The sequence below is a fragment of the Ranitomeya variabilis genome, chromosome 8 (assembly GCF_051348905.1).
Source record: "Ranitomeya variabilis isolate aRanVar5 chromosome 8, aRanVar5.hap1, whole genome shotgun sequence".
Classification (NCBI taxonomy): Eukaryota; Metazoa; Chordata; class Amphibia; order Anura; family Dendrobatidae; genus Ranitomeya; species Ranitomeya variabilis.
Window position 1 is genome coordinate 88721243 of NC_135239.1, and position 576716 is coordinate 89297958.

The following is a 576716-nucleotide window of genomic DNA, read 5'->3' on the forward strand; positions in this document are numbered from 1 at the left end:
GAAACTAGATTTTTTAGCAAAGGAGGCCAAACTATCTAAATAGACAGAGATAGAAAAGGCTACTGTGCGGTCAGTATAAAAACTAAAAATCCACGCAGAGTTTACAAAAATAACCACCACACCGACTCTCGGTGTGGAGGGGCAAATCTGCGACCCCAGAGCTTCCAACCAGCCGGAATATCTCATAATGACAAGCTGGACAAAAGAGACACAAATCGAACTGAACAGAAGGTCATAAGCAGGGAAACACCCAAAAAGTAGCAGACTTATCTTAAGCTGAAAATGGACTGGCCAACAGAGAACTTCCAGGAAAGGACTGAATCTACAGGAAATACATTGACAGCTGGCATCCACTAAAGCCAAAAGCCCAGTTAAATAACAAGGCCAGGAAACCGATTAGTGAACGCAGCTGCTAAGTTCCACTTGAAACCACCAGAGGGAGCCCAAGAGCAGAACTCCCAAAAATACCATTCGCAACCACAGGATGGAGCCCAAGAACGGAATTCACAACAGGTGTGTGCCTTTCCAAATCAAGTCCTATCAGTTTAATTAAACACAGGAGGACTCCAATTAAGGAGTAGAACCATCTCAAGGAGGATCACAAGGAAATGGACAACATGTGACTTAAATATGAGTGTCTGAGCAAAGGGTCTGAATACTTATGACTATGTGATATTTCAGTTTTTCTTTTTTATTAAATTTGCAAAAATTTCTAAATTGCTGTTTTTTTTTCAATCAAGATGCAGAGTGTACATTAATGTGAAAAAATGAACTATTTTTAATTTACCAAATGGTTGCAACAAAACAAAGAGTAAAAAATTTAAAGTGGTCTGAATACCTTCCGTACCCACTGTATGTGTATATATATACAGTATATATATATTATATACATACACTGTATATAAAATTTCCTTCTCACCCCCCAATGGGGGTGGTCTTTGTAGTCCTTTCTCAGTCTCGGGTCCTCTACCTGAGGCCTGGGAGTTTGAGGGCTCTGCGCGGGATCTTAGTCGTTCCCAGCATTGCGCTTTTCTGGACAGAGAGCTCAGATGTTGCTCCTGGGATCTGTTGTAGCCATTTTCCCAACTTAGGGGTCACTGCTCCAAGTGCTCCTATCGCCACTGGAATCACTGTTGCCCTCATCTTCCACATCTTCTCCAGTTCTCCTATGAGGCCCTGGTATTTCTCCAGCTTCTCATATTCCTTCTTTCTGATGTTGCTGTCACTTGGCACTGCCATATCTATTATCATTGCTGTCTTCTGATCCTTGTCTACTGTCACAATGTCTGGTTGGTTATCCAACACCTGCTTTTCCATCTGGATCTTGAAGTCCCACAGGATTTTAGCCCTTTCATTCTCCACCACTTTTTCTGGGGTCCCCCACCTGGTCTTAAGGGGACTTAGCCCATACGCTGTGCTGATGTTCCTGTATATAATTCCCGCTACTTGGTTGTGGCGTTCGGTATACGCTGTTCCAGCTTGCATCTTGCATCCTGCCAGTATGTGTTGGACTGTTTCTGAGGTTTCTTTTCATAGTCTGCACATTGGGTCTTGTCTTGTGTGGTAGATTCCTGCTTCTATGGATCTGGTACTTAGTGCTTGCTCTTGTGCCCCTATGATTACTGCCTTTGTGCTGTCTTGGAGTCCAGCTTTCTCCAGCCATTGGTAGGATTTCTCCATGTCAGCCACCTCCTTCCCATGCAGCTGCTTGTCTTGCCATGGCGCTTCATGTTCCTGTTCTTCCTTCCAGATCTCTTGTTGTTGCTGCCTTAGGCTTTGTCTCAGCATCTCATCTTTTAGTGCCTTTTTTGTGATGTACCATATATACATATACTGTATATACACACACAAATACACACACAGTATATATACATACTATATATAAGTAAAATAACAACTGATATTCACACTCTATTTCATATAGACTTGCAGATTACTGATGTTAAAAGTCCGACTTCTGCTCAACTCCTGGTCTCATGGAGCTCCAGCTCCACCTCGGTGTCCTACTTTATGCTTGATCTTCGAGTGGTGAACAATGCAACGATTGCTCCCATCACGGCTGTTACCAGCACTTCTACTCGATCCAGGTTAATACAAGGCCTACGAGCTGGGACATTTTATAATGTAACACTGAGATCATATCAATCTAATGGAGTATTGCTCGAAACAGCCTGGCTACAGTCACAGACAGGTCAGTATGCATTTTATTTCAGAAACAATTAGAGCTTGTTGGTCAGATGGGCCGGCGAGGAGAGGCAGATGGAGGCTCCAGGCCAAGTAAGTAAAAATAACTAGATTACAACTGTGCATAAAGAGTTTTCTTATTTTTCTGTTCACATAAATGTTAACAAACACAGATATTGTACTTTGTGTATGTTTCACATAAATATCATCCCAGTACTAAATAGGTGTGATAGCGTCTTGTCAAGTTATTTTACTAACACTTGCAATTTTATAGCAGTCTATAATTTAACCCATTAGGACTAGTCCTAATTTTACCTGTATGTCAACACATTTTTTGGGTTTTTTCATAGTCACATTCCAGTAGTCATAACTTTATTTATATGTTATCTACATAGCTGTGTGAGAGCTTGTTTTTTTGCAGGATAAGCTATATTTGCCAGTGGAACCATTTTGGGGTACTTGTACAACATAATATCTAACTTTTTTATCTACTCTTTCTGGGAAGAAATTGAAAAAAAACCACCACCAATTCTGCTGTTGATTTTTTTTTACATTCTAAAGTTTACAATTTTTATTTGCTGAACCAAAAAGTATTAATTTTATTCTATGGGTCATCACACTTACCAATATATTTATAAACACAGTCTATTAAAGTGCATATAATCAGAGACAAATATTCCTCTCACATATTAGATATCAACACACTCCCAAATCTAAATTAGTTAAGGAAAAGAGGATCCATTCCACAAAAATAAATTTAAAAAGCACAAATTTTATTTCAAATAAATTTTAAAATGATGATAAAATTCAAGCAGGTAGTACAGAAAGTGAGACATGCAAATCTATATACTCATATTTATAGTCAGAGTAATCTCAATGGGCCTTAGCTACTTGGCATATAGAATATTCTTAAACTATTACTCATAACCTCATGAAAAATAAGTGCATATAGGTAGAACAAATTGCTTTTCTACATAAAGTGCATGTGCTTATAGTGGAATGCTCAGTAAAACCTAAAAACTGCAGTATATTGTAGTATATAAGATGTCCATTATAAAAGAGGACAAAGAGTAAAGTTCAGATAAGTAGGAGTACTTACATAAGGTGCCGGGTGCTTCTATGAGGTAGATAGCTAAGTGTCACCACCCCACTAGTCACTTGGTGACACTTAGCTATCTACTTCATAGAAGCACTCGGCACGTTATGTAAGTACTCCTACTTATCTGAACTCTACTCTTTGTCCTCTAACTTTACTCTTTGTCCTCTTTACTTTGCAAAATTATACTTCTTGAATCCTCTTTACTTTATAATGGACATCTTATATCCTACAATATACTGCAGTTTTTAGGTTTTACTGAGCATTCCACTATAAGCACATGCACTTTATGTAGAAAAGCAATATGTTCTACCTATATGCACTTATTTTTCATGAGGTTATGAGTAATAGTTTAAGAATATTCTATATGCCAAGTAGCTAAGGCCCATTGGGATTAATCTGACTATAAATATGAGTATATAGATTTGCATGTCTCACTTTCTGTACTACCTGCTTGAATTTTATCATTTTAAAATTTGTGTTTAATAAATTTATTTTTGTGGAATGGATCCTCTTTTCCTAAATTAATTTAGACTTACCAATTGATGTAGATTGATTTATGTTTTATTACCCTATGTTTATTAATATTTTACTTTTTATTTTACATTACAGCGGTAATTGAAAGTTTGTGTTTTCATAGATCTGCATAAATTTGACCTAAAACTGCATTAGATTTTTACACAAGATCTAAAAGTAGATAAATAGAATAAATTATTCAATAGAGACTTTGCATTTTTTAAATGAGGAAAATTATCCAATATCACATGTCTGTGAGTGGCAAAAGTATATGAACATTTGCTTTCAGTATCTGGTGTCACCCCCTTGTGCAGCAATAAGTGCATTGAAACATTTCTGGTGCATATTGCTTCTTCCTGCACATCGGCTTGGATAAATTTTAGTCCATTCCTTCCTACAAAACAGCTTCAACTTTGTTATGTTGGTGGGTTTTCTCCCGTGGGCTGCTCGCTTAAGGTCCTCTACAACATTTCTATGAGATTAAGGTCAGGACTCTGACTTGTCCACTCCAAAATTGTATGCGTATTCTTCTTTTATCCACTCTTATACAGAACGACTTCTATGCTTAGGTAGTTGTCTTGCAGTATGACTCACGTTCTCTTAGATTCAGATCATTGACAGAAGTCATGACATTTCCCTTTAGAATTTTGCTGTTATAATAACAATTCATTGCTCCACCAATAATGGCAGGCCCTCCTGGCCCAAATGCAGTTACACAGTCCCAAAAAAGGATACTACCACCGCGGTGTTTCACCGATGGCTTGAGGTTTCTATGCTGTAATGCAGTGTTTTTCTTTCTCCAAACAATAATGCTCTCAGTATGAAAAACAAGATAATATTGTAGTTATGATACCTTTTAATGGCTAGCAAAAATAAAATAAATTATGTTATAAAGTAAGCTTTTGGGACTTCTTTGGTCTCTTCCTGAGCCATGGTATAACAAAGTTTCTGAAGTAACACAAATATATGCACAAAAAAGAAGCATGGTATAATAAATGAACATTTAAATAAACAAGCAAACTGAGCTCAGAGACTGAATTCTTAATTGGATTAGATTAGTGGTGTGAAAGTTGTATAGTCCCAATATCTAAGTAAAATCAGAGGCCTGGTCCCCTCAACTTCTTTGGAGCAGATTCCTCAGATTCTGTAGTGGGTCTTACCTGTTTCTCCCACATAGAGGCCCCTAATAGGACATATAATGCACAGAATTAAGTACACCACATTGGAAGAAGAACATGTGAATGTCCCGGGAATCTTATAGTCCTGCTGTGTGTTGTAAATCGGTATCCTGTCTTTGGTTTCTACATAAGATAAGATTATATCTTAGGGTACCGTCACACAGTGCCATTTTGATCGCTACGACGGTACGATTCGTGACGTTCTAGCGATATCCATACGATATCGCAGTGTCTGACACGCAGCAGCGATCAGGGACCCTGCTGAGAATCGTACGTCGTAGCAGATCGTATGGAACTTTCTTTCGTCGCTTGATCACCCGCTGACATCGCTGGATCGTTGTGTGTGACAGCGATCCAGCGATGTGTTCGCTTGTAACCAGGGTAAACATCAGGTAACTAAGCGCAGGGCCGCGCTTAGTAACCCGATGTTTACCATGGTTACCAGCGTAAACGTAAAAAAAACAAACAGTACATACTCACATTCCGGTGTCTGTCCTCCGGCGTCTCAGCTTCTCTGCACTGTGAGCGCCGGCCAGCCAGAAAGCGAGCACAGCGGTGACGTCTGACGTCACCGCTCTGCTTTCCGGCCGCTGTGCTTACACAGTGCAGAGAAGCTGAGACGCCGGAGGACAAACACCGGAATGTGAGTATGTACTGTTTGTTTTTTTTACGTTTACGCTGGTAACCAGGGTAAACATCGGGTTACTAAGCGCGGCCCTGCGCTTAGTAACCCGATGTTTACCCTGGTTACCCGTGGACTCCGGCATCGCTCCAGCGCCGTGATTGCAACGTGTGACCGCAGTCTACGACGCTGGAGCGATAATCATACGATGCTACGACGTCACGAATCGTGCCGTCGTAGCGATGTAAATGGTACTGTGTGACGGTACCCTAAGGGTCTGGCTGTAGACGATGGACTTTTTTAATGTGTTTCGGGTGGAAACTGTCCCATATGAGGTATGTTGGACGTTCAATTGGTTGCAGATACTCCGATGTCTAGATTGAACCATTTTGAATTTTTATGGTGGTATCCAGAAAGTTGATTTCCATTTTTGAGTGGTTCAATGTTTATTGTTGGTTGAAATGTATTGAATTTGTCAATGGAATTTTAGAAGTTGTTGTTCAGACTCAGTCCAGATTATTAAGATGTCATCAACAGAACAGAAATAGGCCTAGGGTTTGATGGAGCAGGATGCTAAAAAGTCATGTTCCAGTTTAGCCATGAAAAGGCTGGCATACTGGGGTACCATTCTGCTACCCATAGCAGTTCAGTTGCGTTAGTTATAGCTCTTCGCCGAAAGAATAAAAGTTGTGTGTGAGATCCCAGTGTGGATCTTTCACCAAACATGACGTCTCTTATTTAAACCAAAAATATATTTTTTTGGTCTTATATATGTACAAACCATTGTCCCAATAGCCTTAGTACTTTAGGTTGCTTTGTAACTTCGTGGACTATTCTTCTTTGAGTTATCTCTATTGGTTGGCCACTTATACGTAGGGTAAAAATGATTTTGAATTTCCTCCATTTGTACACAATTCACAATTATGAATTGGTAACAAACGAAGAACAGAACACGACAAAAAATTCCCATAGCTAAAGTGTATAAATATAATATAGATTTCATTAGCATAACCAAATCCAAATAACACCAGGAGGAGAGGGGTAGAGAAGACACCCGCTCGCACATGTCCAGAACCGGAAGCCCACAGGAATGACAAAAATGCAAGTAAATATTATAAGGATATTAATGCAGCGCCCCAGAGTCCTGGTCGTTGCAGTACTGTGGCTCCGCCGCTAAGGGGGGCTATGGTACGTCTGATGGCACTGAAGGAGTTAATCTGACCAGGTATCACATACACCAATACATTTCACAGTCGGGCCTCCAGGGGGAGCTAAGGGTACTATTCATTAGGCCACTCCTCACATACTGGTAAAACTGGGGGTCAGGCAGGAAGTTAGGGAGAAAGCTGACTGGGTTGGAACCAGGCAACACCTTGTGGCAGAGGGTGTTGCAGGGGAAGATTCGGTAGGGTCCCTGTCAGGGGTGGGATCCTGACAGAGGCCTGGCAAACAGAGAAAGATACGGGACCGCGCCTGCACTTCATAGCGGCGGTGCCCTAAGAAAGGACAAGAAGCGAGATTTATTGTGCTGAGTGAGAAACGAGATCAAAGCAAGAAGGAGAATACCAGTAGGAGTCGTGCTGTAAGATCGAGGCAACATCCTACCGAGGCGTAAACAACCGGCGGCCGGAACGCCGAGGAGGTACAGAGCTCTAAGCCATACTTCAAACCAACGGCAGGACAGTCAGTCACAGGCGGGCTGTCTCACCTAAATCACCTACGCAGACATAGGGGGCAACCTTTGGAGAGGGGCGACTCTAGGGTCCTGGAAGAGCTCCGAGCCTACCCGTCATACGGGTGCGTCCCAACCATAACACCTGGGAGGGATGGAAGATTAGCAGAAGATCATCTAATCGAGTTGTGAGGGAACACGAGAAACAGACACAACAGTTGTGGGGACTATCCCGTAAGCACAGCAGGGGAGGACCACAACACATAGCGCTAGCAGGAAGGCACAGATTTCCACCTGCAAGGAGAACTCTGGAGGTGCCATTGGACCGGCCGGACTTGCGCAGCCTGGTGAACCGTATTCCGGACTGAGGACCCAGAGACCTTCAGTAAAGAGGTAAAGAGACTGCAACCTGGTGTCCTCGTTATTTACTGCACCGCACCACCATCACTGTCCACATCTATTACTGTACGCCCCTCAGCAGGGTCACGGACCGGGTCTAGCCACCGTGACAACCCCAGAGCAGAGACTCAGAGGCCCGGTACCGGGTACCCCTCGGCCCTGCGGCAGTGGGGGCGCTACAACTTGGCGTCACGAACAGGATCTACTTAAGCCTGAAGAATCGGGTCATGTGTGCCTTGGAACTGTGATTTATTATACTTGGACTGTGACTTATTGCAAAGACTGTGTGTTGCTACTTGCCGCCAAAAGTTCCCGCCAAAACCGCCGCCATTACAGCGCTAAGGAGAGCGCAGGAGAAGAAGAGGGGCGTGAAGTGGGCGTAAACAAGCTGAAGAGCGCGAAAGACAATGGCCGCCCAGTCTAAGTATTTCTGTCCCTTGAGGACGTGTCCGTCAGCAGCCGAGATCCGCCTCCTAATCCTTAATGGAGGGCGGAGGCAAAGAAAGCGAAACCGCCCACGAAGGAGAGAGCGGGAAAAGGACCAGGAAGAAGGAGTCAGCGACATGGAGGACGCCATGATGAGCCACCCGGGGTCGGAGCGTGGGGTAGGAGCAGAGGACTCCCCCAGCTACCCGGAGGGGCACCGCAACCAGGCCTCCACCGCTGATATTGACTTCCCGCAGGCCGGAGTGGATGAGCTCGGCGACCAACTCCGGCAGACGCAGCTGAGCACTGGGGCCGGGCGGAAGAAGGCCATCATCGGGAGCCTCGCCAGAAGTCTGTCAGCAGCCTAGTCTGGTCCGGAGCAAGAAGGAAGTTACAGCGCTCCAAAGCCAGAAAGCAAGGCCCTGCCGGAAAGTGAGATGCTGCGAGCAGAGATGACAATATCGCAGCACAAGGCCCCGCAACCAGCGTTCCAGATCCCAGCGGAGGCAGAGCAGACCGGCACCGGAGGGACCGCATCTGAAGCAGGTATGAAGGACGACCCTGCCCTGACGACCGACACCACTCCAGTGACTGCTAGTGCCATAACTGCTGACTCCATTCCAGTGACTGATCTTGCAGCAGCCGCTACCTCTGCTGCAGCAAATGCCCCTACTCAAGCTGCGCAGACCTCCGTCGCTGCGCATGATTTAACCGTACATGAAAGACGGATTAACGGCGTTTGTCCAGCACTGGGTGTAACCCTGGACCTCACTTTTCCCAGGTCAAGAAGGGTTAAGTGCCAGGTGCAGCCCTGGAAGCCGTCCAACTAAACCTCGGAAACCTGAATATGTAAATAGTTAACTGTTTGTTTCCCTGCTTTTTGCTGCTTTAAACCCGTCCAGGGTTAACTCTTAAAGGGATCCCTTTGTTGACCCGGGATCCCTATTGTTTTTTTGTTTTTGTTTGTTTTCTACGTTTTGCACAAGTTATCAAAGAACTGCTGAATCATGAACAATGCATGATACAGACTTCTTGTATATAGTTTGCACCTTCTTAAAGGTGCTCTCTACTGGTTTTACATAAAAGACGGACTCTTTGCGAAGATACGGTTCTTGGAACCTGTACTGGAGTCCTTGCTGCATACGGACTTGCAGCTTGAAAAGTTGCACTACCTCATAGAGACTTGGTCCCCTCTTAAAGGGGATGTTCGCATCCTGCACTTATGAACAGTGTTGCCTTAAGATGGTTGAATGGCAATAATGTCTTGAAAAAGAAAGTATTGATGATGTTGATATGTGAAAGTTAAATGTAACTAACGAGTTGATTGTAAGAAATGTTCAATAATGTTAATAGAAGAATGAGGACAGGAAGTGAACCCGTAGGGGTTAGTGGTGAGTCCTCTTAGGAGCCATATAGAGATGGCTCAATGATCTCAAACTGAAAGAAAAACATGTTCTATACTGCGTATAGTAGTGGAAGGACAGTAGGCTCGGGCAGAATGGGGCGGTCCTGTAAAAGAAAGGAGAGGCAGCAGGCCTGGAGCAGTTAGGACAGGCGGTCCTGCAGACGTAAAGTAGGAGAATGTAGCACAGTTGCTTAAGCCTTATAATGTGTTATAAGAAGGTCTTTAGTGGATTCAGAGTGTACATCCTTAAAGGCAATGTTAAATTAATGTTTAAAAATTTTGCACTTCGTAGAATACCCGGTTGGGTAAGAAAAGTTATTTATAGTAAGTTATTTAAAAGTATTTAACCATGTTTGTAACGTTCAAGTGTCCTCACCTCCCATAAAGGGAAGCTCTGTTCAAATATGCTTATTGTTATTGCACTCACAAAAACTGTATGTCTTTTTGCTGACATGTATTTTTGTTTTCTTCCCAGTCCAGGAGTACTGGATTTAACCGGGGGGGAGTGCAGCGCCCCAGGGTCCTGGTCGTTGCAGTACTGTGGCTCCGCCGCTAAGGGGGGCTATGGTACGTCTGATGGCACTGAAGGAGTTCATCTGACCAGGTATCACATACACCAATACATTTCACAGTCGGGCCTCCAGGGGGAGCTAAGGGTACTATTCATTAGGCCACTCCTCACATACTGGTAAAACTGGGGGTCAGGCAGGAAGTTAGGGAGAAAGCTGACTGGGTTGGAACCAGGCAACACCTTGTGGCAGAGGGTGTTGCAGGGGAAGATTCGGTAGGGTCCCTGTCAGGGGTGGGATCCTGACAGAGGCCTGGCAAACAGAGAGAAAGATACGGGACCGCGCCTGCACTTCATAGCGGCGGTGCCCTAAGAAAGGACAAGAAGCGAGATTTATTGTGCTGAGTGAGAAACGAGATCAAAGCAAGAAGGAGAATACCAGTAGGAGTCGTGCTGTAAGATCGAGGCAACATCCTACTGAGGCGTAAACAACCGGCAGCCGGAACGCCGAGGAGATACAGAGCTCTAAGCCATACTTCAAACCAACGGCAGGACAGTCAGTCACAGGCGGGCTGTCTCACCTAAATCACCTACGCAGACATAGGGGGCAACCTTTGGAGAGGGGTGACTCTAGGGTCCTGGAAGAGCTCCGAGCCTACCCGTCATACGGGTGCGTCCCAACCATAACACCTGGGAGGGATGGAAGATTAGCAGAAGATCATCTAATCGAGTTGTGAAGGAACACGAGAAACAGACACAACAGTTGTGGGGACTATCCCGTAAGCACAGGAGGGGAGGACCACAACACATAGCGCTAGCAGGAAGGCACAGATTTCCACCTGCAAGGAGAACTCTGGAGGTGCCATTGGACCGGCCGGACTTGCGCAGCCTGGTGAACCGTATTCCGGACTGAGGACCCAGAGACCTTCAGTAAAGAGGTAAAGAGACTGCAACCTGGTGTCCTTGTTATTTACTGCACCGCACCACCATCACTGTCCACATCTATTACTGTACGCCCCTCAGCAGGGTCACGGACCGGGTCTAGCCACCGTGACAACCCCAGAGCAGAGACTCAGAGGCCCGGTACCGAGTACCCCTCGGCCCTGCGGCAGTGGGGGCGCTACATTAACATTAATCTATTACATACTTGCCTATTTAGTCTAATGTATACATATCCCAGAAAGAAATATTAAAACAATATCACATAAAGCAGCAGCAATAACTGGCAATATTACCAATGTGACTGGGAATCACTGTGGGCGTCCTCCCCGACGCGCGTTTCGGCGATTGTAGCCTTTCTCAAGGGGTGAAAGTGAAAGAGGAAGAGGGAGTATAAAAAGCCCCGAGAACCAATCAATGCCCAGTACACAATTAAATAAATAAAACCAGGTGTACCTAGCGACGTCTATAACCGCTCAATGTATAACCTAGCGTCCCACCGCAGCTTCCTGTGACACACGCGCTGCTATGGTAACAGGATGCCCTGACGGCGGCGGTGTCACGTGCCGGGCGACGTCATATCACATCACCGTCACCATGGCACTGAGAGACGCCACAAGCCAAAAGGGGAGCCAGGATCATCGCGCGCGTGCATACTGCTGCTGTTGAAAGATGTACATAGACCCGGCTGCATAGGTAAAGGCACAAAACACGCTGTCATGATATTTACTCATATCGGCACATATAGCCGTATCCTTGATTCAAGGGCAGATATAAGGAAGCTATAAAAAAGGATCGACAGTACTCTCACAAGACATCAATATTAGGATATTATGCAACGATATAAAAGTATAAATATTAACAAAGTATCATACATTATTAAGCAAGTACAGCAAAATATCAATAAATTGAGCATCTATATCGAAAGAATAACACATTAACAGCAGAGTATGTCCATATCTTAAACATAAATTTCGGGCCAGCAGAGTGAGACGTAATATGATGTAAAGACGATTATTCCAAATTTTTGATATGAGTTACTCAGGTCATACGATATTGTTCATATTGCTGGTACTATCCGAGGATTTCATAATTCGACATGAGGCATGAAGGGCTAAAGGGGCTAAATAAAAACACAAGTTAAAAACAAGGACAGATGCGTGCATAACATCAGTGATATTTATAAAAATGGTATAAAACTTAAATTTTCGTTAAGCCCTTTAGGATGGACTGTATCCAACGTCCATATCCATCTAGTTTCTTTCTGTGCCAATCTGGAACTAACCCTCCCTCCACGAATCCCCGGATCCACAGTATCAATTCCACGGACTCTAAGTGCGGTACCATCACAATCATGATGTAACTTAAAATGGCGGGGCAGGGTCCGAAGCGTGGATGTGTCGTCATGGCCGGCGGCCGCCTCAATACCCAATACATGCTCACGCACGCGTACTTTAAGTTGACGCGTGGTGAGCCCTATATAGATCAAATTGCAAGGGCACATAGCGAAATAAATCACATTACGAGTGGTACAGGTAATGTGTTTCCTAATCTCGTATGTTCTTTCTCCGGAAGAGTTCCTAAATGTGTCTATGCGATCTATATTGGGACAGGCGACACATCGGCCACAAGGCACACATCCACACCTAGGCCCCACCCCATCAATAAATCTGGAGCCTGTATCCGCCTGGTAATGGCTCCTAACAAGGCAATCTTTAAGATTTTGTGACCGCCGAATGACCACACTCGGAGTCCCCGGAAGGATGTTTTTAAGAATAGGATCAGCTAGTAATATAGGCCATGCTTTCCCAAGACATTGTTTCATGCGAGAGAATTGGGCATGGTAGTTAGTCACATAACGTATTTTATTAGATGTATTACTCCGTTTGTTACGGGCATAGAGTAAAGATTGCCGTGTCGAGTATTTAGCCCTGTGATAGGCCCGTTTAATGGTACGCCTACCATATCCCCTCTCATGAAACCTCTCACATAGGTCTTTAGCTTTCACCTCAAAATCCTCATTATTAGAACAAATCCTACGTAATCGGAGGAATTGTCCGGTGGGAACGGAATCAATCATATACCTGGGGTGGGCAGATGAGGCATGTAACAAACTGTTGGTGGAGGTCTCTTTCCTATAGATCGTAGTCTGCAACATATCGTTCCCATCCCGCCATACCGTAACATCCAAGAAATTAATTCTTTCTCTATCAACCTGATATGTCACAAAGATATTCTTGTAATTTGTATTTATCAAGTTGATAAATTCCTGTAAGGAATCGGGGGTACCCTGCCAGATCAGGGGGATCACCTGTCTTATTCTTGAACTCCTGGAATTTTCACTTACTCACAATTTTTTTGTGTTTAAGGTGTCCTTCTTCCTGCAGCTCCAGGGCACTGCCATGGGGGCCTCGTTTGCCCCGGCATATGCCAACTTATTCCTGGGGCTGTCGGAGAGGGACCTCTCCCTGTCAGATCAGTCGTCGTTGTGCCGCATCCCACTTTGGATGCGGTACATCGACAACATATTTCTGATCTGGCAGGGTATCCCCGATTCCTTACAGGAATTTATCAACTTGATAAATACAAATGACAAGAATATCTTTGTGACATATCAGGTTGATAGAGAAAGAATTAATTTCTTGGATGTTACGGTATGGCGGGATGGGAACAATATGTTGCAGACTACGATCTATAGGAAAGAGACCTCCACCAACAGTTTGTTACATGCCTCATCTGCCCACCCCAGGTATAGGATTGAATCCGTTCCCACCGGACAATTCCTCCGATTACGTAGGATTTGTTCTAATAATGAGGATTTTGAGGTGAAAGCTAAAGACCTATGTGAGAGGTTTCATGAGAGGGGATATGGTAGGCGTACCATTAAACGGGCCTATCACAGGGCTAAATACTCGACACGGCAATCTTTACTCTATGCCCGTAACAAACGGAGTAATACATCTAATAAAATACGTTATGTGACGAACTACCATGCCCAATTCTCTCGCATGAAACAATGTCTTGGGAAAGCATGGCCTATATTACTAGTTGATCCTATTCTTAAAAACATCCTTCCGGGGACTCCGAGTGTGGTCATTCGGCGGTCACAAAAGATTGCCTTGTTAGGAGCCATTACCAGGCGGATACAGGCTCCAGATTTATTGATGGGGTGGGGCCTAGGTGTGGATGTGTGCCTTGTGGCCGATGTGTCGCCTGTCCCAATATAGATCGCATAGACACATTTAGGAACTCTTCCGGAGAAAGAACATACGAGATTAGGAAACACATTACCTGTACCAGTCGTAATGTGATTTATTTCGCTATGTGCCCTTGCAATTTGATCTATATAGGGCTCACCACGCGTCAACTTAAAGTACGCGTGCGTGAGCATGTATTGGGTATTGAGGCGGCCGCCGGCCATGACGACACATCCACGCTTCGGACCTTGCCCCGCCATTTTAAGTTACATCATGATTGTGATGGTACCGCACTTAGAGTCCGTGGAATTGATACTGTGGATCCGGGGATTCGTGGAGGGAGTGTTAGTTCCAGATTGGCACAGAAAGAAACTAGATGGATATGGACGTTGGATACAGTCCATCCTAAAGGGCTTAACGAAAATTTAAGTTTTATACCATTTTTATAAATATCACTGATGTTATGCACGCATCTGTCCTTGTTTTTAACTTGTGTTTTTATTTAGCCCCTTTAGCCCTTCATGCCTCATGTCGAATTATGAAATCCTCGGATAGTACCAGCAATATGAACAATATCGTATGACCTGAGTAACTCATATCAAAAATTTGAAATAATCGTCTTTACATCATATTACGTCTCACTCTGCTGGCCCGAAATTTATGTTTAAGATATGGACATACTCTGCTGTTAATGTGTTATTCTTTCGATATAGATGCTCAATTTATTGATATTTTGCTGTACTTGCTTAATAATATATGATACTTTGTTAATATTTATACTTTTATATCGTTGCATAATATCCTAATATTGATGTCTTGTGAGAGTACTGTCGATCCTTTTTTATAGCTTCCTTATATCTGCCCTTGAATCAAGGATACGGCTATATGTGCCGATATGAGTAAATATCATGACAGCGTGTTGTTGCCTTTACCTATGCAGCCGGGTCTATGTACATCTTTCAACAGCAGCAGTACGCACGCGCGCTATGATCCTGGCTCCCTTTTCGGCTTGTGGCGTCTCTCAGTGCCATGGTGACGGTCATGTGATATGATGTCACCCGGCACGTGACGCCGCCGCCGTCAGGGCATCCTGTTACCATAGCAGCGCGTGCGTCACAGGAAGCTGCGGTGGGACGCTAGGTTATACATTGAGCGGTTATAGACGTCGCTAGGTACACCTGGTTTGATTTATTTAATTGTGTACTGGGCATTGATTGGTTCTCGGGGCTTTTTATACTCCCTCTTCCTCTTTCCCTTTCACCCCTTGAGAAAGGCTACAATCGCCGAAACGCGCGTCGGGGAGGACGCCCACAGTGATTCCCAGTCACATTGGTAATATTGCCAGTTATTGCTGCTGCTTTATGTGATATTGTTTTAATATTTCTTTCTGGGTTATGTATACATTAGACTAAATAGGCAAGTATGTAATAGATTAATGTTAATATCCTTATAATATTTACTTGCATTTTTGTCATTCCTGTGGGCTTCCGGTTCTGGACATGTGCGAGCGGGTGTCTTCTCTACCCCTCTCCTCCTGGTGTTATTTGTATTTGGTTATGCTAATAAAATCTATATTATATTTATACACTTTAGCTATGGGAATTTTTTGTCGTGTTCTTTTCTTCGTTTGTTATTGATTCTTGCGACATGCTGTAGTTATGTCCATATATATCACAGTATTTTAATATTAGACTTTATGTTATCTTTACTGTGATGTTTTCCACCATGAGGTGTTCTAAAATTATGAATTGGTGTAGTCTAAAGCGCTTGGAGATGTTTTTGGAACAATATTCCAGCCTGATGAGCATCAACAACTATTCCTATGATGGCCACAGAAATCTTCTTTGTTCGTGCCATGATACACTTCCTCAAATGCATTGGGAGGATCAGACTTTGATAGATCCCTATTCTGTGAATAAAAAAGGTTACCAACTCATAACTGATTGTCATCCCACTGACTGAAAACACAAGACTTTAATTTCATCTTCAAATTGTCTGCTAACACTGACCGATCACATACTTTTGCCCGTCAGAGACATACAATATTGGACCATTTTCCACATTTAAAAAATGACAAAGTCTACAATTTGTTGCACTTGGTTCTCCTTATCTGTGTTTAGGACTTGTGTGAAAGTCTGATGTAGTTTTAGGTCAAATTTATGAAGAATTCTGAAGAGTTCACAAACTTTCAAGAACCAGTATATGTTTTATTTATCTTTTATCTCATTTAGAAGATATTCAGTTTGAAATCAATGTTTTTGTGTAGCCATATTCTAAGAGTCACAAGTTCAACATTTATCTAGCAACAGAGCTGCAGTATATGTGAGCTTTTTTTTGTGAGACAGAATGTAGTCTTCATTATGGTAGATATGACTTTAGATCAATTTCTTACAATTTTTTGTAGGTTGAATGAACAAAAAAATTCCACGCGGAAACGCTGTGGTTTATTTTCCGCAGCATGTCAATTCTTTGTGCGTATTCTGCAGCGTTTTACACCTGCTCCATAATTGGACTCCGCAGGTGTAAAAACGTAGGCGAAATCCAAACAAAAACTGCACTAAATCCACAGTAAATCTGGTGTGAATCCGCAGGTAAAACGCAGGGCGTTTTACCTGCGGATTTTGCAGAATCCGCCCTGAAAAATCCGCAATGGAATCTGCAACATGTGCACATAGCCTAATACTGACAGGCAACCTAATCAACCATGTTTTCTGCACAGTCTATTATGTTTTGATTGATGAAAGCCCTGGAGGCCATTATTAGGCCAGCTCTTCCCAGAGTAACCATCAGCACCCTGCAATTGTGCTGAGTGGAGCCAATGGAGTGACAGAGGGAGCGATCTCCCTCTGTCACAGTCCTTACATGTAAGTATTTAATTGAGCCTCTGCATGCCCAGCATTGCATCACCTGGTGTAAGATATCTATTTAGTATTTTATGCAGTTTGCATTGTGAAGTCTGGTGACAGATCTTCTTATAGAAGAGACGAGCATTGTATCTTTATAATCGTAAATGAGCTTAGATCTGAGCTGGTTTATCATCATTGAATTTGTTCAGGTAACAATGTTATCTTATAGAGCAGTTATCCCATTCTTCCATTAAACTATGTTTTTTTCCCATTTTAAGTACCTGCAACTCCACAGATTGCAACGTCAAACGGCATATCCAGCACTGAAATCACAGTGGGCTGGTCATCTCAAATTGGGGTAGATTACTTCTTTCTGATGGTGACGCTTGGCACTGAAACCATTAACCGGACATTCGGAAGCTTGAACTGTAGCATTGGGGGACTTCAGCCATCGTCCCTCTACAGTCTCACATTATTTGCTGCTAATTCTGCTGGACCCAGTGCGGCAAGCAAGCGTATCACTGTTCTTACCTGTAAGTGTCTTTGTACTCCAACAGAAAATGGTTTTCTTCTTTCATTCATTTATTTTTCTTAAATCTTTATACTGCTGATGACTCAGTCATATTTGTTATGTTCCTCTCATAAGATTTGGGATGAAAAGAAAATTCTAATTTCTTTTTTACTAGATGCGGCACGCACATTTATGGATATTGCATGCTGTTAACTTAAAGGGAACCTGTCAGCAGGATTGCGCTCAGTAACCTACACACAGTGTCAGCTCGGCGCCGTTATACTGATTATAATGATACCTGGTGATGAAATCCGTCTTGTTTTAGTTTAATTTGTATTTTTGTTTTCTAATTAATGAGATTTTCGTGCTCCGGGGCTGCCTGTGGGGGGATTTATGTGGTGCTCTGATTAGCTATTCATCTGTATGGCTTCTGACAGGTCACTAATCCCTGACCTGCCCCCTAGTTTACATAACGAATATCTAATATAATCACTTGCCCAGACGCAGTTCTTAGCAGCAAAGCGAATTTCATCAACAAAGGTATCATTTTATTCACTATAACGGCGCCGATCTGACACTGTGTGTAGGTTACTGAGCACAATCCTGCTGACAGGTTCCCTTTAAAGCATAATTTATACAAGTAGAAATTATATGAGTGTACACAACGCAATGATCCAAATAGTAAATGACTAATTGTGAGAATACTACGCTGCCTTGGTTATCGTTCACTGATCCCGAGTTATACCCTGTATGATATTCCAGAGCTGCAGTCACAATCCTCCGGATCACTGTAAGAACTTTCTTAAAGGACTCATTCAGATCTCCATTCTTTTTCCCATGTGACATAGTTTGATCAGTGATTTTGTTCAAAGTTTTATCAGATTTTCATCAGTGTGATCAGAGTTTCATCCAAGTTTGGTCTGAGTTTCCCTACTTTTTCCTGGATGACAAAAAAAAAAAAGTTTTTGTATCTCCTCCTATCTAGTAATCCATGAAAAACTGTCCGATTTCTTTCCCAGACTCATAGACTTGCACTGCCGATTTTGATCCGACATTCAGATCAATATTGGACATGTCTAGCGATTTTGCAAGTTTCAGGCCGCAAAAAAATTGGATGTGTGAACCACCCCTTTGACTATACTAGTTACGTGTGCTATCTGTGAAAAGCACTGATAGAACTCATATGTGAATTAATGACTTTCTGAATAAGCCTAATATGGAGGAACATGTCTATATCTGCATCAGATTCCTGAAAAGTAACACATGCATTGGGCTAAGAGCGCGTTCAGACGTCACTTTTCATTTTTACTGTCAGGACACATACCTGCTATAGTGTAGGTGGTTGTTCACATGTCTGTATGTTTGCAGACAGAGTGGTCTACTCCATATCAAAACACGGAGACATGTTCAAATATGATAGAAGTCAAAGATCAATTTTGCCAATGGGTCCATGAAAAAAGTCTGTCAGCACTCGGATTCCATCTACACATTGTCTGATTTTCATGTTTGTTTGACAACAAGTCTACATGCAGAAAAAGAAATGATGAATCTCTGATAGTAAAATATGACACACTGACCAGACACTGATGAAAAACTTGGATAAAATCACTCAATTTCTTTGCATCACTGACTTCTTGATAAGACGTTAAATAAATTTCTGTGTTTGCGACTGAAACCCATTTTATACAATGTTATGACACAGCAGAGAATCCACTAACTCTAGCTTTTTCTTCACTAGTCCATTGTCCCCAGTATTTAACAGAGTGATACAGCCTGTGTATATAACAGAGGTGATGCTGGCTTCATCATCTTTCCATACGTGTCACTATGATCTATGTGATATTTTTTGTGATATTTTGTATTTTTTAGTAACTCCACCACCAATGGATGTCACGGTCACGTCACTCTCAAGTTACTCTGCAACGTTATCTTGGACAAGTGTTGAGAAGGCTCTATTGTATGGCATTTTTGTGTATGAAGATGCACCAACCACTAATTTGGCCTTTATCAGGAAAACCACTTCTACCACCATCTTGTTGGATAATCTCCTTCCATGCACTAAGTATATTTTTGGCCTTACATCTTATAATTGGTTTTATACAGCAGGGGAAGAGAAACAGATATTCCAGGAAACCGGAAGTAAGTCCATTTCCATTCTGTTATATCTATTATGGTTGTTACTATTAATATAAAAACAAATAAGTGTAAAAAGAACAAAATACTCAATGTGCTAAATCAGCTCTTATCTGGTAAGACCTTTTATACAACTATTAGCTATCATGGTCAGTCTGGTCACTGAAAATATTAATGCTTTAACTACTAAAGAAGGAGATGGGCCCTTTGATCAGGATTTGGCACAATCCAGCTGCTGTTCAAAATTACAAAGCTGATCACCATATCACCATTTCAGTACCTATTTGGAGGAGCAGTGTATCAAAGTGGCACAGGATGGTAGTTGTGGGCGAGTTCACTAGGTGACTGTCATGTCGGACGCTGTTCAGACCAGGTCGTCCGACAGACAGCGGTAGTTCCGCTTTTGACCACTATTTGCTCATTGGCGTCGGCTAGATTTTGTCTAGCTGTTCTGGGGTTAATTTACCTGATCCTCGGATTGGAAGCTGGGCCATGCCCATTGCCTTTAAATAGCTTTCCTGATCATTGGGCGTCGCCGATTATAGCTTCTGTCTTGCGTTGTTATCTCGGTCTGGAGTGGAGAGCTGGTTGTTGGAGAATCGTTGCTGGTGGTGTATTTTCCTTTGTCTTATTTACTCCTTCCTATATTTGTGTTTATTTTGCCCTGCACATTTATAGTGTATTCCTGAGTGACTGCGGCGTGGTGTATATTTTCCTTTATCCTTGTCTGTGCTAACTGTGGGTATTGGTGTATTGCATTCACTGGGTGGAGGGTGGAGGTTTTCAGCTTAGGGTTGAAACAGGAGGCAGGGTGAGGTTCGAGGCCTGAACATGCACACCATCAGTGTAAACTTCAGGTAGAGGGTCAGTCAGTATTTCCCTAGTCTGAGGGAAATTGCAGGGGCCGGGGTTATTAGCTCTCGCCCACCTAGTCTCCCCATGACATTATAATCGGCCAAACAACAACAACAAAAAAAAAAAAAAAAGAAAAAAAAAAGGGGTTTCTTTTTTTTTGTGTGTTTTGTCATGGATCCCATGACTTCCATAACCCGCCAGTTAGAGGCGCTGTCCCTACAGGTCACGGAGTTGAGGGGGGCAGTACAGCAACAGGGAGTAGCAGTATCTAATGTGCAAGCTGGAGCGACAGGAAGAGTTGCTGAGCCGAAATTTCCTTTGCCTGAAAAATTTGCTGGGGAACGCAGTAAATGTTTCTTTTCGTGAAGCTTGCAAACTATATGCGCCCGATCTCGGGTAATGAGGCTCAGCGTGTGGGCCTGGTGTTATCATTGTTAAGCGGGGATCCCCAAGCATGGGCGTTTTCTTTGCCATCTGATTCTGCTGCATTTGACTCTGTGGAGAGTTTTTTTCTTCTCTTGGGAAAATCTACGATGAACCTGACAGAATGGCTCTGGCAGAATCTAAGATACGCTCTATTCGCCAGGGTGTTATGATCCTAGTGGCAAGGATCGCAAGTAGGACTAGCTAAGTAACTAAACAGACCACTAACTCTGGGGAAGTGGTAACTGAATTGACCGCAACCTGATCCTATCCGCACACAACTATAGGTAGCCGTGGAACGTTACCTGAAAATCCTAGACGTCTCTTCACGGCCTGAGAAACTGACTATTCCTAGAGGGAACGAAAGTCCTCGCTTGCCTCAGTGAAATGACCACAAAGATATAGAATAGCCCCCCACAAATATTAATGGTGAGTTAAGGGGAAAGCACAAACGCAGAGATGAAATTAGATTTAGCAAATGAGGCCCGCTAACACTAGATAGCAGAAAATAGAAAGGGAACTGTGCGGTCAATTAAAAACCCTATTCAAAATATCCACGCAGAGATTGCTCGAGCCCCCGCACCAACTAACGGTGCGGGGGAAGCAACTCTATACCCCAGAGTCAACCAGCAGCAAAAAATCACATATTAGCAAGCTGGACTAAAACTCATCAAACACAGAAATCATATTGCAGACTGATGAGCAAAAAATAATTAAACAGAACTTAGCTTCTCCGAAGAGACAGAAAACGAAGAAAATCAGGAGTAATCAGAAAGGCACTGAATACATTGACAGCCGGCAACAAGTGGAAGTGAAACAGAGGTATATAGGAACCTCCCAAAGAATAATGAGGCAGCTGATCCAGCCACAGACCCGCAGGATAACAAACAAAGCCACCAGGGGGAGCCCAAAACAAAAGTCACACAATACCACCTGTGACCACAAGAGGGAGCCTGAAAACAGAGTTCACAACACCAGTGGGAGCGAGTTGCAGAGGATTACTGTTCTGAATTTCGCCGCTGGGTGATCGATACACAATGGAATGATCCAGCATTGCGGAGTCAGTTTATTCATGGGGTTTCTGGAAGGGTTAAAAAAGCCCTTCTGATGTACGAGACTCCTGCTTCTCTAGATTCCGCTATGAGTCTGGTTGTCCGCATTGATCGCCGTTTGCGTCAGGGGGAGCATGAGACACCGCCTGTGGGAGAAGGTTTAGGTTCATGTGAGGTTGCTGCAGGTGAGCCCACGGAGCCTATGCAAATCGCAGGGGTGTCACATGTAAAGCGTCGAGCCCCTGAGCTCATGAAGCAGGGAGCCTGTTTTTACTGTGGTAAAATTGGTCATTTTATTAACATCTGTCCTCTGCTGACTAAGAAAAACGCAACGGCGGAAAACTTTTAAGCTCAGAGGGTGTGGAGACCAATCTGAGCTTATGTATATCCTCCATGGTGGTTTCTCAATGCATGCTCCATGCTAAGGTTTTTATCGCTGGCAGTGAGCTGCCAATTACTGTTTTTGTGGATAGTGGTTCAGCCACAAATCTCATTGATGAGGAGTTTGCGCGCACTGCAGGTTTTAGGATTGAAAAACTGTCTCATCCTATCCGTGTGGTCACATCAATGCAGCTCCTCTCTCTCTGGGGAAGATTACTGAATTTGTGGCTGAGGTGAAACTCCACATTGGGGTTCTACATTCCGAGCGGGTTACATGTAAGGTGCTCAGGAATCTTCCTGCTCAGGTGGTTTGGGGTTTTCCTTGGTTGTGTATGCACAACCCTGTAATTAACTGGAAAGCTCAGGACATAATTCGGTGGAGCAAGTTCTGCCAGGAGAATTGCCTGGCCACATGTGTGGCTGCGGTGACTTCAAGTGTTCCGGAGTCACTTCTGGATTTTGTGGATGTGTTCTCTGAGAAGGGTTGTTCAGAGTTGCCGCCACATCGTCCCTATGACTGTTCTATCAGGTTTAAACCAGGGGCCAAATTGCCTAAAGCAAGGATGTTTAACATCTCCGGTCCGGAGAGATAAGCGTTAAAAGATTATATTGCCGAAAGCTTGAGCAAAGGGCACATCCGGCCGTCATCCTCGCCGGTGGCAGCAGGGTTCTTCTTCGTGAAGAAGAAAGATGGCGGATTACGCCCGTGTTTGGATTTCAGGGAGTTGAACCAGATTACGGTTCGTGATCCATACCCTATGCCACTGATACCAGATTTGTTCAACCAGGTGGCAGGTGCTAAGTGGTTTACCAAGCTTGACCTCAGGGGGGTGTACAACCTCATAAGAGTCCGTCAAGGTGATGAGTGGAAGACGGCTTTTAATACCCCTGAGGGTCATTTTGAAAATTTGGTGATGCCATTTGGGTTGACTAACGCACCTGCAGTGTCCCAACATTTCATCAATGATGTGTTCTCGCATGTTTTGGGGAAATTCGTTATCGTGTACCTAGATGACATTCTCATATATTCTTGCCACCGTGATGCTCATTTAGATCATGTCAGGCAGGTGTTACAGCTTCTCAGAGAGAATAAGCTGTATGCTAAACTTGAGAAATGTGTATTTTTTGCTCAAGAGTTGCCGTTCTTGGGTTATATTGTGTCTGCTTCTGGTTTTAAAATGGACGCCGCTAAGGTGCAAGCGGTGCTGCATTGGGAACGTCCTGATAACCTGAAAGCACTTCAGCGGTTCCTTGGGTTTTCTAACTACTATAGGAAATTTATCAAGGATTTTTCCATCATTGCTAAACCGCTAACTGACATGACTAAAAAGGGTACCAATTTCTCCGTTTGGCCTGAGGCTGCTGTGCGCGCATTTGAATTTCTTAAGAACAGTTTTGTTTCAGCCCCCATTCTTGTGCAGCCAGATGTATCAAAACCCTTTGTTGTGGAAGTCGATGCGTCTGAGGTTGGTGTGGGGGCAGTACTATCTCAAGGCTCATCTTTGAGTGGTTTGCATCCGTGCGCCTATTTCTCCAAGAAACTGTCATCCGCCGAACGTAACTACGATACCGGCAACAGGGAGTTGTTGGCTATTAAGTTGGCCTTTGAGGAATGGCGACACTTCTTGGAGGGGTTGGTACATCAGGTTACGGTTATTACCGATCATAAGAATCTGCTGTATTTGGAGTCAGCCAAGCGTCTGTCCCCAGGCAGGCTCGCTGGGCATTGTTTTTCACGCGGTTCAATTTTGTCGTCACTTACAGACCGGGGTCTAAAAACACTAAGGCGGATGCTCTGTCCAGGTGTTTTCCGGGGGGAGACCCTCGGGAGGATCCTGTACCCATCCTCCAAAAGGGTGTTGTTCCCTTCCCATCAACAAATCTTTTGTACCGCTTCATCTCCGCTTAAAGGTTTTGGCGGAGCATCATGATGCTGTCCTGGCTGGCCACCCAGGGGTTAGAGGTACCTTGGAGTTGGTGTCACGTCGGTTTTGGTGGCCCAAGATCCGACAGGATGTGGTCTCATTCGTGTCAGCTTGTACCATGTGCGCTAGGGCTAAGACGCCCCTCTCCCGTCCTGTTGGCACACTACTTCCTCTTGAGGTACCTAGTAAGCCACGGACGGAAATCTGTTATGATCCGGTGACCTGGGAGCCGCATGAGACTTTCTCTGGAGAAGGTGGAACCTGTACTGACCGCAAACCCTAAACTGACACCGCAACTAGAAGTAGCCGTGGGGTGTACCTAACACATCCTAGACACCTCGACACAGCCGGAGGACTAAATACCCCTATAGATGGAAATGGGAATTCTATCTTACCTCAGAGCAGAACCCCAAAGGATAGGCAGCCCCCCACAAATATTGACTGTGAGTATAAGAGGAAAGACACACGCAGGCAGAAAACAGGATTTAGCAAAAGAGGCACCTCTAGCTAAATAGAAAAGGATAGGACAGAATACTAAGCGGTCAGTATTAAAACCCTAAAAAATATCCACAGCAGGTAATACAAAAATTCCACATCTAACTAAAGACATAGAATGTATATCTGCATCTCCTGAGAATCCAACATGACTGAAAAAATCCAAACACAGTCTAAGCTGGACAAAAACACAATGAATTGCACTGAATTGTAAAGCACACAGCATGTGTGCTGCAAAGACAAAAACCAGACACTTATCTTAGCTGAATTGGCAGCAGGGCAGGAGGAACCAGACAGAGATGCAAAACCTCCAAGAACAATGGACAACTGGCAAGGACTAATGGATCCTGCACTCCTAAATACCCCAGTCAGGGCCGCAATCAGCAGAAACACCTGCCCAGGATTGCAACCCAGAGACCACTGCACTACCACCAACAACCACCGGAGGGAACCCAAGAGCAGAATTCACAACAGTACCCCCCTTGAAGAGGGGTCACTGAACCCTCACCAGAGCCCCCAGGCCGATCAGGACGAGCCAGATGAAAGGCACGGACCAAATCAGCAGCATGGACATCAGAGGCAAAAACCCAATTATCCTCCTGGCCATAACCCTTCCATTTGACAAGGTACTGAAGCCTCTGTCTCGAAAAGCGAGAATCCAAAATCTTCTCAACCACATACTCCAACTCCCCATCAACCAACACAGGGGCCGGAGGATCAACAGAGGGAACAACGGGCACCACATATTTCAGCAATAAAGATCTATGGAAGACATTATGGATAGCAAAAGAGGCCGGAAGGGCCAATCGAAAAGACACCGGATTGATAATCTCAGAAATCCTATAAGGACCAATAAACCGAGGCTTAAACTTAGGGGAAGAAACCTTCATAGGAACATGACGGGAAGACAACCAGACCAGATCCCCAACCCGAAGCCGGGCACCAACACACCGATGACGGTTAGCAAAACGCTGAGCCTCCTCCTGAGACAACACCAAATTGTCCACCATATGAGCCCAAATCTGCTGCGACCTGTCAACCACAGAATCCACATCAGGACAGTCAGAAGGCTCAACCTGCCCCGAAGAAAAACAAGGATGAAAACCAAAATTACAAAAGAAGGGCGAAACCAAGGTAGCCGAACTAGCCCGATTATTAAGGGCAAACTCGGCCAATGGCAAGAAAGCCACCCAATCATCCTGATCAGCAGACACAAAGCATCTCAAATAAGTTTCCAAAGTCTGATTAGTTCGCTCGGTCTGGCCATTTGTCTGAGGATGAAATGCGGAAGAAAAAGACAAATCAATGCCCAGCCTAGCACAAAAGGCCCGCCAAAACCTAGAAACAAACTGGGAACCTCTGTCGGACACAATATTCTCCGGAATACCATGCAAACGAACCACACGCTGAAAAAACAACGGAACCAAATCAGAAGAGGAAGGCAATTTAGGCAAAGGCACCAAATGAACCATCTTAGAGAACCGGTCATAAACAACCCAGATAACCGACATCTTCTGGGAAACCAGAAGATCTGAAATAAAATCCATAGAAATATGCGTCCAGGGCCTCTCAGGGACCGGCAAAGGCAAAAGCAACCCACTAGCACGGGAACAACAAGGCTTGGCCCGCGCACAAGTCCGACAGGACTGCACAAAAGAACGCACATCACGCGACAAAGAAGGCCACCAAAAGGACCTACCAACCAAATCTCTGGTACCAAAAATACCAAGATGGCCAGCCAACACAGAACAATGAACCTCAGAAATCACTCTACTAGTCCATCTATCAGGAACAAACAGTTTCCCCACTGGACAGCGGTCAGGTTTGTCAGCCTGAAATTCCTGAAGAACCCGTCGTAAATCAGGGGAAATTGCAGAATGGACGACCCCTTCCTTCAGAATGCCGACTGGTTCAAGGACCTCAGGAGAATCAGGCAAAAAACTCCTAGAGAGGGCATCAGCCTTAATATTCTTAGAACCCGGAAGATACGAAACCACGAAATCAAAACGGGAAAAAAACAGGGACCATCGAGCCTGTCTAGGATTCAGCCGTTTGGCAGACTCGAGGTAAATCAGATTTTTATGATCGGTCAAGACCACAATACGGTGCTTAGCTCCCTCAAGCCAATGTCGCCATTCCTCAAACACCCACTTCATAGCCAACAACTCCCGATTGCCGACATCATAATTGCGTTCAGCAGGTGAAACCTTACGGGAAACGAAGGCACACGGTTTCATCAAGGAACTAACAGAATTCCTCTGAGACAAAATGGCCCCTGCCCCAATCTCAGAAGCGTCAACCTCAACCTGAAACGGAAGAGAAACATCCGGTTGACGCAACACCGGGGCAGAAGTAAATCGGCGTTTAAGCTCCTGAAAGGCAGAGACAGCCGCAGAGGACCAATTCGTCACATCAGCGCCCTTCTTCGTCAAATCGGTCAAGGGTTTAACCACACTGGAGAAGTTAGTAATGAAACGGCGATAAAAATTAGCAAAGCCCAAAAATTTCTGAAGGCTCTTCACGGATGTGGGCTGAATCCAATCATGAATGGCCTGAACCTTAACCGGATCCATCTCTATAGATGAGGGAGAAAAAATGAAGCCCAAAAAAGAAACCTTCTGCACTCCAAAGAGACACTTAGACCCCTTCACAAACAAAGCATTATCACGAAGGATCTGAAATACCATCCTGACCTGTTCCACATGAGACTCCCAATCATCGGAAAAAATTAAAATGTCATCCAAATATACAATCATGAATTTATCAAGATAAGTCCAGAAGATATCGTGCATGAAGGACTGAAAAACGGATGGAGCATTAGAGAGCCCGAATGGCATCACAAGGTATTCAAAATGGCCTTCGGGTGTATTAAACGCAGTTTTCCATTCATCACCCTGCTTAATACGAACAAGATTATATGCCCCCCGAAGGTCAATCTTCGTAAACCAACTAGCCCCCTTAATCCTAGCAAACAAATCAGAAAGCAAAGGTAAAGGGTATTGAAACTTGACCGTGATCTTATTCAGGAGGCGATAATCAATACAGAGTCTCAAGGAGCCATCATTCTTAGCAACAAAAAAAAATCCCGCTCCCAATGGTGAAGAAGATGGCCGAATATGCCCTTTCTCCAAAGACTCCTTCACATAACTCCGCATGGCGGTATGTTCAGGCACAGACAGGTTGAAAAGTCGGCCCTTAGGAAACTTACAGCCTGGAATCAAGTCAATAGCACAATCACAGTCCCTATGCGGTAGAAGGGAACTGGATTTGGGCTCATCGAATACATCCTGAAAATCAGACAAAAACTCTGGAACTTCAGAAGAGGAAGAAGAGGAGATTGACATCAAAGGAACGTCATTATGAACCCACTGACAATCCCAACTAGTCACAGACATAGACTTCCAATCCAACACAGGATTATGTACCTGCAACCATGGAAAACCCAGCACAATAGCATCATGCAAATTATTCAACACCAGAAAACGACAATCTTCCTGATGGGCTGGCGCCATGCACATGGTCACCTGTGTCCAAAACTGGGGTTTATTTTTAGCCAAAGGTGTAGCATCAATGCCCCTTAAAGGAATAGGGTTGTGCAAAGACTGCAAGGGGAAACCACAACGCCTGGCAAACTCAAAGTCCATTAAGTTCAAGGCGGCGCCTGAATCCACAAACGCCATGACAGAAAATGATGACAATGAGCAGATTAAGGACACAGATAACAGAAATTTAGGTTGTACAGTACTGATGGTAACTGAACTAGCGATCCTCTTTGTACGCTTAGGGCAGACTGAAATGACATGAGAAGCATCGCCACAATAAAAACACAACCTATTCTGATGTCTGAATCCTTGTTGTTCCGTTCTAGACAGAATCCTATCACACTGCATTGGCTCAGGCATCTGCTCTGAAGACAATGCCACAGCGCGCACAGTTCTGCGCTCCCGCAAGCGCCGATCAATCTGAATGGCCAGAGACATAGAATCACTCAGACCGGAAGGCATGGGAAACCCCACCATAACATCTTTAACGGATTCAGAAAGACCCTTTCTGAAAATTGCCGCCAAAGCATCATCATTCCATTTAGTCAGCACAGACCATTTTCTAAATTTCTGACAATACAATTCTGCCGCTTCTTGACCCTGAGACAGGGCCAACAAGGTCTTCTCTGCTTGATCCACAGAATTTGGTTCATCATATAATAATCCTAAAGCCTGAAAAAAGGCGTCTACATTAAGCAAGGCCGGATTCCCAGATTCCAGGGAAAATGCCCAATCCTGAGGATCGCCACGCAGCAGGGAGATGGCAATTTTAACCTGCTGAATGGGATCACCAGAGGATCGAGGTCTCAGAGCAAAAAACAGTTTACAGTTGTTTTTAAAACTCAAAAATTTGGACCTGTCCCCAAAAAACAAATCCGGAGTAGGAATCCTAGGCTCTAAAACAATAAATCAGAATATAATCAGAAATACCCTGTACTCTAGCAGAAAGCTGGTCTACACGAGAAGCTAATCCCTGAACATCCATGCTAGCACAAGACTCCTCAGCCACCCAGAGAAAAAGAGGGATGGAAAGACAAAACAGGCTACAGAAAAAAAAATGGCTCAACACCTTTCTTCCCTTCTTCCGAGATGCATTTAACTCATTGTTGGCCAGTTGTACTGTTATGATCCGGTGACCTTGGAGCCGCATGAGACTTTCTCTGGAGAAGGTGGAACCTGTACTGACCGCAAACCCTAAACTGACACCGCAACTAGAAGTAGCCGTGGGGTGTACCTAACACATCCTAGACACCTCGACACAGCCGGAGGACTAAATACCCCTATAGATGGAAAAGGGAATTCTATCTTGCTTCAGAGCAGAACCCCAAAGGATAGGCAGCCCCCCACAAATATTGACTGTGAGTATAAGAGGAAAGACACACGCAGGCAGAAAACAGGATTTAGCAAAAGAGGCACCTCTGTTATGACCCCAATGGCAGAGGGTCTCAGAAATAAATACCAAGTCTGCAAACACAAAAAACCAGCTCATAGGGCAGTGGTAACTGGGCTGACCATATATCTAATCCTAGCACCACAAATAGCAGCAGCCGGGGAACGTGCCTACGTTGGTTCTAGACGTCTCGCGCCAGCCGGAGAACTAACTAACCCTAGAAGGGAAAAGAAAGACCTTTCTTGCCTCCAGAGAAAAGACCCCAAAAGTTGGATACAAGCCCCCAACAAATAATAACGGTGAGGTAAGAAGAAAAGACAAACGTAAGAATGAGCTAGGTATTTAGCAAAGAGAGGCCCACTGACTAATAGCAGAATATAGTAAGATGACTTATACGGTCAGCAAAAACCCTATCAAAATTTCCACGCTGGATATTCAAGAACCCCCGAACCGTATAATGGCCCGGGGGGAGAATACCAGCCCCCTAGAGCTTCCAGCAAAAACAGGAATCACATTTAGTACAAGCTGGACAGAAAATAAGAGCAATGCAAATAACCAAAAAACAAGGAAGCAGGACTTAGCTTAATTTTGCAAGAACCAGGACCAGCAAACAGAAAGGACTGATTACAACGATGCCAGGCACTGGACTGAGAATCCAGGAAGTTTATATAGCAACACCCCTGGACTAACGACCCAGGTGGGTGCCAAACTGAGAAAAGACAATCCCAGAGTCATATCACTAGTGACCACAAGAGGGAGCCAAAAAAGTCTAATTCACAACAGTACCCCCCCTTTAAGGAGGGGTCACCGAACCCTCACCAAGACCACCAGGGCGATCAGGATGAGCAGCGTGAAAGGCACAAACTAAATCGGCCGCATGCACATCAGAGGCAACCACCCAGGAATTATCCTCCTGACCATAGCCCTTCCACTTGACCAGATACTGAAGCCTCCGCCTGGAGAGACGAGAATCCAAGATCTTCTCCACCACGTACTCCAACTCGCCCTCAACCAACATCGGAGCAGGAGGCTCAACAGAAGTAACCACAGGTACAACGTACCGCCGCAACAAAGACCTATGGAACACGTTGTGAATGGCAAACGACACCGGAAGATCCAAGCGAAAGGACACAGGATTAAGGATTTCCAATATCTTGTAAGGACTGATGAAGCGAGGCTTAAATTTAGGAGAGGAGACCTTCATAGGAACAAATCGAGAAGACAGCCATACCAAATCCCCAACACGAAGTCGGGGACCCACACCGCGGCGGCGGTTGGCAAAACGCTGAGCCTTCTCCTGTGACAACTTTAAGTTGTCCACCACATGATTCCAAATCTGCTGCAACCTATCCACCACAGAATCTACCCCAGGACAGTCAGAAGACTCCACATGTCCCGAGGAAAAACGAGGATGGAAACCAGAGTTGCAGAAAAATGGCGAAACCAAAGTAGCGGAACTAGCCCGATTATTAAGGGCAAACTCAGCCAACGGCAAGAAGGTCACCCAATCATCCTGATCTGCAGAAACAAAACACCTCAAATAAGCCTCCAGAGTCTGATTAGTTCGCTCCGTTTGTCCATTAGTTTGAGGATGAAAGGCAGACGAAAACGACAAATCAATGCCCATCTTAGCACAAAAGGATCGCCAGAACCTGGAAACAAACTGGGATCCTCTGTCAGACACGATATTCTTAGGAATACCGTGTAAACGAACCACATTCTGAAAGAACAAGGGAACCAGATCGGAAGAGGAAGGTAATTTAGGCAAAGATACCAAATGGACCATCTTGGAAAAGCGATCACATACCACCCAGATGACAGACATTCCTTGAGACACCAGAAGATCTGAAATGAAATCCATGGAAATGTGTGTCCAAGGCCTCTTCGGAACAGGCAAGGGCAAAAGCAAGCCGCTGGCACGAGAACAGCAAGGCTTAGCCCGAGCACAAGTCCCACAGGACTGCACAAATGACCGCACATCCCGTGACAAGGAAGGCCACCAAAAGGACCTAGCCACCAAATCTCTGGTGCCAAAAATTCCCGGATGCCCTGCCAACACCGAGGAATGAACCTCGGAAATGACTCTGTTGGTCCACTTATCAGGAACAAACAGTCTGTCAGGTGGACAAGAGTCAGGTCTACCAGCCTGAAATCTCTGCAACACACGTCGCAAATCCGGAGAAATGGCTGACAAGATTACTTCCTCTTTAAGAATACCAACTGGTTCTGCGACTTCAGGAGAGTCAGGCACAAAGCTCCTTGAAAGAGCATCAGCCTTCACATTCTTTGAACCTGGTAAATACGAGACCACAAAGTCAAAACGGGAGAAAAACAATGACCAACGGGCCTGTCTAGGATTCAGGCGCTTAGCAGACTCGAGATACATCAGATTCTTGTGATCAGTCAAGACCACCACACGATGCTTAGCACCCTCGAGCCAATGACGCCACTCCTCAAATGCCCACTTCATGGCCAGCAACTCCCGATTGCCAACATCATAATTCCGCTCAGCAGGCGAAAACTTCCTAGAGAAGAAAGCACATGGTCTCATTACAGAGCAACCAGGGCCTCTCTGCGACAAAACGGCCCCTGCCCCAATCTCAGAAGCATCCACTTCAACCTGAAAGGGAAGTGAGACATCAGGCTGGCACAAAACAGGCGCCGAAGTAAACCGGCGCTTCAACTCTTGGAAAGCTTCCACGGCTGCAGGAGCCCAGTTAGCAACATCAGAACCTTTCTTGGTCATATCCGTCAAAGGTTTAACAACGCTAGAAAAATTAGCGATAAAGCGACGGTAGAAGTTAGCAAAACCCAAGAACCTCTGAAGACTCTTAACTGACAAGGGCTGAGTCCAATCATGAATAGCTCGGACCTTGACTGGGTCCATCTCCACCGCAGAAGGGGAAAAAATAAAACCCAAAAAGGGAACCTTCTGTACTCCAAAGAGACACTTTGAGCCCTTAACAAACAAAGCATTCTCACGCAAAACCTGAAACACCATCCTGACCTGCTCCACATGCGAGTCCCAATCATCAGAGAAAACCAGAATATCATCCAGATAAACAATCATAAATTTATCCAGATACTTCCGGAAAATATCATGCATAAAGGACTGAAACACTGAAGGAGCATTAGAGAGCCCAAAAGGCATCACCAAGTACTCAAAATGACCTTCGGGCGTATTAAATGCGGTTTTCCATTCATCTCCTTGCTTAATACGCACAAGGTTGTACGCACCACGAAGATCTATCTTGGTGAACCACTTGGCACCCTTAATCCGGGCAAACAAGTCCGACAACAGAGGCAAAGGATACTGAAATTTAACAGTGATTTTATTCAGAAGCCGATAGTCAATACAAGGTCTCAAAGATCCGTCCTTCTTGGCCACAAAAAAGAATCCCGCACCAAGAGGGGAAGAGGATGGACGGATATGCCCCTTCTCCAGAGATTCCTTGATATACGAACGCATTGCGGTATGCTCAGGTACAGACAGATTAAATAGTCTTCCCTTAGGAAATTTACTACCTGGAATCAAATCTATGGCGCAGTCGCAGTCCCTATGAGGAGGCAGAGCACTGGACCTGGACTCGCTGAATACATCCTGATAATCAGACAAATACTCAGGAACTTCCGAAGGAGTAGAGGAAGCAATAGACACCGGCAGGGAATCACCATGAATTCCCTGACAGCCCCAACTTGACACAGACATTGCCTTCCAATCCAAGACTGGATTATGGGTCTGTAACCATGGCAAACCCAAAACGACCAAATCATGCATTTTATGCAGAACAAGAAAACGAATCACCTCCCGATGTTCAGGAGTCATGCACATGGTTACCTGTGTCCAAAACTGCGGTTTATTTTCCGCCAATGGCGTAGCATCAATACCTCTAAGAGGGATAGGATTTACCAACGGCTCAAGAACAAAACCACAGCGCTTGGCAAATGACAGATCCATAAGACTCAGGGCAGCACCTGAATCCACAAACGCCATAACAGGGTAGGAAGACAATGAGCAAATTAAAGTCACAGACAAAATAAATTTAGGTTGCAAATTACCAATGGCGACAGGACTAACAACCCTTGTTAGGCGTTTAGAGCATGCTGATATAACATGTGTAGAATCACCACAGTAAAAACACAACCCATTCTGACGTCTATGATTTTTCCGTTCATTTCTAGTCTGAATTCTATCACATTGCATTGAATCAGGTGTTTGTTCAGACAACACCACCAGAGGATTAGCGGTTTTGCGCTCCCGCAAACGCCGGTCAATTTGAATAGCCAGCGCCATGGAATCATTCAGACTTGTAGGAATGGAGAAACCCACCATCACATTCTTAATGGCTTCAGAAAGGCCATTTCTGAAATTTGCGGCCAGAGCACACTCATTCCACTGAGTAAGCACGGACCATTTCCGAAATTTTTGGCAATACACTTCAGCTTCATCCTGGCCCTGAGAAATAGCCAGCAAGGCTTTTTCTGCCTGAACTTCAAGATTTGGTTCCTCGTAAAGCAATCCGAGCGCCAGAAAAAACGTATCAATATTTGCCAATGCCGGATCTCCTGACGCTAGCGAGAAAGCCCAATCCTGAGGGTCGCCCCGTAAAAAAGAGATAACAATTTTAACTTCCTGAGCTGAGTCTCCAGATGAACGGGGTCTCAGAGATAGAAACAATTTACAATTATTCCTGAAATTCCTAAACTTAAATCGGTCTCCAGAAAACAGTTCAGGAATAGGTATTTTAGGTTCAGACATAGGACTCCTGGTAACAAAATCTTGTATGCCCTGCACACGAGCAGCAAGCTGGTCCACACTTGTAATCAAGGTCTGGACATTCATGTCTGCAGCAAGCTCAAGCCACTCAGAGGTAAAGGGGAGGAAGAGAGGAAAAAAACAACTCAGAATTTCCTTTCTTATTATCCCACTTCTGCAATGCATTAAACATTCAATGTTGGCCTGGCATACTGTTATGACCCCAATGGCAGAGGGTCTCAGAAATAAATACCAAGTCTGCAAACACAAAAAACCAGCTCATAGGGCAGTGGTAACTGGGCTGACCATATATCTAATCCTAGCACCACAAATAGCAGCAGCCGGGGAACGTGCCTACGTTGGTTCTAGACGTCTCGTGCCAGCCGGAGAACTAACTAACCCTAGAAGGGAAAAGAAAGACCTTTCTTGCCTCCAGAGAAAAGACCCCAAAAGTTGGATACAAGCCCCCAACAAATAATAACGGTGAGGTAAGAAGAAAAGACAAACGTAAGAATGAGCTAGGTATTTAGCAAAGAGAGGCCCACTGACTAATAGCAGAATATAGTAAGATGACTTATACGGTCAGCAAAAACCCTATCAAAATTTCCACGCTGGATATTCAAGAACCCCCGAACCGTCTAACGGCCCGGGGGGAGAATACCAGCCCCCTAGAGCTTCCAGCAAAAACAGGAATCACATTTAGTACAAGCTGGACAGAAAATAAGAGCAATGCAAATAACCAAAAAACAAGGAAGCAGGACTTAGCTTCATTTTGCAAGAACCAGGACCAGCAAACAGAAAGGACTGATTACAATGATGCCAGACACTGGACTGAGAATCCAGGAAATTTATATAGCAACACCCCTGGACTAACGACCCAGGTGGGTGCCAAACTGAGAAAAGACAATCCCAGAGTCATATCACTAGTGACCACAAGAGGGAGCCAAAAAAGTCTAATTCACAACACACCTCTAGCTTTATAGAAAAGGATAGGACAGAATACTAAGCGGTCAGTATTAAAACCCTAAAAAATATCCACAGCAGGTAATACAAAAATTCCACATCTAACTAAAGACATAGAATGTATATCTGCATCTCCTGAGAATCCAACATGACTGAAAAAATCCAAACACAGTCTAAGCTGGACAAAAAAACACAATGAATTGCACTGAATTGTAAAGCACACAGCATGTGTGCTGCAAAGACAAAAACCAGACACTTATCTTAGCTGAATTGGCAGCAGGGCAGGAGGAACCAGACAGAGATGCAAAACCTCCAAGAACAATGGACATCTGGCAAGGGCTAATGGATCCTGCACTCCTAAATACCCCAGTCAGGGCTGCAATCAGCAGAAACACCTGCCCAGGATTGCAACCCAAAGACCACTGCACTACCACCAACAACCACCGGAGGGAACCCAAGAGCAGAATTCACAACAGAAATCTCCATGGATTTCATCACTGATTTGCCGTCATCAGCTGGGAACACGGTCATCTTGGTGATTGTTGATCGGTTTTAAAAAATGTCGCACTTTGTGTCTTTGCCTTCGTTGCCTAACGCTAAGACTCTGGCTCAAGTATTTGTGCAGGAGGTGGTCAGACTTCATGGGGTTCCGTCTGACATCGTGTCTGATAGGGGGTCTCAGTTTGTGGCAACATTTTGGAAAGCATTTTGCTCACGGCTGGGGATCAAGTTATCCCATTCTTCGGCGTTTCATCCTCAGTCAAATGGTCAGACTGAGCGTATGAACCAAAATTTGGAACAGTACCTACGCTGCTTTGTCTCTGATAACCAGCAGGAGTAGTCTACCTTTCTTCCTTTGGCTGAGTTTGCCATCAATAATCACCGCCAGGAGTCATCTGGGGAGTCTCGGTTTTTTTGTGTTTACGGGCTACATCCTCAATTTTGTACTTTGAGTCAGAGGGGCTCTTCCGGCGTTCCGGAGGAGGACCAGTTAGGAGCACAATTGTCGTCAGTTTGGAGGAGAGTTAAACAGCGCCTGTTGAGTGTGGGCGCTAGGTACAAACGTGTGGCTGACAGTAGGCGTGTGCCAGGTCCGGACCTGAGTGTGGATGACTGGGTGTGGTTATCTTCAAAAAACATAAGACTCAAAATACCGTCCCTTAAATTGGGTCCACGGTTTATTGGTCCATTTAGGGTCACCGCTGTCATTAACCCAGTAGCGTACCGACTGGAGCTCCCTACGGTGTATAAGATACACAACATGTTCCACAGGTCTCTTCTGAAGAAGGTGGTGGGTTCTGTGGACGCGGCGCCTATGCCACCTCCAGTCTTGGTGGATGGTAACCTGGAATTTGAAGTCTCCAAGGTGGTTGACTCTCGTGTAGTGCGCTGCACTTTACAGTACTTGTTACACTGGCGTGGTTATGGGCCTGAGGAGAGGTCCTGGGTACCAGCCTCAGACATTCATGCGAATCGGCTGGTCAGGTTTTTTCATCGTCGCCATCCGGACAAGCCGGGTCCTATAAGCCGTGAGGGCCCTGGGGTCCCTCGTAGAAGGCGGGGTACTGTCATGTCAGACGCTGTTCAGACCAGGTCGTCCGACAGACAGCGGTAGTTCCGCTTTTGACCACTATTTGCTCATTGGCGTCGGCTAGATTTTGTCTAGCTGTTCTGGGGTTAATTTACCTGATCCTCGGATTGGAAGCTGGGCCATGCCCATTGCCTTTAAATAGCTTTCCTGATCATTGGGCGTCGCCGATTATAGCTTCTGTCTTGCGTTGTTATCTCGGTCTGGAGTGGAGAGCTGGTTGTTGGAGAATCGTTGGTGGTGGTGTATATTCCTTTGTCTTATTTTCTCCTTCCTATATTTGTGTTTATTTTGCCCTGCACATTTATAGTGTATTCCTGAGTGACTGTATATTTTCCTTTATCCTTGTCTGTGCTAACTGTGGGTATTGGTGTATTGCATTCACTGGGTGGAGGGTGGAGGTTTTCAGCTTAGGGTTGAAACAGGAGGCAGGGTGAGGTTCGAGGCCTGGACATACACACCATCAGTGTAAACTTCAGGTAGAGGGTCAGTCAGTATTTCCCTAGTCTGAGGGAAATTGCAGGGGCCCGGGTTATTAGCTCTCGCCCACCTAGTCTCCCTGTGACAGTGACAGTCAGTGAGCTCCCCTGCCCCTTGCACATGAATAGACAGTTCTAGTCCCAGCCCCAGGTCACAGTGGGTTACCTCAGGCATCTTGCTTCTCTCCATGCGGGAACAGATGCGCCACACCTTACATGTTGTAGGGCCCAGTAGTGGCAACTTATATTTAATAAAGGTGATGAAGAGACAGAAGTACAATTCCTAAGCTGTCCCTATGTCCAGCAACGGCTGCAGCAGACCAGGCAATAAATCCCAGTAGGCTCTCTGGGGCCAAAAGTCTCTGGTGGGGCACACATTCAGTCCCTGTGTCCCCTGCCTGACAGTCCTGGCAGCCTGTGTTCCTTCCAGTGGGTACAGTATGCTCCCAGCATGGGAGTACAATTTGTCACGGCCAAGCCTGAAGGCTGCTGACCTAGCCCCCTGGATTAACTTAACTATCTCCTATCCCTAAGCTCAGCATAACACATTGCAGTAACACACATAGAAAACATTGCAAGACAATACATATTAGAACAATGCAAACACAGCACTAACACATTAAGGCAGAAACTACTGACATAATACCGCATGGGTGGGGCTACATCAGGGAAGGAGAGAGGGAGCAGCCGAGGGTCTCTGTGTTATGGACTGGTGATTTAGGAGCGACATGCGACTAGCTCTGAGCAGGTGGTAACTATACTGACCGCAGTTCCTGATCTTAACACAACACTAGAAGTAGCCGTGGGATGTTCCTGTAACTCCCTAGACACCTCGTCACAGCCTGAGAGCTAACTACCCCTAAAGGTAGAAACAGGAAAGCTATCTTGCCTCAGAGAAAATCCCCAAAGGATAGACAGCCCCCCACAAATAATGACTGTGAGTGGAGAGGGAAATGACATACGTAGAATGAAACAAGATGTAGCAAAGGAGGCCACTTCTAGCTAGATAGTACAGGACAGAACACTGTGCGGTCAGTAATAAAAACTAGAAAACGTCCACCGCAGAGAATGTAAAAATCTCCACACCTGACTAAAGGTGTGGAGGGCAAAATCTGCTGCCCAGAGCTTCCAGCTTAGCTGAATAGATCCATACTGATAAGCTGGACAAATGAGAAAAACATAGAATGTGCTGAACAATAAAGTCCACAACAAGTGGACTGCAAAGGACAAGCAAGGACTTATCTTTGCTGAACTGGTCAGAGTGTCAGGGAAATCCAAAAGAGCCGTGACTCCAAGCAGGAACAATTGACAACTGGCATTGATTGAGAGATAGGGCCAGACTAAAATAGCCGAGCCAGAAAGACGATCAGTGGAAGCAGCTGCTGATGCTAAATCCAAGAAGCAGCCATACCACTCAAAACCACCGGAGGGAGCCCAAGAGCAGAACTCACAAAAGTGCCACTTACAACCACCGGAGGGAGCCCAAGAGCGGAATTCACAACACTCTGCCACCTCCTTACACCCCTCCCTCCTAAAATATGGTCATCCCCGACCATGATGACCGCCGCAGGGTTAAGACATCACATATATAAAAAAAACAGTCGGAACAGGACAAGGAGTCTCAGAGTCTTCTGGAGTGGTTCTACCTGACCCTGGTCTCCTTGCTCCTGGGACTTGTAAAAGAGTCATACTGGCCCAATGGCCAACTTATCCTACAGTCTTGACCAGGCTCGGTCCTCTGGTCCTCCAGATCAAGATCTCCCCTCCCCCCTTTGACCAGATCACGGGCTTAGCAGTAAACAGGTGCTCTGTGCTTAACGAGGGCCAGTCCAAGGTAAAGAGGGGACAAAGTTCTGGGTTCTGAGAATACTGTCCTTGCAACAGCCGCACGCATAGTCAGTTAACCTTCATAAGGTTTTCAGGGCCATGATCCAGCAAGGGGTGCGCTAACGTGTGCAAATAAACTTGGAGAAGGGGAAAAACAAAGTCTCATAGCCGTGACCGGATTGGCCACTACTGGCAGGTCAGTCCTGATGCCGTACTGGGTTCCTTGCACTTCAAGAGACGCGGAACAATCTCTTTAAATATTTTTTTTCAGGCACATCCGGTACAAGACACACATTTGTTTCTTAAAGGGGCCACGTCAGTCAATGCACGGGCGCTGATTAGTGTAATGGGCCGCATGCGGACCCTGCATGACAATATAGGTGTGGGTTGAGGATCCGCTGGAGGAGGAGTCTCCACTGTTTCTCCTGCTCTGCATCCCCTCCAGCGGTGGTCCCATGGCCCCCAGAGCTTCCAGCTCTGATGCTGTATCTACGGCCACCGTATGCAATCCAGGCGTCGCTTCCTCCTGCTTAGCTGCAGGAACTGCATCCACGGCAACCGTTGTAATCAGCCGCTCACTCTGTGGGGCCTCCTGCGGTGGACATGCCTCCTAATCGGAGGCCTTCCTCACGGCCACTGGATATAGCCCTCTGATTCCCTGCTCTTTAACAAATGTGACACAGTCCTGTAATTGCAGGGGACCTCCAGAGACAACAGACCCAGCATTCATGTAGATCTTTTCTCTGGTGTTGACCTCCTGAATGAAGCCATACCCTCTAGCCAGGTCAAGATGCCGGACCACATCGCTGGTCATCTGGCCAGCCACAGCTCCTCCGCCAGGTCACTGTAGTTCCTGGATAGTGCAGCGCTCCCTCCACTTTTCCCGTATTACACTCCAGATCCACTGAGCCTCTCTTGCAACAGGTGCCTGGGGTTCCTTCACAATGCTCCACTGGCGCCGGACAGGACTGGCACGGGCTTGGAGGACGTAGGTGCCACTGATGCCGGGGATGATGGTGGGGTTGAGAGACGGGGCACGACCTGAGATGGCAGCAGGGCCACAAGAGGTGAAGAAGCAGCAGTTGGGGTGGTAGGCAGATCAGATGGAAACTTCCTACTCACCGCCGCTGTGTCCGGTGACAGTCCTTTTGTGCAACTGCAGAAGCCAGTGATTGCGGCCACAATGATCCCCCTCAGTGCAGCACCCAATATCCTCTGAGCTCCTCCCAGTACCGGCTCCTCCAGTCTCGCAGGTTCCTCGTTCTCCACCATCCGCTTGTCTGGCTGCAAAAAAGGATGCCATTCTTCCAGCTCCTCTGACCACCAGGCCTTGAAACGCAGGCCTGTCTCCACCCGGGCCATGAATCGCCTCCAGTCCTGGTGGCTGATGCTGCCGCGGAAAGATGTGCTGCACTTTTCCATCATGTCCAGCAATGGCGTCTCATCCATCAACAGGTAGTCTGTCTTTGTCGGGCTCCTCTGGTTCATAGGTGGAGTCACTTCCTGCTGCTCCACCAAGTTCTTCTGTAGGGGCGGAAGCTCTCTCTATGACTGCACCCATTTTGGGCGGGCATCCATCACAACGGGGTGCTGCCTTCTTTCTTTCGGCACCAAATCTCTTACATGACGCCCACGAAAGGTGGCACTCTCCTTCATTTTCGCACCAAAAGCCAAAAGTCTCTGGTGGAGCACATATTTAGTCCCTGTGTCTGCTGCCTGACAGTCCTGGCAGCCTGTGTTCCTTCCAGGGGCTACGGTATGCTCCAAGCAGGGGAGCATAACTTTCCACGGCCAAGCCTGGCTGGGCTCTGCAGACAGGGACTTCCTGTCTGCTTGAAGGCTGTGTAACATCCCTGCCGGCATCACTGCATGGCTTCCCATCTCCCCTCTTACTCTCCACTACAAGCCATGCTGTGAGTTCCGTCCTCTGCTGGCTCCATGTTTTGGGCCTCATGTCCTTCCTTGCTGCATAATTCCTGGCTGTATGCTTAGGGTGGCAGCCCTGGCACTTCCTGTTTCTTATAGAGACTGTGTGTACCTTCCTAAGGTGTTCCCTGCCAATTGCCAAAAGGCATCAGGTACTTAAGGCATTCCCACCCCTAGGGGGATGCCTGAGAAACTTACTTCCTCAGTTAGTGTCTTGCTGCTGAGGTGCCAGGTCCTGTCTTTCTTTTTCTCTTGTGTCAGCCACTCAGAGGGGCTTCGTACCCTGGCCTGTACCTGTGTCCTGTGTCTCTTGTTTCAGCCACCCAGGGGGGCTTTGTACCCTGGTCTGAGTCCTTGTTTCTGTGCTTTGTCCCGTTCCTGACCCTGTCTGAACTTAGTCCCATACCTGTGTCCGTTTATATCCCTGTCTGTAGCCTTTCCTATTCAGCTGTGTGTTTCCTTGTGTTTACTCCTTCTGCTCTTTGCTCCACCTCCTGTGCCTCTGCTCTTTGCTCCACCTCCTGCGGTTCTGTTCTTTGCTCCACCTCCTGTGACTCTGCTCTTTGCTCCACCTCCTGTGGCTCTATTCTTTGCTCCGCCTCCTGTGGCTCTGCTCCGCTTCCTGTGGCTCTGCTCTTTGCTCCGCCTCCTGTGGCTCTGCTTTTGCTTTACCTCCCTGTGGCTCTGCTCTTTGCTCCACCTCCTGCGGTTCTGTTCTTTGCTCCGCCTCCTGTGGCTCTGCTCTTTGCTCCACCTCCTGTGGCTCTATTCTTTGCTCCACCTCCTGTGGCTCTGCTCTTTGCTCCACCTCTTGTGGTTCTGCTCTCTTCTCTGCCTCCTTTGGCTCTGCTCCGCTTCCTGTGGCTCTGCTCTTTGCTCCGCCTCCTGTGGCTCTGCTTCTGCTCCACCTTCCTGTGGCTCTGCTCTTTGCTCCGCCTCCTGTGGTTCTGCTCTTTGCTCTGCCTCCTTCGGCTCTGCCCCGCTTTCTGTGGCTCTGCTCTTTGCTCCGCCTCCTTCGTCTCTGCTCTGCTTCCTGTGGCTCTGCTCTTTGCTCCGCCTCCTGTGGTTCTGGTCTTTGCTCCACTTCCTGCGGTTCTGGTCTTTGCTCCACCTCCTGCAGTTCTGGTCTTTCTTCCTTCTCCAGCGGTTCTGGTCTTTTCTCCGCACCTTGCGGTTCTGCTCTACTTCTGTCTCTTCTGCTGCTGCTCTGTTCTGCTCTCCACATCGTGCAGCTTTGCTCTGCTCCTGCTCTGCGCCCTGTGTGTCCTTGTCTCTCCAGTCTGTACTGGTTCCTACCTGCTCCCTTATCCTATTCATTCCAGGCTGTGTTCCCATGTCTCCTGAAGCAGTTCCTGTCCTTCCAGTCTGAACTAGTCCCTACCTGTTCCCTTATCCCACATGTGCCTGCCTATGTTCCTGTCCTACCTGAACCATATCCAGTCCCTCTAGCCGTGCCCACCTGCCTGCCAGAGTGCCAGCCGTGCCCGCATGCCTGCCATAGTGCCAGCCTGCCTGCCAGAGTACAAGTCGTGCTCAACTTACCGACACTTGCTATTAGTGTTCAGTCCTTCAGTGGGATCAGCTGCCACAACCAGTCACCGCACTGCAGTGGTACCTGGCAGCTACATGACGCACAAGCCTGACCTCACCATCAGAGGCTCTAACGAACACCAAGGTAGCTGCTTAGTCACGCCCCTTCCAGGGGCCACAATCCCCTCGATCACGCCACCCAGTCAGAGTGTGAGTGTAATAGGCTGCTGACCCAGCCCCCTGGATTAACTTAACTATCTCCTGTCCCTAAGCTCAGCATAACACATTGCATTAACACACATAGAAAACATTGCAAGACAATGCATATTAGGACAATACAAACACAGCACTAACACATTAAGGCAGAAACTACTGTCATAACACCGCATGGGGGGACTACATTGGGGAAGGAGAGAGGGAGCAGCCGAGGGTCTCCACCACCTCCTTACAGCAGTATGAAAATAAGCATTATTAATACTACCATGAGTTTCTCAGTGCATTGATAGGGATGTTTTAATTTTTATGACTTCTTACAAGTCAATAAAAAAATGAATGTTATATCTATTATTTACCAGGGCTGGATTCTCCTCAAAATCTCACCATTCAGTATAACAGCAATCTGGGGAGTGCTTTATTATCCTGGAAATTAAGTACTGGAGCTACTTCATATCTGGCGTCTGCAAAATCCACTCTTGGACAAGAGACATTATGTACATCTAATTCTAGCAGTTGTGTCATCCAGAACCTGCAGTGTGAACAGACATATAACGTGAACATCATAGCTCTCATTAATGGCTGCATCAGCAATAGCAGTGAAACGTTGACTTTGGAAACAGGTAATTTCAGTATCAGAGATGTTGATTGCATGAAATCTGGAATTTATTAATATATTATAATGTATTTAGCAGCGGGGCATGTTACTTGAAACTTTTGCCTGGTGTTTTTGGGTCTTGGGCCTCAGTTTTGACTTTCGGTTGTATTTGCGTCCTTGGGATGCCAATACCTTTATAAACTTGCAAAGGAATGATCCTTGGGTGTCAGGTACTGCATCTATATCTGCCATATAATAAAAATAATAATAATTATAATCTTTATTTTTATATAGCACTAACATATTCTGCAGTGCTTTACAATTTGCGCACATTATCATCGCTGTCCCCGATGGGGCTCACAATCTAAATTCCCTATCAGTATGTCTTTGGAATGTGGGAGGAAACCAGAGAACCCGGAGGAAACCCACACAAACACGGGGAGAACATATAAACTCTTGCAGATATAGTCCTTGGTGGGATTTACCCAGGACTCCAGAACTGTCATAGAGAACACAAGAGCGCTCGGCGGAGCAACCATTCCTGTGTATGGGAGAGTTAGGTGAGATAGTTGTCGGCAGAGATGATGTTTCAGCTGACAGCAATTTAAGGTGAATGAGGGCTTTAATCTCTGTGCAGACTGCATCTCAGGTTTTAACCAGAGGTCTATATCAGGAATATTTTTCAACATACACCTTCCACAGATGCCATACAGTGGCATACGTCATATATAAGCTAAAATGTTAGAAGATGCTTACAGCACTTTACAGCAAAAAGTAGTATTTAGTCAATCAGACAAACTATCATAGATTATTTGGTGCACATTGACTCATTGGCCAATAAATGAGCATCGATTAGCTTGCATTTTGCGGATTGGAGCTCATTTAATGGCCAGGATCAACCTATCTAAAGGGGACATTACCCCTATATTTTTTGTTGCACATTCCTCAACATTGAAATTCCAGTACCAAGAAGGAAAAGCCAAGAAATTGTGGAAATCACACTATGGATAGACATGTTACTGATATGTAAATGAATGATGAAATTAAAGAACTAAACAACATTTTAAAAGCATCTTGATTTATTCAGTGTTGAGTTTGAGCGCCATTTGCAGATTATTTCCCGTAATATCAGCAATCGGGGATCTATATAGATTTCTAATATAAAGAGTTGAGCTCTTGTTAGATACTACTCTATGTGTAACTGGAGATTTTTTTTTAAATTTATAGCTCCGTGTGCTCCACAGAATGTGACAGTAATCCGTTATTGCCAGATAAACACTGTCAGCCTTTACTGGAACCCTGTAATTAATGCCATTAGGTACACCGCAAATGCCTTGGCTCAAGATGGCAGCAAGGAAGAATGTGTGAACAGGGATAACTACTGCTTCTTCATGAACCTGCTGTGCGGGACGGAGTACGAACTGAGTGTATTTGCTTTCAATGGCAAAGTTAATGGTTCTAAGAGCCAAGGGATTAAAGTAAGGACAGGTGAGTAGAAGGGCCTCAGAACTCTTCAGTCCACTTATAATGTAGACGATATGTATAATATTACCTTGGTATGGTTCACACTTACACATTATTTATCTCTTTACAATTCAGCGCCTTGTGACCCGCAGAATGTTGTAGCCATTGCTCAGTGCTCAGACAATACGGTGGAGGTGTCATGGAGACCATCGCTTGGGGCAGACTTCTATACAGCATCAGCCTTAGGAAGCAGTGACATTTCCTACAACTGTTCCTCAGTTAATACCAGCTGTCAGATCAAAGGGCTACAATGTGGAGAGAGTCTGTCCGTGACAGTGATTGCCTATGATGAAGATTGCGAAAGTATGAGTAGTGCTCCGGAGGCGGTAGTAACAGGTATTTCAATATTGGCCACAGCCGAAAGAATTTGGTGGATTCAGACAAAAAGTGAGATATTGGGAGATGTTTAAATGAATTAAACCAGTTAATATACATGGATAGAAAAGTGACAAATACTCAGAAAAGTAATAAGGGTATATGTACAGTAATTATAAGTAAGCACAATAAAAAAAAATAATTTTAACACCATTCCCTATCTTTTCTCCCCTATCTCTTCTTTGAGTTAAGTGAGTTGTAGGGTGAGCAGCTGAATGAAGTGTAGGTTCCCTGATCTTGCACTTTTTAACAATATCAACCCACTATGGACTCTATCCAGAGCGGTCTACTTTTTTTCTGGACATTTAATCCTAAAATCAAACCATAATAATTGACGAAGAATCATATAGATAAAGCTCCTATATAGCACTGGTGTAAACTTGAAATTTCACTGGTAATTATATATTGATGACAGAGGCATACATTTGAATCATGGGGCCTGATTGCAGAAAAGAAGTCTTAATTCCCTAACCCCACCACCACACCCCACTCTTCAAAAAAAAAGAAAAAATATTTAGCAACAGGATCATGTTGCACATGTTGCATAAGCACAGTCACAGCAGGCGTATCTGACAACTTTAAAGACAGAGAGAGACATGTATTGCGGTACTTGCAAAGTGATTTTTACCCTAAGGGCTCATTTCCACTTGCGAGAAACACGTCCGTGTCTCGCATGTGAAAACCATGCTCTGGCGCCAGCACTCCAGAGCGGAGCGTGCGGCCGCATAGGAACACATGGAGCTGCACGCTCCGCTCCAAAGTGCCAGCGCCACAGCTTGGTTTCCACATGCGAGACACGAACGTGTTTCTCGCAAGTTGGAAATGAGCCCTTATAGAAACTTGATTCCAGCTCACCCAGTTGCTCTATGCTCATCCACCTGGGGCTCAGACACCGGCCTCACCCTGGCCTCACATCAAGGAAAATGCAAAAAAATGGAGTCCAGCTCAACAGGACTGAATTTTCCTTTTCTTTTTCAAAAGAAAATATAGTGCATACAAAAGAAAAATTTACATGGTTGACATGACACAGTCGACGCGTTTCGACTGCACTAAGCAGTCTTACTCACGATTTTTACCCTGTTGAAGCCCCTTAGAGTTTTCACCCACTATGATAACCTTTTCATGCCCCCCATAAAGTATTATACCAGCAAAAATGCCGTCTAAACACGGTATGATACCCCCATAGTGAATTCCTCCACAGTACTCTCCACATGCACATTAAGATTCTCACAATGAGCCCAACACAGTATGATGCTCCCATAGTGATCCAAACACAGATGTCCCTCAGCTCCCCCAAACACATTATGAGGTGCCCACAGTCCCACAACACAGGATGATGTATAACGACCCTCACATTGTCATCTATGTAGTATACAGCCCTACACACAGTATAGTTGTAGCGCCCCCAGTGCCGCAGGGCCGAGGGGTACCCGGTACCGGGCCTCTGAGTCTCTGCTCTGGGGTTGTCACGGTGGCTAGGCCCCGGTCCGTGACCCTGCCGAGGGGCGCACAGTGAATGATAGGATGGATATAGATGGTGGTGAGGCTGTGGTGCGATGCAGTAAATAACGAGGACACCAGGTTGCAGTCTCTTTACCTCTTTACTGAAGGTCTCTGGGTCCTCAGTCCGGAATCCGGATAACCAGGCTACGCAAGTCCGGCTGGTCCAATGGCACCTCCAGAGTTCCCTTAGCAGGTGGAAATCTGTGCCTTCCTTCTAGCGCTATGTGTTGTGGTCCTTCCCTGCTGTGCTTACAGAAAGTCCCCACAACTGTTGTGTCTGTTTCTTAAGTTCCCTCACAACTCGATTAGATGATGTTCTGCTAATCCTCCGTCCCTCCCTGGTGTTCTGGTTGGGACGGCACCCGTTTGACGGGTAGGCTCGGAGCTCTTCCGGGACCCTAGAGTCGCCCCTCTCCACAAGTTGCCCCCCAAGACTGCATAGGTGATTTAAGTTAGACAGCCCGCCTTAGACTGACTGCCCTGCCGCTGTTTAGAGTATTGCTTGAAGCTGGATGTTGAAATACCCTCTCGGCGTTCCGGCCACCGGTAGTGCGCCTCAGTAGGGTGTTGCTTCGGTCTTACAGCACGACCCCTACTGGTATTCTCCTATTGCTTGATCTCATTTCTCACTCAGCACAATCTATCTCGCTTCTGGTCCTTCCTTGGTCACCGCCGCTATCCGGAGCAGGCACGGTCCCGTTAACTTCGTTCAAGTTGCCAAGCCTCTGTCAGGATCCCACCCCTGACAGAGACCCTACTGTATCTTCCCCCACAACACCCTCTGCCACAAGGTGTTGCCTGGTTCCAACCCAGTCAGCTTTCTGATCTAACTTCCTGCCTGACCCCCAGTTTACCCACTATGGTGGGGAGTGGCCTAGTGAATAGAACCCTTAGCTCCCCCCGGAGGCCCGGCTGTGAAATGTATTGGTGTCTGTGATACCTGATCAGATGAACTCCTTCAGTGCCATCAGACGCACCATAGCTCCCCATAGTGGCGGAGCCACAGTACTGCAACAACCAGGACTCTGGGGCGCTGCACTCCCCCCTGGTTAAACACAGTTGTCATGGTTCTCAATGGCAAGAGACCGTAGTAAAGCATACAAAAGGACTAGCTCTTGGAAGATGGGAACTCGAGCTGACTGTGAGCTAAACCTACCGCACAACTAACAGTGGCCGGGTAGCGTGCCTACGTTTTATCCCTAGACGCCCAGCGCCAGCCGGAGAACTGACTGACCCTAGCAGAGGAAAATACAGACCTGGCTTACCTCTAGAGAAATTTTCCCCAAAAGGCAGACAGTAGCCCCCACATATAATGTCGGTGATTTTAGAGGAAATTGACATACGAAGTATGAAGATAGGTTTAGCAAATTGAGGTCCGCTTACTAGATAGTAGGAAGACAGAAAAGGGAACTACACAGTCAGCTGAAAACCCTTTCAAAACACCATCCTGAAATTACTTTAAGACTCTAATATCAACTCATGACACCAGAGTGGCAATTTCAGCTCACAAGAGCTTCCAGCCTCAGAAATATTCAAACACAGAGAACTGGAACAAAAATGCAAAACAAACTTAGGACTACAAGTCCAACTTAGCTGATAGTAGTCTAGGAGCAGGAACATGCAACAGAAAGGCTTCTGGTAACATTGTTGGCCGGCATAGAAATGACTGAGGAGCAAGGCTAAATAGACAACTCCCACATCCTGATGGAAACAGGTGAACAGAGGCGATGAAGCACACAAGTACAGTACCACCAGTGACCACCGGGGGAGCCCAGAAACCAAATTCACAACACACAGTACTCCGGGACTGAGAAGAAAACAACAATACAAGTCAGCAAAAAGACATACAGTTTTGTTGAGTGCAATAACAATAAGTATACTTAAACAGAGCTTCCCTTTATGGGAGGTGAGGACACTTGAACGTTACAAACATAGTTAAATGTCATAACAACATGCTACAAATAACTTGCTTTTACCCAACCGGGTATTCTACTAAGTGCAAAATTGTTGAACAATAATTTAACATTGCCTTTGCGGACATACACTCTGAATCCACTAAAGACCTTCTTACAATCACATTATAAGGCAATTTAACTTTTTCATTCTCCTTCTTTAAATCTGCAGGACCGCCTGTCCTAACGGCACCAGACCTACTGCCTCTCCTTTCTCACAGGACCGCTCCTTTCAGCCTGAGCCTTCTGTCTTTTCAACTACTATACACAGTATAGAACATAACATTACTTTCAGTTTAAGAGTACTGAGCCATTTCTATATGGCTCCTAGGAGGACTCAGGGTTCACCTTCTATCCTCATTGTCTATCAACATTATCAAACATTTTCTATATAACATTAAACCTTCTCATTACTTTCTTACTAACACGTATGCAGGACACTACGTCTACCCCTACGGGCCCACTGCATCCTTCTTCTAGCTTTCACTTTCTTTCAGAGAACATTATCAGCATTTCTTTACAATTAACTAGTTGGATACATATAACTTTCTCATACAAACATTATCATCACTTTCTTTTCGTCAAAACATTATTGCCACCTGTCTTAAAGCAATATCACCATTTAAGTACAACAAATGAACATCCCCTTTAAGAGGGGACCAAGTCTCTATGAGGTAGCATATCTTCTCAAGCTACCAGTCCATACTCGGCAAAGGTTCCAGTGTGGTATCTTCACAAAGAGTCCTTTTTGAAGTAAAACCAGTAGGGAGCACCTTTAATAAGGTGCAAACTATTTACAAAAAGTTTGTATCATGCACTGTTCATGATTGCGGCAGTTCTGGAAACTTGTGCAAAACTTAGAAAAACAAACAAAACAATAGGGATCCCGGGTCAACAAAGGGATCCCTTTAAGAGTTAACCCTAGACGGGTTTAGAGCAGCAAAAAGCAGGGAAACAAACAGTTAACTATTTACATATTCAGGTTTCCGAAGTTTAGTTGGACGGCTTCCAGGGCTGCACCTGGCACTTAACCCTTCTTGGCCTGGGAAAAGTGAGGTCCAGGGTTACACCCAGTGCTGGACAAACGCCGTTAATCCGTCTTTCATGTATGGTAAAATCATGCGCAGCGATGGAGGTCTGCGCAGCTTGAGTATGGACATTTGCTGCAGCAGAGGTAGCGGCTGCTGCAAGATCAGTCACTGGAACGGAGTCAGCAGCTGTGGCACTAGCAGTCACTGGAGTGGTGTCGGTCGTCAGGGCAGGGTCGTCCTTCATACCTGCTTCAGATGCGGTCCCTCCGGTGCCGGTCTGCTCCGCCTCTGCTGGGGTCTGGAACGCTGGTTGCGGGGCCTTGCGCTGCGGCGTTGTCATCTCCGTTTGCAGCATCTCGCTTTCCGGCAGGGCCTTGCCTTCTGGCTTCGGAGCGCTGGAACTTCTTTCCTGCTCCGGACCAGACGAGGCTGCCGACAGACGTCTGGCGAGGCTCCCGATGATGGTCTTCTTCCACCCGGCCTCAGTGCTCAGCTGCGTCTGCGGGAGTTGGTGGATCAGCTCGTCCGCTCCGGTCTGCTGGAGGTCAGCGTCAGCTGTGGAGGTCTGGCTGCGATGCCTCTCCGGGTAGCTGGGGGAGTCCTCGGCTTCGACCCCACACTCCCGCTCCTGGTGGCTCGCCATGGCGTCCTCTATGTCGCTGACTTCTTCTTCCTGGTCCTTTTCCCGCTCTCTCCTTCGTGGGCGGTTTCGTTTTCTCTGTCTCTGCCCACCATTGAGGATCAGGAGGCGGATCTCGGCTGCTGACGGACACGTCCTCAAGGGGCCGAGATATTTAGACTGGGTGGCCATTGTCTTTCGCGCTCTTCAGCTTGTACACGCCCACTTCCACGCCCTTCTTCTTCTCCTGCGCTCTCCTTTGCGCTGTAATGGCGGCGGTTTTGGCGCGAACTTTTGGCGGCAAGTGACAATCCACAGTCTTTGCAATAAAGTACAGTCCAAGCACAATGAATCACAGTTCCAAGGCACACATGACCTGATTCTTCAGGCTTAAGTAGATCCTGTTCGTGACGCCAAGTTGTAGCGCCCCCACTGCCGCAGGGCCGAGGGGTACCCGGTACCGGGCCTCTGAGTCTCTGCTCTGGGGTTGTCACGGTGGCTAGGCCCCGGTCCGTGACCCTGCCGAGGGGCGCACAGTGAATGATAGGATGGATGTAGATGGTGGTGAGGCTGTGGTGCGATGCAGTAAATAACGAGGACACCAGGTTGCAGTCTCTTTACCTCTTTACTGAAGGTCTCTGGGTCCTCAGTCCGGAATCCGGATAACCAGGCTACGCAAGTCCGGCCGGTCCAATGGCACCTCCAGAGTTCCCTTAGCAGGTGGAAATCTGTGCCTTCCTTCTAGCGCTATGTGTTGTGGTCCTTCCCTGCTGTGCTTACAGAAAGTCCCCACAACTGTTGTGTCTGTTTCTTAAGTTCCCTCACAACTCGATTAGATGATGTTCTGCTAATCCTCCGTCCCTCCCTGGTGTTCTGGTTGGGACGGCACCCGTTTGACGGGTAGGCTCGGAGCTCTTCCGGGACCCTAGTGTCGCCCCTCTCCACAAGTTGCCCCCCAAGACTGCATAGGTGATTTAAGTTAGACAGCCCGCCTTAGACTGACTGCCCTGCCGCTGTTTAGAGTATTGCTTGAAGCTGGATGTTGAAATACCCTCTCGGCGTTCCGGCCACCGGTAGTGCGCCTCAGTAGGGTGTTGCTTCGGTCTTACAGCACGACCCCTACTGGTATTCTCCTATTGCTTGATCTCGTTTCTCACTCAGCACAATCTATCTCGCTTCTGGTCCTTCCTTGGGCACCGCCGCTATCCTGAGCAGGCCCGTAACGGTCCCGTTACGTTCGTTCAAGTTGCCAAGCCTCTGTCAGGATCCCACCCCTGACAGAGACCCTACTGTATCTTCCCCCACAACACCCTCTGCCACAAGGTGTTGCCTGGTTCCAACCCAGTCAGCTTTCTGATCTAACTTCCTGCCTGACCCCCAGTTTACCCACTATGGTGGGGAGTGGCCTAGTGAATAGAACCCTTAGCTCCCCCCGGAGGCCTGGCTGTGAAATGTATTGGTGTCTGTGATACCTGATCAGATGAACTCCTTCAGTGCCATCAGACGCACCATAGCTCCCCATAGTGGCGGAGCCACAGTACTGCAACGACCAGGACTCTGTGGCGCTGCATAATTGCCCCACATAGCCCTCCACACAGTGTAATGGTCCCCATACAACCCTCCACCCAGTAACATAGGTCCCACATAATATAATGGCCTGCATACAGGCCTCCAAACAGTATAATGCCCCCATACAACCCCAGACACAGTTTGGTCATCCCAATAGTCCCCCTACATAGAGCTAATGTCCCCAAAGCTCCCCATGCTTTATGATGGTCCCATATCCCCTTACACACAGTGTGTTGGCCCAACAGTATATAGCCTAAACACAACATAATAGCCCCATTCGAATCATTAAAAAAAAAGAGAAAACTACTCATCTGATGCAGTGAAGTCATTGTGCCCACTCTGCTGAGACTCTGAGCTCAAACTTACAGGCCGTATAGCAGTCGTGTGGTATGCCACTATTCGCGGTACTCCACTGAATGATGATAACTCCAATCCTAATAATCTGTATAAACTCCTCTGACTAAAAAAATTAAAGATACATCAAATTTCGGAAAGGTTGGAAACCTTGGCTCAATCTCCAGTGCCTGTGTTGTGTCAATAGAGAAAAGGGAGGAGATGGCCATCAGCACTTTCCTTCTTCTGATTCACAAATTACAGGTGCTGTAAGTGCTCGCAATTTATTTTTTTTCTACTTCTGGGGGTTTATAGTAAACCTTCTACAAGGTCAAAATGCAGATTTTTTTTTACTCTTATTTTATTCCCACGTCTCCCCTAAGTATTCTGTTGTTGCTTTTTTTTATTAAAATAAACCATACGGTTCCAGAGATATGGTCCCTTTTATTTACTGCTGTTTTTCTGGTCTTTACAAGGGGGCATGTCTTTGGGATTCTCTGCATTATTACCCTGTGAGCTACACCCCCTTGGAAAAGACCATAAAAATTAGCACCATATGAATAAGTTCATGTCTCTGGAAAAAAAAAATTGTGGCAGTTTTTCATGCATTTTTGGGCCTAAAACAGAAATGGATTCAATAAACAAAAAAAAACCATGAGTGTGTAACGCCTTTTTCACACCTTGCATTCACAATGCAGTTTTTGCTACTATTTTTGGAAATGTGGTTAAAAATGCAAAAAATATACTGCTTTAGTTTAGAAAATCACGGAAAAAAACACATTGGGTACACACAGCCTTATGCTTCTCCTTACCGGATCTATTCCGGTCTTTGACTCAAAAACTATATAAATTCCGCAGTGGTATTTCTCAATAAAACCGTGTGTGTGTGTGTGTGTGTGTGTGTGTGTGTGTGTGTGTGTGTGTGTGTGTGTGTGTGTGTGTGTGTGTGTGTGTGTGTGTGTGTGTGTTCAGAAAACAAGGGTGGGAAATATCTATGCCGGCAACTCATACTCAGGTTCGGCGGATGGCAACAATGGGGTGTCACCTCCTGGCTGTAGACCTGACACGTATTACTTATATGATGTATCTCTTCAATATATATTTTAGAGTGAGGACAATTTAAGTCAACCAAGCATAGCCACAAACTCAAAATGTCCTAAAAAATGGAGTATCATGGACAACATCATTCTCGCGTGTTTGCCTTACAGTTCCCTGTGCACCAGAGAACATTTCAGCCCTGACTGATTGCCAAACCCAATCTACGCTCGTTCAATGGGAGTACAGTGATGGGGCCATTCGTTACATCGCGTATGCGAAAGCAAGTGACGGCTCAGAATATTCCTGTGAATCCTTTGATCAAAGCTGTAATTTATCTGCATTGGCGTGCAGCCAGACCTATACAGTATATGTGATTGCCGACAACTTCCAGTGCATGAGCCCCTACAGGCCGACTGTGGAGGTCAAAGCAGGTGAGCGTTCATTGCTGACAACCGTTGTAATGTATTACAAATATAAACAAGTTAAAGGGGAGTCTGGATAAGGCCTCATTCAGACGTCTGGTTTTTCCGTACATATTCTATCCATCTCTTTCATGGATATAACACGTGCTTATTATATTCTATGCAGATGTCCACATGTCTGCAGTTGTTTTGTAAACTGAGTGTCAAAATTGCCCATAGAAATCCGTGAGTCCTTAAGAAATGGCTGACAGTAATCTCTGTCATTTGTGTGCAGACTGTGTGCTTTCCGTTTTTATCGCTGTAATGGGTAGGAGAAGCTTCACAATTTATTTGCTTATTTTTTTCATATGAGAAACACACTGATGAAAATCGGATCAAAAAATCAAAACCGCAGATGAAAGTCAGACTGTTTTTATTTTTACGGACAAGAAAAATCGCTGACGTCTGGACAAGGCCTAACTTGTAGTCTTGATTAGTCACCCATTTATTACAATTTCTCTGCCTGGCGATGAGTCCACTTCCAGAAACCCACCATGAACAGCTGTAATCCCTCTTGTCAAACTGTGACAGGATTCACCTTATCTACCTGCATGACAGCTGCTCTTTGTTACCAGCACCCATCCTGGCTTATAGATGGGGGTTCCCTCACTTTGGATATTTTATGCCATAATCGAGGTAGGGATCGTCTTTATGAAACAGCGTTTTAACTAGGATATGCAAATCGAACAATTAAGATGAAAGCAGGAGTTTTCCTTAGAACAAAAAAAACTTAGTCAATTTATGTCATAACGAACATGGTATCTGACCTGCAGGCAGGATGTTATAGAACCAGAGGAGCTGGTCAGATTAATATATAGTTTTGTTGGAGAAGTTTCATTAAAACTTGTATTTTATTCATTGAAATCCCTGTTGTGCTGATATGACCGTGCATGCAGAGAGCGTGGTCAATGCCTGGTACGACCGCCCACTGGACTTGTGCATACAAACACCACGGATTTCAATGAATTAAATACAATCTCTAAATCTCAGTTTCTCTTCCCTATACCATGCTGCCCATAGCTTGGACTGTACTTACAACGTGACTAGTGATGAGCGAATACATTCAGCTCTATTCGTCACGAATAGTACGGTATTAGGGCTATTCGTTACTTGGCGAGTAATTTGGTGTTCGCCTCGGTATATTTGAGTGACCCGCCCAGCATCTTTGGTACTTTATTTGCAGCCAATGAACATTTGATTTCCTGGCCTTCCAGCATCATAGGGGATATATATAGGCTGCCGGCGCCATCTTGCGCACATAGTAGACAGAAACTGCGTAGGGAGAGCGTAGTTTCAGCGTAGGGAAAGTGAAAGTAGTGTAGGGAGAGTGATAGGAGTTTATACTGAGCGTTTATTCATTCCAAAAAGCTCTTTTAAGAGCTGAAGACTGTCAAGATTACTTTTTTTTGTTTGTTAGGTGGGGATTTAGTAGTGAGAGATTTAATAGCAGGGAGGATGGGTGAAAGGCAGGCACCTGGGTGTTCTGGTCATTGCAGTTACATTTAGCAGGGGTAATAATCTTCATTACTCCGCATTTGCATTGTTATAGTAAGCTGATTGAAAAAAATCTTAGTTTTCTATTGTTCTAAAAAATAGCCTGTCTTTATCTACCAGTTGTGTGACTGGTACAATACGGATACAGATAATCACATGTGACAATTTAGCATGGGCAATAATCTTACTCTGCATTTGGAGTGTGTCAGCAAGACGATCTCCAAAAAAATACCCACACATTGCTAGATACAATGAATTTGTACATAAGACATTTGTAAGGCTAGGTTCACATTGCGTTAGGGCAATCCGTTTAGCGCTAGCGCTAGCGGATTGCGCTAACGCAATGTTTATTTAGGGGCCGCGTTCAGGGGTCGCGTTAACGTCCCCGCTCTCGCAGATCCCCGATCTGCGAGAGCGGGGAACGGACCTCGGGCGCGCCGCGGACGCTGCAAGCAGCGTCCGAGGCGCGTCACAGAAGAACGGCACATCTCTAGCGCGAGCCGAAAAAGGCACGCGCTAGTGATGCGCTGCAGGCGAAATTTACATTGCTGTCAATGGGTGCGCTAACGGACCCATTGCACGGCGTTAATTGCGACATTTTCGCCGTGCAACGCTGTCCGTTAGCGATCACCCACTAACGCAATGTGAACCTAGCCTAAGGGTACTTGTGAAAAATAAAGCCAGTATTTTTTGGTTTCATAAGCATAACGCATTCAAGATGCGAAAGGGTGACGTTAAGGGATGTGGATGTGGTGGTGCCCGCCAAGGCTGTGTGACAGATCCAAAGGTGACTGTACCTCGTTCTAGTTTCCTCTCAAAATTTGGTCAGCGTGCTACACCACTAATGAACTCAGACAAGTTCGAGTATGCTGTGAGTTGGATGCCAGACAAAGGCTCCAGTGTGTTGACAAGCAGCACCACAAAGTATTCCACATGGTCCAGTCTCAGTAGCCAAGAGGCTGAGCCTTTGAATCCTCAACCTGGTCCTTCTTCCTCCCACCATCAAGAGTCCCAGGAGACATATGACCCCAACACTGGCCACTCTGAGGAACTGTTTACGTTCCCTTGTAATTTGTCAGGCCTCTCAACGTGCACCATTAAATAAGGTCATGAGGAGGTGGAGTCCTGTGATGCTCAAACATTTGAGCACCCACTGCCAGGAGAAAGCCACGTTGGGGAAGGTCAATTGATGTCTGAAGAGGTGAAGGATAATCATGAGGCACAGTTGCCATCAGGTCAGCCTCAAATCGCAGCTCAGGAGGAGGATCAGATTGACGAATTGGAAGCCGACTTGGTCGATGATGAGGCCACTGATCCAACCTGGCATAGTGGCATGACTAGCGAACACAGCAGTGCAGAGAGGGATGGATCCGTAGCAAGAAAACATGCAAGAAGAGGTAGTGGTTTGCCCAGAGGTAGAACTCGGTCAACTGTTCCACAGAGCTCCCCCACTTGGCTAGAAAATAGGCCAAGGGTGCATTGATCCCCTGTATGGCAGTTTTTTCCTTAAAGTTGTTCAGATAAAACAACTGTAATTTGCAGCATCTGCCAAACCAAGCTAAGAAGAGGCAAGGGCACTGCCAACCTGAGCACCACCAGCATGCAAAAGCACATGGCAGCCAAGCACCTCAGTAGGTGGGCGGAACACCTGGGTACCAAATCTGTGTCTGAGGGTGAAACCACTGCGCCTTCCCCTGTGTTATGGCCGTCCCAATCTGCTGACCATGAAGCAGGCGCTGATGCCTCCTGCCCACAACCCATGGCTGCACACACAACAGTCAGCAACCACGTCCAGTTTGTTGTCCCAGCACAGCGTTCAGTTGTCCGTTGTCATCATATATGTCTGTTCACAAATTGTTAGTTCGATAGGGCATACATATTTGTTAACAATTTACATTTTCCGGTGTTGGACAAAGACCATTGCTGACTTTTCCAAGCTTCTAAATGAGACTTTTGTCTCTTTATTAAACTGTCGCTTCCCTTATATTTTCTACATTTGGGTCCTTACAAAAAATGTTGGTGGGGTATTGGCCAGTTTCTGTACATTTTAAGCACGTCTAAGAGACTGGGTTAATACACTCCACAGACCTATTCAGTCTGCAGCCTTACACATATTGGAACTTGGTCATTGCCACACTAAGGCCTTTACCTCAGCTCTGTTGCGCTGCCTGTCACCTGAGTAATACACTCCACAGACCTCAACACTCTCTGGGACATATCCTGTAGTTATTCCATTGTTGCTTAAAACCATGCAAAAGATAAATTCTAGAAGAAAAATGTAGGAATCCAACTCCTGGTTGTAAAATATCAAAATATACTTTATTCAAACATTTAAAAATTGGAACAAGGGCTTACAAATGACCAGCAAAATAGTTAGGGAGCAGCCATGGATGACTGAACGCGTTTCGAACAACTGCTGTGTTCTTAGTCTTTAGTACAAAAGTGGAAAATCCACGCCTTCTTAACGCTGTGCCAACAGATGGAAGATAATTAGGAGACCACATGTGAAAATTACTAAAAAAAACAACTAATCAAATGAACACAGAATGTGAAAAAAAAAACAACAAAACACACAAAAAAACCCAATACAAACACAGATAGAATAAATCTACACATGAAGGAAAGAAACCACAATATAACTATAATTAATAATATAGCATCATTTCTTTTTTAAGACTCAACGGGGCAGCACGGTGGCGAAGTGGTTAGCACTGCAGCCTTGCAGCCCTGGGTTCTAATCCCACCTTGGACAACAAACACAGAGAGAACATACAAACTCTTTGCAGATGTTGTCCAAGGTGGGATGACTCCAGCGCTGCAAGGCTGCAGTGCTAACCACTTCGCCACCGTGCCGCCCCCCTTGAATCTTAGAAAAGAAATTATGCTATATTATTAATTATAGTTATATTGTTATTTCTTTCCTTCATGTGTAGATTTATTCTATGTGTTTGTATTGTTTTTTTGTTTTTTTTTCACATTCTGTGTTCATTTGATTAGTTGTTTTTTTAGTCATTTTCACATGTGGTCTGCTAATTATCTTCCATCTGTTGGCACAGCGTTAAAGAAGGCGTGGATTTTCCACTTTTGTACTGAAGACTAAGAACACAGCAGTTGTTCGAAACGCGTTCAGTCGTCCATGGTTGCTCCCTAACTATTTTGCTGGTCATTTGTAAGCCCTTGTTCCAATTTTTAAATGATTGAATCAAGTATTTTTTGATATTTTACATCCTGGAGCTGGATTCCTACATTTTTCTTCTCAAATTTTCCACGTCCTGGCAGAGATGTCATTTCCGTGCTCGGATGATACCACCACAGCGATTTAACTTCTAATGGGTGAGCTGAATCAACTTTTTTTCGTATTTAAAAGATAAATTCTGCCTGGTTGGGTAGTTTCCAGAAGAAGTGCGTAGGCTTGTGCAGATAGGTCAATGTCACTCCTGGCTCTTTCCCTTGAGGAGGCTGCTTTCAACTAAAATGAGGCTTATACATGTTCCTGACATGGATTTCAGGCCTGATAAACTGACCACAATACAGGCCCTCGCTTGAATACACTGTATTCAGAATTTAATTTTAATGCTTTTGGTGTTTGGTAGAATCCAATTTACTGATATTGGTCATACAGCTCCCCCAACTCCTGTAATATATTCACCTTACAGAGGCTTCACCTGCTATGACAGTGGCTCCATTGGGATCCTGTGGCAAAAATTACCTGTGAACCTTACAAAATGTAGGTTTCACGGCATCTACAGGCACTCTGCTAATTGTCAGCGAGGGCTGCATAATGACATGGCGGTGGACATGGTGGTGGCGGGCAAAGCCCAAAATTCAAATGGGCATGTATTAGCTGGCATTGCACAGTGATGGGGAATATGTATTCCACTATCTGGCTATCTATTTGACATGAGAGAGGGAGCTCCCGAAAGTAGGAGTGAGAGCTCTACCAGACTACCATATGTATGATACAGGGTCAACTGAGGGCCTTTACCAAACTCAGGTTTCACAGCACCTGCTGGCACTCTGCTAAAGAGGAGGTATAATTTATTTTTTGTTTTTTTTGCGTTATATACATGTAATATGCAATTATGAAAGAAATAATGTTTCTTAGCATTTTTCTCTTTTAAAAAAATGTTTGGTTTGGTTTGGTGGGTCTTTTTAAAAATCCATAAAACCGGCTCAATAGTCTGACAAAATTATTCCCCGATACCATATATGAGTCAGAAAGGCATGCAGGCATCTTCTCAGTGCTGTCCCCATTTAGTTTTAGCTCTGTCCCATCCATTTAAACTTTTTTCTCAGGCTCCCAGACCCGTTTGTTGGGTCTACAGAAAAATATTCGGCTTTCCCACTGACTTGCATTAGATTAGTTATTCGGTACGGATACACGGATATTAGAAATTATTTGTGTCGATTTTCCTGAATCCGAATATTTCACTATTCGATCAACACTAAACGTGACATGTTCCTTTTGTGTTCTTTTTATAGAAACATTAAAAAGCCTTATTTTCTCAGATGAAACACCTCCAATTTTTTATATGTACAATATAATGGCACAATAAAAAAGTTAAAAGTTAAACAGGTTAGGCCTCTTTCACACTAGCGTCGTGCACTGCACGTCGCTATGCGTCGTACTGTAGAAAAAAATGTATCCTGCAAAATTGCTTGCAGGATGCGTTTTTTCTCCATAGACTTGAATTAGCGACGCAGTGCGACGCATTGCCACACGTCGCAACCGTCGTGCGACGGTTGCGTCGTGTTGCGTCGGACCGTCGGCACAAAAAAAGTTACATGGTACTTTTTTTGTGCGTTGTGAGCGTCTTTTCCGACCGCGCATGTGCGGCCGGAACTCCGCCCCTGCCTCCCCGCACCTCACAATGGGGCAGCGGATGCGATGTAAAACAGTATCCGCTGCCCCCGTTGTGCGGCGCTTCCACACTATGCGTCGGTGCGCTGCAACGTCGCATAGCGACGTGCAGTGCACGACGCTAGTGTGAAAGTAGCTTTATACTTAATGTGCCCAGGGTGTTTTAAAGGAAAAAACAACTATACTTACCTGCTAGGTGACTCCCCCGCACTCACTACTGTGTTCACTGCCTGTCTACCAGAGGCAACCTCTAGTGGGGGGGGCATCACATGACCACTGCAGACAATCAGTGACTGCGGATCTACAGCAGCCTTCTCATTCCATCCTATCACTGGAACAGTTTCTTACTTCTAGTTACTAAGTAAAATAAAATGTTTTGGTTTTTTTTGTCTTTGCAGTTCCCTGTATCCCAGAGATTGTCAGTACTGAATTAATTTGCTATGAAAACACAATACTTGTCACGTGGACGGAGGACACCGGAAATCTAACATTCACAGCTACTGCATGGGGCGACTCTGAACATCACAACTGTACAACGCTAGAGAATCAATGTGAAATCAGCAATATTAGCTGTGGACAACCGTTCTCTGTGTCTGTTGATGCCAATAATGGTCAGTGTGTCTCTTCCTCCAATCGGAGTGCACCATTACTTTCAGGTAAAGTTAATTTTTTTCTATATTTTTTTAAATAATTTTAGAAATGATTTGTAGCATGACAAGTCCCCTTTTCTAAAGCCTCATGCACACAACTGTGCTAAGCAGGGGTGTAACTAGAAAAGGCCGGGCCCCATAGTAAATATTTGAATGTGCCTATTATCCCCATAACTATGGTTTTGAAAATTACAACTAAGCTGCCAAGTGTAGCCATACAAATTGGGCGAGTGGTCAACCATCTAATGTTTATGTACAAGGGGCTCATGAGGACAGGAGGTCATGAGGTAAGGGGGCCACTGCCATCTCCAAATCAGGTGTAATTGTGCGTTTTCAGGAGCTATTATACTGCAAAGAGCCCATATATTCTTCTTCCGCAGGGGCCCTCTTCTGTCTGTGTTCACACCTGGTATGGGAGTATCCCTTTTTGTCCCTAACAGAAGTTTTGGGGCTTCTTAGATTTCATCAAGTTCAATTGTGTTGCTTTCAATGGAGATTAGCCGCTAGAAATGACTTTAAGCAGCCAACTACCCTTTACCATTGAGAACACGGGTATGTGTGATGCGGAGATGGGAATCAGGAGGAATAGCTGTTGGGTGAAAGAACTATTTAAGGTGTATGGCCACCTGTATAGGTTTAGGATGTTATGTTAACCCAGAATTATCAGACCCAAAACCAAGTATCTAAATTATCAGACCCCAGACCAGACATTTTAATTATCATTCCACAAGATGTTGCAATGGCTGCACAGATGGTAGCAGTGGTATAAAGAGAGAAACGTTTCTACAGGGCAATAGGCTATACTGTGAGAGGAGATGGCGGATGTCCATGTGCTAGGCTTTCAGCTGCTCCCAGGATAGGCAGCTGAGTTACTCTGCTTCTAGAGCATATGAGGTACTGTAGAGGAAGAGCACGACTTTTTTTTAGCTTGCATGTTGCCTATCTACAGTCTTCTTTCTCAGCCACTTGCACTGGTGTCAATGTTGTGTGCATGTATAGGCACATGTAGCCCCCCGCACCGGAGACAGCGAGCCTAATAGAAGCCAGCATGACTGCGTATGGCAGCAGTTATGCCCTTAGTGTTAAGAATACATGTTGTATGGATCTGTGATTTGGAACCCATAGCCTGCTATGGGACTAAGATGTAGTGTATATGTTAAGTCTGTTCTAAAACATTTGCTCTGTATGATTTCTCCTGGACACCTTCAAGATCTGCAGTGTTAAAAGGTAAACTGTGACTTAATTCATGCTGCCAAAACCACAGGCAGCATGAATCAGATCCTGGCTGCACAATTGTATCCAGCTATGTTTTTCTCTGAAACCCTCTAGCATTTCAGAGAGATCATAGTTTGAGGAGCCAACTGGGGACTTCAGGGAGAGATGTGACCAGTCCAGTGCAGCTCTCTCAGCTCCACTCCAGGTAAGTGACAGGTCTCTACATACGTATACACATGAGTGAATGGGAGAGACCTGTCAGTTCACTAGAGCGGAGCAGGGAGAATCGGCTAGGGGAGGCATCGGACTTGTCCAATCTCTCCCTATGGTCCTCAGATCTTCAGGGTTTGTTTTCTCTGACATCCTGGGGCGGTTTAGAGAAAAATGCACTTGGCTGCAAACATGCAGCCATGCTCTGATTCAGACTCCCCGTGGTTTTGCGATTCATGCAGCCTTTGGTTTACACGACATTAATCTAGTGACAGATTCCCTTTAAAAAAGATTAACCATAAAATATTTACCTTACAGTTTTGTAGTGTGTAATCTGCCGAAAATTATCTTTAAATATTAAAATATTAAGAAGGGTATTCCTAGAATCTAAAGTTCTCCCCTATCCATAGGATAAGGGATAACATAATGGTCAATGGGGAGTGTATCTCTTGAGACTCCTAGCGACACCGAGAACAAGACTCTGAATCCCCTGACTAGGCTGTGCTGAGACCTTGTGTGAATGGAGTAGAGGTGCACATTGCTAAACCTCGTCTCTATGTATATGAAACTACCACAGAAAACCCGAGTACAGAGCCTTAACATTTAGTGATGAGCGAATATACTCGTTACTCAAGATTTCTCGAGCACGCTCGGGGGTCCTCCGAGTATTTTTTAGTGCTCGGAGATTTAGTTTTTCTTGCCGCAGCTGAATGATTAGCCAGCTTGATTACATGTGGGGATTCCCTAGCAACCAGGCAACCCCCACATGCACTTATGCTGGCTAATAGCTGTAAATTATTCAGCTGTGGCAAGAAAAACGAAATCTCCGAGCACTAAAAAATACTCGGAGGACCCCCGAGCGTGCTCCAGAAATCTTGAGTAACGAGTATATTCGCTCATCACTATTAACATTACATTTTGGGGAATATCCCTTTAAATGTTTGTACTTTCAGGTGAGTTTTCTGAAAAAGCTGTCGTGTTCATGAGGAATAATACTATAATACATTAATACATAATACATATACATACATACATACACATAATACATTATATGACTTGTTTCTGGCTTTTTTAGCAGTTTTCCCTCTGCATTAGAAGCCTCAGCATTTCTCTGCTCTCCCCTCTCCATAGACTTTTCTAGGCACTGCAGACAGATCTGTTGACAGATTTGAGTAATTTTGAAGAGTGAATGATCAGTGCAAGAGACAAAAAAATGATAAAGATGTTCACATGTTGTAGTTATGAAATTGTTGCAAAAACGCTATGGTTATCCCACAAATAGAAAGCCTAAAAAGCACAGAATGGATGCACTGTGTGAACACAGACCTATAAGTAGAGAAAGAATGATATTTCTCTGATAGGATATATTACAAAGCTTATTATCTTCATTTGAAATATCGATTTATGAGAACAAAGTTACTATTTTACTGTCACTATATTTTTTGTTGACTATGATGAAGAGTAACCAATTGGTTTTCAGATTGATGGAGATTCTAGAAGATGGACACAAACGTATCTGCATGTCATCTTGTGACCAGTAAAAGTGCCATGAAAGTCAACTGTTTCAAAAAGCTTTGTAATAATTGACGGCATAATGTACATCTTTCTCCCACCAACATTTTTCTGTTTCTGATTAACAGCGCCTTGCAAACCAACAGATGTGTCTGCTAAAAGTATGTGTGCTGATGGAAACACCCAGATATTGTGGACAAATAGCCGTGGAATAGGTGTAGATACATATGTGGCTGAAATGCAAAGCATTGGCGGTCCAACGGAACTGATGTGCCAGTCTACAACTGAAACCTGTGTGATCGAGGGCACTAAATGTGGCGAGGTGTACCACGCAACAGTAACAGCAGTCGGTAGCAGTTGTCAGACGCTGTCCAGTGCATTTTCAGTGGAACCAGGTACCAGCCACCATATCAATGACAATCATTTAATATATTGGTAAAATTATTAGCTTGGGTAAATTTAAGCTAAATCTGATATTGCTAGTATGCAAAGGATCTGTGAATTAAAAAAACAATGTAGCTAAGCTGCTCACCAAAAAGGTCCAAATTACGCGGAACTCTGTTCTGATCAAACGTACGTAACAAAGGGAAAAGATTCGTTCCAGCTCCTTAAGATAAAATAGGTAACATTTTAAAATCTTAGCTCTGGTGAAGATCTCAGGAATATGACTGAAACGCGTCACTTTTTCCTGGTCATAATGTTTTCATTTTTTTGACTGCCATGGAATTATAACCATGGTAAAATAAATAAAGTTTTTATATTTTATCTGAAGGAATGTGTGCACCTAGGTCTTAAAAAAAATTGCAGAAAATGACAAACTTTACAACTTCAAACCACAAGGAAAGCTTAGTTCAGAGAAAATAGCAGATTGTTGCAAATTAAGAATCAAATTAGCTAATTCCATATTTTCTTATTTTATCCTGTCAAGAGACAATAGTGTGTGTGAAAGACACCTCCCCCAATTCATCATTGCCTTTGCATCTGTTTTTTTGTCTAGGTCTGTGTGTGGTTTTCAGCTTTTTTTTTTGTTTGCATTCAATTACCGTAATCATTCTACTGGTGCTGTTCTTGAAGTCTACTTAATATGCACTCTCCTGTATTTTTTTGGTTTTCCACTTTGTGGGCTCAGTTTAAGTGATTCCAGATATTTTTGGGCTGATTCACCAATTGTGACTTTTTAAAATGTTACAAAATTTGGAGCAACTCTGCTCCAGTTGCGCCCTGTTGTGGATTTATGCATGACATTTAAAAGTTGCATTTTTTTTCAACATTTTTTCTTCAAAAAGGTCGCAAAATTGGTTCATGACAGGAAAGAAGCCCTTTTTAATTTTGCACCAAATCCATGAATCAAGTTTGCCATTTTTATGAATTTGAAGAAAAAAATGAAGGAAAGTTCTCCAGCGATGAAAAAAATGATCCCAATAGAGGGATAAAAACAACTTTTTATTGAGACCATTTAAAATTGAGAGCAACCAGTTTAGGTAACTGTACAGGTTTTTCATATGTGCATCATCTGTACATTTACCTAAACTGGTTGCTCTCAATTTTATATGGTCTCAATAAAAAGTTGTTTTAATCCCTCCATTGGGATCATTTTTGGAGAACCTTCCTTCGTGTTTTTCTTCATTTAATGAGTCTGAGACTGGGACTGCTCCGCACGGATGATATTCATGAACAAGGTGCAAGGCATTTTGATGACCTAACTTTCCTTATTTCCCTTGTGTTTCCGTTTTTTATGTATTTTAAAATTAACCACAGTAAATACCTCAAGACAAAAAAATAAAAATTTCATTAAAAAAAAGCCACAAATGATGAATCAAGGCCACAATGTTTTTATTTTCAGATTGAAACACCAATAAACAGTGTAATTATAGATTCATCTCCTGGGCAGGGGAGGACACAAAAGAGGCCATACGACCGCGAGACCTGAAGTTCCAAAAAAGACCTGAATTATTCAGAAAAGTTTGTAACGGCAATTTCTTGGTAGAGCCAACATCCGCCCGTACCAACCTATCTCGCAGGTTGGTGGGTCTTCTAAAGCAGGGTGGAAATGAAACCTGGAATTCATTAATTTTTGGATAACTGGTCTTCAGATGGGTGTTATTGGGTAATGTTTGATCAAAAAATCATAGACTTTATTATCTATAATGTTGTAATGTAAATAGGGCTCAATAGTGCTATTGATTTTAGTGGCAATAGGTGAGGTAGGATTGTAAGAAAGAGGTTCATAAACAGTACAGTCTGCCAATTGTCTATGGATTTCAGCCAAGTAATCTTTTTGGTCCATTACCACGATGTCCCCACCTTTGTCGGCGGGCTTCACTATCAATTCCTTGTCTCTAATAAGGGAGTCTAGGGCCTGTTGTTCAAGACTAGTCATGTTAGAGGGGCAATGCAATTTGCCTCTAGAAATATCTTGTTTAAACAACTCAACATCCCTATCAATGAGCTCAATGAAAGTTTCTACGGGATAATCATTTTTAGGAGGCATAAAGCTACACTTAGTTTTGATGCCCAAATGCTGTAGATTGATGGGAGAGGGGGTCAAGGGAAGAGGCACAGATACATTTTTGTCACCAGATTTATCAAAGAAAACTTTAAGTCAAAGAGATCTATAAACCCGTTGTAAGTCCATATCCAGCTGAAATGTGTCCAATCTATAAGATGGACAAAAAGAGAGTCCTTTCTGTAATAGAGACATCTGGTCTTAGAAGAGATATTAATGATTAAAGATGTGTCCCTACCTGGGATCTTGTCGGGATTGTTGTGGAAGATGTTCCTTGTCTATTGTCTGCCCCACTTTGTCTTCTTCTTGGTGACCATCTTTTCTTGTTGCCTAAAAAAGGACCTCTCCTGTTTGAGAATCTCTCATTGTCAGAACTTGAGTAAGTAGAATCGAAAGGTGCTCTTCTGGGTCGATATGAGCTTGTGGAGAAAAAGGAGTCTTTCCATCTGTAGACCCGGTTATTCTTATAATCTTCTGCGTCCGGTAGAAACTTTTGCCTCTTCTTTTGTTCAAAATCCTGGCGATGCTGTGAGAGAGTACTTGATAGCTTGGTTTTAAATGACTGAAAATCGTCACTGGTCATAGAGGTTGATAACTGAGTTTCCGTACATTGAACCTTTTCTCAAACGGACGTGATCGACTTCTGTAGAGTATCAAGAGTGAGAGTCATTAAATCAAACGAGCATTTATTGAGGATTTGCTCAAATCTTTTACAAAATTGATCATTTTCCTTGAAAATGGTAGGGTGCAAAAAAACTCTCAGGCCTCGTGGGATCCTTTCAGCTTTAGGATATTCTGCGATTGTTGCACAGTGCAGCTCTAAATTAATGAGATGACGTGAATCACGTTCAAATTCTCAGGTCCTATATTCATTAAACGGAATTTGTAAGAATTTGCTAGGGATATCCTCATTAGCTATGATGTCCGCTGCTTCATTGGTACTGTAGGAGAATACTTCTTTAAACATAATCCAATGAAAAAACGGGTGCTTGTGTAACGGTAAATACTGCAAAGGGGAATTGCACGGCACTCCGTAAAAATGAGGTGCACAAATAGGGTACCTCCCAATATAGAAGAAAAAATTCAGTACGGACCAAAAATTTGGACACACCTTCTCATTTAAAGATTTTTCTGTATTTTCATGACTATGAAAAGTGGACATTCACACTGAAGGCATCAAGTCTATGAATTAACACATGTGAAATTTTATACTTAACAAAAAAGTGTGAAACAACTGAAATTATGTCTTATATTCTAGGTTCTTCAAAGTAGCCACCTTTTGCTTTGATGACTGCTTTGCACACTCTTGGCATTCTCTTGATGAGCTTCAAGAGGTGGTCACTGGGAATGGTCTTCCAACAATCTTGAAGGAGTTCCCAGAGATACTTAGCACTTGTTGGCCCTTTTGCCTCCACTCTGCGGTCCAGCTCAGCCCAAACATCTCGATTGGGTTCAGGTATGGTGACTGTGGAGGCCAGGTCATCTGGCGTAGCACCCCATCACTCTCCTTCTTGGTCAAATAGCCCTTACACAGCCTGGAGGTGTGTTTGGGGTCATTGTCCTGTTGAAAAATAAATGATGGTCCAACTAAACGCAAACCGGATGGAATAGCATGCCGCTACAAGATGCTGTGGTAGCCATGCTGGTTCAGAATGCCTTCAATTTTGAATAAATCTCCAACAGTGTCACCAGCACCCCACACCATCACACCTCCTCCTCCATGCTTCATGGTGGGAACCAGGCAGGTAGAATCCATTCGTTCACCTTTTCTTCATCACACAAAGACACAGTGGTTGGAACCAAAGATCTCAAATTTGGACTCATCAGACCAAAGCACAGATTTCCACTTGTCTAATGTCCATTCCTTGTGTTCTGTAGCCCAAACAAGTATCTTCTTTTTGTTGCCTGTCCTTAGCAGTGGTTTCCTTGCAGCTATTTTACCATGAAGGCCTGCTGCACAAAGTCTTCTCTTAACAGTTGTTGTAGAGATGTGTCTGCTGCTAGAATTCTGTGTGGCATTGATCTGGTCTCTAATGTGAGCTGCTGTTAACATGCGATTTCTGAGGCTGGTGACTCGGATAAACTTATCCTCAGAAGCAGAGGTAACTCTTGGTCTTCCTTTCCTGGGGCGGTCCTCATGTGAGCCAGTTTCTTTGCAACGCTTGATGGTTTTTGCCGCTGCACTTGGGGACACTTTCAAAGTTTGCCCAATTTTTCGGACTGACTGACGTTCATTTCTTAACGTAATGATGGCCACTCATTTTTCTTTACTTAGCTGCTTTTTTCCTGCCATAATACAAATTCTAACAGTCTATTCAGTAGGACTATCAGCTGTGTATCCACCAGACTTCTGCTCAACACAACTGATGGTCCCAACCCCATTTATAAGGCAAGAAATCCCACTTATTAAACCTGACAGGGCACACCTGTGAAGTGAAAACCATTCCCGGTGACTACCTCTTGAAGCTCATCAAGAGAATGCCAAGAGTGTGCAAAGCAGTCATCAAAACAAAAGGTGGCTACTTTGAAGAACCTAGAATATAAGACATATTTTCAGATGTTTCACACTTTTTTGTTAAGTATATAATTCCACATGTGTTAATTCATAGTTTTGATGCCTTCAGTGTGAATGTACAATTTTCATAGTCATGAAAATACAGAAAAATCTTTAAATGAGAACGTGTGTCCAAACTTTTGGTCTGTACTGTATAGTAACATACATTTGTCTTCAGTGTACATGGATCGCTTGATCAAGTTTTAAAGCTAGAAGAAAAAAGCATATCCACATTCAATCAGTACAGCAAGGGATAAACATGAGTAGCACACTGTACTAGAAAATCCCTGCTGGGAGACCGGACTCACCAAGCGATGTCTCGTACTGGTGTGCATAGGATAATGGCACTGACGTGCAGGAGAAGGTAGCGACATGTGTATGGTGTCAGAGAGTTTATTTATATAGGCGGTATAGCCCCATTCCTGGCATGTTTGGTGCCATACGACCACGAGACCGGAAGTTCCCAGTGATGTGACGTCACAGGAAGTGACGCGGCGGGACCGTCCAAGAGAAAAAAGACTCCTCCGTGTACAGCATGTAAGATGTCTTACTGTGGGTAGAACGCGTCACCGGAAGTGACGTAATGGGCTTCTGTGATCATACAAAAGACCAAAAGAAGCAGGTTTCCCCGGAAACATAAATACAATGTCTGCAAGGTTGCGAACCACTACTGGAAGGGGAAGACTAATGTTGATACTGACAATTTAGTGAAGGATATATAGAAGAATATATAGAAGGATATTTCTATAGAATTAAGAGCTCCAAGCTTACCTAGAGGAAAAATCGAGAATAATTAGTAATATGCATTGGACTGGGAAAATAAGATGAAACTGGCAAAAATAAGAAAAATATTGATAAAAATAAATATAAAATAAAAACCTTATTAATAAAAACGGTTTAATAAAAATTAAACAATTTTTTGATAAGGGCTAGAAAAATAATGATTAGAGAAAAAAATAGTTATTAGATGAAGTTTATAATAAAAAATGGAAAATAAAAAAAATGAAAATAATAAAAATTGGAAATAAAATTAGCCAAAGCAGAAAATTAGAGAATTATACCCGTCCATGCAGTGCAGCATATAGTCTCAGTTTATTCGTGTCTATAAGAGAAAATAAGAGTAATAAGACTCAGAGCATTTCAAATAAAACTAGAGATCTCAATCCCTATTTAGTCCTCGCGGTTCCAAAGTGTCTAGCTTATTAATCCAGAAGGCCTCGCGGCGCTTGAGAGTTTTAACCCTATTGCCACCTCTTCTAGGGTAAGGGATTTGCTCCAATACCTGGAAACGTAACTGAGAGATGTTATGGTTTTTTTGCACAAAATGATGTGGTAGAGGAATATACATCTTAGGCTAGTTTCACACTAGCGCTTACCTGATCTGCGGCAGGCTGCGGACTTCCTACATGAAGCCCCGCCCTTGGCCGCACCTCTGCCGCTAGCTCCGCCTACTTCTGCATGCGGCCCGCATGCGGCCTCCGTCCCTATCTTAAAATAGGTACGCAGGTCGTGCGGCTGTATGCGGATGCTGCCGCATGCGTCCTTTTGACGATGCGGCGACCAGCGTAGGACGCAGCCTGTGGCATTTTTTTTCTGCATCGTCAAAACGACACATGCGGCAGCAACCGCATACAGCCACACGACCTGCGTACCTAATGTTAAAGATAGGTACGCAGGCCGCATGCGGGCCGCATGCAGAAGTAGGCGGAGCTAGCGGTGGAGGTGCGGCCGAGGGCGGAGCTTCACGTAGGAAGTCCGCAGCCTGCCGCAGATCAGGTAAACGCTAGTGTGAAACTAGCCTTACCACAGCGTATGCTCGATTTGTGCTGCGAAATGTGGTCTCGCACATGCTGGGTGGTCTCCCCAACAAATACGAGACTGCAAGGGCACTTCACAGCATAAACGACAAAGGATGACTCACATGTATAGAAGCCCCCAATTTTGATACCTTCACCTGTATAGGGGGAAAAAAAATTTTCACCCTTTTGTACATTCCCACATTGTGGGCAATGAAGACATGGAAAGGTGCCTCTTTTTGGAGTATCCAGAAAAGTTTGTAAAGGCAATTTCTTGTTGAGCCAACATCCGCCCGTACCAACATATCTTGCAGGTTGGTGGGTCTTCTAAAGCAGGGTAGAAATGGAACCTAGAATTCATTAATTTTTGGATAACTGGTCTTCAGTATGTTCCAGTGTTTTCTGATGTTTTTAATTGGTACATAAAGGGGTGAAAGGTATGAATGAATGGCAATCTTGTACCTGAAAGGGGTTCTTTAGGCGGTTTTTCACGTGGTATACGTATCTTATTAAGGAGTCTAGTGGGGTAACCCCTATTGGAAAATTTCTTTTGTATTTCATTAAGTCTGGTTTCTCACGTGACCGGGTTAGAAACAATTCACTCTGTTCAATTGTGACAGGGGGAGAGACTCTCTGGTAGCTCTCGGGTGACAACTCGAAAATAAAAGGAGACTGTTGCGTTCAGCCTCCTTGACATGTAAGTCGATTTCTAGAAGACCATTAGGCTTTTTGACGATCCTTGTGTCCAAAAAACTCACTGAATCCAGGTTATAGTGTACCATGAACTGTAACTCCAGCAAAATTTGGTTAAGATACGTGTGAAAGGAAAGAAGGGAATCCAATGGGCCCTGCATATGCATAAGATATCGTCGATATATCGACGCCATAATGGATACAGACAGGACGGCATGGGATCAGAGCTGATTCTTAACACAACCTTGAAATCATAATACTTATGCCTTATCCCAGGAGGATGCAAAGAACAAGATTAGCCCACTTGATGCTCAGAGATACTACAATCCCCCTTCCTAATCTCGGTCATTATTAATAGAACATAACTAATCAGCTAGGACGAGAGGTAAAATAACCAGCATGGACGGTTTCTAAGTGAGAAGTGTGTAAATAGTTATTATGATATCTACAGATATGTTGTTTTTCTTTACTTTTTGTTTGTGGTTTTATATACAATTTTACAATCTCAGTAACTTTTTGGCTTTGTTCTCAGTGCCCTGCACTCCCTCTAACTTGGAATCCCAGGTCAGTGCTGAGGTTGTGAACATTTCCTGGTCAGGCTCCATTGGAGCTGTCAATTACACCAGTGTCATCATAGGAGACGGCGAAGTCAAATATGAATATCACACTCCACACACGAGCTGCTCGGTGCCAGATCTGATGTGTGGCTCCCAGTACAGTATGGCTGTCACAGCCTATGGCCAGTACTGCAACAGTAACAGGAGTTACACTCAAACCTTTCAAACAGGTGAGAGTATTGTTCATCAGAAATTACATTGTGATGCGACTTATTATGTTTTATTACACTTTATTATGTTATTGAGAGCTTTCTGTGGTCACCTTTATAGTATAGTTTCTACACTGTAGCAGCTAGTGGCTTCTATCTCCTTCCCAGAAAATGTATGATGCTTGTGTGGCCAGTAAGAATTTATATTACTTTCAGTGCAATAAGGAATGAAAATGTGAATTAATTATTAACCGTAACCTGAATTTTTGGAAATACATTTAGTAATACTAATTGTATTAATGCTATTATTATTATTATTATTATTATTATTATTATTTATATAGCACCATTGAATCCATGGTGCTGTACATGAGAAGGGGTTACATACAAATTACAGATATCACTTACAGTAAACAAACTAACAATGACAGACTGATACAGAGGGGCGAGGACCCTGCCCTTGCGGGCTTACATTCTACAGCAATAGGAAAAGGCGTTCCAGCTCCGTAAAATTTCAATGCTTTATTTGTCCATTAAAAATTGATGCAACATAGTAAATCCTTGCCTCTATGCGAATGTCCCAGATCATTGAAAGCAAAACGCATGTTAAACCCATAAGTGGGCCACAAATACCAGATATTGTACCAGGAGGCAGGTCCGAATCGTCCTCTATGAAGCTCCCAACTGCCGTCACTCTTCTCTTCAGGGGCGATGGTACCCACCCCCTTCGCGTTGTTGCTTCTTAAATCCGGCTCCTGCGCTGTGCGTGCCTGCCTGGGGCAGGCGCAGTCTTCATTGTCAGTCACAGCTCAGACGCAGGGTGCCTGGCTGCGCCTGTGCGGGCAGTGCGGCCACCCTGTTGCTGAATCCCCGCCCCGCACTGTGTTATTCATTATGCACAGTGCGGGGCTGGCATTCCTGGGCATGCGCACTGCGCTGTTCAGGCGCTCCCCATCTCGGACGCTCCCCCATCTCTGACGCTCCCCCTGCACCCTGCGTCTGAGCTATATTGAACAGAGTGAATTGCTTCATAGAGGACGATTCGGACCGCCTCCTGGTACAATATCTGGTATTTGTGGCCAATTTTTAAAACGCTTTATTGAGGTAATAAATGAGTCAAAAACTAAAAGAGCCACCTTGTTAGACTGCAGTATTACTGCTGCACAAGGTGGCTCTTTTAGTTTATAACGGCTGGAGGGGGTGACAGTGGCCCTTTAATGTTGTGGCTAGGAGAGCGCCAACTATTGGCAGCTCATTATCTCCCAGCTTCTTTTCATGGCAGCCGGTAGTATCCAAGACATGGCTTCAATGTAAGGGCTTTTACAAGTGTGGTGTTACTGCTTGCAGCACTTGTCGAAATGCATTGACAAAAAACACGTTTCAGGATAAGGATAAAATCAAAACCTTTCACATTAAGAACTTTATCAATTGCCATACAAGTAACGTAGTTTACAAAATTGATTGCACCAAGTGCAATGTAGCATATATAGGATGCACCACGAGAAAGCTGAAAACCAGAATATCGGAGCATTTGAGGGATCTGGGGAGTAGTAATACTCTAAATAGGAACTTATCAGCTGTTGCCAAACATTTTACCATGTACCATTCAGGAGACATATCTATGATGACGATTCAAGGCATAGAGCACGTTAATTTATCACAGCGGGGTGGAGATGGCAAAAGACAGCTTCTAACTAGAGAAGCTTTCTGGATCTATAACCTGCGAACCAGATATCCATTTGGTCTCAATCGAAAAAATGAAATCATGTATCATTATTGCTAGTTATTTTAGTTATTTATTGTATTATTCAAATTGTATTTTTAGTTGTATATATTGTAAGAAATATCTTGTCGGTTATTGTCATTTTACCGCAGTCAGATGTAATTCTTGCAGCTGCGGTGGAGATTGTGTGTTCAGGACCTGCGGCAATAGTCATGTGACTTGAATTGTCCATAGGATTGGCCCGTGAACACTTGATAATAATCACCGCAATCTCCGAGAAACCATGCATTGATTAAGATCGGGCACGATCGAAACGTGTCGCATGTACTCTGTACTGGGACATTCGCATAGAGGCAAGGATTTATGTTGCATCAATTTTTAATGGACAAATAAAGCATTGAAATTTTACGGAGCTGGAACGCCTTTTCCTATTGCTGTCATATTAACTCATCCTGGTCCGAGATGAAGTTCCGAGCACCTGCGTAGATCGGTGAGCTGGCTGTGGCTTTTTAGCTTATTTATTTTTGCTTATTACATTCTACAGGATTATGGAGAAGGGGACAATAAGTTGAGGGTTGCAGGGGCTCCGGTGTTGGTGAGACAGTCTTGTCGGTAGTGATGAGGAGGTAGCGGGGTCAGTGCAGGCTGTAGGCTTTCCTGAAGAGGTTGGTTTTCAGGTTCCGTCTGAAGGATCCGAATATATTTGATAGTCGGACGTGTTGGGGCAAAGAATTCCAGAGGATGGGGGATATTCGGGAGAAGTCTTGGAGGCGGTTGGATGAGGAGCGAATAAGTGTGGAGGAGAGAAGGTCTGGGGAGGACCGGAGATAACGTGAGGGAAGATATCGGGAGATTAGTTCAGAGATATATGGAGGAGACAGGTTATGGATGGTTTTTTAGGTCAGTATTAGTAATTTAAACTGGATATACTGAGGGAATGGGAGCCAGTGAAGAGATTTGCAGAGGGGGGAAGCGGAGGAGTAGCGAGGAGAGATTAATTAGTCGGGCAGCAGAGTTAAGGATGGACCGCAGAGGTGCAAGGGTGTTACCAGGGAGGTCACAGAAAAGGATGTTGCAGTTGTCAAGGCGGGAGATGAAGAGGGCATGCACAAGCATTTTAGTAGATTGACGGTTAAGGAAAGGATGGGTTCTGGAGATATGTTTGAGCTGGAGGCCACAGGAGGTGGAGAGAGCTTAGATGTGCTGTTTGAAGGACAGGGCAGAGTCAAAGGTTACTCCGTTACGGGGGAAAGCGTGATGTCGTTAATTGCGATAGATAGGTCAGGTAAGGAAGATCTATGGGATGAAGGAAAGATGATGAGTTCAGATTTGTCCATATAGAGTTTGAGGAAGCGAGAGGAGAAGAAGGAGGATATGGCTGATAGACACTCCAGGATTCTTGACAGCAGAGTGGTGACATCTGGGCCAGAGAGGTAGATCTGAGTGTCATCAGCATAAAGGTGGTACTTGAAACCATGAGACTTTATGAGTTGTCCCAGGCCAAGTGTATAGATTGAGAAGAGTAGGGGTCCTAGAACAGAGCCTTGGGGGACTTCAACAGATAGAGGGTGGTACTAGGAGGTAGTGTGGGAGTTGGAGACGCTGAATGTGCGGTTGGAAAGGTACGAGGAGATCCAGGATAGGGCGAGGTCTTTGATGCCAAAGGAGGAGAGGATCTGTAGTAGGAGGCAGTGGTCAACTGTGTCGAAAGCAGAAGACAGGTCTAGAAGGAGGAGTACAGAGAATTGTCCGTTAGCTTTGGCTGTAAGTAGGTCGTTAGTGATTTTGGTCAGGGCTGTCTCAGTTGAATGATGGGGGCAGAAACCAGATTGTAGATTGTCAAAGAGCAAGTTAGATGAGAGGTCGGAGGAAAGTTCAGCGTGGACGTGCTGCTCCAGGAGTTTGAGAGCGAATGGGAGCAGCGATATTGGACGATAGCTGGACATAGCAGTTGGATCGAGGGTTGGCTTTTTAAGGCTAGGCTATGAGTGGATAGCTTTGCACAACCCTGGTCCATGGTCCATGTTGGTGCTTTCTGGCTATGGACAGGAGCTGCAAGAATTTTTTGAGCTTCCGAGTTCCTTGACATGACAGTTGATTTGCCTGGCGTGACGTCATCTGTGCGGCGTGCAGCACGCAGGTGACATTTTGTTAGCTTGGTTAATCATCCTCTGAGCCTTGTATCCCAGAGGGTAAGGAAATTCATGTAGCTCCTGTCCTTTACCAGAGAACACTGACCAGAACCATGGACAGGAGTTGTGCAAAGTGAACCACTCACCTCTAGTACATATATTAATTATCATTATTTTTTATTGATCAAGATTCTGGAAAAAAAAGGCTTTCAGAATGTTATACAGTTTTCGCACCTCTGATACTAAAAATCCATATATTCTAATGTGTGTTTGATCTACAGCGCCATGTAGTCCACAGAACGTGACTGCTGAAGTGGACTGTGTAACAAATATTGTGGCTGTATCCTGGGACAAGAGTTTGGGAGCAGACAATTATACCGCTTTGGCCATTACCCCAGATGGTGGACTTTATGTGTGCCATTCCAATACAACATACTGTGACATTGTGGGAATATCGTGTGGTCAGAAGTCTGTGATAACTGTCTCAGCTGTCAATAAGTACAGCGATAGCAAGGCGAGCTCGGCCATAGAACTGCTAACTGGTGAGTTCATAGCTGAATCTAGCTCATGGATTTTAATCTTTCTCTAGTGTGTTCAGATTTTGACGAATTGGTTTTGCTTTTTTTCTCAGCACCCTGCACCCCTACTAACTTGATATCCCTAGTCGGGGATGAAGTTGTGGATGTCTCCTGGTTGGGCTCGATAGGAGCTGTGAATTACACAACTCTCATAATAAAAGATGGTGGAGACAAATATGAATGTCACACGTCAAACATGAGCTGCTCGGTAACAGATTTGATGTGCGGCTCTCAGTATAGTGTGACTGTGACAGCAAATGGCGCCTACTGCAGCAGTAACAGCAGTCACACTCACAGCTTCCAAACAGGTAAGGACGTTATACATAATATACTGTCACATTATAACAGCACAGTGGCTCAGTGCAGGAGCGGACACAGGCAGATGGCAGCCCCTGTGTAAGAACAATATAAGGACTCTTTAAAGCCCAGTAGGTCATCTTAATGCAAATTCCCCCTGCTTTGAAGATGGAGGTAGGGCCCCCTTACCTCCTGGGCCCCTGTGCGGCTGCACGGATTGCACCAATGGTATTTCCACACCTGGCTCAGTGGTTAGCACTGCAGCCTTGCATCGCTGGGGTCCTGAGTTAACGTCCCACCAAGGAAAACATCTGCAAGAAGTTTGAATGTTCTCCCCGTGTTTGCGGGGGTTTCCTCAGGACACTCCAGTTTCCTCTCACACTTCAAAGACGTACCAATAGGGAATCTAGATTGTGAGCCTCAATGGGGACAGTGATAAGTATATAAAGCACTGTGGAATTAATGGCGCTATATAAATGAGTAAAATAAATAATAAGTGCAGTTTTCCTTTTTTATCTGTTTGCTAATACAAGGATATGTGATATGATCTTTGGAAAACTCTATATTTGGTGTGAAATGCCATTTAGATGCTAGTAGATAATTTTATAGAATATTTTACAGTAGGAATACCTTTTCTAATAATCTGTGTGTTTTGTCTTCAGCTCCTTGCACTCCACAAAATGTGACTGCAAACGTGGATTGTGTGACGAATATGGCAACTATTGGATGGGCACCCAAACCGGGAGGAGAAAATTACACTGCTTTAGCAATTGCTACAGATGGAGGAAATTATGTCTGCCATTCTACTACAACCTCCTGTGACATTGCGGGGTTAATGTGTGGACAGAAATACCTAGTAACCGTCTCAGCAGTCAGTAAGGATAGTAGCAGTAACGCGAGCCAGCCCATAGATCTGCACACAGGTAAGGGCATTTACTCATACCGATTGGGCATATATGTGACCTACGGTTCTATATGAGAGGACCTGCAGGTATGGCAGCCACCAAGTTATGGAATACAGACTTACGGCTCATTCTGACATGCGAGAAACTCGGATGAGTCTCGCACGTCAATACCCGGCACTGCCGCCGGCACTCGGATCGGAGCGTGCTGCCACATAGCAATACATGCAGCCGCACGCTCGCTCCTGAGTGTCGAGTGCAGTGCCGGATATTGACGGGTGAGACTCATCCGAGTTTCTCGCATGTGAGTATGAGCCCTAAGGCTGGAATCACAGCAGCGTATGGCATCTGATGTGATGTTAATGACAAAACTTTATTGATATACTTAGGTGTTGATTACATGTGTTTTTGATGCATTTCCATCGTGGAATACACTAAAAACCTGCGATTTTCTGCATCTAATGCATGTCTATGGGGAAAATCTGCACATAATCGTCAACATATTCACTAGAGAAGTTAACATGTTGTGGATCTGAAACACGTACGTACCACAGGTCAGTTTATGCTGAGTAAAATAAAAAGCACAGAGGGCAGGAGATTTCTATAAATCCCATCCACTTTGCTGGAGCTGTAAGACGCTGTGTTTTTGACAAAGCAAAAATACGCAGGGTCAAAAATGCACCAAAAACTCATTGTGGGAACATAGCCTAAGGGCTCATATGGACAACCATTTTCATTTAAAGATGAGGGCTATTCATGGTTTTAATTGGTGGCACTCATACCCATGTTTTTCTATGGGGCCGTACACATGTGATTTGTTTTATATTGCAGCATGCACCATTTGCCTCCAAGAATGGGATGGAACTCGCCCAATCACGTCTATGGGTCCAAGAAAAAAATCAGACCACACTTGGATGATATCTGAGTACAGTCAGATTTTCACAGACTTACTTAAAGAAAAAGAAGGAGAAACTTTATTATTTTTCTCTCCACCTCTGAGAAAATTGGATCCCACTATGATAAAACTCTGATCAGAGTCTAATTAACATTACGGGACAGATTTTCTTGGATGTAGAGAAACCATAAAATGATGGGCCCCATTCACTATTGCACTTATGCCTTTTTTTTAATTAACCTTTGTTGTTTGTCATCTGATTTCCATTTGCGCCTAATTCTTAATTTAATTTGGCACGTTTTTTACAGCCTTTTGTTGCAAATGTACTCCAGTCCGCCCATAGTGATTTTATGGAAGCCAGAAATATTTTGTTCAATTTTTGCAACATTTTGTGACTTTTTGATCAAGAACAGTGCTAAAAACAATTTGAAGAAAAAAAATGTTTCAAATGTTCTATTTTGCGTAGATGTCATGAATCGTGTGTGCCATTTTGAAGAATTTGGCATAAAAATAGGCAACGAATATAAGACAAAAACTGAAAAGTGACTTAAACCCACCACCACTCTCCTGCAAATGATAAATTGGGTCCATTGTGTTTTTCAGCTCCTTGTATCACAGTCATGGAGACACCACAGCTCAACTGTTACAACAACTCAGCTTCAATGTCTTGGAGTCAGACTCCTGGCGCCATCAGTTATGTTGCCAATGTGACCAGTCCTGGAGCAGAAATGGTTTCCTGCCACACAACATCCATGGGCTGCATCATCAATCAGCTGCAGTGCGGTCAGATATATCATGCGACCGTTACCGCCATCAATCAGCAATGCACAGGTCCTGCAGCCATCCCAGTGACCCTCACCACTGGTAAGTAGCTTGTGCTCATTCACCAGTGATAAGATTTTGGCACATGTACAGTGAATATTGAACATTGTGAATATTCCGTACTTATGCAAATGATGACTCTTTCCTTTGCCGTGTAATTTCAGCTCCCTGTCAGCCTCACAATGTAGCTGCAGATACAAATTGCTCCAGCTCAGTGATCAGGTTGAGCTGGGATGAATCCCTCGGAGCCCAGAGTTATTATTCAGTGCTGAGGACACCAGAAAACCAGTATCTTCTATGTAATAATACTGAGCTGGGCTGTGAGATCCGTGATCTTCCATGTGGACAGGCCTATGATGTGACCGTGACAGCAGTCAATGACCGCTGCGAGAGTGCACCCAGCTCTCCTTCGGCATTGCACACAGGTATATTGGATGCTCTGACTTCAAATATTGGTGGCAAATAATTCAATTAAATACTAATATTAGATATGGATAATAACTAGATATGGTTGTACTTACTCTGGCTGGCAGAATTGTTAAGGCTGCAGCTCATCAGAATCCGCTGATCAGCTGCAGCGGTCATGTGAAATAAACAATGTCACATGATTGCCAAGGGACACAGCGCTTGAGGCGGAGGAGTAGTGGCTGTACAGGAGACAAGTATGCATTTTTCTTGCCAGGAGATAAAAGTGTACTTTGTGCTTTATTCATCCCCTTGGAGGCATTCAAAAGAAAGGGGTTGGCTAGTAGTGGACAAGTCTAAACAGCAATAGCACAAAAAGAGGACTTGAAAATCCTCCAAAAATACAGCAAAAAGGCAGAGATCCTTACCTGCCCAGGCCTCCAAACAAATGCACTAGCAGGATGCAGTGGATCCATATAGTTAAGATGGCGGCAACACAGGTGCAAGAATACCGCTGAGGCAACCGCTCACAGCCTACCAATCCATGGAGGGGGCAGTTGCTTGGTATATTAATGCACAATAAAGACTTGTATGTGGTGCTGTTCACACTATGGCAATGCACAGAATCCAGGTTACACCCTTCTATTAGTTACACCCTTCTATTAGATCAGGCGGGCTGCCCAGCACTATCAAAATGCATCCCATGTGAACAGGCACCGCAGTTTACAAGACAAAGTGGGCCCAACTGCACCCTGAAAGTGGACAAGCCCTTTAAATAGTGTACATAAAGTGTCTTCCGATCGCATTGTAAGTGGCCTCATTTTCAATTAAGGAATGTTTTCTTTTGCATGAATCTTTTTGGCAATGTTCACTACAGTTATGAAAAACAGGTATAAAAAATGAACTACAGTATATAACCATATTTGGAGGCGGGGTTAATAGTTATGAGAATGCTAATGTAGTCTAGTGGGGTTAGAGGGGGAAAGCCTCAAATTCCCCCTCTTTTGTGTGGAATTGAGTGTATGTTACTTTAAGAAAAAGCTAATGATGCCATATTGGTGTTGCTATGTATGTGTCCGGTTATGTTTTGTCCCCACTTTGTGTACCCAATAGCCCAGGGTGGTGTGTTGCTGGCCACCCGGCAGCTCAGGGTGGTGTGTGGCTGGCCACCCAGTAGCCCAGGGTGGTGTATGGCTGGCCCCCCTGGTAGCCCATGGTGGTGTGTGGCTGGCCCACCCGGTAGCCCAGGGTGGTATGTGGCTGGCCACCTGGTAGCCCAGGGTGGTATGTGGCTGGCCACCCAGTAGCCCAGGGTGGTGTGTGGCTGGCCCCCGGTAGCCCAGGGTGGTATGTGGCTGGCCACCTGGTAGCCCAGGGTTGTGTGTGGCTGGCCACTTGTTAGCCCAGGGTGGTGTGTGGCTGGCCCCCGGTAGCCCAGGGTGGTATGTGGCTGGCCACCTGGTAGCCCAGGGTTGTGTGTGGCTGGCCACTTGTTAGCCCAGGGTGGTGTGTGGCTGGCCACCCGTTAGCCAAGGGTAGTGTGTGGCTGGCTACCTAGTAGCCCAGGGTGGTGTGTGGCTGACCACCCGGTAGCCCAGGGTTGTGTGTGGCTGGCCGCTTGTTAGCCCAGGGTGGTGTGTGGCTGGCCACCCGTTAGCCAAGGGTAGTGTAGGGCTGATGGCTGCTATGATCTAAGATGCCCCCAATCACTCAGTCACTAGGCACCAGGAAGTACAATTTTATGGTGCCAACTTGCAGGCCAAGGTGACAGCATCAAATTATGCCCAGGCAGAGCCCGGTGCCGATGTATTGATGAGTGTTCTATAAAACACAACATTTTGGTTAGAGTCAGAGAGTGTGCAATGTGACCACATAGGTTGCCAGGGATGACTGTCCTGCTCAAAATGTCTGAATGGATTAGGTATGAGCACTCTTATTATAGTATTGTGCCAGAGAGTTTTTGCCAGCATTAAATGATAAAGAGCTGTAAGGGGCTGGACCAGGGCAGTAGTCATGGCCGAACACTCTGGTGTATCTGTGCCCTGGCTCCCCACTACATGAAAACATTGTCCAACACTTTGTGTACCTGTGGCTCCATTCTCTGCACCATCAGGGTCGCCTCTGTTCTGCTGTGGGTTCCCATCAGTTGGTGTAATAAAGATTGAGACACAGTCCTTTTCAACTTTCAAACCAACAACTTTACTGTAAACTTTGCACAGCACATCCAGACTCTTCACAGCAATTACATCAGAATCAGCATTACAGATTTCCTCCTCTCTCCCTGCACCTTCCTTCCTTTCACATACCCGGGTCGGACAGTGCAGCACGGGTCCTCAGTGTCCACCCAATTCAGCTCTGCCACGGTTAGGCTCTCCTCAGTCTGTTTCTCCCCAGACAAAAGAGTATCCCCTCCGAAGCTAGTTGCCACCTGGCAAGTGACCTGCCCTTCTGTATTATGTTCTGTGAAGTCCCAGTGCTGTCCTGTCCCCAGCTCACTGCTTCTGGGTTCTGCCTCAGCTACTTTTTCACCCCGGTACTGAGGACATCTGCCAAAGCTATATGCTGCCACATTCTAGGGCTACCTGTGCCCGTGTACTGTCTTCTTTCCTTATTTCTTATTGCTGTGCTGGCCTCCGCTTTTCTGGCCTGATGCTGTGGGAGGTTGGGTTCTCTCCTCTTAATCAACCAACGTTGCATGATAGTTGCCAATGTCCTGGGCACTTAAGCCCGTGTGGACTGTGGGCACTCGGGTCCTTCTGACTAGATACAGGAAACACTCCTTCCCTTAGCTGCAGATAACCACTCCTACAGTAACTAGTTCCCAGCTTTGTGAAACTCCTATCTAGCACTATGTACACCATACTAAGGTACTCCATTTTGTGGGCAAACTTTAATACTACGCTTTCCCTATTTAACAAATCCACAAAATAACAAATATACTGTATATACATTTAGCAGAACAAGACATGCTAATACACCTGATTGTGTAGCAATATCAACACATGTTAACCTATACACATACACCAATAACATATGGCACCGGGACAAGAGGGAAAGGCAAAGGAAATAACATATTTTACCATACCCCCTACAGAGCCATAGCAGAGTAGCTAGTAAAGTGTCTGCTGCTACCACACATCAAGCACCAAAATTTGGCAGGCTGTGATAGGCAGTAGCCTGAAGTGAAGTCAAATTAGGCACAATCCAATTCACGTCGGCCCTGTTGGAGCATTTCATGGTCCCTGACCCCTTTATGTGGTGATATAGCAGATATAGCAGAGCTCAGACTGCTCAGCCCCATATAACCCCACCTGCACCACTGATTATCAGCTTTCTTTGTACACTATGCATAGGCAGAAAGCTGCCCATCAGTAGTGGGGGCGTGGTTATACAGAACACTTGACTAGGAGGCAAGAGGCAGCTAGTCCTCTAGTGATAATCTCTTGCTGACGAAACACTGGTTTTACTTAAACAGAAAAACACGGCCCAGTAAGTGACACATCACTGGAATCAGGCTCTCTTCCCCTTCATCATGGTAATCTCTGGTTATATAGCAAAAAGCTGCTGACAGATTTCTTTTAATCCTTTCACAACATCCGCCGTACATATGCGGTTCTGCTAGTTCCGGTCACTGCTCTTCCTTTTCCTTAGATCTGGTGTGCAGAGCGGTTGTAGACCCCCTCCTGTGATCTTCTGTTATCTAGTGCCGGCCGCTGTGTGACCAATCTGTGATCGCAGCAGCAGATGCAATTCCCAAATCCCTGTTCCAGCTCCCTCTCCTGGTACGTACTTCTGAAACTGATGGTGCCCATATTGTACAAGGTCAACATTTTCCTAGTGAGGTTCCTCAAACTCTGAGGAAGGAGAGAACACAAAAAAGGGCAGCGTTTGCTCCAAGAGGGGAATAAGAAAGGACAAAAATTACCATTTATTATGAATAGGGAATGAAGGAAAATAGAGTCAGCTCACCGCTTTTAGGTGCACCTTGTCTGCATGATTATCACTGCACGGAGCCACCATAGTCCAGACCCAAGTGCAGAAAAAAAAGATGTTCTCCACAAATGGAGCAATGGGATGGGTATAAAACTTCAAACTTATTTACTAAAGCGCTGACTTCTACACTACAAAAATATTTTTGGCTCCTCTCCTAGAAATGGCTGAGCTGTGATGTGGTCAGCATACATCCATCCATACTGCATGAGGTTCCACATACTAGTCTAACACAGTTCCAAAAAAAATATAGTACATATTCACAAAAGAAATAAAAAAGCTTTTTAATTTTAGTAGTCGCTTTTTATTGACTCATAAATTACTTCACTTACGCCAATTGTTTTTACAAAAATGAGGAGTAGGCGTGGGAGGAAAGTTCTCACCCTCTCTAGCAAACGTAGTGGTGGCTGTCTGTGAAGAAATATTTATTTTCAGTGAAAAAAATCCATTTCATCATGTGATCTAATTTTATGGTCGTTATATACACGATCTAATCTCTTACATGAATAATAATACTTTCAATCTTATGTTTATCTCCTTTTTGGACTGTAAAAAAATAAATAATTTAGATATAACATTAACAGGTCATTCGGGGGAAGATACTATTGTAATATACCTGTGGCGCCCCAGGGTCCTGGTCATCACAGTAGCATTGCTTTCCTCACGGGAAGAGTGATGTTACGTTTGGAAGCGATGAAGGATATCTTCTATCAGTTAACCACCCTGCACACAACATGTTCATACTCCAGGCCACAAGGAGGAGCTTTTTATCCTATTTACTAGGTGACTCCCCTATATACATTGTGGTTTGGAGGGAAAGGGGGTTCAGATTGTCAGAGACACAGAAGGGAGCAGACGGACCTAGAGGGTCAGAACGTCTGAAGGGGCAGTGTGGTCTGAAGTACCACAGCTCCTGGAAAGAGACATACAGAAAGCCGAACATCATTCAGTGAGCATGCAGGAAAGCGAAGCACAGGAGAGTGATATCAGGGGAGACCAGCTAAGAGCAGGCTGTCTCCCTCTGAGGTGCAGATAACCAGTAGCCGGACCACCGAGGTTGTAAGGAACTCTACGACTTACAGCAGAGACCGGCAGGACAGCTGAACTGCAAGTTACCTGTCCGCCTTAATACCCAGGAGGCACGGTGACACCTATAGAGCCCAGGGCGTGCTAGAGTCCCTGTAAAAAGGCTCAAGTTACCAGTCATATGTCATGTCGGACGCTGTTCAGACCAGGTCGTCCGACAGACAGCGGTAATTCCGCTTTTGACCACTATTTGCTCATTGGCGTCTGCTAGATTTTATCTAGCTGTTCCGGGGTTAATTTACCTAATCCTCGGATTGGAAGCTGGGCCATTCCCATGGCCATTAAATAGTTCTCCTGTTCATTGGGCGTCGCCGATTATAGCTTCTGTCTTGTGCGTTGTTATCTCGGTCTGTAGTGGAGAGTTGGTTGTTGGAGATTCGTTGCTGGTGGTGTATTTTCCTCTGTCTTATTTACTCCTTCCTATATTTGTATTTATTTTGCCCTGCACATTTATAGTGTATTCCTGAGAGACTGCGGCGTGGTGTATATTTTCCTTTATCCTTGTCTGTGCTAACTGTAGGTATTGGAATATTACCTCTTCACTGGGTGGAGGGCGGAGGTATCAGCCTAGGGTTAAAACAGGAGTCAGGGTGAGGTTCGAGGCCTGGACATGCACACCATCAGTGTAAACTCCAGGTAGAGGGTCAGTCAGGATTTCCCTAGTCTGAGGGAAACTGCAGGGGCCCGGATTATTAGATCTTGCTCACCTAGTCTCCCCGTGACATCATATGGGTTATGTCCTATCCTATATGGGGGACAGAGAGAACAACTGTGAGGACCTTATGTGAAGCCATAGTGTTGTGAATTCCGCTCTTGGGCTTCCTCCGGTGGTTGTAAGTGGCATTTTTGCGAGTTCTGCTCTTGGGCTCCCTCCGGTGGTTTTAAGTGGTACTGCTGCTCCTTGGATTTAGTAGTCAGCAGCTGCTTCCACTGATTGTCTTTCTGGCTCGACTATTTAGCCTGGTTCTATCCTTCAGCCTGTGCCAGTTGTCAATGGTTCCTGGTTGGATTCACATCTCTGCTTGGATTTCCCTGATATTCTGACCAGTTCAGCAAAGATAAGTCCTTGCTTTGTTCTTTTGCAGTCCACTTGTTGTGGACTTAATCTTTCTGCACTTTCTATGTTTTTTCTAGTCCAGCTTGTCAGTATGGATTTATTCAGTTAAGCTGGAAGCTCTGGGAAGCAGATTTACCCTCCACACCTTTAGTCAGGTGTGGAGATTTTTGTAAACTCTGTGGTGGATTTTTCTAGTTTTTAATACTGACCGCACAGTATTCTTTCCTGTTCTATTTATCTAGTTAGACTGGCCTCCTTTGCTACATCCTGGTTTCATTCTGCGTATGTCATTTCCCTCTCCACTCACAGTCAATATTTGTGGGGGCTGTCCTATCCTTTGGGGATTTTCTCTGAGGCAAGATAGCTTTCCTGTTTCTATCTTTAGGGGTAGTTAGTCCTCCGGCTGTGACAAGGTGTCTAGGGAGTGACAGGAACATCCCACGGCTACTTCTAGTGTTGTGTTAAGCTCAGGAACTGCGGTCAGTACAGGTACCACCTCCTCCAGAGCACGTCCCATGTTGCTCCTAAACCACCAGCTCATAACAGTACAACTGGCCAAAAATGAATGAAATGCATCTCAAAAGAAGGAAAAGGAAGTTCTGAGTCATTTTTTTTTCTGCAGTTTGTTTTGTCTTTTTTTTCCTCTTAATCTCTGGGTGGTTCAGGATTTTGGCGCTGGCATGGATGTTCAGGGTTTGTTTTCTCGTGTGGATCAACTTGCTGCAAGAGTACAGAGTATCCAAGATTATGTTGTCCAGACTCCGACTTTAGAGCCTAGAATTCCAACCCCTGATTTGTTTTTTGGGGACAGATCCAAGTTTTTGAACTTTAAAAATAACTGCAAATTGTTTTTTGCCTTGAAACGCCGTTCCTCTGGTGATTCCATTCAGCAGGTTAAAATTGTCATCTCTCTGCTGCGTGGTGACCCTCAGGACTGGGCATTCTCCCTTGAATCAGGGGATCCGGCATTGCTTAATGTAGACGCATTTTTTCAAGCGCTCGGATTATTGTATGACGAACCTAATACTGTGGATCATGCAGAAAAGACCTTGTTGACCCTGTGTCAGGGTCAGGAAGCGGCAGAAGTATACTGCCAGAAATTTAGAAAATGGTCTGTGCTCACTAAATGGAATGAGGAGGCTCTGGCAGCAATTTTCAGAAAGGGTCTTTCTGAAGCCCTTAAAGATGTTATGGTGGGGTTCCCCACGCCTGCTGGTTTGAGCGAATCTATGTCTCTAGCCATTCAGATTGATCGGCGCCTGCGCGAGCGCAAAGTTGTGCACCATATGGCAGTGTCCTCTGAGCAGAGTCCTGAGCCTATGCAATGTGATAGGATTTTGACTAGAGCAGAACGGCAGGGATTCAGACGCCAGAATAGGCTGTGTTTTTACTGTGGTGATTCTGCTCATGTTATTTCTGATTGCCCTAAGCGTACTAAGAGGGTCGCTAGGTCTGTTACCATCAGTACTGTACAGCCTAAATTTCTCTTATCTGTGACCTTGATTTGCTCATTATCGTCCTTTTCTGTCATGGCATTTGTGGATTCAGGCGCTGCCCTGAACTTGATGGACTTGGAATTCGCCAGGCGCTGTGGTTTTTCCTTGCAGCCTTTGCAGAGCCCTATTCCTTTGAGGGGCATTGATGCTACGCCGTTGGCCAAGGATAAACCTCAGTATTGGACTCAGCTGACCATGTGCATGGCTCCAGCACATCAGGAAGATTGCCGTTTTCTGGTGTTGCATAATTTGCATGATGTTGTACTGGGTTTTCCATGGTTACAGGGACATAATCCTGTGCTGGATTGGAAATCTATGTCTGTGACTAGTTGGGGTTGTCAAGGGGTACATAGTGACGTTGCTTTGATGTCAATTTCCTCTTCCCCCTCTTCTGAAGCTCCTGAGTTTTTGTCGGATTTCCAGGATGTATTTGATGAGCCCAAGTCCAGTTGCCTTCCTCCACATAGGGACTGTGATTGTGCTATTAACTTGATTCCTGGCTGTAAGTTCCCTAAGGGCCGACTTTTCAATCTGTCTGTGCCAGAGCATGCCGCTATGCGGAGTTATGTTAAGGAGTCTTTAGAGAAGGGGCATATTCGGCCATCTTCGTCACCATTGGGAGCGGGATTCTTTTTTGTTGCCAAGAAGGATGGCTCCTTGAGACCCTGTATTGATTATCGCCTTCTTAATAAGATCACGGTCAAATTCCAATACCCTTTACCTTTGCTTTCTGATTTGTTTGCTCGGATCAAGGGGGCTAGTTGGTTTACTAAGATTGACCTTCGAGGGGCATATAATCTTGTTCGTATTAAACAGGGTGACGAATGGAAAACTGCATTTAATACGCCCGAAGGCTATTTTGAATACCTTGTGATGCCTTTCGGGCTCTCTAATGCTCCTTCTGTATTTCAGTCCTTCATGCTTGATATTTTCCGCAATTATCTTGATAAATTCATGATTGTGTATTTGGATGATATTTTGATTTTTTTCCGATGATTGGGAGTCTCATGTGAAGCTTGTCAGGATGGTATTCCAGATCCTTCGTGATAATGCTTTATTTGTGAAGGGGTCTAAGTGCCTATTTGGAGTTCAGAAGGTCTCTTTTTTGGGTTTTATTTTTTCTCCCTCGTCTATAGAAATGGATCCTGTTAAGGTCCAAGACATTCATGACTGGATTCAACCCACATCTGTGAAGAGTCTTCAGAAATTTTTGGGCTTTGCTAATTTTTATCGCCGTTTCATTGCCAACTTTTCCAGTGTGGTTAAGCCCCTGACCGATTTGACGAAGAAAGGCGCTGATGTGACGAATTGGTCCTCTGCGGCTGTTGAGGCCTTTCAGGAGCTTAAACGCCGATTTACTTCTGCCCCTGTGTTGCGTCAGCCGGATGTTTCTCTTCCTTTTCAGGTTGAGGTTGACGCTTCTGAGATTGGGGCAGGGGCCGTTTTGTCTCAGAGGAGTTCTGATGGTTCTTTGATGAAACCGTGTGCCTTTTTTTTCCAGAAAGTTTTCACCTGCGGAGCGTAATTATGATGTCGGCAATCGGGAGTTGTTGGCCATGAAGTGGGCATTTGAGGAGTGGCGACATTGGCTTGAGGGAGCCAAGCACCGCGTTGTGGTCTTGACCGATCATAAGAATCTGATTTACCTCGAGTCGGCCAAGCGGCTGAACCCTAGACAGGCTCGATGGTCCCTGTTTTTCTCCCGTTTTGATTTTGTGGTCTCGTATCTTCCGGGATCTAAGAATGTTAAGGCTGATGCCCTCTCTAGGAGTTTTTTGCCTGATTCTCCTGGAGTCCTTGAGCCGGTTGGCATTCTTAAGGAAGGGGTGATTCTTTCTGCCATCTTCCCTGATTTACGGCGGGTGCTTCAGGAATTTCAGGCTGATAAACCTGACCGCTGTCCTGTGGGGAAGCTGTTTGTTCCTGATAGATGGACAAGTAAGGTAATTTCTGAGGTTCATTGTTCGGTGTTGGCTGGTCATCCTGGTATTTTTGGTACCAGAGATTTGGTTGCTAGGTCATTTTGGTGGCCTTCCTTGTCGCGGGATGTGCGTTCTTTTGTGCAGTCCTGTGGTACTTGTGCCCGTGCCAAGCCTTGCTGTTCCCGCGCTAGTGGGTTGCTTTTGCCTTTGCCGGTCCCTGAGAGGCCCTGGACGCATATTTCCATGGATTTTATTTCGGATCTTCCTGTTTCCCAGAAGATGTCTGTTATCTGGGTGGTTTGTGATCGGTTCTCTAAAATGGTCCATTTGGTACCTTTGCCTAAATTGCCTTCCTCCTCTGACTTGGTTCCATTGTTTTTTCAGCATGTGGTTCGTTTGCATGGCATTCCGGAGAATATTGTGTCTGACAGAGGTTCCCAGTTTGTTTCTAGGTTTTGGCGGGCCTTTTGTGCTAGGATGGGCATTGATTTGTCTTTTTCTTCGGCATTTCATCCTCAGACAAATGGCCAAACTGAGCGAACTAATCAGACCTTGGAAACCTATTTGAGATGCTTTGTGTCTGCTGACCAGGATGATTGGGTGGCTTTCTTGCCGTTGGCTGAGTTTGCCCTTAATAATCGGGCTAGTTCGGCTACTTTGGTTTCGCCTTTCTTTTGTAATTTTGGTTTTCATCCTCGTTTTTCTTCGGGGCAAGTTGAGCCGTCTGATTGTCCTGGTGTGGATTCTGTAATGGACAGGTTACAGCAGATTTGGACTCATGTGGTAGACAATTAGACGTTGTCTCAGGAAAAGGCTCAACGTTTTGCTAACCGCCGTCGGTGTGTTGGTCCCCGGCTTCGGGTGGGGGATTTAGTCTGGTTATCTTCTCGTCATGTTCCTATGAAGGTTTGTTCCCCTAAGTTCAAGCCTCGGTTTATTGGTCCTTATAAGATTTCTGAGATTATCAATCCGGTATCTTTTCGTTTGGCCCTTCCAGCCTCTTTTGCCATCCATAATGTTTTCCATAGATCTTTGTTGTGGAGATATGTGGTGCCCGTTATTCCCTCTGTTGATCCTTCTGCCCCGGTGTTGGTTGATGAGGAGTTGGAATATGTGGTGGAGAAAATTTTGGATTCTCGTTTTTCGAGGCGGAGGCTTCAGTATTTTGTCAAGTGGAAGGGTTATGGCCAGGAGGATAATTCTTGGGTTGTTGCCTCCGATGTCCATGCCGCCGATTTGGTTCATGCTTATCTCTTGGCTCGTCCTGATCGGCCTGGGGGCTCTGGTGAGGGTTCGGTGACCCCTCCTCAAGGGGGGGAACTGTTGTGAATTCCGCTCTTGGGCTCCCTCCGGTGGTTGTAAGTGGCATTTTTGCGAGTTCTGCTCTTGGGTCCCTCCGGTGGTTTTAAGTGGTACTGCTGCTCCTTGGATTTAGTAGTCAGCAGCTGCTTCCACTGATTGTCTTTCTGGCTCGACTATTTAGCCTGGTTCTATCCTTCAGCCTGTGCCAGTTGTCAATGGTTCCTGGTTGGATTCACATGTCTGCTTGGATTTCCCTGATATTCTGACCAGTTCAGCAAAGATAAGTCCTTGCTTTGTTCTTTTGCAGTCCACTTGTTGTGGACTTAATCTTTCTGCACTTTCTATGTTTTTTCTAGTCCAGCTTGTCAGTATGGATTTATTCAGTTAAGCTGGAAGCTCTGGGAAGCAGATTTACCCTCCACACCTTTAGTCAGGTGTGGAGATTTTTGTAAACTCTGTGGTGGATTTTTCTAGTTTTTAATACTGACCGCACAGTATTCTTTCCTGTTCTATTTATCTAGTTAGACTTGCCTCCTTTGCTACATCCTGGTTTCATTCTGCGTATGTCATTTCCCTCTCCACTCACAGTCAATATTTGTGGGGGGGCTGTCCTATCCTTTGGGGATTTTCTCTGAGGCAAGATAGCTTTCCTGTTTCTATCTTTAGGGGTAGTTAGTCCTCCGGCTGTGACGAGGTGTCTAGGGAGTGACAGGAACATCCCACGGCTACTTCTAGTGTTGTGTTAAGCTCAGGAACTGCGGTCAGTACAGGTACCACCAGAGCACGTCCCATGTTGCTCCTAAACCACCAGCTCATAACACATAGGCAGTAAGGGACTACAACACCACCGCGCTAGAGGAAGGCTTTTAACTCCACCTGGTAAAGGGGACTCTGGATTCGCTTCCAAGCTGGCCGGACCCTGCCTGCCTGGTGATCTGGTACCCTGGACTGTGGTTGCCTGAAGACTTCAGTAAACCTGGCAAAGAGACTGCAAACCTGTGTCCTCGTTCTTTACGGCACCATTCACCATCTTCCATCTACACACCGGGAGCCCTGGGGATACACTTCATCTGTGGGAAGGTATACCATCTAGCTGCCATAACATCACCCCAGCAGACCCCTTAAAGCAACGTAGGTCCCCACTGACCGAATACCACAGGTGGCATCACGAACATAAACTCTATTCATCAAATCCCTTTAAAGACTTTCCCCTTTTACATGGGCGCCCAGGGCCATGGACCGGGTCGCCACCGTGACATCCCGCTGTGAACACCGGACCCAGTACCGGGTACCCCATGGCCCTGGCGGGCGATTCATACCCATATAGGAAGCCTACTCATAACATTGCCATACTAGAAGCTCATTCATACCATCCATCCCATATATTAAAAATATTGCTGAGGGAGAGCTTATAAGAGCAAAAAGGAATTGATGAGAAAATGGTAGCTATAGTGTGGAGTAAAAAATGTACTTACTAGATTACAAAATAGAGAATACTCTGATTGGGTTTTGAACACAGAGCAAATGCAATAATGAATGATGTACAGGGTGGGCCATTTATATGGATACACCTGGGTGGGCCATTTATAAAGTTGGATCCAAAATGGCTGACTTTAAAATGGCCGAGATGGTCACCACCCATCCTGAAAAGTTTTCCCACTCCCACATACAAAAGTGCCAGAAACAGGAAGGTGATATCACCAACCATTCCCATTTTATTTAGGTGTATCCATATAAATGGCCCACCCAGGTGTATCCATATAAATGGCCCACCCTGTAGAGGGAGAACATTTACTAGTAGACCGCAATACAAACTGAAATAACAGGTAAATCCAGATATGGCTTTCCTTAAAAGTTTTTTTTAATGTGGACATAAGCAGTGCATACCTGCAATCATGTATATACCATATATACTCGAGTTTAAGCCGACTCGAGTATAAGCCAAGACCTCTAATTTTGCCACAAAAAACTGGGAAAACGTAATGACTCGAGTATAAGCCTAGGGTGCGAAATGCAGCAGCTACTGGTAAATTTCAAAAATAAAAATAGATACCAATAAAAGTAAAATTAATTGAGACATCATTAGGTTAAGTGTTTTTGAATATCCATATTGAATCAGGAGCCCCATATAACGCTCCATACAGTTCATGATGGGCCCCATAAGATGCTCCATACAAAATACGCCCCATATAATGCTGCACAAAGGATAATAATGGCCCCATAAGATGATCCATAGAAACATTTGCTCCATATAATGCGGCATAAAGGTTGATTATGGCCCCATAAGATGCTCCATAGACTATTATGCCCCATATGCTGTTGCTGCTATTAAAAAAAATGGCATACTCACTTCTCGTCGCTCAGGCCCCCAGCACTTGTGATATTCACGGATCCCTACTCCGTGATGTAACTAATTCGTCACGTGCCCGCTCTCAGAACGTGACTTGGGTTGTGCCTGCAAGGGTAAATCTATCTCCCCTCTTAGTCCAGCATTCAGCCTCTGGCCTATGCTGTAATGGGCGCATAAATCACACACCGAACCAGGCCACACACCCACTCATACACGCTGCCACCACTCACTGAATACACAGGCAATGAGTCCCGGAAATATTAATACTAATAATGTCTATCACTCATAAGGCTCACACACCTTAGGCTATGGATTCTTTTAGAACATTCAAGGTTCAACTTGTTAAAGTTTTATACCTTAATACAAAAAGTTCAATGCTTACAGTAAGAAAAACGTATAAAAATATGATAATGAAAAGACATACAACTATGCAAAACAGTATAAAACAACAGGAGAAAACTTACAGAAATCATCTAACTGGTAGTTTGCTTTCTGCTCCCTGAGGGGGGGTGAATGGAGTTGGTGGAACACATCAGCGTCGGCTGCCCTCACATGTGAACACAATTCTCTGAATACAGGTCTATTTTATAACTTTGGTCTGGAGGTCAGGTTTCTAGACCTGCCCCTCAGGTTAATATCATAACTGCTTGTTTTTTGATTGGACCACGGCCGCGCCCCCCAATGAATATATTATTTTTCTTTTGAGATCCTTTGTGTAAACGTTCTTACAGAGATACTATCAGGCCGCAATTAACATCTCTCTTCCAAGAGCTAGGAGGTGCCAAATGTTACCTTTCTTCATGGCTTCCCGCAGAACTCCCTGGTGAGATTTGGGACAGAGTCTACTTGTCCCAGGAAAATACATATTAACACCTGGGTGTGACATGCAGCTTTTCAAGACAGATGTTACATTATTGCCAGTAACACAATAAATCTATACATAGTCATATATATATATATATATATATATATATATATATATATATATATATATATATATATATATATACATATTTCACCACACAGATATAGTATTAATAATAAATTCTAATTGGAGTAGAAGGGCCCTATTTATAATGGTAATAATTCCATCAGTGGGACATTATCATGAACCATTAGTACTCTTCCTTGGTATTTGGGCCTAATACATGCTTGTAACAGGGAATTGCAAATATTGCTCTTCTAAGGCACATTAAGTTGACTGGCTTCTAAAATCAAGGGGAAGGGGGTGACAAATGTAGGAAACTGATGTATCTAATGAAGTATTTTATGTACAATGTGATAGAATTGTTGCATAGTAACCTGTAATAATAGACTTTCTGTCTTTCAGTTCCCTGTGTTCCAAGTCAAGTTCAAGCTGATATAAATTGTGGGTCCAATGTAGTAAGTGTGTCCTGGACTGAGACGGTGGGAGCAGAGAATTACACTACAGTCGCCACTGGACCTCAGGGAGAGCAGTACCATTGCCAGTCCAGCAACACGTCCTGCAGCTTCACACAACTCTCCTGTGGTCTAAGGTTGGAGGCCTCCGTAGCGGCAGTGGGAAACACTTGTACAAGTGATTTCAGTGGATATGTACCTTTTTATACAGGTTTGTACTCGGAATGGAGATTTATATTATAATTCCATTTCCAAATTGAAATATTATTGTTTTTCTGCAAATGTTTTACTTCTAAGTCTGAATTGTGCACATGAACAGCAAAGGACCGGTATAGCCACAGATGCACTTGTGTTTTCACCTCATATCAGACCTGGTTACCTAAAATGATCAAAAATCCTGATCCATGTGCGTGATGAGCTGTGTTCCCAGAGTTTGTATGGCTTGATGAATGGAAGCTATAAGCCCTGTGTTACTCCATATGGTGCCTTTTTGGTGCATCTATAGTTGCACTGCTTCTAGGGGAGAAAATTCGGTTCGGTTTACGATCGGCAGTGAATGTTGAATTTGCATAATTCGTCGAACGTCATTGGAGTCAATGGGAGTAGAAATGACTGAATGTGTTCGGACCCGATCTTCAAACATAAATTCAGCACCAATAGGGTACCAATATAGCACAAATATGGCAAATTCAGATCATTTCCAAACAAATTCACTCATCTCTAATCTTCACACTACATATTGTGGAACATTTTTTTATTAGATTCATATGAAAAAAACATTTTGTCTTGTCTCTGCATTAAAGGGATTTTCCATTTCCAGAAAAGTCATGTCCACTGCTGAACATTTTTTATTTGGAGTCAAGGGTTTTACTGAAAACGGAAAATCCCTTTAATGGAATGTGCACACAGCATCTTTTTCAGGTGGGTATGCTCCATAACCCACCCGAAAAAGCAATTAATAAATGTTAAAAAGAGTAAATATATGCACAGCAATATAATAATAACTTACTGTTCACATGTTCAGTCTACTGAGCGTCTTTGAAGTCACCTGACCATTGTTCAGGGGCCTTTCCTTTAGAAGGAACTTGCTATTTATAAAAAAAAACGCCAGCGTACTGTCAAGGATTATATGAGATAAAAAAACCAGAGTATATATCTATATATATATAGGACATAATACAATTATAATTTTGTTTTTTCAGTTCCTGTTATCTTAATTTATATTTTTGTTTTACCACTTGCATGAATCTATCCATCTATGAAATATATTCAGAGGTGCGACACCAGTACCACAGCATAAAATTTGTAAAAGAACTCCCATCTATTATATATATTATACACATTTGTGCATATATATGCTGTATATTAATAGAGTGTAAGATGGCTGCCGGACGAGTCATTGAGGGGAGATATGTGTCATCGTGGCTATTAGCTGCGGTGATGTGAGTTTGGAGGTATGCTCCAGCACATTAGTGCTGAGAGAGTTATTTGGCCAATCCAGGGCCGGGTTTTACGAGAGGTCATAAGAGATGGGTGGGAATGACCGCTCACATATCCTAACCCCAGTGGCGTGGTTTGGCTAATAAAATGGAGGCCAAATGTCTCATTCAGTGTCTGTGGCTGGAGGTGTGGAGACCTTCAGTGTGTGTGTGCTAAAGACACTGACTTGAGCGGGCGGACCCGCCGTACTATATGGACTGTTTATTTTTTCTGTTTGCTTTTCACTTTGTGCCGGAAAAGGCTGTTCCTTTGTTTTGGCTGTCCAGAGCAGTTTATATAAACTTGCTTGGGCATTTCAACAATACTGCTTCCTGTGCCTACCTCAACCACAGCCGAGTGGGTACAGACTCCTACAAGAGGTATGATATATATATATATATATATATATATATATATATATATATATATACAGTTAGGTCCATATATATTTGGACAGAGACAACATTTTTCTCATTTTGGTTATAGACATTACCACAATTTAATTTTAAACAAAACAATTCAGATGCAGTTGAAGTTCAGACTTTTAGCTTTCATTTGAGGGTATCCATATTAAAATTGGATGAAGAGTTTAGGAGTTTCAGCTCCTTAACCTGTGCAACCCTGGTTTTTAAAGGGACCAAAAGTAATTGGACAATTGACTCCAAGGCTATCTCATGGACAGGCGTGGGCAATCCCTTCATTATGTCATTCTCAACTAAGCAGATAAAAGGCCTGGAGTTGATTTGAGGTGTGGTGCTTGCATTTGGAAGGTTTTCCTATGAAGTAAACATGCGGTCAAAAGTGCTCTCCATGAAGGTGAAACAAGCCATCCTTAAGCTGTGAAAACAGAGAAAAAACCCATCCGAGAAATTGCTACAATATTAGGAGTGGCAAAATCTACAGTTTGGTACATCCTGAGAAGGAAAGAAAGCACTGGTGAGCTCATCAATGCAAAAAGACCTGGGTGCCCACGGAAGACAACAGTGGTGGATGATCGCAGAATAATCTCCATGGTGAAGAGAAACCCCTTCACAACAGCCAACCAAGTGAACAACACTCTCCAGGAGGTCGGCGTATCAATATCCAAATCTACCAGAAAGAGAAGACTGCATGAAAGTAAATACAGAGGGTTCACTGCACGGTGCAAGCCACTCATAAGTGTCAAGAATAAAAAGGCTAGACTGGACTTTGCTAAAAAACATCTAAAAAAGCCAGCACAGTTCTGGAAGAACATTCTTTGGACAGATGAAACCAAGATCAACCTCTACCAGAATGATGGAAAGAGAAAAGTATGGCGAAGGCGTGGTACAGCTCATGATCCAAAGCATACCACATCATCTGTAAAACACGGCGGAGGCAGTGTGATGGCTTGGGCATGCATGGCTGCCAGTGGCACTGGGTCACTAGTGTTTATTGATGATGTGACACAGGACAGAAGCAGCAGAATGAATTCTGAGGTCTTCAGAGGCGCTATACTGTGTGCTCAGATCCAGCCAAATGCAGCCAAACTGATTGGTCGTCGTTTCATACTACAGATGGACAATGACCCAAAACATGAAGCCAAAGCAACCCAGGAGTTTATTAAATCAAAGAAGTGGAATATTCTTGAATGGCCAAGTCAGTCACCTGATCTCAACCCAATTGAGCATGCATTTCACTTGTTAAAGACTAAACTTCAGACAGAAAGGCCCACAAACAAACAGCAACTGAAAACCACCGCAGTGAAGGCCTGGCAGACCATGAAAAAGGAGGAAACACAGCGTCTGGTGATGTCCATGAGTTCAAGACTTCAGGCAGTCATTGCCAACAAAGGGTTTTCCACCAAGTACTAGAAATGAACATTTTATTTAAAATTATTGAATCTGTCCAATTACTTTTGGTCCCTTTAAAAACAGGGTGGCACATGTTAAGGAGCTGAAACTCCTAAACCCGTCATCCAATTTTAATGTGGACACCCTCAAATGAAAGCTGAAAGTCTGAACTTCAACTGCATCTGAATTGTTTTGTTTAAAATTCATTGTGGTAATGTCTATAACCAAAATGAGAAAAATGTTGTCTCTGTCCAAATATATATGGACCTAACTGTATATATATATATATATATATATATATATATATATATATATATATATATATATATATATATATATATATATATATACAGTTAGGTCCATATATATTTGGACAGTGACAACATTTTTCTAATTTTGGTTATAGACATTACCACAATGAATTTTAAACATAACAATTCAGATGCAGTTGAAGTTCAGACTTTCAGCTTTCATTTGAGGGTATCCACATTAAAATTGGATGAAGGGTTTAGGAGTTTCAGCTCCTTAACATGTGCCACCCTGTTTTTAAAGGGACCAAAAGTAATTGGACAATTGACTTCAAGGCTATTTCATGGACAGTTGTGGGCAATCCCTTCATTATGTCATTCTCAATTAAGCAGATAAAAGGCCTGGAGTTGATTTGAGGTGTGGTGCTTGCATTTTGGAAGGTTTTGCTGTGAAGTAAACATGTGGCCAAAGGAGCTCTCCATGCAGGTGAAACAAGCCATCCTTAAGCTGAGAAAACAGGAAAAAACCCATCCGAGAAATTGCTACAATATTAGGAGTGGCAAAATCTACAGTTTGGTCCATCGTGAGAAAGAAAGAAAGCACTGGTGAACTCATCAATGCAAAAAAATCTGGGCGCCCACTGAAGACAACAGTGGTGGATGATCGCAGAATAATCTCCATGGTGAAGAGAAACCTCTTCACAACAGCCAACTAAGTGACCAACACTCTCCAGGAGGTAGGCGTATCAATATCCAAATCTACCATAAAGATAAGACTGCATGAAAGTAAATATAGAGGGTTCACTGCACGGTGCAAGCCACTCATAAGCATCAAGAATATAAAGGCTAGACTGGACTTTGCTAAAAAACATCTAAAAAAGCCAGCACAGTTCTGGAAGAACATTCTTTGGACAGATGAAACCAAGATCAACCTCTACCAGAATGATGGAAAGAGAAAAGTATGGGGAAGGTGTGGTACAGCTCATGATCCAAAGCATACCACATCATCTGTAAAACACGGCGGAAGCAGTGTGATGGCTTGGACATGCATGGCTGCCAGTGGCACTGGGTCACTAGTGTTTATTGATGATGTGACACAGGACAGAAGCAGCCAAATGAATTCTGAGGTATTCAGAGACATACTGTGTGCTCAGATCCAGCCAAATGCAGCCAAACTGATTGGTCGTCATTTCATACTACAGAAGGACAATGACCCAAAACATAAAGCCAAAGCAACCCAGGAGTTTATTAAAGCAAAGAAGTGGAATATTCTTGAATGGCAAAGGCAGTCACCTGATCTCAACCCAATTGAGCATGCATTTCACTTGTTAAAGACTAAACTTCAGACAGAAAGGCCCACAAACAAACAGCAACTGAAAACCACCGCAGTGAAGGCCTGGCAGAGCATCAAAAAGGAGGAAACACAGCGTCTGGTGATGTCCATGAGTTCAAGACTTCAGGCAGTCATTGCCAACAAAGGGTTTTCAACCAAGTACTAGAAATGAACATTTTATTTAAAATTATTGAATCTGTCCAATTACTTTTGGTCCCTTTAAAAACAGGGTGGCACATTTTAAGGAGCTGAAACTCCTAAACCCTTCATCCAATTTTAAGGTGGATACCCTCAAATGAAAGCTGAAAGTCTGAACTTCAACTGCATCTGAATTGTTTTGTTTAAAATTCATTGTGGTAATGTCTATAACCAAAATTAGAAAAATGTTGTCTCTGTCCAAATATATATGGATCTAACTGTATATACAGCTCTGGCAAAAATTAAGAGACCACCACATCAAAACCCTGTCATGGGCAGCCCAATCTCCAGACCTGAACCCCATTGAAAACCTCTGGAATGTAATCAAGAGGATGATGGATAGTCACAAGCCATCAAACAAAGAAGAACTGCTTACATTTTTGCACCAGTAGCAGTGAGAAAGACTGGTGGAAAGCATGCCAAGACGCATGAAAGCTGTGATTAAAAATCATGGTTATTCCACAAAATATTGATTTTACTCTTCCTGAGTTAAAACATTAGTATTGTTGTTTCTAAATGATTATGAACTTGTTTTCTTTGCATTATTTGAGGTCTGAAAGCACTGGATTTTTTTTTTATTTGAACCATTTCTCCTTTTCAAAAAGTAACAAACAAAATGTATTGCTTGGAATTTCGGAGACATGTTGTCAGAAGGTTATAGACTAAAAGAACAATTTACCTATAAATAATACAATCAGACAAACTGAAAATTTTGCAGCGGTCTGTTAATTTTTGCCAGAGCTGTATGCATGTATGTATGTATGTGTGTGTATATACAGTACAGACCAAAAGTTTGGACACACCTTCTCATTTAAAGATTTTTCTGTATTTTCATGTCTATGAAAATTGTACATTCACACTGAAGGCATCAAAACTATGAATTAACACATGTGAAATTATATACTTAACAAAAAAGTGTGAAAAAACTGAAAATATGTCTTATATTCTAGGTTCTTCAAAGTAGCCACCTTTAGCTTTGATGACTGCTTTGCACACTCTTGGCATTCTCTTGAGGAGCTTCAAGAGGTAGTCACCGGGAATGGTTTTCACTTCACAGGTGTGCCCTGTCAGGTTTAATAAGTGGGATTTCTTGCCTTATAAATGGTGTTGGGACCATCAGTTGTGTTGTGCAGAAGTCTGATGGATACACAGCTGATAGTCCTACTGAGTAGACTGTTAGAATTTGTATTATGGCACAAAAAAAGCAGCTAAGTAAAGAAATATGAGTGGCCATCATTACTTTAAGAAATGAAGGTCAGATAGTCTGAAAAATTGGGAAAACTTTGAAAGTGTCCCCAAGTGCAGTTGCAAAAACCATCAAGCGCTACAAAGAAACTGGCTCACATGAGGACCGCCCCAGGAAAGGAAGACCAAGAGTCACCTCTGCTTCTGAGGATAAGTTTATCCGAGTCACCAGCCTCAGAAATCGCAGGTTAACAGCAGCTCAGATTAGAGACCAGGTCAATGCCACACAGAGTTCTAGCAGCAGACACATCTCTACAATAACTGTTAAGAGAAGACTTTGTGCAGCAGGCCTTCATGGTAAAATAGCTGCTAGGAAACCACTGCTAAGGACAGGCAACAAGCAGAAGAGACTTGTTTGGGCTAAAGAATACAAGGAATGAACATTAGACCAGTGGAAATCTGTGCTTTGGTCTGATGAGTCCAAATTTGAGATCTTTGGCTACAATGACCGTGTCTTTGTGCGACGCAGAAAAGGTGAACGGATGGACTCTACATGCATGGTTCCCACCGTGAAGCATGGAGGAGGAGGTGTGATGGTGTGGGGGTGCTTTGCTGGTGACACTGTTGGGGATTTATTCAAAATTTGAAGGCATACTGAACCAGCATGGCTACCACAGCATCTTGCAGTGGTATGCTATTCCATCCGGTTTGCGTTTAGTTGGGCCATCATTTATTTTTCAACAGGACAATGACCCCAAACACAACTCCAGGCTGTGTAAGGGCTATTTGACCAATGAGGAGACTGATGGGGTGCTACGCCGGACCTGAACCCAATCGAGATGGTTTGGGGTGAGCTGGACCGCTGAGTGAAGGCAAAAGGGCCAACAAGTGCTAAGCATCTCTGGGAACTCCTTGAAGATTGTTGGAAGACCATTTCCGGTGCCTACCTCTTGAACCTCATCAAGAGAATGCCAAGAGTGTTCAAAGCAGTCATCAAAGCAAAAGGTGGCTACTTTGAAGAACCTAGAATATAAGACATATTTTCAGTTGTTTCACACTTTTTTGTTAATAATATAATTCCACATGTGTTAATTCATAGTTTTGATGCCCTCAGTGTGAATTTACAATTTTCATAGTCATGAAAATACAGAAAAATCTTTAAATGAGAAGGTGTGTCCAAACTTTTGGTCTGTACTGTATATATACATATATATATATATATATATATATATATATATATATATATATACTGTATATATACACTCACCGGCCACTTTATTAGGTACACCATGCTAGTAACGGGTTGGACCCCTTTTGCCTTCAGAACTGCCTCAATTCTTCGTGGCATAGATTCAACAAGGTGCTGGAAGCATTCCTCAGAGATTTTGGTCCATATTGACATGATGGCATCACACAGTTGCCGCAGATTTGTCGGCTGCACATCCCAAAGATGCTCCATACAAGGCAGGATGGATCCATGCTTTCATGTTGTTTACGCCAAATTCTGACCCTACCATCCGAATGTCGCAGCAGAAATCGAGACTCATCAGACCAAGCAACGTTTTTCCAATCTTCTACTGTCCAATTTCGATGAGCTTGTGCAAATTGTAGCCTCAGTTTCCTGTTCTTAGCTGAAAGGAGTGGTACCCGGTGTGGTCTTCTGCTGCTGTAGCCCATCTGCCTCAAAGTTCGACGCACTGTGCATTCAGAGATGCTCTTAGGCCTACCTTGGTTGTAACGGGTGGCGATTTGAGTCACTGTTGCCTTTCTATCAGCTCGAACCAGTCTGCCCATTCTCCTCTGACCTCTGGCATCAACAAGGCATTTCCGCCCACAGAACTGCCGCTCACTGGATTTTTTTTCTTTTTCGGGCCATTCTCTGTAAACCCTAGAGATGGTTGTGCGTGAAAATCCCAGTAGATCAGCAGTTTCTGAAATACTCAGACCAGCCCTTCTGGCACCAACAACCATGCCACGTTCAAAGGCACTCAAATCACCTTTCTTCCCCATACTGATGCTCGGTTTGAACTGCAGGAGATTGTCTTGACCATGTCTACATGCCTAAATGCACTGAGTTGCCGCCATGTGATTGGCTGATTAGAAATTAAGTGTTAACAAGAAGTTGGACAGGTGTACCTAATAAAGTGGCCAGTGAGTGTATATTACAACACTAGTGTCTTTTTTATGTGACAGAGAGGTCTTTGGGTGCAATTGATACCTCTGCACTCCCTATAACTACTCCCCTGAATATATTTGTTAAAGCATATATTTTGTACGAATTCCCAAAAAACTACAAAGTGCTATTTGTCCAAGAAAAATAGGAATGTAAAAAAGAACTCACAAATAAATTATTATTCCCTTATCGATATGTATGTAGTGAAGTGTGAATGCATTTAATACTTACTGATCACTATCCTCTCTATTTCCAGTGATGTTCCGATCCTCTTCTGAACAACGTAACATCAAATCAGACCAGCCGACTCACAAAGCTTCTTTGGTATGGATTGGAAGTCTCTTTCTCAATGTCTCTTTGAGAGCCCCAAAGTCTAATAGGCCTAGATTGAGAAAGTGACTTTTGGATGGACTTAAGATGAATTGCAATCACGTGGTTCATAAGAGGATCAGAACATTGCTGGGAACTGGATAAAGGTACCGTCACATTAAGCGACGCTGCAGCGATATAGACGATGCCGATTGCTGCAGCGTCGCTGTTTCGTCGTTGTGTGGTCGCTGGAGAGCTGTCACACAGACAGCTCTCCAGCGACCAACGATGCCGAAGTCCCCGGGTAACCAGGGTAAACATCGGGTTACTAAGCGCAGGGCCGCGCTTAGTAACCGGATGTTTACCCTGGTTACCAGTGTAAATGTAAAAAAACCCAAACACTATATACTTACATTCCGGGGTCTGTCGCGTCCCCCGGCGTCCGCTTCCCTGCACTGTGTAAGCGCCGGCCCTAAAGCAGAGCGGTGACGTCACCGCTGTGCTCTGCTTTATGGCCAGCCGGCGCTGACACAGTGCAGGGAAGCGGACGCTGGGGGACGCGACAGACACCGGAATGTAAGTATGTAGTGTTTGGTTTTTTTTACATTTACAATGGTAACCAGGGAAAATATCGGGTTACTAAGCGCGGCCCTGCGCTTAGTAACCCGATGTTTACCCTGGTTACCAGTGAAGACATCGCTGAATCCGCGTCACACACGCCGATTCAGCGATGTCAGCGGGTGATCCAGCGACGAAATAAGGGGCTGGCCTTCTAGATCCGACCAGCGATATCACAGCAGGATCCTGATCGCTGCTGCGTGTCAAACACAACGATATCGCTATCCAGGACGCTGCAACATCACGGATCGCTATTGTTATCGTTGTTAAGTTGTTCAGTGTGAAGGTACCTTTAGAGGGTGATCGGTAAGTGTATAAACACATCCACACTGCACTACATATATTATTAAAGGATGAGGGAATGCAGCAATCTTTGCTAGGAGTGTTTTTTAAGTGTGTAACTAATTGTTCCATATTGTTTTAGCCCCCTGTGCAGTAGGAAACATCCATGCTCTGTACCAATGTGGCAGCGACTATGCAGACGTCACCTGGGAGGCAGCCGCGGGAGGAGTCACGTACACAGCTGCACTCACCACTGAAGATGGAGCGAGGACTATATGCAACACTTCAGATGCCAGCTGTGTAGTCTACGGCTTAAAATGTGGTCAGCAATATGCAGTTATGGTGGAAACATTTGGGCCAAGTTGTAGCAGCAGAGTCAACGCCACCGACTATATCTTTACAGGTGATTTCATCTCATATCACATAAAAGATGAAAATGTAGATTTCACTGATTGCCTGTGTGTTATTATATTATTCTGTACCACAGCGTCCACTCCTAAACGTCATTTTTACCTTCTCTATTCATCCTATAGAGTCATGACAAGACGTTTTGGGACTGACACAAATTTTGTTTTACACATACAGTAGTTTTTTTGCTTCAATGTTTTTAGATCTTTTTGTCACATGTTTCTGTGATTACTGAAGTACCATTATCAGCATTTGGTGAGTTTTCCTTATATTGATAATTACATAAAGTTTATGTAAGGACTCAATATTTCCAGTGCTGACCTTTATTCTTCTAACACTTCTGCCTTTCTCCCTGGCTGCTGGATATCGGCTTCTGGGCTAAATCCTGACTGATGACCGCCCACCCTTGTCTAATCAGTGCTTGGAGTTCATCATAATTTCTGTGTTTTGTTCGTCTCCTGCTTTTTGAGGATTGACCACAGGTTCTCAATGGGATTGAGATCTGGGAAGTTTGCTGGTCTTGGACCTAACATTTCAATGTTTTGTTCACCAAGTCACTCGGTCACCACTTTTGCCTTGTGACATGGTGTCCATCTTCACAAGATTGCCCCTGGATTGTTGGGAGAAGTTGGAGGAGGTTTGGATTCCATTCTTTATTCATGGCAGTGTTCTTAGGCAAAACTGTGAGTGAGCCCCCTCTATAGAGGAAAAGCTAACACACATGAATGGTCTCAGGATGCTTTATTATTGGTATGATACAGGACTCATGGCATTTCCTCTACAATGGGTAAATTCTTCCTCTAGGTGGAGAGCAACCGGGAAGGAGATCAATCGGGCAATCATAGGGCCGGTGTGGAGGAAGACTCTCAGCCTCTTGCTTGTTGAAGACGTCCGTGTAAGACCAGTAAGGAGAAGGTAATCCTTCAGGAACACAAGCGGATTGAGGAGAGAAGACTGGGCAAACAGGCCGTAGACATCGTACATGACAAGTGGGACCCCATCGCAGTACATCTCCAGTACGCCAATTGAGAGTAGGCTCATGAACACGAAGCCACGGAAGACCGAGCAATAAGGCGTGAGAGAGATTCGGTAGAACATAAAGAGCAATCCTTTCGTGATGAAGAGCCCTGATCTGTAATTCCACCTCCTCAGTAACCAATGAGATTGTCTCTTGTAAGGGTCTCCCATCCACCGAAGCAATCAGATGAGGAGAGTCCAAAGAGAAAACTGGAATGCGAAGCCTCCGAGCCGCCTCAAGACTGATAAAATTACCTGCCGCGCCCGAATCCACATACGCTACTTCAGAGGAACGAACCTGATCGGAAATAAGTAAAACAGAAAGAGTTAAAGGTTGAGAGGAAGGTGGGACACCTAGGGAGGCCTCTCTTACCTGTTCTAGGCGGAGAAGTTTTCCTGTCTCTCTGGACAGCTACGTAACAAGTGAGCGGCACTACCACAATAAAAGCAGAGACCCCGAGTACGCCTCTCCTTTCGGCGTTGCTCTGCCAACTTTACACGATCCACTTGCATGGGCTCAGGTGTAGAGGAGGTAGATGTAGTTGTGGTGGGAACTCGAGGACTACTGGACCGACGGGAGGGAGGAGTTGAAAAATGAGATCTCTTTTCACTAGCAGACTCACGAGACCGCTCTTGAAAGTGAAGGTCTATGCGGGTAGCGAGAGAGATAAGATCTTCCAGGGTGGTTGGAGTGTCACGTCCGGCGAGTTCGTCCTTAATCCGGCTTGACAGTCCTCGCCAAAAAGCGCCCACCAGAGCCTCATTATTCCATCCCAGTTCCGACGCCAAAGTACGGAAGCGGATGGCATACTGTCCGACAGAAAGGGAACCCTGACGTAAATTAAAAAGAGACTCCGTCGTAGAAGCTAAACGTCCGGGCTCATCAAAAACCTTATGAAAGGTCTCAAGGAAATCCTCTAAGCGAGAGACTACAGGATCATCACGCTCCCACAAGGGATTAATCCAAGCCAAAGCTTCCCCCTCCAAATGAGACACAATAAATGCTACTCTAGCACGATCAGTAGGGTACTGCTGAGGCAGAAGCTCGAAATGGAGACGACATTGATTCAAAAACCCTCTGCAGAGTTTGGGGTCGCCACTATACCGAGGGGGTTTACCCAAACGAGGGGGAGGATGAGAGGTGGGAGCAGGAGTGGAGTCAAGAGAAGACGCCGGAGCGGAGACCGCAGGAACCGACTGTAAGCTAAACAGGCGATCATCTATTGATGCCATGTAACTCAGCATGCGAGTCTGAGTATCACGCTGTTGGAAAAGCTCCTGCTGTAGGCTCGCCAGCTGGGCTGCATTAACAGGATCTGCGGCTTGCAGAGATGTTAGGCGTGACTCCATGGTCTTCATGAAGGCCATTATGCACTGCTGGTTATCGCGCAAATGAGCCAGCTCCTTCTGGGCCGAAAAGGGAGTACTAGCGGGGTCCATGGCCTGATTGTACTATAACGGTCTAGGCTAGGGAAGGGAGTGGACCCTCTGGACCGTGGGAAGAACTACCCCTGGGCGAGCGGACCTAGAGAGGAACCGACCCCTATACAGGGACCGTCAGGGGCAGGCCCAGAGGTCACTTACCCACGGTGGAAGTACCAAGAGGGATGGCTCCCAGAAGGAGAAATGGAAGGCACTGATAAGAAACACGGGAAGACTGGAAACCACTGGAGGCAGGAAACCGGAACGAACAGAGGCTGTGACGAAACAACAAAAAGGTGACGTAAGAAACTAAACAAAACAGAAGGAAACCAGAAGGGACAATATGGAGCAAAAACGAGGAGGAGCGAGGCCAAGCACAGAATCAGAGAAACTGAGTACTAAGCACAAGCACTGGAGAGAGGGGCCAGAAGCACAGATAATGCTATGACAATCAGGCACCGAAGCACTGGGGGAGACTGCCTCTTATAGCAGAGGCAGAAGTGGGATTGGCTGTGGGAACTACTGACCTTGATCCTAGGAAGAAGTATTAGGTACAATGCGCCTGCGCCTATTGAGAAACCCAGAGCGCCGGCGCAGACTCAGCATTCCTCCAGAGACAGAAGACCCCGGAAGTCAAGAGGAGACAGTGACCTGCCCGGACCCGGAAGTGGAACGCCGGGAGCGCGCCGCTGCATGGAGGGAGAGAGCGACAGAGGAACAGGAGCGCGCAGCAGCTGGTGCAGACATCGCAGCAAGAGAGGAGGAGCGGGCGCGCCCGGACACAGTGTCAGGACCGTGGCGAGCAGCAGCGGTAACACTCTACATCACCCAAACAGTTTGAAGGGACCGTCATCAGAGAAAATAACTTTTCCCAGCCTTCTGCAGTTCTGCAGTTACTTTCTTTGACCCGCCCTTTCTATCATTCTATCACTGTATATAAGATAACAAGGGATTTGAACAACCACACAGCTCTGGACATGAATATCCATATGATCCTTAGGAGCCCTACTCTATTATTTTGCAAGATAAATAACAGTAGCTTATCAGGAGCTGAGATGGAGGGAGAGGGAGGTGAACAGATAATTGCTGCATAAAATAAATGGACTGGAGAGAGGTGGCTGGGATATTAAATTCTCTCCTGGAATGTAACTACTGTGCACACTGGGTCAGGCTCTGGGCAGGCACTAGAAGCTGTATATTCTGAAAGATAAAGACTTCTGTTGCAGGAGATTGACATCTGATAGAACATATTTTAGACCTAAACATTCACAAGCAGTAATTTCTTTATTTTACCTTTTCTTTATAGCACCCTGCAAGCCACAGAATGTCACTGCAGACGTTGACTGCCAGACCAACCAAGCAGCTCTGTCCTGGAGCCAGACATCTGGAGCTGCACATTACTTAGCCTCGATCATAGGACCAGAAGTAGATGGTCCTACCTGTGAATCCACATCCACTAACTGTACCATTGATCATCTAAACTGCGGACTCACATATGACTTTATTGTCACAGCATTCAATGCACAATGCCAAGGTGAAAGCAGCGTCATCACACAACTTGTCACAGGTACAAACAACATGTCTGTCTGCGGTGAGGTGAAGGCCAACCGTGGTTAGGTGAATGAGGAATGACAATATGCAGAGATGTATATGTGCAAGGATAAATTTAACTTTTGACATTGATAGTATTTTTACAAATGTCCAAATTTGTCCTTTTAAGCTCCGTGTGCTCCAGGTCTCGTCGTGACACAAATGCATTGTGATACTGGATCGTTGTTCCTGTCTTGGAATGTAACGGTCAATTTTGGAAATTTCACTTGTAACTTGATGGGATCTGATGGAAGTAATACAACCTGCAAATCCACAGAAGCGAATTGTACTTTCCCCAGCCTGCCCTGTGGACAAGAATACACTGCGTCTGTGTATGCTACAAACCAATACTGCGATGGGCCGATAAGTCAGAACGTCAGGATCCACTCCGGTAAGGCAGCGGAGCTCAACAAATTCTTACAAAACTGTTTTGTGCATAGATACAGTGAAGGAAATAATTATTTGATCCCTTGCTGATTTTGTAAGCTTGCCCACTGACAAAGTTATGAACAGTGTATAATTTTAAGGGTAGGTTAATTTTAACATTGAGCGATAGAATATCAAAAATAAAATCCAGAAAATCACATTGTATAAATTATATACGGTACATTTATTTGCATTTTGCAGTGAGAAATAAGTACTTGATTAGGAGTGTCTGTTTTTTTTCAGTCAAGATGGGGTGCAGAGTGTACATTAATGAGAAAAAAAATGAACTTTTTTTAAATTTACCAAATCGCTGCAATGAAACAAAGAGTGAAAATTTTAAAGGAGTCTGAATACTTTCCGCACCCACTATATTTACACTGATACAGTTCAAAGTGGCACTTTTCTGGAAGCCATGGGGAATGGGCACTATCACAGATTTTTGACAGTGGCAATAATAATAATCTTTATTTTTAATAATCTTTATTTTTATATAGCGCTAACATATTCCGCAGCGCTTTACAGTTTGCACACATTATCATCACTGTCCCCGATGGGGCTCACAATCTAAATTCCCTATCAGTATGTCTTTGGAATGTGGGAGGAAACCGGAGTGCCCGGAGGAAACCCACACAAACACAGAGAGAACATACAAACTCTTTGCAGATGTTGTCCAAGGTGGGATTAGAACCCAGGACTCCAGCGCTGCAAGGCTGCAGTACTAACCACTGCGCCACCGTGCTGCCCGTGCTGGCAATATTTTTCTCCCAGAGCAACCTTGTGCCCCCCCCCCCCCACCACCATATTGCGCCACTGCTTCATGTATTTACTTTTAGGGTATGTGCACACGCTGCGGATTCTGCTGCGGATCCGCAGCGGATTTGATGCTACGGATCCGCAGCAGTTTTCCCAAAGTTTACAGTACCATGTAAACCTATGGGAAAAAAAACCCGCTGTGCACATGCTGCGGAAAATTCCGCTCGGAAACGCAGCGGATTATTTTCCACAGCATGTCAATTCTTTCTGCGGATTCCGCAGTGGTTTTCAACCAGCACCAATAGGAAAGTGCAGTTGAAAACCCACAGAGGAATCCGCAGAAGAAACCGCGAAAAAATCCGCAGTGGTTTTGCACTGCGGATTTTGCAAATCCGCTGCGGAAAAATCCGCAGCAGAATCCGCAGTGTGTGCACATACCCTCAGTTTTCTTAGTGAACACTTCACTGGTCATTGCTCTTATCATTAACAACAGGACTTATTCCTTTACTCACATGATGTCAATTCTAACCTACAGCCCCTTGTGCTCCTGTGGATGTCCATCCCTCCCTAAACTGTACAGATAACTCAGCTCTGGTATCTTGGGGTGTTTCACCTGGAGCCTCCAATTATACCTTGTCAATGAACAGCTCATATGGAAACAGACAGTGCAGCAGCGAGGACACGAGGTGTCGGGTACAGGATCTGGCATGTGGGGAGAGCTACGCTGTAGCCGTCAGTGCACACAATGAGGTTTGCAGCAGTGAAGGAAGCCGTGACACTCAGCTTCTAACAGGTGAGATTACATTATTACTTTAGATTGGGTTTTAATTACTTATGAGAAAAAAAGTTTCTGGTTACTGAAGAAAACTTATACTGTTGTAAAGTGTAACAACGCGGTGTAAATGTGTGCAAATACTATAGAAGTGTTTGGTAGGAGCTTCACATATTGAGCGTTTCTACAGACACAACGCCTGGCTGCCCGCCTCTACTAAAGGCATATACGGCCAAAAAAGATGCACGACAGAGCATACTGTGACTGTATCTGCATCATCATCGTCAATAGCCCGTCAGAGCATACATTCGGATCCCATTTTGTGGGGTTTCGAACTTAAAGAAGTAGTCTACTACTTGGACAACTTCTTCTCATATCCCTCGCTTGGCCCCCATAAAATAATAAAGTCTACCCTCACCTCCCGTGCCAATGCGATTCCCACGGTGTCAGTACTTCATCTCCTGAGGCTCACGTGTGGTTGTTGTGACACGTAACACCGGCGCTCAATCAGGGCTGGTGTCATTGTCCCCGCCTTTGAACAAATTGAACATGAAGAGGAAGTCTGCGCTGCAAATGATCTCGGACTGCCTCTTCCTGCTCAATTCGACAGGAGGTGGTGACAGTAACGCCAGCACTGATTGGTCGCTGGGCATCACGTGTCACAACACCAGCACTTGAGTCCTAGGGGAGCGAGTGCCAACACCGCGGGAATAGTGCCAGCATGGGAGGTGAGTATAAGCTTTATTATTTTATGGGGGGACAAACCTAGTAATGAACAACCCCTTTAAGCCCTGACAGAGCCACTGAATGTAGAGGAAAATGCTATGTGAACATAGCCTTAGGGTACTGTCACACAGTGGCACTTTGATCGCTACGACGGTACGATCCGTGATGTTCCAGCGATATCCATACGATATCGCAGTGTCTGACATGCAGCAGCGATCAGGGACCCTGCTGAGAATCGTACGTCGTAGCAGATCGTTTGGAACTTTCTTTCGTCGCTGGATCTCCCGCTGTCATCGCTGGATCGTTGTGTGTGACAGCGATCCAGCGATGCGTTCGCTTGTAACCAGGGTAAACATCGGGTTACTAAGCGCAGGGCCGCGCTTAGTAACCCGATGTTTACCGTGGTTACCAGCGTAAAAGTAGAAAAAAACAAACCGTACATACTCACATTCCGGTGTCCGTCAGGTCCCTTGCCGTCTGCTTCCCGCTCTGACTGACTCCCGGCCGGAAAGTAAGAGCAGATCACAGCGGTGACGTCACCGCTGTGATCTGCTTTCACTTTACGGCGGCACTCAGTCAGAGCGCGAAGCAGACTGCGAGGGACCTGAGAAGGACACCGGAATGTGAGTATGTACGGTTTTTTTTTTTTTACTTTTACGCTGGTAACCACGGTAAACATCGGGATTAGTAAGCGCGGCCCTGCGCTTAGTAACCCGATGTTTACCCTGGTTACCCGGGACCTCGGCGGTCTGTGTGACAGCTCCCCAGCAACCACACAACGACTTTCCAACGATCACGGCCAGGTCGTATCGCTGGTCGTGATCGTTGGAAAGTTGCAGAGTGTGACAGTACCCTTAGGGTACCGTCACACAGTGCAATTTTCATCGCTACGACGGCACGATCCGTGACGTCGCAGCGTCGTATGATTATCGCTCCAGCGTCGTAGACTGCGGTCACACATTGCAATCACGGCGCTGGAGCGATGCCGAAGTCCCCAGGTAACCAGGGTAAACATCGGGTTACTAAGCGCAGGGCCGCGCTTAGTAACCCGATGTTTACCCTGGTTACCAGCGTAAACGTAAAAAAACCAAACAGTACATACTCACATTCCGGTGTCTGTCCTCCGGCGTCTCAGCTTCTCTGCACTGTGTAAGCACAGCGGCCGGAAAGCAGAGCGGTGACGTCACCACTGTGCTCGTTTCCGGCCGGCCGGCGCTCACAGTGCAGAGAAGCTGAGACGCCGGAGGACAGACACCGGAATGTGAGTATGTACTGTTTGTTTTTTTTACGTTTACGCTGGTAACCAGGGTAAACATCGGGTTACTAAGCGCGGCCCTGCGCTTAGTTACCCGATGTTTACCCTGGTTACAAGCGAACACATCGCTGGATTGGTGTCACACACAACGATCCAGCGATGTCAGCGGGTGATCAAGCGACGAAAGAAAGTTCCAAACGATCTGCTACGACGTACGATTCTCAGCGTGATGTCTGATCGCAGTAGCGTGTCAGACACAACGATATCGTAACGATATCGCTAGAACGTCACGAATCGTGCCGTCGTAGCGATGAAAATGGCACTGTGTGACGGTACCCTTAGTCACATACTAGAGCTGTCCATTTTTCACTGACTGTTTGCTTGGAGAAGACTGAGACACCTCCATTGTTTGTTTTTTTTCGCATGTGAGAAGAACTGATGAATCACTGAAGATAAAACTAACACTGACCAGACACTGGTAAAAATTGATCTGTTTTTCTCATGTACGAGAACAAAAGAAACATTTTAATGAGGCCTAAGGTCAGGTTTAGACTGCATTATGAGGAATAATACCCACATTGCCATCCTGTATGGCTTCCAAATCTCATCTCGCATATCCATTTTTGACATGCACATGGCATCCGTTTTTATACATGAGTTTTACAATTTCCCAAGGCCAAATACAGTTTTCTATGCTGTGTCTATATGGCAGTGAGTTTAATTTGCGAGTCTGATAAAAAAAAACGTGGATCAGAGTTGTACATGCTATGACTTTTGTTCTTGCGGATCATCGGTCCGTGTGTAAAACTGTTCATCTGGACTCCCCTATTTACTTACAGAAACCCAAAAAGAGAATGGACACTAGAGCTGAATAAAACGCTATAGAATTTTATTAGAAATTTTTTAAAAAATCATGTAGAACGGCAATCATAAATATATATAAGAGAACACAGTTAAAAGGTGACAGACAACATTCTAGTACCACGTACAGAGAAAAAGAATTGCAGGAATGATCAGAATAGCCACTTAATAATACAGGTAAACTACACAAAAAATCATTAAATTATCTCATCAGATATCACTATATGATTAGTGTAGTAAACCTCCAATTGAAGTATATACTGTATATAGGCTGAAGGCTCAAGATATCACATCAAATCAATTCAACAAACCAAGTCACAATAAAGTGCAGAATGCCAAATTGCAATATATAGTATAGCCCCAATGCATCAATATTAGCTAGAGCAATAAGTAAGTACCTTACTGGGAAAATACAAGTAGTCATATATACTGAAATAATACAGTGAAGCATACAGAGAAGGGCCTCAACGCATGTTTCGCACACTTGCTTCTTCGGGGGAAGTCCCCCGAAGAAGCAAGTGTGTGAAACGCGCGTTGGGGTCCTTCCTTCCACGTCCAGGCGCAGATCGGTTCACTATACCATATCACTTCACTTCATAGTATTTGGTTTCACTTTTCCCAAGCCTGATTATCCATAGCGCAATGGGATCCTTCTCATATGCCTTCTCTGTATGCTTCACTGTATTATTTCAGTATATATGACTACTTGTATTTTCACAGTAAGGTACTTACTTATTGCTCTAGCTAATGTTGATGCATTGGGGCTATACTATTTATTGCATTTTGGCAACCTGCACTTTATTGTGACTTGGTTTGTTGAATTGATTTGATGTGATATCTTGAGCCTTCAGCCTATATATATACTTCAATTGGAGGTTTACTACACTAATCATATAGTGATATTTGATGAGTTAATTTAATGATTTTTTGTGTAGTTTACCTGTATAATTAAGTGGCTATTCTGATCATTCCTGCAATACTTTTTCTCTGTACGTGGTACTAGGATGTTGTCTGTCACCTTTTAACGGTGTCCTCACATATATATTTATGATTGCCGTTCTACATGATTTTTTAAAAAATTTCTAATAAAATTCTATAGCATTTTATTCAGCTCTAGTGTCCATTCTCTCTTTGGGTTTCTATATATTTCATATGGCAGAGCTTATGTACTTTATGCCCCATTTTTTGGTTTATTCCTATTTACTTACATTAGTCTGTGTGTTGGCACATGGACAACATAAGGCTAAGTGCACACGTTGCGGATTAGTGTGCGGATTTTTCCACATCATTTTTGCAAAATCCACAGGTAAAACGCACTGCGTTTTATCTGTGGATTTACTGTGGATTTGCTGCAGATTTACTGCGGATTCCACCTGCTGTTTTACACCTGCGGATTCCTATTATGGAGCAGATGTAAACCGCTGCGGAATCCGCAGAAAGAATTGACATGCTGCGGAAAATAAACCGCTGCGTTTCCGCGCTGTATTTTTCACACTATGGGCACTGCGGATTTTGTTTTCCATAAGTTTACATGGTACTGTATGCAACGCATGGAAAACTGCTGCGAATCCGCAGCGGCCAATCTGCTGCGGATCCGCAGCCAAATCCCTAAGGCTATGTGCACACGGTGCAGATTAGTTTGCGGATTTTTCCGCACCGTTTTTGCAAAATCTGCAAGTAAAACGCACTGTGGATTACCTGCGGATTTACCGCGGATTTCCTGCGTTTTTTGTGCGGATTTCCCCTGGGGTTTTACACCTGCGGATTCTTATTGAGGAGCAGGTGTAAACCGCTGTGAAATCCGCATGAAGAATTGACATGCTGCGGAAAACACAACGCAGCGTTTCCGCGCGGTATTTTCTGCAGCATGTGCACTGCCGATTTGGTTTTCCATAGGTTTACATGGTACTGTACAACGCATGGAAAACAGCTGCAAATCCGCAGCGGCCAATCCTCTGCAGATCCGCAGCCAAATCCGCACCGTGTGCACATAGCCAAAGACTGAACAAATCCTGAGTCAGTCCAAACCCCAGATTTCAGTTTTGCACATTTTCTAGCACTGGAGGGGTAAGAGAGAAGTAAAATAGATGTCTCCCATGTGCAACACTTTATCTGTATTACCCTTCGGACTGTGATTTGGCAAAGGTAAAGGAGATAGTGTTCAGAGTCTGGCACTATTTAGTTTATTTCTTTGTTCTTTTATGCATTTTTACCTATGTTTTTACAAATGTTTTGTTAAATATAGTCCTAGTGCAGCGCCCCAGAGTCCTGGTCGTTGCAGTGATGTCATTCTTCCACCAGGGGGAGTGATATTACGTCTGATGGCAATAAAGGACATCTTCCTACCAGGTATCACAAACCATACACCACACTTCACACTCCAGACCACCAGGGGGAGCCTTGCTCCTATCTACTAGGGCACTCCTCACAAAAGGGTAAAACTGGTGGGCTGGATAGAAAGTTAGAGAGAATCTGACTGGGCTTTGCCCAGGCAAAACCTGTCAGGCAGACAGGGGGAAAGGAGGAACATCTGAGCTGCAGACAGAGGGTCCCTGTCAGGGGTGGGATCCTGACAGAGGCCTAGCGAGACAGAAAGCTACGGAGCTGCGCCTGCCCCACGTGCGGCAGCATCCTAAGAAAGGACACAAAGAGAATTGTATAGTAGAGGGTGAGAAACGAAGTCATAGCACAAGGAGAAAACACCAGGAGGAGTTCTGCCCTGAAATAGGCTGCCTTCTTCTGAGGCACGTAGCCGGTGGCCGCAACACCGAGGGAGTAATTGACTCTATGCATTACTTCAGAGACCAGCAGGACAGTCAATTCCAACTTGGCTGCCCGACCTTAATACCTAAGAAGACACAGTGGCAACTTGCGGGGGCCAGGGCGTCTCTAGGGTCCCTATAAACAAGCCTCAGGCCATCAGTCATACGGGTTTGTCCTATCCACACCATCTGGGGGACAGAGAGGAAGAAATAACATCTAGAACATCTACAAGAGTTGTGAGGACCTTACCGAGTTGCTCAGCAGGGAGGGACTACAACACACAGGCGCTAGTAGGAAGGCTACTGATTTCCACCTGGATAAGGGGACTCTGGATTTGCCTTTGGACCGGCCGGACTCTACCTACCCTGTGGTCTGTACCCTGGACTGTGGATGCTGAAGTCTTCAGGAAAAGGTAAAGAGACTGCAACCTTGTGTCCTCGTTATTCCCTGCGCCTTACATCGTCCACCATCATCATCTACACTTCTGGGAAGCCCTGGGGATACACTTTACCTGTGGGAAGGTATACCATCTAGCTGCCATAACATCACTCCAGCGGACCCCTCACCGCAGCGTCGGTCACCCTGACCGAATACCACAGGTGGCGTCACGAACTTCCCCTTTAAAGACCTTTCCCAAAACCATAAAAACTCTATTCCTTTATTGGACGCCCCTCAAAGGGCCACGGACTGGGTCAGGCCACCATGACATCTCCCGAACCGAAGGACCCGGTGCCGTGTACCCCCTTGCCCTTAACGTGGGGGCGCTCCACTAGGAATATCAGATTTTCTTATACTGTCTTCAAGTACAACCTACATGACCGTTTTAGTCAGACAAAAAAATCCTCAATCTGTGGAAAATAGAACCATTGTCTGTTTTGCAAGAAATATAATTAAGGCTTCATTCGGATGGCAATGCTTTTTCTCGTACTCAAAAAACGGTCTGAGTGTCATCAGTGTATTTGCTCAGTGTAATCAGTTTATATCATAGGAGTTTGGGCAGAGTTTCATCACTTTTTTTCAGATAATAAAAAATCTGATGGAAGTTTTTTTCATGCTTATAATATTAAACAGTCTGTTAAAAATGGAAAGCATAGGGATGGCATCCATGGACTAATAGACTTGTATTGGTGATTTTGACCCGAGAATCGAACAAATATCAGATAAGTCTTTGTGGTTTTGTGCGGACTACTTAGACATGTGAACTTACTCGGACTTGTGATCAGCCCCATAGACTATAGCAGGTTCAAGTTTTATCCGTGCAAAACACAAGTAGAACTTATATGAGGAAACCTGACATCTGAGTGAGCCCTAATTCAAACCTTTTTACCAATTTACATTGCGTTACATTCGATTTTGTTATGTAAAAATCTGGATTAATTATGTTTTATTCTTCTTTCAGCCCCATGTTCTCCAGTGAATTTACAAGCTAATATTACTTCTGAGCTGGTTGTCCTGACCTGGGGAGAAGCGCAAGGTGCTGTGAATTACACCTCAGAGGTAGCAGGCACTAATGGAGAAATATACATGTGCCATTCATCTAATTCCTCATGTGAGATGACGGACCTCGCTTGTGGCGGTCAGTACTCTATGTCAGTAACAGCTATTGGACCCTACTGCAGTAAAGTCAGTGGCAGCTATGTATTTCAGACAGGTAAGATAGATACATTAAAATATTGTTATAATTTACCGGAGGTATAAATATTGCCAAGAATTTTGTAAATGTTCAAATGGAAACACCAATAAAAATTGCACTCCAGTATTTTTTTTAACACATTTGTTAAACTGCCTAAATATTTGGGTCACTGCTTAGTAACAAAGACTGTAGCTCTCAAATTAGGCTACTTTCACACTAGCGTCGGGAAAGACCCGTCGCTGTGCGTCGGGCCGACGTTCCCGACGCTAGCGTGGTCTCTGCCGCACAACGGGGGCAGCGGATGTATTTTTCCAACGCATCCGCTGCCCCATTGTGAGGTGCGGGGAAGTGCGGGGAGGTGGGGGCGGAGTTCCGGCCGCGCATGCGCGGTCGGAAAAAGCGGACCGTCGGGAGCAAAAAACATTACATGTAAGGTTTTTTTCTCCCGACGGTCCGCTACCACACGCCCAAGCGTCGCAAAACAGACGCGACGTTTGGCAATGCGTCGCAAATGCGTCGCTAATGCGTCGCTAATGTTAGTCTATGACGAAAAAACGTATCCAGCAAGAACTTTTGCTGGATGCGTATTTTCGGCAAAACGACGCATTTGCGACGTATTGCAGTTAACGCTAGTGTGAAAGTAGCCTTACAACATCACAAAGTATCAGGCATTTGGGAATATTTTACTGTTCATCAATTACTGTGACATTAAAATAATGTGTTTTTTTTTTCTGTATATGATCTTCGTGTCATGCCATTGCATATACAGTATATTGAATGGTGAGTTAACACCTATATACAAGACACAGGATAGCTGATAACTTACGGATCAGTAGTGTTTTAATCTTTGGTACATCCAGTGTTCCAGAAAATGGGACTCTCAAATCCCCTTTAGAATAAAGTGATGATCGCACATGCCCGCCATTGCGCCATTCATTGTCTATGGGACAGCTGTCCCAAAGACAATGATTGGAGTAGAGGAGAGTATGTTACAATCACCACTGTATTCCGAAAGGCCAATTCAGATCTATGTTCTCTGGATTGGTGGGGTCCTAGCAGTTGGACCACACCAATCTGCAAATTAACAGTTATTCTGTGTCTATGCAGACAGTGGCATGTAGAAGTCTGGGCACCCCTGGTCACAATTACTATTATTGTGAATGTGAACAATTGGGTATCTTGAAGATTAAATGATCTGTAAAAGGGTTAAAGCTAAAGATGACACATTTTCTATGTATTTTAGGCAAACGAATATATATACAGGGTAGTCCAAAAGTATGTGTAATAGGGTTATGAAGGGGGAAATTTATCAAACATGGTTTTTGGGGTTCAAAGTTCTCACCACACATCTAGATAAGTTTCTTGGGTGGTCTAGTTTCCAAAATGGAGTCACTTGTGGGGGGTTTGTACTGTTAACGCACATCAGGGGCTTTACAAACGCAACATGACACCCGCAGACCATTCCATCAAAGTCTGCATACCAAAACGTCACTACTTCTCTTCTGAGCTCCGACGTGTGCCCAAACAGTGGTTTACTCCCACATATGGAGTATCAGCGTACACAGGACAAACTGGACAACAACATTTGCGGTCCACTTTCTCCTTTTACCCTTGGGAAAATAAAAAAAATTGTTGCTGAAAGATCATTTTTGTTACTAAAAAGTTAAATGTTCATTTTTTTCTTCCATGTTGCTTCTGCTGCTGTGAAGCACCTGAAGGGTTAATAAACTTCTTGAATGTGGTTTTGAGCACCTTAAGGGGTGCAGTTTTTAGAATGGTGTCACTTTTGGGTATTTTCCCCCCATATAGAACCCTCAAACTGACTTCAAATGTGAGATGGTCCTTAAAAAATGGTTTTGTAAATTTTGTTGTAAAAATGAGAAATCGCTGGTCAACTTTTAACCCTTATAACTTCCTAACCAAAAAAAAAATTTGTTTCCAAAATTGTGCTAATGTAAAGTAGACATGGTGGAAATGTTAGAATAAAAATTCAAAATAAATAATAATAATAATTATAAATCAAAATAAATGTTATTATTTTCTGTCCACCTACTTTTGGACCACCCTGTATATTGTATTTTTTTACATTTTAAAAAAAGAAAAAGGACCAATGCAAACGTTTGGTCACCCTTGGAGATTTCTGTGCTCAGATAACTTTTTACCAAGGTTTCAGACCTTAATTAGTCTGTTAAGGTACCTTCACACTAAACGATATCGCTAGCGATCCGTGACGTTGCAGCGTCCTGGCTAGCGATATCGTTTAGTTTGACACGCAGCAGCGATCAGGATCCTGCTGTGATATCGCTGGTCGTTGAACAAAGTTCAGAACTTTATTTGGTCGTCAGACCGGCGTGTATCGTCGTGTTTGACACCAAAAGCAACGATACCAGCGATGTTTTACACTGGTAACCAGGGTAAACATCGGGTTACTAAGCGCAGGGCCGCGCTTAGTAACCCGATGTTTACCCTGGTTACCAGTGTAAAATGTAAAAAAACCAAACAGTACATACTCACCTTCGCGTCCCCCGGCGTCCGCTTCCCACACTGACTGAGCGCCGTAAAGTGAAAGTGAAAGTACAGCACAGCGGTGACGTCACCGCTCTGCTGTTAGGGCCGGCGCTCAGTCAGTGCAGGAAGCGGACGCCGGTGGACGCGAATGTAAGTATGTAGTGTTTGTTTTTTTTACATTTTACGCTGGTAACCAGGGTAAACATCGGGTTACTAAGCGCGGCCCTGCGCTTAGTAACCCGATGTTTACCCTGGTTACCCGGGGACCTCGGCATCGTTGGTCGCTGGAGAGCGGTCTGTGTGACAGCTCTCCAGCAATCAAACAGCGACGCTGCAGCGATCGGCATCGTTGTCGCTATCGCTGCAGCGTCGCTTAATGTGAAGGTACCTTTAGGGTTATGGCTTGTTCACTATCACTATTAGGAAAGGCCAGGTGATGCAAATTTCGCAGCTTTATAAAACCCAGCCTTCTCTAACCTTGTGCCAGTATCAGTGGAGGTCAAGATAAGGTCTGGAAGACCGAGCAAAATTTCTGTGAGAGCTGGTCATAGGATTTCTAGAGATGTAAATCAGAACCTCCACTTGACTGCAAAAGACCTTCAGAAAGATTTTGCAGACTTTGGAGTTGTGGTGCAATGTTCTACTGTTCAGACACCTGCACAAATATGGCCTTCATGGAAGAATCATCATAAGAAAACATCTCCTACGTCCTCCTCACCATAAAATTCAACGTCAGAACTATGCAAAAGAACATCTAAACAAGCCTGATGCATTTTGGAAACAAATCCTGTGGACCGATGCGGTTAAAATTGAACTCTTTGGCTACAATGATCAAAGGTATGTGTTCAGAAAAAAGGGCACAGAGTTTTAGGAAAAAAACATCCTGCCAACCATTATAGGGTATATCTGGGATTTTATAAAAAACAAAAAATGTACCTAAGCACTAACAGGCAGGTAATTGCAACTTATCTGCCTGTTGTGCATGGTGCCGTTCTTCACAGACCGCTCTTGCCGGGTATGCAGAAGTTGCCTCTGTATAAGGACTCTGGATTTCTTGTTCATCTGTGGTGCTTTATTGCCATTTTCCAAGATGGCGTCTGCTGCCTCTAATCTGCTCATGTGATCTGACTTCCCTGTCTTTATAAGCCTGGCTTGCCTCCTACTCCTTGCTTGTGTATTCTGCCTGAATCCCTGGCTTGTGCTGCAAGAGACTTCCCCTCTTCAGAATCTCCGGCTCCGCATTACTCTGCATTCTTCCCCTGCCTACTGGGACATGTAGTCTTAGGTAAACTGAAGACCGCGCACACGGTGTAAATTTTTAGGTGATTTATTGAAGCCTACGCGTTTCAAGAGCTTTCCTGCTCTCTTCTTCAGGGCAGGAAAGCTCTTGAAACGCGTAGGCTTCAATAAATCACCTAAAAATTTACACCGTGTGCGCGGTCTTCAGTTTACCTAAGACTACTACTCTCAACATCCTTGTGGATTTTTGTGGAGACCTGCTGCTGCGGTCAAGCACACATGGGAGTTGTGACCTAGGTTCACAACTCAACTAGGTGAGTACATTCCCTGCAAAGGGTTGTATGTTTTTCCTCAACAGTGTGACACATTGGGGGCGCCTTGTGTTTTGTTTCCTTTACTACTGGGACATGTAAGCTTAGCCTGCTACAGATAATCTTGTTTGGCATCCGTTGCTTGCTTATTTGACTGTTTCTGGACTCGTAGCTCTGCACTGCTTCCGGACACTTTTCTAGTGCTGCCAGCCCTGGTATGAACTGTGCCTTATGATCTGCTTACTCCAGAGAGTGCTATGCCCATAAGACTTTGCCCGCAGCAGAGCTGCAAAAGAACTTCTCCTAAGAAGGACCTTGTTTGCCATTCTTGTGAACTTATGTGCACATGCTGCACCCATGTTTGTGTATATAAACACTGACTCTGCCTGCAGCAGAGCTGCAAAGAATCTTCTCCTGGTTTCACCTTTGTTTGCTGTGTGTTGTACTTGCTCATACGTTGCACCTGTGTTTATTTGAATAATACAGACTTTACACTATACTCTGGTTCTGCTGTCTTCTTGTCTCAAGCCAAGAGATTCCTAAGTGTACCACTATAATTGTTACACGCTGCTTTCACACTCATGGTAGCATCAGATGGACTGTACAACCCACACAAGTGGCTCAGGTAGTGCAGCTATTCCAGGATGGCACATCAATGCGAGCTGTGGCAAGAAGGTTTGCTGTGTCTGTCAGCGTAGTGTCCAGAGGCTGGAGGTGCTACCAGGAGACATGCCAGTACACCAGAAGACGTGGAGGGAGCCATAGGAGAGCAACAACCCAGCAGCAGGACTGCTACCTCAGCCTTTGTGCAAGGAGGAGCACTGCCAGAGCCCTGCAAAATGACCTCCAACACGCCACAAATGTGCATGTGTCTGCACAAACAGTTAGAAACCGACTCCATGAGGACGGTCTGAGTGCCCAACGTCCACAGATGGGGGTTGTGCTCACAGCCCAACACCGTGCAGGACTCTTGGAAATTGCCACAGAACATCAGGATTGGCAAATTCGCCACTGGCGCCCTGTGCTCATTGCAGATGAAAGCAGGTTCACACTGAGCACATGTGACAGACGTGACAGAGTCTGGAGAAGCCATGGAGAGTGATCTGCTGCCTGCAACATCCATCAGCATGACCGCTTTGGCAGTGGCTCAGTAATGGTGTGGGGTGGCATTTCTTTGGAGGGCCACACAGCCCTCCATGTGCTCGCCAGAGGCAGCCTGACTGCCATTAGGAACCGAGATGAGATCCTCAGACCCCTTGTGAGATCATATGCTGGTGCGGTTGGCCCTGGGTTCCTCCTAATGCAGGACAATGCCAGACCTCATGTGGCTGGAGTATTTCAGCAGTTCCTGCAAGATGAAGGCATTGAAGCTATGGACTGGCCCACCCATTCCCCAGACCTGAATCCGATTGAACACATCTGGGACATCATTTCTCGCACCATCCACCAACGTCACGTTGCACCACAGACTGTCCAGGAGTTGGCGGATGCTTTAGTCCAGGTCTGGGAGGAGATCCCTCAGGAGACCATCCGCCACCTCATCAGGAGCATACCCACGCATTGTAGGGAGGTCATTCAGGCACATGGAGGCAACACACACACACAACTGAACATCATTTCCTTGTCTTGAGGCATTTCCAATGACGTTGGATCAGCCTGTAATTTGATTTTCCAGTTTGATTTTGAGTATCATTCCAAATCCAGACCCCATGGGATATTCATTTTGATTTGCATTTATCATTTTTATGTTTTACTGTTCTCAACGCATTCCACTATGTAATGAATAAAGATTTGCAACCAAAATATTTATTTCAGTGATATCTAGGATATGGTATTTTAGTGTTCCCTTTATTTTTTTAAGCAGTATATATACAGTACAGACCAAAAGTTTGGACACACCTTCTCATTTAAAGATTTTTCTGTATTTTCATGATTATGAAAATTGTACATTCACACTGAAGGCATCAAAGCTATGAATTAAGACATGTGGAATTATATACTTAACAAAAAAGTGTGAAACAACTGAAATTATGTCTTATATTCTAGGTTCTTCAAAGTAGCCACCTTTTGCTTTGATGACTGCTTTGCACACTCTTAGCATTCTCTTGATGACCTTCAAGAGGTAGTCACCGGGAATGGTCTTCCAACAATCTTGAAGGAGTTCTCAGAGATGCTTATTACTTGTTGGCCCTTTTGCCTTCACTCTGCGGTCCAGCTCACCCCAAACCATCTCGATTGGGTTCAGGTCTGGTGACTGTGGAAGCCAGGTCATCTGGCGTAGCACCTCATCACTCTCCTCCTTGGTCAAATAGCCCTTACACAGCCTGGAGGTGTGTTAGGGGTCATTGTCCTGTTGAAAAATAAATGATGGTCGAACTAAACGCAAACCGGATGGAATAGCATGCCGCTGAAAGATGCTGTGGTAGCCATGCTGGTTCAGTATGCCTTCAATTTTGAATAAATCCCCAACAGTGTCACCAACAAAGTACCCCCACACCATCACACCTCCTCCTCCATGATTCACGGTGGGAACCAGGCATGTAGAGTTCATCCGTTCACCTTTTCTGCGTCGCACAAAGACACGGTGGTTGGAACCAAAGATCTCAAATTTGGACTCATTAGACCAAAGCACAGATTTCCACTGGTCTAATGTCCATTTCTTGTGTTCTTTAGCCCAAACAAGACTCTTCTGCTTGTTGACTGTCCTTAGCAGTGGTTTCCTAGCAGCTATTTTACCATGAAGGCCTGCTGCACAAAGTCTCCTCCTAACAGTTGTTGTAGAGATGTGTCTGCTGCTAGAACTCTGTGTGGCATTGAACTGATCTCTAATCTGAGCTGCTGTTAACCTGCGATTTCTGAGGCTGGTGACTCGGATAAACTTATTCCCTCAGAAGCAGAGGTGACTCTTGGTCTTCCTTTCCTGGGGCGGTCCTCATGTGAGCCAGTTTCTTTGTAGCGCTTGATGGTTTTTGCCACTGCACTTGGCGACACTTTCAAAGTTTTCCCAATTTTTCGGACTGACTGACCTTCATTTCTTAAAGTAATGATGGCCACTTGTTTTTCTTTACTTAGCTGCTTTTTTCTTGCCATAATACAAATTCTAGGCATACAAAACCGCTGGTTCCTTTCACATGCACCTCCGAACTCTGTGGTTAGTCGAGTGCTAGCTCTTCGTTCCCTCTACTATAATACAAATTCTAACAGTCTATTCAGTAGGACTATCAGCTGTGTATCCACCAGACTTCTGCACAACACAACTGATGGTCCCACCCCATTTATAAGGCAAGAAATCCCACTTATTAAACCTGACGGGGCACACCTGTGAAGTGAAAACCATTCCCGGTGACTACGTCTTGAAGCTCATCAAGAGAATGTCAAGAGCGTGCAAAGCAGTCATCAAAGCAAAAAGTGGCTACTTTGAAGAATCTAGAGTATAAGACATAATTTCAGTTGTTTCACACTTTTTTGTTAAGTATATAATTCCACATGTTTTAATTCATAGTTTTATGCCTTCTGAGTGAATGTACAATTTTCATAGTCATGAAAATACAGAAAAATCTTTAAATGAGAAGGTGTGTCCAAACTTTTGGTCTGTACTGTATACTTCTCACAAAATTAGAATGTCATCAAAACATTTATTTCAGTCCTTCAATCTAAAAAGTGAAACTCATATTATATAGCTTCATTACTGAGTGTTCTATTTCAAGTGTTTATTTCTGTTAATGTTGATGATTATGGTTTACAGCCAATGAAAATCCAGAAGTCATTATCTCAGTAAATTAGAATAATTTACAAAAAACACCTGCAAAGGCTTCCTAAGCATTTAAAAAGGTCCCTTAGTCTGTTTCAGTAGGCTCCACAATCATGGGGAAGACTGCTGACTTGACAGATGTACAGAAGGTAGTCATTGACACACTCCACAAGGAGGGTAAGCCACAAAAGGTCATTGCTAAAGAAGCTGGCTGTTCACAGAGTGCTATATCCAAGCATATTAATGGAAAGTTCAGTAGAAGAAAAAAGTGTGGTTGAAAAAGGTGCACAAGGAATCGGGATAACCGCAGCCTTGAAAGGATTGTTAAGAAAAGGCTATTCAAAAATGTGGGGGAGATTCACAAGGAGTGGACTGCTGCTGGAGTCATTGCTTCAAGAGACACCACACACAGACATATCCAAGACATGGGCCACAAGTGTGGCATTACTTGTGTCAAGCCACTCATGACCAATAGATAATGCCAGAAGTGTCTTACCTGGGCCAAGGAGAAAAAGAACTGGACTGTTGCTCAGTGGTCCAATGTGTTGTTTCAGATTAAAGTACATATTACATTTCATTTGGAAATCAAAGTCCCAGAGTCTGGAGGAAGAGTGGAGAGGCACACAATCCAAGCTGCTTGAGGTCTAGTATGAAGTCTCCACAATCAGTGATGGTTTCGGGAGCCATGTCATCTGCTGGTGTAGGTCCACTGTGTTTTATCAACACCAAAATCAGTGCAGCCATCTACCAGGAAATTTTAGAGCACTTCATGCTTCTCTCTGCCGACAAGCTTTTTGGAGTTGGAAATTTAATTCTCCAGCAGGACTTGGCACCTTTCCACACTGCCAAAAGTACCAATACCTGGTTTAAAAACAACAGTGTCACTGTGCTTGATTGGCCAGTAAACGCTCCTGACCTTAACCCTATAGAGAATCTATGGTGTATTGTTAAAAGGAAGATGAGAGACACTAGACTTAACAATGCAGACAAGCTAAAGGCTGCTATCAAAGCAACCTGGGCTTCCATAACACCTCAGCAGTGTGCCTCCATGCCACACTGCATTGATGCAGTAATTGATACAAAAGGAGTCCCGAATAAGTATTGAGTGCATTTACTGAACATTCATTTCAGATTTTAAAATAATTTTTCAAGTTGGTGTTATAAAGTATTCTAATTTACTGAGATAATGACTTTTGGGATTTCATTGGCTGTAAGCCATACTTATCAACATTAACAGAAATAAACACTTGAAATAGATTAATCTATTTGTAATGACGCTATATAATATATAAGTTTCACTTTTTGTATTGAAGAAATGAAATAAATCAACTTTTTGATGATATTCTAATGTTGTGAGAAGCACCTGTATATATTTATATATACTGTATATATGCAGCGCCCCAGAGTCCTGGTCGTTGCAGTACTGTGGCTCCGCCACTATGGGGAGCCATGGTGCGTCCGATGGCACTGAAGGAGTTCATCTGACCAGGTATCACAGACACCAATACATTTCACAGCCGGGCCTCCGGGGGGAGCTAAGGGTTCTATTCATTAGGCCACTCCCCACCATAGTGGGTAAACTGGGGGTCAGGCAGGAAGTTAGATGAGAAAGCTGACTGGATTGGACGAATCAACACCTAGTGGCAGAGGGTGTTGTGGAGGAAGAGACAGTAGGGTCTCTGTCAGGGGTGGGATCCTGACAGAGGCTTGGCATTGAAAAGAACGTAACGGGTCCGCGCCAGCTCCGGGAAGCGGCGGGACCCAAGAAAGGACTAGAAGCGAGATAGATTGTGCTGAGTGAGAAACGAGATCAAGCAATAGGAGAATTCCAGTAGGGGTCGTGCTGTAAGACCGGAGCAACACCCTACTGAGGCACACTACCGGTGGCCGGAACGCCGAGGGAGTATTATAACATTCAGCTTCAAGCAATACTCTAAACAGCGGCAGGACAGTCAGTTTAAGGCGGGCTGTCTAACTCAAATCACCTATGAAGTCTTGGGAGGCAATTGCGGGAGAGGGGCGTCTCTAGGGTCCCGGAAGAACTCCAGGCCTACCCGTCAAACGGGTGCCGTTCCTACCCGAACCTCAGGGAGGGACGGAGGATTAGCAGAACATCATCTAATCGAGTTGTGAGGGAACATCAGAAACAGACACAACAGTTGTGGGGTACTTTCCGTAAGCACAGCAGGGAAGGACTACAACACATAGCGCTAGGGGGAAGGCACAGATTTCCTCCTGTGAAGAGAACTCTGGAAGTGTCATTGGACCGGCCGGACTTGCGTAGCCTGGTGAGCCGTATTCTGGACTGAGGACTCAGAGATCTTCAGTAAAGAGGTAAAGAGACTGCAACCTGGTGTCCTCGTTATTTACCGCGACCTGCACCCCACAACTGCACCGTTACAACACCACTTATTGCACCGGACGTCCCCCACTGACAGACAGGGCCACGGACCGGGTCTAGCCACCGTGACAACCCCAGGACTGAGACCCAGAGGCCCGGCTCCGGGCACCCCTCGGCCCTGCGGCGGTGTGGGGGCGCTCCAAACTTGGCGTCACGAACAGGATCTACTTAAGCCTGAAGAATCAGGTCATGTGTGCCTTGGAACTGTGATTTATCGTGCTTGGACTGTGCTTTATTACAAGGACTGTGTGTTGCCACTTGCCGCCAGAAGTTCCCGCCAAAACCGCCGCCATTACAGCACTAAGGAGAGCGCAGGAGAAGAAGAAGGGCGTGGAAGTGGGCGTGAACAAGCTGAAGAGCGCGAAAGACAATGGCCGCCCAGTCTAAATATCTCGGCCCCTTGAGGACGTGTCCGTCAGCAGCCGAGATCCGCCTCCTGATCCTTAATGGTGGGCAGAGACAACGAAAACGAAACCGCCCACGAAGGAGAGAGCGGGAAAAGGACCAGGAAGAAGAATTCAGCGACATGGAGGACGCCATGGCCAGCCGCCCGGAGCCGGAGCGTGGGGTCGGAGCCGAGGACTCCCCCAGCTACCCGGAGAGGCACCGCAGCCAGACCTCCACAGTTGACGCTGACCTCCTGCAGACCGGAGCGGACGGGCTGATCCATCAACCCCGGCGGATGCAGCTGAGCACTGAGGCCGGGTGGAAGAAGACCATCATCGGGAGCCTCGCCAGACGTCTGTCGGCAGCCTCGTCTGGTCCGGAGCAAGAAAGAAGTTCCAGCGCTCCGAAGCCAGAAAGCAAGGCCCTGCCGGAAAGCGAGGTACTGCAAGCAGAGATGACAGCGTCGCAGCACAAGGCCCTGCAACCAGTGCTACAGGCCGCAGTGGAGACGGAGCAGACCGGCACCGGAGGGACCGCATCTGAAGCAGGTATGAAGGACGACCCTGCCCTGACGACCGACACCACTCCAGTGACTGCTAGTGCCACAGCTGCTGACTCCGTTCCAGTGACTGATCTTGCAGCAGCCGCTACCTCTGCTGCAGCAAATGCCCCTACTCAAGCTGCGCAGACCTCCATCGCTGCGCATGATTTAACTGTACATGAGAGACGGATTAACGGCGTGTGTCCAGCACTAGGTGCAACCCTGGACTTCACCCTTCCCGGGCCAAGAGGGGTTAAGTGCCAGGTGCAGCCCTGGAAGCCGTTCAACTAAGCCTCGGAAACCTGAACTGTAAATAGTTAACTGTTTATTTCCTTGCTATTTTGCTGCTAAAACCCGTCCTGGGTTAACTCTTAAAGGGATCCCTTTGTTTACCCGGGATCCCTATTGCTTTTTATTTTTGCTTTCACTTTCGTTTTTGCTTTTTGTTCCACAATGTTATAAGAACTGCCGTAATCATGAACAATGCATGATACAAACTTCCTGTATATAGTTTGCACCTTCTTAAAGGCGCTTCCTACTGGTCTTACTTGGAAAGAGACTCTTTGTGAAGATACCACACTGGAACTTTTGATGAGTATGGACTGGTAGCTTGAGAAGATACGCTACCTCACAGAGACTTGGTCCTCTCTTAAAGGGGATGTTCATTTGTCACGCTTCGATAGTAATATTGCTTAAGATGAGTAGCAATAATGTCTTGACCAAAGGAAATGATGATAATGTTTATATGAGAAAAGTTATATGTGTTTAACTGGTTAAATGTGAAGAAATATTGATAATGTGCTCTGAGAAGTGAAAGGTGAAAGATAGAAGAAGGATGCAGTGGGCCCGTAGAGATAGATGGGGTGTCCAGCATGCAGGAAAGGAAGAAAGATAATGAGAAGGCTTAATGTTCGATAGAAAATGTTTTGATAATGCTGATAGAAAGTTAGGATAGAAGGTAAACCCTGAGTCCTCATAGGAGTCATGTAGAGATGGCTCAGTGCTCTCAAACTGAAAGTATGTTATGTTCTATACTGTGTATAGTAGTTGAAAAGGCAGTAGGCCCTGGCTGAACGGGGCGGTCCTGTAGCAGAAAGGAGAGGCAGTAGGTCTGGTGCCAATAGGACAGGCGGTCCTGCAGATCCAAAGTAGGAGAATGAGAAAGTTAAAATGCCTTATAATGTGATTATAGGAAGGTCTTTAGTGGATAAAGAGTGCACGTCCTTAAAGGCAAAGTTAAATTATTGTTCAATAATGTTTGCACTTAGTAGAATACCCGGTTGGGTAAGAAAAGTTAATTATAGCATGTTGCTATGATATTTTTGCCATGTTTGTAACGTTCAAGTGTCCTTACCTCCCATAAAGGGAAGCCTGTTCAAGTATACTTATTGTCATTGCACTCAACAAAATTGTATGTCTTTTTGCTAACTTGTATTGTTGTTTTCTTCCCAGTCCCGGAGTACTGTGTTTAACCAGGGGGGAGTGCAGCGCCCCAGAGTCCTGGTCGTTGCAGTACTGTGGCTCCGCCACTATGGGGAGCCATGGTGCGTCCGATGGCACTGAAGGAGTTCATCTGACCAGGTATCACAGACACCAATACATTTCACAGCCGGGCCTCCGGGGGGAGCTAAGGGTTCTATTCATTAGGCCACTCCCCACCATAGTGGGTAAACTGGGGGTCAGGCAGGAAGTTAGATGAGAAAGCTGACTGGATTGGACGAAGCAACACCTAGTGGCAGAGGGTGTTGTGGAGGAAGAGACAGTAGGGTCTCTGTCAGGGGTGGGATCCTGACAGAGGCTTGGCATTGAAAAGAACGTAACGGGTCCGCGCCAGCTCCGGGAAGCGGCGGGACCCAAGAAAGGACTAGAAGCGAGATAGATTGTGCTGAGTGAGAAACGAGATCAAGCAATAGGAGAATTCCAGTAGGGGTCGTGCTGTAAGACCGGAGCAACACCCTACTGAGGCGCACTACCGGTGGCCGGAACGCCGAGGGAGTATTATAACATTCAGCTTCAAGCAATACTCTAAACAGCGGCAGGACAGTCAGTTTAAGGCGGGCTGTCTAACTCAAATCACCTATGAAGTCTTGGGAGGCAATTGCGGGAGAGGGGCGTCTCTAGAGTCCCGGAAGAACTCCAGGCCTACCCGTCAAACGGGTGCCGTTCCTACCCGAACCTCAGGGAGGGACGGAGGATTAGCAGAACATCATCTAATCGAGTTGTGAGGGAACATCAGAAACAGACACAACAGTTGTGGGGTACTTTCCGTAAGCACAGCAGGGAAGGACTACAACACATAGCGCTAGGGGGAAGGCACAGATTTCCTCCTGTGAAGAGAACTCTGGAAGTGTCATTGGACCGGCCGGACTTGCGTAGCCTGGTGAGCCGTATTCTGGACTGAGGACTCAGAGATCTTCAGTAAAGAGGTAAAGAGACTGCAACCTGGTGTCCTCGTTATTTACCGCGACCTGCACCCCACAACTGCACCGTTACAACACCACTTATTGCACCGGACGTCCCCCACTGACAGACAGGGCCACAGACCGGGTCTAGCCACCGTGACAACCCCAGGACTGAGACCCAGAGGCCCGGCTCCGGGCACCCCTCGGCCCTGCGGCGGTGTGGGGGCGCTCCATATAGACACACACATACTCATGCATATACTCACTCTTTTCTTCATCATAGGGTTGTGCAGTCTGAGGAGCCCTCCTGTTCAGCCCTGTACACTTTCCCCATCCTGAACACTGAACTACTGGGAACATTACAGGAGGGAGAGGGCTGCTGTGTGTGAATAGCAGCCACAGAGGGGAATGTGCTGTAAGGGTATGTGTCCACGGGCCGGATTACATCCGGATTAGCTGCGGATTGAACACTGCGTACAACCGCAACGTTCAACCCGCAGCGTCCAGATGTTACAGCATAGTGGAGGGGCCCTGCATCTACGAACATGCGGCACGTCTTTTTAGAATGCAGCATGTCTGTTTACCTTGCGGTGACGCTCCGTCGCCGCAAGGTAAATAACAGGGTGCTATGTATGGGGTGCGAAGATTATGGATGTGTGCAATGAACACATCCGGAATCACTGCGTGTACAGAAGGGGGCGGCACTTTGGGGGTAGGGGGTTTTCCGCTCTCTCCAAAGCGCCGACAATCCGGACCGTGGACACACACTCTGAGGTTTCTCCCCCTGTCCTCAGTGATTTATCTGCTCTCTCCTCAGCCCTCACACATACCTGACCCCGCTCACCTCTTCCCTTTCTCCATTGGTGACAGACACTGTGCAGTCGCTCTGCACATAGACGAGGAAATCTCTCTTGTAACTGGCGCTAAAGAGGAGGAGCAGGCAGGAGGAGATACACAGACAATCACAGACAAGCACCGTGCACGGCTGGGCCACGTTCACACATTGAGTGTTTGGTGAGGTTTTTGCCTCAGTATTTGTAAGCCAAAACCAGGAGTGGGTGATAAATATAGAAGTGGTGACGTGTTTCCATTATACTTTTCCTCTGATTGTTCCACTCCTGGTTTTGGCTTACACATACTGAGGTAAAAAAAACTCACCTAAAACTCACCAAATACCCAATGAGTGCACATGGCCTTAGTGGTCGCTCACACGAGCGTATAACACGGACGAGTGCTATGCAAAGTTTTATCTGATAGCACTAGGCCAAATGTTATATTATGAGACAGTGCAGATCTGTGATAATTTCCTCATGCCGCTTCGGCATACTGTGGGTGGCTCCAATATTCAGACGATTAGCAACCCATACAAGTCTATAGGTGCCTATGAACCATCGGACAGCACTCAGTTGTAATCCAAGTGCAGTCCGATGTACAGACAATGGAGAAGATTGAGAAATTGTGTTCTCCATCTTCTCTGCACCTGTTATGCGATTCTCCCATGTGAAAGAATCAGATCACACAGATGACACTAGGGTCAAACTCTGACAGTGTTTGAGCTGAGTATCATTAGCATAATTGGCCGATTCTCTCGCATGAGAGAATATACGCCAGTGTGAGTGAGCCCTTAGGCTTTTTTCCAGGTCACCACCTGACAGCACACCGGAGGACGTCCTTCTTATCCGTCATGGGACATGAACTAAGAGAGGTTAAAAGGACCCTCCCCCTACCACCCTTCAGTGTTTTTCCTGTCCCATGATGGATAGGAGCGGACGAGAGGAAGACTGACCGTTCTGTGCGGGAGGTGTGGATCGAGGGTGCTCAGCTTCTCCCTTCCCGCCATGAGGCACCCGCAGGCCGACACCCGCCCAAGGGTCCCTCTGCCTACCAGTGCAGTGCTGCTCCTGGTCCAAGGGTCGCTTCCACCTGCCAGGGGATCTCGACCCTTCCGTCGCGCCCCCTGTGGTATCGATGCCCGGAACGCCTCTGCTGATCGTGGATCTCCGTGCGGTCTTCCCGGGGGAACTCTGTTGATGATACACCGCTCTCAAGTTCCGGCCGCACGTTACTTCCGGTTCGCGGCTGAGGGGGGCGGGTGGCGCTTTTCTCCATGGAGAACACTTCTGGAGCTGTCGGTTCACGCGGGAGCATCACATCCAGGAAGCATAAAGGTATGAGGGGCTGTGGTGTATGCGATCCTCAATCTACCATGGAGGACGCATCCAGATCTGATGCAGGGCAGGAGTTCCTAGGACATGTCCCCTCCTTACCAGAAAAGACCATAAAGAAGCCCAGCAGAAATAGAAAATGTCCTATTTGTGCAGCTAAGCTGAAGGAAGCCTGGCAGAAACCCCTATGTGAGGCATGCACCTGCAAGATTGTAGGAGAAGAGCATGCTTCTCTTATGTCTAATATGAGAGCCATTATAAGGGAGGAAGTTCAAGCCTCTGTGTCAGGCTTGGTTCCCCCTCAACCACCACCTTCTGAAAGATCCAGGAAGAGGCTTAGAGAAGAGGTTTCCTCAGTGGACTCGTCCTTTTCTGACTCAGATCCGGAGGAGGAGGAAAGTAAAGAGTTTCCAGAAAGGAAGAAGATACTTGTTTTCTGCTGCCGACACAAGAGAACTTTTAGAGACAGTGAGGCATACTATGCAAATTGAAGAGCCTCAACCGATGTGTTTGGTACAAGATGAGATGTTTGGGGGATTACGCTACCACACTTCTAAGGTTTTTCCGGTAAACTCCCATATCCGCTCTATGATTTTAGAGGAATGGGAGGAGGTGGAAAAAAGACTAACCATTCCCAAGGACTTTAGACTCCGCTTACCTTTTGACCCGGAAGAAGTCAAGGAATGGGTGGACATTCCTAAGATAGACATCCCGCTGGCTAAAATGTCCAAAAGGACGTCAATTCCTTTTGAAGACTCCTCTAACCTAAAAGATCCCATGGATAGGAAGGCAGATGGCCTTTTAAAAAGGACCTGGGAAAGTTCAGCGGCAATCATAGGAGCTAATATTGCGGCGACATCAGTGGCTCGCTCCTTACACATGTGGATAGATGATCTCCAAGATCAGTTGTCAGCTAAAACTCCTAGGGAAACTATTTTAAAATCTCTCCCTCTGTTAAAACTAGCAACCACTTTTTTAGCAGATGCTTCTGCAGAATCAGTAAGGTTTGCCGCTAGGAGTCAATCCCTATCTAATACAGCCAGAAGAGCTATTTGGCTCAAGAATTGGTCAGGAGATATGCATTCTAAAAACAAACTGTGTTCTACGCCCTTTTCAGGGGGCAGAGTCTTCGGACCGGTCCTCGATGATATTTTGGAAAAGGCCTCAGATGTAAAGAAAGGGTTCCCTGAAGATAAGCCTAAAAGATTTCAGCCCTTTCGTAGACCCCGTTATAGTCAAAAACCAGATTACAGGGGAAAAGGGAAACGGGAAAAAGGAAACAGGGTAGATGGAGTTATCAAAGAGGGGAAGAGAGCAGGTTCAAAAACAAAGACTCAAGCTACTCAAGTTCGGGGTCTAACTACCGGAGAAAATGACGCCATCAGAGTAGGGGTCCGGCTATCCGAGTATCTAGGGGGATGGTGGAAAGTTACCACAAGCCCGTGGGTCTTACAGGTGGTATCACAGGGGTACAAGATAGAATTTATGTCTCTACCTCCCGAAAGATTCTTGGTCTCCAGCGCCCATCTAAATTCAGCATCCCCCATGTGGTCAGACATCCAGGACCTCCTGGACATGGCAGCAATTGTTCCGGTACCACCTCAAGAAGAGCGCAGAGGTCACTACTCGAATCTCTTCTCAATAATAAAACCACTGGGAGAGTCAAGAATGATAATAAATTTAAAATACTTAAACAAATGGGTAATATACAAAAGATTCAAAATGGAGTCAATTCGGTCAACTATTCCCCTTCTAGGAAGAGGAGTGGTAATGTGTACTCTGGATCTAAAGAGTGCATATTACCATGTGCCAATTCACCCAGACCATCAAAAGTTCTTAAGATTTGGGGTAAAAATGGAGGGAATAATCTACCATTACCAATTCCGCTGCCTGCCCTTCGGTCTAGCGTCAGCCCCCAGAGTTTTTACGAAAATCAAGATAGAAGTCGTGGCCTATCTAAGAAATCAGGATATTATGGTGGTCCCTTACTTAGACAACTTTCTAATTGCAGCAGACTCCACAGTCCAGCTCAGGGTCAACTGTCAATCCCTCATCTTTACACTGGAAAGTCTAGGATGGATCATAAACTGGACAAAGTTGGATCTGGTACCCAAGTCAAAAATAAAATTCTTGGGAGTCATGCTGGATTCGGATGCAAGAATGTCTTACCTACCAGAGAAGAGGCTAAAGGGCATAATAGCAAAAGTCCATCAATTTACCCGAAGCCGGAATTCTATCAGAGACGCAATGAAGGGTTTAGGACTCATGACAGCCTGCATTCCTTGCGTGAGCTGGAGCCAATTTCATTCTCGGTGACTACAGCAGGAGGTCCTTGCGTCTTTGAACAGAAAACAAAACTCGCTAAGTCAGAAACTAAGACTCTCTCTTCAGGTCAGAACATCCTAAGTGTATGTGTCCACGTTCAGGATTGCATCAGGATTTGGTCAGGATTTTTCATCAGTATTTGTAAGCCAAAACCAGGAGTGGTTGATAAATGCAAAAGTGGAGCATATGTTTCTATTATACTTTTCATCTAATTGTTCCACTCCTGGTTTTGGCTTACAAATACTGATGAAAAATCCTGACCAAATCCTGATGCAATCCTGAACGTGGACACATACCCTTAAAATGGTGGACGCTTCCCACAAATCTTCGGGTTGGTGTGCCATGGATTCAAAATCCAAGTATATCAGTTACAACAGACACAAGCCAGCAGGGCTGGGGAGGCCACGTCCAGGGAAGGTACTTCCAGGGACATTGGGGAAAGAAGGATAGCAGGAAATCATCGAACTACAGGGAGCTACATGCAGTCTGGAAGGTCCTAGCAGCCGCCCAGTCCCTGATAAAGAACAGACATATAAAAGTCTTTTCGGACAATACAACAACTGTAGCATACCTTCGTCATCAGGGCGGTCCAAGACATCTGGCTTTGCAAGGTTTGGCGGAACAGGTCTTCAGATGGGCGGAAAAGTCTGTACTGTGAATCTCGGCAGTACATCTGGAAGGTTCCAAAAATCAGTTAGCGGACTTCCTAAGCAGGAGAACAGTGGTCCCGACAGAGTGGGAACTCAACAACGAAGTCTTCAACAGTCTCTGTCATCGCTTGGGGAAGCCGGAGGTGGATCTGTTCGCTACCAAGCGGAATGCCAAAGTCAGAACCTTCTACTCTCTAAATCCGTGGGAAAGCCCGGCAGGGATCGATGCTTTCTCACATCCCTGGAGCAACGGTTTACTGTATGCATTCCCTCTGTCAACATTGATTCCAAAAATGCTCAGGAAAATCTGCGAAGACAGGTCCAAAGTTATTCTTATAGCACCCCATTGGACGAAGAGGAGTTGGTTCCCCTTACTAAAGAAGTTATCAGTAGAGAAACCCCTCCTGTTACCGGAAAGAAAGGATCTTCTTCATCAAGGCCCAGTTCTACACCAGAACCCGGAGGCTCTTAGGTTGGCAGCCTGGATCCTGAACGGCAGGTCCTAAGAACAAAAGGACTATCGGATGATGTTATCTCGACCCTCCAAGCCAGTAGAAAACCTGTGACATCGGCTATCTATACGAAAATATGGAAACGATTTTGCAGTTTTTGTGAGGAGATGACAGTTGACACTGACCATCCTAATATTCCCAAGATCCTTGATTTTCTGCAGTCAGGTTTCAGGAAAGGGCTTAGGCCTAGTACGTTGAGGGTACAAATAGCAGCCATGAGTGTGTTCTATGATTTCCCTCTATCTACTCATCCCTGGATTAGTCGATTTTCTAGGGCAGTCCAGAGACTTAAACCTTTAATTAGGAGATCGGTGCCACCGTGGGATCTTAACCTAGTCCTTAATGTTCTATGCGAACAGCCATGGGAGGTAGCGGGGGACATAGACATCAGTAAGCTTTCCCTAAAAACAGCATTTTTAGTGGCGATAACGTCGGCAAAAAGATTGGGGGAATAACAGGCTTTATCAGTACAGAACCCGTACTTACAAACGTTCAATGATAGACTAGTCTTAAGACTCAACCCAGCCTTCACCCCTAAAGTTGTCTCAGATTCCAATATGAATCAGGAAATCATCCTGCCATCGTTTTGTCAGTTCCCTAAAAATCAGAAGGAAAGGTATTTTCATAATTTGGACGTTAGGGAAACGGTGCTCAGGTACCTTGATTTAACTAGACCCTGGAGACAGGATAACAAACTGTTTGTCCAGTTCAGAGGCCCAAATAAGGGGAAAAAGCATCTAAAGCTACCATTGCGAGGTGGATTAGATCTACAATCAGTTTAGCTTATGAAGTACGGGGGAAAATCTCCCCAGTTAACCTTAAGGTACCTTCACACGAAGCGACGCTGCAGCGATAGCGACAACGATGCCGATCGCTGCAGCGTCGCTGTTTGATCGCTGGAGAGCTGTCACACAGACCGCTCTCCAGCGACCAACGATGCCGAGGCCCCCGGGTAACCAGGGTAAACATCGGGTTGCTAAGCGCAGGGCCGCGCTTAGTAACCCGATGTTTACCCTGGTTACCAGCGTAAAAGTAAAAAAAACAAACAGTACATGCTCACCTGCGCGTCCCCCAGTGTCCGCTTCCTGACACTGACTGAGCTCCGGCCCTAACAGCACAGCGGTGACGTCACCGCTGCTTTCACTTTCACTTTAGGGCCGGCGCTCAGTAAGTGTCAGGAAGCAGACGCTGGGGGACGCGCAGGTGAGCATGTACTGTTTGTTTTTTTTACTTTTACGCTGGTAACCAGGGTAAACATCGGGTTACTAAGCGCGGCCCTGCGCTTGGTAACCCGATGTTTACCCTGGTTACCAGAGTAAAACATCGCTGGTATCGTTGCTTTTGCTTTCAAACACAACGATACACAGCGATCGGACGACCAAATAAAGTTCTGGACTTTATTCAGCGACCAGCGACATCACAGCAGGATCCTGATCGCTGCTGCGTGTCAAACGAAACGATATCGCTAGCGAGGACGCTGCAACGTCACGGATCGCTAGCGATGTCGTTTCGTGTGAAGGTACCTTTAGGGCCAATTCATCTAGGACCATGGCCACGTCGTGGGTGGAGAAAGGTGGGGCTTCGGCAGAACAAATCTGCAGTGCTGCATCCTGGTCCAGACTTAGTACCTTTTCGAAACATTACAAGCTAGATGTAGTATCTGCTCAGTTAGCTTTTGGTAGAAAGGTACTTCAAGCAGTAGTCCCACCCTAGATACCATTCTCCTTTGGTATTTCTCCAGTGTGCTGTCAGGTGGTGACCTGGAAAACAGTAATTAGACCTACTGGTAATTGTATTTCCAAGAATCCATCCTGACAGCACTATTAGTTCCCTCCCTAATGAATGTTTTTGATACTCATGTGATGTAACATTTGTATGACTGGTTAATTTGTTATAATAAACCTTATTTTTGTATCCATCTAAAGGTGTTACTTTGAAAAGCACTGAAGGGTGGTAGGGGGAGGCTCCTTTTAACCTCTCGTGTTTCCTGTCCCATGACGGATAAGAAGGACGTCCTCCGGTGTGCTGTCAGGATGGATTTCTGGAAATACAATTACCGGTAGGTCTAATTACCGTTTTTTTTTTTCAATAAACTTTATTTGTAAACATAGCCACGCACACAAGAAGGATGTGCCTAAGATTCAGGAGATTTGGGGCAGTGCACTTCTGATCGGTGGCACAGGCCCCAGATCTAAGTGCCTATTGATGCCCCTGACTTAAATATTTATAATAAAGACCCGAGTACAGCCGTTATTAGGGGGCTGATACAGCACATTATGGGGGTTCCTTCTTTCAGGTTCCCTTATATTATTGTTCAGGTTCCCCCTGCTTTCAATGTCTTGTAAAAGTAAGATGTTGCAGTTATTTCAGCTTTCTATCTATCTGCTCATGAGGCTGAAATCAATGGGTAGTAAGTCAAGAAAAATGATTCAAGACAATGTAGGACATGATTGCATTTTGGCCATGATTTTTTTTAATAATAAATGTATTGTCTGGAATTGTGTAAAATAGTAAAGCTCCAGCGCCACCATTCTGGTAGTCTGTGTGTTGTGGAGACATTATACCACTTCCATTGATAGGGCAATGATGAAACAAACTCCTACTTTATGACCAGGGCACTGCTGCTTTGGTCAGTACCCTGCAGTGAATGGTAGTGTGACACCCCAGGGATCCGGTTGTCACGGTGGTATTGCCTGCCTCCCAGGGAGCGTGATGCCATGTCTGGAAGCGAAAAGGAATCCCCTTAGCAGGTAACACTAGCATACAACACTTTCCTGACTCCAGGCCAGAAGGGGGAGCTCTAGACCCAGTTTCAGGGTAGCTTCCCTATAAGTTCTGGCTTGGAGGAGGAGTTAGGGTCAGTCTGTGTGAGACAGTGATAGGAGAGGAAGCAAGAGGAGAGAGAAACTGGGAGTGCAGCTGCGATTGAGCTCACTCCCAGGATAGAGCGCAAGAAACTGGACACCGGGGTCCGGGGTTGTGTGGGAACTGTATGCCCCACATCAGAAACCGGAGGGCAGGAGATTGAAGGTCGTCTAGCTACAACAGACACCCGAAGGCACAGCATCAGATTAGAGCCTGGAGTCACCACGAGAGAGGGACACCTGTAAAAAGGGTCTAGCTGCCTGACATGCGGGTAGTGTTCCACCTGAGGGACAGGTTGAGAGAGGGACTGGAATGGAGCAAAAAGCATCAAGAACACAGAATTCAGCGCAGAAAGGAAGGCTTCCAACCCCACCTGGCTAGGGGGATTCCGAACCGCTTCCAGGCTGCCCGAATTTCCAAGATCAGCTGTAATCTGTGGCCTGGACTGCAATTTCACCAGTAAAAGGTAAAGAGACTGCAAATCCTGTGCCCTCCAATTAATTCCTGCACTTCTCCCTCTATCATCCTTTACCAACTGCATCGGAAGCCCTGGGGATTAAGCTCTACCTGTGGGGAGCTATATCAGCTCTGCTGCAATACCATCATCCCCAGTGGACCCCTTTAAGCAGCGTCGGCCATCCCTGGCCGAGTACCACAGGTGGCGTCACGAACAATTATCCCATAAACTCTATTCCCTTTTCCTTTTTCATATTTTATTGGACACCCAGGGCCACGGACTGGGTCATTGCTGCCGTGACACATCCCCTTTACGAACTGGCCTGGTAGTGAGTACCCCATGGTCCTAGCGGGTGCTCCAGTAGGATCCAAAGCAAATCATTAAAATTAAGTAAAACAAAGTATTACTATCAGCAATCCTACTTTTGACTGCGATTTGCTGACAGAAGCAGCAGTGCCCTGATTTTATAGTGGTTGTTATTGTTGGAATATTTTTCTACTTTTTGCTGCTATCATCAGTTGGCCCTAAGTGTGGTTCAGAAGGCTGGATTCTCGTTCCAATGGCAGCAGCAAACTCTCACTACAAGTGAACGACAGATTTGTCCATCGGCTAAGAGCTTTACCCTTTAGAGCTCCCGATTAATACACCCGATGAGAGCGCCCCTTTGTTTGTATTTAGTTTTATTACAATTAGTGATGAACGAACGTTCTCCAATAAAGTGTTTTCTGAGCGTGCTCGTGTGCTAACCAAGTACCTTTAGCGTGCTCGAATAATATGTTTGAGTCCCCTGCTCGACAGCAGCAATACATGCAGGGATTGCCTGTTTGCGAGCTGCGAGACATGCAGCCGCAGGGACTCAAATATATTATTAGAGTATGCTAAAAGTACTTGGTTAGCACCCGAGCATGTAGGATAACACCTTATCCCGTCACGTTCGCTCATCACTACTCATTATCCATCAACCACATGTTAACTATAGTCAAATACTGACCTCAGTGATCACGTGTGCCTTATACATGTCACCACAGGGGGCAGTAAGTGGCTATAGCAGTCATATGAATGAAAGATGTGGCATCGCTGTCGAGGTCCACTGGAGTGGATGACTTAAGGCGTTGGATGCTTGAGCATAGCAGTAATTTGTATTTTATTACTTTAATAACATACAGTATTTCCAGCCTTCACTTCATTTTTTATGACATCTCCTTTATTTCCCAGATTAAACAGTTAAATGTACAAACTGATGTCTAGTAAGAGATCTTTGATTGAATCATTAGAGGTCTGCTTGAATGTGATTTGTTCCACATGTTAATGACATTTCTAAATATGTATCTTTTAAGCGAGGTTCATACGGCCATATTTCATGGTCCACATGTGGACAGCAATGTCCGGACTGATCGGGGGTCTCCTACCTAAATTCACAGACTCTTGTACAGTGTGCCTATGAGGCTGTAGGTTCTGGTGCAATCAGTCCATTCATTCCGGACAGTCAGATACAACCGTCTGATGTCAATTTCATGAACTTTTTTACATTTCATGACATTGTGCTGTATACTCCACGTTAGCATTGAAGTAGTGCCTTGATTGGGCACTTGGGTGTCATACAGGAGGCAGAGGCCCATTGCACTTATAATGTGTGCCAAAGCCCAAATCGGTGAAAAGCTGAACTATTAGGACAAGTCTGGAATACGACGCTTAACCACTTCCATGTTATTAATCTAGTTAATATATTTATAGATATGTCGGACGTCCAGTGATTTTATGGAATGCCCTTGCGATGTATCATTACATGACTAATGTACTCTGTTTTTTCTTTAAGCGCCTTGCTCTCCCCAGAATGTAGTAACCGGGCTGGATTGTACAAGTAATGTAGTCACTGTTTCATGGAACATTAGTTCGGGAGCCGACAGTTACCAATCTGAAGTTATTGGGACAAATGGAGAAAAATCTGTATGCAGCACCACAAATACATCCTGTGACTTTGCTGACTTGAGATGTGGAGCATTATACTTGGTTACCGTTACGGCAAACAATGAGGCCAGCAGTAGTAAGCCCAGTGCACCTATTGAATTTGAAACTGGTAAGGTCTCAATAGTTTAGTATTAACTAATTAATCATTGTTACTTTGTAAGCTGGGAAACCACAAGTGATTTTTAACTGTCAAAAGATAATGTAGAGGCACAGACTCTGATTCCAGTGATGTGTCACTTACTGGGTTGCTTACTGTTGTTTTGATAAGGAACACATGTCAGATTTTAAAATGGGGCTCTGAGAGGTGAAAGCAGGCTTTGGCGACAAGGAGTTAAAAAGTATCTGTATTCTTACACTTTTTCTTTTTAATAGTAGGGTGGGTCCTTATTATCAGCATTGATTGAGGGGTGTAGGGACACAGAAAATGAAGTTATCCAGGCATTTGGATATAAAACTTCACCAATTTATTAGTACGGCATAAAAGGTAACAGATACATTAAAAATATTTTGTATCCAGGTATAAACTGATGTGTCGGACAGAACTGTCCTTACCATAACTAAAGACAGTTCCAGGTGTTGACATACCGCTGGTGCAGCTGCATCGGGGCCCGAGCAGGAAGGAGCCCAAGAAGAAGTAATGGAGGCGCATAATTGATCCCAGAGGCGACGTCAGCATCAGCGCTAGCAGGAGAGGCCGGCCCGCTCTGCTGCACACTACAGACGATTATGCAGAGGGGCCCTGCCTCTCCTGGTAGTGCTGATGCTGCTCTCCGGTCTGATCTGTGTGGAGACGCTGCGCGGAGAACGGAGGGTCACATGGAGCCTCACAATGTGATTCCCTCTGAGTAGATGCCGAAACCCAAGGCATCTACTCAGCACGTGACTGAAACCGAAGGCATCTACTCAGCACGTGACCAAAACCAAAGGCATCTACTCAGCACGTGACTGAAACCGAAGGCATCTACTCAGCACATGACCGAAACCGAAGGCATCTACTCAACACATGACTGAAACCGAAGGCATCTACTTAGCAGGTGACCGAAACCGAAGGCATCTACTCAGCACATGACAGAAACCGAAGGCATCTACTCAGCACGTGACCAAAACCGAAGGCATCTACTCTGGATGTGATCGAAGCTGAAGGCATCTACTCAGCACGTGACTGAAACCGAAGGCATCTACTTAGCAGGTGACCAAAACCGAAGGCATCTACTCAGCACGTGACGGAAACCGAAGGCATCTACTCAGCACTTGACTGAACCTGAAGGCATCTACACAGCACGTGACTGAACCCGAAGGCATGTACACAGCATGTGATTGAAACCGAAGGCATCTACTCAGCACTTGACTGAAACCGAAGGCATCTACACAGCACGTGACTGAACCCGAAGGCATCTACTCAGCACGTGACCGAAACCGAAGGCATCTACTCTGGATGTGATCGAAGCTGAAGGCATCTACTCAGCACGTGACTGAAAGCGAAGGCATCTACTCAGCACGTGACCGAAACCGAAGGCATCTACTCAACACATGACTGAAACCGAAGGCATCTACTCAGCACCTGACTGAAACCGAAGGCATCTACTCAACACATGACTGAAACAGAAGGCATCTACACAGCACGTGACTGAACCTGAAGGCATCTACACAGCACGTGACTGAAACCGAAGGCATGTACACAGCATGTGATTGAAACCAAAGGCATCTACTCAGCACTTGACTGAACCCGAAGGCATCTACTCAGCACTTGACTGAACTCGAAGGCATCTACTCAGCACTTGACCACAATTATGCAAATTACATACATGCAGTCACAAGAATGAGAATTGTGACAGCGTGTGCTCATTACATTGTTATGATTTAGCAGTCCGTAGATGCACAATCTGCCTGGTTAACCCCTTTAACTATACCTTTAGGGTTGGGTTGTATCAGGGCTTATTCAAACAGTTGTAAATTCAGTCAGTGTGATGCCTGTGCTCAAGAGTCATCTCATCAAGCCAATAATTTCTCCCAGGCCTGGCCACCCCCTTCTTGGCATAGGACATAACAGTATGTCTTTTGTTGGGACCCCATGTATGATATGAGCTCTGGAGCTCAGCCTGCACCATACTCAGCTGGTGCAGCCAACACTACACAGCCAACTTCTAGCTGCAACAGCAGCGACTGGAGATCGCTCTCATCACTGCTGTTTACACATTTAAATGCCACTGCCAATAATTGACAATAGCATTTATATGATGTGATAGGCTGTGCACTCATGCAAATGCTCCCATCACCCCCTCTCGGGATTTTGGGGAGGTAGTAGGCTGTCACGGAAATAAAAAAAATAATGTTAACAAATAACGCTATGCAGAGAAAGGAAAAACTAAATGCCATATTTGCTTTTCTTTGGTCACCATATTTCCCCGTAAAACTTAAGATGTTATGTGACACAAACCATTTACATTTTTTTTTAAATATTTTTTCACCACTTAAAGAGAATTGCACATATCTTGTAACCAGTGATTGTCTAGGTCTTGAGATTCTACCAATCGCTCAAAACATCGTTCTGAAGTGTGCTGCTGTTGTAAGCGGCACGTACATAGAGCAGGTGGACCCACAGAATTACTATTCACCCCGTACACTGTTCTATGTGTGTGCTGTCTACAAGAGAAGTGCATTTCATAGAGGGGTTTTGAACAATTGGTGGGGGTCTCAGGACCCAGACTGCCACCAATCACAAGCTGTTTGCAGTGCCTATTCTTTATTTAACAAAAAATAATTGTTATAAGACTAAATAAAATGACAGGGTCACTTTAAAGAACAATAATAATTTTTTTTTTTTACTGGGGATCTAAGAATAAACAGGCGAGTAATTGCTAACTACCTGCCTGTCCTGCCCAGCGACAATCTCTGGTGGCAGACAGTGGTCACAGACTGCTCCTGATGGCGATTCAGTGGCTTGTCGATCATCATGACGATCATCAACAGAGCATCTCAGAAAAAAAAAAAAAGAGATGCTCTGTTGATGTTGTGAAGCAGCAGAATCACAAGCAGAAGCCGTCTATGACCCTCTATACCAGCACTGGGCAGAACAGGCAGGTAGTTACAACATCCTGCCTGTTAGTTACTAGGCACATAGTAAAAAAAAACCCCAAAAAAGAACAGCCTTGGATAATCCCTTAGAGGTTTGAGAAAAAAAAATCAATTTCTTCTAACTACAGTATTATTTCCTCCAATATGTAAAGTAATGGGAGTCTGTAGTACTTGGTAAGTGATATAACCCATCTAAATAAGACATATCGATGGCATGGCTGCTTGTGTTATTCAGTTGTTAAATAAAGAACTTACATTTATTGTTTAGTAATAAATAGCACAATCTATATGTAACTTCCTTGCAGTATGAAGGTGGGGCCCAGAAAGATTTCTTGCACAGGGGTCCTTTGCAGTCTGTGTTCTCCCCCAGAGAGTTCTGTCCGAAATGCGTCGATTTTTGCCTTAAATATTTTTAATGTGACTGGAACATTTTATGCTGTACTATTAAATTGGAGAAGTTTTATATCCGAATGTCTGGATACCTTTGTTTGCTTTGTCGGCATCTCAAGCCAAGCAGGGCTTCTGCTTTCCGTGCCGAGGATCTTCACAGCCAATCTACGGGAGCTGGTAAACTTTGTTCTTATCGTGTAGGGACAGATACCCCACTGACAATGGGAATGGTCGTCCCTAATTATGAATTAATTCCTACATTTACAGGAGGAGTAACAGAGAAACGGCACACTGCAGATACTTCCACATGTCTTATGCTATGGGGAATGCTGGTATTTCATAAAACAGACATGTCTATTCTTTACCACTGACAGGTCCTCTATAAGAAAGTATAATTTGGATACTAAATATCTTATTATTCTCTTTTCCAGCTCCCTGTGTTCCAGTACAAGAAGTACCCAAACTCCTCTGCTACAACAATTCTGCCACCCTGTCCTGGGGTCAAACATCTGGTGCCATCAGATATGTGGCCAATGTGACAGGTCCAAAAGACTTATATTCCTGTGAAACAGAAGATACTGCGTGTGTAATCAATGAGTTAAAATGTGGTCAGACATACGGTGTGACGGTGACTGCCATCAGCAAACAGTGCAGTGGTCTGCCATCTGCCCCTCTTACACTTACTTCTGGTAACACTGAATAAGTTATGTTTTTAAATGGAATCTGTCACCTGGTTTTTGCACCCCATCGGAGAGCGGCATAATGTGGGGATAGAGACCCTGATTGCAGCGATGTGTCACTTACTGGTCTGCTTGTTGTAGTTTTGATAACATCACTATTTTCTCTTCTGCAGATCTAGCAGTTCTCTAAATGCAGAGCTCTGTATAACCCCGACCACATCACTGATTGGTAGCTTTCTGTGTACACTGTGCATAGGCAGAAAGCTGCCAATCAGTGGTTTTAGCGGGGTTGATGAATATGGAGGACTACATGGCTGCAGGTTTTATAGTCTTAGGCTGGGATTACACTTGCAACTGCAATGTGAGAAACTCACGCATCAATACGGGACCGGAGTGTGCAGCTGCATGTATTTCTATGCAGCTGAATGCTCCGGTCTGAACCACCGGCGGCAGTGCTGGGTATTGAGGTGAGAGACTCACGCGAGTTTCTCGCATTGCAGTTGCAAGTGTGACCCCGGCCTTAAAGTGATAATCTCCTGCTGATAAAACTGTAATTTTATCAAAACTACAGTAAAGGTACCTTCACACTGAGCGACTTAACAACGAGAACGACAACGATCTGTGACGTTGCAGCGTCCTGGATAGCGATCTCGTTGTGTTTGACACGCAGCAGCGATCTGGATCCCGCTGCGATATCGTTGGTCGTAGCTGAAAGTTCAGAACTTTATTTGGTCGTTAGATCGGCGTGTATCGTCATGTTTGACAGCAAAAGCAACGATGCCAGCGATGTTTTACATGGAGCTAACAACCTGTGACGACCTGTGAGAACGATAAGTGAGTCACCGCTACGTCACTGGATCGCTCCTGCATCGTTCTGGAGCTGCTGTGTTTGACATCTCTACAGCGACCTAAACAGCGACGCTCCAGCGATCGGCTCGTTGTCTATATCGCTGCAGCATTGCTGAGTGTGACGGTACCTTAAGCACCCCAATAAGTGATACATCACTGGGTCTCTGCCTCTGAATTTTCCTGACCTAAGACAACGTGGCAAAAACCTGGTGTCAGATTCCTTTTAATGATTACTTTTACCATGGATAATACATTTTATATCCAATGAATATCCATTATCATAGGTCCTTGCCAGCCGCAGAATGTGGTCTCCAACATCAACTGCTTCAATCACTCAACCCTTGTAACCTGGGATGAAGCCCCTGGAGCCCTGAGATATGAATCCAGTTTGATATCAGTGGGAGAAGAACGCTCTGAGTGTAATGGTACCGATACGGTCTGTGAAATCACAGGTTTGCAGTGTGGACGGAGCTACAACGTGACGGTGACAGCATTCGGCAATGAATGTCCGAGTGCACCCAGCGCCTCAGCTGAGCTCTACGCAGGTGATCAGACTCAACCAATGAATTGCATAGCTTAATAACGTGGCTGTTTAGCTCCACAGCCATCAGTGGGGTAGCAAGGTACCGTGTTGTGAATTTGCTTTTTGCTCCCTCTAGTGGTTACTAGTTTTTTGACTCTGGTTTTTCTGTCATTCCTTTTATCCGCACCTGGGTCGTTAGTTAGGGGTGTTGCTATATAAGCTCCCTGGACCTTCAGTTCAATGCCTGGCAACGTAGTTATCAGAGCTAGTCTGCTGTGCTCTTGTCTACTGATCCTGGTTCCAGTTATATCAGCTAAGTCTGCCTTTTGCTTTTTGCTATTTGTTTTGGTTTTGTATTTTTTGTCCAGCTTGTTCCAAATCTATATCCTGACCTTTGCTGGAAGCTCTAGGGGGCTGGTGTTCTCCCCCCGGACCGTTAGACGGTTCGGGGGTTCTTGAATTTCCAGTGTGGATTTTGATAGGGTTTTTGTTGACCATATAAGTTACCTTTCTTTATTCTGCTATCAGTAAGCGGGCCTCTCTGTGCTAAACCTGGTTCATTTCTGTGTTTGTCATTTCCTCTTACCTCACCGTCATTATTTGTGGGGGGCTTCTATCCAGCTTTGGGGTCCCCTTCTCTGGAGGCAAGAAAGGTCTTTGTTTTCCTCTACTAGGGGTAGCTAGATTCTCCGGCTGGCGCGTGTCATCTAGAATCAACGTAGGAATGATCCCCGGCTACTTCTAGTGTTGGCGTTAGGAGTAGATATATGGTCAACCCAGTTACCACTGCCCTATGAGCTGGATTTTTGTATTCTGCAGACTTCCACGTTCCTCTGAGACCCTCGCCATTGGGGTCATAACAGTACCGGTGCCATGTCCAGTTATTTAATGTCACAGATATTCCATGTGCTTCGCGATCAAACAACCTATTTTCTCATCTTATAAGAAAACTGTCCAGAGTAGGAACCTCGATAATGCGGGACACCATGCAAATTCTGTTGGGTTTCCTGAAAGAATTGGTGAAATGTATAATTCTACTTATGCTACAAATGCATTGATTATTCTTTTTTTTAGTGCCTTGTGTGCCGACTGAGCTACAAACTAAGGTTGACTGTGGATCTGATTTTGCCATCGTATCTTGGAGTACTGTAGCTGGAGCTGACAATTACACTGCAGTGATCACCGGGCCTCAGATGGAGCAGTATTACTGCCACACCATCAACTCTTCTTGTAACTTCACCCAGCTGTCATGTGGACTCGCTTATCAGGCAACTATTCTGGCAGCTGGAAAGTTCTGCAGCAGTACAGTAAGCTCGGCCATTACCTTTCACACAGGTATGTGGGATGTCATTCAGCCTTTATATGGACCATGTGGGTCATTTCTAAAGGTATAAACTCAACTCCGTGTCTTTGATTTACAACCGGGAATCTTTTTTTTTTTCAGCAATCCTGTTCTCAATACCTATTTACTATACAGGGCTTGGTTGGAATGTTGGAGCTAATAATTATGTCAGGGTCATATATATTAAATGCCAGACTGACCCCACTTTTTATACTAGGTAACATCTACAGTTGTGGCCAAAAGTTTTGAGACTTACACTAATTTCAGTTTTCACAGTTTGCTGCTTCATTGTTGATAGATTTGTTAGTCAGATGTTTTTATGGTTACTGAAGCAAAATTAAAAGCATTTTATGAATTTTCAACCTTTTCTTGATAAATATATCAATTTATGCAAAGACTCAATATTTAAAGCTCTATCCATTATTTTTTTTACAATTCTATAATTCACCTTGATATACTGGATATCATCTTCTGGGCCAAATCCTGACTGATGACTGCCCATTCTTGTCTAATCAGTGCTTGGTGTATATCACCACTTCTGTGATCCACCATGCCAGTGCGTAGAAGGATTCAAAAGTAAGGATCAACCCTGTAAATATTGAGTCTTTGTATAAATTTGATGTATTTGTTAATAAAAGTGTAAAAGCGTATGAAATACTGGCAATTGTAACCATAGAAACATTCGACTAAAAGATCAAAAAACACTGAAGCATCAAAATGTGAAATCCAAAGTTTGTGTCAGTCTCAAAACTTTTGGGCATGACTGTATATACTATAAGTTTTAGTGCAGATGGTAAAGAGACAAACTCACTGAGTCGGTCTGACAGGAAGAGAAGCAGCGTGGTGACCACAGTGAGGAAGATGGAGCGTCTATCATGACCATAGAAACATGAACATATTTCTTTATCGCTTCATTGGGGACACAGGTAACCATGGGTGTATGCTGCTGTCGCTAGGAGGCTGACACTATGCAAAAAAAGGAAAATAGCTCCTTCTCAGCAGTATACACCCACCGACTGGCACAAAGCAGGTCTGACTTTTACTTTTCAGGTTACCTGCTGTGTTTACTAATTTTTTCCAGGATTTTTCCTTTTACAGGGTAACAGGGTGCAGATTTCCCACTCTTGTGTGATCGAGAGAGCAGTATGGTGTCACCCAAATCGTCCACTCTCAGACCTGCAGCACCTAATCCCCTGTCACCTCATGGTGCTTCAGGATGATTCCCGGCGGCTGGTCCTAGTATTTTCCCCACCCCACACCCCTCCTCAGAGCGGTCTGGAGAAAGACGGTGGTCACCGGTGGCGGCCTTCCCCTTGCTTTGTTAGGGGTTGACATTGTAGTCTGCACCGTCTGGACCCAGGACGGTGCAGGAAGAAGGATGCTTTATTCCAGTCACCCTCACCTACCCGGGGCTCCTGACTTCATGCGCAAGGGCAAAGAAGGATTTGGGACTCATGTTTAATGTACGTCCCTGTCCTTTCCGTGGTCCCCATTACAGCACACAGCAGGCGCCGATGCGCCACGGTGCCTGTCCAAGCCATTTCTTTCACATTTAACGGCCGGCTTTGGGCTTTCGTTAACACCCCATTTTCCAGCCACACCCCCCTTCCAGCTCGCTGACCTCTCACCGCGCTCCTTCCTGTTTGCTCATTTTCTTACCCAATGAGATGGCTCTCTCTGTCTTCCGGCCATACCTGGCCACATTCCCCTGTGATCACGTCAAGCCCGCATTTTTCTCCATACACTTTTAGGCCTGTAACAGGGCCTCTCCTCCTTGGCCAGTACACGCCCTCCAAGTGCCAGCCAATTAACGGGTGGATCCCTTACAGAGCATCACCAGCCAGTATATCGGCCGACCATGCCTCCCACAGTGTTTGATGCTTAGACTCCTCCATCTTCTCCTCTGCAGCGTACTAATAACCTGCACGCTCTGCTCCTTACAGCCACAGCTCTGCAGCCACGAGAGCCTGCAGGGGGACATCAGACCATGCTGCTTCAGCTTGATCATCAATGACATCGGGTAGGCTCTGCCTTTTCTCCTATCCTATTTTTTTTCATTAGACCTCCACAGCAGTATCTTCAAAGCTCCCACTTATGCCCAACTCTAGGGAGGCCTTTTCCTGCTCCACTAAACCTACTATTATTCACTACGCCTGTATCTCCTGTAAAAAGAAGTGGCCCTCAAGTCAGCCCTAACCTTTCTGTCAGTCTTGCAGCCCTTCTATCATGCCTGCATCACAGGAGCCCCCACCGACCGGTACGAGAGCAGACCCCCTCCCCCAGAGTGGGCTGTAGCTATGTCACAATCATTTTCTGACCTGACTAAGGTGTCTCAATCCCTGTTTCAGGTCCTAGAACGCCTACCGAACCTATCTACCGCCACTAGTGCTCCGAACGCCTCTAATGGTGATTCGCATGAACCTGACTACCACCCACATAAGGACAGATAAAGGACTAAATCCAGGAAGTAAGCTCTTTCTAACTCCTCATCCAGTTCTCCGGGCCCTTCTACATCCTCCAGGATGCCCCCCATATCCCACGCCCCCTCTTCAGAGGCGGCTCTGGGGTCTGATCCAGATTTTCAGTCAGACTGAGTCTGACGCGGACCAGAATTCTAAACTACAGGATATGGTTGATAACATTATTTCGGGGATTAACCAAACCCTTAATATTAAAGAAGTCGAGGTCCCTCCCCAGGAACACTCTGTCTCCTTTAAACGAGTAAAATGTCCCTCCCGGACATTCTCCAACCACAGGGAATTTGAAGCAATTGTTTCCATGCACTATGAACACCCTAAGAAGTGCTTCCCAGGGAGGAAGCAATTGAATATTCTTTATCCTTTTAGCCTGGACCTCATTAGCAAATGGACAGAGTCCCTGACAGTCGATCCGCCAGTTTTGCAGCTGTCTTCCAAGACTGTTTTGTCTCTGCCAGACGGATCCTCCCTCAAGGACTCCACTGAGAGACAAATCGAATCCTTGGCTAAGTCAGCTTTTGAAGCGGCCGGCGCCTCCCTCTGTCCCATTTTCACTTACACCTGGGTAACAAAATCCATTTCTACCTGGGCAAGACTGCTTTGTCAGAGTATTCTAGCTCTTTTCCTGATGAGCTAGCTGACATTGCAGACCAGATTGTCCACGCAGGCAAATATCTACTGACACCGTCCTTGTATGCGGCCGCTTGCTCTACACGGGTTAACAGCAACAGTGTTGCTATACACCGAATTCTTTGGCCGAAGGCCTGGAATGCGGATCCACCTTCCAAAAAGTCCCTTACCAGCCTCTCCTTCCAGGGTTCTAAGCTTTTCAGGTACAATCTGGAATAGATAATCTCCAATGCTACCGTCGGTAAGAGCACTTCCCTTACTGAGCCTAAGCCTAAATTCCCATTCACTAGGAAGCGATCCCTCCAGTTTTGCTCTTTTTCACCCCCAGGGACATCCTCCCATCAGGACCGTTCCCAAGCCCAGCAGTAGTGGAGGAAGCTGTCCTTCAAACCAACTCCTCACTGGCGTCCAAGGGGTTGCTCCTCAAAGCCCTCGGCGTCTCACTCCAACAGGTTTTCCTCTACGTGATGGGTCACCCCCACCCGGGAATCCTTCCAGGGTAGGAGGCCAGCTTCCCCTTTTCCGGGTCGCTTAGTTGTCGGTGGTTGACGACGCCTGGGTCAGAGATTGTAACTTCACTCTACAAAATCAAATTTTCTTCAACCCCGGGAAGACGTTTTTTTTTCAGTCCCGGCTTAGGTCCCAGGTTTTTTTTCAGGCCATTTCCTCCCTTCTACGGACAGGGGTAATTGTACCTGTTCACTAATGCTTTTCAGGGTTTTATTCCAATCTTTTTGGAAAGGATGGATCTCTCCATCTTATTCTGGATCTCAAATGGTTGAACCGTCGCGTCCGGATCCGTCATTTCCGGATGGAGTCCCTACGTTCGGTAATCTCCTCTATGGAGCCAGAGAAGTTTCTCTGCTCTGTGGACATTCAGGATGCTTATCTACAAATTCCTGTTTGTGTCCAGCAACAGAGATTTCTCTGGTTCGTGATCCAAGAAGAGCACTGTCAATTCACAACCCTTCCTTTCGGCCTGACCTCTGCCCCCAGAGAATTTACAAAGCTTATGGCAGTTATGGCAATCCTTCGTTCCAGGGGGATATTCATCATCCCTTACCTGGATAATCTCTTGATCAAGGGTCTGTCCTCCCGAGACTGCCATCAGAGTCTCCAGATCACTCTAGACACTCTTGTCTGTCTTGGCTGGATAGTCAACAAGGAAAAGTCCTCCCTGACGACATGATGCCTGATGTTCTTGGGCATGCTGTTTGACACTGCCCATGCCAAGATCTTCCTTGCAGAGGTGCAGCTTTCCTCTCTCCACCTAGAGATCCGTGCTCTGACACACCCATCTCCACATCCCCTGCGACTCTGCATGAGCATACTGGAGAAGATGATTGCTACCATGGAAGCCGTACCCTTTGCCCAGTTCCATACCTGTCCCTTCAGCTGGCCCTCTTATCAGCTTGGGACAGGAGGACCTCTTTCCTGGACCGACCCATTCTGCTGCCTCTCCGAGTGAGGCAGTCCCTGACATGGTGGACCCTCTCCAACTCCATCCTACACGGAAAATCTTTCCTACCTCTCCACTGGCAGGTCGTCATCACCAATGCCAGTCTCCTAGGATGGGGAGAGGTCTTTCTCCATCACATATCACAAGGTTGCTGGAGTTCTCAGGAGGCCACTCTCCCTATCAATTTGCAGGAAATCAGGGCAATTTACCTTTCCCTTCACCACAGGCTCACAGGTCACCCAGTTCTTGTCCAACCACGACCGTGGCATACATAAATCATCAAGGTGGCGTGTACAGCAAGTCAGTCATGGAGGAGGTAACAAGGATCCTGCTTTGTGCGTAATGTCATGTTCACACTATATCAGCCATCCACACAGGGCTGCCACTAGAAATTTCAGGGCCCCATACTGGCAAAATTTCTGGGGCCCCCTTGAGACTCCGCCCAGGCTCCACCCCAGCCCCGCCTCCACGCTCCACCCCTCAAACTGACCACAGTCCCACCGCTCTCTCTTGGAAAAACTCCACTTCTCACCTATCACACATTGACAGTTCCCATCACCAGATCACACATAGCCGGCAGCTTTTTTTTTGGCCAAAAGATTTTTTAAGCCACCAAAATGACAAGGTAGACACTTTTGGCCAGGCCCTACTCTACTGTAACCTATTAAATATTTGTTAAAATATGCAATACAATTTAGGTATATTTTTATTTATTTTTCAATTTTTAAAATGACCTATAATACCACATACAAGGAACAAATACCACAGCACCATGACCAGACACCATATTTTCACCACAGTGACCTATAATACTATCTACAAGGCACAAATACCGCCACACCATGACCAAATGACATATTACCACCACAGTGATCGCATAATATCAAATACAAGGAACAAATACCACAACATCATGACCAGACCACATATTACCACCACATAGTGACTGAATACTACAATACTGATCAATAATAAAAAAAAAACCACAATACTATCACCATAAGTGCCATTATACACAGGAGATCTGTACTTAGTATGCAGTGTCTGTGTAGAGGTAATACAGCGATCGCTGGTGACATTATACACAGGAGCTCTGTATATAGTGTATAGGTAATCCAGTGATCACTGGTGACATTATACACAGGACCTCTGTATATAGTATACAGTGTATAGTGTCAGTGTATAGGTAACACACTGACTCACCAGTGACGTCTCTAGGTGAAGTCCTTCATCTTTCATCCCGCACAGACCGCCATCACTTCATCCAGCCAGGACTCGTCTCTGCAGGAAATAACACAGTTATCTCGAGTTCCACTTGCAGAACACATTACTTAATTTTCCCAACTTCTACATTACACCACATGAAGAAGGCGACATAGTATCATTCTACACAGTAATAGGACCGCCCCCCCATTTAAAACAGTGTACTCAAAAAATAAAATAAATACATCACTGCAGTAATAATATCCCTTAATTAGCCCCTATGGTAATAATATTCACCATCCTAGCCCCCGTGTGTCTCATTCCTGGCGTCAGCCATATGTTCTCCCATCCTGCCCTAATGAGTATCCATTCTGCCCCATATGATCTCCCCATCCGACCCCATCTGTCTCCATCGTATCCATCCTGCCCCATGATCCTGCCCCATCTGTCTCCAATCCTGCCTCCAGTGTCTCCAATCATGCCCGTATCACCATTCTGCCCCGTCTCCAATCATGCCCCCTGTGTCTCAATTCTGCCCCATCTGTTTCCAATCCTGCCCCATCTGTCTCCAGTAATGCCCCAGTGTCTCCAGTCATGCCGCCGTGTCTGTCATCCTGCCCCCTGTGTCTCCAATTATGCCCCGTTTCTCCATTCTGCTCCGTGTCCAGCATTCTGCCCCAGTGTCCAGCATTCTGCCCCAGTGTCCAGCATTCTGCCCCAGTGTCCAGCAATCTGCCCCAGTGTCCAGCAATCTGCCCCAGTGTCCAGCATTCTGCCCCAGTGTCCAGCATTCTGCCCCTGTGTCCAGCTTTCTGCCCCTGTGTCCAGCTTTCTGCCCGTGTCCAGCTATCTGCCTGTGTCCAGCTATCTGCCCCCGTGTCCAGCATTCTGCCCCCGTGTCTAGCATTCTGCCCCAGTGTCCAGCATTCTGCCCCAGTGTCCAGCATTCTGCCCCAGTGTCCAGCATTCTGCCCCTGTGTCCAGCTTTCTGCCCCTGTGTCCAGCTTTCTGCCCCTGTGTCCAGCTTTCTGCCCCTGTGTCCAGCCTTCTGCCCCTGTGTCCAGCCTTCTGCCCCTGTGTCCAGCCTTCTGCCCCTGTGTCCAGCCTTCTGCCCCTGTGTGCAGCTTTCTGCCCCTGTGTCCAGCTTTCTGCCCCTGTGTCCAGCTTTCTGCCCCTGTGTCCAGCTTTCTGCCCTGGGCCGCCGCTCTCAATTAAAAAAAAAGAAAAGTTATGCTTACCTGCCGCGCTCCTGCTCTCTCCACACATCTGAAGCGCGCGGCGCACTCGCCGGTGACTTACAATGACGTCAGATGCCGGCGACATGCACGCTGCAGCTGACGTCAGCTGCCAGCCTCGGATTGGCTGGCGGCTGTTAACTATTGACGTGCGGGCGCGGGCCCGCACGTCAATAGCGTTAAACAGCTGCAGCGCCGTCCGCTGCTAAGGGCCCGGTTCAGCCTGCAGCTGCCGGTAGGGGCCCGGTGAGCCCGATACGGGCCCCCTCTGCTCACCAGGCCCCATACGCCAGTCACGGCTTTAATGCCCTGATGGCGGCCCTGCATCCACATACTGGGGGTGGAGAATTGGGCAGCCGAATTTCTGAGTTGTCAGGGTCTCGCATCAGGCGAGTGGTCTCTCAACACCGCCATCTTTGACCAGATCTATCATAGATAGGGCACCTCGGACATCAACCTAATGGCGCCTCAGATGAACCACAAGGTGCTTCAGTTCATAGGCAGGTCCCGCGACCCTCTAGCCATCGGTTACAATGCCCTAGTAATTTTGTGGTCTCAATTTCAACTGTCCTACCTTTTCCCGCCTGTTTTGTTGATTCCGAGAGTTGTAAAAAAAGATCAAGGCGGAAGGAATTCCGGTAATTCTGGTAGCTTCGGACTGGCCCAGATGGACCTGGTACACGGAGTTGGTGAACATGCTCGTGGATGCCCCCTGGAGGCTTCCAGGCTGTTCAGATTTGCTCTCAAAAGGCCCTCTCCTCCACCAGAGTTCATGGTCTCTGAATTTAATGGCATGGCTGTTGAGGCCACCGTTCTGAAGGCGGTTTTCCCCTCAGGTCTTTCAAACCATGATTAATGAGAGAAAGCCAGCATCTTCGCGTATTTATCATAGATACTGGAAAGCCTTCTTTCGTTGGAGTGAGGAAAACAGTACCGTTCCTATGTCATTTTCCCCTCCTGCCATATAGATTTTTCTTTAATCAGGTCTCGCCTCTGGTCTCACACTCAGTACCCTTAAGGGTCAGGTCTCCGTGCTTTTAATCCTTTTTCAGCGAAATCTGGCCCATTGTCCCCAGGGCAAGACTTTCCATCAAGGAGTCGCTCGGCTGCCACATCCTTATTGTCCTCCGATAGAGCCGTGAGATCTAAACATTGTTCTATGCACTGTTCAGAGCCCTCCTTTCCCCATTTCTTGTTCTACATCAGTACAAGGTGGTCCTCAAACCCGATCCTTCCTTCTTCCCTAAGGTAGTCTCTTCATTCCACATAAATGAAGAGTCCTTCCTTCCCTCTGTCCCTCTCTGGTCCATGCCCTGGCGAAGTCTCTTCACATCCTGGATCTAGTCAGAGCTATCCGGGTCTATCTCTCAAGAACTGCTTCTTTTCATCACTAGGACGCCTTAGTCATTTCCGAGGGTTGTCGTAAGGGGCTCCCAGCTTCCAAGTCTACCATCGCCCGCTGGATTCGCTTGGCATTTCTGGTGGTTTATAGTTTTCAGGACAGACATCCTCCCCTGGGTGTAAGGGTTCACTCCACCCGGGCGGTGGGGGCTTCCTGGGCAGTTCTTCATGAGGCTTCTGCTTCGCATATTTGTAAGACTGTGACCTGTTCGTCTTTGTACACCTTCGCAAGGATTTACAGGGTTCATTACAGGGCCTCGTCCAATGCGGGCCTGAGAAGTAAGGTGCTGTGTCCAACTTAGATTTTTTTCATTTACTCTGTTTCCCACCCTAGGGACTGGTTTGGGATGTCCCACGGTTACCTGGGTCCCCAATTGAAGCGATAAAGATAGAGGGATTTTTGGTACTCACTGCAAAATCTTTCTTGGAGCTTTCATTTGGGGACACAGCACCCTCCCTGGTTTTGTGCCTATGTTGAGCCTACGCGCCTTTTGTTGGGCTTGTACATAGTTGCTTCTCCTGCATTGACACTAACTGATGTGCTTTGTGCCAGTCAGTGGGTGTACACTGCTGAGAAGGAGCTATTTTCCTTCTTTTTTGCATAATGTCAGCCTTTTAGCGACAGCAGCATACACCCATAGTTACCTGTGTCCCCCAATGAAGACTCCCAGAAAGAGATTTTATGGTAGGTATCAAAAATCACTCATTTATCAGCATCACGGATGAAAAGTTCCAATACAAGTCTATAGGTTCATGAAGATCAGGTACAGCATACAGATGGCATCAGTGTGAAGTCCACGTTCTGTCTGTGATCCACATCGTAATCCGTAAGTTATATGTGAAAAACACTGTTGAAAAATCACAGATGTCTGAATCAGGCCTAAAGCTGTGAAACTATTTGGCCTCAAAACTGCCTCAGAAAACAAGAACAAAACCTGAACATCGGTCCACACCTTAACACCAAGTTCACATGACTGTTCGTGAAAAAAAAAAACAGACAGCACTCAGGCCTATATTATTTAATAGAACAAAAGAAATTCCTCCAAAAGCGATGAAATAGGTACCGCAAGTGGATATTAAACTTTACCTTTATTAGTACATTAAAAATATGACAGTACCTACATTCACATTTGACCAAAATGCATAGGTCTTATATATGTATGGAAGTACCGTCATATTTTTTCGTACTAATAAATGTGAAGGCTTATATCCACTTCGGCTGCCGTCACACTAGCAGTAGTTGGTCAGTATTTTACATCAGCTATTTGTAGCCAAAACCAGGAGTGGAACAATTAGGGTATGTGTCCACGTTCAGGATTGCATCAGGATTTGGTCAGCATTTTTCATCAGTATTTGTAAGCCAAAACCAGGAGTGGACCAAATAGAGGAAAAGTATAAAAGAAACATATGCACCACTTCTGCATTTATCACCCACTCCTGGTTTTGGCTTACAAATACTGAGGTAAAATACTGACCAGATACTGCTAGTGTGACTGCAGCCTTCTTTTTGTTCCATTGATTACTGCTCCTGGACCTGGGCGGCTGCACGCGATGTTCATACTGTGAATATCTTCACAACTTATCTGCTGATCTGACTCTCCCTTTACCTCTATGCTAAATATTATTTAATTTGGTAGTACAGATGAGCAATATTTTTCCACAGACCCAACCTGTGCATAACAAAACTGCAACATGCACATCCATGTGTTGGAGGAGACTCGCCCATTTAAGTCTATGGGGGCACCAAAAAAAATCAGATTTTATATAGAGCCACCAAGTAGCTTCTGATTTTTCCGGATACATTGTAATGCTTTAACACAGAAACTCTTTATTCATTATTTTTAATAACTATTGTTGTATAAAAACAAATTGCACACAGATTAAATGAGAAAGATGTCATTCAAGTTTTCTGGATGTAACTTGGATGTTTTTTGCTACACTGGTGTGAATTTAGCCTAAAGGAAACCTGTCTCCTGATTCATGTTGCCCAATCTGCGGGCAGCATGAATCAGAGACTGGCTGCACGATTCCAAGTAATATTCATCTCTAAAATGATCTGACGTTTCACAGAACATATAATTTAAGGCTACGGTCAGACGGCCGTAGATTCTCTCATCCAGAGAATCAGGCCAATTATACAAATGACATTCTGATCCAACTCTGAGAGTGTGATCTGAGTGTCAGCATAGTGTGATCCAATCTGTCGGATGAGAGAATCTGAGCACAGTGTGCGAATGAGAAGATGGAGAACAAGATTTCTCTATCCTGTGAGTCCGCTGAATTTGGACTGCACTCAGATGTCATCCAAGTGCAGTCCAATTTTTTTCCACGCAACCATAGACTTCAATGGGTTTGTGATATTCGATTTCAATGTGAAATCACAGCATGCTGCAATTTTCTCACAGACAAATTCTGCCAGTGATACAAATCGTGGATCAGCACTGCCCCATTGATGGCATTCGTCCGAAGTATATGGCTTTATTTTAACGAAGATTTTATTGTAATTATTGATAGAGACCTGACACAACTGTACATTTCACATTTGTCTGACTTTTTCCTTTCTTTTCACAGTGCCATGTGTTGCAAGTAATATAGATTTACAGTATCATTGTGGGGCAGATGACGCGGTGGTGTCCTGGGATGCAGCCCTCGGGGGAGTGAATTATACAGCCTCCGTGAGTGCGCACAATGGGGATGTAGGTCACTGTAGCGCAGCAGACACAACATGTATTGTCCGCGGTATACAGTGTGGACGAGTCTATTCTGTGACTGTGGAGTCCATTGGCACAGCGTGCAGCAGCAGAGCCCTCGCTCCACATCTGACACACACAGGTATCTCTTCTCTCTATTTATATAGTTCAGGTGTGGTTAACCCATTGAATGTTGGAGTAGGCTCACATGCTGCAGGTATGTTGCAGTGATTTCCACAACTGTCCCATTCTTCTTAGGCCGGTTTCACACGTCAGTGGCTCCGGTACGTGAGGTGACAGTTTCCTCACGTACCGGAGACACTGACACACGTAGACCCATTAAAATCAATGCATCTGTGCAGATGTCATTGATTTTTTGCAGACCGTGTCTCCGTGTGCCAAACACGGAGACATGTCAGTGTTCGTGGGAGCGCACGTATTACACGGACCCATTAAAGTCAATGGGTCCGTGTAAAACACGGACCGCACACGGACGTTCTCCGCAGTCCCTGTGGTGTGCAGGAGACAGCGCTACAGTAAGCGCTGTCCCCCCCACATGGTGCTGAAGCCGCCATTCATATCTTCTGTGCAGCAGCGTTTGCTGCATAGAAGATATGAATTATAGTGTTTAAAAGAAAGATCTATCTGTCCGCCGCCCTCCCACCCCCTGTGCACCCCCCCCCCGCTGTTCTGAAAATACTCACCCGCTTCCCTCGTTGGCTGTCGCTGCTTCCTGTCCTGGCCGCGCCTTCTACAGTATGCGGTCACGTGGGGCCGCCGATTAGAGTCATGAATATGTGGCTCCACCTCCCATAGGGGTGGAGCCGCCTATTCATGACTGTAAATGAGCGGCCCCATGTGACCGCATACAGTAGAAGGCGCGGCCAGGACAGGACACTGCGAGGGAGGCGGGTGAGTATTTTCAGAACAGCGGGGGGACGCACAGGGGGTGGGAGGGCGGCGGACAGATAGATCTTTCTTTTAAACACTATTATTCATATCTTCTATGCAGCAAACGCTGCTGCACAGAAGATATGAATCGCGGCTTCAGCACGATGCAGGGGACAGCGCTAAACTTTAGCGCTGTCTCCTGCACGCTCCGTGTGGTACCCACTCGGCACACGTGTGCCCCACGTATGGCCTACGTGAGCTCACGGGCACACGGACACGGATAACTCCGGTAACGATTTTTTCCGGTACCGGAATTATCTGGACGTGTGGGACAGCCCTTAATGGAGTTTGCAGAAATTCAAGCACATGCTGCAACAACCGATGAAAGGAACAAATTCTAAGCTGCAAAACGTCTTCTACAAATCTCATATAGGAGGTGTTATACACAATGGTTTTGAAAAAAGCCTCTTCAGTTGCCAGTGAATTTTTTTTTTTTTCGCCAGGATTTAAAAGGCTTGGGAAATGGAAAGGAAGGACCTTTGCTTCATCTGTTTTTGGCTTGGACTCAGAGACGCTACATACAAAATTGTAGTGGTGTTTTTCTACACAATGTTGTGTATTATAGAGGATCTTTCTCTAAAATGTTTGATTTTGAAACTGTATAGCAAACTAAAAAGTGGCTGAAGTGCCGATTTAAAAGGTTTTTTTTTTTTCCACTGCTTTGTTGAGATAGTGGTTCATGAAAATTAGGGAGCTCAATATGCAAATTTCCTCTTCAACCGAGTAGCTGTAGCAGAGATTCCTCTCGGGGAACGCTTACATTTTCCCCTCTATGACGCTCCCTTCTTATAATTGGCAAAGCAAACACCCCCAGAGAAGAGAAGGTCAAAACAGGTGATCTGGTGAGACTTGAGGCGTCTAATCTGATCGCGTTGAGAAACAAATTCCATATTAGAATGGTTGAATAATATATTTTAAAGATTATTATGGCTAATATTAAAGAGGTTATCCACTACTCAGACATCCCCTTCACAAGTGCTATGTTATGTTATTTCACAAGTGCTATGTTTCTCCCCATAAAATAACAACGGTCTATGCTCGCCTTCGGTGCTGGCGCCGTTACAGCTAAGATGGCACTATCTCTCCTGGGGCTCATCATGCAAGCCCAGCAGCCCCAAAGAAGTGAGACCGTATGTCCGTTATGTCTGAAGGACATAAGAATGATTGGTTGCAGGGCTTGTGTGACATAATGCCATGCAAGCCCAGGGAAATCCTGTGCTGACATTACTAGAGTAGTGGCCGCACCAGAGGTGAGTATAGACTGTTGTTATTTCATAAGGTGGAATATAGCAATTGAGAACGGGTCGTCCGAGTAGTGGCCAACTCCTTTATGATGAGCATTTCATGCTCCCTTTAGTATTAGGATTATACAGCCATTATGATGTGATTTTTTTTTTAAAGCTATTGCAGTTTATATTGTGAAGTCTGGTGACAGATCCGCTGTCAGTAATATCTTATTGTTGTTGTTGGAAATATTGTCTTTAGCTATAGGAACTTCATAGAAAAAGAGAAACCATGGCTATGTGGAATTTCATACACTTCTTATACAGTATATGTCTGAAAATGCTGCAGTGAGTATGGAAAAGTAATACCTACAACCTGCTGATGAGAAGCCCCTTAGTTGCACAAATACTCGTAGGTTATTCTAAGATGGACATCCACTTTGTATTAGACATCAGAACAAATATTTCCCTGTAAGGAAGCCTGCAACGTAATTCCTGCTGCTGTCAGTGTAGACGAGCGGGTGGAGATAGTAGTCACTGTGTCACTGGCCTTCGGTTTCAGTGTTTCAGAGTAAAATATACATGTCTTATGAAGGAGCATGGATCAAGTCATAGGTTCCCTTTAATAACTGTGATATGTGGCAAGAAACATCTGATTGTATCAATGAGAATCCAAGTGTCATAATGAAATCACTTCTCTTGTCCTGTCCTTTTGTGGGGAAATGTGGGCATAATAGGCATATGACCGTTTAGGTTCAGTTCCTATGATGAGTTTTTCATGCTGTTTATTTTCATTTGCAAAAAATGCAGCATCTTGCAATCCAAGCAAAGTGGATGGCTGTTATACATTTCTCATGCTTACTTTTTTTTGGGCTCTGTGTATTCTGACCTGCGGTGCATGTTTGAAATCTGCAACTTGTCAATTTCCTTTGCGGGTACGTTGAGTTTTATGTACAGATTTCTTCCCATAGAATTTAGATGCAGAAAGTCTGCAGGTACAAAACGCATGTAAACCGCACATAATTGTATCAATAAAGATTTTTCAAAGCCAAATACCAAGAAGTATCAAAAACAAAGCAACTTTATGTAAAACATGACATACCAAAAAAGTCAAATGCTGCAGTGTCAAAAAGTGATTAAATCACATGTAAAAATGCCCCCTAAAACACAGTGCAGAAAGGTAACAAACATAATTTTAGCTGACAAGTACAGAAATGATGCAGGAAATCTGCACCATCAAAAACTCACCAAACGCTCATCATGGGAACATAGCTTTAGTCACTTAGTAGCCTGAGCATGATGTTGCTGTTCTGTGTGTGATGTATTACTCTTTATGGATAACACTGACGTTGATATATTACTGTTGTAATGTATAATTACTAGTAATTCTTCTTCTTTTGCCTCCAGGACCTTGTGTGCCTCAGAATGTCTCTGCCATTGTTGACTGCCTGACAAATGTTGCTGCTGTATCATGGGGCAGCACTCCGGGGTCTATTAATTATACTGCCCTGGTGACTACATCAGATGGCGAGGTGCACACCTGTCATACCACATCTACTGACTGTAATATCACCGGTCTGAGCTGTGGCGTCACCTATAATGTCAGCGTCACAGCATATAATGACCAGTGTCAGGGTGAAAGCAGCCCGGATGTGGAACTGATCACAGGTATCTTCTGAAAGTGTCCCTGCCCTGTATGGGAGAAGGTCATTTCTAATCTGACCTGGTTCATATACATTATACAGTATCTTAATCTGATTTACTGTATATTTTTTATCTTGTAACCAATCTTTGCCTGATGCCTTTTTTCCCATTTCTTATACACTGCTTAAAAAAATAAAGGGAACACTTAAATAACAGATTATAACTCCAAGTAACTCAAACTTCTGTGAAACCAAACTGTCCACTTAGGAGGCAACACTGTTTGACAATCAATTTCACATGCTGTTGTGCAAATGGAATAGACAACAGATGGAAATTATTGCCAATTATCAAGACACACTCAATAAAGGAGTCGTTCTGCAGGTGAGGACCACAGACCACATCTCAGTACCAATGCTTTCTGGCTAATGTTTTGGTCACTTTTGAATGTTGGTTGTGCTTTCACACTCGTGGTAGCATGAGATGGACTCTACAACCCACACAAGTGGCTCAGGTAGTGCAGCTCATCCAGGATGGCACATCAATGTGAGCTGTGGCAAAAAGGTCTGTGTCTGTCAGCGTAGTGTCCAGAGGCTGGAGGCGCTACCAGGACACAGGCCAGTACACCAGGAGACGTGGAGGGGGCCATAGGAGGGCAACAACCCAGCAGCTGGACCGCTACCTCCGCCTTTGTGCAAGGAGGAACAGGAGGAACCCTGGCAGAGCCCTGCAAAATGACCTCCAGCAGGCCACAAATGTGCATGTGTCTGCATAAACGGTTAGAAACCGACTCCATGAGGATGTTCTGAGTGCCCGACGTCCACAGATGTGGGTTGTGCTCACAGCACAACACCGTGCAGGACGCTTGGCATTTGCCACAGACACCAGGATTGGCAAATTCGCCACTGGCACCCTGTGCTCTTCACAGATGACAGCAGGTTCACACTGAGCACATGTGACAGACATAACAGAGTCTGGAGACGCCGTGGAGAGCGATCTGCTGCCTGCAACATCCTCCAGCATGACCAGTTTGGCATTGGGTCAGTAATGGTGTGGGGTGGCATTTCTTTGGAGGGCCGCACAGCCCTCCATGTGCTCACCAGAGGTAGCCTGACTGCCATTAGGTACCGAGATGAGATCCTCAGACCCCTTGTGAGACCATATGCGGGTGCGGTTGGCCCTGGTTTCCTCCTAATGCAGGACAATGTCAGACCTCATGTGGCTGGAGTGTGTCAGCAGTTCCTGCAAGATGAAGGTATTGAAGCTATGGACTGGCCCGCCCGTTCCCCAGACCTGAATCTGATCGAACACATCTGGGACATCATGTCTCGCACCATCCACCAACACCACGTTGCACAACAGACTGTCCAAGAGTTTGTGGATGCTTTAGCCGAGGTCTGGGAGGAGATCCCTCATGAGACCATCTGCCGCCTCATCAGGAGCATGCCCAGGCGTTGTAGGGAGGTCATACAGGCACGTGGAGGCCACACACACTACTGAGCATCATTTCCTTGTCTTGAGGCATTTCCACTGAAGTTGGATCAGCCTGTATCTTCATTTTCCACTTTGATTTTGAGCATCATTCCAACTCCAGACCTCCGTGGGATATTAGTTGTGATTTACGTTGATCATTTTTAGGTTTTATTGTTCTCAACACATTCCACTATGTAATGAATAAAGATTTACAACTGGAATATTTCATTCAGTGATATATAGGATGTGGGATTTTAGTGTTCCCTTTATTTTTTTGGGAAGTATAGTTTCTTGATAGCCTAAAGCTACATAGTTTCACGTTCATTTTAGGACTTGGTATGTTATGTGTTTTTCCTTTTCTATTTTTTTCCCCTGGAACATTTGTAAGGTGCAGATGTTGTTTTACTTCATAGTCACAATTTCTTTCTGCAGCCCCCTGTGCGCCGGAGCATGTCCATGCAGAGACAGACTGTGCTACAAACGCTCTAGTCATCACCTGGAAGGAGAATAACCGTTCTGACATCTTCACCTCCTTTTTAATAACACCTAGTGGGAACATGACTTGTGCATCTGAACAGGCCAACTGCACTTTCTATAACTTGCCATGTGGAAGTGAATTTGTGGCATCCGTGTCAGCCAGCAACAGCCGCTGTAGTGGACCCGTGAGCACATATGTGAATGCTCAGACTGGTAAATATGGAATCACATGTGCTGCATAGAATAATGTTTTAAGACCATTAGAGCAAATTAGATCTATGTAGGTGGTACTGGGTCTGATTTGCCTTCCGAATAGCTTGAATTCTTTGTGGCATTGATGTTGGATAGAACCATTAGAAGATGAGTACAGTGGCCATATGATTAGTCAACATATATATTCCAGTCAGAGCCTGTGTGCTAAAGAAACATCACCTATAAGGTTTTGTGCACACGGTGCGGATTTTTCATGATTTTTTTCGTGTTTTTTCTGCGGTTTTCCGCTGCAAAAATGCTTAAAAAATGCTTACATTAAAGGGAACCTGTCACCCCGTTTTTTGAAGATGAGCTAAAAATAGCGTTAAATAGGGGCAGAGCTGGGCGTTACATTAGTGTCTTTGTGTGCCTTTATTACCCACCTATGCTGCCGAAACACCTTTGTAAAGTCGCCGTTTTCTGCTGTCACTCACGCTGGTCTGGTCCTATGGGCGTGGTGACAGCGCTGTTTCTCCCTCGGAATCCTGCTCATCATTACGTTGGTGGTGTAGTGGTGTGCGCATGTCCAAAAGGCGAATCCACTGCCCAGGTGATGAAAAACAGCGCGATCTGCTCTATTCAGCCGTTTACCGGTGGGTGCGGCCATCTTTCCTGTGGCCGCGCGTGCGCAGATGGAGCGCTCTGCTGCCCGGGGCTTCAGGAAAACGGCCGCCGCGATCTCCATCTGCGCACGCGCGGAATCCCGTGGCCATTTTCCTGAAGCCCCGGGCAGCAGAGCGCTCCATCTGCGCATGCGCGGCCACAGGAAAGATGGCCGCGCCCACCGGTAAACGGCTGAATAGCGCAGATCGCGCTGTTTTTCATCACCTGGGCAGTGGATTCGCCTTTTGGACATGCGCACACCACTACGCCACCAACGTAATGATGAGCAGGATTCTGGGGGAGAAACAGCGCTGTCACCACGCCCATATGACCAGACCAGCGTGAGTGACAGCAGAAAACGGCGACTTTACAAAAGTATTTCTGCAGCATAGGTGGGTAATAAAGGCACACAAAGACACTAATGTAACGCCCAGCTCTGCCCCTATTTAACGCTATTTTTAGCTCATCTTCAAAAAACGGGGTGACAGGTTCCCTTTAAGCATCCTATTATTTTTAATGCATTCCACAATTTTCGTGCACATGTTGTGTTTTTTTCCGCAATAAAACCCAAACGCATTGCGGGAAAAAAAAGCAGCATGTTCATTAATTTTGTGGATTTTTCGTCGATTTGCTGCTACATTATTGCATTGAGAAGCTCCGGAAAAAAACGCACAAAAATCTGCTAAAAATCCGCAAAAAAACGGACAAAAAATGCGAAAAATACTTGTGCGGATTTCCTGAGAAAGTAGTCTGGATTTGCTCAGGAAAATTCTGCACACTTTACGGAACGTGGGCACATAGCCTTTGTCTAATGTGTATTGGGGTGCTTTAGTTTTCTACTCCATTACCAAAAAACCTGTCCTGGAATAAAACCTAGAGTATCTTTCTAACCATATTCACATCAAGGTTTAGGCTATGTGCACACGTTGCGGATTGTATGCGTTTTTGCCACATTTGTTCGCAGCGAAAATGCATATACAACACAGCCCATTGAATTCAATGGGATTCCGCAATGCTGTGCTAATGCTGCGTATTTTTCCGCGGCAAATCGCATACATAGGAATGCATTGATCCACTTACTTCCCGCATGTGGCTATTCCCACCATGCGCAAAGTAAGCGGATAATCTGCAGATGGTACCCAGGGTGGAGGAGAGGAGACTCTCCTCCAGGCCCTGGGAACCATATACCTGTAAAAAAAAGAATTAAAATAAAAAATCGTGATATTCTCACCTTCCGGCGGCCCCCGCAACCTTCCCACTCCTCGCGATGCTCCCGTTCCCAGTTATGCTTTGTGGCAATGACCTGTGATGATGTAGCGGTCTCGCGAGACCGCTACGTCATCTGGGGTCATTGTCGTGAGGCATCACTGGGAACGGGAGCATCGCGAGGAGCGGGAAGGCTGCGGGGGCCACCGGAAGGTGAGAATATCACGATTTTGTTTATTATTTTTAACATTCTATCTTTTTACTATTGATGCTGCATAGGCAGCATCAATAGTACAAAGTTGGTCACACCTGTCAAACACTATGTATGCAAAACGCTAGTGTTTAGCAGGAATACACATGCCAATTCTGCATGCGTTATACCCGCGGTAAGGAGTTGCAGAATTGCCTCGGAAATTTCCATGGCAAACGTGTGCACATAGCCTCAATGTGCTGTTTTTTCGGTTGTGCATTTCTGCATACCTCTCTGGTAACAAATGGTTATATGAGCTAACTAAAGGTCCCCATACACATTAGGCTGGACCCACTGATATTAGCGAGATCAGGTGACAATCTAATGTGTCGGTGGGACTTTAGTATAATGATGATGTCAGGGAGAGAGAAGGACCCAGCCTGTAGAATTTCAGCAGTCGATCGTTTTGTTCTCCACTCTGGCAGTGGATCTCTCACAAAGAACACAAGAGCACTAGCCGAACCATTCATTTCTGTGTAAGGGGGAGTCAGGCGAAATATAAGTTGGCTGATCAGTCCGCTGGCAGCTCTTTAATGTCTATGAGGGTCTTCACATTTACTTTAACCATCTCCCTTTGACCTCCAAGTACCATCACTTTTTTAAAACTTTTTTTATGTTATCTTCCTTGTTGATCAGTAGTTGATGAGGTCGTGTGCCCCGACCGATCACTCAAACCAAGAAGCAGAAGCACCCATCTTTCTCCTAGAGCAGAGTGGTGTATGGATCCAGTTGGATGGACATGTAGGTGGGCTGTGCTGCTGGAGTAAATCAGTTCTTCAGAATTGATGATGAAAATAAGGATTTTGATTACAGCATTTTTCAAAGGTGTTTGTTTTTCTCACTTGATAAAGACGCCGATGCGGTGTTTAAACTCTTTGAGAATGGAAACCCTTATTGTCATCATCATGTCTGATTTACTCCAGCAGCGCAGCCCACCTACATTATCCAATATCTCCTGGAGGATTTATCCTCCAGCCTCGGGGCAGCAGCAGCTGTTTTTCTTCATGCCTACATAGGAGTTGTGCCTGTCGCACCTCCACCAGGTGGGCACAACCAGCACTCTCCTACTCTCCCTCCATAGGGTACCACCCAATTGTGCGCTCTATTTCCCACTTCTCGATCTATTCAGAGTGGTGTAAGGAAGTATAGAATTTTTTATTGGCCATACATCACTGTGCTCCAGAGAAGATCAGGGTTTGAGGACTTGGTGGGGTTTTATAACCATGATCAACACGAGTAAGAAAGAACTATAACATATCTAAAAATATTCAAATGCAATGTAAATGTATTCACTTTTCTCTTTAATTTACAATCCACAGCTCCTTGTATCCCAATGGATGTGAACACAGCCCTGGACTGCATTAGTAATTCGGCGCTGATTTCCTGGAGTAATTCTCGGGGAGCATTAAATTATATTTCCTCATTGAATGGATCAGTTGGAGAAAGGTACAACTGTAGCAGTCAGGCCACGTCATGCTGGCTGAGAAATGTCCCCTGTGGTGGAGAATACACTGTAGTAATGGTGGCTCAGAACGACATCTGTAGCAGTGTGGAAAAGAGCGTGGGTGTGCTGGACACATGTAAGATACTTTATATTGTATATTGTGCTGATAAACCTTATGTAGGTCGTCCTAACAAACGAGATGTAAAATGTGACATGAACAGTATATCTGATATAGTATTATCCAAAAGGTTCTTTCTTCTTAGGTCCTTGTTCCCCACAAAATATGTCTATATTTTCCCCCTGTAACTCTGATGAGGTTTCGCTGCAGTGGTTGGCTTCCCCAGGGGCTGTACATTATACGGCCAATGTAAGATCATCAGAAGGAAGAAATTACATGTACAACACAACAAACACCACCTGCAGCATCGGAGGACTTCAGTGTGGGGAGACGTACAATGTCACTGTCACAGTATTCAATGATTTTCTGGCTAATGACAGCCTAGAGGAAAAGACATTTACCAAAGGTAATGATAAGAAATATGCAAATGTCACAGAACTGACAGTAATTAGTGATCCTACATGTGGGTCTCTCTGTCAGAAAATACTATTAATGTTGTGTTACTGCATTACTGATGTTCCACATTGCAACTACATGGTTCTCTTTTCTACATACCCTTGGACTCGAATATTATAGACCAAACTTATGGGCTGAAACAGTACCACGGTTGCATAGTGTGCTGGTGGCATCCATGTCTGTATGTGTGCGGCTGTGAGTAGTTATAAAAGAAATCCATTAGTGGCCTAGCGATCACAATAGCTCACAGAAGTGCCAGGGAGATGTGACACACTTAGAATCATCCAACAACCACTTGTTTACATTTATTAAGACTGTGACTTTTAATAAATTAGGTACAAATCTCTCCAGCTCAGCGTACGATGCATGAGGTTAATGTACCAGGTATAGTAAATGTGTCCATTATCGGCTATCTGTGGCCTTTGCTGATTGAGGCCTCCTTCCCTCCTGCCAGGTTTTGTCCTGGGGTCCCAAAGATACTTGTTCAACCCCTGTGAACAGCACCACTCTAGTATGTGTTTACTTTTATTCCAGAACCCTGTGTCCCCTGTATTCTGCATCTGTGTCCCAATCTTCAGTTTTTTTTCAGGTAATGTCTTGTGTAGGACACATACAATAATGGTGGCCCCTTAGAGGCTGAACCCCATAACACTTACAAAATAACTTGAGGCAGAAGCTGGCATTATCAATTGGAGGTTATTTATGATCTACTCTGTGTATGGAGCCTCCTATAGTTCCAATTTCTTCAATATTGAGGGCCGTCAATTTCACCGTATACAGAGAAACCAGACAAAAACTACACATAGATACAGTATTTGTAAAAATCGGAAGCTGAACTGTGACATCTGATTTTTTACTCGCACCCATAGACTTGAATGGGGGACTCTCATACAATTTCCAGAGAAAAATTGTGCATGTTGATTTTTTTTCACGCACAGATTAGGTCAGTGAAAAAAAAATGGTTTATCTGTATTGCCCCATTGAATAACATTGGTCCGAGGGTGTATCCTTTGGTTTAGTCACCTGTCTGATGGAATACAGGGATCAGACTAAATGGCTTCATCTTTGGCAGCCAAGATATAGTAGGGCGACCACCTAAAGCAGAATTTAGAGAAAATTGTCATTGACTTTTGAGCTTATACCATCTCCATCACACTTTCTCACCAGTGGCTTTGAGGCGGCTTCGTGTTGTGCCCATTACTGTGCCCACTGTGCCAGATGTAGCATCGGCATGAAGCAGTAACACATCTCCGCAGACGGCATGCTTCAGCGTCTGTGTAGTCTTTGGACTTGGCTAGATTTGTCTGTGACTATTCCCAGGTCGGCCTGCATCCCTTGCTCCCTTGACTTTCTTATTTTTATTAATATGCGCAATTTTGCATATGTTCATCCTACAGATACTCACTTGCTTTATCTCCTTCTTAGCGCCATGCCTCCCCGCTAACTTAAGGACAGAACTACATTGTGGAAAAAGTTCTGCAACTGTACTGTGGGATCCTGCACAAGGAGCGACAACATATTCTGTGCGTGTGACGGGAACAAATGGCTTTAGCGAATCATGCAGCTCCGAAAACACAACTTGTGACGTCAGTGGCCTCCAGTGTGGGCAGGCGTACAGTGCCACTCTCATAGCATCAAATGCACATTGCAATGGCATACCTAGCACCTTGGATTTTTATACAGGTAAAATAGCGCTTTATTAGAGTGGTACTACCTGCTTTTACCAGTAATCACTAATATGAGGGTCCTTGTAATTATTGAGAAGGAACAATATTGCTCAGTAACTGGGTAACAGCTCTAACAGCAGTATGTGATCCCCAATGATCTAATGAATTATCTACTATATAGTTGTCTAAGGGTCACTTCCGTCTTTCTGTCTGTCTGTCTTTCTGTCTGTCACGGAAATCCCAAGTCGCTGATTGGTCGCGGCAAAACAGCCATGACCAATCAGCGACGGGCACAGTCCGGCGGCAAAATGGCCACTCCTTACTCCCCGCAGTCAGTGCCCGCTCCATAATCCCCTCCAGTCAGTGCTCACACAGGGTTAATGGCAGCGTTAACGGACCGCGTTATGCAGCTGTGTAGCGCACTCCGTTAACGCTGCTATTAACCCTGTGTGACCAACTTTTTAATATTGATGCTGCCTATGCAGCATCAATAGTAAAAAGATCTTATGTTAAAAATAATAAAAAAAATAAAAAACAGTCATATACTCACCGTCCGTTGGCCCCTCGGATCCAGAACAGGCCTTTCTCGCTCCTCGCGACGCTCCGGTGACCGCTCCATGCATTGCGATCTCGCGAGATGATGACGTAGCGGTCTCGCGAGACCGCTACGTCATCATCTCGCGAGACCGCAATGCACTCTTGGGACCGGAGCGCGCGAGGAGCATCGGTAAACGCTTCGCCTGGATCCGGGGGCCAACGGAAGGTGAGTATATAACTATTTATTATTTTAATTCTTTTTTTTTAGCAGGGATATGATGCCCACATGGGCTGTGCAATATACTACGTGGCTGTGCAATATACTACGTGGCTGTGCAATATACTACGTGGCTGTGCTATATACTACGTGGGCTGTGCAATATACTACGTGGGCTGTGCAATATACTACGTGGCTGGGCAATATACTACGTGGCTGTGCAATATACTACGTGGCTGTGCTATATACTATGTGGGCTGTGCTATATACTACGTGGCTGTCTTATACACTATGTGGGCTGCTATATACTATGTGGCTGTGCTATATACTACGTGGGCTGTGCTATATACTACGTGGGCTGTGCTATATACTACGTGGGCTGTGCTATATACTACGTGGGCTGTGTTATATACTACATAGGCTGTGCTATATACTACGTGGCTGTCTTATACACTATGTGGGCTGCTATATACTATGTGGCTGTGCTATATACTACGTGGGCTGTGTTATATACTACATAGGCTGTGCTATATACTACATGGCTGTGTTATACACTACGTGGGCTGTTATATACTACTAGATTGTGGCCCGATTCTAACGCATCGGGTATTCTAGAATATGCATGTCCCCGTAGTATATGGACAATGATGATTCCAGAATTCGTGGCAGACTGTGCCTGTCGCTGATTGGTCGAGGCAACCTTTATGACATCATCGTCGCCATGGCAACCATTATGACATCTACGTCGATACTGTGCCTGTCGCTGATTGGTCGAGGCCGCCAGGCCTGACCAATCAGAGACGCGGGATTTTCAGGACAGACAGACAGACAGACAGACGGAAAAACCCTTAGACAATTATATATATACTAGACTGTGGCCCGATTCTAACGCTTCGGGTATTCTAGAATATGCATGTCCCCGTAGTATATGGACAATGATGATTCCAGAATTCGCGGCAGACTGTGCCCGTCGCTGATTGGTCGAGGCAACCTTTGTGACATCATCGTCGCCATGGCAACCATTATGACATCTACGTCGATACTGTGCCCGTCGCTGATTGGTCGAGGCCTAGCGGCCTCGACCAATCAGAGACGCGGGATTTCCATTATGACATCATCGTCGCCATGCTGTGCCCGTCTCTGATTGGTCGAGGCATGGTGGCCTCGACCAATCAGAGACGCGGGATTTCCAGGTCAGACAGACAGACAGAAAGACAGACAGACAGACAGACAGACAGACAGAAAGACAGAAAGACAGACGGAAAAACCCTTAGACAATTATATATATAGATAGATGTGGCTGTGCTATATACTACGTGGGCTGTGCGATATACTACGTGGGCTGTGTTATATACTACGTGGGCTGTGTTATATACTACATAGGCTGTGCTATATACTACATGGCTGTGTTATACACTATGTGGGCTGTTATATACTACGTGGCTGTGCTATATACTACGTGGGCTGTGTTATTCACTACATGGGCTGTTATATACTTCGTGGGCTGTGTTATACACTACGTGGGCTGTGTTATACACTATGTGGGCTGTGTTATACACTACGTGGGCTGTGTTATATAATGCATGCGTGGGCTTTTATATACTATGTGAGCTGTGTTATATGCTATGTGGGCTGTTATAAACTACATGGCTGTGTTATACACTCCGTGGGCTGTGCTATATACTACGTGGCTGTGCTATATACTACGTGGCTGTGCTATATACTACGTGGCTGTGCAATATACTACGTGGCTGTGCTATGTACTACGTGGGCTGTTGTATACTACGTGGCTGTGCAATATACTACGTGGCTGTGCTATGTACTACGTGGGCTGTTATATACTACGTGGCTGTGCTATATACTACGTGGGTGGCCGCGAACAATCAGCGACAGGTGCGGGATTTGAACCACGCTTCGCTAATTGGTCACGGCCAGCCGAATCCTGTGTATTCAATGTATTATTCTAAAATCTTCATAAATAAACTACATACATATTCTAGAATACCCGATGCGTTAGAATCGGGCTACCATCTAGTGTCTTTATATCCCTCCAGCATGACCTAATAGTTAGATCCTTGTGTCTGATGGGGAGACAGAGTGAGCAAAGGGGTTAAATAATAATAAATAATATAATTTGTATAAAACAGGGCCAAACAACCCAACTTTCTTTTATATGTCCAATGTTATAGGGTTGCATTTAACCAGTCCCCATAACTGCTGCAAAAACAATATATATCAGTCATTAAGGTGTTAAGCAGTCAGTATGACCGTTACATAGTCACCGGTAAGTTGGATTGGAGAGGTGTATTACCACCTTTTTACTGGGGAAATATGTAGTAGCCCTTATATTTCTATGGCGATATCAGCAATGATCAACTGATTGCTGAAGTAAGTTACGTTTTTGGAGGAGTTGTAAAGATTTGTTATTAATGGGAACCTGCGGAATTAGTGGTATTACTGTATAGTGATGGAAATAGGAGAAAAGGAGTTCCATCTCAGCGTTTTTGTATTCCTATGAGCGCGGAGAATAAGCTCGGTCTCAGCTGGAAGAAAGAGTAGATGGCAGAGAAGAATCCAGCTCCACAGACGTGCAAAGTTCTTTATTTGGGTACGTGTAACACACAGGACACAAGATAAAACTTCATGTTTGCATCTACGATGGGCATCATGAGAAATAAGCTAGAGACAGTAGTGTGTATACAATGGTAAAGATCACCTAAATAAAGTAAGCTCAAATACAAAAAAAATTATTAATGAAAAAAACACACTGAACAACACTTGCATTAAAAACAATGAAAATAGCCAGAAAGAGGCTATACAAAAAACACACTACTAAAGGTCCGTATAGGGACCAATCAGTATCCTCCTCCCATGTGCTGTCTGCAGGCTATGTAAACATAAACTATTGGCAAAAATAAATAATACCTTAAGATATTATCATTCTAACATAAATTATTAAATAACTAACACCAACGGGCAACCTAGACCCACAGCAGAAGAAGCAAATATAATGCTGTTAATACAACGGTCTCAAAAGACTGTGGGGTCACAGTATATTAAGACATGTAGCTGTATATGGCTAAGCCTAATGACTCCCATAAAAACATCCTTACGTAAAACTATATGGAACCTGGTATAAAGAACTCCATAGAACAACAAAGATGAGCGCTGATAAGAGATCTGTTCACAATGCCGAAAATAGTCTTTTGAGACCGTTTTATTATCAGCATTATATTTGCTTCATCTGCTGTGGGTCTAGGTTGCCCGTTGGTGTTAGTTATTTAATAATTTATGTTAGAATGATACTATCTTAAGGTATTATTTTTTTCTGTCAATAGTCCATGTTTACATAGTCTGCAGCCAGCACATTAGAGGAGGTTATTGATTGGTCCCTATACGGACCTTTAGTAGTGTGTTTTTTTGTATAGCCTCCTTTTGGTCTTTTTAATTTCTACACAAATTGCACACCTCTGTCAGACACCACACTAATAGGCACACCATGCAATCGGACCACATGCTCAATGAATAGTTTTGATAGAGTCTCAGCATTAGGAAGACCCACCAATGGTACAAAATGCGCCTGTTCGCTGATCCTATCAACAACTACCCAGATCACAGTTTTGACATTAGAGGGGGGAAGATCGGTGATAAAATCTATGGACAGATGAGTCCACGGTCTATCTGGAATTGGCAGTGGTACCAATTCCCCGGCCGGCTGGTTATGGGAGGTTTTTGCGCAGGCACAAATTTTGCAGGAGGATGCAAACCGAGTGACGTCAGAAGCCAACAAGGGCCACCAAAACAACCCAGCAATGACTTTACGCGTAACCGAGATTCCAGGATGCCCACTCAGTGCCGATTCATGGAACTCCCAAAGCACACTTTACCGATACTGGACAGGCACGAAGAACTTATTAGGTATGGACGGAGGAGCAAGAGATTGGGCCTCTTGAATCTCACAATCTGACAATTGATTGTACAAATCAGGTATAAGTGGGAGGGGATAAGTGTTCCTTACAGTGATTTTATTCATTTCCAGAAAATCGAGGCTTGGGCGTAAACCACCATCCTTTTTCTTAACAAAAACGAACCCCGCTGCCATGGGGGAAACAGATGGCCGAATGAGCCCTTTACGAAGGCTTTCAGAGATATACTCCTTCATAGCAGCCTGCTCAGGGCCGGAGAGATTGTACAGATGGGCCTTGGGCAATTTGGCACCAGGAACAAGATCAACAGCACAGTCGAATGGGCGGTGTGGTGGAAGAACCTCAGCCTCCTTTTTGTAGAACACATCCTCACAGTCCTTCAGGTACTCTGGAATACCCTCCAGACTGACGGATGACACAGATACAGTAGAAAGGCAACTTCTACTACAGTTAGGACCCCATTTAACAATGTCCCGAGATACCCAGTCTGTCCCAGGATTATATAACTGTAACGAGGGGAACCCCAACACCAGTCCCGCAGGCAGATTGTCTAGAACAAAACATGAAATATGTTCCTGGTGCAAGGAACCCACTTTAAAGAGAAACTCCTCTGAGACAAACTTGATGACATTCTTAGCCAGTGGAGTTTTGTCAATGGCAACAATATGAATAGGAGTCTCCAGCCGAACTGTCCCTAACTTACACTTGGTCACCAAGTTAGAGTCAATAAAGTTCATTGATTACCCGCAGTCCATGAAACCAAAAGTGGGTGTGCAGCAACTCCCACAACTAAGTTCCACTTCCAACAGCACTTTCGAAAATGAAGAAAAAGGTACCTAGAAATCTGGGTGACCTCCACGACCACCCAGACTCAGCCGTTTGTAGTCGGTGGGCAGGAGGGGCAGTCCTTTTTCCAATGTCCGGAATCTCCGCAGTAAAAACACAGCTTTCCTTCACGTCGCTGTCTCCTCTCCTTCTCCGTGAGGTTGGTGGCCCCCACCTCCATGGGTTCAGATGATGACAAAACAACAGGATTAGCTGGGAGCAATAGAACCTCTCGCTGTGTAACACCTCTCTCCCGTAGCCTCCGATCCATACGGATAGCCTGAGTCCTAGCCTCCTCCAATGAACTGGGTGGTGGATGGAGAACCAGAGCATCATTCAGATGATCCAACAGTCCTCTCCGGAGAGTGCAATGAGACATCAATAGTGTTAGATTGCTTACAGACAGTCTGCAAAGATTTTACTGTGTCAGATAGTTCCTTTTGCAGGTGGTTATGAGACGAGGCCAAGGCCCTCTGTTTCACAGACAGATCCTGCATAATTTCTGTCAAACTGTCCATTTGATCCGCCAAGGCATGGAGCGGATCCATAGAAAGCAGAGCAGAGAAGAAATGCAAAATCCCCTTTAAATGTATGGTCAGTGATAATGTAATGCTGCTGCAGTGCAGTACAGTGCAACCTCCACCAGGGGATGCTGGTGAGGGAAGAGAGTTTGCACACTCAACGTAACACCACTGAGCAGCAGCCCAAGCACCACCAAGTGGCGAAAGAGTAGTCAGACAAGCCAAGTCAGAAACCATCAGGACAATAAGTACCAGAGGTCATAGCAATACACATGGTCAAATACAAGCCAGAAGTCTGAGCCAGATGGGAGCAGATATAACCGAGACGAGAGACAGTAAAATAGATCAGAAGACAAGCCGGATCACATACCAAGAGGTCCAAGCACAGGGAGCGAACACTAAGACAAAGTGGAGTGGCTGGAAAGGGAAGTCACGGGACCAGAGTACACGGGCAAAGGACAAAACACTGTATCAAGGGGTCAGCTGCTCTAGCCTGGGAGCATGAACTATCACTGACATTGGTCTGCAGGCCACAGCAGACTGTAATAGCCACACAAAAGCCAAAACAGGGCAGAGAAGGTTAACCCCCGCATGACCAGACCGGGGAGAAAATAACAAGAAACAAACCTCGGCCTGGATCAAGACACCAGCGAATTAGCTTTTTTCTATAAAATTTAACTTTTATTTCATATGAGTAAAATTAACCAACATATGGCATCCAGCTTATACACACTAGCAGAGTAGTTCAGCGATCAACGCGTTTCGACATCCTGTCTTTGTCATGATCTAGCTGAAACACAGGTTTTTCTTAATTATATAGTTATACCAGGAATCCTTGTTAGGCCGGGGACACACTTAACGTATAAAAAAACGGTCTGTTTTTCACGGCCGAGAATCGCACAAATGTTTCAAAAACAGTGATACGTGTGCAGTGCGAGGATGCAATTTCCTCGCATCAAATGATCCGTGTGACATCCGTGTGACATCCGTATGGCATCCGTATGCCGAGATTTTCTCGCAAGCTTGCAAAACCGACATCTAATGGATTTATGTGCTCAAATGTTCGGGAAAACATATATACAGTATATATATATATACAGTATATATATATATATATATATATATATATATATATATATATATATATATGTCATTGAGACACATATATATATATTCTGTATTTATATTTCATTCAGCGCGATATCTGTGAAAAGCCGGTAATTCAATTGCCGGCTTTGCATTTCTCCTTCACAAACCCGACAGGATATGAGACATGGTTTTCATACAGTAAACCATCTCATATTCCCATTTTTTTTGCATATTCCACACTACTAATGTTGGTAGTGTGTATGTGCAAAATTTGGCCGCTGTAGCTGCTCAAATAAAGGGTTAAATGGCGGAAAAAATTGGCGTGGGCTCCCGCGCAATTTTCTCCGCCAGAATGGTAAAGCCAGTGACTGAGGGCAGATATTAATAGCCAGGAGAGGGTCCATGGTTATTGGCCCCCCCGTGGCTAAAAACATCTGCCCCCAGCCACCCCAGAAAAGGCACATCTGGAAGATGCGCCTATTCTGGCACTTGGCCACTCTCTTCCCACTCCCTGTAGCGGTGGGATATGGGGTAATGAAGGGTTAATGCCACCTTGCTATTGTAAGGTGACATTAAGCCAGATTAATAATGGAGAGGCGTCAATTATGTCACCTATCCATTATTAATCCAATTGTTTGAAAGGGTTAAAAAACACACACACACATGATTAAAAAGTATTTTAATGAAATAAACACAGCGGTTGTTTTAATATTTTATTGCTCTCTCATTCCATTTTCAGACCCTCGCTTGGCAAAACAATAAACACACAATATACATACCCTCTCTGATGAACTGTCACGTCCCACGAAGTAATCCATCTGAAGGGGTTAACTAATATTACAGGCAGAGCTGCGATAATCCACTCGCTCGTGCCTGTAATCCCCGGGTGCTGAAAGGAAAGCAGTGATCTATACTTACATTCAGTCGCGGTGATGCGCCCCTGCTGGATGTTCTCATGAACTGCAGCCTGGGAACTTTTTCCCACGCTCCAGGTCATATGAGGACATCCACCAGGGGGCGCATCACCGCGACTGAATGTAAGTACACATCACTGCTTTCCTTTCAGCACCCGGGGATTACAGACACGAGCGAGTGGATTATCGCAGCTCTGCCTGTAATATTAGTTAACCCCTTCAGATGGATTACTTCGTGGGACGTGACAGTTCATCAGAGAGGGTATGTATCTTGTGTGTTTATTGTTTTGCCAAGCGAGGGTCTGAAAATGGAATGAGAGAGCAATAAAATATTAAAACAACCGCTGTGTTTATTTCATTAAAATACTTTTTAATCATGTGTGTGTGTGTTTTTTAACCCTTTCAAACAATTGGATTAATAATGGATAGGTGTCATAATTGACGCCTCTCCATTATTAATCTGGCTTAATGTCACCTTACAATAGCAAGGTGGCATTAACCCTTCATTACCCCATATCCCACCGCTACAGGGAGTGGGAAGAGAGTGGCCAAGTGCCAGAATAGGCGCATCTTCCAGATGTGCCTTTTCTGGGGTGGCTGGGGGCAGATGTTTTTAGCCACGGGGGGGCCAATAACCATGGACCCTCTCCTGGCTATTAATATCTGCCCTCAGTCACTGGCTTTACCGCTCTGGTGGAGAAAATTGTGCGGGAGCCCACGCCAATTTTTTCCGCCATTTAACCCTTTATTTGAGCAGCTACAGCGGCCAAATTTTGCACATACACACTACTAACATTAGTAGTGTGGAATATGCAAAAAAAAGGGGATATGAGATGGTTTACTGTATGTAAACCATGTCTCATATCCTGTCGGGTTTGTGAAGGAGAAATGCAAAGCCGGCAATTGAATTACCGGCTTTTCTATAGAACACCGCTGCGTATTTCTCGCAATGCACACGCATGGTCCGTGTGTAATCCGATTTTTTCTCGCACCCATAGACTTGCATTGGCGAGTCTCGGCCGAGATACGCTGACAATCACAGCCTGCTGCGAGTTCCCTCGGATCCGAAATACGGTGGAGAAAATATCGGATGATGGGAGCTGCACCATAGATTAACATTGGGCCGAGTGCTATGCGATTTTTTATCGCATGGCACTCGTCCGTATTACGGTCTAGTGTGACCCCGGCCTTAGTCTGATTCTCCCAGGTGATTAATTAAGTAGAACACTTAAAATTTGCGACTCTACCATATATATACAAAAGAGGACAGATTAGATGGTATTACAAAAAATTCATGTCAAGATAAGTTCAATATTGTGTGATCAAATCATGTCTTGCATTGAGACCATTTGGAACCCGAGGATCCAGCATGAACATCCAGTAAGATTCTCTATTTAACAAATTTTCATTTATAATTTCCTCCTCTTAATGGTTTGTATACTTTTTCTATTCCAGTAAATTTGAAATATGTTGTGTTACTTTTGTGTATACTTGAAAAATGTTTAGATACTGCTAAGAGTCCGATGGCTTCAGGGTTAATTGCATCTTAAAGATGCCGTCGAATACGAGTTTTTAATGGGCAAGTTGTGCAGCCGACATATTGCAATTTACATTTAATACACTCTATTAGGTATACAACATAAGAAGTATTGCAATTAATGTAGTTACGTATAGCAAAAGTTAAGGAATTGTAAGTGGAATAAAAATTATGATTTTTTTTGCTCATGTTCACATGCTTTACAGCGATTTGGTCCACACTTGAAAAACCTTTAGTGTGGAGCCATGTTTCTGAATGAGAGGATTGTTTGGGATTACTAATGAATAAACTGGGAGACAAAATTGATCCTAACGTTGGTGCATGTTTAAGCTACAAATCGAATATTATTATTATTAGCCTCTTTCTTTTAATTTAGTAAATTTTTTTTGCTTCTATTTGGAATATATTATCTGTAGAACAGTTTCTTTTTATTCTAATTAGTTCTCCTAATGGAATATTTTTAATAATATGTGGAGGATGACATGATTGCGCTTTTAATATGGTGTTACTTGCTGTAGGTTTTTTGTATGGGGAGATTATAACTTTTTGTTTATAGTTGTCCCCTGTAAGTAAAAGGTCCAGAAAATTGATGCTTTCAGTTTGATAAGAGAAAGTGAATTTCAAATTAACCCCTTAACGACCGCCGATACGCCTTTTAACGGCAGCCGCTAAGGGTACTTAAACCACAGCGCCGTTAATTAACGGCGCTGTGGAAAAAGTGAATAGCGCCCCCCAGAGTCGGATTTTCTCTGGGGTCTCGGTTGCCGAGGGTAGCCGAGACCCCAGAGAACATGATTTGGGGGGTTTTTACCGACCCCCGAGTTGCGATCGACGGTAATTAACCGTTTACCGGCGGTCGCAACAAAAAAAAACAAAACGCGATTTGCCGTTTAATTTCTCTGTCCTCCGATGTGATCGCACATCGGAGGACAGAGAAATGTGGTCCCCGATGGCCCCCAATAGCCCCCCGATACTTACCTACCTCCCCCGGTGCTCCTCGTGGCTCCCGATGGGCGCCGCCATCTTTTTTCCGGGAAAAAATGGCGGGCGCACGCGCAGTGCGCCCGCCGCCCGGCACCCGGAAGTTCTTTGGGGTCTCGGCTGCCGGGGGTAGCCGAGACCCCAAAGAACATGATCGGGGTCGGTTTGCACCGACCCCTGTTTTGCGATCGCCGGTAATTAACAGTTTACCGGCGACCGCAAAAAAAAAAAAAAAAAAGCGATCTGTAATTCTCTTTCCTCTGATGTGATCGCACATCAGAGGACAGAGAAATAGGGGGATTCGGGGACCCTAACATACTCACCCGGTGTCCCTGGGTCCTCTTCTGTCTCCTCCTGCCGGCCGGCTTTTTCCTTATGGCGAGCGCATGCGCAGTGCGCCCGCCATCTTCTGCCATCTGCTGGCCGGCAGGAGAGACGAGTTGGGGCTAAAATTAGGGTTAGGGTTAGAGTTAGGGTTAGGGTTAGGGTTAGGGTTAGAGTTAGGGTTAGGGTTAGGGTTAGAGTTAGGGTTGGGGCTAAATTTAGGGTTAGGGCTAGGGTTAGTGCTAGAGTTAGGGTTAGGGCTAAATTTAGGGTTAGGGTTACGGTTAGGGCTAGGGTTAGGCTACTTTCACACTAGCGTTTTTTGGCTTCCGTCGCAATGCGTCGTTGGAGAAAAAACGCATCCTGCAAAAGTGCTTGCAGGATGCGTTTTTTCTCCATTGGCTTGCATTAGCGACGCATTGCGACGGATTGCCACACGTCGCATCTGTCGTGCGACGGATGCGTCGTGCTTTGGCGGACCGTCGGCACAAAAAAAGCTACATGTAACTTTTTTGTGAGACGTGTCCGCCATTTCCGACCGCGCATGCGCGGCCGGAACTCCGCCCCCGCCTCCCCGCACCTAACAATGGGGCAGCGGATGCGTTGAAAAAACAGCATCCGCTGCACCCGTTGTACGGCGCTTACAACGCTAGCGTCGGTATGTCGGCCCGACACACTGCGATGGGCCGAGTACGATGCTAGTGTGAAAGTAGCCTTAGGCTTCTTTCACACTTGCGTCGGTACGGGGCGGTCGCAATGCGTCGGCCCGACGTACCGACGCACGTTGTGAAAATTGTGCACAACGTGGGCAGCGGATGCAGTTTTTCAACGCATCCGCTGCCCAGTCTATGTCCTGGGGAGGAGGGGGCAGAGTTACGGCCACGCATGCGCGGAAATGGCGGACGCGACGTACAAAAAAAAGGTTACATTGAACTCTTTTTGTGACGACGGGGCTAAAGTTATGGTTAGGATTGGGGCTAAAGTTAGGGTTAGGGTTGGGGCTAAAGTTAGGGTTAGAGTTGGGATTAGGGTTAGGGGTGTGTTGGATTTAGGGTTTTGATTAGGGTTATGGTTAGGGTTGAGATTAGGGCTGTTTTGGGGTTAGGGTTGTGATTATCATTAGGGTTGTGATTAGGATTATGGATCGGGTTGAGATTAGGGTTAGGGGTGTGTTGGAGTTAGGGTTGGAGTTATAATTTGGGGGTTTCCACTGTTTAGGTACATCAGGGGGTCTCCAAACACGACAGCCAATTTTGCGCTAAAAAAGTCAAATGGTGCTCCCTCCCTTCTGAGCTCTGCCGTGCGCCCAAACAGTGGTTTACCCCCACATATGGGGCATCAGCGTACTCGGGATAAATTGGCCAACAACTTTTGGGGTCCAATTTCTCCTGTTACCCTTGTGAAAATAAAAACTTGGGGGCTAAAATCTTTTTTGTGGGAAAAAAAAATATTTTTTTATTTTCGCTACTCTGCATTATAAACTTCTGTGAAGCACTTGAGCATTCAAAGTTCTCACCACATATCTAGATAAGTTCCTTAGGGGGTCTAGTTTCCAAAATTTGGTCACTTTTGGGGGGTTTCTACTTTTTAGGTACATCAGGGGCTCTGCAAACACAACATAACACCCACAGTCAATTCTATCAAAGTCTGAATTCCAAAATGGCGCTCCTTCTCTTCCGAGCTTTGCCGTGTGCCAAAACAGTGGTTTACCCCCACATATGGGGTACCAGCATACTCAGGACAAATTGGACAACAACTTTTGGGGTCCAATTTCTCTTGTTACCCTTGTGAAAATAAAAATTTGGGGGCTAAAAAATCTTTTTTGTGGGAAAAAAAAATATTTTTTATTTTCACTACTCTGCATTATAAACTTCTGTGAAGCACTTGGGCATTCAAAGTTCTCACCACATATCTAGATAAGTTCCTTGGGGGGTCTAGTTTTCAAAATGGGGTCACTTGTGGGGGGTTTCTACTGTTTAGGTACATCAGTGGCTCTGCAAACGCAGCATAACGCCCGCAGACCATTCTATCAAAGCCTGCATTTCAAAATGGCGCTCCTTCCCTTCCGAGCTCTGCCGTGCGCCCAAACAGTGGTTTACCCCCACATATTGGGTACCAGCATACTCAGGACAAATTGGACAACAACTTTTGGGGTCCAATTTCTCTTGTTACCCTTGTGAAAATAAAAACTTGGGGGCTAAAAAAATCTTTATTGTTAAAAAAAATATATTTTTTATTTTCACGACTCTGCATTATAAACTTCTGTGATGCACTTGGGCATTCAAAGTTCTCACTACACATCTAGATAAATTCCATGGGGGGTCTAGTTTCCAAAATGGGGTCACTTTTGGGGGGTTTCTACTGGTTAGGCACATCAGGGGCTCTCCAAACGCGACATGGCGTCCGATCTCAATTCCAGTCAATTTTGCATTGAAAAGTCAAATGGCGCTCCTTTGCTTCCGAGCTCAGCCATGCGCCCAAACAGTGGTTTACCCCCATATATGGGGTTTCGGCGTACTCAAGACAAATTGTACAACAACTTCTGGGGTCCATTTTCTCCTGTTACCCTTGGTAAAATAAAAATTTGGAGGCAAAAAGATCATTTTTGTAGAAAAAATTTGATTTTTTTATTTTCACGGCTCTACGTTATAAACTTCTGTGAAGCACCTGGGGGTTTAAAGTGCTCACCACACATCTAGATAAGTTCCTTAAGGGGTCTAGTTTCCAAAATGGTGTCATTTGTGGGGGGTCTCCACTGTTTAGGCACATCAGCGGCTCTCCAAACGTGACATGGCGTCCGATCTCCATTCCAGCCAATTCTACATTGAAAAAGTAAAACGACACTCCTTCTCTTCCAAGCTCTGCGGTGCGCCCAAACAGTGGTTTAACCCCACATATGGGGTATCGACGTACTCAGGAGAAATTGCACAACAACTTTTGTGGTCTAATTTCTCCTGTTACCCTTGTGAAAATAAGAATTTGTGGGCGAAAAAATCATTTTTGTGAAAACAAATGCGATTTTTTATTTTCACGGCTCTACGTTATAAACTTCTGTGAAGCACTTGGGGGTTCAAAGTGCTCACCACACATCTAGATAAGTTCCTTAAGGGGTCTAGTTTCCAAAATGGTGTCACTTGTGGGGGGTTTCCACTGTTTTGGCACATTAGGGGCTCTCCAAACGCGACATGGCGTCCAATCTCAATTCCAGCCAATTCTGCATTGAAACAGTCAAACGGTGCTCCTTCACTTCCAAGCGCTGCGGTGCGCCCAAACAGTGGTTTACCTCCACATATGGGGTATCGGCGTATTCAGGAAAAATTGCACAACAAAATTTGTGGTTAAATTTCTGTTTTTACACTTGTGAAAATTAAAAAAAATGGTTCTGAAGTAAAATGTTTGCAAAAAAAAGTTAAATGTTCATTTTTTTCTTCCACATTGTTTCAGTTCCTGTGAAGTACGTAAAGGGTTAATAAACTTCTTGAATGTGGTTTTGAGCAGCTTGAGGGGTGCAGTTTTTAGAATGGTGTCACACTTGGTTATTTTCTATCATATAGACCCCTCAAAATGACTTCAAAGGTGATGTGGTCCCTAAAAAAAACATGGTGTTGTAAAAATGAGAAATTGCTGGTCAACTTTTAACCCTTATAACTCCCAAACAAAAAAAAAAATTGTTTCCAAAATGGTGCTGATGTAAAGTAGACATGTGGGAAATGTTATTTATGAACTATTTTTTGTGACATATCTCTCTGATTTAAGGGCATAAAAATACAAAGTTTGAAAATTGCAAAATTTTAAAAATTTTCGCCATATTTCCATTTTTTTCATAAATAATCGCAATTAATATCGAAGGAATGTTACCACTAACTTGAAGTACAATATGTCATGAAAAAACAATCTCAGAATCAGCGGGATCCGATAAAGCGTTCCAGAGTTATAACCTCTTAAAGTGACACTGGTCAGAATTGTAAAAATTGGCTCGGTCATTAAGTACCAAATTGGCTCTGTCACTAAGGGGTTAAAATTATTCTTGTTGATATGGTCGGTATATGCGATGGTCTCCACGTGTGCTATTCCACACCAGGAGGAGGTAATCGATGAAGCGTCCATACCAAACAATGAACTTACTGTATACATTGCCATCATTATACAAAAAAAGTCCCTCCCATCTACTCTTGACTATATTTGCTAGGGATGGAGAAAATTTAGCTCCCATGCTGACTCCATTTTTCTGTAAAAAAGAATCAATTACTAAAATAGTTGTGATATAGAAGAAATTCCACCACTGAAGTAAATCCTAAATTTTAACTTCATAATCACTAAAGGTGTCTAAATAGTATGACAAGCTGGATAACGCTATTGAATGTGGAATTGAGGAGTATAACCCCAATACATCACAAGATAACCATGAAAAACTTTCACCATGAAAAATTATCAAAAACAGTAGTAATATATTTAGAGTCTCAGACATAACTTGGAGCATCTTGTACTAAAGGTTGAAGATAGTGATCGACTCATGCTCCAAGTTTCTCCCCCAGGGAGCCAATACCTGCTACTTTGGGTCTCATTGGTGGAGGGAAATAATTTTTATAAATTTTTGGAAATGAATGATATATAGGTGTGATGGGATGTTCATTATATACCGTATTTTTCCGACTAGAAGACGCACTTTTTCCCCCAAAAAATTGTGAGGAAAATGGGGGGTGCGTCTTATAGTTGGAATGCAGGCTTACCGGCAGTGTGGCGGCGGCAGAGGTGCGGGGATGATGTGGCACGGTGAGTGGTATGGCGTGAGCCAGGGTCCCTTCCACATTTGAGATGATGCCGCGGCCCGGTATTGAAGGAGAGCAGCAGAGCTGGGTGAGTCATGGCTTTCCTGGTGGCGGCGGCCATCTTCCTTAGGCCGCGCGTGCGCAGATTGAGGTTTCTGCTTCTTGGGGCTTCAGGAAAATGGCCGTGGGAGGCCAGCGTGCGCAGATTGCAGATTGAGATCGCGGCGGCCATTTTCCTGAAGCCGAGTTCGCAGATTGAGATCTCGGCTTCAGGAAAATGCGCCCGCACAGCCTCCCGCGGCCATTTTCCTGAAGCCCTGGGAAGCAGAGTACATAACCCAGCTATGCTGCTCTCCTTCAATACCTCCATGGCGTCACCTCAAATATGGAAGGGACCCTGGCCACTGCCACAGCACTGCCACAACCTACCCATGGACACCAGGCCATGGTGTCGCCCACCTAAGCAGGAAGGGATCCTGCTCAGGTGCATGCCGTGCTGCCCACCGCGCCTCAGCATCACTGCACCTCTGCTGACACCATGCCTCCTGTGACCCTGCTCTGCCACTGCCCACCCTCAGGTAAGAGATCTTAAATTCGGACAATAAGATGGACCCCCATCTTATGAAAAATCTTTTTTTCTGCAATTTTCACCCCAAATTTGGGGTCTTATGGTACGGTGCGTCTTATAGTCCGAAAAATACGGTACATATTCAGCTAGTTTTTTATTTATAGCTCCTAGATATAAACCTTCCTGTATTAAATTATATAGAATTTCATTAAAGGTGTTAGTAGGGTTTGATTTTAACTCTTCATATATCTCATTATTTTCCAGATCTATCAGATTAAGTTTTTTCTATAATCCTGCATCAAGTAGGACTATAGTACCACATTTGTCCACTCTACCTACTATCAAATCTTGATTGTTTTTAATTTCAATGTATAAAATAGTACACTGGCGCTGCACTATTAAAAAGACACTGAAACAACGCTGCTGCTGGTGATCAGACAGTGTCTGTGTGAACCCCTGCTTAATGAAAGAATAAAATGAATATAAAAGTTATCACCTGCGCTAGAGGGATGCGTTGGAAAATAGAATAAATATGTGGACACAAAGGAAAATAGTTGTGCAGATACGGTAATTAGCAATGCCGCCAGACAAAATGATTATTTGCACAAGCACTTACTGCCTGGATATGTGTTGGCGCCGCCGCGTAGCTGTAACTAGTCCCGAAAGGTGTCCAGTAGTTAGTCCCGTGATGTAGAGCAGAGGGGTAGAATCCGCTGGATAGCTGCTCTTGCCTGGATCTGTATTGGCACCACAGCGTAGCTGTAGCTTTTCCCGAGAGGTGTCCAGTGATTAGTCCCGTTGTGGTAGAGCGGAGGAATGGAATACGCTGAATAGCTGCTCGCTGGTCACAAGAAATTGGGACGAGCCGCCTGCATCTAGCGTGCCCCGGCCGGAAGCAACACCGAAGCAGTGGCGGAGCGTGGAAAGGGCGTAGCTAAAGTGTGACATCACACAAGGAATAAGGACGGGGAGCGTGCAGGGACACAAACCAACGCGTTTCGAAGGATAAATTCCTTCTTCGTCAGGGCACGAATTTCACTGATTGCGATTTTTTTCAGCATAGGTCAGATTAAAGTTTTTTCTTGTATATCTTGTGTGCGTTTATTCAAGGCTATAAGATATTTCTCTACTAAATCTTGGAAATGGTCCAGTATTGTTGGTCGGGATTGAAGAGGATAAAAAAATGTGCATTTCCTGTTGAAAAGTCATCATTTAAAGATGTTGTTTCTGTTGATGAGTCACTTTCCATCAATTTTAAATTGAGAAGGGCTTTTTGTTCTTCAAAAGATCTGTAAACATCTTGTGTGTTTACATGAAATGTCTTCAGGTTGTGTTGTATCATCCTTGTTTGATTGAAAAAAAATGACATTTGAGAGTAAGATTTCTTGCAAACTTATTTATATCCATCAGAGTTTGGAAAATGTCAAATCTATTTGTAGGGGAAAAACCTGAGCCTTTGCTAAGGACAGATTTGCGATTCTGATACAATGTAACTGGACAGGTTCCATACTGGAATGTCTAATAACAGCGATTCTTGTAGCGGGTCTGATATCTTCCCCCTCCTGTGCTTTCGACCCGCCCTTCTCCAATGTTTTTTTTATGTATTTCCAGATTGATTTGAAGTAATGTTTGTTTTTTTATTTTTATTTTGTTGGAAAAATGTAGTACTAGAACTGGCTGATGAATCCGAAAAATCCTCTGAAGTTGATGGACAAGAATTCTCTGTATAACTTTCCTTTTCTCTAAAGCTGACTTTTCCTTCATTCTGTCTGTATCTGAATGAGTGTTTTTTTAAATGGATAGTGGTGTTTTTGTCCAATTAAACACTTGATTTAATGTGTAATCTTCAGTGTCCCTTTTAAATTTCCTCTTTTTAAAGCCCATAATAAAAATTTTCAGTTTAGATAAATTGGCTGTGAGTCGGTCATTATAAAAATTTAAATCTTTGTGTTTGGTGTCTGTTTCCAATGATTTCTGCATAGTTTTGATTTCCTTTCTTACTATTTTAAGTTCTTGGTCCTCATATTTGATGATCAGTGACACAAGTTTAAGTGAACATTGATGTAAGATATCATGCCATTCTTTTTCAAAATCTTCATTATAAATAGTAGTGGCTGTTTTATATAAGCGCAAACCTCTTGGTATCATATTCTTGGATTCATAAGTTTTTAACGTAGTATAGTCCCACCAAGTGCACATTTCTTTTGTCATCTTGTTTTCCAGTTTTAACATCAGATCTTTCAAACCATCTGGTTCACAAGTGTTCACTGGTGCATGGTCATTAAATACTGAAGCCAGTTTATTTAACCTGGCTGTACAATCTCCAATGTCTTCAAAATTATTATTTAGCGGATCGATTATGTATGGAAATCAAATGCGTGGACTGCTCATATGTTGGTATGCAAACGAGTCCCATAAGATACATTTTTAGAGGTTAAACTGGCTGTATATAGCATGACATGAACTCAGCAAATATCAAAAAAGAAAAAATGAAGTCAGCTTACGAGACCCAGCTTAGACTTTTTGTTTGCAATCCAGCGCCTTGCACGGATGACCTCCTCCTGGTGAGGAATGGCACACGGAAGAGGCCATCGCATTTACCGACCATATCAAGAAGAATAATTTTAATTTGAAATTCACTTTTTCTTATCAAACTGAAAGTACCAATTTTCATTTAAGTTTAAGTTTCATTTCCAGGTGACAACTATAAACAAAAAGTGATAATCTCCCCATACAAAAAACCTACAGCAAGTAACACCATATTAAAAGCGCAATCATGTCATCCTCCACATATTATTAAAAATAATCTGTTTGGAGAACTAATTAGAATAAAAAGAAACTGTTCTACACATAATTTATTCCAAATTGAAGCAAAAAAACATGTACTAAATTAAAAGAAAGATGCTATGCACATTGGTCATTGAATAAATCACAAAAACATTGTATCTAATATAAATCAAGAAAAATTATTAACCAATAGTAAATCAAAATCAATAAAAAATATTCATATGATTACATTTACGACCAGCTATAGTCCGCAATACAATGATAGTCAATATTATTAAGAAATGTACACCTATGCTGAATCATGATGTAAAATTGAAAGAAATTTTGAAAAATAATATTCGATTTGTAGCTAAACGTGCACCAACGTTAGGATCAATTTTGTCTCCCAGTTTATTCATTAGTAATCCCAAACAATCCTCTCATTCAGAAACATGGCTCCACACTAAAGGTTTTTTCAAGTGTGGAGCAAATCGCTGTAAAGCATGTGAACATGCACAAAGAAAATCATAATTTTTATTCCACTTATAATTCCTCAACTTTTGCAATACGTAACTACATTAATTGCAATACTTCTTATGTTGTATACCTAATAGAGTGTATTAAATGTAAATTGCAATATGTCGGCTGCACAACTTGCCCATTAAAAACTCGAATTCGACGGCATCTTTCAGATGCAATTAACCCTGAAGCCATTGGAATCTCAGCAGTATCTAAACATTTTTCAAGTATACACAAAAGTAACACAACATATTTCAACTTAGATACACCTGAGGCAAATATTGAAAAATGGTGAAAAAAATTTCAATTTTATTTAGACCAATCATACAGCACCACCGGCTGTAAGGCCTTTGTCAAGGTAATTATCTGTATAATGGGCTGAACGCACTAACTGGCAGAGTAGTGTCGCGTAGCAGGGATAAACCGCTGGGGGAATGTGGTCCACATTATACAAGATCTAATTTGATGCAGGTGTTATTTTTGGGTATGAAAATTTACAGGGTGATTCCATAATTGTTTCCTCAGAATTGAGTGATTTCATATTTTTTCCCCTATGCTTAGTTAAAAAAGTAACCATTACTGACTACCACATTTTTTGTTCTTGATTCCTTCTAGTGTTTCTTAAAGCCAGAAAGTTGCCATTTGAAATGACTTTAGTTTTGTGCCATGTCTGTGATCTGCTTTTTTTCTGCAAAATTAAACAACTGAAAGAACATCCTCCAAGGCCGGTGATTCCATCATTTTTGCCAGGGGTTGTATATAATTAAGAAAATCCTGTGTTTCAGCTAGATCTTGACTAAGATAAGATGAAGAGGAGAGAAGGTTTTTCCACCAACATAGAAGAGGATTCTTTACTGTTAGGGCAGTGAGAATCTGGAATTGCTTGCCTGAGGAGGTGGTGATGGCGAACTCAGTCGAGGGGTTCAAGAGAGGCCTGGATGTCTTCCTGGAGCAGAACAATATTGTATCATACAATTATTAGGTTCTGTAGAAGGACGTAGATCTGGGGATTTATTATGATGGAATATAGGCTGAACTGGATGGACAAATGTCTTTTTTCGGCCTTGCTACTATGTTACTATGTTACTATGTTTATCGCTGAACTACTGTGCTAGTGTGTATAAGCTGGATGCCATATGTTGGTTCATTTTATTCAGATGAAATAAAAGTTACATTTTATAGACCAATACCAATTCGCTGGATTCCTCTTCTCAGTTTGGATTTTGTTGTGATTGTCTCACCCTTATCTGTGCGAGGCGCTGGATTGCAAACAAAAAGTCTAAGCTGGCTCTGGTAAGCTGACTTATCATTGTGTGTTATCATTCATATTCTCTGAAAAAAGGCCAAGAAAGCAAAAATTCTGCCGGGGTATGTAAACTTTTGAGCACAACTGCAGATGCTAACATGAAGTTTTATCTTATGTCCTGTGTGGTACACTTACCCAAATAAAGAACTTTGCACATCTGTGGAGCTGGATTCTCCTCTTTCATCTACTATTACTGTATTGTCACTTGGCCCCCACTAAAAACCATACCTCGTTTGTAGAGATCTGATGTGCCAGTCAAGAGAAATCTAGCATAGAAGCGATATGCAAATCAGGCTAGAGGTGCAATGGGGGCGTGTCAATGCACTTTTCAAGACACCCCCACAGTGCACTAATGTTATAAGTGAAAAAAAGAAGCTTATGACAGCAACAATAATGAGAACAAGGCTCATCTGTGTCAGGATGCTTGGGGACACAATTTGGGATCACCAATCTAGAGTAGTTACTCCAAAAAGAGAAGAGATTCAACAGCCATGTAATATTATATACACATTATGGATAATGGGTCTTTCTTAAGTGCTGAACTGGCAAAATATTTACGAGCACAAGTTCTAAAACTTGGATTGAAAATGGCTTTATGGCACTGTATAAAGGGAACCAGTGTGTAGAAAGTGACCCAGCATCCGTAGATTCAGGTAATAAATTGTCACAATTCTTGGAACCTATTACTAATGTCCCCTTTGTATATCATGTAGTGTCATGATTAAGAGCCTATACGGGTTCACAACTCGAGGACCCGGTGTCTCATACATATAATGAGAGTGAATTTAAAACATCAAATAAGTATTTTTCAATAATTGTGCCATTTTTACTACCTGAATCTATGAATGCTGGGGCACGTTCTACATACTGGTTTTGATTTGATGGCCTGGGAGGTGGCCTGAAGTTCATCCTTGCACCGCACACAAAACCACTAGCGCACAACCTGCGGAGTTGGTGAGCAGATAAAACAACTTATTTTCTAGTTTAGGTTATACTGTATAAAGGGGCCATACTAACTGATATAAAGGACAGGATAAATTACCAAATCCCAGTAAGATGAAGGTCATTCTCTGGTAAGGTCGGAGAACGTAATCCTGGCTGTCAGCCTAATGGTCCGATCCATACTATTAGATCACGCAGCAGCTTAGTACACCCCTTAAAGAACTTACACCCCATTCTTCTCCCAACACTACAAGCCCAGACTGTATCACATAGAGATGACAAAAATAATGTATTTATGGACTGGAGAGATAGAGGGAGGACAGCACAGCAGCTTCAGCTGACGGACATGGTTGGAGAAATAACTAAATAATAAGAAATTTACTCAGACCTGTCATGTAAAATTCCAGCAGGAGCTCAGTCTACAATTATCACAGCCTCAGTAATGTACAGTATTAAACTAATCATATCTGCTTTGTTGTATTCTTTTCTAGCGCCTTGTGTTCCACAAAATGTGAGACCAACAATTATGTGTGATGTAAGTATAACTAAAGTGTCATGGGATGTGACTCCAGGAGCCTTGAATTATACTGCAACAGTCAGAGGGGATGACGGCGCTGCACACTGGTGCACCACATTAGGCACAACCTGCGACATTGACAGTCTGGACTGTGGGCAAACCTATCAAGTCGTCGTGACTGCCTCTGGGGTGCAATGTTCAAGTGAGAGCACAGCTGCCCCGTTCCATACAGGTATGACTACGTCTATGGCTTCATTACATTTACTGCAGTAATTGAGGCCCAATGCCTATGTTCATTTAGGAAAAAACGTTAGAAATAAACACAACTCCTCTCAGGACAAAGTGGCAGCACCTGCTACATATAGGACATCAACAGCAACTGGAGTGTTGTCAAAGTGAATCTGCTGAAACTCTTAATGGCGATTAATATGCCATTTCACAGTGGTTATAAAGGGGCTGTTATTCTACAGGGTAATGGATGTGTAGCGCCCCCACCGCCGCAGGGCCGAGGGGTGACCCGGTACCGGGCCTCGGGGTCTCTGCTCTGGGGTTGTCACGGCGGCTAGGCCCCGGTCCGTGACCCTGCCGTGGGGCGCGCAGTCTATAACACGTGTAAATGACAGTGGTGGTGGTGGTGGTGCAGTAAATAACGAGGACACCAGGTTGCAGTCTCTTTACCTCTTTACTGAAGATCTCTGGGTCCTCAGTCCAGAATACGGTTCACCAGGCTGCGCAAGTCCGGCCGGTCCGATGGCATCTCCAGAGCTCACTTCACAGGTGGAAATCGGTGCCTTCCTTCTAGCGCTATGTGTTGCGGTCCTCCCCTGCTGTGCTTACGGAAAGTCCCCACAACCGTTGTGTCTGTTTCTTAAGTTCCCTCACAACTCGATTAAATGATGTTCTTCTAATCCTCCGTCCCTCCCTGTTGTTCTGGTTGGGACGGCACCCGTTTGACGGGTAGGCTCGGAGCTCTTCCGGGACCCTAGAGTCGCCCCTCTCCACAAGGTGCCCCCCAAGACTTCATAGGTGATTTGTGTGAGACAGCCCGCCTTAGACTGACTGTCCTGCCGCTGTTTAGAGTATTGCTTGAAGCTGAATGTTATGATACTCCCTCGGCGTTCCGGCCACCGGTAGTGCGCCTCAGTAGGGTGTTGCTCCGGTCTTACAGCACGACCCCTACTGGTATTCTCCTATCGCTTGATCTCGTTTCTCACTCAGCACAATCTATCTCGCTTCTTAGTCCTTTCTTGGGCCCCGCCGCTTCCCGGAGCTGGCGTGGACCCGTTACGTTCTTTCCAATGCCAAGCCTCTGTCAGGATCCCACCCCTGACAGAGACCCTACTGTCTCTTCCTCCACAACACCCTCTGCCACCAGGTGTTGCTTCGTCCAATCCAGTCAGCTTTCTGATCTAACTTCCTGCCTGACCCCCAGTTTACCCACTATGGTGGGGAGTGGCCTAATGAATAGGACCCTTAGCTCCCCCCGGAGGCCCAGCTGTGAAATATATTGGTGTCTGTGATACCTGATCCGATGAGCTCCTTCAGTGCCATCAGACGCACCGTAGCTCCCCATAGTGGCGGAGCCACAGTACTGCAACGACCAGGACTCTGGGGCACTGCACTCCCCCCTGGTTAAACACAGTACTCCGGGACTGGGAAGAAAACAACAATACAAGTTAGCAAAAAGACATACAATTTTGTTGAGTGCAATAACAATAAGTATACTTGAACAGAGCTTCCCTTTATGGGAGGTGAGGACACTTAAACGTTACAAACATGGTTAACATTATAAATTACAGGTTATAAATAACTCCTGTTACCCAACCGGGTATTCTACTAAGTGCAAAATTGTTGAACAATAATTTAACTTTGCCTTTAAGGACATACACTCTTAATCCACTAAAGACCTTCCTATAATCACATTATAAGGTATTTTAACTTTTTCATTCTCCTTCTTTAAATCTGCAGGACCGCCTGTCCTATCGGCACCAGACCTACTGCCTCTCCTTTCTGTTACAGGACCGCCCCGTTCAGCCAGGGCCTACTGCCTTTTCAACTACTATACACAGTATAGAACATAACATTACTTTCAGTTTAAGAGCACTAAGTCATCTCTACATGACTCCTATGAGGACTCAGGGTTTACCTTCTATCCTAACTATCTATCAACATTATCAAGCATTTTCTTCTGAACGTTAAGCCTTCCCATTATCTTTCTTTCTTGCATGCTGGACACCACATCTATCCCTACGGGTCCACTGCATCCTTCTTCTATCTTTCACCTTTTTCTTCTCAGATAACATCGTTAACACTTCTTCACAATTAACCAGTTGAACACATATAACTTTCTCGTACAAACATTATCATCACTTTTCTCTCATCAACATTATTGCTACTTGTCTTAAGCAATATTACTATTGAAGTGTGGCAAATGAACATCCCCTTTAAGAGGGGACCAAGTCTCTGCGAGGTAGCGTATCTTCTCAAGCTACCAGTCCATACTTAGCAAAGGTTCCAGTGCGGTATCTTCGCAAAGAGTCCTTCTTTAAGTAAAACCAGTAGGGAGCGCCTTTAATAAGGTGCAAACTATATACAAGAAGTTCGGATCATGCACTGTTCATGATTTCAGCAGTTTTTGAAGAACATAGAAAAAAATAGAAAATAACCAAAAACAATAGGGATCCCGGGTCAACAAAGGGATCCCTTTAAGAGTTTACCCTGAACGGGTTTAGCAGAACAACAGGAAAACAGTAACTATTTACAGATTCATGGTATCGAGGTTTATTCTTCTAAGTCTGGGGGTGGTCTTTGTCCCCCAGCCAACGTGGCACCCGTACCGGTAGTTGGTCTCTCAGATACCATCAGATCAGCCGGTGCCTGAATTTGAAGGCTAATCCTGCTTGCGAGTTCGGTAGCCGCTACAAGACGTACCGTGGTGATGGGGAAGAGGTCCGGCAAATCAGGATCAGTCATGATCGGGACAACAGGGGGCGCTCTCTCAGGCTCACACCGTCGAACGTTCCGGGCACACCATCCTTGTGCACTCCGATGGCGGGTGTAAGTCACCTGATCCCCTCTTTGTAACGGATCACCATTTCGACTGCAGCAGGGGGTCTTCACATTATAGCTAGTGACAAAGACATCAGTTGGTAGCCCCGGTTCCTGTATGGAGCCCCATCCCCTCTTCGGGTGGTAGGCCAGTACAGTTCCCCGCTTTACCACGTCTTTCCTGCCGGGAGCAGACTTCTTACGTTGCGTGTCAAGTGGTTCGGTCTCGTCCCGATCTTTCCAGTGTTGGATCAGACATTGCTTATACTGCTCCCAGGTAAGTACCGCAAGGGTGAGGCCATCCTCCCGGGTCCCATCCGGCCCTGTCCAGGGGGTGTCCCACCGAAGGATCACCCCGTCTAGGCCCACACCTATGGGTTCTCCCATCTTGGTTGGTAGCGGAGGCACTAGCTTCCCCATCGCGTTGGAGGTGAGGATAACCCGCTCCACCAAGAAGGAACGATCATTGCCGGGGTGGGGAGCGGTCACGGGAGTGGGATCGATCAGGGGAGCCGGATCGGTCGGGAGAGCAGAATCGACCAGGGGAGTAGGGATGTCGTCCATACCTGCGCCTGATGTGATTCCACCGATGTCGCTCCGGTCCGTTGACAAGGACGCTGGAATCGGCTGCAGCCCGGACCGCGGCCCCTCCGGAGTCATCTCTTGACGTAACTCCGCCCTCCATGATTCCGTGACTAGGGTAGGCAGGCTCGGCTCCTCCACTGGTGTCTCCAAGGAGTCCAGGTCCCTCACCGGCGGTGGACGCGAGTCCTCTTCTGATGGGTGAGGACAAACCGGGATCACCTCGCCGTTGTTCGGGCACCTGCTGTTCATCGTCGCTGTCCGGCATTCGGCGGCAATGCATGCATCTGACTCTGCCATTTCTCCAAGGTCGAGCTCCTCCTTCACCTCGTTCCCGCCATCGCAAGTCAGGGGGCGGTTCTCTGCTTTGAGGCAGGTCATCGCTTTGCAACAAGAGGCGCAGGGGGCGATCACCGCTTCTGGTGCCACTTTGGTAGTCCCCTCCAATGGCACGCCCTCCTGCTTCTCTGGCGTAGCAATGGCGGCGGTTTTTGGCGGGAACTTTTGGCGGTAAATGGCGCAGCACAGTCTTTGCAATAAAGTACAGTCCAAGCACAACAAATTACAGTTCTAAGGCACACATGACCTGATTCTTCAGGCTTAAGTAGATCCTGTTCATGACGCCAAGTTGTAGCGCCCCCACCGCCGCAGGGCCGAGGGGTGACCCGGTACCGGGCCTCGGGGTCTCTGCTCTGGGGTTGTCACGGCGGCTAGGCCCCGGTCCGTGACCCTGCCGTGGGGCGCGCAGTCTATAACACGTGTAAATGACAGTGGTGGTGGTGGTGGTGGTGCAGTAAATAACGAGGACACCAGGTTGCAGTCTCTTTACCTCTTTACTGAAGATCTCTGGGTCCTCAGTCCAGAATACGGTTCACCAGGCTGCGCAAGTCCGGCCGGTCCGATGGCACCTCCAGAGCTCACTTCACAGGTGGAAATCGGTGCCTTCCTTCTAGCGCTATGTGTTACGGTCCTCCCCTGCTGTGCTTACGGAAAGTCCCCACAACCGTTGTGTCTGTTTCTTAAGTTCCCTCACAACTCGATTAAATGATGTTCTTCTAATCCTCCGTCCCTCCCTGTTGTTCTGGTTGGGACGGCACCCGTTTGACGGGTAGGCTCGGAGCTCTTCCGGGACCCTAGAGTCGCCCCTCTCCACAAGGTGCCCCCCAAGACTTCATAGGTGATTTGTGTGAGACAGCCCGCCTTAGACTGACTGTCCTGCCGCTGTTTAGAGTATTGCTTGAAGCTGAATGTTATGATACTCCCTCGGCGTTCCGGCCACCGGTAGTGCGCCTCAGTAGGGTGTTGCTCCGGTCTTACAGCACGACCCCTACTGGTATTCTCCTATCGCTTGATCTCGTTTCTCACTCAGCACAATCTATCTCGCTTCTTAGTCCTTTCTTGGGCCCCGCCGCTTCCCGGAGCTGGCGCGGACCCGTTACGTTCTTTCCAATGCCAAGCCTCTGTCAGGATCCCACCCCTGACAGAGACCCTACTGTCTCTTCCTCCACAACACCCTCTGCCACCAGGTGTTGCTTCGTCCAATCCAGTCAGCTTTCTGATCTAACTTCCTGCCTGACCCCCAGTTTACCCACTATGGTGGGGAGTGGCCTAATGAATAGCACCCTTAGCTCCCCCCGGAGGCCCAGCTGTGAAATATATTGGTGTCTGTGATACCTGATCCGATGAGCTCCTTCAGTGCCATCAGACGCACCGTAGCTCCCCATAGTGGCGGAGCCACAGTACTGCAACGACCAGGACTCTGGGGCGCTGCAGATGCACATTAGATCTTGTAGGATGGGTTGGTGCCTGGGTCCAGGACTATCAGACATCCTCAAGAGAAGGTAGAAATGATCATTCTGTTTCAGCATTCTCAATTTCTGGCACATTGGCTGTATTCACACCACAGCTGCCCCTAATGGACCCGCTGGGAATTTGTCCAATTGTTCATCAGGTTTTGGATCTGTTATTTATTGCCTCCTGTGCACTTTCATATTCAGTACTTTTTGTTATTTCTGTATTTTTACGCGCACATACTTAGCGTATATGCACATTACATCTTTTTCCGCCTGGACCTCGCCTGAAAAAGCGCTAAAGAAATACCAAAAAGAATGAACCTGTGCACTGCAATGTCAAAGCGACTTGCTGTGCATATGTTTTTACTTTCGTGACCTCTTTTAACTGCTTCAGGCTTCAAAAGCAGTGAAGTGGCTAAAAGAAGTGACCAGTTCAGACTTCTGGAGACTTCACCAGGAACTCGTTTGTTATTTAAAGTTTAAATTGCCAAAAAAGGATACCGGAGGCGAAACTATTGTGAAACGATGAAAAATGCCAGCGATGATGTTTCAGGAGAAAGACTGCCTGCATTTTCCAGAAGTATCTTGGCTTTGGAAAACTCTGTGGGTACACCAACGTCTAAATTACTTCATGTGCACATTACCTTAGGGTGTATCCACACAGAGATTTTGTTGCTGAACTTTCAGAGCAGACACTTTCCAGTTTTGGCTACATGCACACAATGTTTTTTTCAGGCGGCTTCCACTGAAAAAACACCTGGAAACATGACCCTGAAACCGCCTGGAAACATGACTAAAAAATTCAAAAGAATAAACTTATGAATGTCTACGGAAAAACTACATTGCTATTCATATGTTCAGTGTCTTCTTACTTCTTTTAACCGTTCCATGGTTTCCGAATCCTGAAGCAGTTAAAAGAAGGACCGTGTTTATTCTTCAGGTGACTCCCACTCAGAAGCCGTTACCTCTCTAAATGGAATGGAAGCTATATTAAAAAGCTCCTGATGACTGAGTTGCTGTGAAAAAGATGGTGAAACCGCTGGCTGACCTGCTTTATGGCTCTTTTAGACGTCAGTGTGTCTGGTACGTGTGGTGACAGTTTTCACAAGTACCAGAGACACTTACACACGTAGACCCATTCAAGTGAATGGGTTTGTGCACAAGTCAGGATGTTTCCACAGATCGTGTGTCCGTGGGCAAAAGACGCTGACATGTCCGTTTTTAATAGCAGCACGAGCTGCAAAACGTTACGAATATGTACACATGGACGACATCCGTGTGTCATCAGTATGTCACGTCCCGGCACCTGGGAATCAGCAGGTATGTTAGCTGTTCGCCGATGCTGGGTGCTGAAGACAGCTCTCATCATTCTCCCCTGCTTGCGTTGATCGCTAAGAATGTTCAGAGCTGTATTCAACTGATAACAGTGAAAGTGGCTGCTGATGGGACTAATACTCCCATTAACCTACACCTGCTGCCGTTAACAGTAATAACTGTATTTTTGATAACCAGCCAGGCAAAACTGACAGCTGCGAGCTGCAACCCTCAGCTGTCAGCTTTAGCAAGGTGGGTTATCAAGAATAGAGGGGTTCCCACACCACATTTTTTAATTACCGTATATACTCGAGTATAAGCCGACCCAAGTATAAGCCGACCCCTCTAATTTTGCAATAAAAAACTGGGAAAACTTATTGACTCGAGTATAAGCCTAGGGTGGGAAATGCAGCAGCTGCCGGTAAATGTCAAAAATAAAAATAGATACCAATAAAAGTAAAATTAATATCCATATTGAATCAGGAGCCCCATATAATGCTCCATACAGTTCATTATGGCCCCATAAGATGCCCCATACAAAATACGCCCCATATAATGCTCCATATAGTTCATTATGGCCCCATACATGCTTCATATTAAAATATGCCCCCTATAATGCTCCATACAGTTCTTTATGGCCCCATAGATGCCCTATATAATGCTCCATGCAGTTCGTTATGGGCCCATAGATGCCCCATATAATGCTCCATGCAGTTCTTTATGGCCCCATAGATGCCCCATGTAATGCTCCATGCAGTTCTTTATGGCCCCATAGATGCCCCATATAATGCTCCATACAATTCATTATGGCCCCATAGATGCTCCATATAACATTGTGTCACATATAATGCTGCGTCTGCACTAAAAAGAACTACTAAAATACTCACCTCTTGTCGCTGCCCGCTGCTCGCTCCTCAGCGTCCCGTCTGTCCGCACTGACTGTTCAGGCAGAGGGCGGCGCGCACACTAATACGTCACTGCGCCCTCTGACCTGAACAGTCAGTGCAGAGGATGCGGAAGACAGGGCGTCGGTGGAATGCGGAACGGTGAATATGAAATACTCACCTGCTCCCGGCGCTCCTGACATGGTCCCTGCATGTCCCACGGTCTTCAGGCGCGGCAGCTTCTTCCTGTAGTGAGCGGTCACATGATACCGTTCATTACAGTAATGAATATGCGGCTCCACCCCTATGGGAGTGGAGTCCATATTCATTACTTTAATGAGCGGTACCAGTGACCGCTGAACAGGGGAAGAAGCTGCCGTGCCCGAAGACCGTGGGACATGCAGGGACCGCGTCAGGAGCGCCGGGAGCAGGTGAGTATTTGACAGTCGTCGTTCCCTCTCACCCACCAACCATGACTCAAGTATAAGCTGAGAGCGGCACTTTCAACCCATTTTTTTGGGCTGAAAATCTCGGCTTATACTCGAGTATATACGGTATTTACATTTTAAAATTATCTTAATTATTGAAAACTGTTTATCCCTAGACACGGATTACACCGTGGGACAGAATGATGGGGAAGGAGAGAGATATGGTTGTTTTTTATTTTTGTTTTATTACAGGAGACTAGGGCTTCAATGCAATGGGAGTTAGGTGAGTTTAACAGTGTTTGTTATTTTTAAATAAAAAGGAAAAGTGTGTTTTTTTATTTAATTAAAAGTACTTTATACTTAGTGTGTTTATCTACAGTACAACTATAGGATTAGTAATGGATAGGTGTCTTATAGACGCCTCTCCATTACTAAGCCATGGGCTTGATGTCACTTGACAATACAAAGGTGACATCAACCCCACAATTATAAACCCCACTTGCATCCACCACAGGTCAAGTGGTAAGAGCCAGGCAAAGCGCCAGAATTGGCACATCTAACAGATGCATATTTTCTGGGGCAGCTGCGGGCTGCTATATTTATGCTGGGGAGGCAGCTATCTATGGCCCCTTACCAGCCTGAGATTACCAGCGCCAAGCTGTCTGCTTTAACTTGGCTGGTTGTCAAAAATGGGGGGGGGCATGCCATTTTTAAAAAATATTTATTTAAATAATTGAAAAATATGGCATGGGGACCCCTCTATTCTTGATAACCAGCCTTGCTGAATTTGGGGGGTTGCAGCCCGCAGTTGTCAGTTTTGCCTGGCTGGTGATAAAAAATACAGGTGAATACTATGTCATTTCTTAATTATCTATTCATTTATAGTGCAGGCAGCGGTTGTTGAATACTTCATCAGCCACCGTCTGCTCTCGCTGTTATCAGTTGAATACAACTCTCAACATTCTTTCCTGCTAGTGCTTATTGCAGCACGAACAGGGGACAGTGAGTTGTCTTCAGCACCCGGTGCTGCGGAACAGTGCTAACAGTACCGCTGATTCCCAGGCAACGGTATCTGTGGTACTGATGCGGCAAACGGTTGCCACACGTATGTTACAAGTATTAAACACACGGACACACAAACACTAATATCTCCGGTACTGGTTTTACCAGTAGCGGAAATATCAGGATGTGTAAAAGTGCCATTAAGAAAAAGCTGGCTGCTATTTCCTGAAACTTTTTTTGAGTGAAAACTCCAGCAGCTGCACCGGCATCTCAAAGATGCCCTGGGCACATAGCTTGTGCAATCAAAATTCTTGGTTTTTGGAGAGTCTCTACTCCAAAAACTCAGCAACAAGAAAAACCTCATAGGCATAGCCCAAAGTTATGTCCATACTGATTTTTTTGGAACAGATCTTTACCAAAATCATCCTCAAAAACTGCTTAAAAACTTCTTTGAAAACACTTCCAATTAACTTTATTTTTGCTGTTCATGGGAAGAGTTTTTGAGCTTTTTTTTTTCTGAAGAGGTTTTGTAAAATGACAAGTGAAAAAAAAAAGCTACACATGACTTCTTTGAACACGATCCTGGAGGAATCCTGTCAAAAGTAGGCACTGTGACACTGTCTAATCAAAAGATTGCAAAGAACACCTCAGGGAATACTCTTCAAAACCACTTCCAAACAAGAAAGGCAACATCAGAAACTCCACCAAAAAAATGAGTTTCCTGAAGTGATTTCTGTTTGGAAAACTCATGTTTTTTGAAGACCTCAAACGACTCTGTGTGAACATAGCCTTACATTAAGTACTCTAATTATATTCACATGGCAGAAGTGCATCAAATAGATCTACATAGCTGTGAAGTTATTGGTGTTTCTCGCCACAATTACCACATTGTTTCTTTTTTTTGTATATAGGTTTATTTCAGGCTAAGTGCCCATGATCGGGAATAGCAGCGCATTTTTGCTGCTTCCAAAATGCTGAATTCTACATTGCAAGCACAGTGGATGGGATTTATAGAAACCCCATGTCCTCGGTGTTTCTATTTAACACTGTGTAAACTCACCCTCGGTGCGGGTTTCCGAGCCGCAGCATGTGAATTTCTGCAGCAGAGACGCTGCGTATTTTCAGCAATAGAATGTCTTTACATTTGGTAAATCCACATGCACCTAAACACAGAAGCGGTAAATTAAAACGCAGAGTTTTGGATGCAGCAAAAATATGCTACTGTTACTGCTTGTGAGCACGTAGCCTCAGCTCAGTGTAACTTCACTTCCATTTAGCATCTGAGCTGCATTGTCTATCTAGCACCTTTCTGTTTTCATACACTTCCCACGAGTAGCTTTTGGTGAGTTACTGATGTTGCAAAATTTCTGCACCATTGCTGCAACACTTGTTTAAATTGATTTACTTGCGTTTTTTTCATTGCGTTTTTTTTACATGCCTTTTTTTAAAATGCGTTTTTGACTCTTTTTGGAAAAATGTTTAGAATTGAGAGTCCTCAGTGGTTGATACCTTTTAATGGCTAACTGAAAAGATGGTAACAAATTGCAAGCTTTCGAGACTACACAGGTCTCTTCATCAGGCATAGACTAATACAAATTCTGAAGAATCACATGTTTATGCACACATAGCATAAATATTGTCTCTTTTTGGTGTGTTATGCTTTAAAGGGAACCTGTCACCTCGTTTTTTCGGTATGAGATAAAAATACTGTTAAATAGGGCCTGAGCTGTGCATTACAATAGTGTAGTTTGTGGACCCCGATTCCCCCCCTATGCTGCCGAAATACGTTACCAAAGTAGTCGTTTTCGCCTGTCAATCAGGCTGGTCAGGTCGCATGGGCGTGGTGTCTTCCCCCAGATCTTGCGTAGTTTTCCGTTGGTGGCGTAGTGGTGTGCGCATGTCCAAGGTCCCGAATCCTGCACAGGGGTGTGAAAATAGCAGCGATGTCCGTTATTCCATTGGTGGTCGGTGGGCGCGGCCATCTTGCTTTGGCCGCGCGTGCGCAGAAGCGGCGCTCTGCTGGCCGCGGCTTCAGGAAAATGGCCGCGGGCATCCGCGCGTGCGCAGATGGCTATCGCGGCAGCCATTTTCGAGAAGCAGAGTTCGCATCTCGGCAAGATGGCCGCGCCCACCGACCACCAATGGAATAACGGACATCGCTGCTATTTTCACACCCCTGTGCAGGATTCGGGACCTTGGACATGCGCACACCACTACGCCACCAACGGAAAACTACGCAAGATCTGGGGGAAGACACCACGCCCATGCGACCTGACCAGCCTGATTGACAGGCGAAAACGACTACTTTGGTAACGTATTTCGGCAGCATAGGGGGGGAATCGGGGTCCACAAACTACACTATTGTAATGCACAGCTCAGGCCCTATTTAACAGTATTTTTATCTCATACCGAAAAAACGAGGTGACAGGTTCCCTTTAAATGAAGCAGATTTGTTTTTTAAACTTCCTGGTATTTGGCTTTGACTAAACTTTATTGACATACTTAGGTGTGGATGACATGTATATTTGATGTGTTTCCGCCGCTGAAACTGTCTAACAACACGTGTGTTTTTTACACGTGCATTTTCTGCATCTACTGTAAGTCTATGGGGAAATTCTGCACATAAGGGCTCATACCCATTTGCGAGAAATATGAAGGAGTGCAATCCAATAAAAAAATTGGATTGCACTCTGACCAATGTTATTCTATGGGTTACATCTTATCTGCGGTTTTTTTCTCAGCCGAAATCGGCCCGAGAAAAAAATTGCAGCGTTGTGCGATTTGCTGCATATCTCAGAAGAGACTTGCCAATGCAAGTCAATGGGTGCGAGAAAAAAAAATCGCACAGCACTCGCACCCATTAGAGTCTTATTGACACCTCTCCATTATTAAGCTGGGCTTTATGTCACCTTACAATTCAAAGGTGACATTAACCCCCAAACTATTACCCCACTTGCCACCGCTACAGGGCAAATGGGAAGAGCGAGGCTAAGTGCCGGACTTGGTGCATTATTATTATTATTTTTATTTATTTATATAGCACCATTAATTCCATGGTGCTGTACATGAGAAGGGGTTACATCAAAATACAAATATCACTTACAGTAAACAAAACTAACAATGACTGACTGGTACAGAGGGGCGAGGACCCTGCCCTTGCGGGCTTACATTCTACAGGATTATGGGGAAGGAGACAGTAGGTCGGGGGTTGCAGTAGCTCCAATGGTGTTGAGGTGGCTGTGTGGTCTTTACAGGCTGTAAGCTTCTTTGAAGAGATGGGTTTTCAGGTTTCTTTTGAAGGATCCAAAAGTAGTGGATAACCGGATGTGTTGGGGCACTGAATTCCAGAGGATGGGTGATATTCGGGAGAAGTCTTGGAGGCGATTGGATGAGGAGCGAATAAGTGTGGAGGAGAGAAGGAGGTCTTGGGAGGACCGGAGATTACGTGAGGGAAGATATTGAGAGATTAGTGTGGAAATATACGGAGGAGAAAGATTATGGATGGCTTTGTAGGTCAGTGTTAGTAGTTTAAACTGGATACGCTGAGAAATTGGGAGCCAGTGAAGGGATTTGCAAAGAGGGGAAGCAGGAGTGTAGCGAGGAGAGAGATTAATTAGTCGGGCAGCAGAGTTAAGGATGGACTGGAGGGGTGCGAGAGTGTTAGAAGGTAGGCCACAGAGGAGTATGTTGCAGTAGTCGAGGCGGGAGATGATTAGGGCATGCACGAGCATTTTGGTAGAGTGTGGGTTGAGGAAAGGACGGATTCTGGAAATATTTTTGAGCTGGAGGCGACAGGAGGTGGCGAGAGCTTGGATGTGCGGTTTGAAGGACAGGGCAGAGTCAAGGGTTACTCCGAGGCAGCGGATTTTGGGCACAGGGGAAAGTGTAATTTCATTTATTTTGATAGATAGATCAGGTAGGGAAGATATGCGAGATGGAGGAAAGATAATTAGTTCAGATTTGTCCACATTGAGCTTGAGGAAGCGAGAGGAAAAGAAGGAGGATATGGCTGATAGACACCCTGGGATTCTGGAGATCAGAGAGGTGACATCTGGGCCAGAGAGGTAGATCTGAGTGTCATCGGCATATAGATGGTACTGGAAGCCATAGGACCTTATGAGTTGTCCCAGGCCGAGTGTATAGATTGAGAAGAGTAAGGGTCCTAGGACAGAGCCTTGAGTGACACCAACAGAGAGGGGGCGAGATGAAGAGGTAGTATGGGAGTAGGAAACGCTAAATGTGCGGTTGGCAAGGTATGAGGAGATCCAAGATAGGGCAATGTCTTTGACCCCAAAGGAAGAGAGGATCTGTAGTAGGAGGCAGTGGTCAACTGTGTCGAAGGCAGAGGACAGGTCTAGGAGGAGGAGTATAGAGAATTGTCTGTTAGCTTTGGCTGTAAATAAGTCGTTAGTAATTTTGGTTAGGGCAGTCTCAGTGGAATGGTGGGGACGGAAGCCAGATTGTAGGTTGTCGAAGAGAGAGTTAGATGCAAAGTGAGAGGAAAGTTCAGCATGGACGTGCTGCTCAAGGAGTTTGGATGCAAATGGGAGCAATGATATGGGGCGATAGCTGGACATAGCGCTTGGGTCAAGGGATGGCTTTTTGAGGATAGGTGTGATTGTGGCATGTTTGAAGGCAGAGGGGAAGGTACCAGAAGTTAGTGAAAGGTTGAAGAGATGGGTTAGGGATGGGATTAGTGTGGTGGTGAGGTTGGGGAGGAGGTGGGATGGGATGGGGTCAAGTGCACAAGTGGTGAGGTGTGATTTGGAGAGAAGATGAGCAAGCTCCTCTTCAGAGATTTTGGAGAGTGAAGTTATGGGGTTTGGGCATTGGTCTCTCACAGAAAGGGGTTGTGGTGGTTGGACAACAAAGACTTGCCTTGTTTGGTCTATCTTATTTTTGAAGTGCATGGCAAAGTCCTTGGCAACGATTAGGGAACTCGGAGGTGGCAGTGGTGGGCGGAGGAGGGAGTTAAAAGTGTTGAACAACTGTTTGGGGTTGTGGGATAAGGAAGATACAAGGGCTGTGAAGTAGGCCTGTTTTGCAGAGGTGAGAGCTGATTTGAATGCCAGTGTTGCTTGTTTGAGTGCACTGAAGTCATCTTGTGAGTGCGTTTTCTTCCAACGCCGTTCTGCAAATCTCGATACTTGCCGAAGCTTTTTAGTGATGCTATTGTGCCAGGGTTGTCTATTGGTTCGTTGCGCTCTGCTATGCATGACAGGGGCAACCGTGTCAATAGCTGATGCAAGAGTGGCATTGTAGAAAGCAGTGGCAGTGTCTGTGTCGTGGAGTGAGGATATAGAGGACAGTGGTAGGATAGTGTCAGAGAGTGTGTGGGTGTCTAGGTGTGCGAGGTTCCTGCGTGGGTGCGCATTGTGCTGGACGTGGGTGACAGGTGAAGAGGACAGGGATGAGAAAGTGAGTAGATGGTGGTCAGATAGAGGGAGAGGGGAGGTAGTGAAGTTAGATAGGGAGCATAAACGGGTGAAGACCAGGTCTAATGTATGTCCGTCTTACAGATGCGCCTTTTCTGGAGTGGCTGAGTGCTGATGTTTTTAGCTGGGGGCCAATAACCATGGTCCCTTCCTAGGCTATTAATATCAGCCTGCAGCTGTCTGCATAGCCTTTGCTGGTTATTAATTATAGGGGGACCCCACGTCCTTTTTGGGGGGGTCCCCTATTTTATAGCCAGTAAAGGCTAACTATACAGCTGTGAGCTTACATTAATAGCCTTGGAAGCTCCATGGGTATTACCCCCTTCCCAGGCTATAAACATGTGCCCCCAGTTTCTGGCTTTCCCTCTGCTGGTTTTGAAAATTGCGTGGGAGCCCACGCCCTTTTTTGTCCCAAATAATATTTTATTAATTAAATACTTGTCCAGTAATTTGCACACATACTATACTAATTGTGTTTGTCACACACATCTATATATCTGCCTATTCTGTATGTATTCTATGTGTATACAGTATATCTATTATAACTATTCTATTCTAACCTGTCACTCTGTGATTATACTGTACGCGGCAGATCATTTGCCGGCTTTGAATCTATCTATTTATCTATCTACCTAAAAAAAAATATATATATATATATATATATATATATATATATATATATATATATATATATATAAATTTGTGTGTGTGTTTTGAAGAATATTTTGTTTGAAAATGATGTGTAAATGACAGAGAACTGCTGTATGTAAAAGCTCATGTTAACATTGCATTGCACATGGATTGCATACACAGCTCATATGGATGTTGCGTTTTAAAAATTGCACAGAAATCGCATGGCACTCCGTTTTTTTGGTCCAGATTACGGTACTTTTCTTTCTCGCATGTGGGTATGAGCCCTAAAATTCAGCCTACCCGGAAGAGAAATTGACATGTTGTGGATCTGAAACACGCACCGCAAGTCAGTTTTTGTAGCGTAAAAAATAAGCACAGAGGGTATGAGGTTTCTTTGCTGGTGCTGTAAGAAACTGCGTTTTTGAAGCAGGGAAAACATGCAGCGTCAAAAAGACACCAAAAACTCATCGTGGGAATCTGGTCTTTTTTTTTTTTCAAATCCTATATGGTAAAAAAGAACACACTTTGGGCCTGATTCATCATTTGTATTTTTTTTAAGTTATTTTTCTCGTCTGACATATGATATTCGCTGCCATTTTTATTGACAAATTCTTCAAAATAGTACATGCTAGTTAATGAATTTTGAGTAGAATCAAAAATGCTTTGTATTTTTTTCTCTTTCACCTTTGTTGTGCTTTTATAAAGCAAAATGTCACATGATTTGTTAAAAGGTTAAGCGGAGCGAAAACATTTGCACAAAAATCTCTAGTGTACAGAAAAAATCATTCCAGGCGGAGACTGGAGTACACCGCTGCAAAAATTGTATTGGACGCAAACATCTGGATTACAAAAAACACCATAATGGTGAAGAGACAAAAAGCAGACAATCATTTACAAAGTAGACTTCAACTTAAAAGAAGAATTTGGCGCAAAGCAAATGGCAGCCTTAAAAACAAAAAAAAAAATAGACAAAAATAGGAACAGATGCAATAATAAATCAGGCTCAATTGCAAAAAGTGCACACAAAAAAATCACTTAATAAAATAAATATAGTTTATAGTGTTCTGATATTCTTCCTGCACCATCATTAGGTCCCTGTGTGCCTGAACAGCTGGACGCCAAGCCTGCATGTGCATCGGACTTTCTAACACTGTTGTGGAGCGCTGCCGCAGGAGCCGATTATTACACAGGAACATTAATAGAGCAAAGTGGGAAGACACTGGCATGTAATACTACAGAGCTGAGATGTGACATTAGTGGCATTGAGTGTGGCAAGACTTACACTGTGGCAACAGCAGCGTATAATGACCAGTGTCGCAGTGACAACAGTTCTTCTGTCGCCATTGTTACAGGTAACTATTTAATTCAGGATATGTTAATCAAGGTCTATCAAGTTTGCACTATGTAATAAAATACAGATAAATCCCAGGAGTGCCAGCAGGTGTATGGACATTGATCAATAAACCATGCAAGAGATAAAGCAGGAATGTCAAACTCAAACACACAGAGGGCCAAAATGAAAAACTTTGACAAAGTCACAGGCCAAACAGTATACAGTATAATGAGTCCCACATAATCCTCCATACAGAATAATGGGCCCCACATAATCCTCCATACAGAATAATGGGCCCACATAGGGGTATTGATTCTGGTGTCTCGGGCCAAATAAAACTACCTTGCGGGCCTGATTTGGCCCACAGGCAAAGTTTGACATGTATCGGATAAAGGAATATACACATTAATAGCAGAACATCCAATATAAAAAGGGGGTAATTTATTGAAATATAAACCAACTAGATAAAAAAATCTAAAAACAAAACCATCAAAAAATGTAAAGGTCATGGTCACAGCCTCAGTTTTGGCAATGGACCTCCCCACACACAGTACAAATGAACGGATGCAACCTTAAATATCCTCAATGGTTAAAAAAAATGCATTAATGATGCAGTAAATAAATCCGTACTCAACAAAATAGCAGACACTAAAAAAGATTTGTTTGCAGAACTTTACCACATTCTCAATAGTGTTTTCCAATCCAGGAATGATTAAGAGGGTGTGCATCCATGCTTAGTCATGTGGGGAATGCTACCCCCATGTATCGCCATTCCAAGATTGCTTCTTTGGGAGTGATATCAGTCACATGTTAGCAAAATCAGCACAGAATGTCCACAGGAGAACAAGTAGTCAGTAAGGCGAGTATGATTTTTTTTCTTTTACTTTTTAGTGCCTTATTCATGTTTTATTTTTATTTTTAATCATGGATGGAAAACCCCTTTAATACACTGTTATTGTTTTTGAAGCTCCGTTTATCTGATACAAGAGCTCCATGTTCCCAGTTAGACATGGACTTAAAGGGTTATTCTCATGTTATAAAGTTTGTATCTAAGTTAAATAGCAAGAAAATAAGCAAGTTTGTAACTGACTTTCTTCTTTCTCTGCTGTAATTCTCCTGCTATGAGAGCTTTTATCGTATATAGCATACAGCTTATTGCCAAGGAGACCGACAACTAGAACCTGGCTGAGTATGCGAAATAGGTACATTCTAGGCTGATGAGTTAACAAAACACTCCCATTAAATTTTCTATTCCCTAAACCTGTCTACATGTGTATGTAATGTCATGTAAGTGCATTAATATAGTCACCAATCGCAGTCTTCCCCGGTTTTCAGCATCTCCCTGGTCCTCTTCTCACTCATGTGACTTCTAATCTGACTTTCCAGATCACACTGGAGTTTTGTGTGAGCTGGAACTTGCTTTTCCAATTAAGCCTGGGGATCAAGAGGTAAGTACAATTATCAGCATGTAACAAGTTTTTATACTTTTATTGACAAATAAAACCTACAAAAGAAAGAATGAACAAAAACCCTGCTGTAACTAAGTAAAAAGCAAAAAAGTGCATCTAAATAACACAGAGTTTTTAGTAATACAGTTTTTGATCAAAAATAGCACAAAAGCCATCCCACCACAACAAGGTAACTCTGATCGGGACAGTCCTATACTGTCTAATATTAAAAACCTTACCATGCATCAATGTTGACATTAATAAGGGCAGACAAAAGGACTGGGCCCAACCAGTGGAACACCAGTCTGGGGGAGCCTTATATACAATTTCTAGCTCAGAAAAGGGAGGCCACACCCTGGCTTGCACAGAATGCAATAGTACAAAGAAAAACACAAACATTGAGCTTCACTTGAGTTGGTACATGTGCATTTTACTTAGTTACAGCTCATTTTTTCTCTTGTAGGTTTTATATGTTTTATGGCCAATGTGAACATGCGTGTATGTGCTGCATGTGTACCAACTCAAGTCAAACTCAATTTTTGTGTTTTTTCTTTGTATTATTGCATTCTGTGCAAGCTGGGTGTGGCCTCCCTTTTCTGAGCTAGAAATTGTATATAAGGCTTTCCCAGACTGGTGTTCCACTGGTTGGGCCAAGTCCTTTTGTCTGCCCTTATTCACACTGAGGTCAACATTGACACATGGTAAGGTTTTAATGTTAGACAGTGTAGGACTGTGCCGATCAGAGTTACCTTGTCGTGGTGGGATGGCTTTTGTGCTATTTTTGATCAAAAACAGTATTACTCAAAACTCTGTGTTATTTAGATGCACTTTTTGCTTTTTATTTAGTTACAGTAGGGTTTTTGCTAATTTTTTCTCTTATAAGGCTCCCCCAGACTGGTGTTCCACTGGTTGGGCCCAGTCCTTTTGTCTGATACACTGAGGTCAACATTGACACATGGTAAGGTTTTTAATATTAGACAGTGTAGGACTGTGGGGATAATCACAGAGGCCATCATACTGTGTGTGAAATCATACTTTTTGGGGGAATGTGGGAGCCATCATAATAACTGTATGGGACTGTGGAGATCATGCTATGTTGAGGGGCTGTGGGGCATCATACTGTGTGTGGTGAGGCAGTGGGGTCCAGCATACTGAGTGGGGAATCTGAGACCATCATATTGTGTTAGGGACTCTGGGGCATCAAGCCTTGTGTGGGGAAGCTGTTGATCATGGTACAGGGGCTGACTATGAGGAACAATATGATTTAATGGTTGTTATTACCTTTATAAAAAGAAGTAAATTACATAAGTTTGATTAGCTGCTACTGGTAAGAGTACATGCAATAAGCTCTATTGTAACATGAGTCAAGAGAATTAATGCTGCTCAATATTAAGCAACAAATGTAGTATTAATATAAAATAGTATGTTAATATTTATATTGACCAGATTTAAATTCAGTTTATTGGTTCGGCCCTCTACAACAGTCATGGTCTCTCATGTGGCCCCTCTGTAAAATTAATTGCTCACCCCCGCACTGGACAATTCCTTTAAATCTTAAAAAAGAGGGTGTGTTTTGTTACTAAAAGATGGAATAAATGTTAATGTAGTATGCAAAAAGCATAGTAAAAAGATGAGAGTTCTGGGTATTAATATGTCAGCTGAGATTCAGTGAAAACGTATTTATTATTATTTCATTTTAGCGCCATGTGTTCCTACTAATTTAGTGAAATCTGTGACCTGTGAGACTTATTCCATATCTTTATCATGGGACGGGGCTCCTGGAGCCAGTGCATACACAGTGATGGCTCGTGCAGGGCTCAATGAGACCTCCATCACAACCACAAATGCCTACTATGAATTTCATGACCTCTTATGTGACATGGAGTATGACATCATCTTGGGCAGTAAATCTGCAGATTGCATCAGTAATGGGAATAATTCCATCCACATTTCAACAAGTAAGTCTTAAAGGTCTAAAAAAGTTTTTTGTAATTGTACATGAACAATATTAAATATTATTTTTACATTGTTTTGGTTTCTCTAGTTCCTTGTCCTCCCCAGATTCTAGAAGCCTATGCATCGTGTGAAAATAATTCAGGGTTTGTACAATGGGAGATGAGTCGCAATGCAAGGTCGTATTCGGCTGTAGTGGAAGGAGTTAATACCTTGGCTTGCAACACAACTAACACTAGGTGCGAGACCCCGGAACTAGAATGTGGACAGAATTACACAGTGACTGTCTGGGCTGAGGATGGAACATGCACGGGTCAGAATAGCACTAAAACATCATTTAAATCAGGTAAGTGTCCAGACTAATGCATGATGGAATTTACTAGCTGCACATTTCTTGGCAACCCTGCACAGATATCAGTCCACACAGTGGTGAAATGAATCAAAACCTTCATCTAGATTGTATGAAATGAATTCTATCTCTTTCACCATCCTAAAGCTCTGAGAATATTCTAGTTCATCACTTTTCTAATCAGAGATATCCGGTATTTACCCTGGCCTGAACCATTCTTAAGGGATAATTCCCATTTTCATACATGGTATTGTCGGATAGCACTGCTAAATTCAAAAAAATTGTCAATCTACTGCTTATTACAATTTTCAGCCATTCTTGAGTTATTGATACTTATTTTTTGTTTACAGCTCGCTGCCTTGGAGACCGACCACTGCTGCTATACAGGAGAAACATGCACAGTGCTTAGAATCTCTTTTATATTGAGCTTGTAAGTGTAGCGCCCCCACTGCCGCAGGGCCGAGGGGTACCCGGTACCGGGCCCCTGAGTCTCTATTCTGGGGTTGTCACGGTGGCTAGGCCTGGTCCGTGACCCTGCTGAGGGGCGTACAGTGAATAATGGATGCGGTTGGTGGTGGTGGTGCGGTGCAGTAAATAACGAGGACACCAGGTTGCAGTCTCTTTACCTTTTTACTGAAGATCTCTGAGTCCTCAGTCCGGAATACGGTTCACCAGGCTGCGCAAGTCCGGCCGGTCCAATGACACCTCCAGAGTTCTCCTTGCAGGTGGAAATCTGTGCCTACCTGCTAGCGCTATGTGTTGTGGTCCTTCCCTGCTGTGCTTACGGAAAGTCCCCACAACTGTTGTGTCCGTTTCTTAAGTTCCCTCACAACTCGATTAGATGATGTTCTGCTAATCCTCCGTCCCTCCCTGATGTTACGGTTAGGACGGCACCCGTATGACGGGTAGGCTCGGAGCTCTTCCGGGACCCTAGAGTCGCCCCTCTCCACAAGTTGCCCCCCAAGACTGCATAGGTGATTTAGATGAGACAGCCCGCCTTTGACTGACTGTCCTGCCGTTGGTTTGAAGTATTGCCTGAAGCTGAATATAGTAATACTTCCTCGGCGTTCCGGCCGCCGGTTGTGCGCCTCAGTAGGATGTTGCCTCGGTCTTACAGCACGACTCCTACTGGTATTCTCCTCCTTGCTTTGATCTCGTTTCTCACTCAGCACAATATATCTCGCTTCTCTTCCTTTCTTAGGGCACCGCCGCTATGCTGAGCAGGCATGGTCCCGTGACGTTCCTTCTTGTAGCCAGGCCTCTGTCAGGGTCCCAAACCTGACAGGGACCCTACCGAATCTTCCCCCACAACACCCTCTGCCACCAGGTGTTGTCTGGTCCAACCCAGTCAGCTTTCTGAACTAACTTCCTGCCTGACCCCCAGTTTACCCACAGTGGTGAGGAGTGGCCTAATAAATGGCACCCTTAGCTCCCCCTGGAGGCCCGACTGTGAAATGTATTGGTGTCTGTGATACCTGGTCAGATGAACTCCTTCAGTGCCATCAGACGTACCCTAGCTCCCCTTAGCGGCAGAGCTTCAGTACTGCAACGACCAGGACTCTGGGGCGCTGCACTCCCCTGTTATGACCCCAATGGCGAGGGTCTCAGAGGAACGTGGAAGTCTGCAGAATACAAAAATCCAGCTCATAGGGCAGTGGTAACTGGGTTGACCATATATCTACTCCTACCGCCAACACTAGAAGTAGCCGGGGATCATTCCTACGTTGATTCTAGATGACACGCGCCAGCCGGAGAATCTAGCTACCCCTAGTAGAGGAAAACAAAGACCTTTCTTGCCTCCAGAGAAGGGGACCCCAAAGCTGGATAGAAGCCCCCCACAAATAATGACGGTGAGGTAAGAGGAAATGACAAACACAGAAATGAACCAGGTTTAGCACAGAGAGGCCCGCTTACTGATAGCAGAATAAAGAAAGGTAACTTATATGGTCAACAAAAACCCTATCAAAATCCACACTGGAAATTCAAGAACCCCCGAACCGTCTAACGGTCCGGGGGGAGAACACCAGCCCCCTAGAGCTTCCAGCAAAGGTCAGGATATAGATTTGGAACAAGCTGGACAAAAATACAAAACCAAAACAAATAGCAAAAAGCAAAAGGCAGACTTAGCTGATATAACTGGAACCAGGATCAGTAGACAAGAGCACAGCAGACTAGCTCTGATAACTACGTTGCCAGGCATAGAACTGAAGGTCCAGGGAGCTAATATAGCAACACCCCTAACTAACGACCCAGGTGCGGATAAAAGGAATGACAGAAAAACCAGAGTCAAAAAACTAGTAACCACTAGAGGGAGCAAAAAGCAAATTCACAACACTCCCCCCCGGTTAAATCCAGTACTCCGGGACTGGGAAGAAAACAACAATACAGGTTAGCAAAAGACATACAATTTTTGTGAGTGCAATAACAATAAGCATACTTGAACAGGGCTTCCCTTTATGGGAGGTGAGGACTCTTGAACGTTACAAACATAGTTAAATATTACAGCAACATGCTATAAATAACTTTCTTTTACCCAACCGGGTATTCTACTTAGTGCAATTCTTGAATAATAACTTAACATTGCCTTTAAGGACGTACACTCTGCATCCACAAAAGACCTTCTTATAATCACATTATAAGGCAATCAACTTCATCCTCCTTCTTTAAGTCTGCAGGACCGCCTGTCCTAACGGCTCCAGACCTACTGCCTCTCCTTTCTTTCACAGAACCGCCCCGTTCAGCCCGAGCCTACTGCCCTTCCACCACTATACACAGTATAGAACATATTTTTCTTCCAGTTCAGGATCAACAGGCCATCTCTATATGGCTCCTAGAAGGACTCACCAACTAACCCCGCCCGGGTTCACTTTCTGTCCTCATTCTTCCATCAACATTATCAAACACTTTTCACATTTAACTAGTTAGTTACATTAACGTTTACATATCAACATTATTACTTTCTTTCAAGGCATCATTATCACTTTACTGTTTTAAGGCAGTATTACTCATAAGTACACAGATGAACATCCCCTTTAAGAGGGGACCAAGTCTTTATGAGGTAGCGCAGCTTCTTCAGCTACCAGTCCATACACAGTAAGGACTCCGGTGCGGTATCTTCGCAAAGAGTTCTTTTTCTATGTAAAACCAGTAAGGAGCACCTTTAAGAAGGTGCAACTATTTACAAGCAGTTTGTATCATGCACTGTTCATGATTCCAGCAGTTCCTTGATAACTTGTGCAAAACGTAGAAAACAAACAAAAGCAATAGGGATCCCGGGTCAACAAAGGGATCCCTTTAAGAGTTAACCCTGGACGGGTTTTAGCAGCAACATAGCAGAAAACAAACAGTTTAAAGAACTATTTACATGTTATGCAGAGTTTTAAGATCTCACTCTTGTGGTGCAGAAGGTGGTTTCCTTCCGGGCCTCACCAGACCAACGGGCCGCGCTGCCGATCCCAGGAGCGGCTCCTGTCCCAGCAGTGACAGGATCCCTCGCCGTGATGCCCTCTTCACGGATGGGCCGGCACGCCCCCGGGGTACATGGTGGGTCCGGATTCCCCGCTGCTCCGCAGGGACAGGTCCCGCTGCCTTTTCAGCAGGAGGTTCGTCTTCTGATGTTCCGGCAGCGGCCTGGAGTGCGACGCACCGCTGGACACCCCGAGCTATCCAGCCAGCTTCACCTGTTTCTCTCCTCCACCTGGTGTAAGTCACAGCGTCACCTGGCTCCAGGTCGCGAGCGAACCTTCCTCCGCAGGGCTCCACTTCCTCCCGGTCCACACGGACCTGTAGCGGCTCCCCAATCTCCTGTATAACTCCCCTTCCATGTCGGGAGTGAAAGGACACCACTACACCCCAGTGCGACGGCGGGGTTTCTTCCGCGCTGGTCAGGTCAATCTGGGCTGCAGGCTGGGGCCGGCTCCGCCACGCCATCATCAAACGCCGCAGGTGTTCGGCCTCCGGCAGGATTCTCATGCCCTGTGTCTGCAGCGTACCTTCAGCCGCGGCCTGGTTGGGAAGAGCAGGGGACACCGGAGACAGGCGGACCTCCGTGGGCTGGCCCAGCCGAGCGAGCACACGGGCATCAGCCTCCAAGCGGCGGGCTATCTGTCGGGCCTCGGCTGCGGCTACACACTCCTCGGACATTTGCCAGTTAGGTCGACCCATCGGTGGTTCCGTGAGGGTCAGTCCCCGCAACGATGGCGTCTCCGAGGCTGTGTCCGGTGATGCGGCTCCATGCCGAGTCAGGTCATCCCCACGCGGTGCTCCTGGCGTCGCCATCTTTATCTCCTCCCCAGTGTCTTCTTCCCGCGGTCTCTTTCGTGGGCGGCCCCGTCTCCATGGTCTCCACCCTCCAAACAGAATCAGGAGGCGGACCTCGGCTGTTGACGGACACGTCCTCAAGACACAGAAATATTTAGACTGGGCGGCCATTGTCGTTCGCGCTCTCCAGCTTGCCTACGCCCACTCCACGCCCCTCTTCTTCTCCTGCGCTCTCCTCAGCGCTGTAATGGCGGCGGATTTTGGTGGCAAATGGCACAGCACAGTCCTTGCAATAAAGTACAGTCCAAGCACAGTAAATCACAGTTCCAAGGCACACATGACCTGATTCTTCAGGCTTAAGTAGATCCTGTTCGTGACGCCAAAATTGTAGCGCCCCCACTGCCGCAGGGCCGAGGGGTACCCGGTACCGGGCCCCTGAGTCTCTATTCTGGGGTTGTCACGGTGGCTAGGCCCGGTCCGTGACCCTGCTGAGGGGCGTACAGTGAATAATGGATGCGGTTGGTGGTGGTGGTGCGGTGCAGCAAATAACGAGGACACCAGGTTGAAGTCTCTTTACCTTTTTACTGAAGATCTCTGAGTCCTCAGTCCGGAATACGGTTCACCAGGCTGCGCAAGTCCGGCCGGTCCAATGGCACCTCCAGAGTTCTCCTTGCAGGTGGAAATCTGTGCCTACCTGCTAGCGCTATGTGTTGTGGTCCTTCCCTGCTGTGCTTACGGAAAGTCCCCACAACTGTTGTGTCCGTTTCTTAAGTTCCCTCACAACTCGATTAGATGATATTCTGCTAATCCTCCGTCCCTCCCTGATGTTACGGTTAGGACGGCACCCGTATGACGGGTAGGCTCGGAGCTCTTCCGGGACCCTAGAGTCGCCCCTCTCCACAAGTTGCCCCCCAAGACTGCATAGGTGATTTAGATGAGACAGCCCGCCTTTGACTGACTGTCCTGCCGTTGGTTTGAAGTATTGCCTGAAGCTGAATATAGTAATACTTCCTCGGCGTTCCGGCCGCCGGTTGTGCGCCTCAGTAGGATGTTGCCTCGGTCTTACAGCACGACTCCTACTGGTATTCTCCTCCTTGCTTTGATCTCGTTTCTCACTCAGCACAATATATCTCGCTTCTCTTCCTTTCTTAGGGCACCGCCGCTATGCTGAGCAGGCATGGTCCCGTGACGTTCCTTCTTGTAGCCAGGCCTCTGTCAGGGTCCCAAACCTGACAGGGACCCTACCGAATCTTCCCCCACAACACCCTCTGCCACCAGGTGTTGTCTGGTCCAACCCAGTCAGCTTTCTGAACTAACTTCCTGCCTGACCCCCAGTTTACCCACAGTGGTGAGGAGTGGCCTAATAAATGGCACCCTTAGCTCCCCCTGGAGGCCCGACTGTGAAATGTATTGGTGTCTGTGATACCTGGTCAGATGAACTCCTTCAGTGCCATCAGACGTACCCTAGCTCCCCTTAGCGGCAGAGCTTCAGTACTGCAACGACCAGGACTCTGGGGCGCTGCACTCCCCCCCGGTTAAATCCAGTACTCCGGGACTGGGAAGAAAACAACAATACAGGTTAGCAAAAGACATACAATTTTTGTGAGTGCAATAACAATAAGCATACTTGAACAGGGCTTCCCTTTATGGGAGGTGAGGACTCTTGAACGTTACAAACATAGTTAAATATTACAGCAACATGCTATAAATAACTTTCTTTTACCCAACCGGGTATTCTACTTAGTGCAATTCTTGAATAATAACTTAACATTGCCTTTAAGGACGTACACTCTGCATCCACAAAAGACCTTCTTATAATCACATTATAAGGCAATCAACTTCATCCTCCTTCTTTAAGTCTGCAGGACCGCCTGTCCTAACGGCTCCAGACCTACTGCCTCTCCTTTCTTTCACAGAACCGCCCCGTTCAGCCCGAGCCTACTGCCCTTCCACCACTATACACAGTATAGAACATATTTTTCTTCCAGTTCAGGATCAACAGGCCATCTCTATATGGCTCCTAGAAGGACTCACCAACTAACCCCGCCCGGGTTCACTTTCTGTCCTCATTCTTCCATCAACATTATCAAACACTTTTCACATTTAACTAGTTAGTTACATTAACGTTTACATATCAACATTATTACTTTCTTTCAAGGCATCATTATCACTTTACTGTTTTAAGGCAGTATTACTCATAAGTACACAGATGAACATCCCCTTTAAGAGGGGACCAAGTCTTTATGAGGTAGCGCAGCTTCTTCAGCTACCAGTCCATACACAGTAAGGACTCCGGTGCGGTATCTTCGCAAAGAGTTCTTTTTCTATGTAAAACCAGTAAGGAGCACCTTTAAGAAGGTGCAACTATTTACAAGCAGTTTGTATCATGCACTGTTCATGATTCCAGCAGTTCCTTGATAACTTGTGCAAAACGTAGAAAACAAACAAAAGCAATAGGGATCCCGGGTCAACAAAGGGATCCCTTTAAGAGTTAACCCTGGACGGGTTTTAGCAGCAACATAGCAGAAAACAAACAGTTTAAAGAACTATTTACATGTTATGCAGAGTTTTAAGATCTCACTCTTGTGGTGCAGAAGGTGGTTTCCTTCCGGGCCTCACCAGACCAACGGGCCGCGCTGCCGATCCCAGGAGCGGCTCCTGTCCCAGCAGTGACAGGATCCCTCGCCGTGATGCCCTCTTCATGGATGGGCCGGCACGCCCCCGGGGTACATGGTGGGTCCGGATTCCCCGCTGCTCCGCAGGGACAAGTCCCGCTACCTTTTCAGCAGGAGGTTCGTCTTCTGATGTTCCGGCAGCGGCCTGGAGTGCGACGCACCGCTGGACACCCCGAGCTATCCAGCCAGCTTCACCTGTTTCTCTCCTCCACCTGGTGTAAGTCACAGCGTCACCTGGCTCCAGGTTGCGAGCGAACCTTCCTCCGCAGGGCTCCACTTCCTCCCGGTCCACACGGACCTGTAGCGGCTCCCCAATCTCCTGTATAACTCCCCTTCCATGTCGGGAGTGAAAGGACACCACTACACCCCAGTGCGACGGCGGGGTTTCTTCCGCGCTGGTCAGGTCAATCTGGGCTGCAGGCTGGGGCCGGCTCCGCCACGCCATCATCAAACGCCGCAGGTGTTCGGCCTCCGGCAGGATTCTCATGCCCTGTGTCTGCAGCGTACCTTCAGCCGCGGCCTGGTTGGGAAGAGCAGGGGACACCGGAGACAGGCGGACCTCCGTGGGCTGGCCCAGCCGAGCGAGCACACGGGCATCAGCCTCCAAGCGGCGGGCTATCTGTCGGGCCTCGGCTGCGGCTACACACTCCTCGGACATTTGCCAGTTAGGTCGACCCATCGGTGGTTCCGTGAGGGTCAGTCCCCGCAACGATGGCGTCTCCGAGGCTGTGTCCGGTGATGCGGCTCCATGCCGAGTCAGGTCATCCCCACGCGGTGCTCCTGGCGTCGCCATCTTTATCTCCTCCCCAGTGTCTTCTTCCCGCGGTCTCTTTCGTGGGCGGCCCCGTCTCCATGGTCTCCACCCTCCAAACAGAATCAGGAGGCGGACCTCGGCTGTTGACGGACACGTCCTCAAGACACAGAAATATTTAGACTGGGCGGCCATTGTCGTTCGCGCTCTCCAGCTTGCCTACGCCCACTCCACGCCCCTCTTCTTCTCCTGCGCTCTCCTCAGCGCTGTAATGGCGGCGGATTTTGGTGGCAAATGGCACAGCACAGTCCTTGCAATGAAGTACAGTCCAAGCACAGTAAATCACAGTTCCAAGGCACACATGACCTGATTCTTCAGGCTTAAGTAGATCCTGTTCGTGACGCCAAAATTGTAGTGCCCCCACTGCCGCAGGGCCGAGGGGTACCCGGTACCGGGCCCCTGAGTCTCTATTCTGGGGTTGTCACGGTGGCTAGGCCCGGTCCGTGACCCTGCTGAGGGGCGTACAGTGAATAATGGATGCGGTTGGTGGTGGTGGTGCGGTGCAGTAAATAACGAGGACACCAGGTTGAAGTCTCTTTACCTTTTTACTGAAGATCTCTGAGTCCTCAGTCCGGAATACGGTTCACCAGGCTGCGCAAGTCCGGCCGGTCCAATGGCACCTCCAGAGTTCTCCTTGCAGGTGGAAATCTGTGCCTACCTGCTAGCGCTATGTGTTGTGGTCCTTCCCTGCTGTGCTTACGGAAAGTCCCCACAACTGTTGTGTCCGTTTCTTAAGTTCCCTCGATTAGATGATATTCTGCTAATCCTCCGTCCCTCCCTGATGTTACGGTTAGGACGGCACCCATATGACGGGTAGGCTCGGAGCTCTTCCGGGACCCTAGAGTCGCCCCTCTCCACAAGTTGCCCCCCAAGACTGCATAGGTGACTTAGATGAGACAGCCCGCCTTTGACTGACTGTCCTGCCGTTGGTTTGAAGTATTGCCTGAAGCTGAATATAGTAATACTTCCTCGGCGTTCCGGCCGCCGGTTGTGCGCCTCAGTAGGATGTTGCCTCGGTCTTACAGCACGACTCCTACTGGTATTCTCCTCCTTGCTTTGATCTCGTTTCTCACTCAGCACAATATATCTCGCTTCTCTTCCTTTCTTAGGGCACCGCCGCTATGCTGAGCAGACACGGTCCCGTGACGTTCCTTCTTGTAGCCAGGCCTCTGTCAGGGTCCCAAACCTGACAGGGACCCTACCGAATCTTCCCCCACAACACCCTCTGCCACCAGGTGTTGTCTGGTCCAACCCAGTCAGCTTTCTGAACTAACTTCCTGCCTGACCCCCAGTTTACCCACAGTGGTGAGGAGTGGCCTAATAAATAGCACCCTTAGCTCCCCCTGGAGGCCCGACTGTGAATTGTATTGGTGTCTGTGATACCTGGTCAGATGAACTCCTTCAGTGCCATCAGACGTACCTTAGCTCCCCTTAGCGGCAGAGCTTCAGTACTGCAACGACCAGGACTCTGGGGCGCTGCATAAGCACTGAAGCTGACCAGGTTCGCTGGAGCTCACTGTTATCTCCTATTCCTGGCTAGCTTCAGTACAGTACTTACAAGCTAGACAGCAGCAGTGGTCGGTCTCCAAGGCAATGAGCTGTAAACAATAGAAAAGTACTAATCTCTCAAGATCAGAAGAAATTGTTAATAGTGCAGGCAGTTTGACAATGCTGTGTTCTCTCTTAGCTGTGGAAGCAGGATGACAATTTGGGCAGACTTGATCCCTTATGCATACTTTGGGCCTCTGCTATTCACTATATAATACATAGTCATAAAATAACCTGGTATACAGGTTTCAGTAAAAAAATATATATATTTGTATTATGAAACATTGTACAATTTTGCAATATATTTTCCTTGTGTTTTTTCTTTTAATTTCACTTCTTTCTATTTCCTATATTATAAGTTCAATATTTCTTCCCAGTTCTCACTGTCACACGATGATCATACCACAACTCCAGTAATTAGTCACATTTGTTGAAACTGGAATATCCATTAACATGTTTTGCAGAAGATATACTTACTGTATAATATGAACGAGTCTTGAATTATTACATGTTTTTATTTTTTTTACATTACTATTTTTCTGGAAGAATAAAGTTTCTCCAAACTCTTTGTGATTCTAGTGCCATGTGTTCCTCAGAACATAAACACTACAACCTTGTGCCCGGAAAATGCCCTTAATGTGTTCTGGGATATCAGTCCTGGAGCTACTGGCTATTCGGCTATAGCTGTGGGAAGACAGGGGGATGTTATCACTGCAGACGTATCGGACCACACCTGCCAGTTGTCCCCTCTTCTATGTGGGGAGGTATACAGCTTGTCTATTCTGGCCATGCATGATGAGTGTAAGAGTGCACAGAGTGCCACCGTAGAAGCCAAATCCGGTAAGTGGGCAATGAAAGGATGATATTTGTAAAGCCATGTTCACACTGGACAAATGCTCTGCACTGAACACTCTGCCGAGTGAGTGGGGAGGTTTGTGCTACGTGTTTATACCCGAAAACTGGATTCAACCATGACCTTAGATTTATCCATTTACTTCAATAAGGAAAATGGACTCCAGTTGATGAACATTGTGACCACAATATGTCATTTTATCTTATGTATTTTCAGTAGAGTTAACATGTTACAAAACAGAAAGACTACAAATTCCAGCCCAGCCTCCTTCCCGCCTTTCAGAAAAAAAAATCTCACATACAAAAGAAGACGCTTATTATGCAGTCAGGCTAGAAAATACATAATGCGTTTATAATGACATAATGCTCACAGTAATGAGCATAAAATGACGTACAACACATCCTCACCCAGGGCCGCCCCGGACCCTCACATCTCCAATCCGAAGCACCTGAAATATTTAATTGGCTGTATAGGATTCAGAGAGAAAAACAACCCAGTACCCATGCCCACCACTCATGGAGAGGAGGTTGTCGTTCAGGATTATCGCACATCTTTCACTGTTGTAATGGCCCAAACTGAAATCTAGTGAATTATCTAGATGCCGATCCTGACGTATCTATCCACACTGCTAACTGCTTTTTCACATTTTGAAATCGAGTCTGGGTTTGTAGTAATAATAATAATATTAGCAGATACCTCCAATTAGAAATGTAGTGTAGTTCTTCTGATTCGTTATGTCGCTTTCCCCATGTGCAGGTCTTTGCAGTAGCTTCAGTTCCATGGCTATGACCACTAACAACTAACTGTTACTATTTGAGTGGTGGTAACTATGGAAACCTTAAGGTCCTGCGATGCTAAGATAGAGCAAATCAGAACTGTACTCCATTTCTAATTGGAGATATTTGCTAATTATTATTATTATTAGTAGTAGTTAGTAGTAGTATTACTACACCTATTACATGTTGGGATGGGATCTTGTAGCTAGGAATACTACTTTAACTTCTCAATAAATTCTCGTAAAGTCGGACCCTGCTCATGTATCCAGTGCCATATAGAGCATGCTTCCTACAGTAATCTTTCCGGGATCGCTGAGGTCTCCCACATGCCCCAGTATACACTCCAATGGTTAGAGAGACACATTTACAGAATAGATATTTTTTATTATATCTGTCACTCCCTTCCAAAAATATCCATACCTGGACAGGTTCACAGCAGGTAGAGCAAATGTGCGGATTGCGATTTATCTACAGGAGGACACAAGGAGCCGCTCCTCAGTCCTCCATCACACAGGAATTGAAGCATTCTGTAGTAGACATGGTGGACTAGATGTAGTGTGAAAATGTGTGCACCTCACTCTGTGAAAGAAGGGAACCCTCTCCATCAGGGGCAGACACAGACAGCTTGGGGCCCCTGTGCAGGAAATATGTCTGGGCCCCCCCTCCTTTTAAGGTGACGAAGATATATATATATATATATATATATATATATATATATATATATATATATATAGCCACACATACATGTATATATTACATAGTCTCCTTTATCATGTATATTGCCATCCCCTATTATACAGTGCCCTCTCTTGTTATGTACAGCACCGTCCATTACATATTGGATTTTATAGAGCCCTGTTTTTTATTACATGCCATCCCGACTTGTTAGCTGTATAATGCAGTGATGGCTGTTGAGCACAGGAGAGCTTCTTTTCTAAAGGAGGAGCTGATGGACTGGTAGTCTGGTCACTGGCTCCTCCATCAGTACTCGTTTTATATCTAACAAGAGAGGGGACTGTGTAATAAAAGAGGGCGCTGTGAATACCAAAAATAACAAGAATACACTATGTAAGAGACATCACTGTACATAACAGCAGATGAAGCTATACAATAAGGGAGTGCATCTTGTATAACTAGAGGATGGTACATAATCGGGGATTGTGCTATACATAACAAAAGAGGAAACTATGTAACTAAGGATGGTGTTATACATAATAAGTGAGTACACTATACACTAAGGAACTGTGCTATACATAAGTGAGTACACTATATACTAAGGGACTATGCTATACAGTACATAATAAGTGAGTACACTTTATACTAAGGGACTGTATTAGACATAATAATCGATAATAACGTCTTCCTCCACCTCCCCCTGTTCCTAAATCCATTAAAAATCCCCCTTCCTCCATCCCAATCCCCCACACCCCTCATTGTTCTCCCCCCTCGCATCCCATTATTGCCACCCCATGATTGCACTCTTCACCACCTGCATCATTGTTTTCTCCCCACCACCCAATTATTATTCATTCCATCACCTCCATCATTACCTCCTCCCCACCAACCCCATAATTGTCCTGTCCACTGCCACCATCATTGCCTTCTCCCCACCACCCTATCATTACTGATTCCACCACCTCCATCATTTCCTCCTCCCCCACCACCTTCATCATTGTCCATTCCACCGCCATCATCATTGTCTTCTCCCCCACCTCCATCATTAGCATTCCATGACCTCCATCATTTCCTCCTCCCCCACCATCCCCATTATTGCCCTTTCAAACAACCACCATCAGTCTTTTCCCCCACCACCCCATCATTGCCCATTATACCACCTCCATTGCCCTCTCCATCAACCCAATCATTGCCTTCTGCCCCATCCCCTCCATCATTGCCCTCTCCATCAACCCAATCAATGCCTTTTGCCCCATCATTGCCCTCTCCATCAACCCAATCATTGCCTTCTGCCCCATCACCTCCATCATTGCCCTCTCCATCAACCCAATCATTGCCTTCTGCCTCATTACCCCATCATTTCCCTCTCCTCCACCTACACACACAGACACACACAGCACCATTCACCTCTCTGCATACACACATACACTTATCTCACCTCTGCGCACGGTATCTAGAAGCCGCACCATCGCTGGCAGCTTCCTGTCTTGCACAGCTGTGGCACTGAATGATGATGTAATTTAGCCGCTGTTGCGTGAGACAGGAAGCGCTGGCAGGAAGCAGGATGGATCCCTGCAGCTCCGCTGTGCTGCCATTTTCTCTTGCAGGCAGCGGAGCTGCAGGGATTGCTCCCTGCCTTCTGCACTTGAGGGCAATCTGGCCAGGGGCCCCCCAGAGCCTCGGCCAGATTGCCCTCATTATTAGCCACCCTGCAGGGGCCCCCCAGAGCCTCCGGACTCCGATGCATCCAGACCAGTTGAACAGGCAGTATGTCCGCCTTTGCTCTCCAGAATTTCTCTCCCGTGCCCTGCCCCAATAGCTCCTATATCTCCTTTCCATTTTTTGTTACTTCTTACTGGGTATACTGGCAGCACTATTGCTAATAATGGCAGGCACTTGCACTGAGATGGCAGCTGCTGACATGAACATACTAGTATATGGGTGTCTACCGGTCACCTTCAGTGACTCCACATGGTAAGTGTGTCCCAGCGTCAAGAAGTTCAGCGTGAGGCAATTCAAACAGCTAATATTTTTTACACCATTCCCCCCACATGTTATCTTTTGGGTTTATCTACTCATGTGGTTGCCTGACTGGGCCAGGTAACATGTATGTCAGGTAGCTGGATCCCTTATATTAAGTAACTATGTAATTATATATGCTAATTTGACTGGAATGATTAGGATTACGTGCTTTACCTGAATCTTACAGCCCCGTGCAGCCCGATGTACCTCACCGCGGCACCAGTTTGTGGTGTAAATGGAGCGTCAGTCCGGTGGGAGCTGAGTGCTGGGGCAGTGTCGTATATGGCGGTATTTCATGGGCCTGATGGCAGTGAAGCTTCTTGTGTTTCATCAACCACCTCATGCTCGGTGTCTAATTTACAGTGTGGACAGCTCTACAATGTCACAGTCACAGCAATGGATGGCAGCTGCCACAGCATCACAACTAATGCCACAACAGTTACAACAGGTCAGTGTGTCCAAGAATTTGTACATTTTCATGCTTCTCTATAGCCTTATCTTAATAACATTTCTTAGGTTTTTGAAGCATTTCATCTGAAATAATACCATACAGCTCCATGTAACATATGTATCAACATGGGTCAATGCAAAACACACAACAGCATGGACTTGTTCCAATCACTGCTCGATGGTGGACAGAAGAACTGTATTCACACATCCAATGGGTGTATTGTCACCTGTATAATCCATTTAAAGCACTCAGTAACAGATGATGGACACTTAAACCCTGGTCATCAAGGCTGGCATTGTTCACACCGGTGTTGATGAGGAGGTGCGCTGGAGTCAGAGGCGGCTGATTCCTTAAGAGGCCCATGCTTGTTAATGAATCAGTCTCACCTTAAAAAAATGGTGTGCACCTCGCCTCTAACCTTAGTATAGTCACTGACTGGAGTAGGATTTGTGGTACAAGATACGCCACAGCTCATCAACAATTAAATGAGCTTGCATCATAACACATTCTCCCCAGGTCCACTCATTTTGGCCAAAACTGTGGGAACACAATAAAAGTCACTACATTATAACGCAACCTCACATTGTGCAAAAAATTTGCAACTTTTTAAAGTGTTTTACTTCCGATTTCTGACGTAAACACTTTGATGAATCGGGGCCCATAACTCATATGTTTGCACTTTTATTCCGTTTGACCTCATTACATATAGCAGTGATACTGGAGCAATTTACCAGTAAAATGTGAGGGGCGGAAATCAAAACGTCTGACATTATCATCTCGTGAAACTGAGCACAGGACCTCTGCCCACTTACATGCCCATCAAATGAATACTATGGATTGAAGTGACCCATGAAACTGGCAATTATTATTAGTGACTGGGACAAAATACAGATGTTATTGCACCTTTCTAATAACTAAGGTGGTCATATCCTTACACAGCAGCTAATACCTGCCCTTCATTCATGGCCCTAGATGAAAATACTTTAGATTATAAAACTATTAATATATAAATGGTATACAGTATATAAATGTATAGTATGTGTATACATACTGTAAATAACGTGTGATATTTCAGATTGCTTCTCTAATGTTCTTACTTCATTCACAGCCCCGTGCATGCCCACCAACGTTGAGGCCAACATAGACTGCTCGGCACTGGACCTCATAAATGTTACCTGGTCTCCTAGCAGAGGGGCAGTATCCTATGCAGTGGTGGCCACAGGGAATAATGGACACACTCTGTCATGTAACACAACCACAAACATGTGTGCTATCGAAGGCGCTCGCTGTGGATATACTTATACGGTGATGGTTACGTCCTGGAACTCACAGTGCGGCAGTGATGCTGCCTCTGAAGCTACTACAGAGACAGGTGATCACATAAAGTACCAACTGAGCTAATGCAATTCATAGGCCCATCAGATATTTCATTTCAAATTATTACTTAGGCCTCATTCAGACATCTGTTTTTCTCGTACAAGCGTTATCCGTGTTTTTCACTGACAGCACTCATTCCTATGACAGTCTATTGGGCTGTTCACATGACCGAATTCCTCGGGACGAGTGATCCATTTAAAAAAAACTGAGACATGTCCGATTTTGATCCTACGGTCGAATAAAATAAAATCAGCAGCACAAGTCTGTGAGTCTGTAGAAAAACATCGAACTGCGCTCGGATGACATTCCAGTACAGTCTGATTTTCAGAGTCAGAATGGAGAAGGTGGAGAAACTTTTATTTTCTTCACATATGAGAAAAAATGATGACACTCAGCCCACACTCTGACCAAAGTCTGATCAAAATAATAAGTCCATTTTTTTCGTACGTGGAAAATACTGATGTCTGGATAAGCCCTTATTCAAAGACCACATAGGAAAATGCCCCTGCTTCTATACTGGGGTCTGTGCACGTACTAACACAATCGGCTGAAGTCATGCCGGGGTTCACAGTATCCCAACAAGGGCCACTGAATTCATTGCTGCTAAAATCATGGGAAAAGATATAAAATACACATATCCGCATACATCGCCATTGGTGGAAAACCACAGACGGCACCCTGACGAGTAAGATTCCATCGATAGAATAAGAAATTATGGTCAAATTGTATCAAATCTTTACTAGAGAAAATGTATGAAAAAACGATATAAGATAACATTGCACTGAGGGTTGAGAACATGGGAATGGAAAAACGTTCTCAGATACATGTGAACGGACTGATTTACTGATCAGTACTGAGTTCAGTACAAATTTGCCAAGGTGATAGTATTCACTACTGATTCAGTAGTGAATACTATCACCTTGGCAAATTTGTACTGAACTCAGTGAATTTTTAGTGTTTTGGCTCTTTTTACACAAAACATATATAGTTGGATTTCAGTGGCATGGGGAGATTAATATGGATCCCAGAGCAATGGCCATTAACCTGTTTTTGCATACTTTATGCATTTGAATCAGGCTGGTCCTTTTTTTTTTGGTATCAGCTCCCTTTTACAGACCTTTTTACTTTGGGTACTTTATATACTCTTTCTTCATACTAGACGCCTTACTGATTATTGGGGCAGTCCTATACACAGGGATTTGGTTTCAGCTGACTCTCAGTATTAGAGACAACTTCTTTGCACCTTGATCAAGTTGCTGTCTTGTTTGTTGTGATTACTATATGGTTTGGTATATGTTTATTGTTATACATTGCTATACATTGTCATTTTTATACCTTATCCTTTTTGGCATCTGGATCTATGATCCCATCGCTATGTCATTTTAATTGTTTTTATACCCACTTATTTGCTTTGTCAGTAATTACAGTTGTGCTCAAAAGTTTACATACCCTGGCAGAATTTTTGATTTCTTGGCCTTTTTTTCAGAGAATATGAATGATAACACAAAAACTTTGTCTCCACTCATAGTTAGTGGTTGGGTGAAGCCATTTATTGTCAAACTATGTTTTCTCTTTTTAAAGCATAATGACAACCCAAAACATCCAAATGACCCTGATCAAAAGTTCACACACCCTGGTGATTTTGGCCTGATAACAAGCACAGAAGCTGACACAAATGGGTTTGAATAGCTACTAAAGGTAACTGTCACAGCTACCGCATATTAATGCTGCAGGGAGAGCTGCACACAGCAGCAAAGGAGCTGAGCTAAATGCTGAGTTACTAACCTGGTAACCCACAGGACCTTAGACATGTGACGGATTGACCTAGTAACCAACAGGACCTTAGACATATGACAGAGTGAGAGGAGGTCAGGGGGCGGAGCCAGATGCTGGGAAAAAGAAGGGACAAGCACTAGAGAATAATCAAACAAGCTGAGATCGGAGCCAGGAGATCACGAGGTACCAAAAGGGAGAGACAGGGGATAGTCAGAAGCAAAGCCAGAGGTCAGTAATCCAGGAAAACGAACAGAGTAATGCGCGGAAAGCAAGATAATCATGATGCAAGCTGGGCACATACTCCAGAGGTCAAGCACACAGACTGAAACAGAATGTATACCTGACACTGAAACCCAGCTAGGAGTGAGTATAAATACCCATCCCATCTTGAAAGAGAGGACAATATTAACCCTGAGAGAACAGGACATTAACCATGTCCTAACCATGACAGTAACATCCTCACCTGTGAGCTGTTTGCTTGTAATCAGTGTGTGGGCATAAAAGCTGAGTGAGTTTCTGGGATCCAGACAGACTCTTACATCTTTCATCCAGCTACTGACATTTCTGGATTGTGAGTCATGGGGAAAGCAAAAGAATTGTGAAGGGATCTACAGGAAAAGGTAGTTGAACTGTATAAAACAGGAAAGTGATACAAAAAGATATCCAAGGAATTGATAATGCCAGTCAGCAGTGTTCAAACTATGATTAACAAATATAAAATCAGCGACCCTGTTAAAACAAAACCACAGTCAGGTAGCCAACAAAAATGTCACCCACAATGGCCAGGAAAATTGTTTGGGATACAAAGAAAAAGCAAAAGCACAAAAAGAGGATTCGGAGATCCTCCAAAAATTAGAAAAAAGAGCAACAAAAGGCAGAGATTCTTACCTGCCTAGGCCTCCAAACAAATGCACTAGCAGGATGCAGTGGACCCATGTGGTTAAATGGAAACAACACAGGTTCAGCATAACCGATGAGGCAGCCACTCACCAGCTACCAAACTAATGGAGGGGGTGGCTGCTTGGCACATTGCTGCACATAAAAACTTGTATGTGGCGCTGTTCACACAATGGATATGTACAGCATCCAGGCAGGCCTAGTAGTGACACCCTTCTATTAGATCAGGCGGGCCTGCCCAGCGCTATCCAAATGCACCTGATGTGCACAGACACCACAGTTTACAAGTAGAAAATGGGCCCAACTGCACCCCGAAAAAAGTGCAAACAACACATAAAAAAATTATTATGTGAGGTATTAGTTTATATTCTGGCCAAAATACGCAAGCTCATAACACACGTCAAGGGTCTTCACGCTTATGAGTCCAGTGGTGTCTGTTCACATGGGGTGCATTTGGATAGCGCTGGGCAGGCCCGCCTGATCTAATAGAAGGGTGTCACTACTAGGCCTGCCTGGATGCTGTGCATCTCCATTGTGTGAACAGCGCCACATACAAGTTTTTATGTGCAGCAATGTGCCAAGCAGCCACCCCCTCCATTAGTTTGGTAGCTGGTGAGTGGCTGCCTCATCGGTTATGCTGCACCTGTGTTGTTTCCATTTTAACCACATGGGTCCACTGCATCCTGATAGTGCATTTGCTTGGAGGCCTAGGCAGGTAAGAATCTCTGCCTTTTGTTGCTGATACAAAGAAAAACCCACAGATAACATCAGCTGAAATACAGGACTCTCTGAAAACTAGTGGTGTGGCTGTTTCAAGATACACAATAAGGAGGCACTTGAAGAAAAATGGGCTGCTTGGTCGAGTTGCCAGAATTACTGTAAGCCATTACTGCGCCTACAATATGCAAAACAGCACAAAGACAAGCCTAAAAACTTCTGGAACAAGATAATTTGGAGTGATGGTGACACCAAAATTGTACTTTGTGGCCACAACCATAAATGATACATTTGAAGAGAGGTCAACAAGTACTATGATGAAAGGAACACCATTCCCACTGTAAAGTACGGAGGTGGATTGCTGATATTTTGGGCATGTGTGAGATACAAAGGCACAGGAAACTTGGTCAAAGTTGAAGGAAAGATGAATGCAGAACGTTATCAACAAATACTAGAGGCAAATTTGCACTCATCAGCCTGGAAGCTGCCCTTGGGACATACTTGGACGATCCAACATAACAACGATCCAAAACACAAGGCCAAGTCAACCTGTCATTGGCTACAGCAGAACAAAGTGAAGGTTTTGGAGTGGTCATCTCAGTCTCCTGACCTCAGTATCATTGAGCCACTCTGGAGAGATTTCAAGCGCGCAGTTCATGATAGACAGCCCAAGAATTTACAGGAACTGGAGGCTTTTTGCCAAGAAGAGTGGGCAGCTTTACCATCTGAGAAAATAAGGAACCTCATCCACAACTACCACAAAAGACTTCCAGCTATCATTGATGTTAGAGGGGGCAATACACGGTATTAAGAAATGGAGTATGTGAACTTTTGATCAGGGTCATTTGGATGTTTTGGTTGTCATTATGATTTAAAAAGAGAAAACACAGTAGTTTGACAATAAATGGCTTCACCGAACCACTAACCGTGAGTGGAGAAAAAGCTTTCATATTCTCTGAAAAAAAGAAAGCAAAAATTCTGACGAGGTATGTAAACTTTTGATAACAACTGTATGTAATAAAATTGTTTCATATTTTTACATTGGAGTGTGCAAATCGTTTGGGAGTCTTTTTCTTCCTTTTTCCTAGTTCTTTCTGAGACAAATGTGCATGTCCTGCCTCTGTGAACAGGTGCTTCACGTGAATGCTGAACCTGATTGTGAAGCCAGAGCAGGTAGTGCTGCTGTCTCTATGGATAGCTCTACAGATGTGGCTCCTCCGCCTCCCTGGCCCCATTGAGGTCATGATTGTTCCTTCTCTGTTGGAATTCCTAATCACACTCACTCAACCAATATACTGTAAATGAATAGATCAAAATTAAAGCTTCCTCATATAACCTAGCCACAATGACTGTTTCTGTAATGAATGTGTCTGGTTTCTATGCAGTTCCATGTACTCCAGATGTGGTGGAGGTGAACATTGACTGTTTGGAATATGACGCTCTGGTTTCCTGGCTTGAAAACAACAGCCACCCGACCAATTACACAGCAGTTGCCATTGATTCCTTGGGGAATGAGCTTTTCTGTGATGGCTTTGACACCTCTTGTCAAATCTCGGGCCTGGAGTGTGGATCGGAGTACAGCTTTCATGTTTATTCTTCTAACCATCAGTGCAAGTCATTAAACAGCGTGGTCCACAAATCCTGGACAGGTCAGTACTTAGGACGACATTCTTTAATATGTTGTTAACAACATGTGCAGACATATTGGTATTTTGGAAGACATGTTTGGGCTTGGAACAACCCTCAGTTTACATGGAATGCCAAAAGTGGCGATGGAAAACCAAAGTTATGGACATTGGTTGGTAGTGCAGAATATTTTTATGGTGATGGAGTTTATGATTCACACGTTAAAGGGGCTATCCCACCAAAAACATTCACCACTCATCCACAGCATATCTGACAAATATATAACTTGTCCCCCATATAAATGAATCTCTATAGTGTGTGACTACCGCTCCATTCACTGCCTGTGGGAGGAATGGTTTCACATGTACTTCTATAGACTCACAGAAGTGAATGGAGCAGTTATCATGCATGAGGACTATTGTTATGTTCACAATGGACTTTTTAAACCTCTGTTCTTAGGAATGTTGTGGGACCCTTATCAATCACACCTTTATCACCTGTCCTATGACTGTTAGGACACATATTCTTTCTTGACAACCCCTTTCTACATACTTTAGCAAGACACATGGAGGTAATGTCAAGGCATTGTGATCTTTTTTATCTGCTGCTAATATAGGATCTTCAGTAGAAAATTATTTCTGCATTACATAGGAGTTCTTAGATTTTATTGGCTGCATTATTATGTTTTGTGATTTCACCCAAAAAGGGTTGTCTGCTTATAAATCCTGAACTTATATATTATGATGACCAAGATAAAATTAAGGCACTAATCTTAATATTCGCAACTACAAATATAAAATTCACACCCAATAGCGGTCCCTGTAGAAAAATGTGTCTAATCCGGACTCTGAGCATACAGAGGCAGCATTAACCTTGATTTACACTGGCTCTGTATTGGGGCCGGCTGTCAGTCAGGGTCGGGGGCGCAATTAACTGAACCAGCGGCGGGGCTTACTGAAACCGGAACATTGCTGGGGAATTCATTTCCTTTTATCCCCGCAGCGTTCGGCTAAGTGCAGGCGCCAGACAAGTTAATGACACTATTAACCTGCAGATTAATCGCATATCTGCAGATTAATAGGGTTTTCATCTGGAGATATTCCAATAACTATCAACCACCTTCTTAGAACACTCAATTGGAACTTTGGACCGCTGTTCTTTTGCAAAATGCTCCAGGTCTCTCATAGTTGAAGGGTGCCTTCTCCCAACAAAAGTTTTAAGATCTCTCAACAGGTGTTCAATAGGATTTACATCTGAACTCATTGCTGGCCACTTCTGAACTCTTCAGCGCTTTGTTTTCTTCCATTTCTGGGTGCTTCTTGAAGTATGTTTTGAGGTCATTGTCCTGCTGGAAGACCCATGACCTAGAATGTAAACCCAAAAGTCAACCTTTTGTTAATTCCAAAAAATACAAACCACCCCCTGAAAGTATCCAGAGACTGACTAATGCAAAGAAAAACATAAACCCGACGTCTATGCAATATATATATATAGCGTAAGGTGGCAATCTATCGTTTCTACGCGTTTCGTCATTCAAAACATAAACGACTCATCAGGAGACTTTCTCATATATTTAAGCATATTGTAGAGACTCAACAAGAACCCCTAAAAACCTATTAACCCAGAACAACCACCAAATTCTCTATGGGCTAAACACAGATTTGGAGAATCCCATTAACTCTTGAAGGATAGCTTGAATTTTTTTGGAACTTGATTGGGGTCTGCTTATCCACCATCCGGACTATCCTGCATTTCAACCTTTTATCAATTCTGAGTCATTACAAACAGAGTGATCTGTTATGGACTGGTGATTTAGGAGCGACATGCGACTAGCTCTGAGCAGGTGGTAACTATACTGACCGCAGTTCCTGATCTTAACACAACACTAGAAGTAGCCGTGGGATGTTCCTGTCACTCCCTAGACACCTTGTCACAGCCTAAGAGCTAGCTATCCCTAAAGGTAGAAACAGGAAAGCTATCTTGCCTCAGAGAAAATCCCCAAAGGATAGGACAGCCCCCCACAAATAACTGTGAGTGGAGAGGGAAATGACATACGTAGAATGAAACAAGATGTAGCAAAGGAGGCCACTACTAGCTAGATAGATAGTACAGGACAGAACACTGTGCGGTCAGTAATAAAAACTAGAAAAAGTCCACCGCAGAGAATGTAAAAATCTCCACACCTGACTAAAGTTGTGGAGGGCAAAATCTGCTGCCCAGAGCTTCCAGCTTAGCTGAATAGATACATACTGATAAGCTGGACTAAAGAGAAAATACATAAAATGTGCTGAACAATAAGTCCACAACAAGTGGACTGCAAAAGGACAAGCAAGGACTTATCTTTGCTGAACTGGTCAGTGTGTCAGAGAATTCCAAAAGAGCTGTGACTCCAAGCAGGAACAATTGGCAACTGGCATTGAGTGAGGGATAAGGCCAGACTAAAATAGCCGAGCCAGAAAGACGATCAGTGGAAGCAGCTGCTGATGCTAAATCCAAGAAGCAGCCATTCCACTCAAAACCACCGGAGGGAGCCCAAGAGCAGAACTCACAAAAGTGCCACTTACAACCACCGGAGGGAGCCCAAGAGCGGAATTCACAACAGTACCCCCCCCTTGAGGAGGGGTCACCGAACCCTCACCAGAGCCCCCAGGCCGATCAGGACGAGCCAAGTGAAAAGCACAAACCAAATCGGCGGCATGGACATCGGAGGCAACAACCCAAGAATTATCCTCCTGGCCATAACCCTTCCACTTGACAAGATACTGAAGCCTCCGCCTCGAAAAACGAGAATCCAAAATTTTCTCAACCACATATTCCAACTCCCCCTCAACCAACACCGGGGCAGGAGGATCAACAGAGGGAACAACGGGTACCACATATCTCCGCAACAAGGATCTATGGAAAACATTGTGGATGGCAAAAGAGGCTGGAAGGGCCAAACGAAAAGACACTGGATTGATAATCTCAGAAATCTTATAAGGACCAATAAACCGAGGCTTGAACTTAGGGGAAGAAAACTTCATAGGAACATGACGAGAAGATAACCAGACTAAATCCCCCACCCGAAGCCGAGGACCAACACACCGACGGCGGTTAGCAAAACGTTGAGCCTTTTCCTGAGACGTCAAATTGTCCACCACATGAGTCCAAATCTGCTGTAACCTGTCCATCACAGAATCTACACCAGGACAATCAGAAGGCTCAACCTGCCCTGAAGAAAAACGAGGATGGAAACCAAAATTACAAAAGAAAGGCGAAACCAAAGTAACCGAACTGGCCCGATTATTAAGGGCAAACTCGGCCAACGGCAAGAAAGCCACCCAATCATCCTGATCAGCAGACACAAAGCATCTCAAATAGATTTCCAAGGTTTGATTAGTTCGCTCAGTTTGGCCATTTGTCTGAGGATGGAACGCCGAAGAAAAAGACAAATTAATGCCCATCATAGCACAAAAGGCCCGCCAAAACCTAGAAACAAACTGGGAACCTCTGTCAGACACAATATTCTCCGGAATGCCATGCAAACGAACCACATGCTGAAAAAACAATGGAACCAAATCAGAGGAGGAAGGCAATTTAGGCAAAGGTACCAAATGGACCATTTTAGAGAAGCGGTCACAAACCACCCAGATAACAGACATCTTCTGGGACACAGGAAGATCCGAAATAAAATCCATGGAAATATGCGTCCAGGGCCTCTCAGGGACAGGCAAAGGCGAAAGCAACCCACTAGCGCGGGAACAGCAAGGCTTAGCCCGGGCACAAGTCCCACAGGACTGCACAAAAGAACGCACATCCCGCGACAAGGAAGGCCACCAAAAGGACCTAGCAACCAAACCTCTGGTACCAAAAATCCCAGGATGACCGGCCAACACCGAACAATGAATCTCAGAAAGTACCTTACTTGTCCATCTATCAGGAACAAACAGCTTCCCCATAGGACAGCGGTCAGGCTTATCAGCCTGAAATTCCTGAAGCACCCACCGCAAATCAGGGGAGATGGCAGAAAGAATCACCCCTTCCCTAAGAATGCCAACCGGCTCAAGGACTCCAGGAGAATCAGGCAAAAAACTCCTAGAGAGAGCATCCGCCTTAACATTCTTAGATCCTGGAAGATATGAGACCACAAAATCGAAACGGGAGAAAAACAGGGACCATCGAGCCTGTCTAGGGTTCAGCCGCTTGGCCGACTCGAGGTAAATCAGATTCTTATGATCGGTCAAGACCACAACACGGTGCTTGGCTCCCTCAAGCCAATGTCGCCACTCCTCAAATGCCCACTTCATAGCCAACAATTCCCGATTGCCGACATCATAATTGCGTTCCGCAGGCGAAAACTTTCAGGAAAAGAAGGCACACGGTTTCATCAAGGAACCATCAGAATTCCTCTGTGACAAAACGGCCCCTGCCCCAATCTCAGAAGCGTCAACCTCAACCTGAAAAGGAAGAGAAACATCCGGCTGACGCAAGACAGGGGCAGAAGTAAATCGGCGTTTAAGCTCCTGAAAGGCCTCAGCAGCCGCAGAGGACCAATTCGTCACATCAGCGCCTTTCTTCGTCAAATTGGTCAGGGGCTTAACCACACTGGAAAAGTTGGCAATGAAACGGCGATAAAAATTAGCAAAGCCCAAAAATTTCTGAAGGCTCTTCACAGATGTGGGTTGAATCCAGTCATGAATGGCTTGGACCTTAACAGGATCCATTTCTATAGACGAAGGAGAAAAAATAAACCCCAAAAAAGAGACCTTCTGAACTCCAAATGGGCACTTAGACCCCTTCACAAATAAGGCATTATCACGAAGGATCTGGAATACCATCCTGACCTGCTTCACATGAGACTCCCAATCATCGGAAAAAAACAAAATATCATCCAAATACACAATCAAGAATTTATCAAGATAATTGCGGAAAATATCATGCATGAAGGACTGAAATACAGAAGGAGCATTAGAAAGCCCGAGAGGCATCACAAGGTATTCAAAATGGCCTTTGGGCGTATTAAATGCAGTTTTCCATTCGTCACCCTGTTTAATACAAACAAGATTATATGCCCCTCGAAGGTCAATCTTGGTAAACCAACTAGCCCCCTTAATCCGAGCAAACAAATCAGAAAGCAAAGGTAAAGGGTATTGGAATTTGAGCGTGATCTTATTAAGAAGGCGATAATCAATACAGGGTCTCAAGGAGCCATCCTTCTTGGCAACAAAAAAGAATCCCGCTCCCAATGGTGAAGAAGACGGCTGAATATGCCCCTTCTCCAAAGACTCCTTAACATAACTCCGCATGGCGGCATGCTCTGGCACAGACAGATTGAAAAGTCGGCCCTTAGGGAACTTACAGCCAGGAATCAAGTCAATAGCACAATCACAGTCCCTATGTGGAGGAAGGGAACTGGACTTGGGCTCATCAAATACATCCTGGAAATCTGACAAAAATTCAGGAACATCAGAAGAGGGGGAAGAGGAAATTGACATCAAAGGAACGTCACTATGTACCCCTTGACAACCCCAACTAGTCACAGACATAGATTTCCAATCCAGCACTGGATTGTGTACTTGTAACCATGGAAAACCCAGTACAACAACATCATGTAAATTATGCAACACCAGAAAACGGCAATCTTCCTGATGTGCTGGAGCCATGCACATAGTCAGCTGAGTCCAATACTAAGGTTTATTCTTGGCCAACGGTGTAGCATCAATACCCCTCAAAGGAATAGGGCTCTGCAAAGGCTGCAAAGAAAAACCACAGCGCCTGGCGAATTCTAAGTCCATTAAGTTCAGGGCAGCGCCTGAATCCACAAATGCCATGACAGAAAAGGATGACAATGAGCAAATCAGGGTCACAGACAGGAGAAATTTAGGCTGTACAGTACTGATGGTAACAGATCTAGCAACCCTCTTAATACGCTTAGGGCATTCAGAAATAGCATGAGCAGAATCACCACAGTAAAAACACAGCCCATTCTGACGTCTGTATCCCCGCTGTTCTGCTCTAGTCAAAATCCTATCACATTGCATAGGCTCAGGACTCTGTTCAGAGGACACTGCCATATGGTGCACCACTTTGCGCTCGCGCAGGCGCCGATCAATCTGAATGGCTAAAGACATAGATTCGCTCAAACCAACAGGCGTGGGGAACCCCACCATAACATCTTTAAGGGCTTCAGAAAGACCCTTTCTGAAAATTGCTGCCAGAGCATCCTCATTCCATTTAGTGAGCACAGACCATTTTCTAAATTTCTGGCAGTATAATTCTGCCGCTTCCTGACCCTGACACAGGGCCAACAAGGTTTTTTCTACATGGTCCACAAAGTTAGGTTCGTCATACAGTAATCCGAGCGATTGAAAAAATGCATCTACATTAAGCAATGCCGGTTCCCCTGACTCAAGGGAGAATGCCCAGTCCTGAGGGTCACCACGCAGCAGAGAAATGACTATTTTAACTTGCTGAATGGGATCACCAGAGGAACGGGGTTTCAGAGCAAAAAAACAATTTGCAGTTATTTTTAAAGTTCAAAAACTTAGATCTATCCCCATAAAACAAATCTGGAGTAGGAATTCTAGGCTCTAAAGCCAGAGTCTGAACAACATAATCTTGGATGCTCTGTACTCTTGCAGCAAGCTGATCCACACGAGAAAACAAACCCTGAACATCCATGCCCGCGCCCAAATCCTGAACCACCCAGAGATTAAGAGGAAGAAAAAAGACAAAACAGACTAAAGAAAAAAAAATGGCCCAGAACTCTTTTTTTTTTCCTTCTTTTGAGATGCATTTAACTCATGTTTGGCCAGTTGCACTGTTATGGACTGGTGATTTAGGAGCGACATGCGACTAGCTCTGAGCAGGTGGTAACTATACTGACCGCAGTTCCTGATCTTAACACAACACTAGAGGTAGCCGTGGGATGTTCCTGTCACTCCCTAGACACCTCGTCACAGCCTAAGAGCTAGCTACCCCTAAAGGTAGAAACAGGAAAGCTATCTTGCCTCAGAGAAAATCCCCAAAGGATAGGACAGCCCCCCACAAATAATGACTGTGAGTGGAGAGGGAAATGACATACGTAGAATGAAACAAGATGTAGCAAAGGAGGCCACTACTAGCTAGATAGATAGTACAGGACAGAACACTGTGCGGTCAGTAATAAAAGCTAGAAAAAGTCCACCGCAGAGAATGTAAAAATCTCCACACCTGACTAAAGGTGTGGAGGGCAAAATCTGCTGCCCAGAGCTTCCAGCTTAGCTAAATAGATACATACTGATAAGCTGGACTAAAGAGAAAAAACATAAAATGTGCTGAACAATAAGTCCACAACAAGTGGACTGCAAAAGGACAAGCAAGGACTTATCTTTGCTGAACTGGTCAGAGTGTCAGAGAATTCCAAAAGAGCTGTGACTCCAAGCAGGAACAATTGGCAACTGGCATTGAGTGAGGGATAAGGCCAGACTAAAATAGCCGAGCCAGAAAGACGATCAGTGGAAGCAGCTGCTGATGCTAAATCCAAGAAGCAGCCATTCCACTCAAAACCACCGGAGGGAGCCCAAGAGCAGAACTCACAAAAGTGCCACTTACAACCACCAGAGGGAGCCCAAAAGCGGAATTCACAACAGTGATCTATTTCAAGTGTTTATTTCTGTTAATGTTGATGATTATGGCTTACAGCCAATGGAAATCCGAGAGTCATCATCTCAGTAAATCATTATCTCAGTAAGTTAAAATAATTAACAAAAAAACACCTGCAAAGGCTTCCTAAGCATTTAAAAAGGTCTCTTAGTCTGTTTCAGTAGGCTCCACAATCATGGGGAAGACTGCTGACTTGACAGATATCCAGAAGGTAGTCATTGACACACTCCACAAGGAAAGTAAATTTTGAATTTCATTTGGAAATCAAGGTCCAAGAGACTGGGGGAAGAGTGGAGTGGCACACAATCCAAGCTGCTTGAGGTCTAGTGTTAAGTTTCCACAATCAGTGATGGTTCGTGGAGCCATGTAATCTGCTGCTGTAGGTCCACTGAGTTTTATCAAGACCAAAGTCAGCGCAGCCATCTACCAGGAAGTTTTAGAGCACTTCATGCTTCCCTTTGCTGACAAGCTTTGGAGATGGAAATTTAATTCTCCAGCAGGACTTGGCACCTGTCCACACTGCCAAAAGTACCAATACCTGGTTTAAAAACGACAATATAACTGTGCTTGATTGGCCAGCAAACTTGCCTGACCTTAACCCCATAGAGAATCTATGGGGTATTGTTAAGAGGAAGATGAGAGACACCAGACCCAACAACGCAGATGAGCTGAAGGCTGCTATCAAAGCAACCTGGGCTTCCATAGCACCTCAGCAGTGCCACAGGCTGATCGCCACCATGCCACCTTACAGTAATTGATGCAAAAGGAGCCACAACCATGCATTGAGTGCATTTGCTGAACATACATTTCGGTAGGCCAACATTTTGGATTTTAAAATCATTTTTCAAGCTGGTGTTATAAAGTATTCTAATTTTCTGAGCTAGTGACTTTTGAATTTTCATTGGCTGTAAGACATAATCATCAACATTAACAGAAATAAACACATGAAATAGATCAATCTGTTTGTAAAGACTCTTTATATCATATGAGTTTCACTTTTTGCATTGAAGAACTGAAATAAATTAACTTTTTGATGATAATCTAATTTTGTGAGAAGCACCTGTATGTATGTAATATATATTGTGGTAGAGCGGCTCACTCAGCTGGGCACAGAGCTATAACTGGAACACTGTCTCTTTAAGAAAAGGCTTGGTTTATTGTAGCAGCATAAACCAAGCTGGGAAAGTAAACACGTCCCTCTGGGCAAAACAGCAAATCAAACAAAAAAAACCCACATTTCTTTTCCTAGTGGGATCAGCCCGCTCACAGACAGCAATGTCCACGGTTCAGATTAGCACACACTTTCTTGGAGTCCTATCTCTCCAGGAAGCTCTGAACACTGGAAGCTCTGCCAGTCAGCCATTTAAGCCCAGACCTTGTGACTCCTCCATCATGAGGCTGATCACATGATTCTGACATCACCTAGGTCCTGGCAGCTCTGCTGGTGGAGATATGTGGACATCCTCCCTCCCGCTCTATGAATGTCCACTAAAACCAGCCCATTATATAATTTTATATAAACCGTCCCAACCATGCAGTGTGTTGAAGGAAACTATTCTTGTTTAACATCACTGACGCGATCATGCGCAGTGACATGTATCTTCCCTCAATCACTTCACCATTGACTCAGTTGTGCTCAAAAGTTTACATACCCTGGCTGAATTTTTGCTTTCTTGGTCTTTTTTCAGAGAATATGAATGATAACACCAAAACTTTTTCTCCACTCATGGTTAGTAGCTGGGTGAAGCCATTTATTGTCAGACTTTTTTATTTTCTCTTTTTAAATCATAATGACAAACAAAAACATCCAAATGACCCTGATCAAAAGTTCACATACCCTGGTGATTTTGGCCTGATAACTTGCACAGAAGCTGACACAAATGGGTTTGAATGGCTACTAAACGTAACATTCTCACCTGTGACCTGTTTGCTTGTAATCAGTGTGTGGGCATAAAAGCTCAATGAGTTTCTGGGATCCAGACAGACTCTTGCATCTTTCATCCAGCCTCTGACGTTTCTGGATTTTGAGTCATGGGGAAAGCATAAGAATTGTCAATGGATCTACAGGAAAAGGTAGTTGAACTGTATAAAACAGGAAAGGGATACAGAAAGATATCCAATAAATTGATAATGCCAGTCAGCAGCATTCAAACTGTGATTAACAAATGGAAAATCAGGGGCTCTGTAAAAACAAATCCACAGTCAGGTAGACCAACAAAAATGTTGTCCACAACTGCCACGAAAATTGTTCGGGATGCAAAGAGAAACGCACAAATAACATCAGCTGAAATACAGGACTCTCTGAAAACTGGAGGTGTGGATGTTTCAAGATGCTTAATAAGGAGGCACTGGAAGAAAAATGGGCTGCATGGTTGAGTTGCCAGAAGAAAGCCACAAAGTATCTCCCTACAATATGCAAAACAGCACAGAGACAAGCCTCAAAACTTTTGGAACAAGGTAATTTGGAGTAATGAGACCAAAATTGAACTTTTTGGCCACAACCATAAATGTTACATGTGGAGAGAGGTCAAAAAGGCCTATGACGAAAGGAACACCATTCCTACTGTAAACCACGGAGGTGGATCGCTGATGTTTTGGGCATGTGTGAGCTACAAAGACACAAGAAACTTGGTCAAAGTTGAAGGAAAGATGAATGCAGCACGTTGTCAGCAAATATTGGAGGCAAATTTGCACTCATCAGCCCGGAAGCTGCACATGGGACGTACTTGGATGCTCCAACATAACAATGATCCAAAACGGAAGGCCAAGTCGACCTGTCATTGGCTACAGCAGAACAAAGTGAAGGTTCTGGAGTGGCCATCTCAGTCTCCTGACCTCAATATCATTGACCACTCTGGAGAGATCTCAAGTGCACAGTTCATGTTAGACTGCCCAGGAATTTACAGGAACTGGAGGCTTTTTGCCAAGAAGAGTGGGCAGCTTTACCATCTGAGAAAATAAGGAACCTCATCCACAACTACCACAAAAGACTTTCTGCTGTCATTGATATTAGAGGGGGAAATACACGGTATTAAGAAATGGAGTATGTGAACTTTTGATCAGGGTCATTTGGATGTTTTGGGTTGTCATTATGATTTAAAAACATAAAACACAGTAGTTTGACAATAAATGGATTTACCCAACCACTAACCGTGAGTTGAGAAAAATTTTGGGTGTTAGCATTCATATTCTCTGAAAAAAGGCCAAGAAAGCAAAAATTCTGCCGGGGTATGTAAGTTTTTGAGCACAACTGTGTGTGCGTGTGTTTTTATATATATATTATATATACTGCGAAAGTTACGGATTATATTATTATTTGTACAGTTACATTCCAGAAGATACTGTAATTATTCTAGCGTTTCTCATATATTTCTGTGACCTACCCAGAATATTAAGCACAGGGTGATACACCAGTACATGCACATTTTGCCTTTCCAAAGTCTTGCCATAAATGCCCCAATGGTAATGATTATTTTCTTAATACAGCTCCATGTCAACCAAGAGATATCACTACAATTGTGAAATGTGAAAACAATGATGCCTTCATATCATGGACAGAGAGCAAAGGAGCCCTCTACTACCTGGCCACACTGTCTGGAAATAGGACGATATCCGGATGCAATACTACTACTACACAGTGCTCATACCCGAGTTTACATTGTGGACAGTCCTACAATGTGTCCGTAGTGGCAGTAAACGACGCGTGTGACAGTGTACTCCCTGCTGTAAGCACATTTGAAACAGGTAATTATGATATGATTTATATTAAAGGCACTTAGTGGCAGTACAATCATTCATAACCGCTAGCAGGATTCATTGGGATAATCTTGGGAGTGGACATAGGCAGAGGAGGGCCCCTGTGTAAGAACATGGGCTCTAGGCAGTCCAATAACTCATCAATTCTCCCTTCTTTGGACATAGAAGTGGCCCCCATACCTCTTGGGTCCTTGTTCGGTTGCACAGGTTGCACCAATAGTATGCCCGTCCATGGATTATCTTATTGTTAACAGGACCCTTCAAATAAATATGGATTGCCTGAAGCAAACATCTCTCTCTTAAAAGGGGATGTCCCATTATGAACATTTATGACAGTTCTCTTGGACATGTAATATGTAGCGCCCCCACTGCCGCAGGGCCGAGGGGTAACCGGTACCGGGCCTCTGAGTCTCTGCTCTGGGATTGTCACGGTGGCTAGACCCGGTCCGTGACCCTGCTGAGGGGCGCCCAATAATAGGTGTGGATGGTGGTGGTAGTGCGGTGCAGTGCCGGTCACAGTAAATAACGAGGACACCAGGTTGCAGTCTCTTTACCTCTTTACTGAAGGCTTCAGGATCCTCAGTCCGGAATACGGTCAACCAGGCTGCGCAAGTGCGGCTGGTCCGATGGCACCTCCAGGGTTTCCTTTGCAGGTGGAAATCTGTGCCTACCTTCTAGCGCTTGTGTGTTGTGGTCCTCCCCTGCTGTGCTTACGGGATAGTCCCCACAACTTTTGTGTCTGTTTCTCGTGTTCCCTCACAACTCGATTCTGATGTTCTTCTTCGTCCCCCAGATGATATGGCTAGGACGCACCCGTATGACGGGTAGGCTCGGAGCTCTTCCTGGACCCTAGTGTCGCCCTTCTCCTGTTGTTGCCCCCTGTGTCTTCGTAGGTGATTTGTGTGAGACAGCCCGCCTATAGCTGACTGTCCTGCCGTAGGTTTGAAGTATTGCTTGGAGCCTAGTACTTCCTCGGCGTTCCGGCCACCGGCTACGCGCCTCAGTAGGATGTTGCCTCGGCACAATATACCTCGCTTCTTGTCCTTTCTTAGGGTACCGCCGCGATCAAGTGCAGGCGCGGTCCCGTAACGTTCTCTCTGTTCGCTAGGCCTCTGTCAGGATCCCACCCCTGACAGGGACCCCCCTGAGTCTCTCCCCGCAACACCCTCTGCCACAGGGTGTTGCCTGTTCGATTCCCAGTCAGCTTCTCTCTAACTTCCTCTCTAACCCCCAGTTTTACCAGATTGTGAGGAGTGGCCTAATACATAGCACCCTTAGCTCCCCCTGGAGGCCAGACTGTGAAGTGTATTGGTGTCTGTGATACCTAGTCAGGTGAACTCCTTCAGTGCCATCAGACGTACCATAGCCCCCCTTAGCGGCGGAGCATCAGTACTGCAACGACCAGGACTCTGGGGCGCTGCATAATATGTGTCCGATAGATGTGGGTCCCATGCGATAATGTCCTCGATTGGATATTCCTTATATTCTAGAGATTACTGAGGCAAAACTGGGAGACCCAAAGGTTACGCGTTGGCCCTCCTATCATTTGCCTTATTTACGTATAAATATTTGACCACAACAGGACGGACATTGTGATCATTCATTAACTTTATGATCTTGTGAAATTACTATTCTTTGCAATGTTATTCTCCTTGGATAGATAATCTTATAAGTAAACTTCCTTCATGACAAGTAGCAGGGATTATTTTTCGCCATCACAGCAAAATAATTTGAACTATATTTGCAACATAAGTATGACTAGTTGAATATTTGCAAGTTCAGATGTCAGGGTTGAAAATTTCTCAGCAGTGCAGGAGATTTTCAGACCCCATTGATTTGGTCATGTTGCCCAGTTACCCATACTATATATTATTTATCTTGTTTACTTGTATAGTGCCATCATATTTCACTGCTCTGTACAGACACCATTGTCCTCACTGGGACTCGCAATCTAAATTCCCTATTAGATTGGGAGCAATTCATCAAAGCTTTTTTGCCCGATTTCTGACACAAAATGCTGTGAAAAGTCACAATTTTTTGCACAACATGAGGTTGTACAAAAATTGCGCATTTTTGGTCTTTTCGCACTATTTTTGCCGCCCAGCTCCAGAAAAGTAGGTAGAGCTGGGGTGTAATGTGGTGACCTCAACTTGTCAAAATCATTACGAGCAGGAACTAAGTCCTGATTCATTAAGAGGTGTGACTTCTTAATGAATCCAGGGCGTCTGCGCCAACATGTGCCCTCATCAACACTGGTGAGAAAACTGGGGACTACGTCTTTGGAGTTTTGGAGAAGATCGGAGCACGTGGAGGAAACCCACTGACAACTTCCAAACTTCTAACAGATATTGTCCTTGGTGGGATTTGCAAGGCTACATTGCTAACCACTGAGCCCCATGTTGCCCATGTACTATCTCATTATTGCCGCCTGGCCATCATTACATTTAGAAGTCATTGAACTGTGAATCGCTGTGCATATTCACTTTTATTACCATTGTCACATTTTATGCACAAGGTCTACTTCAGAAATTTGTATTTTTTGGTAGCTATTGTAATATATTGCTATTTTTCATAGCCAAATGGATACAAAAATAAAAAAAATGTTTTTACTTCCCAGCTCCATGCCAGCCACAGGGTTTGACTGCCGATCTTGACTGTAGCAGCCAAACCGCATCCATCGTCTGGAAAGAGAGCGATGGAGCCTGGATTTACACTATGATGATTGAAGGCATCAATGGCGATGTGTCTTCATATACCACAACTAGCACCTTCTTCACCTCCAATGTACTAGCTTGTAGTCAGACTTATGGGTTTTCTGTTCTGGCAATTGGTGGAACATGCAACAGCTCGAAAAGTCTTACAGTTTATGAAAACACAGGTAATTGTCTTCAGTGTTTGTCATGTCTCTGCAGTATTAGTAGCTATAAGGGACAAGATTAAAGATATCACTATTCTACTATAACATCTAATATATAAAGCTGAATGTGTGTGTGTATGTGTGTATGTGTGTATGTCCGGGATTGGCATCTGCACCGTCGCAGCTACAGCCACAAAATTTTGCACAGTCACACGTCTGGACCCCGAGAGCGTCATAGGCTATGTTGTGAGGCAAAATTTTAACCCAGCGCGTTCCAATTCACCAAACAATTTTGCCCCTATCTACATAATGGGGAAAAAGTGAAAGGAAAAGTGTTGGAGGCAAATTGACAGCTGCCAGATGTGAACAAGGGGGACTTAAAGAGTGAGATCCATGGCGCCAAAGAGTATATACCGTACAGTTGCTAAGGTGGGGCCCCGACATGGGATACTCACCACACACGGGGATATGACCACACACACAAAATGTGCCACACACTACCACGTGCTTGAACATATATCACCCTCAGCACACATTTCACCACACATACACCAACCTTGCCACATAAAAGTCGAAACACAAAAGTCGACACTCAAAACTCGCCACATGCAAAACTCGCCACACGCAAAACTCGCCACATGCAAAACTAGGCTCACGCAAAACTCGCCACATGTGCAAAACTCACCTCATGGAAAACTCGCCACACGCGAAAAAATTGCCACATGCACAAAAGTTGCAACACATGCAAAAGTTGCCTCACACAAAACTTGAACATACTCAAAACGCACCACACATAAAACTCGCCACGCCCAAAACTTGCTGCACACAACTTGCTACACTAACCTGTCACATGCAACTCGACACACAAAAAGTTGCTACACGCATGTCGCCACACAAAACTCATCTCACAAAGTCGCTACATGCATGTCGCCACAAGCAACTGAACACACACAACTTGACACATGAAACTAGCCCTAAAACACACAAATCTGATTAATAAGCGGACAAACTACAAGAGCAACAACTGTACAATATAGGAAATACGGCAGCTGTCAGTCACATGACCTGTCTATTATGTGTATGTGTGAGCTAATATATACTGCCAGGGGGAGGGCTTCCTGTTGGCTGGGGATTTATCAGGCTGCCAATAGCAACCAATCACAGCTCAGCTTCTATTTTGCTACAGTTAATTAATCTGAGCTCTGATTGGTTAATATAGGCAACAAAGGACATTCTCAGTATAACAAAGCTTGTGTGAGGTAATAGCATGTCAGTTAGGGTGTGTTGGTGGAAAAATTAAGAATGTCATTTATCAAAAGGCTCTCGAATAAGTAGTAGAAGATTACTTCACATTACTTGGCCAATTTAGTTAAATCTGTGAGGATTATCTCTGGTGTTGAACTATATGTTGTGAAATGCTTCTATTGGCTTAGTTTTTGCCTTTTAATAATTACATTTCTATCTATTTGTTTTGTGGTTTTTGTGTGCAGAATAATTTTTTGTTAACACATTCTATTTTGCTAACAGCAGTTATTAACCCGGGCAAAGCTGGATAGTACAGCTAGTTATAAATAGAATTGGGCCACATTCGATTGTGTCATGCTTTTTACTGTTTTCCCAGCTCCTTGCTCTCCACTCAATGTCACTTATACAAGAAATTGCCCAACTTCGATGGCTTCAGTGACATGGTCCCCAAGTGCTGGAGCTGTGATGTATCATGTAACCGGCACTGAGACTGGGGGATTGGAGATCGATTGTCATAGCGCCAACACCGACTGCTGGCTAACGGGTCTAAGCTGTGGATTGTCATATAATGTAAAAGTGGAAGCTGTGGGACAGAAGTGCAGTAGTAATACCAGCTCTTCATTGCTCCTAATGACAGGTAAACTCCACTACTAGGTAATAATTTGTTTCATTAATTTTTTTTGAGATCATGTAAAAAGCAAAAGGTTAATTCGCCACCTGGACCACACACAATGGGATAATTCATTGAAGTGTTTTCACCGTAAAACTTGCATAAAACACTGTAATTATGTTCAACTTTTGACATTTTTATTCCATTTTGAAGCAGGGGCTCCAAATTCATCAAAACCGGGGAGCCAGTCTGTCAAATTCATCAATAGTGCCAGTGTTTCTTGTTCCAGAAGTGCTACTCCAGTCCCTGATTGGAGTAACATATCTGGAGTGGTGCATGGAGGAGTACACAACTAATAGGATGCACTGAAAAAGAATACGGGCCAATAAGTTTGTCATGTCAGACGCTGTTCAGACCAGGTCGTCCGACAGACAGCGGTAATTCCGCTTTTGTCCACTATGCGCTCATTGGCGTCGGCTAGATTTTATCTAGCTGGTCCGGGGTTAATTTACCTGGTGCTCGGATTGGAAGCTGGGCCATGCCCACTGCCTTTAAATAGTTCTCCTGAACATTGGGCGTCGCCGATTATAGCTTCTGTCTTGTGCGTGGTTATCTCGGTCTGGAGTGGTGAGCTAGTAGTTGGAGTATCGGTGCTGGTGGTGTATTTCCCTTTGTCTTATTTGCTCCTTCCCATATTTGTATTTGTTTTGCCCTTTGCATTTATAGTGTATTCCTGAGTGACTGCGGCGTGGTGCTTATTTTTATGTTATCCTTGTCTGTGCTAACTGTGGGTATTGGAATGTGGTCTCTTCACTGGGTGGTGGGCGGATGGTATCAGCCTAGGGTTGATACAGGAGATAAGGTGAGGGTGGAGGCCCAGACATGCACACCATCAGTGTAAACTCTGGGAGAGGGACAGTCAGGGTTTCCCTAGTCTGAGGGAAATCGCAGGGGCCCGGGTTATTAGCTCTTTCCTACCAAGGTCTCCCATGACAAAGTTTTAGAGAAGGGCATAACTTATATGTCCTACAACACAGTGAGTGTGAGCATTTTGTGATAAACATGATCTAAGATCATTTAAACTCTGGCTAAATACCACCCTACTGCTACCGAGCATTGCACATAACTGCAACATACAGTGGGGCAAAAAAGTATTTAGTCAGTCAGCAATAGTGCAAGTTCCACCACTTAAAAAGATGAGAGGCGTCTGTAATTTACATCATAGGTAGACCTCAACTATGGGAGACAAACTGAGAAAAAAAAATCCAGAAAATCACATTGTCTGTTTTTTTATCATTTTATTTGCATATTCTGGTGGAAAATAAGTATTTGGTCAGAAACAAACAATCAAGATTTCTGGCTCTCACAGACCTGTAACTTCTTCTTTAAGAGTCTCCTCTTTCCTCCACTCATGACCTGTAGTAATGGCACCTGTTTAAACTTGTTATCAGTATAAAAAGACACCTGTGCACACCCTCAAACAGTCTGACTCCAAACTCCACTATGGTGAAGACCAAAGAGCTGTCAAAGGACACCAGAAACAAAATTGTAGCCCTGCACCAGGCTGGGAAGACTGAATCTGCAATAGCCAACCAGCTTGGAGTGAAGAAATCAACAGTGGGAGCAATAATTAGAAAATGGAAGACATTCAAGACCACTGATAATCTCCCTCGATCTGGGGCTCCACGCAAAATCCCACCCCGTGGGGTCAGAATGATCACAAGAACGGTGAGCAAAAATCCCAGAACCACACGGGGGGACCTAGTGAATGAACTGCAGAGAGCTGGGACCAATGTAACAAGGCCTACCATAAGTAACACACTACGCCACCATGGACTCAGATCCTGCAGTGCCAGACGTGCCCCACTGCTTAAGCCAGTACATGTCCGGGCCCGTCTGAAGTTTGCAAGAGAGCATTTGGATGATCCAGAGGAGTGTTGGGAGAATGTCCTATGGTCTGATGAAACCAAACTGGAACTGTTTGGTAGAAACACAACTTGTCGTGTTTGGAGGAAAAAGAATACTGAGTTGCATCCATCAAACACCATACCTACTGTAAAGCATGGTGGTGGAAACATCATGCTTTGGGGCTGTTTCTCTGCAAAGGGGCCAGGAAGACTGATCCGGGTACATGAAAGAATGAATGGGGCCATGTATCGTGAGATTTTGAGTGCAAACCTCCTTCCATCAGCAAGGGCATTGAAGATGAAATGTGGCTGGGCAGGGGCGTAACGACCGCGGTCGCAGCGGTCGCCATTGCGACCGGGCCCCGCAGGTCAGGGGCCCCGGGCCGGCAGGTCAGGGCAGGGCCGGGCTGGACATCGGGCACTTCTGGCAAATGCCAGAAGAGCCGATGCCAGTAGTGGGCCGCTGCACTGTTCCTCCCGCCGCCGCCGCCGCCGCATTTAACTATACCGGCGTCTATGACACCGGTATAGTTCAATGCAATGATGGAGGAGAGCGTCACCTGACGCTCCCTCTCCCATCATTCCCCGCTCTGCCTCTGACAGTACACTGCGGGTGCGCGATGACGTCATATCATCGCGCACCTGCAGTGTCCTGGGCAGACTGCAGCCGCCAGGAGCAGCGCGGGCAAAAGGAAAGGTGAGGAGAGTTTTTTTTTTTCTTTTTCACCGGACTGTGGGGCCATTATCGGGGGGGGGGGGGGGAGATGAGATGCGGGCTGTGCTCTATATACCCCTGTGCTGGCTGTGCTCTATATACCCCTGTGCTGGCTGTGCTGCATATACCCCTGTGCGGGCTCTGCTGTATATATCCCTGTGCGGGCTGTGCTGTATATATCCCTGTGCGGGCTGTGCTGTATATATCCCTGTGCTGGCTGTGCTCTATATACCCCTGTGCTGGTTGTGCTCTATATACCCCTGTGCTGGCTGTGCTGTATATACCCCTGTGCGGGCTCTGCTGTATATACCCCTGTGCGGGCTCTGCTGTATATACCCCTGTGCGGGCTGTGCTGTATATACCCCTGTGCGGGCTGTGCTCTATATACCCCTGTGCGGGCTGTGCTCTATATACCCCTGTGCGGGCTGTGCTGTATATACCCCTGTGCGGGCTCTGCTGTATATACCCCTGTGCGGGCTGTGCTGTATATACCCCTGTGCGGGCTGTGCTGTATATACCCCTGTGCGGGCTGTGCTGGATATACCCCTGTGCGGGCTGTGCTGTATATACCCCTGTGCGGGCTGTGCTGTATATACCCCTGTGCGGGCTGTGCTGTATATACCCCTGTGCGGGCTGTGCTGTATATACCACTGTGCGGGCTGTGCTGTACATACCACTGTGCGGGCTGTGCTGTATATACCACTGTGCGGGCTGTGCTGGATATACCACTGTGCGGGCTGTGCTGGATATACCACTGTGCGGGCTGTGCTGGATATACCACTGTGCGGGCTGTGCTGGATATACCACTGTGCGGGCTGTGCTGGATATACCACTGTGCGGGCTGTGCTGGCACCCAACACCATGTTGCAGTGCAGGAGATTCCTGCAACAGTCCGAGGCGTATCTAGGGGAAGGGGGTGGGGGGGCGTCACGGAGGTAGGGGGGGGGGCCCCATTTGGAAGTTCGCACCGGGGCCCATAACTTTGTAGTTACGCCACTGTGGCTGGGTCTTTCAACATGACAATGACCCAAAGCACACCGCCAGGGCAACGAAGGAGTGGCTTCGTAAGAAGCATTTCAAGGTCCTGGAGTGGCCTAGCCAGTCTCCAGATCTCAACCCTATAGAAAACCTTTGGAGGGAGTTGAAAGTCCGTGTTGCCAAGCGAAAAGCCAAAAACATCACTGCTCTTGAGGAGATCTGCATGGAGGAATGGGCCAACATACCAACAACAGTGTGTGGCAACCTTGTGAAGACTTACAGAAAGCATTTGACCTCTGTCATTGCCAACAAAGGATTTATTACTATGTATTGAGATGAAATTTTGTTTCTGACCAAATACTTATTTTCCACCATAATATGCAAATAAAATGATAAAAAAACAGACAATGTGATTTTCTGGATTTTTTTTTCTCAGTTTGTCTCCCATAGTTGAGGTCTACCTATGATGTAAATTACAGACGCCTCTCATCTTTTTAAGTGGTGGAACTTGCACTATTGCTGACTGACTAAATACTTTTTTGCCCCACTGTATGTGCAACATAACCTGACATTAGTGGCAACGTAAAAAAAAAACATTTTCCCAGCAGTAGCTCTGCATTGCCATGACTCCTTATAGTGGGCAACAGTCACCCTCCTGCCATAACCAGTAGTAGACTGCGTCTGAGTGACTACCTCCAGTAGTAAAATGGTGCGCACATGATCGCTGTCAGCATCATTATACTCAATGGCCCTGATGGCACATACTGCAGAATTCCGTTTTGCGGGGGACCTCAGACAACAGCCCCGATGGGGCCACTCAATGTGCAAAAGCCCCCCTAGGCTGGAATCAGACGAGGGCATCGGATGCAATATGTTAATGACACTCTGTTCCAGCTCTGCAGCGAGCGTGAGCCGAGTGTCAGTGCCCTGTGCTCCTATTCTCTCGCATGAGAACATTGCCACACAGGTGCGGAGGAGAAGGAGGAAGTCATTTCTCCATTTCCTTCATTGCCTGTCTCGGCATATATCGCACTGCAATAAAATAGCTGATATCTGAGATCCAATGTCTTATTGCCGAGAAATCCACATTTTGCTTATATGTAAATGAGCTGTTAAGATCTATGGGCCGGACATAGGTCTTCCTGAGAATCTGCCTCCAGAGATTATTATTAATAAAAAAAGAGTTGCCATTGTGATGTGTAATGGCTGCTCTCTGCTCTCCTGATCTCACTGTGATTATACCTGACACATCTGCGGGTTCCTCTCAGCTTCAGCTTCCAGCTCACAGCCAGACAGGGTTGCGATACAGCAGAGCTGTGAGTGCTGCAACAAATGTTCTGCTTTGCTGTGTTAGTTACATGTCTCACACTGGTAATGGAGTGCCCACCAGGGCCGTGGGGTACTTGGTACCAGGTCCGGTCTTAAAGGGGATGTCATGATGGCTGCGACCCAGTCAGTGGCCCTGGGCACCCAATTAAAGGGGAAAGGTCTTTTAAGGGGAATTGTGGATAAAGTCTATTGTTCGTGACGCCACCTGTGGTGTTCGGTCAGTAGAGACCGACGCTGCTTAAAGGGTTCCTCTGGGGTGATGTTGTAGCAGCAAGATGGTAACGCTTCCCACAGGTTAAGTGAGGTCTCCCGGACTTCCCAGGTGTAGGGCACCGATGGTGTGGTGGATGGTATGGCGAATAATGAGGACACAGGTTTGCAGTCTTCACCTGGTTTACTGGTGGTAGCAGTCCTCAGTCCAGGGTACCAAGTGCAGGGTAGCTGAGGTCCTGCCAGCTTGGAGGCAATAGGAGATCCCTCTCCCAGGTGAGGTCAGTAAGCCTTTCCTACTTGCTCTACTTTAGTTGGCGAGGTCCCTGCCGCTTGAAGCTTGGTTGCAAAGTCCCCTCTCTCCTGTCCTAAGACAGTTGTCTGTACGATAGGCTGTGCGAACCTGTCTCTTAGATGACCCAGGCTTAGTTTACTGCTTCACCTCAGACTTGGTGTGGGCAAATCACGTAAAGTTCAGTGCCCTCCGGTTCTGCCATGTCACTAAGAGTATAACACAACCTCGGGCTCCCGGTTCCCGGCTTCTACGCTCTGGCGCCTAGGGTGTCCTTCCGTTGTTCCCTTCCTGAGCCTCTTTCTCTACTGTGCTCCTTTCCTCTAAGCTCCTCCACAATTCAACTCCTTCAATTCTCACTCTCTTTCCAGGGGTAGCAGCTCTTATGTGGCAGCTCAGCCCCTGCGTCTGTTCCAGACGTCCTTCCTCTATCTCTCCCTCCTGGAGACTCACTCAGACTGACTGGCAGACTTCTCCAGACCAGGACATACAGTCATATGAAAAAGTTTGGGCACCCCTATTAATCTTAAGCTTAATGTTTTATAAAAATTGTTTTTCTTGCAACAGCTATTCAGTTTCATATATCTAATAACTGTTGGACACAGTAATGTTTCTGCCTTGAAATGAGGTTTATTGTACTAACAGAAAATGTGCAATCTGCATTCAAACACCTGAAAACAAAGATTATTCAACATAGTTGTTCAGGGGAAGGATACAGAAAGCTGTCTCAGAGGTGTAACCTGTCAATTTCCACTGTGAGGAACATAGTAAGGAAATGGAAGAACACAGGTACAGTTCTTGTTAAGGCCAGAAGTGGCAGGCCAAGAAAAACATCAGAAAGGCAGAGAAGAAGAATGGTGAGATCAGTCAAGGACAATCCTCAGACCACCTCCAGAGAGCTGCAGCACCAACTTGCTGCAGATGGTGTCACTGTGCATCGGTCAACTATACAACGCACTTTGCACAAGGAGAAGCTGTATGGGAGAGTGATGCGAAAGAAGCCGTTTCTGCAAGCACACCACAAACAGAGTCGGCTGAGGTATGCAAAAGCACATTTGGAGAAGCCAATTTCTTTTTGGAAGAAGGTCCTGTGGAATCATGAAACCAAGATTGAGTTGTTTGGTAATACAAAAAGGTGCTATGCATGGCGGCAAAAAAACACAGTGCGTTGTATAGTTGACCGATGCACAGTGACACCATCTGCAGCAAGTTGATGCTGCAGCTCTCTGGAGATGGTCTGAGGATCTTCCTTGACTGATCTCACCATTCTTCTTCTCTGCCTTTCTGATGTTTTTCTTGGCCTGCCACTTCTGGCCTTAACAAGAACTGTACCTGTGTTCTTCCATTTCCTTACTATGTTCCTCACAGTGGAAATTGACAGGCTACACCTCTGAGACAGCTTTCTGTATCCTTCCCCTGAACAACTATGTTGAATAATCTTTGTTTTCAGGTGTTTGAATGCAGATTGCACATTTTCTGTTAGTACAATAAACCTAATTTCAAGGCAGAAACATTACTGTGTCCAACAGTTATTAGATATATGAAACTGAATAGCTGTTGCAAGAAAAACAATTGAATGTTGAATAATCTTTGTTTTGAGCCCATGATGCCACTCTTCAGAGGAGATTCAAACAGGAGAACAACTTGCAAGTGGCCACTTTAAGTAGCTTTTCTCATGATTGCATGCACCTGGCTATGAAGTTCAAAGCTCAATGAGGTTACAAAACCAAAAAAAGTGCTTTAGTAAGTCAGTAAAAAGTAGGTAGGAGTATTTAAAACAAGAAAATGATAAGGGGGCCCATACTTATGCACCTGTCAAATTTTGTTTGAATGCAGATTGCACATTTTCTGTTAGTACAGTAAACATCATTTCAAGGCAGAAACATTACTGTGTCCAACAGTTATTAGATATATGAAACTGAAATAGCTGTTGCAAAAAAATTTTTTTTATAAAACATTAAGCTTAAGATTAATAGGGGTGCCCAAACTTTTTCATATGACTGTATATCTATATTTGAGGGAAGCTCCCCTGAATCCGGTCCTGAGCTTCCCCTCCTGGCCTAGATTCAGATGTGTTGAATGCGAGTGCCTTACCTGGTGAAGAGAATTCTCCTTGCCTCCAAGCATGACATCACCCTCCCCGAAAGGAAAGCAACATCACTGCAACAACCGGTTAGCTGGGCTGTTGCAGTAACTCCTTCTTTATTTAAACTAACATATGGAGGCAGATTCTTAGGGAGATCTGTGTCCGCCCCATAGATCTTACGGGATCAGCAGGGCTCCGTAACAACGTTTAGAGTCCATTTACAGGTAATGTGGATCAGTTCTCATTTAGATAAATAGGGCTGATATGTCACACCGTAGCATGGCTATAAAACAGTGTGATTGAGCCGTGGTATTTGGTTTGTAAACTTTATAAATGCTGAAGCCAGTAATAGAAGAGCTGAATGTGATGGCTGTCGGACCCTCACCGATATGACGATAATAACCTTTACTAAGAATAGTTCATCAATATAATCATAGTAGAAACCCTTTTTAGTAAGCCATGATGAGACCTGTAACATAAATTTTCATTTTTCTACTGTCCTACCTAACAGCTGTGTGCCATATTGTTTCCCAAGCCATGGGGTATGTGTGTAGCTTTATCAAGACCCTAAAAACGACACTTCTGACCATGATCTGCACAGCGCGGTCCTCGTTCCCTGCTGTGATTTGATGGGATCTGCGGTACATGTGCAGAGGATGCAGCCTTTTGTTTCAAAACTTGTGAGCGCAATTAGTTTATCCAGCCCCTGAACACAATTTCACTGGTGACATCCCGCATATAGGGGTGAAGGTGTGGGGTGGATTTTAAAAAGAGACCCATGGGAAATAAACTTGGAGGCGGCCATCAATGTGGTCCTCGTGAATCCTACATATTTACTTGATCTCTGAATATTGGAGTCCACATTGGAGATAAAGTTGCGGGAGATTTTCTGTAACACATTGGTCTCTGTTTTCTCTTACATGCGATGTCACACACATACCACTAGTGTTATCTAATAACAGGATTTTCTAACTGCATCTTTTCCTGTTCCAGTCTGAGATTACTTCTCTGTGTGATCTATGGTTTATCGCTCTGAGAAGCAGTGATTATCTCCTGATGATTTTATCATTTTTGTAGCCCCATGTCTACCAAACAATACTGCTGTGCACATAAACTGTGAGAACGACTCTGCCGTGTTATCATGGGAGGCAAGCAGAGGTGCATTGGACTATGCTGCCATGGTGAAACATGGGGAGGACGTGGTGTACTCCTGTGACACCGAAAATACAAGCTGCATTGTGTCAGACCTAACCTGTGGGGCATCCTACTCCTTCTCTGTGTTGGCTAAGGATATGGAATGCAACAGCTCATACACTACAGACGTTGGCTTTGGTGCCGGTAAGTTATATATTACTTCATTATTCCCTTAAAGAAGGAAATGCTCAAAAAATATCCCAGCTGTTTCCTTAAATCTCTATTCTTTGACCTACTTTATATATTTCTGTTTTAATTGTGACATGAGACAAAGATCTTCTCTGTGTGTGACATCAGCTCGGTCATGTCCTCCTACCTGTCTTGTGTCTGGCGGTTACACAACTGGCTGCAGCTGAACTCTCTGCCCTAAATACAGCAGCGCAAAAGAAGATTGCTAAGCTCCACCCCATTGGTTAAGTCCTGTCTGCTGAAAGAGTTACCAGTCTAAAATAGACCAGATCAGCATGAAATTCACCCATGTTCTCTGCAGCATTTCTATAAGGTGGTTTGTTTCAGAATCACACAACTGATGCAGTGAGGACACTTCAATCTATATCTATTTCTTCTTTACCTTTTATCATTCATTTCTAGATTTTTGTTCCTTTAATGGCAGCACTTGCATCAATATTTTAGGCATCAGATCTTGCAGGCGATCCTCAGGAGATGCAATAATTGTGCTACCTGAAGGTGATGCCACTGACGTTATCTTTGGTGTCCTGGAACCAGAACTGTTGGGTTACCGTGATGCCTATTGGTCCTTCTTCATGACCTAACTGGCTCCCTGAAGCCAAGTGGCACATGCTGCCATGCTAATCTGCAGCACTTCTCCATACAATACCTGTGAATAGGGTCTTTGTTGATTATTTGACCTGTAACTTTACAGTAAAATAGTTATTGAGATGTGTGAGCAATAACCATCTTTCTAAATTAATTTCACTACCGATCTTACTCTGGATAGCTGCAGAAACTGGCTGCGATGTCCATTGGGAAAGCAAGCACTGTATAGTCACATCACATTATACATCACTGACTTCTGGAAATGGAAGATGGTATATATCCATTATATTATATATAACAAGACACATTGCAAAGTTTATCTGCTTTTCGTAGCAAAATCCTTATAGAGATATATTATTCTAGGTGCACCATAAGCATTATTTACCAATTATTCAGTAGAATCCCCCTTTATTAACACGCTACCATTTATTTTTCTTTCTATTATTTGTCTATAGTCCCTTGTTCTCCAAGTGAAGTGGAGACGTCTATATATCATGGTGGTGTAAAACCTCAGGAGGTGGAGATAACCTGGAATGGGAGTCACTGTGGCTCTGATTACATGGCCACAATCCAAGGACAGATTGGAAAGGATCCAGAATCTGCCTTTGTTCTCAATTCTTACTGGACATCATACATGGACTTTTACATCCCTGTGCCATGCAGTTCAATGTATAATGTTACAGTAACTGCTCGAAACCCGTCAGGACCCAGCGATCCCAGCAGTCCCATAGTCGGCTACACAGGTCTGTATGGCGGGGTGTACGTGAGCTTACATGTTTCATTTATGGTGTGCATCACTGAGCAAACACATATACAATAATCCCCTGAAAATACTATTTACCTGTATGTATGGAAAGTTACACTTCATGGTGCATTTTACGGAGCTGTCTTTCTAAAATCTGCAGACCACTGATCCACCCAATAAACCTTTTTGGGTCTGGTAAATGACAATGTGGCACTGTGATTTTAGAAGGTTGGGTCCCTGTTCCACACTGCTGCTAGGGATACAGACACATGAAGAGGTACTTCAAGATGGATTTTCTTTATTTAAAAAAAACATGGCTGATTTCTCCAAAAACAATGCAACTATCTGCAGGTTGTCGGTAGTTGCATCATAGCCCCATCCACTAGGCTAGAGCTGAGCTGCAATTACATATACAACCTGCAGACAGGTGTGGCGCTATTTCTGCAAAGGCATCAGGTTCAATATGGCCTTTTATAAAGGGAGTCTATCAGTACAAAATGACTGTTCAAGCCAAGCACAGGTGCTCAGTCTAAGCAGTGCAGTGCACCTTCCCACATACTTGTTTTGCATTAATTTTTATTCCGCCTTTGCTGGATTGCTGGCCCTGGCATTACAGGAGTCCGGAAAGTTCAGTGAAAGATAGAAAACAAGTAGGTGGGACTGTTTCTTCAGACTGTGCACTCAGTGCACACTTGTCCTGGTCATTCATTTTGTGCTCATAAACTCCCTATAAGACTTTGTTCCCACGATGAGTATTTGGTGAGTTTTTGATTATGCAGATTTTCTGCTGCATTTCTGCACATATTACCAAAATTAGGTTACTTGTGCTTTTTCATTGTATTTTTGATGATATGCGTTTTTGTCTCTTTTTTTTGTATGTCATGTGTTAAATAAAGCTGCTTTGTCTTTGATACTTCCTGGTATTTGGCTTTGAGAAAACTGTATTGATACAGTCATGTGCAGATTACATGCATTTTTTACCTGCAGATTTTCTGCATCTAACGCAATTCTATGGGAATCACACACCTCAGGTCAGTTTATGCTGAGTAAAAAAGAAGCACAGTAGGCATGAGATTTCTATAAATCCCATCCACTTTGCTTGGAGCTGTAAGATGCTGCGTTTTTGGGCAGAGAAAATACTCAGCATCTAAAACACACCAAAAACTCATCATGGGAACACAGCCTAAATATCCTACGCTGCGAATGGAATTTCTGGCGCAGGTGAATGGATGATCCATTACTTGTTGTGAGCTTGTGCTGATTTCTTTCTATAGCTCCTTGTAGGCCCCAGGTGAAACCAATGGAACTAATGGATGGAAAACTGTTGATTTCATGGGAAGAGACTCCATATGCTGATGAGTACAGAGTGGTAACGACGGAAGACAGCAGCATCATTTGCACAACACCGGGACTTTCCTGTCAGGTCCCATTGACTTCTAGCGCATTTCAAGTCATTGCTGTTAATCCATCAGGAGAAAGCCCTCCAGGGAACATTTCAGGTAACGAATCCAAAACTTTTTTTCACCCTACGGGTGCAGACAGACGGCCATATTTTAATTGGTCCGTTTTTGTCATGGGCGGAAAATATTGATGTCTGAATTAGGCCTGAGGCTTCTCGTAGGATAAAAATGCACCATTTGAAAGTTAGTGTGTTTAAAAATAAAGAAAAGTACAAAAAACTCATGTAGAAAAAATAAATAAAATATATATATATATATATATATATATATATATATATATATATATATATATATATATATATATATATATATATATATATATATATATATATATATTGAATTCATGGTTTGTTTTACATGCCTGAAAAAAGCTGTAAAATATCTGTGCGACAAAGAAATTGTTTACCTTACATAATAATATGAATGGGAATTGTAACATTATTTGTGCTCCTCACAATAAAATACTAACAAACGTTTTTTGTTTTTGTGACAGATTATAGTTTGTAATTTTGAAGCCAAGAAAATTGACTCTCCTGGAATCTTAGCTTTTCCGTTGCTATGAAGCAGATGATTAAACTATTGTGAAATCAGGGCTACTTTTGGATAATCCTTTTCAAAATGTTTCAATCTTAAAATGTATAAAAAAACCCCTCAATAAATCTTTTTATTCAAGGCAAATGGTAGGTTTTATGTAAAATAAGACTCTATTACATTAAATGGGTTGTCCAGGACCGACAAACTCCAGCTTGCTCTAAATCTCTGTTATATATTAAAACTAACCTAAATAAATACTGTGTTTTCTTGTATTTTGTTTGCGCTCGCTTTCGCTTCCTGGACATGTCAGAATAGCAGAAACTACACTACAAATCCATTGCGCTGGCATCATAGCCCGCTCTGTAGCCACCCACTCAGTAGCGTAGCTACCAGGGGGCAGAGGGTGCGGCCGTCCTGGGCCCACCGCTCACAGGGGCCCACCCGGAGCTACACTACACTTAACTATATCGGTGGGTGCACACTGATATAACTAAGCTCCGTGGTAGAGCAGGGAGATACGATCTCCCTGCACTACCTCAGGCAGTGGCCATAGTGAGGCAGTGAAACATATGCACCCCCTCTGTGCCGACACTGTAACTGTATACAGCAGACATGCCCACATTGCACGTGTGCCGCTCAGTGAACGTGTCTGCTGCAGAGAAGTCAGGACCATGGCACAGGGTCTTCCCTCCAGAGAGGAGCAGGACAGGGGACTCAGTGCTGTAAAGGTACCGTCACACTAAGCAACGTCGCCAGCGATCTGTGACGTTGCAGCGTCCTAGGGAGCGATATCGCTGTATTTGACACGCAGCAGCGATCAGAATCCCGCTGTGAAATTGCTGGTCGCTGCTAGAAGGTCTGCACATTATTTGGTCGCTAGGTCGCCGTGTATCGCCGTGTTTGACAGCAAAAGCAAGGATACCAGCGATATTTTACACTGGTAACCAGGGTAAACATCGGGTTACTAAGCGCAGGGCCGCGCTTAGTAACCCGATGTTTACCCTGGTTACCAGCGTAAAAGTTAAAAAAACAAACAGTACATGCTCACCTGCGCGTCCCCCAGCCTCTGCTTCCTGACACTGACTGAGCGCCGGCCCTAAACTGAAAGTGAAAGCACAGCGGTGACGTCACCGCTGTGCTGTTAGGGCCGGAGCTCAGTCAGTGTCAGGAAGCGGACGGTGGGGGACGCGCAGGTGAGCATGTACTGTTTGTTTTTTTAACTTTTACGCTGGTAACCAGGGTAAACATCGGGTTACTAAGCGCGGCCCTGCGCTTAGCAACCCGATGCTTACCCTGGTTACCCGGGGACCTCGGCATCGTTGGTCGCTGGAGAGCGGTCTGTGTGACAGCTCTCCAGCGACCAAACAGCGACGCTGCAGCGATCGGCATCGCTGTCGCTATCGCTGCAGCGTCGCTTAATGTGACGGTACCTTAAGTAACAGCTCACACTTCTGCCTGTACTGGCTGGAGGTGTCTGCAGTGTGCAGGGAGGAAGTGGCAGGACACTGCTCCTCTCCTGATAAGCCCCGGCTGGATTCTTGTGCTGTATCTGCACTCTCTGAGGCACAGCTCTTTGTTAAGTATATCAGGGCTGTACAAGTAGCAGCCCACAGACAGGGACAGACAGTGACCTGATTCTAAGTCATGGGAGCTATTGCGGGTTTCATAATACAGTGTGGGAGCTACTGTGGCGGTCATTATACAGCATGGGAGCTAATGCAGGGGTCATTATACAACATGAGAGCTACTGCAGGGGTTATTATACAGTGTAAGAGATAATGCAAGGGCCGTTATACAGTTTGGAGGCTGCTGTTGGGCCATCATACAGTGTAGGGGCGTATATACAGTGTGGGAGCTACTGTCAGGGTCATTATACAGTGTGGGGACTACTGTGGGGGGCTGTAAAGAGTTTGGGGCTACTGTGAAGGCACATAGACATTTTACTATGTAAGGGCACAATGGTGGCATTACTATGTGAAGCAGTATCAGGAGCAATGCTTTTGCACCACACAGCAGATGCAGTAATAGGGACACATACGGCAGCAGCGGCTCAGTATTGGGGTATCAGGTGCAGTAATAGGGTCACATACGGCAGCAGCGGCTCAGTATTGGGGTATCAGGTGCAGTAATAGGGACACATACAGCAGCAGCGGCTCAGTATCAGGGTATCAGGTGCAGTAGTAGGGTCACATATGGCAGCAGCGGCCCTGTATCAGGGTATAAGGTGGTGTAATAGGGACACATACGGCAGCAGCGGCTCAATATCGGGGTATCAGGTGCAGTAATAGGGTCACATAACACAGCAGCGGTTCAGTATTTGTGGTATCAGGTGCAGTAATAGGGTCACATACGGCAGCAGCGGCTCAGTATTGGGGTATCAGGTGCAGTAATAGGGACACATACGGCAGCAGTGGCTCAGTATTTGGGTATCAGGTGCAGTAATAGGGACACATACGGCAGCAGCGGCTCAGTATTGAGGTATCAGGGGCAGTAATAGGGTCACATACGGCAGCAGCCGCTCAGTATTGAGGTATCAGGGGCACTAATAGGGTCACATACGGCAGCAGCCGCTCAGTATTGGGGTATCAGTGGCAGTAATAGGGACACATACGGCAGCAGCGGCTCAGTATTGGGGTATCAGGTGGAGTAATAAGGACATATGCGGCAGCAGTGGCTCAGTATTGGGGTATCAGGTGCAGTAATATGGACACATACGGCTGCAGCCGCTCAGTATTGGGGTATCAGGTGCAGTAATAAGGTCACATACGGCAGCAGCGGCTCAGTATTGAGGTATCAGGGGCAGTAATAGGGACACATACGGTAGCAGCGGCCCACTATCGGGGTATCAGGTGCAGTAATAGGGACACATACAACATCAGCCGCTCAGTATTGGGGTATCAGGGGCAGTAATAGGGTCACATACGGCAGCAGCCACTCAGTATTGGGGTATCAGGTGCAGTAATAGGGTCACATACGGCAGCAGCAGCTCAGTATTGGGATATCAGCAGGATGAGGAGTCTGTGCAGGTTGGGAATAGATGGTGATGGGGCTGGAATGTGAGAAGTGAAATGTGTCTTTGTTGTATTCTCTGCAGACAGTACTGGCTGGAAGAAGTTGTGTCGGTCTGGGCCAGATGGAAAAGACGGCAAAAGTGAACGATTCCATCAGAAAGGACGTCAGCAGTAAGTCATTATCGGTAACTGTGCTGTGATCTCTTATATGCTCTGTAGGACTGGTATCTACCACTGTATGGTCACAATATGGTGGTAATATCAGTGTTGGTCTTTGTGGAGATATTTTTTTAGTTACAGGAGGATCATCGGCTGAGATTCTTATAACCACAATTACAGTGCGACACCGTAGTTGTAATCAGGCCCACTCAGATGTGTCTAGCCCCCCTGAGCTGAACCCCTAGCCACGCCTCTGCACCTGCCTCTGTTTTAAATAGCTGGCCTGTAGGTAATTATTTTTACCAGCTGTCAATAAGTTCGCTAACACACTGCAACAAAATTTAAATGGAGGCCATAAATGGCAGAATTTTGAGCGCAATTATATGTGATCCATGTGATGGACAAACCACAGTTTTAAATAGTTGACCTTTAGGTAACTATTTTTACCAGCAAACTGGTGTCAATAACTTTGCTAACACACCGCAACAAAATTTAAATGGAGGCCAGAAATGGCAGAATTTTGAGTGCAATTATATGTGATTCATGTAACAGACAAGCCACAGTTTTAAATAGATGGATTTTTAGCACTGTAATATGGAAAGGATCTGGCTGTATTCTGCAGTGCCAACAAGCAAATGGAGCAGAAAAACGGTGTTCTCTAGATTGCTTTTTAATCAAATAATCAGGATTAAGATAAAAAAATATTCCTGGCCCCTGATACCTGGATCTATGTCTAGAAATATCTGTGAAAGCCGCTCAGACAGAACTGGAATGGACCCTCTTGGTACATGCACTGCAGTCTGCCACATACACTGCCTGCCTAGCACTGATAACTATGCAGCTGGATTAGTCCTCAGAAGGACTGTTAGTTGAGATTCATATGCGTCTAACATATTGTGGTATACTTACATGAACTAAGACACAAGTAAATCTTTCTCTACCTCAGCAGCAACTCTCCCTACACTGCCTGATTCTGGAGTAGACTGTGACGAGTATGACGGTGCCAGGTCTGATATAGACCTGATGATGCTGTGAGCCCAGCCAATCATTGTAATGCCACAACCAACTTGGCTGCGGCATTACAGTGCGTGGCAGACAATCCCTGCACGTTCGTTGGCTCTCTAAAGAGTGGCAAACATGCAGGGCGGGGACCCAAGCTCCCACCGAGCAACCCCGGAAGTACTCGGCGAGCTCCGAGCATCACCAGCAGTGAGATGCTTGGGCGAGTACCGAGTAATGGCGACCATGCTCACTCATCACTAGTCCCCTAATAGGAGGAATATTTTTCTGTAGTGGACATACCCCTTCCCAATCATGAGCTACTTTTTATTTAATATGTCCTTGCCTTGTGTTAGTTTTATATAGATTGAATTAGTTAATAAAATATATTTACAAAGATTGATTTTGTCCTTTTTTAATACCATCTATTTGGTATATCTTCGAATTTAGGTATTTTTGGACTTATTGTTGGTTTATTTTTGGTATTTTCTTCTGTTTTCGTAGGATTTATATTGATACCAAAAATAAAGCTGTTCTCCCCTTAGAAGCCACATCAAAGGCCTTTGATAGTGTGGAATGGAAATATATGTGGGCAGTGCTAAGGGAAATGGGATATGGGCCTAATTTTATGAAATGTGTAATGCTAATGTACAAGACTCCGACAGCTAGATGAGCTAATATGAGATGAGATACAGTATGTTGGAAAGTCTTGAACTTTTCAGGGGAATAAGTATGCGGATGATTTGTTGCTATTTATTGATAATTTGAATATCTCCCATTAATAATAGACATTGTATCTAATTTTGTTTTTTTCTGGCCTAAACATAATTTGGTTGAACTCAACTTTGCTCCCGCTGGATAATTATATACATCTTCAACCAAAAGATCCTTTAGGAATCCCAGTGGTGCAAAAGTTCAAATACCTAGGCATTTAAGTTACCAGCGAGGTTAATGACTACATCCTTTTACACCATGTTCCAAATTATTATGCAAATGATATTTTTCTCGGATTTTCCTAAATGGTCGGTGCAAATGACAGTCAGTCTAATAAAAGTCATCCCCCGTTAGAGTATACATCAAATTTTACTGAAGAAACCTCCTAATGATAACAGAACCAAAGAACATGAAGTATAGAACTCATAAATAAATTAAAAAATATGTTTATTAGTACACAATAACAAAAAATAACAAAACATACATCCAAATTGTAGTCAAAGAATTATATAATACAGAGTCATTTGAGTATTGAAAAATGGGTGCACCAAAACCAGTGTTGCACCATGGATACAGAAAAAGGGCATAAGTTGTAGCAACACAGTCCAATGGATACTTATAAGATAAAATAAAGTGCCAGTGCCTACTACGTCCCTAAGAATCCACAAGGAACAATGTTGCACAAAGTGAAAGGGATACACCCTATGGTCCAGGAAGCCGTGGGTGAAATGTGCGTAGGGGCGCGTGTTGACATTCATGGAGAAAGAAAAGGGTAAGATGACAGCATGGGATTAGTTCCCTTATACTTATATTACTTTGGGGTCAAAAATGCTCATTTGTTGAATTTGCAGCATTAGGAGGTCACATTCACTGAACAAAAAAGCTATTTAACTCCAAAACATCCTAACAGGCCAAGTTACATGTTACCATAGGACCCCTTCTTTGATATCACCTTCACAACTCCTGCATCCATTGAGTTTCTGCTTGTATTTCTTTGCATGAAGTCAGAATAGCCTCCCAGAGCTGCTGTTTTGATGTGAACTGCCTCCCACCCTCATAGATCTTTTGCTTGATGATACTCCAAAGGTTCTCTATAGGGTTGAGGTCAAGGGAAGATGGTGGCCACACCATGAGTTTATCTCCTTTTACACCCATAGCAACCAATGACTCAGAGGTATTCTTTGCAGCATGAGACGGTGCATTGTCATCCATGAAGATGGTTTTGCTCCGGAAGACACGCTTCTGCTTTTTATACCATGGAAGAAAGTTGTCAGTCAGAAACTCTATATACTTTGCTGACGTCATTTTCACACCTTCAGGAACCTTAAAGGGCACTACCAGCTGTTGCCCCATGAATATGGCCCAAAACATGACTCCTCCACCTCCATGCTGACGTCGCAGCCGTGTTGGGACAAGGTGGCCATCCACCAACCATCCACTACTCCATCCATCTGGGCCATCCAGGGTTGCTCAACACTTATCAGTAAACAAGACTGTTTGAAAATTAGTCTTCATGTATGTCTGGGCCAACTGCAATCATGTCTACTTGCGAACACTGTTTAGTGGTGGCCGAATAGTAGGTTGATGCACCACAGCAAGCCTATGAAGGATCCTACACCTTGAGGTTCGAGGGACTCCAGAGGCACCAGCAGCTTCAAATAACTGTTTGCTGCTTTGTAATGGTATTTTAGCAGCTGCTCTCTTAATCCAATGAATTTGTCTGGCAGAAACCTTCCTCATTATGCCTCTATCTCTGTGCTCTGTTTCAGTCACAAATCTCTTCACAGTATTATGATCACTCTAAAGTTTTCGTGAAAAATCTAATGTTTTCATACCTTGTCCAAAGCATTGCACTATTTAACGCTTTTCAGGAGCAGAGAGATCCTTTTTATTTCCCATATTGCTTGAAACCTGTTTCCTGCTTAATAATGTGGAACATCATTTTTAAGTAGTTTTCCTTTAATTAGAATCACCTGGAAAACTAATTATCACGTGTTTAAGATTGATTTCAGTTCCCTGAGGCACAATACCATCCATGAGTTTATTTGAAGAACAAAACAATTAAATCATTATGACACTTAAATCCAAACCTGAACCCCCAAGTGGTTAGGTCAAAAAATAACGTCAGAGCATGGGGAAACTACCCCCCTCTGCCCTAGGCAGTATGGACCTCATTAACCCCTTTACCCCCAAGGGTGGTTTACACATTAATGACGGGCCAATTTTTACAATTCTGACCACTGTCCCTTTAAGAGGTTATAACTCTGGAACGCTTCAACGGATCCCAGTAATTTTGACACTGTTTTCTCGTGACATATTGTCCTTTATGTTAGTCGTAAAATTTATTTGATATTACCTGTGTTTATTTGTGAAAAAAATGGAAATTTGGCGAAAATTTTGAAAATTTCGCAATTTTCCAACTTTGAATTTTTATGCCCTTAAATCACAGAGTTATGTCACACAAAATACTTAATAAGTAACATTTCCCACATGTCTACTTTACATCAGCACAATTTTGGAACCCAAATTTTTTTTGTTAGGGAGTTATAAGGGTTAAAAGTTGACCAGCAATTTCTCATTTTTACAACACCATTATTTTTTAGGGACTACATCACATTTGAAGTCACTTTGAGGGGTCTAGATGATAGAAAATAACAACAAAAAATGAACATTTAACTTTTTTTCACAAAAAATTTACTTTAGCTCCAATTTGTTTTATTTTACTAAGGGTAACAGGAGATATTGGACCCCAAAAGTTGTACAATTTGCTCTTAGTATGCTGATACCCCATATGTGGGGGTAAACCACTGGGCGCATAGCAGAGCTCGGAAGGGAAGGAGCGCCATTTACTTTTCAATGCAAAATTGACTGGAATTGAGATAGGACGCCATGTCGCGTTTGGAGAGCCCCTGATGTGCCTAAGCATTGAAACCCCCCACAAGTGACACCATTTTGGAAAGTAGACCCCCTAAGGAACAAATCTAGATGTGTGATGAGCACTTTGACATACCAAGTGTTTCACTACAGTTTATAACGCAGAGCCGTGAAAATAAAAATTCTTTTTTTTCCACAAAAATTCTTTTTTAGCCCCCAGTTTTGTATTTTACCAAGGGTAACCAGAGAATTTGGACCTCAAAAGTTGTTGTCCAATTTGTCTTGAGTACGCTGATACCCCATATGTGGGAGAAAACTACTCTTTGGGCGCATGGCAGAACTTGGAAGGGAAGGAGCGCCGTTTGGAATGCAGATTTAGATGGAATGGTCTACAGGCGTCACATTGTGTTTGCAGAGCCCCTGATGTACCTAAACAGTTGAAACCCCGCGCAAGTGACCCCATATTGGAAACTAGACCCCCCTAAGGAACTTATCTAGATGTGTTTTGAGAATTTTGAACCCCCAAGTGTTTCACTACAGTTTATGACGCAGAGCCGTGAAAATAAAAAATCATTTTTTTCCCACAAAAATGATTTTTTTATCCCTCCAAATTGTTATTTTCCCAACGGTAACCAGAGAAATTGGACCCCAAAAGTTGTTGTCCAATTTGTCCAGAGTACGCTGATAACCCATATGTTGGGGTAAACCCCTGTTTTGGCGCACGGGAGAGCTCAGAAGGGAAGGAGCACTGTTTTACTTTTTCAACGCAGAATTGGCTGGAAGTGAGATTGGACGCCATGTCGCGTTTGGAGAGCCCCTGATGTGCCTAAACAGTGGAAACCCCCCAATTCTAACTGAAACCCTAACCCAAACACACCCCTAACCCTAATCCCAACCCTAACCATAACCACACCCCTAACCCGAACATGCCCCTAACCTTAATCCCAACCTCAACACACCTCTAACCCTAATCCCAACCCTAACCACACCCCTAACTCCAACACACCCCTAACACTAATCCCAACCATAACCCTAACCACACCCCTAACCCCAACCATAACCCTAACCCTAATCCCAACCGTAAATGTAATCCAAACCCTAACTTTAGCCCCAACCCTAACCCTTACTTTAGCCCCAACCCTAACCCTAACTTTAGCCCCAACCCTAACTGTAGCCCCAACCCTAACCCTAACTGTATCCCCAACCCTAACTGTAGCTCCAACCCTAACTGTAGCCCTAACCCTAACTTTAGCCCCAACCCTAACCTTAGCCCCAACCCTAACCCTAATGGGAAAATGGAAATAAATACATTTTTCAAATTTTATTATATTTCCCTAACTAAGGGGGTGATGAATGGGGGTTTGATTTACTTTTATAGAGGTTTTTTAGCGGATTTTTATGATTGGCAGCTATCACACACTAAAAGATGCTTTTTATTGCAAAAAATAGTTTTTGCGTCTCCACATTTTGAGAGCTATAATTTTTCTATATTTTGGTCCACAGAGTCATGTCAGGTCTTGTTTTTTGTGGGACGTGTTGAAGTTTTTATTGGTACCATTTTCGGGAACATGACATTTTTTGATCGCCTTTTATTCCGATTTTTGTGAGGCAGAATGAACAAAAACCAGCAATTCGTGAATTTCTTTTTTTTTGGGGGGGGGGGCGTTTATACCGTTCCACGTTTGATAAAATTGATAAAGCAGTTTTATTCTTCGGGTCGGTACGAATACAGTGATACCTCAATTATATCTTTTTTATGTTTTGTCGCTTTTATACGATAAAATCTATTTTATATAAAAAATAATTATTTTTGCATCGCTTTATTCTGAGGACTATAACTTTTTCATTTTTTTGCTGATGATGCTGTATGGCGGCTCATTTTTTGAGGGACAAGATGATGTTTTCAGCTGTACCATGTTTATTTATATCCGTCTTTTTAATCGCGTGTTCCACTTTTTGTTCGGCGGTATGCTAATGAAGCATTGTTTTTTGCCTCTTTTTTTTTTTTTTACGGTGTTCACTGAAGGGGCTAACTAATGGGACAGTTTAATAGGTCAGGTCGTTAAGGACACAGCGATACTAAATATGTGTACTTTTATTGTTCTTTTTTTCATTTAGATAAAGAAATGTATTTATTGGAACAATATTTTTTTTTCTTTCTTTCTTTAGGATTTTTTTTATTTTTTTTTACACTTGTAAACAGTAAACATTTTTTTTTTACTTGGTTACATTGCCCCGGGGGGAGACATGACTATATAGTGTCAGATCTCTGATCTGACACTTTGTAGTGCACTGTGTCAGATCAGTGATCTGACAGGCACTGCAGGGAGGCTTGCCGGTGCCTGCTCTGAGCAGGCGCTTGCAAGCCACCTCCCTGCAGGACCCGGAAGGCCCCCCATGGCCATTTTGGATCCGGGGCCTGCAGGGAGGAGGTAGGAGACCCTCGAAGCAACGCGATCACATCGCGTTGCTCCGAGGGTGTCAGGGAAGCACGCAGGGAGCCACCTCCCAGCGCGATGCTTCCCTATGCCGCCGGAATTCTGCGATCATGTTTGATCGCAGTGTTCCGGGGGTTAATGTGCCAGGAGCGGTCTGTGACCGCTCCTGGCACATAGTGGCGGATGTCAGCTGTGATAGTCAGCTGATACCCGGCCCCGATCGGCCGCGCTCCCTCCGTGAGCGTGGCTGATCGGTGATGCCGTACTATCCCGTCGGTGGTCATACGGGCCCATACCACCTCGATGGGATAGTACGTCATGTCAGAAAGGGGTTAAAATGTGCCTCAAGCCCTCTGTACTCTGTATCCCAATGCATTGGTTTTAAAAAAATGCATATTTTCCGATCCCTGGTCTAGAAAAAGGCAGTCCTTAGAATAAAGCTGGAAAAATTACAGTTGCGCAAAGATTGGGGCAGTTTAGCCCTTCCTAATGCATGAAGGTATTTTCTGGCTTCTTAGATATAATATTTCAGGGGTTGTGTATTGCAAACAACTATGTATGCAGGGGCTGTGTTACTTAAATACCTGGGGGGAGGGGATAATACACTGCTCAAAAAAATAAATGGAATACTCAAATAACACATCCTAGATCTGAATGAATGAAATATTCTCATTAAATACTGTTCTGTTCTGTACAAAGTTGAAAGTGCTGACATCAAAATCACAAAAATCATCAATGGAAATCAAATTTATTAACCAGTGGAGGTCTGGATTTGGGAACATACTCAAAATCAAAGTGGAAAATCAAATTACAGGCTGGTCCAACTTCAGTGGAAATGCCTCTAAACAAGGAAATGATGCTCAGTACTGTGTCTGCCTCCACGTTCCTGTTTGACCTCCCTACAATGCCTAGGCATGCTCCTGATGAGGTGGCGGTTGGTTTCCTGAGGGATCTCATCCCAGACTTAAGCATCCGTAAACTCCTGGACAGACTGTGGTGCATGGTGCGAGTCATGATGTCCCTAATGTGTTCAATCAAATTCAGGTCTGGGGAACGGGCGGGCCTGTCCATAGCTTCAATGCCTACATCTTGCAGGAACTGCTGACACACTCCAGCCACATGAGGTCTGGCATTGTCCTGCATTAGGAGGAACCAAAGGCTAACCGCACCAGCAATATGGTCTCACAGGGGGTCTGAGGATGTCATCTCGGTTCCTAATGGCAGTCAGGCTACCTCTGGCGAGCACATGGAGGGCTGTGCAGCCCTCCAAAGAAATGCCACCCCACACCATTACTTACCCACAGCCAAACCGGTCATGATGGATGCTGCAGGAAGCAGACCGCTCTCCAGTGTCTCCAGACTCTATCACGTCTGTCACAGGTGCTCAGTGTGAACCTGCTTTCATCTGTGAAGAGCACAGGGGGCCAGTGGCGAATTTGCCAATCCTGGTGTTCTGTGGCAAATGCTAAGAATCCTGCACGGTGTTGGCCTGTGAGCACAACTCCCATCTGTGGACGTCAGGCCATCCTCATGGAGTCGGTTTCTAAACTTTTGTGCAGACACATGCACATTTGTGGCCTGCTGGAGGTTATTTTGCAGGGCTCTGGCAGTGCTCCTCCTTGCACAAAGGCGGAGGCAGTGGTCCCTCTGCTGGGTTGTTGCCCTCCTATGGCCCCCTCCACGTCTCCTGGTAGCGCCTCCAGCCTCTGGACACTATGCTGACAGACACAGCAAACCTTCTTGCCACAGCTCGCATTGATGTGGCATCCTGGACGGGCTGCACTACGTGAGCCACTTGTGTGGGTTGTAGAGTCCGTCTCATGCTACCAAGAGTGTGAAAGCACAACCAACATTCAAAAGTGACCAAAACATCAGCCAGAAAGCATTGGTACTGAGATGTGGTCTGTGGTCCCCACCTGCAGAACCACTCTTTTATTGAGGGTGTCTTGATAATTGCCAATAATTTCCATCTGTTGTCTATTCCATTTGTACAACAGCATGTGAAATTGATTGTCAATCAGGGTTGCTTCCTAAGTGGACAGTTTGATTTCACAGAAGTTTGATTTACTTGGAGTTATATTCTGTTGTTTAAGTGTTCCCTTTAATTTTTTGAGCAGTGTATTTTGGAGCTCCTAGAGTCAAATATGCTGAAAGCCAAATCCAGCAATGCCCCGACCATCGCTCTGATACATAAATTGTGGTGAACCTGTAAAAAGATGTGGGGTATGGGAGCTTATTCTAAATATACCCCTAAATGGAATCATCCAGGATTGATGGAGCTCCGTCATCTGGAAGTGTTTGGAGAATGGAGGAAACAAGGGCTGAAATATTTATATTAGTTATATTTTGATGGACACTTCTGTACGTTTGATCACTTAGCATTTCGTAACTGGAACATGTGTTTTGACTTCTACAAATACCTGCAGTTAAGGCATGAATTGAGGGTCCAGGAAAGCATATCCAATCTCAGTATTTCTTCCACTGGGCTTCTGGACTATGTTGTACAAGCAAAAGCAACTAGAGGCCTAATTTCATTAATGTACAAATCTTGGGCATCCAACATTCTGGGAGATCCCATGGTCTTGATCAGGTCTAAATGGGAAAGTGATGTAGGGCACATTTCTTTGGAATAGGAAGGTATTTTGGATTTTCATTGAAAGGTGTCTAATAATGTGGCACAGAGAAGATCTCAATTATTTATTATTGCTAGAGCAGTGTTTCTCAACTACAGTCCTCAAGACCCCACAACAGGTCATGTTTTCAGGATTTCCTTAGTATTGCACAGGTGATAATTTCATCACCTGCTCATGCATTAATTCCATCGCCTATGCAATACTAAGGAAATCCTGAAAACATGACCTGTTGTGGGGTCTTGAGGACTGGAGTTAAGAAACACTGACATAGAATTTCAAAAATTATGCTTAAATGAACCTTAGATTGGATGACCAATGTCCAAGATGTAGTGAAGAACGGGCAGATCTGGTCCATATGTTCTGGCCATGTTCTAGACTTGGGAATTATGGGACCATGTGGGTAGGATGGTTACAGAGGTATATAACATCCGACTGCCTCTGAGTGCCAAATCTTGTGTTTTAGGATATGTAGATGTTGGAGCCTGTCCTCCATTACAACTGGCCATAGAGAAAATTCTTTACCAGACAAGAAAATCTCTCGAAATATTGGCTGTCCAACACTCCACCTACAATAGAGGAAGTGGTCCGGTGCCTAAACACTACTAATTTAATGGAGAAGGTATGCATTAACAAGGGTGCCATAGCCAAGTTCAGGAAGCAGAAGGGAGACTGGATTAAATGTCCAACAGTGGTATCTGAAGCACTCGTTAGGAATGTGATCTTTAATGTTTATGCATTCCAAACAAGGCTGGGTGGTTGTTGGGGTGGAAATAAACAGGTTGAGTATAATTGGTTGTTCTCACTTATAACGAAGATCTGAAGCAAATGTTCTTTTCATACCCTGTATGCTAATGTGTCTTTTACTTCCAGTAAATATCACTGTACTCCTGTGATCTGGTCTTCTCCATAGTGTTATGTTTATACCTCAATAAAATTATTCGATTGAAAAAAAATTACATTCACGTAGCTGGAACTGTAAAGTGCAGTCAGTTTACACAGCATAAAAACTAAGGTGGAGCAAGCATGCGAGTCTCATAAAGCCCGTCCACTGTGCTGGAACAGAAAGACGTTGCATTGCCTACGCAGGAGAAATACATAGTGTCGAAAACTCATCGTGTGAACTTAATATTTGGGATATCGAACCTTGGAGTAGGAACCAGATTGACAGAAAAGTGCAGATCCCAGGTAAGAGGTGGGTCAGGTCAGCAGATGCATGGTTTGGTTCCACTGGAGGTATCCCAATGTAGCATTATTGTCTGTTGCTTTGCTCTCTTGCATTTCGCTCTATGTGTTGATGTGGTGCAGTGCAATTGTTTATGGTACAATTTTTTGAGAAATGATATTGATCTACTTACAACTTGAGGTCTGTTCTGCACTTTATGATTCTGGAACAGAAACAGAGAACCCCCCTAAACTTACCATGCTCTATAATAATCTTCTTTTCCAAATATGCAAATATAAATCAACCTTTGTAAGGATAGATGAAGTCGCTGATTAAGAGAGGATTTAGTCATGGAGGGTAGAGACCCCTAAGTGATTTTGCATTTATTTGTGAAAATATCGGAAATTTGTCAAAAATTTCATAATTTTCAAACTTTTAATTCTTAGGCCCCAGAGAGTTTTGTTACACAAAATAGTTAATAAATAACAATATTTCCCATGTCTCCTTTACATCTGCATCTTTATTGAAACATCATTTTTTGTTAGGAAATTATAAGGCTCAAAAGTTGACCAGCAATTTCTAATTTTTTCAACAAAATTTACAAAACCATTTTTTAGGGACCACATCACATTTGGGGCCTCTATGACAGAAAATATCCAAAAGTGACACCATTCTAAAAACTGCACTCCTAAAAATCATATTCAAGAAGTTTAACCCTTCAGGTGCTTCACAGGAATTAAAGCAATGTGGAAGGAAAAAATTAATATATATATTTTTTTTTCACAAAAATTTAGTTTAGGCCCCAGTTTTTTTTTATTTTCACAAGGATATCGAGAGCGGACACCATGTCAAATTTGCAGAGCCCCTGTGTGCCTTAACAGTGGAAATTCCCAACAAGTGACCCCATTTTGGAAACTAGAACCCTCAAAGATTTTATCCAAGGGTATAGTGAGCATTTTTAACCCACAGGCACTACAGAATTTGATAACATTAGGTTGTCATATTGAAAATGTTCATTTTTTTTTTCTTCACAAAACTGTTGTTTTAGTCTCAAATTTGAATCCAAGAAGTAACATTTCTCCTTGCAGAGACATGTTAAGCTTGCTGAGATGAGGAGACAAAGCCGCAATGGGAAATATGCAAATTGTCTCTTCAGATAGGAAGACTAGAACTCTAGTGCCACCTATAGGAAGTGGCAATCCTAGAAGTCAATGGCGACCCTTCAACGAGCCTTGTTACATGTAGCTTCCGGCCTCAAATTAAACAGACGTCATATTTTGTTGTGCATTTTCTCTTGAACGCGACGATACCCCATATGTGGTCAAAAACGTCTGCTTGGGCAAATGGCAGGGCTAGGAAAGGAAATAGCACTGTTTGTCTGGGAAAGATAGTGAATGCCATGTCGCATTTGGAGAGCCCCTGACATGCAAAAACAGCAGAAATCCCCCAAGTGACCCCATTTTGGAAACTAGACCCCTTAAGGAATTCATATAGGGGTATACTGAGCATTTTTAGCAAAGCTTTGTGAATCACCTATAGAACATTTAGATGTGAGAAAAAAATATTTTTTTCCCACCAAAATACTGTTTTAGCACTAAATTTATATGCGGGGTAGTGGGAGAAATTGAACCCCACAATTTGTATGCAAATTCTCCTGAATGTGGCAGCACTCCATATGTGGTTGACCACTGTTTGAGACAATGGGAAGGGTTCGGATGGGAAGGAGTGCTATTTGAGTTTTAACAGATTTAATTTGAATAGATTGTGGGCTCCATTAAGCTGAGCTCCTGAGTTGTCAGAACAGCAGAAACCCCCCCGAAGTGACTCCATACTGGAAATTTCACTGCCTAAGGAATTCATCTAGGGGTATAGCGGGTATTTTGAACCTATAGGTGCCTCACAGAATTTTACAACATTGAGACATGGAAATGCCACGTGCCAGCTAGAAATATGACATTTTTGTGGTAAAAATATAATTTTCGCATTTGCTGCAAATTTGTAAGGTACGCAAGGGTTAATAGGTGAAACTTGACCCCACGTTTTATTGCATAATTTCTCCTGAATGCAGTGGTCCCCATGTGTTGTCAGAAATTACTGTTTGGCCACATGTCAGGGCTGAGAAGGGAGGAGTGCCATTTGGCGTAGATTTTGCTAGAATACATTACAGGTGACATTTGCGGACCCCCAAAAGTGCCAGAACAGAGGAAAAACCCCAAGTGACCCCATTTTGCACAACTTGTGCTTCTGGCAATACGCACCCCATAAATTAAGTGCCCTCTTTCCACTACAATAATGCCAAACATGTGGCTACTTACTGTGATTTAGGCATAGTAGAGCTCTGGATGGGGGCATTTGGAAGTGCACAATTAACGGGATTTTATTTTTGGGGGGAGCGGTGAAGTCATGTCACTTTTCCAGAGTTATTGTTCTAGCAGTAATGTGGGACCTCCCATATTTCCAGTGATCCATGACAGACTTGAGTGATGGCTGGTTTTGTGCAGGAGGAGTTAAGGTTTTTATTGGTAACAATTAAGGGAACATATTTTTTGATTGCTTCTAGTACAAGTCTGGGATCTCCTTCTTGTGTGCTACGCTGAGCACTTACCTCAGGGTTTCTGTGTCTCATAAAAATGTGATTCAGACAAAAGCCTGAACTGAACCACCCATCATGAGGCAGATGGAGACACTTTGGACTCTGTTTTTATCATCTGCTCCGGTGGTATCCATCTTTTTAGGCAACAACAGATTTTGGTTGTCCACACTTGTTCACTAAAAAGACCCCTAAAATGATGGGACACCGCCGGAACACAGACCAGTCTAAAGTGACGCCACCTGCCTCCTAAATTAGTAGTTCCATCCCGGGTTTTGTCTGAAATGCGGATTTTTTGAAATTTACATGGAAACCCTGATGTAAGTGCTCAGTGGAGTGCGCAGAATAAATGTGAGCAGAGCCTCATTCCGATTTTTGGGAGGCAGCATGAACAAATAGACAGCAGTACAAAAATAGTTCTTTTTATTTTTGCGTGGTTCACTGTGCGGTATAAGTGATTTGACTTTATTCTATGGGTCGGTGTGATTACAGTGACATCAGATTTATATAGGGTTTTTTTTTCAGGCTGTGCTGCTATCACACACTAAAAATGCTTTTTTATGAAAAGTAGTTTTTTTTCTTTGCCACATAACTTATTTGGTGAACAGAGCTGTATAAGGGCTTATTTTTTACAGGATGAGTTTTAGATGTTTTGGTATCATTTTGGGGCACATAGCTTTTGATTGCTTTATATTCAGAGTGAACAAAAACCATCAATTCAGTTATTTATATTTTTGCGCCATTCATGGTGCTGTAAAAGTGATGACATGTTCTTCGGCTCGGTACGATTACAGTAATACCAGTTTTTTTTTTTTACATACGACTTTTTGATCACTTTTTATTCAGTCAGTATGATGAAAAATTTACTTTTTTTCACAGCGTTTGCCATACAGAATGAAAAATGTGCCAGTTTTATAAAGCAGGTCGTCCTGGACGAAGCGATACCAAACTGAGTACTGTTTTTTTGTTTTATTTCAAATGCTGCGTTTTGTATGATTTAACAACTTTTAGTGATGTGTGCACTTTTTTTTTTTTAATATATATATCTGTCACTTCGTCCCTCTTTGGGACATCTATAATTTTTATTTTGACCACTGGTCTCGTGCACTGCAGTGCTTGAGAGCAGCGAGTCACTGACTCAGCCCGTCAGACCCAGGGGACATCACATGACCTCAGGGTATCATGGTAACCATCGGGAGCAACGATTCTCATCACGAGGGTCTGATGATTAGCAAGGGAGTCTTGCGCCCCCCTTGCAACCAATTAAAAACTTCTGTTGCAATTGACAGAGGTTAATCGGCCCCGATCGGCTTTAAAACCATAAGTCGCCTATACAGCGGGGTGTCAGTTGTCATGCATGGCTGACACCCACTGGAATTGCAGAAGCTAGTCTCTTATTCCTCAGCGCCATTAAAAAGCAACAATGAGGAATAAGGCCCCTTAAGTTATCAGCAGCAATTAGAGGTTAGCTGTTATTACAGGCAGATTGCCAGCTGTATAACACAGCCAGCATTTGCTAGGTATGGTGAGGGCTCAGCTCCTGAGACTGCTCTATACACTCCCACAAGACACTCAGCATACATGTATGGCAGATATTGGGAAGTTAAAAGGGCTGTCCACTACTAGGACAACCCACTCTTAATCAAAATGTTTAGTGCCGATAAAATAAAACCTGTACTCACCTCCCTTGCAGTTGGATGTGACACCGGCGCCCAATCAGCGATAGTGTCACTGTCACCACCTCCTGTCGAATTGAGCAGGAAGAGGAAGTCCGAGATCAGCTGCAGCCTGGACTTCCTCATCATTTTCGATTGGTCCAAATGACAGGGACAGTGCTGCCAGCGCTCATTGGGCACCGGCGTCACAACAACTTGAGGCGAGCCCCGGAACACGGAGTGCCTGCCTACACTGCGGGAACGGCTCTGGCATGGGACGTGAGTACAAGCTTTATTATTTTATGGGGGCCAAGCGTCATGTATGAGAAGAAATTATCCAAGACCAGATTCCTAAATTAAGGTCAATGGCAAATATTGGTTGTGCCAGATGCGTAGTTCACCATAATCTAGCAAAATTAAAGTGCAGCCTTGGTACCCTTGCTCCACACATTTCAACTGAAAAAATGCTAAGGTTTGTCACTAGATTTCACAACACAAACAGCATAACTTAATTTTAAATAGATCATAAACCTTTTTTGGTTGGTGTACTTACTTTTAAAAACCCATGTCAGAATGGCTGTACAATTGCTTTTTTGAGTTTTACTTTCCAATAGTAAAATGATTATTTTTTTTAACAAGTGCAGCAGAAAAGTGAGAACTCAGTCCAGAGTATTCATGGGCTAAAAGTACGGTAATCTCTGTCCTGCCATGCTGCAATCTGTGTGGAGCATTGAGACTTCAGGAGCAGCATGTAAGACCATGACATTCAGGTCAGCCACAAGTTCTCAATAATCACGCACCACCCCTCCCTCAAATCAAGCTACTGTTCTTTAGACTCTAATCTTTATTTTGCTGCATTCAATGTTCAACTCTCAAAATGCCTTTCCAGATCAAATCCACTGTTCATGAAGCTGGTACTGCCCAAACAATTGAAACTGGACTACAAAAGCCTAAATAGAGGAACGTGCTCGGATAACGTGTTATCCGAGTATCTTGGGAGTACTCGAATATGTTCCGAGTCCCCATGGCAGTAAGACAGGCGTTAACTATGCAGCCGCAGGGACTCGAACATATTATTCGAGCCTGCCCAAGATACTCAGCTAGCACCCAAGCATGCTCAGATAACACGCTATCCGAGTACATTCGCTTATCACTTCTAAATAGTGGTACTAATAGATTTAGATTTTATTTCATTGTCGCACTTGGCCTGATTACCCTTCTCTTCTCTCCTCCAGAAATAGCCTTAACACACACACACAATGAACCTGTGCCATCACACGTAGACTTTTTACCTACATTTTCCACTTGGGTGCACCATTTAATTTACCACATGCTTTACCATTTTTGTGCTCCAAATTATTCCCTTTGTGGCATAATAGGGATTCTTACTTTCATTTAAGCTTCCTAGATTGTAACTTTATCTACTTTTTATCACTTGTAGATTTCATTTTTTCAGACACTAACAAGGCCTTTCTTCCATTGAGATTTTTTTTCCTAAATTTCCCAGCAAGGGACTGTGTATTACAGTGTATTGCTAGATTAGACTCCTGCTTGTACTTTTGTGGTACATTTCTAGCTTTCTTTGCCTTTGTGATCTGTATGGTTATTTGTATCCTTTTGTTCCATTATCTTACCTTCACATTTTTGCCTTTATAGTGTCCACATTTAAAATAAACCAAACACCAACTCCACCCACATTCCTAATGAGATATTCAGCATCATGAGATATTCAGCATTGCTCCAAGCACGATAATGTTTGTTACTATTATGCACTTCTACTAAATAAATCTAAAGTCTTCCTGAGCTTTTCAGCAATTCCTTACACCATAATTCTGGTTCTAGTTTACCTACAAACTGTCTTCTCGATGCACAGACTAATGCTTTAATTGTTGCTTGCAGAAGGACTGGAGCCTCATACTGTTTGACCTATACAGGGGCTCCTCCATGTGCTTGGACCTTATTAAAAGGGAATCCGTCACTATTTATGAATCCCAAACCACAGCAGCAGGAATCAGAGCATGGCTGCACAATTACAATCAGGTATATTTATGAAACTCTTTGGCGTTCCAGAGGAAACAGTTTGAAGGACTATCGGGAAAGACCATACTAGTCCAGCGCCATCGCTGGACAGCTTCTCTCCACTTCATTTACAAGTCTCTAACATATGAACAAACCCATTAATCATCTGGAGAGGCACCAGCCCAATATAGTCTCTCCCTATAGTGCTCGGCTGACAAACTATTTTTTTTTCCCCTGAAACAGTGGAGAGATTATAGAAAACTACATCTGACTGCAATCGCGCAACCAGGCTCCAATTCATCTGGCGATGGTTTTGGCAGCCTGAATCAAGTGACAGGTTCCTTTTAATGTAAGATTCATACTTAAAGTTTATCATAACCGATCAACACATCTCCTAACTTTGTTTATCCACAGCAGTCAGGAGGGATTTGTCTGTGGTTGTGAAACCACCATTTTCTAGCCATAATAGCAACATGTATCCCTTCTGAATTTTACCCATACACAATCCGCTCCCCCATCATTTTACTCCAGGCTTGCCTTCCTGGAGATTGTGAATACATGGCGACTTTGGTTGTGTGGCATGGTCTCAGGTTGTGTGTAACCCCAGCCTAGCAATTTCAAAGAGAATATTCACAAAAACTGAAGGATTTAGTGCTTCCATTCCAGATCCACGGTTTGAAATTTGCAATCTGCATTCCATTTTATTGGCAGTCATGTCAACTATTAAGGGAATTTTTCATCTTGCAAACCCCTTCAAATGGTTTCATAGTTTGTACCATTGCTTAAACTGGTCAACCCTTAGCTAGGACACTGACATAACACTCCAATTGCCTGATTTGGTATGATGGCATCACTTCATTTCCTTTTTCAAACTAATTATACTGTAAAATATTTGCATTTGTTTGACAGTTCAGCATTTTTGATGGGGGGAGGTAGGGGGTGAATATCTTCCTCCATAAAGTAAATTATATTCAAAGCAGAGGTAGACCAATAAAAAGCAATCACATCATAGATCAAAATGTATTTTTCTTAAAAACTGTTTACAATTAGACAATGACACAAAATTAAATGTTATATTTGCATTCATATCATTTTAGAAAAAAAATCCCACAAAAAGAGCCATTCTACCGAAATGTCAGCTAAGCCATGCACGCAGCGCCAGGAGGTAAACCACAACCTCACGAGCGTTGGGATGAGAAGAGTGACAAGTTTAATGCCACTTACAAACTGGACCAGCAGGATTGTTATGCCAGAAAAAGAATTAAAACATCAGGGCATTGCCAAATACAGCCTGAACGTTTCAGGAACACTGAACTGATAAAAACGCAACAGTAGCTGCATGAGAGCAGACAGCTTGGGCTTATGTAGGGAAAGTTGCAGTATTGTCCAAAATACACGAGGTTCCCAAAAGGCACTTCCCTACATACAAGTGATATTGCAACTCGTTTCGTACAGAAGAAATAAAAAAAAACATGAGTGCTATAGAACCAGGTGGGACTTTGAGAAAGGGAGAAGAAAAAAAAAAAAAAAAGGATTCAATGTGATCCATTTATTGAAATATTACTGACTATCATCTTTGACCCTTTGCTTTTCTTCATTGTCAGAACTGTGACGGTCATGGTCCTTACTCTCGTGCTCGCGCTTATGGCCTCTGTCTTTACTCCGACTTCTCTTTCGCGGCCTCTCCCTGCTTGAGCTGCGCTCTCTCTTTCGGGACTTCTCAGCGCTGTCTGTCCGCCCACGACTACTGCTTCTGCTATGTTTGTTTGACTTCTCTTTTTGTCTGTTTGACTTTTCTTTGCTCTGGCTTCTTCCTCTAGCATTTCTGCTAGGGCTCCGGCTCTTTCTCTGTTTTCGGTCTTTGCTTCTACTTCTGCTGTGTCTTCTTTCCTTACGCAATTCTCTGTCTTCTCTGTGCCGTCTGTCCTCTCGGTCCTTCCTCTCTTCACTCCTCTTGCGCTCTTTTGAACGCTCTCGAGGTCTATCGGTATCCTTTTCCCTGCCATTGCCCTTTTTATCATGCTCCCTCTTTCTGCTTCTCTCATTTTCTTTTTCTCGGTCCTTATCTCTCCGGTCTGTCTTGCGGTCTCTGCTCCGACTCCTGGTCCTGTGCCTCTCTCGGCTTTTACTTCTCCTACGCTCATTGCTTCGTGACCTCCGTTTGTCTTTGGACTCGCGTTCTACCCGCTGCCGTTCTCGCTCTCTCTCTAGTTCCCTATCGAAACTTGATGTTCCATGATGTTCCCTGTGATGGCTTCTACTCCTTGATCTCCTAGGCGACCTTCGTGGACTTGCGGACCTTTTCGGAGACCTACACAAATGCAAATATAAGTTACTTGAATTAAAAATAAGAAAACTAAATATTACAAAGCAAAACTGTAATGTCCTTTGAGGATCAGTCTTTGATATATTAAATGGTTCCCCTTCATCATATACATGTAGACCAATATTGCATATGGTGACTATATATAGTTTATGATATTATATATATGGAAAGGCAAATATTTTAACTACTAAAGACATGTACCGTATTTTTCGGACTATAAGACGCACCGGACTATAAGGCGCACCCAGGTTTTAGAGGTGGAAAATAGGGAAAAAAATATTTGAAGCAAAAAAATGTGGTAAAGTATTTAATAACATACTATTATATATAATAACACCACATATAATAGTATGTTATTATGATGGAAGCTGCGGGACCAGTGTGGTGTCTGAAGTACTATATGAAGATGCTGGAGGGTAGTATAAGAATGGGGGCGCAGGGCTTATATTGAAAGCACCACTCCAGCACTGCAAAATAACACTGGAGTGCTGCTTTAAAATCCCATGGGAGAACTATAACTCCCAGCATGTCCTGCAGATCCTATGACATGCTGGGAGTTATAGTTCACTAAAAGAGTGGCAGAGTGCTTTATTGTGTTTTGGAAAGACTAACCTCTTAATTGTGGCAGCCAGCCAGCCTGTGGTGAGGTAAAAGCATCACATGGCTGCACACACAGAGCCCTCCCTCTTATTGCCTTTCCACAGCACAGGTAATGGAAGCCAGCAGATTCTAGTGTTGGAGTCTGAAGGACCTGTGATGATGTCAAGAAGAGGGAGGGCTCTGTGCTGCCATGTGATGCTCCAGCCCGCCCACTTCTGACATCATCACAGGTCCTCCTGCACAGCACTCAGCGTCCAGCACAGGCATGTAGGCAGCGATCTCCTCTCCCCCGGACCCTGCTGCTGCTGCCTCCTCCTCACCCGGACACACGGATCTCCCCAGCTGCTGCAGGAATCAGCGCTGAGGAATCCATGTGTGTCCCTGCTTAAGTGCAGTATTCATTTGCTGCTCCCGGCTCACCGCTCAGCTGATAGGTGGGCGGGGAGTAGCTAATGAATATTCACTGCACTTAATCATCGGGACCACATGGTTTCCCCAGCAGCTGATTCCCGGCAGTGGGGACATTTTTCTGCCTCCTGAAGTGGGATATCATTGCGATCCCACTCGCTGCTGGCCCCCTCCCCACATGCTACATCCCTACCATAAGACGCACCCACACTTTCCTCCCAAATTTGGAGGAAAAAAAGTGCGTCTTATGGTCAGAAAAATACGGTAAACTTGGTGCAGCCGTTTGATAAGTTAAAAGAGGTTTATTTTGAAAAGTCACCTTGACCGTCTCCTCTCAACGTGCCTCTGAACGTCTTCTGCTTCCTCAGCATTCTCTTTCTTGACCTTTCTTGGTCTGGTTTTGATTTGTTGGTCTATGTGTTTCTGCACTGGAACAGGGATCCTTGGAAACAGCGTAGAGAACCACTCCAGCTTAGTAAGGAATGAACGTAACATCTCTCCTATTGTCATTATACAGCCTCCGCCAGCTTTCACATCCAGGTCCTGCAAAATCAGTCGAAGAAAGAGGCAAAGGGGAAGACTCTTGTAAAAAAGCATCTTGCATATGTGAAATAAGTCACAAAAACTATAAGTTCATACTGGAAGTATCTAATCTTGGGTGCATCCATAGGTGTTAGTGATCCTAATAGCACATGGAGGGGTGCACTACTAGCAGACATTTTCCTTTATCTCCTACAAGATAGGAGGTGGGCTACATTCCTCCATTACGTAAGAACAAAGGTGCTAACAAAAAATAGGTCCACTTTCTAAGATTTGAACTGTCAAATTTACACAAGCCTATAAAGTGTGTAGAAATGAATACTACTATTAGAAACACATTAACCGTGAATTTCAACATGCATTCTGAGGGTTTACAAAGGGTGTAAGGCAGGTGTTGACATATCAATTTATCCCCAAATGTCCCTCACTTTCATGTCATTTGAGCTCTGAGCATATTTAAAGGCGAATCTTAAGGTAAAACTTCTTGCACTCACACACATGCATGTGTTCAGTTTAATTTCGCCCCATACAATTGGTGCAGCACAAAGATCTAGAGGAAAAAAGAGCAGGTTAGCTGAAGTAAATCAGATATGCCATATTGTAAACCATTGTGGGGCATGGAAAGCTCTTCATAGCAGAAACAGGAAAAAATCTTCCAAAGAAGCCACTACACTGAAACATCTAAGAGACATTGTCATCTGTAAAGTAAAGGTTTGCTATACAACAATGTCTGCAAAGCCGTTTGAACTGGAGAAAAACGAGTCAAATTACGCCTGGATATATAACAATTAATCCTTTATTGTAAGACTGATTAAAATCTCATTCTGGAAACAAATATACATATGCTACATATAGCTTAATAGATTCACAAGGTTACTATAAAGTGCCTGAAACGGTGCAACCCATGAACCGGGACACAAGAAAGGACAAAGATGAAGAACAATATAATAAAGTTATCCAATAAATACTAGCAGGGAAAGCCCAATATTTCAGCACATAGCAGAGTTTGATGCTTCGTACCAGACTAGGTTGTCAAAATGCCTACCACTATCATGTGCCACATAAATATTGCCCATGCTAAATGTATTGCTAGGAGTGACAAAGTTAGTTACCCATTTGTGATGGAATGTCCTGACTGGGTCCCGGTCCCGTACCCGTACCGTACTGGGTACGGGACCGGGACCCAGTCAGGACATTCCATCACAAATGGGTAACTAACTTTGTCACTCCTAGCAATACATTTAGCATGGGCAATATTTATGTGGCACATGATAGTGGTAGGCATTTTGACAACCTAGTCTGGTACGAAGCATCAAACTCTGCTATGTGCTGAAATATTGGGCTTTCCCTGCTAGTATTTATTGGATAACTTTATTATATTGTTCTTCATCTTTGTCCTTTCTTGTGTCCCGGTTCATGGGTTGCACCGTTTCAGGCACTTTATAGTAACCTTGTGAATCTATTAAGCTATATGTAGCATATGTATATTTGTTTCCAGAATGAGATTTTAATCAGTCTTACAATAAAGGATTAATTGTTATATATCCAGGCGTAATTTGACTCGTTTTTCTCCAGTTCAAACAGTTCAGTATCGAGTAGCCGTGTTTGTATATGAATTTACTGACGTCTAATTTTTGTTAATGTCTGCAAAGCCGTCTGGCTATTCGTTTTATCCTTTCACCTCGGAACATGTCATTTTCCTGCAGATGTACAGCTTAGGGCTCATACTCACTTGCGAGAAACTCGGATGAGTATCGCATGTTAATACCCGGCGCTGCTGCCGGCACTCAGATCAGAGTGTGCAGCCGCATAGGAATACATGCAGACGCACGCGCCGCTCCTCTGTCCTGGGTATTGCCGAGCGAGACTCATCCAAGTTTCTCGCAAATGAGTATGAGCCCTTAAAAAGGGTTACAATGCTGCCCAGCTGTCTTACTCAAATTGTGGCTATCTGGTGAAAATTCAATTCCTCCTGGGAGCCGCCGGCTTTCAGTTACTGCTCACTATGCTGTGAGTGAGCGGCAGCTGTAAGAACGCTCTGGCACTGTGATTTGACAACTGGCTCTGCAGCACATCAGTGCTAAGTAAGTTGTCAAATCAAAGTGGGCTAGCAACTGCTACTCACAGTATAGCAAGTGGTGCTATGAGCAGTGACTATAGCTGATCCACGCACGCCGCCATGACTAAAAGCCGGAGGCTCCCAGGAGGGCAGATGAGCACAACATTTGCAGGTATATAGAGTTTTCTGAGGTGACAGGTTCACTTTAATAATTAGAAAACTTTTGCTCTGAAATAGGAACAGACCTTCATAAAATTGTGTATAAAAATATTTGATTAAAAATGCAGACAATCCCTACCACTAAATGTTTAAAGAAGCAAAAGGAATTCACAATTCTAACAGCAAAAGGTCAGAGCGGGGCGAGCATGCATCCTGCGTCACACATATGCATCAAATGCACAGTATGTTCTGTGCAGATTTGCTTGTGAAGGTACACAGCGCAGATTTATGAGAAAAAAATAAATCTTTTCTACATGCTGCCAAATTATTTCATTTTTTTTAGTCATATACAGTAGTTGATTCAAGGAAGATATTAAAGGGAGCACTCCATGTCTGCCATGGTATTACTTGAAACAGCAGGGTGGTGGGGTGCAGGGAGTCAGACCACCATGGATCTGAAATTGATGATCTACCCTATGGAGAGGTCATCAGTAAATTTAAGGCTGGAAAACTCTTTAAGGAAAAATACTTTATCGCCATCTAAACGCCAGAAACCAAGGAATGATATATATGGTGCCAACAACAGCGTGTTTCTGCATCAGCATGCACAATTGAAAGCTGTACAAATGAAAATTGAATTACCCTTGGTGACATACCTCTTCGTCATCAAGAAAGTCTTCATACCAGTCCCATAAGTCGGTAGGGGGTTGTGTGTACCTGGGAAATGGAAAAGTCAATATTCATGAAACAGAAAGAAAAATAATAATGGATACTTTAAAAAACCTGAACCAAAAGTTGAAAATACATATAAAAATAATCTGTCTCTGCATGGTTGTTTTAAGGCCATTCCATCTAATGTTCCCAAGAGGTGAATACAAAGTGGATTTCCTCTGCCGATTTATGTGCGGAAAATCCACTGCCTATTCCAGGGGCACCATTAAGATGCTGTAGAGAAACTTTGGGTAATTTAGGTGGCTGCTACCACCAAGGAGGTCATATATGCAGCGGGATTTATGGGAATGTACCCTCTGTGCGTGAAGGTTATTTTCAGTAGCGTCATATCCTACAGAAGAAAGTCTATACAATAGTGAAATATACTGTAAAAACACGACCACCAGCTCCCCTGAATACTGGACTGGATCTTATATTTCATGGGATCAGCAATGATATATAATTCTGTATTAAAAATAAAATGGTATTTAAAAACAAAACCAAGCCCACTTACCTTATATACATGAACCCAAGTGCCCTAATGTAGGGGGAGTCTGTGTGTGTGATAAGCCCCATTACTTGCTTTCTTGTCAGCTTCAGGGTGAACAGTTTATAGAGGAGACAGAAGGCCGTAGATACAATGCCGCCTGTGCCGACACCACGTACCTGCAGGGACAACAGAAGGCTCCTGTAAGTCACAGCTCGTCATGCAATATCACGAATAGTGAGCCAGAGGCGAGGAGCCCCACGAGAACCAAGCTGCCATACAGAAGGTTTACACCTCACTTCTTTGATTAGATAAATAGCTTTGCACACTTTTACATTTACCAGACCTTGAGCAAAAATATTTTGATTTCTCAACCTAAAAATAATTGCATTCCTATATGAAAAATCGGTATTAGTCTTACCGGTAATTATGTTTCCAGGAGTCCATATTGACAGCACATTGGAGGACGTCCTCCTCCTTCCAGGGACAGGAAACACACGAGAGTTTAAATATCCGGCTCCACCCTCTAATCCTCAGTGTTGTAGCAAGAACCAATCATGGAATCATGCAAATAAAATATCTTTAATGACAGAATTATAATACAAATAGTATATAGGCAAAATCCGAATATACTTGAGAATATTACATGAACGGGGGGGGAACTACCGGTGCTGTCAGTATGGACTCCTGGAAACATAATTACCGGTAAGACTAATACCGATTTTCCAGGACGTCCCTACTGACAGCACATTGGAGAGTACCAAAGGACCTCCTCAGGGTGGGATTACTGCTTGGAGGACTTTCCTCCCAAAAGCCGTGTGCTGACCGGATGTAACGTCAAGTTTATAGTGTCTACAAAAAGTGTCAGCCCTGGACCATGTTGCGGCATTACAGATCTGTTCTACAGAAGCTCCTGCACGCTCCGCCCAGGAGGCGGACACCCCACGGGTAGAGTGGGCTTTTAAGCCTATAGGAGGGGGCATACCTTCTGACCGATAGGCGTCTGTGATCACTTCGGTGATCCAACGAGAAATTGAGGCCTTAGAAGCCCTTTTCCCCTTATTCTTTCCCCCAAACAGAACAAAAAGGTTTGGATCAGTACGCCAAGAATCTGTAGCACTTAGGTAATCTAGAACCCCTTGCCTAACGTCTAATGAGTGGAGGGCCCTCTCTTTCTCGTTAGCAGGGTTATTACAAAATGAAGGGAGAATTACTTCCTGATTCCTATTTTTAATAGAGGCTACTTTTGGGATAAAGGCTGGATCTAATCTGAGAATTAGACTGTCATCCCTGATCTGCAGATAAGGATCTCTGATACATAGAGCCTGAATCTCTCCCACCCTCTTGGCTGTAGTTATCGCCACTAAAAACGCGGTTTTACGAGTGAGAGTAGAAATAGGCATACTATCCCCGGAAGAATAAACACCTTTACATAGTGCCCTAAGAACCAAGTTAAGGTCCCAGGATGGTGAAAGCTGCCGAATAGTGGGACGCATTCTCTGAGTGGCCCGAATAAACCTTATTATCCATGGGTGAGATGCCAAAGGGTAGTCCAGAAATGAGCTTAGCGCAGACACCTGGACTTTCAGTGTGCTGGGTCGGAGGCCCAGGTTAAACCCTTTTTGTAAGAAGTCCAAGATACCAGGGATGTCCAGGGAACCTGATACCGCATTGGACCTGCCACCTTCTAAACAAAAACGCTTCCAGATCTTCTGGTAAATGGCTGAGGTAACGGGTTTTCTACTACCCTGGATGGTAGAGATGACTTGGTCAGACAATCCTTTGGACCTCAGGATGTCCCTTTCAGGATCCAGGCTGAAAGACGGAGTCTGCTTGGGTCTGGGTGATACACTGGACCTTGATGGATGACTCTCCCCTTGATGGGTAATTCGACTGGGTTGTCGGCTGCTAACGACCCCAACACCGGAAACCAGCTTCGTCTCGGCCAAAACGGGACGATTAAGATGACCATAGCCCGATCTTCCTTGATCTTCCGAAGTACGGCTGGAATTAGTGCCAGGGGTGGGAATGCATATGACAGCGGTTGGTTCCACTGCTGACTCAGGGCATCTACCCCTTCTGGAAGGTCCGAGGGGTTCAGGGAGAAGAACCTTGGGGTCTTCGCGTTCCTCCTGTTCGCGAATAGGTCGATGTTGGGGGTTCCCCATCTGCGACATAATTCTTGGAAGATGCTTTGTTCCAGTTCCCACTCTGTTGGGCACAGATTTCGTCTGCTTAGGTAATCTGCTATCACATTTTGGGATCCTTCCAGATGAATAGCTGTAATGGATAGCACGTTGTCCTCTGCCCACCTGAAGATCATCTCTGCTAGATCCTGCAGTGGTTGATAATTGGTACCTCCCTGATGGTTCAGGAATGAAACTGTTGTTACATTGTCGGAGAATATTCTTACGTGCTGGTCCGAGAGTATGGACTGATTGTGCTTTAGTGCTTGCCATACAGCGTAGAGCTCTCTGAAGTTGGATGATCTGCTTCTTATGCTTTCTGGCCACTTGCCTTGCAAGATTCGGCCCTGCAGATGAGCTCCCCAGCCCCAGGCGCTGGCGTCCGTAGTGATAACTACGTAAGGATGGGTGACCCATAGGACTCCCACCTCTAAGTTCTCCGAACGTGTCCACCAGACGAGAGATCTTCTCGTTAGATTGTTCAATCTCAGAGGAGCTTCTAGGGAAGACTGGCGGCGATCCCAAGCTGATAAGATCTGTTTCTGTAGGTGTCTTGTGTGAGACTGCGCCCACCTGACGGATGGTATGCAGGCATTCTTATGGTAACTCGATGTTCCAATAGATACCGGACCTGAGTCTGAATTATCTTCCTCTTGGCACCGGGTAGTAACGATATTCTGCGTCTGGAATCTAGTTGCACACCCAGGAAGGTTTTCTTCCGCTCTGGTAGAAGGTCGGATTTCTGCCGGTTCAGTACCCAGCCGAGATGCTCCATCAGTGCGATAGTCCGCTCTCGGTGATCTTCCAGGAGCTTTACGGAATCTGCCACAAGCAGGAAATCGTCCAAGTACGGGATTATTATGATGCCTTGTTTCCTTAGGAAGGCCACCATCTCTGATACAAGTTTGGTAAAAACGCGAGGAGCGGAAGCCAGACCGAAGGGAAGGCCCTGAAACTGATAGTGGCAGGTCCGGGTGGGCAGAGCTACGGCAAATCTCAGCAGTTTCTGAGATGAGGGATGTACTGGGACCTGGTAATAGGCCCTTTTTAGGTCGATAGTGCACATGACCGCATTTTGGTTTATAAGCGGAATTGCTGACCGAATGGATTCCATGCGGAACCTTCTGTATCTCACCCATGCATTCAAAGGCTTTAGATTTATTATTGTGCGGGTGTCGCCTGATGGCCGCGTGACCGTGAACAGGGAAGAGTAGTGGCCTTTCCCCAACTCTGAGGGACAGGAATTATTACTTCTGTCCTGAGCATGTCCTGTAAGTCCTTTAGTATAGCCGAATCTGGTTTGACTGCCGTAGGTGTAATGTATCTTTCTGGGGGAGGTGAGTAAAGTTCTATGCTGTAACCTTCGGAAACAGTACTGAGAATCCACTGATTCTGAGTAATCTGGGCCCAATTTCCTGCGAACATACGGAGCCTCCCCCCAATGTGAGTGGCGTCATAGAGATTTATTTTCATAGGATGGGCTAAAGAAAGAAGCTCTGTTCCTATTATTCTGTCCACGGGAGCCTCTGTAGGATCCCCTGCTGGACCGACCCTGATTTTTAGGATCGAACTGCTTTCTGGAGAAGAAACCTCTCCGAAAGGGCTGTGGACGCTTAGGTTTGTCCTCCGGAAAACCTTTCTTTTTATCGGACGCTGACTCGAGGATAGAGTCCAAAGCCGGTCCAAACACCCTCTGTCCTGAAAATGGAATAGAGCAGAGTTTGGATTTGGAAGCATTGTCACCAGACCATGACCTAAGCCAGACCGCCCTCCTAGCTGCATTAGATAGTGAGCTATTACGGGCTGAAAATCTGACAGATTCAGCCGTCATATCAGATAAGAAGGCCATTGCGGACTTCATTATAGGAAAGGAGTGCAGAATATCAGCTCTGGGTGTCTTATTGGATAACTGCTCTTCTAACTTCCCCATCCATAAGTACATAGACCTGGCCACCGAAGTGGCTGCTATGTTCGTTCTAATCAAAGCTGCAGAAGATTCCCAGGCCCTTTTAAGGAGGATGTCGGCCTTCCTATCCATAGGGTCACGAAGACTGGAGGAGTCTTCGAAGGGTATCGCAGTCTTTTTAGTGACCTTTGCTACGGGAACGTCAATTTTTGGGATCTCTTCCCATAGGTTGACTTCCTCCGGATCGAACGGCAGGCGGCTTTTGAAGTCACGAGAAAGCACTAATCGGCGCTCGGCCTCCTTCCATTCTTCTATGACCATAGCCTTGATATGATCACTAATGGGAAACACAGTCAGGTTTCGTGCCACGAGTCCCCCGAACATCAAGTCCTGCCTGGACTGTGGTTTAGCAGTATCCTCGATCTGCATCGTATTCCTAACAGCCTGGACAAGTTCGTCTGTCTCCTCAGACTGGAAGAGATACTTCCTGGCTCTGTCCTGGTTTTCTACGGGAATTTCACCTTCCTCTTCTGATAGTGAATCCCTAAGTTCGGAACCTTCATCAGAAGAATATTCTGGCTCCCCCTGGACTTCCTCCTTCCTGGCGCGCTTGCGACCGGTTATGGGACTGGCAGGCCGAGAATGCGAAAGGCTAGATATAGAAGCCTGCACCTCTTCCCGTATAAGGGATCTCATCTCGGAGAACATTGATGACTGCTCGTCGTTCATAACTTTAGACGTACAGGTGGCACAGAGCGTCTTGCCATGGGAGTCTGGGAGTTTAATATGGCATACAGGACATCTGATGCTCTTCATTGTGGCCTTCCCAGATTTTTTAGTCGTGGCAGGGGGAGCAGCGGGGTTTCCCTTATCCTAAACGGTATAAGATAGGGAGTAATAGGCTAGAGGGAGCGAGGAGCTTAGATAGTACAAAGGGTATACTGCCCAGGGCAGGCTTACCCCTTCCTCGTCGTTTCTGTCCTCCATAGCCGGTTCCAGATGCAGACGGTACCACTCCTGATGCAGGTGCTGGACGCTAACGCAGAAGCGACCGCTCTGACAGCGTTCTCCAGTCTGGAGCGTCTGTTCCCCGTTCATAGAACGCCACCGGAAGTGACGTTTCACCGGCTCCTGAGACCGGAAGTGACGCGGCTCCCCAGAACCCGGAAGTGCCGACTGGCTGTAGCGTCTCCTGACCGCGCGTTCTGCCGGATGGAGGCTGCCTGGATCGCCGCCGCGTCCTGAACCGAGAGCCCCCCAACGGGGGGAGCGGTTCACTCCCGGAGCATCGTCCCGCTCCGGGCCTCTGGGGTAGAGGGACTCCCCTCCGGGGAGTTTCGACCCTGAGCCGCTTGACAGGGGGAAGGATTGGAGGACCGCTCGATCCCCCTGAGCTCGGTAAGCTGCTGCTTCTCTACGTGTGTCCCTCCATGCAGGGACAGGAAAAACACTGAGGATTAGAGGGTGGAGCCGGATATTTAAACTCTCGTGTGTTTCCTATCCCTGGAAGGAGGAGGAGGACGTCCTCCAATGTGCTGTCAGTAGGGACGTCCTGGAAAAAAAGGTTTTTGAACAAATGAATAAATGCAAAAACTTATGTTGTGGGGTAATTATTTCTTATATACCTCATTGGAATACACCAAGAATGGGAAGGCACGTACTTGTACTTACCCCCCCGCACATCCCGGTTTGTCCAGCAGTTTTCCGACTTCCTTTCTCCCAAGGCTCAACATGATTGACCTAGAAGAGTGAATGAGTGGGGTTATTACAATGTCTTAGATGTAGATACAACTCCGCTACTCTGAACTGAGAAATGCTAACAAAATGACAAAGCAGATAATAAAGGGAAGTCAATATCGGAAGAAATAGGATTTCAGGGCCCAGAGTTAAGTAACATCAAAAATATACAAACACAGAATTCGCAGATTTAGGACAGTCACCAAGAAACTTCCGGTCTTTCTCAGTTGTCTCCCCTGTCCATATTCCTGAAAGGGGCATACACATGCCATAGAGGATATTGGAATAGAGTCTATGATCTTTGCAGGAACAGCTCCAGTTCTTGCAGATCAAATTGTTTTTGGTTGCAACCGCAAATTCAGCTATTTGCCAGAGATACCAGGTATCACGAGAAGCCGACGTCTACCTCTGTTTATACATTTCAATCCTATATATTGTTCCATAGACAGTCACCATCTATCTCTCTTTCCTCCCGTTTGTATGAATTAATACAAAGAGTGATATTGTATAGAGGATACTTGGCTTAAAACAATTTAGTAGGGAACTTTAAATCTCTAGATAAGCTGCCCTGTAAGGTTAGGACAAAGCGCCCAGATGGCACCTAGTATCTGATAGACATAAAATAGAAACATTTAGTGACAACATGTATAATTGGTGGAGAAAGGCTGACCAAGTCTTTTTTTCAACCCTTGGTATGTAACTATGTAAAAAGGATTTTTTTTTTAAATAATAGTTATACTTTATAGTCACTTTTCTTTTCCAAGTTTGGATTGCATCGCCAGAACACTGGTATGCTTAGTAGCTGCTGAACCACTGACACAGACGTACAGCATTTCTTGTGCCTCCCACGGCAAGCAGATGACAATGTGTTCTTCAGAACCAGAAAAACAAGATGTACATGCAGCGACTCCACTGCCAAAATCAGCAATGGGAAAAAAAGCCCGTTTTTACGCAACCAACGATCTGTATAAGAACGACCCATTAAATATATAGATGGTGAGTAAGAAACACTTCACGGAAGGCAACTAGGGACCAGAACCAAATTATATTTTAATAATACTAAAAAAAATTTCTGGGACTTTGTCCCCCACACATTAGGGAGTTTTTATTCTCTGGGCATCTAACCTGTTCTTAGGATGTGTCATCAATGACGAATGAGTGAAGATCGCACACCTGGCACCATACTGATCAGATGTAATTGGCTTCAGCCAGATTGAAACTTTGATTAGACATGACCCCACAGCTTAGTACCATGTTTAGTGGCCATTGACGACACCAGAGGAATGATCTGCAGTTCTGAGTAGTGGCTGCAGGTAGTGATGAGCGAGTGTGCTCGTTACTTGAGTTTTCCGAGCATGCTCGGGTGTTCTCCGAGTATCTTGGGCGTGCTTTTAGATTATGCTTGTGTCACCGCAGCTGCATGATTAGCGGCTGCTAGACAACATCAATACATGTGGGGATTCCCTAGCAACCAGGCAATCCCTGCATGTGTTCAGGTTGTCAAGCAGCCGCAAATCATGCAGCTGCGGGGACTCAAACAATCTACCAGCATGGCAAAAAACTCGGAGAACACTCGAACATGCTTGGGGAAACCTGAGTAACGAGCACAGTCGCTCATCACTAGCTGCAGAATATTGATTGGAGCTAGAGCAAATCACCACTGATAATGGGGGTGCCAGGATCTGATAATATATAGGTAATAAATATTTGGATGTCCAGACAACCCCTTTAAACCTGCTGTTGCCAACTCCCTGTACACCTGGTAGAGCGCATGAAGTCAGTGAAGAAAAATAATATTAAGGGTACGTTCACACAGGACTTTTTTGCTGCTTTTTTTTGCTGCTTTTTTTTATGCTAATTTAGGTGCGTTTTTTTGGTGCGTTTTTTGGGTATGTTCACACAGGACTTTTTTGCTGCAGATTTTTGCTGCTTTTTTTTATGCCAATTTTCAGCTGCTAGGACACCTCATAATGGCTCTTTACACCTTACTACCAGGAACTCCCTCACAATAGATCACAATCAGGACACCTCACAATGGCTCTTCACACCTCACAATGGCTCACAATGGCTCTTCACACCTCACTACCAGGAACTCCCTCACAATAGATCACAATCAGGACACCTCACAATGGCTCTTCACACCTGACAATGGCTCACAATGGCTCTTCACACCTCACTACCAGGAACTCCCTCACAATAGATCACAATCAGGACACCTCACAATGGCTCACAATGGCTCTTCACACCTCACTAACCACACCCCTAAGCTCTTGGCTGTGAGATCCCTTCCTGCTGGCCATGATTTTCTGCACAAAAAAAGCAGCAAATAATGCTACATGCGTTTTTTCAGCGTTTTTGCAGCGTTTTTTTCATCACCCATTCAAGTCAATGGGTGAAAAAACGCTGCAAAAACGCTGCAAAAACGCTGAAAGAAGTGACATGCCCTATGTCCAAAAAAAGCAGCAAAGCAGAAAAAACTGATCAAACAAAAAACCAACGTGTGTGCATGAGATTTCTGAAATCTCATAGGCTTTACTGGTACTGTAAAAAGCAGCTGAAAATTAGCATAAAAAAAAGCAGCAAAAAAAAGCAGCAAAAAAGTCCTGTGTGAACGTACCCTTAATGGAGATTATATATGTACAACAAAATATACACCTAGAAAAAAAAAAACATGCATAGATTCACATGTATGCATGACTATGCCCTGGTATCATCACCACTGGAATAAAACAGGCTGAATAAATCTCTGGAATCCCATCTGTTCTAGATCCAAAAACACGGAAACATTTATACAATCCAGATACAATCCAGGCTGTAACAAATCGCTGTCTTTTCAGGCTCAGAATCTACAATATGCTTAGGACACATAACTCTGGCACTGCTTAGGACAAACACCTTACAGGGTATCCGTACATCATTCTTCTACATCTAAGGGTCCATTCACACAGACAGACTGGCAGCACGATAAGAATGGCGATTATTTAATATCCTGTTTACATTTGCAGAGCAGAGAAACCAATGAGCACTGATCGATCTAGTAGATTGCTCAGTGCACATAGGCTGCCATTTTCCCATTTACACAAGACGATGCACTGCCGAGAACGATTTTACCCGATGAGTGAGTGTTTTGCTCGTTCACTGGCAACCTGTTTACTCTGCGAGATAATTAAACAAGGGTTTCTAAGAACACTCATTAACGATGATCTTGCTGGGGAAATGCAGCTTGTGCCTACATGGGACAAGTTATAAGCAGACTGAATGGGACAGATACATCATGACTGCCACAGTGCGCTGCACCAGTCTTCCTGCAGTACAAGGCTCCAAATTCATTGAGATGAACTACTTAATGAATGTGGCGCAAGTTCTAAGTGGCGAGCACCTCTGTGAGCGGCGCTAGACATGCTGCTCCAGGACTGCACCGGAGTAGCAGCAGGCCTTCTGATGAGGGATTGCTCGATCGTCGCTCCATGCTGTAGAACACATCAGTTTAGGTAGTAAAACCCTGGTGACAGATTGCCTTTTATATAACAAATCTGCCCCATTGTATGAAGTCTCGGCAATCCACTGTGAGCTTAACAGCACTTTCATTAGGTGTCTTAAAACATCTCAGGGTTGCTAGGAGTTTGTGTGACAATAAGTGGAATGACTGACCGGCCACATACATTATAGCAATATATCAGAGATTTGGCACACTGTATTGTCAACAGTGGATCAATTTACAGTTTTACGCCTTTATAATATGAAGGAAATTATACTGCCAGACGTTTGTACATACTTATTCCGAAATGCAGGTTGGATCGGCTGCCATTGGTGTCTCATCACTGCAGAAGTACAGGCAGCCTAAGTCCAGTAAAGAAGACCGCTCTGTAGGATGTAATGCTGGATTCTGTACTGGACCCCGAGGTGCCTCCATCTCCTCAGTTTCTGAGTCCAGTACATAAGTGAACACTAGGAACACATTGCATCCTACAGAGCTGCTCCCATACTGGTAGGCTAGGAAATAGAGCAGGACACTCATACAGCGCACAGGAGAGCCATTGTGGAAACAAAGACCCGTCTCCACATGTCTGCTGTTACAGAAAGATTAGATTTACTAAAAACTAGAAAGTTATACAGAAGAGAAACTTTGACGAGAAATTGAGCTTTCCTATAGGAGGGTAGAGAGGTGGCTTGATGGCTAAAAGGGTATCCAGACTTGGGACAAAAGTCGGCTATCACTTTTTTTCAGACTGCTGAATCGTGACAGTGTGGTGTGCACGGAATCACAATTTCTGATACGAACAGGCAATCATGCGTACCTGCGGTCACGAGTTGATACGTTCAGCTTCTCTCAGTAGAAGTGAATTGAGAGACGCAGGATGAGATTAGCTGGCACCATGACTAACCCGGTACACATCACATACATACAGTCACACCAGGGCTGTGGAGTCTGTCGTGAGTCCATTTTGGTGGAGTCGGTGTCATGGAAATTGAGGAGTCGGAGGTTTGGCTTACAGACTCTACAGCCCTGAATTGTCACACAACCACCCGCTCACACTGGGAATAATGAAAATGTACACATCGCACACAGTCACAGAGTGAGTGCAGACTTTTGTTCCAAGCCCAAACAACATTAATCAATCAGTAGCATTCATAGAAGCTATGAGAGATGTGGTATCACCCACACTGCTTCTATTGCTGCCCCCTTCAGAGAAACGCTGGGGGCCAGCGGTGACAGAAGACGTGTGCCGCTGCTGTGGTCACCTCTCTTAGCTTTTATCAGCACTATTCAGTCTGGACGGCAACAGAGGGCGGCGATCGCTGTGCTGGCCCCTGATGACGTCCTTTTTGTGGCCGGGTGACCAAAGGGAGAAGAGACTGCTCGGCCATCCTCCTGATGACATCTCCTCTCAATGAAAAGTCACAGAAGTAAAGATAAAATTTATAAAAACCAGGTACAGTTATTAGCTGTAAAAGGAGAACAATAAAGTATTTTAAAATAAAGGAAATCGCAGTGGCTAGGGGTGAAAATAGATATTTCTAAAGTGTTTTCTAAGTATTGGACCACCCCTTTAATGAATCAGGTCCTTAGAATGCAATAGTAAAAGTATTAACACCTTACCAACCCCCAGGCCCCCACTGGCCTCTGCTTTTCTGGAACCAGTATAATCAGTTAAAGAGAACCTGTCACCCCCCAAATAAATCGAAGGTGAGCTAAGCCCACCGGCATCAGGGGCTTATCTACAGCATTCTGTAATGCTGTAGATAAGCCCCTGATGTATCCTGAAAGATGAGAAAAAGAGGTTAGATCATACTCACCTGGGCGGGTGGTCCGATCCGATGGGTGTCGCGGTCCGGGGCCTTCCATCTTCTTACGATGACTTCCTCTTCTTGTCTTCATGCTCTGGCGCAGGCGTACTTTGTCTGTCCTGTTGAGGGCAGAGCAAAGTCCTGCAGCGCGCAGGCGCCGGGAAAGGTCAGAGAGGCTCAGCGCCTGCGCACTGCAGTACTTTGCTCTGCGCTCAACAGGACAGACAAAGTACGCCTGCGCATGAAGACAAGAAGAGGACGTCATCCTATGAACATGGGAGGCCCTGGAACGGACCGCAACGCCCATCGGACCAGACTGCAGCGGGACCGCCCCTGGGTGAGTATAATCTAACCTCTTTTTCTCATCTTTCAGAATACATCGGGGGCTTATCTACAGCATTACAGAATGCATTACAGAATGCTGTAGATAAGCCCCTGATGCTGGTGGGCTTAGCTCACCTTCGATTTTGGGGGTGACAGGTTCCCTTTAACATGGACATATGACCACTGTAGCCAATCACTGACCTCAGTAATTGGCTGCAGCGGTCACATGTCCATATCAATACATTAATAGAGAAAGAGCAGAGGATCCTGGTGGGCTCGGGAAGCAGCAGGGGGTCAGTAAGGAAGACTTGAGAATTGATCAGCATTTGAGTAGTTTATGAACCTTTCTGGATGTTTGGATACATGTGATCATAGCCTGGAGAGCATGGCTGCTGCCCAGCACAGGTCAGGAGTCCTCGGAGCTCAGACACATGGAGGACCCCCGATACATGTAATCATAGCCTGGAAAGAAAGGCTGCTGCCCAGCACAGGTCAGGGGTCCTCAGAGCCCAGACACATGGAGGACCCCTGACACGTGATCATAGCCTGGAGAGCATGGCTGCTGCCCAGCACAGTGGTCCTCGGCGCCCAGACACATGGAGGACCCCTGACACGTGATCATAGCCTGGAGAAAATGGCTGCTGCCCAGCACAGGTTAGGGGTCCTCGGAGCTCAGACACACGGAGGACCCCTGACACGTGATCATAGCCTGGAGAGCATGGCTGCTGCCCAGCACAGGGGTCCTCGGAGCTCAGACACATGGAGGACCCCGGACACGTGATCATAGCCTGGAGAGCATGGCTGCTGCCCAGCACAGTGGTCCTCGGAGCCCAGACACATGGAGGACCCCTGATACATGGGATCATAGCCTGGAGAGCATGGCTACTGCCCAGCACAGGGGTCCTCGGAGCCCAGACACATGGAGAACCCCTGATACATGTGATCATAGCCTGGAGAACATGGCTGCTGCCCATCACAGGACAGGGGTCCTCGGAGCTCAGACACACGGAGGACCCCTGATACATGGGATCATAGCCTGGAGAGCATGGCTGTTGCCCAGCACAGGGGTCCTCGGACCCCTGACACGTGATCATAGCCTGGAGAGCATGGCTGCTGCCCAGCACAAGACAGGGGTCCTCGGAGCTCAGACACACGGAGGACCCCTGACACGTGATCATAGCCTGGAGAGCATGGCTGCTGCCCAGCACAGGGGTCCTCGGAGCCCAGACACATGGAGGACCCCTGATACATGGGATCATAGCCTGGAGAGCATGGCTGCTGCCCAGCACAGGGGTCCTCGGAGCCCAGACACATGGAGGACCCCCACACTCAGTCTGTGCTCTCACCCCGCTCTACGTACCTTAAAATAGATTTCGTCCACCACCTCATGGTAGGTCTTCAGCTCATACAGCTGCACCTTGAAATATGGAGAGGACAAGATGTTGGTCAGAATCATAGGGTTCAGATTCATAGTCTTTTCATTGCCCCACAGCGGCAGTACATTCCCAGGCTTCCCAGAGGGCGCAGATTTGTTCCCCCCACCACCTGTCTGAGTGGGTTGCGGGGTCCCCCCGAGGGCCACCGCGTTGTTATTCGCCATTTCTAACCGGAGAAAATATGGCGGCTGCCTCACCGGACAGCAGGAAGTGACGTCACATAGTGGAAACGAGGAAGAAAGGCGGCTGAGCAGACCGGCCGAGAGAACCAATCAACACGCTTGAATATGCGGGCAAATCAAAGCGCTTGTACTTGGCGTCCAATCATTGATTTCGTGTCTCGTATCCGTAGAGTAACCAATCAGAGCGAAATGCGGTGACCCGCTTGTTTTTTATTTTTATTTTGGCGAGTCGAAACTTTATTTTTCAACCACAACAGCTAACAGTGAACATTGTAAGTCATGATTCAGAAGAGACACCAATGGACGTCTGTCCGTCCGCAGTATTTAATAAGTGTACTAAGCTCAGTGCTTCCGGCGCCCCCACGGCGGTATATCTCTGGGGTCTGCGGTAGTGAAACTCCAGAGCAGCAGTGAGTGCAGCGGTCAGGGATAGAGAGTGCAGAGGTCAGGGATAGAGAGTGCAGCGGTCAGGGATAGTGCAGGGGTGAGGGACAGAGTGCAGCGGTCAGGGATAGAGAGTGCAGCGGTCAGGGATAGAGAGTGCAGCGGTCAGGGATAGAGAGTGCAGCGGTCAGGGATAGAGAGTGCAGTGGTCAGGGATAGAGTGCAGCGGTCAGGGATAGAGTGCAGCGGTCAGGGATGGAGAGTGCAGTGGTCAGGGATAGAGTGCAGCCGTCAGGGATTGTGCAGGGGTGAGGTATGGAGAGTGCAGGGGTGAGGGATGTATAGTGCAGGGGTAAGGGATAGAGAGTGCAGCGGTCAGGGATAGTGCAGGGTGTGAGGGATGGAGAGTGCAGCGGTCAGGGATAGTGCAGGGTGTGAGGGATGGAGAGTACAGCGGTCAGGGATGGAGAGTGTAGCGGTCAGGGATGGAGAGTGCAGCGGTCAGGGAGAGTGCAGCGGTCAGGGATAGAGTTCAGGGGTGAGGGATGGAGAGTGCAGCGGTCCGGGATTGTGCAGGGGTGAGGGATGGAGAGTGCAGCGGTCAGGGATAGAGTGCAGCGGTCAGGGATAGAGAGTGCAGCGGTCAGAAATAGTGCAGGGGTGAGGAATGGAGAGTGCAGCGGTCAGGGATAGTGCAGCGGTCAGGGATAGAGAGTGCAGCGGTCAGGGATAGAGTGCAGCGGTCAGGGATAGTGCAGGGGTGAGGGATGGAGAGTGGAGCGGTCAGGGATAGTGCAGGGGTGAGGGATAGAGAGTGCAGTGGTCAGGGATGGAGAGTGCAGTGGTCAGGGATAGAGTGCAGGGGTCAGGGATGGAGAGTACAGTGGTCAGGGATGGAGAGTGCAATGGTCAGGGATGGAGAGTGCAGCGGTCAGGGATGGAGAGTGCAGCGGTCAGGGATGGAGAGTGCAGTGGTCAGGGATAGAGTGCAGCCGTCAGGGATAGTGCAGGGGTGAGGGATAGTGAGTGCAGCGGTCAGGGATAGAGAGTGCAGGGGTGAGGGACAGAGTGCAGCGGTCAGGGATAGAGAGTGCAGCGGTCAGGGATAGAGAGTGCAGCGGTCAGGGATAGAGAGTGCAGCGGTCAGGGATAGAGAGTGCAGTGGTCAGGGATAGAGTGCAGTGGTCAGGGATAGAGTGCAGCGGTCAGGGATGGAGAGTGCAGTGGTCAGGGATGGAGAGTGCAGCGGTCAGGGATGGAGAGTGCAGTGGTCAGGGATAGAGTGCAGCGGTCAGGGATGGAGAGTGCAGTGGTCAGGGATAGAGTGCAGCCGTCAGGGATAGTGCAGGGGTGAGGTATGGAGAGTGCAGGGGTGAGGGATGTATAGTGCAGGGGTGAGGGATAGAGAGTGCAGCGGTCAGGGATAGTGCAGGGTGTGAGGGATGGAGAGTGCAGCGGTCAGGGATAGTGCAGGGTGTGAGGGATGGAGAGTGTAGCGGTCAGGGATGGAGAGTGCAGCGGTCAGGGATAGAGTTCAGGGGTGAGGGATGGAGAGTGCAGCGGTCCGGGATTGTGCAGGGGTGAGGGATGGAGAGTGCAGCGGTCAGGGATAGAGTTCAGGGGTGAGGGATAGAGAGTGCAGCGGTCAGAAATAGTGCAGGGGTGAGGAATGGAGAGTGCAGCGGTCAGGGATAGTGCAGGGGTGAGGGATGGAGAGTGCAACGGTCAGGGATGGAGAGTGCAGCGGTCAGGGATAGAGTTCAGGGGTGAGGGATAGAGAGTGCAGCGGTCAGGGATAGAGAGTGCAGCGGTCAGAAATAGTGCAGGGGTGAGGAATGGAGAGTGCAGCGGTCAGGGATAGTGCAGCGGTCAGGGATAGAGAGTGCAGCGGTCAGGGATAGAGTGCAGCGGTCAGGGATAGTGCAGGGGTGAGGGATGGAGAGTGGAGCGGTCAGGGATAGTGCAGGGGTGAGGGATAGAGAGTGCAGTGGTCAGGGATGGAGAGTGCAGTGGTCAGGGATAGAGTGCAGGGGTCAGGGATGGAGAGTACAGTGGTCAGGGATGGAGAGTGCAATGGTCAGGGATGGAGAGTGCAGCGGTCAGGGATGGAGAGTGCAGTGGTCAGGGATAGAGTGCAGCCGTCAGGGATAGTGCAGGGGTGAGGGATAGTGAGTGCAGCGGTCAGGGATAGAGAGTGCAGCGGTCAGGGATAGTGCAGGGGTGAGGGATGGAGAGTGCAGCGGTCAGGGATGGAGAGTGCAGCGGTCAGGGAGAGTGCAGCGGTCAGGGATGGAGAGTTCAGCGGTCCGGGATTGTGCAGGGGTGAGGGATGGAGAGTGCAGCGGTCAGGGATAGTGCAGGGGTGAGGGATGGAGAGTGCAGCGGTCAGGGATAGAGTTCAGGGGTGAGGGATAGAGAGTGCAGCGGTCAGGGATAGTGCAGGGGTGAGGGATGGAGAGTGCAGCGGTCAGGGATAGTGCAGGGGTGAGGGATGGAGAGTGCAGCGGTCAGGGATAGAGTGCAGCGGTCAGGGATAGAGTTCAGGGGTGAGGGATGGAGAGTACTGCGGTCAGGGATAGTGTAGAGGTGAGTGATGGAGAGTGCAGTGGTCAGGTATAGTGCAGGGGTGAGGGATAGAGAGTGCAGCGGTCAGAGATAGTGAGTGCAGTGGTCAGGGATAGAGTGCAGCGGTCAGGGATAGTGCAGGGGTGAGGGATGGAGAGGTGCGGTCAAGGATAGTGCAGGGGTGAGAGATAGAGAGTGCAGTGGTCAGGGATAGAGTGCAGCGGTCTGGGATAGTGCAGGGGTGAGGGATATAGAGTGCAGTGGTCAGGGATGGAGAGTGCAGTGGTCAGGGATGGAGAGTGCAACGGTCAGGGATGGAGAGTGCAGCGGTCAGGGATGGAGAGTGCAGTGGTCAGGGATAGAGTGCAGCCGTCAGGGATAGTGCAGGGGTGAGGTATGGAGAGTGCAGGGGTGAGGGATGTATAGTGCAGGGGTGAGGGATAGTGAGTGCAGCGGTTAGGGATAGAGAGTGCAGCGGTCAGGGATAGTGCAGGGGTGAGGGATGGAGAGTGCAGCGGTCAGGGATGGAGAGTGCAGCGGTCAGGGATAGAGTGCAGCGGTCAGGGATAGAGTTCAGGGGTGAGGGATGGAGAGTGCAGGGGTGAGGGATGGAGAGTGCAGCGGTCCGGGATTGTGCAGGGGTGAGGGATGGAGAGTGCAGCGGTCAGGGATAGTGCAGGGGTGAGGGATGGAGAATGCAGAGGTCAGGGATGATGAGTGCAGCGGTCAGTGATAGAGAGTGCAGCGGTCAGGGATGGAGAGTGCAGCGGTCTGGGATGGAGAGTGCAGCGGTTAGGGATAGTGCAGGGGTGAGGGATGGAGAGTGCAGCGGTCAGGGATAGAGTTCAGGGGTGAGGGATAGAGAGTGCAGCGGTCAGGGATAGAGAGTGCAGCGGTCAGAAATAGTGCAGGGGTGAGGAATGGAGAGTGCAGCGGTCAGGGATAGTGCAGGGGTGAGGGATGGAGAGTGCAGCGGTCAGGGATAGAGAGTGCAGCGGTCAGGGATAGAGAGTCCAGCGGTCAGGGATAGAGAGTGCAGCGGTCAGGGATAGAGTTCAGGGGTGAGGGATGGAGAGTGCAGCGGTCCGGGATTGTGCAGGGGTGAGGGATGGATAATGCAGAGGTCAGGGATGAAGAGTGCAGCGGTCAGTGATAGAGAGTGCAGCGGTCAGGGATGGAGAGTGCAGCGGTCTGGGATGGAGAGTGCAGCGGTTAGGGATAGTGCAGGGGTGAGGGATGGAGAGTGCAGCGGTCAGGGATAGAGAGTGCAGCGGTCAGGGATAGAGAGTGCAGCGGTCAGGGATAGAGAGTGCAGCGGTCAGGGATAGTGAGTGCAGCGGTCAGGGATAGAGTGCAGCGGTCAGGGATAGTGCAGGGGTGAGGGATGGAGAGTGGAGCGGTCAGGGATAGTGCAGGGGTGAGGGATAGAGAGTGCAGTGGTCAGGGATGGAGAGTGCAGTGGTCAGGGATAGAGTGCAGGGGTCAGGGATGGAGAGTACAGTGGTCAGGGATGGAGAGTGCAATGGTCAGGGATGGAGAGTGCAGCGGTCAGGGATGGAGAGTGCAGTGGTCAGGGATAGAGTGCAGCCGTCAGGGATAGTGCAGGGGTGAGGGATAGTGAGTGCAGCGGTCAGGGATAGAGAGTGCAGCGGTCAGGGATAGTGCAGGGGTGAGGGATGGAGAGTGCAGCGGTCAGGGATGGAGAGTTCAGCGGTCCGGGATTGTGCAGGGGTGAGGGATGGAGAGTGCAGCGGTCAGGGATAGTGCAGGGGTGAGGGATGGAGAGTGCAGCGGTCAGGGATAGAGTTCAGGGGTGAGGGATAGAGAGTGCAGCGGTCAGGGATAGTGCAGGGGTGAGGGATGGAGAGTGCAGCGGTCAGGGATAGTGCAGGGGTGAGGGATGGAGAGTGCAGCGGTCAGGGATAGAGTTCAGGGGTGAGGGATGGAGAGTACTGCGGTCAGGGATAGTGTAGAGGTGAGTGATGGAGAGTGCAGTGGTCAGGTATAGTGCAGGGGTGAGGGATAGAGAGTGCAGCGGTCAGAGATAGTGAGTGCAGTGGTCAGGGATAGAGTGCAGCGGTCAGGGATAGTGCAGGGGTGAGGGATGGAGAGGTGCGGTCAAGGATAGTGCAGGGGTGAGAGATAGAGAGTGCAGTGGTCAGGGATAGAGTGCAGCGGTCTGGGATAGTGCAGGGGTGAGGGATATAGAGTGCAGTGGTCAGGGATGGAGAGTGCAGTGGTCAGGGATGGAGAGTGCAACGGTCAGGGATGGAGAGTGCAGCGGTCAGGGATGGAGAGTGCAGTGGTCAGGGATAGAGTGCAGCCGTCAGGGATAGTGCAGGGGTGAGGTATGGAGAGTGCAGGGGTGAGGGATGTATAGTGCAGGGGTGAGGGATAGTGAGTGCAGCGGTTAGGGATAGAGAGTGCAGCGGTCAGGGATAGTGCAGGGGTGAGGGATGGAGAGTGCAGCGGTCAGGGATGGAGAGTGCAGCGGTCAGGGATAGAGTGCAGCGGTCAGGGATAGAGTTCAGGGGTGAGGGATGGAGAGTGCAGGGGTGAGGGATGGAGAGTGCAGCGGTCTGGGATTGTGCAGGGGTGAGGGATGGAGAGTGCAGCGGTCAGGGATAGTGCAGGGGTGAGGGATGGAGAATGCAGAGGTCAGGGATGATGAGTGCAGCGGTCAGTGATAGAGAGTGCAGCGGTCAGGGATGGAGAGTGCAGCGGTCTGGGATGGAGAGTGCAGCGGTTAGGGATAGTGCAGGGGTGAGGGATGGAGAGTGCAGCGGTCAGGGATAGAGTTCAGGGGTGAGGGATAGAGAGTGCAGCGGTCAGGGATAGAGAGTGCAGCGGTCAGAAATAGTGCAGGGGTGAGGAATGGAGAGTGCAGCGGTCAGGGATAGTGCAGGGGTGAGGGATGGAGAGTGCAGCGGTCAGGGATAGAGAGTGCAGCGGTCAGGGATAGAGAGTCCAGCGGTCAGGGATAGAGAGTGCAGCGGTCAGGGATAGAGTTCAGGGGTGAGGGATGGAGAGTGCAGCGGTCCGGGATTATGCAGGGGTGAGGGATGGATAATGCAGAGGTCAGGGATGAAGAGTGCAGCGGTCAGTGATAGAGAGTGCAGCGGTCAGGGATGGAGAGTGCAGCGGTCTGGGATGGAGAGTGCAGCGGTTAGGGATAGTGCAGGGGTGAGGGATGGAGAGTGCAGTGGTCAGGGATAGAGAGTGCAGCGGTCAGGGATAGAGAGTGCAGCGGTCAGGGATAGAGAGTGCAGCGGTCAGGGATAGTGAGTGCAGCGGTCAGGGATAGTGAGTGCAGCGGTCAGGGATAGTGAGTGCAGCGGTCAGGGATAGTGAGTGCAGCGGTCAGGGATGGAGAGTGCAGCGGTCAGTGAGAGTGCAGCGGTCAGTGAGAGTGCAGCGGTCAGGGATAGAGAGTGCAGCGGTCAGGGATAGAGAGTGCAGCAGTCAGGGATAGAGAGTGCAGCGGTCAGGGATAGTGAGTGCAGCGGTCAGGGATGGTGAGAGCAGCGGTCAGGGATAGAGAGTGCAGCGGTCAGGGATGGAGAGTGCAGCGGTCAGGGATGGAGAGTGCAGCGGTCAGGGATGGAGAGTGCAGGGGTCAGGGATAGAGAGTGCAGCGGTCAGGGATAGAGAGTGCAGCGGTCAGGAATAGAGAGTGCAGCGGTCAGGGATAGTGAGAGCAGCGGTCAGGGATAGAGAGTGCAGCGGTCAGGGATAGAGAGTGCAGTGATCAGGCTAATGAGTGCAGCGGTCAGGGATGGAGAGTGCAGGGGTCAGGGAGAGAGAGTGCAGGGATAGTGAGTGCTGCGGTCAGGGATAGTGAGTGCAGCGGTCAGGGATAGTGAGTGCAGCGGTCAGGGATAGTGAGAGCAGCAGTCAGTGATAGAGAGTGCAGTGATTAGCCTAATGAGTGCAGCGGTCAGGGATAGTGAATGCAGCGGTCAAGGATAGAGAGTGCAGCGGTCAGGGATAGAAAGTGCAGTGGTCAGGGATAGTGAGTGTAGCAGGCAGGGATGGTGAGTGCAGTGGTCACGGATGGATATGGCAGCTGTCAGGGATAGGGAAGTGGTCATGGATGGAGAGTGTAGTGATCAGGGATGGAGAGTGCAGGGGTCAGGGATAGGGCAGTGGTCAGGGCTAGTGGCTGCTTTGTTACTTGCTCACTCTGACCTGTGTTTTGTTGCTTTGTTTCCATTTTTGTTTTGGCCTAAAATTCTATATAAACATAAGTTGTTGTTTTTTTCTTGCCATTTTCACCTTTTTTGGGGTGTAAAATTAATGTGTTTTGTAATTATGTTTTTTACATTATGGTAAAGATTTTTTTTTCTTAAACTTGATTTTAGCTTTGTTTCTGCACCCAAAATCCACCCAAAATATACTTTAAAGGGAATCTGTCACCACATTTGACCTATATAAACTATTAATATGGCCATACAGGCTATAGAATGCTGAAAACAGCCCTACCTGTGTGTCTCATATAATCTTTTATGACTTTATATAAGTGACCTCTTCCAGGCTCCGGGGCCGATGATACGTGGAGATAACTCTGCATCCAGAGCTTATTTTAAATATTAGGGAGAGACAGACTGCCATGTAACTCGTGTGATAATCGCATCGCACTGCGGGGACTGGCCGGCACCTCTCCTGACCTGAGCAAGACAGTATGATGTATTTCTATGTAGCTGTTAAGCTCAGGTCAGGAGAGCCGACAGCCAGTACGAGTTTTACGATTCGATTCTCGCACGAGAAATACGGCAGTGTGTCTCTGCCCTTAGGGGAAGTTACCAGTGTGATATGTAATGGTTACCACTGTTATCGGTGGATGTGTACTGACACATCTGCAGGTTCCTCTCAGCCTCCAGCTCACAGGCAGACAGTGTTACAATACAGCAGAGCTTAGAGAAAAGCAAAAATGTGTTTGCAAATTTAAATTTAATTTCTAGTAAATGGTATATAATCGCCGCGCTAGCTGAACTGTAGTGGGGATGCAGTAAAAAGTGAATAGTGCCGAAGCTAGATTAAAATAAGGTTTGCTTGTACTCACTCGCTTGCATAAGTGGCATAGGAATGTGTGTGTCAATGAGGGATTTCAGCTTGCTGGTGCAACTGTTGGGAAGGTTATAATAGTGATGCTGTTTCTGTGGTTCACTTGAGGATTTATTAAATATGTCAAGTGTGTACGGTGTACTTAGATTGTAAATATTGAGGTGTACTTACTAGTAATCTCATTGGTGGTATAGCGTGCACTACTGGACCTGTGCGAGGAGTGGTGAATGGGCAGTCTGATGTTGCTGGGTTGGCTTTGGAATTGCTGTAGATGAGGAGGAATATTGCCGCGTTTTAGCGGTCAATTGAGGAGCTTTTGCTGCGCACAGATCAGAATATCCTTATAGTTCAGTTGTATTAATATAAAATGAGTCAGGTATATAAGTAAACTAATACGGTGCACTTGGGGTAGTCAATAGAGGTGCACTTACTTGTAGTGCCATTGGTGGAACAGCGTGCACTGCAGGACCCGAAGGGTAGTAGGCAGGCAGCTAATGCACCGGATTTCGGCGCTTGAGAGTTGCTGCCGAGGAGGAATGTTACCGCTTGGAGTGGTGTGATAATCACCAGCGGCTTCTGAACCAGTCCCCCCACCCTACGGTGGTAAGCGCCAGTGCTATATTCTAGTTTATTAAATTTAATTTCTCCTGTTCTATGTTGGTTATTTACCGTATATACTCATGTATAAGTCGACCAAAGTATAAGCCGAGGCACCTAATTTTGTCACGAAAAACTGGGGTAACTTATTAACTCGAGTATAAGCTGAGAATGCATTGTCCCCTCATCCCTCTCCTGGTATGCATGGCTCCCCGTCCCTGTCCTTCTATGCATGGCTTTCCGTCCCCGTCCCTGTATGAATGGCTCCTTATCCCCATCCTTGTCTGCATGGCTCCTTATCCCCTATCCTTGTATGCATGGCTCCCCATCCCTATCCTTGTATGCATGGTTCCTGTAAAAAAAAAAACATCCTACTTACCTTCCCTGCGCGCCCACGCTGCTTCTTGTTCCTGTGCCACCAGCTCTCCCGGCAGAGATATCATGTGTCCCCCGCTCATTAAGGTAATGAATATTCACTCCACGCCTATGGGAGTGGAGAGAGGTGAATATTCATTACCTTATTGAGCGGGGGACATGTGACCGCTCGGCCAGAAGAGCTGCTAGTGCCAGAATGAGATGCAGCGAGGGCACACAGGAAGGTAAGTAGGATGTGTTCTGGAAGCCGGTGGCTGCGGCTGTAACTGTGCACGTTATAAGAGAAATAAATATTCACTACCAGCGCAGTGAATATTCATTTCTCTTTAGCAGCGGGCACAGGCTTTAGCCACAGCTGCCGGCCCCTGCCTCCTATGACCCGCTGCTCTGCCGCTCCCCCTCCCCCGCTGTCTTTCTGGGACAATGACTCATGTATAAGCTGAGGGGGGTGTTTTTAGCACAAAACAAGTGCTGAAAAACTCGGCTTATACACAAGTATATACGGTATCTCACACTGGGGACGCCTCCTTCATGTAAAGTAAGATCTTTAGGCAGAGTTATCTCCAGGCAGCGTCTGCCCCTGAGTTTGGAAGAAGTCATATAAAGTGATAAAAGTATTTCTCAGCAACAACACAGCACATATGAGACACACAGGGAGGACCTTTTCAGCAATCTATAACCAGTATGGCCATATTAATAGTCTAGATATAACTAATGTGGTGACAGGTTCCCTTTAATATTAGCTCCAAAATAAAAACGAATCCGCATGGCACGTCTGGTCGGGTTGTTGGAGACACGTCAGATCTGCTCAATGAATGAATTAAAGTCAGAAAAAAATGTCCTAAACTCAAAAAATCCTGGTGGAGATTTACCAAAGAAATAAAATGACAAAACTCTGAAGTTGAGGTGGTATTGTGACATACACGACTTTTATTAGAGAATTTAGACACTTTCTGCTTCTCAGAAGACTTAGAAAGTGTCTAGAAAAGCAGGTGAGACTGAAGCTTCACTCAGCAAAGCTGGAATTCTTTGTGGGACAGCATCACCACATAGGGATTATCTGTGGACAGGTGAGGATGTTTTTATTTTTATTTTGATATTCATAAATGGGTAAAAAAGGTAGGGGAGTAATTTTTTTTAAATAAAGGACTTTACTCTGTGTCTTTCTTACATTTGGCTAGGGGTTTAGTAATGGGGGTGTCTTATAGAAGCCTCTCCATTACTAACCCCTGAGCTTGATGTCAGCTGACATTACAAAGCTGATATCAACCCCAATACTATTATCCCACCTGCCACCGCACCAGGGCAAGTGGGAACAGCGGAGCTCATGCGCCAAAATTGGTACATCAATATTCATGGCTCCTTCCTAGGCTGTAAACATCAGCCCCAGCTGTCTGCCTAGCCTGTTGTGAAATTGGATTTTGGGCTCCCCCGGTGGCCACTGGTGGAATTGAACTGGTGTGCATCATCCCCTCTGTTCACCTGTTTCCATCAGGATGTGGGAGTCGCTATTTAGCCTTGCTCCTCTGTCACTTCCATGCCGGTCAACATTGTAATCAGAAGCCTTTCTGTGCATGTTCCTGCTGCTAGACAACTCCCAGCTAAGTTGGACTTTTGTCCTCGTTTGTTTTTGCATTTTGTTCCAGTGCACAGCTGTAGTTTCGTTTCTGTGTCTGGAAAGCTCTTGTGATCTGAAATTGCCACTCTGATGTTATGAGTTAATACTAGAGTCTTAAAGTAATTTCAGGATGATGTTTTGATAGGGTTTTCAGCTGACCATGAAAGTGCCCTTTCTGTCTTCCTGCTATCTAGTAAGCGGACCTCAATTTTGCTAAACCTATTTTCATACTACGTTTGTCATTTTCATCTAAAATCACCGCCAATATATGTGGGGGCCTCTGTCTGCCTTTCGGGGAAATTTCTCTAGAGGTGAGCCAGGACTATATTTTCCTCTGCCAGGATTAGTTAGTCCTCCGGCCGGCGCTGGGCGTCTAGGGATAAAACGCAGGCAACGCTACCCGGCTACTGTTAGTTGTGCGGCAGGTTTAGTTCATGGTCAGTTTAGTTTCCATCCTTCCAAGAGCTAGTTCTTATGTTTGCTGGGCTATGTTCTCTTGCCATTGAGAACCATAACAGTTTGACCGGCCAAAAAAGGGTTAAATTAATTGACAGAGAAAGGAGAGAAAAGAGAAGTCTGCTGAAGATTTTTTTTTTTTTTTTTTTTCTTCCTTTCAGTTCTGAGTGTGCTTGTAATTGAATCTCTTGCAAGTCTGCCTATATTGCAGCCTTTCTCTCTCTCTCTCCTTCTAATCCTGGAATGGCTCTGTGTTCACCTGTTTAAAATGGATATTCAGAGTTTAGCTGCAGGTTTGAATAATCTCACCACGAAAGTTCAAAATTTTCAAGATTTTGTTGTTCATGTTCCTATATCTGAACCTAGAATTCCTTTGCCTGAATTTTTCTCGGGGAATAGATCTTGCTTTCAAAATTTCAAAAATAATTGCAAGTTGTTTTTGTCCCTGAAATCTCGCTCTGCTGGAGATCCTGCTCAGCAGGTCAGGATTGTGATTTCCTTGCTCCGGGGCGACCCTCAGGATTGGGCTTTTGCATTGGCTCCAGGGGATCCTGCGTTGCTCAATGTGGATGCGTTTTTTCTGGCCTTGGGGTTGCTTTATGAGGAACCTCAGTTAGAGCTTCAGGCGGAAAAGGCCTTGATGTCCCTATCTCAGGGGCAAGACGAAGCTGAAATATACTGCCAGAAATTCCGTAAATGGTCTGTGCTTACTCAGTGGAATGAGTGCGCCCTGGCGGCGAATTTCAGAGAGGGTCTCTCTGATGCCATTAAGGATGTTATGGTGGGGTTCCCTGTGCCTGCGGGTCTGAATGAGTCCATGACAATGGCTATCCAGATCGATAGGCGTCTGCGGGAGCGCAAACCTGTGCACCATTTGGCGGTGTCTACTGAGAAGACGCCAGAGAATATGCAATGTGATAGAATTCTGTCCAGAAGTGAACGGCAGAATTTTAGACGAAAAAATGGGTTGTGCTTCTATTGTGGTGATTCAACTCATGTTATATCAGCATGCTCTAAGCGTACTAAGAAGCTTGATAAGTCTGTTTCAATTGGCACTTTACAGTCTAAGTTTATTCTGTCTGTGACCCTGATTTGTTCTTTGTCATCTATTGCCGCAGATGCCTATGTCGACTCTGGCGCCGCTTTGAGTCTTATGGATTGGTCCTTTGCCAAACGCTGTGGGTATGATTTGGAGCCTCTTGAAACTCCTATACCCCTGAAGGGGATTGACTCCACCCCATTGGCTAGCAATAAACCACAATACTGGACACAAGTGACTATGCGGATTAATCCGGATCACCAGGAGATTATTCGCTTTCTTGTGCTGTATAACCTACATGATGTGTTGGTGCTTGGATTGCCATGGCTGCAATCTCATAACCCAGTCCTTGACTGGAAAGCTATGTCTGTGTTAAGCTGGGGATGTAAGGGGACGCATGGGGACGTACCTGTGGTTTCCATTTCATCATCTATTCCCTCTGAGATTCCTGAATTCTTGACTGAATATCGTGACGTTTTTGAAGAACCTAAGCTTGGTTCATTACCTCCGCACCGGGAGTGCGATTGTGCCATAGATTTGATTCCGGGTAGTAAATACCCTAAGGGTCGTTTATTTAATCTGTCTGTGCCTGAACATGCTGCTATGCGAGAATATATAAAGGAGTCCTTGGAAAAGGGACATATTCGTCCTTCGTCATCTCCCTTAGGAGCCGGTTTTTTCTTTGTGGCTAAGAAAGATGGCTCTTTGAGGCCGTGTATTGATTATCGGCTTTTGAATAAAATCACGGTTAAATATCAATATCCGTTGCCACTGCTGACTGATTTGTTTGCTCGCATAAAGGGGGCCAAGTGGTTCTCTAAGATAGATCTCCGTGGGGCATATAATTTGGTGCGAATTAAGCAGGGGGATGAGTGGAAAACCGCATTTAATACGCCCGAGGGCCACTTTGAGTATTTGGTGATGCCTTTTGGTCTTTCTAATGCCCCTTCAGTCTTTCAGTCCTTTATGCATGACATTTTCCGTGATTATTTGGATAAATTTATGATTGTGTATCTGGATGATATTTTGATTTTTTCGGATGACTGGGACTCTCATGTCCAGCAGGTCAGGAGGGTTTTTCAGGTTTTGCGGTCTAATTCCTTGTGTGTGAAGGGTTCTAAGTGCGTTTTTGGGGTTCAAAAGATTTCCTTTTTGGGATATATTTTTTCCCCCTCTTCCATCGAGATGGATCCTGTCAAGGTTCAGGCTATTTGTGATTGGACGCAACCCTCTTCTCTTAAGAGTCTTCAGAAATTTTTGGGCTTTGCTAACTTTTATCGTCGATTTATTGCTGGTTTTTCTGATGTTGTTAAACCATTGACTGATTTGACTAAGAAGGGTGCTGATGTTGCTGATTGGTCCCCTGCTGCTGTGGAGGCCTTTCGGGAGCTTAAGCGCCGCTTTTCTTCCGCCCCTGTGTTGCGTCAGCCTGATGTTGCTCTTCCTTTTCAGGTTGAGGTCGACGCTTCTGAAATCGGAGCTGGGGCGGTTTTGTCGCAGAGAAGTTCCGATTGCTCCGTGATGAGACCTTGTGCTTTTTTCTCGCGTAAATTTTCGCCCGCCGAGCGGAATTATGATGTTGGGAATCGGGAGCTTTTGGCCATGAAGTGGGCTTTTGAGGAGTGGCGTCATTGGCTGGAGGGGGCTAGACATCAGGTGGTGGTATTGACTGACCACAAAAATCTAATTTATCTTGAGTCCGCCAGACGCCTGAATCCTAGACAGGCGCGCTGGTCGTTGTTTTTCTCTCGGTTTAATTTTGTGGTGTCCTACCTGCCGGGTTCTAAGAATGTTAAGGCGGATGCCCTTTCTAGGAGTTTTGAGCCTGACTCCCCTGGTAATTCTGAACCTACAGGTATCCTTAAGGATGGAGTGATATTGTCTGCCGTTTCTCCAGACCTGCGGCGGGCCTTGCAGGAGTTTCAGGCGGATAGACCTGATCGTTGCCCACCTGGTAGACTGTTTGTTCCTGATGATTGGACCAGTAAAGTCATTTCTGAGGTTCATTCTTCTGCGTTGGCAGGTCATCCTGGAATCTTTGGTACCAGGGATTTGGTGGCAAGGTCCTTCTGGTGGCCTTCCCTGTCTCGAGATGTGCGAGGCTTCGTGCAGTCTTGTGACGTTTGTGCTCGGGCCAAGCCTTGTTGTTCTCGGGCTAGTGGATTGTTGTTGCCTTTGCCTATCCCGAAGAGGCCCTGGACGCACATCTCGATGGATTTTATTTCGGATCTTCCTGTTTCTCAGAAGATATCTGTCATTTGGGTGGTGTGTGACCGTTTCTCTAAGATGGTCCATTTGGTTCCCCTGCCTAAGTTGCCTTCTTCTTCCGAGTTGGTTCCTCTGTTTTTTCAAAATGTGGTCCGTTTGCATGGTATTCCGGAGAATATCGTTTCTGACAGAGGAACCCAATTCGTGTCTAGATTTTGGCGAGCATTCTGTGCTAGGATGGGCATAGATTTGTCTTTCTCGTCTGCTTTCCATCCTCAGACTAATGGCCAGACCGAGCGGACGAATCAGACCTTGGAGACATATTTGAGGTGTTTTGTGTCTGCAGATCAGGATGATTGGGTTGCTTTTTTGCCTTTAGCGGAGTTTGCCCTCAATAATCGGGCCAGCTCTGCCACCTTGGTGTCTCCTTTTTTCTGTAATTCGGGGTTTCATCCTCGATTTTCTTCTGGTCAGGTGGAATCTTCGGATTGTCCTGGAGTGGATGCTGTGGTGGAGAGGTTGCATCAGATTTGGGGGCAGGTAGTGGACAATTTGAAGTTGTCCCAGGAGAAGACTCAGCTTTTTGCCAACCGCCGGCGTCGGGTTGGTCCTCGGCTTTGTGTTGGGGACTTGGTGTGGTTGTCTTCTCGTTTTGTCCCTATGAGGGTTTCTTCTCCTAAGTTTAAGCCTCGGTTCATCGGCCCGTACAAGATATTGGAGATTCTTAACCCTGTGTCCTTCCGTTTGGACCTCCCTGCATCTTTTTCTATTCATAATGTTTTTCATCGGTCATTATTGCGCAGGTATGAGGTACCGGTTGTGCCTTCCGTTGAGCCTCCTGCTCCGGTGTTGGTTGAGGGCGAGTTGGAGTACGTTGTGGAAAAAATCTTGGACTCCCGTGTTTCCAGACGGAAACTCCAGTATCTGGTCAAATGGAAGGGATACGGTCAGGAGGATAATTCTTGGGTGACTGCCTCTGATGTTCATGCCTCCGATCTGGTCCGTGCCTTTTATAGGGCTCATCCTGATCGCCCTGGTGGTTCTGGTGAGGGTTCGGTGCCCCCTCCTTGAGGGGGGGGTACTGTTGTGAAATTGGATTTTGGGCTCCCCCGGTGGCCACTGGTGGAATTGAACTGGTGTGCATCATCCCCTCTGTTCACCTGTTTCCATCAGGATGTGGGAGTCGCTATTTAGCCTTGCTCCTCTGTCACTTCCATGCCGGTCAACATTGTAATCAGAAGCCTTTCTGTGCATGTTCCTGCTGCTAGACAACTCCCAGCTAAGTTGGACTTTTGTCCTCGTTTGTTTTTGCATTTTGTTCCAGTGCACAGCTGTAGTTTCGTTTCTGTGTCTGGAAAGCTCTTGTGATCTGAAATTGCCACTCTGATGTTATGAGTTAATACTAGAGTCTTAAAGTAATTTCAGGATGATGTTTTGATAGGGTTTTCAGCTGACCATGAAAGTGCCCTTTTCTGTCTTCCTGCTATCTAGTAAGCGGACCTCAATTTTGCTAAACCTATTTTCATACTACGTTTGTCATTTTCATCTAAAATCACCGCCAATATATGTGGGGGCCTCTGTCTGCCTTTCGGGGAAATTTCTCTAGAGGTGAGCCAGGACTATATTTTCCTCTGCCAGGATTAGTTAGTCCTCCGGCCGGCGCTGGGCGTCTAGGGATAAAACGCAGGCAACGCTACCCGGCTACTGTTAGTTGTGCGGCAGGTTTAGTTCATGGTCAGTTTAGTTTCCATCCTTCCAAGAGCTAGTTCTTATGTTTGCTGGGCTATGTTCTCTTGCCATTGAGAACCATAACACTAGCCTTTGCTGGATATTAGTAGGGGGGACCTCATGTCATTTTTTTGGGTGGAGGGGTCACCCCTTGTTAATAACCAGTAAAGGCTAAGTAGACAGCAATGAGCTGATATTAATAGGCTGGGAAACTATAAACATCAGCCCCCAGCTGTCTGGTTTCCCTCAGCTGGTTATGAATAATGTGGGGATCCTACGCCATTTATTTTTTTAATAAAATAAACATTAAAAGCATGTAAAACAAATAGAAAACAAACTCTAAACTACATATGATGAGAAAATATAAGGTCCCTAGATCCTCGCCAAAGTCAGCACTGCTATATGCCTTATATTTTGCAGTCCCTTGTTCTGTAAATCTTTTTCCATATATTAATTTCCCAAATATTATTTGAAACTACAGATATGCTTTAACACTACACAAAATTACATGTTTGTCTAAAGTGCCAAATAAAAATGTCAATTTTAATTTAAAGGACCGAAAGTTTAAACCAGCAAATAGGCATATTTCTGTCATAAGCCAAACCATGACAACTGTAAAATAAAATATTAATTTCAAGACAAAGCAAAATGGGAAACAACAACAAACATTACAAATATAATAAGGCGGGGAATTAATATCGGAGCCAGGACTGCGTGTTGAAAAAGGTGGGGAAGCAGCAACAGGAGTAGAGACATAAGGCATAATTGAGGGAGGAAGACTAAAGGGTAGAAATGGGCGGACACCTGGATGTTCGGGTTCAGCTGAACAATTACGAAAAGTTCGGGTACCAGAACATGGACCCTATTCACTTGAATGGAGGCCCGAACATCCAGTGTTTGGAGTAGATTTGCCTGTATTTTTGATAAACAGCCAGGCAAAGCTCACAGCTGGGGGCTGCAACCCCCAGCTGTCAGTGTTAGCTAGGCTGGTTATCAAAAATAGAGGGGTTTCTTACACCATATTTTTTATTTATGTAAATAAATAATTTAAAAAAAACGGTGTGAAGTCCCCCCATTTTTGACAACCAGCCTAAAGCAGACAGCTGGGGGCTGGTAACGGGCCATAGATATTGGCCCCCCCAGCCTAAAAATAGCAGCCTGCAGCCACTAAGAAAAGGCGCATCTGTTAGATGCACCAATTCTGGCGCTTTGCCCGTCTCTTTCCTCTTGTCCTGTAACGGTGGCATGTGGGGTTCATATTTGTGGGGTTGATATTAATAGCCTAGGAAGGGGCCATGGATACTGCCCCCCCCAGTCTAAAAACATCAGCTCTCAGCCGCCCCAGAAAAAGCGCATCTCTAAGATGCGCCAACTCTGGCACTTAGCCTCGCTCTTCCCACTTTCCGTGTAGCAGTGGTAAGTGGGGTGTTAGTTGGGGGGAGGTTGGTGTCACCTTTGTATTGTCAGGTGACATCAAGCCCACAGCTTAGTAATGGAGAGGCATCTATATGTCCATTACTAATACTATAGTTATATGGTAAATAAAGACACAGACAGAATAAAGTCTTTTATTTGAAATCAAGCAAAACACAGGTTTCCATTTTTATTTAAAAATAACAAATACAGTTATACTCACCTAATGCCTAATTCCACCGAAGCCCTCATCTTTTGTAGTAAAGCAAAAATAAAAACCAACAATATCCCTCACCTCTCCGTTGTTCTGTCCCACACTGTAATCCATGTCTGGGGGACAAACAGTTTTCAACTTGGACGGTGCCAAGATGCGACCGTCCAGGCTGAGAACCACTGGGGAATGAGCTGCTGCAAGTGCAGCGTCAGTGACCGGCGGTGACATCATCGTGGTTACCGCCTGTCAGTGAGGCTGCGCTCCCAGCTGGGCTGATCTGTAGTAACCTCGGTGAGATCCCCGCTAGCACCGTGAGACAGGCGAATTCACTGAAGTGAAATTCTCCCGAACAGTAAATAAGCTTGTCACTATTGTTGATACATACAGTAATAAGCTGCAAAATATACGGTACATATTACCTGGTGATAAGTGAGTGCTGGCTGCACGCTGACTCTCCTAATTACGGTAGATGCTGATTTGTTTATTATAAGCTTATGAGATGTGTCCCTGCGGTGTGTCTCTTTCTGCCATATTGTTTTATAGGCTGATAGTACATCGGGGAATTGTCTTACATTATTGTTTGCTTACGTAGACACTGTTTATAAGTACCCTGGTTTGGATTACATTATACCGCTGTTGGGTTTGATTCCACTTCATATCCAGACACCAATTGAGATATTATTCGGCATTTGATTCATTTTGGTGTTCGGAGGATTGCATCCCTGTGCAGAGGTGCGGTCACTATACTGCAGTCACAGATTTGTCAATATTAAGATTTAAATGCACTGATTTAGATGATTATTCAAATAATGACTCTGGAGCTTTCCTAATCATGACAATCTAATGCTGAGTACTGCAGCTGCCTCCCCTGTGTTCTGGCTTCAGGCACCTTTTTATCCTTTTCATGTTTCTTATGTTTGTGTATTATTTTAATTTGTTATAAACAGTTTAATTTTTTCCTTCTGAACACTTCTTGATCTTTATGCTGCTTACATGTTGCATGATCAGTATGATATTTTTTGTTACCTAGGTGCGTTTTATGTGGACGCAATACAGATGGTACACGCATGGTCTGTGTGCTGTGCAAATTTTTTCATGCACTCATTGAATTGCATTGCTGAGTTTTGTGTAATATACGCGGCACTCGCAGCATGCTGCAATTTTTTTTTCTCAGTCAGATCCGAGCTGAGAAAAAAATTGCAGATGAACACAAATTAATTCCATAACATTAGATTTTTTATTGGATTGCACTCATCCATTTTAAACGCAGATCAGTATGAGCCCTTAGACAGATAATAAAGTATGATGCAATCAAAAGTACCCCCAGCACAGTTAGACCCCCACAGTGATTTCCTCCACAGTAACCTCCACACGCACGGCATGATAATCCTACTCTACCTCCTCTCTCAATCTCCCAGCAAAGTATGGAGACCTCATCACAGTATGATTCCCCAACTGTAATCCCCACACAGCCCTTCATACAGTATAAAGGCCACAAAAAGTGCTCCATACAGTATAATGGGCCCCACATAGTCCTCATACAGTAAGACGGGGCCCCACATTGCTTTCCTTACAGCATAATACCCCCATATAGTGCTCCATACCGTATAATGGCTACAAAAGTGCTCCATACAGAATAATGGGCCCCTTTTAGTACTCCATACAGTATAATGGGCCCTCATAGTGCTCCATACAGTATTATGGCCCCACATAGTGCTCTGTACAGTATAATGGGCCCCACATTGTGCTACATATAGTATAATGGCCCCATATAGTGCTACGTACAGTATAATGAGCCCTACATAGTGCTCCATACAGTATAACTGGCCCCACATAGTTTTCCATATAGTATAATGGCCCCACATAGTGCTCCATACAGTATAATGGGCCCCACATAGTGCTCCATACAGTATACTGGGCCCACATAGTGCTATATACAGTATAAAGAGGACACAGTGCTCAATACTGTATATTGGCCCCACATAATGCTCCATACAGTACAACGGCCCAACATAGCACTGCATGCAATATAATGAATTGCCCCACATAGTGCTCCATACAAAATAATGGCCCCACATAGTGCTCTACCCAGTATAAAGGGGCCACATAGTGCTCAATACAGTATAACTATCCCATATAATGTGCCATAAAGTATATTGGCCTCATACAATATAATAGCGCTCCATAAAGTATAGTTCTCAGTACAGTATAAGGATCCCACTTAGTGTTGCATACAGTATATTGGCCCCATGTAGTGCTCCATACAGTATAATGGCCACACATTGTCCTCCATACAGCATAATGAGCCCCAAATAGTGCTTCATACAATGTAATGGCCCCGCATAGCGCTCCATAAAGTATAATGGTCACACATAGTGCTCCATACAGTATAATAACCCTACATAGTGCTCATACAGTATAACTGCCCCACATAGTTCACCATATAGTATAATGGCCCTACATAGTGCTCCATACAGTATAATGGGCCCCACATAGTGCTCCATACCGTATAATGGGCCCACATAGTACTCAATACAGTATAATGGGCCCCACATAGTGCTCCATACAGTATAATGGGGCCCACATAATGCTCTATACAGTATAATGGGCCCCACATAGTGCTGCATTCAGTATAATGTCCCCACATAGTGTGCCGTACAGTATATTGGCCCCACATAGTGCTCCATATAGTATAATGGGCCCCACATTGTCCTCCATACCGTATAAAGGCCCCACATAGTGCTCCATACAGTATACTGGTCCCACATAGTGCTCTGTACAGTATAATGGGCCCCACACAGTGCTCCATACAGTACAGTGTGAGCCATGTATATGGATACACCTAAATCAAATGGAAATGGTTGGTGATATCAACTTCCTGTTTGTGGCATATTAGTATGTGGGAGGGGGAAAACTTTTCAAGATGGGTGGTGACTATGGCTGCCATTTTGAAGTCGGCCATTTTGGTTCCAACTTTATTTTTTCCAATGGGAAGAGGGTCATGTGACACATCAAACTTATTGAGAATTTCACAAGAAAAACATTGGTGTGCTTGGTTTTAACATAACTTTATTCTTTCATGAGTTATTTACAAGTTTCTTTTTGTTTACAGCCATTGACATGTTGCAGAGGTTAACATGCGAGGAGCGGATAGAAATTGTGTTGATGTCTGGTGAACGTAGTACCCGGGTCATGGCAGCAGATTTCAATGCAAGACACCCTACACAAGAAAACTGTCACCATTCCCATTTGATTTAGGTGTATCCATATAAATGGCCCACCCAAAAAAGTTTGCCTCATCACTGAACATAATGTTCTGTGTAAACTGAGGGTCCAGTTCCAATTATTGTTTTGCCCATTCTGCAATTCAGCGCGCCGATCTGGCATCAGTCGAACATCCCTTCGGCGGATATTAGCTACTCACAAATCGCACCCTTACAAAATCCAGCTGCTGCAGCATCTCATCACGGATGACCCAGATCGGCACGCTGAAAAGCTTTCCCCCTCCCATATACTAATGTGCCACAAACAGGAAGTTGATATCACCAACCATTCCCATTTTATTTAGGTGTATTCATATACATGGCCCACCCTGTATAATGGGCTCCACATAGTTCTCCATATAATTATCAAAGATGGAACAAATTGTCTAAAAAATCAATGTCAAGCACAAAAATAAATTAAGATCATATAAAGGAAATTGTGCAATAAAGACAAATAATATACCGTAATTATAAAGTTTTATTAAGGTTAAAAATAATAAATAGTAGTAACAGCTGAATCGAATAATGGCACACATTTTATATAAAGTGCATAGCATTAAGAGATAATATTATAAACATGCCCAAAAATAAAATAAAACTATAAATCATAACAATAATAAATATATGTATGGCTCACAGAAAATGCATACCCCAACAAAGCACCATAAAAAAAATAAAAAATATATTGAATACCACCAAAATGAATCTAAAAAAATCAAGTAATAGAAAATAAAAAATAATATCAATGTGCCGAAAAGAGTAACAAAGTTCAAAACTGCAGAATCAACAAAGAAGCAAAAAGAATTTAGTGTGCACAAAACCGTGATAATGGTATCGCAAGGTGCTAATGAGAACAAAGTGCTACAGTGCATGCACAGCTATATGGTCATTAATGGAAGGTGCTGTATAGGAAAGAATGCATAGCAGAATCCAAATAATCAAAGGGGCATTGTTTACCTAAAAATGTGCTGCCAGGTCCCCACGCGCGTTTCGGTGCTAGCCTTCTTCCGGGGAGTGTACCTATACATAGCCATTTACCTTAACAAATATGGCGCTGCGATCTTCAGAGCGGCTTTGCGCAGTTGCGGTCATAAGCACTATGGGTAAATGGTACAGATGTCACAGACATGCAAAGTGAATTTGGCGGGCATGGAAATTACAGAAATGTGAGTGTTTTAATCTTGTTTCATAAGGATGGCACACCTGAATGTACTTGTTTATGAAACATATTTTAATCATAGATCACCCTGCAAAATATGATCAAATTTATAAAGAATAAATATGAAAAGGCTGTTCAAATATGCATCAGCGCTTTAATTGTCACCTATTATGAATGTACTATTATTATATTTTTAAATGATTATCTATAATTGACTTATTAATGAGAAATGTATAAAAATATGCACCACTAATATGTTCACTGCTTGAGAAAGGTTACTACATCCGAAAAGTCGCCACACCATTGGGCAATAAAGTCCACTTTTTTAATTTTTTTTGTGCTGTTTTCCTTTTCTATTGTTGGAAACCATTGGATTATTGGTTGGGAAAACTTTGCATATCATCTGAGGCAATAGACTTGAACTTGCTTGTACTAAATATTTTAGTATATAGTGAAATAAGCATTCTCCTATGAAGGGCAGAATGGGCTTTATAGGAAAACAACAGATGGTAGCAATAGAGGTCTGTAGTAAGCCCCGCATGCCGTGTCATTAGTTAGAGGCAGGTGCCAGCTGCATTATACAGCTGGCCTTGTTATGAAGCAAGCCTTGTTCCCGAGCCTTCTCCATGCACCTGCATCCGATGTCGGATGCTTTGGATGTCCTACACCAGGAAGAGATCAAATGTACTTTTTTTTATTTTTGCTAATTAGAAGCAAACAATGATGCAATATTTTCACAATTCTGTCACTATTGTAGTTTCCATTCTTGCAACAGAATATCAACAAGGAGATAGTATTAAATCATAAATTCCCTACAGATATTTTCTGTATTGACTTTGTTCATTCTGGATTTAATCTGTGGTTTCATATTTCAGCTGTGAATAGGCCATTATCTTAAATACACATGGATCCAGTACGCTTTACACCGCCACTGTATGAACAGCGGTATGAATTTGTGAAAGCTTACATCGAGGCTCACAAACCCAAAAAGGTCAGTTTTTATCTATATAACAGAAGATCAGTCTGAATTGGAATGTCAAAAATAACGTCGAAAAGACTGACTGGTACTTCCAAGCTAATGTGGACAGGTGCCAACTAGGAGCAGCTACCTCCATACACAATAAACAAGAAAAGTTTCATTCTGAACTGCTAAAGCACGTCAATGTGACATATATTAAATATTAATAGCAATACGGCTTCTGGAAACTAGGGAAAAAATGAGACACTTAGCACATAATTTGACTAATTCATGCATGCCCATCAACCAACGACAAGGTGGTCTCAAAACTGCTGGGTCCTATCTTGTCTAATGTGAATACCTCTCTAAGACTTAAGTCTAAATTCCTGGATAGATGTGAATACCTCTCTTCCAAGTCTGATTTTATGGGTAGAAAGGACCCTGCTGCTATTAAAATCCACCACATGAAGGGCGGAGAGCTCGGTCAGAAAGCTAATATACAATGCCAAAAGACTGGCACTTCCAAGCTAATGTGAATTGGAATGTCATCTGAACCATCTGATATATCCCAGCATGATCTTCAGTACGTAGTGACTGTGTGCCCAGGGCACAGAACCATTGGAGCTTGCCTGGATTGTAGACAGAAATCATAAGTTCCCATAGCGAAACTTAAGTGACATCTTCAGGTACATTTTTTAACTTACAGAGCACCTATCACCAAATCATGTTGAACTGAACACAGGATATAACAGTGGCTGCAGAGCAAAATGTACGTGATTTATTTGTAAAGCACCATTCAGCGTCTCTTTTTATTTTACCGCTGGAGTGGTGCTTTAAATTTAATTCCCCTGTCCCTATTCCCCTGTTCCCTGTTGCCTTCCTCCGTTTCCAGCGTCGCTCTGTTCAATTCAGTCTCCGGTGAAAAGTGACCTACTGACGCGCTCCAGTGTTTCATGGAGCGGCGCAGAGATCACTTTACAGTACAAGTCTATGAGGCCTCATTCTGACCTCGTTCTAGCTCTCACAGACTTGTATTGAGAGCCTGTGACGTAGCTTCTGACTTCCGGTCGTTCAGAAGCTGCACTTACAAGACGGCACGGGAGAACCAGAGTGGCACCGAAAAAACTATGAAGACTCCTCATGGTGAGTATATGACTGGGGGCAGGGGACTTAGATTTAAAGTGCCACTCCAGCTCTGACAAATAAACAAGCACTTGAGTGGTACTTTAAAAAACATAAATAGAACATGTGCTTGGAAAACAGACATCTGCACAATGTAAGCTCGACGCGTATTGGTACTGCTCCTCACCCTCCCCAGGTTGTGCAGATCTTCCATTTATTTGTATGCTACTTGGCTATGCCATCTTCATTTATGCATACACAATAGTGGTATATAGTTGTACTCAAAAGTTTACATACCCCGGCAGAATTTTTGCTTTATTGGCATTTTTTCAGAGAATATGAATGATAACACCAAAACCTTTTTTCCACTCATGGTTAGTGGTTGGGTGAAGCCATTTATTGTCAAAATGCTGTGTTTTCTCTTTTTAAATCGTGACAATCTAAAACATCCAAATGACCCTGATCAAAAATTCACATACCCTGGTGATTTTGTCCTGATAACCATGCACAGAATTTGACACAAATGGGTTTCAATGGTTACTAAAGGTAACATCATCACCTGTGACCTGTTTGCTTGCAATCAGTGTGTGTGCATAAAAGCTGAGTGTGATTCTGGGATCCAGACAGATTCTTGCATCTTTCATCCAGCCACTGATGTTTCTCGATTGTGAGTCATGGGGAAAGCAAAAGAATTGTCAACTGATCTACGGGAAAAGGTAGTTGAACTGTATAAAACAGGAAAGGGATACAAAAAGATATCCAAGGAATTGTGTTGTGAATTCTGTTCTGGAGCTCCCTCCTGTGGTTGCTAATGGTATTTTTGCGAGTTCTGCCCTTGGGCTCCCTCTGGTGGTTTCGAGTGGAACTGCTGCTCCTTTAGGTAGCTGTAGCAGCTGCCTCCACTGATCGCCTTGCCTGGGTTTGTTATTTAAACCTGCTCTGGGCTTTAGTTCATGCCAGCTGTCAATGTTCTTGGTTGGATTTGGTTCTCTCCTTGGATTTCTCATATGGCCTGTCCTTGTCAGCAAAAGATACGTTTTTGCTAGTTCTTGTTTGTCCATTTGTTTGGACTCTATTGCTCTGCAAATATGTCTCTTTTTGTCCAGCTTGTCACTATGTCATATTCAGGCTAGCTGGAAGCTCTGGGGAAGCAGATTTGCCCCTCCACACCGTGAGTCAGTGTGGAGTTCATTTTTGTAAACTCTGCGTGGATTTTGTAGTTTTTAATACTGACCGTACAGTATCCTTTTCTCTCTGTCTATCAAGTTTAGTATTGGCCTCCTTTGCTGAAATCTGATTTCATTTCTGTGTACGTCATTTCCCTCTCCACTCACAGTCAATATTTGTGGGGGGCTGTCTTTCCTTTGGGGGTTTTCTCTGAGGCAAGATAGCTTTCTATTTCCTACTTTAGGGGTAGTTAGCTCTTAGGCTGTGACGAGATGTCTAGGGAGAGTCAGGAACATCCCACGGCTATTACTAGTGTTGTTGTTAGGATTAGGAACTGCGGTCAGTAGAGATACCACCTCCTCAGAGCTCGTCCCATGTTGCGTTTTATCCACCAGGTCATATCAGTGTGGCCTCTTAACCACCAGATCATAACAGAATTGATAATGCCAGTCAGCAGTGTTCAAACTGTGATTAACAAATGGAAAATCAGGGGCTCTGTAAAAACAAAACCATGGTCAGACTAATAAAAATTTCGTCCACAACTGCCAGGAAAATTGTTCAGGATTCAAAGAAAAACCCACATCAGCTGAAATACAGGACTCTCTGATAACTAGCGATGTGGCTGTTTCAAGATGCACAATAAGGAGGCACTTGAAGTAAAATGTGCTGCATGGTCGAGTCGCCAGAAGAAAGCCATTACTGCGCAAATGCCACAATGTATCTTGCCTACAATACGCAAAAAAGCACAGAGACAAGCCTCAAAACTTCTGGAACAAGGTAATTTGGAGTGATGAGACCAAAATTGAACTTTTTGGCCACAACCATAAATGTTACATTTGGAGAGAGGTCAGCAAGGCCTATGATGAAAGGAACACCATTCCTACTGTAAAGCACGGAGGTGGGTCGCTGATGTTTTGGGGATGTGTGAGCTACAAAGGCACAGGAAACTTGGTTAAAGTTGAAGGAAAGATGAATGCAGCATGTTATCAGCAAATACTGGAACTAAATTTGCACTTATCAGCCCGGAAGCTGTGCATGGGACGTACTTGGACGTTCCAACATGACAACAATCCAAAACACAAGGCCAAGTTGACCTGTCATTGGCTACAGCAGAACAAAGTGAAGGTTCTGAAGTGGCCATCTCAGTCTCCTGACCTCAATATCATTGAGCCACTCTGGGGAGATCTCAAGCGCGCAGTTCATGCTAGACAGCCCATGAATTTACAGGAACTGGAGGCTTTTTGCCAAGAAGAGTTGGCAGCTTTACCATCTGAGAAAATAAAGAACTTCATCTGCAACTACCACAAAAGACTTCAAGCTGTCATTGATGTTAGAGGGGGCAGTACTCGGTAATAAGAAATGGGTATGTGAACTTTTGATCAGGGTCATTTTAATGTTTTGGGTTGTCAGTGTGATTTGAAAAGAGAAAGCACAGTAATTTGACAATAAATGGCTTCACCCAAGCACTAACCATGAGTGGAGAAAAAGTTTTGGTGTTTTCATTCATATTCTCTGAAAAAAGGCCAAGAAAGCAAAAATTCTGCCGGGGTATGTAAAAGTTTGAGCACAACTGTATGCTATGTATGACCCACTATGGGATATTATTGATTTCTTTGTGCCTGTAATTGTGCCCTTTTTCTATTTTTATACTTTTATGTTGTTTGGAGTCCTTTTATTTTTTATTAGGTCTGCTTCTTTCCTCATTAACTTTTGTAAACCTGGATCCTGGATGGGTGCAGTCTTTGTGTTATATGTTTCCCCCTTTCTTTTACTCCTATTTTATCATGTTGAAATACCCTTAATAAAGATTGTTGCTCTAATTTAGTTTCTTTTTGCTTACACTGATTTTCAGATTCCTATACTTTTTGGAAGCACCCTTTATATTTGCCGACCCTTTTTTTGGGTATTTGTGCTTATACTTTAGTCTGATGCTGATATATTTTGCTCTGCTCTGCTGTCTTTCCTGTCCGTGTGTAGCCCCGTACGCAAAAATATTAAAATTTCTGGATAACCCCTTTAATGATTGGTTCTAAGTGTGAGGCTGAGGTCCCACAAAGTCTTTGACTGTCATTAACAAGAAGCAAACAATGTTCAATTATTTTCTAATATTACAACTGACAGCTGCTGAGACTTTTATGAAGCCATTGTGTGCTAGCCATGCTTCAACTGCTTCAATGTAGACCAGTCTAAATATCTTCTTTATTCTTTTAATTTGTTGTTAGTATTAAAAACTGCGTATACGTGCTGTGTATGAGTGTGTCTGATAGGTAGTCAGTAAAGCAGGCAGGTTTTGCATTTTATTCTGCAGGTTGCAGATTTGGGGTGCTCAGAATGCACACTTTTACACAAGCTGAAGTTTTGGGACTACATTGAGGAGCTTGTTGGTGTGGACATTGATGAGGACATATTGAGAAGGAAAGGGTAAGTAACTGTTCCGTGATTATGGAAAAAGTATTGTCAAAAAGCATTAAATGGATGAGTTCAAATGAGTTTTAGATTAAAGTGAATTCTTTAGAGCGATGCAACACATTGTTCTAGAAATCATCAGGTGTAACGGTGCCATGAAAATACTAAGTGAACACAACACACCCTTATTATTGCCAATTTCAATTCGCGCATAGTCATATGGATGTATATTGGAATAATGCCTATAATGCACTGTATTTGAAAACGTTGCAAACATTCAGGGCTCCAAGGCCATTTGCAAAGTGCATTTTATACGTAAGACAGGTGGTCTACACTATTGCAGTAGCATGGAGCCACACAAAAATGTTGGCATTTGCTACGTCTTACTAGTGTTACGTCACCTATCCCTTTAGTATGCCCCCTGTGGCTGCTTCTATTCAGCCCAGCAGGACTTCCCTGGTCCATATATAAACACGTAAAGGCAGCAGGGGCAACAATGTAACTTACCCTATAGTTTTCATTTAAAATGGTTTGTTATACAGTATACAGTGGGCAAAATAAGTATTGAACACATCACCAATATGTAGACATATTTCTAAAGGTGCTATTGACATGAAATTCTCACCAGATGTCGGTAACAACCCAACCAATCCACACAGGCAAAGAACTCAAACCATAGATGGCCATAAATTAAGGTATGTGTAATAATGAAAAATGACACAGGGAAAACGTATTGAACACGCTCACTGAAATTTAATTAATAGTTTGTACATGAGCCTTTGTTGGAGATTACAGCTTCAAGACACCTCCTGTATGGAGAAACTAGTCACATACATTGCTCAGGTGTGATTTTGGCACATTCTTCCACACAAACGCTCTTTAAATCCTGAGTGTTCTGCGGACTTCTTCTATGAACTCTGAACTTTAGTTCCTTCCCAAAATTTTCTATTAGATTCATGTCAGGTTATTGGTTGGGTCATTCTAGCAGCTTTATTTACTTTCCTTGGCTGTGTGTTAGGGATCATTGCCTTGCTGAAATGTCCACTCTCATTTCATCTTCATCACGCTGGTAATTAGCAGTAGATTTTTATCAAGAATGTCTTGGTACATTTGTACATTCTGCCTTCCTTCAATCATATGAAGTTTGCCAGTGTAGTATGCTGAAAAATAGCCCCGCACCATTTTCCCACCTCCAAACTTCACTGCTAACCTTGTGTTTTTGGGGTGATACACAGTGCGTTCTGGCCTCCAAACAATGTGTGTATTATGGCATCCAAAGAGCTCAATTTTTGGTTTAATCTGACCAAACTATGTTCTCCCAGTATTCACAAAATCGCCTAAATGTTGTTAAGCAAACTTTAAACACTGTTGAACATGCTTTTTGTTCAGCAATGGAGTCTTGCATGGTTAGTGTGCTTACAGGTCATGGAGAGTGAGTGCATTACTTATAGTTTTATTTGAAACATTTGTACCTGCTGATTCCAGGTCTTTCTGTAGCTCTCCACATGTGGTCCTTGACTCTTGAACAACTCTTCTGATAATTCTTTTCACTACTTTGTCTGAAATCTTGCAGGGATCACCTGGTTGTGGCCGGTATACAGTATGGTGAAATTATGTTTTTTCCATTTCCTGATTATGTCCCCAACACTGCTCACTGGTACATTCAGTAGTTTAGAAATTATTCTGTTGCCAATGCCATCAGTATGTTTTGCAACAATAAGGTTGCGAGGTTCTTGAGACAGCTCACTGGTTTTAGCTATCATGAGATGTTTCTTGTGTAGAACCTTGGTAATGAGATACCTTTTTATAGGTCATCAGATGAACCAGCTGATATTATTTTTCAGTTTGTGTCAAGATTGCTTTCTAATTACTGATAGATTTCAGCTGGTATCATGACTTTCCATGGCTTTTGCACCTCTCTTTCTTCATGTGTTAAATACTTTTTCCCTGTGTCATTTCTCATTATTACACATAATTTGTGGTCATCTATGGTTTGATTTTTTTTTCCTGTGTGGATTGGATGGGTTGTTACTGACATCTGATGAGAATTTAATGTCAAGAGCACCTTTAGAAATAGATTTACTTAGAAAATGGTGGCGCGTTCAATACTTATTTAACCTCCTGTATAGTAGGAAATCTGACCTCCTATGCTTTTATCATCAGGCATACTTTAACTCCTCTTCCATTCCATTACTTGGACCCACTGGAAAGAGCATTGTCTGTAACCCTGTATCATGGTTCTGTGACTGAGAAAGATCCTGCTCTGCTTGGATTTGACCTAATAACTTGCATTGAGCTGTAAGTATGTACAGACGCCTGAGATGTTATGAGTTCTGTATTAGGAGGGAGTGGATTTGCTTGAGGGTTTGACAGACTGATAAATATACTCTCTTCTAGAGGTCCACGAGGCATCGGCATCAATCACGTTAGTGCCTTGTGGGCCAGTATGACATGGATCAATATCATCCATGCTACTCATTAGGCTGTAGCACATTAGGAAACTGAGATGTGGCCTATATTGTATCTTTGGCTAATGATTATGCCCTACATTTTACCTTATATTCAATATCTAATGAATGATTACCGTTCTTGACTTGTAATAGTATTTTAGGAGCATTTTGTCCCTGTCACCTCAAGAAAAAAAAAGCTGTTTAGATCATAAATACAGTAGTTTGATAGGATTTCCTGCAAAAGGTTATTGCAAATAGTCTAAAGGTACCGTCACACTCAGCAACTTTGCAACGAGAACGACAACAATCCGTGACGTTGCAGCATCCTGGATAGCGATCTCGTTGTGTTTGACACGCAGCAGCGATCTGGATCCCGCTGTGCCATCGATGGTCGGAGCTAGAAGTCCAGAACTTTATTTCGTCGCCAGGTCGGCGTGTATTGTCATGTTTGACATCAAAAGCAACGATGCCAGCAATGTTTGATATGGAGCTAACGACCTGTGAGAACGATAAGTGAGTCACCGTTACGTCACTGGATCGCTCCTGCATCGTTCTGGAGTTGCTGTGTTTGACGTCTCTACAGCGACCTAAACAGCGACGCTCCAGCGATCTAGTTTAGGTCGGCTCGTTGTCTATATCGCCGCAGCGTCGCTGAGTGTGACGGTACCTTAAGTCAATGGGGTTGTCTGAGCATATGATATTGATGACCTGTCCTCAGGATAGGTCATCGATATCAGATCACGGAGGTCCGACACCTGACACGCCGACCAATCAGCTGTTATTAGCTGATCTGCAGTTCTTGGCAGAGACCACTACACTGGACTGAGCGGCACTTCTTTATATCTGGACACTGCTGATGGAGATGATTGCTGGCAATGTTGGATCCCCATCCCTCACAATCTGATATTGATGACCATCCTTATGAAACTCACATTCTCTGACTAGGGACTGATTTTTTGGGGGACTAGATTGTGAACTACATACGTCATCTGCAGTAGGCAGCTGTTGACTTAGTACTGAAGACATCTCTGTAACTAACATGAAGCTTATCTATATTAGAATCTCCATATATTTTCTATGGCATAGTTAAGCAGTTCATGAGCTTCTCGCTTATTTGGAGAACGGGTGTTTCCTAATATAATTTTATGGATTTTAACATCATAAAAAATCCTAACTGATCTCTCAATTTATTTGTGTCTTTGAAGGATCGAACACCTGGAAACAAAGGACCTGGAACAATTCCAGGATGTGGTATTTGGTTTTATGGCTCCTAAGGCTGTAGTGATTAGCACTCCAAATGTAGAGTTTAATGTCCTATTTTCTAAAAAAACACGCTTCAGACATCCGGACCACAAGTTTGAATGGAGCAGAAAAGAATTTCAGAGCTGGTGAGACTTCATAGTGCTTCAAAAACACATTTTCCGATATCCTACTGGGAATTCTGAGTTACAAAAGGGCTTTGCCTTCATAAATTCGAGCAACAGAAGCTACAGCTTCTCCCTTTATGGAGCAAGGGGGGGGTGCTGGACCATGCATTACACTGCATTTTCCTATGGGGGCGCTTTAGAGGGGAAGAAACTTGCTGCCGAGTTTCACTTTGGATTAAAGTGAACCTGACTGCTGATACACCCTGCCTGATCTATGAGCAGCATTAATCAGACACTTGGGGTATGATTTCGGCCAGGTCTGTTTGACTCTGAAATGCTGTGGCTTTTCAGAGAAAGACGTACTTTAAAAGCAACATGGGAGACTAGTTGAACAGGCCGGTCCCCATCGGCTTCTCCCCGCCTGCTGCTAGTAACTCAATTGGTTGAAAGTTCAGCAAACTGTGTAGTTTCTTTATTAACATATACAATAAACATCACCAGGTGCTTTTTTAGGAGGTAAATGGGTGGCGGACTATTCAATTCGGGTAACGTTTCGACCCCAGCGGGTCTTTATCAAAACCTCACTTGTGCCAAAGTGACATCACCCACCAGGCGGACGCGCTTCCACACAACTCCACCAGAGCTGCCCTATGGGAACTCGGCTCTTTCTCCTCTCCTCTACCTCTTTGGCACAAGTGAAGTTTTGATAAAGACCCGCTGGGGTCGAAACGTTACCCGAATTGAATAGTCCGCCACCCATTTACCTCCTAAAAAAGCACCTGGTGATGTTTATTGTATATGTTAATAAAGAAACTACACAGTTTGCTGAACTTTCAACCAATTGAGTGCGGCTGATTTTTCCTATACTTGGACTATTTTTGTTCATGCCTGCACCAACCCAGTGACAGTGTGCACATCTTTTTCCTGGATTTGCTGCTAGTAACTGACAGGTCTCTCCCTATACATGCACGCAGGGAGAGGGCTAACACTCTAGGCTAGTGGGTGGGAAGAAGCTGCCAGGGACTCGCCTTTCTGACTACTTTGTCATGTGGCTCGATCCCCAGCGCCTTTAACAGTATATTTTTCTCTAAAATGTTGCAGCGTTTCGAAGTCAAAACATAGATGGCTGAAATCATATAGCCGGTGCCTGTTACATGCTGCTAGTTGATAAAGTGTCATGTTCACTTTAACCCTTTCACAACACGCGCCGTATATATATACAACACTTCCAGGAGTTCATTCCCTCAAACCGGTGTACATATACTGCTCACACCAAGTGCTGCGGCGATCAAATGTGTCAGCTCTATATGAGAGCTGACAACCTGCTGCAACGCACATGATCGGTGCTAGCACTGATAGTGGGTGTACACAATCGCATTGTGCCGATGGGAGCAGAGAGGGAGCTCCCTCCCTCTGCAATAACGATGTCACTGTCACTGTTGACAGAGGCATCAGAAGGCATCCCTCTCTGCTCCCATCGGCACAACGCGATTGTGATCACATTGTGCCAATAGCCTCCATAGTGACCCTGGACGAAAGATGGACGCGGGGACACCCAGGGACAGTGGCCTGTAAGTTCCTGCTAAGAGCACCTGCCTGTGAAATGCTGATCTAATGCATGGCAGGCTGTGAAACGCTGATCTAATGCATGGCAGGGTATTAGATCAGCAATCAGGGCAGGAAAAGTTGCTGTTCCATCCTGGGACAATGTACATAGTTATTAAGGTTGAAGGAAGACTTTAAGTCCATCTAGTTCAACCCATAGCCTAACCTAACATGCCCTAACATGTTGATCTAGAGGAAGACAAAAAACCCCATGTAGCAAAGAGTAAGCTCCACATTGGGGAAAAAAATTCCTTCCCGACCCCACATACGGCAATCGATGTAGAGAAGTAAAAAAAAAAAGTTTTTAAAAATTGTAAAATAATAAAAAAAAAAAATATATATATATATATATATATATATATTAATCCAATAAATACATTTATGTATAAACTAAAATTTACAAATAAAGTACACATATTTGGTATCGCTGTGTCCAGAACAACCCGACCTATAAAACCGTCTTCCTACTTGACCCATTCAGTCAACAACTTAAAAAAAAAAAATGGAAAAAATTATAATTTTTCATCATACTGCTGGACAAAAAGTGGAATAAAATGCGATCAAAAAGTCAAATGTAAATAAAAATGGTACCTCTGAAAACATCATCTCGTCCCACAAAAAGTAAGCCGCCATAAAGATCAGTCAGCGGAAAAATAAAAAAGTTATAGCTCTCAGAATGAAGCGATGCAAAAACAATTTTTTTAAAGTTTTATTGTGTAAAAGAGCAAAAACATAAAAAAAGATATTCAGTAACTATAGGATTAGTAATGGACAGGTGTTTTATAGACACATCTCCATTACTAATCCGTGGGTTTGATGTCACTTTACAACACAAAGGTGACATCAACCGCACAAATATGAACCCCACTTGCTACTGCTACAGGGCAACTGGGAATAAGTGGGCAAAGCATCGTAATAGGCGCATCTAATAGATGCGCCTTTTTTGGGCGGCTGTGGGTTTTTAGGATGCAGGGGACCAATATCAATTGCCCCTTATCAGCCTGAGAATACCAGCCCCCAGCTGTCTGCTTTAAGTTGACTGGTTGTCAAAAGTGGTTGGGACCCCACGTCACTTTTTTAAATTATTTATTTAGCTAATTAAAAAAAATGGCTTGGAGACCCCTCTATTCTTCATAACCAGCCTTGCTAACGCTGATAGCTGAGGGTTGCAGCCCCCAGCTGTGAGCTTTGCCTGGTTGGTTATCAAACAAACAGTGGAACACATCATTTTTTTAAATTCGTTATTTATTTATTTATTCAAAGCCATACGGTTCTGCACTGAGCTCAAATAGTTGAACTGTCTGAGCTCAGCGCTGCACTGTGAGACTTTCACATGCTGCTAGCAGGGATTTCATTGAAGTCACCGCAGTTCAGCTTGGCTGGGAACGCAGCCTCAGTGACTGCCAGTAACCTCAATGTTGTCACCACTGGTCATTCATGCTGCGCTTGTAGTAGCTCATTCCCCAGTGGTTCTCAGCCTGGTCGGTCGCATCGTGGCACCGTCCAAGCTGAAAACTATTTATCCCCCAGACATGGATTACAGTGTAGGAGAAAACGATGGACAGGTGAGGGATATTGTTGTTTTTTATTTTCGTTTTCTTACGGGAGACGAGGGATTCAGTGGAATTAGGCATTAGGTGAGTATAACTGTGTTTGTTGATTTTAAATAAAACTGGAAAAGTGTGTACTTTATTCTGGCTGTGTCTTTATTTACCAGATAACTATAGGATTAGTAATGGATGAGTGACTTATAGACACCTCTCCATTACAAAGCCTTGAGCTTGATGTCACCTGACAATACAAAGGTGACATCAGCCCCACAAATATGAACTCCACTTGCCACTGCTAAAAGGCAAGTGGGAAGAGCCGGGCAAAATGCTTTTTCTGGGCAGCTGCGGGCTGCTGTTTTTAGATAGTGGGGGTGGCAATATCCATGGCCCCTTAACAGTTTGAGAATACCAGCCCCCAGCTGTGAGTTTTGCCTGGCTGGTTATCAAAAATACAGGGGAACCCACTCTTTTTTTGTGGTAATTATTTATTTACAGAGCAGGCGCCGGCTGATAAATACTCCCATCTGCTGCTCCTGCTCTCACTATTATTAGTGGCAGCAGGTGTCGGCTGATGAGAGCAGTAGTCCCATCAGCTGACACCTGTGACTAGAGGTAAACTTTATACCTCTAATTTACAGCTGCGCGTGGGAACCGCGGCTGTCTGACTGACAGTGATGATTTTACTGCCGATCAGAAGCGGTGTTTGCTGCACTGTCATGCACATTAACTTTTTGTAACTGTTCGGCTGAACCCACCGTTCCCGAACATCCAAGTGTCCTCCCATCTCTACTTACAACTGTATTGTTTAAGTATAAAGTGTGCCTATCAGCTACATTTTTCTACATAAAACAATAGAGTATGCAAAGATAATAACGTTGTACCAGAATAGACATTACAATGACCTTCTAGTCAGCGATATATTGATGCCTATTACAGCATATTACAGGCAGGATCTTATAGAGTGCCCATCACTATAACACTGACAGGCTGGTATAACACACGCCTCTACATTTGTAGTGAATTTATATAGAAGTATAACAGATTCTGTCACTGACTTAATAGAACTTGTTAAATTTCAGCTTTTTGCCGGGTAGATTGCTGCGTTCTGCCCATGCAAATCAATAGAAACCTGACTTCAAGCAGACTGAATGAAGCCACCCATGGCACTCGCCATCAGAAGAATCCTGCTTAAATAGAAAACTTAAGATGGTTTTCCAGTCCCATGAAAATTATAAATCAACCGAACATGTGTAATCGATAACAATTTCCCCAGTTCTCCTCCATTTCTGTCCTCCGGTCCCCTTCTGATCTTTTTCTTTGCCAGTCCAGTTTTGCATTCTACCTCGTGATCACACCAGTCAGTGGTTGATGTTAGCAAGATTGACATTTCACCTAAATGGCCATTGATTGACCGTCACGTCACTGCAGCTGCGTACAACAAGACCAGCAGGGTAATGAGGAAACTTTAGGTGGGGTGTTTGAATGATGAGTTTGACTTTTTTGTTTTAATACATATCTCAGTAGATTTAAGAAATGAAAAAATTGGGAATCAGAAACCCTTTTAAGGTTGGTCTAAAATACTTTTTTTTTTTTTGAATAACATCACTTCAGTTTTTTAAACTAACCAACAAAAAAATTAAAAACCTGGTGTGAAATCAGCCTAAACAGAACATTTATTGTTTGTAGCACTAATTTCTGAAAAGTAAGTTATGCTCGATTTAGATGGCATGCTCACAGCTATGAAATGATCATTGATCGATTACATGCAAGCCAATCAGTGGACAGATTTGTAATGCTTTGAACCTGCAGTAATCTTTAACCTGCAGATATAGGGTTAATACCCTACATCTGCAGTTTAATATTATTTGGAGACCGGTTCCCTTTAAGCTCACTAAAAAATCAGTGCATCTGACAAACAAGCATTTTGCTTGGTCATTGGGTGATTGCTAGCCAATTTAGAAGGGCCGATAGACAGAAATTAGTATTATTGTGAGAGTTCATTCCCCGATTATCTGCGTTGCTTAAATGGACCTTTAATGTGATTGTAACTTGTGTTTTGTTATCCCAGGGCTATGAAAATTTCCAGACAATACAATTATACGGTTGAGTTTACTGGGGTTGGAGAAGCAGAACCAGAAACTAAAGATGTCGGATATTGCTCCCAAATTGGAATATTCAGCAAAAACTACAACGAGAGCGAGGAATCCATCAATAACAAAAAGGGCCACAGAAGTGTTTACAAGAGAGTAAGTACTATTTTTTTTTCACTTATATTTGTGCATTTCCACAAAAAGCACAGTTTTGACCAGTTAAAGACCTGGAAATTTCTTCCCCACAGATGCATCTTATTTTATGATTCATAAAGCTTCACTTTTATGTTACTTTTCATTTAATATTATATTTATGGGATGCTTCTTTTGGGTAATTTTTTTTTACCTAGAATATATTTTTTGTCATCAAGGGCAAGACTATGAGCTGTGGTGGCTTTCTTTTTCTTTTGTTTTATTTATTTTTTATTTATTCTGTCTTGTGTTTATTTTAATTTAAACATTGTGTCCCCCCTCCTCCAATAAAGTTGTAAATGAACTTTTGGGGGCACTTTACGATTATATTTTCTGTTCCTGACAACCGTGGTTATGGTTGTGTAATGACTGCGTAAAGAGTCTACCATCCCAGGGACTTTTACTGCTGTAGCAAGTGAGTCAGACTCCAGCTATTCCATACCAGCAAGACCGATCACGGAGGCAATCCAAGCTGCCTCAGTTTAGCTGATTAACCAGGTCAACGTTGGTCTCTCTAAGGAGGCGATCACGGTCTCATTTCCCCTCTCAGGTGGTACACTTACAGATTACATTATCCAATATGCAAAGTAGCTATGAGGGCATTGGAATATTTCCTGAAGGAGTTTAGTCAATATTCAGATGATGTAATTAATTTTTTGTTACAGGTGATTTTTTATTTATTAAAACACAATATATTTTTGTTTGATGAGACAATCTATTTGCAAAAGAAGGGCGTCCCTATGGAAGCGAAATATTTACCCTCTCTTGCAAATATCGCAATGGCATTTTGGGAGCATGAATTTATATTTTCACATGATAATCCATATTTACAGTATATGATCTGGTATGGCAGATACATAGACGACACCCTCATAATATGGGAGGGGGATGTATCTTGTCATACCAGAATTCATAGATTATATCAACAGTAATAATTATAATATAAAATTTACATTTAAACAGGATAAACATAGTATATCATTTTTGGATTTAGAACTCCAGGGCAATAATAATCAAAAAATTAGGTCCAAGACCTATCAGAAACCATATAAGGGAAACACAATCTTGCATGCAAAAAGTAGCCATCCGAAGCACACAATTAGATCAATTCCGGTAGGCGAGCATATTAGATTAAAGAGAAACTGTTCCAACTCAGAAGATATGTACAATGAATTTAGAGATCTACAGAGGAGAATGACTAAAAGGGAATATCCAATATGGACAATAGAAAGAGCAAAAAGTATAGCACTATTGAAAGATAGAGAAACGTTAATAAAACCGCAAAAGAAACACAATAATGTGAACAGAAATGAAAAACCATATGTGTGCTTGTGGTATAGTCCACAATTCAATGAAATAAAAAAGATCATATATAAATGTTTACCAATTTTATATGAGGACAATAGTTTAGCCAAAATTTTAGATTCCGGAATAAATGTTATATCCAGACGTGCTCCAACCTTTGGAAGCGTATTGTCACCGGGATACTTCTCATCAAAACCAAAAGGTCAAAACTGGTTAAAATATAAAGGATTTGTAAAATGTGGAGCAAATACATGCAAAATGTGTAAATATGCACAAAATATCAAGACCTTCAATAATCAGGAAGGTAATGCTACATATAATATTAATCAGTTTATAAATTGTAATACAGAAAATGTCATATATCAAATAGAATGCACTATATGCAAAAAACGATATATTGGATGTACAACAAAGAAACTAAAAGTAAGGATGTCAGAACACATAAGAGATATCAAAAATAATAATATAAATACAAGGAATATTTCAATGGCTTCAAGGCATTTTATTCAGTGCCATAATGGTAACACAACATCATTAACATTTTCAGGAATTGAACAGGTCAAAGGATCTAGAAGAGGAGGAAATGTAAAAAGACGTCTTCATAATAGGGAGGCATTTTGGATATACAACCTAGGGACGCGATATCCCGAGGGATTTAACAAAAGAAACGAAATAATATTTCATTACTGAGGTGTATTATGTAAATATGTGTAGAATAATGTGTTTATGTATTTATGTGTTTTAATATGTGTGGAGGTAAATAATATAAAAAGAAATCTAAGGCTACGTGCACACGTTGCGGATTAGGCTTAGGAATTTCTGGTGCGGATTCTGTCTCTCCTGGCAGAAAACGCACCTGCGGTATTTTGTGCGGTTCCGCAGCGTTTTTTTTGTGCGTTTTTGCTGCGGTTTTCTTGCGGATTTGCTGCGTTTTTTACCCCTGCGGTTTTCTATAATGCAATGGGTACAAAAACGCTGCAGATTCACAAAAAAGAAGTGACATGCTACTTCTTTTAAACCGCAGCGTTTCCGCAGCGGATTTTCCGCAAAGTGTGCACAGCATTTTTTTTCTCATTAATTTACATTGTACTGTAAATCAATTGCGGATCTGCAGCGTTTCTGCACTGCAAAACACGCTGCGGATCCGCAACGTGTGCACATACCCTAAAAGGACCTAGAGATAGACAATCATGTGATCAGAACACGTAGTAGGATTGGTTCATAGTAAGTATAAGACCAATACTCAATGCACATGTCTAATTAAATCAGCTGTGATAAAGATCGTATCAGATCGAAACGCGTTGCTGGACTATTGGCATGCTGGTGCACCTTCAAGCAGGATTTAGCCGCTTTTGCAATTTTAAATATGTCTTCAATAAAAGAATTAGTTTAAGGAGCTGGGACAATACCACATTTTTTTTTCGTTGGTACACTTACTACAGATGTCAGAACGTTGTTCCACCTCTAAGTCAGATTTGCACCCCTATCAAGTGGGGAAGTTAAGTAAGATGATGTATACTCTTGTTTCAGCTGTAAAGTAATCTCTAAGGGTTACAGTAGTGGATCGCCATCCCTCCACTGAATCAAGTTTCTTTAGAAGGGGTAGATCTGTAGATAGATCTTTTTCTAACCATTAGTAGTTTTGGGGGGTACTACAGAAGGCATGGGAGCATCCAGACTTTTCAGAGATGTAGCTATATGGAATTATTGTACCCCTTTCCAGCAGTGTTGGTGGTTTCCTCTTGTGGACACACTAGTGTCTCATTTGCCAAGAACTACCATTCTTCATATTACAGAGGTAGCAGCGCTGAGGGATCCTATGGACAGACACACTGAGTCCATGGTCAAGTCAACATTTGAGGTGGCATGTTTTGCCCTGTGCACTGCTTTTGCCACTACTTGAGTGTCTGAGGCAGCGACCACCTCAGCAAAACACTTGTCAAGGTATCCTTTCTTATTCTCATAGGGCTGAATTAGCAGATGTAGTAGACTAGATCAGTGTTCCCCAACTCCAGTCCTCAAGGCCCACCAACAGATCATGTTTTCAGGTTTTCCTTTGTTTTGCACAGGTAATGCAATTATCACCTGGGCAATACTAAGGAAATCCTGAAAACATGACCTGTTGGTGGGCCTTGAGGACTGGAGTTGGGGACCCCTGGACTAGATCACTCAAGCAGGCAAGAATTTGTGTTCAGGATTCTTGTATGCAGCCAACTGCTTGGCTCAGGGGATGAGCAATATTGTGGCAATTGTCTCTTACAGGTCTGCCATTTCAAGGTTTTCGTCTGTTCAGAACTATGTTGGCAAAGATTATTGCCGATGCCACTGGCGGTAGGAGCACGCTTCTTCCTCAGTGTAGGACTAACCGTCCGTTTCAAAGATGTGTGTCTCTTCAATTTCATCCTTTTTGTCAGTTCCCATTGGCAAGTGGCCCTAACTGTCAGGTGAGACCTCAGGATCCCTACAGAACAAGGAGACCATTGTTCAAGCCTGCTCTATCATGGCGATCGTATGGTCCTAGAAGCAAGCCTTGTACGTCCAGAGGCAACAGAGGGGAAAATATGTGTCTGCTTGCCTCCAGGGTGAGTGGTAATTTATTTTCTTTAAGGTTGCATGACTGGGGTCAATAGACAACATTTGGGTCAGAGAGATCATCTCCTTCGGTTACATGATTGTTTTTTCAGATCCCAGGACCCCCGCCAGTTTTGACCGGGCCCTATCTCTTCTTCAGGCATGGGTCTTAACGCTTGTCCCACCTCTAGAGTGTATCAAGGGTTCTACTCAAATCTGTTTCTTATACCCAAGGATAGCTTGGTGCGACCCATCTTTGACCTAAGGCTGCTGAATGAGAAGATCCAGCTGCATCAGCTCAGTGTGGAGTCTCTCTGCTCCATGAACGCCTCCATGAAACCCAGGGAGTGTCTGTCTTTGGTGAACATTCTGGACTCTTACCTTCTTATTCCCATGTTCCCCGCTCACAAGAACTTTTTTTGCTTTGCGGTTTACCAAGATCTTTTTTAGTGTCTATCCCTTTCCTTTGGCTTGGACACAGCGCCGGTGGTTTTTACAAAGGTATTGGCTCCAGTTATGGCCCTGCTTCGAATCAAAGGCATTGTGATACCTTACCTGGACAACATTTTTATCAAGGCTCCTTCTTACTCAAAGAACTTGGAGAGCTTACAGATTGTCTTGGACACCCTGGCTTGCTTCAGGTGAATTATCAACAGGGCAAAGTACTCTGGTCTCAGCACAGCAACTACGTTCTCTGGGGATGGTAAATGACGCAGTTAGGCGAGAATCTTGCTTCTGGAAGAGAAAAGATAAGCTCTTCAGTCCAGCATCCGAATTTTGAGGAGACAAGGGAAGGGCCCTGTCCAGTCCTGTATGAGAATTCTATGCATGATGGTGGTGGCTTTCGAGGTGATGTCATTTGCGCAGTTTATTTCAAGACCCTTGCAGAACACCTTTTTCTTTTGTTGGGACAGGTCAGTGCATTCTCTGGATTGACAATTTCGCCTACCATGCCACATCTGTCAGTCTTTCGGATAATAGTTAACTTTGCCCCTGTTATATCGGTGTCATTCTTTCCTCCCTAGTCAGTGGCAGGTTCTGACGACAGACACCAATCTTCTCAAATGGGGAATGGTCTTCGGTAATATCCCCATTCAAGCTCTTGGAAGAGACTGGAGAGACTTCTCCCAATCAACATATTGCAACTCAAAGAAGTGCCGCTGGCACTTCTTAATTGGGAGCAAATGATCTTGAGTTTCCATGTGCGGATTCAGTCCAACAATGCCACCGCGGTGGTATATATCAACCATCAAGGTAGAACTCGGAGTCGGTTGACCATGGCAGAGGTCGCAAGAATTTTGGATGGGCGGAAGACAAAGTACTATTGATTTCAGTGATTCACATAGCACAAGTGAACAATTGGGTCATGGTTTTTCTTAAGCCATAAGGTGTTATCCTTGGGAGAGTGGTCAGTTCATCTGGAGGTCTTCAGCCACATCTGTCTTCGGTGGTGCACTCCAGGTGGTGATCTAAGGGATTCCAGGCTAAACTGCAAGGTTCTCAAGTTTGTGGCCAGGTCCAAGATTTATTGGCAGTTGCGGTTAACGCATTCGCAATCCCTTGGTCTGGTCTCAGTTCACCCTCCCGTACCTGTTTCCACCTGTTCCCCTGCTAGCCAAGCTTCTCGAGAAGATCAGGGCAGAGGGGATTTCCGTCATTCTCTTAGTTCTGGAATGGCCTCAAAGATCCTGGTATGCGAGCGTGAACAACCTTCTCTCAGACGTCTAGTGAGCTCTTCCAGATCATCCAACAGACTAACCCATTTTTCCTGTGTATCACAATCAATACTATGAGAAAGAGATTTTACCGTGCGTATCAAAAATCTTCATTTTTATTTAATTTTTGTAATTTTTTGTGTTTAAAGGGAACCTGTCAGCATGATTGTGCTGAGTAACCTACAGACAGTGTCGGGTATTGCTGTTATACTGAATAAAATGATACCTTGGTTGATGAAATCAATTTTGTGGTTGTTGTTTAATCTGTATTTGTAGTTTTCAGTTAAAGGGAATCTGTCACCACATGTGACCTATCTAAACTATTATAATAGGCATACAGGATATAGACTACTGAAAACAGTCCTACTTGTCTGCCTCATATTAGCTGTGTTGTTGCTGAGAAATCATCTTTTATCACTTTATATAAGTAACCTCTTCCAGGCTCTTAGGCGGAGGGTGCCTGGAGATAACTCTACCCCCAGAGCTTGTTTTACATGAAGGAGGAGTTACCAGTGTGAGACAAGTAACTAACACAGGACAGGAGAAATGAAATTTGTGTTCATGTTTGCTTCTCTCTCAGCTCTGCTGTATTGCAACAATATTACAGCCCTGTCTGCCTGTGAACTGGAAACTGAGAGGAACCTGCAGACCTGTCAGGTATAATCACACACCGATCTGCAGTGAGATCAGGAGAACAGAGAGCAGCCATTATACATCACACTGGTAACTCCCCCTATATTTAAAATAAGCTCTGGAGGCAGAGTTATCTCCAGGCACCATCCTCCCCGGATCCTGGAAATGGTCACTTATATAAAGTGATAAAAGAGGATTTCTCAGCAACAATACATCTGATATGAGACACACAGGGAGGACTGTTTTCAGAATTCTATAGCCTGTATGGCCATATTAATAGTTTAGATAGGTCAAATGTGTTGACAGATTCCCTTTAGTGAGATTCTCGTTCTTCGGGGCGGCCTATGGGGGTGTCTTTATATGGTGCTCTGCTTACATATTCATCCGTATGATGATCCCTCAGTGACCCACCCCTATTTTACATGTTATTGTTTTGAAAAAAAAATTACATTCATCACACCGGTGCCTAAACTGTAGCATGATCAGATTTATAATATCCGTTTATTCATCTTAGTGATCAAAATTTGTTGAGAATAAAAACATTTCTTCCTCAAAATGGCACCAGCGGCGCCTGCGCAGTAGAACAATTTGGAATGTGATAGATGCTACTACGCAGGTGCCACCGTCAGCGCCATTTTGTTAGAGGGAAAACATTTTTTGTCTCCACCAAGATGGAGCCGGCCACGCCTGCGCCGTAGCATCTATCGGCAATCCGATAAATGCTACTGTGGAGACGTCACCGGTGCCATTTTGAGGAAGAATTTTTTTTTTCCTCAACAAATTTATATAGCTAAATAAAATTAATAAAAGGATATAGATCTAATCATGCTACAGCGCAGGCGACACTGCCGGCGCCTGCATAATGAATGTATGAATGTAATTTTTTTTAAAAAACAATAAGATATACAGTATGTAGAATAAGGGGCGTGTCACTGAGGGATCAGTGACCTGTCATAAGCCATACATATGAATATGTAAGCAGAGCACCACATAAATTCCCCCACAGGCCGCACCGGAGCACGAGCATATCATTAACTGAAAACTACAAATACAGATTAAACAATAACCACAACACAGATTTCATCAACCCAGGTATTATTTTAATCAGTATAACGGCCCCAACCTGACAGTGTCTGTAGGCTACTTAGCACAATCCTGCAGACAGTTTTCCTTAAAAAAAATTATACAGTTATATGAAAAAGTTTGGGCACCCCTATTAATCTTTAAGCTTAATGTTTTATAAAAAATTGTTGTTTTTTTTTAGCAACAGCTATTTCAGTTTCATATATCTAATAACTGTTGGACACAGTAATGTTTCTGCCTTGAAATGAGGTTTATTGTACTAACAGAAAATGTGCAATCTGCATTCAAACAAAATTTGACAGGTGCATAAGTATGGGCACCTCACCAGAAAAGTGACATTAATATTTAGTAGATCCTCCTTTTGCAAAAATAACAGCCTCTAGTCGCTTCCTGTAGCTTTTAATGAGTTCCTGGATCCTGGATGAAGGTATTTTTGACCATTCCTCTTTACAAAACAATTCCAGTTCAATTAAGTTTGGTGGTCGCCGAGCATGGACAGCCCTCTTCAAATGATCCCACAGATGTTCAATGATATTCAGGTCTGGGGACTGGGATGGCCATTCCAGAACAGTGTAATTGTTCCTCTGCATGAATGCCTGAGTAGATTTGGAGCGGTGTTTTGGATCATTGTCTTGCTGAAAGATCCATCCCCTGCGTAACTTCAACTTTGTCACTGAATCATGAACATTATTGTCAAGAATCTGCTGATACTGAGAGAAATCCATGTGTCCCTCAACTTTAACAAGATTCCCGGTGCCGGCATTGGCCACACAGCCCCAAAGCATGATGAAACCTCCACCAAATTTTACTGTGGGTAGCAAATGTTTTTCTTGGAATGCTGTGTTTTTTTGCCGCCATGCATAACGCCTTTTTGTATGACCAAACAACTCAATCTTGGTTTCATCAGTGCACAGGACCTTCTTCCAAAAAGAAATTGGCTTCTCCAAATGTGCTTTTGCATACCTCAGCTGACTCTGTTTGTGGCGTGCTTGCAGAAATGGCTTCTTTCGCATCACTCCCATACAGCTTCTCCTTGTGCAAAGTGTGTTGTATAGTTGACCGATGCACAGTTACACAATCTGCAGCAAGTTGATGCTGCAGCTCTCTGGAGGTGATCTGAGGATTGTCCTTGACTGATCTCCCCATTCTTCTTCTCTGCCTTTCTGATGTTTTTCTTGGCCTGCCACTTCTGGCCTTAACAAGAACTGTACCTGTGTTCTTCCATTTCCTTACTATGTTCCTCACAGTGGAAATTGACAGGTTAAATCTCTGAGACAGCTTTTTGTATCCTTCCCCTGAACAACTATGTTGAATAATCTTTGTTTTCAAATCATTTGACAGTTGTTTTGAGGAGCCCATGATGCCACTCTTCAGAGGAGAAACAGGAGAACAACTTGCAAGTGGCCACTTTAAGTAGCTTTTCTCATGATTGCATACACCTGGCTATGAAGTTCAAAGCTCAATGAGGTTACAAAACCAAAAAGAGTGCTTTAGTAAGTCAGTAAAAAGTAGGTAGGAGTATTTAAAACAAGAAAATAAGGGTGCCCATACTTATGCACCTGTCAAATTTTGTTTGAATGCAGATTGCACATTTTCTGTTAGTACAATAAACGTCATTTCAAGGCAGAAACATTACTGTGTCCAACAGTTATTAGATATATGAAACTGAAATAGCTGTTGCAAAAAAAAAAACAATTTTTATAAAACATTAAGCTTAAGATTAATAGGGGTGCCCAAACTTTTTCATATAACTGTATATATTATATACACTGCTCAAAAAAATAAAGGGAACACTTAAACAACAGAATATAACACTTTTGTGAAATCAAACTGTCCACTTAGGAAGCAACACTGATTGACAATCAGTTTCACATGCTGTTGTGCAAATGGAATAGACAACAGATGGAAATTATTGGCAATTATCAAGACACACTCAATAAAGGAGTTGTTCTGCGGGTGGGGACCACAGACCACATCTCAGTACCAATGCTTTCTGGCTGATGTTTTGGTCACTTTTGAATGTTGGTTGTGCTTTCACACTCGTGGTAGCATGAGACGGACTCTACAACCCACACAAGTGGCTCAGATAGTGCAGCTCATCCAGAATGGCACATTAATGCGAGCTGTGTCAAGACGTTTTGCTGTGCCTGTCAGAGGCTGGAGGCGCTACCAGGAGATAGGCCAGTACACCAGGAGATGTGGAGGGGGCCGCAGGAGGGCAACAACCCAGCAGCAGGACCGCTACCTCAGCCTTTGTGCAAGGAGGAGCAGGAGGAGCACTGCCAGAGCCCTGCAAAATGACCTCCAGCAGGCCACAAATGTGCATGCGTCTGACTCTATGAGGATGGTTGAGTGCCCGACGTCCACAGATGGGGGTTGTTCTCACAGCCCAACACCATGCAGGACACTTGGCATTTGCCACATAACACCAGGATTGGAAAATTCGCAACTGGCGCCCTGTGCTCTTCACAAATGAAAGCAGGTTCACACTGAGCACATGTGACAGGCGTGACAGAGTCTGGAGACACCATCAAGAGCGATCTGCTGCCTGCAACATCCTTCAGCATGACCAGCTTGGCAATGGGTCAGTAATGGTGTGGGGTGGCATTTCTTTGGAGGGCCGCACAGCCCTCCATGTGCTTGCCAGAAGTAGCCTGACTGCCATTAGGTACCGAGATGAGATCCTCAGACCCCTTGTGAGACCATATGCCGCTGCAGTTGGCCCTGGGTTCCTCCTAATGCAGGACAATGCCAGACCTCGTGGCTGGAGTGTGTCATCAGTTTCTGCAAGACGAAGGAATTCCTCATACCCGAATCCGATTGAACACATCTGGGACATCATGTCTCGCTCCATCCACCAACGTCGCGTTGCACCACAGACTGTCCAGGAGTTGGCGGATGCTTTAGTCCAGTCTGGGAGAAGATCCCCCAGGAGACCATGCGCCGCCTCAGGAGCATGCCCAGGCATTGTAAAGAGGTCATACAGGCACATGGAGGCCTCACACACTACTGAGCATCATTTCCTTGTCTTGAGGCATTTCCACTGAAGTTGGATCAGCCTGCAATTTGATTTTCCACTTTGATTTTGAGCCTCATTCCAACTCCAGATATTAGTTGTGATTTACATTGATCATTTTTAGGTTTTACTGTTCTCAACGCATTCCACTATTATTATTATTATTATTTATTGTTATAGCGCCATTTATTCCATGGCGCTTTACAAGTGAGGAGGGGTATACATAATAAAAACAAGTACAATAATCTTGAACAATACAAGTCATAACTGGTACAGTGGGAGAGAGGACCCTGCCCGCGAAGGCTCACAATCTACAAGGGATGGGTGAGAATACAGTAGGTGAGGATAGAGCTGATCGTGCAGCGGTTGGTTGATCGGTGGTTACTGCAGGTTGTAGGCTTGTCGGAAGAGGTAGGTCTTCAGATTCTTTTTGAAGGTTTCGATGGTGGGCAAGAGTCTGATGTGTTGTGGTAGAGGGTTCCAGAGTAGGGGTGATACGCGAGAGAAATCTTGTATACGATTGTGGGAAGAGGAGATAAGAGGGGAGTAGAGAAGGAGATCTTGTGAGGATCGGAGGTTGCGTGTAGGAAAGTACCAGGAGACGAGGTCACAGATGTATGGAGGAGACAGGTTGTGGATGGCTTTGTACGTCATGGTTAGGGTTTTGTACTGGAGTCTCTGGGCAATGGGGAGCCAGTGAAGGGATTGACAGAGGGGAGAGGCCGGAGAATAGCGGGGGGACAGGTGGATTAGTCGGGCAGCAGAGTTTAGAATAGATTGGAGGGGTGCAAGAGTGTTTGAGGGGAGGCCACAGAACAGGAGGTTGCAGTAGTCAAGGCGAGAGATGATGAGGGCATGGACTAGGGTTTTTGCAGATTCTTGGTTGAGGAATGAACGGATTCGTGCATTATTTTTGAGTTGAAGTCGGCAGGAAGTGGAAAGGGCTTGGATATGTGGTTTGAAGGAGAGATCAGCGTCAAGGATAACCCCGAGGCAGCGAGCTTGTGGGACTGGGGAGAGTGGGCAGCCATTTACTGTAATGGCTAGGTTCGTTGGGGGGGTCACGTGAGATGGGGGAAAGATGATGAATTCTGTTTTGTCCATGTTAAGTTTCAGAAATCTAGCGGAGAAGAAGGATGAAATAGTGGACAGACATTGAGGGATTCTGGTTAGTAGGGAGGTGATATCTGGTCCAGAGATGTAGATCTGTGTGTCATCAGCATAGAGATGATACTGAAAGCCATGTGATTCTATGAGCTGTCCCAGGCCAAAGGTGTAAATGGAGAAGAGCAGGGGCCCAAGGACTGAACCTTGCGGGACTCCGACAGATAGGGGGCGAGGTGAGGAGGTGGTGTGTGAGTGGGAGACGCTGAATGTCCGGTCTGTTAGGTATGACGAGATCCAGGATAGGGCCAAGTCTGTGATGCCAAGGGATGAGAGGGTCTGTAATAATAGGGAATGGTCCACTGTGTCAAAGGCAGCCGACAGGTCGAGGAGGAGGAGAACAGAGTAGTGTCGCTTGCTCTTGGCGGTTAAGAGGTCATTGGTGACCTTAGTTAGGGCAGTTTCAGTGGAATGGTGTGACCGGAAGCCAGATTGTAAGCGGTCAAAGAGGGAGCAAGAAGAGAGATGGGAGGACAGTTCAAGGTAGACGTGTTGTTCCAGTAGTTTTGAGGCATAGGGGAGAAGTGATATAGGGCGATAGCTAGATACAGAGGATGGGTCAAGAGAGGGCTTTTTGAGGATAGGTGTGATGGAGGCATGTTTAAAGCTTGAGGGGAAAACACCAGTTGTTAGTGATAGGTTGAAGAGATGGGTTAGGGTTGGGATGAAGATTGTGGTGAGGTTTGGGATGAGGTGGGATGGGAGCGGGTCAAGTGCACAGGTGGTGAGATGCGATCTTGAGAGTAGAGTGGTGAGTTGATCTTCTGTAATGGTGGGGAAGTTGGTTTTGGAGGTGGAGGGTAGGGAAGTTGGGAGGAAGGGCTCTGGGGGTTGTTGACCAAAATTGTCTCTGATGTTATCAATCTTCTGCTTGAAGAATGAGGCAAAGTCTTCAGCAGAGATAAGTGGGGAGGGAGGAGGTGCTGGGGGACGGAGGAGAGAATTGAAGGTGTTGAATAACTGTTTAGGGTTGTGAGACAGGGAGGATATGAGAGATGAGAAGTAGGTTTGTTTAGCTGTGGCGAGTGTGGTCTTGAAAGTAGTGAGGGACTGTCTGAATGCGATGAAGTGGTCGTTGGAGTGGGATCTTTTCCATCTGCGCTCAGCAGCCCTGGAAGCTCGCCTCAGTTTTTTGGTCAGGCTGGTGTGCCAGGGCTGTCTGTTGATTTTGCGAGCTTTGGTATGTGTAAGTGGGGCAGCAGATTCCAAAGCTACAGCTATTGTGGTGTTATATAGAGCGGCAGCGTCATCCGCATTGTGTATGGAACTTATGTCTGTGAGAGGGAGGAGGGATTCAGAGAATGAATGTAGGTCAAGATGTTTAAGATTTCTGCGAGGGTGTGAAAGTTTGTGGGGTGGGGACTCTAGACATGGAGTGGAGAAAGATGAGAATGTGAGAAGGTTGTGGTCAGAGAGAGGAAGAGGTGAGTTAGAGAGGTTAGATAGGGAGCAGAGGCGGGTGAAGATGAGGTCCAGTGTGTGACCATCTTTGTGAGTGGCTGCAGAAGACCATTGAGTGAGGCCGGAGGAGGAAGCGAGAGATAGAAGTTTAGTGGCAGCTGAGAGGGATGTGTCAATGGGGATGTTGAAATCGCCCATGATGATAGTGGGGATGTCTGCAGAAAGGAAATGAAGTAGCCAGGTGGTGAAGTGGTCAAAGAAGATGGTGGCTGGCCCTGGGGGGCGGTAAATGACAGCCAGTTGGAGTTTGGAGGGGGAGTAGATGCGCACAGAGTGCACCTCAAAGGAAGGGAGAGTAACAGAGGGTGGCAGTGGGATTGGGGTGAAGGAGCAGTTATCTGACAGGAGAAAACCAACTCCTCCGCCATGCTTGCTGCTGGGGCGGGGTGTGTGAGAAAGGTGGAAGCCACCATAAGAGAGTGCAGCAGGAGAGGCTGTGTCAGAAGGGGTGAGCCAGGTTTCGGTGATGGCGAGGAATGAAAGTTTGGTAGTAACAAAAAGATCATGGATGTAGGAAAGCTTGTTACAGACAGAGCGAGCGTTCCACAGAGCTCCTGTTAGTGGGACTGGGGAAGTGGGGGCTGGGTGAATGGGTATAAGGTTAGAGAGGTTACGGAAGTTTGTGATGGAGCGTGGGTGGGAGGTAGAAATGACTGTGGGAATATGGTGAGGAGGACCAGGATTTGGAGAGATATCACCAGCAGTGAGAAGTAGCAGAGAAAGTGTTAGCAGGTGGGAGCAGGAGAGGGCGTGAGGGGGCTGCCTGTGTTTTGAGACAGAGGTTTATATGTTAAGGAACAGTTCTGAGGAGGAGGTGAGATGGATGGGGAGGATTGAAGAGGAGATGAACAGTTCCTTACTTGGTGTGGGGATTGGGGGAGGTAGCAGAAAGTGAAAGAATATAGGGGTAAAAGTGACAACAAACAGAAACATTGTTTACAGTGACTGGCCAGTTACCTTCAGTTCCCTTCAGGTTCAATTCAGGTTTTAATTCTAATGTAATCCGCACTTTTAGAACACACTTCTAGAAATTACACTGCAGACTGAAGTCATGCACTATATAATGAATAAAGATTTACAACTGGAATATTTCATTCAGTGATATCTAGGATGTGGGATTTTAGTGAGCAGTGTATATATTGGTATTAGGAGTCGCTTAATCTAAAAAAAATTAAAAAAAGTATCAAAAACTATGCTAGAATTTTTATTTTTTTTCACCCAGTCCTATAAAAGAAATAAAAAATGAAATACAGCAAACATTTTAAAAATAGTTTTTAAAAATATGCAGAAAAGTACAAATATTTAAGTTCAAATTGCCCCCTTTTGTCCCATTAAAAATAAAGCAATTAAAAAATAGACATAGTGTATTTGGTATCGCTGCATTTGTAAAAGTCTGATCTATTAAAATATAAAATACATTAATCAATTGGTAAATAGCATAAGGAGAAAAAATCTAAATGGCAGAATTATGGGATTTTTTTGGCTGCCACAAGATTGCAGTGAGATGCAATAAGGGCTTGTTCACACTTTCCTTTTTTTGCTGCGGATTTTTCAGCTGCGGATTTGGAAAAACCGCAGTGCAAAACCGCGGTGGTTTTCACTGCGGTTTTTTGTGCGGTTTCTACTGCGGATTCCACTGCGGGTTTCCAACTGCACTTTCCTATTGGTGCAGGTGGAAAACCGCTGCGGAATCCGCAGAAAGAATTGACATGCTACTTCTTTTTTTCCGCAGAAAATCAGCGCGGATTTTCAAGCGGAAAAACGCAAAGTGGGCACAGCGGTTTTTGATTTCCATAGGGTAACATTGTACTGTACCCTGCATATCTAGACGACCTGCTCATTGTCGCCTTATCTACCTCCCGTCTAAACACGAATGTGGCAAGCACCCTAGAAATCCTGGAATCCTTGGGGTGGATCCCGAACTGAGAAAAATCGGACCTGCTTCCTTCCACAAAGAAGAAATTCCTAGGGGTCCTTCTGAATTCAGAGTTAAGAAAATCCTTTCTGCCCAGGGAGCAGAAGATAATAAAATACAGAACCCTGAAGACTCCCACTCAGACATTCCATGTCCATTCTGAGGTCCCTAACATTCTATATCCAGATGGTATCTTGGGCCCATACCCACACAAGAGCCCTTCAGACACATGTATTGTCATCTTGGAACAGACAGAGCTCCCTATCCAAAAAAGTCCTCCTCCCCAACCATGTCAGGATATCTCTGGCATGGTGGCTGTGTCTCCGAAACCTTCAACAGGGGGTCAGCTTGGACCAGATCCCACTGAAGATACTTACATCAGATGCCAGTTGGAGGGGATGGGGAGCCATAGTAGAGAAATCTCACTTCCAGGGCATATGGTCTCCAGACACCAGAGCCTGCTTATCAAACTTCAGAGAACTGAAGGCGGTGGAAGAGGCCTTAAAAGCCACATCAACTCTTGTCCAAGGTCACCATGTCAAAATATACTGTGAAAACATGACCATGGTAGCGTACCTCTGTCATCAGGGGGGCGCAAGGTTCAAAAGATTAAAATCTCTGGCTGCAAGAATTTTTTCCTGGGCAGAAAGAAACCTCTTATCCATCACGGCAGTCCATCTAAAAGGGTCTGCCAATACCCAGGCAGACTTTTTCAGCAGAAGGGATATACATCCGGGAGAATGGTGCCTGGATCAGGAAGTATTCCTCTCCCTAGTTTCTCGATGGGGGATCCCGGATGTAGACTTATTCGTCAGCAGCCAGAATACTAAATTGCAAACATTTTTTTCCCTAAACATGACAGACAGAGCGCTGGGCATGGATGCTGTCTCGCACCCCTGGGAATTCAGCCTCGCTTATGCTTTCCCTCCGATCCCGGTTCTGTCAAAGACGCTGCAGAAGATCCGATCCGAGCGGGTCACTACAATTCTGATTGCCCCCATATGGCCTGGAAGGAGTTGGTACAGCGCACTGTTGGACATGGCCCAGGAGGGTCCAATACGATTACCTCAGAAGAGCAACCTTTTTCATCAGGGTCCTTTATTTCATCCAAACCCACACAGGTTGAACCTGGCGGCATGGCTACTGAAGCCGAAATTCTAAGAGCAAGAGGTCTTTCCTATGAAGTAATTCAGACTCTTCAGAGAAGTAGGAAACCTGTAACTAACGCCATCTACGGCAAAATTTTTAATAAATTCTCTTCTTGGTGTTCTCTGAGTACTCCTGACCCATTCCATCTGGATGTTGCCCAGATCTTAAACTTCCTACAGAGAGGTCTGGAGTTAGGGCTTAGACCTAGTACCTTAAAGGTTCAGGTTTCGGCGCTTAGTTCATTTTTTGACCAGAACTTAGCCAACCACCGTTGGATAAAAGGCTTCATGACTTCAGCCAGTAGAATCCATCCCAAAGTCCGTAATTGTGTTCCTCCTTGGGACCTAAATCTGGTACTAAATAGTCTAACACAAGGTCCATTCGAGCCTTTATCAGAAACTTGCTTAAAGGTTCTCACACTCAAAACTGTCTTTCTAGTGGCTATTACTTCCGCTAGACGGGTAGGAGAACTACAAGCACTATCCATGCAAGAGCCTTATTTAGGGGTAACAATGGACAGTATAATCCTTCGTCTAGACCCTACATTTTTACCTAAGGTAACATCAGATTTTCATAGAGGTCAGGACATAGTGCTGCCCTCATTCTGCCCAAATCCTTCCAACAGAAAGGAAGAGTCCTTCCACACCCTGGACGTCCGAAGGGCGGTCCTTTATTACCTTCAACAGACGGAGAGTTGGAGGATTGATCGAAGTTTGTTTATTCAGCACTCAGGAAGGAACAAGGGCAAAAAGGTGGCAAAGAACACAATTGCCAATTGGATCAAGCAAGCCATAGCTCTCGCATACTCATCTCAGAACTTATCTCCTCCTTCATCACTAAAAGCCCACTCTACACAGTCACTGTCGACTTGTATTAGCGGTGGATTGCGATGGATGGCCTCACGTTTCATCTGTCGTTCGCCGGATCCGTCAAAAATTGCTTGGCATCCGAACGTCGAAAAATCGGACAGTGATGGATCTGTCGCCATCTGTCGTTTGCGCCGGATCCGTCAAATAATGGAATCTGGCAACGGATTCCATTTATTTTAACTGAGCATGCTCCAATTTATTTATGATTCAATTAGCCAGAAAAAACGAATCCATCGCATCCGTTCACAATCGGCAACGGATTCGCCAATCCATCGAGCCAACGGATTGTGACTGACGGCAAAAAACTGATGTGTGAAAGGGGCCTTAGCAATGACCTTTTGTGGCTTACCCTCCTTGTATAGTGTGTCAATAATTACCCTCCTTGTATAGTGTGTCAATAACTGCCTTCTGGACATCTGTCAAGTCAGCAGTCTTCCACATGATTGTGGAGCCTATTGAAACAGACTAAGGGACCTTTTTAAACGCTTAGGAAGCCTTTGCAGGCGTTTTTTTGTTAATTATTCTAATTTACTGAGATAATGACTTTTGGGTTTTCATTGGCTGTAAGCCATAATTATCAACATAAATAGAAATAAACACTTGAAATAGATCACTGTTTGTAATGACTCTATATAATATGAGTTTCACTTTTTGTATTGAAGAACTGAAATAAATTAACTTTTTAATGATATTCTAATTTTGGAAGAAGCACTTGTATATTCATCTTTTACAATTTATAAATTACAGAAAGGAAAATGGGACTATACAAAATATTAGGCACCCTGCATAGTTAGTACCTTGTAGCACCCCCTTTTGAAAGTATGACAGCTTGTAAATACCGTACTTTTTGTAGCCAGACAAGAGTCTTTCAATTCTTGTTTGAGGGATCCATTCTTGAAAATGTTTTTCCATTTCTATGAGATTCCTGAGTCGTGTTGCATGCACTGCTATTTTGAGGTCTAGCCACTGATTTTCAATGATGTTCAGATCAGGGGATTGTGAGGGCAATTGTAAAACCTTCAGCTTTAACCTTTTGAGGTAGTCTATTGTGGATTTTGATGTGTGTTTAGGATCGTTATCCATTTGTAGAAGCCATCCTCTTTTCAACTTCAGGTTTTTTCACAGATGGTGTTATGTTTGTTTCAAGAATTTGTTGAAATTTCATTGAATCCATTATTCCTTGTACCTATGAAATGTTCCCTGTACCAATGGCTGCAACACAACTTCAAACCATGAATGATCCACCCCTATGCTTCATGTTTCATGAGATATTCTTTTCCTGAAATGCTGTGCCCATTTTTTCTCCACACATACCTTTTGATCATTGTGGGAAAATAGTCCTATTTTAACCTCATAGGTCCACGGGACTTATTTCCAAAATGCCTCAAGCTTGTTTAGATGTTCTTTTGCATACTTCTGACACAGAATTGTATGGTTAGTATGCAGGAGAAGTTTTCTTCTGATGACTCTTCCATGAAGGCCATATTTTTGAAGGTGTCTATGAATAGTAGAACAATGCACCACATCTCCAAAGTCTGCTAAATCCTTCTGATTGTCCTTTGCAATCAAGCTGGGGTTCTGATTTACCTCTCTAGCAATCCTACGAGCAGCTTTCACTGAAATTTTGCTTCATCTTCCAGACCTTATCTTGACCTTCACTGTTCATGTTAACTGCCATTTCTTTATTACATTTCAAACTGAGGAAAGGGCAACTTGAAAACGCTTAGCTATCTTCTTATACCAAAAAAGGAAGTAGAAAGCACTGGCGCTCCTGATAGTTCCTAGTGGGGGAACAAAATTGTTGAATGTAGAGTGCTGCTGGTGATTGTGACAGGTTCTGTGTAGACCTTTAAAGTATATCAAATGACAAAAAAAAGTGGTATTCACCTGCGCTGTCTACAAAAACGAACAATAAAATGAAAAATAGATGAATAAATGAATAAGAGAGCACTTACTTAATGAGTAATCATTGGTTATGCAGTGGATGTTGTAATAGGTCCTTAAAGTACTACCAGAATCTTAGGGGAATGAGAAGAAAAAAAAAAAGTGTAAATGTTTGTATTGGTGAATATTGTGAGACTAAATATATTTATAATATATACTCACTCAGATATTAAATGGAAATGTGCAATGAAGAGACGTGATCCCTGTGTATCGGCAATAGATGCGGGTATTGTGATGACCACGGTTGCTTAATCTTCAGAGGTGTTTAGTAGATGCCCCTGCTTAAATAAATGCACAACCTTTAGGCTATGTTCACACGTTCAGGATTTCCATCCTTTTTTTTTCCTGACTGAATCTGCAGGTCTCTGCAGAAAACGCAGGTGCGTTTTTTGGTGCGTTTTTGGTGCGTTTTTGGTGCGTTTTTTAGTGCGGTTTTTTGTGCGTTTTTTTATGCAGTTTTCTCTGCAAATTGTCTGTGTTTGACACAAATAAAGCTTTAACTGCAGTGGGGGAAAAAAAAAAAAGAAATGATGTCATTTCCTTGTCCAACCCTTTTCTTCTTCCATCCTCCATTTTGGGACTAAACACCAAAATGAGTGGACGTGTTTTGAATGACAGCGCTCCGCGTTTTGCGCCGCATGCGTCACTGCAGCGCACGCATCCGGGCGCAGAGGACGCAGCAAGTTGCATTTTTGCTGCGTCCAAAATCAATCCAAAAAAGGACGCATGCGGCGCAAAACGCAGCGTTGTGCATGCGTTTTGCTGCGTTTTACTTTGCGTTGTGTGTTGGGGCGCCGACGCTGCGGCGCACAACGCAAATGTGAACATAGCCTAAGTGCCACGTGCCACGTATTTCAGTGCCACGTGCCACGTATTTAAGTGCCACGTGCCACATATTTCAGTGCCACGTGCCACGTATTTCAGTGCCACGTGCCACGTATTTAAGTGCCACGTGCCACGTATTTAAGTGCCACGTGCCACGTATTTAAGTGCCACGTGCCACGTATTTAAGTGCCACGTGCCACGTATCTCAGTGCCACGTGCCACGTATTTAAGTGCCACGTGCCACATATTTCAGTGCCACGTGCCACGTATTTCAGTGCCACGTGCCACGTATTTCAGTGCCACGTGCCACGTATTTAAGTGCCACGTGCCACATATTTCAGTGCCACGTGCCACGTATTTCAGTGCCACGTGCCACGTATTTAAGTGCCACGTGCCACGTATTTAAGTGCCACGTGCCACGTATTTAAGTGCCACGTGCCACGTATTTAAGTGCCACGTGCCACGTATTTAAGTGCCACGTGCCACGTATCTCAGTGCCACGTGCCACGTATTTAAGTGCCACGTATTTAAGTGCCACGTATCCCACGAACATTTTCCATGGAGAACAGACACATCCAGAGATATGTCTGCTCTCCACGGATGCAGCAACACACTGACAGGAGCCATAGTTCCTGTCGGTGTGTCACTGCGCATGCGCGAGCGAGTTTACCGGCGGTCATTGACCCCGGCACTCTCGCTTAACGGCAGTGCTGCGTGGGAAAGTTCAACGCAGCTGTACTGCTGTTAACCGAGACGCCGGAGTCATTGAGCTCTGGAACAGTACGCGATACACTGCTAGGAGCCTCGCTCCTGGCAGTGTATCGCCGGAGAGCAGCCGATCGGCGTGGGACACTCGTTTTATGGATTCTGCGGACAGGGAGTATGAATTTGCTTTATTATTTTGCGATTTTTTCCTGGAGGATCGAGGGCTTCGCCTACAAGTGTGCTGTGGGTGAGTATATACTGTGTTATGTGTTGTATGTACTGTACTGTGTGTCATGTATGTGTATTGTGTGTAGGTGTTTGGTGTAACTTTACCATTGTGCTAAGTCGCCGGACACAGGGACAACTCTCCCATCCTAATACCGGATGGGAGTAGTAGTCCATACGGCGACTTAGCACAATGGAGGCACTAGCGTCGCATGGGGACACACACGCACACACACGCACACACACACACACACACACACACACACACACACAGACACACACACACAGACACACATACCAAATCAATCAAACGGCCGACACGATCCCCATGCGACGGTATGCCTCCATGTCTCTCCGCCCACGCACTTCCGGCCCCGCACTTCCGCCGGCTTCCCCGCACTTCCGGCTGCAGCGGTTCTGCACAACAAACCGCAGTAAAACCCGCAGATATATTTTTGATCTGCGTGTTTTACTGCGATTTTGACCTCACAATGGAGGTCTATGGGTGCAGAACCGCTGCGGTTCAGGACGAAGAATTGACATGCTCCTTCTTTTTTCCGGGAGCTATTCCGCACGGCTTTTTTTTTAAAATTTCCGGACCATGTGCACAGTGTGTCCTGTTTTCCATAGGGTACAGTGTACTGTACCCTGCATGGAAAACAGCTGCGGAACCGCAGCGGCAAAACCGCCGCGGTTCCGCGGTAAAAAACGCACTGTGTGAACATGGCCTTATAGGTATGGTTGTAAATAAATGCGGTCTAGTTTTCCCAGTACACAATAAACTTACTGCTGGTGGGAGTAGCGCAGGATTCCGTTAGGTTAAGGTACTAAGATGACCGTCAGGTGCTGGCTGACAAGGATTACTGTGATTAGAATTGATTGCCCATATGTTGAGATGAGGAGAAATGCTCCCCTAGTATGTTGGAGCACTAATATGCCACAATTGCTATGTGGACATAAAATATGCTGTACTCACTGTGGTGCTGAGTGCGGAGGGAAGCGGTTCCGGAAAGTCTGAGCCACCGCTAGGTGTACTGCTATGGCAGAGCGGTGGGTTAAGGAGAGAGTGGCGGCAGCATGAATAGTAAAACGATCTAATGTTAAAAATAATTACCGTAAAAAAATAAAAAATCGTTATATACTCACCGTCTGTCGGCCCCCGGATCGACAACAGGCCTTTCCCGCTCGCGACGCTCCGGTAACCGGTCCATGCTGCGATCTCGCGAGATAATGATGTAGCGGTCTCGCAAGACCGCTACGTCATCATCTCGCGAGACCGCAATGCACTCTTGAGACCGGAGCGCACGAGCAGCGTCGGTAACCGCTTCGCTTGGATCCGGGGGCTCCGGAAGGTGAGTATATAACTATTTTTTATTTTATTTCTTTTTTTTAACAGGGATATGATGGCCACATTGCTATATACTACGTGGGCGGGGCAATATACTACATGGGCTGTGCAATATAATACGTGGCTGGGCAATATACTACGTGGCTGGGCAATATACTACATGGGATGTGCTATATACTACGTGGGCTGCGCAATATACAACGTGGGCTGCGCAATATACAACGTGGGCTGCGCAATGTACAATGTGGGCTGCGCAATATACTACGTGGGCTGCGCAATATACTACGTGGGCTGCGCAATGTACAACGTGGGCTGCGTAATGTACTATGTGGGCTGCGCAATGTACTACGTGGGCTGCGCAATGTACTACGTGGGCTGCGCAATATACTACGTGGGCTGCGCAATGTACTACATGGGCTGCGCAATGTACTACCTGGGCTGCGCAATGTACTACGTGGGCTGCGCAATGTACTACGTGGGCTGCGCAATATACTACGTGGGCTGCGCAATGTACTACATGGGCTGCGCAATGTACTACCTGGGCTGCGCAATGTACTGTGTTGGCTGCGCAATGTACTGCGTTGGCTGCGCAATGAACTGCGTTGGCTGCGCAATGTACTGCGTGGGCTGCACAATGTACTCCGTGGCTGTGCAATATACTACGGGGGCTGTGCTATACACTACGCATACATATTCTAGAATACCCGATGCGTTAGAATCGGGCCACCATCTAGTATATTATAAATATATTTAGTCTCACTATATTCACCAATACAAACATTTACACTTTTTTTTTTCCCCTAAGATTCTGGTAGTATATTAAGGACCTATTACAACATCCACTGCATAACCAATGATTACTCATTAAGTAAGTGCTCTCTTATTCATTTATTCATCTATTTTTCATTTTATTGTTCGTTTTTTTAGACAGCGCAGGTGAATACCACTTTTTTTCATTTGAAATCTTCTTATACCCTTCTCCTGCTTTGTGGGCCTCCACCATTTTCATTTTCAGGCAGCTGCTTAGAAGAATCCATGGCTGCTGTTTTTTGGCACAAAGTTAGATGAGGCTAGATTTTTATAAAGCTGGTAAATGTACATCACCTGGCCTTTCCTAATGATGATAGTGAACAAGCCATAACACTAACAGGCTAAGTAAGGTCTGAATCCTTGGTCAAAGATATCTGAGCACACAAATCTCCAATGGTGCTCCACCTTTTGCATCGACCCATTTTTCTTTTTGTAATTTTTAAAATGTAAAAGATGACACCTTTTATAGATAATTTCACCTTCAGCTTGCTTAAGTATTCACAATAACAAAACCCCAAAAGGTAAGAACTGTGATATAAACTGGTGTGCATGCAGCATGTAAGAGCACATTCACACTTGGCCACTGACAGAAACAGAATAATCAAATACCCTGCAGTAAATAAATAGCATAGTGCATGAAAATAATATACGGTACTTAGCTAACATGTTTTTTGATTAAAAAAATGTGAAAGCCATCCCACGTCTTCACTGACAGCTCTTCCTCTATGTACACTTATGCAAAGAAAGATGTAAGTCACCGATAGGACTGATCTCTGGACCGAAAATCCCAGAAAGAACAGAGGTTTAAATGATGAAAAAAACGGTTATAATGAATTTTTTCTCACAAAACTAAATATCAATCTACTCCATGCCCCCTGCTCTATAACATGGGCCTGCAGGTTGGGCTGTATTTTCCTAGTTACAAGCTCCATCTAAATAATTTGCATCTTTTGGTGCTCAAAGATTGCAAAAACTGGTTAAAGACAAAAAAAGGAACGTTTTTGGATTTTGCATCAAATTGTGTGCCATTTTCAAGAGTTTAGCGCAAAAAAGTCACCAGATACCCCAACACAAAAAAAAGAAACGCGATTGCAATAAATCACAAATTTTGAATCAGGCCATAGTCTCCGGACGGCTTTGCATAGTATGTTTGCTCTGCAATGTTGCAGTGTTTCAGAGTCAGTCAGTGTCTGATTGATGTTGCCTGTGGTTTGGGCAGCATGAATATGGCTTTTTAACTTTAAAAGGGAGTCTGTCCCCAGGTTTTTTCCACCTAATCTGAGCTCTGTATAACCTTTCTACCACTACCACCAGTTGTGGGTGCGGGGTTATACAGAGCTCAACATTCCGAGAACTGCTAGATCTGCAACAGATAAAACTGTGATTTTATCAAAGCTACAGCAAGCAACCCATAAAGTAATACACCCCTGGAATTAGGGTCTCTATCCATTGTGCGGTTTTCATATTAGGTGGCAAAAACCTGGTGACAGATTCTCTTTAATAATCAGACTATTTACAATAACATACGGTAAGTAATAATAGGGGAGACCGGCACATAACACATTGCTGGGCATTTGTCCCACTAAGTACAGTAAAAGGGATTTCCCAGATATTTTTGGAGGTGAAAATGTTGGATCGGTGATAATGAAGGACTGAGTGCAAGTAGAGATGTAACTTTTTTCTTCTCTGTATGTGAATAGGTTCTTCATGTGGTATATCCAAGTATTCAAGAGGAAAAATATCTGCGTAAAGTAGTACTGAGCAGTGCCCTATCACATGCAGATCGTCTGAAAAATACCTTCTTACGTAAGCTCTTCCCTGAAGAAGATGAGGAAAATGCGAATATGGCAGACAATGAGAGAAATTCATGTGGAGTGTCAAGGTGGACTTCTAATTTCCAGACGCCTTTAGAAAATGAAGAGAACAAAGTCAAACCTCCATTCCTGGAAGGAGATGCCATTCATGTACCACTAGAAACTCTGTTTGCCATCTCAAAGGTGAAGAAGCTCTGTGGAAGTCTTGACGTCCTCCAAAAAATGATGAATGGAGAAATTCTGCTAAGCAGTGATGGGAGCGCTGTTGTGTACCCTCTTCATGCAGAGCATGACTTGGACTCTGATGTGGGCGATGCCTGATTTTTGCATGTTGATTGTTGGCCAATTGGAGCTGTTTCATAAGTTCGACTTTGTCTTTTTAGGTTGTTTGTTTTTATATACTTTTTTTTTTTTTTACTGATTCCTATGGTTGATGTGTCTGGAGACTGCCACTTATGTATATAGTTATTAATGGATCATCCAATAAACAGCATTTATCACCAACCCACAGTGTGGTGGTCTGACTGCTGGGACCCACACTGATCACAAGAACAGGGACCATGTGTGAATGAGGTTATAGTGCACCTGCATGACCAGGACTCCATTTACTGTCTGTATAGTAGCGGTCATGAATGTGTAATTTCAGTATTATTAAACCATAGAAGTGAATGGAGTCTTGGTCATGCATGCACACAAGCACTCCTAACCTATAGAAGTGGATTTAATAGTTATGCATACAAGCTGCTGCACCTATAGACCCTTAAATGTAAATGGAGCAGTGGTCACTCATGCGTACTATAGTTTCTATAGAGTGAATTATCTGATATTTTGTTAATGTCTAAATATCCAAGAAGTATCGTTTCTGAGATTGACATGCTAAGCAAGCCGAGATGAGGAGACTTAAAGCCGCAATGCTCCTCTGGGAAATATACTAATTATGCAAATTATCTCTAAAGAAACTTTAGGCAAAATTAATACATGTGTCAAGTAGAGGGTCCGTAAAGGGAGTTTAATCAAAAGCTAAATGATTCCTTTTGCTTGTACTAGGAGCAGAGGTGAGATGATTTCTAGGTGCAACCCTGGTGTTCGGACCAAGTCAGTGCTCTCTAGCCGTAGACTGAAGCTGCACAAATTTCCTGAGCTTCCGGATTCCCTGGTCAAGCTTCTTCGATGTTTCCAGACATTCTCAGTTCACCTCTGAAGCCAGGAAGTATACATCCAGCTTCAGAGGTGCAATGACCTGTGGGAAAGAAAGTCAGTCGCATGCACAATATTTGTAGAGAGCTGGCGATGACTTTGAGAGATCATCGGCCAAACCCATTGATATTGGACTGGTGGAGATCAGAGTAAAAAATAATCTTATGCATCTGCTGTCAATTTACAATTTGTACGCATTAACCTGTCGGGAAACCAGAGATTCCTCCAGTTGGTCACGGGTCATCGGTGGGCACCCGAGCAGTTTGCCGAGAGGGGACCCACTGGTAATAGCACTGGTTTCAACTGAATGTGCATTCTCGGGCTTAAATGCAGTTGAAATGTGTTGCTGTCCAGAAGGCCACCAGTTCCCCGCAATGCAGAAGCTAAGAGGCCCGCCATCTAATCAAAGGTCAGCCCCTGACATCAGCATACCCATCGCTTGCAGCATATGACATCTCTGCCATGCGCCAACCCCTCCACACTGAATGTAGAGCAGCAAGAAAATACCACAGGAGCGTGGACAGGCATGACGAATCATTACATAAAAAGGCTCAGGATGGAGTACATTATTAAATGTGTTAGGATGGAGGACATTATTAAATAAAGGTCCCAGGATAGAATACATTATTAACCCCTTTACCCCCAAGGGTGGTTTGCACGTTAATGACCGGGCCAATTTTTACAATTCTGACCACTATCCCTTTATGAGGTTATAACTCTGGAACGCTTCAACGGATCCCGGTGATTCTGACTTTCTTTTCTCGTGACATATTGTACTTCATGATAGTGATAAAATTTCTTTGATATTACCTGCGTTTATTTGTGAAAAAAGCGGAAATTTGGGGAAAATTTTGAAAATTTCGCAATTTTCCAACTTTGAATTTGTATGCAATAAAATCACAGAGATATGTCACACAAAATACTTAATAAGTAACATTTCCCACATGTCTACTTTACATCAGCACAATTTTGGAACCAACATTTTTTTTTGTTAGGGAGTTATAAGGGTTAAAAGTTGACCAGCAATTTCTCATTTTTGCAACACCATTTTTTTTTAGGGACCACATCTCATTTGAAGTCATTTTGAGGGGTCTATATGATAGAAAATAACCAATTGTTACACCATTCTAAAAACTGCACCCCTCAAGGTGCTCAAAACCACATTCAAGAAGTTTATTAACCCTTCAGGTGTTAAACAGGAATTTTTGGAATGTTTAAATAAAAATGAACATTTAACTTTTTTTCACAAAAAATTTACTTCAGCTCCAATTTGTTTTATTTTACCAAGGGTAACAGGAGAAAATGGACCCCAAAAGTTGTTGTACAATTTGTCCTGAGTACGCTGATACCCCATATGTGGGGGTAAACCATTGTTTGGGCGCATGTCAGAGCTCGGAAGGAAAGGAGCGCCATTTTACTTTTCAATGCAAAATTGACTGGAATTGAGATGGGACGCCATGTTGCGTTTGGAGAGCCCCTGATGTGCCTAAACATTGAAACCCCCCACAAGTGACACCATTTTGGAAAGTAGACCCCCTAAGGAACTTATCTAGATGTGTGGTGAGCACTTTGACCCATTAAGTGATTCACAGAAGTTTATAATGCAGAGCCGTAAAAATAAAAAATCATATTTTTTCACAAAAATTATCTTTTCGCCCCCAATTGTTTATTTTCCCAAGGGTAAGAGAAGAAATTGGACGCCAAAAGTTGTTGTACAATTTGTCCTGAGTACGCTGATACCCCATATGTGGGGGTAAACCACTGTTTGGGCGCATGGTAGAGATCGGAAGGGAAGGAGCGCCGTTTAACTTTTCAATGCAAAATTGACAGGAATTGAGATGGGACGCCATGTTGCGTTTGGAGAGCCCCTGATGTGCCTAAACATTGAAACCCCCCACAAGTGACACCATTTTGGAAAGTAGACCCCCTAAGGAACTCATCTAGATGTGTTGTGAGAGCTTTGAACCCCCAAGTATTTCACTACAATTTATAACGCAGAGCCGTGAAAATAAAAAATCCTTTTTTTCCCACAAAAATTATTTTTTAGCCCCCAGTTTTTGTATTTTTATATTTTTCCAAGGGTAACAGTTGAAATTAGACCCCAAAAGTTGTTGTCCAATTTGTCCTGAATACGCTGATACCCCATATGTGGGGGGGACCACCGTTTGAGCGCATGGCAGAGCTCGGAAGGGAAGGAGCGTCATTTGGAATGCAGACTTAGATGGATTGGTCTGCAGGCGTCACATTGCGTTTGCAAAAACAAAGAACAAAAAACCAAACTGATGCCCAAATAATCAATAGAATAAATTTATTATGCAAGAATAATACTACAAAAATTGGTAGGGGGGAAAAGAAACCAAAAAGGGGGCACAATGAGGAGACATAGCAGCATTCTAAATATAGTCCTAGAATATTACAGTACTGACACAATATAAATAGATAAATAAATAACTACATGTATATAATTAAATATAGGACTGATAAAAATTCATGTTGCTTGATTTTTACCAGCATAGGGTGCAAAGAAAATATATATATGTGTGACCACAGTGCAAAAATAAGTGCAAATATAAAGTGCACAGGTGCAAACAATTGGCTGCTGGAGCAACTACTTGATACAGGTAACTGCTATCTAGTATCTCGTACACTCAGCACTGAGAAAGATATCGTTCATAGTACTGAAAGCAAGGACCTCCAACGTGGTATTTTCCGAAATACTGCCTGTACCACGTGCCACGCCAGAGAGGCAACGGGAGATTAGGGAGGTTAATAAGTGGCTCAAGAATTGGTGTAGGAAGGAGGGGTTTGGGTTCCTGCAGAACTGGGCCGACTTCTCAGTTGGCTACAGGCTCTACGCTAGGGACGGGCTGCACCTCAATGGGGAAGGTGCAGCTGTGCTGGGGGAGAAAATGGTAAGAAGGTTGGAGGAGTGTTTAAACTAGGGATTGGGGGGGAGGGTATTCATTTTATAGGAGGGGAAGATAGTGCAGATAGAGACCTGGGCACAAATAAGGAAGTTGGGGGTGGCGGTGGCATGGGGGTGGGGTTAGAACAGTTAGTAATTTAAGAAAGAATAGAGGTACAGAGAGGAACATCAAGTGCATGTATACTAATGCCAGAAGCCTCGCCAACAAAATGGACGAATTAGAACTAATGTTGTTGGAACATAATTATGACATGGTGGGGATATCTGAAACATGGCTGGATGAGAGCCATGACTGGGCTGTTAACTTGCAGGGCTATAGTCTGTTCAGAAATGACCGTACAGATAAGCGAGGGGGAGGGGTGTGTCTGTATGTAAAATCCACCTTAAAACCCATCCTGCGTGATAATATAGGTGAATCTAATGAAAATGTAGAGTCCCTTCGAAGGCTGACGCCGAAACGCGCGTCGGGGACTGGCACATCCAGGAGACGGCAGCATTACAGGTAAACTCTGCTCCAGGCACTTTGTTTCCAATTATAACATATACAATATATCCCATTTTTTATGGGAAGTACTATGAACGATATCTTTCTCAGTGCTGAGTGTACCAGATACTAGATAGCAGTTACCTGTATCAAGTAGTTGCTCCAGCAGCCAATTGTTTGCACCTGTGCACTTTATATTTGCACTTATTTTTGCACTGTGGTCACACATATATATATTTTCTTTGCACCCTATGCTTGTAAAAACCAAGCAACATGAATTTTTATCAGTCCTATATTTAATGATATACATGTAGTTATTTATTTATCTATTTATATTGTGTCAGTACTGTAATATTCTAGGACTATATTTAGAATGCTGCTATGTCTCCTCATTGTGCCCCCTTTTTGGTTTCTTTTCCCCCCTACCAATTTTTGTAGTATTATTCTTGCATAATAAATTTATTCTATTGATTATTTGGGCATCAGTTCGGTTTTTTGTTCTTTGTTTTTGCATATATATCTTTCCGAGTTGTCCGCTACTTTGTCCAGCGTTTTAGGGGTACATATGCTACGTATACATATATATTAACTATCTGAGTACCCATGTAGTATTTGTGTACTCTTTGCCTTGAGTTGTGTATTTAGTCACATTGCGTTTGCAGAGCCCCTAATGTACCTAAACAGTAGAAACCCCCCACAAGTGACCCCATATTGGAAACTAGACCCCCCAAGGAACTTATCTAGATGTGTTGTGAGAACTTTGAACCCCCAAGTGTTTCACTACAGTTTATAACGCAGAGCCGTGAAAATAAAAAAAACTTTTTTTTTCCACAAAAATTATTTTTTAGCCCCCAGTTTTGTATTTTCCCAAGGGTAACAGGAGAAATTGGACCCGAAAAGTTGTTGTCCAATGTGTCCTAAGTACGCTGATACCCCATATGTTGGGGTAAACCCCTGTTTGGGCGCACGGGAGAGCTCGGAAAGGAAGGAGCACTGTTTTACTTTTTCAACGCAGAATTGGCTGGAATTGAGATCGGACGCCATGTCGCGTTTGGAGAGCCCCTGATGTGCCTAAACAGTGAAAAAACCCCAATTGTAACTGAAACCCTAATCCAAACACATCCCTAACCCTAATCCCAAAGGTAACCCTAACCACCCCCCTAACCCTGACACACCCCTAACTCTAATCCCAACCCTAATCCCAACCGTAAATGTAATCCAAACCCTAACTTTAGCCCCAACCCTAACCCTAACTTTAGCCCCAACCCTAACTGTAGCCTTAACCCTAGCCCTAACCATAGCCCTAACCCTAGCCCTAACCCTAACCCTAATGGGAAAATGGAAATAAGTAAAGTTTTTTTAATTTTTTAATTTTTCGCTAACTAAGGGGGTGATGAAGGGGGGTTGATTTACTTTTATAGTGGGTTTTTTAGCGGATTTTTATGATTGGCAGCCGTCACACACTGAAAGACGCTTTTTGTTGCAAAAAATATTTTTTGCGTTACCACATTTTGAGAGCTATAATTTTTCCATATTTTGGTCCACAGAGTCATGTGAGGTCTTGTTTTTTGCGGGACGAGCTGACGTTTTTATTTGTAACATTTTCGGGCACGTGACATTTTTTGATCGCTTTTTATTCCGATTTTTGTGAGGCAGAATGACCAAAAACCAGCTATTCATGAATTTCTTTTGGGGGAGGCGTTTATACCGTTTCACGTTTGGTAAAATAGATAAAGCAGTTTTATTCTTCGGGTCAGTACGATTACAGCGATACGTCATTTATATCATTTTTTTATGTTTTGGTGCTTTTATACGATAAAAACTATTTTATAGAAAAAATAATTATTTTTGCATCGCTTTATTCTGAGGACTATAACTTTTTTCTTTGATGACTCTGTGTGGAGGCTCGTTTTTTGAGGGACAAGATGACGTTTTCAGCGGTACGATGGTTATTTATATCCGTCTTTTTGATCGCGTGTTATTCCACTTTTTATTTGGCGGTATGATAATAAAGTGTTGTTTTTTGCCTCGTTTTTTTTTTTTTACGGTGTTCACTGAAGGGGTTAACTAGTGGGACAGTTTTATAGGTCGGGTCGCTACGGACGCGGCGATACTAAATATGTGTACTTTTATTGTTTGTTTTTTTTATTTAGATAATGAAATGTATTTATAGGAACAATATATATATATATTTTTTTGCATTTTTGGGGGGGAATTTTTTTTTTTTTTTTACACATGTGAAATTTTTTTTTTTACACTATAACATTGCCCCAGGGGGGCATGATGTTATAGTGTAAGATCGCCGATCTGACACTTTGCTGTGCACTGTGTCAGATCGGCGATCTGACGTGCACAGCTCCTGGAGGCTTCCCGGTGCCTGCTCTGAGCAGGCGTAGTGAAGCCACCTCCCTGCAGGACCCGGATGCCGCCGCCATCTTGGATCCGGGCCTGCTGCAGGGAGGAGGAGGTAAGAGACCCACGGAGCAATGCGATGCGTGATGCTTCCCTATACCGCCGGAACACTGCGATCATGTTTGATCGCAGTGTGCCGGGGGTTAATGTGCTGGGGGCGGTCCGTGACCGCTCCTGGCACATAGTGCCGGATGTCAGCTGCGATAATCAGCTGACACCCGGCCGCGATCGGCCGCGCTCCCCCCGTGAACGCGGCCGATCGCACTGGACGTACTATCCCGTCGGTGGTCATACGGGCCCACCCCACCTCAACGGGATAGTACATCCGATGTCAGAAAGGGGTTAAATAAAGAGGGCCAGGATCCAGACATTAAGTAAAGGGGCCAAGGATTTGGTGACATTATTACAGGAAGGAGCCCAGAATGGGGGACATTATTAAAGGGGTACTCCGGGGAGGTAAACTTTTTTGTACAGTCCCTGCACTCCTACTATAAAGATGAGATGTCCAGTGCAGTTTACTGATCTTTCTAACTTTAGTAATTCCGTGTGACAGGAGCTGCTCCTCACTGCTCCCCCTTATGACATTATGTCGCACAGCAGTGTGACGCACCCCACTTTAAAAAAAACAAACAGCCAGTCCAAGAAGAGGGGGCATGATCGGTCCCCTGTTCTTTGCAGAGAAACAGCTATTATCAGGAGACTGTGTTGTGAGTTTGGTTTCTGGGCTCCCCCGGTGGTCACTGGTGGTACTGAACTTGTGTGCTTCATCTCCTTTGTTCACCTGTTTCCATCAGGATGTGGGAGTTTTCTATTTAACCTTGCTCCTCAGTCATTTCTATGCCAGCCAACAATGTTACCAGAAGCCTTTCTGTTGCATGTTCCTGCTCCTAGACTACTATCAGCTAAGTTGGACTTTTAGTCCTAAGTTTGTTTTGCATTTTTGTTCCAGTTCTCTGTGATTGTATATTTCTGAGGCTGGAAGCTCTTGTGAGCTGAAATTGCCACTCTGGTGTCATGAGTTGATATTAGAGTCTTAAAGTAATTTCAGGATGGTGTTTTGAAAAGGGTTTTCAGCTGACTGTGTAGTTCCCTTTTCTGTCTTCCTACTATCTAGTAAGCGGACCTCAATTTGCTAAACCTATTTTCATACTTCGTATGTCAATTTCCTCTGAAATCACCGACAATATATGTGGGGGCTACTGTCTGCCTTTTGGGGAAAATTTCTCTAGAGGTAAGCCAGGTCTGTATTTTCCTCTGCTAGGGTCAGTCAGTCCTCCGGCTGGCGCTGGGCGTCTAGGGATAAAACGTAGGCACGCTACCCGGCCACTGTTAGTTGTGCGGTAGGTTTAGCTCACAGTCAGCTCGAGTTCCCATCTTCCAAGAGCTAGTCCTTTGTATGCTTTACTACATTCTCTTGCCATTGAGAACCATGACAGTTTGGCCGGCCAAGGGTTAAAATAATTGGTAGAAGAAAGGAGAGAAAAGAAGTCTGCAGAGAATTTTTTTTTTTTTTTTTTTTCTGAGTTTGCTCATTAGTTGATTCACTTGCATCTCTGCTTACTGCAGCCTTCGTCTCTCTCTCCTTCTAATCCTTGAATGGTTCTGATTTCACCTGATAAAAATGGATCAGCAGAGTTTAGCTACAGGTTTGAATAATCTCGCTATGAAGGTTCAAAGTTTACAGGATTTTGTAATTCATGCTCCTATATCTGAACCTAGAATTCCTTTACCTGAATTTTTCTCCGGGGATAGATCTCGCTTCCAGAATTTCAAACATAATTGTAAATTATTTTTGTCTCTGAGATCTCGCTCCGCTGGAGATCCTGCACAGCAGGTCAGGATTGTAATTTCCTTGCTCCGGGGCGACCCTCAGGATTGGGCATTTGCTTTGGCACCAGGGGATCCTGCGTTGCTCAATGTGGATGCGTTTTTCCTGGCATTGGGGTTGCTTTATGAGGAACCTCATTTAGAGATTCAGGCTGAAAAAGCCTTGATGGCCCTGTCTCAGGGGCAAGACGAGGCTGAAATATACTGCCAAAAATTTCGTAAGTGGTCTGTGCTTACTCAGTGGAATGAGTGCGCCCTGGCGGCGAATTTCAGAGAGGGTCTCTCTGATGCCATTAAAGATGTTATGGTGGGGTTCCCTGTGCCTACAGGTCTGAATGAGTCCATGACAATGGCCATTCAGATTGATCGGCGTTTGCGGGAGCGCAAACCTGTGCACCATTTGGCGGTGTCTACTGAGAAGGCGCCAGAGATTATGCAATGTGATAGAATTCTGTCCAGAAGCGAACGACAGAATTTTAGGCGAAAAAATGGGTTATGCTTTTATTGTGGTGATTCAACTCATGTTATATCAGCATGCTCTAAACGTACTAAGAAGATTGATAAGTCTGTTTCAATTGGCACTTTACAGTCTAAGTTTATTCTATCTGTGACCCTGATTTGCTCTTTATCGTCTATTACCGCGGACGCCTATGTCGACTCTGGCGCCGCTTTGAGTCTTATGGATTGGTCCTTTGCCAAACGCTGTGGGTTTAATTTAGAGCCTCTGGAAGTTCCTATACCTCTGAAGGGTATTGACTCCACGCCATTGGCTAGTAATAAACCACAGTACTGGACACAAGTAACTATGCGTATTAATCCGGATCACCAGGAGATTATTCGCTTCCTTGTGTTGTATAATCTACATGATGTGTTGGTGCTTGGATTGCCATGGCTGCAATCTCATAACCCAGTCCTCGACTGGAAAGCAATGTCTGTGTTAAGCTGGGGATGTCAGGGGACTCATGGGGACTTACCTTTGGTTTCCATTTCGTCATCTATTCCCTCTGAGATTCCGGAATTTTTATCTGATTATCGTGACGTTTTTGAGGAGCCTAAACTTGGTTCACTACCTCCGCACAGAGATTGCGATTGTACTATAGATCTGATTCCGGGCAGTAAGTTTCCAAAGGGTCGTTTATTTAATCTATCTGTGCCTGAACATGCTGCTATGCGGGAATATATTAAGGAGTCCTTGGAAAAGGGACATATTCGTCCTTCGTCATCTCCCTTAGGAGCCGTTTTTTTCTTTGTATCTAAAAAAGATGGCTCTTTGAGGCCGTGTATTGATTATCGGCTTTTGAATAAAATCACGGTTAAATATCAGTATCCTTTGCCACTGCTTACTGATTTGTTTGCTCGAATAAAGGGGGCCAAGTGGTTCTCTAAGATTGATCTTCGTGGGGCGTATAATTTAGTGCGAATTAAGCAGGGGGATGAGTGGAAAACCGCATTTAATACGCCTGAGGGCCATTTTGAGTATTTAGTAATGCCTTTTGGTCTTTCAAATGCCCCTTCAGTCTTTCAGTCTTTTATGCATGACATTTTCCGTGAATATTTGGATAAATTTATGATTGTGTATCTGGATGATATTTTGGTTTTTTCGGATGACTGGGACTCTCATGTCCAACAGGTCAGGAGGGTTTTTCAGGTTTTGCGCTCTAATTCCTTGTGTGTAAAGGGTTCTAAGTGTGTTTTTGGGGTTCAAAAGATTTCGTTTTTGGGGTACATTTTTTCCCCCTCTTCCATTGAGATGGACCCTGTCAAGGTTCAGGCTATTTGTGATTGGACGCAACCCTCTTCTCTTAAGAGCCTTCAGAAGTTTTTGGGCTTTGCTAATTTTTATCGTCGATTTATAACTGGTTTTTCTGATGTTGCTAAGCCGTTGACTGATTTGACTAAGAAGGGTGCTGATGTTGCTGATTGGTCCCCTGCTGCTGTGGAGGCCTTTCGGGAGCTTAAGCGCCGCTTTTCTTCCGCCCCTGTATTGCGTCAGCCTGATGTTACTCTTCCTTTTCAGGTTGAGGTCGACGCTTCAGAAATCGGAGCTGGGGCGGTTTTGTCGCAGAAAAGTTCCGACTGCTCCGTGATGAGACCTTGCGCGTTCTTTTCTCGTAAATTTTCGCCCGCTGAGCGAAATTATGATATTGGTAATCGGGAGCTCTTGGCTATGAAGTGGGCTTTTGAGGAGTGGCGTCATTGGCTTGAGGGGGCTAGACATCAGGTGGTGGTATTGACCGACCACAAGAATTTGATTTATCTTGAGTCTGCCAGGCGCCTGAATCCTAGACAGGCGCGCTGGTCGTTATTTTTCTCTCGGTTTAATTTTGTGGTTTCTTACCTACCGGGTTCTAAAAATGTGAAGGCGGATGCCCTTTCTAGGAGTTTTGAGCCTGATTCCCCTGGTAATTCTGAACCTACAAGTATCCTTAAGGATGGAGTGATATTATCTGCTGTTTCCCCAGACTTGCGACGGGTCTTGCAGGAGTTTCAGGCGGATAGACCTGATCGTTGCCCGCCTGGTAGACTGTTTGTTCCGGATGATTGGACCAGTAGAGTCATCTCGGAGGTCCATTCTTCTGCGTTAGCTGGTCATCCTGGAATCTTTGGTACCAGGGATTTGGTGGCTAGGTCCTTCTGGTGGCCTTCCCTGTCGCGAGATGTGCGAGGTTTTGTGCAGTCTTGTGATGTTTGTGCTCGGGCCAAGCCTTGTTGTTCTCGGGCTAGTGGATTGTTATTATCTTTGCCTATTCCGAAGAGGCCTTGGACTCACATCTCCATGGATTTTATTTCTGATCTCCCTGTTTCTCAGAAGATGTCTGTCATCTGGGTGGTGTGTGACCGTTTCTCTAAGATGGTCCATTTGGTCCCCTTGCCTAAATTGCCTTCCTCATCCGAGCTGGTTCCTCTGTTTTTTCAGAATGTGGTTCGCTTGCATGGTATTCCGGAGAATATCGTTTCTGACAGGGGAACTCAGTTCGTGTCTAGATTTTGGCGGGCATTCTGTGCTAGGATGGGCATTGATTTGTCTTTTTCGTCTGCTTTCCATCCTCAGACTAATGGCCAGACCGAGCGAACTAATCAGACCTTGGAGACTTATTTGAGGTGTTTTGTGTCTGCGGATCAGGATGATTGGGTTGCCTTTTTGCCCTTGGCGGAGTTTGCCCTCAATAATCGGGCTAGTTCTGCCACCTTGGTTTCTCCTTTCTTCTGTAATTCGGGGTTTCATCCTCGTTTCTCTTCCGGTCAGGTGGAGTCTTCGGATTGTCCTGGAGTGGATGCTGTGGTGGAGAGGTTGCATCAGATTTGGGGGCATGTGGTGGACAATTTGAAGTTGTCCCAGGAGAAGACTCAGCAGTTTGCCAACCGCCGTCGTCGTGTTGGTCCTCGTCTTTGTGTTGGGGACTTGGTGTGGTTGTCTTCTCGTTTTGTCCCTATGAAGGTTTCTTCTCCTAAGTTTAAGCCTCGGTTCATCAGCCCGTACAAGATATTGGAGATTCTTAACCCTGTGTCCTTTCGTTTGGACCTCCCTGCATCTTTTTCTATTCATAATGTCTTCCATCGGTCATTGTTGCGCAGGTATGAGGTACCGGTTGTGCCTTCCGTTGAGCCTCCTGCTCCGGTGTTGGTTGAGGGTGAGTTGGAGTACGTTGTCGAGAAGATCTTGGACTCCCGTGTTTCCAGACGGAGACTTCAGTATCTGGTCAAGTGGAAGGGCTACGGTCAGGAGGATAATTCTTGGGTGACAGCCTCTGATGTTCATGCCTCTGATTTGGTCCGTGCCTTTCATAGGGCTCATCCTGATCGCCCTGGTGGTTCTGGTGAGGGTTCGGTGCCCCCTCCTTGAGGGGGGGGTACTGTTGTGAGTTTGGTTTCTGGGCTCCCCCGGTGGTCACTGGTGGTACTGAACTTGTGTGCTTCATCTCCTTTGTTCACCTGTTTCCATCAGGATGTGGGAGTTTTCTATTTAACCTTGCTCCTCAGTCATTTCTATGCCGGCCAACAATGTTACCAGAAGCCTTTCTGTTGCATGTTCCTGCTCCTAGACTACTATCAGCTAAGTTGGACTTTTAGTCCTAAGTTTGTTTTGCATTTTTGTTCCAGTTCTCTGTGATTGAATATTTCTGAGGCTGGAAGCTCTTGTGAGCTGAAATTGCCACTCTGGTGTCATGAGTTGATATTAGAGTCTTAAAGTAATTTCAGGATGGTGTTTTGAAAAGGGTTTTCAGCTGACTGTGTAGTTCCCTTTTCTGTCTTCCTACTATCTAGTAAGCGGACCTCAATTTGCTAAACCTATTTTCATACTTCGTATGTCAATTTCCTCTGAAATCACCGACAATATATGTGGGGGCTACTGTCTGCCTTTTGGGGAAAATTTCTCTAGAGGTAAGCCAGGTCTGTATTTTCCTCTGCTAGGGTCAGTCAGTCCTCTGGCTGGCGCTGGGCGTCTAGGGATAAAACGTAGGCACGCTACCCGGCCACTGTTAGTTGTGCGGTAGGTTTAGCTCACAGTCAGCTCGAGTTCCCATCTTCCAAGAGCTAGTCCTTTGTATGCTTTACTACGTTCTCTTGCCATTGAGAACCATGACAAGACTGGCTGATAGCAGTGGGGAGCTGCACACTGCTGTAATGTCCCACATGGAGGGATGAGCAATAAAGAGCAGCTGCTGTCACACCAGCCCACTCGTAATGTCTCTGCAGCCAGACATGAGGGCTATGTGGCCTGCCCCCTTCTTTCAGCTTCTAGGAGCAGTCAACGCCCTGGTAATGTTTCCTTCACTGCAGGCCTACTGACACTGAGCAGGTCATGCCCCCTCACCTCAGACTGCAGACAGAGAGACATTATAAGTGGGCGGGTGTGACAGGAGCTGCTTTTCACTGCAATGCTCACCCCTCCATTTGGGACATAACAGCAGTGTGCAGCTCTCCGCTGTCTTAAAATAGCTGTATTTCTGTAGCGAACAGGATCATGTAAAAAAACAAACAGTACATACTCACCTTCTGATGTCTGTCACACGTCCCTCGCTGTCCGCTTCCTGCACTGACTGAGCGCTGGCCGTAAGTGAAAGCACAGCACAGCGGTGACGTCACCACTCTGCTGTTAGGGCCGGCACTCAGTCAGTGCAGGAAGCGGACACCGGGGGACGCGAAGGTGAGTATGTACTGTTTGTTTTTTTACATTTTACACTGGTAACCAGGGTAAACATCGGGTTACTAAGCGCGGCCCTGCGCTTAGCAACCCGATGTTTACCCTGGTTACCCAGGGACCTCGGCATCGTTGGTCGCTGGAGAGCTGTCTGTGTGACAGCTCTCCAGCGACCAAACAGCGACGCTGCAGCGATCGGCATCATTGTCTGTATCGCTGCAGCGTCGCTTAGTGTGACGGTACCTTTAGTGACAAATTTACTGTGGTAAAATGGTAACAACAGGCTTTTAATCTTTATTATGATACAATAATCAAGCCATTTAGATAAAACATAAAATATATTTATTGGAATACAACTCTAGAACAAAAAACTTTTTCATATTTACAACTTATTATACACTATGCAGTAAGTGTAAAAAAAAAGTTTTCAACAAATTTGTTCTTAGAAATAGTATCGCCTCTGTCAGATCCTTCTTTATAGATGACCTCAAATCAACCTCTCTACACTAACAACCTCTCTACACTAACTTGGGTTGGTGACAAAGCAGTAACCACATGGGCAACATCTCTAACAATTTCAGGGTATAAAGGAATTACCTCATGCACAGTCAGTTTTGATGAACGATTGAACTCTTCTACTTTGAGAGCAAGTGAAAAATGTTGCTGAAATATGGTCAATCAGTATTCTATGGGAGTGGAATCTTTTTCCCTGCGGCAACGCTTTGCCTGCTCTATGTCATCCAAATACTTGTCGAAATCAAATTCCTCATCTGATAAGGATGAAGGAACGGCAGCAGCATCACTGGTGGGGCCCGAATCCTCTTGCTCTTGGCCGTCCTGTAGCCCACTCATCCTAACTGCTACCTCAATCAAAGCTTCTTTTCCTTTAGTAAGCTCTTGATCATCCAAGAATATACGATGACTCGGGTCCACATAAACAGCTGCCAGAAGAATTTTATTAATTTTATTTTCTAATAGCAGTGTCTCTCTCCGTTTCATGGAAGCAGCAATGCCATCTGCGATTAAACCACCTCTTTGGGACAAGCAATACAATAAGTTCTTCCACTCCTTTATAAAAATGCCAGGAGTTAAATCCTCAGCTTGTAACTTTTTAGTCACTGTAAATGGGTGATGAAGAAATTCCTTCAATTCAGCCACCTGTGTCCACTGTCCTTCATGTAATGTTACCTGAGGGTTGGCCATATCAACAAGGAAGGGTTTCAGCTCAAGCAATCACTCAATCATTAAATAGGTGCTGCCCCACCGAGTGGCTTGATCCACAATTGCCCCTTTTCCAGCACATCTCTCCAAGATGGAATCAATTTTAGAGGTTCTGGTAGCAATAGCCAATTTCTTCACTTTGCTAATCAGAGTTCCAGCATGACCCTCTTGCAGACTATCTCTAAGGCTATGTTCACACGCTGCGGATTTTGCTGCAGGTCCGCAGCGTCTCCGCAGCTGCGGATCAGCAGCAGTTTCCCATGTGTTTACAGTACAATGTAAACCTATGGGAAACGCAATCTGCAGTGCACATGCTGCGGAAAAAAACTCGCGGAAATGCAGGGGTTTATATTCCGCAGCATGTCAATTCTTATTGCGGAATCCGCAGCGGTTTTACACCTGCTCCATAATAGAAAACCACAGGTGTAAAACTGCAGTGGAATCCGCACAAAAACCACGGTACATCCGCAATAAATCCACAGGTAAAAAGCAGTGCTTTTGCCTTGCGTATTTATCAAATCTGCTGCGGAAAAATCCGCAGCCCTCACAGATACGTGTGTACATAGCTTTATTGCCAGCTGCAGCTTGTGCACAACACAGCGCATGTGATGAATAGGAAAGAGGTGTGAAGCAGCTTTATCAAGATCATCTAATTGTAAAGAATCATTTTGCTGTTCTTCTGTAGTAATACCTGTTTGTTCCTCCATTACGGGAACAGGACTGTGGCCTTCCATTTCCAACATACTGAATGTGAAATGTTCTTCTAGCTGCTGTTCACCTTCATTATTCTCATTCATCAGTTTAATTGTACTTATCATGGTTGCAGCATTATCAGTTACAATAGCAAGAACCTGTTCTTTTTTGAGTTCATAATCTTGCAGAACTTTTTCTACTAAGGTCAGGAGGAACTGGCTGCTGTGATGAGCTTTAGTATCTTTTACTGCCAGCGTCTTAGTAACAATTTTTTTGTTGTCACAAACCTATCGAACATTGATAGCAAAATAGTTCACTCTGTGACGTGTTCAGGCATCCATTTTAAGAAACACAAAGCGTCTCTTGAGAGTGTTTTTAAGATCTTCCTTTTAGTTAAGGGCTTCTTCAATCACTAATTTTCTAATACTTTCTCTTTCAAGAGAAACACCAAGTTTGTGGTGCAAATAATGATAATGGTACACTGTCCTTCACAACAAGCTCGATGAGCTGTCTTTTAAACACATCTTCTGTTATTGTTACAGTAACTTTGTCACTTACAAAATATCTTGTAACTGATGTTTGAGACGCTCTTTCCTCCTCCTTTGCCTGGTGGGAAGTGCTGGTCTCTGGTTTCTTGGTGCCTCTGTGATCTTTTTCAATCACAGCTTTGTAAACTTCTGGGTGGCAGCGTTGTAAATGTCTTCTTAGATTGGAAGCTCTTGAAGGAGCATTTTTATCACTGCCTGATTTTGGCATCACAGCATTTGTTTTCATCTGGGTCACTTATACACTGACACACAATGTTTTTTTTATCTTGATTCACTGTAAAATGCTCAAATACAGCTGTTCCATAAGATGCTTATTAGACATTTTGTAATTATGTAAATCCATTCTCAAAATAATTTTGTCCTGTAAAAAAGTAAGGTGTATTATAATTCTTGCAAGAATAGGGAATCATGCACTGTATAATTTAGGATATAAATAAAACAATCTTTGCATAAATCAATAGGACAGATGATAAGTATAAAGTTTGTAAAGTATGTTAGATAGCTTTATGCTGAACTTTCAATGTCAGGCTTGTCTTCACAGTCTATGAAGAGGCGAGGATGGAGGGAGCATGTTTGTGCTGAATCATATTGCAGAATACACACACACACAAATATATATGTCCTCATTGATCCTGTTACTAAATTTCTGAATTTGAGATGTTAAAGGGACTCTGTCACCTGAATTTGGAGGGAACAATTTTCAGCCATAGGGGCGGGGTTTTCGGGTGTTTGATTCACCCTTTCCTTACCCGCTGGCTGCATGCTGGCTGCAATATTGGATTGAAGTTCATTCTCTGTCCTCCGTAGTACATGCCTGCACAAGGCAATCTTCCCTTACGCAGGCGTGTACTATGGAGGACAGAGAATGAACTTCAATCCAATATTGCAGCCAGCATGCAGCCAGCGGGTAAGGAAAGGGTGAATCAAACACCCGAAAACCCCGCCCCTATGGCTGAAAATTGTTCCCTCCAAATTCAGGTGACAGAGTCCCTTTAAATATCGTATTTTTCGGCGTATAAAATGACTGGGCGTATAAGACGACCCCCAACTTTTCAGGGGTCATCTTATACACCGGGTGTCGTATACGGCGTGTGCAGGGAGCGGTCCTGGATGGTTCCCAGGGTCTGGAGGAGAGGAGACTTTCCTTCAGGCCCTGGGATCCATATTTGTGTAAAGAAAAAGAATAAAAATACAAAATATGGATATACTTACCTTCCGATGGCCCCCGGAGTTCTCCCAGCTCTCTGCAATGCATGCGGCGGCTTCCGTTCCCAAGGATGCATTATGCGCCACGCAGGACCTTTGTGACATCGCAGTCCCACAACCGCGACATCACAAAGGTCATTCGCGGTGCGCAATGCATCATTGAGAAACGGAAGCCGCCGCATGCATCGCGGAGAGCCAGGAGAACTCCGGGGGGGCCGTCGGAAGGTAAGAATATCCATAAAAAAGGGTCAGCGTGGCATCACTATGCAGAAGGGGCACTGTGGGCTGGGATCACTATGAAAAAGGGTCAGTGTGGCATCACTATAGAAAAGGGGTAGTGTAAGTTGGGATGAGTGAAAAGGGCAGCGTGGGTTGGGATCACTATGAAAAAGGGGCAGAGTGGGGTGGGATCACTATGAAAAAGGGGCAGAGTGGGGTGGGATCACTATAGAGAAGGGGCACTGTGGGCTGGGATCACTATGAAAAAGGGTCAGTGTGGCATCACTATAGAAAAGGGGTAGAGTAAGTTGGGATGACTGAAAAGAGCAGCGTGGGTTGGGATCACTATGAAAAAGGGGTGGCATGGGATGGGATCACTATGGAGAAGGGGCAGCGTGGGGTGGAATGATTGAAAAGGGGGCATTGTGGGGTGGGATCACTATAGAAAAGAGGACAGCGTGGGGTGGAATCAGTATGGAAAAGGGGGCAGCTTGAGGTGGGATCACTATGGAAAAGGGGGCAGGGTGGGTTGGGCTCAGTAAGTAGAAGGAGATGGGGGTTCAGTATTGGGAAATGAGCTATAGATAAGGCTAACGTGAGGGAGATATTTCAAAGGGGGCAGCGTAGGGTGAGGACAGTTTGCAGATTGTAATTCATAAGTGAGGTACAATTCATAAGTGGGGACGGCGTGGACGTGGTGATCATAGCATATGAGGGGGGCACCGTGGTAGTCATAGTATATAAGGAAGACAGCCTGGTGGTCACAGTATATAAAGGCGGACGTGTGGTGGGAATATTTTATATGAATGGACAGTGTGGAGGCCATGTACCATCAGAGGGACATTGTGAGGTCATTTTTTATGCCGGGATCACAGTGAGTGGCTAGTTATTTATTTGGGTTCACAGAATTAGAATTATTTAAGACACAGGAGAAAGAGGGTGGGAACAACCAAAAGAACGACCATATAGTCCACAGATATTGGTAAAATACGATCAATCTTTAGTAAACAAGGTGCAAAGGACAGGTGAGGAAAAAGTGCACCAATAAGCACAAACCACTATATAGATGCACAACTGCACCGAGAGACCATAATCACTGCACATTACAATCATAATCATCAAAGAACCCTCCATAGAGGGGACTGATCAGAAAAAATAACTTATTATAGCGTGTGGGCACATCTGCACATAATCAAGATGTAATTACAAATAGAGACAAAATTGTCCAAAGGTATATAATGCGGTGTGTGAAAGCTCCTAGAGCAGAGGACAAAATATTGTCTGCAAAAGATTTAAAAATCTTACCTCAAGTGAGACGCAGACGTGAGGGTTCCCTGGGTCCGTGCGTTCACCCCGACGCACGTTTCGGAAGCTCTCCTTCAGGGAGCTTGGCACATAGTGCCATGAACAAGTTTATATAGTGATGACAACCGGAAGTAAAATTAGATCTAATACCGCATGTGTATGCGGGTTGCCATGCCGACATACACTAACATGCAGCGGTACATGTGGAAACATAAGGGATCAAAAACGAGCAGCACAACCTACCCCCCACCCATAGGGTACGCTCTATGGGGTTGGAGAGTTCTTTGATGATTATGATTGCAATGTGCAGTGGTTATGGTCTCCTGGTTCCGTGTATTCTCGGTGCAGTCGTGCATCTATATAGTGGTTTGTGCTTATTGGCGCACTTTTTCCTCACCTTTGTACCTTTTTTACTAAAGATTGATTGTATTTTACCAATATCTGTGGACTATATGGTCGTTCTTTTGGTTTTTCCCACCTTCTTTCTCCTTGTTAGTTAGCGACTTGTCCTTACTTTTGACCCAATATCTATATCAGAAGATATTAATCTTTACCAATTGATTTACATGGTTATTTGTTATGCTGATTTATTTTGTGAGCTTTTTTTTATCTATTGTGTCTTTGCTGTGTTCTGCAGAGCCAGAGAAAAATCCTGGCTAGGACAAATGGACCAGGTTTTTGGGGATGGTGCGGCCAGTATGCTGCAGGCTGGCGATCACAGATGGGATGATGCGTGCACTTCCATACAGAGCATTTTGATCAAACGCACCAGGCTCCGGTGGAGTCTTGCATTTCTCGAGAAATATGTGTCATGTGCCATGATTCCCAGGGGCCTTAGGATACAAGTTATCCCCACCTTTCCAGTTGAGGATGAGTCCTTTGTTGGTGATTGGGAGGAGGCGTGCAGCAAATGTTCTAAAATCTTTATGCAACTTTTAATTAACTTGAATACTAAGTCCATTGGGGAGCTTGATAAATTGATTGCAGCTCAGTCAGAATGGGCTGTATGTACTAACGAAAGACTAGTCTTTCGATAAAGACCTTGAGAAAATCTTGGGTGCGACATTGAAAAAAATACATGAAACACAAATCTTAAATAGAGACTTGAAGGACTACCAACTAAAAAGAGTCTTTTGATGGACCAAGACACCATCTCAGTCTCAGTCAATACTCCGGACAAATTCGTTTTCATCTATCTCCTCAATTGAAGAAACATCTGATGCTTCAACTTCTTCGATGGTAACATGTTCAGGAGCAAAGAATAAGAGGTTCCGTAATCATAACTATCATCCATATAAACATCAAGGTTCCCACTTTCCAGATGGAGGTTATGGGGACATTAAGGTAATTAACTAAGTGATTACCCACTATCTGAATCTGATTTGTCTCTAATAGGTAAGGGCCTCTCATTCTCTCCCTTAGCAGGCCTCGATACCTTTACGATCATTAAGGACCTTCATATTTTTGCTCGGTCCTTGTTGTTTAAGTGACATTTTTTAATGATAATTTACATACGCTCTTCCCCACAGAAGAAGAACAAGCAGCGTTAAGGGCATTGGAGGAGTTATCTGACGAACACAAGACACCAGAAGGAGGTAGGATTCCTCTTCTCCTCCTCTCTCCATCAGACCATGCTCCAGGAAATCCCCCCCTCTGTCTACCTGCAGTAGTATTGATATTTTTGTGCAGGTGGTAACTAAAGATTTTTTACGAATTTCTCAACACATACATCGATATAATCTGATGGGTGAGGAGCGGCGGTGCCTTCATTCTCTGCAGAATTTACCAGATTTTGTACTGAAACCGGCAGACAAGGGGGGAAATATTGTTATATGGCCCACAGTCATGTACGAATTTGAGGCTCTCTATCAACTCAAAAACCCTCTATGCTATAAAAAAATGATGTTTAACCCCTTGTCTGCCTACAGTACACTTCTCAAGAAAATTCTATTAAATGCTGTAGATAATGAGGTTATTACCAAGAAATTGGCTACCGCATTGATAGTAAATGAGCTGGCGATATCAACTTTTTATCTCCTCCCCAAGGTCCACAAAAATATGCACACCCGGCCCGGCCGTCCAATTGTTTCAGGTCGGGGGAATTACCTGAAGCATATCAATAAATGGATAGATTCCATAGTCCTGTCTCCTGAGCTTTGCACTTCTAAGACAGTCTTTTGAGCAATTTATGGGGGTATTAGTACACATTCCTGCACCAACCTGCTCAGAATTAAAGGACCTATAACATATAAGATATCTTCCAAAAGTTAAAGGGGTGGCCCAAAGGCAAAGTAATTTTCATTCTTAAATCCCTATCTAGTGCCATCTAAACTATTTTCTAATATACTTGCATTAAAAATTCCCTATCCTTCCTTAACTACACTATCTAATTTCTTTTCTATTGTTTTCCCTAGTTCCTTTTTGATGACGCTTCATTTTAGGATCCCAGTGCCGGCAACAGAGCAGTGTCCCAATACCCGGCGTGTGGAGACCAGTGACATCACTTGCAGGGGTAGTTCTGGTCTCTGCTCGACATGTATTTTTACACCGCTCTGTTTGAACAGAGGTGTGCTGTCACTGTGCACATTGCACAGTGCATAGCGCGCAGGGACTTGCCCAGCCCCTGTAATGAGCATCACTGGTGAAACTTTATTTCAGGGAGGGGGCAGAGGATGTGGTAACTCCTGCAGCTTCTGTCTCCTCCCTGAAATAAAGTGTCATTTCAGGGAGGGGAGATACCGCAGCCTCTGCCCCTTGATAACTTTTCATTTGAGTATCACAGCATGCACTGGGATTCTCAAATAAAGCATCATCAAAAACAAAGTATAAAAAAGAAAGAAAAGCAGTTAGTGTAGCTAAGGAAGGATAGGAAAATTTCCATACAAGTATATTTGAAAATAGTTTAGATTACAGCACTAAATAGATAAGAATTTAGAATGAAAATTACTTTGCCTTCGGACCTCCCCTTTAAGTTACTGTATCAATCTTTACTAGTGCTTTGGCCTGCTACTAATCAGTGCTGTGGTTCCTGTATGGTCCGTAGTTTGATGTTGATTGGTAACAACAACTCCAATCATCTCCTTGCCATCGTTAAGGACATACTGGGAGTTGCAGTTTCATGCGATACAAGTGTATAACTGGGGGCTAACCTGACATTGCAAGTGAAGGCTGTACTAATCTTGGTTATGTAGTTATGTGCTAACGGTGGTTCTGGTGCTGTATTTCCGTGCTGATGATTGTGCTAGTTATGCAGTCATCCATGCAGTTGCCATTGTTATATCAGCGCCTGGCTGGTTTCCTCCTGTATGTCTTCTATTTGAGGTCATCCTATCATCTCCCCCCCCCCCCCATGTGCATATTGTTTCAACTTTATTCATGTGCATCAGTGCGTACATTGTGGCTCTCAGGGTATTTTTCTGAATATAGGCAGGGTTTATTCTCGCTAAATGTTTCCTCTGTTGGTTAATGCCACACGCAGGTATTGTTGTCCCTTTACTCCCTCCTTTATCCTCCTTTTGCGCAAGCGCCTTTTTTTACAATGCATGTGCTGCTACGGCAACCAAGAGCGGAGTGTACACTTCCGCTCTGGGTCGCCGGCGCATGCGCATTGGATACGCGCCGGGCCCGGCAGGCATATTCGCCATTGCACTGTCTCCATGCGGTGCGGTGCGGTGAAATCTTAAAAGTCGGGGGTCTTCTTATATGCCGTATATCGTCTTATTGGGCCGGTGACTAATGTGCCTTTTGGGGTGGGGAGTGGTCCCGATGATGAAGAGGGGGCGTCTCACAGGGAAGTGTGAGTGGAGTAGCCCCCTACTACCTCATTGCGGCAGCGTGGGGGTCTCTGTGCTGGGGAGCGGGGGCTCCTCATTGCGGTAGCATAGGGTTTCTGGGCTGGGAGCGGCAGCTCCTCTTCGTGCCGTGGGGCAGTGCATCTTCTTGCAGCGTCGGGACTCCTCCGGCATCTCCTCAAGGCCCGGAGGCACCGGCAGCTCCATTGCTGCGATGTGGTGGCCTCCGGGAAAATGGCCGCTGCAGGCGGCGCATGCTCAGACTCAGATATCGTCTCCCGAGATCTCGGGACGAGATCTGAATCTGAGCATGCGCCGCCCCCAGCGGCCATTTTCCCGGAGGCCACCGCATCGCAGCAATGGAGCTGCCGGTGCCTCCGGGCCTTGAGGAGATGCCGGAGGAGCCCCGACGCTGCAAGAAGGTGCACCGCCCCACAGCACAGAGCCCCCACGGCACGAAGAGGAGCTGCCGCTCCCAGCACAGGAACCCTATGCTACCGCAATGAGGAGCCACTGCTCCCCAGCACAGAGACCCCCACGCTGCTGCAATGAGGTAACGGGGCTACTCCACTCACACTTTCCTGTGAGACGCCCCCTCTCTTCGTCATCAGGACCACTCCCCCCCACCCACCATATGCACATTTGTCTGTACCCGGCGTATAAGACGACCCCCGACTTTTAAGAAGATTTTGAGGGGTTAAAAAGTCGTCTTATACGCCGGAAAATACGGTATTTTACTGCAACTGTCTCATATACAGGACTGCTCACTTTGCCAAGCGCTTCTGTGTTCTCTATAAGAGAGCCGCTGCCGGACATCTCTGGAGGCTTATCATTTAGAGAACATAAGGATCTTCAGCCCTAAATCAGACATGCTGGATCCTTATCTCCTCGGACATCATCAGTCAGGAGCACCCATACACATTAGACTGTCAGTGGAACGTGTCGATATTGGTGGATTTTGACAATTTTAGTCAGTGTATGGGAAGGCTTAACTATTATCTAAAAGCTATGGGCGCACGATGTCTTTTAGGTTTCTGCGAATTTAATTAGTTTTTCAGGCAGAAGACACTTCAGGACACATTGGCATCTTTTGTAGTAAAACTACTTTTTTTTGCTTCTTTTCAGTCCTCTTTTCCAACTTTTGGGGACCGCTTTTTTAATTTAATTGTATTACATTAACCCCTTCACCCCCAAGGGTGGTTTGCACGTTATGGACCAGGCCAATTTTTACAATTCTGACCACTGTCCCTTTATGAGGTTATAACTCTGGAACGCTTCAACGGATCCCGGTGATTCTGACATTGTTTTCTCGTGACATATTGTACTTCATGATAGTGGTAAAATTTCTTTGATATTACCTGCGTTTATTTGTGAAAAAAATGGAAATTTGGCGAAAATTTTGAAAATTTCGCAATTTTTCAACTTTGAATTTTTATGCAAATAAATCACAGTGATATGTCACACAAAATACTTAAAAAGTAACATTTCCCACATGTCTACTTTACAGCAGCACAATTTTGGAAACAAATTTTTTTTTTTTGTTAGGGAGTTATAAGGGTTAAAATTTGACCAGCAATTTCTCATTTTCACAACACCATTTTTTTTAGGGACCACATCTCATTTGAAGTAATTTTGAGGGGTCTATATGATAGAAAATACCCAAGTGTGACACCATTCTAAAAACTGCACCCCTCAAGGTGCTCAAAACCACATTCAAGAAGTTTATTAACCCTTCAGGTGTTTCACGGGAATTTTTGGAATGTTTAACCCCTTCCCGACATGTGACGGTATAGTACGTCACATGTCGGGACCCCTGCTTTGATGTGCGCTCCGGCGGTGAGCGCACATCAAAGCCGGGACATGTCAGCTGTTTTGAACAGCTGACATGTACCCGCAATAGGCGCGAGCAGAATCGCGATCTGCGCGCGCCTATTAACTAGTTAAATGCCGCTGTCAAACGCAGACAGCAGCATTTAACTACCGCATCCGGCCGTGCGGCCGGATATGAGCGCATCGCCGACCCCCGTCACATGATCGGGGGTCGGCGATGCTCCTCCATTGTAACCATAGAGGTCCTGGAGACCTCTATGGTTACTGATCGCCGGTGGCTGTGAGCGTCCCCCTGTGGTCGGCGCTCACAGCACACCTGCAATTCTGCTATATAGCAGCGATCTTATGATCACTGCTGCATAGCAGAGCCGATCGGGCTGTGCCTGCTTCTAGCCTCCCATGGAGGCTATAGAAGCATGGCAAAAGTAAAAAAAAAAAAAGTTTTTAAAAATGTGAAAAAAATAAAAAAAATATAAAAGTTTAAATCACCCCCCTTTCGCCCCAATCAAAATAAATCAATAAAAAAAACCCCAACCTACACATATTTGGTATCGCCGCGTTCAGAATCGCCCGATCTATCAATAAAAAAAAAGCATTAACCTGATCGCTAAATGGCGTAATGAGAAAAAAATTCGAAACGCCAGATTTACGTTTGTTTGGTCGCCACGACATTGCATTAAAATGCAATAACGGGCGATCAAAAGAACGTATCTACACCAAAATGCTATCATTAAAAACGCCAGCTTGGCACGCAAAAAATAAGCCCTCACCTGACCCCAGATCACGAAAAATGGAGACGCTACGAGTATCGGAAAATGGCGCGATTTTGTTTTGTTTTTTGCAAAGTTTGGAATTTTTTTTCACCACTTAGGTGAAAAATAACCTAGTCATGTTAGGTGTCTATGAACTCGTAGTGACCTGGAGAATCATAATGGCAGGTCAGTTTTAGCATTTAGTGAACCTAGCAAAATAGGCAAGCAAAAAACAAGTGTGGGATTGCACTTTTTTTGCAATTTCACTGCACTTGGAATTTTTTTCCCGTTTTCTAGTACACGACATGCTAAAACCAATGATGTCGTTCAAAAGTACAACTCGTCCCGCAAAAAATAAGTCCTCACATGGCCAAATTGACGGAAAAATAAAAAAGTTATGGCTCTGGGAAGGAGGGGAGCGAAAAACGAAAACGGAAAAACGGAAAAAGCTCCGGGGGTGAAGGGGTTAAATAAAAATGAGCATTTAACTTTTTTTTCACACAAAATTTACTTCAGCTCCAATTTGTTTTATTTTACCAAGGGTAACAGGAGAAAATGGACCCCAAAAGATGTTGTACAATTTGTCCTGAGTACGCCGATACCCCATATGTGGTGGTAAACCACTGTTTGGGCGCATGACAGAGCTCGGAAGCGAAGGAGCGTCATTTGACTTTTCAATGCAAAATTGACTGGAATTGAGATGGGACGCCATGTTGCGTTTGGAGAGCCCCTGATATGCCTAAACATTGAAACCCCCCCACAAGTGACACCATTTTGGAAAGTAGACCCCCTAAGGAGCTTATCTAGAGGTGTGGTGAGCACTTTGACTCACCAAGTGCTTCACAGAAGTTTATAATGCAGAACCGTAAAAATAAAAAATCATATTTTTTCACAAAAATGATCTTTTCGCCCCCAATTTTTTATTTTCCCAAGGGTAAGAGAAGAAATTGGATGCCAAAAGTTGTTGTACAATTTGTCCTGAGTACGCTGATACCCCATATGTGGGGGTAAACCACTGTTTGGGCGCATGGGAGAGCTCGGAAGGGAAGGAGCGCCGTTTGACTTTTCAATGCAAAATTGACTGGAATTGAGATGGGACGTCATGTTGCGTTTGGAGAGCCCCTGATATGCCTAAACATTGAAACCCCCCCACAAGTGACACCATTTTGGAAAGTAGACCCCCTAAGGAACTTATCTAGAGGTGTAGTGAGCACTTTGACCCACCGACTGCTTCACAGAAGTTTAGAATGCAGAGCCGTAAAAATAAAACAAACATTTTTTTCCCACAAAAATTATTTTTTAGCCCCCAGTTTTGTATTTTCCCGAGGGTAACAGGAGAAATTGGACCCCAAAAGTTGTTCTCCAATTTGTCCTGAGTATGCTGATACCCCATATGTGGGGGGGAACCACTGTTTGGGCGCATGGGAGGGCTCGGAAGGGATGGAGCGCCATTTTGAATGCAGACTTAGATGGAATGGTCTGCAGGCGTCACATTGCGTTTGCAGAGCCCTAATGTACCTAAACAGTAAAAAAGAAAACACAAGTTACACCATTTTGGAAAGTAGACCCCCTAAGCAACTCATCTAGATGTGTTGTGAGAGCTTTGAACCCCCAATTGTTTCACTACAGTTTATAACGCAGAGCCATGCATATAAAAAATATTTTTTTTCCACAAAAATTATTTTTTAGCCCCCAGTTTTGTATTTTCCCAAGGGTAACAGGAGAAATTGGACCCCAAAAGTTGTTCTCCAATGTGTTCCGAGTACGCTGATACCCCATATGTTGGGGTAAACCCCTGTTTGGGCGCACGGCAGAGCTCGGAAGGGAAGGAGCACTGTTTTACTTTTTCAACGCAGAATTGGCTGAAATTGAGATCGGACGCCATGTCGCGTTTGGAGAGCCCCTGATGTGCCTAAACAGTGGAAACCCCCCAATTATAACTGAAACCCTAATCCAAACACACCCCTAACCCTAATCCCAACGGTAACCCTAACCACACCTCTAACCCAGACACACCCCTAACCCTAATCCCAACCCTATTCCCAACCGTAGATGTAATCCAAACCCTAACCCTAACTTTAGCCCCAACCCTAACCCTAACTTTAGCCCCAACCCTAACCCTAGCCCCAACCCTAACCCTAGCCCCAACCCTAGCCCCAACCCCAACCCTAGCCCCAACCCTAACCCTAGCCCCAACCCTAACCCTAGCCCCAACCCTAGCCCTAACCCTAATGGTAAAATGGAAATAAATACATTTTTTTATTTTTTTTATTTTTTCCTAACTAAGGGGGTGATGAAGGGGGGGTTTGATTTACTTTTATAGCGGGTTTTTTAGCGGATTTTTATGATTGGCAGCTGTAAGACACACTGAAAGAAGCTTTTTATTGCAAAAAATATTTTTTGCGTTACCACATTTTGAGAGCTATAATTTTTCCATATTTGAGTCCACAGAGTCATATGAGGTCTTGTTTTTTGCGGAATGAGTTGACGTTTTTATTGGTAACATGGTCGGGCACGGGAGATTTTTTGATCGCTTTTTATTCCGATTTTTGTGAGGCAGAATGACCAAAAACCAGCTATTCATGAATTTCTTTTGGGGGAGGCGTTTATACCGTTCCGCGTTTGGTAAAATTGATAAAGCAGTTTTATTCGTCGGGTCAGTACGATTAGAGCGATATCTCATTTCTATCATTTTTTTATGTTTTGGCGCTTTTATACGATAAAAACTATTTTATAGAAAAAATAATTATTTTGGCATCGCTTTATTCTGAGGACTATAACTTTTTTATTTTTTCGCTGATGATGCTATGTGGCAGCTCGTTTTTTGCGGGACAAGATGACGTTTGCAGTGGTACCATGGTTATTTATATCCGTCTTTTTGATCGCATGTTATTGCACTTTTTGTTTGGCGGTGTGAGAATAAGGCGTTGTTTTTTGCCTCGTTTTTTTTTTTTTTTTACGGTGTTCACTGAAGGGGTTAACTCGTGATATAGTTTTATAGGTGGGGTCGTTACGGACGCGGCAATACTAAATATGTGTACTTTTATTGTTTGATTTTTTTTATTTAGATAAAGGAATGTATTTTTGGGAATAATATATATATTTTTTTCTTTATTTAGGAATTTTTTTTTCTTTTTTATTTACACATGTGGGAATTTTTTTTTAACTTTTTTACTTTGTCCCAGGGGGGGACATTACAGATCGGTGATCTGACAGGGTGCACAGCACTCTGTGAGATCACCGATCTCGCTTACAGCCGTGCAGGCTGCAGCTTTCATCTGCAGCCTGCTCTGCACCCGGAAGTAATCCCTGCAGGACCCGGATGCAGCCCCGCGGCCATTTTGGATCCGGGGCCTGCAGGGATAGGAGGTAGGAGACCCTCGCAGCAACGTGATCACATCGCGTTGCTCCGGGGGTCTCAGGAAAGCACGCAGGGAGCCCCCTCCCTGCGCGATGCTTCCCTGTACCGCCGGCACACCGCGATCATGTTTGATCGCGGTGTGCCGGGGGTTAATGTGCCGGGGGCGGTCCGTGACCGCTCCTGGCACATAGTGCCGGATGTCAGCTGCGATAGGCAGCTGACACCCGGCCGCGATCGGCCGCGCTCCCCCCGAGAGCGCGGCCGATCGTGCTGGACGTACTATTCCGTCCTTGGGAATTAGGGCCCACCCCACATGGACGGAATAGTACGTCCAATGGCAGAAAGGGGTTAAACTAGGGAGCAACTAGGGGACCAAAACTGAACTCGGTAATTATAGGCCAGTAAGCTTAACCTCTACTGTGGGTAAAATCCTGGAGGGTTTTCTAAGAGATGCTATACTGGAGTATCTGAGGAGGAATAACCTCATGACCCAGTATCAGCACGGGTTTACTAAGGACCATTCATGTCAGACTAATTTGATCAGCTTCTATGAAGAGGTAAGTTCCGGACTGGACCAAGGGAACCCAGTAGATGTAGTGTATATGGACTTTTCAAAAGCTTTTGATACGGTGCCACACAAAAGCTTGATACATAAAATGAGAATAATGGGGATAGGGGAAAATATGTGTAAGTGGGTTGAGAGCTGGCTCAGGGATAGGAAACAAAGGGTGGTTATTAATGGAGCACACTGGGACTGGGTCGCGGTTAGCAGTGGGGTACCACAGGGGTCAGTGTTGGGCCCTCTTCTTTTTAACATATTTATTAATGACCTTGTAGGGGGCATTCAGAGTAGAATTTCAATATTTGCAGATGACACTAAACTCTGCAGGGTAATCAATACAGGGGAGGACAATTTTATATTACAGGCTGACTTATGTAAACTAGAAGCTTGGGCTGATAAATGGCAAATGAGCTTTAATGGGGATAAATGTAAGGTCATGCACTTGGGTAGAAGTAATAAGATGTATAACTATGTGCTTAATTCTAAAACTCTGGGCAAAACCGTCAATTAAAAAGACCTGGGTGTATGGGTGGATGACAAACTCATATTCAGTGGCCAGTGTCAGGCAGCTGCTACAAAGGCAAATAAAATAATGGAATGTATTAAAAGAGGCATAGATGCTCATGAGGAGAACATAATTTTACCTCTATACAAGTCACTAGTTTGACCACACTTAGAATACTGTGCACAGTTCTGGTCTCCGGTGTATAAGAAAGACATAGCTGTACTAGAGGGGGTGCAGAGAAGAGCGACCAAGGTTATTAGAGGACTGGGGGGTCTACAATACCAAGATAGATTATTAAACTTGGGTCTCTTTAGTTTGGAAAAACGAAGGCTAAGGGGTGATCTTTTTTTAATGTATAAATATATGAGGGGACAGTACAAAGACCTTTCGGATGATCTTTTTAATCATGGACCTGAGACAGGGACAAGGAGGCATCCTCTATGTCTGGAGGAAAGAAGGTTTAAGCATAATAACAGATGCAGATTCTTTACAGTAAGAGCAGTGAGACTATGGAACTCTCTGCCGTATGATGTTGTAATGAGTGATTTATTACTTAAATTTAAGAGGGGACTGGATGCCTTTCTTGAAAAGTATAATGTTACAGGGTATATACACTAGATTCCTTGATAGGGCGTTGATCCAGGGAACTAGTCTGATTGCCGTATGTGGAGTCGGGAAGAAATTTTTTTCCCCAATGTGGAGCTTACTCTTTGCCACATGTTTTTTTTTTTGCCTTCCTCTGGATCAACATGTTAGGGCATGTTAGGTTAGGCTATGGGTTGAACTAGATGGACTTAAAGTCTTCCTTCAACCTTAATAACTATGTAACTATGTAACTTCCAAGTTTAATCCGTCTGAGGAATGGTTGGGTCACGTCGTTGAAACACTTTGCATCTTTGCAAACCTGAAGTGGTTAAAAGAAGCTCAAAAGACCAAACATATGAAAAGCAAGTAATTTTTGCACTGCAGCGCATATATTTAGTCTCTTTAGCGTTTATTTAATGCTTTTTCAGTTGGGTATTGGAGCCACCCTGAATAAAATGTTGTGTGCACATACTCTTGTTCTGACTTACCAGTATGGGGAATGACAACTTAAAGTGCCTATAGCAGCATGAACACCAAATATGGCCCTGGTTGTAGTGTGGGACCCTGGAGTCAATGTCTCCTGTGGGTTCCAGACACCTCAGTCCAACCCTGGTTGTATGGAGTTGTAATACGACCGGATGCATTCGGTCTAAAGCTGTATGTGCCTTTGTTTTCTTCCAAGAAGCATTATCATTTATGATACAAAATATATTCCAAAAATAAGTCTTTATTCCACCATCCAAAGAACCAAGATAATGAATTTTCAATGACTTCTATTTAGATGTAGAAGATGTACAGTGACCATGAAAAACGCAGGACTGCGTTGCCTTTATTTAGAATAGTTTGTATTAGGCTTATGTGGCACTCTTTAGGGTGCTGAAGTAGGTTTCCAGTCCATAAACAAGACGAAAAATAGAACTTGGCACTCCTTTTCAATGCTGAAATAATATATTTATTGCACAAATAAAAAAAAACAGAAAGATCCACATAAAAAAGCGGTGACGAGACATACTTTCTGTTTTAGTCTGATTATGTGATACAAAATGTGCATGTGACATACATGAAAAAAGTGTCTCCGATCAGGGGCCATATTGGTGGAAAACCATAGCAATGTAAGGTCAATAACACCCAGTTACTATCCAATCGTGTGGTACAACATGCATTCATGACAGGAAGTGATGCACATGGTGTAAAAGTGTCACTATAAGGCCACCATATTGGTGGGAAAAAAATGATACTTAGTAGTATTCCAAGGTAAATTCCTATCCACGCCATTTAGTATTACATGTACACTCCCTGATAGAAGTTATGTCGCTTATCCATGTTATGTAAATAAAAGCTTATAACCTGACGTTAAATTCATCCATTGGTTGTATAAATTATTCTTTTGAAAGCTGAAACACTCCAACATGTGATTTAGGTTAAGAAAATAAATTGGCATCAATGCAGAAATATTGATCAGTTAATGGACACAGAATGGTCAGATTTTGGCAAGACATAAGTTTTGTCGCCTGGTCATATAGTGCACCCAATCCTAGTTTACATCCTCACCTGTGCTCAGTAAATGATCGGTTAATTAATGTGCGTGTATAAAAAGAAACCCAGCACCCCAGACCTTCACTTGAACTGCAACTTGAGCTCTGACAACATGCCAAAAATCCACCCTGCGACCAAAGCCTGGATTATCAAGAGCCTGAAGACCAGATCCATTGCAGTGGTGGCTGGCACCTTTAATGTGTCTCAACGTCAAGTACAAAGAATTAAAAAAAGATTTGAAGAGACTGGAGATGTGTTTGACAAGCCCATGTCCGGCAGACCCCGCAAGACAACTGCTCAGGGGGAAGTTTGTTGGTTAGAAAATCCAAAGCAAGACCCTCTTCCACTGCAGTAGAGGTCCAACAGGCCTGGTCACCTCAAGTCCCTGTGTCAACTAGAACACCAGCACTAAACAAAAGGCAAATAAAAAGCCGTGTGGCATTTGCAAAGTCCCACAGCCTGCTAAACAGATGGACGCTGGAAAAGTGGCAGAAGGTGGATTTCTCTGATGAATCTTCAGTAGAATTACACCACAGCCGCCACAAATACTGCAGGAGACCTACTGGAGCCCGTATGGATGCAAAATACACCCAGAAAACAGTTAAATTTGGTGGTGGAAAGATCATCGTCTGGGGTTACATTCAGTATGGGGGTGTGCAAAACATTTGCAAGGTGGAATATCAATAGCCTAAAATATCAAGAAGTATTAGCTACCTCTTATATTCCAAATCATAAAAGGGGTCAAATTCTGCAGCAGGATGGTGCTCCATCTCATACATCCATCTCTACAGCAAAGTTCCTCCAGGCAAAAAAGATCAAGGTGCTCAAGGACTGGCCAGCTCAGTCACCAGACATGAACATCATTGAGCATGTGCTCGGGTAGGATGAAAGAGGAAGCTTGGAAGACAAAACCAAAGAATCTAGATGAACTCTGGGAGGCATGTAAGACTGCATTTTTTGCTATTCCTGATGATTACATTAATAAATTGTATGAATCTTTGTTGAACCTCATGGATGCAGTCCTTCAAGCTCATGGAAGTCACACAAAATATTAAATATGACTCTAATAGCACCACAACTTCATTCACCAATGTTATGCAACATATATGTGTATTTTAAGTTAAGTTAATTATTTGTTTGAATATCACATTACTTTCTGTGGGCGACAAAACTTTTGTCTTGCCAAAATCTGACCATTCTGTGTCCATTAACTGATCAATATTTCTGCATTGATGCCAATTTATTTTCTTAACCTAAACCACATTTCGGAGCGTTTCAACTTTCAAAAGAACAATTTATACAACCAATGGATGAATTTAACATCAGATTATTAGCTTTTATTTACATAACATGGATAAGCGACATAACTTCTGTCAGGGAGTGTATAGTTAAAGTAGAAGCTTGAATAATTGGCTATGTGATTAGTAGCTACTACCAATCGTAGGTGATATAAAAGGCAGACATTCCCAAAGATGTATATAATCTTATGGAACACATCTTCTACAACAAGGACAAGGACAGTGGCTGCATCATGTTTCCATCCACGGCCTACAATGAAGTTGTGCCCATTGCAGCACAACTGTATAAAGTGAACACCTCTACCCTACTTTGACTCTTGTCATATTGCTCTTACATACATTATGTGCCTTTTTTTTTTGTTTTCTTTTAGGCCATCTGAACTAAAGGCTGAGTCACACATAACGATATCGTCAACGATATCGTTGCAACGTCACGCTTTTGGTGACGTAGCAACGATCCCGCTAACGATCTCGTTATGTGTGACAGCGACCAACGATCAGGCCCCTGCTGGGAGATCGTTGGTCGATGGGAATGATCAGGACCTTTTTTTGGTCGCTGATCACCCGCTGTCATCGCTGGATCGGCGTGTGTGACGCCGATCCAGCGATGTGTTCACTTGTAACCAGGGTAAATATCGGGTTACTAAGTGCAGGGCCGCGCTTAGTAACCCGATATTTACCCTGGTTACCATTGTAAAAGTAGAAAAAAAAACCAGTACATACGTCCACAGGGTTAAAACTGCTTTCGGCAGGAGCGCTGCTAATATGCACGGCCGGCGCTGACACACACAGTCAGTGCAGGGAAGGTCTTGGCAGCGGCGCGTGCATATTAGCAGCGCTCCTGCCGAAAGCAGTTTTAACCCTGTGGACGCCGGGGGACGTGACAGACATCAGAATGTGAGTATGTAGTGTTTTTTTTTTTTTACTTTTACAATGGTAACCAGGGTAAATATCGGGTTACTAAGCGCGGCCCTGCACTTAGTAACCCGATGTTTACCCTGGTTACCCGGGTGCTGCAGGGGGACTTTGGCATCGTTGAAGACAGTTTCAACGATGCCGAAGTCGTTCCCCTGATCGTTGGTCGCTGGAGAGAGCTGTCTGTGTGACAGCTCCCCAGCGACCACACAACGACTTACCAACGATGACGGCCAGGTCGTATCGCTGGTCGTGATCGTTGGTAAGTCGTTTAGTGTAACGGTACCTTTAGACCTGATGAGGCTTGTGTGAGCATTTTCTAAGTCCAGCTGAAGAGTGATGGAGCTCACGAGTCCAAGTGCATCATTGTCCACCCGCCCAGACACACTGACAATTAAGCAGTGTAAGCTATCAACAGGGAGGACCGACACTGGGAAGATGTCAATCAGACTAGATGGGCTGAGACTGAGTTAAAATTTAATATCGGATTACATAGCAATTCTAACATGGATGATTAAAACAAAGCATGATTATCAGGTCAAGGTTATCTATCTATTCCGTATGTATGCCATTTGTAATGAAAAAATCTGTTGTGAGATCTGCTTTAAAATAAGATTATATTTAGTTCCTTTAAAAATATTTTACCACTGAAAGATTTTTGTACTCCATACACGTATACATGCAGATTCATACATTTATCTTTGTCGTGGTATACATTTTGGATAGGTAAGATTCCCAAATCTGCACTGACTTCTTAAGGCATAAGCCATTTTATACTCATAGTTTTCATATCCAGATTTACATACAAAATCCACAAACTCTCCGTGTAAGAAAAAATTGGTCCCAAAGTTCCATTTCAAACGCACGCGGCTTCTGTCCATCTCCTCTGTGGATATAACACACGGTTCTGTAATTATAGGGGGAAACAAAGCATATTAAAGACTTTCTAGATTTTAGCATTTAATGTAATGTAAAAGGTAACCTTAAATATGAAACACATAAAATTCTACAAGAAAACAATGGATGTACACCCTGAAATATGTAAATAAGCACTAATAATACATGTAAAGAAACATAGGGTGCTTGATTAACACTATTTTAATGAAATGGCGTAAAAACGATCCAACCGTGACATGGTGTACCTAATCAATGACTCTAAGGATTCACCTTGCTATGTGCCAGCAGGCCTCAAAATAGATGGGGGCAGAACAGGGCCTGTTCCTGACTGTTTTTCACCTGCCTGTGGAAAGGTAAAAATAAGGTGCAAAACCCAAAAGGGAAGTGGCCCATCCCGCAAATGTATCAAGTATAAGACACTAAAGCTAAACCGAAACCATCAGCCAGCATTCTTGTTAGTATAAGAACAATGTGCGGGTTCACATTCACACTGTAGCCATTAACACACTATACCTAGAATAAAAACAATGAATGGATACCTTTAGTAAGTATATAAGTAGTAATAATACATGTAAAAACGTAGGGTACATAGTTGACACCATTTTGATTAAATAGCAAAAAAGCCATCCCACCGTAACAAGTTGTACACAATTAGGATGGTTCCTAACTGTAGTGACTCGCCTCACTATGTGCCAGATGGCCTCAAAATAGACAGGGGACCAACTGAGCCTGACTGTGTTTTGTGTCGGGTACCAGAGGCCGGTAGTCATGGGCGAGCTGCCATGTCGTCCTGGCACTCTATAGAAAATTTGTGTCCCAGATCAAATGTGCTGTGGGATCGGTAGGAAACCAATATGGCTAAATAGAGCTGTAAGGGGCGCAATAAGTGACAAAAAGAAAGCGTTTAAAGAAGTAAAGCAAGTAGGTGGTGGTGAGGCATTAAATAAATACAGAAAATTAAATACATTCTGTAAAAAGCAAATTAAGGCAGCAAAGATTGAGACAGAGAGACTCATTGCCAGAGAGAGCAAAAATAATCCCAAAATATTCTTTAACTACATAAACAGTAAGAAACTAAAAAATTATAGTGTTGGCCCCCTTAAAAATAGTCTGCGTGAAATGGTGGTTGAGGAAAAAGCCAATATGCTAAATTACATTTTTTCAAAAGTATTTACACAAGAAAATCCCATGACTAGCAACATAATCAGTGATAACAAAAATTCCCCATTAAATGTCACCTGCTTAACCCAGCAGGACGTACGGCGGCGTCTAAAAATCACTAGAGATGACAAATCTCCGGGCTCACACGGGATACACCCCCGAGTACTGCAGGAATTAGGTACTGTCATTGATAGACCATTATTTTTAATCTTTAACCCCTTCCTGACATCTGACGTACTATCCCGTCGAGGTGGGGTGGGCCCGTATGACCACCGACGGGATAGTACGTCATCACCGATCAGCAGCGCTCACGGGGGGAGCGCGGCCGATCGCGGCCGGGTGTCAGCTGCATATCGCAGCTGACATCCGGCACTACGTGCCAGGAGCGGTCACGGACCGCCCCCGGCACATTAACCCCCGGCACACCGCGATCAAACATGATCGCGGTGTACCGGCGGTATAGGGAAGCATCGCGCAGGGAGGGGGCTCCCTGCGGGCTTCCCTGAGACCCCCGGAGCAACGCGATGTGATCGCGTTGCTCCGAGGGTCTCCTACCTCCCTCCTCGCCGCAGGTCCCGGATCCAAGATGGCCGCAGCATCCGGGTCCTGCAGGGAGGGAGGTGGCTTACCGAGTGTCTGCTCAGAGCAGGCGCTTGGTAAGCCTGCAGCCCTGCACAGCAGATCGCAGATCTGGCAGAGTGCTGTGCACACTGCCAGATCAATGATCTGTGATGTCCCCCCCTGGGACAAAGTAAAAAAGTTAAAAAAAAATTCCCCACGTGTAAAAAAATAAATAAAAAAAATATCCTAAATAAAGAAAAAATATATATATATTATTCCCATAAATACATTTCTTTTGCTAAATAAAATAAAAAAAACAATAAAAGTACACATATTTAGTATCGCCGCGTCCGTAACGACCCAACCTATAAAACTGCCCCACTAGTTAACCCCTTCAGTAAACACCGTAAGAAAAAAAAAAAAAAAACGAGGCAAAAAACAACGCTTTATTATCATACCGCCGAACATAAAGTGGAATAACACGCGATCAAAAAGACTGATATAAATAACCATGGTACCGCTGAAAACGTCATCTTGTTCCGCAAAAAACGAGCCGCCATACAGCATCATCAGCAAAAAAATAAAAAAGTTATAGTCCTGAGAATAAAGCGATACCAAAATAATTATTTTTTCTATAAAATAGTTTTTATCGTATAAAAGCGCCAAAACATAAAAAAATGATATAAATGAGATATCGCTGTAATCGTACTGACCCGACGAATAAAACTGCTTTAGCAATTTTACCAAACGCGGAACGGTATAAACGCCTCCCCCAAATGAAATTCATGAATAGCTGGTTTTTGATCACTCTGCCTCACAAAAATCGGAATAAAAAGCGATCAAAAAATGTCACGTGTCCGAAAATGTTACCAATAAAAACGTCAACTCGTCCCACAAAAAACAAGATCTCACATGACTCTGTGGACTCAAATATGGAAAAATTACAGCTCTCAAAATGTGGTAACGCAAAAAATATTTTTTGCAATGAAAAGCGTCTTTCAGTGTGTGACGGCTGCCAATCATAAAAATCCGCTAAAAAACCCGCTATAAAAGTAAATCAAACCCCCCTTCATCACCCCCTTAGTTAGGGAAAAATTAAAAAATTAAAAAATGTATTTATTTCCATTTTCCTATTAGGGTTAGGGTTAGGGCTAGCGTTAGGACTAGAGTTAGGACTAGAGTTAGGGCTAGGGTTAGAGCTAGGGTTAGGGCTAGGGTAAGGGTTAGGGCTAGGGTTAGGGTTGGGGCTAGGGTTGGGGCTAGGGTTAGGGTTAGGGCTAGGGTTGGGCTAGGGTTAGGGCTAGGGTTAGGGCTAGGGTTGGGGTTAGGGCTAGGGTTAGGGCTAGTGTTACGGCTAGTGTTAGGGCTAGTGATAGGGCTAGGGTTATTGCTCGGGTTAGGGCTAGGGTTGGGGCTAGGGTTGGGGCTACAGTTAGGGTTGGGGCTAAAGATAGGGTTAGGGTTTGGATTACATTTACGGTTGGGAATAGGGTTGGGTGTGTCTGGGTTAGAGGAGTGGTTGGGATTACTGTTGGGATTAGGGTAAGGGGTGTGTTTGGATTAGGGTTTCAGTTATAATTGGGGGGTTTCCACTGTTTAGGCACATCAGGGGCTCTCCAAACGGGACATGGCATCCGATCTGAATTCCAGCCAATTCTGCGTTGAAAAAGGAAAACAGTGCTCCTTCCCTTCAGAGCTCTCCCGTGTGCCCAAACAGGGGTTTACCCCAACATATGGGGTATCAGCGTACTCAGGACAAATTGGACATCATCTTTTGGGGTCCAAGTTCTCCTGCTACCCTTGGGAAAATACAAAACTGGGGGCCAAAAAATAAGTTTTGTGGGAAAAAAAGGATTTTTTATTTTCACGGCTCTGCGTTGTAAACTGTAGTGAAACACTTGGGGGTTCAAAGTTCTCACAACACATCTAGATAAGTTCCTTGGGGGGTCTAGTTTCCGATTTGGGGTCACTTGTGGGGGGTTTGTACTGTTTGGGTACATCAGGGGCTCTGCAAATGCAACGTGACGCCTGCAGACCAATCCATTTAAGTCTGCATTCCAAATGGCGCTCCTTCCCTTCCGAGCTCTGTCATGCGTCCAAACAGTGGTTCCCCCCCACATATGGGGTATCAGCGTACTCAGGACAAATTGGACAACAACTTTTGGGGTCCAATTTATCCTGATACCCTTGTGAAAATACAAAACTGGGGGCTAAAAATCATTTTTGTGAAAAAAAAAAAAAATTATTTTCACGGCTCTGCATTATAAACTGTAGTGAAACACTTGGGGGTTCAAAGTTCTCACAACACATCTAGATAAGTTCCTTGGGGGGTCTAGTTTCCAATATGGGGTCACTTGTGGGGGGTTTGTACTGTTTGGGTACATCAGGGGCTCTACAAATGCAACGTGACGCCTGCAGACCAATCCATTTAAGTCTGCATTCCAAATGGCGCTCCTTCCCTTCCGAGCTCTGTCATGTGCCCAAACAGTGGTTCCCCCCCACATATGGGGTATCAGCGTACTCAGGACAAATTGGACAACAACTTTTGGGGTCCAATTTATCCTGATACCCTTGTGAAAATACAAAACTGGGGGCTAAAAATCATTTTTGTGAAAAAAAAAAGAATTTTTATTTTCACGGCTCTGCGTTATAAACTGTAGTGAAACACTTGGGGGTTCAAAGCTCTCAAAACACATCTAGATAAGTTCCTTAGGGGGTCTACTTTCCAAAATGGTGTCACTTGTGGGTTTTTTTAATGTTTAGGCACATCAGGGGCTCTCCAAACGCAACATGGCATCCCATCTTAATTCCAGTCAATTTTGCATTGAAAAGTAAAATAGCGCTCCTTCCCTTCCGAGCTCTGCTATGCGCCCAAACAGTGGTTTACCCCCACATATGGGGTATCGTCGTACTCAGGACAAATTGCACAACAACTTTTGTGGTCTAATTTCTTCTCTTACCCTTGGGGAAATAAAAAAATGGGGGCGAAAAGATCATTTTTGTGAAAAAATATGATTTTTTATTTTTACGGCTCTGCATTATAAACTTCTGTGAAGCACTTGTTGGGTCAAAGTGCTCAACACACATCTAGATAAGTTCCTTAAGGGGTCTACTTTCCAAAATGGTGTCACTTGTACAGGGTTTCAATGTTTAGGCACATCAGGGGCTCTCCAAACGCAACATGGCGTCCCATCTCAATTCCAGTCAATTTTGCATTGAAAAGTCAAATGGCGCTCCTTCCCTTCCGAGCTCTGCCCTGCGCCCAAACAATGGTTTACACCCACATATGAGGTATCAGCGTACTCAGGACAAATTGCACAACAATTTTTCGGGTCCAATTTCTTCTCTTACCCTTGGGAAAATAAAAAATTGGGGGCGAAAAGATCATTTTTGTGAAAAAATATGATTTTTTATTTTTACGGCTCTGCATTATAAACTTCTGTGAAGCACTTGTTGGGTCAAAGTGCTCAACACACATCTAGATAAGTTCCTTAAGGGGTCTACTTTCCAAAATGGTGTCACTTGTACAGGGTTTCAATGTTTAGGCACATCAGGGGCTCTCCAAACGCAACATGGCGTCCCATCTCAATTCCAGTCAATTTTGCATTGAAAAGTCAAATGGCGCTCCTTCCCTTCCGAGCTCTGCCCTGCGCCCAAACAATGGTTTACACCCACATATGGGGTATCAGCGTACTCAGGACAAATTGCACAACAATTTTTCGGGTCCAATTTCTTCTCTTACCCTTGGGAAAATAAAAAATTGGGGGCGAAAAGATCATTTTTGTGAAAAAATATGATTTTTTATTTTTACGGCTCTGCATTATAAACTTCTGTGAAGCACTTGTTGGGTCAAAGTGCTCACCACACATCTAGATAAGATCCTTAGGGGGTCTACTTTCCAAAATGGTGTCACTTGTGGGGGGTTTCAGTGTTTAGGCACATCAGGGGCTCTCCAAATGCAACATGGCGTCCCATCTCAATTCCAGTCAATTTTGCATTGAAAAGTCAAATGGCGCTCCTTTCCTTCCGAGCTCTGCCATGCGCTCAAACAGTGGTTTACCCCGACATATGGGGTATCAGGGTACTCAGGACAAATTGTACAAAAAATTTTGGGGTCTATTTTCTCCTGTTACCCTTGGTAAAATAAAACAAATTGGAGCTGAAATAAATTTTGTGTGAAAAAAAGTTAAATGTTTATTTTTATTTAAACATTCCAAAAATTCCTGTGAAACACCTGAAAGGGTTAATAAACTTTTTGAAAGTTGTTTTGAGTACCTTGAGGGGTGCAGTTTTTAGAATGGTGTCACACTTGGGTATTTTCTATCATATAGACCCCTCAAAATTACTTCAAATGAGATGTGGTCCCTAAAAAAAAATGGTGTTGTAAAAATTAGAGATTGCTGGTCAACTTTTAACCCTTATAACTCCGTCACAAAAAAAAATTTTGGTTCCAAAATTGTGCTGATGTAAAGTAGACATGTGGGAAATGTTACTTATTAAGTATTTTGCGTGACATATGTCTGTGATTTAAGGGCATAAAAATTCAAAGTTGGAAAATTGCGAAATTTTCAAAATTTTCGCCAAATATTTGTTTTTTTCACAAATAAACGCAAGTTATATCGAAGAAATTTTACCACTATCATGAAGTACAATATGTCACGAGAAAACAATGTCTGAATCGCCAAGATCCGTTGAAGCGTTCCAGAGTTATAACCTCATAAAGGGACAGTGGTCAGAATTGTAAAAATTGGCCCGGTCATTAAAGAAGTTGTCCACTACTATAACCTTTCTTTTTTTTTTTCATAAATCTTGCTATTATGTGCCACTGAAAACATCTACTGTGTTTATTTTAGCAATATTACCTTTTATCATGCTGTAGCAGCCCACTTTAGTGCTGGATTCAGCTCTCATGGGGTTAATCGACAACTTCCTTTCTCCTGAGTCATTGTGCTCTAATACTACAAGTTCCATGATGCATTGCACTGCTACTAAGCCTGAACCTAGCACACCCTCTCCAAAACACACCCAAACCCCTCCCTCCTCTCCCTCCTCTAGCTTCAAACAGATTTGTGATGTCATTTCTGTCCGACCTCCTCTTTTACATTTGTCCAACCCACACTCCATTACACACAGATAGAGGGAAAGATAGATAGATAGATAGATAGATAGATAGATAGATAGATATGGGATAGATAGATACATACAGATATATGTCTATTTCCATAGGTATGTCCATATCCATGTTTCTAAACCCCTTCACCCCTGCAGCTTTTTTGTTTTCGTTTATCGCTCCCCTTCTATCCAGAGCCATAATTTTTCCGTCAATACGGCCATGTGAGGGCTTATCTTTTGCGGGACAAGTTCTACTTTTGAACGCCATCATTGGTTTTACCATGTCGTGTAGCAGAAAATGTGAAAAAAATTCAAAGTGCAATGAAATGGCAAAAAAAAGTGCAATCCCACACTTGTTTTTTGCTTGGCTTTTTGGCTAGGTTCCCTAAATGCTAAGGCTGTGTGCACACATTGTGGATTTGATTGCAGATCCGCAGCGTTTTTTGCCGCACTGAATTGCATCAAATCCGCAGTGTAGTGCACAACCAATATAAGTCTATGGGAGCCGCAGACTTGTGCACATGCTGCGGAAAAGGCCGCACCGAAACGCAGCTTTGTTTTCTCGCAGCATGTCACTTCTTTTGTGCGGAACTGCAGCGTTTCTGCACCTTTAGGCCATGTGCACACTTTGCGGCGTGCTCTGCAGGTTCTCCCGCAGCGGAATTGATAAATCTGCAGGGCAAAACCGCTGCGGTTATCCCTGCAGATTTATCGCGGTTTGTTCCGCTATTTCCGCTGCGGGTTTCCGCCTATACTATTGATGCTGCATATGCAGCAATATGCAGCATCAATAGTAATGTAAAAAATAATAAAAATTGGCTATACTCACCCTCTGACGTCGCGATCTCCTCGGCGCTGCACCCGGCGGTCCGGTTCCAAAGATGCTGTGCCGAGAAGGACCTTCGTGACGTCACGATCATGTGACCCAGGCGTCATCACGGTCATGTGACCGCGACGTCACCACAGGTCCTGCTCGCACACCAACCCTGATACCGGACGGCCGCGTGCAGCGCTGAGAGGTGAGTATAGCATCATTTTTTATTTTAATTCTTTTTTTTACACTATTTATGCTTCCCAGGGCCTGGAGGAGAGTCTCCTCTCCTCCACCCCGGGTAGCAACCGCACATGATCTGCTTACTTCCCGCATCATGGGCATAGCCCCATGCGGGAAGTAAGCGGATCAATGCATTCCTATGGGTGCAGAATCGCTGTGATTCTGCACAAAGAAGTGACATGCTGCGGGTTTTAAACCGCTGCGTTTCTGCGCGGTTTTTCCCGCAGCATGTGCACAGCGGTTTGCGGTTTCCATAGGGTTTATATGTTAATGTAAACGCAATGGAAACTGCTGCGGACCCGCAGCATCAAAATCGCCGCGGATCCGCGGTAAAAACCGCTATGTGTGAACATGGCCTTAGACTTTCATTGAGTTGGGCACATCCGCCGCAAAACCGCAGATGTAAAAAAGATCTGCAGTTTTGCTGCGGATGTGGGTCCGAGAAACGCAGCAGCTCGGGAGGATGGAAGTGTGTGGGCGGTGACGGTGTGCGTCTATGTGTGGGCGGGCGGGGTCTGCGGGCTGTTCGGATGTGTGCTGCGCTGTGCGGGACTGTTCAGGTGTGTGCGATGTCTGTGGGCTCTTCGGATGTGTGCGGGGCTGTGGGGGGGGGGGGGTCTTTTGGGGTGTGTGTGCAGGCATCATCCGATGGAACTACAAGTACGCAGCATACAATCTGCAGCTCATTCGGATGTAATCCGGACAGTGGACACACACCCTACGCTATCCATACATCTATCAATAGATATCTATCCAGACACATCTACAGATAGATATATGAATAGATAGATGTATGCATCTATAGATCTATCTATATGTAGATCTGTCTATCCATTTCATCTATCATCTCTGTCTATCTGTGTGTTTAAAGGAGTGTGGGTTGGACAAATGTAAAAGAGGAGGTTGGACAATAATGACATCACAAATCTTTTTTTTGTTCAATAATACATCTTTATTTACCTTTCAAAAACGCACCAAAACGCCTAAAAACCGCGCAAAAACCGCAACAAAAGCGAATTAAAAAATGCATCAAAACCGTGCAAAAAACTGCATAAAAAATGCATCAAAACTGAAAAAAATCACATCAAAACCGCACCATAATTGCATCAACACTGCACCAAAAACTGCATCAAAACTGCGCAAAAACCGCACCAAAATCGCACCAAAAACTCCATCAAAACCACACCAAAACCACACTAAGAACTGCATCAAAACCGCACCAAGAACTGCATCAAAACCGCACCAAAAACTGCATCAATACCGCACCAAAACTGCAAACTGCACCAAAACTGCAAAACTGTACCAGGTTTTGATGCAGTTTTTGGTGCAGTTTTGATGCAGTTTTTGGTGCAGTTTTGATGCTTTTTTTGGTGCGGTTTATGCGCGGTTTTAATGCCGTTTTTGGAAATAAGTAAATAAATGGAAAATGTGCATGATTTGAATGGAAACATGCATGAAAAAACGGATTCCAAGGCCGGATTCATCATTTCACAGCTCAGTTTCATAGTTTTTTTGCCGCAAAAAAACGCATGCGTTTATTTGCGGCAAAAAAATGCATTGCTGTCTATGTAAACGCATGCGTTTTTAAGCACATGCGTTTGTTTGCGTTAAAAACGCATGTGTTTTTATAGAAAAAAACTGAAAAAAACACTGAAACACCACCCACCACCATCAGGGTGATAAAGGGATCCAAACCCTAACCCTAACCCTACCCCTAACCTCACCCCTAACCGTTTAATGAACATTTTCTGACATAGTGCCACGATATTTCAGTGCCACGTATTTCAGTGCCACGTATATAAGTGCCACGTATATAAGTGCCACGTATGTAAGTGCCACGTATGTAAGTGCCACGTATATAAGTGCCACGTATGTAAGTGCCACGTATGTAAGTGCCACGTATGTAAGTGCCACGTATTTAAGTACCACGTGACACGTATTTCAGTGCCACGGATTTAAGTGCCACCTATGTAAGTGCCACCTATGTAAGTGCCACGTATTTCAGTGCCACCTATGTAAGTGCCACCTATGTAAGTGCCACGTATTTCAGTGCCACGTATTTCAGTGCCACGGATTAAAGTGCCACGTATGTAAGTGCCACGTGCCACGTATTTCAGTGTCACGTATTAAAGTGCCACGTATTTCTGTCACGTTTACGGTTAGGGTTGATGTCACCGCTCTATAGGACCCTCAGTGACACACTGACAGGAGGCAATGGCTCCTGCAGTGTATCACTGAGGTTACTAAAGTTCACTGGTCTCACTTTATGGCAAAAAGCTGCGTGGGAACTTTCTCATACAGCATGCCATAAAGTGAGACTAGGGACTATTTTCTCACAGGGGCGTAGGAATACATTGTGGGGAATACATTGTGGAAGGAAACCTTCCTCCCCTCATTGTCTTCCTGGAGCCCCTGGTGAGTGGTTGCATCAGCAGATGCTCCAGCTCTCCACGGGAGATCGTCGAGGGACACTCGTTTTAATTGGATTTCTGCGGATCAGGGAGTATAGTGTTTGTTTATTATTTTAATATTTTTTACAGATGACAATGGCTTCGGGGATCAAAGTGACAAGTGATGGTGAGTATGTAATCTATGTTTAATGTACTGTATGTCTATATGTATGTATGTATGTATGTAATGGATGTATGTACTGTATGTCTGTATGTTCTGTATGTATGTGTACTGTATGCGCATGTCATCGCATGCCGCATGTCGTCGCATGCCGCATGTCGTCGCATGGCGCATGTCGTCGCATGGTGCATGTAGTTGCATGGCGCATGTCGTCGCATGGTGCATGTCGTCGCATGGTGCATGTCGTCGCATGCTGCATGTCACATGTTGTTGCATGGCGCATGTCATCGCATGCTGCATGTCGCATGTTGTCGCATGGCGCATGTCATCGCATGGCGCATGTCGTCCCATGTCGTCGCATGGAGCATGTCATTGCATGGTGCATGTCGCATGCCGTCGCATGGCGCATGTTGCCGCATGGTGAGTGTCGTTGCATGGTGCATGTAGTTGCATGGCGCATGTCGTCGCATGCTGCATGTCGCATGTTGTCGCATGGCGCATGTCATCGCATGGCGCATGTCGTCCCATGTCGTCGCATGGCGCATGTCATTGCATGGTACATGTCGCATGCCGTCACATGGCGCATGTTGCCGCATGGTGAGTGTTGTTGCATGGTGCATGTCGCCGCATGGTGCATGTAGTTGCATGGCGCATGTCGTCGCATGCTGCATGTCGCATGTCGGCGCATGTCGTCCCATGTCGTCGCATGGCGCATGTCATTGCATGGTACATGGCGCATGCCGGCGCATGGCGCATGTTGCGTGTCGTTGCATGGTGCATGTCGCCGCATGGTGCATGTTGTCGCATGGCGTGTGTTGTATGTATGTATGTATGTATGTATGTACTGTATATGTGTATTTTTTATTTATTTATTTTTTTTACATTCAACACATTAGCCGGATGATGGGACTACTACTGTCCCATCATTGGCTAATGTGTCACTCACTGCCACTGTAGCAGGCAGAGCCCGATGGGACTTGTTGTCCCATTGGACGATGCCTGCACACAGAGACAGACACACACACACACACCACCCCCCAGCACATACCGGTCCGCACAGCGCCGGGGACCGGGACCGCAAAGCGCCGGGGACCGGGACCGCACAGCACCGGCGCCCGGGACCGCACAGCGCCGGGGACCGGGACCGCACAGCGCCGGGGACCGGGACCGCACAGCACCGGCGCCCGGGACCGCACAGCCCCGGCGCCCGGGACCGCACAGCGCCGGGGACCGGGACCGCACAGCACCGGCGCTCGGGACCACAAAGCGCCGGCGACCGCACATCGCCGGGGACCGGGACCGCACAGCGCCCGGGACCGCACAGCGCCGGGGACCGGGACCGCACAGCACCGGCGCCGGGGACCGCACAGCACCGGCGCCCGCCCGCACATCCCTGCCTAGCCCCGCCCGCCCCCAGCACGGCCCCGCAGGCAGCCTCAGTCCCGCCCACAGCCCAGTCACTCTTTGAGTGACTGCTGTCTGTGGAGCCTGGGGACACGCCTGCTACTGACGTCACGTCAATTTCCAGAGTCTGGAAATTGACGTGACGTCGGCGGAAATGAGCGGCGGCTGAAGCCTGGGGGTCACGTGACCCGGACTCAGGCACCAGCATAGCGCCGCTCACAAGCGAAAACGGCTAAAGAAGGTATTTACACAAATCATCAGGGGCCCCGGGGGGATACATAGGGGGGTTAATTGAAAGTAGTGGACAACCCCTTTAACGTGCAAACCACCCTTGGGGGTGAAGGGGTTAAAGACTCTATAATAACAGGGTCTGTACCACAGGACTGGCGTATAGCAAATGTGGTGCCAATATTCAAAAAGGGGACAAAAACTGAACTCGGAAATTATAGGCCAGTAAGCTTAACCTCTACTGTGGGTACAATCCTGGAGGGCTTTCTAAGGGATGCTATACTAGAGTATCTGAAGAGGAATAACCTCATGACCCAGTATCAGCATGGGTTTACTAGGGACCGTTCCTGTCAGACTAATCTGATCAGCTTCTATGAAGAGGTAAGTTCCGGACTGGACCAAGGACACTCAGTGGACGATAGGGGAAAATATGTGTAAGTGGATTGAGAGCTGGCTCAGGGATAGGAAACAAAGGGTGGTTATTAATGGAGCACACTCGGTCTGGGTTGCGGTTAGCAGTGGGGTACCACAGGGGTCAGTATTAGGCCCACTTCTTTTTAGCATATTTATTAATGACCTTGTAGGGGGCATACAGAGCAGAATTTCAATATTTGCAGATGACACTATATTCTGCAGAGTAATCAATACAGAGGAGGACAATTTTATATTACAGGAAGATTTATGTAAACTAGAAGCTTGGGCCAATAAATGACACATAAGCTTTAATGGGGATAAATGTAAGGTCATGCAGTTGGGCAGAAGAAATAATACAGTATGTATAATTATGTGCTTAATTGTAAAACTCTTGGAAAAGCCGTCAATGGAAAAGACCTGGGTGTATGGGTGGATGACAAACTCACATTTAGTGGCCAGTGTCAGGCAGCTGCTACAAAGGCAAATAAAATAATGGGGATGCATTAAAAGAAGCATAAATGCTCATGATGAGAACATAATTTTACCTCTATACAAGTCACTAGTGCGACCACACTTAGAATACTGTGCACAGTTCTGGTCTCCGGTGTATAAGAAAGACATAGCTGAACTAGAGCGGGTGCAGAGAAGAGTGACCAAGGTTATTAGAGTACTGGGGGGTCTGAAATACCAAGACAGGTTATTACACTTGGAGTTTAGTTTGGAAAAACGAAGGCGAAGGCGTGATCTTATTACAATGTATAAATACATGAGGGGACAGTACAAAGACCTTTCTAATGAACTATTTACTAGTAGACCTGAGACAGGGACAAGGGGGCATCCTCTACATCTGTTAGAAAGAAGGTTTAATCATAATAGCAAACGCGGATTCTTTACTGTAAGAGCAGTGAAATTATGGAACTCTCTGCCGTATGATGCTATAATGAGTGATTTATTGCTAAAATTTAAGAAGGGACTGGATGCCTTTCTTGAAAAGTATAATGTTACAGGTTATATACACTAGATTCCTTGATAGGACGTTGATCTAGGGAACTAGTCTGATTGCCGCATGTGGAGTCGGGAAGACATTTTTTCCCCAATGTGGAGCTTACTGTTTGCCACATGGGTTTTTTTGCCTTCCTCTGGATCAACATGTTAGGGCATGTTAGGGTAGGATATGGGTTGAACTAGATGGACTTAAAGTCTTCCTTCCACCTTAAAAACTATGTTACTATGTATGTGTTGCACTCACTTGTAGGCTGCAGGCCCCAGCTATCTCCAGGTCTTCAGTTTCAGGAGCTGCCGCACATGAATCAGGGGACACCAAGTTCATTTCAGGACAAAAATGTTTACTCAACAGTCCGTGTGCATCATATTACAACTTGTAGTATCCGGCACATTATTTGCCATTTCTTGTTTCCACAGCATAGTATACTTCTAGATTGTCCTTCCATTCTAACTGGACTATCCCTCCTTTTACTGGTCCTGTCAGCCACAGGGATTCCCAGCCTAGTGCCGCAATACTCTCGAGGTCCATTACTTCTCCCACCAGCGACTCCACGTCAATCTTCCTCTGCATGGAAAGGGATTAGAGTGCTGGTCATAGCACCTGAATCGAGCCTTGAGCTCTAGATGTTACAGGAGTATATTTGCCTGGGAATTCTAGTTAGGCCTTGAACTGCCTAGCAAGCAGTCACTTGCCCTGACAATAATAATAATAATCTTTATTTTTATATAGCGCTAACATATTACGCAGTGCTTTACACATTATCATCGCTGTCCCCGATGGGGCTCACAATCTAAATTCCCTATCAGTATGTCTTTGGAATGTGGGAGGAAACCGGACTGCCCAGAGGAAACCCACGCAAACACAGAGAGAACATACAAACTCTTTTGTGCGGAACTGCAGCGTTTCTGCACCTTTAGGCCATGTGCACACTTTGCGGCGTGCTCTGCAGGTTCTCCCGCAGCGGAATTGATAAATCTGCAGGGCAAAACCGCTGCGGTTATCCCTGCAGATTTATCGCGGTTTGTTCCGCTATTTCCGCTGCGGGTTTCCGCCTATACTATTGATGCTGCATATGCAGCAATATGCAGCATCAATAGTAATGTAAAAAATAATAAAAATTGGCTATACTCACCCTCTGACGTCGCGATCTCCTCGGCGCTGCACCCGGCGGTCCGGTTCCAAAGATGCTGTGCCGAGAAGGACCTTCGTGACGTCACGATCATGTGACCCAGGCGTCATCACGGTCATGTGACCGCGACGTCACCACAGGTCCTGCTCGCACACCAACCCTGATACCGGACGGCCGCGTGCAGCGCTGAGAGGTGAGTATAGCATCATTTTTTATTTTAATTCTTTTTTTTACACTATTTATGCTTCCCAGGGCCTGGAGGAGAGTCTCCTCTCCTCCACCCCGGGTAGCAACCGCACATGATCTGCTTACTTCCCGCATCATGGGCATAGCCCCATGCGGGAAGTAAGCGGATCAATGCATTCCTATGGGTGCAGAATCGCTGTGATTCTGCACAAAGAAGTGACATGCTGCGGGTTTTAAACCGCTGCGTTTCTGCGCGGTTTTTCCCGCAGCATGTGCACAGCGGTTTGCGGTTTCCATAGGGTTTATATGTTAATGTAAACGCAATGGAAACTGCTGCGGACCCGCAGCATCAAAATCGCCGCGGATCCGCGGTAAAAACCGCTATGTGTGAACATGGCCTTAGACTTTCATTGAGTTGGGCACATCCGCCGCAAAACCGCAGATGTAAAAAAGATCTGCAGTTTTGCTGCGGATGTGGGTCCGAGAAACGCAGCAGCTCGGGAGGATGGAAGTGTGTGGGCGGTGACGGTGTGCGTCTATGTGTGGGCGGGCGGGGTCTGCGGGCTGTTCGGATGTGTGCTGCGCTGTGCGGGACTGTTCAGGTGTGTGCGATGTCTGTGGGCTCTTCGGATGTGTGCGGGGCTGTGGGGGGGGGGGGGTCTTTTGGGGTGTGTGTGCAGGCATCATCCGATGGAACTACAAGTACGCAGCATACAATCTGCAGCTCATTCGGATGTAATCCGGACAGTGGACACACACCCTACGCTATCCATACATCTATCAATAGATATCTATCCAGACACATCTACAGATAGATATATGAATAGATAGATGTATGCATCTATAGATCTATCTATATGTAGATCTGTCTATCCATTTCATCTATCATCTCTGTCTATCTGTGTGTTTAAAGGAGTGTGGGTTGGACAAATGTAAAAGAGGAGGTTGGACAATAATGACATCACAAATCTTTTTTTTGTTCAATAATACATCTTTATTTACCTTTCAAAAACGCACCAAAACGCCTAAAAACCGCGCAAAAACCGCAACAAAAGCGAATTAAAAAATGCATCAAAACCGTGCAAAAAACTGCATAAAAAATGCATCAAAACTGAAAAAAATCACATCAAAACCGCACCATAATTGCATCAACACTGCACCAAAAACTGCATCAAAACTGCGCAAAAACCGCACCAAAATCGCACCAAAAACTCCATCAAAACCACACCAAAACCACACTAAGAACTGCATCAAAACCGCACCAAGAACTGCATCAAAACCGCACCAAAAACTGCATCAATACCGCACCAAAACTGCAAACTGCACCAAAACTGCAAAACTGTACCAGGTTTTGATGCAGTTTTTGGTGCAGTTTTGATGCAGTTTTTGGTGCAGTTTTGATGCTTTTTTTGGTGCGGTTTATGCGCGGTTTTAATGCCGTTTTTGGAAATAAGTAAATAAATGGAAAATGTGCATGATTTGAATGGAAACATGCATGAAAAAACGGATTCCAAGGCCGGATTCATCATTTCACAGCTCAGTTTCATAGTTTTTTTGCCGCAAAAAAACGCATGCGTTTATTTGCGGCAAAAAAATGCATTGCTGTCTATGTAAACGCATGCGTTTTTAAGCACATGCGTTTGTTTGCGTTAAAAACGCATGTGTTTTTATAGAAAAAAACTGAAAAAAACACTGAAACACCACCCACCACCATCAGGGTGATAAAGGGATCCAAACCCTAACCCTAACCCTACCCCTAACCTCACCCCTAACCGTTTAATGAACATTTTCTGACATAGTGCCACGATATTTCAGTGCCACGTATTTCAGTGCCACGTATATAAGTGCCACGTATATAAGTGCCACGTATGTAAGTGCCACGTATGTAAGTGCCACGTATATAAGTGCCACGTATGTAAGTGCCACGTATGTAAGTGCCACGTATGTAAGTGCCACGTATTTAAGTACCACGTGACACGTATTTCAGTGCCACGGATTTAAGTGCCACCTATGTAAGTGCCACCTATGTAAGTGCCACGTATTTCAGTGCCACCTATGTAAGTGCCACCTATGTAAGTGCCACGTATTTCAGTGCCACGTATTTCAGTGCCACGGATTAAAGTGCCACGTATGTAAGTGCCACGTGCCACGTATTTCAGTGTCACGTATTAAAGTGCCACGTATTTCTGTCACGTTTACGGTTAGGGTTGATGTCACCGCTCTATAGGACCCTCAGTGACACACTGACAGGAGGCAATGGCTCCTGCAGTGTATCACTGAGGTTACTAAAGTTCACTGGTCTCACTTTATGGCAAAAAGCTGCGTGGGAACTTTCTCATACAGCATGCCATAAAGTGAGACTAGGGACTATTTTCTCACAGGGGCGTAGGAATACATTGTGGGGAATACATTGTGGAAGGAAACCTTCCTCCCCTCATTGTCTTCCTGGAGCCCCTGGTGAGTGGTTGCATCAGCAGATGCTCCAGCTCTCCACGGGAGATCGTCGAGGGACACTCGTTTTAATTGGATTTCTGCGGATCAGGGAGTATAGTGTTTGTTTATTATTTTAATATTTTTTACAGATGACAATGGCTTCGGGGATCAAAGTGACAAGTGATGGTGAGTATGTAATCTATGTTTAATGTACTGTATGTCTATATGTATGTATGTATGTATGTAATGGATGTATGTACTGTATGTCTGTATGTTCTGTATGTATGTGTACTGTATGCGCATGTCATCGCATGCCGCATGTCGTCGCATGCCGCATGTCGTCGCATGGCGCATGTCGTCGCATGGTGCATGTAGTTGCATGGCGCATGTCGTCGCATGGTGCATGTCGTCGCATGGTGCATGTCGTCGCATGCTGCATGTCACATGTTGTTGCATGGCGCATGTCATCGCATGCTGCATGTCGCATGTTGTCGCATGGCGCATGTCATCGCATGGCGCATGTCGTCCCATGTCGTCGCATGGAGCATGTCATTGCATGGTGCATGTCGCATGCCGTCGCATGGCGCATGTTGCCGCATGGTGAGTGTCGTTGCATGGTGCATGTAGTTGCATGGCGCATGTCGTCGCATGCTGCATGTCGCATGTTGTCGCATGGCGCATGTCATCGCATGGCGCATGTCGTCCCATGTCGTCGCATGGCGCATGTCATTGCATGGTACATGTCTCATGCCGTCACATGGCGCATGTTGCCGCATGGTGAGTGTTGTTGCATGGTGCATGTCGCCGCATGGTGCATGTAGTTGCATGGCGCATGTCGTCGCATGCTGCATGTCGCATGTCGGCGCATGTCGTCCCATGTCGTCGCATGGCGCATGTCATTGCATGGTACATGGCGCATGCCGGCGCATGGCGCATGTTGCGTGTCGTTGCATGGTGCATGTCGCCGCATGGTGCATGTTGTCGCATGGCGTGTGTTGTATGTATGTATGTATGTATGTATGTACTGTATATGTGTATTTTTTATTTATTTATTTTTTTTACATTCAACACATTAGCCGGATGATGGGACTACTACTGTCCCATCATTGGCTAATGTGTCACTCACTGCCACTGTAGCAGGCAGAGCCCGATGGGACTTGTTGTCCCATTGGACGATGCCTGCACACAGAGACAGACACACACACACACACCACCCCCCAGCACATACCGGTCCGCACAGCGCCGGGGACCGGGACCGCAAAGCGCCGGGGACCGGGACCGCACAGCACCGGCGCCCGGGACCGCACAGCGCCGGGGACCGGGACCGCACAGCGCCGGGGACCGGGACCGCACAGCACCGGCGCCCGGGACCGCACAGCCCCGGCGCCCGGGACCGCACAGCGCCGGGGACCGGGACCGCACAGCACCGGCGCTCGGGACCACAAAGCGCCGGCGACCGCACATCGCCGGGGACCGGGACCGCACAGCGCCCGGGACCGCACAGCGCCGGGGACCGGGACCGCACAGCACCGGCGCCGGGGACCGCACAGCACCGGCGCCCGCCCGCACATCCCTGCCTAGCCCCGCCCGCCCCCAGCACGGCCCCGCAGGCAGCCTCAGTCCCGCCCACAGCCCAGTCACTCTTTGAGTGACTGCTGTCTGTGGAGCCTGGGGACACGCCTGCTACTGACGTCACGTCAATTTCCAGAGTCTGGAAATTGACGTGACGTCGGCGGAAATGAGCGGCGGCTGAAGCCTGGGGGTCACGTGACCCGGACTCAGGCACCAGCATAGCGCCGCTCACAAGCGAAAACGGCTAAAGAAGGTATTTACACAAATCATCAGGGGCCCCGGGGGGATACATAGGGGGGTTAATTGAAAGTAGTGGACAACCCCTTTAACGTGCAAACCACCCTTGGGGGTGAAGGGGTTAAAGACTCTATAATAACAGGGTCTGTACCACAGGACTGGCGTATAGCAAATGTGGTGCCAATATTCAAAAAGGGGACAAAAACTGAACTCGGAAATTATAGGCCAGTAAGCTTAACCTCTACTGTGGGTACAATCCTGGAGGGCTTTCTAAGGGATGCTATACTAGAGTATCTGAAGAGGAATAACCTCATGACCCAGTATCAGCATGGGTTTACTAGGGACCGTTCCTGTCAGACTAATCTGATCAGCTTCTATGAAGAGGTAAGTTCCGGACTGGACCAAGGACACTCAGTGGACGATAGGGGAAAATATGTGTAAGTGGATTGAGAGCTGGCTCAGGGATAGGAAACAAAGGGTGGTTATTAATGGAGCACACTCGGTCTGGGTTGCGGTTAGCAGTGGGGTACCACAGGGGTCAGTATTAGGCCCACTTCTTTTTAGCATATTTATTAATGACCTTGTAGGGGGCATACAGAGCAGAATTTCAATATTTGCAGATGACACTATATTCTGCAGAGTAATCAATACAGAGGAGGACAATTTTATATTACAGGAAGATTTATGTAAACTAGAAGCTTGGGCCAATAAATGACACATAAGCTTTAATGGGGATAAATGTAAGGTCATGCAGTTGGGCAGAAGAAATAATACAGTATGTATAATTATGTGCTTAATTGTAAAACTCTTGGAAAAGCCGTCAATGGAAAAGACCTGGGTGTATGGGTGGATGACAAACTCACATTTAGTGGCCAGTGTCAGGCAGCTGCTACAAAGGCAAATAAAATAATGGGGATGCATTAAAAGAAGCATAAATGCTCATGATGAGAACATAATTTTACCTCTATACAAGTCACTAGTGCGACCACACTTAGAATACTGTGCACAGTTCTGGTCTCCGGTGTATAAGAAAGACATAGCTGAACTAGAGCGGGTGCAGAGAAGAGTGACCAAGGTTATTAGAGTACTGGGGGGTCTGAAATACCAAGACAGGTTATTACACTTGGAGTTTAGTTTGGAAAAACGAAGGCGAAGGCGTGATCTTATTACAATGTATAAATACATGAGGGGACAGTACAAAGACCTTTCTAATGAACTATTTACTAGTAGACCTGAGACAGGGACAAGGGGGCATCCTCTACATCTGTTAGAAAGAAGGTTTAATCATAATAGCAAACGCGGATTCTTTACTGTAAGAGCAGTGAAATTATGGAACTCTCTGCCGTATGATGCTATAATGAGTGATTTATTGCTAAAATTTAAGAAGGGACTGGATGCCTTTCTTGAAAAGTATAATGTTACAGGTTATATACACTAGATTCCTTGATAGGACGTTGATCTAGGGAACTAGTCTGATTGCCGCATGTGGAGTCGGGAAGACATTTTTTCCCCAATGTGGAGCTTACTGTTTGCCACATGGGTTTTTTTGCCTTCCTCTGGATCAACATGTTAGGGCATGTTAGGGTAGGATATGGGTTGAACTAGATGGACTTAAAGTCTTCCTTCCACCTTAAAAACTATGTTACTATGTATGTGTTGCACTCACTTGTAGGCTGCAGGCCCCAGCTATCTCCAGGTCTTCAGTTTCAGGAGCTGCCGCACATGAATCAGGGGACACCAAGTTCATTTCAGGACAAAAATGTTTACTCAACAGTCCGTGTGCATCATATTACAACTTGTAGTATCCGGCACATTATTTGCCATTTCTTGTTTCCACAGCATAGTATACTTCTAGATTGTCCTTCCATTCTAACTGGACTATCCCTCCTTTTACTGGTCCTGTCAGCCACAGGGATTCCCAGCCTAGTGCCGCAATACTCTCGAGGTCCATTACTTCTCCCACCAGCGACTCCACGTCAATCTTCCTCTGCATGGAAAGGGATTAGAGTGCTGGTCATAGCACCTGAATCGAGCCTTGAGCTCTAGATGTTACAGGAGTATATTTGCCTGGGAATTCTAGTTAGGCCTTGAACTGCCTAGCAAGCAGTCACTTGCCCTGACAATAATAATAATAATCTTTATTTTTATATAGCGCTAACATATTACGCAGTGCTTTACACATTATCATCGCTGTCCCCGATGGGGCTCACAATCTAAATTCCCTATCAGTATGTCTTTGGAATGTGGGAGGAAACCGGACTGCCCAGAGGAAACCCACGCAAACACAGAGAGAACATACAAACTCTTTGCAGATGTTGTCCAAGGTGGGATTAGAACCCAGGACTCCAGCGCTGCAAGGCTGCTGTGCTAACCACTGCGCCACCATGCTGCCACTATGGGCTAGCTCAAAACATTAACTCTTACCTTACCCTAAGGTCACTACCTAACTACAGCTATCTAGCTTATATGGCATATCTTATGTACCAAGTCTTAAAATATCTCTTACACTCTGCTATCCTATACTGTGCTCAACTAACACTAGCCATTACCTTTACATTATTTATACACAACACATTACCATATCACAATGCACAATATATACCAAACGACGCAGGGCATAGTTTACACTATAATACAGTTGGTGTCTGCAGGGGCAAGAATGTGACAGCCATTGTCTACCACCCTTACATTTACACCTGCTAATTAGACGAGGTGAACAACCTAAAGGCAGGTACAAAACACAGTCAGGTCCAGACCTGCTCTGCCTCCTGTCTCTTTTGAGGCCAACTGCCACAATGTGAGGTGAGTCGCTGGAGTTAGGGTTGGATACACCTTGTTCTGGTGGAATGACTTTAGCGCTCTTTAAATCAAAATAGTGTAAGAAGAGGGACCAGACTGGGGGTACCTTTCTTGCGCCGGGTCCGGAACTGTCACGACTGTCACCTTTGCTGTCTGGGGGAAGTCTTAGACACTTGGACCGGCCTTTGCACTTGACAGCAGGGGGCGTAGCTTGGCTAAAAAGGACAGAGCGCCGGAAAAGGCAGTCAGACTTGGCAGGAACATGCAGCGAGCAGCAGAAGAAGTTTGGTGCTCCGTCCTCTGAGCACCGTGACTGCGCAGGTCCGCGTTATAGTATCCCTACTGGCACTTAGAGAGACTGTGACCGGAGAACTGCATTCTGCCCATTGGCTCCCGCTGCTCAAGGTACCCAACGCAACGGGCCAGTAAATACCGCGCACCTGCCTCCTAAGAAATACCGGGTGACTCACAGAGAACTGTACCCTTTCTCAACCGCATACTTCTGCCAAGCTTTGACAAGCTCCAGCAGTGTTGGAGACTGGTCAACACTCTGCAACCCGAATCCTGGACCCAGGACCCCGTGCAAGACATCGAGGACCCATCATCACCACCAGGAACCGGATCATCAATGCCTGCAGGATGACACCTGATTCATCACGTGCCAACCGCATTGGCACCACCGTTTTAACCTAGGACTCTGCAGTCAGGAAGCCGTCACACTTGGCGTAGTTGGCAAGATGCAGTCCAACAGCATGGAGGTGGCAGACCAAGCAGTGGGGTGGGGCCAAGGTCCAGCATATCCCTAGGGGCAATGTTACACAACCTCCCGATGTTTATTGGGAACAACACCATGCTATGGAGCTGGACTGAGCGAATCTGGGGAATGATGAGAATGTACCCCATGTCTCTTGCATTAGAGGCGGAGGTTGCCATGATGGCTTTAGATGGAGAGGCAAGGGATTCTGTTATGCTACGCCCCCCTCGAGAATGGGACACTTTTAATAATGTATTACAGATACTGGAAGAAACACATGGCGACCCCACAGATGTAGGGGAGTTACGCATGCATTTATTTTGCCGGGTGCAAAGGGAGGGAGAGACGGTGACTCGATACATGAACGCTCTACAGGAGAGCCACATTGCCATTACTAGAAAAGACGGCATGGGCATAGGGTCGACTGACATATTACTGCGAGATCGGTTGGTGACAGGCTTGCAAGACGTACTGCTAAAACAGGCCTTGCATGAGCGTGTGTGGGTAAATCCACGCATGATCTTTTCTGAAGTGGGAAGCAAAGCGTGCACATGCAAGTAGGAGCAGCGGGTGACAGTCCCGGTGGGGAAGGTCCGGCAGCTGAGAGGTATCAGTGACAATGGCCATCGAACCGAGATGGGTGGAAGAGTTGCGGAAAGAAATCCAGGGAATACGAGAAGAATTGTCCAATTCAAAGAAGAAACCAGCCACATCAAACTTGCCCGGGGGTAGAACTGGTCCTGAACCTCATCACGAAGTGGGAATGTCCAGTAGAGAAGAACTCTCTACTTGCTACAACTGTGGTGAGCTTGGACATTTGGCTCAGGGTTGTATACGAGGAAGAGGACCCCTACAGCGTCATCTGTTAAATTAGGCTCCGAGGCTGGGGGGATGCCTCCCGGAGCCTGAACAGTCCAGAGGGAGATTCAGAAGTCCCACAAGTCTAGTTTTCATGTGCCTTCTCGTCTGGACCGAAATGGATGGTCGGGCCATCCGATGTTTGGTTGACACCGGCTCACAGGTGACCACGATTCCTAAAGCGTACTTCCAACTACATTTCCCTGAAGCCATGCAGCCTGAATGGGGCCCAATGATAAAGTCGACAGCTGCTAATCACTTACTCATCCCGGTCGCAGGGGTGAACTGGATGCAAATCACTGTCTGTGGTAAAGACCTGGGCCGAAAGGGAGTGGTGCTGACTGCTGGAGATGCTGGTAACGGACATGCTGTCATGCTAGGGATGAACATATTAAAGGAATTCGGAAGTCTTCTCATCAATGTGTCCCCCAATGTGTTTCTAAAACAGTGAAGCCCTCACACTCCCCAGAGGAGAGTGTTCCAGCAGCTAATCCGTACGAACCATGCTCAAGAAACCTCTAGTGATGGGAAGATGTTGGGGAAAGTGATCGTTCCAGCCGCAGCCAGCCTGGTTCTACTACCAGATGGTGCTTACTCTGCTTGTCCGAGCTTGTACCCCCTGTAAGGAGTCGAGATACAGATAGAACCAGCTTGTATGGAGCAATTACCTCCAGGGCTCTTCATTGCGCGGACATTAGTTACTGTGCACGACGGGATGGTCCCAGTGCGATGTGTAAATCTGGGAGAAAATAATATCATGCTCCCACCCCGGAGTGAAGTTGCGCAAATTCTGGGCATGCTGGAGGAGCTGATACCACCACAAGCCGTACATTTGACAGTGAAACAGGGAGATCCTTGGACCCTGGCCATAGACAAGTCTACGGCAAAAGAATCTCGGCACCTGCGGGAGGGGCGCCGTATTCTGGATCAAATGCAGGCTGAATTAACCGCACTCACACCACAGCATGTCCAGCAGGTAGAAGCTCTGTTAGGGTGATATCAAGATGTGTTTGCACGTCACGAGGACGATTTTGGCTGCACTATGGCCATGACTCACGAGATACCAACTGGAAATGCCGCACCCATAAGAGAACGATACCGACAAATCCCACCACAAATATACCAAGAGGTGAAGGGGATGCTGACACAGATGTTGCAGAGTGTTGTTATTTGAGCGAGTCAGAGCCCGTGGGCTGCTCCTATTGATCTGGTACGAAAGAAAGATGGAAGTCTACGTTTCTGTGTGGACTTTCGGAAACTGAATGACTGCACTGTGCGAGATTCATATCCCCTACCCAGGATTGAGGAATCATTGTCTGCACTGAGAAGCGCAAAAATCTTCTCATCGTTGGATCTAGCCAGTGGCTATTGGCAAGTACCTATGTCCGAGTATGACCGAGCAAAGATGGCCTTTATACTGCCTATGGGCCTGTATGAATTCAACTGGATGCCGTTTGTCCTGGCTAACGCTCCTGGTACATTCCTTGACTTATAAAGGTGTCTAGGCAACTTAAACTTTGAAGCCACCCTTATCTATCTCGATCATATCGTGTATGCCGCCATGTTCGAGGAACATCTTCAAAGACTGGAACAGGTGCTGAGCCGACTCCAGAGACACGGTTTTAAAGTGAAGCCTCAGAAGTGTCATATGTTTCGCACCCAGATTGAGTACTTGAGACATGTCATCAGTCACGATAGGACTGGCGAGTAAACTGGGGCCAGGGGCACCTTTCCTGGCCCTAGCACTAGGGGGACCCTAGCTCACCCTGTTCCCTGGGATACCTCTAATGGCAAGGATGCTGGGTGTTGTGAATTCCGTTCTCGGGCTCCCTCCTGTGGTCGTGAATGGTACTTTGGTGAGTTCTGTCCTTGGACACCCTCTGGTGGCTTTAAGTGGAACTGCTGATCTTTGAGGTTGTCTTTCTCAGCTGCCCTCGTTTATTGCTGCTGCTGGCTTCCCTATTTAACTCTGCCCAGGTCGTTAGTTCATGCCAGCTGTCAATGTCTCAGTACTGGTTCAGATCTCTCTTGGATTTCTCAGATGACCTGTCTACTCCAGCAGAAGCTAAGTCCTCGCTAGTCCATTTGCTGTTCATTGGTTTTTGAATATATTTCTCAGTACATGCTATGTTTCTAGTCCAGCTTGCTATTATGATATTTCCTTGCTAGCTGGAAGCTCTGGGGGTACAGAGCTGCACCTCCACACCGTGAGTCGGTGTGGAGGTCTTTTTGCACACTCTGCGTGGTTTTTGTAGTTTTTAATACTGACCGCATAGTTCCCTTTCCTATCCTCTGTCTGTCTAGAGAAGATTCAGCCTCCTTTGCTAAAATCTGTTTCATTCCTGTGTTTGTTACTTCCTCTTAACTCACAGTCAATATTTGTGGGGGGCTACCTTACTTTGGGGAATTTCTCTGAGGCAAGGTAGGCTGCTATTTCTATCTTTAGGGGTAGTTAGCTCTTAGGCTGTGAAGAGGCGTCTAGGGAGAGTTAGGTACACTCCACGGCTATTTCTAGTGTGTGTGATAGGATTAGGGATTGCGGTCAGTAGAGTTACCACTTCCTCAGAGCTTGTCCCAGGTTTTTCCATTTTAACCATCAGGTAATTTCGGATGCTCCTAACCACCAGGTCCATAACAGTACAGCTGGCCTACAAAGTGTTAATGCATCTCAAAAGAGGGAAAAGAGAAGTTCTGAGTCAATTTTTTTTTCTCTGCTGCTTGTTTTGTCTTTTTTTTCCCCTTAACCTCTGGGTGGTTCAGGACTCAGATGTAGATATGGATATTCAGGGTTTGTCCTCTTGTGTGGATCAACTCGCTGTTAGGGTACAGAGTATTCAAGATTATGTAGTTCAGAATCCGATGTTAGAGCCTAGAATTCCAATTCCTGATTTGTTTTCTGGGGATAGATCTAAATTTTTGAATTTCAAAAATAATTGCAGACTGTTTCTTGCTCTGAAACCCCGCTCTTCTGGTGACCCCATTCAGCAAGTAAAGATTGTTATTTCTTTGTTGCGTGGTGACCCGCAAGACTGGGCATTCTCCCTTGAGCCAGGAAATCCTGCATTGCTTAATGTAGATGCATTTTTTCTAGCGCTTGGATTGCTTTATGACGAACCTAATTCTGTGGATCAGGCAGAAAAGATCTTGCTGACTCTATGTCAGGGTCAGGATGAAGCAGAAGTATATTGCCAGAAGTTTAGAAAGTGGTCTGTGCTTACACAATGGAATGAGTGTGCCCTGGCAGCAATTTTCAGAAAGGGTCTTTCTGAAGCCCTTAAAGATGTTATGGTGGGGTTCCCCACGCCTGCTGGTCTGAATGAATCTATGTCTTTGGCCATTCAGATTGATCGGCGTTTGTGGGAGCGCAAAGTTGTGCACCATTTGGCGGTGTCCTCTGAGCAAAGGCCTGAGCCTATGCAATGTGATAGGACTTTGACCAGAGCTGAACGGCAAGAACACAGACGTCAGAATGGGCTGTGTTTTTACTGTGGTGACTCTTCTCATGCTATCTCTGATTGTCCTTACTGCACTAAGAGGTTCGCTAGGTCTGTCACCATTAGTACTGTGCAGCCTAAATTTCTCTTATCTGTTACTCTGATTTGCTCATTGTTGTCCTACTCTGTTATGGCATTTGTGGATTCGGGCGCTGCTCTGAACTTGATGGACTTGGAGTTTGCCAGGCGCTGTGGTTTTTTCTTGGAGCCTTTGCAGATTCCTATTCCCTTAAGGGGGATTGATGCTACGCCATTGGCCAAGAATAAACCTCAGTACTGGACTCAGCTGACCATGTGCATGGCTCCCGCACATCAGGAAAATATTCGCTTTTTGGTGTTGCATAATTTGCATGATGTTGTCGTGTTGGGTTTGCCATGGTTACAGGTTCATAATCCAGTACTGGATTGGAAATCAATGTCTGTGTCTAGTTGGGGTTGTCAAGGGATACATACTGATGTTCCTTTGATGTCAATTTCTTCTTCTACTCCTTCCGAAATTCCTGAGTTTTTGTCGGATTACCAGGATGTATTTGATGAGCCCAAGTCCAGTGCCCTACCTCCTCATAGGGACTGTGATTGCGCTATTAATTTGATTCCTGGTAGTAAGTTCTCTAAGGGCCGACTGTTTAATTTATCTGTGCCAGAACATGCCGCTATGCGGAGTTATGTAAAGGAGTCCTTGGAGAAAGGACATATTCGCCCGTCTTCGTCACCGTTGGGAGCAGGGTTCTTTTTTGTGGCCAAGAAGGATGGCTCTCCGAGACCCTGTATAGATTACCGCCTTCTCAATAAAATCACGGTCAAATTTCAGTACCCTTTGCCTCTGTTGTCTTATTTGTTTGCTCGGATTAAGGGGGCTAGTTGGTTTACCAAGATTGACCTTCGAGGGGCGTATAATCTTGTGCGTATTAAACAGGGCGATGAATGGAAAACAGCATTTAATACGCCCGAGGGCCATTTTGAGTACCTGGTGATGCCATTCGGGCTTTCTAATGCCCCATCTGTATTTCAGTCCTTTATGCACGACATCTTCCGGAAGTATCTGGATAGGTTCATGATTGTATATTTGGATGATATTTTGGTCTTTTCGGATGATTGGGAGTCTCATGTAAGGCAGGTCAGGATGGTGTTCCAGGTCCTTCGTGCTAATGCGTTGTTTGTGAAGGGGTCTAAATGCCTCTTTGGAGTTCAGAAGGTTTCCTTTTTGGGCTTCATTTTTTCCCCTTCTACTATCGAGATGGACCCTGTTAAAGTTCAGGCCATTTATGATTGGACTCAACCTACATCTGTGAAGAGTCTTCAGAAGTTCCTGGGCTTTGCTAATTTTTACCGTCGCTTCATCGCTAATTTTTCTAGTGTGGTTAAGCCTTTGACTGATTTGACGAAGAAAGGCGTTGATGTGGTGAACTGGTCCCCTGCGGCCGTTGAGGCTTTTCAGGAGCTTAAACGTCGTTTTACTTCGGCTTCTGTGTTGCGTCAGCCAGATGTTTTGCTCCCTTTTCAGGTCGAGGTTGATGCTTCTGAGATTGGGGCAGGGGCTGTTTTGTCTCAGAGAAGTTCTGATGGCTCTTTGAGGAAGCCGTGTGCTTTCTTTTCTAGAAAGTTTTCGCCTGCTGAGCGTAATTATGATGTCGGCAATCGGGAGTTGTTGGCTATGAAGTGGGCATTCGAGGAATGGCGACATTGGCTTGAGGGAGCCAAACATCGCGTGGTGGTCTTGACTGATCACAAGAATCTGACTTACCTCGAGTCCGCCAAGAGGTTGAATCCTAGACAGGCTCGATGGTCACTGTTTTTCTCCCGTTTCGATTTTGTGGTCTCATACCTTCTGGGATCTAAGAATGTGAAGGCTGATGCCCTTTCTAGGAGTTTTTTGCCTGATTCTCCGGGAGTCTCTGAGCCGGCTGGTATTCTCAAAGAGGGGGTGATTTTGTCTGCCATCTCCCCTGATTTGCGGCGGGTGCTGCAGGAGTTTCAGGCTGATAGACCTGACCGCTGTCCAGTGGAGAAACTGTTTGTCCCTGATAGATGGACTAGTAGGGTTGTTTCTGAGGTTCATTGTTCAGTATTGGCTGGTCATCCTGGGATTTTTGGTACCAGAGATTTGGTTGCTAGGTCCTTTTGGTGGCCTTCCTTGTCACGGGATGTGCGTTCTTTTGTGCAGTCCTGTGGGACTTGTGCTCAGGCCAAACCTTGCTGTTCTCGTGCCAGTGGGTTGCTTTTGCCTTTGCCTGTCCCGAAGAGGCCCTGGACGCATATTTCCATGGATTTCATTTCTGATCTTCCTGTCTCTCAAAGGATGTCTGTCATCTGGGTGGTTTGTGATCGGTTTTCTAAGATGGTCCATTTGGTACCCTTGCCTAAATTGCCTTCCTCCTCTGATTTGGTTCCATTATTTTTTCAGCATGTGGTTCGTTTGCATGGCATTCCGGAGAACATTGTGTCGGACAGAGGTTCCCAGTTTGTTTCTAGGTTTTGGCGGTCCTTTTGTGCTAAGATGGGCATTGATTTGTCTTTTTCTTCAGCGTTCCATCCTCAGACAAATGGCCAAACCGAACAAACTAATCAGACCTTGGAGACCTATCTGAGATGCTTTGTCTCTGCTGATCAGGATGATTGGGTGACCTTCTTGCCATTGGCCGAGTTCGCCCTTAATAATCGGGCTAGTTCTGCTACTTTGGTTTCGCCTTTTTTTTGTAATTCTGGTTTTCATCCTCGTTTTTCTTCAGGGCAGGTTGAGCCTTCTGACTGTCCTGGTGTGGATTCTGTAGTGGACAGGTTGCAGCAAATTTGGACTCACGTGGTGGACAATTTGACGTTGTCTCAGGAGAAGGCGCAACATTTTGCTAACCGCCGTCGCTGTGTTGGTCCCCGACTTCGTGTTGGGGATTTGGTTTGGTTGTCTTCTCATTTTGTTCCTATGAAGGTTTCTTCTCCTAAGTTCAAGCCTCGTTTCATTGGTCCTTATAAGATTTCTGAAATTATCAATCCTGTGTCGTTTCGTTTGGCCCTTCCAGCTTCTTTTGCCATCCATAATGTGTTCCATAGGTCGATGTTGCGGAGATATGTGGTGCCTATGGTTCCTTCCGTTGATCCTCCTGCTCTGGTGTTGGTTGAGGGGGAGTTGGAGTATGTGGTGGAGAAGATTTTAGATTCTCGTATTTCGAGACGGAAGCTTCAGTATCTGGTTAAATGGAAGGGCTATGGTCAGGAGGATAATTCCTGGGTTGTTGCCTCCGATGTCCATGCTGCCGATTTGGTTCGTGCCTTTCATTTGGCTTGTCCTGATCGGCCTGGGGGCTCTGGTGAGGGTTCGGTGACCCCTCCTCAAGGGGGGGGTACTGTTGTGAATTCCGTTCTCGGGCTCCCTCCTGTGGTCGTGAATGGTACTTTGGTGAGTTCTGTCCTTGGACACCCTCTGGTGGCTTTAAGTGGAACTGCTAATCTTTGAGGTTGGCTTTCTCAGCTGCCCTCGTTTATTGCTGCTGCTGGCTTCCCTATTTAACTCTGCCCAGGTCGTTAGTTCATGCCAGCTGTCAATGTCTCAGTACTGGTTCAGATCTCTCTTGGATTTCTCAGATGACCTGTCTACTCCAGCAGAAGCTAAGTCCTCGCTAGTCCATTTGCTGTTCATTGGTTTTTGAATATATTTCTCAGTACATGCTATGTTTCTAGTCCAGCTTGCTATTATGATATTTCCTTGCTAGCTGGAAGCTCTGGGGGTACAGAGCTGCACCTCCACACCGTGAGTCGGTGTGGAGGTCTTTTTGCACACTCTGCGTGGTTTTTGTAGTTTTTAATACTGACCGCATAGTTCCCTTTCCTATCCTCTGTCTGTCTAGAGAAGATTCGGCCTCCTTTGCTAAAATCTGTTTCATTCCTGTGTTTGTTACTTCCTCTTAACTCACAGTCAATATTTGTGGGGGGCTACCTTACTTTGGGAAATTTCTCTGAGGCAAGGTAGGCTGCTATTTCTATCTTTAGGGGTAGTTAGCTCTTAGGCTGTGAAGAGGCGTCTAGGGAGAGTTAGGTACGCTCCACGGCTATTTCTAGTGTGTGTGATAGGATTAGGGATTGCGGTCAGTAGAGTTACCACTTCCTCAGAGCTTGTCCCAGGTTTTTCCATTTTAACCATCAGGTCATTTTGGGTGCTCCTAACCACCAGGTCCATAACAGCTGGGGTCTCCACTCTTGCCCTGTTTCCTAGCTGCAGCCCTGCGTCTGTCCCCCTTCCCCACCCAGGGAAGAGAGGCACTACTTTGTACCGTAGTATACCAACCCAACAGACAGGGGAACAAAGACAAGGGTAAAAGAAAATTCCACTCCCACAAAATATACTCTCACAAATAACAGAGGTATTCATCAGGGTGTGAAGGATGGGGGAAGAAAATAAGGCAGGTAAGGATGAGGAATTTCCAAAAGTACAAACCAAGCAACAGTCGCACAATAAACTCCTCCAGCTCTCCTTATCCACACCAGCTCCTGTCACTCCAGGTCTATGTAGCAAGTGCTAACTCAGACAAGGACTTGGCCAGAAGGCCTAGCTTTTATAGGAGAGAGGAGTGGCTAACCAAGCACAGCTGAATGCAGGGATTTCCACATGGCCAATTAACCCCTGTCCTGCTGAAAGAAAACAAACACATTTAATACTCCGGAGAAGTGCTTCTTCTCAGCGGCGAAGCAGGAGCCATTAGATGCTGCGGTCTTCTGACACTGCTCTGTCGCGGTAACTCTGTGACATCTCTGCAGAGGGGTGAGACTGTCCCATGAGAAAATCTCCGCCATACAAGATTGGCCTACCCCGAAGACCGTGAAAGATGTATGGGACTATCTGGGCCTCACCGAGAATTATCAGTGTTTCGTAAGAACTTTACTCGCATTGTGAAAACGTTACTAGAACTGTTAAAAGTGGTGACATCTGGTGCAAAGAACAGGACTATCCTGTGGGGAGTACGTCAGGAGAAAGTGTTTCGAGCCTTGAAGGTGGCTTTGACTGAAGCGCCAGTATTAGCCTATGCAGACTTCTCCCAGCTGTTTATTCTCTACACTGATAGAAGCCTACATGGACTCGGAGCTGTGCTGTCTCAAATCCAAGACAGAAAAGAGCGGGTAATTGCCCATGTGAGCCAGTCCTTACACAACCCCGAACAGAATCCAAACAATTACAGCTCGTTCGAACTGGAGTTGTTGGCATTAGTGTGGGCTATGACTGAGAAGTTTGCAGAATACTTGTCTGGCTCTGAAGTCCTGAAAAGCACCGATAATAACCCTTTGGTCCACCTGGAAAATGCAAAACAGGGCCCTGGAGCAGTGCTGGGTGGCTTGGATGGAGATGTTTCAATATAAAATCACCTACAAGAGAGGAGCTGAGAATACCCACGCTGATACCTTATCCAGAGTGACGCACCAAAAGCCTGGGCCCAACCGTGACGAAGAGCTGGAGGCTGAAGAGGTCTCGGAGTTTTGGGATTCTGCCAGGATGTTGGCAGCTACTCCGGAACAGCTACAGGCAGTGACTCGGGAATGCCTACTGGGACGGTCCCATGATGAGTGGGTCTGGTTACAATAAGAACATGGGGAATTCGCTCAAGTGAGACAGTGGGTAACTCTGAAACAACTACCCAGTCAGAGAGAGAGATGCCCTGTCCCCAGGGACTCTACAGATCCTTCGACAGTGAGAAAGACTCCAACTAAAGAATGGACTATTGTACAGAAAGATTCAGTTACAATGGGAACTGGGTACCACCTGGCAGGTGGTGATCCCCGAGGCGCTGCTGCCTAAGGTGTTTACGGAAGCACACGAAAGAGGAGCTCACATCGCTCAAGAGAAGACCTTTCAGTGGCTGCAAAAGCTAGTTTACCATCCTCGCCTGAAAGCTGTGGTGGAAGAGGCCTGTCGGCAATGTAGAAGCTGCGAGTTAGCCAAGCCTCTGGAGCAGAGAGCTCCCACACAGACCATTGTAACCTCTGCTCCTATAGAAGTATTGATTATCATCAATTATCTGACGATAGGCCCAGCCCACCAGGGATATGAACATTGTCTAATGAGGAGGGACCATTTCAATAAGCTCGCTGTTGTGACTCCAACACGTAACCAAACTGCCGAATCAGCAGCACATGCCATCTGAAAGAATTTTGTTCAAGTGTACGGCTGCATGAAGAGAATTCACTCCGATCAAGGTGCCTGCTTCCTAAGGCGAGTGATGGAGGAACTGCACTGCCTGTACCAGATCGAAAAAAAAAATCTCGGACAATGCCTTACCACGCTCAGGGAAATGGAGCCTGTGAACGGTTCAATCGGACTCTTATCCAGATGTTAGGGACACTAGAGGAAGTCCAAAAGGCCCAGTGGCCTGAATTTGTAGCTGAGTTAGTGTGGGTGTATAACTACTGAGTACATTGCACCGCCGGTTACACTCCATATACCCTGCTGTTCAGCCAGCCAGGAAGAGAGATTACAGAGCTGGAGTTGGATACAGAGGAGGACTACCCACGGACAGGGGTGTCCACCCGGGTCCGAGAACATCGTCATCATCTGCAGACACTATATCGCCTGGTGCAGACCAGGTTTTAGGAACTTGAGCATCCAGTGACAGCTCCTCTGCGAGGGACAGCTCTTCAAGCCGGGGACCGAGTGTTGGTCCGTGATAGGCATCCTAGGGACAAAATGGAGTACCGGTGGGAAAAAACTCGTACCGGGTGAAGTGGAGACTCAGCACGGAAGTGCCCATCTATGAAATTCAACCTGAAGGGGAAGAAAATGCTCCCACTCGAGTAGTTCACCGGAATATGCTACGTCCCTGTTTGTCGAGAGATCCTGACCAAATTGAAGAGGGGAGAAGAGCTCCTGAAATATCCCCTCTGGCCATTGCTGTTTGTGAAGAACAAGAGTTGCCTGATCCGTCGCCTGTAAATCCAGAAGATGGACAAGTTCCTGAAGTTTCTGAAGTAGTTGCTCCATTTGAAATGGGTGCGTCCCCGTCCTCGTCTGTTCAGCCTGACTCAACTACCCAACCTGATTCGACTACTCCTTCTGACTTAAGGCACTCCGAACGGGCCACAGCCGGGATACCCCCAACAGATATGATCAAGACCAGTTTATTTAGCAACAAATCGTTCAAGGACTAGTAGAATGTCAACACAAACTACAAGAACTCTCGCCCGTGGAATGGCGAGCAAAAGGAGAGGGGGGTGTAAGAAGAGGGACTGGACCGGGGGTACCTTTCTTGTGCCAGGCCCGGAAACTGTCGGGATTGTCACCTTTATTGTCTGGGGGAAGTCTTAGACACCTGGACCGACCTTTGTACTCAACAGCAGGGGACATAGCTAGGCTAAAAAGGGCAGAGTGCATGGAAAGGTAGTCAGACTTGGCGGGAACATGCAGCAGGAGAAGTTTGGTGCTCTGTCCTCTGAGCACCGTGACAGCGCAGATCCACGCTATAGTATCCCTGCTGGCACTTACAGAGACTTTGACCGGAGAACTGCATTCTGCCCATTGGCTCCCCCTGATCAAGGTACCCAACGCAATGGGCCAGTAAATACCGCGCGTGTGCCTCCTAAGAAATACCGGGCGACTCACAGAGAACTGTACCCTTTCTCACCCACATACTTCTGCCGAGCTTCGTCAAACTCCAGCAGTGTTGGAGACTGCTCTTCAGTCTGCAACCCAAATCCTGGACCCAGGACCCCGTGCAAGACGTCGTGGACCCATCGTCAAAGCCAGGAACCGGATCATCAACTCCTGCAGGATGACACCGTATTAATCACGTGCTAACCGTGTCGGCACCACCGTTTGAACCTAGGACTCTGCAGTCAGGAAGCCGTCAGACTGATAAGTTGACCTTAATGAACAGTTGGTATACCTATTGCCCCCTTACCTCCCTCAGCCACCTATTGTGTTCATATCACCTGTCATACACCTGTCTCTCTTTTCCCCTACCTGCGTGGAGTATTCCCCTATTCAAGTAAAAATTAATGTTAACTCTTGCTCTGTTTCCTGTCCTTTACTGCATCCCGCAACCTGATCACTCTAGTGTCAACTAAGTACCATATGTTTTTTACATGTATTACTACCATTTATTTGCTTACTGCAGGGTATTTATTGATGTTCTTATTCTAGATTTTACAAGTTTATGGCCACAGTGTGAATATGCCACTACACATTGCTCTTATTCTAAAAAGAATGCTAGCCTAGAAAAATCTGGCAAATGCGTAAAACATAGCAATGCGGTGCCTACTTACCCTTTAAATTCCCCACTGCTTCACAGGTATTAGTACCCACCAGTTTTGGTTGTAGCAGTGTAAGTATAAGGGTGCACACGTAGAATGATCCTCTGCGGATTTTTCCGCAGCGGATTTGATAAATCCGCAGGGCAAAAACACCGCATTTTTCCTACAGATTTATTGTGGATTTACCACGGTTTTTGTACGGATTCCACTGCGGTTTTCTATTATGGAGCAGGTGTAAAACCGCTGCGGATTCCGCACAAAGAATTGACATGCTGCGGAATGTAAACCGCTGGGTTTCCGCGCATTTTTTTCTGCAGCATGTGCACTGCGGATTGCGTTTCCCATAGGTTTACATTGTACTATAAACGCATGGGAAACTGCTGCGGATCCGCAGCAATATCTGCAGCGTGTGCACATAGCCTAAGACATTGGCAGGTGATAGAAATGGTGACAAGGTGCATATTTGTTACCACCTTTATTTCTTAAAGGGAATCTGTCACCAGGTGTTTTCTGCCCCATCTGAGAGCAGCATGACGTAGGGGCAAAGATCCTGATTTCAGCGATGTATCACTTACTTTACTGAGTGCTGCAGCTTTTATTAAAACTGTTTTACCATTGTGGTTTTTGTTGGAAGTAAATTTTAGGTTACATATAACATTTTGAATTCTTTTTATTCCTGTTTTGGGAAGAGAAAATGAACAGAATGTCTCAAAGCGAAAGGGCATGCCATCTCCTGCTCCCACCTGCTATCACTTTCTCTGCTCCTTCTCACTGCTGGTGATACCTCTCCAAATCCTGGTCCTCCTCACCACATCCCCAAAGTCAGTTCTTCCTCCCATCCATGCTCTATCACAAATTTCCGTAACCTCTCTAACCTTATACCCATTTGCCCGGCCCCCACTTCCCCAGTCCCACTAACAGGAGCTCTATGGAACGCTCGTTCTGTCTGCAACAAACTTTCCTACATCCATGATCTTTTTATTACTAACAAACTTTCCTTCCTCGCCATCACCGAAACCTGGCTCACCCCTTCTGACACAGCCTCTCCTGCTGCACTTTCGTATGGTGGCTTCTACCTTTTTCACCCCCCCCCCAGCACCAAGCATGGCGGAGGAGTTGGTTTTCTCCTGTCAGATAACTGCTCCTTCACCCCAATCCAACTTCCACCCTCTGTTACCCTCCCTTCCTTTGAGGTGCACTCTGTGCGCATCTACTCCCCCTCCAACCTCCAACTGGCTGTCATTTACCACCCCTCAGGGCTAGCCACCACCTTCTTTGACCACTTCACTATCTGGCTACTTAATTTCCTTTCTGCGGACATCCCCACTATCATCATGGGCGACTTCAACATCCCCATTGAAACTTCCCTCTCAGCTGCCACTAAACTTCTATCTCTCACTTCCTCCTTTGGCCTCACTCAATGGTCTTCTGCAGCCACTCACAAAGATGGTCACACACTGGACCTCATATTCACCCGCCTCTGCTCCCTATCTAACCTCTCTAACTCACCTCTTCCTCTTTCTGACCACAATCTACTCACATTCTCTTCCCCTCCACTCCTTGTCTACAATCCCCACCCCACAAACTTGCACACCCTCGCAGAAATCTTAAACACCTTGATCTACACTCACTCTCTGAATCCCTCCTCCCTTTCACAGATATAAGTTCCCTACACAATGCGGATGACGCTGCCACTCTATATAACACCACAATAGCTGTAGCTTTGAAATCTCTTGCCCCTCTCACACATACCAAAGCTCGCAAAATCAACAGACAGCCGTGGCTTACCAGCCTGACCAAAGAACTGAGGCGAGCTTCCAGGGCTGCTGAGCACAGATGGAAAAGATCCCACTCCAACGAGCACTTCATCGCATTCAAACAGTCCCTCACTACTTTCAAGACTACACTCGCCACAGCAAAACAAACCTACTTCTCATCTCTCATATCCTCCCTGTCTCACAACCCTAAACAGTTATTCAACACCTTCAATTCTCTCCTCCGTACCCCGCACCTCCTCCCTCCCCACTCATCTCAGCTGAAGACTTTGCCTCATTTTTCAAGCAGAAGATTGAGAACATCAGAGACACTATTAGTGAACAACCCCCAGAGCCCTTCCTCCCAACTACCCAGCCCTCCACCTCCAAAACCAACTTCTCCACCGTTACCGAAGATCGACTCTCCACTCTACTCTCAAAATCGCATCTCACCACCTGTGCACTTGACCAGATCCCATCCAACTTCATCCCAACCCTAACCCATCTCTTCAACCTATCACTAACAACTGGTGTTTTCCCCTCAAGCTTTAAACATGCCTCAATCACACTTATCCTCAAAAAGCCCTCTCTTGACCCATCCTCTGTATCTAGCTATCGCCCTATATCACTTCTCCCCTATGCCTCAAAACTACTGGAACAACACGTCCATCTCGAACTGTCCTCCCATCTATCTTCCTGCTCACTATTCGACCGCTTATAATCAGGCTTCCGGTCACACCACTCCACTGAAACTGCCTTAACTAGAAACTGCCTTAACTAAGGTCACCAATGACCTATTAACCGCCAAGAGCAAATGACACTATTCTATCCTCCTCCTCCTGGACCTTTCCTCTGCCTTTGACACAGTGGACCATTCCCTGTTGCTGCGGACCCTCTCATCCCTTGGCATCACAGACTTGGTCCTATCCTGGATCTCGTCATACCTAACTGACCGGACATTCAGCGTCTCCCACTCACACACCACCTCCTCACCTCGCCCCCTATCTGTCGGAGTCCCACAAGGTTCAGTCCTAGGGCCCCTGCTCTTCTCCATCTACACCTTTGGCCTGGAACAGCTCATAGAATCTCACGGTTTTCAGTATCATCTCTATGCCGATGACACAGATTTACATCTCTGGACCAGATATCACCACCCTACTAACCAGAATCCCTCAATGTCTGTCCGCTATTTCATCCTTCTTCTCCGCTAGATTTCTAAAACTTAACATGGACAAAACAGAATTCATCATCTTTCCCCCGTCTCACGCGGCCCCTCCAATGAACCTATCCATTACAGTAAACAGCTGCCCACTCTCCCCAGTCCCACAAGCTCGCTGTCTTGGGGTAATCCTTGACACTGATCTCTCCTTCAAACCACATATCAAAGCCCTTTCCACTTCCTGCTGCCTTCAACTCATAAATTTTTCACAGATCCGTACATTCCTAAACCAAGAATCTGCAAAAACCCTAGTCCATGCCCTCATCATCTCCTGCCTTGACTACTGTAACCTCCTGCTGTGGCCTCCCCTTTAACACTCTCGCACCCCTCCAATCTATTCTACACTCTGCTGCCCAACTAATCCACCTGTCCACCTGCTATTCCCGGTCTCCCCTCTGTCAATCCCTTCATTGGCTCCCCATTACCCAGAGACTCCAGTACAAAAGCCTAACCATGACATACAAAGCCATCCACAACCTGTCTCCTCCATACATCTGTGACCTCGTCTCCCGGTACTTTCCTGCACGCAGCCTCCGATCCTCACAAGATCTCCTTCTCTCCTCCCCCTTTCTTATCTCCTCTTCCCATAATCGCATACAAGATTTCTCTCGCGCATCACCCCTACTCTGGAACTCTTTACCACAACACATCAGACTCTCGCATACCATCGAAACCTTCAAAAAGTACCTGAAGACCCACCTCTTCCGACAAGCCTACAACCTGCAGTAACCAACGATCGACCAAACCACTGCACGACCAGCTCTACCCTCACCTACTGTATCCTCACCCATCCCTTGTAGATTGTGAGCCATTGCGGGCAGGGTCATCTCTCCTCCTGTACCAGTTGTGACCTGTATTGTTCAAGATTATTGTACTTGTTTTTATTATGTATACCCTCCTCACATGTAAAGCGCCATGGAATAAATGGCGCTATAATAATAATAATAATAATCTAGTGATTAAAATGAATTTTTGTTTGTGGGACATACACTTTACAGTACAGCCGTACTGCTATATATATATATATATATATATATATATATATATATATATATATATATATATATATATATATATATATATATATATATGTAGTTTGACAGGAGAGCGGGAGCAGAGAGTCAAAAACCCGCAATGCCAGCGGTTGCAGCTCCCCATGCACTGGGCTTGGGGAGAACAGTAATGACCTCTTCCTTTTGCCAGAGCACAATTCTCAATGAGCAATATGGGGTTGACGTTCTCAAAAACATTTTAGATGCTATATATTGTTTTATTTTGAGCATTAACACTACCAAGTCACCATTTTTTGCTGCTTTTTCACTGCATTTGTGAATACAGAGCTCAATACTCAAAAAAATTTTGAAAATAGATGGTTGGTTGTAAAATACACTTAAAGGGGCAAGTATATGCTATAAATGCGCAAGTTGAAAAGTTTATAGCACTAATCAAGCATTCATGATTTTGTCTTGTGTCTCATGGCATTATATCTGGTAGCACAAAACAATACTTTACCTATACAAGTTGGGGGAGATCCCCAGTGCCCATCTGAGCAGTGAATCGCACTGTCGCCATTCAAGAAGTGATGTTCTGAACAATGGTACACAATCACCGAGCCAGATTCATACACTGATTGCAAGAAATTATCTACACTGTGCTCTACTTTAGGAGGAGGACCACAAGATTTCAATGATTCTAGGCAAAGAAAAAGAGATTTATATAAGACAATTTACTGGTTTAGCATTGTGGGATAATGAATATGTTGTTTATTGTATACCTTTCTTTTTGCAGGAAGGATACTGAATTTGGCCATTTTTGCAGAGTCCTTTCACTTCAGTGTACATCGGCAGCTCAAAACCTTCCATGCACTGAAATTCCACCATATCACCATGTAAAAATTTTGAGTGTAGGTCTGAACTCCATTGAAGCTCCAAATTTCTCTCTTTGATGTCACCAACAGCGAGGGTGCAGGGCTCTACAGAGTGCAAAATAAATGTCTGCTTTAAGAAAACAATGTAAATTAATGTAAGATTCCAGTTTACATGTATAGGGTGTACTAGATCATAAACATTACACTTGACTTTGATGATAGAATTAGATGCATACGTCTACATTTCTTTCTACACTTAACTCATAGAAGTCTTCTACTGTATTTTGTACAGCCCAATGAAGTTGTGGCTTTTTTACATTTCACAAGGCCACCTAGGTTATAGCAATATTTAGACACGTACACCAGCGGACATATTTCAGTTAGTATACTAAATGCTCCCTCCTCTGCTCCAATAAATAAAATTATTACAGATGTTAACCAAAAATAGGTGCCATTCATGAGACGGTCTGCGTGGTTCATAATGCCTGATGAAGAGACCTGAGTAGTCTTGAAAGTTTTCTATTTGTTACCAAATTTTCAGTTAGCCGTTAAAAGGTGTCAACCAATGAGGACTCTCAATTTTTAATATTTTTCTATCTATTGGCGAACATGGCACAAACATGTATTTTTCCTAGTCAATAATTAATTATTTTGGAGCTATTTCAACCCAGAATAAAATATAGCACCCTATGGAGGCCCTAAATAGTGAAAATAATTTTTCCCTTGTGAATTTTCGTACATACGGCTTTTTGGGAATTGACCTTCAATTGTCTCTAATAACTTTTAGTTTTAGTGAATATTAGATTATAAAATACACCCTATGATACTCATCAGATGATTTGTAATACTAAACACATTGTATAGAACGTCTTACTTACGTAAGCATTTTGGCAGCACAGACCAGGATCCATGTATACAGTACACAGTTTTAGGCCCCTCCATCAGGTGGAAGCTGTGACATTTATAATCCACAGAGGAGCCATTTTCATAGCTGTCCAATGGAGCTTCAATGAGGTCACCTTTGCTTATTGTTGGTGGGGTTTGGCAATATTCATTGTTGACTGAAATATATCCAGAAAAGGCATTAGCATAATATACAGTTTATTACTACTTAGAAACATTTCCAGTGCTGAAAAATAAAATGTTAAATGTTTTTTAACATATACTGTATAGCATATTTATACATTATGCAGATTATTTCACTAACAGCTAATTATGTTTTTTATGTCTATATATATTTCTAGCGTTTTTTCTCATATTTTCATTAGTTTCTAACCTTTTCACACACATTGATTTCCCGGTGAGGTTCTGCTGGACTGGTGTTTCAAAACAATATCCCTAAATGGACTCTAAAAGGCTTATAAGAAAGGATGAGATGCCCTTAGAAAAATATTGACAGAATATAACAAAATGTGGTACTCCACCATAGCTTAACAAAAGATTACTATTTTGCTCACCATAAAGATCCTAATTGCCTGAAAATAAAGATACTTCAGCAAATCAATTAGTTTTACCCAAATTGTTATGGGAAATTAATTACAGGGATTGTCCACTACTAGGACAACCCCTTCTCATTCTGAATGTTTGCCCTGTTAAAATAACATTGATATTCACCTCCCATGTTGTTGCCGTTCCAGTGGTGTCGGCACTCGCGTCTCCAAGGCTCATGTGCATTTGTTATGACATGTGAGCCTTGCGCCCAATCTGCTCTGGTGTCACTGTCCCTGCCTTCAGACATATAAGTAATCTAGAGGAAGTGACCGGCCACCTGCAGCTCTCGCTTCCTCTTGATTATTTATAGGTTTGAAGGTGGGGACAATGACACCAGCAATGATTGTATATAGAAACAAAAGAGAGAGAGGGGAGCGCACATGAATGATATCGGCCGAGGAAGGGAACTGAAAGGTCAAGGACCTACTCACCATGTACGGTTATGCTGAACAAGCATAACAATGTGGAGTGGCTCAAAAGGGTTCCTAGTCCTGTGGGGCAGGTGAACGGCAGTTCCAAGACGTCGGCACAGTGGTATTTGGGAGGCAATGAGTGGAGAAAGATGGCTGAGTCCGGAGAGATGCCGGCGTGCAGGAGAGACTCCGAGTAATGTGCCCCACATGATCAAGGACCTGCCGATCACGTGGTGGAAGGTCCTGGAGCAGCAATGGAGAAGTTGGCTTGTCAGCCGCAGCTCCCGCCACAGTCCCTCTAGGAGGGAGAATCAGCGAACAATTAAAGAAAATAGCGGTCTGGAGGGAGCGCTGATGACAGAGGCCACTGGAGTGCAGGTTGGGGATTTAAAATCTTTAATCTTGAGTTTAGGGCCTTTTTTTTTTCCCGAGGGACAGGACTAGGTAACTTACCTCTATAACTGCTGTGGAATTACAACTATTTATTTCTTGCATAGACTGACACTTGTTCATGCCTTAGGACATTGGATCTCGATTCCTTGCATTTCCATATGGTGTGTGTGTGCATATGTTTATTTAAATAACTAGGACATTGTAGTATTGCAGTATATTTATTTCCCTGATTATTTTTCTACAGGGGTCTGCTCTCATTTGTTTACCATCTGTTTGCACACATGCCGTTTTGGACAAAATAGGATCCATGATATATCTTCTCCTGATATTAGGCTGGAGTACATGTTATTTGTCATAGTACTCAGGGGGTCAGTTGGCTGCAAACAATAGGATTTATATTTCACTAAGATTGGTGTATTCGCATACTTAGCACTTTTTGGTAATCTCTCCTGTTCTACATATGTTGTGAAGTATTAGCTTCCTTTTTCCCCTCGGGTTAAATTCTTTATGGTCTATTGTGCCATACCATTGTTTTAAATGTTTTTAAATGTATGTCTTGCCTGGCTCTGTTTATGGATTATGACTTTTCTACAATAAAATTGATTATTTAAGGTTGATTCCATTGGTTTGCATATCTTCTCTGTCTGTTCCGTAATTATTTATATGCAATGGTTGATCCCTAATTTTTGTATTGGAGTGGTGCCCGCTTTTCTTTCTCTCTATATATAATCTTTAATCACAACGCGTTTCAACAGCCAATCACTGTCTTCTTGTCTTCTGACTCATTGCCACCTGAAAAAGACAGCAATTGGCTGTTGAAATGAGCTGTGATTAAAGATTTTAAATCCCCGACCTGCACTCCAGTGGCCTCTGTCATCAGCGCTCCCTCCAGACCGCTATTTTCTTCAATTGTTTATCAGCACTGATTGAGCACAGGGTTCATGTGAAGCAGAAATCTCATGTGAGCTCCGGGAGAGTGAGTTCCGACATCGCTGGAACGGTGCCTGCAAGGAAGGTGAAATAAACTGTAAATAATGCAGCATAATTATATATAGAATAATCGAAAACATGTCCATCATATATATGGATTATATGATGGACATGTTTTCGATTATTCTATATATATGCTGCATTATTTATGATCACTGGGTTATCACTGTGGGAGCCTCTATATGTACACTCACTGGCCACTTTATTAGGTACACCATGCTAGTAACGGGTTGGACCCCCTTTTGCCTTTTGCCTTCAGAACTGCCTCAATTCTTCGTGGCATAGATTCAACAAGGTGCTGGAAGCATTCCTCAGAGATTTTGGTCCATATTGACATGATGGCATCACACAGTTGCCGCAGATTTGTCGGCTGCACATCACCACCACCAGCCTGAACCGTTGATACAAGGCAGGATGGATCCATGCTTTCATGTTGTTTACGCCAAATTCTGACCCTACCATCCGAATGTCGCAGCAGAAATCGAGACTCATCAGACCAAGCAACGTTTTTCCAATCTTCTACTGTCCAATTTCGATGAGCTTGTGCAAATTGTAGCCTCAGTTTCCTGTTCTTAGCTGAAAGGAGTGGTACCCGGTGTGGTCTTCTGCTGCTGTAGCCCATCTGCCTCAAAGTTCGACGCACTGTGCGTTCAGAGATGCTCTTAGGCCTACCTTGGTTGTAACGGGTGGCGATTTGAGTCACTGTTGCCTTTCTATCAGCTCGAACCAGTCTGCCCATTCTCCTCTGACCTCTGGCATCAACAAGGCATTTCCGCCCACAGAACTGCCGCTCACTGGATTTTTTTTCTTTTTCGGACCATTCTCTGTAAACCCTAGAGATGGTTGTGCGTGAAAATCCCAGTAGATCAGCAGTTTCTGAAATACTCAGACCAGCCCTTCTGGCACCAACAACCATGCCACGTTCAAAGGCACTCAAATCACCTTTCTTCCCCATACTGATGCTCAGTTTGAACTGCAGGAGATTGTCTTGACCATGTCTACATGCCTAAATGCACTGAGTTGCCGCCATGTGATTGGCTGATTAGAAATTAAGTGTTAACAAGAAGTTGGACAGGTGTACCTAATAAAGTGGCCAGTGAGTGTATATCGGCATGTTGGTTCTGTCTGCGCATGCGCACGGCCGCCTTACGTGTGGTTCCGGCTGCACAGCTGTGTTTCCCCTTGCTTGCCTTGGTTGCGTGGTGACGGCCAGGCGCCGGCCGCCCCACGTGATCTTGTGTCAGTGAAGGGATCCGCCTGTGTAGGTGGACGGCGTTCGGGGGCTCTGCGCGTGTGCAGAGGACTTGCTGTTATTGGCTCTCTGTGACCATGTGATGTTAGATGCCGGGTATATAGGGCGGAATGTGTCACTAGCTAAGCCACGCCCCCTGAGGAAGGAATGTATATACCGAAATGTGCGTTGGGGAGCGAGTGCTGGCGCAACTATCAGTGACAATGACGGGTAACTAACACCTTTATAGCATGTGCTGTCTTTTTACTTGTATTTATATTTACACTACCATGTGTGTTTATTGAGCAAAATAGATTGGGCTTGTTCCCTGGTTGTAGTTCATTATACTGGTGGGGTAGCTATCGCTGCTGATGTCTGATGTCCACTAGGACGTATACTAGCCTGGGACTACATTAAGTTATTCACTTTAGCTCCATACTTCTGGTTGGCAGTAGATATTTGACACATTACGCACTTGCTATATAGTACCTTTTCTTTGTGCTGGTATTTCTTGCATCGGCACTTAGCTTGGATTCATCTATGATTTACCTTGCGTTAATACACTTGTATATGCGCTATATTGTTCTCTGTGCTCCTTGGTTTTAATATTTTATTAATGTGTGATTTATTAACAATAATAAAGTTTTTCACTTTGCTATATACCAGAATTGACTCTTTGTTCTCCATGGTTTCATATGCTATTGAGTCGCTCTTTCTGTCCTCACGGCATGCAATGTAGCATGTGTAAGCAAACTCTTGCTAGGTAATGTATTTACCTTTTCTGATATATAAAAATGCGTTTGGGACTAATTTTGCAAGTTTGAAGTAATGCGTAGAGCCTATTACTCCCTCGGTGTTCCGGCCACCGGCTACGCGCCTCAGAGGGATGTTGCCGATCTTAGGGCAGGACTCCTCCTGGTATTATCTCCTTGTGCTCTGTGTTATGACCCCAATGGCAGAGGGTCTCAGGAATAAATACCAAGTCTGCAAACACAAAAAAACAGCTCATAGGGCAGTGGTAACTGGGCTGACCATATATCTAATCCTAGCACCACAAATAGCAGCAGCCGGGGAACGTGCCTACGTTGGTTCTAGACGTCTCGCGCCAGCCGGAGAACTAACTAACCCTAGAAGGGAAAAGAAAGACCTTTCTTGCCTCCAGAGAAAAGACCCCAAAAGTTGGATACAAGCCCCCAACAAATAATAACGGTGAGGTAAGAGGAAAAGACAAACATAAGAATGAGCTAGGTATTTAGCAAAGAGAGGCCCACTAGCTAATAGCAGAATATAGTAAGATAAAGTCTAAAAACAACTATAGGCGCTGCACACAATATATTTATGCGTAAGTGATTCTACTGCTGCTGATAAAACGGACCTAACTACCAAACATGTCCGATATAGGATGGAAAAATACCAGCCATGAAATATATGAATATATCTATCTGCGCTGTAGATCACAAGATAAAATGGTTAATAAAGTTATCTGTATACGTTGTCCACCAGACAGTAAGTCCACCACTGCCTATTCCAATATAAATCAGTACATTCTTAGTGCTTTATATATAGTCTAAAAAAGTCTGCTGTTTTACCGGGTGTTCCACTCTGGAGTTCTCCTGGATCTGCCCAGCCCTCAGGTGTAGTGCCGTAGTAGTCCTCTGAATGAATGCAGGCGATGAGATTAGAGATGATTCCTTTTCAAGATATGTATGAGAATAAGGCGGAGAACTGTCCCGGCCGGTGACAGTCCCCCCTTACCTCACCGATGCTGTTCCTGGATTCACAGCGTGGGCCTCTGCTTCCACACACTAGTTGCCGACGAGGCGCAGCCACAGCCGCAGGACCTCGTGTGACGTCACTTGCACGTGATGTGGCACGTGAACGGCCAGCAAATTGCACTCAATACCAGAACAAGTCTATCCAACGCGTTTCAAAGTCCACGGACTTCTTCTTCAGGGATGGTACGGTGCTAATCAGAGCTACTATTTATATTATCTAGCTAGTGGAAGCTTCGGATCTCATTGGTTAAATGCAAAAAGTTCAATTTCGCTATTTAACCCGTTCGGAATCAGTGTATCTAATTCAAAAATCCATTTACTTTCCTCTTTTGACATCTGATTAATGAAATTACCTCTCCGCCAACTTTTTTTAACAATTTTAATCCCGGTTATTCCAATGTCCCTTATAGAGCCCCCATGGTGTTCTCTAAAATGTAATGATAGAGGGTGACCCGCAAATTTTTTCTTGATGTTCCGTAGGTGCTCCCCTATACGTACGTGTAGAGGTCGTATAGTGCGCCCTATATATAATTTGTTACATGGGCATTTGATCCCATAGATTACTCCGCGGGTAAGACAGGTAATATGTTCTTTAATTTCGGCTTCATTGCCTTTATGAATGATGTTAAATTGTTTTTTTATATTTAATTCCCTACATGGTAAACATTTTTTACAGGGAAAAAAACCAGATGGAATTTGTGATATAAATGATGGTTTTGACCTTCCAGGCTTATACACAGATGGAGCTATGATGTTGCCCAAATTGTTCGCCCTCCTGTAGACGAACCTTGGGCATTTGGTTAATGTCTCTCCAATTATCTTGTCTTCTTTAAGTATGTTCCAGTGCTTGTTGACAATTTTCCTCAAAAAATGACTATTGGAGTTATATGGCGTTATTATAGGTATCCCATCATTTTCCATATTAGGACTTTTTTTCTCTTTCAATTTAAGCAAATTTTGTCTTGGTTGATTCCCTACCTTTTCTTTAACCCTTAATAGGGTCTCTTTATCATATCCTTTTTTACAAAACCTCTCTATCAGAACATTTGTTTCTTTATTAAAATCTTCTAATTTAGAACAGTTTCTGTGGGCCCTTATAAACTGACTTTTGGGTACATTCAGAAGCCAGCTGGGTAGATGACAGCTATTGAGTGAAATATAATTATTTGAATCTGTTGGCTTATGATATAGGGTAGTTTGGATCCTATTTCCTTCTATAAAAATTTTCAAATCTAAAAAATGTATTGCTTTATTACTACTGTTAGCTGTAAAATTTAAAAAATAATTATTTTTATTGAGATCATTAATAAAATTTGATAATAAAACCGGTCCCCCTGACCATATAAAAACTATATCGTCTATAAAACGCTGCCATAGGACCAGGTTTGCCCGTAGGAATCCGTCCACATAAATGTGATCTTCCTCCCACTTACCAACATATAAATTAGCATAACTTGGGGCAAACCTGGTACCCATGGCAGTGCCCCACTGCTGGGAGTAGTAGTCCTTCCCAAAACAGAAATAATTGTGGGTAAGTACCCACAATTATTTCTGTTTTGGGAAGGACTACTACTCCCAGCAGTGGGGCACTGCCATGGGTACCAGGTTTGCCCCAAGTTATGCTAATTTATATGTTGGTAAGTGGGAGGAAGATCACATTTATGTGGACGGATTCCTACGGGCAAACCTGGTCCTATGGCAGCGTTTTATAGACGATATAGTTTTTATATGGTCAGGGGGACCGGTTTTATTATCAAATTTTATTAATGATCTCAATAAAAATAATTATTTTTTAAATTTTACAGCTAACAGTAGTAATAAAGCAATACATTTTTTAGATTTGAAAATTTTTATAGAAGGAAATAGGATCCAAACTACCCTATATCATAAGCCAACAGATTCAAATAATTATATTTCACTCAATAGCTGTCATCTACCCAGCTGGCTTCTGAATGTACCCAAAAGTCAGTTTATAAGGGCCCACAGAAACTGTTCTAAATTAGAAGATTTTAATAAAGAAACAAATGTTCTGATAGAGAGGTTTTGTAAAAAAGGATATGATAAAGAGACCCTATTAAGGGTTAAAGAAAAGGTAGGGAATCAACCAAGACAAAATTTGCTTAAATTGAAAGAGAAAAAAAGTCCTAATATGGAAAATGATGGGATACCTATAATAACGCCATATAACTCCAATAGTCATTTTTTGAGGAAAATTGTCAACAAGCACTGGAACATACTTAAAGAAGACAAGATAATTGGAGAGACATTAACCAAATGCCCAAGGTTCGTCTACAGGAGGGCGAACAATTTGGGCAACATCATAGCTCCATCTGTGTATAAGCCTGGAAGGTCAAAACCATCATTTATATCACAAATTCCATCTGGTTTTTTTCCCTGTAAAAAATGTTTACCATGTAGGGAATTAAATATAAAAAAACAATTTAACATCATTCATAAAGGCAATGAAGCCGAAATTAAAGAACATATTACCTGTCTTACCCGCGGAGTAATCTATGGGATCAAATGCCCATGTAACAAATTATATATAGGGCGCACTATACGACCTCTACACGTACGTATAGGGGAGCACCTACGGAACATCAAGAAAAAATTTGCGGGTCACCCTCTATCATTACATTTTAGAGAACACCATGGGGGCTCTATAAGGGACATTGGAATAACCGGGATTAAAATTGTTAAAAAAAGTTGGCGGAGAGGTAATTTCATTAATCAGATGTCAAAAGAGGAAAGTAAATGGATTTTTGAATTAGATACACTGATTCCGAACGGGTTAAATAGCGAAATTGAACTTTTTGCATTTAACCAATGAGATCCGAAGCTTCCACTAGCTAGATAATATAAATAGTAGCTCTGATTAGCACCGTACCATCCCTGAAGAAGAAGTCCGTGGACTTTGAAACGCGTTGGATAGACTTGTTCTGGTATTGAGTGCAATTTGCTGGCCGTTCACGTGCCACATCACGTGCAAGTGACGTCACACGAGGTCCTGCGGCTGTGGCTGCGCCTCGTCGGCAACTAGTGTGTGGAAGCAGAGGCCCACGCTGTGAATCCAGGAACAGCATCGGTGAGGTAAGGGGGGACTGTCACCGGCCGGGACAGTTCTCCGCCTTATTCTCATACATATCTTGAAAAGGAATCATCTCTAATCTCATCGCCTGCATTCATTCAGAGGACTACTACGGCACTACACCTGAGGGCTGGGCAGATCCAGGAGAACTCCAGAGTGGAACACCCGGTAAAACAGCAGACTTTTTTAGACTATATATAAAGCACTAAGAATGTACTGATTTATATTGGAATAGGCAGTGGTGGACTTACTGTCTGGTGGACAACGTATACAGATAACTTTATTAACCATTTTATCTTGTGATCTACAGCGCAGATGAATATAGTAAGATGACTTATATGGTCAGCAAAAACCCTATTAAAATATCCACGCTGGATATTCAAGAACCCCCGAACCGTCTAACGGCCGGGGGGAGAACACCAGCCCCCTAGAGCTTCCAGCAAGGTCAGAAATCACATTTAGTACAAGCTGGACAAAAATAGTAGCAAAGCAAGTAACTCAAAAAACAAAGAAGCAAGACTTAGCTTAATTTTGCAAGAGCCAGGACCAGCAGACAGGAGCAACAGAAGGATCTGATTACAACGATGCCAGGCACTGGACTAAGGATCCAGGAAGTTAATATAGCGACACCCCTGGACTAACGACCCAGGTGAGTGCCAAACAGAAAAAAGACAATCCCAGAGTCATACCACTAGTGACCACAAGAGGGAGCCAAAAAGTCTAATTCACAACAGTACCCCCTCCTTAAGGAGGGGTGACCGAACCCTCACCAAGACCACCAGGGCGATCAAGATGAGCAGCGTGAAAGGCACGAACTAAATCGGCCGCATGCACATCAGAGGCAACCACCCAGGAATTATCCTCCTGACCATAGCCCTTCCACTTGACCAGATACTGAAGCCTCCGCCTGGAGAGACGAGAATCCAAGATCTTCTCCACCACGTACTCCAACTCGCCCTCAACCAACACCGGAGCAGGAGGCTCAACAGAAGGAACCACAGGTACAACGTACCGCCGCAACAAAGACCTATGGAACACGTTGTGAATGGCAAATGACACAGGAAGATCCAAGCGAAAGGACACAGGATTAAGGATTTCCAATATCCTGTAAGGACCGATGAAGCGAGGCTTAAATTTAGGAGAGGAGACCTTTATAGGAACAAATCGAGAAGACAGCCATACCAAACCCCCAACACGAAGTCGGGGACCCACACCGCGGCGGCGGTTGGCAAAACGCTGAGCCTTCTCTTGTGACAACTTTAAGTTGTCCACCACATGATTCCAGATCTGCTGTAACCTATCCACCACAGAATCTACCCCAGGACAGTCAGAAGGCTCCACATGTCCCGAGGAAAAACGAGGATGGAAACCAGAGTTGCAGAAAAATGGCGAAACCAATGTAGCGGAACTAGCCCGATTATTAAGGGCAAACTCAGCCAACGGCAAGAAGGTCACCCAATCATCCTGATCCGCAGAAACAAAACACCTCAAATAAGCCTCCAGAGTCTGATTAGTTCGCTCCGTTTGTCCATTAGTCTGAGGATGAAAGGCAGACGAAAACGACAACTCAATGCCCATCCTAGCACAAAAGGATCGCCAGAACCTGGAAACAAACTGGGATCCTCTGTCAGACACAATATTCTCAGGAATGCCGTGTAAACGAACCACATTCTGAAAGAACACAGGAACCAGATCGGAAGAGGAAGGCAGCTTAGGCAAAGGTACCAAATGGACCATCTTAGAAAAGCGATCACATACCACCCAGATGACAGACATGCCCTGAGACACTGGGAGATCTGAAATGAAATCCATGGAAATGTGTGTCCAAGGCCTCTTCGGGACAGGCAAAGGCAAGAGCAACCCGCTGGCACGCGAACAGCAAGGCTTAGCTCGAGCACAAGTCCCACAGGACTGCACAAACGACCGCACATCCCGTGACAAGGAAGGCCACCAAAAGGACCTAGCCACCAGATCTCTGGTGCCAAAAATTCCCGGATACCCTGCCAACACCGAGGAATGAACCTCGGAAATGACTCTGCTGGTCCACTTATCAGGAACAAACAGTCTGTCAGGTGAACAAGAGTCAGGTCTACCAGCCTGAAATCTCTGCAACACACGTCGCAAATCCGGAGAAATGGCTGACAAGATAACTCCCTCTTTAAGAATACCAACTGGTTCTGCGACTCCCGGAGAGTCAGGCACAAAGCTCCTTGAAAGAGCATCAGCCTTCACATTCTTTGAACCTGGTAAATATGAGACCACAAAGTCAAAACGGGAGAAAAACAATGACCAGCGGGCCTGTCTAGGATTCAGGCGTTTAGCAGACTCGAGATATATCAAATTTTTGTGATCAGTCAAGACCACCACACGATGCTTAGCACCCTCGAGCCAATGACGCCACTCCTCAAATGCCCACTTCATGGCCAACAACTCCCGATTGCCAACATCATAATTCCGCTCAGCAGGCGAAAACTTCCTCGAGAAAAAGGCACAAGGTCTCATCACAGAGCAACCAGGGCCTCTCTGCGACAAAACGGCCCCTGCCCCAATCTGAGAAGCATCCACTTCAACCTGAAAGGGAAGTGAGACATCAGGCTGGCACAAAACAGGCGCCGAAGTAAACCGGCGCTTCAACTCCTGGAAAGCCTCCACGGCTGCAGGAGCCCAGTTAGCAACATCAGAACCTTTCTTGGTCATATCCGTCAAAGGTTTAGCAATGCTAGAAAAATTAGCAATAAAACGACGGTAGAAGTTAGCAAAACCCAAGAACTTCTGAAGACTCTTAACTGACGTGGGTTGAGTCCAATCATGAATAGCACGGACCTTGACTGGGTCCATCTCCACCGCAGAAGGGGAAAAAATAAACCCCAAAAAGGGAACCTTCTGTACTCCAAAGAGACACTTTGAGCCCTTAACAAATAAAGCATTCTCACGCAAAACCTGAAACACCATCCTGACCTGCTCTACATGCGAGTCCCAGTCATCAGAAAAAACCAGAATATCATCCAGATAAACGATCATAAATTTATCCAGATACTTCCGGAAAATATCATGCATAAAGGACTGAAACACTGAAGGAGCATTAGAGAGCCCAAAAGGCATCACCAAGTACTCAAAATGACCTTCGGGCGTATTAAACGCGGTTTTCCATTCATCTCCTCGCTTAATGCGCACAAGGTTGTACGCACCACGAAGATCTATCTTGGTGAACCACTTGGCACCTTTAATTCGGGCAAACAAGTCTGACAACAGAGGCAAAGGATACTGAAATTTAACAGTGATTTTATTCAAAAGCCGATAGTCAATACAAGGTCTCAAAGATCCGTCCTTCTTGGCCACAAAAAAGAATCCCGCACCAAGAGGGGAAGAGGAAGGACGGATATGCCCCTTCTCCAGAGATTCCTTGATATACGAACGCATTGCGGTATGCTCAGGTACAGACAGATTAAATAGTCTTCCCTTAGGAAATTTGCTACCTGGAATCAAATCTATGGCACAGTCACAGTCCCTATGAGGAGGCAGAACACTGGACCTGGACTCGCTGAACACATCCTGATAATCAGACAAATACTCAGGAACTTCCGAAGGAGTAGAGGAAGCAATAGACACCGGCGGGGAATCACCATGAATACCCTGACAGCCCCAACTTGACACAGACATTGCCTTCCAATCCAAGACTGGATTATGAGTCTGTAACCATGGCAACCCCAAAACGACCAAATCATGCATTTTATGCAGAACAAGAAAACGAATCACCTCCCGATGTTCAGGAGTCATGCACATGGTTACCTGTGTCCAAAACTGCGGTTTATTTTCCGCCAATGGCGTAGCATCAAATACCCCTCAGAGGGATAGGATTAACCAACGGCTCAAGAACAAAACCACAGCGCTTGGCAAACGACAGATCCATAAGACTCAGGGCAGCACCTGAATCCACAAACGCCATAACTGGGTAGGAGGACAATGAGCAAATTAAAGTCACAGACAAAATAAATTTAGGTTGCAAATTACCAATGGCGACAGGACTAACAACCCTTGTTAGGCGTTTAGAGCATGCTGATATAACGTGTAGAATCACCACAGTAAAAACACAACCCATTCTGACGTCTATGATTTTTCCGCTAATTTCTGGTCTGAATTCTATCACATTGCATCAAATCAGGTGTTTGTTTAGACAACACCACCAGAGGATTAGCGGTTTTGCGCTCCCGCAAACGCCGGTCAATTTGAATAGCCAGCGCCATGGAATCATTCAGACTTGTAGGAATGGAGAAACCCACCATCACATTCTTAATGGCTTTAGAAAGGCCATTTCTGAAGTTTGCGGCCAGAGCACACTCATTCCACTGAGTAAGCACGGACCATTTCCGAAATTTTTGGCAATACACTTCAGCTTCATCCTGGCCCTGAGAAATAGCCAGCAAGGCTTTTTCTGCCTGAACCTCAAGATTGGGTTCCTCGTAAAGCAATCCGAGCGCCAGAAAAAACGCATCAATATTTGCCAATGCCGGATCTCCTGGCGCTAGCGAGAAGGCCCAATCCTGAGGGTCGCCCCGTAAAAAAGAGATAACAATTTTAACTTGCTGAACTGAGTCTCCAGATGAACGGGGTCTCAGGGATAGAAACAATTTACAATTATCCCTGAAATTCCTAAACTTAAATCGGTCTCCAGAAAACAGTTCAGGAATAGGTATTTTAGGTTCAGACATAGGACTACTGGTAACAAAATCTTGTATGCTTTGCACACGAGCAGCAAGCTGGTCCACACTTGTAATCAAGGTCTGGACATTCATGTCTGCAGCAAGCTCAAGCCACTCAGAGGTAAAGGGGAGGAAGAGAGGAAAAAAAAAAATAAATTCTGAATTTCCTTTCTTATATCCCACTTCTGCAATGCATTAAACATTCAATGTAGGCCTGGCATACTGTTATGACCCCAATGGCAGAGGGTCTCAGGAATAAATACCAAGTCTGCAAACACAAAAAACCAGCTCATAGGGCAGTGGTAACTGGGCTGACCATATATCTAATCCTAGCACCACAAATAGCAGCAGCAGGGGAACGTGCCTACGTTGGTTCTAGACGTCTCGCGCCAGCCGGAGAACTAACTAACCCTAGAAGGGAAAAGAAAGACCTTTCTTGCCTCCAGAGAAAAGACCCCAAAAGTTGGAAACAAGCCCCCAACAAATAATAACGGTGAGGTAAGAGGAAAAGACAAACATAAGAATGAGCTAGGTATTTAGCAAAGAGAGGCCCACTAGCTAATAGCAGAATATAGTAAGATGACTTATATGGTCAGCAAAAACCCTATTAAAATATCCACGCTGGATATTCAAGAACCCCCGAACCGTCTAACGGCCGGGGGGAGAACACCAGCCCCCTAGAGCTTCCAGCAAGGTCAGAAATCACATTTAGTACAAGCTGGACAAAAATAGTAGCAAAGCAAGTAACTCAAAAAACAAAGAAGCAAGACTTAGCTTAATTTTGCAAGAGCCAGGACCAGCAGACAGGAGCAACAGAAGGATCTGATTACAACGATGCCAGGCACTGGACTAAGGATCCAGGAAGTTAATATAGCGACACCCCTGGACTAACGACCCAGGTGAGTGCCAAACAGAAAAAAGACAATCCCAGAGTCATACCACTAGTGACCACAAGAGGGAGCCAAAAAGTCTAATTCACAACAGCTCTGCTCTCATTTCTCACTTCTCCACAATATACTCCGCTTCTTGTCCTTTCTTAGGATGCTGCCGCAATGGGGTGCAGGCGTAGCTCCGTAACGTTCTATCTCTTGCTAAGTCTCTGCCAGGATCCCACCCCTGACAGGGACCTCTGTCTGCAGCTCAGATGTTCCTCCTTCTCCCCTCTCTGCCTGACAGGTCTTTCCTGGGTCTCACCCAGTAGCGTTCTCCTCTAACTTCCTATCCAACTCCCAGTTTTACCCGAGTGTGAGGAGTGGCCTAATACATAGAACCCTTTGGTACCCTGTTGTGAATTTGGATTCTGGGCTCCCCCGGTGGCTACTGGTGGAATTGAACTGGTGTCTTCATCTTCTCTGTTCACCTGTTCCCATCAAGATGTGGGAGTCGCTATATAACCTTGCTGCTCTGTTAGTTGCTTGCCGGTCAACAATGTTATCTAGTAGTTGTCTAGGAGCAGGAACAAGCACAGAGAGGCTTCTGATAAGTTGGACTCTTGTCCATGTTTGTTTTTGCATTTTTGTTCCAGTTCACAGCTGTAGTTTCGTTACTGTGTCTGGAAAGCTCTTGTGAACAGGAATTGCCACTCTGGTGTTATGAGTTAATGCCAGAGTTTTAAAGTAATTTCTGGATGGAGTTTTGATAGGGTTTTCAGCTGACCATGAAAGTGTTCTTTCTGTCTTCTGCTATGTAGTAAGTGGACCTCAAATTTGCTAAACCTATTTTCATACTACGTTTTGTTATTTCATCTTAATTCACCGCCAATACATGTGGGGGGCCTCTGTCTCCTTTCGGGGTATTTCTCTAGAGGTGAGCTAGGACTAATATTTTCCTCTGCTAGCATTATTTAGTCCTCCGGCTGGTGCTGGCGTAGGCATGCTACCCGGCCACTGCTAGTTGTGCGTTAGGTTTAGTTCATGGTCAGCTCAGTTCCCATCTTCCAAGAGCTAGTTCCTATATATGCTGATGCTATGTTCTCTTGCCATTGAGATCATGACAGTTTGACCGGCCCACAAAGTGTTAATTGTTTGGGCTGAAGCAGGAGATAGAGAAGTGTTTAAGGGAAATTTTTTTTTTTTTTTTTTTCCCTTCAGAGTTTTGCTGCCTAGCCCTTAATTGCTGTCTAGCTGCTTCTTACCTCCTCTTAACCCTTGAATGGCTCTGTGTCCACCTGTTTGTAATGGATCTTCAGAGTGTAACTGCAGGTTTGAATAATCTCGCCACGAAGGTACAAAATTTGCAAGATTTTGTTTGTCATGCACCGGTATCTGAGCCGAGAATTCCTTTGCCGGAATTTTTCTCGGGGAATAGATCTGGGTTTCAGAATTTTCGAAATAATTGCAAATTATTTTTGTCCCTGAAATCTCGCTCTGCCGGAGACCCTGCACAGCAGGTCAGGATTGTGATTTCCTTGCTCCGGGGCGACCCTCAAGACTGGGCTTTTTCATTGACACCAGGGGATCCTGCGTTGCTCAATGTGGATGCGTTTTTTCTGGCCTTGGGGTTGCTTTATGACGAACCTCATTTGGAGCTTCAGGCAGAAAGAACTTTGATGTCCCTATCTCAGGGGCAAGATGAAGCGGAAATTTACTGCCAAAGATTCCGTAAATGGTCTGTGCTTACTCAGTGGAATGAGTGCGCCCTGGCGGCGACTTTCAGAGAGGGTCTCTCTGATGCCATTAAGGATGTTATGGTGGGGTTCCCTGTGCCTGCGGGTCTGAATGAGTCCATGACAATGGCTATTCAGATCGATAGGCGTTTGCGGGAGCGCAAACCAGTGCACCATCTGGCGGTGTCCACTGAGAAGTCGCCAGAGAGTATGCAGTGTGATAGAATTCTGTCCCGAAGCGAGCGGCAGAATTTTAGACGGAAAAATGGGTTGTGTTTCTATTGTGGTGATTCTACTCATGTTATATCAGCATGCTCTAAACGCACTAAAAAGCTTGGTAAATCTGTTTCCATTTGCACCTTACCGTCTAAGTTTATTCTATCTGTGACCCTGATTTGCTCTTTGTCATCTATTACCATGGACGCCTATGTCGACTCTGGCGCCGCTTTGAGTCTTATGGATTGGTCCTTTGCCAAACGCTGTGGGTATGATTTAGAGCCTTTGGAGACTCCTATTCCTCTGAAGGGGATTGACTCCACCCCATTGGCTAATAATAAACCACAATACTGGACACAAGTAACTATGCGTATTAATCCGGATCACCAGGAGATTATTCGCTTTCTGGTGCTGTATAATCTACATGATGATTTGGTGCTAGGATTGCCTTGGCTGCAATCTCACAACCCAGTCCTCGACTGGAGAGCTATGTCTGTGTTGAGCTGGGGATGTAAGGGGGCTCATGGGGATGTACCTGTGGTTTCCATTTCATCATCTATTCCCTCTGAAATTCCTGAGTTCCTGTCTGACTATCGTGACGTCTTTGAAGAATCCAAGCTTGGTTCGTTACCTCCGCACCGAGAGTGCGATTGTGCCATAGATTTAATCCCGGGTAGTAAATACCCAAAGGGTCGTTTATTTAATCTGTCTGTGCCTGAACATGCTGCTATGCGAGAATATATAAAGGAGTCCTTGGAAAAGGGACATATTCGTCCATCGTCATCTCCCTTAGGAGCCGGTTTTTTCTTTGTGTCAAAAAAAGACGGCTCTTTGAGACCATGTATTGATTATCGGCTTTTGAATAAAATCACTGTTAAATATCAATACCCATTGCCGTTGCTGACTGATTTGTTTGCTCGCATAAAGGGGGCCAAGTGGTTCTCTAAGATTGACCTTCGTGGGGCGTATAATTTGGTGCGAATCAGGCAGGGGGATGAGTGGAAAACCGCATTTAATACGCCCGAGGGCCACTTTGAGTATTTAGTGATGCCTTTTGGTCTTTCAAATGCTCCGTCAGTTTTCCAGTCCTTTATGCATGATATTTTTCGCGATTATTTGGATAAATTTATGATTGTGTATCTGGATGATATTCTGATTTTTTCGGATGACTGGGACTCTCATGTCCAGCAAGTCAGGAGGGTTTTTCAGGTTTTGCGGTCTAATTCCTTGTGTGTGAAGGGTTCTAAGTGTGTTTTTGGGGTACAGAGGATTTCCTTTTTGGGATATATTTTTTCTCCCTCTTCCATTGAAATGGATCCTGTCAAGGTTCAGGCTATTTGTGATTGGACGCAGCCCTCTTCTCTTAAGAGTCTTCAGAAATTTTTGGGCTTTGCTAACTTTTATCGTCGATTTATTGCTGGTTTTTCGGATATTGCTAAGCCATTGACCGATTTGACTAAGAAGGGTGCTGATGTTGCTGATTGGTCCCCTGATGCTGTGGAGGCCTTTCGGGAGCTTAAGCGCCGTTTTTCCTCTGCCCCTGTGTTGCGTCAGCCTGATGTTGCTCTACCTTTTCAGGTTGAGGTCGACGCTTCTGAGATCGGAGCTGGGGCAGTGTTGTCGCAGAAAAGTTCTGACTGTTCCGTGATGAGGCCTTGTGCCTTCTTTTCCCGTAAATTTTCGCCCGCTGAGCGGAATTATGATGTTGGGAATCGGGAGCTTTTGGCCATGAAGTGGGCTTTTGAGGAGTGGCGCCATTGGCTTGAGGGGGCCAGACATCAGGTGGTGGTATTGACTGACCACAAAAATTTGATTTATCTTGAGACCGCCAGGCGCCTGAATCCTAGACAGGCGCGCTGGTCATTATTTTTCTCTCGGTTTAATTTTGGGGTGTCATACCTACCGGGTTCTAAGAATGTTAAGGCGGATGCCCTTTCTAGGAGTTTTGAGCCTGACTCGCCTGGTAACTCTGAGCCCACAGGTATCCTTAAGGATGGAGTGGTATTGTCAGCCGTTTCTCCAGACCTGCGGCGGGCCTTGCAGGAGTTTCAGGCGGATAGACCTGATCGTTGCCCACCTGATAAACTGTTTGTTCCTGATGATTGGACCAGTAGAGTAATCTCTGAGGTTCATTCTTCTGCGTTGGCAGGTCATCCTGGCATTTTTGGTACCAGGGATTTGGTGGCAAGATCCTTCTGGTGGCCTTCCCTGTCACGAGATGTGCGAGGCTTTGTGCAGTCTTGTGACGTTTGTGCTCGGGCCAAGCCTTGTTGTTCTCGGGCTAGTGGATTATTGTTGCCCTTGCCTATTCCTAAGAGGCCTTGGACGCACATCTCGATGGATTTTATTTCAGATCTGCCTGTTTCTCAGAAGATGTCTGTCATCTGGGTGGTGTGTGACCGTTTCTCTAAGATGGTCCATTTGGTTCCTCTGCCCAAGTTGCCTTCTTCTTCCGAGTTGGTTCCTCTGTTTTTTCAAAATGTTGTTCGTTTGCATGGTATTCCTGAGAATATCGTTTCTGACAGAGGGACTCAATTCGTGTCTAGATTTTGGCGGGCATTCTGTGCTAGGATGGGCATAGATTTATCTTTTTCGTCCGCTTTCCATCCTCAGACGAATGGCCAGACCGAGCGGATTAATCAGACCCTGGAGACATATCTGAGGTGTTTTATGTCTGCTGACCAGGATGATTGGGTTGCTTTTTTGCCATTGGCGGAGTTCGCTCTCAATAATCGGGCCAGCTCTGCCACTTTGGTGTCCCCGTTTTTCTGTAATTCGGGGTTTCATCCTCGATTTTCCTCTGGTCAGGTGGAATCTTCGGATTGTCCTGGAGTGGATGCTGTGGTGGAGAGATTGCATCAGATCTGGGGGCAGGTGGTGGACAATTTGAGGTTGTCCCAGGAGAAGACTCAGCTTTTTGCCAACCGCCACCGTCGTGTTGGTCCTCGGCTTTGTGTTGGGGATTTGGTGTGGTTGTCTTCTCGTTTTGTCCCTATGAGGGTCTCTTCTCCTAAGTTTAAGCCTCGGTTCATCGGCCCGTATAAGATATTGGAGATTCTTAACCCTGTTTCCTTCCGTTTGGACCTCCCTGCATCCTTTTCTATTCATAACGTTTTTCATCGGTCATTATTGCGCAGGTATGAGGTACCGGTTGTGCCTTCCGTTGAGCCTCCTGCTCCGGTGTTGGTTGAGGGTGAGTTGGAGTACGTTGTGGAGAAAATCTTAGACTCTCGTGTTTCCAGACGGAGACTCCAGTATCTGGTCAAGTGGAAGGGATACGGCCAGGAGGATAATTCTTGGGTGAATGCATCTGATGTTCATGCCTCTGATCTGGTTCGTGCCTTTCATAGGGCCCATCCTGATCGCCCTGGTGGTTCTGGTGAGGGTTCGGTGCCCCCTCCTTGAGGGGGGGGTACTGTTGTGAATTTGGATTCTGGGCTCCCCCGGTGGCTACTGGTGGAATTGAACTGGTGTCTTCATCTTCTCTGTTCACCTGTTCCCATCAAGATGTGGGAGTCGCTATATAACCTTGCTGCTCTGTTAGTTGCTTGCCGGTCAACAATGTTATCAGAAGCCTCTCTGTGCTTGTTCCTGCTCCTAGACAACTACTAGATAAGTTGGACTCTTGTCCATGTTTGTTTTTGCATTTTTGTTCCAGTTCACAGCTGTAGTTTCGTTACTGTGTCTGGAAAGCTCTTGTGAACAGGAATTGCCACTCTGGTGTTATGAGTTAATGCCAGAGTTTTAAAGTAATTTCTGGATGGAGTTTTGATAGGGTTTTCAGCTGACCATGAAAGTGTTCTTTCTGTCTTCTGCTATGTAGTAAGTGGACCTCAAATTTGCTAAACCTATTTTCATACTACGTTTTGTTATTTCATCTTAATTCACCGCCAATACATGTGGGGGGCCTCTGTCTCCTTTCGGGGTATTTCTCTAGAGGTGAGCTAGGACTAATATTTTCCTCTGCTAGCATTATTTAGTCCTCCGGCTGGTGCTGGGCATCTAGAATCAACGTAGGCATGCTACCCGGCCACTGCTAGTTGTGCGTTAGGTTTAGTTCATGGTCAGCTCAGTTCCCATCTTCCAAGAGCTAGTTCCTATATATGCTGATGCTATGTTCTCTTGCCATTGAGATCATGACAGTACCCCTGGTGGTTGGAGTGTGAAGTGTAGTGTGTGACTGTGATACCTGGTCAGGTGAACTCCTTTAGTGCCATCAGACGTAACATCACTCCCCCTTGTGGAAGAGCGACATTACTGCAACGACCAGGACTCTGGGGCGCTGCATATGTTTCTGTACAACCCTTTGCTGTGGTATATCAACATAAGATACTGAAACTCTTACCATGGTGTGAGCTTTTTCCATGCTTCACTGTGGCCCTCATAGAGTCTTGGGTAGAAGCAACTTAAAGCCTGTTTCACACATCCTGATATTTCCGGTACCAGAAGAAACGGTACCAAAGATATCCATGTCCATGTGTGTAATACTTGTGGCACACGTGTGGCAACCATGTGCTGCATCAGCACCACACAGACCAGCGCCAGGGAAGCAGCGGTACAGTTAGCGCGGTTCCTCGGTGCCGGGTGCTAAAGACCGCTAGCATCATTCTCCCCTGCTCAGCAAGCAGGGGAGAATGATGAGAGTTATATTCAAGTGATAACAGTGAGAGCAGGAGGCGGCTAATGGAACTATTACTCCCATCAGCCTATACCAGCTGCCTCTAATAACATTGGGAGCAGGAGCAGCTGATGGGAGTATTCATCACCAGCCGCCTGCGCTATAAATAAATACAGTGGGTACGGAAAGTATTCAGACCTCTTTAATTTTTTTACTCTTTGTTTCATTGCAGCCATTTGGTAAATTCAAAAAAGTTCATTTTTTTCTCATAAATGTACACTCTGCACCCCATCTTGACTGAAAAAAAGCAGAAATGTAGAATTTTTTGCATATTTATTAAAAAAGAAAAACTGAAGTATCACATGGTTATAAGTATTCAGACCCTTTGCTTAGACACTCATATTTAAGTCACATGCTGTCCATTTCCTTGTGATCCTCCTTGAGATGGTTCTACTCCTTCATTGGAGTCAAGCTGTGTTTAATTAAACTGATAGGACTTGATTTGGAAAGGCACACACCTCTCTATATATGACCTCACAGCTCACAGTGCATGTCAGACCAAATGAAAAGCATGAGGTCAAAGGAACTGGCCAAGGAGCTCAGGGACAGAATTGTGGCAAGGAACAGATCTGGCCAAGGTTACAAAAATGTCTGCAGTACTCAAGGTTCCTAAGAGCACAGTGGCCACAATAATCCTTAAATGGAAGAAGTTTGGGACCACCAGAAGTCTTCCTAGACCTGGCTGTCCAGCCAAACTGCGCAATCGTGGGAGAAGAGCCTTGTCGAGAGAGGTAAAGAAGAACCCCGAGATCACTGTGGCTGAGCTCCAGAGATGCAGTAGGGAGATGGGAGAAAGTTCCATAAGGTCAATTATCACTGCAGCCCTCCACCAGTCGGGTCTTTATGGCAGAGTGGCCCGACGGAAGCCTCTCCTCAGTGCAAGACATATGAAAGCTCACATAGAATTGCTAAAAAACACATGAAGGACTTCCAGACTATGAAAAATAAGATTCTCTGGTTTGATGAGGCGAAGATAGACCTTTTTGGTGATAATAATAGAAAGCAATATGTGTGGAGAAAATCAGGCACTGCTCATCACCTGCCCAATACCCAGGGACAAGACGACTGGTTGCCATTGAAGGAAACATGAATGCGGCCAAGTACAGAGATATCATGGATGAAAACCTCTTCCAGAGTGCTCTGGACCTCAGACTTGGCCAAAGGTTCACCTTCCAACAAGACAATGACCCTAAGCACACAGCTAAAATAGCAAAGGAGTGGCTTCAGAACAACTCTGTGACCATTCTTGACTTGCCCAGCCATAGCCTTGACCTAAACCCAATTGAGCATCTCTGAAGAGACCTGAAAATGGCTGTCCACCAACGTTCACCATCCAACCTGATGGAACTGGAGAGGATCTGCAAGGAAGAATGGCAGAGGTTCCCCAAATCCAGGTGTGAAAAACTTGCTGCATTAATCCCAAGAAGACTCATGGCTCAAAATATTCTATAGTATAGTATAGTATACTCAATACTGAGCAAAGGGTATGAATACTTATGACCATGTGATATTTCATTTTTTCTTTTTTAATAAATTTGCAAAAATGTCTACATTTTTTTTTTTTCAGTAAAGATGGTGTGCAAAGTGTACATTAATGAGAAAAAAATGAACTTTTGAATTTACCAAATGGCTGCAATGAAACAAAGCGTGAAAAATATAAAGGGGAATACTTTCCGTACCCACTGTAGATAAACTGGTGTGGGTTCCCCTGTTTTTTTGCTAAAAAGCCAGACAAAACTGACAGCTGAAGGCTGCAACCCTCAGCTGTCAGCGTTAGCAAGGCTGGTTATCAAGAATAAAGGGGTCCCCATGCTGTTTTTAAAATTATTTAAACACAATTTAAAAAAACGGCGTTGGGTCCCCCCATTTTTGACAACCAGCCAAGCTAAAGCTGACAGCTGGTATTCTCAGGATGGTAAGGGGCCATGGATATTGATCCATCCCAGTCTAAAAATAGCAGTCCGCCGCCCCCAGAAAAGGAGAATCTATTAGATGCGCCAATTCTGGCACTTTTTCCACCTGTAGTGGTGGCAAGTGGGGTTCATATTTGTGGGATTGATTTCAGCTTTGTATTGTCTGATGCCATCCATATAGTATAATGCCCTCTCATAATCCTCCATATATAGTATAATGCATCTCATAGTCCTCCATATTGTAGCATACACCCCCATAGTCCTCCATATACTAAAATGCACCCCATAGTCCTCTATACAATACCCTCCGTAGTCCTCCATCGAGTATAATGCAGCCCTCATAATCCTCTTTATAATACATATAGTTTCATGCACACCCCATAGTCCTCCATGCACTATTATTGCCACCACAATGTCCTCACTGATTTAAAAATATAAATACATACTCACCTCTCCCTATTCCTACACTGCTCCAGTCTCTGCAGTGCGTCTCCACAGCAGCTCTACTGCCCAGCACAGCATGGCGCGATTTGATAGAAATCATTTAATAAGTGTTAGGCACATCACTGCTAGGGTTGAGCGAAACGGATCGTTCATTTTCATAAGTCGCCGACTTTTGGTAAAGTCGGCGTCTCATGAAACCCGACCCGATCCCTGTGTGGGGTCGGCCATGCGGTACGCGATCTTGGCGCCAAAGTTGCGTTTCGTATGACGCGTTTAGCGCCATTTTTACAGCCAATGAGAGAGAGAGAGAGAGAAAAAAAAAAAAAATCCACATTGACGTGCATAGGGTTTCGTGTTCTGGCCGATCCTCGACTTTGCGCAGTAATCGGCCGATTTCGCCCGACTCGACTTTTCCAACAGTCGGGTTTCGTGAAACATGACTCGACCCTAAAAAAGTCAAGGTCGCTCAACCCTAATCACTGCCACTGACAAATATGTCTCATCCTGCACAAGTATATGGTCTCAAACCATAAGAAAAACAATGTGTGGCTCTTGGAATACAATAATAAAAAAGCAAAAAAACAAAAAACATTTACCGTAGTTCTAAATATTCTATCAAGGCCTTTATCACATAATATTTACTGTTTTTTGACAAATTATTTGAAAAATAAAATAAAAAAAAAATCAGTTATAGAGAATAAAACGCAACTAACAAAATAAAGTGTAGCTATGCTTTTATCTAGAACTACTCACCAATGCATTTGGGAGGTTGTGGCCATTTACCCTTTTTGCATGTAATTTCCTGTGGTCCTTGTATTTCATATCCATCAGTGCACTTGTACTGAAGAGCATCACCACTGTGGTAATGCTCTAGACTCAGAATAGCATTCCCATGTTCTATTTCTGGGGGTTTATCACATTTTATTTTTTCTTTAAGTTCTGTTAAAAGCAAATGAGAAAAACAAATGATATAGCGCTACATCTATCAAACCTGTATTTACGGTATCTCCTTCACACTGAGCCAATTTCAGTTTTTCATTTTTGGTTTTTTTTTCCTCCACTTCCTCTAAGAGCCATAACTTGCTATTTTTTTCATCTACATAACCATCAGAGGGCTTCACTATCTGTTAACCCCTTTGTGACTGAGACAATTTTGACCTTAATGCCCAATTTATTTGCTATGACTTGTGTTTATTTATGAAAAAATATGGAAATTTGGCAAAAATTTTGACAATTTTGCAATTTTCAAACTTTTTTGAATTTTTGTGCCCTTAAACCAGAGAGTCATGTCACACAAAATAGTTAATGAAAAACATTTTCCACATGTCTGCTTTACATCAGTTCAATTTTGGAAACATATTTTTTTTGGTAGGAAGTTTTAAGGGCTAAAAGTTGACCAGCGATTTCTCATCTAACAAAATCTACAAAACCATTTTTTAGGGACCACTTTGAGGGGCCTATATGAAAGAAAATACCCAAAAGTTACACCATTATAAAATCTGCACCTCTCAAGGTGTTCAAAACCACTCTCAAGAAGTTTATTAACCCTTTAGTTGCTTCACGAGAACTGAAGCAATGTGGAAGTAAAAAATTAACATTTAACTTTTTTTCACAAAAAAATTATTTTAGACCCAAACTATTTTATTTTTACAAGAGTAACAAGAGAAAATGGACCACACAACTTGTGCAATTTCTCTTGAGTACTCCGATACCCCATATGTAGTAAAATTTTGGGTGCACGGCAGGGCTAGGAAGGGAGGAGCAAAGTTTGATTTTTTTAAATCAAAATTAGCTGGAATCGAGAGCGGATGCCATGTCACATTTGGAGAGCCTCTGATGTGCCTAAACAGTGGAAACTCATCACAAATTACCCCATTTTGGAAACCACATTCCTCAAGGATTTTATCCAGGGGTATACGGCGCATTTTAAATCCACAGGTATGACACAGAATTTTATAACATTAGGTTGTTATATTGAATATGTCGTCATTAGTGTTGAGAGCAAGTGCTCGCTACTCCAGTTTGCATCAGTTGCTAGGGTATGTACCAAATATCACGGATGCTCGAGTGACACGTTTTGCAGCAGTTAGACACCGCAAGAAAACATGCGGGGATCACGATACTCCATGCATACCTGAACACCCGATGCAAACTCGAGTAGCTCAACACTAGCCGTCATATTGTGATCATTTTTTTTATTTTGAAAAAAAAATAAAAATCTAACTGTGTTTTTTATGCATTTTATTTTTTTCCTTGCGGAATTGGCCTAAAAATGCTAGGGAATCCTTATGCCAGCAAAGTCAATGAGAATCCTGAAGTGCTGTGCACATGATCAGTATTTTTTCTTTCAGGATTTGCTGTGAGTTCAAATCTGCAGCATGCCAATTCTTTGTGCGTTTTTGCCTGCGTTTTTGACCCATTGAGTGCACAGGAAAAAAACGCATACAAAAACACTTGCAAAAACGCACCAAAAATGCAGCGGATTTTTCCGCAGCGTTTTTGTTGCCATGAGATGCAGAAACCTTGCTGAAATTTCTGCAAGCAAATACTCAACGTGCGCACATAATCTAACACAAGCCTAACCCTGGCGCAATCCTAACACAACCCTAAGCCCAATCCTAACACAACCCTAACCCCAACCCTAACTCCATAGAATGGAAAAAATATAATTTTTTTTATTTTTTTTCTTATCTAACTAAGGGGGCTACAAAGGGGGATTTGATTTAATTTTTTTAAAATTTTGATTACGGCCATAGAGTGGTGGGTTCGGATGACCCCATTTCTCTCTTCTCCTCTTTGCTAGATCATATCAGAGGAGAGAGAAATGAATTGTAAATCAGACTTTATTTGTTATCCCCGTTATTAGGTGAATAATGGCAATCATGTGACAGTGGACTATAAAAAAACGGCCTTGATCATGTTCTCCAGACCCTGGAGATCGTTAAGGGGTTAAAACTGACCTGGCAATATGATTTTTACAGGTAATGTTTTCAGTTTTCGGCATCTGTGTCTGGGTGAGGGCTTATTTTTTGTGCCTTGAACTGATGTTTTTCTGATACCATTTTGTGTCACACTCCTGTGACTGGGCTGTGGGCAAAGTTTCACCGCACCTCACAGCCCAGTATCCAGTGCGCCCTTGCGGCCAATGAAAGCAAAGGATAGAGAGAAAGCGCGCTCTGGATACTAGGCTGTGACGTGCGGTGAAGCGCCGCCCACAGCCCAGTCAATCAGGGGGTGCGTACGACTGGGTCATACGTGGGTGAATCCAGGAAATCAGGAAGTTGATGTGACATCAGCGGATGTCAGCGGCGGCTGCAGCCAGAGCCACATGATGCAGACATAGCGAGCAGTGAGAGCACCGCACACAGGCACATAGGTAGCAGAAGGTATTTAGAAAAATACTTAGTTAAAAGGTGTAAATCGATGGGGGCATTATATAATGTAGTGGACCACCTCTTTAATCCAGCAGGAGGCAGTCTTTCTGGCCTGGAGGTTTGTGTAATGTAGGGGTCGTCAGGAGGCATGATGACATCACTGTATCTACTGCGAGACAGGATAGAAAAGTCAGAGGCTGCGGGGACAGAGAGCCTAGATATAATGAGTAAAATGTTTTGATATTTTTTGCTTTTGGGAGGGGCTTTAGTGGATTATCATACTGCATGGAGGATGTCAGGAAACATGTTAAATTGGCAGTTCATTTTCCCACGCTCCAGAGTTCAGCGCAGTTCAGGCTGTGAGGGAGCGCAGCTTCAGTGACATCACCGCTCACTGAAGCTCCGCTCTCAGCAGCTCATTCACCATTGGTTTTCATCATGGTTCATGGTTGAAAACTGTATTTCCCCCATATATGGATTAATGCGTGGGACCCAAATATGGACAGGTATGGGTATATTGTTGGTTTATTATTTTACTTTATTACAGGAGATCAATGGTGTTGTGGAATTAGGTGTGGAGGTAAGTATGGTTTAATTTAGAACATTAAAGGAGTCTCTGTCTTTATTTAAGTTAAAGGATTTTTTACTGGGTGTCTGTGTTTTCTTAACAACTTGACTATGGGGTTAGTAATGGGGGGCGTCTTATTGACTCCTCTCTATTACTAACCTCGTGGCTTGATACCACAAAGGTGACATCAACCCCCACAACTATCACTCTTAGAGATGTGCCTTTTCTGGGGCGGCTGAGTGCTGATGTTTCTAGCCGGGGGGGCAATATCCATGGCCCCTTCCTAGGCTATTAATATCAGCCTGCAGCTGTCTGCATAGCCTTTGCTGATTATTAATTCTAGGGGGACCACACACCATTTTTAGGGGGCTACCCTATTCTAATAACCAGTAAAGGCTAAGTATATAGTTGCCATTCTTCCTTGGCAAACAGCTCGAGCTCAGTGAGGTTTGATGGAGATCATTTGTGAACAGCAGTTTTCAGCTCTTTCCACATATTCTCGATTGGATTGAGGTCTGGACTTTGACTTGGCCATTCTAACACCTGGATGCGTTTATTTGTGAACTATTCCATTGTAGATTTTGCTTTATGTTTTGGATCATTGTCTTGTTGGAAGACAAATCTCCATGCCAGTCTCAGGTCTTTTGCAGACTCCAACAGGTTTTCTTCACGAATGGTCCTGTATTTGGTTCTATCCATCTTCTCATCAATTTTAACCATCTTCCCTGTCCCTGCTGAAGAAAAGCAGGCCCAAACCATGATGCTGCCACCACCATGTTTGACAGTGGGGATGGTGTGTTCAGGGTGATGAGCCGTGTTGCCTTTACGCCAAACATATCGTTTGGCATTGTTGCCAAAAAGTTCGATTTTGGTTTCATCTGACCAGAGCACCTTCTTCCACATGTTTGGTGTGTCTCCCAGGTGGCTTGTTGCAAACTTTAAACAATACTTTTTAAGGATATCTTTGAGAAATGGCTTTCTTCTTGCCACTCTTCCATAAAGGCCAGATTTGTGCAGTGTACGACTGATTGTTGTCCTATGGACACACTGTCCCACCTCAGCTGTAGATCTCTGCAGTTCATCCAGAGTGATCATGGGCCTCTTGGCTGCATCTCTGATCAGTCTTCTCTTTGTTTGAGATGAAAGTTTAGAGGGACAGCCGGCTCTTGGTAGATTTTATAGTGGTATGATACTCCCTCCATTTCAATATGATCGCTTGCACAGTGTTCCTTGGGATGTTTAAAGTTTTGGAAATCATTTTGTATCCAAATCCGGTTTTAAACGTTCCTTGGTCTTCATGATGCTCTCTGTGCTTCAAACAGAACCCTGAGACTATCACAGAGCAGGTGCATTTGTACGGAGACTTGATTAAACACAGGTGGAACATATTTATCATCATTAGGCATTTAAGATAATATTGGATCATTCAGAGATCCACAATGAACTTCTGGAGTGAGTTTGCTGCACTGAAAGTAAAGGGGCCGAATAATATTGCACGCCCCACTTTTCAGTTTTTGAATTTCCACAAAAATAAATTTCATTCAACTTCACAACTGTGTTCCACTTGTTGCTGACTCTTCACCAAAGATTTACATTTAGTATCTTTATGTTTGAAGCATCATATGTGGGAAAAGATTGAAAAGTACATACATCTATTCTATTTGTATATTTCTATTCTATCTATTCTATTCTAACCTGTCACTCTGTGATTATACTGTATGCGGCAGATCATTTGCCGGCTTTTAATCTATCTATCTATCTATCTATCTATCTATCTATCTATCTATCTATCTATCTATCTATCTATCTATCTAGCTATCTATCTAGCTATCTATCTATCTAGCTATCTATCTATCTATCTATCTATCTATCTATATATCTATCTATCTATCTATCTATCTATCTATCATCTATCTATCTATCTATTATATATATATATATAGATATGATATTTCGTTTTAAAACGATGTGTAAATGACAAAGAACTGCTGTATGTAAAAGCTCATTTTAAAAGAGCATTGCATACGGATTGGATACGGATTGCATATGGATACATAGATGTATCGTCGCATTGCAAACACATTGCACACGGATGACCATACAGAGAACACTCGTGTGACTCTCGGCCGAGAGAATCGGACTGATTTTTAATACGTTAAGTGTGACGCCGGCCTAATACAGAGGCACTGGGGGTGATTTTTATAAGGAGCCACTATCATAAAGAGGCATGTTGGGGGATCATTACCATTATGGAGGAAAAAATTGGAGGAACACATGAGGCATTACACAGGTTTACAAAAAAAAAATTAGGTACTAAAGTTTTTTAGGATTTAGGGTATTTTGAGGGTGCAAAATTTAAAAATCTGATTACTTTTGCTGAATTGGTTCTAGTTTTTGAGATAATTCATCCATGTGAATAATACTTTGTCCCAATACAACTTGTGTACGATAACAAATTAAATATCTTTTTGTCTTTCGACTCTTTAACTGTGTACGGCATAATGTGTTACCAATGGTTTTCTTGGTAACTGTGGTCCCAACTGCCTTGAGATCATTAACAAGTTCCCCCATGTAGTTTTAGGCAGATCTCTCAACTTCCTCATGATCAAGGATACCCCTCGAGGTGAGATTTTGCATGGTGCCCCAAATCGATGTCGATTTACAGTCATTTTGTATTTCTTCTATTTTCTTACTATTGCACCAACAGTTGTCTCTTTCTCACCCAGCATCTTACTTATGTAGCCCATTCCAGCTTTGTGCAGGTCTATAATTTTGTCCCTGACATCCTTATAAAGATCTTTGGTCTTGCCCATGTTGTAGAGGTTAGAGTCTGACTGATTAATTGAGTCTGTGGACACGTGTCTTTTATAAAGGTGACTATGTAAGATAGCTGTTTTTAATGCAGGTAACGAGTTGATTAGGAGCATGTAACTGGTCTGTAGGAGCCAGAACTCATAATGGTTGGTAGGGGATCACATACTTATTTCTCACTTATTTTATTTCTAAATGCAAATAAATTTATATAATTTACTAGCTATTGAACCCGTTCTACGCCCGGGTGGCGAGCATTTATATTGGTATATGGTCTCCATCCTGGTATGTGCTGCTCCCATCTTGCTCTCCCATCCTGTCATGTGCTGCTCCATCCTGCGCCCCCATCCTGTCATGTGCTGCTCCACCGTGTCATGTGCTGCTCCATCTTGCATCCCCATCCTGTCATGTGGTGCTCCACCGTGTCATGTGCTGCTCCATCCTGTGCCCCCATCCTGTCATGTGCTGCTCCACCGTGTCACGTGCTGCTCCATCCTGCATCCCCATCCTGTCATGTGCTCCCATCCTGCGCCCCCATCCTATCACGTGCTGCTCCATCCTGCGCCCCCATCAGTGCGGGCGGCTGCGCGGAGTGCGGGCGGCTGTGCGGAGTGCGGGCGGCTGTGCTGAGTGCGGGCGGCTGTGCTGAGTGCGGGCGGCTGTGCTGAGTGCGGGCGGCTGTGCTGAGTGCGGGCGGCTGTGGACGGCTGTGCTCGGTGCAGTGCCTGTGCTGGCTGCGGCGGCTGTGCGTGGCTGTGGGCGGCTGTGCGTGGCTGTGGGTGGCGGCTGTGGGCGGCTGTGCTGGGTGCGGCGGCTGTGCTGGGTGCGGCGGCTGTGCTGTGTGCGGCGGCTGTGCGTGGCTGTGCTGGGTGCGGTGGCTGTGGTGGGTGCGGCGGCTGTGGGTGGCTGTGCTGGGTGCGGTGGCTGTGCTGGGTGCAGCGGCTGTGCGTGGCTGTGCTGGGTGCGGTGGCTGTGGTGGGTGCGGCGGCTGTGGGTGGCTGTGCGTGGCTGTGCTGGGTGCGGTGGCTGTGGACGGCTGTGCTGGGTGCGGTGGCTGTGCTGGTTGCAGCGGCTGTGCGTGGCTGTGCTGGGTGCGGCGGCTGTGCTGGGTGCGGCGGCTGTGCTGGGTGCGGCGGCTGTGCTGGGTGCGGCGGCTGTGCTGAGTGCGGTGGCTGTGCTGGATGCGGCGGCTGTGCTGGGTGCGGCGGCTGTGCGTGGCTGTGGGCGGCTGTGCGTGGCTGTGCTGGGTGCGGCGGCTCTGGACGGCTGTGCTGAGTGCGGCGGCTGTGCTGGGTGCGGCAGCTGTGCGTGGCTGTGGGTGGCTGTGCGTGGCTGTGGGCGGCTGTGCGTGGCTGTGCTGGGTGCGGCGGCTGTGCTGGGTGCGGCGGCTGTGCTGGGCGCTGCGGCTGTGCGTGGCTGTAGGCGGCTGTGCGTGGCTGTAGGCGGCTGTGCGTGGCTGTGCTGGGTGAGGCGGCTGTGCGTGGCTGTGCTGGGTGCGGTGGCTGTGGTGGGTGCGGTGGCTGTGCGTGGCTGTGCTGGGTGCGGCGGCTGTGCTGGGTGCTGCGGCTGTGCGTGGCTGTAGGCGGCTGTGGGCGGCTGTGCGTGGCTGTGCTGGGTGCGGCGGCTGTGCGTGGCTGTGCTGGGTGCGGTGGCTGTGGTGGGTGCGGTGGCTGTGGGTGGCTGTGCGTGGCTGTGGGTGCCTGTGCGTGGCTGTGGGCGGCTTTGCGTGGCTGTGGGCAGCTTTGCGTGGCTGTGGGCGGCTGTGCGTGGCTGTGCTGGGTGCAGCGGCTGTGCGTGGCTGTAGGCGGCTGTGCTGGGTGCGGCGGCTGTGCGTGGCTGTGCTGGGTGCGGTGGCTGTGGTGGGTGCGGCGGCTGTGGGTGGCTGTGCTGGGTGCGGCGGCTGTGCTGGGTGCGGCGGCTGTGCGTGGCTGTAGGCGGCTGTGCGTGGCTGTGGGCGGCTGTGCTGGGTGCGGCGGCTGTGCTCGGTGCGGCGGCTGTGCTGGGTGCGGCGGCTGTGCTGGGTGCGGCGGCTGTGGGTGGCCGTGCGTGGCTGTGCTGGGTGCGGCGGCTGTGCGTGGCTGTGGGCGGCTGTGCGTGGGTGCGGCGGCTGTGCTGGGTGTGGCGGCTGTGCGTGGCTGTAGGCGGCTGTGCGTGGCTGTGGGCGGCTGTGCTGGGTGCGGCGGCTGTGCTGGGTGCGGCGGCTGTGGTGGGTGCGGCGGCTGTGGGTGGCTGTGCTGGGTGCGGTGGCTGTGCGTGGCTGTAGGCGGCTGTGCGTGGCTGTGGGCGGCTGTGCGTGGCTGTGGTGGGTGCGGCGGCTGTGCTCGGTGCGGCGGCTGTGCGTGGCTGTGCTGGGTGCGGTGGCTGTGGTGGGTGCGGCGGCTGTGGACGTAAGTGGCGTAAGTAACAAATAGCTGTGGCATGAAGTGCCACAGCCTCATGGCACAGCAATTTGTTACTTGCGGTACCTTATTCATTTCCGGCGCCATTTTCTGTGTCCTCTTGGTGCCGGAATCGGCGCCTGCACAGTCCGCGCTTTCCGGCGCCATTTTCTTGAAGACACACTGCAATGTGTCTTCAAGAAAATGGCGCCGGAAAGCGCGGACTGCGCAGGCGCTGATTCCGGGAGCAGGGGGATATTCATGGCCCGGAATGGCGTCGGTGGAACGGGACAGGTAAGTATACTCACCCTCCGCCTCCTGGCTCGTCCCTGTTTCTCCGTTAAAGATCGCGGTGTGCGTTCAGCGCTTACGCATACCGCGATCTCCTGGGAGCGTCGCTCTGTGGGGTCCAGACTGCGCCGGCGCTTGCGCTTGCGCAGTCTATAAAGGCTTCGGACAGAGTGACGCTCCCAGCGTTATATTATAGATACAATGTAACTTTCTGGATTTTATTTTTGATATTCTATCTCTCAATAGTAAAATTAACCTACTCTTAAAATTATAGACTGTTCATGTTTTTGGTAAAAATTAAATTTTTTTTTTCTTCCCTGCTCAACGGTATAACATTCTGTGAGGCACATGTGGTGTTAATATGATCACTGCACCCCTATATGAATTAGTTGAGGAGTGTAGTCTGTAAAATGAGTTCACATATAGGGGGTTTCGGTTGTTCTGTCACACCGGGTGCTCTGGCATGTGACATGGAACCCTCAGGGTATGTGCACACGTCCGGATTTCTTGCAGAAATTTCCTGAAGAAAAACGGAAATTTTCTGCAAAAAATCCGCATTTTTTTTTTGTGTTTTTATTCCAGTTTTTTCGTGTTTTTTTTAGCATTCTGCAAGCGTAATTAGCTTGCAGAATGCTAAAGTTTTCCAAGCGATCTGTAGCATCGCTTGGAAAACTGACTAACAAGTTGGTCACACTTGTCAAACATACTGTTTGACAAGTGTGACCAACTTTTTACTATAGATGCTGCTTATGCAGCACCTATAGTAAAAGATAGAATGTTTAAAAATAATAAAAATAATAAAAAAATGGTTATACTCACCCTCTGCAGACAGCCAATCTCCTCAGCGGCGTCCGTTCCTATAGATGCCGGTGTGGTTCAGGACCTTCGATGACATCGCGGCTTGTGATTGGTCGCGTGAGTCACATGAGCGGTCACGCGACCAATCACAAGACAGCGACGTCATCACAGGTCCTGAACCACACCATCTATAGGAACGGAAGAGAGAGCATGCACCGGAGAGGCGGGAAGACTCCGGGGCCATCAGAGGGTGAGTATATCACTATTTTTTATTTTAATTCTTTTTTTTACCAATTTTATGGTGCCCAGTCCGTGGAGGAGAGTCTCCTCTCCTCCACCCTGGGTACCAACCGCACATAATCTGCTTACTTCCCGCATGGTGGGCATAGCCCCGTGCGGGAAGTAAGCAGATCAATGCACTCCTAGGTGTGCGGAATCCCTGCAATTCCGCATTTTTAATGAACATGTTGCTTTTTTTTCCGCGATGCGATTTTTTCGCGGAAAAAAATGCAACATTTGCACAAAAAATGCGGAATACCCTGTAAATAATAGGAGGCATATGTAAGCGTTATTTTCGCGTTTTTATCACGTTTTTATAGCGAAAAAACGCGAAAAAAACGCGAAAAATCCTGAACGTGTGCACATGGCCTCAAACCATTCCAGCAAAATCTGAACTCTAATATGGCGCCTCCTCCCTTCTGAGATTTGCACTGTGCCTCAAAAGTAGTATTCCCCCCACATATGGGCTATCGGCGTACTCAGGTGAAATTGCACTACAAACTTTAGGGTGCCATTTATTGTGGTACCTTTATGAAAATGCAAAATTTAGGGCCAAAATAACATTTTTTTATTTAATTTTTTTATTTTCACAGCTCAACATTATAAACTTCTGTGAAGCACCTGGGGGTTCAAAGGTGCTCACCAGAAATCTAAATACATTTCTTGAGGGGTCTAGTTTCCAAAATGGGGTTACTTGTGGGGGGGTTTCCATTGTTTAGGCACATCAGGGGCTCTCCAAAAGGGACATGACGTCCGCTAATGAATCCAGGAAATTTTACATTCAAAAAAGTGAAATGATGCTCCTTCCTTTCCGAGCCCTGCCATAATTAATCATCTCCGTCACTGCTGCTTGAACAATTTACAGATGACCAAATTCACTTACCTACACAACTAGGTGGAGTAATCCAGTGTCCATTCTCACAATGGATTTGCTCAGAGCCAATTAACAGAAAGTTATCATCACAATCATAAAATGCCTTGTCTCCAGTGCGATGTAAATTGGGGTTACTGAGCAGAATACTGTGGGCAGGTCTCGGTGGCGGAGGACATTTATGCTTTATTCCTGTAATAAGTGAAATTTCCTTATTAATTATCAAGCTAATGTTTTGAAGATAATATGTTAAAGGGGTATTCTAGAGTTTCTAAATTACTTTGATTAGTTAGACATGAAAATGTGCAAGTTTGGTGTTAACTTCGTTATTCTATCTGTTGTCATTCTTGTGTAATGACAGCTTTTAACTTTATAGTGTACAGCTGGTTTCCATGGAGCTTTACCACCACAATCTGTCAGAGGGAGTGCAGTGCTACATTTCAGAAGAGCGTTTAACTCCTAGCATCTTAGTCAGCTCTCTCCAGCCAATTGACTGCTATACAACAGTTACCTGCTCACCTCTCTCCCCCTCCCTGTCAACGTCTGAAGAGATGCTGTTATAAATCTTGCAAAATCAACAGCCAAGCAGCTTTCACAGGTTGCAATCCCCATAGTCCTCCATATAGTATAATGCACCCCCCATAGTCCTCCATATAGTATGCTGCACTCCCCATAGTCATCCATATAGTATACAGCACTACTCACAGTATATAGTATAATTTACTCATAGTCCACCAAATAGTAAAATGTACTACCCATAGTTCTTCAAACAGTATAATGCACTCCCCATTGTCCTCCATACAGTATAATGCACTCCCATAGTCCTCCAATCAGTATAATTCATTCCCCATAGTCCTTCATACAGTGTACTGCACTCCCATAGTCCTTCATACAGTATGATGCACTTCCCATAGTCCTCCATATAGTATAATGCACTTCCCATAGTCCTCCATACAGTATAAAGCACTTCCCATAGTCCTGCATACACTCCCCATAGTCCTCCATATAGTTTAATGCATTCCCCATAGTCCACTATATAGTATAATGCACCCCATAATCCTCCATGCAGTTTAAAGCACTCCCATAGTCCTTCATATAGTATACCGCACTCCTTATAGTCCTCCATGTAGTATACTGCACTCCCCACAGTCCTCAATATAGTATAATGCTCTCCCCATAGTCATACACACAGTATAAAGCACCCCCCATAGTCCTTCTTATAGTACCCTGCACTTCCCATAGTCCTCTTTATAGTATACTGCACTCTCCATAGTCCTCCATTTAGTAAAATGTATTCCTCACTGTCCGACAACTAGTATAATGCACTTCCCATAGTCCTCAATACAGTATAATGCACTCCCCATAGTCCTCCATAGAGAATAATGCACTCCCCATAGTCTTGCATACAGTATAATGCAATCCCCATATTTCTCCATACAGACTGCACTCCCCATAGTGCTCCTTACAGTATAATGTACTCCCCATAGTCCTCCATACAGTATAATGCACTCCCTATAGTCCTCCATACAATATAATATACTCCCCATAGTCCTCCATACAGTATAATGCACCTCATAGTCCTCCATACAGTATAATGCACCCTACAGTCCTCCACACAGTATAATGCACTCCCCATAATCATTCATATAGTATAATGCACTCCCAACAGTCCTTCATACAGTATAGTGCACTCCTCATAGTCCTCCATACAGTATAACACACGCCCCATAGTCCTCCATACAGTATTCTGCACTCTCCATAAACCCCCATACAGTACATTGCACCCCACTGTCCATATAGTATAATGCAGTCTCCATATAGTATAGGGCACTCCCCATAGTCCTCCATACAGTATTCTGGCCCCCACAATTAAATTTTCTCACTGATTTTAAAAACAAAAATACAATACTCACTTCTCCTACTTGTTCCCCCACTGCTCCAGTCTCTGCAGCGAGCGTTCTTTTGAAGCACCACACATCTCAGAGTAACTGGCGCCATGTAGTGACATCATCACGCACGCTGCACTGAGATGTCAGACGGCGAAGAAACATAACGCTCCCTCTCTCATCATTGCTTTCAACCAGGATGCCAATACATTTGAACTTTCAATGATGGGTAGGGGGGCCCGATGCCGTCACCGCCCTCCAGCTTCCAGGCCTCATAGCGGCCACGTGGCTTGCAGCTGTGCAGGCATATTGTCTTCCTGCTCTGTCGTAGAGTTTAACTGCACACGCCAAGACAGTCAAAAGAGGTATAGGTCAGGATGAGCCCCTCAGAGCCTGGGGCAACTGCACCCTCTGCCCCACGGAAGCTATGCTACTATAAGAAACCATTACTTTTTCACTTCAAAACAGTTAACCTGTTCCTGCTCCTTATATAAAGGGAAATTTTTGGGATGACTTCTATAAAACGCTTCTTCAACTAACAATAAACATTTTTTTTGCACCATCTCATGTAAAAGAAAGCATGGCTGCCTCCGTTTGCAGTGTCTGGGTGTAAACCAGCAAAGCAGGTGTCTGCCCTTGGAAAGGTATAATATTTGGAGAATTTTTACAATTTAAGCCTAAAAAGTCTGAGTAGAATGATTACTATCCGTTTCCACCTAGTCATAGAGGTTAGGGTCACTATGACATAATAAGGCTGTGTTTTAATTAAAATGTGAAATTATCAGTATCTACTGGTGCTTGTAATTATGGTAGTCCTCAATGGGTCCAATTATTTAGTAATGATTTTGATATATTTTTTCTGTGGTATGTTTAGGGAATTTTTTCCTGCCATAATTTCACATTATACAGTAATAAAAAAAAAACAGACCTACACAAGGGTCATGTATTATGCCAAAGCAATCATTATAGTGCACATTGAAAACTGCTATATGTGGGATCAACAATAAATATAAGTACTCAACATCATAGGGAAAATCAAATGACTACTTTTTTTTTTCCCAACCATATCCCTTGAAATGCGTGTCTGGGTGAGTGGACACTGCAACTGTCATCTCCCTTGATCCCGTATGCTAATGTCACAGGTAATAATTGGTTTTGTGCTTTGGCCTTCTTATCTGCTATCAGTCCAACTTTCACTGTTTACTTCTTTCCCTATCCGTGGACAATAGGTATCAGATATTATATGCATAGTGGGTACGGAAAGTATTCAGACCCCTTTAAATTTTCCACTCTTTGTTTCATTGCAGCCATTTGGTAAATTCTAAAAAGTTAATTTGTTTTCTCATTAATGTACACTCTGCACCCAATCTTGACTGAAAAAATGAAATTTTGGCAAATTTATTAAAAAAGAAAAACTGAAATATCACATGGTCATAAGTATTCAGACCCTTTGTTTAGTATTGAGTTGAAGCACCCTTTTGAGCTAGTACAGCCATGAGTCTTCTTGGGAATGATGCAACAAGTTTTTGACACCTGGATTTGGGGATACTCTGCCATTCTTCCTTGTAGATCCTCTCCAGTTCCGTCAGGTTGGATGGTGAACGTTGGTGGACAGCCATTTTCAGGTCTCTTCAGAGATGCTCAATAGAGTTTAGGTCAGGGCTCCGGCTGGGCCAGTCAAGAATGGTCACAGAGTTGTTCTGAAGCCACTCCTTTGTTATTTTAGCTATGTGCTTAGGGTCATTGTCTTGTTGGAAGGTGAACCTTAGGCCTAGTCTGAGGTCCAGAGCACTCTGGAGGAGGTTTTCATCCAGGATATCTTGGCAGCATTCATGTTTCCTTTAATGGCAACCAGTTGTCCTGTCCCTGCAGCTGAAAAACACCTCCATAGTATGATGTTACCACCACCATGTTTCACTGTTGGGATTGTATTGGGCAGGTGATGAGCACTGCCTGGTTTTCTCCACACATATTGCTTAGAATTAACACCAAAAAGGTCTATCTTCATCTTATAAGACCAGAGAATCTTATTTCTCATAATCTGGGAGTCCTTCATGTGTTTTTTTTATTAAACTCTATGCGGGCTTGTCATGAACCGGGAGTGTTTGGTTGCCCCCAGTTCTTCATCATTATTTATATCCCACTTCCGGTTTGGAACTTGCAGCTCTCTGGCGCCCCCCTTACCCTTAGGTCAGTCAGGGAACTGCACCTAGGATAATTAGTTGCCAGGAAGGCTGCCTTGCTATGTACTGGCTATTGGGCACGCTGCAGTGAGGGCGATATAACTACTCCCGCTAAGGCGGGAAATACGTTTTAGAGCAAGGAAAACAAAACTAGTAAATATTATATATTTTATTCCAAAAAAGATTAGGCAGTGTTTACAAAAGTATATAAAAAGATGTTAAAAAAATTAGACAAATACAATATGTACACAACGATTACAAAATAAAAGGGATTAAAGATGAAAAGAACTTAAGAGTTCTCTCAGACAATGATAAGCCATGTGGTGGTGTGGGGGAGGGGCGCTTTCCCCAAGGGACACTGGTACATCAAGCACAGCCTCTGGTAGCTGACACCCCGGGCAGAAGACCACTCCTAAAATGAGGTTCCATATCTTATACCCTCTGATTCATGACCTTACTGAGTGGGCGGAGCTGTGGGTGCACTCCCTTTTGCAAAGAGACACAGAACTTTATTAAAAACTCATAACCATCATACCTTGAGTTGGAAACCTCGTAGAGTGATGATGAAAGTATTACATGTCTTCTCACGAGGTTAGCTTACATTTAAGTCTAAACATGGGGTAGCTGTGTGACTCAGTTAAGTAGGAATCCATTTCTTGGATTCTGCTGAAGATGGAGTCTAGAAAACTAAAGGGTGGGTAGCTCTATCGAAGCAAATGCCAAAAATGTAAGTTTCATACCTTTATAAATAATCGGTGCCAAGATGTTTATGGTTTCAAGGACAAAGAAACGTGTTTCCAGCAGTCTGGATTTAACTGGTCACACTGGGGGTCTCAGGTTACACAGCTGCATAGCAGGAGACAGGGAGAAGTGTATTCACACACACACATTCCTGAGGGAGGGGGAAGAGAGTGAGGAGAATTACATAAGTAGACCGAGGGGGCTGTACCGGGGATGCAGCTTCAGTGTGTATACTTTACACAGACCTAATGGGGGGTAGAGAGAGACAGAATTACATGCAGGGAAAAGCGCTTTGGGCCTGTACCAGGAAATGCAGCAGAAAGTTCCAGAAGTGTAATTGGGACAATCGAACATTGTTCATATTTCCTGACATGGCTTTCATATGTCTTGCACTGAGGAGAGGCTTCTGCCGGGCCACTCTGCCATAAGCCCAATTTGTGGAGGGCTGCAGTGATAGTTGATTTTGTGGAAATTTCTCCCATCTCCCTATTGCATCTCTGGAGCTCAGCCACAGTGATCTTGGGGTTCTTCTTTACCTCTCTCACAAACGCTCTTCTCCCACGATTGCTCAGTTTGGCTGGACAGCCAGGTCTAGGAAGACTTCTGGTGGTTCCCAAACTTCTTCCATTTAAGAATTATGGAGGCCACTGTGCTCTTAAGAACCTTAAGTACTGCAGAAATTCTTTTGCAACCCTGGCCAGATCTGGGCCTTGCCACAAGTCTGTTTCTGAGCTCCTTGGCCAGTTCATGATTCTCATTTGCTCTGACATGCACTGTGAGGTCCTATATAGACAGGTGTGTGCCTTTCCAAATCAAGTCCTATCAGTTTAATTAAACACAGCTGGACTCCAATGAAGGAGTAGAATCATCTCCAGGAGGATCACAAGGAAATGGACAGCATGTGACTTAAATATGAGTGTCTGAGCAAACGGTCTGAATACTTATGACCATGTGATATTTAGTTTTTTCTGTTTTAATACATTTACAAAAATTTCTACATTTGTTTTTTTTCAGTCAAGATGGGGTACAGAGTGTACATTTATGAGAAAAAAAATTAACTTTTTAGAATTTACCAAGTGGCTGCAATGAAACAAAGAGTGAAAAATTTAAAATGGCCTGAATACTTTCCGTACCTACTGTATCAATTTTTGGGGCTGAATTAAGTCAGTTTGGGCTGTATGCAATATGTATATATGTTCTTTGGATACAGGAAATATGGAGTTTTCTTATTAGTCTCCAATAATCCACTTTGAGCAATTATTTTACTAACACTGTTTACAAAAGGCATTTGCATTACACCATTTTTTCTGTCTCCTACATTAATCCAAAAGGATTATTATAATTGTACATTCTAATTTTGAACCTTTTGTCCTTCTAGTTACTGGTATTTGTTTTTGGTATAAACTAAAAAACACTTAGCATGGACTTCCAGTGTATTGCAACTTTAAATACGCGTACAGTAACAAATAATTTTATACCATAGTCAATTGGCTCCTAATATTAAATTATTGGTGTATTTATATTTGAGTTGGATTTTCAGAAGGTCACCGAATATTCACGAGGTTCAGTTAGCCTATGTGTACCTTAGAGGCATCTGTTTTTTATTATTATTATTACTATTATTTTTGGTGTGTTATTTAATATGTCTTAATAAACATTATTGCAATTTTAAAATATTTCATGGATCTCTTCATTTTTTCGAGGGACCCTAAACCCTGAAAAAGGTTAATATATAAATTCCAACTCTGCAGTTATTGGTTGGAGCTCTACCACAAAGACTTCCTCCTTCTGTGTCCACCTTTTCATGCACTCTGGACATTATACTGATAAAAGTGAGAACATTAGTCAATAGCCGGTGTAGTGCAGCGGTGTTCACACTGTGCAGTAATGAGGCAGTGACCCAGTAAAATTCAAAGCAAACGTATTTAACCCCTTCACCCCCAAGGGTGGTTTGCACGTTAATGACCGGGCCAATTTTTACAATTCTGACCACTGTCCCTTTATGAGGCTATAACTCTGGAACGCTTTGACGGATCTTGGCGATTCTGACATTGTTTTCTCGTGACATATTGTACTTCATGTTAAAGGTAAAATTTATTCGATATAACTTGCGTTTATTTGTGAAAAAAATGGAAATTTGGCGAAAATTTTGAAAATTTTGCAATTTTACAACTTTGAATTTTTGTGCCCTTAAATCACAGACATATGTCACGCAAAATACTTAATAAGTAACATTTCCCACATGTCTACTTTACATCAGTACAATTTTGGAACCAAAATTTTTTTTTGTGACGGAGTTATAAGGGTTAAAAGTTGACCAGCAATTTCTCATTTTTACAACACCATTTTTTTTTAGGGACCACATCTCATTTGAAGTCATTTTGAGGGGTCTATATGATAGAAAATACTCAAGTGTGACACCATTCTAAAAACTGCACCCCTCAAGGTGCTCAAAACCACATTCAAGAAGTTTATTAACCCTTCAGGTGTTTCACAGGAATTTTTGGAATGTTTAAATAAAAATGAACATTTAACTTTTTTTCACACAAAATTTATTTCAGCTCCAATTTGTTTTATTTTACCAAGGGTAACAGGAGAAAATGGACCCCCAAAGTTGTTGTACAATTTGTCCTGAGTACGATGATACCCCATATGTGGGTGTAAACCATTGTTTAGGCGCATGGCAGAGCTTGGAAGGGAAGGAGCGCCATTTGACTTTTCAATGCAAAATTGACTGGAATTGAGATGGGACGCCATGTTGCGTTTGGAGAGCCCCTGATGTGCCTAAACATTGAAACTCCCTACAAGTGACACCATTTTGGAAAGTAGACCCCCTAAGGAACTTATCTAGATGTGTGGTGAGCACTTTGACCCACCAAGTGCTTCACAGAAGTTTATAATGCAGAGCCGTAAAAATAAAAAATCATATTTTTTCACAAAAATGATCTTTTTGCCCCCAATTTTTTATTTTCCCAAGGGTAAGAGAAGAAATTGGACCCCAAAAAATGTTGTGCAATTTGTCCTGAGTACGCTGATACCCCATATGTGGGTGTAAACCATTGTTTGGGCGCATGGCAGAGCTTGGAAGGGAAGGAGCGCCATTTGACTTTTCAATGCAAAATTGACTGGAATTGAGATGGGACGCCATGTTGCGTTTGGAGAGCCCCTGATGTGCCTAAACATTGAAACTCCCTACAAGTGACACCATTTTGGAAAGTAGACCCCCTAAGGAACTTATCTAGATGTGTGGTGAGCACTTTGACCCACCAAGTGCTTCACAGAAGTTTATAATGCAGAGCCGTAAAAATAAAAAATCATATTTTTTCACAAAAATGATCTTTTCGCCCCCAATTTTTTATTTTCCCAAGGGTAAGAGAAGAAATTGGACCCCAAAAAATGTTGTGCAATTTGTCCTGAGTACGCTGATACCCCATATGTGGGTGTAAACCATTGTTTGGGCGCATGGCAGAGCTTGGAAGGGAAGGAGCGCCATTTGACTTTTCAATGCAAAATTGACTGGAATTGAGATGGGACGCCATGTTGCGTTTGGAGAGCCCCTGATGTGCCTAAACATTGAAACTCCCTACAAGTGACACCATTTTGGAAAGTAGACCCCCTAAGGAACTTATCTAGATGTGTGGTGAGCACTTTGACCCACCAAGTGCTTCACAGAAGTTTATAATGCAGAGCCGTAAAAATAAAAAATCATATTTTTTCACAAAAATGATCTTTTCGCCCCCAATTTTTTATTTTCCCAAGGGTAAGAGAAGAAATTGGACCCCAAAAAATGTTGTGCAATTTGTCCTGAGTACGCTGATACCCCATATGTGGGTGTAAACCATTGTTTGGGCGCATGGCAGAGCTTGGAAGGGAAGGAGCGCCATTTGACTTTTCAATGCAAAATTGACTGGAATTGAGATGGGACGCCATGTTGCGTTTGGAGAGCCCCTGATGTGCCTAAACATTGAAACTCCCTACAAGTGACACCATTTTGGAAAGTAGACCCCCTAAGGAACTTATCTAGATGTGTTTTGAGAGCTTTGAACCCCCAAGTGTTTCACTACAGATTATAACGCAGAGCCGTGAAAATAATTTTTTTTTTTTTTCTCAAAAATGATTTTTTAGCCCCCAGCTTTGTATTTTTACAAGGGTAACAGAATAAATTGGACCCCAAAATTTGTTTTCCAATTTGTCCTGAGTACGCTGATACCCCATATGTGGGGGGGAACCACTGTTTGGGCGCATGACAGAGCTCGGAAGGGAAGGAGCGCCATTTGGAATGCAGACTTAAATGGATTGGTCAGCAGCCGTCACGTTGCATTTGCAGAGCCCCTGATGTACCCAAACAGTACAAACCCCCCACAAGTGACCCCATATTGGAAACTAGACCTCCCAAGGAACTTATCTAGATGTGTTTTGAGAACTTTGAACCCCCAAGTGTTTCACTAAAGTTTATAGCGCAAAGCCGTGAAAATAAAAATTCTTTTTTTTTTTTTTCACAAAAATGATTTTTTAGCCCCCAGTTTTGTATTTTCACAAGGGTAACAGGATAAATTAGACCCCAAAAGTTGTTGTCCAATTTGTCCTGAGTACGCTGATACCCCATATGTGGGGGGGAACCACTGTTTGGGCGCATGACAGAGCTCGGAAGGGAAGGAGCGCCATTTGGAATGCAGACTTAAATGGATTGGTCAGCAGCCGTCACGTTGCATTTGCAGAGCCCCTGATGTACCCAAACAGTACAAACCCCCCACAAGTGACCCCATATTGGAAACTAGACCTCCCAAGGAACTTATCTAGATGTGTTTTGAGAACTTTGAACCCCCAAGTGTTTCACTAAAGTTTATAGCGCAAAGCCGTGAAAATAAAAATTCTTTTTTTTTTTCACAAAAATGATTTTTTAGCCCCCAGTTTTGTATTTTCACAAGGGTAACAGGATAAATTAGACCCCAAAAGTTGTTGTCCAATTTGTCCTGAGTACGCTGATACCCCATATGTCGGGGGGAACCACTGTTTGGGCGCATGACAGAGCTCGGAAGGGAAGGAGCGCCATTTGGAATGCAGCCTTAAATGGATTGGTCTGTAGGCGTCACGTTGCATTTGCAGAGCCCCTGATGTACCCAAACAGTACAAACCCCCCACAAGTGACCCCATATTGGAAACTAGACCTCCCAAGGAACTTATCTAGATGTGTTGTGAGAACTTTGAACCCCCAAGTGTTTCACTACAGTTTATAATGCAGAGCCGTGAAAATAAAACATCTTTTTTTTCCCACAAAAATGATTTTTAGCCCCCCAAATTTTTATTTTCCTAAGGATAACAAGAGAACTTGGACCCCAGAAGTTGTTGTTCAATTTGTCCCGAGTACGCTGATAACACATATGTTGGGGTAAACCCCTTTTTGGGCGCACGGGAGAGCTCGGAAGGGAAGGAGCACTGTTTTACTTTTTCAACGCAGAATTGGCTGGAATTGAGATTGGACGCCATGTCGCGCTTGGAGAGCCCCTGATGTGCCTGGACAGTGGAAACCCCCCAATTCTACCTGAAACCCTAACCCAAACACACCCCTAACCCTAATCCCAACGGTAACCCTAACCACACCCCTAGCCCTGACACACCCATAATTCTAATCCCAACCCTAATCCAAACGTAAATGTAATCCAAACCCTAACCCTAACTTTAGCCCCAACCCTAACTTTAGCCCCAACCCTAACTTTACCTCCAACCCTAGCCCTAACCCTAACCCTAACCCTAAACGTGACTGAAATACGTGGCACTGAAATACGTGGCACTGAAATACGTGGCACTGAAATACGTGGCACTGAAATACGTGATACGTGGCACTTAAATACGTGGCACTGAAACACGTGGCACTGAAATACGTGGCACTGAAATACGTGGCACTGAAATACGTGGCACTGAAATACGTGGCACTGAAATACGTGATACGTGGCACTTAAATACGTGGCACTGAAACACGTGGCACTGAAATACGTGGCACTGAAATACGTGGCACTGAAATACGTGGCACTGAAATACGTGGCACTGAAATACGTGGCACTTAAATAAGTGGCACTTAAATATGTGATATGTGGCACTTAAATACGTGGCACTTAAATACGTGGCACTGAAATATGTGATACGTGGCACTTAAATACGTGGCACTGAAACACGTGGCACTGAAATACGTGATACGTGGCACTGAAATACGTGGCACTGAAATACGTGCAACTGAAATACGTGGTACTAAAATATGTGGCACTGAAATACGTGATAGGTGGCACTGAAATACGTGGCACTGAAACACGTGGCACTGAAATACGTGATACATGGCACTGAAATACGTGGCACTGAAATACGTGGCACTGAAATACGTGGCACTGAAATACGTGGCACTATGACTGTCAGAAAATGTTCATTAAATGGTTAGGGGTGAGGTTAGGGGTAGAGTTAGGGTTAGGGTTTGGATCCCTTTATCACCTTGATGGTGGTGGGTGGCTTTTCAGTGTGTTTTCTGTTTTTTTTCGATAAAAATGCATGCGTTTTTAACGCAAACGCATGTGCTTAAAAACGCAAGAAAATACTGCAGGTTGTATTTCTGAAAATGAACGCATGCAGAAAAAAACCGCATGCGTTTGAAAACGCGACCAAACGCGTACAAAAAACCGCATGCGTTTTCAATGTTAAATATAGGGAAAAAACGCATGCTTTTTTTGTGCAAAAAACGCTGCAGACAAAAACGGAAGTGTGAAACCAGCGACGCTTTTTATAGCAAAAAAGTTTTTGCGTCTCCACATTTTGAGACCTATAATTTTTCCACATTTGCTCCACAGAGTCATGTGAGGTCTTGTTTTTTGCGGGACGAGTTGACGTTTTTATTGGTAACATTTTCGGACACGTGACCGTTTTTGATCGCTTTTTATTCCGATTTTTGTGAGGCAGAATGACCAAAAACCTGCTATTCATGAATTTCTTTTGGGAGAGGCGTTTATACCGTTCTGGGTTTGGTAAAATTGATAAAGCAGTTTTATTCGTCGGGTCAGTACGATTACAGCGATATCTCATTTATATCATTTTTTTTATGTTTTGGCGCTTTTATACGATAAAAACTATTTTATAGAAAAAATAATTATTTTGGTATCGCTTTATTCTCAGGACTATAACTTTTTTATTTTTTTGCTGATGATGCTGTATGGTGGCTTGTTTTTTGCGGGACAAGATGACGTTTTCAGCGGTACCATGGATATTTATATCAGTCTTTTTGATCGCGTGTTATTCCACTTTTTGTTCGGCGGTATGGTAATAAAGCGTTGTTTTTTGCCTCGTTTTTTTTTTTTTTTTCTTACGGTGTTTACTGAAGGGGTTAACTAGTGTGGCAGTTTTATAGGTTGGGTCGTTACGGACGTGGCGATACTAAATATGTGTACTTTTATTGTTTGTTTTTTTTAATTTAGATAAAGAAATGTATTTATGGGAATAATATATTTTTTTTTTTTTCATTATTTTGGAATATTTTTTTTAAATTTTTTTTTACACATTTGGAAATTTTTTTTTTACTTTTTTACTTTGCCCCAGGGGGGGACAATACAGATCGGTGATCTGTCAGTTTGCATAGCACTCTGACAGATCACCGATCTGCGAGAAGTGCAGGCTGCTTCACAGTGCCTGCTCTGAGCAGGCGTCTGTGAAGCCACCTCCCTCCCTGCAGGACCCGGATCCGCGGCCATCTTGGATCCGGGTCTGGAGCAGGCAGGGAGGGAGGTAAGACCCTCGCAGCAACGCGATCACATCGCGTTGCTGCGGGGGGCTCAGGGAAGCCCGCAGGGAGCCCTCTCCCTGCGCGATGCTTCCCTGCATCGCCGGCACATCGCGATCATGTTTGATCGCGGTGTGCCGGGGGTTAATGTGTCGGGGGCGGTCCGTGACCGCTCCTGGCACATAGTGCCGGATGTCAGCTGCGATATGCAGCCGACACCCGGCCGCGATCGGCCGCGCTCCCCCCGTGAGCGCGGCCGATCGGCTATGACGTACTATCCCGTCGGCGGTCATACGGGCCCACCCCACCTCGACGGGATAGTACGTCGGATGTCAGGAAGGGGTTAATGTCCAAAACTCACAAAATGAAAAGCACACGGTATCCTCTGGATTGGAGCAGGGGCGTCAAAATAGTCCTTATTCGAGACCCGTTGCAGTGGGTGACTGCACCACCATGCCACGCTGAGGGGTGCCGGGCATTTGCTCCCTTGGCTCTGTGTACCCTCACACAAGCTGGCAGTTGCAGAGCCACCAGCTCTGCCACTTGCAAACAAACACTGACACACCCAACCCTTTACTGCAGGGTTTTTAAATGGAATCTGTGGCCATGGGCCACTTGTAAGATCTGGCTGAAGGGAGCGAACCGCACCACTATCATCCTGTAGTTTGTTCCAAAAATAAAAGCCCATACCGGGTTTTCTTAAATCTGCCTTGGGCAAATAGCTTGTCCAAGACCAAACTTACTTTTATTCTGCATTGCAACCACAGTTATACCTGTCCACAATAAAGAAAAAAATGCTATCGCACAGCCGCTATACGCCAGACCCTTTTTGCTCCAGAGGCATGAAATCGCACCGTCTATACCTTTTGTCAAATGAACCAAAAACCGCTGCAAAGGTTCCACCTTGGTGCTGCTTTTGAAAAAAACAATTCCACTGTAACGTATAAGAAGAAAATAAAAGCGCACTCACCAGTTTTGAACTATCAAGGCGGTTTATTCACATGTAATCATGCGGTGCAGGGAGGGTTTGTGAATACAAAGAGGATGACAGCTGTTTCGTGCTAGGTATGCACTTCAACAGATCCAATGACGAGTGAGAGGGAGAAAGGCTTTTTGACTAAAAAGGTCTTAAAGCCCCTCCCATTGTTCACTTCATCATAATGGACAATTAACCACTATCCGGAGAGAAAATATAGTGAAACAGTGAAACATTTAAAACAAAATAAAAACATTTAACGGGTGATGAATAATAACATTAAGGAAGAAATATACTATAATACAATAACAATGAAAAAGAGCAAGAGCCAGTCCATGTAGGCTGATAGAGGTTCCGTTATCGAACCCACCCCGGAAACGATAGGACGTCCTGGCGGTTCCTCTAGAGATTTGTGGATTTTCGGTAAATGGTACCAATGCGGTTTTCTCGGAAATTCCGGGAAAAGTTTTTCCGCTTGTGTTTTTCTTCTTATACGTTACAGTTATACCTGTGACTTCAATGCACTCCAGCGGCCTTAGGCTGGTTTCAGACTTATGTTCGGCAGGACTGCGGATAAAAGCCTTCTTCCTCTGTTAAGCCCCGCCCACTGCCGCACCCCTTCCTTCAGCTCCGCCTATGTCTGCATGCGTCCTGCGTACCCTATCTTTAACATTGGGTACGCAGGCCATGCGGATGTATGCAGATGCCTCTGCATGCGTCGTTTTGACACTGCACTGAACTGTGTTGAACGCAACAAGTTGCATTTTGTTGCAGTCGGCGCAGCGTCAAAACGATGCATAGAGGCATCCACATACATCCACATGGTCAATGTTAAAGATAGGGTACGCAGGATGCATGCAGACATAGGCGGAGCTGAAGGAAGAGGTGCAGAAGTGGGCAGGGCTTAACGGAGGAAGAACCCTGTCATAACCCTATCAACCCTGCCTTGCCACAGAGGTTGGCATCCTAAAAGCGCAAATGGTGCCCAGCTCATGATAGCTAATGCACCCTACTAAACCCTGGTAAACCTGAACTACCATGTAGTTATGTCCAACACTTAAAATAATCAAATAATTGTATAGTGGATTAAAGCCTTACAAAAGAAATCCAGCAACCAGAAATATAAAAAAGGACACATAAAAAATACCATGGCTCAAGGAATGCAAAATATACCAACTTTATTCACAAAATTTGAACATAACTATAAAAACACCAAAGTACCTCACAACGCAACTTAGCATCACCTAGGGCTGAGGCAATACAAATAGTTCTTGCTATACCGCACTAATATTGACCCCGTAGTTGGATGTTAATAATACATAGTAAAAATGAACCTTCATTACAATATCACATGCAACCACTGGTATAGATATACCTAAGTGGGAAACTGTTGTGAACTCTGTTCTCGAACTCCCTCCTGTGGTCAGCAATGGTATTTCTGTGAGTTCTGTCCGTGGGTTCCCTCTGGTGGCTGAAAGTGGAGCTGCTGGTCTGGAGGTGGCTTCCTCAGCTGCATCGTTTAAGACTGGGCTGGTTCCTCTATTTAACTCTGCTCAGATCGTTACCTGATGCCAGTTGTCAATGTATCTGTACTGGTTCAGATCTCACTTGGATCTCCTGATGACCTGTCTACTTCAGCAGAAGCTAAGTCCCTGTTAAGCTCATTTGTTGTTCATTTGTGTGCTGAATATAATTCTGAGTACCTGCTAAGTTTTGTCCAGCTGGCTATCATGATATTGTCTCGCTAGCTGGAAGCTCTGGGTTGCAGAGTGGCATCTACCGTGCCGTGAGTCGGCGCGGGGGGTTTCTTGCTCACTCTGCGTGGCTTTTTGTAGTTTTTTGTGCTGACCGCAAAGATCCCTTTATCTATCTTCTGTCTATTTAGTAAGTCGGGCCTCCTTTGCTGAAACCTGTCTCATTCCTATGTTTGTGCCTTCCTCTTAACTCACAGTCAATATATGTGGGGGGCTGCTCTTTTCCTTTGGGGAATTTCTCTGAGGCAAGGTGAGGCTATATTTCTCTTTAGGGGTAGTTACCTCTCAGGCTGTGAAGAGTCGTCTAGGCAGAGTCAGGTACGATCCACGGCTAATTCTAGTGTATGTGATAATAGATTAGGGCTGCGGTCAGCAGAGCTCCCACTTCCCAGAGCTCGCTCTATTTTGCAGTTTTGACTATCAGGTCATTCCCGGTGCTCCTAACCACCAGGTCCAGCCATAACAGTACAACTGGCCAAAAAGTGTTAATGCATCTCAATAGAGGGATAAGAGAAGTTCTGAGACCATTTTTTTTTTCTCTGCAGTGTGTTTAGTCTTTTTTTTCCCCTAAACCTCTGGGTGGTTCAGGACTCAGGTGTAGATATGGACATTCAAGGTCTGTCCTCTTGTGTGGATAATCTCACTGCAAGGGTACAAGGCATTCAGGATTATATAGTTCAGAATCCTATGTTAGAGCCTAGAATCCCAATTCCTGATTTGTTTTCTGGGGATAGATCAAAGTTTCTGAATTTCAAGAATAATTGTAAACTGTTTCTTGCCCTGAAACCTCGCTCCTCTGGTGACCCTAGTCAGCAAGTAAAAATCATTATTTCCTTGTTGCGTGGTGACCCTCAAGACTGGGCATTCTCCCTTGCGCCAGGAGATCCTGCATTGCTTAATGTAGATGCGTTTTTTCTGGAGCTTGGATTGCTCTATGACGAACCAAATTCTGTGGATCAGGCAGAGAAAATCTTGCTGGCTCTATGTCAGGGTCAGGATGATGCTGAAATGTATTGTCAGAAGTTTAGATAGTGGTCTGTGCTTACTCAATGGAATGAGTGTGCTCTGGCAGCGATTTTCAGAAAGGGTCTTTCTGAGGGCCTTAAGGATGTTATGGTGGGGTTCCCCACGCCTGCTGTTCTGAATGAATCAATGTCCTTGGCTATTCAGATCGATCGGCGTTTGCGTGAGCGGAAAGTTGTGCACCATATGGCGGTGTCCTCTGAGCAGAGGCCTGAGCCTATGCAATGTGATAGGACTTTGACCAGAACTGAACGGCAAGAGCACAGACATCAGAATGGGCTGTGTTTTTACTGTGGTGACTCCACTCATGCTATCTCTGATTGTCCTAAGCGCACTAAGCGGTCCGCTAGGTCTGTCACCATTGGTACTATACAGCCTAAATTTCTTTTGTCCGTTACTTTGATTTGCTCTTTGTCATCCTACTCTGTTATGGCGTTTGTGGATTCAGGCGCAGCCCTGAATTTGATGGACTTAGAGTATGCCAGGCGCTGTGGTTTTTTCTTGGAGCCCTTGCAGCATCCTATTCCATTAAGGGGAATTGATGCTACGCCTTTGGCCAAGAATAAGCCTCAGTACTGGACCCAGTTGACCATGTGCATGGCTCCTGCACATCGGGAAGATATTCGCTTTTTGGTGTTGCATAATTTGCATGATGTGGTCGTGTTGGGTTTGCCATGGCTACAGGTCCATAATCCAGTATTGGACTGGAAATCTATGTCTGTGTCCAGTTGGCGTTGTCAAGGGGCCCATGGTGATGTTCCAGCATTGTCAATTTCTTCTTCCACTCCTTCTGAAGTACCTGAGTTTTTGTCGGATTACCAGGATGTATTTGATGAGCCCAAGCCCAGTGCCCTGCCTCCTCATAGGGATTGTGATTGTGCTATTAATTTGATTCCTGGTAGTAAGTTTCCTAAAGGCCGACTTTTCAATTTATCTGTGCCAGAACACGCCGCTATGCGGAGCTATATAAAGGAGTCCTTGGAGAAAGGGCATATTCGCCCGTCGTCGTCACCATTGGGAGCAGGGTTCTTTTTTGTGGCCAAGAAGGATGGTTCTCTGAGACCTTGTATAGATTACCGCCTTCTTAATAAAATCACGGTCAAATTTCAGTACCCTTTGCCTCTATTGTCTGATTAGTTTGCTCGGATTAAGGGGGCTAGTTGGTTTACCAAGATAGATCTTCGAGGAGCGTATAATCTTGTGCGTCTTAAGCGGGGCGATGAATGGAAAACCGCATTTAATACGCCTGAGGGCCATTTTGAGTATCTGGTGATGCCATTCGGGCTTTCTAATGCGCCATCTGTATTCCAGTCCTTTATGCATGACATCTTCCGAAAGTATCTGGATAGATTCATGATAGTATATTTGGATGATATTTTGGTCTTTTCGGATGATTGGGAGTCTTGTTGTGTATCCGCTTTTTGGGCTCCCCTGGTGGTTGCTGGTGTGTCATGATCTCAATGGCAAGAGATCATAGCATAAGCATATATAGGAACTAGCTCTTGGAAGATGGGAACTGAGCTGACCATGAACTAAACCTAACACACAACTAGCAGTGGCCGGGTAGCATGCCTACGTTGATTCTAGATGCCCAGCACCAGCCGGAGGACTAAATAATGCTAGCAGAGGAAAATATTAGTCCTAGCTCACCTCTAGAGAAATACCCCAAAAGGAGACAGAGGCCCCCCACATGTATTGGCGGTGAATTAAGATGAAATAACAAACGTAGTATGAAAATAGGTTTAGCAAATTTGAGGTCCACTTACTACATAGCAGAAGACAGAAAGGACACTTTCATGGTCAGCTGAAAACCCTAATCAAAAACACCATCCAGAAATTACTTTAAAACTCTGGCATTAACTCATAACACCAGAGTGGCAATTCCTGTTCACAAGAGCTTTCCAGACACAGTAACGAAACTACAGCTGTGAACTGGAACCAAAATGCAAAAACAAACATGGACAAGAGTCCAACTTATCTAGTAGTTGTCTAGGAGCAGGAACAAGCACAGAGAGGCTTCTGATAACATTGTTGACCGGCAAGCAACTAACAGAGCAGCAAGGTTATATAGCGACTCCCACATCTTGATGGGAACAGGTGAACAGAGAAGATGAAGACACCAGTTCAATTCCACCAGTAGCGACCGGGGGAGCCCAGAATCCAAATTCACAACAGTACCCCCCCCCTCAAGGAGGGGGCACCGAACCCTCACCAGAACCACCAGGGCGATCAGGATGGGCCCTATGAAAGGCACGAACCAGATCAGAGGCATGAACATCAGATGCATTCACCCAAGAATTATCCTCCTGGCCGTATCCCTTCCACTTGACCAGATACTGGAGTCTCCGTCTGGAAACACGAGAGTCTAAGATTTTCTCCACAACGTACTCCAACTCACCCTCAACCAACACCGGAGCAGGAGGCTCAACGGAAGGCACAACCGGTACCTCATACCTGCGCAATAATGACCGATGAAAAACGTTATGAATAGAAAAGGATGCAGGGAGGTCCAAACGGAAGGAAACAGGGTTAAGAATCTCCAATATCTTATACGGACCAATGAACCGAGGCTTAAACTTAGGAGAAGAGACCCTCATAGGGACAAAACGAGAAGACAACCACACCAAATCCCCAACACAAAGCCGAGGACCAACACGACGGTGGCGGTTGGCAAAAAGCTGAGTCTTCTCCTGGGACAACCTCAAATTGTCCACCACCTGCCCCCAGATCTGATGCAATCTCTCCACCACAGCATCCACTCCAGGACAATCCGAAGATTCCACCTGACCAGAGGAAAATCGAGGATGAAACCCCGAATTACAGAAAAACGGGGACACCAAAGTGGCAGAGCTGGCCCGATTATTGAGAGCGAACTCCGCCAATGGCAAAAAAGCAACCCAATCATCCTGGTCAGCAGACACAAAACACCTCAGATATGTCTCCAGGGTCTGATTAATCCGCTCGGTCTGGCCATTCGTCTGAGGATGGAAAGCGGACGAAAAAGACAAATCTATGCCCATCCTGGCACAGAATGCCCGCCAAAATCTAGACACGAATTGGGTCCCTCTGTCAGAAACGATATTCTCAGGAATACCATGCAAACGAACAACATTTTGAAAAAACAGAGGAACCAACTCGGAAGAAGAAGGCAACTTGGGCAGAGGAACCAAATGGACCATCTTAGAGAAACGGTCACACACCACCCAGATGACAGACATCTTCTGAGAAACAGGCAGATCTGAAATAAAATCCATCGAGATGTGCGTCCAAGGCCTCTTAGGAATAGGCAAGGGCAACAACAATCCACTAGCCCGAGAACAACAAGGCTTGGCCCGAGCACAAACGTCACAAGACTGCACAAAGCCTCGCACATCTCGTGACAGGGAAGGCCACCAGAAGGACCTTGCCACCAAATCCCTGGTACCAAAAATGCCAGGATGACCTGCCAACGCAGAAGAATGAACCTCAGAGATGACTCTACTGGTCCAATCATCAGGAACAAACAGTTTATCAGGTGGGCAACGATCAGGTCTATCCGCCTGAAACTCCTGCAAGGCCCGCCGCAGGTCTGGAGAAACGGCTGACAATACCACTCCATCCTTAAGGATACCTGTGGGCTCAGAGTTACCAGGTGAGTCAGGCTCAAAACTCCTAGAAAGGGCATCCGCCTTAACATTCTTAGAACCCGGTAGGTATGACACCACAAAATTAAACCGAGAGAAAAATAATGACCAGCGCGCCTGTCTAGGATTCAGGCGCCTGGCGGTCTCAAGATAAATCAAATTTTTGTGGTCAGTCAATACCACCACCTGATGTCTGGCCCCCTCAAGCCAATGGCGCCACTCCTCAAAAGCCCACTTCATGGCCAAAAGCTCCCGATTCCCAACATCATAATTCCGCTCAGCGGGCGAAAATTTACGGGAAAAGAAGGCACAAGGCCTCATAACGGAGCAGTCAGAACTTTTCTGCGACAACACTGCCCCAGCTCCGATCTCAGAAGCGTCGACCTCAACCTGAAAAGGTAGAGCAACATCAGGCTGACGCAACACAGGGGCAGAGGAAAAACGGCGCTTAAGCTCCCGAAAGGCCTCCACAGCATCAGGGGACCAATCAGCAACATCAGCACCCTTCTTAGTCAAATCGGTCAATGGCTTAGCAATATCCGAAAAACCAGCAATAAATCGACGATAAAAGTTAGCAAAGCCCAAAAATTTCTGAAGACTCTTAAGAGAAGAGGGCTGCGTCCAATCACAAATAGCTTGAACCTTGACAGGATCCATTTCAATGGAAGAGGGGGAAAAAATATATCCCAAAAAGGAAATCCTCTGTACCCCAAAAACACACTTAGAACCCTTCACACACAAAGAATTAGACCGCAAAACCTGAAAAACCCTCCTGACTTGCTGGACATGAGAGTCCCAGTCATCCGAAAAAATCAGAATATCATCCAGATACACAATCATAAATTTATCCAAATAATCGCGGAAAATGTCATGCATAAAGGACTGGAAGACTGAAGGGGCATTTGAAAGACCAAAAGGCATCACTAAATACTCAAAGTGGCCCTCGGGCGTATTAAATGCGGTTTTCCACTCATCCCCCTGCCTGATTCGCACCAAATTATACGCCCCACGAAGGTCAATCTTAGAGAACCACTTGGCCCCCTTTATGCGAGCAAACAAATCAGTCAGCAACGGCAATGGGTATTGATATTTAACAGTGATTTTATTCAAAAGCCGATAATCAATACATGGTCTCAAAGAGCCGTCTTTTTTTGACACAAAGAAAAAACCGGCTCCTAAGGGAGATGACGATGGACGAATATGTCCCTTTTCCAAGGACTCCTTTATATATTCTCGCATAGCAGCATGTTCAGGCACAGACAGATTAAATAAACGACCCTTTGGGTATTTACTACCCGGGATTAAATCTATGGCACAATCGCACTCTCGGTGCGGAGGTAACGAACCAAGCTTGGATTCTTCAAAGACGTCACGATAGTCAGACAGGAACTCAGGAATTTCAGAGGGAATAGATGATGAAATGGAAACCACAGGTACATCCCCATGAGCCCCCTTACATCCCCAGCTCAACACAGACATAGCTCTCCAGTCGAGGACTGGGTTGTGAGATTGCAGCCAAGGCAATCCTAGCACCAAATCATCATGTAGATTATACAGCACCAGAAAGCGAATAATCTCCTGGTGACCCGGATTAATACGCATAGTTACTTGTGTCCAGTATTGTGGTTTATTATTAGCCAATGGGGTGGAGTCAATCCCCTTCAGAGGAATAGGAGTCTCCAAAGGCTCTAAATCATACCCACAGCGTTTGGCAAAGGACCAATCCATAAGACTCAAAGCGGCGCCAGAGTCGACATAGGCGTCCGTGGTAATAGATGACAAAGAGCAAATCAGGGTCACAGATAGAATAAACTTAGACGGTAAGGTGCAAATGGAAACAGATTTACCAAGTTTTTTAGTGCGCTTAGAGCATGCTGATATAACATGAGTAGAATCACCACAATAGAAACACAACCCATTTTTCCGTCTAAAATTCTGCCGCTCGCTTCGGGACAGAATTCTATCACACTGCATACTCTCTGGCGATTTCTCAGTGGACACCGCCAGATGGTGCACTGGTTTGCGCTCCCGCAAACGCCTATCGATCTGAATAGCCATTGTCATGGACTCATTCAGACCCGCAGGCACAGGGAACCCCACCATAACATCCTTAATGGCATCAGAGAGACCCTCTCTGAAAGTCGCCGCCAGGGCGCACTCATTCCACTGAGTAAGCACAGACCATTTACGGAATCTTTGGCAGTAAATTTCCGCTTCATCTTGCCCCTGAGATAGGAACATCAAAGTTTTTTCTGCCTGAAGCTCCAAATGAGGTTCGTCATAAAGCAACCCCAAGGCCAGAAAAAACGCATCCACATTGAGCAACGCAGGATCCCCTGGTGTCAATGAAAAAGCCCAGTCTTGAGGGTCGCCCCGGAGCAAGGAAATCACAATCCTGACCTGCAGTGCAGGGTCTCCGGCAGAGCGAGATTTCAGGGACAAAAATAATTTGCAATTATTTCGAAAATTCTGAAACCCAGATCTATTCCCCGAGAAAAATTCCGGCAAAGGAATTCTCGGCTCAGATACAGGTGCATGACAAACAAAATCTTGCAAATTTTGTACCTTCGTGGTGAGATTATTCAAACCTGCAGTTACACTCTGAAGATCCATTACAAACAGGTGGACACAGAGCCATTCAAAGGAGAGAAAAAAAAAATAAAATTTCAGCAGACTACTTATTTCTCTCCTTTCTCAGCCAAGGATTTTAACCCTTTAGTGGGCCGGTCAAACTGTCATGATCTCAATGGCAAGAGATCATAGCATAAGCATATATAGGAACTAGCTCTTGGAAGATGGGAACTGAGCTGACCATGAACTAAACCTAACACACAACTAGCAGTGGCCGGGTAGCATGCCTACGTTGATTCTAGATGCCCAGCACCAGCCGGAGGACTAAATAATGCTAGCAGAGGAAAATATTAGTCCTAGCTCACCTCTAGAGAAATACCCCAAAAGGAGACAGAGGCCCCCCACATGTATTGGCGGTGAATTAAGATGAAATAACAAACGTAGTATGAAAATAGGTTTAGCAAATTTGAGGTCCACTTACTACATAGCAGAAGACAGAAAGGACACTTTCATGGTCAGCTGAAAACCCTAATCAAAAACACCATCCAGAAATTACTTTAAAACTCTGGCATTAACTCATAACACCAGAGTGGCAATTCCTGTTCACAAGAGCTTTCCAGACACAGTAACGAAACTACAGCTGTGAACTGGAACCAAAATGCAAAAACAAACATGGACAAGAGTCCAACTTATCTAGTAGTTGTCTAGGAGCAGGAACAAGCACAGAGAGGCTTCTGATAACATTGTTGACCGGCAAGCAACTAACAGAGCAGCAAGGTTATATAGCGACTCCCACATCTTGATGGGAACAGGTGAACAGAGAAGATGAAGACACCAGTTCAATTCCACCAGTAGCCACCGGGGGAGCCCAGAATCCAAATTCACAACACTGGTGGTACTGGTGACTTGTTTGCACTTTGCTGCTTCTGTTCACCTGCTTCCATCAGTGTTTGGGAGTTTCCTATTTAGCCTTGCTCTCCAGTCATTTCCTTGCCGGTCATCATTGTAACCAGAGCCTTCGGTTGCATGTTCCTGCTACTAGTCTGCTGATCAGCTAAGTGGACTTTGTCCTTTTGTTTTGTACCTTTTGTCCAGTTTGCAGTTTTTGTAATTCTCTGTAGCTGGAAGCTCTTGCGGGCTGAAATTGCCACTCCTGTGTCATGAGTTGACACAGGAGTCTTAAAGTAATTTCAGGATGGTTTTTGAAAGGGTTTTCAGTTGACCGTGAAGTCCTCTTTTGTATCCTTCTGCTATCTAGTAAGTGGACCTCTCTTTGCTAAATCTACTTTCATACTGTGTATGTCTTTTCCTCTTAATTCACCGTTATTACATGTGGGGGGCTGCTATCATCTTTTGGGGTATTTCCCTAGAGGTAAGCCAGGTCTGTTTCTTCCTCTACCAGGCGTAGTTAGTCCTCCGGCTGGCGCGTGGCATATAGGAAGCCGTAGGTATGCTCCCTGGCTACTGTTAGTTGTGTGGTAGATTTAGCTCGAGTTTCCATCACCCGAGAGCTCGTTCGTTACTTATATGTTTCTTACGTTCCCTTGCCATTGGGAACCATGACAGTATGACCGGCCAGTGTTAAACTTATTGGCAGAAGAAAGGAGAGAAAAAAGAAGTCTGTAAATTTTTTTTTTTCCCTTTTTCCTCTATGCTTGCTCCATAGTTGGATCAGTTGTATTTCAGCTTTAATTACAGCCTTTGCCTTTCTCTCCTTATAATCCTTGAATGGCTCTGAGCTCACCTGTTTAAAGATGGATCCTCAGAGTTTGGCTGCAGGTTTAAATAATCTTGCTACGAAGGTTCAAAATTTACAAGATTTTGTTATACATGCTCCTATTTCTGAACCTAAAATCCCTACACCAGAGGTGTTTTCCGGAGATAGATCTCGGTTTTTGAATTTCAAATATAATTGTAAGTTATTCCTTTCTCTCAGACCTCACTCCTCAGGAGATCCTGTCCAGCAGGTTAAGATTGTAATCTCTTTGCTGCGAGGTGACCCTCAAAATTGGGCATTTTCATTGGCACCAGGGGATCCTGCGTTGCTCAATGTGGATGCGTTTTTCCTGGCTTTAGGGTTGCTTTATGAGGAACCTAATTTGGAGATTCAAGCTGAAAAAGCTTTGATAGCCCTATCTCAAGGGCAAGATGAAGCGGAGATATACTGCCAAAAATTTCGTAGGTGGTCTGTGCTTACGCAGTGGAATGAGTGCGCCTTAGCGGCAAATTTCAGAGAGGGCCTTTCTGATGCCGTTAAAGATGTTATGGTCGGGTTCCCTGCGCCTACAGGTCTGAATGAGTCCATGACAATGGCAATTCAGATTGATCGGCGTTTGCGGGAGCGCAAACCCGTGCACCATTTGGCGGTATCTTCTGAAGAGACGCCAGAGAAAATGCAATGTGACAGAGTTATGTCCAGAAGCGAGCAGCAGAATTATAGGCGTAAAAATGGGTTATGCTTCTATTGTGGTGATTCTGCTCATGTTATATCGGCATGCTCTAAGCGTACTAGGAAGGTTGACAAGTCCATTTCAATTGGCACTTTACAGTCCAAATTTATTTTGTCTGTAACCTTGATTTGTTCATTATCAGTTATTACCGTGGATGCCTATGTGGACTCTGGCGCCGCTCTGAGTCTTATGGACTGGTCCTTTGCCAGGCGCTGTGGGTTTGATTTAGAGCCTCTGGAAGTCCCTATACCTCTGAAGGGTATTGATTCTACACCTTTGGCTTGTAATAAACCACAGTTCTGGACGCAAGTGACTATGCGTATGACTCCAGACCATCAGGAGGTGATTCGCTTCCTTGTGTTGTACAATTTACATGATGTTTTGGTGCTTGGATTACCATGGTTACAGTCTCATAACCCAGTCCTTGACTGGAAGGCTATGTCTGTGTTAAGCTGGGGATGTCGGGGGGCTCATGGGGACACTCCTATGGTGTCCATTTCGTCATCTATTCCATCTGAGATTCCGGCATTTTTGTCTGATTATCGTGATATTTTTGAAGAGCCTAAGATTGGTTCACTCCCTCCTCACAGGGATTGTGATTGCGCCATAGATCTGATTCCTGGCAGTAAATTTCCAAAGGGTCGTTTGTTTAACCTATCTGTACCTGAACATGCTGCTATGCGCGAGTATATTAAGGAGTCCCTGGAAAAGGGACATATTCGTCCTTCTTCATCACCTTTAGGAGCCGGTTTTTTCTTTGTCTCTAAAAAGGATGGCTCTCTGAGGCCTTGTATTGATTATCGTCTCCTGAATAAAATTACAGTCAAATATCAGTATCCGTTGCCTTTGCTGACTGATTTGTTTGCTCGCATAAGGGGGGCTAAGTGGTTCTCTAAGATTGATCTTTGTGGGGCGTATAATTTGGTGCGAATTAAGCAGGGGGATGAGTGGAAGACCGCATTTAATACGCCTGAGGGCCATTTTGAGTATTTGGTAATGCCTTTCGGCCTTTCTAATGCACCTTCTGTCTTTCAGTCCTTAATGCATGATATTTTCCGTGAATATTTGGATAAATTTATGATTGTGTACTTGGATGATATTTTGATTTTTTCTGATGACTGGGAGTCTCATGTTCAGCAGGTCAGGAGGGTTTTTCAGGTTTTGCGGGAGAATTCTTTGTGTGTAAAGGGTTCAAAGTGTGTTTTTGGGGTTCAAAAAATTTCATTTTTGGGGTATATTTTTTCCCCTTCTTCTATTGAGATGGACCCTGTCAAGGTTCGGGCTATTTACGACTGGACGCAGCCTACTTCTCTGAAGAGTCTCCAGAAATTCTTGGGCTTTGCTAATTTTTATCGTCGATTTATAGCTGGTTTTTCTGGCGTTGCTAAACCTCTGACGGATTTGACTAAAAAGGGTGCTGATGTTGCCAATTGGTCCCCTGCTGCCGTGGAGGCCTTTCGGGAGCTTAAGCGCCGCTTTTTGTCTGCCCCTGTGTTGCGCCAGCCTGATGTTTCTATTCCCTTTCAGGTTGAGGTCGATGCTTCCGAGATCGGAGCGGGGGCGGTTTTGTCGCAGAAAAGTTCCGACTGCTCAGTGATGAGACCTTGTGCTTTCTTTTCGCGAAAATTTTCGGCCGCCGAGCGAAACTATGATGTTGGTAATCGGGAGCTTTTGGCCATGAAGTGGGCATTTGAGGAGTGGCGTCATTGGCTTGAGGGTGCCAGACATCAGGTGGTAGTTTTGACTGATCACAAGAATTTAATTTATTTGGAGTCTGCCAGGCGCCTGAATCCTAGACAGGCACGTTGGTCGTTGTTCTTTTCCCGGTTTAATTTTGTGGTCTCGTACTTACCGGGTTCTAGGAATGTGAAAGCAGATGCTCTTTCTAGGAGTTTTGAGCCTGACTCTCCTGGGAATTCTGAACCTGCTGGTGTCCTTAAGGATGGAGTGGTTTTGTCTGCTGTCTCTCCAGATTTGCGACGTGCTTTGCAAGAATTTCAGGCGGATAGACCTGATCGTTGTCCGTCTGGTAGACTGTTTGTTCCTGACGAGTGGACCACTAGAGTCATCTCGGAAGTTCATTCTTCTACTCTGGCAGGTCATCCGGGAATTTTTGGCACCAGAGATTTGGTGGCTAGATCCTTCTGGTGGCCTTCCCTGTCTCGAGATGTGCGTGTTTTTGTGCAGTCTTGCGATGTGTGTGCTCGGGCCAAGCCTTGTTGTTCTAGGGCTAGTGGGTTGTTGTTGCCCTTGCCTATTCCGAAGAGGCCTTGGACGCACATCTCTATGGACTTTATCTCGGATCTCCCTGTTTCTCAGAAGATGTCTGTCATCTGGGTGGTGTGTGACCGTTTTTCTAAAATGGTTCATTTGGTGCCATTGCCTAAGTTGCCTTCCTCATCTGAGTTGGTCCCTCTGTTTTTTCAAAATGTGGTTCGCTTGCATGGTATTCCGGAAAACATCGTTTCTGACAGGGGTACCCAGTTCGTGTCTAGATTTTGGCGGGCAGTCTGTGCCAGGTTGGGCATTGATTTGTCCTTTTCGTCTGCATTCCATCCTCAGACCAATGGCCAGACGGAGCGAACTAATCAAACTTTGGAGACTTATTTGAGGTGTTTTGTGTCTGCGGATCAGGATGATTGGGTTGCCTTTCTGCCGTTGGCAGAGTTTGCTCTTAATAATCGGGCTAGTTCTGCCACTTTGGTTTCTCCTTTCTTTTGCAATTCAGGGTTTCATCCGCGTTTTTCATCTGGTCAGGTTGAATCTTCGGATTGTCCTGGAGTGGATGCGGTGGTGGATCGGTTGCATCGGATTTGGGGACAAGTGGTGGATAATTTGGAATTGTCCCAGGAGAGGACTCAGCAGTTTGCTAACCGTCGTCGTCGTGTTGGTCCCCACCTTCGCGTTGGGGACTTGGTGTGGTTGTCTTCCCGTTTTGTCCCTATGAGGGTTTCTTCTCCCAAATTTAAGCCTCGGTTCATCGGTCCTTATAGGATTTTGGAGATTCTTAACCCTGTTTCCTTTCGTTTGGACCTCCCGGCATCTTTCGCTATCCATAATGTGTTCCATCGGTCGTTGTTGCGGAGATATGAGGTACCGGTGGTTCCTTCTACTGAACCTCCTGCTCCTGTGCTGGTGGAGGGTGAATTGGAGTACGTCGTAGAGAAGATCTTGGACTCCCGTATTTCCAGACGGAGACTTCAATATCTGGTTAAATGGAAAGGCTATGGTCAGGAAGATAATTCTTGGGTAACTGCCTCTGATGTTCATGCCTCGGATTTGGTTCGTGCCTTTCATAGGGCTCATCCAGATCGCCCTGGCGGTTCTTGTGAGGGTTCGGTGCCCCCTCCTTAAGGGGAGGGTACTGTTGTGTATCCGCTTTTTGGGCTCCCCTGGTGGTTGCTGGTGGTACTGGTGACTTGTTTGCACTTTGCTGCTTCTGTTCACCTGCTTCCATCAGTGTTTGGGAGTTTCCTATTTAGCCTTGCTCTCCAGTCATTTCCTTGCCGGTCATCATTGTAACCAGAGCCTTCGGTTGCATGTTCCTGCTACTAGTCTGCTGATCAGCTAAGTGGACTTTGTCCTTTTGTTTTGTACCTTTTGTCCAGTTTGCAGTTTTTGTAATTCTCTGTAGCTGGAAGCTCTTGCGGGCTGAAATTGCCACTCCTGTGTCATGAGTTGACACAGGAGTCTTAAAGTAATTTCAGGATGGTTTTTGAAAGGGTTTTCAGTTGACCGTGAAGTCCTCTTTTGTATCCTTCTGCTATCTAGTAAGTGGACCTCTCTTTGCTAAATCTACTTTCATACTGTGTATGTCTTTTCCTCTTAATTCACCGTTATTACATGTGGGGGGCTGCTATCATCTTTTGGGGTATTTCCCTAGAGGTAAGCCAGGTCTGTTTCTTCCTCTACCAGGCGTAGTTAGTCCTCCGGCTGGCGCGTGGCATATAGGAAGCCGTAGGTATGCTCCCTGGCTACTGTTAGTTGTGTGGTAGATTTAGCTTGAGTTTCCATCACCCGAGAGCTCGTTCGTTACTTATATGTTTCTTACGTTCCCTTGCCATTGGGAACCATGACAGTATGACCGGCCAGTGTTAAACTTATTGGCAGAAGAAAGGAGAGAAAAAAGAAGTCTGTAAATTTTTTTTTTTTTCCCTTTTTCCTCTATGCTTGCTCCATAGTTGGATCAGTTGTATTTCAGCTTTAATTACAGCCTTTGCCTTTCTCTCCTTATAATCCTTGAATGGCTCTGAGCTCACCTGTTTAAAGATGGATCCTCAGAGTTTGGCTGCAGGTTTAAATAATCTTGCTACGAAGGTTCAAAATTTACAAGATTTTGTTATACATGCTCCTATTTCTGAACCTAAAATCCCTACACCAGAGGTGTTTTCCGGAGATAGATCTCGGTTTTTGAATTTCAAATATAATTGTAAGTTATTCCTTTCTCTAGAGGTAAGCCAGGTCTGTTTCTTCCTCTACCAGGCGTAGTTAGTCCTCCGGCTGGCGCGTGGCATATAGGAAGCCGTAGGTATGCTCCCTGGCTACTGTTAGTTGTGTGGTAGATTTAGCTCGAGTTTCCATCACCCGAGAGCTCGTTCGTTACTTATATGTTTCTTACGTTCCCTTGCCATTGGGAACCATGACAGAGTGTCATGTGAAGCAGGTCAGAATGGTGTTCCAAGTCCTTCATGCTAATTACTTGTTTGTGAAGGGGTCTAAGTGTCTCTTCGGAGTTCAGAAGGTTTCCTTTTTGGGCTTCATTTTTTCCCCTTCTACTATCGAGATGGATCCAGTTAAAGTCCAGGCCATTTATGATTGGACTCAGCCTACATCTGTAAAGAGCCTTCAGAAATTCCTGGGCTTTGCGAATTTTTACCGTCGCTGTATCGCTAATTTTTCTAGTGTTGTCAAACCACTGATTTATTTGACCAAGAAAGGTGCGGATGTGGTGAATTGGTCCTCTGCGGCCGTTGAGGCGTTTCAGGAGCTGAAACGTCATTTTTCTTCGGCTCCTGTGTTGTGTCAGCCAGATGTTTCGCTCCCTTTTCAGGTCGAGGTTGATGCTTCTGAGATTGGAGCAGGGGCTGTTTTGTCTCAGAGAAGTTCTGATGGCTCTGTGATGAAGCCATGTGCTTTCTTTTCTAGAAAGTTTTCGCCTGCTGAGCGTAATTATGATGTTGGCAATCGGGAGTTGTTGGCCGTGAAGTGGGCATTCGAGGAGTGGCGACATTGGCTTGAGGGTGCCAAGAATCGCGTGGTGGTCTTGACGGATCACAAGAATCTGACTTTTCTCGAGTCTGCCAAGCGGTTGAACCCTAGACAGGCTCGATGGTCACTGTTTTTCTCCCGTTTTGATTTCGTGGTTTCATACCTTCCGGGTTCTAAGAATGTGAAGGCTGATGCCCTTTCAAGGAGTTTTGTGCCTGATTCTCCGGGAGTTTCTGAACCGGCTGGTATTCTCAAAGAGGGGGTGATTTTGTCTGCCATCTCCCCTGATTTGCGGCGGGTTCTGCAGGAGTTTCAGGCGGATAGACCTGACCGCTGTCCTGAACGTCCCACCCCGACGCGCGTTTCGCCTGTTCTTCTTCCGGAAGGGACGTTCATCGGGGTGGGACGTTCATCTAAGCTTTGGCACGCCACTTGGTAAATACATTTACGTTTATCTATGCACGTGTATATCCGCTTCTACAGGACTCTGGTTGGACTTAGAACTCGTGAGAGCACTCCTTCGGTTGTTTCCCACTTAGGTATATCTATACCAGTTGTTGCATGTGATATTGTAATGAAGGTTCATTTTTACTATGTATTATTAACATCCAACTACGGGGTCAATATTAGTGCGGTATAGCAAGAACTATTTGTATTGCCTCAGCCCTAGGTGATGCTAAGTTGCGTTGTGAGGTACTTTGGTGTTTTTATTGTTATGTTCAAATTTTGTGAATAAAGTTGGTATATTTTGCATTCCTTGAGCCATGGTATTTTTTATGTGGCTTTGTTGTTTTACTAGTTCTACGGAATGAGACCAAGCGTATATTGGCTATAGGTCATATCGGATTAATATGTATGAACCAGAAATATAAAGCTGCAATGTGCTGTAACCAGATATATAACCAAAATTCAATTAAGCTAATCAGTCAATAATATTCAACAAACAAACAAAAAATATATATAAATACCCTCAAATGTAAGTGTAGATCCCAGCAATTGTGGTACAGGGAGAGAGGCTAGTACCTCTTAGGCTACTTTCACACTAGCGTCGTTTGCAATACGTTGCAATGCGTCGTTCAGGAGATAAAACGCATCCTGCAAAGTTGTTTTCTCCCCATACACTTACATTACCGACGCATTGCGACGTATTGCCACACGTCGCAACCGTCGTGCAATGGTTGCGTCGTGTTTTGGCGACCGCCGGCACAAAAAAAGTTACATGTAACTTTTTTTGTGCGTCGAGTCCGCCATTTTCGACCGCGCATGCACGGCCGAAACTCCGCCCCCTCCTCCCTGGACCTTGCAATGGGGCAGCGGAAGCGTCGTAAGACTGCTTCCGCTGCCCACGTCGGGCATTTATTTCACAGCATGCGTCGGTACGTCGGCCCGACGCACTGCGACGGGCCCGTACCGACGCTAGTGTGAAAGCAGCCTTATTGTCCAGATCATTCAATAGCAATAAACAGTACATGGTGTCAAAGTAATTGGTGAAGATAATTACATGTAATAATAGATAAACAAATTAGAATTCCTAAGGGCTTACCTGTAAACACAGAACATGAACAGTTGCTTATTCCAGTGCTAAACCAGCAAGTTTCCCCTTTATCAAGATTCCTCAGGCGTGATAAACTGGGTGCTTCTATGTCAAAAGGCATACTTAGCTATCATCATGCCCAAACAAGTGTCACAAGATGAGGCGTCACAGACACATAGGGAAATGGTGTCCCATAGGTAGTGTGCATAGTATGTAATGAGCGCTCAACTTAAATACACATGTACTGAATAAAGGTAAACAGGAGTACCCATTCGGGTCAATGTGTTTAAAGCCCAAGCTTTCTTTATGGGTATAGTAGAGTGAATGAATTAGAACATATCCAAATTGCCTCTTCATAGAGGAAGAGGTCTTGATCTATATAGCGCCACCTGTTGGAAGCAGCATTCTTTCCAACACGTGGCGCTAAAGAGTTCAAGTCCACTTCCTCTCTGAAGAAGCAATTTGCATATTAAATTTCCCAGAGGACCATTACACGGTGAATAAGCCTCCTTACCTTGGCATGTCAGAGCCGGTATGTCACTCTCCACAAGAAGCAACGTAACGTTGCTCTTAGACCTGAATTAGAACATGTTATTTTGAGTGCAGGAAACTCATTATACATAACCAAAGTTTAGCTGTTCATTTAAGCACCCAGGGGCAAACTGAGACCATCTGGTAAATCCACTTCAGTTCCATCTGTAGAATTCTAAGATCCCAGTCACCCCCCATCCCGATTGAAGGGGTGATGACCTCAATGACATGAATCTGTAATAAATTCACCGCAAAAAAACAGTACATTTTTAGCAGTGAGTTTACTACAGATTCATATGAGTCTTATCTTGGCTTGGGCTGTGATTTGTTTAATTAGAAGAAGAGCTGCGACTGCCGGAACGTGTTAGGTGGTTCTCAGGAACAGCAGCCATAGAACACTGGCGTGACCGCTGGGCCGGGTCCTGCAGATTGATTTGCACCATCTCAGGTGCTGAATTACCAATCAGTACAATACCGATCTGTATCTGTAGTATAACACTCTGCTTCTGCTAAACATTTGCAGGTGACACTAGTATGTCGAAATTCTGTTCCCTAAAATTCAGATTACCTTCACAAATGGGAGGCTGGGGGTCCCATCCAAAGGAATAGCACTGGATTATTTCTGAGCCTTTAACAGAGTAGTATTCTTTGCAGTAGAATTGTACCACATCTCCTTCTGTATATATTGGTCTTACTGGGTAGAATCCGCCATTTTCCACAGCTTCCAACCTTCCACATGACATTTCTAAATGAAAAGTGCATTCAAGTTTTATGATTATATTAATCAAATAGGAAAAGCTGTCCTGTGAACTGCCTAAGGCTGGGTTCACACACAATGTAATATGATCAGTCTGCACTCTTATTGTATAAGGGCACTTACTTATCTGCAAGTTTTTACTCTAAGGGTACCGTCACACAGTGCCATTTTGATCGCTACGACGGCACGATCCGTGACGTCGCAGCGATCGTATGATTATCGCTCCAGCGTCGTAGACTGCGGTCACACGTTGCAATCACGGCACTGGAGCGATGTAGAAGTCCCCGGGTAACCAGGGTAAACATCGGGTTACTAAGCGCAGGGCCGCGCTTAGTAACCCGATGTTTACCCTGGTTACCAGCGTAAACGTAAAAAAAACAAACAGTACATACTTACATTCCGGTGTCTGTCCCCCGGCGTCTCAGCTTCTCTGCACTGTGTAAGCAGCAGAGCCGGAAAGCACAGCGGTGACGTCAGACGTCACCGCTGTGCTCGCTTTCTTGCTGGCCGGCGCTCACAGTGCAGAGAAGCTGAGACGCCGGAGGACAGACACCGGAATGTGAGTATGTACTGTTTGTTTTTTTTACGTTTACGCTGGTAACCACGGTAAACATCGGGTTACTAAGCGCGGCCCTGCGCTTAGTTACCCGATGTTTACCCTGGTTACAAGCGAACACATCGCTGGATCGCTGTCACACACAACGATCCAGCGATGTCAGCGGGAGATCAAGCGACGAAAGAAAGTTCCAAACGATCTGCTACGACGTACGATTCTCAGCAGGGTCCCTGATCGCTGCTGCGTGTCAGACACTGCGATATCGTAACGATATCGCTAGAACGTCACGAATCGTACCGTCGTAGCGATCAAAATTGCACTGTGTGACAGTACCCTAAGAACAGCTGTTCTTTTGTTTTGGCTTGTTTTTCTATTGCATAAGACCTCATTCAGGCGTCATTGATTTTTTTCACAGTCTAGTTTCCTCAGTGTGTTTGATCCGAATTTCATCAGTGTGTTTGACCCATGTGTCAGATTTTACCATCAGAGCTTCATGGGGGATTTGTTCGTATGAATAAATAATTAAATTACAAAGCTTCCCCTATCCATTACAGTGTTATTCACAGACAGCACACGGATCATACACTGATGCCATCTGTGCGCTCTCTGTGATTTTCATGGACCCAAAGACCTGTATGGGTAATTGTGATCCATGATCCAATTAAAAACCGCACGTCTGTGATTTTTACATGGACACCTGGTCCACAAAAAAACACAGCCATGTGAACAGCCCCATAGATTATAATGGTCATGTGTTCTAGTGAAAACAATGAATAGAACGCATACGTGAAAAATGAATGGACATTTGAATGACACCTAAGACTTCGTTAACATGGATGGGTCATGCTGCATCTTTAATCCACAAGCAGCCCCATGCCACTGTTTCTGGTTCTGCATAGTGGGAGCATATCCCCAATAGTGAGACTGACATGCTGGTATGGGCAGGGAGATGGAGAAGAAGCCTTACCTCTGTTCCTTCTCCCTGCTCTTACAGCACAACCCGAGATGTCAGTGACACTACTGTGGGCGTGCTCCCAACGCACAGAAGCATTGATTGCCAACGGTCCCAAACTAGTCCGCTGCCCTCAAGCAAGGAGAGAAGGGACAATTACATTTCATTTTTAAACACATACATTTAGTGTTAGGGATAATACAGAGATCATTAAAAAGGGTGTTAGACTGATAAAACGCTTCTACATCACCTTCCAAATTATTATTGAATGCTATTTTTCTCTGATTTTCCTAAATGGTCGATGCAAATGAGTCACTACAATGTTAAAATCATCAACTGCTAGAGCAGGGGTGTGGAACCTCAGGCCCGTGAGCTGTTTTTGGTCATTGATGACCTTTTATCTGGCCCCCTGGCAGATTCCTGGGGACTTGGTGCCTGCAGCTGTATTTTGACAGCCATCAGCCCATTCATTCCTTCTTGTCCGCCTGCAATGCAATGTTGACTACTGAATACTGAGGCACGTGCCCTGAAAGATTAAGTCCTGACACCAGTGCAAGGATGTACTTGTGGGCGGACTTAGCGCGCAACTTGTATGGCCCCCGAAGGATGTTATAAATATCCAAATGGCCACTGGCAGAAAAAAATATTCCCCACCCCTGCACTAGAGAATAAATCATATTTTATTGGACAAATCTTCCAATGATAACAGTATTTTTTTCAAAACTAAAAAAACTCAAAATGCACTGTTCCAAATTACTATGCACAACAGTTTCCAAAAACTTTATAGATTGTAAAGAACTGAAAATGCTCATTTCTTGAATTTGCAGAATTAAGAGGTCACATTTACTGTAATCAAACGCTTTTTCAATCAAAAACATCCTAACAGGCCAAGTTACATGTTAACCTAGGATCCCTTCTTTGATATCACCTTCACAATTCTTGCATCCATTGAACTTGTAAGTTTTTGGCGAGTTTCTGCTTGCATTTCTTTGCATGAAGTCAGAATAGTCTCCAACAGCTGCTGTGTTGATGTGAACTGCCTCCCACCCTCATAGATCTTTTGCTTGAGGATAGTCCAAAAGGTTCTCAGTAGGGTTGAGGTCAGGGGAGGATGGTGGCTAACCTATAAGTTTCTCTCCATTTGTACCCATAGCAGCCAATAACTGAGAGGTATTCTCTGCAGCATAAGAAGGTGCAGTCTCATGTATGAACATGATTTTGCTATGAATGGCACAGTTCTTATTGTACCATGGAAGAAAGTGGTCAGTCAGAAATTCTATATACTTTTCTGAAGTCATTTTCACTTCTTCAGGAACCCTAATGTATCCTACCAGCTCTCTCTCCATTATTCTGGCCCCAAACATGACTCCACCACCTCTTTGCTGATGTCACAGTCTTGTTAGGACTAGGTGGCCATCAACCAACCATCCACTACTCCATCTATTTGGACAATCCAGTGTTGCATGGCACTTTTCAGTAAACAAGACTGTTTTAAAACTAGTCTTTATGTATGTCTGGGTCTACAGCAACTATGTTTGCTTCTAAGCAGAGGTGCCCAAATAGTAGATTTCTGCAAAACTGCATGCATCTGTAGAATCCTACACCTTTAGGTTCATGGGACTCCAGCATCATCATCAGCTTCAAATGCCTGTTTTCTGCTTTGCAATGGTATTTTAGCACCTTCGCTCTTAATCTGATGAATTTGTCTAGCAGAAACCTTCCTCATTATGCCTTTATCTGCACAAACCCGTCTGTGCTGTGTATTAGCCACAAATCTCTTCACATTACCATGGTGTCAGGACTCTGAACATTTTTTACCTTTCGTGCATTACTGCCCTTTTCCAACATGGCGTCTTTGGTCTCATGTGCACTTGTCTTCCTGCTATAAAACTCCACCCCAGCCTTCAGTCTGTGCTAGATTATTCTGCTTTGCATCCAGCTCCTGATTACTCCCTGGCCTTGCACCTGCACCTGCTCCTGTGAACCTGTGTTGGAGATCCTGTCACTCTGCTCTGAGTTCCTGCTGCATACACCAGTGTTCAGTGATCCTCCTTCATCTGCTGCTCGTGTTACTTCCATCTGCATTTGCTGGTCATGTAAGCTGTTTGCTGCTCTGCAAAACCTGAGACTATTAATCAGGCCTCCCTGGTTGAGCTAAGATATGATTTGAACTGCCTTATAGCATATCTATCTGTGTCTGGACTAAGTCAAGGATCTATTCGTGTCAAGTTTCCTCAAGAATAACTGTGCTTCATAGACTTTCTGTTTGTTTGCATCTACATCTGAAGTTTCCTATTGACTGCTAAGCTGCGTTTATTATTTGCACCAAGTGTTGTGGACTTGAGTTTCTCTCTGCACCTGTTTGAATCACCGTGTGATAATATAAACTTTACCACTTATAAAACTGTGTCCTGTTGTCTTGTTCCATGCAAAGAGTCTCCTGAATTATCCCCTATAATTATTACAGGATAATCTAGCCATTAAAAAAAGGAGACTGCTGGAACAATGACTGCAGAGAGCAGATTAGAGCAGGTGTTTTCCATAATTAGATCACTGCAGAAAGATGTGGAAGGTCTGCAAAAGAAGTTTGGAAGCTTTGAACACAATCAACAAGTGTTTGGACAAACTTTGCAGGACTTAAGCAATCGCATGGCAGCCTAGGAAAACAAACTTGCTGGCATAGAGTCCCAATATGGACGGGCTTTTCAGGACATAAGCATGCAAATAGCTGCACAAGTGACTTTACCCTCTGGGCAACCGCCACCAGCTAGCCCACCTAAGTTGCCTGCATTCAGATTTAATGGTGATCGCAACAAATTTCGTGGCTTTGTGAATCAATGTATGCTATATTTTGATGTGCATGCTGACCGTTTTCCTACTGATAGATCCAAAGTATTGTGTGTAATAATGCTACTGACCTCACGAGCGCTCGCCTGGGCGAATCCGATGATTGAGTCTTGTGACCCACGGTTAAAAGACTTGGATGATTTCTTGGCCGCTATGGCATTAATGTTTGATGACCCTAATCGCCGTGCAACCGCTGAATCTGCTTTGTTGTCTTTACGCCAGGCTAAACGTTCTGTTATTGAGTATGCCACTGAATTCAGGAGATTGGCGGTAGATACCAATTGGGACAGTTATGCACAATTACCTATTTTTAAAAGGGGTCTGTCTAGTATTATAAAAGATGAACTAGCCCGCTCAGAGTCACCACAAGAACTAGAGACATTTATACAGCATTGTGTGCGCATAGACATTTGCCTTACTGAGCGTAGGCAGGAGAAATTTGCTGCATATAACCGTATTTCTAACTTTTCCCTTCCTTCCAAAGAGCTTGCAGGTAAAACCTCTTGGGAGGTGGAGGAGGTGCCCATGCAAATTGATTCCGTTCAGAGACGCGAGATCAATGAGCGCCGGGAGCATCACCTTCGTGAAAGTCTATGTTTCTACTGCGGCCAGTCTGACCACTTCTTTGATCAATTGTCCTAAGTGTCCTAGACGGCCTAACAAGGTGCTAGCAGCAATAGGGGAGTATGACAACTGAGATGATGAATCTGACATCTCTGAATGTAGCCTGCCTTTAAATGCTGTATTCCATTCACTTTCTATGACTTCACTCCCCAAGGAGCTGAAGGAAAAGAACTCTCACTGTTCTCTCCCTATTAAGATCCTGTGTTCAGGACAGTGGATTTCCAGTTCAGCTATGATTGACTCTGGTGCAGGTGGCAATTTCATGGATATCGCATTTGCCAAGGAACATGGTATTAAAATTCAGCAAAGAGCCTCTCCAATTACCATGGAAACAGTGGATGGGTCACCTTTAATCTCTGGGCCTGTGGATCAGGAGACCGTACCCCTTGAAATTTTGTTGGAGCCTAATCATCAGGAGCAACTTTCTTTCTTGCTAATTTCTTCTCCTCATTTTCCTGTGATTTTAGGCATTCCTTGGTTGCATTCTCAGAACCCAATTATCAACTGGGAGACAAAGGAGATTATCTTTCCAACAAGAAGCAACTCAGCGTTAACAGAAGCTGTCCCTGAATCCACGGCTACGGAACCACATGTACAGGTATTTTCTTTACCTCCAGCATATAAAGAGTTCTCTGACCTCTGTGACGAGAAGAATGCAGATCAGCTTCCTCCACACAGGCATTATGACTGTTCCATTGAGTTGCTTCCTGGGGCAGATATTCCTTTTGGTCACGTATACCCTTTGGCGGCACCTGAGCTTCAAGCCTTAAAGGAGTATATTGATGAAAATCTGGCCAAAGGCTTCATACGACCTTCTTCCTCACCAGCAGGGGCACCCATTTTTTTTGTAAAGAAGAAGGATGGGACCCTGAGACCCTGTGTTGACTATCGGGAACTCAATAAGGTAACCGTACGAAACCGTTACCCTTTGCCTCTGATTCCCAAATTACTGGAAAGAGTCCGCCATGCTAAGGTGTTCTCTAAGCTCGATCTTCGTGGGGCTTATAATTTGGTGCGTATTCGTCCAGGGGATGAGTGGAAGGCAGCATTCAGATGCCGGTATGGACAATTTGAATCTCTTGTGATGCCCTTCGGGCTTTGTAACGCCCCTGCAGCATTTCAACACCTTGTTAATGACATATTCAGAGATTTGTTGGACCAGTTTGTGGTGATCTATTTGGACGATATACTAATCTTTTCTGACTCTCTACAGGAATATGAAGAACATGTCAAAACTGTTTTAAGACGTCTGAAAGAGAACCAACTGTATATCAAGCCGGAGAAATGCGAGTTCCATCGTTCTGAGATACAGTTCTTGGGTTATATCATCTCTCCCCAGGGGCTGAACATGGAATCTGGTAAGATTCAGGCTATCCTTGACTGGCCGGCACCCAAGATAGTTAAGGAGGTCCAACGTTTTATTGGTTTTGCAAATTTCTACAGACGCTTCATTCGAAATTTTTCTGATATTGTCCGTCCCATTACTTCCTTGACAAAGAAGGAAAAGCCATTTAAGTGGTCATCAGAGGCTCAAGAAGCTTTTGATCGGCTGAAGATCTGTTTCACATCAGCACCGCTGTTGATACACCCAGATCCAACACATCCTTTCATTGTGGAGGTGGATGCTTCTGATAATGCTTTGGGGGCTATTCGCTCCCAAAGAACTGGAGAGAAGGGTCTGCTACATCCTTGTGCTTTCTTTTCCCGTAGACTAACCTCAGCAGAGAAGAATTACGAAGTGGGAGACAAGGAATTGCTGGCTATTATTGCGGCTGTCAAAGATTGGAGGCATCATCTGCAAGGAGCTGCACAACAGATCATAGTGCTAACTGACCATCGCAATCTAGAGTTCCTTAGATCCGCTAGATGTCTTTCTCCTCGTCAGGCTCGTTGGAACTTATTCTTAAATCAAGTTAAACTTGTTATCTCGTACCGTCCAGGTTCTCGTAATGGGGAGGCTGATGCTTTATCCCGAATCCATGCTGCGGATTCTGTACCTGGAGCCCCGTCCAAGACCATTCTATCTGATGCCAATTTCATCGGAGTTATCCACGATCAGGACTTGTGGAAGGAGTGCAGGGAGGCCTATGAAGGTGATGTATTTCTGGCCAACCCACCTGTGGATATTAATCTTGTCTTTAAGGGTGGCATGTGGTTCAGAGATCGATGTATCTACGTCCCGGAGGTCGTCCGTCTGCAGATCCTCAAGTTGGTACATGACTCCAAGTTGGCTGGTCACAGGGGGTACAGAAGACACAAGAGTTCCTGAGCCGATTCTTCTGGTGGCCAACTTGCCTGAAGGATACCAAGGACTATGTTCTCTCTTGCGAGGTATGTGCCCATTACAAGACTCCTCATGTGGCACCTACGGTTCTTCTACAACCATTACCTGTTCCATCCCGCCCTTGGGGGTCTATATCAATGGACTTTATTGTGGAGCTGCCTACATCGGGGGGCATGAATACAATCATGGTGGTAGTTGATCGCCTGACTAAAGCTGCTCATTTTGTTCCATGCACCGGCCTCCCCTCAGCTAAAGATACAGTGAACTTGGTTATACAGAATGTCTTTCGTTTGCATGGGGTGCCGGATGAGATCATCTCTGACCGTGGAGTACAGTTCACTTCAAGATTCTGGAAGGGGTTTTGCTCTGCACTCAATATTAATGTCTGTCTCTCTTCTGCTTACCATCCCCAGACAAATGGTCAGACTGAGCGTACCAACCAGACGCTGGAACAATATCTAATATGCTATGTCAGCCATCTCCAGGATGATTGGTTGGAGTTGTTGCCGTTAGCCGAATTTTCATATAATAATTCTCAGAGCGCCTCCACTAAATTTACACCTTTCTTTGCCAATCTGGGTTATCATCCGTGTATTTTACCTAGGTCTCCAATTAATTCTCCGGTTCCAGCAGTGGAGGAAAGGCTGACTGCGATGAGACAAAATCTGGAGGTTCTGAAGGAATCCCTGACCACAGCTCAAGAACGTTATAAGAGATCGGCTGATAGATTCCGTAAACCTGCACCCATGTTCAAGGTAGGAGATTCCGTGTGGTTAGCAACTAAGAATCTGAAGTTAAACGTTCCTTCACAAAAACTTGGACAGAAATTCATTGGCCCTTTCAAGATCAATGGTATTGTGAGCTCTGTGGCCTGCCGGCTGAAGCTACCTAGGACAATGAAGGTACACCCAGTTTTTCATGTATCTTTACTAAAGCCTGTATCTCCTAATACCTTCCAGGGACGTGTTGTGTCACCTCCGCAGCCTGTGTTGATTGATGGGCAAGAACAATTTGTGGTGGAGGAAATTATTGATTCCAGGATTCGCAGGAATCGGCTCCAATATCTGATAAGATGGCAGGGATATCCCCCTGAGGAAGACTCTTGGAAACCTGTGGAAAACATCAATGCCCAACAGAAGATTTCTCGTTTTCATCAGAGATTCCCTGAGAAACCAGGTCCAGGATCGTCCTGAGGCCGCTTCTAAGGAGGGAGTAATGTCAGGACTCTGAACATTTTTTACTTTTCGTGCATTACTGCCCTTTTCCAACATGGCGTCTTTGGTCTCATGTGCACTTGTCTTCCTGCTATAAAACTCCACCCCAGCCTTCAGTCTGTGCTAGATTATTATGTTTTGCATCCAGCTCCTGATTACTCCCTGGCCTTGCACCTGCACCTGCTCCTGTGAACCTGTGTTGGAGATCCTGCCACTCTGCTCTGAGTTCCTGCTGCATACACCAGTGTTCAGTAATCCTCCTTCATCTGCTGCTCGTGTTACTTTCATCTGCATTTGCAGGACATGTAAGCTGTTTGCTGCTCTGCAAAACCTGAGACTATTAATCAGGCCTCCCTGGTTGAGCTAAGATATGATTTGAACTGCCTTACAGCATATCTATCTGTGTCTGGACTAAGTCAAGGATCTATTCGTGTCAAGTTTCCTCAAGAATAACTGTGCTTCATAGACTTTCTGTTTGTTTGCATCTACCTCTGAAGTTTCCTATTAACTGCTAAGCTGCGTCTATTATTTGCACCAAGTGTTGTGGACTTGAGTTTCTCTCTGCACCTGTTTGAATCACCGTGTGATAATATAAACTTTACCACTTATAAAACTGTGTCCTGTTGTCTTGTTCCACGCAAAAAGTCTCCTGAATTATCCCCTATAATTATTACACATGGTCATGCTTACGTTTTTGTGAAATATCTAATGTTCTCCTGATGAAGTTCTAAACAAAACATGCGTTGGGGTGACCTCATCCAAGTCATTGTACTATTTGATGCTTTTTGGCAACTTTTCCTTCCCATATTGCTTGAAACCTATGGTTTGCTTAGTAATCTGGAACATCCTTCTTAAGCGGTTTTCCTGTAATTGAGATAATCTGGCAAACTAATTGTAACAGCTGTTTGAGATTGATTTCAGTTAACCAAAGAGCCCTGGACCAAAGTACCATAAAGTGATTGATTTGAAAAATTTAAAATTACATCTTCATGACACATAAATCCAATTGGCATAATAATGTGGAATGCGGTATGATACCTTCTAAGTGTAAATCCTGTCACCAGGTTCCATTTAAAAAATGTTTGAGAAGATGTAACTATTATCACTAATATCGTTATAAGCATAAATTCTATGTTTATTTATATAGCTTTACCATATCACTAAACTCTTTACATTTCAGGAGAAACATGTACAGAAATCAGATAATACACTTTACTAAGCTAATAATAATTCAAAATCCTAATCTGGAGGCAAAAAAATACCAAAAAACCCTGATAGCAAGCAAATAATCCTTGCGTAGCCTTTCTGCTTCCAATTTTTGTAAAAGTTCTATCAGATGAGTCCACCCTTCTTTTGCTGTCTGGTACTTCCCAATCTTCTGAGATTACTATGGGAAGAGCTTACACTATACTTACTATTAAGTAACGCTGAATGTATGTAATTAGTGATAGTAAGACTTACTGATGCAGCTTGGGGTAGAAGACCAGCCTCTTGGGAGACATTCTAACCAGTCTGCGTTGGTCCCAGCAGGAGTGTAATAACCCTCATTACACTGGTATTGTACGGTCTCCATAATACGGAATGTTCTCCTTGTTGTCGCGTAGTATCCATTTGTAAGAGAAGGAGTTTCACAACTGTCTAATACATAACAATGAAAGCAGTGAAAAAGGCAGGTGCATTTTTTTCTGTTCATAATGCACATGGAAAAATATGTGAGGACTTCAACAGTTGGCCATGCTATTGAAGACCACCCATTGACTATGTAGAGGCCTAATATCATGGCATGCCATAAAAGGACCCTGTCAAGTTGAATATGAGTAGGACGGGCTGAGCAGATTGATTTGCAGTTTTGTGAGAAAAGATGTGTCCTTCTGCCTGAATCCTCCGGAGTCGGGGCATACTGCACTATAGCATCATTATCTCCAGGATGTCAGGTGTAGCAGCTTCTTCACCGGCGATGATGAGAAAGAGTGAGATTCCCTTTAAAATAGCACAAAAATGTACCATTAAAAATGCTCGCCACCTAGGTGTAGAATGGGTTCAATAGCTAGTTCAGTATAAGGGCAGAGTCAGACGGCTGTATAATTCAGACGAGGATCGTAATGCAATGCTCAGACTGCAGCTGTCCGGGTGGGGAGAGCCGACAGCCAGTCCGAACATTACGTTGCGATCCTCGTCCGAGTTATATGGAAATCCGACTCTTCCCTTACTAACAGGGAAGGGTCACAGCATCATATTTTTTTTTCATCCAAAAGTATCGATCTGAATATGCTAATCACACTCTGATCACAGTTTTATCATAGTTTAATCAAAGTGTAATTTGATTTTCTCGGACAAGGAGACGATGGTAAAAAGAATTCTTCTCCATTCTGTCAGTCCATGAAAATTGGACCGCCTCCTGATGAAGTTCTAAACAAAACATGCGTTGGGGTGACGGGGAGCATCCTTCCTGACATTTTTTGCCAGTAAGTATTATAGCTATCATCATAGCATTTTTATTTTGTTTTGCAACATGGCATTTCCTCACATGTTCTGGATTACTCCAGCTTAGATTCCCTTATCACTGGCCACTATTGTGACTGATTTTCACCAGTCACCATGTGATAGGTCTTACTTGTAGGGCTAATCTGTACATATTGTGTGGACTCCATTGTAAGTATTTATCCTTCATCTGGCTCAGGTTTATTCCTAGGGCTGATTTGCCCTTGATGACATAGATTGTACAATTTATATGTCAGTCACTTTGCTCCTCCATTGTGCTCAGTAGTCTCTGTGTTTTAAATTTGCATTTTAATTTTCTCCAATAAAATAATTTTTTTAGGATTATACTCTGTGAGCCCTCTTGCTCTGTTCTTTTGTGGTCTTTTGGGTCTCCGCCTGTCTTTCATGACTTGTGTCACTCATTTAGGCCTCTCTTTTATTTTAATATGTTTTAAATTTAATATTAATAAATATTTGCTTTTATGCATATTTGTTGAGTTCAATTTACTCCATTTTCTTTTGTGTTGAATAAGAAAAACTATTTTTCTAAGTAAAAGAATTGTTTTTGCATCATTGTATTCTGAGAGTTATATCTTTTTTATTTCTCAGCTGATTGGTGTTTGGAGGCTTGTTTTTTGCGGGACAAAATGACATTTTCCTCTATACTATAAATATTTGATTTTTATGCATATTTGGTGAGTCCAGTCAACTACATGTTCTTTGGTGTTGAATTCAGCAGGAGTACTGTACATTGCCTGATTGTGTGATTTATGGGGGAAAAATTTTCTCTATGAAATTATATTTTTTTTCTGGTCCCACATACTTGATACACTAAATTTCTTTAGGGGTGTAGTTTCTAAAATGGTATCACTTGTGAGGGGTTTCCACTTTTTAGGCACATCTGGGACTCTGCAAAATCAACATAGCGTTCGCAATTTTTCAAAAGCCATATGGCACTCCTTCTCTTCCGAGCCCTGCCATGTGCCCAAACAGTAGTATTCCACCACATATAAAGTATCGGCGTTCTCAGGAGATATTGCAAAGCAAATTTTGGGATCCATTTTCCTGTTTATCTCTTGTGAAAAATGAAAAATTTGATGCTAAAGCAACATTTTTGTGGGACAATGCAACATTTTCTTTTTTTCCTTCCACGTTGCTTTAATTTCTGGGAAGCACCTAAAGAGTTCATAAAAGTTGATTTTGAGCACTTTGAAGGGTGCTGTTTTTAAAATGGTTTCACTTTTGGGTATTTCCTGTCACATAGGCCCCCAAAAAAGTCACTTCGAACGGGATGTTTTTTGTTTTTTTAATGGTTTTGACGGAAAAATTAGATATTGCTGATAAACTTTTAACACTTATAACTTTCTAACAAAAGAAATTGTGTTTACAAAATGATGATGTAAAGTAGACATGTGGCAAATGTCATTTATTAACTATTTTGTGTAAAATAACTAATTTAAGGGCATAAAATTTAAAAGTTTGAACATTGCAAAAATTTTCCCAAAATTTCCATTATTTTAGCAAATAAACGCAAAAAATATTACATTTACCACTATCATAAAGTACAATGTGTCACAAAAAAAACCTTCAGAATTACTGGGATATGTTGAAGTTTTGCAAAGTTAATACCACATAATGTGACACTGTCATGTCAAACAGAAAAAAATAGGTGGCACTCTGTGATGCAGTAAAACAATCCTTCCTTTATTCAATACAAGTAGTACATGGATGCAGGGAATTTTGGATATTTTAACAAATGTTAAATAGGTTAGAGTAGAGTAGGGCTTGGCCAAAAGAGTCTACCTTGTCATGGTGGCGGCTTAAAAAATAGTTTGGCCAAAACAAAAGCTGCTGGCTATGTATGTGATATTGTGTTCAATGGGAACTGTTAATCTGTGATTGGTGAAGATGTGGCACAGAAGTGGAGTTTTTCCAAGAGTGGGTGGTGGGACTGTGGAAGGTGCGAGCGGTGGAGACGGAGGTGGAGTGAAGACTGGACAGAGTCTCAAGGAGGCACGAAATTTTGCCAGTATGGGGCCCTGAAATATCTAGTGGCAGTCCTGGGGACAGAAGTAGTTCCACATAATTTCTCTCTGGTACTGTAGGACTTTCAAATTCCCCATAGTTCTTCCTTTCCTCCTTCAAACTGGATAAAGTCAGGTGGGGGGATTCTCCGCTATAAGGCTCATGTACACGAGCGTATAAATCAGACGTGTGCTATCCAATTTTTGATAACACAAACAACACATTGACCCATGTTATTCAATAGTGCTGTTCAGATTAACAAGTTTTTTCCTAGGTCTAACTGTGAAAAAAATTGCGGCATGCCATACTCTCTTCCGAGTCTCAGATGAAACTCACCTATTCAAATCTATAGGTGCTTAAAAAAAAAAATCAGATCTCACATGGAGCATCTGATTAAGGATTCATTTCTATTACTGTATAAAGCTAGAATACTGTATTAGATCATGTACATATTTTAAAGGAAACTGTCCTTAAAATGAGACCAGAAGCACCGCTGTAGTAGAGACTCAGTCCACAATATCATGGATTAAAGTGAGAGTCAGTAGTTTGAGCTGCCACGTACCTGCAGCTCTCATTTTCACCCATGATATATCTGACTGGATGATAAATACAGTGGCGATAGTGCAATCCAGGCAATTAGTTACCAGGACGTATCTCATATCCATAAATTGTAACATACCGCCTTAGCAGACGCGGGGTTAATTGAATAAAATGCAAGTTAAAGTGAATGTATTCTAACAAAATTATATATATATATATATATATATATATATATATATATATATATATATATATATATATACTAGATGGCAGCCCGATTCTAAAGAATCGGGAGTCTAGAATCCATATATACTTTATTTATTCAAATGTAAGAATAATACAATTAATAAATAATAGTAAGAAAGAACAAAAAATGGCTGCACTTACCAGCTCTTGACAATTCTTGACAGTACGGCACATTTCTGATTGGTCGCTCGCGGCAGGCGGCAACCAATCCAATCAGAAAAGTGCCGCGCACCACGAAGGCATATATCTTTGTCCACCCTGAGCGGGTGTAGGACGCTGGTGACGTCACTTATCTCCGGACATTATCTCCGGATAAAGCCACAGAAGTTGGCACAAATTGCCGGAAGTAGTATTCTAGGCAATTATATATTAGATTTTAATGTTATCAGTGTTTACCTTTGAACGTTTATATTGTATTGTCCTGTCACCAGCCATGTGTACGATTATCGGCCGAAAGCCTCTCTGGAACCAATAATCACCCCATGTAAAGGTATCTTTATAAGTTAAAGATTCAGAATACTATGACTTTTATCATATCCTGAACAGTCAAGTTTTTTATCAACCGTTAAGGTTTTCTGGTTGAAGTAAAAAAAACGGAGTGTTTACAGTTTGAAACCATAAAATGTTGAAAAATTATGTCATTCTTGAGTATATCACTCAATGGTGCTCATAAACGTGTCAAATTTGATCTATAATATACTTTAATATACGTTACTTTAATCTTTAATATACTTAAGAACAGGGCCCCAGACATCACACAGGGGGTCTGAAACACCGCACAGTGGTCCAAAATATCGCTGTGCTCTGCCTGGGGCCCCATATGCTGCCTGGGGCCCCTGTGCTCTGCCTGGGGCCCCATATGCTGCCTGGGGCCCCTGTGCTCTGCCTGGGGCCCCATAGGCTGCCTGGGGCCCCTGTGCTCTACCTGGGACCACTGTGCTCTGCCTGGGGCCCCATATGCTGCCTGGGGCCCCTGTGCTCTGCCTGGGGCCCCTGTGCTCTGCCTGGGGCCCCATGTTCTGCCTGGGGCCACTGTGCTCTGCCTGGGGCCCCATAGGCTGCCTGGGGCCCCTGTGCTCTGCCTGGGACCACTGTGCTCTGCCTGGGGCCCCATATGCTGCCTGGGGCCCCTGTGCTCTGCCTGGGGCCACTGTGCTCTGCCTGGGGCCCCATATGCTGCCTGGGGCCACTGTGCTCTGCCTGGGGCCCCATATGCTGCCTGGGGCCCCTGTGCTCTGCCTGGGTGTAGGACACTGGTGACGTCACTTATCTCCGGACATTATCTCCGGACATTAGCTCCGGACATTATCTCCAGACATTAGCTCCGGACAAAGCCACGGAAGTTGGCACAAATTGCAGGAAGTAGTATTCTAGGCAATTATATATTAGATGGGCATTTCCTGAAGGAAATACATGGTGCTTGAACAGCGCTACCAGCTTTACAGCAGCACTTTTCACACACGGGACTGGGGGGCGCGCTTACTTTTGCACCCGGGGCCGGGGGCGCGCTTACTTTTGCACCCGGGGGCGCACTTACTTTTGCACCCGGGGGCGCACTTACTTTTGCACCCGGGGGCGCACTTACTTTTGCACCCGGGGACGCACTTACTTTTGCACCCGGGGGCGCACTTACTTTTGCACCCGGGGGCGCACTTACTTTTGCACCCAGGGGCGCACTTACTTTTGCACCCGGGGGCGCACTTACTTTTGGGGCCGCACTTACTTTTGGTGGGCGGGGCTCCTCGGCCTCCGATTTGGTTGGTGGGGCCCCTCGTCCTCCGATTTGGTGGGTGGGGACCCTCGGCCTCCGATTTGGTGGGCGGGGACCCTCGACCTCCGATTTGGTGGGCGGGGACCCTCGGCCTCCGCTTTGGTGGGCGGGGCCCCTCGGCCTCCGATTTGGTGGGCAGGGTCCTTCTGCCTCCGATTTGGTGGGCGGGGACCCTCGGCCTCCGCTTTGGTTGGCGGGGCCCCACGGCCTCCGATTTGGTGGGCGGGGTCCCTCTGCCTCCGCTTTGGTGGGCGGGGCCACTCGGCCTTCGATTTGGTGGGCGGGGCTCCTCGGCCTCCGATTTGGTTGGTGGGGCCCCTCGGCCTCCGATTTGGTGGGGGGGGCCCCTTATCCTCCGATTTGGTGGGCGGGGACCCTCGGCCTCCGATTTGGTGGGCGGGGCCCCTCGGCCTCCGATTTGGTGGGCGGGGCCCCTCGGCCTCCGATGTGGTGGTCGGGGCCCCTCGGCCTCCGCTTTGGTGGGCGGGGCCCCTCGGCCTCCGATTTGGTTGGTGGGGCCCCTCGGCCTCCGATTTGGTGGGCGGGGACCCTCGGCCTCCGATTTGGTGGGCGGGGACCCTCGGCCTCCAATTTGGTGGGCGGGGACCCTCGGCCTCCAATTTGGTGTGCGGGGACCCTCGGCCTCCGATTTGGTGGGCGGGGACCCTCGGCCTCCGATTTGGTGGGTGGGGCCCCTCGGCCTCCGATGTGGTGGGCGGGGTCCCTCTGCCTCCGCTTTGGTGGGCGGGGCCACTCGGCCTTCGATTTGGTGGGCGGGGCTTTTCGGCCTCCGATTTGGTTGGTGGGGCCCCTCGGCCTCCGATTTGGTGGGCGGGGCCCCTTATCCTCCGATTTGGTGGGCGGGGACCCTCGGCCTCCGATTTGGTGGGTGGGGACCCTCGGCCTCCGATTTGGTGGGCGGGGACCGGCCTCCGATTTGGTGGGCGGGGCCCCTCGGCCTCCGATTTGGTGGGCGGGGTCCCTCTGCCTCCGATTTAGTGGGCGGGGACCCTCGGCCTCCGCTTTGGTTGGCGGGGCCCCACGGCCTCCGATTTGGTGGGCGGGGTCCCTCTGCCTACGCTTTGGTGGGCGGGGCCACTCGGCCTTCGATTTGGTGGGCGGGGCTCCTCGGCCTCCGATTTGGTTGGTGGGGCCCCTCGGCCTCCGATTTGGTGGGCGGGGCCCCTTATCCTCCGATTTGCTGGGCGGGGACCCTCGGCCTCCGATTTGGTGGGCGGGGACCCTCGGCCTCCGATTTGGTGGGCGGGGACCCTCGGCCTCCGATTTGGTGGGCGGGGCACCTCGGCCTCCGATGTGGTGGGCGGGGCCCCTCGGCCTCCGATGTGGTGGTCGGGGCCCCTCGGCCTCCGATGTGGTGGGCGGGGACCCTTGGCCTCCGATTTGGTGGGCGGGGCCCCTCGGCCTCCGCTTTCGTGGGCGGGGACCCTCGACCTTCGATTTGGTGGGCGGGGCCCCTCGGCCTCCGATTTGGTTGGTGGGGCCCCTCGGCCTCCGATTTGGTGGGCGGGGACCCTCGGCCTCCGATTTGGTGGGCGGGGCCCCTCGGCCTCTGATTTGGTGGGCGGGGACCCTCGGCCTCCGATTTGGTGGGCGGGGACCCTCGGCCTCCGATTTGGTGGGCGGGGACCCTCGGCCTCCGATTTTGTGGGCGGGGACCCTCGGCCTCCGATTTGGTGGGCGGGGACCCTCGGCCTCCGATGTGGTGGTCGGGGCCCCTCGGCCTCCGCTTTGGTGGGCGGGGCCGGGCCCCTCGGCCTCCGATGTGGTGGTCGGGGCCCCTCGGCCTCCGCTTTGGTGGGCGGGGCCGGGCCCCTCGGCCTCCGCTTTGGTGGGCGGGGCCGCTCGGGCTTCGATTTGGTGGGCGGGGCCCCTCGGCCTCCGATTTGGTGGCCGGGGACCCTCGGCCTCCGATTTGGTGGGCGGGGCCCCTCGGCCTCCAATATGGTGGGCGGGGCCCCTCAGCCTCCGATTTGGTGTGCGGGGACCCTCGGCCTCCGATTTGGTGGGCGGGGTCCCTCTGCCTCCGATTTGGTGTGCGGGGACCCTCGGCCTCCGCTATCGTGGGCGGGGACCCTCAACCTTCGATTTGGTGGGCGGGGCCCCTCGGCCTCCGATTTGGTTGGTGGGGCCCCTCGGCCTCCGATTTGGTGGGCGGGGACCCTCGGCCTCCGATTTGGTGGGCGGGGCCCCTCGGCCTCTGATTTGGTGGGCGGGGACCCTCGGCCTCCGATTTGGTGGGCGGGGACCCTCGGCCTCCGATTTGGTGGGCGGGGACCCTCGGCCTCCGATTTGGTGGGCGGGGACCCTCGGCCTCCGATTTGGTGGGCGGGGACCCTCGGCCTCTGATGTGGTGGTCGGGGCCCCTCGGCCTCCGCTTTGGTGGGCGGGGCCGGGCCCCTCGGCCTCCGCTTTGGTGGGCGGGGCCGCTCGGGCTTCGATTTGGTGGGCGGGGCTCCTCGGCCTCCGATTTGGTTGGCGGGGCCCCTCGGCCTCCGATTTGGTGTGTGCTCTGCCTGGGGCCACTGTGCTCTGCCTGGGGCCCCATATGCTGCCTGGGGCCCCTGTGCTCTGCCTGGGGCCCCATATGCTGCCTGGGGCCCCTGTGCTCTGCCTGGGGCCCCTGTGCTCTGCCTGGGGCCCCATGTTCTGCCTGGGGCCCCTGTGCTCTGCCTGGGGCCACTGTGCTCTGCCTGGGTGTAGGACACTGGTGACGTCACTTATCTCCGGACATTAGCTCCGGACATTAGCTCCGGACATTAGCTCCGGACAATAGCTCCGGACAATAGCTCCGGACAAAGCCACGGAAGTTGGCACAAATTGCAGGAAGTAGTATTCTAGGCAATTATATATTAGATATATCAGTCTGCTGAGCTCCTTTTGTTTTATATACCATGTTGCCTACAGATAGGACTGCATGTGCAACATGAAAGGTGTCCTTTAGCCTCTGAAGGAGTAAGCCAATATTGTCATTCATGACCAAGCCCCATTTTTCAAAGCTGAACAGTATCACTTTAAATGGTAATAATACCTATGGAATGTTTCATCATATCCCAGTGATTCCGAGAATGTTTTTTTTCATGGCATATTGCACTTTATGTTAGTGGTAAATTTAGCTAGATATGTTTTACGTTTATTTTAATGAAACTGAAATATGACAAAAATGTTGAAAGATTTGCAATATTCAAACTTTCAATCCTTATACCCATAAACCAAATAGTCATACCACACAAACTAGTTAAGAAAGGACATGCCCAATATGTCTAATTTATGTCAGCATCATTTTTAAAACATGCTTTTATTTGTTAGGATGTTAGAAGGTTTAAATTATTTCACTTTTATCAAGAAATTTACAAATCCAATATATTTACGGATCTGTACAGTTTTGAAATCACTTTTAGGGCCCATATATTGGGAATCCCCTCAAAAGTGAATCCATTTTAGAAATCGTACCCCACAAAATATTCAAAGCTGCTGTCCGCAAATGTATTAATGCTTTAGGTGCTTCATAGGAATGAATGCAAATTGGAATGAAAAAGTGAAAAATGTAAGTTTTATCCACTAAAATATCGCTTTAGCTCTCAATTTTTTTCATTTTCACAAGGGGTTATGAGAAATTGGACCCCACAATTTGTTACTCAATTTCTCCCAAATGAAATTGGCAGCGTTTCTCATGACTGACTGGAGTAACATTTCTGTTGAAGCATACGGAGGCACACATCATTGACAAGATGCGTCAAACTCATTAAGTGGTGTGCGCCTCTTAATGAATTCTATGCATCTTTTTGCTGCACGCCCATCATTAAGACTGGTGTACAAAATGCCAGCCTTAATGAATCGAGGCCATTGGGTTTATAATATGCAGTATGTATATGTCTTCAACATGCAGAGAGTGTGTGTATAAATTGCAGTGTGTAATATACAGTTCATGTGTGTGCAACATGTAGTTTGTGTGTAATATACAGTTTATGTCTGTGTAACATGCAGCATATGTGTAACATATATAGGTGCTTCTCATAAAATTAGAATATTATCAAAAAGTTAATTTGTTTCAGTTCTTGAATACAGAAAGAGAAACTCATATTATATAGAGTTATTAAAAACAAAGTGATCTATTTCAAAAAGGTCCCTTAGTCTTTTTCAGTAGGCTCCACAATCATGGGGAAGACTGCTGACATGACAGATGTCCAGAAGGAGGTCAGTGAAACACACCACAAGGAGGGTAAACCACAAAGGTCACATTGCTATAGAAGCTGTATCCACGCATATCAATTTAAACTTGAGTGGAAGGAAAAAGTGTGGTAGAAAAAGGTGCACAGGCAATCGGGATAACCGCAGCCTTGAAAGGATTGTTAAGAAAAGACTATTCAAAAATTTCAGGGACATCACAAGGAGTGGACTGCTGCTGGAGTCATTGCTTCAAGAGCCACCACACACAGATGTATCAAGGACATGGGCTACCAGTGTTCCATTCCTTGTGTCAAGCCACTAATTAACAATAGACAATGCCAGAAGAGTCTTACCTGGGCCAAGGAGAGAAAGAACTGGACTGTTACTCAGTAGTCCAAGGTGTTGTTTTCAGATGAAAGTAAATTTTGTATTTTATTTGGAAGTCAAGGTCCCAGAGTCTAGAGGAAGAGTGGAGAAGCGCACAATTTAAGCTGCTTGAGGTCTAGTGTGAAGTTTCTTTTGGCAGGTATGCAACAGATACAGACTAATTTGTGTGCAGGAGGAGTTTACACTTTTCTGACAGTAGATGGCGATGTTGTTACTGTTATATGCTTAGTTGAAAGTAATGCATATACTTGTTGAACTTTGGTTCCACTTTCTCTCTGGTAAAAGATCCTTCAGACTTCCTGTTATGCTGTATTAAGAAGCTGATGTATGTACCTCATGTTCTGTGTAGATAAAAGATGACTTACCCAATATAATCTACTCTCACAAGTTTCTTCTGCGACCAAACTATGCAACAGGTCATGGGCCCAGCATAGAAGTTATGGAAGTTGTTATTGTCTAAAGATGATTTATGGGAGGTAATCACTACAGACAGAACCAATGATAATAATCAGACATGGGATAAGAAAAACAGACAAGCAGGAGCTACTAAATTAGTGGAGGATGATAAGTTAATCCATATAAGGAATAAAAATACCGCAAAGGGAATGTGGGAAGCAGTGAGAAAGCTACATGAAAGATCCAACTTAAATCACAAACTATTCCTGCTAAGAAAACTTTACAAGATGAGATTAAGTGCAAGGAAAGACATGCAGGAGCATATAAACTTCATGATGGAGGTGGTAACACAGCTGAGATCATTCGGTGAAGACATTAAGGAAAGCAATATAGCAGCATTATCATTGTGCAGTTTACCAGATTCATACACTGCAGACATTACACTAGAGCTTGTAAAGACCAAACTTATAGATGAATATCAAAGAAGGAAAGAGCAAACAAATTATTCCACTGAAAGGGATAGTAAAAATGCTCTTAAAGCGATAGACAAAAATCCCCATAATACAGAGACAAGAGAATGTTTCAGATGTAATAAAAAGGGATATTTAAAGAAAGACTGTACTATATGGAAAGCAGAACAACAGAAATTACAACAAAAGGAGAATAAACAGAAAGTAAAAAACACAATTTCTAACCCACATGCAGATCACTGGAATAGTACATTTAAAGTAACTGAAAAAGAGTCATCGCCAGGCTGGTTTATTGACTCAGGAGCAACAAGTCACATGACTAGTGATAAAAGCTTCTTCACTGAACTTGATGAAAGTAAGAAGGAAGCAATTTATCTTGTTAATGGGAGTAAAATAACCACATAAGGTATTGGACAAGGAATGCTAATCTGTCCTGATAGATTTGGGCATAATTCAAAATTACTAGTAAAGGATGTGTTATATGTTCCAGGAATAGAAGGAGGATTGTTATCTGTAAAGCATCTGACAGCCAAAGGACTTACTGTAAAATTCAAAGATGATAATTGTACAATCCTAGCTGGAGATAGGGTAATAATTAGTGTCAAAGCAGGTGAACAATTATACCATCTAGACACATTAAAGGAACAGATGAAGTTATATACACATGATCACAAGAATTGCATTCACATGTGGCATAGATGTCTAGGACACAGACATCCTGAGAGTATAGTGGCATTACAAAAGAAGAATTTGACAAAAGACCTATTGATATCTGATTGCTCAATTACCGTAAAATGTGAATGTTGTACAAAATCTAAAGTTACAAGAGTATCTATACCTAAAGAGAGTGAGACAAAAAGCACAAGACCACTTGACTTGGTACGCACTGATGAATGTGGACCCATGAAAGTGACCACATCAAGAGGTAATAGATATATGGTGACCTTCATAGATGACTACTCAAGAGACACAGTCACATACTTGATAAATAACAAAAGTGAAGATTTTGTAAAATTAGAAGACTATGTGACAAAGTCAAATGACAAGTTTCAGAGGAAGCCAATCATCATCAGAAGTGATAATGGAGGTGAATTTACAGGACACCATATAGAAAACTACTTAAGTCAGAATGGAATAGAGTATCAAAAGACTGTTCCATACACACCTGAACAGAACAGGGTAGCAGAAAGGAAAAACAGAACTCTGACTGAAATGATAAGATGTATGCTAACAGACTCCAAACTACCAGAGAAATACTGGGGTGAAGCAGGAATGACAGCTACTTATCTGCAAAACAGAATTTTTTCAAGAAAACTGAAAAAAAACCATATGAACTGTGGCAAGGTAAGAAACCAAGTGTGAATCATTTAAGATTTTTTGGTTGCAAAGTTTTTATGTTTATTCCAGAAGAAAAATGCTCCAAACTTCAAAACAGAGCCATTGAAGGAATATTTGTCGGATATAGTGACAATTGCAAAGGATACAGATTCCTAGTTCCCAAGACAGACTGTCATGGTTCCCAATGGCAGGGGAACATCAGGAGCATAGAAAAACGGACAAGCTCTCGGGTGATGGAAACTAGAGCTGACCACGATGCTAAACCTATCACACAACTAATAGTAGCCAGGGAACGTATCTACGTTTTTGCTAGACGTCTCGCACCAGCCGGAGAACTAACTACCCCTGGTAGATGAAATATAGTCCTGGCTTGCCTCCAGAGAAAATCCCCACAGGAGATAGTAGCCCCCCACATATAATAACGGTGAGTTCAGATGAAAAGACACACGTAGTATGAAAGCAGATTTAGCACAGCGAGGCCCACTAACTAGATAGCAGAAGGATACAATAGTGGACTTCGCGGTCAGCTACAAAACCCTATCAAATACCATCCTGAAGTTACCTTAAACTCATGTGCCAACTCATGACACCGGAGTGGTAACTTCAGCCCACAAGAGCTTCCAGCTGCAGAGAATCACATAACTGCAAACTGGACAAAACATACAAAAATAGACTAAGGACAAAAGTATCCAACTTAGCTGGTCAGCAGACTGGGAGCAGGTACATGCAACAGAATGACTCTGGTTACATTGATGGCCGGCACTGGAAAGACTGAGGAGCAAGGCTAAATAGGAAACTCCCATATCCTGATAGAAACAGGTGGAAAGCACACAAGACACCAGTACCACCAGTGACCACTGGGGGAGCCAAATAACAGAATCACAACAGTACCCCCCCCTTAAGGAGGGGGCACCGAACCCTCACAAGAACCACCAGGGCGATCTGGATGAGCCCTATGAAAGGCACGGACCAAATCAGAGGCATGAACATCAGAAGCTGTAACCCAAGAATTATCCTCTTGACCGTAGCCCTTCCACTTAACCAGATATTGAAGTCTCCGTCTGGAAACACGGGAGTCCAAGATCTTCTCCACCACGTACTCCAATTCACCCTCAACCAGCACAGGAGCAGGAGGCTCAACAGAAGGCACAACTGGCACCTCATACCTCCGCAATAACGACCGATGGAAAACATTATGGATAGCAAAGGACGCTGGGAGGTCCAAACGGAAAGACACAGGGTTAAGAATTTCCAAAATCTTATAAGGACCGATGAACCGAGGCTTAAACTTAGGAGAAGAAACCCTCATAGGGACAAAACGGGAAGACAACCATACCAAGTCCCCAACACGAAGACGAGGACCAACACGACGATGGCGATTAGTAAAATGCTGAGTCCTCTCCTGGGACAACTTTAAATTGTCCACCACCTGACCCCAAATACGATGCAACCTGTCCACCATAGTATCCACTCCAGGACAATCCGAAGATTCCACCTGACCTGATGAAAAACGAGGATGGAACCCCGAATTGCAAAAGAAAGGGGAAACCAAAGTGGCAGAACTGGCCCGGTTATTAAGGGCAAACTCTGCCAACGGCAAAAAGGTGACCCAGTCATCCTGATCAGCAGACACAAAACACCTCAAATAAGTCTCCAAGGTTTGATTAGTACGCTCCGTCTGGCCATTCGTCTGGGGATGAAATGCAGATGAAAAAGACAAATCAATGCCCATCCTGGCACAAAACGCCCGCCAAAATCTGGACACAAACTGGGATCCCCTGTCAGAAACTATATTCTCCGGGATACCATGCAACCGAACCACATTCTGAAAAAACAGAGGCACCAACTCAGATGAGGAAGGCAACTTGGGCAAAGGCACCAAATGAACCATCTTAGAAAAACGGTCACACACCACCCAGATGACAGACATTTTCTGAGAAACAGGGAGATCAGAAATAAATTCCATAGAGATGTGTGTCCAAGGCCTCTTCGGAATAGGCAAGGGCAACAACAATCCACTAGCCCGAGAACAACAAGGCTTGGCCCGAGCACAAACATCACAAGACTGCACAAAAGTACGCACGTCCCGAGACAGGGAAGGCCACCAGAAGGACCTAGCCACCAAATCCCTGGTACCAAAAATTCCCGGATGACCTGCCAACGCAGAAGAATGAACCTCCGAGATGACTCTACTGGTCCACTCATCCGGCACAAACAATCTACCAGGCGGACAACGATCAGGCCGATCCGCCTGAAACTCTTGTAAAGCACGTCGCAGGTCAGGGGAGACAGCAGACAAAATCACCCCATCCTTAAGGATACCCGTAGGTTTAGAATCACCAGGGAAATCAGGTTCAAAACTCCTAGAAAGGGCATCTGCCTTCACATTTTTAGAACCTGGCAGATACGAGACCACAAAATTAAACCGAGAGAAAAACAACGACCAACGCGCCTGTCTAGGATTCAGACGTCTGGCCGACTCAAGATAAATCAAATTCTTGTGATCAGTCAAGACCACCACCTGATGTCTAGCACCCTCAAGCCAATGACGCCACTCCTCAAATGCCCACTTCATCGCCAAAAGCTCCCGATTACCAACATCATAATTTCGCTCGGCGGGCGAAAATTTTCGAGAAAAGAACGCACAAGGTCTCATCACTGAACAATCTGAACTTTTCTGTGACAAAACCGCCCCCGCTCCGATCTCGGAAGCATCAACCTCCACCTGAAAAGGAAGTGAAACATCAGGCTGGCGCAACACAGGGGCAGAAGAAAAGCGGCGCTTAAGCTCCCGAAAGGCCTCCACAGCAGCAGGAGACCAATCGGCAACATCAGCACCTTTTTTAGTCAAATCAGTCAAAGGCTTGACAACGCTAGAAAACCCAGTTATGAATCGACGATAAAAATTAGCAAAGCCCAAAAATTTCTGAAGGCTCTTAAGAGAAGTCGGCTGCGTCCAGTCACAAATTGCCCGAACCTTAACAGGATCCATCTCAATAGAAGAAGGGGAAAAAATGTACCCCAGAAAAGAAATCTTCTGAACCCCAAAAACACACTTTGAACCCTTTACAAACAGAGAATTGGTCCGTAAAACCTGAAAAACCTTCCTAACCTGTTGAACATGAGACTCCCAGTCATCCGAAAAAATCAAAACATCATCCAGATACACAATCATGAATTTATCCAGATATTCACGGAAAACATTGTGCATAAAGGACTGAAAGACCGAAGGGGCATTTGACAGACCAAAAGGCATTACCAAATACTCAAAATGGCCCTCGGGCGTATTAAATGCGGTTTTCCACTCATCCCCCTGCTTAATTCGCACCAAATTATACGCACCGCGAAGATCAATCTTAGAGAACCACTTAGCTCCCTTAATGCGAGCAAATAAATCTGTCAGCAATGGCAAAGGATACTGATATTTGACTGTGATCTTATTTAAGAGTCTATAATCAATACAAGGTATCAAAGAACCATCTCTTTTGGCTACGAAAAAGAACCCTGCTCCTAAAGGAGATGAAGAAGGACGAATATGTCCTTTTTCCAAGGACTCCCTAATATACTCTCGCATAGCAGCATGTTCAGGTACAGACAGATTGAATAAACGACCCTTAGGAAATTTACTGCCAGGAATCAAATCTATGGCGCAATCAAAATCTCTGTGAGGGGGAAGAGAATTAAGAGTAGACTCCTCAAAAACATCACAATAATCAGACAAAAAAGCCGGGATCTCAGAGGGAATAGATGAAGCAATGGAAACCAAAGGTACGTCCCCATGATTTCCCTGACATCCCCAGCTTAGTACAGACATTGTTTTCCAGTCAAGGACTGGGTTATGAGTTTGCAACCATGGCAATCCCAGCACTAATACATCATGTAGATTAGACAACACAAGGAAGCGAATCACCTCCTGATGGTCTGGAGTCATACGCATAGTCACTTGTGTCCAGTATTGTGGTTTATTACTAGCCAATGGCGTAGAATCAATACCCTTTAAAGGTATAGGGACTTCCAGAGGCTCTAGATCAAACCCACAGCGCCTGGCAAAGGACCAATCCATAAGACTCAAAGTGGCGCCGGAATCCACATAAGCATCCGCGACAATAGAAGATAACGAACAAATTAAAGTCACAGACAAAATAAACTTGGACTGCAAAGTGCCAATAGCAGAGGATTTATTAACCTTCTTTGTTCGTTTAGAGCATGCTGATATAACATGAGTAGAATCCCCACAATAGAAGCACAACCCATTTTTGCGCCTATAATTCTGTCGTTCGCTTCTGGACAGAAAACTATCACATTGCATACTCTCTGGTGCCTTCTCAGAAGACACCGCCAAATGGTGCACAGGTTTGCGTTCCCGTAAACGCCGATCAATCTGAATAGCCATTGTCATGGACTCATTCAGACCCGTAGGCGCAGGAAACCCCACCATGACGTCCTTTACGGCATCAGAGAGACCTTCTCTGAAATTTGCCGCCAGAGCGCACTCATTCCACTGAGTAAACACAGACCATTTTCGAAATTTTTGGCAATATATTTCGGCTTCATCTTGCCCCTGAGAGAGGGCTATCAAGGCTTTTTCAGCCTGTATCTCTAAATTAGGTTCCTCATAAAGCAACCCTAAAGCCAGAAAAAACGCATCCACATTGAGCAACGCAGGGTCCCCTGGCGCCAATGAAAATGCCCAATTTTGAGGGTCACCCCGCAATAATGAAATCACAATTTTAACCTGCTGTGCAGGATCTCCAGCAGAATGAGATCTCAGAGAAAGAAACAATTTACAATTGTATTTAAAATTCAGAAAACAAGATCTATCTCCGGAGAAAAACTCTGGTATAGGAATTCTAGGTTTAGAAGGAGAGGGAGACAAAGACTGCAATTAGAGCTGAAATGCAACTGATTCAACTATAGAGCAAGTACAGAGGAAAAAAAAAAAAAAAAAAAATTTGCAGACTTCTTTTTCTCTCCTTTCTTCTGCCAACAGTTTTAACACTTGGCCGGCCATACTGTCATGGTTCCCAATGGCAGGGGAACATCAGGAGCATAGAAAAACGGACAAGCTCTCGGGTGATGGAAACTAGAGCTGACCACGATGCTAAACCTATCACACAACTAATAGTAGCCAGGGAACGTATCTACGTTTTTGCTAGACGTCTCGCACCAGCCGGAGAACTAACTACCCCTGGTAGATGAAATATAGTCCTGGCTTGCCTCCAGAGAAAATCCCCACAGGAGATAGTAGCCCCCCACATATAATAACGGTGAGTTCAGATGAAAAGACACACGTAGTATGAAAGCAGATTTAGCACAGCGAGGCCCACTAACTAGATAGCAGAAGGATACAATAGTGGACTTCGCGGTCAGCTACAAAACCCTATCAAATACCATCCTGAAGTTACCTTAAACTCATGTGCCAACTCATGACACCAGAGTGGTAACTTCAGCCCACAAGAGCTTCCAGCTGCAGAGAATCACATAACTGCAAACTGGACAAAACATACAAAAATAGACTAAGGACAAAAGTATCCAACTTAGCTGGTCAGCAGACTGGGAGCAGGTACATGCAACAGAATGACTCTGGTTACATTGATGGCCGGCACTGGAAAGACTGAGGAGCAAGGCTAAATAGGAAACTCCCATATCCTGATAGAAACAGGTGGAAAGCACACAAGACACCAGTACCACCAGTGACCACTGGGGGAGCCAAATAACAGAATCACAACAACAGACAGAATCACAGTGAGTAACAGTGTAACATTCACTGAAGATCTAAATGATGACATAATGACATCACTGGAAACGAAAAATGAGAAAAATGACAGTGATATAACTGCAGGAAAATCTGATGTGAAAGAAGTGGAAATCGATGAAAATCAAAAAACTGAAAGTCAAGAGATACAGCTCCATACAGACACAGAACCAAGACGCTCAATAAGAGAAAACAAAGGGAAGACCACCTCAACGTCTTTCATACAAGGCAAGTACAAACAAAATTTATGAACCTACATCTTGGGAGGACATATTTCAACTTTCAGAAGAAGAAGCCAACAAATGAATAAAGGCTGCAGAAATAAAATCCATGTATGATTCAAAGATATGGACACTGACAGAACTACCAAAGGAAAAAAAGGCTATAGGATGTAAATGGGTTTTTAAAGTAAAACACCAAGCAGACGGCACAGCTGATCGATACCGAGCAAGACTCGTAGCAGAAGGCTATTCTCAGAAATATGGAGAAAACTATGATGAGACATTTGCTCCAGTTGTCAAACACACCACAATCAGAAATTTGTTTGCAACTGCAGCAACAAAACAAATGCAGTTGAAACATCTGGATGTAAAGGCAGCATTTCTGAATGGAGACTTAATAGAAGACATTTACAAGGAACAACCCCCAGGATTCAAGGACATGATTTGTAAGCTACAGAAATATATGGTTTAAAACAAGCCGCTAAAGCGTGGAATGATAAAATCACAGAAGTACTCATAAATGAACATTTTCAAAGAAGCAAAGTGGATCCTTGTCTATATACAAAGACACTGACAGACAGATGGATCAATGTGCTGATATATGTGGATTATATTTAAGTTTGTTTTGAAAAAGAAAGGGAAGAAGCGGAGATAGTGAAATCTTTGGATCAACACTTCAAGATCAAAGATCTGGGAAATGTGAAACGGTACCTAGGAATACAGATAGAAAGAGAAGAAGACGGGAGTTTCCTTCTTAATCAAAATCACATGATTCAAGACATAATTGAAACATTTGGATTGAAAGATGTAAAAACAGTAAAGTCTCCAATGGAAACCAACTATCTGAAGGAAATAAATAGTGAACAGAATCTGTTACCGAATAATGAACAATACAGAAAGGCAATGGGAAAATTATTATATCTTGCGACTGTTACACGGCCAGATATTGCAGCAGTAGAGGAAATTTTGAGCAGGAAGGTGTCAAAGCCAAACAAAATGGATTGGATTGCAGTGAAGAGGGTAATCCATTATTTGAAAGGGACTAGCAGTGTTAAACTGAAACTACCTGCAAGTGAGAAATGCATTTTAACTGGATATGTTGATGTAGACTGGGCTGGAGATCCAATTGACAGGAAATCTATCAGTGGCTCTCTTTTCTTCCTCTCAGGTGGACCAATTAGTTCGACTAGTAAGAAACAATCAATAGTAACACTGTCATTGACAGAAGCAAAATATGTCACCGCAGCACATGCCAGGCAAGAAGTTCTATGGTTAAGACAGCTGCTAAAAGACTTAGGACAAGAAGAATTGGGACCAACAAAGATGTATGAGGACAATCAAGGATGTCTAGTTCTTGCTCAGGAAAGAGTTAATCTAAGAACTAAACACATTGATTTGAAGTTTAACTTCTTGAGAGATCACCAGGAACAAGGAATCCTTAATTTAGAGTACTGCCTAACTGAAGATATGACAGCAGATATTTTCACAAATGCATTGAATGCTGAAAGACAGAGACTGATGAAGAAATTAGGCTTAACTGAATAAGTCTTTACTGTGTTTACACAGTACCGACAAGTACCCGACAAGCTTTTTGGAGATGGAAATTTCATTCTCCAGCAGGACTTGGCACCTGTCCACACTACCAAAAGTACCAATACCTGGTTTAAAAACAACAGTATCACTGTGCTTGATTGTCCAGCAAACTCGCATGACCTTAACCCCATAGATTCTCTAGATTGTCAAGAGGAAGATGAGAGACAAGAGACCCAATAATGCAGACGAGCTGAAGGCTGCTATCAAAGCAACCTGGGCTTCCATAACACCTCAGCAGTGCCACACGCTGACTGACTTCATGCCACGCCGCATTGATGCTGTTGTAACATGCAGCTTGCTATTACAGGTCATGTTTTCAGTATTTCCTTAGTATTGCACAGGGGATAATTGCATCACCTGTGCAATTCTAAGGAAATCCTGAAAACATGACCTATTGGTGGCTCTTGAGGACGGGAGTTGGGGAACACTGGTGTATAGCATACAGTGTGTGTGGCATTTAAAATTACTATCACTACCCGAATAATAATGATCTGCATTAGTTCTCCCTTTAGATGTAAACATGGGGTCTGAAGTTATATGTATGACCTGGAACATACGAGGTATCAAAACCCCTCGAAAGAAAATCAAGGTATTTTCGCAGATAAAAAGATGTCATCCTCATGTTGTAGCACTAATAGAGACACATTTAACGAGGGACACGGCTCGATGTATGCAAAAACCGTGGGTACAATGGTCTCTACATGCCTTTCACACTAGCTACTCAAGAGGGGTCTCTCTGTTGATACACAAGGAGGTTAGGTGGGAGGCCAAGGAAGCGAGGCGTGATCCAGAGGGTCGTTTTGTCTTTGTGCATGCATTCATTAATTCACGAGAATATGTGATATTGTGTATTTATAACCCCCCCCCCTGCCAATATGTCGGTCCTCCGTATGGCCCTGGGCTTCTCCCTAAAATATCCAGATGCCAATGTTATTTGTATGGGTGACTTTAATCTAGTTATGAACCAATCCATAGATAGACTGAGATTAGATGGCGCAGTGTCCGGGGACGCTTTACCTCAATCCCCCTCTCAATTGGCACTGTTCATGGAAGGTCGCGGTTGGCTAGACTTATGGAGAATAAGTCATCCAGAGGTCAGGGGGTATACTTGCCACTCATCTACTAAGCAGTCTTTGTCTCGAATAGACTATATATTTGGGTCGGGTGGTTTGGCATTATGGGTGGATAGTATTGAACATGGTAATCGAGGGATCTCAGACCATAGCCCAGTTATTCTTAGACTAAGGGTACTGTCACCCTCTGCAACTTTCCAACGATCACGACCAGCGATACGACCTGGCCGTGATCATTGGAAAGTCGTTGTGTGGTCGCTGGAGAGCTGTCACACAGACCGCTCTCCAGCGACCAACGATGCCGAGGTCCCGGGTAACCAGGGTAAACATCGGGTTACTAAGCAGGGCCGCGCTTAGTAACCCGATGTTTACCCTGGTTACCAGCGTAAAAGTAAAAAAAACAAAACAGTACATACTCACATACCGGTGTCCTTCAGGTCCCTTGCCGTCTGCTTCCCGCTCTGACTGAGTGCCGCCGTAAAGTGAAAGAAGATCACAGCGGTGACGTCACCGCTGTGATCTGCTCTTACTTTCCGGCCGGCAGTCAGAGCGGGAAGCAGACGGCAAGGGACCTGAAGGACACCGGTATGTGAGTATGTACGTTTTTTTTTTTTTTTACTTTTACGCTGATAACCACCGTAAACATCGGGTTACTAAGCGCGGCCCTGCGCTTAGTAACCCAATGTTTACCCTGGTTACAAGCGAACGCATCGCTGGATCGCTGTCACACACAACGATCCAGCGATGACAGCGGGAGATCCAGCGACGAAAGAAAGTTCCAAACGATCTGCTACAACGTACGATTCTCAGCGGGGTCCCTGATCGCAGTAGCGTGTCAGACACTGCGATATCGTATGGATATCGCTGGAACGTCACGGATCGTACCGTCGTAGCGATCAAAGTGCCACTGTGTGACAGTACCCTCAAATACGGACAATCTGATAATAATAAATCCTGGAAACTGAACCCCTTTTGGTTAAAATTAATAGACTCTAGTGATAGGACAGTCGACCAGTTAAACTGTTTTATTTTAACACACCCGGAACCCCAGAACCTTGGTTTATTTTGGGATACCCTGAAGGCATATCTGAGGGGGTGCTTATCTTCTACCATTTCCTATATCAAGAGGATGACGGCGGGGAAGGATGATGAGATAGAGCAAAGATTAAAGGACTCAGAAGCCGCTTATATAGCTAATCAGACTAGCAGTAACAGAATTGCTTGGCTCACTTCTCAGAGGCTATATACTCAACATGCAGACGTTAAGTCAAAACGCAAACTATTCTTTACCCGTCAGTCCTACTTTGAGCTGGGGAATCAGGCCAGTACACTCCTGGCCTTCTTAGTGCGCCAACATAACGCCTCCAACACAATATTGCAGATCCGTATATCAGATGGTTCATTAGTGTCCTCTACTGACGAAATACTTAAAGGTTTTTATGATTATTATAACTCATTATATAAGTCTAGTAGTAGTTTTGATATTTATGAATGTTTAGATTACTTATCGGATATAACGTTCCCCTCACTGAGCCCATCCCAGCAGGCCTTTATGGAGGCTGAATTTACTCTGGAGGAGGTAGAACATGCTATAGCAGACATGGCTACTGGGAAGGCCCCGGGACCTGATGGGTTTCCCATTGAATTTTTTAGGAAATACCGTGACAAATTAGCACCTATTCTACTGAAGGTACTCAGGGGAATATGGGGAGGAGAGTCTGTGCCTGACACGTTTTATGATGCCAACATTATCGTGCTCAGGAAGGAGGGGAGGGATCCTCTGGATTGTGGATCATATCGACCAATCTCTTTAGTGAACGTAGACTACAAAATCTTCACTAAAATTCTGGCTACCAGACTGAATACGATTATATTAGATCTTATACACCCGGACCAAACTGGTTTTATGCCTGGGAAAAGCACTTCCATTAATATCAGGCGGGTGCAATCGGTTATTCAATATAGTTCACTAGAACCGGATAATAAATGGGCATTGGCTTCGCTGGACGCAGCCAAGGCTTTTGACTCCCTTGAGTGGTCCTTCCTTTTTGCATGTTTGCGGAAATACGGATTCGGGGACAAATTTCTAAGAGGGATAGGCACATTATATGCAAAACCTAAGGCGCGCATGGTGGTGAATGGTTCTATGTCTGCACCGTTTTCTTTACATAGGGGAACTCGCCAGGGATGCCCTCTTTCCCCAGCTTTATTCGCCTTGGCGATAGAGGCTTTGGCAATACGGATGAGGTCCTCTGTAGACATTAGGGGGATACATATTGCTGATCGAGTGGACATTATCGGTCTCTATGCTGATGATATGGTGGTGTTTATGGACCAAACAGAAGATACATTACCAAAAGTAATAATGATGATTGATAAATTTTGTACATTTTCTGGTCTCTATATAAATTGGGATAAATCTGCCCTGATGCCTCTCTCCCACGCCCCAATGTCATGCCTTGAAACTCTCTCGCTATTGAACATTGTCTCCAATTTTAAATATCTGGGAATACATATGTCTCAGCGCAGTCAACTAGATTTACATCTTAATATACACCCACTACTGGATCTAGTTAAATCCAAATTTGCTACCTGGGATAAACTCCCACTTTCTGTGACTGGTCGTATTAACCTGATCAAAATGATACTGCTCCCCAAATTGAGCTATTGCTTCCAGCACAGCGCTGTTTCAATACCTAAATCTTTCTTTGCAACCCTAAACTCCCTTACTACATCCTTCATATGGGGGAAGACTAGGCCTAAACTTAAGTTGTCCACTCTGCAGAGACCCAGGCAGGGGGGAGGGGCGGCCTTGCCGGACTTCTACCTATATTACCTTGCCGGACAGGCTAAAATGATAAACTCATGGATGCCCGGGAACCCCCTTCCTAATTCTGAAAGTCATATACTACACTCAGCCAAAATCGATTGCCCGTTGGGGTTTTGGAACTGGAGAAAATTAATATTCCCCGTTTGCTGCCTCTGCTCCGATCGACACGATCAATATGGAGGCAAATTAAAAAAATAATTAAATTTGTTGACATAGCAGTCGAAATGCCACTGTGGAATAACAGTTATTTTCTGGAATTATTGGGGCACCCGTCCACTGAGTTTTGGATAGCGCATGGTGTTCTCTCAGTGGGTAACATACATAACCAGGGGATTTTTATCTCCTTTGAACAATTACAAAATACTTATAATATACCGAGGTCTCAATTTTTCTGCTATTTACAACTAAGATCAGCCTTCCAGTCGCACGTACGGAATATGGGTGCGGGTCGAGCTATCTCGTCTCTACCGTTAATAGGAATTCTTAATTCGCAGGGCCCTCAAGGACTCATTTCCTCTCTATACACCCATCTATTATCCATAGGCGGAGGATCTATTATAGACTCAATTAGGGGGAAGTGGGGGAGGCTCCTTCCGGATACACTGGGAGAATGGGATGAAATCTTGGAATCTCCAACTAAAGTCTCCCCATCAATCAATAATAGAATGACCCAATTGTATATTATACATCAATCCTATTTGACCCTGACTCATCTCTTTAAAATGGGTCATCTCCACTCATCAGACTGCTTGAGGTGTCACTCCAGTAATGCGGATTTCACTCATATGATTTGGAAATGTCCTATTGTTTTCCATTATTGGAAAGAGGTGACGACACTATTGACATCCTTGGTATCGATCCCTGTCCCACTTGAGCCATTGATATGTTTGTTTGGAGTATGGAAAGCGGAGGCCTGGGACCATTACACTGGGATTTTTCTGAGAGAGACACTGTTTATGGTACGAAAGGTGTTGGCACTACGGTGGATGGGTGGTTCTAGCCCATCTCTCAAAGCATGGGTTGAATTAGTGAATTAAATTATTCCGTATGAGCGGACATTGTATCAAAATAGAGGATGTCCAGCTAAATTTGAAAAAATATGGGGAAGATGGAACTCCTCCTGTCATACTTTATAGGCAGTAATAATACAGTATATGCGTGAGTGGTGGGGTGTACGGTTTTGGAGGCATTGCTTACTTGCAGGGCGGAATTTAATACAGATTCCTTCCTTTGGCGGCACTGTATGTTAGTTTTAGAAGGTTTTTTTTGTTTGTTTTTTTTTGTGAGGTTATTGTAATTAAGGTTATAAAATAGGATATTAATGATCAATATGCACTGTTTGCTATCTTTGTAACACTTTAGACATGACAATGCATGGTAATTGTCTGTAATTTAAGGATAATTATGGATACAAAGCAACTGTGTGTATGATTTATTCTGCAATTAATAAACGAATTTAAAAAAAAAAATTACTATCACTACAGACGAACATTCATAAGTGTAAACATGTTGGCAATCACATCACACAGCTATTAGAAACACACTTGTTCATCGGGTAATTGGATGATTTATGCCGGAACCAAGATCATTGTTGCCGACAGCACATTGCCCGTTGTAAATAGCAGATGCGCTGTTGATAGCATGATGCTGTATTGGGACAGAATAACCCATTAGTGATCGTTCTGTCCCCATCATGCTTTATCAGACTGTAAAGAGGCCGGGAAACAAGCACCAGATACCTTGAATATAATCGATAACGCTCATTTAACTGTGGCATCTGCTTGTGTAAATGAACCCTAAAAGGTTTAATATGTTAGCATTTGAGGCCCCAATTTTAACTTTGCCCAGGCCCCATTTTGTCTAAAACCAGCCTTTGTCACACAAGTGAATTACAGCTGTCTTAGGCCAAATTCGGAGGATTGCAGCCTGTGTTCGGACTGTTATACACAGATGTCTGAAAAGAGATGAAGATTTAATTCCATCCTGGTAGATCAGGATAATCTGAGAAAGGCTTTCCTGGTTTCACAGGGCAGGATCACATTTATGGTACCACACGTGTACATGGGCTGTAACATTTATAGACCTGGATCACCTTGTCATGCACAGATTGATGTAAAATTACAGAGGAAAATATAAATTCATACCAGTTTTCTGGTGACATCCCGGGGGAGGTAACCATAGTCCAGATGTACAATTTATGGTTTCCATTTTATGTCCGCTTGTGGTTGTGAAGCCTTCAAGACAGCTGTATTGAATGGTGTCAAAAGCTTTATACATCTCCTTTGCATTATGCAAAATTCCACTTGGAAGTGATGGCCTCAAGCATTTTTCTGGCAAAGAAACAGGGAAAATCTACTATTTATTGGCCTATACATTATCAGGCTTAATGCATTAGCTACATTAACTCGTGCAGAAAACCCGTATGGCAGAACACAGAGGCCCACATTTATCAAAACTTCCTAAAAGTAAAACTAGCCTTGTTGCACATTCAAAGCTCAGCTTTCATCTCATTAAATTAAAGGGGTTTTCTATTGTTCTTCCTTGGCTAAAATTGCAAATACAAACAAGAATAGTAATAATATTCAGTTGAGGGGATTACTCATCCTGCAAAAAATGAACAAGACAAGCGCTTGCTTTTATTTGTTTTTGACGGATGAGTTACATTTCCAATTGACACCTTTTTGGGCCACATATAATTTTGAGGCTTTGGAGGGCACCTCCCATATATGAAGAAAAGGAATAATCAACCTATACATATCAAAAGTATGCAAAAAGAACAAGAAAATATATATATATGTATACAATGGTGGTCATCTTGAAATAGTTTATTACAATTAACAATAATAAGATAAGCCAGAAATAAGTTAAAAACATTTAAAATTTTCAAAAAACTGATCGTCACATCCAAACATAGACTAAGTGTGAACAGGTGCTGAACCTAGAGTCACCAACTCATATACAGTCAAATAAATAAGGCAGCACACTGCGGCGCTAAAACATGCAAACATGAAACATGAAAATTGAACTGCATTGCTGCACTAGAAATATGAAAAAATGAGAGCGTCTAGCGCATAAATTGGCCAATTCATGTGTACCTGGTAGCCACATTAAGGCATCTCTCGTATACCAGGTCCTAAACTTTCCTTTCCTCGCTGAGAATAAACATCTTCATCTGAATGGGAACCTGTGAATCCTCTTCTTAGGCTAAATTTCTCTCTCTTTGTGGAGGGGTAATGGACCTGCTGCGATTAAAACATCTGTGGCTAAGAGGTAGAGGAGTGCTCAGTCAGAAGGCTAATGAATACAAATTTCAAAAAAATGACCGTCACATGCAAACATAGACTAAGTGTGAACAGGTGCTGAACCTAGAGTCACCAACTCGTATACAGTCAAATAAATAAGGCAGCACACTGCAGCGCTAAAACATGCAAACATGAAACATGAAAATTGAACTGCATTACTGCACTAGAAATATGAAAAAATGAGAGCGTTTAGCGCATAAATTGGCCAATTCATGTGTACCTGGTAGCCACATTAAGGCAGGTTCCCATTCAGATTAAGACGTTTTTTCTCAGCAAGGAAAGGAAAATTTAGGACCTGGTATACGAGAGATGGCTCTTGGACAACTCTTCTGATAATTCCTTTCACTCCTCTGTCTGAAATCTTGCAGGCCGGTTTATGGTGAAATTATGTTCTTTCCACTGCCGGATTATGGCCACAACAGTGCTCACTCAAACATTAAATAATTTAGAAATTCTTCTGTAACCAGTGCTATCAGTTTGTTTTGCAGCAATAAGGTTGAAAAAGTCTTGAGACCACTCACTGGTTTTATCCATCATGATATGATTCTTGAGTAGCATCATGGTAATGAGACACCTTTTTATATGCAATCAGTTGAACTAGCTAATATTATTTTTCATCAAGTGTCAAGATTTTGCTGCGGTTGCACGGGCCAGGGGTTCCCGGTAGCCAGGCAGGCAGTCTATCAGGGATGTCACAGTGGCGATCGCCCAGCACCGTGGCCTTGACCGGGCAAATGAAAAGGGAATTTTTACAGGGGATAATAGTTTATGGTTGTAAGCTGGGATGGGCCACAGGACAATAGGCAAGCAGCCTGGTGAGAAGCAAACAACTGTTTGCACAATTATTAGAAAATGGAAGAAACACATGATGACTGTCAAACTTGCTTGGCCTGGAGCTCCAAGCAAGATCTCGCATAGTGTTGTAAGGATAATTATGAGAAAGGTAAGGAATCAGCCTGGTTAGTAGCCTGAAGAGAGCTGGGACCACAGTCACAAACATTACCGTTAGTAACACACTATGCCTTAATTGATTAAAATTCATGCAAGGTCACCCTGCTCATGCAAGCACATGTCCAGGCCCATTTGAAGTATGCCAAAGACTATCTGGATGAGCCAGAGGAGGCACATGATTTAAAGGAGGTCATGTGGTCAGATGAGACCAAAATAGAATTTTTTGGTATCAACACCACTCGCCGTGTTTGGAGGAAGAAGAAGGATGAGTACAACCCCAAGAATGCCATCCTAACTGTGAAGCATGGTGGGGAAACATCATACTTTGGGGGTGCTTTTTTGCAAAGGGGACATGACAACTGCACTGTATTGGAGGAAGGATGGATGGGGTAATTTATTGCTAGATTTTGACTAACAACCTCCTTCCCTCATTAAGAGCATTGAAGATGGGTCTTGGCTGAGTCTTTCAGCTTGACAATGACTCAAAACACACAGCCAGGGCAACTAAAGAGTGGCTCCATAGGAAGCATTTCAAAGTCCTGCAATAACCTAGCCAGTCTCCAGACAAAAACAAATGGAAAATCTTTGGAGGGAGCTGAAATTCAATGTTGATCAGTGACAGCCCCGAAACCTGAAAGATCTGGAGAAGACCTGTATGGAGGAGTGGGCCAAAATATCTCTTGCAGTGTGTGCAAACTTGATCAAAAACATCAGGAAATGTCTGACCTCTGTCATTGCAAAAAAAGGTTTCTGTACCAAATATTAAGTTCTGTTTTTCTATTGTATCAAATACTTATTTCATGCAATAAAATGCAATTTAATTATTTAAAAATCATACAATGTGATTTTCTGATTTTAATTTTTAGACTCTGTCTCACAGTTGAAGTGCACCTACGATAAAAATTACACACCTCTCCGATCTTTGTAGGTTGGAAAATTTGCAAAATTAGCAGTGTATCAAATACTTATTTTTCCAACAGTAAATATTTATAGCTTTGTCGCCAAAAAAGGAGGAGAGCCCAGATACATTTTTCGCACAGGGGCCCCAAGCTGTTTTTGTCCGCCCCTGCACGTGATGTCTTAGACCTAATAGAAAACTGAACAATTAGCTAGGTAGAAGGGAAAAATGAGCAATTGTAAGTACACAGTGTGTATAATATAAGAATAGATGTTGTTGCACTCTTACTGAGACATTTTGCTGGAGGTTCCCATCTTTGCGATGTGCATATGATTTCATCTTCTTGCTTTCCAGACTGAAATGTATACCCAGCTGAACAAGATACTGATAGTTTCTTCCCCTCTTTCATCGGGAAGTAAAACTTTTTGAACATGTAAAAGTACTGAGCAATCTTGCCGTTTTCTATCTCAGGAAAATCACAATCGTTTTCTGTAACACAAAATAAAAAATACAAAAACTGAAAAACTAAGCAATGCAGTTATAATTATCTAAGAACATCTGTAGATTTGAAAAGTCTAAATGAAATATTAGAAAATTGCATATAAAGAAAATAGTCTACTAATAATGGGGCTCTTCTATGAGTAACAGGGGACTGAATATTGTTGTGTTTTCATAAAATATGTGATTTTATGAATCTTTTTCTTTTATTACAATGTTCACTGTACGATGTGTTTACTGTGGAAATTGCAAAACAATAAAGGGGTTGTCCCAACAACAAAATAGATTTTAATCAATAGATGTTATAAGTTCTACACTTGGATGTGTCAAAAAATGTTCTCTTGCTGAGATAGTTTTATAAATGTGCCCCTGCTGTGTCCTGTGTAATGCGCACAAGATAAAACAATTTTATATTTTGATAAATTGAGCTTTTACTGACTCGGCAAGTCCAAATTTGCTTACTTTTATTTTTTTATTTATTTTTAACTGGGCAAAAGGGAAGGAATTTCCAATATTTATCCTTTTTTATTTTTATTTTTTTTTATAACTGTTTTACATTTTTTTTAGTTTATCTAGGGAACTTGAACCTTCTTGATCGTCTGTGTTAATGTAGCACAATATTGAAGTATATACAGTAGTGCTAATAACAGGCTCCTAAGAAGCCCAGCCACAAGCTAGTCTTCACAGGAGTACCGTAAAGGCAAGCACTTCAGCAGGGCACAACTGCCATAGTAAGCCAACCGCACCTCGGGATAACGTCATGAGGCCGTTGAATGTGGCCAATGGGCAAGACGTGTGACAAGATATAATGCATTAAATGATAATAATAATAATAGACAGTGGCATTTACAAGCTCTCTCTGGCCACTGCTGTAACACAACCAGCGTCTCCCTTGTGTGGCGCAGGATCAGCTTCTTAGCCCGTTGCATACACCCTCACCAGCTATATGACATTTTAGTACATCATGGGGTGGGAAAGGGTTGAATAAAAAATACTTTTTTTTCATTTTCAAAATATCTAATAATCCTAAAGGTTCACATACTTCTGCCACTTACAGATGTAATACTAAAACATTTCCCTCATTTTAAAAAAGTCTCAATTATTTTACTTATTTGTTTGATTTGGTTCTTTTTATCTACTTTTTGGACTCGTGTAAAAATCAGATGTTGTTTTAAGTCAAATTTATCCAGAAATATGGAAAATTCACAACCTTTCCAGCACCAATGTATAAGAAGCAAGTAGAGGCCAAACTAACTTTAGAAGTTTACAAATAACCCCCCAAATTATGTTATCCTAAATCTGATTTTTAAACATAAACAAGTGAAAATAGGGAGGAATTAACATGAATTAGACAGGATATGTCACAACCTTACCTCCTGCTATACATGACGCAAAGAACACTGAACATAACAGCAAGACATTCTGTAACTTCATGTTTCCCTCGTTAATGTTTCCATCCAAGTATTTGTGAAACTTCCAGATTTTAGTCAACTTTTGTAAAATGTTTGTTAATTATTAACAATGCTTGTAATGATTACACCTTCTAGTTTAGGCTTTGCTTATATAGTGTAAGTAAATGGGAAAAACAAATATAAAACAAAAAAATAAATAGAATTTGGATTTTTATAATTATAGTGACCATAATAATATAGTTTAATATAAATCTGGTAAAATGTATCATTATTTTTTACAAGGGACATAGAATATATATATCTAACATAATTCAATCTAATATTCAGTGTAAGGGTTCATGCAAAGACCAGTCCAAATCAGTCCGAAGAGGTGATGAGAATTGGCGGTCACGCTTAGGCCAGGAGAGCCACGGCCAGTCCGTGCATTGTGCTCCCAGATAGGACTGATTTGCTCGGACATCTGCACGAGAACTTATAGTCCATAAAATTTAGATACGTTATTGGCCAACTCTATGCTCCACTTAACCCCTTCATGCTGTGGCCAATTTTCATTTTGCGCTTTTGTTTTTTTTCTCCTTTTTTTCTATGTCTCATAACTTTTTTATTTTTCCATCAACATAGCCATATGAGGGCTTGAATGTTCAAAATAAATTCTAGTTTTGAATAAAACCATTCATTTTAAAATACAAAGCACTTTGTATTACTTAGATTTTAATTTTAAGGTGTTTGTTGTGCCGTAAAAAAAGGAAACAGCTAAATTGCCCAACTTTAATCCTAATAAAACTTCAATAGTGCAACTTTGTGATTGTGGATGGAGTCAATAATGGAAATAAGGGTTGCTGTCAACACCAACTAATGAAGGCTCGTGCTGAAACATGCTTTTGGGCTTCCACCATTACAGTGGCAGAAGACAACTATGGGTAACTGATTTATTCTTTTTGTGTTGGGACTCACTGAATCTTAATTCATTGATTCTACTGTTTGCCCAAATGTATTGATCTACCATTATTTATGATTGTTTGGGTTCCTTTTTTAGTTCTTTTGGACTTTTTGACTGAAATATACAGAATTGTTTATTAGATTTATTATCACTTATGGATTGAGTATATCTCCTGTACTCCGTTTGACAAGCCGACAGACTACATTAAGGTACAGTTAGGTCCATATATATTTGGACAGAGACAACGTTTTTCTAATTTTGGCTATAGACATTACCACAATGAATTTTAAACAAAACAATTCAGATGCAGTTGAAGTTCAGACTTTCAGCTTTCATTTGAGGGTATCCACATTAAAATTGGATGAAGGGTTTAGGAGTTTCAGCCCCTTAACATGTACCACCCTATTTTTAAAGGGACCAAAAGTAATTGGACAATTGACTCCAAGGATATTTCATGGACAGGTGTGGGCAATCCCTTTGTTATGTCATTCCCAATGAAGCAGATAAAAGGCCTGGAGTTGTTGTGAGGTGTGGTGCTTGCATTTGGAAGGTTTTGCTGTGAAGTAAACATGCGGTCAAAGGAGCTCTCCATGCAGGTTAAACAAGCCATCCTTAAGCTGTGAAAACAGAAAAAAACCATCCAAGAAATTGCTACAATATTAGGAGTGGCAAAATCTACAGTTTGGTACATCCTGAGAAAGAAAGAAAGCACTGGTGAACTTGTAGCGCCCCCACTGCCGCAGGGCCGAGGGGTACCCGGTACCGGGCCTCTGAGTCTCTGCTCTGGGGTTGTCACGGTGGCTAGGCCACAAATCAACATGCAACAAGTCAACATCAACAAGAGTCAACATACAGGCACATAATGCCTCATATTCCTTGACCTACTGAACAATACATCTGACATAATTAACAATTCACACACTGCATCAAGTATCCTGTGTCAAGTATTGCTCATGTAGGCAGTGGTGTGTTTGGGTGCCACGCTTACAAATTAAAGAATTTATCCAAGTCCCTGTTGGTCGGTCCAAGACTGATTCTATGTCAAGAGGTGCTATATCTTCCCTTAGAATTCAGAGCAAAGCATGCATATTACTGACATTTCACCCCCTTTGCTCAGCTAGAGGCATAATAGGAATTGTAGGACTTTACATTAGACCTGGTCAAGCTGCGGGCAGTGGATAACATCCGCCCCTTTGACTTTTCCTTTCCGGTCTGTGGAACAGGACAGCCAAAGAGCTAGAAGCGGTCATGCACTGCAACACGGCTGCCCTCCCACACACATTTCTATTTCACCAGTATCTGCATCTTCAGAATGGTGGAACAGGGCGTCATTGGCTCCTTGGTGCACCATTTAGTCTTTGCGACTGAGATTCAGCAAAGCAGACATGATGTAGATTATGGCTCCTGTGCGGAGCCTCAGTCCACACACAGCAGAGACTGGAGCAGCGCATTATGTGGGTACATCATATTGTGTTTGGAGGCTGTGCAGCATCATACTGTGTTTGAGGACTATGCAATAGTACAGTCTGTGGATGAGGTGGTTGCCACTGCTCAAGAATCCCTGCCATCGCTGTTGAATAGATGGTTGGGGAGTTCTTTCCCCCTTTTGGGAGGACCGTCCAACAGTATTGTTTACCTTCGCGAGTAAAAAAGAAAAGATGCCGTCAGTCAGGGTGCAGGGGTATAGAAAAGAATGCATTTTGCCAAATTAATGACTGTGAAACATTTTGTGACCGTACGGTGTCTGTATTAGGGACAATTGAGATTACACTCACTGTAACATCATTAATGGCCTGTAAGTCCTGAAATATTCTGTGTCAGGGGAACCCTTGGGTCCTTTTTTTTTTTTTTTCCCTTAATTGGATACAAAGGGGTGTTGCAGGGGGAAGATCTTTGCACCAGAACCCCTGCCTTAACATACTCTTTAATATCCCTGCTCAGGGCCATTGATTTGACTAGGGTCAAAGGGGTATTGCTTTAACCAAAGAGGAGTGGTTCCTTCTTTTAATTTAATCAAAACAAGGGGGAATGGGCAGTCGACCCACATCAGATTTTCCCCTTGCCCAAACGGTGTCTGGCACCTGACTCTTTTTCCTGTCCTCAGACATTCTGGTGTCAGGCATTACCTTCATCACTCTTGCCATATACACCATTTTTGAAATATTACACAAGTGATTATATAAATCAGACACTAATGTCCAAATACTATTTATACCCGTATTTGATTGGGTAGAGTACCTCTTAAGAAAACTAAATTTGATTCACAGAATATGTTACCAAAAGAAAATTATATATATGAAAATATATATATTTACGAAAGATACTGAGTTATAAAATGGGAGAGCACAATGCCATAGGCCACAGCAAAGCACACGCTTATTTTAAGAAGGTAGTAGCCCTATGTAAATCCATAACTAACAGTTCCAAATATAAAAAGAAGGGATTTGAAAAATACCAAATACCAGTTACTTGCGATAAGGTATATGTGTGAGGTGTCCTTTGTCTCCAAGCGCACTTGTAAAATGACGGGCGTAACTACTTGATTTGGGTCTCACTGGTGATCTGTCAGCTGACATTTTGGGTCAGAATGAAAACAGCTACGACAGTTTTGGTGCCCAACGTGGGGCCGTGTAACCAGCCTATTCGGAATCCGTATGTGGGAGCTTCCTGAGAGATAGATTGGACATGCAAACGACAGCTGCAGCAAGGTGAGAAATATTATTCTTACAATCTGTTTGCACCTGCAATCTCTCTTCCGGATTTCTCCATACCTCTGGTTAAAAGGCTGTAAACACGGTTCAAAGAATCCACACATCACCAGTGAGTTTTGTGTTATGTCCGTATGAGAGTTGAATAATAGAGTTATAAGATGATAATTGTGATAATTGTTATCTGTATTATTTGTCAATATCCTAATTGGTTGTGTATTTGTTTAGTGTGTGTAATACAAGAGCTGGGATAGGCTCTGTGCAGTGTTGTTATTTTGGTCATTTTGGATTGGCAGTACATTATATGAAGCTGTATTTTGTGTAAGGCCGTGGTTTTTGTTGTTTGGCCTTAAAGTGTTTTCAGAGTGTCAGTGGACACTGCTGCAGTTTTATTTATATAGAGTTGTGTTAATTCCAAAGTGCAAAATAGGCAGGCTGTGTGAACCTTGTATGTATGTCCATGAGAAGCTCTGATTGAGATAAGGGATTTTCTTCTTGTAAAATCAACTAAAAAGTGAAAGGAAAAAAAAACAATCCCTGAATGAGCATGTATGAATGAGTCATCACATAAGTATCATTACGTATCTAACTGTTGTTGAAAGTCCAGGATGAATGAGTTGTGGATATGTCTATATGTGGTTTGGCCGGACGCGGTCAGAATCAGCTTATTCAAGTTGTGCAGTGATTTGCCTGTATAGAGAAATTGTTTTTAATTCCGAGAGGATGAATGTTGGTGTCACCAAGCTCTTATCTGTGCAAAATACCAGATGGGAGGGGGGAAGCGGACCCCTGCGCTAATTGCTTGTAATTTCTCCCCTCGGTGCTGTGGGCTAGAGGAAGGGGGGCATGGAGCTACGCTCAAATATTGTCCTTGGTTTAGTACACGCTGAGAGATTTGTGTTTAAAGCAATAAGTACTGTATGAAATTGAAAGTGATAAAGAACTGTGCCTATTTTTAGAGGAAAACTTGTAAGTGATTGAAAAGATTGGCAAAAGATTCACCTGCTTCAAGTTGAGTGATTGATATAGCAAATTGAGGATCAGCAGAGGAGGTACCCAACTGCACGGCTGATGTAGTATAGGTGGTGTAACCTGCTACAGTCAGTCTACGGCATTAGGTGGTGTAACCTTGCCGTCCATGAAGCTGTGCTAGCCAGCTGATTTACCGAGTGGTAGGTGGTTAACCTGCTTGGTGAAATCCTTTAAGTTTACCGAGTGGTAGGTGGTGTAACCTGCTTGGTGTTGTTGAGCGGATAAGTTGAAGCCATGGGCAACTTATTCTGTGCGCAGTCAGGGCCCCCAATGGGATCCAAAAACTGCTGTATAGATTGGAAAAAGGAAGCAGTGAAAGATGTGAAACCAATATTGAAAAAAGGCAAAAATGCCAGTGAGTGGATGTTTTGTTGTACAAAAAGGCACAGACAAAGGACGAAAGTAAGGTGTATTATGAATGTTTTGATGCTTAAAAGTCCGACTATGACTGACACATTACTGCTATGGTCATACCTTGGTATAACCAGAGACCCAGACAAGACAGATGGACTGTGGTCAGACAAACCCAGACTGGAGAAATACTTGTATGATCTGTGCTGCAACCCGACCTAAGAGAATTACACTGAATCCTGTCCGGACAAGATCACATGTAGTGACATAAGAAGCTGACACAGGATTGTGGTTGGTGGATAGTGGGGACATTAACTTTTGGGAGTAGGCTGACAGTAATCCTTTTGGGAAGGAGCTGTAGACCAGCATATCATGTCACCCCCAACCGGTCATCTAGTCACCCCCACCACCAGAGAACCAACCAAAACAGGTAGGGTAAAACAGATACAGGAGTGTTATCCCTGGAGGCCCTCTGACTAGCTAGTTATGCTAAAAACAATTGGCTGACCCTAAGAACCAACCTTTCCCATTTTTCAGATAAAGACAATATGATGGACGTATAAGTGCACCCACCTGGGCAGGCCTAGGGAGTTAGTGAGCACAAAAACAGGTGACGTACTAAGATGCAAACTAAGACTTTTACGGATGTGACAAAAGGAGAGAGTAGAGATGTACTTTAGACGGTTACAGCTGAAATGGGAAGACATGGGGTACAGTCCAGTAAACCCACTTGATGTTAAAGTATTGGTAAATACATTCATTGACGGTATGACCAAAGACTTACGAGACGCAGTACAGACAGCTAGACCTGAATGGAGGAATGTAGATCCAAAAGATCTCCTGAAAGTTGCTAAAGGAGTTGAACAAACTAGGACAATAAGACGACGTGTCATGTATGCTGGAGTACAAGGAAAACAGTAGAGACGCAGTAAGGGACCTAAGGACTTAGAAACAGTAAAGTGCTGGAATTGTGGAGAAAATGGACACTCAGACATCAATATACCACTTCCTTCACCTTCAGACTAGGAAACTGACAACCCAGTGACAAATGTGTGCCCTGTTCTTGTCCCCTCCGGCCTGGTCCTTCCTTGATGACCACCATACCAATGCCGGGAGGGAAAGAGACAGAATTCTTGATTGACAATGAGGCAGCTGGAACTGTGGTACACAAAGACTTGATAACGTCAGACATGATTACTGACGAGACTGTGGAATACGTGAGTGTAGAGGGACAAGCGACTGAAGCCCCTATGACTAAACAAATAAGACTAGAATCACGAGATCGTGCTTAGAAGAGCTGCTTACAAAGTTATTGTTAGTGACATGACCTCTTGCTCTGCTGCCCGGACCAGACGTCCTGCAAGGAAGCTACAGTTTCCTTGCTGTGTTTTTTGGCAGAGAAGGGTTGCAAGGTCTCACGTGACAGATTACAGTATTGCAAACAAAAGGTGACATTTTTAGGACATTGTATTGCTGAGGGTACAAGACACCTGACTGAAGACAGAAAACAGGCAATACAAAATCTCCCTTTACCCAGGTCACACCAGCATCTACGCATTTTCCTAGGTTTGGTGACCTACTGTACGCCTTGGATAAGGTCTGCTTCACAAATGATGCAACCACTCTATGACAGGTTGTCATCAAACCCCTACAATCTCACTCAAGAAGCAATTGATTCTCTGAAGCTGCTCATTGTGCCAGCCCCGGCCTTAGGCATTCCAAACTATGATCAGCCATTTTTCTTATTTTGAACAGAGCAGGGAGGACATGCTACCGCAGTACTGACACAGCAACGTGGAGAGGAACAGAGACCAATAGCTTACTACTCAGCACAATTAGACCCAGTGATTAGAGGGTCTCCTACGTGTGTCCGTGTTGTAAGAGCTGCTGTATTACTGTTAGGCATGTGAGCTCACACTGAGTTTTTCGTTTGACAATTTGTTCCCCACATGACATTAATGCCATACTCGTACAAGTTCAACCAAACCATCTGTCCATGGCTAGACAGATTAGACTTGAATGTGCTCTAATACTAATTTAATGAATACGTCACCCTCAAAAGATACAATGTTCTGAATCCAGCCACTCATCTGCCTGTGGATTCAGAAAAGGGGGAATTGGTGACAGCATTAGAAAAAAAAAAAGTACTCTGGTACGTTGACGCACAAACATGACTGCATAGGAACTGATGAGTCAGGAGACAGTATGTTTTACATATGTTCGTGAAAAACCTGTTCCTAATGCATATGTTGAGGTTTTTATTTTTGTAGATGGCTCCAGATACCACCAGGATGGGCGATTCTACACTGGACATGCAGTAGTATCCTCACATGAGGTAATCCGAGTTGAACCACTCCCTCCTCACATGTCAGTGCAGGAGGCAGAGTTGAGGGCACTCACTGAGGCGTATAGAGCTGCTGCAGGTAAAGTCGCTAATATTTACACAAGATTCGAATTATGCATGGGGAATATCCCATGATTATCACCCTGTCTGGAGAAGCAGAACGTTTCTTACATCAGCCGGTAAGCCCATTAAAAATGCAGAGCTGGTGAAACAATTAGTGGAGGCATTGACGTTACCAGTCTAGGTTGGCATCGTCAAGGTAACAGCACACACGGACGGTGACTCTGTGGAGGTAGAGGGCGGACGACGCTGCTAAAGTAGCAGCACGGCGGCCTAGGGAGCAGTGGACGGTGGCGGAGAGTCAGCGTATTCCAGCCACACTGAGCCTAGATGTCCTGAAATCCCTCCAGCTGCCCAAACAGAGAAGGACCACGGGGGAGAATGGGAGCTGAGCTGAACTCAAGAAGAGTTTTGGGAGAATAAGGATAAATTGTATATACCAAGGTCCCTGTTCCTAATTATGGCACAAGCAACACTTGGCCCCACTCACACCTCAAAATGTCACATGTGTCCATGGTAGATGCCTTCTGGATCGCTCCTGGTTTCAGTTACGCAGCAGCAAAGCTCGTACGGTCATGCCTCATCTGTGCACAGCACAACCCTGGTAAAACAGTAAAAATCCCTAAGAAAGCGACACCCAGGCCTCTCTACCCGTTTCAGAGACTGCAGACTGACTACATACAGCTACCCAAGGTAGGAGTGTGTGAAAAATGTCCTAGTATGTGTAGATCTCTTCTCTGGTTGGCTGGAAGCCTATCTGGTAAAAATGTGCAAATGCTAAAGTGACTGCAGACAAACTGATGAAAGAACTGATCTGCAGGTATGGTGTCCAGAGACCATAGAAAGCAATAGGGGTACACACTTCACGGGAGAAATAATGAGGGAAGTCATGCAGGCCCTGGGAGTACAGCAAGCATATCATGCACCATATAGACAACAAAGTAGTGGGAAAGTGGAGAGCCTAAATGGGACACTTAAACTGAAAATTCAGAGGCCATGGCAGACACAGGAAAGAGCGGGATAGAGTGCTTGTCTCTTGCACTCTTGTCAGTCAGACACACTCCAAATAGAAAGACAGGCTTGTCCCCTTTTGAAGTCCTGTTTAGTAGTTTGCCAGAGACTGGTCTGTACTTCCCACAGGTGCTACAAATGCAACACGGTGCTATAACAGCCCATGTCCAGGCCTTGCAGAAAATACTTATTGTGGTGCATAAACATATGTTTTCGTCCATTCCAGATCTTAATGCCAGTGCAGACGCACATCTTCTGATTCCAGGTGATTGGGTGGTCATACACAGACACGTGAGAAGGAGCCTATATCCACGGTTTGACGGCCCTTTATAAAGTCCAGCTGACCACATTCACTTGAGGGAACGCCCACCTGGATCCATACCAGTCACTGCAAAAAGATCTTTTTACTAGCAGAAAGACTGTTGTTCTAATCACCTTGCTGGCAGTGGTAGGATGTCTGCACCTTACAGAGACACTGGATAAACTTTTAAGTGTTGACAAGGACAACAAACTTATTCAGCATCTTGCTTTTCTTACAAGCGACGCGGAAGGACAAAAACTGCTGGACTGTTGGATCTGTATACACAGCCCAGTATTTGTAATGGCTATGCTGTACTTAGCCTTTACCTCTGGAGCCAAGGAAGGTATTAACACCACACAGCATACTCAATGAGACTTGGACTCAGGTTTTCTAGGTTCCTTAAGGCTCTTAATGAGACTAATACAATATAGAGACTCCTTTTTAAATCCAGCCGATTGGCTTAGCGGCCTAGCAGGATGGATTATTTTTGGTATTTTTCAGACTTGTATGCAAATTTTATTGCTTTGCTTATTGTTTTATGTAGCCGTAAAAGCGCTAATATATGTCTTACCTAAGGCTGAACCTTCTGTAGAGTATCATAGGCCCCGTATGGCCACTGCTGACGGGGGAGTTGAGTGTCCACACTGAGGGTGGATGGGCGAAGCAGGTAGAAAGCCCCCTTGTGGGTACTAGACCCATGAGACAGTAGCTCCTTTGTGGACATCAGCTAACCCCGTAGCAAAGGTTATACCATTTACAAAAGGGGGAAATTGTTATAGAAGGGTTAATAGTTTGCCTTTAACTGCCTTGCCTTTAAGTGCCTTTTACTTTTAAGTGTTAGAATTACTAGAATCTGTTGACGCAGTAGTCTGATGGTCTCCCCCTTCAAGGAGACTACACTTCTTATCATGTATGTTCTCAATAGTCAGTCACAACATGTTCTGAGCTATGGTAAATAGAATATGACCCTGGGTGATGGTGGGGGCTACATGAGTTACATTGAAATGCATTTGATGTAAATGGTATAAAACATTGCTTTGGCTTTTTATATATCAGATAAAAGTGACTTGCTCACAGGAATATGTGTGAGGTGTCCTTTGTCTCCAAGCGCACTTGTAAAATGACGGGCGTAACTACTTGATTTGGGTCTCACTGGTGATCTGTCAGCTGACATTTTGGGTCAGAATGAAAACAGCTACGACAACTACGAGTGATCATCAAGTGTTGTAGAGCTGTGGTGGATCAATCTGTGTGGGGCTATGGGGTTCATACTGTTTGTAAGGCAGTGGGGACATCATACTGTGTGTTGGATGGCTGTAGGGACATCATACTGTTTTTGAGTGCTGTGGGGACCATCATACTATGTTTTGGAGGGCTGTATGGACTGTGCAGGAGACACTGTGGCCATCATATTGTATAGGAGGCTGTGGTGACTTCATATTGTATGGAGGGTTGTGGAGATATCATACTGTTTCGGAGGTTGTGGGGCCATCATGCTGTTTTGGAGGCTGTGGGGAAAATTCTGTGTATGGGATGTTTGTGGGTACATGATATTGTTTGAAGGTCTATGGGGCTATCATACTGTGTGGGAAGTTATAGGTAATCATACTATATGGGGTACGGTGGAGCAATCATACTGTTTTATAGGCTGTGAGGGTATCCTATTGTGTGTGAGTGGCATCTTATTGTGTGTGAGAAAATTATACTGTGTGTGGGGTTTGTGGGATTATCATATTGTGCAAAGAGAATAAAGCCAGCTCACCTGCCTTGGTTCATGTATGGAGTCCTGGCTTCGTCCTTACCACATGCAAGGAATGAAGAAGCCAAAGGGGAAAATGTACAGCTCCAGGTAAAAACAATGCATTTATTTGTACAAAATATTTAAAAGACACATCCTTAACGTGAGGAGGGTATTCCACTTTTTCATTTAGTGCTGTGGTGATATGAAACTGCAGACCTAACGCACATTAAAAAAAATATAATTTTTCTGTTGCAAAACGTTATACAGCCCACCATATCCCACTTTGTCATTTTGTTGGGTTGAAATTAAGCTGTCTGCAGATCTCACACACAAAACCAAAATTTGTTTTCTGTTGCTAAACGTTATACAGTAGGGGACCTAACTTTCAAATTGTTTGTAGTATCTAGTGTGTAATAGAGGCCTGATCCACAGGCCCCCCAAAAATGTTTCTATTGCTAACGTCATACAGTAGAGGACATCTCACTTTCAAATTGTTTGTAGCAACTAGTGTGTTATAGAGGCTTGATCCAGAGGCAACCAAAATATTCTTCTGTTACTAAAGTAATACAATATGGGACATCTCTCATTCAAATTGTTTGTAGCATCTAGTGTGTTATTGAGACCTGATCCAGAGGCCACAAAAAATTCTACTGTTACTAATGTCATACAGTAGGGGACATCTGATTTTCAAATTGTTTGTAGCATCTAGTGTGTTATAGAGGCCTGTTCAAGAGGCCCCCCAAAAATTCTTCTATTACTAACAGAATGTTACCCCTTAGACCCCAGTCCAGAGCCTCTCACCTAGCCAAATCAGTTCTCATGCTTCGCACTGACGAGGGTCAACAGCCCCAAACACCGTGTCTGCGAAATGAGATACTGATTTGGCTTTTATCCTAAGTCATATTGCACGACTCGTTAAAGGGTTGATTGTGACTTGTAGGATCGCTACTACCAACAGGTGGCGCTATAAGTCCTCTTTTTCTTAGAAGAGGCAATTTGCATATTTAAATTCCCAGAGGAGCATTGCACGGCGAATAAGCCTCCTTACCTTGACAAGCCAGCTGGTATGTCACTCTCCACAAGGAGAAACGTTACCCCTTAGACCCCAGTCCAGAGCCTCTCACCTAGCCAAATCAGTTCTCATGCTTCGCACTGACGAGGGCCAACAGCCCGAAACACCGTGTCTGCGAATTGAGATACTGAGATAGGATCGCTACTACCAACAGGTGGCGCTATAGAGTTAAGTCCTCTTTTTCTCAGAAGAGGCAATTTGCATATCTATTACTAATGTCATACAATAGGGGACATCTCACTTTCAAATTGTTTGTAGCATATCTTCTTTGTCATACAGGCCTCATCCACACTCAAATAATTATTTCTTCTGTGACTAACACGATTCAGTATGCCATATTTCACCTTGTAATTTTCTGCCCTGAAATTCAGCTGTTTGCAGAGCTGTTGCAGAGTTAAAAATCTATTTTTTTGTTGCCAATACTGTGCTCCTACCACACTATCTGAGCAACATGACTGGGAAAAAGTGAGGCCGTGGTGGTAGGGGAATTAGGCTTGGTGATCAAGATGTACATGGGGTAGGTGGTAATGTTTGTGAAAGCACTAGTGAACCAAAAATGTCACATCCTTTGCAAAGACAACTGACAACTTCTGTTACTGGACGGGCTACTCCACTACCTTTCTTTGGCAGACGCACAGTGGTACACCTTGTTCATGAGGCCCAGAAAGAGCATGTGCTTGAGTGGATGGGAAGCGCAGCTTCAAGTGGCCTCTCCTCCTTTTCCTCCACCTCAACATCACACCCAGTACAGTTCACAGAGGTGGCAGCCAAATTACCCTTGCTTTCCCCCATGCCCCAACTCTCCAAATATACAACTGACTGTACGGAACCACAGATGGGTGAGTCTGAAGAGCTGTTTACACATTATATGACATGGTCATCAGAAGTGTACTCAAAAGCTTCACAGAGTCGAGAGGAGGAAATCTGCACCAATGCAAAAAATTATTTTAGCTTGGATCCAGGGAATGACGAATTAGAGTCTGAGCAGCATCCTGACCCTCGTCATCAGACAATAACCCCTGGAGGGGAGTTGACCCTAATGAGACTCAGATATCTGAGGCTTACGCGGAATGTACTGTGCTGTCAGGGCAGGAAGAGGAGGAGGGCGACTCCAAGGGCAAGGAATGTGATAACACAAAGAATGATGATGAGGTGTTAGATCCCAGTTGGTGTGAACTTAGAGGCATACAGCTGAGTAGGTCATCTGAGGAGGAAGACGAGGAGGTTACGTTGGGCTGTACGTCGCAGACACGTGATGCAGCCACGACAAGCAATGCATCCTCAGCCATAACTGTGGCTGTGACCAGTAGCGTCCGTGGGTCTGCAGTTCACAGGGGTGGCAAGGGTTGCTTAGCCTGGGCCTTTATTGACACTGCAAAGGATGAGCCAACTAATGTAATCTGCCAACTTTGCAGAGTAGAAGTAAAAAGTGCAATAATTTGACTACTATATGTATGAACCTTCACATGCGCAATTAACATGCATTACTCTGGGAATCCCACTGTGCTAAAATGCGGACCAGCGATCCTTAGCAACCATCAGCCACCCCATCAATCGCATCTGCTGCTTCTTCCTCCTCCTCTGTTACCGTGCCAACTATTGAGATGCAGGTCTTTGACCGCAGAACCTTGGGTTCTTTACTAGCTCCAGTCACGTGACTGAGAGCCCGCCATCAGCTGTAACTGAAGCGGACATGCCTGCTGTTTTTGACCGATCTCGGTGAATGAGCACATCACAATTTTCTCAATCCACTGTAAAATCTCTGCCTGCACCTCTCTCACGGTTCAGTAGTTTGTCTGGTTCATCATACTCCACCCTCTCTCAGCACTGCAGCCAGCCCACGGTACCGCAGTTGTGGTCATGTAAAAGATTGTTTCCTCCAATCTGTTGGCCACGGAAATGTTGCCTTTTCGCCTGGTAGATACAGACGGATTCCGAAAGCTAATGGCCGTCGCAGTCCCCCAGTACCAGCCCAGTCGTCATTACTTTTCTAAAAAAGCTGTGTCTGCGCTACACAAGCATGTTGAAGACAACATCACCTGTTCCTTTACTAACTCTATGTGTGCCAGCAATCCCCAAGGCTTGCAGGACAAACCTCTACATTTAACACTTCCTCCACTGCTTCTGCCTCCTCCTCTATCTCCTTTAGGGCCTCCACCTGCACCGTCAACCTCCCCCTTAATGAGACACGCATTCCAACATTGCAGAGCGAATCTCCACCACCTCTGTACTGCGCAGCCAGGGCTCACCGCAATCAGGCAGTGTTAAAATTGATATGCCTTGGAGATCGCAGTAATACAGCTGAAGAGTTGTGGACAGCTCTCCAGGCTGAGTTTGATCAATGGCTGTCTCCGCTGAACCTGCATTTAGGGAAGGCCATGTCCGATAACGGTGCGAACTCTGAGACCTTCAGGCTTCCACGTCTTTGGAGTCAATTACCCTTGTTACTATCCTTAGATTTTTCTGACAACAGTAGTCTACGAAATTTATACGATATTTGTGCCACCTGAGTATGGCTGAGCATGAAAGCAGGTTGAGCTGATGCATGTGGTATCAGGGCTCCCAGCACAGGAGGCCTACATCGATCCCTAACCCACCTCGTATTACTGTGACGTTCAATTGAAAGATTTATATGTTGGCCCAGACCCTGATACCTCATGCATGGCTGATTGCTGCAGTGCCATGCTACAATTTGTACTGTGGGTAAATTGAGCCACTTTCCTGGTGTCTCCCCATAATTTGATGTGTTTTGGCAGCTTTTGGTGCCATTAGAAGGAGTTGTGCATGCGTTTGTTATTGCCTCCCATTGCCTTGAATGGCGTACGGTTCTGTTTCGGTGAATATTCAATGAATAAATATTGCAAATTCGGCAATCATAATCCGAACCAAACATTGAAATATTCTCTCATCTCTAGGTATAATATGTGAAGCATCTTACTATTTGTTAGGCAATCATACTGTGTGTGGAAGGTCCATCATATTGTGCGGCGAAGCTGTGGAACTATCATATTATGTTAGGTACTGTGGGCGCATCATAGAATCATGGAATCATAGAATGTTAGAGTTGGAAGGGACCTCAAGGGTCATCATGTCCAACCCTCTGCTCAATGCAGGATTCACTAAACCATCTCAGACAGATATCTGTCCAGCCTCTGTTTGAAGGCTTCCATTGAAGGAGAACTCTCCACCTCTCATGGCAGCCTATTCCACTCATTGATCACCCTCACTGTCAAAAAGTTTTTACTAATATCTAATCTGTATCTTCTCCCTTTCAGTTTCATTCCATTGCTTCTCGTATTTCCATTTGCAAATGAGAATAAGGATGATCCCTCTACACTGTGACATCCCTTCAGATATTTGTAGACAGCCATTAAGTCTTCTCTTAGCCTTCTTTTATGCAAGCTAAACACTCCCAGATCCTTTAGCCATTCCTCGTAGGACATACTTTGCAGTCCGCTCACCATCCTGGTACCTCTTCTCTGAACTTGCTCCAGTTTTTCAATGTCTTTTTTAAAATGTGGTGCCCAGAACTGGACACAGTATTCCAGATGAGGCCTGACTAAGAAGGAGTAGAGGGGGATAATTACTTCACATGATCTAGACTCTATGCTTCTCTTTATACATCCTAGAACTATGTTTGCCTTTTTTGCTGCTGCATCACACTGTTGACTCATGTGCAGTCTGTGATCTATTAATATACCCAAGTCTTTTTCACATGTGCTGTTGCTTAGCTCTATTCCTCCCATTCTATAGATGTAATTTTCATTTTTCTTGCCCAGATGTAGTCTTGAATTTCTCCGTTAAATACCATTCTATTAGTTGTTGCCCATTGTGCCAGCTTATATACAGTAGATCCTTCTGAATCCTTTCTCTGTCTTCTCTAGTACTAGCTATTCCTCTTAGCTTTGCATTGTCTGCAAATTTGATTAGTTTACTTTCAGTTCCCTTATCTAGATCATTTATAAAAATGTTGAACAACACTGGGGCCAGGACAGAGCCTTGTGGTACCACACTTGAAAGACTTTTCCAATTGGATGTGCAACCATTTATTACCACTCTTTGAGTATGATTACTGAGCAAGTTATGAATCCACCTAACCGTAGCCTTGTCAATCCCATACTTGGTCATACTTTCAATAAGGATAGTATGAGATACTTTATGAAATGCTTTGCTGAAGTCAAAATATACTATATCTACCGCATTTCCCTGATTTACCCAATCAGTGATTTCATCATAGAAGGAAATTATATTAGTCTGGCATGACTTGTTTGCTACAAACCTATGCTGGCTCTGGTTAATTTTATATACTTATCAAAGTACATACATACATGCTTTTTTAATAATTTGCTCAAAGTTTTTTCCTGGTGTATAAGTAAGGCTCACTGGCTTGTAATTTCCTGTCTCCGTCTTCTTTCTTTTTTTTGAAGATAGGACATTTGCCCTTCTACAATCTTCTGGGACTTCTCCTGTTTTCCAGGATTTTTCAAAGATTCTGGCTAGTGGTTCTGCAATTTCCTCTGCTAACTCTTTCAGTACCCTAGGATATAATTCATCTGGGTCTGGAGCTTTAAATTCATTTAAATTAGCTAAATGTTCCCTGTTTATGGATAGTGTGGATTACTTTATTCCTTCGATGGCACCGTGAAGATCAGTTGATTTTGATTTGCTTTCAGATGCAAAATAGGAATTTAAAAGTTCAGCCTTCTCAACATCATTTTTGACCATTTCACCCTTTTCATCCTGTAAAAATCCTATAGCATCTTTGACTTTTCTTTTGCTTTTGACATACCCTCAAAATCCTTTTTTGTTACTTTTGGTTTCCCTTGCAAGCTTCAATTCATTACTGGCTTTAGCTCTTCTAACTCTTGCCCTGCATTCCCTGCAAACGGTGTTATAATTTTCTTTAGATATGCCCCCCTCTTTCCATTTGATTCACATTTCTTTTTTCCTTTTTAACAAGTGATTAAATTCTGTGTTCATCCACCCTGGTCTCTTTAAATGCTTCTAATTCTTACTTCTTTTCAGGATTGTTACAGATTGTGCTGTGAGAATGTCATTTAGCAAAATCTCCCATCCTTCTTGGACATTTCTGACTTTTACAACATCCAGCCATAGGACCTTTCCTACCCTCTTTCTTGGTCCATTAAAATCTGACTTTCTGAAGTACAACCTTAAAGTATGAGTCCACGCTGGTCTTTCTCCTCTTGTAATCCATAATTCTAGTATAGCATGATTGCTGCCTCCTAAATTCCCAGCCACTTTTACTTCCTCAACCATTTCCTTCTTGTTGGTAAAGGTACCGTCACATTAAGCGACGCTGCAGCGATATAGACAACGATGCCGATCGCTACAGCGTCGCTGTTTCGTCGTTGTGTGGTCGCTGGAGAGCTGTCAGACAGCTCTCCAGCGACCAACGATGCCGAAGTCCCCGGGTAACCAGGGTAAACATCGGGTTACTAAGCGCAGGGCCGCGCTTAGTAACCCGATGTTTACCCTGGTTACCAGTGTAAATGTAAAGAAAAACAAACACTACATACTTACATTCCAGTGTCTGTCGGGTCCCCCGGCGTCCGCTTCCCTGCACTGTGTAAGCGCCGGCCCTAAAGCAGAGCGGTGATGTCACTGCTGTGCTCTGCTTTACGGCCGGCCGGCGCTGACACAGTGCAGGGAAGCGGACGCCGGGGGACCCGACAGACACCGGAATGTAAGTATGTAGTGTTTGGTTTTTTTACATTTACAATGGTAACCAGGGTAAATATCGGGTTTCTAAGCGCGGCCCTGCGCTTAGTAACCCAATGTTTACCCTAGTTACCAGTGAAGACATCGCTGAATCCACGTCACAGACACCGATTCAGCGATGTCAGCGGGTGATCCAGCGACGAAATAAGGTGCTGGCCTTCTAGCTCCGACCAACGATGTCACAGCAGGATCCTGATCGCTGCTACGTGTCAAACACAACGATATCGCTATCCAGGACGCTGTAACGTCACGGATCGCTATCGTTATCGTTGTTAAGTTGTTCAGTGTGAAGGTACCTTAAGAATTAGATTCAAGATTGCAGATCCTCTTGTTGTCTCTTCTACCTTTTGAAAGATAAAGTTGTCAGCAAGAGAAGATAAACATTTTTTGGACCGAGAACTTTTGCCTGAGAGAGACTCTCAACAAATATCTGGATAGTTTAAATCTCCCATGATCACTATGTCGTACTTTTTTGAGAACAGAGACATCTGATGTAAAAAGAGTTCATCCATATCTTCAGTCTGACTAGGTGGCCTATAGTAAACACCTACAATATTTATTTATTTATATAGCGCTATTAATTCCACAGTGCTTTACAGACATTATTGGCACTGTCCCCTGGTGGGGCTCACAATCTAAGTTCCCTATTAGTATGTTTTTGGAATGTGGGAAGAAACCGGAGTACCCAGGGGAAACCCACAGAGATCATACAAACTCCTTGCAGATGTTGTCCTTGGTGAGATTTGAACTCAGGACCCCACCGCTGCAAGGATGCAGTGCTAACCACTAGGGTTGAGCGAAACGGGTCGATCATTTTCAAAAGTCGCCGACTTTTGGCTAAGTCGGCGTCTCATGAAACCCGATCCGACCCCTGTGCTTGTCGGCCATGCGGTACGCGACTTTCGCGCCAAAGTCGCGTTTCAATGACGCGAAAAGCGCCATTTCTCAGCCAATGAAGGTGAACGCAGAGTGTGGGCAGCGTGATGACATAGATCCTGGTCCCCACCATCTTAGAGAAGGGCATTGCAGTGATTGGCTTGCTGTCTGCGGCGTCACAGGGGCTATAAAGGGGCGTTCCCGCCGACCGCCATCTTACTGCTGCTGATCTGAGCTTAGGGACAGGTTGCTGCCGCTTCATCAGAAGCAGGGAGAGCGTTAGGCAGGGTCCACTAACCACCAAACCGCTTGTGCTGCAGCGATTTCCACTGTCCAACACCACCTTCGGTGTGCAGGAACAGTGGAAGCTATTTTTTTTTTTTTTTCCCCTCAGCGCTGTAGCTCATTGGGCTGCCCTAGAAGGCTCCGTGATAGCTGTATTGCTGTGTGTACGCCACTGTGGAAACCAACTGCTTTTTTCAAAGCACATATCCTCTTGTTCCTTCCTTTCTGCACAGCTATCTTTTTTGTTTGTCCACACTTTTTATTTAATTTGTGCATCAGTCCACTCCTATTGCTGCCTGCCATACCTGGCTTACATTACTGCAGGGAGATAGTAATTGTAGGACAGTTTTTTTTTTTTTTTTGTTTTTTTTTTGTGGGAGATTAAGATTGGCATTTCTGCTACAGTGCCATCCCTGTGTGTGCCATCTCTCACTGAGTGGGCCATAGAAAGCCTATTTATTTTTTCCGTGATTTGTGTTCTAAAATCTACCTCAACACAGAAACACTACATCAATCAGTGGGAGAAAAATATTGGCCTCAGTCAGGGCTTGTGTGCCACTGCTGTGTGTGCGCTATCTCTCATTCAGTGGGCTATAGCAAGCCTATATTTTTTTTTTTTTTTTTTTTTTAATATTATTTGGTTTCAAAAGTCTCCCTGAAAAAAAAAAAAAACCTAAAAAAACAGTGGGAGAGTAATATTGCCCTTTCAGCTTGTGTGCCAGTCTTGACTCCTGGGTGTGCCACCTCTCTCCCTCTCATTCAGTGGGCCATAGAAAGCCTATTTATTTTTTTTTTTAAATATTATTGGGTTTCTAAAGTCTCCCTGAAAAAAACAAAAAATACATAAAAAAACAGTGGGAGAGTAATATTGCCCTTTCAGCTTGTGTGCCAGTCTTGACTCCTGGGTGTGCCACCTCTCTCCCTCTCATTCAGTGGGCCATAGAAAGCCTTTTTTTTTTTTTGTTTTTTTAATATTATTTGGTTTCTAAAGTCTCCCTGAAAAAAACAAAAAAAACATAAAAAACAGTGGGAGAGTAATATTGCCCTTTCAGCTTGTGCGCCAGTCTTGACTCCTGGTTGTGCCACCTCTCTCTCTCTAATTGTGGGCCATAGAAAGCCTTTTTTTTTTTTTAAAATATTATTGGGTTTCTAAAGTCTCCCTGAAAAAACAAAAAATACATAAAAAAACAGTGGGAGAGTAATATTGCCCTTTCAGCTTGTGTGCCAGTCTTGACTCCTGGGTGTGCCACCTCTCTCCCTTTCATTCAGTGGGCCATAGAAAGCCTATTTATTTTTTCCGTGATTTGTGTTCTAAATTCTACCTCAACACAAAAACACTACATCAATCAGTGGGAGAAAAATATTGGCCTCAGTCAGGGCTTGTGTGCCACTGCTGTGTGTGCTATCTCTCATTCAGTGGGCTATAGCAAGCCTATTTTTTTTTTTTTTTTTTTTTTTTTAATATTATTTGGTTTCTAAAGTCTCCCTGAAAAAAAAAAAAAACCTAAAAAAACAGTGGGAGAGTAATATTGCCCTTTCAGCTTGTGTGCCAGTCTTGACTCCTGGGTGTGCCACCTCTCTCCCTCTCATTCAGTGGGCCATAGAAAGCCTATTTATTTTTTTTTTTAAATATTATTGGGTTTCTAAAGTCTCCCTGAAAAAACAAAAAATACATAAAAAAACAGTGGGAGAGTAATATTGCCCTTTCAGCTTGTGTGCCAGTCTTGACTCCTGGGTGTGCCACCTCTCTCCCTTTCATTCAGTGGGCCATAGAAAGCCTATTTTTTTTTTTTTTAATATTATTTGGTTTCTAATTCTCCCTGAAAAAAAAAAAAAAACCTAAAAAAACAGTGGGAGAGTAATATTGCCCTTTCAGCTTGTGTGCCAGTCTTGACTCCTGGGTGTGCCACCTCTCTCCCTCTCATTCAGTGGGCCATAGAAAGCCTATTTATTTTTTTTTTTAAATATTATTGGGTTTCTAAAGTCTCCCTGAAAAAACAAAAAATACATAAAAAAACAGTGGGAGAGTAATATTGCCCTTTCAGCTTGTGTGCCAGTCTTGACTCCTGGGTGTGCCACCTCTCTCCCTTTCATTCAGTGGGCCATAGAAAGCCTATTTTTTTTTTTTTTAATATTATTTGGTTTCTAATTCTCCCTGAAAAAAAAAAAAAAACCTAAAAAAACAGTGGGAGAGTAATATTGCCCTTTCAGCTTGTGTGCCAGTCTTGACTCCTGGGTGTGCCACCTCTCTCCCTCTCATTCAGTGGGCCATAGAAAGCCTATTTATTTTTTTTTTTAAATATTATTGGGTTTCTAAAGTCTCCCTGAAAAAACAAAAAATACATAAAAAAACAGTGGGAGAGTAATATTGCCCTTTCAGCTTGTGTGCCAGTCTTGACTCCTGGGTGTGCCACCTCTCTCCCTTTCATTCAGTGGGCCATAGAAAGCCTATTTTTTTTTTTTTTTTAATATTATTTGGTTTCTAATTCTCCCTGAAAAAAAAAAAAAAACCTAAAAAAACAGTGGGAGAGTAATATTGCCCTTTCAGCTTGTGTGCCAGTCTTGACTCCTGGGTGTGTCACCTCTCTCCCTCTCATTCAGTGGGCCATAGAAAGCCTATTTATTTTTTTTTTTAAATATTATTGGGTTTCTAAAGTCTCCCTGAAAAAACAAAAAATACATAAAAAAACAGTGGGAGAGTAATATTGCCCTTTCAGCTTGTGTGCCAGTCTTGACTCCTGGGTGTGTCACCTCTCTCCCTCTCATTCAGTGGGCCATAGAAAGCCTATTTATTTTTTTTTTTAAATATTATTGGGTTTCTAAAGTCTCCCTGAAAAAACAAAAAATACATAAAAAAACAGTGGGAGAGTAATATTGCCCTTTCAGCTTGTGTGCCAGTCTTGACTCCTGGGTGTGCCACCTCTCTCCCTCTCATTCAGTGGGCCATAGAAAGCCTTTTTTTTTTTTGGTTTTTTTAATATTATTTGGTTTCTAAAGTCTCCCTGAAAAAAACAAAAAAAACATAAAAAACAGTGGGAGAGTAATATTGCCCTTTCAGCTTGTGCGCCAGTCTTGACTCCTGGTTGTGCCACCTCTCTCTCTCTAATTGTGGGCCATAGAAAGCCTTTTTTTTTTTTTTTTTTAATATTATTTGGTTTCTAAAGTCTCCCTGAGAAAAAAAAAAAAATAAATTAGGTGGGAGATTAATATTGACATTAGTGCTTGAGTGACAGTCCTGCGTGTGTGTCATCTCTGTGATTTTGTGCCACAGAAAACAGAGTGTGTAACATTGTGCCTGATTTTCCTTGTGGTCTCACCAACCTGTTAAGGGATATTGAAATCATACTGAAGTTATAGCTCACCGTGTAAGTTGTTTGATAGCAACAAATAAAGTTACTTTGGTTAAGATTTTAAAACAATGAGGAAGTCTGGTGCAAGAGGTCGTCGTGGGCGTTCATTGTCAGCTGGTAATGATGGTAGTGGTAGTGGAGCATCAGGTGGTCGTGGGGATAAAAATATTCCACCTAAGTCTGGAGCTGTGGAGCCAGTTTCGTCGTCAGGCTACACAAGGCCTCGAACGCTCTCTTTTCTGGGAGTAGGAAAACCGCTTTTAAAGGCGGAGCAGCAACAGCAAGTTTTGGCTTACATTGCAGACTCAGCCTCTAGCTCTTTTGCCTCCTCTTCCGAAACTGGTAAATGTAAAAGCAGCGCGTCGCTTGTGGATGTTCACGGTCAGGGACAAGTCGCTTCCTTGTCCTCCTCAGCAAAAACTACAACAAGAGAGAAGGATGCAGCAGGCGACACAACGGGTCACTCCATGGAGCTCTTTACACATACCGTCCCTGGCTTAGAAAGTGAAACATTTAACAGGCCATGCCCATTACAAGTATATTCTGACATGGAGTGCACTGATGCACAGCCACAGCCAGAGTACTATGCTGCTCCTTTGACTCAGACCACCACATTGCCCTCTCAGGGTACAGATCCACAATCAGACCCTGATGAGACTATGTTGCCCCGCCACGAACGCTATACCACCGACCGACACAGTGACACAGACGAAGTTGCACACGAGCTCGAAGAGGAGGTAATAGATGACCCAGTTATTGACCCCGATTGGCAGCCATTGGGGGAACAGGGTGCAGGCGGCAGTAGTTCAGAAGCGGAGGTGGAGGAGGGGCCGCAGCAGGCATCAACATCGCAACAGGTTCCATCTGCCGGGCCCGTATCTGGACCAAAACGCGTGTCAAAGCCAAAACCTGTTGGAGCACAGCGTTGCCATCCGGTTAAAGCTCAGTCTGCAATCCCTGAAAAGGGATCAGAGTCTAGGAAGAGTGCAGTCTGGCATTTTTTTAAACAACATCCAACTGATCAGCGCAAAGTCATCTGTCAAAAATGTTCAACTAGCTTAAGCAGAGGTCAGAATCTGAAAAGTCTAAATACTAGTTGCATGCATAGACACTTAACCACCATGCATTCTCAAGCCTGGACTAACTACCAAACGTCCCTCAAGGTTGTAGCACCCTCGGCCAATGAAGCTAGTCAGCAACGCAACATCCCTTCCGTCACTGTAAGGCCACCATTTTCCGCACCACCGGCAGTATCTGTGCAGGTTTCTTTGCCAGCCAAAAGCAGTCAGGGTCAGGGAATCACCAGTTTTGTAGGAGGAAATATTGCATGTAGGGCACCGGCGGAAACAATACCGTCTCCAACCGTCTCTCAGTCTGCCATGTCCACCGGCACACCCGAAAGTTCCACGATCTACAGCTCTCCAGTCCAGCTCACCCTACATGAGACTCTGGTTAGAAAAAGGAAGTACTTATCCTCGCATCCGCGTACACAGGGTTTTAACGCCCACATAGCTAGACTAATCTCGTTAGAGATGATGCCCTACCGGTTAGTTGAAAGCGAAGCTTTCAAAGCCCTGATGGAGTACGCTGAACCACGATACGAGCTACCCAGTCGACACTTTTTTTCCAGAAAAGCCATCCCAGCCCTGCACCAGCATGTTAAACAGCGCATCGTCCATGCACTCAGGCAATCTGTGAGTACAAAGGTGCACCTGACTACAGATGCATGGACCAGTAGGCATGGCCAGGGACGTTATGTGTCCATCACGGCACACTGGGTGAATGTGGTGGATGCAGGGTCCACAGGCGACATCAATTTAGGGACAGTTGTGCCTAGCCCACGGTCTAGGAAACAGTTGGCTGTAGGCGTTCGCACCCCCTCCTCCTCCTCCTCGTCCTCCTGCAGAAGCTACAGCTCTTCCACAGAACGCAGTCGGCCAACCACTCCATCGGCAGATGACACTGTTGCACACCAGTTGTCCCATTATGGGCCAGCTACTGCCAAGCGTCAGCAGGCTGTATTGGCTATGAAGTGTTTGGGCGACAACAGACACACCGCGGAAGTTCTGTCCGAGTTCTTGCAACAAGAAACGCAGTCGTGGCTGGGCACAGTAGATCTTGAGGCAGGCAAGGTAGTGAGTGATAACGGAAGGAATTTCATGGCTGCCATCTCCCTTTCCCAACTGAAACACATTCCTTGCCTGGCTCACACCTTAAACCTGGTGGTGCAGTGCTTATTGAAAACTTATCCTGGGTTCTCCGACCTGCTCCTCAAAGTGCGTGCACTTTGCTCACATATCCGACGTTCGCCTGTACACGCCAGCCGTATGCAGACCTATCAGCGGTCTTTGAACCTTCCCCAGCATCGCCTAATCATAGACGTTGCAACAAGGTGGAACTCAACACTGCACATGCTTCAGAGACTGTGCGAACAGAGGCGTGCTGTTATTTATTTGTGGGAGGATACACGGGCAGGCAGTAGGATGGCAGACATGGAGTTGTCAGGTGTGCAGTGGTCGAAGATACAAGACATGTGTCAAGTCCTTCAGTGTTTTGAGGAATGCACACGGCTGGTTAGTGCAGACAACGCCGTAATAAGCATGAGCATCCCCCTAATGCGTCTGCTGATGCAAAGTTTGACGCACATAAAGGAGCAGGCGTCTGCACCAGAGGAAGAGGGAAGCCTTGATGACAGTCAGCCATTGTCTGGTCAGGGCAGTGTACAGGACGAGGTAGCGGGCGAAGAGGAGGTGGAGGACGAGGAGGATGATGGGGATGAGTATATTTTTAATGCGGAAACTTTCACGGGGGCACAGGAAATTGGTTGCGTGTCATGGCCGGGTTCTGGTTTTTTGAGGGACACAAGTGACGTAGATTTGCCTGCAACTGCCCCTCAACCAATCACAACCGGAGATTTGACAAGTGGAACTTTGGCCCACATGGCGGATTATGCCTTACGTATCCTACAAAGGGACACACGCATTACGAAAATGATGAACGATGACGATTACTGGTTGGCCTGCCTCCTTGATCCACGCTATAAAGGCAAATTGCAAAATATTATGCCACATGAGAACTTGGAACTAATATTAGCAACCAAACAATCAACTCTTGTTGACCGTTTGCTTCAGGCATTCCCAGCACACAGCGCACGTGATCGTTCTCACACGAGCTCCAGGGGGCAGCAGACTAGGAGTGTTAGGGGTGCACACATCAGAAGTGGCGTTGGACAGAGGGGTTTTCTGACCAGGTTGTGGAGTGATTTTGCTATGACCGCAGACAGGACAGGTACTGCTGCATCAATTGAAAGTGACAGGAGACAACATTTGTCCAGTATGGTTACTAACTATTTTTCATCCCTTATCGATGTTCTCCCTCAACCGTCATTCCCATTTGATTACTGGGCCTCCAAATTAGACACCTGGCCAGAATTGGCAGAATATGCATTGCAGGAGCTTGCTTGCCCGGCAGCAAGTGTCCTATCAGAAAGAGTATTCAGTGCTGCAGGGTCAATATTAACCGAAAAAAGGACTCGTCTGGCTACCCAAAATGTTGACGATCTAACATTCATTAAAATGAACCACAACTGGATTTCAAAATCTTTTGCCCCACCTTGCCCGGCCGACACCTAGCTTTCCTATGAAAAGCTCTTGCCTGTGAATTACTTTTCTAATGTCTAATTTGCTGCTGCAGATTGTACAGCATACGACATGTTTACACCTCCCTAAATGGCCAAACTCCCCACACGGGGCCGTGGTATCGCGACTTGGCGCAAGCACCCGTGAGACTGCTGTTTGTCTGAAGAGGTGGGTGTGCTCGCTTTTGGTTGACGGCATTGCTACTGGGTCCCTCATAGTACAATGTAGTGTCTCTGGCGGTGGTGGTGCGCACCCAACGTCAGACACACCGTTGTAACATGAGTGGCCCTGGGGCGGTCCCGCCGGCCTCAAGAGAGTTCCCCCCTACCCCAGCTCAAACTGGGCTCTACTACGTGCAAAATTATGTCGCACAGCTCCACCAATCTTTAGTCTATTCGCTGACATCATTCAATGTCTGGCACTGACAATACAAATTTGTAGACATCTATGATGCAACTTAAAGTAGTCTGTGTCTGTGTCCTATATTGGCACCATTAAATAGTTACTGCCAAATTACTATGTCAGAAACACAGCAGATGAGCCCACCCCTGTACCTAAGTATGCCATCTTTTTTTTTGTTTTGGTTGTTTTGCGAGACATTAACATCTATTTATATTTTGGGAGTACTGGGACAGACACTCCTTGCACTACTCCTCCACTCAGCACCAAGCTGCCTGCCCGTGTATCCATGTAACCGCTGTAAAACTGCCATGAGCCTATTGTTTGTTATTTTAGGCCTTTGATAGCCTGTCTGCGGTCCCTACTCCTCCACTGACCACCAAGCTGCCTGCCCGTGTATCCATGTAACCGCTGTAAAACTGCCATGAGCCTATTGTTTGTTATTTTAGGCCTTTGAAGCCTTTCTGCGCTCCCTCCTTCCACTAGTCCTCCACTGACCAGACCACTGCTGCCCGTGTACCCCTGGAACCAATTTTAAAGTGCCTACAGCCAGCCCATTTTATTGTGTTAGGCCTTCGAAGCCTGTCTGCGGTCCCTCCTTCCACTAGGCCTCCACTGACCAGACCACTGCTGCCCGTGTACCCCTGGAACCAATTTTAAAGTGCCTACAGCCAGCCCATTTTATTGTGTTAGGCCTTCGAAGCCTGTCTGCGGTCCATACTTCCACTAGTCCTCCACTGACCAGACCACTGCTGCCCGTGTACCCCTGGAACCAATTTTAAAGTGCCTACAGCCAGCCCATTTTATTGTGTTAGGCCTTCGAAGCCTGTCTGCGGTCCATACTTCCACTAGTCCTCCACTGACCAGACCACTGCTGCCCGTGTACCCCTGGAACCAATTTTAAAGTGCCTACAGCCAGCCCATTTTATTGTGTTAGGCCTTCGAAGCCTGTCTGCGGTCCATACTTCCACTAGGCCTCCACTGACCAGACCACTGCTGCCCGTGTACCCCTGGAACCAATTTTAAAGTGCCTACAGCCAG

General features: G+C 44.7%; 5 protein-coding genes and 2 long non-coding RNA genes across 10 annotated transcripts; 5 read left to right on the forward strand and 2 right to left on the reverse strand.

The window, feature by feature from the left end:
* Window positions 1-17261: 17261 nt before the first annotated feature.
* Window positions 17262-43459, forward strand: LOC143787419 (uncharacterized). Its single transcript, XR_013218360.1, has 3 exons — window positions 17262-17521; window positions 19369-19638; window positions 43340-43459. It is a non-coding gene; the product is annotated as an uncharacterized LOC143787419 (long non-coding RNA).
* A 219-nt stretch (window positions 43460-43678) lies between these two features.
* On the forward strand, window positions 43679-63951 carry LOC143788818 (fibronectin type III domain-containing protein 7-like). Its single transcript, XM_077278723.1, has 7 exons — window positions 43679-43805; window positions 44803-45063; window positions 45175-45435; window positions 53690-53950; window positions 60734-60991; window positions 62315-62405; window positions 63891-63951. The coding sequence occupies exons 1-7, from the start codon at window positions 43679-43681 to the stop codon at window positions 63949-63951; spliced, it is 1320 nt and encodes a 439-aa protein (XP_077134838.1).
* A 131-nt stretch (window positions 63952-64082) lies between these two features.
* Window positions 64083-76628, forward strand: LOC143788496 (uncharacterized). Its single transcript, XR_013218647.1, has 3 exons — window positions 64083-64317; window positions 72004-72258; window positions 76374-76628. It is a non-coding gene; the product is annotated as an uncharacterized LOC143788496 (long non-coding RNA).
* A 155-nt stretch (window positions 76629-76783) lies between these two features.
* LOC143788497 (uncharacterized) lies at window positions 76784-263521 on the forward strand. The gene is made up of 35 exons (XM_077278193.1): window positions 76784-76978; window positions 77630-77890; window positions 79368-79628; window positions 79751-80011; window positions 94525-94785; window positions 104353-104613; window positions 108364-108624; window positions 108778-109038; window positions 110362-110619; window positions 117603-117854; window positions 142167-142427; window positions 146215-146472; window positions 147597-147857; window positions 148910-149170; window positions 160154-160414; window positions 163854-164114; window positions 165993-166250; window positions 169668-169928; window positions 170056-170316; window positions 171792-172049; window positions 194266-194523; window positions 210502-210762; window positions 213892-214149; window positions 214236-214490; window positions 224367-224627; window positions 228301-228561; window positions 229673-229936; window positions 234717-234980; window positions 246067-246324; window positions 248954-249214; window positions 250815-251075; window positions 259643-259903; window positions 260992-261279; window positions 262556-262780; window positions 263235-263521. The coding sequence occupies exons 1-35, from the start codon at window positions 76867-76869 to the stop codon at window positions 263246-263248; spliced, it is 8700 nt and encodes a 2899-aa protein (XP_077134308.1). The 5' UTR covers window positions 76784-76866; the 3' UTR covers window positions 263249-263521.
* A 21014-nt stretch (window positions 263522-284535) lies between these two features.
* Window positions 284536-303912, reverse strand: PRPF38B (pre-mRNA processing factor 38B). 3 transcript variants are annotated; one of them, XM_077277393.1, is made up of 7 exons: window positions 303807-303910; window positions 303622-303678; window positions 296583-296651; window positions 290847-290998; window positions 290278-290338; window positions 287183-287406; window positions 284536-285840 (listed from the first exon to the last, which is right to left on the reverse strand). In XM_077277393.1, exons 3-7 carry the CDS (start codon window positions 296592-296594, stop codon window positions 285090-285092), a joined length of 1200 nt encoding a protein of 399 aa, XP_077133508.1. In that variant the 5' UTR covers window positions 296595-296651; window positions 303622-303678; window positions 303807-303910; the 3' UTR covers window positions 284536-285089. The 3 variants fall into 3 exon arrangements, with proteins under 3 accessions (XP_077133508.1, XP_077133509.1, XP_077133506.1); XM_077277394.1 differs by having other exon boundaries at window positions 303869-303884; XM_077277391.1 differs by having other exon boundaries at window positions 303622-303912.
* A 43-nt stretch (window positions 303913-303955) lies between these two features.
* Window positions 303956-365923, forward strand: HENMT1 (HEN methyltransferase 1). 2 transcript variants are annotated; one of them, XM_077277395.1, is made up of 7 exons: window positions 303956-304151; window positions 326838-326953; window positions 331518-331630; window positions 333779-333913; window positions 335271-335453; window positions 340656-340833; window positions 365308-365923. In XM_077277395.1, exons 2-7 carry the CDS (start codon window positions 326867-326869, stop codon window positions 365740-365742), a joined length of 1131 nt encoding a protein of 376 aa, XP_077133510.1. In that variant the 5' UTR covers window positions 303956-304151; window positions 326838-326866; the 3' UTR covers window positions 365743-365923. The 2 variants fall into 2 exon arrangements, with proteins under 2 accessions (XP_077133510.1, XP_077133511.1); XM_077277396.1 differs by lacking the exon at window positions 303956-304151 and adding an exon at window positions 313810-313934.
* Window positions 365924-400198: 34275 nt separating this feature from the next.
* LOC143788516 (coagulation factor XIII B chain-like) lies at window positions 400199-549879 on the reverse strand. Its single transcript, XM_077278227.1, has 11 exons — window positions 549790-549879; window positions 548207-548407; window positions 544912-545097; window positions 518915-519091; window positions 508788-508964; window positions 475996-476175; window positions 465367-465552; window positions 441555-441737; window positions 440584-440781; window positions 440322-440501; window positions 400199-400644 (listed from the first exon to the last, which is right to left on the reverse strand). Exons 1-11 carry the CDS (start codon window positions 549848-549850, stop codon window positions 400433-400435), a joined length of 1941 nt encoding a protein of 646 aa, XP_077134342.1. The 5' UTR covers window positions 549851-549879; the 3' UTR covers window positions 400199-400432.
* Between the last annotated feature and the right edge of the window lie 26837 nt (window positions 549880-576716).

Coding starts and splice junctions, on each gene's coding strand:
- LOC143788818 (XM_077278723.1), top strand. CDS start 43,679: ATGTTACTTGAAACTTTTGCCTGGTGTTTTTGGGTCTTGGGCCTCAGT. Junction 43,806..44,802: donor GAATGATCCTTGGGTGTCAG/GTACTGCATCTA, acceptor TTAAATTTATAG/CTCCGTGTGCTCCACAGAAT. Junction 62,406..63,890: donor CTCTCTCAGCTCCACTCCAG/GTAAGTGACAGG, acceptor ATTGGTTTTCAG/ATTGATGGAGATTCTAGAAG.
- LOC143788497 (XM_077278193.1), top strand. CDS start 76,867: ATGAGCTGCTCGGTAACAGATTTGATGTGCGGCTCTCAGTATAGTGTG. Junction 146,473..147,596: donor CCCTCTTACACTTACTTCTG/GTAACACTGAAT, acceptor CCATTATCATAG/GTCCTTGCCAGCCGCAGAAT. Junction 210,763..213,891: donor TTCTGTCGCCATTGTTACAG/GTAACTATTTAA, acceptor ATTTCATTTTAG/CGCCATGTGTTCCTACTAAT.
- PRPF38B (XM_077277391.1), bottom strand. CDS start 303,861: ATGGCGAATAACAACGCGGTGGCCCTCGGGGGGACCCCGCAACCCACT. Junction 290,339..290,846: donor CTTGGGTTCATGTATATAAG/GTAAGTGGGCTT, acceptor TCCATTTCCCAG/GTACACACAACCCCCTACCG. Junction 285,841..287,182: donor GTTGAGAGGAGACGGTCAAG/GTGACTTTTCAA, acceptor GCATTTGTGTAG/GTCTCCGAAAAGGTCCGCAA.
- HENMT1 (XM_077277395.1), top strand. CDS start 326,867: ATGGATCCAGTACGCTTTACACCGCCACTGTATGAACAGCGGTATGAA. Junction 331,631..333,778: donor GACATATTGAGAAGGAAAGG/GTAAGTAACTGT, acceptor TTTTATCATCAG/GCATACTTTAACTCCTCTTC. Junction 340,834..365,307: donor ACAGAAGTGTTTACAAGAGA/GTAAGTACTATT, acceptor GTATGTGAATAG/GTTCTTCATGTGGTATATCC.
- LOC143788516 (XM_077278227.1), bottom strand. CDS start 549,850: ATGAAGTTACAGAATGTCTTGCTGTTATGTTCAGTGTTCTTTGCGTCA. Junction 508,965..518,914: donor TTCTACCCCAAGCTGCATCA/GTAAGTCTTACT, acceptor CTTTTCATTTAG/AAATGTCATGTGGAAGGTTG. Junction 465,553..475,995: donor TACTCCACCTAGTTGTGTAG/GTAAGTGAATTT, acceptor TGCTTTTAACAG/AACTTAAAGAAAAAATAAAA.